The sequence below is a fragment of the Panthera onca genome, chromosome D4 (genome assembly GCF_046562875.1).
Source record: "Panthera onca isolate mPanOnc1 chromosome D4, mPanOnc1 haplotype 2, whole genome shotgun sequence".
In the NCBI taxonomy this organism is placed as follows: domain Eukaryota; kingdom Metazoa; phylum Chordata; class Mammalia; order Carnivora; family Felidae; genus Panthera; species Panthera onca.
In genome coordinates this window covers 60,442,829-61,019,544 of record NC_138351.1, presented here as the reverse complement: position 1 = coordinate 61,019,544, position 576,716 = coordinate 60,442,829, and the positions used below count along the sequence as shown (strand labels likewise).

At 44.5% G+C, this 576,716-nt stretch overlaps 10 protein-coding genes, 2 long non-coding RNA genes and 1 other non-coding gene across 32 annotated transcripts in view; 5 read left to right on the top strand and 8 right to left on the bottom strand.

Annotated features, from left to right (window-relative positions):
* FOXE1 (forkhead box E1) overlaps nucleotides 1–535 on the bottom strand; it is a 1,232-nt gene extending 697 nt beyond the window's left edge. Inside the window, exon 1 of the mRNA XM_060610396.3 lies at nucleotides 1–535. This exon is cut by the window's left edge and continues 697 nt beyond it. Coding sequence (XP_060466379.1) covers nucleotides 1–535 — 535 coding nt within the window.
* Nucleotides 536–140,364: 139,829 nt separating this feature from the next.
* Nucleotides 140,365–164,315, top strand: XPA (XPA, DNA damage recognition and repair factor). Of its 7 annotated transcripts, none has more exons than XR_013551730.2 (7): nucleotides 140,367–140,672; nucleotides 142,631–142,741; nucleotides 147,283–147,388; nucleotides 150,296–150,461; nucleotides 153,241–153,358; nucleotides 155,856–156,085; nucleotides 161,687–161,796. XR_013551730.2 is itself a non-coding variant. In XM_060609247.3 (6 exons), exons 1-6 carry the CDS (start codon nucleotides 140,501–140,503, stop codon nucleotides 156,923–156,925), a joined length of 843 nt encoding a protein of 280 aa, XP_060465230.1. In that variant the 5' UTR covers nucleotides 140,365–140,500; the 3' UTR covers nucleotides 156,926–158,747. The 7 variants fall into 7 exon arrangements, 3 of the variants coding, with proteins under 3 accessions (XP_060465230.1, XP_060465234.1, XP_078292788.1); XR_013551731.2 differs by lacking the exon at nucleotides 161,687–161,796 and adding an exon at nucleotides 156,756–156,873; XR_013551732.2 differs by lacking the exon at nucleotides 161,687–161,796 and adding an exon at nucleotides 153,476–153,564 and having other exon boundaries at nucleotides 140,369–140,672; nucleotides 155,856–155,949.
* A 194-nt stretch (nucleotides 164,316–164,509) lies between these two features.
* Nucleotides 164,510–202,937, bottom strand: NCBP1 (nuclear cap binding protein subunit 1). Of its 2 annotated transcripts, XM_060609239.3 has the most exons (23): nucleotides 202,757–202,937; nucleotides 196,056–196,144; nucleotides 195,416–195,516; nucleotides 193,426–193,582; nucleotides 190,945–191,052; nucleotides 190,492–190,613; nucleotides 188,086–188,155; nucleotides 187,411–187,626; nucleotides 184,685–184,782; nucleotides 183,916–183,979; nucleotides 182,059–182,169; nucleotides 181,237–181,301; nucleotides 179,560–179,622; nucleotides 179,251–179,325; nucleotides 176,963–177,066; nucleotides 174,849–174,971; nucleotides 173,574–173,676; nucleotides 172,685–172,778; nucleotides 172,305–172,408; nucleotides 169,646–169,760; nucleotides 166,596–166,724; nucleotides 165,926–166,039; nucleotides 164,510–165,041 (listed from the first exon to the last, which is right to left on the bottom strand). In XM_060609239.3, exons 1-23 carry the CDS (start codon nucleotides 202,788–202,790, stop codon nucleotides 164,928–164,930), a joined length of 2,373 nt encoding a protein of 790 aa, XP_060465222.3. In that variant the 5' UTR covers nucleotides 202,791–202,937; the 3' UTR covers nucleotides 164,510–164,927. The 2 variants fall into 2 exon arrangements, with proteins under 2 accessions (XP_060465222.3, XP_060465223.3); XM_060609240.3 differs by lacking the exons at nucleotides 195,416–195,516; nucleotides 196,056–196,144; nucleotides 202,757–202,937 and having other exon boundaries at nucleotides 187,411–187,534; nucleotides 193,426–193,441.
* LOC145713029 (uncharacterized) lies at nucleotides 170,814–172,639 on the top strand. Its single transcript, XR_014135966.1, has 2 exons — nucleotides 170,814–171,286; nucleotides 171,539–172,639. It is a non-coding gene; the product is annotated as an uncharacterized LOC145713029 (long non-coding RNA).
* A 371-nt stretch (nucleotides 202,938–203,308) lies between the features above and the next one.
* Nucleotides 203,309–226,237, top strand: TSTD2 (thiosulfate sulfurtransferase like domain containing 2). Of its 5 annotated transcripts, none has more exons than XM_060609244.3 (11): nucleotides 203,309–203,421; nucleotides 203,807–203,855; nucleotides 205,650–205,862; nucleotides 209,454–209,767; nucleotides 211,926–212,046; nucleotides 217,022–217,147; nucleotides 217,988–218,093; nucleotides 221,372–221,490; nucleotides 222,003–222,161; nucleotides 222,629–222,767; nucleotides 224,650–226,237. In XM_060609244.3, exons 3-11 carry the CDS (start codon nucleotides 205,698–205,700, stop codon nucleotides 224,886–224,888), a joined length of 1,488 nt encoding a protein of 495 aa, XP_060465227.1. In that variant the 5' UTR covers nucleotides 203,309–203,421; nucleotides 203,807–203,855; nucleotides 205,650–205,697; the 3' UTR covers nucleotides 224,889–226,237. The 5 variants fall into 5 exon arrangements, with proteins under 5 accessions (XP_060465227.1, XP_060465225.1, XP_060465224.1 ...); XM_060609242.3 differs by having other exon boundaries at nucleotides 203,807–203,859; XM_060609241.3 differs by lacking the exon at nucleotides 203,807–203,855.
* Nucleotides 226,238–226,735: 498 nt separating this feature from the next.
* On the bottom strand, nucleotides 226,736–312,495 carry TMOD1 (tropomodulin 1). The gene is made up of 10 exons (XM_060609252.3): nucleotides 312,335–312,495; nucleotides 291,467–291,632; nucleotides 271,118–271,274; nucleotides 263,858–263,977; nucleotides 255,299–255,388; nucleotides 254,244–254,374; nucleotides 252,453–252,560; nucleotides 246,767–246,910; nucleotides 234,265–234,409; nucleotides 226,736–227,720 (listed from the first exon to the last, which is right to left on the bottom strand). Exons 2-10 carry the CDS (start codon nucleotides 291,584–291,586, stop codon nucleotides 227,656–227,658), a joined length of 1,080 nt encoding a protein of 359 aa, XP_060465235.1. The 5' UTR covers nucleotides 291,587–291,632; nucleotides 312,335–312,495; the 3' UTR covers nucleotides 226,736–227,655.
* Nucleotides 288,894–289,004, bottom strand: LOC132663937 (U6 spliceosomal RNA). Its single transcript, XR_009603328.1, has one exon. It is a non-coding gene; the product is annotated as a U6 spliceosomal RNA (small nuclear RNA).
* Nucleotides 312,496–316,355: 3,860 nt separating the features above from the next.
* On the bottom strand, nucleotides 316,356–393,948 carry TDRD7 (tudor domain containing 7). Of its 5 annotated transcripts, XM_060609257.3 has the most exons (18): nucleotides 393,792–393,948; nucleotides 390,752–390,822; nucleotides 377,804–378,016; nucleotides 374,885–375,026; nucleotides 373,708–373,921; nucleotides 362,866–362,939; nucleotides 360,410–360,627; nucleotides 347,449–348,035; nucleotides 342,854–343,040; nucleotides 338,405–338,516; nucleotides 336,543–336,745; nucleotides 334,858–334,992; nucleotides 332,971–333,057; nucleotides 327,134–327,268; nucleotides 326,511–326,621; nucleotides 324,195–324,697; nucleotides 319,669–319,829; nucleotides 316,356–316,823 (listed from the first exon to the last, which is right to left on the bottom strand). In XM_060609257.3, exons 3-18 carry the CDS (start codon nucleotides 378,008–378,010, stop codon nucleotides 316,603–316,605), a joined length of 3,297 nt encoding a protein of 1,098 aa, XP_060465240.1. In that variant the 5' UTR covers nucleotides 378,011–378,016; nucleotides 390,752–390,822; nucleotides 393,792–393,948; the 3' UTR covers nucleotides 316,356–316,602. The 5 variants fall into 5 exon arrangements, with proteins under 5 accessions (XP_060465240.1, XP_060465239.1, XP_078292789.1 ...); XM_060609256.3 differs by lacking the exon at nucleotides 390,752–390,822; XM_078436663.2 differs by lacking the exons at nucleotides 334,858–334,992; nucleotides 390,752–390,822.
* On the top strand, nucleotides 356,414–357,506 carry LOC132663182 (uncharacterized). The gene is made up of 2 exons (XR_009602969.3): nucleotides 356,414–356,569; nucleotides 357,213–357,506. It is a non-coding gene; the product is annotated as an uncharacterized LOC132663182 (long non-coding RNA).
* Nucleotides 393,949–415,806: 21,858 nt separating the features above from the next.
* CCDC180 (coiled-coil domain containing 180) lies at nucleotides 415,807–475,945 on the bottom strand. The gene is made up of 37 exons (XM_060609263.3): nucleotides 475,821–475,945; nucleotides 474,368–474,558; nucleotides 471,383–471,471; nucleotides 470,261–470,364; nucleotides 469,047–469,175; nucleotides 468,839–468,949; nucleotides 468,620–468,715; nucleotides 466,114–466,277; nucleotides 464,647–464,766; nucleotides 461,261–461,340; nucleotides 458,643–458,731; nucleotides 456,946–457,068; nucleotides 455,635–455,808; nucleotides 454,663–454,778; nucleotides 453,349–453,475; nucleotides 452,027–452,066; nucleotides 451,403–451,899; nucleotides 449,924–450,153; nucleotides 446,185–446,360; nucleotides 444,632–444,812; nucleotides 443,538–443,684; nucleotides 442,742–442,886; nucleotides 442,210–442,326; nucleotides 438,363–438,461; nucleotides 436,225–436,344; nucleotides 434,443–434,615; nucleotides 434,218–434,273; nucleotides 434,021–434,099; nucleotides 432,343–432,420; nucleotides 427,083–427,149; nucleotides 426,170–426,311; nucleotides 423,078–423,238; nucleotides 422,398–422,535; nucleotides 421,553–421,664; nucleotides 418,040–418,145; nucleotides 417,128–417,263; nucleotides 415,807–415,979 (listed from the first exon to the last, which is right to left on the bottom strand). The coding sequence occupies exons 1-37, from the start codon at nucleotides 475,887–475,889 to the stop codon at nucleotides 415,848–415,850; spliced, it is 4,914 nt and encodes a 1,637-aa protein (XP_060465246.2). The 5' UTR covers nucleotides 475,890–475,945; the 3' UTR covers nucleotides 415,807–415,847.
* Nucleotides 475,946–488,188: 12,243 nt separating this feature from the next.
* On the bottom strand, nucleotides 488,189–540,974 carry LOC132663185 (stimulated by retinoic acid gene 6 protein-like). Of its 2 annotated transcripts, XM_060609265.3 has the most exons (19): nucleotides 540,636–540,974; nucleotides 534,909–535,045; nucleotides 524,709–524,784; nucleotides 522,925–523,025; nucleotides 520,095–520,225; nucleotides 515,295–515,415; nucleotides 513,688–513,733; nucleotides 509,918–510,046; nucleotides 509,509–509,579; nucleotides 507,981–508,092; nucleotides 502,986–503,139; nucleotides 498,243–498,318; nucleotides 494,856–494,937; nucleotides 494,473–494,521; nucleotides 493,902–494,019; nucleotides 492,826–492,945; nucleotides 491,394–491,557; nucleotides 490,289–490,435; nucleotides 488,189–489,577 (listed from the first exon to the last, which is right to left on the bottom strand). In XM_060609265.3, the coding sequence occupies exons 3-19, from the start codon at nucleotides 524,742–524,744 to the stop codon at nucleotides 489,429–489,431; spliced, it is 1,806 nt and encodes a 601-aa protein (XP_060465248.3). In that variant the 5' UTR covers nucleotides 524,745–524,784; nucleotides 534,909–535,045; nucleotides 540,636–540,974; the 3' UTR covers nucleotides 488,189–489,428. The 2 variants fall into 2 exon arrangements, with proteins under 2 accessions (XP_060465248.3, XP_060465247.3); XM_060609264.3 differs by lacking the exon at nucleotides 534,909–535,045.
* A 9,732-nt stretch (nucleotides 540,975–550,706) lies between these two features.
* IGFBPL1 (insulin like growth factor binding protein like 1) lies at nucleotides 550,707–568,278 on the top strand. Of its 2 annotated transcripts, none has more exons than XM_060609268.3 (5): nucleotides 550,707–551,357; nucleotides 560,762–560,871; nucleotides 561,569–561,685; nucleotides 563,509–563,611; nucleotides 565,525–568,278. In XM_060609268.3, exons 1-5 carry the CDS (start codon nucleotides 550,910–550,912, stop codon nucleotides 565,530–565,532), a joined length of 786 nt encoding a protein of 261 aa, XP_060465251.1. In that variant the 5' UTR covers nucleotides 550,707–550,909; the 3' UTR covers nucleotides 565,533–568,278. The 2 variants fall into 2 exon arrangements, with proteins under 2 accessions (XP_060465251.1, XP_060465250.1); XM_060609267.3 differs by having other exon boundaries at nucleotides 550,710–551,357; nucleotides 563,509–563,667; nucleotides 565,525–568,277.
* Nucleotides 568,279–574,744: 6,466 nt separating this feature from the next.
* The window catches only part of ALDH1B1 (aldehyde dehydrogenase 1 family member B1), a 4,953-nt gene continuing 2,981 nt past the window's right edge, over nucleotides 574,745–576,716 (bottom strand). For all 3 annotated transcript variants that reach the window (XM_060609269.3, XM_060609270.3, XM_060609272.3), the window contains exon 2: nucleotides 574,745–576,716. This exon is cut by the window's right edge and continues 631 nt beyond it. In XM_060609269.3, coding sequence (XP_060465252.1) covers nucleotides 575,778–576,716 — 939 coding nt within the window. In that variant the 3' untranslated portion in view covers nucleotides 574,745–575,777.

Genomic DNA, 576,716 nt, shown 5'->3' with positions numbered 1-576,716 from the left:
TGGCGGCAGCGGCGGCGGCAGCTGCAGCGGCGGCGGCGGCGGCCGCGTCGTGCATGTAGGCTGGGTAAGTGGAGAGGTCCGAGCGCTTGAAGCGCTTGCGGCGGCGCAGGAAGCTGCCGCTCTCGAACATGTCCTCGGCGTTGGGGTCGAGCGCCCAGTAGTTGCCCTTGCCTGGACGGCCAGCCTCGCGCGGGATCTTGAGGAAGCAGTCGTTGAGCGTCAGGTTGTGGCGGATGCTGTTCTGCCACTTTTTGGGGTTGTCGCGGTAGAAGGGGAAACGCTCCGTAATGAACTTGTAGATGCCGCCTAGCGTGAGGCGGCGCTCAGGCGCGTGCGCAATGGCCATGGCAATGAGCGCAATGTAGCTGTAGGGTGGCTTTCCGCGCTGCAGGGGGCGCTTCCGCCGACGCCCACCGGTGCCGCGACCCGTGGCCTCCGTTGGGACCCCGGTCGCCGCCTCACTGCGCTCCTCCTTCACGGCCGCCAGCACCTCCGTCTGAGGCGGCGGCGGCGGCGGCCGGCTCTCAGCCGTCATGGCGCAGCCGTCCCGCGTCCTGGGCGTCCCCGCCGCCCGCTACTGTCGAGGGGCGGGGGCGGGTCTCGGAGGCTGCGGGGCCGGGCTGCTGGCCAAAGGAGTGGGCCCTGGACCCCTCTGCGGAGAGCTCTGGGAGTCCTCGCGGGCTGGCACTCGGAGCACAGCTTCTCCAGGGGTGCGCTGGAGTCTTGGCGCTCTCGGTTTCCGGGCTGGCTCGGGGCAGACGGAGGCTCAGGAGTGTCCCGCCCACCGACGGCTCTGCTCGTGTTCTGGAGCTCGAGGCCAGGAGCCGGCAGCGGTGTCGGGAGCGGGACTAGGCCCCAGTCGCGGTCTGAAGGGCCCTTTGCGCGCCGGTGCCAAGCGGTCAAGGGGCCCGGAAACGGTCCAGGGCTGGGGCGCCTGCAGCTGGTCTGTGCCTCCCGCTGACCTGGGGCTAACCGTCGTCGAGTCCTGCGCCCAGAGGAAGCTGCGGGCCGGAAGGCCTGAAGCGAGGGCAGTTAGTGCAGACTTGGGGCACTCCGGTGGGGGCTGCCTAGACCGCGCCTGTGCGGCCCAGCCGGTGGAGGGTAAAGAGGCGAGCTGCAGGCGCAGCGCGGCGACTGTTCCTCTCCGCAGCTTTGGCCTCCGGCCGCCGAGACCGCAGGCGAGGCGCTCCCTTGCACACACCCGGACGGCTCCTCCCTCCACCGGCTTCTCTCCTTAAAGGCGCCAGGAAGCTTGGGGCGGCGCCCCGTCCCCGCCCGCCCCCCGACCGCCCGCCCCCTGGGCCCGCGCGCACCTCTGCAGGTGGGAGCAGCGGTGGAGGCGCGGCGGGAGCCCCACAACGTCAGAGCTGGGAGGGCTCTCGGAGACCGCCCGGGGCCGGCCTCCCTACGCGCCGACGGGGAGACTGAGGCCGGGAGAGGCCGGGAACCGTCTCGGGAGACCTCGGCGCCGGAACTCAGAGCTTCTGGACTTTACCAGCCTCTGCAGAGGGCTGGGGCCCGCGGTGAAAGGACAGGCTCGCTTCATTTTTTATTGTCCAGAGAGGGTGAGAATTGGCGGAGGGGGCGCTTGGTTCTTGTGGGGCAGCGGATGGGGAAGGGAGACCTTCCAGGTGGCTGGCTCTTAAGATATTTCAAGGATGATTTTCAAACCCCAGTCAGGGGCTGCCTTGCCCATTGCCCGTCCAGCCCCTCATCTTTCAGATGGGGATTCCTAGGCCCCATAGAGGAGGTGACTTGCCCTGGCCTCACCGCGACTTTGCCGGCTAGCGGAGTCTCACACTTGCATCTCTGTTAGGACTGCTCTTTGCCCCCTCTGGGCCTGAGGCAGCCACTTTCTCTTTTTGAGCCCCAGGTTCCTCGACTGCACGGAGGGTTTGCACCTCAAGAGACCTTCCGTTATCGACTTTTAGGGAAAGGCCACCCCACCCCCACCATCTGTCTTTGGGTGACTCAGGACCCCTCTATATGACGGAAAGTGGCACACAGCTTAAAGAGGATGAAGGCTAGGCTTCTGTCCTCTCGTAGTAACCTCCTCCTCCAGTTCACCCAGGCCAGGGAGGGTTCCGCGTGGCTCCCAGGACCCCCGGGGGCCTTCCCGCAGAGGGGCGCGAGGGCTGCGAGAGGCAGGGGCCCAGGTGAGGGCGCTCCAGGTGGGCACGTCTCCCGGGGGAAAGGACGGGCAGGGGGGACCCGTTTGCTTCGCGGGTGTCCGGTTTCTGAGTTCGTTTCCGGCCACCCCCCAGGGCGGGATCTCCCGCCTCAAGCGAGAGAGACTCCCGGCTGCGGCCGCCCCATTAGCCTGGGTTCTCTTTGTGGTCTTGCACAGGGACACCTCGGGCCCGTCCTTTGTCCCAAGCGGGGCCTCAATTTTCTCCTCTGTGAATTGGGGGCGGGAGGGCATATGCAGACCTCGAAGGAGGCTCCTTCTGCCCTTAGAAATCCGGACCTTGGCGCGGACTCCAGAGATTCCAGCCGGGGTGCAGCTTTCCGCGGGGCTGTGGGTGTAGGGCGAGTCTCCAGAGCGCGGGCGACACGTCCTCCAGGGGTTTTAGTCGCGCCCTTCGTGGCGGTGAGCTCTCTGTGGGTTGATCCCCGCTGAGCATCGGGCAAGTACCTTCGGAAGAAAGAGGCAGAGAGCCCCGATCCTCGCTTGGCGGATCCGGGTTTGTAAACAGAAGCGCGGTTTGCATGTGGACCTTCCTCAGCGGATGGGCGCTCGAACGACTGGAGAGTGCTTTTTCACTCGTTCAGCAAAACTCTCAGTTTCCTTCTAACAAAGTAACGAAAATGCGAAAATCCAGATTTCGATGTTACATTTTTTTTGTTGTTGTAAAATAGGGAAAAAAAGTTTAAAACAATTTTATTTTAACCAGATCACATCATAACAATATTTCAGTACTGAATTTTGTGGTGCTATTTTTAATGTTCTATTTTTAATTTTGACCACTATCCTAACGTGTTTCCATAAATCAAATAATGTGATTCTGTAATTCTAAGAGTCCATGACCAGAAGCCTAAGCTCTTTAACTGTGATTATATTCCTATGACTTTAAGCTTCTGGTCAAATGTAAAAGTGTAGCCCTCATAATGAGATGCTGGGACTAAGATTTTGTGCCTGAAAATATGATGCTACTACTGGGAGCAGCGACTTCCTTAGTTTTTAGATATTTTCATAGCTCTGAAGTATATATTACTTAATTTGAATTCCTGCCTAAGAGTGTCTGATTAGAAGATTTGGGTCCTATAAATCCACACCTCTATTCTTTCTTAATTCCAAAATGTTAGTAGTACTGGATCCAAAGAATTACCAAACGTCAGTACTGGATCCACTATTCTGTAACTCAAAAACTCTAATTCTGATAATTCTTATAATATTTGTGACCGTATGCTTTAATGATTGGTCCTATGACTTTATGAGTCTTTACTTTTAAGCCCAAATGGCTATAGTTAGAAGCCTCGTGTCTCAGGATATCTTGATCCTCAAAGTTTTGTGTCTGTGAGCCCATTCTTCTAGAATCCTGATTCCTCTTTCTCGGATTTTGCTGCTACAGAGCCACACCTGTGCATCAGACCAAGTGTTAGCATCCTGAGATTAGAATTCCTAAGGTCAAGATTTTCATGATCAAAGGAGCCTTAAGATTCTATTCCATAGACATTTTATTTTAATAATACATTTCAAAATTTTGTGCTTTGAAGATTCCAAAAACCCATGATGCAAAATTTGAATTAAATGAGTTTACAGTTTGGATGAAAACTATACAAATTGATCCCCCTTGATGCCTGGGCATTTTTTCCCCTTTTCTCTGGTCAAGTCCTCCCTCTTCTCTGGTGCAGTGTTCCTTAACATTTGTGGGGGCAGCAGACATCACTGACAACCATTTGGAAGCTTGGAGATCATTCTCCTAGTTTAGCAGGGGTGGGTTGGTGCCGATGTGGGCGGCTGCTGGGTGATTTCCATCTCCTTTGCACCTGCTTCCAGCCCTGCGTGTATTCCTCTTTTGGGAAAACCCCAAAGGCCATTTTACATTCAGTTTTTAGGGGGACGGCGGGGTGGGGGGGGATGCTGGTGGTCTGTAGGAGACCTTGCAGCTCTTCTCCCAACAATTACTTTCCCCAGTTTTAAAGTGTCCTTGGAGGGTTTGTAAATAAAAAGGAGGGGATCCACAGAGTTATGGAAAATTCCTCCATATCTCTTGACCCACATGATGCAGATGCAAAGGTAACTAGCTCTTCTCCCTAAGGAAATCTTGGAAATACAAGCCGGAAGGAAACTAGGCCCAGATTGCCAAAGGGATTGCTTAAAGTCTTGCAGAGGTGGTAGTGAGCTGCGAGGGAAACTTGCATCTTGGGCTCCTTATCTCCTGGGCCCACAGCCTCTGTGTCTTTCCCTGAGCTCTCAGAGCCTCAGTTGTGCTTACTGGCCTGGACTGGGTCACTCTCCTAAGCAAATGACAATGGAAACTTCAGGTCCTGATGCTTGCAAATCAGATCCAAGAATCTTGGGACCTTAGGAATACAGTGACCTCTGTTTGGTTTACTCTGGGGCAATCAGTCAGGGTCAGCAGGCTGTATGGCTTCAGAGAACATCAGAACAAGACACTGCCACAAAGGGGGCCCGTGTCACACTCATTACTGGCCCAGAGGACTTGAGCCATCTGCTACTCTTTCAGACCTCAGTTTCCCCATCTGTGAAGTGGGACATCTCCTGCCTGTTGCCCTTCTTCCGGAGAAAAGAGAGGATGGAGTAGGACGTGTCACTGACCCGTGATTGTTTTCTCCGCCTTTTAAATTGTTTTCAGGGCAAAACTTCGATCTGGGGGGAAAAAAACTGCTGGGGGAAAGTCAAGTCGTTCTCACTTATGGACGGAGATAAGACGCACTCCTTGAAGAAGCAGCGGTTGATTAAAGTTCAACGTTTTCGGCAGTTTAGCCCAGGGTGTTTAGACTTCCAGGCCACTTGGGTGTGGTTTCTTTCCACGCATAGCGCGGCTCAGGGACCCCTGGAGCTGGGTCGGGGCAACCGGACTCTGAGCCATTGGCTCACTTAAACTCCGTGAACGCAGAATTATAGCCACTGCCGGAGACAGATTGGAGGAACTGGGGCCCAGAGAGGGGTGCCCTCTGCTTCCCGCCACCCTGCCTAGCTAACCCTGCCAGCAGCCTTCCGACTCACCCCCAGGAAGCGCCTCGCGTCGTTCTTTGCTCCCAATCCCTGCTCCACAACCTTTTCCCAACCCTGCCCGTCAGTCCCCGTGGCGGGGAGCTCAGGAGCCAACTCGGACATCCAGGAGCTCAGCCGTAGCGGCGAATAGGGCAAGCTGGCTCCGAGAGCGCGCGGACTTGGCCCACCGCGCACGGCGAGTCTGGGGCAAAGTCCAGCCTGAGCTCTTCCTCCACCTTGCCCGAGCCCCACTCTCTCCGGCGCTCAGCGCGCGTTCCCCGCCAGGACCGAGGAACTCCAGGCGCGATCCTCGTAGGCTCAGAAGGAGCTGGCCGCCGGGCGGGAGAGAGCTCGGCGTTGGCGGTGGACTCTCCTGGGAAAGCGGAGGACCCGGTCTGAGATGGCAATGAGAGCAACAGCCTGGGTCTTCTCAGCCTGGCCGGCGGGCGCACGTCCTTAGATTCTGGCACCGTGGGCGCAGGAGCAGCGCTCTGGGATCGTCGGGCGTCCGGGTTTCTTAGGTTTTACCGTGCTCTATGTACGGCTTTGGGACTCGGAAAAGCCCGCAATTGGGACGGAAAATTATGGATGTTTATGTTGGGAGATAGAGTTCCTGGTTTGCAAGACAATCTCAAAAGGGCTGTTGATTACTCCCCTTTCTCCCTCAAAGGGGAAATGCACTAGACAGCATTCTAATTCAACCACCTGAGGCACACAGGAAGAGACTGTGACCTGTTCCCCCTCTTCAAGCCAAGTTTGTCCTAGAACCCAGGCCTCCGATTGGGATCCTTGATGTCCCCTGCCTCCTGGCACTTGAGCTCATCAGGATGGTTTGCTGATAGCTGGGTCCAGGTGCCCCGGGTGGGGAGTGGGGTGGGGCTGGGGTGGGTGCCTCAGGCAGGCCCCTCTGAGAACCCAATACCGCTGGCTGGCTGGCTGGTTGCTCAGGGCCATCGTCTGGGGAACTGGAAGAGTGTATCCCGGAGGCATGTGCAGGTGGTCCAACTCTCCTCTGGCCTCTTTCCTTAGGGCATTTTTGGGCTTCTGTGTATCTCCAGGCCTGGGAGTGTGTGTGTCTCTCTCCGGTCTCACCATCTGTCTTTCTGCCTCTGTGTATGAGTAAGACCGCACCCATCTTCCCCTTCCAGCCCACTGGTGGGAAGTAAGGGGGGCTGCACACTCCAGCCAGGGCCAGGCTGCCCGAGCCAATCTCTTCCCTCCCAGGGGATGGTGCGGACAGCGGCAAGGAGGGATGGAGGGACTTCCAGCCAGGAGGATGCTACAGCTGGTGGGCGTCCTGATCCTTGGCCTTTCTGCCCAAAGGCCTCTCAGAGTCCCTCACTACCCCCCCACCTCTGCTGAGGTGAAGGGACACAGAGTAATCTGGTGCCAGCCTTCCAGACAAGTCTAAGGCCCCAAACTTTCCTCAGTAGGATACTCCCACTGTCTGTCTCTGCAGAAACCAAGCCACTTGGCTGCTTAAAGATCCTCAGTGGCTCCCCTTGATCCAAGGCCAGATCATATGCCCCTTCCCTGGCCTGGCTACACAATGCAGCCCCTTCCCACCTGTCCTCTTTTACTTGGTCTCCACTGCCCCCAACTTCGGAGTACTTCCAGCAAGTGTTCTCCAGTTCCCTTGGGTAAGTTCACGCCCTCAGACTGGAAAAGCTGCCCCCATCCCCACCTCAGCTTAAACGTCTCCTCTTCTGGGAAGTCCTCCTTTTTATGCCTGAGTAAGTCGAACACTCCCTTTTTGAACTTGCCCCAGCATGTTTGGATTTGGGCACTTGTCACATGTTTGGTGGTGTAATGATTTGGTTAATGTGACTGTTCTTCTCTGGGAGCTCTTTTGTGGCAGGAACTGGGATCTCATGGAGCTGGGCACCCGGGTCACAAACACAGGGCCTGGCACAAGGTACAATGTGGCCCTGCTATGAGAGCCAGTTACTTAGAGTCACCCACTCCTGGGTCATTTCCTGTTTCTACCTCTTCCTAGCTCTGTGACCTTTGGCTACTTAGCCACTCTCAGCCTCAACTTTTCGATCTATAAAATGGGGATGATACTAATGTCATAAAAGAGTTGTGAAGGTTACTGATATCGCAGTACTCTTCTATGTGCACACACTGTTTTAAAACTCTTTACATACTTTAAATACATGAATGTATCAGGACACCTGCAGATCTCAGGCTTGTCACTAACTGGGCCTTGGGGGTACATCCAGGAGAGCGGGCAGAGCACTGGATCTGAAAGGCATGATTGGATATGCCATCTAGCCTGGTGTATGTCTACAGAAAGAGGGGTGTCATAGGTGATAAGCAGGAAATGAGGGAAGGGCCTTGGGTTTGCATGCAGTCTGGGTTTCTGCCCAGGCAGATCTGGCCCAACCTTTTGGCAGGAGGGTGGGGGAAGGCTTCAGCATTGGGCTGGGTATATTCATAGGCATATTCTTTAGTTCTGAAACTGTCCTTGTGCTCCACCCATAGGGTAGGACTCCAGGGGCTGCGGGGCCAGTTAGGGGATCTGGGCTTGCCCTCCTGATTGTGTTTGGACATGCTCCAAAAGTAGGGAGGAGGTGAGAGACTGCTGCTGGGGTCCCTTTAGGGGCTCTTACCTTCTGTGGGTGGTGTATGTGGCTTTCTATATTTCCTGAGCTCTGGCCTAGGGCTTTTTCAACGTTCTAACTTTCTCATAGACGCCTACTATTTCCTATTTGTGGTTTGCGGAGCTGCCTCTGATTGTGAGCGCAGTTTTCTGGCCCCGGGATGATTGGGATTGGCTTTACCCAATGAATAAGATGGTGCAGACTCAGATAAGCAGCTCCATCTCGTTTAGGTTCACTTTGCTGACCATCTCCTGGTATTCCTCCTTCCTTGGGAACTGGGTTTCTGTCGTTTATGGTATTGAAAAAAAAAAAAAAAACAAAACAGACTAGCAGCAACGGAAGATTTTCACCAAGAAGAAAAGAGTGTGTCCTTCAACACCACACCCTAGTTCTGTTCAGCATTTTGTCCACAATTTAGAAAACATAGAAGGCAAGCTGATCGAGCTTGTGGCTGACCACGCTGAGGTGCTGATGCTGGTAGCTGATAGATGCAAGACTCAGAATAATCACCAGGTTGGGACACTGAGCCAAAACCAACAAAGGAAATATTTTAAAAACTGTTATGAAAACATTGTAACATTACAGGAGACAAAACAGGAAGAAAAAAGTCACTCACATGCCAATTACCTATCATTCACCTACTAGGTTTTCCTATGTTCTGTTTTTTTTTCTCCTTTGTATTCTTACACATGTATGTATGTTTGCATAGGTGTTATCACTGTATATGTACAATTCTGTAGTCTTTGTACACAACGCATTTGCATTATTTTGTAAACGTAACTACATGTTGCCCCTTATGTTCCATTTTTCATCTATAATTGTGAATAAAATGGTCTAGTGTTGATTTAACCCTGTCATACTGGCTGGGCAATTACGTAATTCCCAATACCTTTGATATAGGTGGTCCTACTATGAAGGTGTTTGTATAAAGAACTTCTTATTTCTTTTGAAATATCCTTTAAGATAAATTCCTAAGAGTAAGATTTGTGTACCAGCTCTAACTATAGTGCTACCAAATTGCCTCCAGGTCTTGCAACTTACCATAATCAAGATAATCAAGGGGCGCCTGGGTGGCTCAATCAGTTAAGTGTCCGACTTTGGTTCAGGTCATGATCTTGTGCCCTGTGAGTTCTAGACCTGTGTTGGGTTCTGTGCTGACAGCTCAGAGCCTGGAGCCTGCTTCGGATTCTGTGTGTGTGTCTCTCTCTGCCCCTCCCCAACTTGTGCTCTGTCTGTGTGTGTGTCTCTCTCTCTCAAAAATAAACATTAACAAATTTTTTATTTATTTTTTTTTTTTAAATTTTTTTTTTTTCAACGTTTTTTATTTATTTTTGGGACAGAGAGAGACAGAGCATGAACGGGGGAGGGGCAGAGAGAGAGGGAGACACAGAATCGGAAACAGGCTCCAGGCTCCGAGCCATCAGCCCAGAGCCTGACGCGGGGCTCGAACTCACAGACCGCGAGATCGTGACCTGGCTGAAGTCGGACGCTTAACCGACTGCGCCACCCAGGCGCCCCAACAAATTTTTTAAATAAAAAAATAATCAAGATAATTAACATATCCATCACCCCTAAAATTTCCTTGTACCACTTGTGATTGATTTATCTGCCCCACCCTGCCACCATCCAAAGGCAATCACTGATCTGTCACTATAGACTATTTTACATTTTATAGAATTTATATAAATGGAATAACACTGTATTCTTTTTGTCTGGCTGCTTTCACTCACCATATTTATTTTGATTCTCATCCATGTTGTGATATCAATACTCAATTCCCTTATTTTTTTTTTTATTTTTTGCTAAATAGTATTCTATTATAGGGATACATCACAATTTGTTTATCTTTTCACTTGTTGGTGGACATTTGAATTGTTTCCATTTTTGGCTTTTACAAACAAAGCTGCTATGAATAGTTGTGTAGAAGTCTTTGTGTGGCCACATGTTTTTATTTCTCTTGGGTAAATACCTAAGAGAAGAATGGCTAGGTCAGAGATGGGAGATGTATGTTTAGGTTTTTAAGAAATTGCCAAACTTTTGTCACAAAGTGGCTGTATTTCGTTCATTTCTACTAGCAGTATATGAGAGAATTCTATTTGCTCTATCTCCTTACCAACATTTGATATATTCAGTCTTTTAAAATTTTACCCTTTTTAGTGAGTATGTGCTGGTATCTCAGTGTAGCTTTAATTTGCGTTTCCCTCATGACTAATAATATATTTATTATTTATTGCTGTGTAACAAATTACCCCCAAATCATCGGCTTAAACAGCAAACATTATCTCACAGTTTCTCTGGGCCGGGAATCTGGGTGTGGCTTAGCTGGGTGTGCCTAGCAGAACTGACCCATCTGAGTTTGAAATTGCTTTGGAGTGATGCTGGTTGCAGGAAGAATGGAGAGGGGAACTGAATGGACAAAGGGCTGGAAACGAGGACAGAAGAAAACTGAATTAACAGACTGGAAAGAATTATCCTTCAGAACAAGGTAGTGGTTCTGAGCCAAATGTCAGGCTGTAGCTCTCCTACAGGTTGGAGGAGTTTGTTCCTGATGATTCTGGGAAACAGAACATTTGTTGAGCAGGGTACCTGTATCAGGATCTATATGTTAGTTCATTTAATCAGTCCTCGGAACAGTCCCATTTTACAGATTTAGAAATCAAGATCTGAGAGGTCAAGTAAAATTTGGCCAAGTCTGTATACCTGAGGTGGATTTAAGCTCTGTCTGTTTCTTGCCAGACACTGAGGTCTTTTATCACAGTACCCTAGTATATTCGTGTATTATTACACTTCTGCCTCTGCCTCTCTGTATCCTTTGCCTCCAGGGCCAGTAAGATTTCTCTGAGCAACTTCTAGTGGTCAGTAAGGAAGTCCAACTCCTCCATCACTCAAGTCTCTAGTTGTGGTAGCCTGGGTTCTCTTTGGAGCTTGAGCTGTGTTGCAAAACCTCCCACCTTCCCCCATGTCTGACAGGCTTCAGTGGCTTCTGTAAGGTTGGCCTCACTCAGTAAGAGGACTGTAGATCTTAGCTCTGGCTACCTCCATGAATGATTTTTGCCCCATAATGAAAGTCACTGTGGCCTGGCGCAATATGTCCTCTGCCCTGTCAGCACCCCCTGTTATACGGTTATAACACCCATAGACACAATACATCTTGGATGTGAAACCACTTCAAGTTTTAGCTCCAAGTGTGAGTGGGTTTGAGAAGGTCCAATTTCCTCTCCAGCCTTAGTTTCTTCAGCTGTCAAATCAAGGAGGAAGATCTGGTTGGCAAGATTAGTACCCCATGGAAGAAAAGACTACAAAGTCTGCTCCAGTCTCCAAGAGCACTAGACATTGTCTATTGATTACATCATTCACAGGTCTTCATTAAAGCTGTGTCACAAATAAAATACAAATTCATTTACAGATGATACTGAAGTTTTGGTCATTTTTTGGACATGAGACATTTCTCAATGTTTATAAAAAAAGTGTATCTACCTTACATGTATGTGTGCATGTTTTGAGAACTGTGGAATTTATACTTGCTAAGAAGATCATTTGTCCAAATGAGAAGCACTAAGAGATTCTCTATCATCTCTCTAGCCCGATGGAGTAATATTAAACATATTTAACAACTAGGATATTATTCAATGAGTGTAAAGTTACAGTGATACAAGATGAGTAAGTTATAGAGATGTGCTGTGGGACATAGGGCCTACAGTTAACAATACAGTGTTGTGCACTTAAACATTTGTTAAGAGGGTGCATTACATGTTAAATGTTCTTACCGCCCACACAGGTACAATGATTCTTTTGGAGGAGATAGACGTGTATTTTATTTGGGGTGATAGTATTCACTAGTGTACCCATATATCCAAACTCATCAAAATGTGTGCACTAACTGTGTGCTATTTTTTGTGTACCTATTATACCTCAATAAAGCTGTTAAAAAAAAAAAAACAACAACAAGACAGGGGTATTGACCAATCAGAATGTATGCACTGTAACACCTGGCAATCAGAATGAAGGACTGCACTACAGCATCCCTGCCCAGTGTTTCAAGCTTTAACCCTTTAGTTGTAGAATCTTTGTGTTTCCGGAGAATCCCAAGGGAGGTCCTGAGACAACCAAGCGAGCTGGGAGCATGGGTAGGGGTGGGGGTGGGAGTTTGGGCAGTCACTGTTTATCTATGGCGCATCTCAGTATTTCGGTGTCTCAGTGTTCAGCGATTGCATGTGGGTCATCCTTCCAACTGCTGCACCAAGATGGCATATGATGCCTGGCCTTGGACTCTTGGGCTCTTACATCCCTGTACAGCTGACTTTCCATGGCCAGAGCCCACCTGATAGCAGTGCACTGCACCAGCCTACCCCAAATTTGACTTGAAAATGCTGGGCAGGGGCGCCTGGGTGGCTCAGTCGGTTCAGCGTCCGACTTCGGCTCAGGTCATGATCTCGCGGTCCGTGAGTTTGAGCCCCGCGTCAGCTCAGAGCCTGGAGCCTGTTTCGGATTCTGTGTCTCCCTCTCTCTCTGACCCTCCCCTGTTCACGCTCTGTCTCTCTCTGTCTCAAAAATAAATAAACGTTAAAAAAAATTAAAAAAAAAAAAAAGAAAATGCTGGGCAGTTTTCCACCCAGGTGGTAAACTTGTGACCCTCCAAATCTGGTTTCGGTGGACTGAGTTAATCTCCTCTTCACTACCTGTGTACAAGTGAGTTGTGTAAAAGAAAGGAGGCAGGATTTGGGGTCAGGAGTTGGGTCTGGGTTCACATCTCAATTCTGCTGCTTTTCTCCATATACCTTCTGGAGATGAAGTCCTCCAGGATTTCATTCCTGTGACCTCAGCTTTGTAGTCAGTTAATGAGATGGTGACATCTGTCCTGTCCCTCTCATAGGGTTGTGTTGAGGTTTAAATGACAGGAAGGAGGGGAAGTGCTTTGCGGACTGTAAAGCACTGCACATAGGGCACCTGGGTGGCTCAGTCGGTTAAGCTTCCAACTTGGGCTCAGGTCATGATCTCACGGCTTGTGAGTTCGAGTCCCTCGTCAGGCTCTGTGCTGACAGCTCGGAGCCTGGAGCCTGCTTCGGATTCTGTCTCCCTCTCTCTCTCCCCCTCCCCCATTCATGCTCTGTCTCTCTCTGTCTCTGAAAAATAAATAAACATTAACAAAAATTAAAGCTCTGTGCACACATGAACAAGTCTCTGTTCCATAGACTAGATCTGACTGTTGAGAATGTTGTTTGTCTGCTTCTGATTGAATTGGGGATTACGGATCTGAATGTTCCCTGACTATTCTCAAATGTGACCATAATACAGCTCCAGCTTTTTATGAGGAGAGGGAGGGTGGGCTGCAGAAAGTGAATCTTTCTTTTCCCTTAACTCTGCAATATCAGAGCTGACATTGGCTGCTAGAGAGTACCTAATTCATCTCCTTCATTTAATTTTTTTTAATGTTTATTCATTATTATTGAGAGAGAGAGAGAGAGAGAGAGACCAGGGGAGGGGCAGAGAGAGAGGGAGACACAGAATCTGAAGCAGGCTCCAGGCTCTAAGCTGTCAGCACAGAGCCCGATGCGGGGCTTGAACTCAAGGACCGTGAGATCATGACCTGAGCCAAAGTCAGATGCTTAACCGAATGAGTCACCCAGGCACCCCTCATCCCCTTCATTTTCTAAATGGGGTTGCTGAGGTCCAGAGAGGGCCAGTGAGTGGTCCAAGTCCACACAGTGAGTGAGTGGTGGAGCCAGAACCAGGTCTGATGCCCTTCATCACAACATGTGATGTGTCTTGTGGCAAACCACTCATTCACATTTTCATTCATTCAACAGCATTATTGCATACCTACTCAGTGCTGGGTCGTGTGCTGTTTTGGGGGTAGACAAGCCAGGTGCAATTCTGCTCTCTAGTTGCTCAGGACACAGGGCAGAGAATGCTCTTTCCGAGTCCTAAGAGGGGACCAGATAAAGTGTTATCCTTATAGGTCAGGCAACCTCTTCTGGGGATGGGGGTAGTTTTTGAGAACAGTCAGAAAGTGTGGTGATGAAGCTCGGCGATGCCACCCTAACACCAGTGAACAACCAACCATCCTCACCTGCCTGTCTTGTTCAGTTTTCCCCAGCCGTTCACGTTGCAGATGCAGGTGTTGAGGCCCCAGGAAGGAACGGGATATGACCAGGGGCACAGAACTGGAAAGTGCCAGTGCCACTTTGAAAACAGAGTGTGATGCCAAGGCCTTGTGGATCTTGTGTAATGGTTCAATTTAGGTAGGAAGAGCACGGGTTTGGGTGCTGAAGATACCTGGGTTCCAATCCCAGCTCTGCCATCTCCCAGCTGTGTGAGTTTGGGCAAGTTACTATTTTGAGGACTGTTTTCTCATGTGCAAAATAGAGATCACGGGGTACTTACCTTACAGGGCTCCTGTGAAGGTGAAATCAGTGCCTGGGAGCAGAGCTCCTAGCTAGTGTCCGGCATGCGGTGAGTACCTGATTTGTGTTTTTCTTTGCTGTCCTACCAGCTCTTGATGTGGGTGGCTTGTCAATAGCTGAGGGCCCAAGCACTCCTGGCCATCTGCGCCTGAGTCCTGTGCTTTCATGGAGAAAGGTCTGGAAGATGTTCCTCAGTTGAATAATAAGGGTGGTGGCAAAGGTGAGGTTCGCTGAAGGCTCAGGCTTGAAAGCTGGGCCCTCTCCCCCAAAGTGCTCTTTTGGGCTCTCTGTCTCTCCCTGTCTCTGCCTGTCTGTCTCTCTCTCATGGGTAGGGCCTGCTCAAAGCTCCCTTAGGCCCAGTTTGGATGCCCGGAGTTGCTGCCATGCCTGACTGCACGGGCTGTCAGTTTTGCCTTGTTCCTGCTGCATTCCGGCTTCGTATGTCAGCACCTCATGAAAATCTTCCAGGTCCTGGCTTTGAATAGCCCCTTGGCTGCCTGGGAGTGAAGAGGCTGCCTCTGTTTTGCCTGTCAAATCATCTGCTTTGTCTGTCTACGGGCAGGTAAGCCGGGTCCCCTTACATAATACCGACCGGGCCATCACTGTCAGGGCTGATTTTGTCCTGCTCAGGCTGAACAAACAGCCATTCAGACCCACCAGCAGAGGCCATGCGTGGCAGGAGCTATTCTTCTGATGCAGTTTGATGACAGGCTCTGAGCAGATGCGGAGTGCCCCAGTGGGGAGGGAGCTGAGCTCCGACTTGCCTCTCCCAGCCACTGCAAATCCTCCTTTCCTAGCTGAGTCAAACCTTCCAAAGGACTCCCACGTTCCCTCTTTGCTCGCTGGGCATGCAATACAGGGAGTGGGCAAAATGAAACGAGAGGGGGACCCTGATATACAAAGAAAACATACGGAGAGCCTGATAACCTGCCAGATTTCTTCCTTTGCCTTAACTGCCAGGGGCTCTGGAACAAATTTAGTACTGGAGGCAATAATTACCTCATCCCAATCGCCTGATAACATCTTATTTATTTATTTATTTATTTATTTACTATTTGAGAGAGAGAGAGAGAGAGCACGCGCGCGTGCCTTGAGTGGGGGAGGGGTGGGGAGAGAGAGAGAGAGAGAGAGAGAGAGAGAATCTCAAGGAGGTTCTACCCTGTCATCACAGAGCTCCATCTCAAGAACCATGAGATCACGACCTGAGCTGAAATCAAGAGTCGGACACTTACCCAACTGAGCCACCCAGGTGACCCCCCCCTCTATAACATTTTTAATCAATCTTTCTTTAATGTATTTTTTATTATGGTAAAATATACATAACATTAAAGTTACCATTAGTGACATTTGATACATTCACATGCTGTGCAACCATTGCCCTTCTCTAGCTACAGAACTTTTTTTTATCACCCCAGAAGGAAACTGTTTACTCATTAAGCAGTCATTTTCCATTCATTAACTTTTGAGACAGCACAAGTATCCTTGTGAAGGGTAGGGTAGGGTAGGGTGTATAGTCTGTAAACGAAAAGAATAAGAAGAGACAAAGCATAAATTTCATTGCATCAGCTGGACACATTCACTTTTTATTTTATTTTTCCACATTCACTTTTGTTTCATTCTCTTCTTTGTTCAGTTAGGGACTGAATTATGGCTTATTTCTGATTTGGCTGTGTCATTCCAAATTCCCTTCTTTCTTCTCCCTGCCTTTCCCCTCCTCCTTCTTCCCTTCCTTCAGAACTTCAGATCTACTATCTAACCTACCTATCTTCTCTCTCTCTCTCTCAAAAAACTATTATCTATCTATCTATCAATCAATCAATCAATCATCTGTCTATAATCTCATCCATCTAACTTCCTACTCTCCATCCATCTATCTGTACCTCTCTTTGTAAACCTAGATCATTGGCTCTCAGCCCTCCACATTGGAATCACCTGGTAGGGTTTTAAAATCTACTGATGCTTGGGTCCCATCTCAAGCCAGTTGAAATGGAAACTCTTGTTGTAGGACCTAGGCATCGGCATATTTTTTAAGAGTTCTCCCAGGTGATTCTGATGCATAGTAAAGGTTAAGAACTATTCATCTAAATTAGCCTCCCTGATACTTATCCTTCTGCAGAAACTTCTTATTTCAGTTTTGGTCCTCTTTTGGGTTTTTTTGCTTGTTTACTTTTGGTGTTTTGTTTTGTTTTGTTTTTTTACATAAATGTTTACCACAATAATGCTGTATAATCTTTTAACAGTATGTATAAACAACTTACTATGACTGAAATTGTTTTTAGGAGCAATATTTTAAAGCTGCCTATGGGTGCCTGGGTGGCTGGGTCAGTTGAACATCTAACTCTTGATGTCAGCTCAGGGCTTGATCTCAGGGTTTTAAGTTCAAGCCCCATGCTGGGCATGAAGTGTACTTAAAAAAATAAAAAACATAAAAAAGGTTGCCTAGTATGCTATTAACATATGTTACATTTATTTATTCAGCCTCCTGTTGGGATTTTGATTAGTATTGTATCAAATCTATAAATGAATTAGGGAAACTTTGTATACATTTCATATATATACCTAATTTAATTTAAAATTCTGAAATTTCGAACATATACAAAAACAAATACGATGTCCCCCTGGGTACCCGTTGCCCAGCTCCAACAACTATCAGTTGTATTCAGTTCTGTCCCATGCATATCCCCATCTTATTCTACTATCCTAGTATTTTGAAACAAACCCCAGACATCATTATAAGTTCATCTGCAAGTATTTCAGTATATATCTCTAAAAGACAACAAAACCCCAATACCATTGTTATACCCCTCCCCCCCAATTAACAATAATCCCTGAATATCATCAAAGGAAACTTGATGGCTTGTGATGGTTCCGATATCCAAATGTCTCATAAACGTATTTGTTTTATTTCTACGTTTTCTTTGGGATTAAACCTTTTTTTTTTATTGTGGTAAGAAACCTTAGAGTTGTTCTGATTGGTATTAAGTCTCATTTAATATATAAATCCCCACTCCATCCTTCATTTTTTCCTTGGAATTTATTTGTTGAAGGAACTAGATTATTGGTCTTGCAGAGTTTCCCACATTATAGACTATATTTTTATGATGTAGTTTACCTTGTTTCTCTGTTTTCTGTATTTCCCATACCTTGGTGACTTGGGCTATGTGATATTTAGCCTTCCAATTCATGAACATGTAATATTTATCATTTTAATTTAGCTTTTCCTTAATGTCTATTAATAGCCTTTCCTATATTTCTCCATGAAAGTCTTACGTGTCTTTTAAAAAGTTATTATTATTATTATTATTATTAAAGTTTATTTATTTTGTGTGAGAGAGAAATAGAGAGAGTGAGTGAGGGAGGGGCAGAAAGAAAGGGAGACAGAATCCTGAGCAGGTTCTGTGCTATCAGTGCAGAGCCTGATGCAGGACTTGATCCCATGAACCATGAGATCCTGACCTGAGCCGAAACCAAGAGTCGGACACTTAACCGACTAAGCCACCTAGGCACCCCAATCTTGCATGGCTTTTTAAAAATAAATTTATTTATTTGTTTATTTATTTACTAAATATTTATTTATTTTTAAGAAAGACAGAGAGAGAAAGAGCACAATTTGGGGAGGGACAGAGAGACAGAGGGAGACACAGAATCCAAAGCAGGCTCCAGGCTCTGGGCTGTCAGGGTAGAGCTGATACAGGGCTCAAACCCATGAACTGTGAGATCATGACCTAAGTCAAAGTTGGACACCCAACCCACTGAGCCACCAAGGCACTCCTATTTATTTATTTGTTGTTGTTTTTGCTTTAATTTTATTTATTTTGAGAGAGAGAGAGAGAGAGCGTGAGCGAGCAAGGGGAAGGCAAGAGAAAGGAAAGAGAATCCCAAGCAGGCTCCGTGCTGTTTATGGAGCCCAAGATGGGGCTCAGTCTCATGAACAATGAGATCATGACCTGAGCAGAAATCAAGAATCCGACACTTAACCGACTGAGCCACCCAGGTGCCCCAAAGTCTTGCATGTCTTATTAAAATTATTTCTAATATTAGTTTTGGTGGGGGTTTTTTGATAAAATTGGAAATGTTAGCTGTTTTTTTCTTTTCTTCCCAGATTCATGGAGATATAATTGATATACAGCATTGTGTAAGTCTAAGGTGTGCAGTATGATGATTTGATACAAATATGTAGTATGTATTGCCAAATGTTTACCACATTAGTGGTTTTAGTTAGTGAATTAGTTAACATATCCTTCACCATACATAATTACCATTTTTTGCTGTGGTGGTGAGAACATTAAGATCTACTCTCTTAGCAACTTTCAAGAATATAATACAGTATTGTTTTTTTTAATGTTTGTTTGTTTGTTTGTTTAGAGAGAGCTGGCGAACAGGAGAGGGGCAGAGAAGAGGGAGAGAGGGAATCCCAAGCAGGCTCCATGCTGTCAGCTTGGGGGCCAGCGTGGGGCTCAATCTCATTAACTGTGAGATCTTGACCCGGGCTGAAGTCAAAAGTTAGAGGTTTAACCGACTGAGTCACCTAGGCACCCCACTTTTTTTTTTTTTGAAAGTAGGCTCCATGCCCAACACAGAGCCCTATGCGGGGCTTGAACTCACAACCCTGAGGTCAAGACCTGAACTGAGGTCAAGAGTTGGACACTTAACTGACTGAGCCACCCAGGTGCCCCAGGGCATAAATATTTTAAATCTGTGAAATAGATTTTCCAAATTTCAGGTAAGTCTTAGACAAAAACTGGATAGCAAACAGTTCATAGCTGAACTCTCTGAGACCAGCTGAACTCTCTGAGACCAGCTGAACTCTCTGAGACCAGCTGAACTCTCTGAGATCAGTTTTTCTGCTTGCCCATATCCTTAAAATCTTTTTTTTTTAATTTTTAATTTATTTTGAGAGAGAGAGAATGCACAGGAGGGGCACAGACAGAGAATCCCAATGCGGGGCTCAAACTCACAAACCATGAGATCATGACCTGATCTGAAATCAAGGATGCTTAACCAACGGACTGAGCCCACATGGGCGCCTCGCCCATATCCTTATAATCTTAAAGGATATGAGCAATGTAGCCTTTTTGGAGTGAGGAGTAAATGCTGGCTGTGTTTGATTTTTTTTAAAGCACTTTTTTTTTAAGTTTGTTTATTTTTGAGACAGAGAGAGAGACAGAGCATGAACGGGGGAGGGGCAGAGAGAGACGGAGACACAGAATTGGAAGCAGGCTCCAGGCTCTGAGCCATCAGCAAAGAGCCCGACACGGGGCTCGAACTCACGGACCGCGAGATCATGACCTGAGCTGAAGTCGGACGCTTAACCGACTGAGCCACCCAGGCGCCCCTGGCTGTGTTTGATTTTTATCAGGTCAGCCTCAACATACTAATCTTCTTCAAATGCGTCTATCCTTATTTTCCTTATTTTGCCTTCAATTTTTTTAAAATGTTTATTTATTTTTGAGAGAGAGACAGAGTGCGAGCAGGGGAGGGGCAGAGAGAGAGGGAGACACAGAATCCGAAGCAGGCTCCAGGCTCCAGGCTGCCGGCACAGAGCCCGATGCAGGGCTCAAACCCATAACTGTGAGATCATGACCTGAGCTGAAGTCAGATGCTTAACCAACTGAGTCACCCAAGTGCCCCTTTATTTTGCCTTTTTAAACCATTAGACTCACACCATACCATCCTGTCATAGACACTGACCTTAGCCACAGCTCTCCTCATGCTCATACTATTTTATTTATGCAATTTATCCAAGGTCCTTCCAATGATCCTCAATTTGATAAGTACTGTTTTTCCCAGAATCAGATATGAACAGATCTGTTTGATGGAAAGCATGTTGAGCCCAGACTCAGGGTTCAGGGTTCATCATTTTGGATTCATCTCCTGTCCTCTCTTAGCCTCCGTTAAAGATGATGAAAATGAGGCTTAGCGAGAGGCAGTGATTTGCCAACATCAAACAAGAGGTTAATGCAGAGTTGGGTTTCGAATCTAGTCCCTTTAAGATGGTGGGACTTAAAACAAAACAAAACCCTTGTGAGTGGCCATGATGAATCTCCCCACTTCATCCCACCATTTCTAGCTCAAGCAGATATTTAATCTGCTACAAAGTTCCAGCACCTTCCTTCAAGATCAGGGCTCTTCCCATGTCTCTGGGCTCCTCCTCCACTACTCCTCCTTACTTGCTCTTTTCCTCATATATCTCTCTGGCTCCTCTCTTACCTGGTCCTAACCAATCCTCCCCCACCACCCAGCTTTCACTGGGTGACTCCTCATGAGGCACCTCTTCAGGAAAACTGCCCCCTTCCCGTAACTGGTGATTGATCCATCTGTTCTCTGGACTAGATTAGAAGCTCCTTGATGCCAGGAGTGGGTCTGGGTGGCCAGTATATCACCAGCACTGACAGCACTTACACAAGAACTCAAAGCAGTGCTCAGCCCAAAGCGGTGCTGAGTAAATGTCTGCTAAATGGACAGATGAGTGAATGAATGAAAATGAATGGAAGACATTTCCTGATTGCCTTGAATGAGGATTTGTTTGAAGATCAGCAAATTATTATTTTTTATTTTTTATTTTTAAAATAAAAAACGCAGGGCATGGAGCCCTCAGCAGTCAAATTATTCTAAGCCCATCCTCACAGAGAGCTAGGGAAATGACACAAAAATGACAGGCAAAATGGCTTCTAAAAATACCAGAGCCTCGGGGTCTTATTTTTCACACCTGGCTTGGCCAGTTTTGTTTATTCAGAATTCTCATATTTCCATGTAAATCACATTCCCTGATATCAATCTGGTTTTGACTCTCTGTCTTCCTGTCTTTTGGTTAAAAAAAAAATTGCTATGGTTAGTGAGCTTCTGGATTTAATGTCCAGCTATTGTTAAAAGGTACTCGAACCTCCTATGTCAGGGAGTGTACTGAGTGCCTGACATCTGATATCTAATAAAATCCTCACTGGTCAGTGGTATCTCCCTCATTTTGCAGGTAAGGAAACAGGTCCAGAGAGGTTCACTCATACACAGCCACCTGGGGGGATTTAAATCGTATCCTTTGGTGCTGCAGTTCTTGTCTCCCCAATTTACAGAGAGGCTCCATATCAGTCATCTCAATGGCTCCTTGAAGCTACTCAATGAGGGAAGAGAGCACAGGTCCCTAATCCCACCTTACATGTGTAGAAATTGAGGGAGTTAAGGGCAAATTGAGGACTTCAACTCAGTCCCGCAGGCCCCTCATTTGGCCCTTGCCAGGGATGTGACTGTGGATGACTTACATCCCCTCTCCAAGTCTCAGAGTCCGCATCTGCAAAATGGGAATAGGGCTTTTTTCCTCCCTTGACACCAGAGATGTATGCTTTCTTTTCCAACACCACTTCTCCAACTTTCTGACACCAACTATGATTCATTCAACTCTATTTTTTTTTTAATTTTTTAAAATTTATTTTGAGAGAGAGAGGGAGTACGAGCAGGGGAGGGGCAGAGAGAGGGAGAGAGAGGGAGAGAGAAAATCCCAAGCAGGCTCCACAAGTGCAGAGTCTGACATGGGGCTCCAGCTCACAAACTAGAAGATCATGACCTGAGCCGAAACCAAGAGTCCGGTGCTTAACTGACTGAGCCACTCAGGTGCCCTAATTCATTCAGTTCTGACACTGACTACTCAGAGCTGGTGTCAGACTCCACAGGTTAAGGACACAGTCCCATAGTACTGCCCTCACTTCAGATGCCATTCCAAGCATTGGGTCCTAGGGTTACCTATACTTCTGCCAGACTTGGCTACAAAGTCAGGGATTCCCAGGTTCAACAATTAGCTAGAACAGCTCTCTCATTCCAGAGAATGCTATACTTACTACTACAGTTTATTATAAAGGATATAAGTCAACAGCCAGATGAGGAGGTACATAGGGTGAGATCCAAGAGTCCAGAGTGGAGAGACTTCTGTCTCCGTGGATGTGCAGTGCACCTTCCCAGCACTTGGATCTATTTGCCAACTCAGAAGCTCTCTGAACCATTTCTCAGGTTTTTGGGTGTTTTTTTTTAATGGAGGTTTCATGACATATAATTGATTAAATCATTGGCTATTGGTGATTGAACTCAATCTCCAGCCTGACTTCCTGCCACACCCCTCCCAGGGCAGAGGTGAAAGGTAGAGCTGAAAGCTTCATCCTCCTAATCATGCCTCGGTCTTTCTGTGACCAATCCTGCCTCAAGCTATTTGGGGCCCACAGGAGTGACCTCATTAGCATACACTCAGGTAAGGTTGAAAGGAGCTTATTATGAATAATGATAGAAACTCCTATCACTCCTTTCGCTCAGGAAATTTCAAAGGTTTTAGGAGCTCTGTGTCAGAAACCTGAGATGAAGACCAAATACATATATTTATTACTATGCCTCAGGGGATAATCATGGGACCTACCTGTAGGGTTGCTGGGGACATTTAATGAGACAATGGAGGTAAAGCAGCTAGCAGACATGCTTTGTCTACAGGAAGCCCAAACCTTTCAGGCAAAGGGAGTGAAGACAGAGCACTGAGGTTGGAGTGGATGGCAATAAGGTGGATCCTGGGAGGGGTTGGAGAACAGCAGCCAAGGGTGGATGGCTGGATTTTCCACCGACTACTGGGAAACTGTACCTACACCACGGTAGCTGAGAGAGGTCAGAGCTGAGGGAATGACCAAGCCCAAGCTGCTTAGATGACTTCAGTGAGGGAGAAGTCCTTGACCAGCCCTTCTTCGCTAACCTTTCTTTAGCCCTTTCCCTTCATGCATCCCTCACCAGCCTATCAAAGGTTCTTGTTGCTTCCTATTGCCTTTCAAGTCCCATCTACACACATGCGTGTGAGCGTGTGTGTGGACACATGCGGACACACATGCACACACACACATTACAGAAACACATGCACGCTCCTGGGACTCATGCACTCTTTCCCCAAAACCAGCCCATCACTTCTCCCAACAGTTAGTAGCATCAGCCTCCTGAGCAGCTCTCAGAGTCATTCATTCATTCATTCATTCACTCATTCATTCATTCACCAAGCATTTCTTGAGCTTTGGGTGTCCTGCATTGGCCTCACTGAACTAAACAAATCATGCCTCCCTAACCAGTAAGGGAGCTTCCCTGTCAATCTCAGCGATGCTTTTTAAGCTGCATACCCTGTCTCCAGATACAGTTCCACCTTGCTGCTGTAGGGCCCAAGGGCAGGCTTCCCCAAGATGGGCCACTTTGGCACATTGGTTATTATTTTATTTTATTTTATTTTATTAAATGTTTTTATTTATTTGAGAGAGAGAGGGTGCAAGTGGGGGGGGGGGGCAGAGAGAGAGGAAGACAGAAGATCTGAAGCAGATTCTGTGCCGATAGCAGAGAGTCTGATGTGGGGCTCAAACTCAGGAACCGTGAGATCATGACCTGAGCTGAAGTCAGATGCTTAACCAACCGAGACACCCAGGCACCCCCACTTTGGTTATTTTAAATAAAAAAGTTACTTAAGAGACTCTATGCAAGAAGGACACTCAGACCCTTCTCTTTCCCCTTGAAAGCAGAAAATAAATCTCCCCTGGGGAAAGGAACGCTCCATATACCAGGAGGTAAAGAGACATCCTAGTCACTGGAGATGGGAAATTTGGAGCCCAGAAGGCTGTATAAACAACCCTTGTTACTTTTTACTAATTTACTTACCACAGCCCAAATTCTGTTTAGAATTCCTTACTAATTGAAACTCCCAAAGTTAAGTTTTCTTTGTCCTGTCAATTCTTCTCTTCATCTAAAAAGTATAAAAACCACTGGTTTTAGACATTTCTTTGTGTTTCAATTTCATTATTGAGCTTCCACGCTTGCACGCAGTAAAATTTTGTTTCTTTTCTTTTGTTAATCTGTCTCATATAAATTTAATTCCTAGTCCAGCTGGAAGACCTTGAGGGTAGGGAAGAATTTTTCCTTCCCTTTACTGCACTTAGGGAATTCTTCATTTGCATCCCATTCCTTATCCTTAAAAATATTTTAAAATTACTATTCAAATAATGTTGGATAAGCATAATGTTATTAATATTATACCCATGACCTATTGCCTGAACTTGCAGCTTTCATATCGGCAAGAATACTACTATGCTTATAGAGCTGATTTTACTGGAAGGTGGTATAACAAAGTGGTTAAGAGCTTGGACTTTGGGGTTGGCATAGACCGCCTGGGTTTGAGTCATGCTTGTATATCTTAACAACCGTGAGACCTTGAGCATGGTACTTACCCTCTACAAACCTCCATTTTTTTATCTATAAAAGTGGGGTATTATAACACCCAACTCAGAGAGTTCAAATAATTAGGTGGGATAATGTTTATAATGTGCTTAGCATTCAATGCATGTTGATAATTATATCTGTAGTCAGATTGTATACCTTGCCATGACCTACTTTTCTCTTCTCATTTCAGAAGAATTTTCTATCTTGTTACACATTGTTCATATTTATTGTTTTGAATGGCTACTGAATGTTTCCTCAAGCTTCACTAAAATGAAGTCACTTCCTAACTGTTAGATATTTAGGTTATTTCTGGGTTTTCTCTAGTATAAATAATGCTGTGATTAATATTTTGCAACTTAAAGTATTTTTTACTAGCAAAACAAATCGAATCCAACAAATTTTTATATCTCAACTCTGTGTAAAATCTGTGATAAATGTGGGGTGCTCCGATCAGATGGGGGGCCACCAAATGTAGGGCGTCCTAATTGGGTGGGGCCCGGTGGTGTGGGCAGTGAAGGAATTCACCCAAGACAGAACAGGGGAGATAGAAGTTTGCTGAATACACTGCAAGGGAGCAGTGGGCAGGACAGCAGAGGAGAGACTGTCTGCGATGAGACACAGTTATAGGGCAGGGTGAGGGAGTTGTGTGGACGTATGGGATTTTCCCTTTTTCTGTAATCTTAGGAACTGTGCCTGGTTGAAACTGGTCAGTTAGGGCCTATGGTTATTTTGAGGTGGGTCGGTTAATGAGCATGCTTGCATTCAGCTCAGTGGTCACTGTGGGCCCTTTTGTCTTGCTCTACAATAAATACTCTGGCTACAAAGATGGCTGAGACTGGCTGCCTTCCTTCAGGGATATCATGGTCTGTAGTCAACAGAAGCCTTGGACATACATGTCCATTATGTGAGGCAGAGAGTACCCAGTGCTAGAGAAGAATAGATTGCAAATGGCTGAGGTGAAAGGGAGTGATTAGTGAGGAAGAAGTTATTCGTGAACCTGGAAGCTCCATGAAAGTTCCACTCATCCATTCAGACCTGCATCCAACATGCTAAGCACCTCGAGTATGGGGCTGCATCCTGCCCTCAAGAGCTCACACTCTGTTGGGGGTGTGAAACCAGGACTCTAAGCCTAGGTGGGGGGGCCACAGAGAGGTTGACAGCTATTCTCAGAAGCAGGAGAACTTGTGTCAGCTGCCCACTGGGGGGTAGAGGAAGGTTTCTGAGGCAGGGCTTTGGCCTACACTCTGAAGGATGAGAGAGTTGGAGTCTTGGGGGAATTTACAGACAGGAGGAGGAGCCCTCTGGGAGGGGGAATGCAAGAAATAATGACATGTTGTTTCATGCTAGTTGCAATTGTTCTGAGTTCAGGTCCTGGAGGAGGAATTTCTTTAGAAGTACATTTTGCTTCCAAGGAACCTAAAAACATCTAAAGATGAATGTTTGCTGATTTCTGTGTCACTTTCACTCACCAAACCATGACAAAACTGGACAGTAAATGACTGCAGCACTCCCTGGGAGCCAGAAATACATTTTTAAAAAATTAATTCATGTTGGTAAAAAATAAAAACACATCACATTGGATCTTATTTATCATTGGAACCATTTAAAAAATCTCTACACCCATTGTGGGGCTCATACAACCCCGAGATCAAGAGTTACATAGTCTACCGAGTGAGTCAGCCAGGCGCCCCGCACTGTAACCATTTGTAAGCCTACAGTTCAGTAGTATTAAGTATACTCACATTGTTGTGCAATCCGTCTCCAGAGCTCTTTTATCTTGTAACACTGAAACTCCGGATCCGCTAAATAATAGCTCATCATTTCTCCCTCCTCCCAGCCCCTAGCAAATACCATTATATTTTTTGTTCCTAAGAATTTGACTTCTTAAGGTATCCCATATAAGTGGAATCATATGGTATTTGTCTTTTTGTGACCGGCTTATTTCTCTTAACATAATATCCTCAAGGTTCATCCATGTTGTAACATGTGTCAGAATCCTGCCCCCCCCACCCCCCACTCTTGCCTTCTCCTTAGACAACCATTAATCTACTTCTGTCTCATAGAGTTGCCTATCTTGGATATTTCATCATAAATGGAATCATACAATAAGTGACCTTTTGTGAATGGCTACTTTCACTTAGCATAATGTAATGTGTCCAAGGTTTATTTATGTTGTAACATGAGTCAGTGTTTCATTCCTTTTATTGCTGAATGACATCCTATTGTGTGTGTAAAGTACCACATTTTTTTGACCCATTCATCAGTTGATGGGCATTTGGGTTGTTTCCACTTTTTGGCCAATACGAATAATGCTGCCATGAACATCCATGTATAAGCTTCTGTGTGTACGTATGTCTGCATTTCTCTTGGTTATATACCTAGGAGTGGAATAGCTAGATCATGTGGTAACCATGTTACCATTTGAGAAAATGCCTGACTGTTTGCCAAGGTGGCTGCCCCATTGTATATTCCCACCAGCAGTGAATAAGGGTTCCAATTTGTCTACATTCTTTCCAACTGTGATACAGTGTATAGTGGTTTGAAAGGGCCTCCCCAACTCCAAAGATATGTCCATGTCTTAATCTCTTAATCCTTGGAACCTGTGAATGTGCCCTTATTTGGAAAAAGAGTCTGCAGATGTAAGTAAGGATCTCATGATGACATCATCCTGGATTATCCAGGAGGGCCCTAAATCCAACGATGCATGTCCTTTTAAAAAACACATGGAGGAGAGACACAAAGAGGAGAAGTCCATGTGGAGATGGAGCGAAGATTGCAGTGAGCAGCCACAAGCCAAAGAATGCTGACAGCCACCAAAAGAGACATGGGATGGATTCAGATTCCCCTAAAGCCTCTGGAGGGAAGGTGATGCTACCAAACCTTAGTTTGGGACTTCTAGCTTCCCGAACTGTGAGATAATAAAATTCTGTTGTTTTAGCTCATTCAGTTTGTGGTCTTTTGTTATAGCGGCCACAGGAAATTGATACTTGATATTATGTGTCTTTCTTAAAAACATTTTTTTAAATGTTTATTTATTTTTGAGAGAGACAGAGCACAAATTGGGGAGGGGCAGAGAGAGAGGGAGACACAGAATCGGAAGCAGGCTCTAGACTCTGAGCTGTCAGCACAGAGCCCAACACGGGGCTTGAACTCACAAGCTATGAGATCATGACCTGAGCCAAAGTCAGATGTTTAACTGACTGAGCCACCCAGGTGCTCTGATATTATGTGGTTTTTTGATTATAACCATATTGTAGCCATCCTCATAGGTGTGAGGCAATACACTCCAATCTTTCAGTCCCTCTCTGAGTATGGGGCTAGACAAAGACACAGGACTCCAGAAGTGGTCTAAGAGATGTGGAATACAAAATGGTGTCATATATATGTCCTCAGTGCCCATGGCCCCAGAATCTTTGTCCCATATTTTCCCAACTTTTGCCTCCACCCATGAGAAAGTGTTAGCTCTGGATCTTGGCTCCAAATCTCCAGCCAGCAAGCTGAGGTGCCAACATGACATCACGGGTTTGATCCCATGAAGCCAAGATTGCTAGATGTTGTCCTGAAACACCTCTGCAAATTGATCAATCAGTCCTGGCCATCAAAAGTTCTGGTAAGAGAGTGCAGCCTGTGGACCTGACCCGGCCTTAGAGAGAGGAGCCACATGGGGTTGGGGGTTTGAGTTAGGTCCATTATACTTGCCCTGGCGGCCATCTTACATGTGCAGTGTTTACTACCTTCCCAACATCATTCTAATCCTGGCCCTCTTCTCCATCCCTCCCACCAGTCACCAGACCACTGTAACCATCTTCTTACTGGTCTCCTGCTTCTAGTCTCTGACCGCTCCAGCCCCCTCCCACACAGCTGAAGGAGGGCCTTTCTTAAGGCACAGCAGCCCTGATTATGACTCTTCCTTTCCCAGAACCTGCAATGACTTCTCATTGCCTACATAACAGTTTCAACTGTAAGCCTAGTATTCAAATCCTCCTTGATCTGGATCCTTCATCTCTCTCCAAAATCATTTCCTTCTTCAGCCCACGCCATTCTTTACTTTGACCAAACAGAATGACTCACTCTTCCCCAGATGTACCACTTGCCTTTGCTCTGTTTCTTCTGCTTGGAATACCCTTTTCACAGCATCTTGTGCACTGAAATCTTCCTACTCTTCCAGACTTGGCTCAGATGTCATCTCTCCATAAAGCCTTCTCTTTTCTCCCAATTGTGTGGCAATCCTTGATTTCCTCACCAGGACCAGGGCTGCTGCCGTACACATCTCTGGGGATCAGGGTCGGGGGCAGTCGTTCCATAGTCTAGGAAATTGATTTCCCTCAGAGTTGTGTAGTTAAAACAGCCTGTGCAGCCCTACATGGTCATTGTGGGCAGGGCCACTTTATCCCCTGGAGTTCAGGGGTATGGTCTTTTGAATTTTCCGAGGGCTTTCCAAAGATATATGGGACCTCAAATATAAAAAGAGCATATCTGAAAAGAATCATAAGTTCTAAAGAAAAATTACCAAAATGTCCTACTTTGCAGTAGAAATGCTTACATTAAAATCAGTTTTTATAGTAAAAATTCAATTTTAACTAGGGAGATGTAGCTCCCAAAGAAAAGAGTGATTAAGGCTGATGGTGATGATGATGATGATTGATGATAGGTGACATTTATTAAGTGCTTTCATGTATTATTCACTATTCTAAGTGTTTTACAGAGTTTTAATTAATTTAACCCTTATGGCAACCCTATGGTGTGTTATTATCCCCAAATCAGAGATGAGGAGACGGAGGTATAGCCTATGAATGTCTAAATGGCCCTGCTTGTCTGCCTCATCCTCTGAATCTTAGACAGCAGGGACTATTAATGACTCAATGCTATGTGCAGCTTAGGACTTGGCATATAATGGGTCTCTAGGGGCTGTAAAATGAAGGAATGAATAAATAATTGAATTGAGGGTCCTTTACAGCATCTTAGATGCACCATGTATGTCTTTATGGAATGGAGTCCACTCCTATCTTACAGATTTTTTTTGTTGTTGTTTTTACCTTCGTTCCCAGGCTCTGTTAATGTAACCACTTCAAGTGGTAAGAAATGAGTTTCGGTGATTGCTTTGCTAATGGATTATTGTAAGGATTCATAAGAAAGAGAAATAGAAAACTTCTGAATGGTCACAAAATCAAGATTCAGGGAAACCTAGAGCAGCATTTTGGGTACAACAAGTTTAGGAGTTGTCCTGTAGAAGCAGGTACCTGAAACATTAACCGAGATATTTTATACAAATAGTAAACAAAAGACAACTGGGGTGGGTGTATTATTATCAGACAAAAAAAAATTAAATTTTTAAAAAATTTTGACAAAGTTGTATATTTTAAGTCATACAATGTGATGTTTATACTGCAAATTAATTAATTAATTAATTACCCTTTGTGTGTGTGTGTGTGTGGGAGAGAGAGAGAGAGAGGGAGAGAGACAGAATACTTGGGATTTATTCTCTTACAAATTTCAGGTATGATATATAATGTGTTATTATTAACTATAGTCACCATGCTGTACATTAGGTCTACAGAACTTTTTATCTTATCTTGTAACTGAAAGTGTGTACCCTTTGATCAATATCTCTCCTTTCCTTCCACTCCCTAGCCTCTGGTAACCACCTTTCTAGTCTCTATTACCCTAAGTTCTACTTTTGTTTCGTTTGTTTTTTGGATTCCACATATAAGTGAAATAATGTGATATTGTCTTTCAGTGTCTGGATTATTTCACTTAGCATAGTGCCCTTCAGATTTATCTATGTTGTTGCAAATGGCAGGATTTCCTTTTTTTTTTTTTTTTAAGGTTGAGTAATATTCCATTGTGTTTATATGCCACATTTTCTTTATCCATTCATCTGTCAGTGGACATCTAGGTTGTTTCCATATCCTGGCTATTGTGAATAATGCTTCAATGAATAGGAGATTGCAGATATCTCTTCAAGATAGTGATTTTATTTTGTTTGGATACATACCCTGAAGTGAAATTCCTGGATCATATGGTTGTTCTGTTCTTAATTTTTTGAGGGAACAACCATACTGTTTTTCATAATGGCTGTACCAGTTTACATTCCCACCAACAGTTCACAAGTGTTCCCTTTTCTCTATAGCCTTACCAACACTTGTTATCTTCTGAATTTTTGATAATGGCCATCCTAACACGTTTGAGGTGATATCTCATTGTGGTTTTGATTTGCATTTCCCTGATGATTAGTGATGTTGAGCATTTTTTCATATGCCTGTTGGCCATTTATAGATCTTCTTTGGAAAAATGTCTATTCAGGTAATTCGGCCATTTAAAAAAATCAGCTTTTTTTTTTTTTTCTGTTGAGTTGTAAGAGTTCCTTGTATATTTTAGATAGTAACTCTTATAAGATAATTGGTTTGCAAATATTTTCTCCCATTCTGTATGTTGCTTTTTCAATTTGTCGACTGTTTGCTGTGCAGAAACTTAGTAGTTTAATGTAGTTCTACTTGTTTATTTTCATTTTTGTCGCTTGTGCTTTTGGAAACAAGTAGATTTTAAGTGAAAAAGATTACAAGAGACAGAGAAGGACAGTGTATCTTGATAAATTCAACCTATCAAAGGGTATTAAATTATATAGCAATTATAGACATATACACACCTGAAAATAGAGTCCCAAAATCATGAAGCAAAAATTCACAGACTTGAAAGGAGACATTGTCAGTTCTACAGTAATAGTTGGAGACAGGTTGGATTTGGAGTGTCATTCTTCTCCAACTAGTTCAGGCAATTCAGGGTTGAAGAAGAAGAGTTAATTGCAGAGCAATGAGTCACCATGGCCTCCAGAGCCAAGGTAAGGGGGGAATAAGGGCAAATTCAAAATAAGTGGATGGGATGCTGCAGCACACCTCTGTAGTTGAGGGCATGACAATTCATCTGGTGTACAATTACGGGTTTAAAAACAAATTGCTATATTCCCATTATTGGCAGTGGGCATAGGGATCAGCACATCATCCACAGCACCTTTGAGGCTGACTGGAATTTCTTTGGCTGGTAGCTGCCCTCATTTTGGAAGGGTCTCTGGTCTTCATGTGAAATTCCTCAGCCTCTTACTGAGCACCTACAATGTGCCAGGCACGAGTAGGGTGCCAGGCATATGAAATGACTAAGGTGAGGAATAAAGTATTGACACATGCTACAACAGGGATGAACCTCCCCAAAATTATGCTAAATGAAAGAAGCCAGACACAAAACACCGCATATTATATGATTTCATTTATAGGAAATGTCCAGAAAAAGCACATTTATGGAAAGGGAAGGCAGATTAGTAATTGCCTGGGGCTGGACAGGAATGGGAAGTGATGGGTGTGAGGGGTCCTAGTGGGATGATGGAAATGTTCCAGAACTGGACTATGGTGATGAAGGAACAGCTCTGTAAATTTTTGTTATAAATCATTGAACTATACACTTAAAATAGGTGAATTTTATGGTACATAAATTATACTTCAATACGGCTTTTAAAAACAATCATGGAATCCTTGCCTCTTCTTTGGGAATGTGGACCTTCTTCAGGAAGAGAGACTTGCAGGACACACATTTGATCTTGAGTTGGAGCCAGCATATATCAGGCACAGGGCTAGGCACTTGAGGGGAGGTAAGGAGAAGGGGAGGGAGATGTGAAGTTGACCCATTTTCACTTTGGGAAACATACTGCACACGCTACATGTTTTATACTTCCCCAACAAGCAAAGTGTTCATGCCTAGCCTAGGAGGGGACTACAGGGCCCTGCCAATGTCTGCTCTAATTGGTATGTGTTTTGCTAGTCAGCCATGGGTGGGAATATAAGCCCACTAACCCAGTCTTCTTAGAACACTGAGGCCTAGAGGGGGAAAGGGGTATGATCCTGGTTCAGACAACAACTGAGTGGATTTGAACCCAGATCTCCAGGACCCCACATTCCTGCTTCTTCTCAGCAATTCTCTCTGGGCTTCTGCATAGCAGGCTCTTGAGGACCTGGGTTTGACTCAGAGGCATGGTCTTTTTCTTCTTAGATGGTAGAAATCTGGACATAAGGCCCAGCTCTGGCACTGGGGGGAAAATGTTCCTTCTCTTGGGGACCTGGCATCTGTTTGCAAAATGGGGGCCATTGGACGAGGAGCCATGAACATTGATCTCTTGTGAAATAAAGGCCTTACTCTAAGGAACTTGATAGTTCCAACCTGCCCAGGAGCCTGGGACATCCCCTCTGCTGGGCCAGCCCCTGGAGGTGAGTCATAGGGAAGGAGGAGATAATTCCATTATGGAAGGGGGCCACCCACTGGGGCTTTTATTATCCAACATAATAATAGTAAAGTAATTGCCTCCATTACCCAGTGCCTCATATGAACCTGGCACTGTGGTAGGTGCTTCCCATGTTTTATCCTACTTAATCCTCACAGTAAAATGGCAAAAGGTAGGTGGTATTATTTGTATTTTACAAAAGAGGAAACTGAGGCTCAGAGAGGTGAGGTAAGCTAGCATACGTTCCCTTCCCACATCTGCCTGTTAAAATCTTACACATGACTTGAGACTCATCTCTGGCACCATGACTCTCCTTGAGCCGTCTTAATACCTGCATGCCACTGTATCTGTCTGTCTCCCTACAGCACTTTGGTTGTGGACTGTGGATCTTCGAGTCTAGGTCAGTTGCCCCACTAAGCTAGGAGCTCCTGGAGGGCAGGAAGCAGGCCCTGCTGGGCCCTATCTCCCTAGAGCCTAGCCAGCCCTTCTGGGAATGTGGTTTGGATCAGCACCCAATTTACAAATTGGGTCAAGACCCACAAGTAACAATAAGAAGGAAAAATACAAGGTCAGCAATGGTGAAAGTAAGTCATAATACTCACACCGACCCAATCCCTATAAAGAAGGGATAATGATCCCCCTTTAAAAACAATAAGGAAACTATCTCTGAAACTTGAGTAATTTGATTGAGGCAACTACCAGCATGTGGAGGAACTGGATTCTACCCCTGGTCCATATGATTCAAAAGCCATTTTCTTTTCACTGTTCCAGGGAAGTTGCCCAGATTTTAGTCTTTTGATTCCTTCTTTACAATTTTTGCCACATCCACAAACCACCTGTGAGATTGTTTAATCAATATTTTCTATTTAAATCAACTTACTTTTTTTTAAACATAAATTTATTCTAAAAAGAAACTTCAGATGGAAACCCAGTATCATTTGCCATAATTAATTAATTAGCTATTATAATAACTAAGTTCATCCCAGTGTCTTTTAAAAAAAATTCCTCTTTGATTTCTTGGTTGACCCATTCATTGTTTAGTAGCATGTTATTTAGCCTCCATGTAATTATGTTCCTTCCAGATTGTTTCTTACCAGACTTGTAGTTTCATACCATTGTGGTCAGAAAAAGATGCATGGTATGACTTCGATCTTTTTAAATTTGTTGAGGCTTGTCTTGTGGCCTAATATGTGGTCTATTCTGGAGAATGCTCCATGCGCACTTGAAAAGAATGTATATTCTGCTGTTTTTTGATGTAATGTTCTTAATATATCTGTTATGTCCATCTGGTCCAGTGTGTCATTCAACGCCACTGTTTCCTTGTTGATGTTCTGTCTGGATGATCTGTCCATGGATATAAGTGGGATGTTAAAGTCCCCTACTATTATTGTATTATGGTCAATCTTCCTTTTTGTCTGTTAGTAGTTGCTTTACGTATTTAGGTGCTCTGATGTTGGGTGCATACATATTTATAATTATTACATCCTTTTGTTGGACTGTTCCCTTCATCATGATGTAGTATCTATCTTTGTCTCTTGTTACCCCAGCTTCCTTTTTGCTTCCATTTGTATGGTAAATGTTTTACCATCCCTTCTCTTTCAGTCTGCATGTATCTTTATGTCTAAAGTGAGTCTCCTGTAGGCAACATATAGATGGATCATCCCAGTGCCTTTCTGGGTGGTTTGCACATATACTCTGGGAAATCCATGTCACACATACCCCACGGGTTTCATACTGTTCCCATGATCCCTTTTAAATCTCATCTCTTTTCTCTTATTTACTGTCCATTTTGACACATGATGCCCAGAGTCTTAGAGAGTGAGATTGGAAGGGGCACTAGAGAGGTTTGTGATGTCACTGAGGCTGAGAGAACTTGTGACCTGCCCATGGGAACATGTGAATTAGTGGTCAGATGGCCCAGGTCCCACAGAGGCTTTTCATTGCGTACATTTCATTTGCCAGAACTGGTGCCACCTTTCTGCAAGGGACAGAAAGTTCAGACTCTTATGGAAGGAAAGAATCAAATAATAGTGAGCATTAGTAATATCTCCTACACATTATTCCTTATACCATTCCTCTGGGAGGGGTACTAAATATTATTTCTCATCTATAAATAAAGAACTGAAGCCCAGAAGGTAAGTTGACCAAAGCTACACAAGCCAGGACTTGAACCCAGGCAATGGGACTCTAGAGTTCGTGTGCAAAACCCAGTTAGAATGCTTAACATCTAGGCAGCAATCTATCCATATTAGTTTCCTATGGTTGCCCAAACAAATCACCATAGACTTGGTGGCTTAAAACAACATTGTCTTAAGTTCCAGAGGCCAGAAGGGGGAAATAGTTTCACTGGACTAATTTCAAGGTGTAGGTAGGGCTGTTTCCTTCAGGAGGGCTCTAGGGAGAATCCATTTCCTTTTCTTGCTTTCCTGGAATCATTCTAGTCTCTTGCTTTCATTCTCACTTCTCTGTAGTCAAGTCTCCCTCTGCCTCTCTTTTACAAGGATACTTGTGATTACATTTAGGGCCCACCCAGATAATCCAGGATAATATCCCCATCTCAAGTTACTTAATTTCATCACACCTGCAAAGACCCTTTGACACATAAAATAATATTCACAGGTCCCAGGGATCAGCATGTGGACCTCTTTGGGGGCCATTATTCAACCTACCACCCTATCCACGTGAGCTCTTATTACCTGGATTCTGGTTGTCTTTAGTCCATCCCTTTCTTGGGCCCCCCAAGCACTTTCTACGTTGCAAGATAGCAATTTGTCATGGTTTATTTCTTCTTTTGGAATTCAAGCTCCCTGAGGGCAGGGATTGAAGCTGATTCACCTTTTTCTCTGCAGAGTCAGACACATATAAATGATATAATTGTGGAAGTGGTTGAATTGAATGAGCTGAACATTTCCCTTGAGGGCATCAGAAACAGCTATGGTGAAGGAGGAGCCAGTGAATGGTGGTGTCCCAATATACCATCTTTTTGAGGAGAAAGTGGTGGTAACCAGCTGTCCCCCAGGGCTCACTGCTGCTTCATCCTGTGCCACTGCCTCACGCCTGTACATTGAGGAGGTGAGAGCGAGGGAAATGTTGGCCGTCTTCTCACCAATGCCTTTGACTCATTGACTCATTCAGTAAATGTTTATTGCCTTTATCTATACATTAGTAACATCTTCAGCTGAGGCAGCCATGGCCTTAGGAGTCTCCTTTTGATGCTTTGTGGAAAGGTTTTGGGTCTTACCTGTTATGTGCTATGTGCAAATTCCCAATCAATGAAGTGTGATGGAAGGAGGCTCAGGACACCCTGGCTCAAGTCCTAACTTTGCTGCTGCCTTGGACAAGTCACACCACTCCTGGAGTGTCCACACAAATCTGTTATTGCATTTGTCACATTGTTAAAATATAATTATATGTGGTTTCTGCATTCTCCTTCTATACTATGAGTTTCCTGAGGAGACGACAGTGTCTATGTTATCTTTGTTTTCCCCTTCACTATCTTTTTAAAAGATGTTTTAATGTTTATTTATTTTTAAGAGAGAGAGAGAGAGAGGCACAGAGTGCAGGTGGGGAGGAGCAGTGAAAGAGGGAGACACAGACTCCAAAGCAGGCTCCAAGATCTGAGCTGTCAGCACATAGCCCAACGTCGGGCTCAAACTCACGAACCGTGAGATCGTGACCTGAGCTGAAGTCAGACACTTAACCGACTGAGCCACTCAGGTGCTCCTACCCTCACTATCTTAACACCTGGTACATCATAAGCTCTTAGAAGTAGTAATAACAGTATAGTAATGATGAGGGCAAAAGCTGTTTATGGAGAGCTTACCATGTGCCAAGCACTGTTTTGTGTACTTTCACATTGTAACTAATTTAAGCATTGTAACAATTCTGTGAATTAAATAGTATTATTACCCACACTCTGCAGATGAGGAATCTGAGGCACAGAGAGGTTAAGTAACTTGCCCAAAGTCACACAATTAGTGAGTGGCAGGGCCAGGGTTTAAGTTCAGGTCCTGTACCCATAGTTCATGGTATAAACTACTCTGTGCAACATGGTTTGCTCGAAGAATGAAATAAAATGTGGAAATGTGAAATGAGGATCTCCAAGGTCTCTTTAGCTCTGATATCCTGTCAGTCTCAAAAATGCCTCTCAGCAGATTATACAAAGGACATCTGCTCTGGGATGGCAGTGTGGACCAGGGAAACACTGGTACAGGCAGGGTCTACTGTGAGTGGGAATTTGAATCCCAGCTGTGGCGCTTATGGATATGACCCTGACAAAGTTATTTAACCTTCTTGAGTCTCACTTTCCTCATAGGGCAATAGGACAGTTATACCTGCATTGTAGAGCTACTGGGAGAATAAAATAAAAATATAAAAATAAAACGGAATATCTTATGGAAATGTGCTTGGCATACAGGCATATAGAAAACAGTGGAGTTTGGAATGTAATTGTTACTGAGTTGGATATTCTTGAGAACAGAACTTGGTAGATCATTTAGGTGGGTCAACTTCTCAAGGATTAGTGTAAGAGAGCCCCATGGTAAAAAGTTAAATGAATCCAAGGGTGGTTTGTTTTCTGGATGTATGGAGTTTGGATGGAAATCTAGCAGCTTGCTTCTGTGTGTGTGGAGGGGGGGAATAGTCTTGGCATCAGTTGCTGGGGATGGGGGGTGGTAACTTATAGTAGAATGAAGAGGAACAAGGGAGTGAGGAAATATGTTCAAATTCTGGCTCTGCCATTACCTTCCTGTGCGATCTGGTAGGGTTGGCAAGTCACCGACATCTTTGGGTTTCTGGTCCCCCACTTCCAAGATGAGGGTGCAGAATTTGAAAATCTCCAAGGTCTCTCTGAATACTACCAGCCTGGAAATTCCTGAGCCAAATTCTTCAATGAGTGAAAATTCTTCTAGTATCCATCTCTATCAAAAGAGCAACAGTTTTTCCTTCCTGCTGGCATTGCTATGGATTTGAATCAGGCACAAGTGAGAAGCATTTTGTTCTGGTGTTTAGGCCCCTCCCTTCTCAAGCTGGCAAAGAGCTCTGAGAGGCCTATCTATCCCAGCCAGGTCGGCTCAGGCCTCTGGACAAGAATACCCAATCAGTCAACAAACATTTTATTTTTTCAAAAATCATATAATTAGCAAATAAAGGATTATGGGAGAAAACATAGATAAGCAAAATGAACAAAATTAAAATCTCTCATAATCCCATCATCTAGAGATGATCACTCTTACTATTTTGGCATGCATTCTTCCAGATGCGTTTTTCTATGTGGATTTAAATGAAAAAATTAGATCCCTGAAGTATATACCTAGCATTTTGAACCTGCTTTCCCCAGCTAACATTATACTGTAAGCAATTTTCCATATGTTACATACTCTACATCTTTAATGGCTTCAAAGTATTCCATTGTATGGGTGTGATATTTAACCAATCCCTTGTTGGACCTTTTGGTTATTTCTATTTTCACTCTGATGAATGTCAGTGTCCTTAAATATTTGTGTACATGTTTCAGGCTTTCTTAAGTTTCTCAGAAGAGGAATTGCTGGGTTGACAGATTTGTACATATTAAAAGATTTTAATACACATTTTTTTGCTTTCTAGAAAGTTTGTATAAAACGATACAAGTTTATATATTACTACTTTAAGAGAAAATAGGAGGGTTGTCTATGTTAGTCAAGGTTTGGGAAGATCATGGAAAGCTATGCAAAGGGAGCAGCTAGGTGGAGATCTGTAGGATAAACAGGAGTGAGCCAAACAAAGAGAGACAGCATGTGAGAAGGCCCAAAGTCATAGCACTCTCAGGACAGGAATAAATTTCATCTGGTTAGAGTTTGGAAGGCAGGCAAGTAACAGGAAACTAATGGGAGAACTAAGGAAAAAAACCGATGCAGAGTGATGGAAGATTTGTATTTTAGGATGGTTACTGTGTCTTCAGTGTAGAGTACATTGGAGGGGACAAGAATGTAGACAGGGTGACAAGTTAGGAGGCTGTTGCAGTCTCCCAGGTGAGCAATATGGCAGTGGCCAAGACTGAGATAATGACAGCAGGAGTGGTAAAGACAGGCTAAAGGGACATTAGAGCGGTAAAAGGATAGGACTTAGTGATTGGATAGGACGAGGATGGGAGAAAGAGAAGCCTTAAAGACGGCTCTCAGGCTCTTTTTTGACCCAGGGGAAGACAGAGAACCTAGACATTGCCCTATGGCTTTGTGATAGGAAGATGATTCTGTTCAGTTTTGGAACATGCTAAACGGTTCCTGTAAACATGTGAATCTCTAGAAGAGAGATCTGGGCTGAAGTGGCTGCTGGGACCTGAAGTCTTGGGGAAGATGCAGTGAAGTCACCCCTCACCAAGGAATGTCTAAGACAGAACCTCAAGGCACATCAACTTGTAAGGGGTGTGTAAGGGAGGACAGAGACACTAGGAAGAAATAGCCAGAGGTAGGAAGAAAACCTTGAGTGCCTGTTGTCATGGAAACCAAGGGAAAGGAATTTTTCAAAGACAACGGTTGGCAGAATCTGATACAGATCTGTGCCTCACATTTTCTCAAAGATTACCTCATTTAAACCTCCCAACAGATTACTGGGGTGGGAACCTTCATCATACAATTTTGGAAGAGGAAAATGAAGACCAGAGAGGGAAGACAAATTTCCTAAGGTCCAGCAAGTCAGTGACAGATAAAATTTGAACCCAGGTCTTGATTGGCAGGCTGTGGGCCAGGAGGGAGAGCCTAGCACGTAGAATTTTAGCGTGAGCTCCTGGAGCGGGTGACAGGAGAAATAATTAATGGCCACCATTCAGTGTGTGCCTAATGTGTGCTGGCACTGCTCTAGGCCTCACTTGCATTATTTCTAATCCTCACAACCACCAGGAGAGGTAGTAATTTTACTTCTAGTGCACAGAGGAGCCTGGGGCCCAGAAGCAAGTGACTTGTCCGACTTCATGCCTCTTGGCAGGTGCAGGGCCAGGTTGGGAACCCAGGTCCTCCCCTTCTCCAACGACGAGCATGCGATCACGCTCGCCTTTCTTCCCCGAGTAGGGAGGCGGCCGCTCCAGCGGGAAATCCTGGAGGGCCCCCCCCCGCCCCACAACCGCTCCGAGACCACCGTTCGCTCGTCGCCCCCGCGCGCATGCCTAGCCGCTGAGGCGTGAGAGCCGCTGCCCGGGGCCCTCCCTCCTGCGCGCCTTGCACAACCGGGCCAGATAAGTGCTGCGTCTCTGGGCAATTATCGCCTTCCTGCCGCCACCGGGGCTGGCCGGGCAGAAAGCCAAAGGCCAAGGGACTCGCAGCCACCCAAGGAGAGCGGGACCCGCCGGTGCGGCTAGGTACCACGCCACGCGGTTGCACAACGCCGGGACGCGGGAGGCGGCGCGGCGCGATGACGTCACGCTCAGCCCGGCGCCCAAGCCCCCCTCCCTGCGCCCAGGGCTGACTGGAGGAAAGCCGGCGGGGTGTGCTGCTAGCTAGTCCACTGTGAGGCGTTCCCTTTCATCCCTCCCTCCTTTCTTCCTTCACCTCTCTATCCTTCTTCCTTCCTTTTCCCTCTTGCCTCCCTCTCTACATCCTTCTCTCCCTTCCTCCATCGCTTCCTCGCTCCTCCCCCGTCTCCCTCCTTCCTCCCCCTTATCATTTCTTCACTTAAAAAAATAATTTTCTACGGTCTGTTTTTAATTATGGTAAAAACAATATAAAATTTACCATCTTAAGTGTATGGTGATGTTAAGCACGTTCACACTGTTTTGCAACTATCTCCAGAATTTTTTTTTTCACCTTGCAAAATATCCATCGAATAACAACTCCTTATTTCCTCCTCCCCCCAGCCCCTGGTAACCACGTTCTGCTTTCCTTTTCTTCATTTCTTCCTTTTGCCTTTTTGTGCCTTTTCCTTTATCTCTCCTTTTTCTTCCCCTCCCTCTTTTCATCTTCCTCTGGTTCTCCCTCTTCTTGAAAACCTGATGGCCCTGCTGCACCCTTGCCAGCCCTCTACCGTCTGTGCCAGGGGTTGGGCCAAAAGACCTGTCAGCGAGGCTGTTACAGGGCTGGTGAGTCATCCTTCCTCCCCCGTGTGTCAGGGCCAGTGGGCGGCCCCTGGAAGCTTCACCTGGCTCTTCCCCGGTAGGCAAACATGTCCAGCAAGGAACTTTTGCCAGGACGAGTTAATTAGAGAGAGGCCCTGCCTCCAGTGGAGTCTAGGGTCAGGCTGGGAGCCCCTCTCTCCTCTGGGCCTTCCTCAACCCTGGGGCTCCCCTTCTAGACAGTGCAAGACAGCCATGATGATGGTGATGGTGGTGATAACTTGGACTGACACAAAACTTTACAGTTTACAAAGCATTTCCATAGACATGATCTCATTCTTGTTCTCACCACAATCTTGGGAGGTAAACCTTATTATTCCCGTTTTACAGGTGAGGAAACTGAGCCTCAGAAAGGTGAAGGGATTTGCCTATGGCCATGGAGCTGGTAAGCTGTAGAGTTGGCAAGGTGGGACCCAGATGTATATCACAAAAGTAGAAAAAAAGTGGTTAGGTTAAAGTTTAAGACCTCTTTAGGAAAAACTCTTGTTCCCATAGCACCTTGTTTAGACCTCTTGAGTGCAGACCCCCCCCCCCCCCATGGCTTTCTTCAACATCTGCGCATAGGGGACAGCTACTGAATGAGTGAGTAGGTATTTGATGGCATGCATAGCAAGTGTAAAAGAGGTGATTTCTAGGCAGTTAGGAGACTTTTAAAAGTCAAATTGAGTTGCCACTTAGATGCCCCTGGGTTACCCTGAATTTTGGCTCTCTGTTAGGTGTAAAAGAGAATATAGGAGATGTGAGTGTGGATGGAATTGGCAGTTCTCCCACCTTTTCTGGGTAAAATCTCTGGCTCACGGAGTACATTGTTTCAATTCTTTTGTCATATCTTGGTGTGGAAATAATTTTTAGTGCCATGGGAAATTGTGATACATTATTAATGTTTACCAACATCCATTTCTCCTCTACTTCTGGGCACATGGAGGCATTCACTCCCCTGGCCCCTTGAAATAAAGCTGTACCCTGTGGGCTGGACTTGACCGTTTAGTTCATTCTTCGCCAGCTGCATGGAGGCCACATTTCAGAATGTTGGAGCTTTTTGGCCTGGGTCTCAGAGAGATTACCATGAATGTAACCTCCTATCAACTATTATGGATGTGTAGAGTGAGTAAGAAATAACCCCTGTTGGTATTAAGCCACTCAGATTTAGCTGTTTGTTACTGTGGCTTAATCTAGCTTGTTCTGACCAATACATTTATCATTAGAGCAATCAGTATAATACACTGAGTGCAGTGCCTAGTAAATGTTTTAAACATTACTTTCACCTTTTGGAACAAGATTTAAATATTTTAAAGCAAAAACATTAAAATTGCATAATCTAGTAGAAAATATAAGCTTGATTTATATTTTCTTCCCTAAACCTATATTATCACATATACTTTTAAAATGTTAGGAGTTTCAGTGAGATATAATTGAAATGCAATAAATTCCACATATTTAAAGTGTGTGATTTGATAAGTTTTGGCATGTGTATATACCTGTGAAAAAATGTCTACAGTTATGATGGTGAATATATACTTTACCCACAAAACTTTCCTTGTGTCTTTTTGAAACTCCTTTCCCTGTTGCTTACCACCAACCCCACCTTATCACCTGATCACCAGGAAACCACTGACCTGCTTTTGTCGTAATAGCTTATTTGAATTTCCTAAAATTTTATATAAATGGAATCATACAGCATATACTCATTTCTGCCTGGCTTCTCATCATTCAATTCTTTTGAGATTCTCCCAGGTTGTTGCATTTGCCAATAACTTACTTTTTTGTATTGCTGAGTAGTATTCTGTTGTATGGATGTACCATGATTTATCCATTCCTCTGTTGATGGACTGTGGTTGTTTCCAATAGTTTTTGGCTATTACAGTAAAATTGCTATAAACATTTGTGCATGAGTCTGTGTGTGGACATGTGTGTTCATTTTCTTGGGACACCTGGTAAATGAATGGCTGAATCATGTAGTAGTTGGTATATGTGGGACTTTTTAAGAAACCACCAAACTGTTTTCCAAAGTGATAGTAACATACATTCCCACCAGTAATCTACGGTGGAGGCTTCTATTTCTTCCATATCTTTGCTGATAATTAGTATGACTAGTCCTTTAGTTTTTTAAATTTTAATCATTTTAATAAGTGTGTAGTGTATGTCATTGTGGTTTTAAAAATTGCGATAAAATACACAAGCATAACATTTACCATTTAACTATTTTAAAGTGTGCAATTCAGTGGCATTTAGTACATTCACGGTATTGTGAATCATTACCACTGTAGTTGCAGGATATTTTTGTAATCCAAAAGGAAGCCCATACTCGTTAAAAATTTTTTTTTTAATGTTTATTTATTTTTGAGAGAGAGAGAGGGAGAGAATGATAGTGTGAGCAAGGGAGGGGCAGAGAGAGAGAGGGAGACACAGTGTCAGAAGCAGGGAAGCCCCATACTCTTTAAGAAGACACTCCCCATTCTCCCCTTCCCCAGCCTCTGGCAGTCACTAATGTGCATTCTGTCTCTATAGATTTGGCTATTCTGGGTATTTCGTAATGGAATATGGAATAAATGGAATCATACAACATGTAGCTCTTTATGACTGGTTTCTTTTACTTAGTATGTTTTTGGAGTTCATCATGTTGTAGCATGTGTCACTACTTCATTCCTTTTTGTGTCCAAATAATATTCCATTGTATAGATATACCAGTTTTGTTTATCCATTCATCAGATGGTGGACATTTGTTTTTGTTTTTGCCTTTTTGGGGATTGTGAATAGTGCTACTATGAGCATTTGTGTGAGTGTGTGTGTGTGTGTGTGTGTATTTTAATGTTTAGCTTTATTTTTGAGACAGAGAGAGACAGAGCATGAGTGGGGGAGGGGCAGAGAAAGAGGGAGACACAGAATCAGAAGCAGGCTCCAGGCTCTGAGCTGTCAGCACAGAGCCTGATGCAGGGCTGGAACTCATCAACTGCGAGATCATGACCTGAGCTGAAGTCGGATGTTCAACCGACTGAGCCACCCAGGCGCCCCTTTTGTGTATATTTAAAATATATATATTGTAAGAACATGAGATCTACCTTCTTAACCAAGTTTTTAAGTGTACAGTATACATCATTTTTGACTATATATATCTTGTACAGATTGTTGTTTGAACACCTACCTTCAGTTATATTGGATATATACCTACGAGTGGAGTTACTGGATCATATTGGTGACTTTATGTTTAATTTTTTTGAGGGACCACCAAACTGTTTTCCACAGTGGCTGCATCATTTTATATTCCCACCAGCAAGGCAGGAGGGTTTCAGTTTCTCCAGATCCTTGTCAACACTTAATTGTTTTCCATTGTTTGGATAGTAGCCGTCCTAATGGGTTGAGGTGGAATCTCATTGTGTTGCCTTTGTTTTTAAAAGATAATTTCACTATGTGTAGAATTCTAGGTTGACAGTTTTTCTTCTTTTGTGTATGAAAGACTTTGCTCTACTGTCTTCTACCTTTCACTGCATTTAACAATAAATCCTTTGTCATCTCTTTTTCCCACTGTGCATAATGTGTCTCAGACTGCTTTCAAGATTTTTTTCTTTATCGTTTGTTTTGAGCAATTTGAATACAATGTGCTTTGGTGTAGTTTTTATATTTCTTCTGTTTGGGGTTTATTGGGCTTCTTGGATCTGTGTGCATTTATAGTTTTCAACATAATTGGAAAATTTTTGATCATAATTTTAAAAACATTTATTGAGATATAATTTACATACCATATAATTACCCCATGTAAACTGTACAATTAAGTGTACATAATTATATATATGGATGATGGACATCCATCACCAAAATCAATTTTAGAACATTTCATTATCCCAAAGGGAAACCCTCCTCTTTTTCCTGCTGTCTTCCAGTGTGTCCCCTTTGTCTACTCGTGGTCTCTATAGATTTCCCTATTTTAGATATTTCATATAGATATTTCAGCCATTATTCCTTTAATATTTTTTCTGTTCCCTCCTCCCTCTCTCTTTTAGGTACTCCCATTAAAAAAAAATTATTTTGAAAGCCGTATTTCAGTATAATTGGCTTCCTTTGTAATCCTTTATGTTTTATTTTATGCATTTCAGTACATTCTTCTAAGATGCCCATAGGCCTCACTAGACTGCTAGAGGGGTCCTCGGCACAAACCTGTCAAATAGAGTATCCCCATTTTGGATAGAGTTATGGATGAGTGTTTTTCAAACTGATCTTTCAAAGACAGCTATTCCTCAGAATATTGATAGTTGCTGCAGTGGAGATATTCTTTGCTCACATAAGCTTGGGAAACACTGACTGAAACAACATTTGACATCCTTTTCTGTCATTTCTCAGAGCCTTTTATTTGCTAAAATGCTTTGTGTATCTCTGAGAGAAAATATGATGGGCAACACTTTCCAAGCAACATAGCCCATAGTATACACTTTTTTTTTTCAATTTGTTATTTTAAAAAAGCTTTAATAGCATCTAGTTCAATGAAGTCTACAAATGAAATGCTCCAAAATACAAATCTCCTCAAAAAGGGCCAAAAATCTTTTACATTATATATGTGTTTCTCAAACGAAGGGTAATCATCTAATGGACCCATTTAAAAGGACAAAAATATTATAGACTCCCCTAGTATTGACTTAAATGTATTTTAATTTAATGTAATTTAAATATATATATACATATATAAAAGTAGATATAACCCTCTTATATATAGTAAAATCAAAACAAATTTACAAAGTAAATACAATGCTACAAACCCATCAAAATCCAAACTAATGCATTCAGTGTGATGGATTTCTTTTCTTGCTGACATTCGCAGGCTATTTGCAACATTACTATGAGGCTGACCTGTTAAGGGGAAGATTCTTTTGAATTTGTCATGTCTTTACTACTGTGTGCATGGGATGACTCAGTTCTCCCACAGTCTTTTTCCATTCAAACTTCTGAAAGCTTGCTTCTTACAGGCCTGTGGTATTGTTTCATCTTTAATTAACACCTTAAGATTAGGTCTGTCTCTCTTTTCTCATTAACTGTTACAATAAAAGCACTATTGGTTTGTCCCTATTCCATCATAAAAATACAAACATGGGCAATGTGATGGTTAATTTTATGTGTCATTTTGGTTAGGCCAAAATGATATTTGGTCAAACATTATTTTGATGTTTTTATGAGGGTGTTTTGGTATAAGATTAAAATATAGATCTTTAGACTAAATACTATTTCGGATTCTCTGTCTCCCTCTCTCTCCACCCCTCCCCTGCTCGCACACATGTGCATTTTTTCTCTCTCAAAAATAAATAAGTAAACATTAAATCATTAGATTGAATAAAGCAGATTTTCCTCCCTTAACGTGGATGGGCCTCATCCAATCAGTTGAAGGCTTGCACAGACTAAAAAGGCCAGCACTTTCCTGAGTAAGAGAGAATTCTTACCTGATTGCTTTTGAACTGGGACATTGGCTTTTTTTTTTTTTTTTTTTTTTTTAATCCCAAACCTGTCAGCCTTCAGACCAGAACTATACCATCAAATCTCCTGGTTCTCAGGCCTTTGGACTTGGACTGGAACTACACCATTGGCTTTCCTGGGTCACCACCTTGCTAACTCATCCTGTGCATCTCTGGAGAACCCTGATTAATACAGACACTGACGTCATGTGGCAATAATTAGGGGTAAAGTATAATTTTTTAGTATTTAAGTATGTCCTATGCAATATCTGGACTGTAATTATACTAAAAAAGTATTTGTTGTTTATCTGAAATTCAAATTTAACTGTGAGTCCTGTGTTTTCTCTGGCAATCCTACCTCTAGATGATACAGGGTATGATTTTATTTTTTTTAAGATTATTATTAATATAGAAAAATTAAAATTCTTCCTGAAAACTTGAAGATGGATCTGCAGACTCCAACTGAGAAACCACCATGGTGTTTACATGAATGACACTAATGGGGAGTGATTTGGGAGGCTGCCCCCACACCACTGCACCACCCAGGAGCAGAGCAGTGGGTTCTGTGTGCCTTGTACTCCAGATTGCCATAACACTGTGTCACCAGAGAGAAAAATGGTTCTAAGGATCCAGTATCAGATATATCCCCTCCTCAGAAGCCTTCACAGTGAACTCCAGGGCTGGCCACCTAGGAGAACAATCCCTTAAGGGGCTCACTCTGTGATTTCTGCCCCACTCACCAGCACAGAAGAGAATTGTTGTCCACCAGCCATGAGCCTTCTGTCTCAAGGCCATCTTTCTCTAGGAAATCCTCAGATTCTTCACACTTCTGTTTGCTTTAGTCATCTCCAGAAACCCAAGCTCTGCAAGTCAGTGGGACCTTAATCTCCGTGCTACTCTAATCTGACTTCATTTCCCACCTCTTCTGACACTCCCAGACTCTTCCTCTGTGGGTTTGTGAACTCATGGCTGTCAACAACACTCTCCCCAATATCCTCAACCTCTTCTCTAAGTGAAAGCTGGATGTCTGCTTGTGACACCGTTTCTTCCACAACCCTTTCAGGTGGAGGAGTCTCTCCTCTTAAACATTGGGTACATGAGGGCCTGAAGGTGGGGCAGGTGGGATAGGTGGGCAGGTGGGGTGAGCTAGGTAGGGCCTCCTTGCTTTCTGTTGTCAATTCCGAATCTGTTTCTTCCTCCTCTTCCTTCAAAACTCCATTCCTCTGAAGTACACCTTAATGCACTGTTTACCCTCGTTCATTAGTATCTTTAGCAATCACATACTGTCTTCCTGTTTGTTCTTTTTCCTGACATCATTCCTGGTGACTTCAGCATCCATGTGGATGAGCTATCCAACATGCTGACCTGTCAGCCCCATGTCTTTATTTCATCTCCTTTGTGATCTCCTCCTTTGATCTGAACCCCCCACCCCCACCCCCACCCCAGCCACCCAGTCCTTTGTCATATCCATGACCATATCATCACCAAAAATCTAGGCATCCTACTCTCTGACCCCCACTTATTCTGATTTCAGCTTCCTGGGGGTAATATTTCCACTTCATCAAGACTTTCAAAACATTGGCCCTCCCACTTTTTCACTCTGTCATTTCCCTCATGTTCTCACTTCTTCTCTTAGCCAGCTTATTTTTGTGGTTCATCATCATAACTGCCCTCTTCAGGCACTCTTAATTCCTTTTTTTTTTCTCTTCTTCCTTCATATTTGCTCTCAGTAAGCCTGCATGTCTGCTTACTACATACCTGAACTCAAGCAAATAGACACCATAGGAGAAAACACATACCCAGACCTGTTGGTCTCACTTTAAACTCCTGGCCACAGATCTCAAGGAAGCACTCAGTCCTGTTCAGCAATCCTCCCACCCTTCTCTGGGTGTTTACTTCCCACTCCCCAACACAATTATTTTACATCCTTACCTCCTTTCTTCCCCACTCATTAGGAGGGCCTCTCAGGAGGGGCTGTCCATTCCATGCCCCTCCCCCTCATCTGATGACCTTACCTTCCAGATCACTGATAAATGTAACAGTTAGATAAGAACACCCTTATCTTCCCACCATACCTCCCAATTCATCCAAATTTGTTTCCCTATTTCCTGCCTGATTACATATTGCTATGTATGAAGTGTCCCTGTTTTTATCAAAAGATACACTTTTCAGGGCACCTGGGTGGTTCAGTCGGCTAAGCGTCCAACTTCATTCAGGTCATGATCTCGTGGTTCCTGAGTTTGGGCACCACATCAGGCTCACTGCTGTCAGTGCAGAGCCTACTTCGGATCCTCTGTCTCCCTCTCTCTGCCCCTCCCCCACCTATGCTCTTTCGAAAATAAATAAACATTAAAAATAAAAGATCTACTTGTGAGCTTAATCCTCTGACCTCTTTTTTCAATTCTCCCATCTCTGCTGCATCCCTGGTTGTTTTCTGTCCACCCAGATCTTGTATATATATAAATATATATATATATATATATATATATATTTATATATATATACACACACACACACATAACATATATATACACATATATATATACATATATATACACATATATGTATATATATGTGTGTGTGTATATATATATATATATATATATATATATATATATATATATATTTAAAGTTATTTATGTATTTTGAGAGAGAGAGAGTGAATGGGGAAGGGACAGAGAGAGAAGGAGAAAGAGAGTCCCAAGCAGGCACTGTCATTGTGAAGCCTGATGGAGGGCTCAAACTCACAAACCGTGAGATTATGACCTGAACCAAAACCAAGAGTTGGATGCTTAACTGACTGAGCCACGCAGGCGCCTCTCACCCAGATCTTTTCTAACAAAATGTATACTTATTCCGTTATCACTGCTTACAGTGTCTTCCTGCAGCTGATGTCTTATTTCTCTGCTGCCTTTCACGGCAGCCCTTTCCATGCATTTGTCACCTGTTTCTACTTCCTCACCTCCTGTTCTCTGGTTGGCCCTCTGCAATTGGGGTTCTCTTCCTCCCCACCCCTCCCCCGCCTGGTCCACTGGGACTCTGATGAGGTCATCTGACCTCCAATGGTCACTTTTCTGTTCTTACATGATCTTTCTGCAGTATTTGATACTCCCTTCTTGAATTACTTTCTTCACTTGGCTTCTAGAGTATCACATGCTTTTGGCTACCCCTTTGCGCTGGCAGCCTTATTGCTGCTTGCCTTCCAAATGTCAGAGTGCTCCAAGTCTTGACTGTAGATCTCCTTCTCTGCATCCTCTTCTGCTAGTGATCTTCTCTGGTCCAAAGCTTTGGGTACACTCTATGCAACAGAGCCCTCCAACACTCTTATCTCTAGCTCTGCCTGTATCTTAGACCTTGACTCATAAATATCCAAAAATATATTGAGTACCTTCACTTGGATGTCTGATAAATATCTTCGATTTAACTTGTTCCAAATCAAACTTTTGGTTCTTGCCACCTTTAAACCTGTTCTTCCTTCCACCCTCCCTATTCCAATAAATAATACCCATTCACATAGGTTATCAGGCCTAAAACCTTGGATATATCTTTGATTTATTGATCTTTCTCACCCCTTATAACCAAGTCCTATTGAATGTCTCTCTAGAACTAATCAAGAATTTGAAACTTTTCTTAATCATCACTATTTCTGTCTTTGTTCAAGCCAACATTAACTTTAATGCATTATTGTAGTGGTCTCTTAACTGGTCTCCCTGTCTCTCTCCTGTTCCCCTACTCTGTATTTTCCACTCAGCAGCCAGAGTGGTTATTTAAAAGTATAAATCAGATCATGCCAACTCTTCTGCTGAGAGCCCTTAAATGGGTTTTCAAATCACCAAGAATAGGGTCTAAACTCTTTATCCTGGCCTACAAAGCTCTGTGTGATCTAGCCTGTATTTATCTCTCCAGTGTCTTTTTGAACCAGTGTCTTCCTCATCAGTATGCTGGCCTTTTTTTCCTTCCCTTGAACACATAAATTTTTCCTGCCTTAAGGTTTTTGTACTAGGTGTTCCCTCTGCCTGGAACTGTCTCCAGATCATATTTCACGGCTTTCCCTGATACAGTCCATCGAAAGGAGTCATTCTGATAATCTGAATCACATCATCTTGTTTCATTATCTGTGCAGCACTTATCTCTACCTACCATTTTCTTATTTGTTAGGCCTGCTGGGATGAAAGCCCTATAAGAGCAGGGATCTTGTTTGTCTTATTTACAGCTGTGTTCCTAGTGCCCAGGCCAGTATCTGGTACATAGTAAACATTCAATAAATCTAAATGAACAAAAGAATGAGTGAATAAACATGCTAACATAAAACAATTGTGTGCCCCATAACCAGTAGTAAGACTTTCAAGTCTTTAATTAAGGTCTAGTGGAGGTTTGTAGTCTAATGAAGCCTTTTTACATGTGAAGCTCTCCCATACTGGTGTTACCTCCCTACCTTATGCCTGCACTTGTGGCAGATGTGATCAATCAATCAACATGCTTTTTCCTGATGAGCCTGGTCAAGGTGCCATAATCCTTTACAGAGAGGAAGAAGTCCATTTGTTATTTCAACGGGGCTGTGGTCTAAACCGCTTTACAGTAATGTCCTCACTTGGCTTTGAGAGGTTGGACACAGTTGGCCAAGGTAAGGTGATGGTATGAATTTAGATCTATTTTTTCTTTTCCGTGATCTTACGTGGTGACATTAATTCTTTGGCAGAACCCCTGAGCTGGTGCTTGGGCTATGGCAGGAGGAAACCTTCAATGCTGGGTGGTGTTGGTTAATTGTAGTGGCTTATAGTGAGTCATGGTGTGGGTGTGCAGTCTGTTGGGGGAATCTAGAAGAGATATTTAAACATTTCTTTTGGGATTTCAAGTGAGTAGAGCCATGTGTAGCCCTTGAATGTCATGAATCCTGATCTGAAGGGGAAGCCTTTGGAGGTGGCAATTTTAGAACCAGGCAAGGAATTAGATATTGAAAAGGAAACCTGATACCCTTGTGTACATAGGCAGTCCAAGGAGGTCCACTCCCCTGCTGGAGCAGATTCAGGGATGAAGTTGGTGAGTATGGATTTGGTTATGTTGAGACTGAGGTGTCTGTTGGGTATATGCTGGTCTTAAATCCCAGGGGAAGATTTGGACTGGGGTTAGAGATTTGGAGGTCTTCAGCATCCACCTGGTAGCGGAAGCTGTGGTGAAGGATGAGATCACTTGGTAGGTGTGGCTGTGATGGAGTCATGATGACGACTTGGAGCTCTGATCTTTATGAAACTCTGACCTGTGTCTATCTATATGACCAAAACTAACTCACTGATTAATGTTTCCAGTCAGAACCAACAATCATTGATGTGATCCAAAATGGGTGGATTAACGAATGAACGAATGAACAAATCACTACCATACAGCAACGTGTTCAGGGTCTTCAGTCTCAGCCAGGCTCTTAGTGCCACTTAGCAATCCTTTTATTCATCCTTCCATTTCTCTGAACAACTATTCACACCCCATAGTTTCCCATACCCCTCTCTGTATGTCATATTTCATGGAGCAATTGAGACCATCAAGTGCGACCTTCCCTGTCTTCCCACTTTCTTATCCTCCAATCCAACATCACCCCCTTTATCTCATTCTCAGAATGTCCCTCATTCTCTTCAAGGCCAATCTGTCCCCCTATACTCTGGACCTCATTCATCCCCTCCAGCTTTCTCTAGGATCTTGTTCTAACAATTATCTTCTTCTTGCCTTTCAACTGGTTTACTAATCTTATCCAAATTTCTTTAAAGAATAGTTAGTACTCACCATTCCTACTTCTTTACTGCCTGTTCACTCCAGAGCTCACCATACTCTGCCTCCTGCCCCCACCTAGGTTTCCCTAAGGACACCAGGAACCTCTAATAGCCAAACCTATTGGAAGTGTTTAAATCCTTATCTGACTTAACTTTTTTTTCCCCCTGCATTTTACAGCTGAGGAGCCTTTCCTTTGGTACTACATGCAACACTGAATTTTCCTGATTCTACTCTTACTTATCTCCTTTGTGAGCTCCTTCTCTCCTGACCTTTTAAAAAATATTAATGTTCTTGGGCCATCTAGGTGGCTCATTCAGTGTCTGACTTCAGCTCAGGTCGTGATCTCATGGTCTGTGAGTTTGAGCCCCACATCAGGCTCTGTGCTGACAGCTCAGAGCCTGAAACTTGCTTTGGATTCTGTGTCTTCTTCTCTCTGTGCCCCTGCCTGGCTCGCTCTCTCTCTCTCAAAAATAAATACACATTAAAAAAATTTTTAAAAATATTAATGTTCTTCAGGATCCATCCTTGTTTTACATCCCTTGTCATTCTGTAGACCATTCTTTGGGCTGTCTCATCCACTCCTGTGGTTTTAGTGTATTTGCTTATGTGCTGAGGCAGCATGGGGGTACCATGACAAGGACATCCAGTGGCTTCAAGTTGAATTAGGAGAGCAGTTCTGAACTCCATGATTAAGAGGTGAGGGATCTGGATTCAGAGCAACTCTTGTTAATATTCCATTCCCATTGCTTTCTGGATTAGACCCGATTGTATCTTTCTGTCATCTTGTGTTTGCTTGTCTATTAAAGATGTCCACCTAGGGGCCCCTGGGTGGCTCAGTCGGTTGAGTGTCTGACTTTGGCTCAGGTCGTGATCTCATGGTTTGTGGGTTCAAGCCCTGAGTTGGGCTTTGTGTTGACAGTATGGAGCATGCTTCAGATTCTCTGTCTCCCTCTCTCTCTGTCCTCCCCAGCTTGCATTCTCTTTCTCTCAAAAATAAATAAACATTAGGGGAGCCTGGGTGGCTCAGTCGGTTAAGCGTCTGACTTCAGCTCAGGTCATAATCTCACGATTTGTGGGTTTGAGCCCCACATCAGGCTCTGTGCTGACAGCTCAGAGCCTGGAGCCTACTTCAGTTTCTGTGTCTCCTCTCCCTCTGCCCCTCCTCTGTTCATGCTCTGTCTCTCTCTGTCTCTCAAAAATAAATAAATGTTAAAAAAAATTAGTAAAAAAACATAATAAATGTTAAAAAAAAGACGTCCACCTACTAATGACCTATAATCCCTTACAATCTCGGAGTGCCTTTCTTTTTATTCCCTAGTAGATATTTTGGAGTTTTATAATTTTTTAAAAGATTTATTTAAGTAATCACTCCACTCCACATGGGGCTCGAGCTCACAACCCCGAGATCAAGAGTTACCTACTCTTCCAACTGAGCTAGCCAAGCACCCCTAGGACTTTTATAATTTAAGAGTATTTATCTGCTGTATTCATGATGCGCATGGAGAGGGTACCAAGACCCTGAGCTAATTGTTGCACACCCATAAGAGCTCACAAAGTGAGGGTATAAGATTGCCTGGACTAATGTCTTTAAATTAGGGCTGAAGGATGCACTACTTTAGATCTTTTCAGCCTGACCATCTCTTATTTAAGCTGCTGCTAGTTACCACTTTTGTGTGGATGCCAGCTTCCTGTGGGCTCACCCTGATAGTGCCTTATGTAGGCCCATGTTGCATAACTTTCTCCTCCATCCTGGGACTTCCCTGGTGACTCTGCTGTAGAACCCATATTATGCCCATTGATGCACAACCCAGAAATATGGGGGAAATTAGCATCCGTGGGGGAAACTTCAACCACTGGGAAAGGGAGCTGGTGGATCTATTCTTCCCCTTCTTCCCCCAAAACAGTCCTGTGACCAGGGTAGACAAACTAATTCTGATTTGCCTGGGACTTTCCTGGTTTTAGCACTGTAAGTCTCATGTCCTGGGAAATCCTAGGCAATTCAGTCCTATGAAAGCCAGGACAATTGGTCACTCTACCTGAGACGCAGATGGCCTGGGGGCATTTCCATGAGCTGGAAAATGAGGCTCCTTTAGCAGCGGCCATCTCCATAATGCATCCTTGTATTGGCCTTCTCCTTTCTGTTTCACTCCCCTTATCCCTCACTGCTACTCCCTAATAAAAGAGTAGCTCATAAGCCCCCTGAATCATGCTCTGCTTTCTGGGGAACCCAGGAAAACTCAGAGGGGTAGCCTGACTTACTCTGATGTCAGCCATAGGTGTTATGATTGTGGGAAGAGGATTGTAAATTATTGCAAGGAGGAAGGCGTTTTTCTGAAATTCATATAACTTTCAGTGGTGCATGTGCAAGGCCTCATCTTCCAGCCATGTGAGCTGCATCTCTGCTGGCCTTTTTCTCCCACCATACTCCAGCTGCATTTTATCACCCAGTAGCACTGCGCCATTATGTAGTTCCCTATACATGCCACACTGCTCCAGACTCTGGGCTCTGCTCATACCTGGAATCCCCTCCCCACCTTCTTGTGAGCAACTCCTACCCATCCTTCGTGACTCAGCACAGACACTACCTCCCAAAGCCTGTTGGCCAAGGCTGGGGAGAGGTCCCTCATCTCCACCTAGTGCATATCTTTATTATCTCTTTCCCATATTGTTCTCTGTTTTCTCTTTTCACTCACTAGAACATGAATCCCTTGAAGGCAGGGATTTTATTGTGTTCAACTCCATATCCGAGCACTTGTCACACTCCATGGTCAGTATGGATTTGTTGAATGAGTATGAATACATTTTCCCAGCAACTCTGTGAGGTCAGTTGTGGAGGTCAGTTGTAAAAAAATAAAATTGAGGCTTGGAGAAGGGAAGGAGTGATGTGGGAGGTTAGAGGCCAGGTCAGGGGCTCTCTCCACCACACCAGTTGTCTCCCTAGACAAAATAGTCCTGGCTTTTCCAAGCACTGTAAGCAGAGAGCAGTCAGGGACTCCCAGGGAGCCTTCTAGCACAATCCTTAATAAGCTTATCTCCTACTTGGAAGGGAAGCTCCGGGTTCCCTTATTACCCTGACAGCTCCTCTGTAAGACTGCTGCAACTCTCTATCTTTTCTGGGTTTCAGCTCTCCCTTTGTTTTGATCTTGGAAATGCCGTTACTTTCCTGCAACATTTCCTATATATTTAAAATGACTAAAACAAATATTACTCAGCATTTCTGGGTGTTTTGTTGCAGGGAGCTTCTGGGGTATTTCGTCTGCTATTTTGCTGGGAGCCATTCACATCACCTTCACCACCCTCACTCCATCTTGATATGTTTCTCTACAAGTGAAGGGCAATTGTGTCAAAAACCTAAAAGGTTGTCTCTCTTGACACCACAGTTCTGTTGAAGTTATGGAAAGGATTGACCTTGGGGCTGTACAACATCCCATGAGGGTGTGGGCAGGTCTGGGGAGGAGAGCTTCACACCCAGCTGTGGTCCTCTTTTCAAGGCGAGCCCCAGACCTTTGACTGTATGCTGCCTACACAATGAAGTCCAGTCTTCTAGGCCTGATCTTATGGCCTTTTGCCACCTGGCCCTGTTGTTCTCCCCCTTCAATCAACCATATGATCCACCTGCTGTTACTTGGACATAGTCCATCTTTCCTGTCTCCAGACTTGACCTCATGTTGTCTCCTTATTCCATGGTAGCCTTTTGCCAGTGCTTTCCATCTCATATCTCTCCTGTCCTTCAAGAGTCAAGGCCAGGGTCACCTCCCAGGAAGGTTGGGGACTCTTCCTGTCTCCCAGTTCCCTATAGCCCATCTCTGTTCCTTCTTGTGACCTTGTCAGCATGTCTAGGGTCTGTGTCTATACAGTCCTGGTTGGGAAGCCACCTTTGGGTTATTCCTTTCTTGTCAGTGCTCAGCACAACATCTTGCTCATGGAAGGTACTCATTGCATTTGTATAGGATGATGAGAACAGGTTGTGGGGGCCTACCTGCCACAGGGAAGCGTGAGGAGCCTACTGAAGCAGCATGCTCCTGATCACTGGGAAATGACCATCTCGTGGCGACCTTCAACTTGATGAAAGGTGACCATTGAAGTTGCTCTCCATTTTCTCGTCAACACTGGGGTTGAAGACTCAAAGGCAAAGGAGGGGACACAGCTTTTCTATGAATGGAGGAGAGTGTAAGGCTCTTAACCTTCCAGGTCCTAAAAGGAGACAAGATGCCACATCCCGAAAGATCCCTCAGCCATCATCACTCCATGGCCCAGACCTTGTAACTCCCCCCAATAGCACCTCTTTCAGCACCTTTGAGCAAATTATTGGGAAGTCAGCTGATGGTGAAGGAAATTTAAGAGTAATTTTGAGTATGCTGAGTTTTTACCTTATATGCTTAGTTTAGCCCCCAGCTCCCATGCCAAGTTTGTCTCCACCTCAGCACCAGCACCTGGTGTAGGGCTTGGAGAGAAATACTATTGTATAAATGAATGATTCCTCCAACATTAGAATAAGGAGAAGGAGGACACTTAACAATTGTTAGACCAATCTACATTTTATGGAGAAATAAACTATAGTAATAACCATTTTTTTGAAAGCTGTCTCAGCTCTAGAATCCATGCTGAGCACTTTACAGACATTAGCTAAAAGATATGTGAGCTGGAAGTTACCATCTCTACTTCTTTTTTTTTTAAGATTAAAAATATATGAATAAAGAGATAGCATTATTTCCTTCATCTGGTAGTTGTCTTGTGGATTATAATCCACTCAAGGATGATCACTTAGTCTGATCTGATGAAGCCTGTCTCCTTTGACTACTGACGTAAACTGATGGCACATACTGAGACCATATTTCTGGATCATATGGTAGCAGTTTGAGCAGATACAGCAAGAGTGAGAGCTCTGGGTGTAGTTTTGTAGACAACTCCAATAGAGCTGCTGGTGACGCATCTTGTTTTTAGGGGTGCAGGAGGTGAAAGGTTGCCCAGCTGATGACTTGTGGAAACAGCTGTGTCCAGAGCCCCCTGGCTGACCCTGTGCTATATTGCTTCTCACTGCACCTGGAGGAAATAGAGATACACGGAAAGGCAGAAAACTTGACCAGGTCCCCAGCCTCTCAGGACAGCCGCTTTATCCAGAGGCTCCTTCTATTCCTGGGCCTTCCAAGACACCTGGCTGCAAGGACACCATGAAGAGGAAAAAAGAATTTCAAGTGCATTCTAAAAACCACCTTCATTCTCTTGCTGTGTAGGGAAGGAGCATGTACTCAAAGACCCAGCCAGGAAGAAAGATTTGATCTCCTGAGCAGGATCCACTTCCCATGGCGACGCCTTCTTGAGTAGAAGCTCTGGTATGAAGTAAGACTTGTTTAAAGCAGTTAAAAGCAGCAATCCCCATTGTGTCAAGTGGTGACAGTATAATCCTCCTTAATAATTTTGTTCCCTCTCCAAACTCCCCTCCATTATGCACCCTTAAAATGTGACTTCAGACTCCTCTTTAGGTCTCTAGTCCTATAAGTGCAGGGGGATTTGGCGAGAGGGGAAGAGGTAAAGACTGTCTCTCTTGCACTCAGATCACTCAGTGATGCATCACTGGAAATACCTCCCTCCATTGTTTTGGCTAAAGCTATTTTTTTTAAGTTTTTTTAAATGCAAATTTAAATTTTATACAAAAAGTGGGGATAATTAGTGTGTGGTGTTTTTTTTTTTTTATAATTAGTGTGTTAAACCTCCACATCCCCACCTCCTAGCTTTAATAATATCTACATATATGGCTGGTCTTGCTTCATTTATACAAAATCCACTCCTATCCCCTTACCACTGGATTATTTTAAAGGAAATCCCAGAAGCATCTGGGATACATGTATCTTTTATCTCTAAAGATAAAGATGCTATAAAAAATTATCTACAAAATCCTATCACACCTAAAAAATAAAAATGATTTCTTTAAAAAAAATTTTTTTTATTACATTTATTCATTTTTGAGAGACAAAGAGAGACAGAGTACAAGTGGGTGAGAGGCAGAGACAGGGAGACACAGAATCCAAAGTAGGCTCTAGGCTCTGAGCTGTTAGCACAGAGCCCGATGCGGGACTCTAACCCACAAACCGTGAGATCATGACCTGAGCTGAAGTCGGACGCTTAACTGACTGAACCACTCAGGCTCCCCTAAAAATAATTTCTTAATATCATCAAATATACAATGTTCCAAATATATACATGTTCGAATATATATATCTGTATCTAGAGATAGTCTACACATTGAATTTAGTGGATATATCTTCTAAGTGTCTTTTAATCAGCAGATTCATTCCCCTTCTTCCTCAACAAAAAAGTTATATTTTGAAGAAGCTTGGTTGTTTGGCTTGTAGAATTTACCATGTTTTGTATTTTGCTGATTATACCCCCTGGAGATCATTTAACATGTTCCTCTGGTCCATGGAATGAAATCCAGAAGTGCTGTCAGGCTTGGGTTTGATTTGGGGGCAAGGAAGTTTCAGAGTTGGTGCTGTGTACTTCTTGTTGCCTCATACCAGGAGACCCATAATGGCTTGTTTTCTCTTGTTGTGGTTTATTAAGAAGATATCAATTAGTGGGTTGAAGCGTTTTCAGCCTGATACGTTCATTATAGCGTTCCCCACTTGCTGTTTGCCTAATGATTTGAGCAGTCATTGATGATCAGTGCCTCATGCTATTATTTCATCAGTAATGTCAAACATTCTGTTTATTTTAATATAATAATAAGATTCTAATTCTGGTATTCACTCACATTTATTAGCTGCATTTCTTCTATGAGGAAGAAGTCAATCTCATCAACTCTTTGGTTCCTCTGAAGTACAGTTCATAAAGGAAAGGCAGGATAAATGCTTGATGCTTTACCATCATCTACCTGGAATTATGTTTCTGGAATTATGAGTTTATTCTCAAGCATCCTCCAAAGCTTATGTGCTGGTTTTATACTGCCGCATATTAACTACTCCCAAACTTAGTGGCTTAAAATAACAACCATTTTATTCTGTCCCATGATTTTTTCAGGAATTTGGGCTAAGATTAGCTGATCAATTCTTTTTTTCTTTTTTTTCTGTTTCATTTTTGTGCTCCATGTGGCACTGACTGAGGTCACTTGGGGGTCATCAGGTTGTGGATGGGCTGGTTGGGAGGATCCGAGACAGCTTTGCTAATATGTGTGATGCTTAGAGGGAACAGCTTGAAGGCTGAGCTTTTCTGTGAGTGTCAACCAGAGTGCCTATATGTGGCTTTTCCAGGATGGCAGTCACAGGGTTCCAGGACTCTCAGAGAGTGTTCCCAAAGACCCAGGTGGAAGCTGGAAAGCTTTTTCTGATGTAGCTGCAGAAGGCATGCATCATCATTTCTGCCATATTCTATAGTTGCAAATGAGTCCCAGGACCAGTCTGGATTCAAGGAGAGGGTGCTACCTAAGTACATGAATACTGAGAGGTACAGTTTATTGGGACCCTCTTACAGTTGCATGGAGCGCAGAATCAAAGGCTCCCCTAGGCTCTTTGAATACACTTGTCTCTCTCTTTCCGGGGGTGGGGAGGAGGTCTGGCCATCTTTTTAGTTTTGGCTGCAAGCTGGCTGCAGGAGCACAGCCTTCCTGCATGTGTCCACAGTCTCCTTCAGGGCCAGCAGAATGTGGACAGCCCCATTGTGATCAGAGTACACAGTAAGTTACCAAACTCCTGTAATGTTGGAGTGCCCGTTGCCACCTCCTGCCAGCCCACTGCCACTTGGTATCTTGGGGGCTTTGGCTTAAGCTGAACACCTTCACTGGAAACATCTTGGAGAACTTGGCTTTGACTTACATGAAGACTTGAGCAAGTATCTAAAAGCTTGGCCTTCTCCTGATATGAGAAGCCATCCAACAGTACTCACAGGTTTCATGGGCAGGACTAGGGTGCCATGCCCATGCATCCAAAACGATTGCTTTTAATGGCTATAAAATATTTCATCCAGTGGGTGCAACATGCTTTACCAAACCACTTCTCCACTCTTTTAAATGTTTGTACTTTCTTATTATTTATGAGTAATACTATGCTTTTGTGCACAGAGCCTTTTGTGTTAAATTCTTCTCTTAAGATAGATTTCCAAGAGTAGTATTTTGTTTTGGCTCTTGGTGTATTTTATCAGTTTGCTTTCCAAAGAAGCAAACAATTCATATGCAAATAGCACTGTATGTGTATATTGGCTTTTCTGTAACCTCAACAGCGTTGAGAGTTACCATTTTAAAATGTTGTTTTCTAATTTAATAGGTGTAAAACCGAACTTAAGGTTGCTTTGAATTTCTTTTTTCCCTGTTTACTCTGTCCTAAGTTGTCAGTTCTTCCCTCTTAAACCAGTATTATAAAGGGTTAGTTTGTTGAATTTGTATCAATTTGGTACTGGTTGCTTAGGTGAAACTTAGGTCATTCAAAGCAATGGCTCTAGTACAATTTGTATTAAAGCTGTTCTTCTAACCATTAAAAAGATCAAAACATTTAAGTTCTAAATCTCAGAGATAAGCAGCAGCAATATTTTCCTTCTTGGATTCTGCACCTACAGGAAATTCATAAACAGGAGGAGTACCTAGTTATATCTGAAATAACAGAGAAAACACAACACAAACAAAACAAAAAACCAAAACGTTTGGAAATAACCCCTTATGTGTGTAAGACAACTTAGAGGTTGTAAGTAGCTTTCACATTTATTATCTCATTTGAGTTTTATATTCATCCTGGTGGTAAACTGGAGGAATTATTATGACCTTTTAACAGATGAGAACATTGAGGCTCAGAGAAGGTAAGTGCACAGTGACCCAGCTTGTTAACTATGGCAGATCTGAGTAGCATTCAGGCTTTCTGACTCCAAACAAATTTGTTCCACATTTATTTAAAAAGTCATTAGTGGTGACTCATCACATCTCAGGCAATAGGCTAGGAGATGGGGATGCAGTTATAAATAAGAACCTGTCCTCCTGGAGCTTATAGTCTAATAGGAGAGAACAATCACCATATAAACTAGGAAGCACAGGAGACCTAAACTACTCAGAGAGCAGACACTCAGCCCAGCCTGGGGTTGGGGGGGCAGGAATTAAGGTAGGCTTGTTAGAGGAAGTCAAGATTAATGAGCTACCTATGCTATGAGGGATGGGGCAGGATTGATTTCGTCCAAGGGAAGTCATTGATCCAGAAGTGAGGGTATGTATGGAGGTAGACATGACAAGCCTTTGTTGGATGTGGGAGGCAAGGGTGAGGGATTCACTGAGGATGAAGCCCAGGTTTCTGCCTGAGTAACTGGAAGGATGGGAGAAGAGGAGTGAGAGGAGTAGAGGAGGAAGAGCAAGTCAGAGGCATGTGGGTGTGCATGCGTGTGATGTGTGGTGATTGTCAAGCTCTGAAAATCCTCAGGTAAACAAGAACCTTTCTTTTCCCTAGAGAAAGCCGTAGTCCAATGTGACCCTAACAAATAATTCTGATATAAAGTGAGACGTTCTATGTGGTGGACATGTGTATGAAGTTCTAAGGGCAGAGAGGAGGGCAGGACAAAATCTGTGTGGTAGGAAGAGAACCATCGAGGGGGTTTTGCAGAGGAAGCAATACAAATGTGGAGAGTGCAAGAGGGTTTCCAGTAACAGGTGTGAAGGAGCTGGGAGTTCTGTTTGGCAAGGTGAAGAGTATGAATGTGAGTTCTCTTGGAGCTGGAGAGGCTACAGGGCCGAGAGATATGGACTTCATCTTGATGATGGTCTAGAGTTCAAGAAATCCGAATTCAATCACTAGAATGTAGCTACATCCACTAGGATGTAAGTTACCCAGGAGCAGTCAGTGAATAGTGTCTGACACATAGCAGACACTCAGGGAATATCTCTTGAATGAATGAGCAGTTGTTGATAAAGAAATCTTTGCCTTATTTTCCATATTGTTGGGGAAATTTCCCAACATTATCTATTTTTTTTATTATATACATTTCATAGTAAGGCTTAACATAAAAAATTTTTATTTATTTTTTGAGAAAGAGAGAGAGCATGAGCGGGCAGGAGCAGAGAGAGAGGGAAAGAGAGAAAGAGAGAGAGAGAGAGGGAGACTCCCAAGCAGGCTCCGCACTGTCAGCACAGAGACTGATGCAGGACTTGAACTCACGTACCACATGATCATGACCTGAGCTAAGACCAAGAGTCGGACACTTAACCAACTGAGCCACCCAGGCACCCCCAAATATTTTAAAGACTGTTTAGATTTTATTTATTTTGACAGAGAGAGAGTGCACTCATGTGAGTGCAAGCAGGAAAGGGGCAGAGAGAGAGAGGGAGAGAGAGAGAATCCTAAGCACTCCACACTGTCAGTGTGGAGCCTGACATGGAGCTCAAACCCATGAACCATGAGATCATGACCTAAGTCAAAACCAAGAGCTGGCCACTCAACCAATTGAGCCACCTAGGCACCCCATAAAAATTTTATACCAAGTTAAGAGCAGATTTTGTTCATATGTGATTATGAACAAATAATTCATAAATAATTTTTTAAATAAAAAAAATCACAAATCACAATTTTTTTTATTTTTTTTAATTTAATTTTATTTTTTTTTAATGTTTATTTCTGAGACAGAGACAGAGCATGAGTGGGGGAGGGGCAGAGAGAGGGAGGGAGACACAGAATTGGAAGCAGGCTCCAGGCTCTGAGCTGTCAGCACAGAGCCGGACGCAGGGCTTGAACTCACAAACCGTGAGATCATGACCTGAGCCGAAGTCGGTCGCTCAACCGACTGAGCCACCCAGGCGCCCCTCATTTTTTTTTTTTTTTTTTATGTTTATTTATTTCAGAGACAGAGACAGAGCATGAGTGGGGGAGGGGCAGAGAGAGAGGGAGACACAGAATCTGAAGCAGGCTACAGGCTCTGAGCAGTCAGCACAGAGCCCGACACGGGACTCGAACTCACAAACCGTGAGATCATGACCTGAGCTAAAGTCGATCACTCAACCGACTGAGCTACCCAGGCACCCCAGAAATAATTTTTTTAAAATAAAAAGCAATGTATAAGTGGTTTTTGTGGGTCTGTAAAATTTCCCCATAAGGGTTGCATATTATGTAAGAATTGAGAAGGGCATTGGACCATTTTGAAAATATGAATAGATGCTAAAGCATTTTACTTGATGCTTTTTTCATTATCATTAAAAAGTTGGGAAAGATTAGATAACTAAAATAACTTGAAAATTTTTATACATTTCTAGACTATGTTCTATCCTGGAACCAGCGAACTTGGTGGGTTTAGCAAGTATTTTCAAATGTCATCCTTGTTGGGGTGATGAATAATACTTAACAACTAACAAAAAGTTATCGGATGTTAGAGATGGGGGATCCCTTTGGCTTCTGGTCCATCTTTTCATTGTATAGGTGAGAAACTGGGGCCCAGAGAGGGAAAGGGACTTGTCAAGAAAACACAGTAAATCAGAGGGAGAGTCAAGAATGGCATTAAGATATTTGACTCTTAGTCCCTCACCCTCTTTATTATTCCATGGTGTAGTGGCTACTGTTTTTGTCTATCTAGAACCCCTTCATCAAGTTCAGGAAACTGACTTCATCTCTCTGGCTATAGGGATAGGCATGTACTAGGCCAATCATTTTATATGCTTCACTTTTTCTGGCGTTAGTCATTGGTTCAAGGGATGAGCATATGACCCAAACTTTACCAATCAGAATCGTTCCCTGGAATTTGTGGAAAGAAAAGGACCTTTTTCTCTCTAGATGTGAAGCTGTGAAGATATGAACTTAGAGCTGGGTGGCTAATCCTGTGTCACATGGAAAGAATGAGAACAGAAGGAAAACAGAGAGAAAAGAGAGGCAGTCCAGATGGGAGTTGAATTACTTATTCTAGTTGCCAAGGTGTGTCCATCCATCAAACACCAATGATAATATCTTAACAATAACCATACTGATTTTTTTTTTCTTCTTTTGCTTAAACAAGTTGGGCTTGAGTTCCTGTTCCTTTCAGCCAAAGAATCTAGCCCAGGATTTCCTAACAGCAGTAGTATTGACATTTTGGAACAGATCACTCTGTGTTGGGAGGGGCTGCTCTGTGTACTGTAAGATGTTTAGTAGCAGCCCTGGCCTTTTACCCCACTAGATGCCAGTAGCACCTCACCCCAACTGTGACAACCAAAAATGTATCCAGACATTGCCAGGTGTCCCCTGGGGGATGGAACAAAATTGCCCCTGGCTGAGAACCACTGGTCTAGTCTTACTTAAACAAACAAACAAACTAGATAGGGAAAACAAATTCAGTGAGACGTGGGACTTTATTCAAGGTGGCAAAGACAGGGCTACCAAATCAAGCAGAAAGGATCCAGGAAGTGATACTACAAAGATGTTGGAACATGCAGTTGTTGGCTCTCATAGCTGTTGGAATCATAACAAACTCCACAAAATGATTTTGGATTTTACCCATGACACAGGCGGTAACTCTTTACTTACGAATTCTCACGCATCTCATGAGATGGTGAGACAAAGCAATGCCAGTTTTATTTCTGTTGTTTCAGACCTTTCTGGTTAATGACTTGGAGGTTTGGGTTCAGTGAACTTTGGGTGTTTCCAGAAACCTCACCACATACCCTTCTGAAGGAGATAACCAGGAAGCCAAACCTTGTTACAGTTAAAACAAGATTCATTGCACAATGATGTCTGTGTAAGATCAGTGAAATACCATGACGAATAGCTTCATTTTTGTTAGAACCGTTTTTAAGGTATTGCTCTTCAGAGGAGGCATTGTGAGGAAAAGGGGACTAGCCCAGGAATCAAGAGGTCTAGATGTGAGCTTTACCACTAATGCTGTGTGACATTGTGCATGTGTCTGCCTCTTTCTGGGCCTCAGTTTCCTTCTCTGTATAATGAGGGATTGGATCAGACAAACACTGAGGAACTTTCCAGAACTGACCTTCAAAGATTCTTGTAGGCAGACCCTGTGTCATATTTATCTTGGCACCTCTATCCCAAACCCAAGACCTGGTGCAGCACCAGAAACAAAATAGGCACTAAGAAAATGCTTATTAAATACATACATACCTGAATTACTTAGGAGATAAATGACAAAAACATCTCTACTTCCACAGATGCATAGAATTGGAAAGGATCTTAGAGTTGAAAGGGATCCCTAAGCTTATTTAGTCAAACTTCCCAACCAAAGCTGGAACCCTTTACCTTATTTCTGGCAGATGGACATATGCTTTCTGCTTAATACTTTTGATGACAGGGAACTCACTATCCGTAGGGGAAACTAATTCCACTTTTGGATAGATCTAGATATTAGAAAGTCCTTTTTTATCTGGAACCTAAATGAGCCTCCTTGTAGCTGTCATTTGCTTCTGGTTTTATTTTTTCAGTTAATTTTCATTTTGATCCAAGAATATATGCATATAACTTGAAGAGTCAAGTAATACTAAAAGTCTTATTTATAATGAAAAATAACTGTCTTCTTCTTCCTTTCCCATTCCCTGGGGCTGTTCCCTCCAGACAACTGATTTTCACTCCTTTAGGTGTTCTGCTAGTTATATCTGAATTTCTAATTGATATGCTTATACTGTTATTTCTTTATTTATAAACCTTAGACATTACCTTATTGATTCCTTAGTTTTATTGAAGAGGATTTAGTCCTCTTAACTAACCTCTGCCAATTTTCCCTCCCTCCATCCTCTCACTGTACTACCACAATGTTTGGTTCAGTCAGCATTCAGTGTTTTTGTTAGTATGACTACGTAATACTGTTTAGTGCTAAGTCAAGTAAAATACTGTGTTTTTCTTCTTGTATTTTTTGTTTTTCCTGGAGTTAATTGCTTTGATTAGTTTTCTAGGTACTTTTCTCTGATTATTCTCAAATGTTTTAACTAAACTGTAAAACACTTGTCAACACATCAGTTTTTAAAATGTTTATTTATTTTTGAGAGGGAGACAGACAGAGCCTGAACTGGGGAGGGGCAGAGAGAGAGACACAGAATCCAAAGCAGGCTCCAGGCTCTGAGCCATCAGTACAGAGCCCGGGGCTCGAACTCACGAACTATGAGATCATGACCTGAATCGAAGTCAGGCGCTTAACCAACTGAGCCACCCAGGCACCCAACACATCATTTTTAAAAAGTTTTTATTTTTATCAAGGTTATACATATATACAGTTTAAAGAGTCAAATAATTCATAAGATTTGACAGTGATAAGCCCTTGAATTTGTGCCACAGTATGTATACATTTCAGAAAGCACCTTCACCTCTTCCTGAACAATAGCTGTGGTGATAGGTTGTTATGTTTTGGTAACAGATTAATAAATGGAAGCCCAGAGAGGGGAAATGACCTGCCTAAGGTTACACAGCAAGCACCCAGAAGAGCAGAGCCTCTACAGTCCCTCATCTTCCCTGTGTCTGGAAACATTGAGTCCAAACTGGTCAGTGGCAGAATGTGCTTAATCTAAAGATAAGAGGCATGGGATGTGACTCCCGGGATGTGACTCATTTTTAATACGCTGGAAGAAGTCATTTCTGTGCAAAGCAGGACTCAGCAACTGGCAGGACTGAGTGGGGCTGGCAGCCGTCCGAAGCCTCAGTGTGAAAGTTGAGAACGTCTCCACACCCTATAATCCCACAAATAGGGTCTCTATTTTTCAAGATTCCTAAACAGTGTTACACAAACCCTCCAGGGGCTTAAACTTGACACACAGACAGGTAAGCAGGGGCAGGTATGTAATCTCCTCACACGTCCTGCTGCCACCTCCCTAGCTGGTAGAGAACAGTATTGCCTTAATCCCCGTGAGGCAGATCTCTTCTTGCTCCTGTTGGAAACCAAAAGGGAAGGATGAGAAATGGCCCCAGGCCTAAAGTCAAATCACTCTCATTTTGCAGAAATGAGCTCTACAATGTAGAAAGGAAGCTGCTTTCAGAAACAACCAGAATAGTCCCTGCACAGTTAGGACTGTGGGGAGGGCCCCCTTTGACACATGGCTGAGAGGGTTGCTTGAGACTGGCTCATAAGTCCTCCCCCACCCCCTCCCCGGAGGTTGGGAGGATGCCTGTGTCTCCAGTTTTTACCAGAAACAAGGCAGGGAAGATTTGTCTTTCTACCCTTTAGGGCTGTACTGCCAGGGAAGAGGGATGTGATGCCCCCTGTGCAGTCCCCAAATACTCCTGACCCTCTTCTTCAGCCCCAGTCTCCCAGCTCTTCAAGGCTTAAGGTCTCCTAATTTGCAATTATACACAAACCTTCAGAGCAGCACCAGGAGTGACTCAGCAGCCACTCTGGGAATGGACAGACTGTCTGCTGTGGGGACTCACACCCAGAACACCCAGGAGTGGGTGTGTGGAGCTCAGGGCCGGGGCAGGCAGCCTGGCCTAGAAAGGGAAATAGGGAAGTGACGGAGGCTCCCAGCCCACTTCCCTGACTCTGGAGTCCATAGATTGATGTGGGTTGGGAAAAGCTGGTGTTAGAGACCACAGAGCCTTGGAGTTAGAAGAAATCTTTGCGGCATGCCAGTTGAGAGAGAGAAGAATGACAGGCTTTGGTTGGGTGCCTGGGTGGCTCAGTTGGTTAAACATCTGACCTTTGGTTTCAGCTCAGGTCATGATCTCATACTTTGTGAGTTCGAGCCCCACATCAAGTTCTGCACTGACAGCGTGGAACCTGCTTGAGATTCTCTCTCCTCTCTCTCTCTCTCTCTCTCTCTCTCTCTCTCTCTCCTGTTCTCTCTCCTCTCTCTCAAAATAAATTAATTAATAAGCAGAATGAGAGGCTTGGGAGATGGAGGGCCTTGCCCTGGGCCATCTAGCAGATTGGTGCCAGAGTTACTAACAGCAATAACAGTAGTCGGGTGCCCACTGTGTGCCAGCCATGGAGCAGATGTTCTGCATCCATTACTCATTTAATCACCCAACAACTCTCTGAGGTGGGCACTATTATTCTCCTGTCTTCAAGGCTCAGAGTGGTGAAGTAATTTGCCAAAGCCATGGGGCTAGAAAGGGGCAGGAGCAGGACTTGAACCTGGGCTTGTGCCCACGGATTCCGGTGAGAAGTCACGTAGGACAATACTTTGGATAGAAATTGGAGTATTGCATTTCCCTCTGTTTCAGTGTTCATATGTCACTCAACACTAATTTATGGAAGAATCTGGGAGGCTAAGGTGGAGCAGGAGGCCTTAGGTCCCAGCTGCCTGCCTGACTTGCTGTGCATCTCGGAACATGTATCTTCCATTCCCTCTCTGATGTTTCTTTATCTTGGGTGAAAGTACATTCTGTGCTACAAACAGGGATGGTCATGTGTTACAGACATATTCCTTTCCGACCCTCAGTGGCAAAGGGGAGAAAGGCCACCAGAGGAGATTCTGGGTGGTGGCGTAGGCCTGGCCTCCCAAGAGGCTGAGTTGTTTCTAGCCCACCAGCCAGGCCAACACAAAACCTCAGCTTTTGTTTGACTTGGCTTCTTGCACCTTGTTTAGTCTGCAGAGCAGAGAGCTTATCCTGCTGCCTTTGTCACAGGCCATTAGTACACACATAATCCCCAGGGGCTTACTGCTGGCTGCTTTCTCTAGGAATTCAAGGAGGGCCACAGAGGGAGCCCAGCTCTTAGGAGCCATCTCCTTCTGCACCCCCCTCCCTGCCCCCAGCTCCCATCAGAACAGCCTCAGATGAGAACCCATGGCATTGTGTGTTCCGAGTCTGCTATTCTGGCTGTGTGAACTTGGGCCAGTCTCTGCCCCTCTCTGGGCCCCCACCTGCCCATCTGTGCATGCAGAGAGCTGGCTCAGATGGCCTGAAGGGACTTCAGCTCCTCGAGGATCAGAAATACATTCCTGTGTCATTTCCCCCCTCCCCTACCACCCGAGGCCTGCCTTGTCCCCCTACTGTTCCCTCCCCCAATTCTGAAGCAATTTGTAGCATTTTCCAGGCTTTCACTGATCCCATCCCTGCCCTGAGCCTGGGGCCAGTCCCTCTCTCATTCAACCTCCTGCTTGTAAATTGGGGATAATGATAGTACCCAATAACTCACCCTGCTGCTACGGGGATTAACAAATTGGTGGTTATTAAGGGGTGGAGGAACACAGTGCACTGTTCCCATCTAGAACACTTTTCCTCTTCTGAGTTCTACCTATTGTCTGCACGATCCCAGGCAGTAGTTGGAAAACCCTGAGACTCTTAACTTTTAGCACCCTACCGTATAGATGGAGAAACTGAGGCCAAGGAAGAGAAGGAGTAGTCTAGGACCATGCGTTCGTTTTGCAGCAGAGAGGGGACCAGAACTCTGTCTCATGCTCCTCCACCACACATAGTGGTCTTGTCTGTGGCAGTTGGCCCTGGGCTGGAATGGAAGATGCATTCAGAGGCTCCCACACTTGGGCTTGGTTCACAGGGGCTCCACAGCTTGGTGTCAGGGAACAAAATTTGGCTTCAGCCAGACCTGGGTGCCAGTCCTGGCATCTTGGCTTACTAAGTGATCCTGGGTATGTCACCCTTGTTCAGTGCTGAACTATCGGTTTCTTCCTCTGCAAATGTGGGTGATGACACCTCCCTCAAAGGTTGCTGTGAGGATTAGCCCAGAGCAGGCATACAGGAAACAGTAGGTATTATGTTATTATGTTGTTTTTATTGACTGCCATGATGGCCAAGACTCAACAGCAGAGCTGCCAGCCATTCTTCAGGAGTAGATAACTCACTGAGTGTCCCCGTGGGCTAACCCTGGCTGGGGGCTCCCATGTACAGCACCCCAAGCCAGCAAAGGAGGTATTATTACCCCATTTGATAGAGTTGCTGGTGGAGACTCAGAGAAGAAATGGACTTGCCCAAAGCCATGTTTGCTTTAGAAGTGAGATGACCTAATTTTTAGTTTCTTTTCTTTCCTTGCCGTCTCTCATTTACCCCCACCCTTTAATTCCTGCCCATTTCCCTCTTCCTTTTCTGTAAAGAAGGATGGGTAATGCCTGGCTCACCACAGTAGCAGTCTGTGCCCCTCTTTGCCCTCCCCCCCCATCTCCATTAGCACATCTAAATTGATCTATGAGGTGGGAGCTGGCGAGCTCAGTCGGTCATGCATGTGACTCTTGGTCTTGAGGTCCTGAGTTCAAGCCCCTCCTTGGGCATAGAGCTTACTTAATTAAAAAAATAACAAGGCTCATCTCAGAAGTCAGATACTTGCTGGGAGCCATGAGGGGGTGCCAGAAGCTACTGGGTCTGACCAGGTTCAGCGTGGGAAGGCAAGACTATCAAATATACCTGCCTCAGCACTGCATAAGGCCTCTCTGTAATAATATTGATGATAATATTGGTATTAGCTCCCATTGCTGAGAACTCATGAAGGGCCATGCGCAGTGCTAAGCATTCACTGTTTCTTCATTGCAACCCCCTGGGGTTGGAAGCTCCATTTTACACATGAAGAAATGGAGGTTCAAAGAGACAAAGTGACTTGCTTAAGGTCACACAGCAGGTAAGTGACTGTGATCTAAACCCATGCCTTTTGCCCCTCAGGCCTGTGCACATTACCAGATTCTATATTCCTCTGAACTCCTTCGCCCTCCCTGGGGCCTGGGACTGACCCAGGCTCAAACCTGAATCGTCCCTGGTCACACCCATCTTCCTGATTCTTGCAGTTGTCCTCTCACCTAGGGAGACAGGCATGTATATAAGCAGTCTGTTCATCTGTGAGATGGGAATAATAATAATGATTGCCCTGCAGGGTTTTGAAGGTAAAGTGTAAGCAGAGCATTTATCAAAATGCCTGGCGATTATGGTGAACACATAATCAGTAGTTATTATTATTGACATGACCTTGGCCTCTTGTGGGAGGGGTCTATGGAATAAGGGGGCTTATATGTTAATGCAAAAGGGGGGACAGAGGAGGATAGAGGATCCTGTCTCTGATGACCTGTTGAAGCTGCAGCCAGGACAAAAGCACACTAAGGAGAATGGGTCATTGTCCCTAAGGTGTGCCCTGGGGTAGAGAGAGCAGGTATAGACTGTGGAGGCCCCTGAGGGCAAGCCAGGGGTGGGGGGGGGCTGCTGGAGAGAGGCTGGTGTTTAAATGCCTGAAGAAGGAAAGGGCTTCCTTGAGTGGTGCTGAGTACCCCCAAACTGGAGGTATAAGAGCAGAGGCTGAGAGCTAACTGGTGCTGGTGTTGCAGAGAGCATTTGAATGGCTGTATCCCATGATTTCTAAGGTCTCAGGACAGGGAAGTTACAAGAAGGTTGATTCTGGCTCAGAATCAGCAAGAGTTTTCTGGCAGGGCTGTCTACAGGTGGATTGTGCTGCTTCAGGGAAAGGCAGTGAGGTTTGAATTATAGGGAGCACTGAAGCAGAAGCTGGATAAACACTTGACAGAAATGTTGTTGAAGGAATTAGTGCATTAGATAGGTTGGATGGTTGGATTAGGTGGCTCCTCAGTGAGAGGTGACAGGGCATTGGAGAAAAAGAAGGGACTCTAACCTGAGGTCCCATCTAGGCTCCAACATTTGCTGGCTGGGTGACCTTGGGCAAGAGCGTTTCCCTCTCTGAGCTTTGGTTCCCTCACCTATAAAATGAGAATTATAATCTCTATCCTGTTTACCTCCCCGGATTTAGTGAAGGGTCAGAGACACAGACCATAAAAATGCTTTATGAACTCTGAAGGCACTGAGAAGTATTCTTCTGACCCTGTGTGTGTGTGTTGGGGGGGGGGGGAAGGGGGGATAGGGAGGGAGGTGGAGAGGAAGGAGAGAGGAGGAAGGAGGATGTATCTGGCTTTGTGTTGGGTGCCTGACTGGAAATGAAAGGAATTTGTAGTAGACAGTTTGCCCTTCTTAGAGCTGCAGCAATAATGAGTCTCTAAAACAGCACTGTGCACTAGAATTTTATGCAATGATGGAAATGTCCTATATTTTTGCACTCTCTAATCAGTAGCCACTATCTGCAAGTGGCTATTGAACCCTTGAAAAGCAACTGGTATAACTAAGGAACTAAATTAAAAATTTTTATATTTAGATAGCCACATGTGGCTAAGGCTACCATATTGGACGGCTTAGCTCTAGACAAAGCAACAGGAGCCTCCCTCCTGTCCACCATCTCTACCCTTGCTTCCTAAGCAGGTGCTGTGGCCCCACAGTGGCTGGGCACTGCAGAGCTCACCAAGATGGACAAGACATGGTCCCTGCCCTTGGAGTGCTCACAGCTCTGGGAGATGGGTAGATTGTTATTTGGATAGGAATTACAACCCAAGGTGAGGCATACAGCTCTACAGCTGTCTGGGAATAAAAGGAAGGAGTCACCACTCGCTCAGCTGGGGCTCCAGAGGCTGCATGTGATGAAGTGGGGCATTCTAGGCAGGAAAAAGCCTTTCTGGTGAGGGAGCAGCATAGGCAAAGACTTGAGGGCAAGAAAGAGCACAGAGTGTTTGGAGAGTGAAGGTTAATCCAAGAATGCAGGAGGACCAGTGGCAGGAATCAAATCTCAGGTTCCCTGTTCTAGTCACCCAAGGAATGCCCACTGAACTGATGGGGAGAGGCCACCAGGGGCAGGCCTGACAAAGGACCTGGCTTTCCAGCATGCCAGGCACCATTCAGGACAAGAAAAGGAGATGGCTGTGGGGGTCTTCTCCCTTTCTCTCTTACTCATGGAGTCTTGTCTCCCTGCCTTACCTTCATGGAAGGGCTCAGAGCCCTTATGTCCTCCTTTGGTTGATCCCTGAGAGTCCTCCTTCTGTGAGCATACCGTCTTATCCTCAGCCTTCCCTCCAAAACGTGCTCATGACTCAGGCTTCAGCATTACTGGGCTGGGCTGTCTCCTCATTTCACAGATCCTGGGCTGACAGCCTTACTAACTTCCTGATTGGTAGTCCTGCCTCCAGCCCCACTTCACTCCAGTCCAACCCCCACATCAGCTGGGAGAGCCTTCCTCAGAGTGACTAGAAGAGCAGACAGTGACTGAAAGAATTGCCTAAAAGTTGGTTCTAGACAAGGTGTGTACATGTCTTTACTGACCACCACCCTCTTGCAGAGACTACTGGGAGAAGATACCCTGCTTAAGGATTTGGTGTGGCCCAAGTTTAAAGAAAGCTTTGGCCATAATAGCCATAAGATGTAGTGTAACGCACATGGTAGGCTGCCTGTTCATCACCCTCTCACCTCTCCTACACACACAACCACAGGCATCTGTCTCTGGGGCACTCTGACCCACACCCAGCTTCAGAAATTAGCGTGATTGGTCTAAGGGAAATTCCATTTTGCTTGCCATTGTTTCGCTCCTAATCTATTGGTTGAGTAAAGGCATGAGATCCAAGTTGGCCGATGGAACACGGAAGATACCTGCTCGAGACTTTAGGGGAAAGTTTCCTTGCCTTATCCCTGAGAAAGAGATGTATTAAAAGCTGGAGTAAAAGCCTCTACTTCCTCAGGTTTATGTCATGTGGATATTTCATATGAATGTGATATCTGAAACCACTGTGGTCATTTCCTTTCTAGGCAGTGGGGAGCTTGAAAGAACCTTGAAGATATCATTAAACCCCTGAGTCAACCCACCCTAGAGGGCATCCCACCTCTAGACTTTTGTGTTTTGTGAGAGAATACATTTCTGTTATTTGCAGCTGAAATCTTCTTAACCGGTAGAGTGATGAGGTGTGTTGGTCAGGACTCTTGTCCTTTCAAGTGATAGAAACTCAATACCAACTGGCCTGAGCAAAAAAGGGGATGTGTTACTGTTTGCATAATAATATAAGATGGATCTTCACATGGGCAGAGGAGTCTGTGCAGATTTTGTGGATTTAGGAAATGTTTCTCTTCTAGTAGTCTAGAGTCTGTATTGGCTTTGAGACTTATTGTTTAGCTTTGGAATTGCGTGTGTGTGTGTGTGCGCGCGCATGCATGTGCATGAATGCACTCGTGTGTTTCCAAACATTACAGTTTGGAAAACTATGGGAAGAAGGAGTAGGCTTATCTCATACTGAAGGAGACACATTGATGAGTATTGTCCTTTTGAGTGCCCAAGCCCCCCCGCCTCCCCGCTTGCCCCCCATATTGACTTTGAGAGAGATACTGATGGAGAGTTACTATGTGCTATTGATCACCTTGACTTTGAGTTAGTCCCATCCCTATGATAGGGGTTGAGCTTTTCCTGACTGGAAGAGTGGAGACTCCTCTGGTGAAGGACTGACAGAGGCGTTCCTGTCTCAGAGAAGGGAAAGGGAAATGGTCTTGAAAACAAGAAACATGAGGAGACCCCCTGTGCAGGGGTTTTTTGTTTTGGACTCTTAGAAGAGTTCTATTTGGAGTCCAGTTTCATGACTGCAATTCCCCTGTTCTCTCTGGCCTTCAGAAAAGGCTGGTAGGCATATAGAACCTTGTAGATGAATTGTGGGGTGTTTAGGATGGGCTGGGGATAGGAGGGTGACCTTTTCAAACAGTTCCCACATGGTGGAGCCCTGCTTTTGTAGCTGTATCATATGGCATATGACCAGCGCAAAGCAATTGGCAGGCCAACAAGGAGCTGAGAGTGGTGGGCAATTGAGACCCTTTAAATTCCATTCCCCAGTCTCCAGTAGGTCTCTAAATATTTCCCTTTCAGACCCCAGTATCAGGATTAGGGTGGACTTGAGGGTGGGCCCAAGATCTAAGAAGACACACCTCCCCACCCAGCAGCACCCTGCTCCCTTGAGTCCTTTCAGAGCCACCCCCTGGGGATAGGGTCCCCTATTCCCCTCAGAGTCTGAGCTGGGGCCCCAGGTGCCTGAAGACTGGAGTGTTTGTCCTCTACAAGGAGCAATGATGACTGTTACCTCCTCCCTTGTTCTGGGAGGCTTAGGGACTTAGTGTAGCTGTTGAAGAATAAAGCTATTTAAGTGGTGAGCATTACATTTTGATCCACCAGCCTGTCTGTTTCCAAAACTCCCTTGTAGACACTATCAAGCAAAGCCTTGCAGGTGTTACTTATTTATTTTTTCTCCCAAAAGACTGCTAAAGTTGCTTGGTTAGATATGATACAAGAAGCCATTTTTGTGTGTGTATTGTTAGGTTCTACTCTAACCCTCTTCACCGAGGCCACCGTCTTAGAAGCTTTCTGGATGCAAGGGGAAGGGACTTCTCCTTGATCCCCCTGCCTTAGCCTGACATTTAGAGATCTTTCATGAATTGGTCCTAACTGTCCTTCTCAGACTTAGCTCCGGCTACTCTCCAGCACATACTCTGTTTTTTTGAAAACAGCAAAGTTGTCTCTCTTTTTAAATCCAGAGACCCAAATATCCCCTTTCCCATTCTATTCTCTTCACCTGAAATACCCTTGTTTCCTTCATCATTTCTGTCTTCCCTTTACATGTCCAAAGTCTACCTAGCTTTTAAAGCCCAGGGCAAATGCCACCTGTCCCACAAAGCTCTGATGAAGTCGTCAGAGAGACCTATGTTCAAATCTCAACTTCACCACCATTAAACATCTGACCTCAGACAAGTAGCATTATCTCCCTGAACTTTATTATCATTGTCTGAAAAGTGGAGATAATAACTCCTACCTCACAATGTTGCTGAGAGGACCAGACACAATGTAGGTGAAGTGCCTGGCACACAGTAGGTGCTTACTGACAGGGGCTTCTCTCTCTGCCTTGCTGGGAGAGTGGTTTGTTCAAGGGCATTCTTGGTTCATAATATGTACGGGCTCCTTCCATATCTGCCTTGAAGCATCATGGCCAAATATGCCTCAGAGTATATTGGGATACTTGGCCCTGCTCTTTTCTGTGTGGAAGCCATAGGGCTCACACACTGGCCATCCTGCTCTTGAATGCTGGCTATAGATTGACTCAGCTTTCCTTCACCACTGCCTTTCTCTGGGATTTTGGTAGAAATGAGTGGCCTGGCCCATAGGCTGTGTAAATTCTTAGGAGGGAATGATCTCATCCAGCTTGGGAACGCTTCCTGGAGCCCTCCATGATAGAGATATAAGCGTTGTAAGCAAAGGCAAAGGAAGCTTGAGGCCTGTTTGGGAAAAGGCAGTGAGTTAAATATGGCTGGAATATTGGATGTGTGATGGAAAATGGTAAGAAATGTGGCTAGGAGTTAGGGTAGTGCCAGATCATAGGGGGATTTGAGGTGTGACTTTACCCTGGACAAAGGGAGCCACTGAAGGTATTTGTACAGTGTAATAGCAGTGTCCAGGATGCCTTTTAGAAGAACACTCTGGGGGCAGCATGGAGGATAGGTTGGAGGAAGTGAGACTCGTTGCAAGAGATGCATGTAACAGAAGCCAGGGAAGAAGAAGGGCTTAGAGAAAGCAGACTTTGGAAGGCAGGATGGAATGAGGGTATCCCCCTAAGGGCATGGACTCCTCTATGCCTGCCTCCCTTTTGGGTTTCCCAGTTTCCCAGACTCCGATAGGAGCTGAGCCTCTCATCTGGGAACCACGGGTGGGACTCTCTCTGTTCCTCTTTATTCTGGCCTCACCTTGGCCCTAGTGACAGCCTTCGTTGTTCCTTTGCTGGTATTGTTAACCTTTTCTATACTGAACACAGCTTTTCTACTCCAATATTATCTGATGTAGTACTAGCCTCCTAACAGTTCTCTCTGCTTCCCTTCTCACTCCTGAAATCTCATATCCACCCAGCAGTCAGCAGTATCCTGTGAAATATAAGTCAAATAATGTCGCTTCTGAGGGCACTTCTTGGGATGAGCACTGGGTGTTGTATGTAAGTAATGAATCATGGGAATCTCCTCCCAAAACCAAGAGCACACTGTATACTCTGTATGTTAGCTAACTTGATAATAAATTATATTAAAAAAATAAATGAAAACAGACTTAAAAAAATAACATCACTTCTGTGCCCAGAATTCCGTAGTGGCTCGTCACTCACCCAGAGTAAAAGCCAAGTCCTTATAATGGCCCTTTCTGCCCTGACTCCCTCCCTGCCATCTTCCTGAAATCATTCACCCCTACTTGCCCACCCCCAGCCTCCTCACAGAGCCTCCAACATGCTTGACATTCTCCTGCCCCAGGGACTTTGCACATGTTATTCCTTCTGCCTGAAATATTCTTCTCTGTGGATGCTCGTGACTCTTCCTTCCCCTCCTTCAGTATTTGCCCAGATGTCACTTCTGTGGTAAAGCCTTCTCTGATCATCCTATTTAAAGTTATAACCATTCCCCTTCTTGCTTGTACCTCTGATCCTCTTCCCTGCTTTGTTCTTTCCATACACAGATCACCTTCTAACAACTGTCTTATTTGTCAGGTTTTTTACCTCTACTAGAAAGAAAGTGATCTCAAAGAGGACAGGGGATTTTGTCTGTTTAGTTTTCTGCTGTATCCTCCAGTACCCAGAACAGTGCCCTCATAGTAGGGCACTCAACAAATATTTGTTGAATGAATGAATGAATGAATGGGAGAGTGAATGAGCTCTGCCACAGTCCAAGAGCCACCTGAGAGCTGTCCCTGGTGCTGCCCTGGCCCAGCCTCTCTCTGTCCTTTCTGCAGCTCTGCACTGACCTCAGCTTGTCTCTACATTCACAGCTCTGCTGGCCTCTGACCCCACTCCTCAGCTGCTGAGTCAGCCAGTCAGAGGGCAGATGAGGAAGCCACAAGGCATAAAATAGGGGGTATGAGGGCCTATGAATTCAACTCTCAAGCGCCCTCAGGGTCAGGTCCAAGCTCCTTGGCATGTGTTACAAGGCTCCTGCCTGCATCCTCACCCTACCCCTGTACTGCTTTCTCCTCCAGCCTTGCTCCCAGAATCTATCTGTTCTTTAAACAGTACATTCTGTTCTGTTTCTTGTTCACCAGTAGCCCCAGATTTCATGCTGTCCCCTCCCTCTGATTCCTTGTCTGGCCAACTCTCAGTCAGCCTTCAGATTTTATCTCAAAGGTTACTTTCTCTGGAAGGCCTTGCTTGATTCCCGGACAAGCTTCACACTCCATGGGGCTTTGACCTCCCCTTTGGCGACAGTTGTTATGCTTGTAATTATTCTTCATTGCTTTGCTCCCCACTAGACTGTGAGGCTGTGAGGGAAGTCTCCAGGTCTGTTTTGCTCCCCTCTGTACCTTTGGAGCATGGCACATAGAAAGGGTTCCATAAATCACTGCTGAATGAAAGACTGAAGAGGAAGAAGGAGGCAGTCCAGAAAGAACATAGGCTTGGACCCAAATAACATGGGTCCCAATCCCAGCTCTGTCACTTGAAATCTGTGTGACTATGGGTAAGTCACTACCCCTCTCTGAGCCTCTATTCTCCTCTCTAAAATATAGATAACACAGCAGCACCACAGTTGTTGGAGTAATTACATGTGATGCTGAGCAGATACTTGGTACTTGGTGCTGACTACATGGGATCTACATTAGTGATGAAATTGAAACACTCATAACATCTCTCCCTGTTCAGCTTATGTGGAAAGATCTTCCAGGCCAACTGTCTTTTTTCATTTTTATTTTTCTTTAAAAAATTTAAAAAATATATTTACGAGTTTATTTCTTACATTCAAATAGACATTATGCCTAGATTACAAGTTGTTTTTTAAAAATATTTTATTTATGTGTTTAAGAAAACACATATTTGTAACATTTCTTCCATGGATATAGTCATATTTTCTGAAACTTGGTAGGCACATTTTAATTATTTTATTACTTTATTATTTTTTTATATTAAAAAATTTTCTTATGTTTATTTTTGAGAGAGAGGGAGAGACAAAGTGTGAGTGGGGGGAGGGGAAGAGAGAGAGGGAGACACAGAATCCAAAGCAGGCTCCAGGCTCCAAGCTGTCAGCACAGAGCCTGATGCAGGGCTCAAACTCAAACTGCGAGATCATGACCCGAGCCAAAGTCGGACACTTAACCGACTGAGCCACCCAGGTGCCCCATTATTATTTTATTTTTTAAATAAATAAATAAATTAATTAATTAATTTTTAAATTTGCATCCAAGTTAGTTAGCATATAGTGCAATAATGATTTCAGGAGTAGATTCCAGTGATTTATCCCCTATGTATAACACCTAGTACTCATCCCAGTGCTAAAGAGACTGTCATTATTTCGTTGTATATTCTTTCCTGCTTTGTCAAACATTAGTTGGCCATACGTTTGTGGGCCCGTTTCTGGGTTGGCTATTCTGTTCCATTGGTATAGGTGTCTGTTTTTGTGCCAGTACCATACTGTCTTGATTATTACAGCTTTGTAATACATCTTGAAGTCAAGGATTGTGATGCCTCCAGCTTTGTTTTTCTTTTTCAGGATTGCTTTGGCTATTCGGGGTCTTTTCTGGTCCCATACAAATTTTAGGATTGTTTGTTTTAGCTCTGTGAAGAATGCTGGTGTTATTTTGATAGGGTTAGCATTGAATATGTAGATTGCTTTGGGTAGTATTGACATTTTAACAATATTTGTTCTTCCAATCCATGAGCATGGAGTATTTTTCCATTTTTTTGTCTTCAGTTTCTTTCATAAGCTTTCTATAGTTGTCAGTGTATAGATTTTTCACCTCTTTGGTTAGGTTTATTCCTAGGTATTTTACTGGGCAATCTGGAAGAAATGGACACATTCCTAGAAACATATAAACTACCCCAACTGAAACAAGAAGAAATAGAAAATTTCAACAGACCCATAACCAGTAAAGAAATTGAGTTAATAATCAAAAATCTCCCAAAAAATGAGTCCAGGGCTGGATGGCTTTTCCAGGGGAATTCTACCAAACATTTAAAGAAGAGTTAACACCTATTCTTTTGAAGCTGTTCTAAAATATAGAAATGGAAGGAAAACTTCCAAGTTAGTTCTATGAAGCCAGGATTACCTGGATTCTAAAACCAGACAAAGACCCAACTAAAAAGGAGAACTACAGACCAATTTCCCTGAAGAACATGGATGCAAAAATCCTCAAGATACTAGCCAACTGGATCCAAGAATACATTAAAAGAATTGTTCGCCACGACCAAGTGGGATTTATACCTGGGATGCAGGGCTGGTTCAATATACACAAAACAATCAATGTAATACATCACATCAATAAAAAAAAAGGACAAGAACCACATGAGCCTTTCAATAGATGCAGAGAAAGCATTTGACACAATACAGCATCCTTTCTTGATAAAAACCCTCAAGAAAGTAAGAATAGAAGGATCATACCTCAAGATCATAAAAGCCATATATGAAAGACCCACTGATAATATCATCCTCAATGGGGAAAAACTGAGAGCTTTCCCCCTAAGGTCAGGAACACGGCAGGGATGTCCCTCTTGCCACTGTTATTCAACATGGTATTGGAAGTCCTAGCCTCAACAATCAGACAACACAAAAATAAAAGGCATCCAAATCAGCAAGGAGGACATCAAACTTTTACTCTTCACAGACATGATACTTTATATGGAAAACCCAAAAGATTCCACCAAAAAATTGCTAGAACTGATCCATGAATTCAGCAAAGTCACAGGATATAAAATCAATGCACAGAAATCATTTCTACTTCTATACACCAATAATGAAGCAACAGAAAGAGAAATCAAGGAATGTATCCCATTTACAATTGTACCAAAAACCATATTTAAAAAAAATTTTTTAAGGCTGATTTATTTATTTTGAGATAAAGAGAGAGAGAACACACATGGAGGGGGGGTGGAGAGAGAGAGAGGGAGAGACAGAATCCCAAGCAGGCCCCACACTGTCAGCACAGAGCCTGATGTGGGGCTCAGACTCATGAACCATGAGATCATGACCTGAACCAAAATCATTAATCAGACACTTAACTGACTGAGCCACCAGGCACCCCTCTTTTTTCATTTTTAGAGTAGCTTGTGGATGAGGGACACTGAGATTGGAGAGGTTAAGCCACTTGCTCAGGGTCACCCAGCATCACAGGACTGGGCTAAGATCAGGCCAGGCAGCATGACTCAGGCCTTTCTTCTAGGGCCCTACCAGTCTCTGCTTTGTATTTTGGTTACTTGGATACAAATCTTACAGATTGTCAAGGGTGAACATTGTGCCCAATTTACCATGGAATCCCTAGTTCACAGTGCAGTCTGACAGCAGGTAGTTGGCGACTGTTGAGTAAGTATACACTTTTTCCATGACTCTCTGCTCACCCAGCTCCCTCTGGCTGCTCAGGTCAGGGCAGGACCCCTGGACTACCTCCCACTGGTAGGGCTCCCAAAGGTAGGCTCCAGAGAGGCAGTGTGCCCTCAGAGGAAGTAGCCATGGGCATCACTGGAGCATGTCCCTGGCTCCACTGAGAGACAAGTCAAGTATCCTCTGGAGCCCTGGCCCACCTCTCTTTCTCAGTACCTACTTGGGTATCCACTCACCCGTGACATCTAGGTCAGGAGCAGTGCTAGAGAGGGTGTTGTGTGCAGCCAGTTGCCCTGGAGTCCCCATGCTTGGCTTCACTGAGGGGCCCTGGGACTTGGATGCCATCTCTGAGCTCTCAGGCAGGTAGGTCAGCCTCCAGGGAGACATCTCAGCTTTGGGTCCTTTGGGAAGGTAGAACCCTGGGTCTGGAGACTCTTGTCTTGGTCGCTCTCTGGGGGAATTTGATTTACCAGGAGTCTGAGGACCTAAAGTATTTGTCTCATTTTGTTATCCCTTAGTACTCCCTGCCTTATGTCTATTTCCATTTGGATCTAAGGCACATAGAAAAATGAGAAGAACCCAAAGGAAAGAATTGGAGAACCTGGGTTTTGTCTCAACTTGGTTCCTACTGTGGTGCATCCTGGGTAAAGTGCTTCACCTCACTGGAACTTAGCTTCTGTGGTTGAGACATGCATCACTGGGAGGCAAGCTCAAAGATACCCCTTCCTTCCCAACCACAGATGAGCAGACAGCCCATGAGCATATAAAGACCACTGAATTTTGAATCAGGAGACTTCTGTGACCTTTGACAGGTTGCCTAACCTCACAGAGACTTAGTTTTCCCATCTATAAAATAGGGATAAATGTATACTTTCCAGCCCACCTCCTAGGTGGCTGGGGGCTCTGGAGATGTCATAAATGTCAAAGTGCCTACTAAGAGTATGAGGGAGTTGACAGTGATCCCATCTTTAAGTATCTACACTTAAAATAGTTAAATCAACTAATTTTCCTTAAGCACCTACCACGTTAGCAATGCATTGAATGCTGGGACACACAGATATATATTTCCAAGGATTTAGAACTTGGAAAGGATTTAGAAAGCCTTTTGCTTTCTAAAAATCCCAAATATAATAATCCATAGATATCATTGCTATAATCACCCAGAACAAGTTTCTAGAGAGTGGAGAAAAGTCAGGGAACATGTGGGGACAATGTGAAACAAGGCAGAGGGGCAAAGTCAGCCCTCACTGAGGGCCCACTGGGGGCTGGGTACTATGTATGTGTGATGTCCTTCAGTCTTCAAGATGACTTCCAGAAGGCAGGTGGGCAGTAGCACAGTCCACAGGGGAGGAGCCTGAAGTGGTGGGAAGCAGGTTGTGGGTCCAGACCCTGCAGATTACCCAGTTCTGTTGCTCCAGTGGGTTGATTGACTTTTTCATCCCTGCTTTCCTTTATTCCATAAGTATTTGTTGTGCTGACATCTGAACAGAAGGATTTGATTTTTTTGTATGAGCCTCACTTTTTGCCTCCTCCTCACTGGGCTCCTCAACCTGACTGGGTCTTTCCTGTTCCGCAAGGACACACATCAGAGGTCAGCCTGGGTGCAGGCTCCGTGAGCCTGGTCAGCATCAGAAAGTAAAGGTGCAGGAGCTGTTTGCTGGAGCCTGGCAAGGAAAAGGGGAGGTCGAGGGTAGGCTTTTTGACCCCACCCTTAGTAACATCACTTTACATTTCTCATGATCCTTGCTAACGTGATTGAGGGATTTGTAACACTGAATGAAGCTTCAGTTTAGAAGTGAGAAGATTCTTGTGGTAAGGAAAATGCTGGTCAGTGTGGTGGCGGAGTCCTTGTCCACGAAGGGGTAGGGTGTGTAGTGCAGGAGACGTGAATTCAGTCCCAGTTTGACAAGTTACTCTGTGACCTTGGACAAGTCACTTTGTCTTGTCTCATCTGTAGAGGCACTGGTGTGCAGTGATTGGGTAATTTCACATATAAAGACTTGGATTATATAGAAATAGAAAATAGGTATAGAAATAGGTATAGAAAAGGGCTCCATAAATGTTAGCTGTTATCTATACGCAGGATGAGAGTTTCATGTGGCTGCCATCACGTGAGGCAAGGTTGGGTATCAGAGTTCTCTATGAAGGGCACAGCACCTTGCAAGAGATAATTACAACTTATACTGTCCACGCTTCCACTCAACTTAGGGCTCAAAAGAGTAAAATAGTCTCTGGCAATTTATTAGCAGATTTATGTTTTGTGTTATGTTATGAATCCCCCATTCACATACTATCCATGCTGTAAGGGCCTATTCAGATTATGTAGCCCTAGGGTCATAAATTCAGATGATAACAATACTAATGAGAATTCATTGAGCACTTATACATGTCAGGCAGTGTGCTGGGCATCACATGTACATTTTCTCATTTAATTGTTGCATCATCCCTATGAAGTGGGCATTAACATGATTTCCATGTTCAGGTGAGGAAGCCGAGGCACAGAGAAAATAAGCAACGTGTATCCATCTCAACAAGAAACAGAATCAGGTAGGATGCTTCAAATAGAGAGAATTCAATGAAAGAGTAACACGGTTAAGGGGATAAACGAGAGGTTGGGAAACCCAGAGGCTAGCCACAGTGGCAAGGGACAAAGAGAGGGTTGCCCAGAGAGGGCCCCAGAGAGGGCAGTGCCCAGTGCCCAGAGAAGGTTGGGACTGTGGGGGAGGGTTGCCCAGCAGGAGCCATAGTCTTGAAGAGCTGCAGCTACTGCCCCACAGTAGCTGCCCAAAAGAGGAGCACAATGGGAGTATAGAGTGGTTGCTCTCTCCTCTCACTCTCTGAGCTCATGCCAATGCCTCATGCAGCCAAACCCACCTGGGAGCCAGCCAGCAAGGGAGCCTGGGGAATGCTGTCTGCAGAGTCAGTGTCTCAGAACACAGAGCAGGACAGAAAAGGGCTGAGACAAGATTGAGGTATAGGAGTGGTGCAAATGGAAAACAGCACATTTGCCTGAAGTCATTCTGCTAATAAGATGCAAAACTTGGTCTAAATGCTTAACAGGACCTGGTGGGTCACATAAGGAGGACAGGAGGGGATTGTAGTGAGTGGGTCACCATGGCCCATCCAAAGAGGACTGCTACTGTTCAACTCCAGCTACTTGTTGCCATCTGCGAAGATAGACCCAGCATTACCAAAGCTTCTCTTTTTTAGAGAGAGAGAGAGAGAGAGAGCGCACAAGCGTGGGAGAGGGGCAAAGGGGCAGAGGGAGAGCAAGAATCCCAAGCTGGCTCCACACTCATTGTGGAGCCTGGTGCAGGGCTCAGTCCCACAACCCTGGGATCATGACCTGAGCTAAATTCAAGAGTCAGATGCTCAACTGAGACACGCAGGCACCCCCCAAAGCTTTGTTTTTTTTTTTTTTTTTTTTTTTTTTTTAATTTTTTTTTTTTTAATGTTTATTTTTTTTTTTTTAATTTTTTTTTTCAACGTTTTTTATTTATTTTTTTGGGACAGAGAGAGGCAGAGCATGAACGGGGGAGGGGCAGAGAGAGAGGGAGACACAGAATCGGAAGCAGGCTCCAGGCTCCGAGCCATCAGCCCAGAGCCTGACGCGGGGCTCGAACTCACGGACCGCGAGATCGTGACCTGGCTGAAGTCGGACGCTCAACCGACTGCGCCACCCAGGCGCCCCTATTTATTTTTGAGACAGAGAGAGACAGAGCATGAATGGGGGAGGGGCAGAGAGAGAGGGAGACACAGAATCGGAAGCAGGCTCCAGGCTCTGAGCCATCAGCCCAGAGCCCGACGCGGGGCTCGAACTCACGAACCGTGAGATCGTGACCTGAGCTGAAGTCGGACGCTCAACCGACTGAGCCACCCGGGCGCCCCACCAAAGCTTTGTTTTTAAGAGAAGCTGAAAATATGGACATCAATATGATGCCTTTCATTCTTAACTATTGGCAAATTATTCTAGCTTAAATTCATTGTAGTAAATGTGTAAGGAAACGGTGGTACATCCTTGCAGTGGAATATTACTCAACAGTAAAAAGATACGCACTAGCATGCCATGAAAAGACATGGGGGACCCTTTAGTGCATATCACTGAGTGAAAGAAGCCAGTCTGAAAATGCTACATATTGTATGATTCCAAACATAGGGTATGATAGAAAAGACAAAACTTTATAGACGATGAAAAGATCAGTGGTTTCCAGGGGCTTGGGGGAATGGGAGAGTACAAATAGATGAAATACAGGGAACTCTGAGGGCAGTAAAACTATTCCTATGTGGCTGTAATGGTGAATACATGACATTATACATCTGTCACAACCCATAGAACTGTACAACACAAAGATTGAACCCTAATGTAGGTTCAATGGGCTTAAATTCACAATAATGTAATATGTTGGTTCATCAGTTGCAACAAATGTACCATATTAATATGCAAGATGTTAATAATAGAAGAAACTGTTAAACTGGAGGTAGGGAGAGGAGGCACATGGGAACTCTGCTTCCCACTAAATTTTCTGTAAATCTAAAACTGCTTTATTTATTTTTTAAATGTTTATTTATTTTTTGGAGGTGGGGGGGGCGGACAGAGGATCTGAAGCAGGCTCTGCCCTGACAACCGAAAGCCCCATGTGGGGTTCAAACTCATGAACCATGAGATCATGACCTAAGCCAAAGTTGAATGCTTAACCGACTCAGCCACCCAGGTGCCCCTAAAACTGCTTTAAAAATAAGGGCCATTGGGACGCCTGGGTGGCACAGTCAATTAAGTGTCTGACTCTTGATTTCAGCTCAGGTCATGATCCCACAGTTTGTGAGTTCGAGCCCTACATCAGGTTCTGCGCTGACAATGTGGAGCCTGCTTGGGATTCTCTCTCTCTCTCTCTCTCTCTCTCTCTCTCTCTCTCTCTCGCTGCCCCTCCCCCTCTCTCTCTCAAAATAAGTATTTAAAAAATTTTTAATTAAGTTATTAAAAAATGTTTTTATTAAGTTTATTTATTTATTTATTTATTTATTTATTTTGAGAGAGAGAATGAGCACAAGCAGAGGAGGGGCAGAGAGAAAATCCCAAGCAGGCTTCACACCATCAGCACAGCGCCTGATGTGGGGCTTGAACCCATGGACTGTGGGTCATGACCTGATCCAAGATCAAGAGTTGGACGCTTAACCAACTGCGCCACCCAGGCGCCCCAATAAACATTTTTTTCAAAGTAAGGGCTATTAATTAAAAAAAAAAATACTGAAAGTGCCCCATGGACCAAATACAACACATGTCTGCTGCATCTAGCTATCAGTTTGTGACTTCTGGCCTAATCCAACATGCTCATTTTACAGGTAGGAAAACTGAAGACCAGAGAAAGGAATGGGCCCTGCCCATCTACAAACAGAGCAAGAGCAAGGCCTACCATCTCAGGCTGCTGGGGATCTTCCCAACGAAGGGAGAGCCCCATCCCCCCACCAGAGGTCTGCTTCTTGTGGAAGAAGAGAGAGCTGAGGGCAAAGGCCAGTGTGGAGCTTTGGCTCTGGCCAGACTAGCTGGGCTGAAATGCCCCAGCAGGTCGTGAGAGCCTCCAGGAGCCCAGATGCTCTTAGTGTCCATGTTTGTTTAACTGGAGACTAGGCTCCCTCCCAGCTTGGCCTGGATCAGACTCACTGAATTGGATGCGGAAAAGAGTGGACACTTGTGACCCTTGTATGTGCCTTAGAGCAGGACAAGACTCAGAAGACAACAGCTGCCATCTGCAGCTCAGGGACCATGATGTTATGATAACATCAGACAGTTGAGCGCTAGGCCATTTTTCAGCCCCTTATATACTCTGTCTCCTTTAATTCTTTTCTTATCAGGGCTACAAAGCAGGTAGGACAGAGGTTATTATTCTGGTTTTATAGATGAGTAAATTGAGATGAAAGAGAGGTTAAGTGAGTGCCTGACATTGACACAACCAATGGTGGCACAAATTAATGAAGGTATAACAAATTAATAAATCATACATAATGGGAGCCAGGTTTCTCGCCTCAGAGAAAGAAGTCACACATGAGCATGGGGAAGACTAGATTGAGCCCTGTGGGAATAGATTAGAGTTGGAGGTATCAGTATGAATTCATGTCCGTTTTGTTATTTTTTTTAAGTTTATTTATTTGTTTTGAGAGAGAGAGAGCACACAAGCAGGGGAGGGGAATAAAGAGAGAGGAGGAGAGAGAATCCCACACTGACAGCGTGGAGCCCTATGCGGAACTCAGTCTCATGAAACGTGAGATCATGACCTGAACCAAAGTTAAGAGTTGGACACTTAACCAACTTGGCACCCAGGTGCCCTAATTTAAATATATATACAAGATAGATACAGGAGCAAATATAGATATGTGTGTACACAGGGGTTATCATATATCTATATTTCCTTGCTCAGTCTGCTGAGGGGGCCTCAAAGCAGTGACACCCCAGTAGCCATGAGCACATTCGGACTCCAGACCTTGGTTCCTAGATGCCATTCTTCAACAAAATGAGCCAGGTTCCCCTGGTGAAACTGCCAGTTACAGGACTAGGTAAGGAAAATACAAGATGGTCCTAAAGGCTAAAGTAGTGCTAGAAACTAAGGAAGTAGTAAGATGGCACATGTCAAAAGGACATGAGTCTACCCAAAAGATCTTCCAGTGGCTAAAGTAAATACATGTAATATTGGATTATAACTTCAAGAACAACCACAAAAATATCCATGAGTCCATACTGATATTAATAAATAAGGAAGAAGAGCCAAATATTCCTTACAGAAGAATTCCAAATAATAAATATTGAAGGAATGAGGGAAATAGAAAAACACCATGAGAATACCACAGTAATAATCGCAAGATCCACTGATTATGATAAAATTGGAAGGTGAAGCCCTAAGGAGAAACAGGATATTTTTATAGCCTGAAGGGGCCTCTCCCCAAATGTGGTAGTTTTTGCATATGTCCACAAACTCTTTGATATTCCTTCCTCAGGAGGTGGAGTTTAATTCCTCACCACTTGAACTTCAAGTGAAGTGTAGGCTGAAGTCAGTCACTATCTTCTCTGAGCAGACTGACCTGATGCAATGAGGAGGGACCTTTGTCTGTGTGACATTCTTCCGAAAAATGCATTAGCTCTGTCATGTAAGGAGAAAACATCAGACAAACCCAAGTTGAGGATATTGTACAAAATAGCTGAGCAGTGCTCTCCAAAAATGTCAAGATAATGAAAAAATAAATAAAGGAAAGACTGAGAAACTGATTGGAGGTGAGGAAGAAGGCATGGTGACCAAATGTAATGTGTGACCCTGCATTGGATTTTGGAACTAAAAAAAAGGACATAAGTAGAAAAATTTGTGAAATCTCAATGAAGTCTGTAGTTTAGTTAAGAGTTTTGTGCCACTGTTAATTTCTTAGTTTTGGTAATTGTACAGTAGCTATGTAAGATGTTAGTATCAGGGGAAGTTGGACAAAAGATAAATGGGAACTCTCTGTTTTATCTTTTTTCATTCTTTTTTTTTTTTTAACGTTTATTTATTTTTGAGACAGAGAGAGACAGAACATGAACAGGGGAGGGTCAGAGAGAGAGGGAGACACAGAATTGGAAATAGGCTCCAGGCTCTGAGCTGTCAGCACAGAGCCTGACACGGGGCTCGAACTCACAGACCGCGAGATCATGACCTGAGCCGAAGTCGGATGCTTAACCGACTGAGCCACCCAGGCGCCCCTCTCTGTTTTATCTTTTGCAACTTTTCTGTAAATTGAAAAGTTTCCCAAAATAAAAAAGTTATAAAACAAAATAAATTATATTTGTTGCACAAGGAAGTTGATAGTCACCACCAAGGAAATTTCAAAGCCAATGAGAACTTGCCCCTGCTGTATAGTTCTAACATACACACTGTCAAAATTAAGCCTTCAGTGCTCAGATCCAGTTTACTTGATATTATTGCATGTTGATCCTTCTAACAACCAGGAAGGTGAAGTCAGTTGTTTGGTGCAATGCCCATTGTACAGATGAGGGAACTGAGACACAGGTAATAGTACCCACCTTCTCATTGAACACATGGGAACTCTAGCCCACAGGAAGGGAAGGGTTTGCCCCTGGTCACATGGGTTAGGGGGCCAACCCAGGACTAGAGCTTCTGGCTCTCTACCCATAAAACTGTCTTGGCTGCTATTTCAGGGCAGCTGCAGACAAAGCTTAAATTTGGACTATTTGGGAAGGCAAAGGAAAGCAAAGGAGAGTAATTCTCATCTTGCCTCCACCCCCTTCTCACCTTTGAGTTAAGCAATAAAGCTGAAAAGATCCTTCAACAAACAAATCCCTTCTCATTATAGAATCCACAGGTACATCAACTCTTAGGAAACCTGAAAGGCAAGCTCCTTAGGAAGGAGGGCTGTTCGTACACGCCTGTCCAGGTGCCCTCTTTCCTGTTCACTCTCAAGAAGGCAGAATGTCTCTTCAGGAGCAGCAGCTCACTGGACACTCAGGTTCCCAGACCCCCGTGGCGCAGTCAGCTGGGGCTGGCGGGAGCAGCAGGCTTCCAGGAAGTCATGTTGGTCAAGGCACAGTCTACACTTACCTATTCCAGAGTTGGATTCATCCTCGGTGTTGGGAAATGCTCTGAAGTGTTTGTCGTTGATGGGAAATGACATTTGTGGAGTCAGGCCCATGTGGGCCATCAGATGAAGATTGTCCCCAGGCCGGAGGATGAGCCCTTTTTTCCTTCAAACAAAAAGTGAAGCTCCATTGTCCCTTTCAAATTATGAGAAACCTGGATTAGTAGGAAATAGTTTTGCTTCTCAAATTGGGGCCAGAAACTTTGGGCAAGGTTTTGGCCACACCAAGAGGTGGAATTGCCTTAGAGAAGGAAAATGCTTAAGTTGTAAAAAGGCTGAGAAGAGACCCCACTCAGGCATCTTATTTGAGAGATGGAGAATGCTTTCTCCATTTGCATAACCAAAATATTAAAGCTTTTTGTTCAAGAAGCCTGTATCTCAGGGGAAAGGAATGCAATCATTCCAGTAATTAACAGTCCCCCCCACAAGTGTGGTTTGCATCACGCGGGATCTTCTCATTTTGATCCTCATGGTTCCCAGAAAATGCAGTGTTTCTTCTCCAGGGCCCCATGGAGGAGAGATGGTATTCGCAAGAAGACTTTGCATACCTATGATGTCAGAGTCCAGAGTTTCAACTCTTAGCTTATTGGCTTTTAAGATAAAAAAAAAAGTACAGTTTAGTTCAGGGAAAGATTCTGAGTGTTGCTGTCACATTAATCTGGGCTTGAATCCTGGTTCTACTTGGTAACTGTGTGATTGATCTTCAAAACATTGGCTAACTTCTCTGTATCTTTGGTTATTCCTCTTTAAATTGGGGTAATAACTCCTCCTTAAGGGCATTGGTGGGAATCCCCCCCACCTCTGAGAGTCCCATCACATAGTAGCCACTCAGAAAACATTCTCCTTGAATATCTCTTATCTTCACTTGTTTTCCAGGAATGTGTGTTGATCAATGATTCCTTTTTGTTTCCCTCAGAAAAACAAGAACTTATATCTGCCTGTTCTTTTTTTTATAATTGCCATATGGAGCTATGGAATTTAATTTTAATGATAGCTTTCAAAACATTCAGCAGATTAACCAGAACTTTCTACTCTGAGCAAGTTAATCATAGTATAGCTCTCTCTACCTCTTCTTTGTAGGATTTACTACCATTATAAGTGGCTAACTAATTGTGAAATGAATTGTTCTATGATGATTTGTCTTACTGGAATGTAGGCTTTATGAAGGTAGGGTTAGTAGGGACAGTGTCGTGTTTATTGTCATATCCTTCATCGCAGGTGCTGGTGTGTGTGTGTGTATGTTCAATAAGTATTTGCATGAACAAATGAATTAATGAATGACTAAACTTTGAAACAAAACCAGTCAAAAGAAGGAAGATATGTCTATGTTGAAAGGAAAATATTTCACATATTATGGAAGATGACACAGTGTATTGGCTTTTACTTAAGTTTTGACTGAATTACTTATGACAGTGTAGTCATAAACCATGGAAGATGACAACACGCATATCACTAGAATTGATGGCTTCAGTTCCCAAGTCTGTTACTTCTTAGCTATGTGGCTTTAGACAACTAAATCTTTTTATATCTCTGGGCCTCTATTTTTCCAACTGTAACATGAAATACCTTATTTTTCTCAGAGTTTTGCTATGAGCATTACAGGTAATGTAAATGATTCTTTAACATGGTGCCTGGCACATAGGACATGTTTGGCAAAGACAGCACCTTTGAGAGGTAGTGCAATATAGTGGTTAAGAATATAGCTTTTGGTGTTACCTGGGTTCAAATCCTGATTCTATTGTTTATTAGCTGTGTGACTGCACAAGTTACCTAGCCTCTTTGTGACACTTTTTTTCTCATCTACAAAATGGAGGTGAGAATAATGACACTTACCTTTTATGTTCACTGAGATGTAAATAAGTTAATATAGGTAAAATGCTTAGAGCAGTGTTTGGGGTGTGTGTGTGTGTACACACATATGTTACGCACAAGTGTTGCCATTATTCTTTGCTAGCAAATGTTTATCCTTTGAGGATACAGTCATTTTCAGAAGCAGCCAAAAGTTAATCTCAGCCTTGTAGATGATCAAGCTGAGAAATAGAGTTTTTGATAAAAATAAACTGTTTTATTTATTTGTTCTCTTAGTCAATATTTCTTTAGCCCTAAATGTCAGTTGGCAGGAAATCAGGTGTGAATTGGACACTGTCTTTGCTCTTGAGGGGCCTGTGGGCAGGCTGAGGAGACAGATGCATGTAACAGCAGTTACAGGAAAGGCCAGACAGAGTCTTGGAGCAGGAGGCAGGAGACTTCAATTCTATTTCCAGCTGTGCTTTGAACTTGCTGTGTGGCCTTGGACAAGTCCAGTTCCCTCTCTGGGCCTTTGTGCCTTTGTATTGGAGGTGTTAAATTTGATATGATCTCTGGAACCATCTTACTTTGTGGTCCTCGGATCTTAGGGGCATTTTTTTCAGTAATATGGTGCTGCTTCCAGCATTTTCCGTCTTTTGAAGCCTGTGCGGCCTCTACAGGATGGTGTGTGAATTCCACTTGCTGAGAGGTTTCCACACTGCCAGCCCCACCAGCCAGCCTTGAGTCAAGACCTTTCTTGGCCCTAAGGAGGGAGTCAGAAACCTGCTCCCTCTCCTCACTTGCTGTGCAAAGAGCACTTGCCATCGTCTGACGCTCAGAACCCCATGTGTACAGTATAGAGGCTCTGCTCAGAGGTCTCCAGGGTTTCTTCAACAGCTCCAGCCCAAGCTCTCAGGTTGTTAGGACAGTACCAGGTGATATTTTCTAGCGCAGCATTCACAAACTATTCAGGGAAACATTACATTCTGTGAGATGTGACTAGGATTCAGTAAAACAAAAGGTGAAGATGAGAAGGGGGGTGTGCCAGCCTCAAATATTTACTTTAAATAAAAATCCTCAGGATGTGTAACATGTGAATTACACCTTGTATTTCCTCAAGGGCCAGAATAGTAGACAGACAAAGGTAGGTTCACAAAGTGGCTGACAGCACCAGCTAGGGTTTGAATCCTGGTTCTGCTACTTTCTAGCTGTGTGGCCATGGGGAAATTCACTAGCCTCTCTGACTGGGTTTCTCATTTGTAGTTCAGAGAAAAGCTGGAGCCTGCCTGTTAGCATTCATTATTGTAGGGATGAAATGCAGCATTGCATGTAAAATGCTCTGCACTGTGCCTGAAATATAAGCACTCAACACATGGAAAGTCACTATTATATTGTCCATGTGGCTCTTTTGTGGAGAAGTAGTTAGAAGCGTTTCTTAAGGATGCTGGTATTCCATGAGCCCTGTGTGGGAAACGCTGGTTGCTTTGTGTTGAGCACTAGGCTGCCTTGTCACCCTGACATTGGAAGACTCCTGTGAACATCTGCCCCACCTCTTCATCCAGTTGTGCTGATCACAGGGTCTCAGGACATGATGAGGACAGAGTTTGGGCACTGAGCATAGGGTCCTGAAACTTCAGATGAGCCCAAAGAAGGGTGAGTAGGCAGATGTGGTGGCAGCAGGGGCATCTGAGAGGTAACTGTAAAGGATGAAGCTGGAGAGGCGGGCTTGGGGAAGGTCGTGGGAGGCCCTGAGGCCAGGATAAAAATTGAGGCTTTGCCCTGTGGTGATGGGGTTGTGCTGGAGGCGTTTGGGCACAGGTGCTTACTCCACAGTGCCCAGAGGCACTGCCTCCTGCTCTGTGTGGTCTCACCTCCTCTGTCCTGGGCATTCAGGCCATGTCTGGGAAGGCAGCAGCCTGAGCAGCTGGACTGGGAGGCAGGAGACAGAGGTAGGAGTGGTGGCCCCCTCTCAGCACTGGGTTCCCAGGACACTGCACCTTGCCTCTCCCAAGTCTCAACCTCCACTTCTGTGAAATGGGAGGAATCACCATTCCTGAGCAGCCTAGCTCACAGAGCTGTGGTGAGGGTTCAGTGACATAATGTATTTCAACAAGCACCTTACATTGAGATCCTACTATGTGCTAGGCTCTGTGTTCAGGCCTCGGAGAAGACCAAGATGAACAACATTGGTCTCTGCTCTTGAGGGGCTCACAATGCGCTGGCTAGGATACAGAGAGATAGGTGGTATAGTCAAGTTAAACCCATGAAAGGGCCCTTCATCCAATGTAGGGGGTGGGAAGGCCAGAAGAGGAGGGAGGCATTCAGGAAGGTTCCCAGAGGGGGTGATGCCTCAGCTGAGTTCAGGCACCATTGGTAGTTAGTGGATGAAGAAAGAAGCAGTAAGGTTCCAGGTAGATGAAGCAGTATGAGCAAAGGTGTGGAGAAATGAAATGCCATGGTCTATATGGGGAAGCAAACAGCAAGTGTTATTACTAGGACATTAAATTTGAGCTATGGAAAGAGACTTATGGCACACTGCTGGCAGGAACAATGCTTGCATTTAAACAAAGAACATAGTCTAAAGCTAAAGAAGCAAAGCTCTAACTGGAGAATTTGGGGAATTAGCTAGCATAAAGCTTTGTGTGTCCCCCTTGAAATTGTACCATGGTCCCCTGGATCTCTGATAGGTTACATCAGTGGTGTTGGGCAGAGTGAGGGCCTTGAATGCCAGGCCAGGGGTTTGCTCTGTAGCCTGAAGTCTAATGGGAGAATTAGCCATGAAAGCCAGGGGATTTAGAATGGAATCCTTGGCATTCTTTGCATGTGCAGGGCTGGCTAGGCAAGGAGGTTCCCAGGAGAAAAACAGAGAGACCTTTGCCCTCCACCTGCACTTAGGCAAAAAGTAGAATTAGGGTAAGGTTGGCTGAGTGATCTGGCTATTGTGCCTGCCCTTTGGGCTTCAGCATCCAATCTCCCATAGTGCAGGGGGCTTAAGGCATGCCACTCAGGAGGCTAAGTGGTAAGCCTTAGCCACTGCCTGGGCTTTGGGGAGCTATTGCATGCAAAAAAGCCTGAGCCATGGAATTAGTCCTGTTGTTACCCAGAGAAAGGAACTTGGCTGTCCCTCCCCAGCTGGGAACACATTTTGTCCAGCCTGCTGCCGTTGGGGGGCGTGTCTCTCAGTCTACTCCACAGGCCCCCCCTGAGCCTCTAAGCATGACAGTTGAAATCTCCCATGTTGGGGGCTGTGGGGTAGAGAGAAGCAAGGGCTGACCGACACAGGTCAAGCTCTGGCCCTATCCTACTGTGTGACTGTGGGCAAGTCTATTCACCTCTTTGAATGAAGAGGGAGGAAAGTCCTCCAAAGGCTGATATGAACATTAAATAGGATAATGTGTGTGGAAGGGCTTTGCAATGGAAGAGGTATCATTATCGTTATTAAAAGAGGCAGAAGGGGAGAGCAGAGAAGCAGGACAATGAATGGAAATGTGAAGGCTGCCTTATTATTGGATAATCTTTTAAGTTATTGCAACATTTTATGGCATTGTAAGGGTATTTTGGCTATGTTTTTAAAATTAACTTTATCTCTTAAAGACAATTACTGACATATTTATGGATAAAGCTATTTAATATCTGAAATATGCCTCAAAATAAGGAAAGGGTGATGTGGGTGGGGATAGGGGTGAAACAAGATTGGCCAAGGGTTGTGCTAAAGCTAGGTGATAGGTGCATGGGGGTTCATTATGCTATTCTGTCTACTTTTCTATATTTATATTTTCCCAGAGAAAAAAAGTTAAAGATCATGGCATTTAGAGTCAGAATGACCTATCTTCAGTTAAAAGCTGTGTGACCCACAGTTAAAAGTCAACCACAGTGACCCTTCAGTTAAAGGCTGTGGGACAGTCACTTCACCTCTCTGAATCTCTTTACTCATCTGTTAACAAGTTAACAGGTTATCTTCACTTAACAGCTGTGTGGCCCAGGGACAGTCACTTCACCTCTCTGAATCTCTCTACTCATCTGTTAACAAGTATGCTAATAATAGTACCTGCTTCCATAGGGTTCTCACAAAGACCACATGTGATAATGCACATAAAATGCTTACCCCCATGCCTAGCACACAATGGGTGTGTGGTAAATCCATGATTCCTTTCCCTTCCTCTTTATAGATCTTCATCAAACATTATCTGTCATCTGTCTCCCCTTAGCTGTATGCAGCCAGGCTCTCTGGACCAGGGTCTGTCCCCTCAGGTGGAGGAGGATGATCATGCCCCAAGGCTTTCTCCAGTGGTTGCTGAGCAGTCAGCATGCTGGGCTCTGTTGTGGGAGGCAAAGGGAGCTAATGTGGTATCTCCACCCACCCTGAGAGAAAGGGAAATAAATGGGTGAGGGTAATGCACTTGGATTGGGCATTTTTTCTATACTGGCCACAGAGCTTTGCAACCACCCTATGAGGTCAGGGCTTTCACTCAGCAATAAAAAACTTGTAAGAGTTGCACAGCTGGTGAGTGAAGAGGAAAGAGGAAGGACAGAAGAAACAGCAGACAGGCATAGAGGAGAGTGGAAAGAAAGTGACTCCAGAGGAGTGTCAAGGAGACGAGAATGGAACAAAAGAAGAGGATGAATGGGGAGACAGGCACCAGAAGGTATGGAATGGGGAGAAAGTGAGGGAAGGGAGCAGAAGTGGCCAGTCCCTTTTCTTCTCCTTCTGGTCCTTCAGGTGATGAAATGACTCCAACACCATCAGCCTCTGGTCATGAAGGATGGGAGATGGGAAGACCAAACCTGTCTCCCCCGGGGGTCCCATTTTCCCCAGAAATCTGCTGCTGGTCAGCACTGCAGGGCGGACAGCACCCTGGCCACACCCCCGCTGGGCTGGCATCACCCTCACTCCTAGATCTCTCTCATGCTTGGTCTGAGCCCCACAATTAGCCCTCTCTCCAACTCCACTCCTTTAAGAGACTCTTCTCAGTGGGCTTGGGACCTGATCTAAAGGACCAGGCATGGTATGGGGGTGAGGTGTGGATTTTTGCCAACTACCCTGGATAGGTACTGGGGGCTTCCCAAGAAGTGTGAGTAAGACCCTTCCCACAAAGGCTCAGTGTGCTTGGAGAGTTAAGACAGATGGGTATGAAATCCTTGTAGAGCAATAGGAGGCATCTGGACTGAGCAGAACCTGGAAACCAGCTCTTGCAGCCTCATTGAAACCTAGCCCTTTCTCTCATCAGCTGGGGGCAATCTAATCTCTTCACTCTCTTGGCCTTGGTGTCTATATCTGTGAAATGCGGATTACACTGCCGTGCCTGGCTTTCAGGAGCTGTTGGAGCACATGTAGGATAATGGCTGTAAAAGCACTTTGTGAACTTTGGAACCCTGCATCCATATAGCTGTCATTCCTGGGCGCTAGGCTGTGTGATGTTGAACTTTGTTTCTCTGTCAGGCTAAGTTCTTATGCAGGGATTACATAAGAACTTCCACATGAGGACAGTCCCTCAATCTTCTCAAAGTCACTCGATATTTTTTTATCTCTTGATTTGTTCAGTGTGTGAAGAAACACTTGCTCACTTGTTCTTAGAATAAAATATGAGGGAAAGATGTTTGTTTCTTGAAGAACAGATGTGGTTCCTTTTTATCAGAAAATGAAAATTATATAATCCATCTTGATTCTCTTTTAGCTTCAGCTACCAGGAAGCTCAGAGTACAACTTAAGTTCAATAATAATATAGGTGGTTCTTATACAATGTTCTTTCTCTCCTTTTAACCTGACTTTATTTTTTCTACTGCTTTCAGGGTGAGTAGATGCCAAGCTGATCCAAAGACAAGAACCATGCTAACAAACCTGAAACACTCCATTCAGCCATCAAGAGCAACACTAAACAGGGAGATAGGACACACTTTATATCTGTATTAGTTTCCTCTGGCTGCTGTCACAAAGAACCACCAACTTGGTGGCTTAAAACTATAGCAGTTTATTCCCTTATAAATAGTTCTGGAGGCCAGAAACCCCAAATCAAGGTGTCTGCTTGGCTGTAGTTCCTCTGGACGCATAGGACAGGATGTGTGCCTGGACTCTTCCAATTTCTGGTTGCTGCCAGCATTCCTTGGCTTGTGGCTGCATCACTCCAATCTCTGACTTTGTCATCACATCACCTTTTCCTCTCCGTTTTCTCCTGCTCTGTCTGTGTAAAACTCCCTCTGGCTCTCTTTCATGAGGGTGCATGTGACCGCATGTAAGGCTTACATGGATAATCCAGGTTAAGCACCTCCTCTGAGGATCCTAATCACATCTTTTGTCAAATAAGGTAATGTTCACAGGTTCCAGAAATTAGGACATGGACATATCTTTGGGTCTGCCATTCAGCCCACCACTCCATCTGAGAAACCTAAATGCATAGAATTATCCATGATCTCTTGTTCATGGTGTTATTTAGTGGTCGGGAGCAAAATCTCTGAGAGTCTGACCCCTGGGCTCCTATCCTAGCTCAGTCATTTACAGTGGGACATTGGGAAAATTCCTTAATGTCTCAGCTCCTGAGTTTCTTGCCTGAAAAATTGGAAATAATATCTCCCTTGTGGTGTTATAATAAGAATTAAACAAAACACTCTGTGAAAAATACATAGTGTAGCACCTGGCACATAGTAAGCACTCAATAAATGTTAGCTATTATTAGAGATGGTGGTTTTAGGATATGTCTACAAATTCTTTAATATTCCTCCCTTCAGTGAGTGGAGCTTAGTTCTCCTCCTCTTGGGCACTGACTGGATGTAGCGCCTCATTTCTAATGAATACAGTAAAGCAGAAGTGACCATGTGTGACTTCAAGGACCAGGTCATAAAAGATGCTACAGCTTGCTACTTGCTCTCTCTCTAATCACTCGCTTTGGGGTTGCAGGTCTCTAGCCAACAACTAGCAGTGAGTAAATTAGGAAGAGGATCCTCCAGCCCCAGTCAAGCCTTCAGAGGCCTGAAGCTCTGGCCAATACCTTGATTGCAATCTCATGACAGACTCTGAGCCAGACCACCTGGCTAAGCTGCTCTTAGATCTCAGACCCACAGAAGCTGGGCGCTAACCAATGTTAGCCACCAAGCCTGAACATCATTTCTCACACAACAACAGATAACTAATAATTATTATTTATTTTTAAACATTATCTATTGCCTGCCAAGCAAGGGGGATTACAGGGATGATGAAATACCTGCCCTCAAGGAGCATTTGGTCTGGTGAAATGTAAAACGGTGTTTGCATAAAGTGTGAGACAGTGCCAATGTACTGTATAACATAGACGAGGTAGAAAAACTCTTTATTAAGACAGCATTCTGTAAAGGGGGCTGCTGCTCTGGTTGGGCCCCTCTGGAGCACTAGAATATAGGCTGACATTCAGGCAGAATCCAATCCATATAACAGTGCCTGGCGGGACTTGATGAAGGAAAAGCTCTTTAAAATGACACACTGCAGCTAAATAGACACCTATCCTATGATTCAGCCATCCCACTCCTGGGTATATACCTCAGACAAATGTAGTCCACCAGAAGAAAAGTACAAGAGTATATATTCATAGCAGCATTGTCTGTAATATCCCTAATCTAGAAATGGCTCAGTGTCCAAAAACAAATTGTAATATACTCACAGACTAGAATACTTCTCAGCAATAAAAAAGAACAACTACTGATATATGCAGCCACACGAATGAACCTCAAAGACATGCTGAACAAAAGAAGTCAGACACAAAGGGATAGATATGTATATACCAAGATCAAGATATAGGGCATTACTAGTAGACTATATTCACGGAAGCTCAGTTAAAAAATTAAGATAAATGGGACCACTAAAAAAAGAATGAAGCCTATTATTAAATAAGAATCACATATATTTTTAACATATTTATATCTAAGTATATATACAATGCACTATAAACTGATGGGCTGTGCCAGACATCCAGCTTCTTGTTGGAGGGCCCCACTGGCTTAGCTATGTGACTAAAGCAGCAGTCTCTAGCCAGGGTATACTGGAGTACTGCAAAAATGTAAACTCACTTTCAGCTATCATGAGTCCTGATGTGGTTGGAAAACTGAGCTGGAGGGATTCTGGGATGGGGGGTAGCTGGGGTACAACTCACTGTGAGTGAGAAATAAGCACAAGTAGCAAGGGGTCATCCTGACATAGGATTACACACAGGAGCTCTGCTTTGTGGGTACGTAAGGCAATACAGCCTGAGCAGCCATCAGTTCCCTTACATGGTGTCACCACGTTGAGGGGCAAGCAAGTAAATCCTGAAAACCTGGGAGTACGGTATAATCCCTTCAGGCATGCCTCTAGAAACCCTAGTATTTGACAGTGTGTCCCAATCTCCAAAGATCAAGAATGACCCAACTAAGGAAGGGCCCCCATTCAGGTCTGTTCTGGGCCTGTCTTGTCACACGTCCACACATCTGCCTCTGGACTCCTCTGCCACTTGCAGGAGGGTGATACTTCTTGTCTCAGGGCGTTTATCGATGTTTTAAGAACATCTTTAGGCGTGTCTTAGGACACTACTCAAAGTTCATGACAAGTGCAGACCTTTGTTAATTTATTCCTAGAGAAGTCTGTGTCTTCTGTTCTGTCTTCAAGATCCCAGCCCCTTGCTTTCTGTATCCATCTGGGTGTTGCCTTCTTTGTCTACTGTCAAAGTCAGGCTTTGTCATATGACTTGCTTTGGCCAGTGGACCTTTGCAAATGTGATGCAAGCAGAGATTTCAGGAGCACTTGCACAATGGGGCTTGCCCTCTCTCTTACTGCTGGAAACCTGAGTCCACCATGTAAACAAGTCCAAGCTAGCCTCCTGGAGGATAAGATCATGTCAAGAGAGAGTCTAGCCATCCCAGCTGTCCCACACATCCCAGCTGAGGCCCCACATGTGAGGGAGGCCAGCCCAGCCCAGAAGAACCATCTACCCAAGCTACAGACCTGTGAGAAATGATCAGTGGTTTTTTGTTTTGTTTTAAGCTACTGTGTTTTGGGGTGGTGTGTTACGCAGAACAACCTGACAGATACAGAGAGGATGATGCCATTTACTAAGATCCGGCTGAAGAAGAAGTGGTGGTCTGGGAGGGGGACATCCCTGGAAGGAGAGGCAGAATCAGCGAAGGCACAGAGGCATGAAACAGTATGGCACATGTAGACGCCTCATACTTTGGTCTCACTGGAGCACAGGGATAGAGTTTGGAAATGATGAAGGATACAGCTAAAGAGTAGGAAGGGGCTAGATCAGAAAGAGCCTTCTATACCCGGTTAAGGGATTTCTGGTGTCCTGAGGTCTATAGGAAAACCATGGAAAGCTTTTAAGCAGTAAAGAGGCATAACTAGATTTGCATCCTTAAAACTATTTATAGCTATTATTAATGGAGTGTTTACTGTGTTCCAGGCGCTTTTGACATGCATGGTGAAAAGAAGGCACAGGCTGCAGGGTGGAGAGTGGGTTGGAGGTGGTTAGGAGGCAACAGGCAGACCAGCCAGCAGCTCCCGCAGGGATTTGGGGAGAGTGGGTGAAAGCCTGAACCAAGGCAGTGGCCACCGGGATGGATGAGAAAGGACGGGGCAGATGGGCAAGGTGTTCAGGAGGCAGGACTACCTAACACCTGCACCAGAGGAATGAGGAAGGAGGGGGGGTCTGCGATGACTGTTGAGGGTCTGGCTTAGGTGGCTGTGGAGAGTTTTGGAATGAGTGGCATTGAGGATTCTTGGTATCATATAAGCCCAGTTCCAAAGAGCTGAAGGAGGCTTGATGACGGTCTCCCAACCCATTCTTTCCACTTCACTTACCACTGATGATGCCCAAAGCTGACTGTAGGTAGTCTAGGGCCAAGCCATTTTTTCTATGATTGGGGGATTATTTTTATTGTGATAGGAACTACTAGCACGTAAGACCCACGATTTCACAGATATCATTGCTTAGCAAAGGGCCAAGGAAGTCGTTTCAATTTAAAAACGTCAGTTGATAAAAAGAAAAACATCGTCAGTAATGGTACAGGTGTACACAGATATGGCTGAATTTAGGAATGAATGAAGTTCAGGGCACTCTGCACCACCTGGAGCACATATCTTTTCCATAGGATCCCAGGTAGTGAATGCCCATCTCTTCAAGTGGCCAGGTGGGACTGACCTGCTGACCTGCGGCAGAGCCGGGCTGTCCAGTCAGATCTGGCCTCGGCCCTTGGGAACTGATGAGAACATCTGTGTCTTTGAGTCGCCTTCAAAGCCAAGTACAGCTTGTCCAGGTTAAGGATTAGATGGTGGCTGTAAAGAGGTAGAGAAAATGAACATGCCAGTTCCTTAGAGGCCTTCAGGAGCCTCTGGCTCAGGGAGATGAACTTGTCCTCACCTGCCTGCCGCCTGCAACCTACCTGCCTTTTGTGCCGATGTCTGCATTGTCCTGAGAAAAGACTCCTGAACTCAGGCTAAAACTGTGTGCGGATGCGGGGACCTTGTCTTGGGAGACGCTGTGAGGGATTGCACCCATCATGCCCCTGGGAGCCCCAAGCCACCCACTGTGCAGGTAAAGGGCAACACCAGGCACCTGTGAGGGTGCAGCCTCTGGCTTAGCAGATGGTCAGACTAGCTTTGCAGCCCAGCAGCCTGCCCTAGCTACCAGGTGGTGGATTCCCGCCTGGACACAGCCTTTCCCCGTGGGCTGGGCTCCCTTTGTGCAAGTCCGCAACACAATGTGCATAATCCTGCAGACCTGCCCAGCACAGGCGGGGCGGGCAGGAGCGCGCTTGGCTTCCTGTCTTGCTGAATGGCTTGAATGGGCGCTGTGCCTGCTCTTAATCCCCCAGCGGCTGACTGTCCCAGCAGGGGGGCAGAAGAGGAGGGAGGGGTGGAGAGCAGCTCTCATGTCTCCAGGCTGGAGGCTAGCAGGGCCCTGCTCCGACCAGTTCCGCCTATGTTTCTGGGGCAAGACATCGGGGCCAGCAATGACCCTGCTTGGAGTCCCCTCTGGGGACCCTCCGGCCTTCTCCCAGCACTGTCTTTGGCCAGAATTGGGTCTGCTAGGGTTAAAAATAGGGAACTAATGGTGGAGGAGAGGAGCTTTGAGATACCAGCACATCAGAACTGGAAGCACCCTTAGGAATTCCATTGCCTGCCTCTCATTTTACAGATGGGGAAACCAGGCCCATATGGGTCAGGGATGTGTCTAAGGTCATACAACAAGTGGTAGACATAAAATGAGAACCAAAGGCTCCTCATTTCAGTCAGGTGGCCTTTCTAGTAGTCCAGCAACTGTTTCCCGAACTGTTGCCTGGAGCAGCCCCAACTGCTGGGGGACATTTAGGGCTCCTGACAAATTAATTGCATGGTGAGATACACCAGGAAATGCTATATATGCACAAAGCACATTAGGAAGCAAAGGCCATGAGAAGTCTTGCAGTACATAAACTTAGAACTCTTTCCAAACTTACTTGTTTACATGGCATCTTTTCTCACACTCTGAAGCATACAATCTGAAAATTCTGCACTAGACCCTGGTGTGAACTCTCCAGAAGTGATTCCAGAGATGGTGAGGACATTTCTGTTCAACCTCCCTGGAGTTTATCCCACACAGGCGCCTAAAGATAGACAGCATCTCTTTTTAGATTCACAGTCAACCAGTGTTTATTGAGTATCTCTTACTAACAGGGGCCTTCTGCCTCAGTTATCTCTGACAGCCCTGTTGGATGACTAATAGAACCTCAACTATACAATCATGGAAACTGAGACACAGGGTACTGAGCAAGTTGTTTAAAGTCATTCAGTCAACAGTCAGCAAAATTGGGTTTCAAGTCAAGGTCTGCCTCGCCTTAAATCCCATGTTCTTGGTCTTCTCCATGTTCCCCTCTCCTCTTTTCATAATTTTTTATAAAAAGCCAAAAACATCAAACTAGAAACAAAAGAAAAAAGCCTTGGTTTTTGCCCCACTCTAATCCTGATGCATTGTGTGACCCTGGGCAAGACCCCTATTCCCAACACACGGTGTGACTTTGGACATGATCTTATCTCCCCAGGCCTCATCTCCTACCCTTTACAATGGGAGTGTGAGACAAGGCACTCAGTCCCTGTGGGTCTCTCCTGCTCAGTATTCCATGACTCCATGATTCTGTTCCTCAGACCAAGGCACAGATCATCCTACAGGGTCCAGAAATGGGGTGACATGAGGCTGGGCTCATAGGTAGCACAGGGACATTCCAGTACCTGCCTGAGGAGGCAGAGCAGGTGCCGCTTCACTGCTGGCATCTTTTCAGAGCCATGGGAAACTATCACCCAGGGCTCAGGGATGGAGTCAGCTTTGCATGGTGCTGGTTCTCAGTAGCATGACCTGTGACACCCTCATAGGCAATGACCTCTTTAGTGGGTGGTGGAGAAACTTGTAGGACTGGTGAGGGTGAGTGGCAGGAAAGGGGCAGGCAGGTAGTAAGAAGGCATTGTGGCATTCTAGGCCTGACTTGGATTTGTTTTTTATAGGCTGCATTTGTCACTATTTAGTCAACAGGTCCACTCTCTTTTTAAAAGAAGGTGGTTGTCTTAGTTTGGGTTAAGCTATGAGCAGACTCTAAGACAAAGATTCAAGTGCAAGTAGTTTATTTGGGAGAGCATCCCAGGAAATGCTGCCAGGGGGCATGGAAATAAAGCGAGGCAGGAGAGGACACAGTGAATGGCATGTTATCATGCAAGTGACCCCTGTTGGGCAACTGGGTCTTGATCATGCTGGGGAACCAGTGTGGTACGTATGTTCAGCCTTGGTGTTAAGCCAGCTGGGGGGTGAGACAAGTGGAGTATGTATCCCCAACTTGGGTGTCAGGGCATCAGCCACTGATTAAGGATTGCTCCAGGGAGGGGGCTGTGAATTCCCAGCATGTCTGGCCTGTTCCGGGAATGACCAACAGGGAGAGCTCCCAGGCAGAGTGGCAGGTGCTGAGGGCATGTGGATGAGGCCCCAAGTATCTGCCACAGAGGGTTGTGAGCCAGAAGCTAAATCACCTACCCCTGAGGAGGGGTCTGAGCTCCACTGCAAACTGCTGGGGGCTGGGGTGGAAATGGGGAGGAAGGTTGAGTAAGTCATTTGACCTCTTGGGGCTTCAGTTTTCTCATCCAACAGATAGAATGGGATCCCTGCTGTGTCTATCACACACAAAATCAAATCCCAAATTATAAAAAGATGAGTATACACTCCTCCCTCTCCAGTCTGTCCTCCCCACCTGCCTGCCCCAATACCACATACCAATTGTCATTCACTTCAGCTAGGATTGTCAGCATTTTGGTCCTCCCAGCACCTATATAGCTAGCTCTCCCGCTCATCCTGGCCATGGACCCATCCCCCTTAGAATGGACAAGGACTTTAGATCTAGAAATTAAGATTTTTAGGTTCAAGAGGGAGCAGAGTTATATGGGCCTTCGGAAACAAGAGGTCCGGATTAAAATGTCAGTTCATTCATTCATTCACTTAATATTTATTGAGGACCTACTGTACCCACAGGTTGAGGGTGCTTCTTGAAGAAGACACCATTCCCCAAGGAGCTCTGTGTCCTTGGGTAAGCAGGTTTCTTGCTCTCTCTTGGCTTCAGTCTCCCCAGCTATGAAATGGGCCAGGTGGTTCCTGAGGTCCCTTCCAGCACTGGCATTTTTTGCTTTACATACAGCATCCCCCAATCTCCTTGAGATCTGCGTCCTGGCATCCAAGAGGCGTACAGGGGGACCAGGCCCCAGCTGAATCTGGAGACAGTAGGCAGGAGCAGGGAAAGATCCACGATCTCCAATGAGACTGTCACTGTGCCTGGGCTTTGCCTGCTGTGAGCGCTGCCGTAAGCTCTGCAAACAGCGTCTGAAGATGGTGGATTTGGGCAGCATTAAGCTGTATTAAGTGGAGCTGTTTCTACAAAGACAACGTTTTAGGATAAACCTGGCACCAAAGGCACATTGAGGATGTAGCACTTGTAAGCAGTGGCTTCCTGCCATCCGCAGCACCTAGCACAGAGAACTGTTCCCCCTACTCCACCCACACGCAGGACTCTCTGAGGAGAAAACTGCACAGCATCCCTCTCCTTTCTTACTTCTGGGAACACATCCCTAGCGCCCAAGGCACCTGACCCAGGCTGAGCCAATCAGAGGACACCATCCTCCTGGCTGCTGTGATTGGTCCAAGGGTGACCACGTGACCCAAGTCCTTTCTTGGGATGCTTCTCCTCCTTCTCCTTCTCCTTCTCCTTCTCCTTCTCCTTCTCCTTCTCCTTCTCCTTCTCCTTCTCCTTCTCCTTCTTCTCCTGCTCCTTCTTCTCCTGCTCCTTCTTCTCCTGCTCCTTCTTCTCCTCCTCCTTCTCCTTCTACTTTTTTTGCCCATGAGAAAGAATCCTCTTCTGATGGGTGATGGAGAAGTGAACTTAGAGCTGTTGAAACCATGTCCTCATCATAGAGAAGCCTGCGGAAGGAAGGAATTAAACCAACAGTTAGAGATGAAAAGCTGAGAAGAGTGTTTTGGTGTTTGAGTTCCTGGTCCCAGACCACCCTAAGGCCAGCCCCATCCTTTCCCTTCTTGGTTACTGAAAACAATAAAATGACTTCTTAAGCTTTTTTTATTAAGAAATACAACTTCTTTACCTGAGTTTTATTTCTAACACCCCAAAACCAGAGAATCCTAGATGAGAACAATACCTTCCATGTATAGAGCTTACTGTGTGCCAGGAGCTTTTCACTGTATCACCTTACATGATCCTGCACACAGCCACATGGGCCACAATTATTGCACCCATTTTACGGATGAGGAAGCTGTGAGGCAGAGGGTTGATTTACCTAAGGCCCCTCAGCTATCAACAAGTGACCAAGCAGGGACTCAAACCCAGTTCTGGCTAACATCGAAAACCACATGCTTACCTCTTTGGCCAGAGTGCTCCTGCCCAGTGTGTATCCTGAAGCCCCTCTAGTTCCCATCCTCTGAGTGGCTGCCTTCAGGACAGACACAGCTTTTATTACTTAACTTGACCTTTTGTGTCTTGGTTTCTTGGGCTGCATTTGCATTGCAAATAAAATTACTGCCATAGTAGTTTTTGAATAATGAGGGCTTATGATGGCTCTTAGCAGCTTAGCAGGTTAGAGTCAGTCTCCGCTTTGACCTCTTCTCATACCTTCACTGAACTGAGCAAATCCTTTACTGACATCCTTTGGAATGTGAGCCATTTCTGATCTTATCAAATCCTAGCCTTAAGAACTGCAACCAATATTGTTACCTCCAAAGGCTCAGAGAGGTGAAATAATTTACCTAGGTCACCCAGCTTGTCAGGCAGAGCAGAATTTGGAGCCCAATTCTTTGTTTAATTTATTCCTTTTCTGATAGATTTCTGGATCCTTATAGCCCTCAGGGTTTCAAGCCCTCTGCCACCAAACCCCCGTATCCAGTCCCAGATGACAGTGATGTTGGAACTAACACTGGTAGAGAGTGGTAGAGAGAGCCTTACCTTTCTGCTTTTACCCAGAAAGAGCTTGAGTTTCCCTCATTAGAACCTCCCATGGGAGCTGTAGACAAGGCTGTGGGCAGGGACTTGGGCTAGAGTAGCTGCCTTACCCTCCAATGACTGAGAGGTCCCCCAAAACCAGTGTAGACTAGAGGGGGCACAGGTGAACTCAGGGCTGGCTTAGCAGTGGCAGTGAATCACTGAGCAACCTTGGACATGATCATCACCACCTACTCTGCTTCTAAGAAAAAAATAATGCAACCCCTCTTATTGAGCAGTTTCGTATGTGCACTCATAATCACCCCAGTGAAGTAGATCCTACAGTATAGTCACCTCACCTGGCAGATGGGGAGCCTGAGGCACAAAGCAATGAAATCACACTTCCAAGGAAACATGACACACCAGCAAGTGGCAGAACTGGGATTTGGGCCCAGGCAGTCTGGTTCCAGGGTCCATTCGTTTATATCATCTTTCTTTTTATTTATATTTCTTTTCTTAAAACAACAAATGTATTATTGCAGAGTTCTGGAGGCTAGAAGTCCAAAATCATTATCATCTTTCTTTTGAATCATCAACCAGGGTATTTTCTGCCATTGAATCATTCCCGATTTGGTGGGGAGGAAGACAGGGCACGCCAGACAGCATGATTCTGAGGTTGAAATCACCAATTTTGTATTAAAACTAAAGTAAACTTATCTAATCTCATTTAAAGGTAGCCCATATGGCTTATTTTATTATTTTTTTAAAAAGTTTATTTATTTATTGCCAGAGAGAGGCAGAGGGAGAGAGGGAGAGAGAGAATCCCAAGCAAGCTCCATGATGGGGCTCGATCCCACGAACCTCAAGATCATGACCTGAGCCGAAATCAAGAGTTGGATACTTAACTGACTGAGCCACCCAAGTGCCCCTTATTATTTTTTAAAAAAGGAAAAAATCCCTGTACTTTGCCATTTGTGTGGGCAGATTGGATGAGCATTATCTCAGCAGGGTCCTCCCAGTTCTTTACAGTTTGCGCAACCAACTTCTGTGTCTCTGAACTCAGGATCCTCTGGTGAGGCATCGAGCGTTGTCTCCCATTTTACTGATGAGGAACCTGGGGCCAGAGGGGGGAAACACTTGCTAAGTGTGTGCATGAGCTTGCGTGGTTGTGCGCGCACACACACACACACACACTTGTGTGTGAAAGTTTCAGTGTGCAGGTGCAAAAGGGCCATGAATGCTCCTGCAAGCCTGGATCCCAGCTGTGAGAGGAGCTTGTCAGTTTCAGTGCTTGGAGGGGAGTGTTCCAGCCCACTGCCTGTGTATGGAGTCACTCAGACTTAGCTAAGTACACAGCAGCCAGGAGCCGGCATTGCAGCAGCTGAAATCAGAGGGCAGCACAAAAATGTAGGTGTAGCTCCCTCCCTCCTACCCCCCTTCTCCTCTTCTCCTGCCTCCCACAGGGTGGAACTGCTTGGAACAGGCCCGGCCCCACCAACGAGTCTGCACATGCAGCATCCAAGAACAACTGCAGGGCAAGACATGTGCCCTGATACACATGCATGCATGTACATGCAGATGTGGACACACATGGCTTTCTAGGAGGTATGCTCAGGAAAGGTGTGGGGCTCTGGGTTCTGGTCTGGCTAAGCCTTTGCCTCTTTGGTGACTTCTGACCCTTTCCTCCTCTAAGTTTTGGCTTTCCATCTATAAAATGGGCATGATGTTGTCTACCTCCCAGAGCTGTTACAAGTATCCAGAAAAAGATGTTGGGATCTGAGAACTCTAGGTCTGAAGGTGCCCTGGGAGGCAATTAGCCCAATTGGTAATTCATAGACAGAGATACTAAGGCCCAGAGAGGGAGAGGGAATTGCCCAGATCACAGAGCAAGTCAGGCATAGATTGGCTAGAACACAGGCCTCTTGACTCCTGGGACCCACATGCCAAGTGCAAGGCTTGGCCATGAAAAGAGCAAAGTGCTGTCTGAGGTGAGTTCTTGCTCTTGTGTCTAAACATCCATGTAAGTGTGATTTGAGACCAAAATACTTTGTAAATACTACTTATTAACACAACTTCACATGTACTCTGCTGGAGGGATGCCTTTTTTTTTGGGTGAAATCTTAGCTCAGAGAGTCAAACAAAAGACATTATGAATCTCAGTTTGCTTAACATCTTTGGTTTGCTTTATGCCTACAAGTTCATACCAAGCACTTACGTATCTGCTGGGCTCTTTAGTGACACTCTATCAATCCAGCTTTCCCCAAACAATAAATGCCAAAATAGGTAGAAAGGCAGGGGAGCCAGGTCTCAGGGCCACTGGGAGTGTTTGCCCAAGTTCTTGACCCGCCACTTGCCCATCTGTTAGCAGCTAGGCTTCCATTCATCTGGTGTGTTTTCCCTGCCCATGCCTGCGTCGGCACCTGGGGCCCACCCCAACTCTACTTCCTCACCTTGATGCTCACTTTGCCCTCTGTACCACAGCTCTCCGTTCACACGCCTGCCTATCTGTCAGGTTGGCTACTGCTGGAGGCAGGAGCTGAAATCCCAGTGCTCCTCAGGACCCAGCCTTCTGTTACTGCTCAGGAAATGTGTGTCCTCTGGAGGGGCTCCCAGGTGAGTCCAGTCATGCAGCTGCAAGAGGAAGGAAGAACCTAAAGACAGTAGGTAAGGCATTGGGAGGGTGAGTGTTCCTTCCTTCCACTGCTTCTGCCACCGAGCCCGTGGACTATTCCAGACTAAGTGGCAGCACTTCCTGGGTGACTGAGATTCTCTTCATAGTAATTACATCCATTCATTCCGCACATACCATGTGTGAAACACTTCATATATTTGTTAGCTCTCATCCTAACATCAGCTCTAAACCCATTTTCAAGATTGGGACCTGAGGTTCAGAAACCTCCATTCATTTGCTTCAAAGAGAGGAGTTAGGATTTGACCTCAGGTCTGTCTGATTTTAAAGGCCACGCTCACTCTGATAACACAGGCCTCTTCCGGAACACTGATACTCTCAGGAAACTCACAGCTAAGGGATTTCCTTATTGTAGACACAGGGAGGATAGGACCCTCTGTCCCTGTGGACTTTCCTTCATCTCCTTGACCTCAGTTTTCCCATGGGTGCAGTGAGGAACAGGGCCAGATCCACTTAAACTTATTGACAATTCTGATAAACCATCCACATTCTTTATTTGGGCTTTTAGGAGTGAAGACAAGGAGGAAGTGGGCTGGGAGAGAACCCAGTTATAACTGGGGTTCTCAGTAGGGGACAGGGAGGGACTCAGGCTGCCTGGGATGGTGATAATTCACCTCACCAATCCACAGTCGTGGAAACATGGAATCCAGGAAGGTTTGACACCTCGATGAGCAGTAGAATCACCTGGGGATACTTGCTAACATGCAGACTCCTGGGTCCTATTCCTGGAGAAACCAAGGTTTGAGGCAGAGACAGGATTGGGGATTTTTAACAAACACTCCTGATGATTCTGAGACCAAAGTTTAGGAGCCACTGCCTGAGAGATCTGGGTTCTAGGATTCTTCTAAGTTTGAACAGTAGGGGCCAGCAAATCTAATATGGGGGCAATACTACTGTGAGTTATAGCTCCTGATTCATTTGACATAGTCACACATAATAAGATATTTTTATATCCTGCCTTGATCCAAATAATATTTAAAATGATATAGGAAAAATACACTCAGAATCCCAAAGTTGAAAGTTAATTAGTACTGGGCGCCTGGGTGACTCAGTTGTTAAGTATCTGACTTTGGCTCAGGTCATGATCTCATGGTTGGTGAGTTTGAGCCCCACATCAAGTGAGCTCAAGCCCCGTATCGGGTGAGCATGAGCCCCACTTCGAGTAAAAACATGAGCCCCGGTGAACCTCGCTTCTCTCTCCCTCTCTCTCTCTCTCTCTCTCTCTCTCTCTCTCTCTCTGCCCCTCTCTCACTTGCATCCTCTCTCTCTCTCTAAAAAAAAAAAAAAAAAAAGAAAAAGAAAAAAAAGAAAAGAAAGTTAGTTAGTACTTTCATATATATACCTATTAAAAATGCATGTCTATATTAAAAGATATTTATGAGAATGTTCAGAGCAGCATAGCTATACATTGCTAACAACCGAAGTGTCTTGCAACAGTAGAATAGATAAATAAATTGCAATGTATTTGAACAATGGACAGCTATGTTTCAGTGGAAATGAAATAAACCATTGCTACACTGAAAAACATGAATGAATCATACAGACATAATGTAGAGAGAAGGAAGCTAGACACAGAAGAATACTTATTGCATGATTTCATTTATAATAATTAAAAAAAAGTATGAATGGAAAAATGAATCATGATGATACCTCTGAGGGGTGTTGATGGGGAGAGGGCAAGAAGAAGTCTCCTGTGGTCTCGTAATGTTCTATATGTTGATCCACAGGCAGAGTCATAGGCATATATATATTTGTAAAAATTCATTAAGCTATACACATAATCTGTATGCACTTTCCCGAGTATATATCATACTTCAATTTTTTTAAATGTTAAGAAAAAGATAGTAAGTAGTGGAAATCTCAGTGAACTACAAAATGTTGCTGCCACGCAAACCATATCCACTGGCCAGAATGCAAAGCAGTTAGAATTCAGTTATTGAAAGATAGCTCCATCTCGTAAATCCATACATCTGGAAACAAAAGCACACTTGTAAATATCAGCTCTCTTAGATGTCGCCAAAGCGGTGCTTGGAGGGAAATTTATAGCTTTAGCTATATTCGCTCTTAAAAGAGAAAATTTTAAAAATAAGCACTGGGATCAGTAAACTTTCAATTCAAGAGGCTAGAGTAAGAATAAAATAAACCCAGAGGGAATAGAAGGATGAAGCTAATGAGGTTGAAATTAGAAATGATTGGAATAGAAACAACCACATCAAACAAAACCCAGTACAGATGATCAACAAAACAGAAAGCCAGTTCTTTGAAAAACTGATGATATAAACTAACCTTAGGAATAATTAAGGGAAATAATAAGATACAAACACTATCAAGAACACATCTAAGGGTAGGAGTTGCAGGAGAAATCTGACTACAGACACAGATGTAAAACTGTATAGAACGGGGGTGTCTGGGTGGCTCAGTCAGTAAAGCATCTGACTTTTTTTTTTTAAAGCTTATTTATTTTGAGAGAGACCGAGCTCGGGAGGGGCAGAGAGAGAGGGAGTGGCAGAGAGAGGGGTACTGGCTGTGAGAGGGGGAGGGGCAGAGAGGGGGGACAGAGGATCTGAAGCAGGCTCTGTGCTGACAGCAGAGAGCCTGATACAGGACTTGAACTCACAAACCATGAGATCATGACCTGAGCTGAAGTCGGACGCTTAATCAACTGAGCCACCCAGGCGCCCCACATCAGACTCTTGATCTCAGCTCAGGTCTTGATCTCAGGGCCGTGAATTCAAGTTCCACATTGGGCTCCACATTGGGTGTGAAACCTACTTTAAAAGAAGTTAGGTAGTGTGGAAGCCATGGTAAAAGTAAAGCAGGTACAGGAATGCACAGTGAAGGGCAGACAGCTGCTTGGACTTTCCTGTCTCACTTGGATTCAAATAGCAGAATCAGGTAGAAAAACAACGCAGTCAGGCACTGCAGCGTGCCCCTGAAGGGCAGAAATGCTGGTCCAGGATTGGGTGTGCAGGGCCCCCTGGAAATAGCCTTCCCAGATCTCCCACCCCTGCCCAAGTTCCCCTTCTTGAACTTGTCTCCTCTTTGATCTCAAGTGGGTTGGCACTGTATGAGGAGATATCTGGCTTTTTCTCTTCTCACCTCTGAGATGCTTTGAATGTCCAGGGTCCTCTCTCTCCAGTGGCCCTAAGGTATTTCTTTATGGGATGGTTGGGCTCAGCACAACCTCCAGGCAGGCTCACTCAATGGGAGGTCGGAAGCCACCCCACCCAGGGCCTCCATTTTCTTCCAGAAAGCTGTTTGATCAGGGACCAGGACCAGAGGAATCCAGGGTAGGGAGGATGCTGATCCCTGGGAGATAGCACCCACCTCGCCCCCTACAGTGTCGCTCTGCTATAGAACCTATTTGCAATCCCTTCTTCACCTATTCCTGCCTGTCTCTTCCTGCCTGAGTCCTTACCTGTGGTGTGTTAGTAAATGTTTAACAAAAGCTCTCCTTAGAAAGGATGCATCCATATATATCTGTATATGTTTACTATACCTTTTCCTGATGTAAAGAATATGTAGCATATGACTTACAAATAATATGCTGTAGTCTGTTGTAAATTCCATATACCTTAGCTGCAGTGCTGCTATTCCTTGTAAAATCCACTGTCAGTTTTTCTAATTCTGTCGCCAACAATAGCATTGCAAAACCCAACTATGAACAAATGCTTGGTTACTTCAGGACGCAGCCGAGAAGTCACTCGTGTTATGGAGTGAAGTTCTTTCATGAAGGTTGGCTGGTATTTTCATTTACACTGTGAGTAAGACAAAATGAAATAATGAAGACATACAGTGGAGCTTCACTCATTCATCAGTGACAAAGAGAACTTGTTTGCTAAGCAGTCATTTTCACTCAAATACTGGAAGAATTTCCTCATATTTTGATGCTATTCATAACATAAAAAAGAAAACTATAAGCATGGTAGGCTTTTAAATTTACTCTGAATTATTCACATTTTCTCCATCCCTTTTTAAAAGTCCAGGGTGGGGGCGCCTGGGTGGCTCAGTCGGTTGAGCAGCCGACTTCGGCTCAGGTCATGATCTTGCACTCCGTGAGTTCGAGCCCCGCGTCGGGCTCTGTGCTGACAGCTCAGAGCCTGGAGCCTGTTTCAGATTCTGTGTCTCCCTCTCTCTCTGACCCTCCCCCGTTCATGCTCTGTCTCTCTCTGTCTCAAAAATAAACAAACGTTAAAAAAAAAAAAAAAAAGTCCAGGGTGTAAGCTCTAGCCCATCAATGAAACATTAAGCCAAGTTCTGATCTGTAGCATTTGCCCCTCTCCGGGATGCAGATGCTCCCAGAGCTACCTGGGTTCAAGCTGGTGCCACTGAACATGGAGTTGGGAAGGGATGTGCACGGTTAGGTAGGTTCCCATTGCACAGGCACAGTAGGTATAAACAGCCTCAAAGCCATAGATAATAGTAAGATAAAGTAAAATAACTTACAAGTTTACAGACTTCCTCTTTGATGCCTTCCCTGTCCACTTCAGGGAGAGGACATCTTTCCTGCTCATGTGCTCTATAAGGGCAGACACCAGATCTGCCCTGCCTCCGTTCCTTAGGGCCTGTCACTGAACAGGCTTCCTTGCTCAGTGAACACGTGCCAAAGCCACTTGCTGAACCAGCCCTCCCCACCCCCAGCCCCAGATGTCTTCTGTGACATGACCCTCCCAGTGCATGGTCACCAGCTTCTCCAAATTGTGCCCTTTCAGGTACTTCCCCACGTGGAAACTGTAGGTACAGGTTCTCAACAACAGAGGCAGCCAGTTGGCCTCAGTTTCCCTGCCTATAAAGTGCTAAGGAAGGAGGGGGATGGAAAGAATTAAAACACAGTGATATTCCTTGCAGTCCCTTTTTCTTAGAGAAATATGGTTTGGGGCAGTTGTATGTAGTCTGTACATGCAATTTAGCATCTTGTGGTTTCTCATTAACATCATAAGCGATTTTCCATATTCCTGTATAGTTTTCCAATTTTCTACTTTTGGTGGACGCCAAATGTATTTTTATTTTATTAAAATTCACTTTCTCTTTGCTTGATTTTGAGATATTTATATAGTTTTTGGTTTTCTGGAACCAGTTTTACCTTACCATCACCAGTGAGTGTTTTTCATTTCAGAAAATAACATGCTAATTTCAACACCGTAGATTTTTATTATTGTTTAATGTGCTTATGTTTTAATGCCTAGTGCTATTGTACACTTTTTTCTGTCAACTTTTCTACTAGCTGTCTCTGCACTATTAAATAGAGAGCACAGATCACAATGCAACTTGATTCTTAGTGTCTTGAGTCATTACCAACACCAGGGCCTTCTGGAATGTGTAGGCTTTTGACCCCAGACTATGATTTTGAATGAATACAGCTGTCATTTATACTCTTCTGGACATTTCTCCTGTCTGGCTGTTAAATACTGCTTTTTTGCTAGGGTCAGTGGGCCAACTTCTTGAGTCTTTGTTTGCTTCTACTCTGAGAAACCAGACACAATAACAAAGCTGGTTAGAACTGCTTGGAAGAAAATACGCTGGGTGTTAGAGCCTGGTTGCTTTATTGTGAGGAAGATGCGTGGGTTCATGTCATCTGGTACCTCCAGCCGGAGGCCTTACGACTTTCTGTTCTAATGCTTGGCTGGTGTCTGGGTGTCCGAGGATGCTGGATCAATGATACTGAGAAAGAGGAGTGACTGCATTGGGTTTTATAAAAATCAAGCTGTTAGAACAAATGTGGGTAAGATACCTTTATGTGTGCATTAAGCTTGACACTTTATGAAGCCCTTAGATATATTGTGGATCCTCACAGTACCATTATGGACTAGGTATGGCTTTACCAGTTTATGAACAAGGATGCTCAGATCTGACAAGATTATACATCTTACCCAATATCTCTCAGCCAGTGTGTGGCAGGGCTGGCCACGGAACTGGGGCTCTGGACCATTGCTTCCTAGCTAGATGCGAGGTCTGCGTGACTTGAGCTCCTGTGTGTCTGGCTCCTTCACATGTTCGCTCATGTTCAGAATGCAGGATGTGGGGTAATTGCCTTTAAGTACAATAAAGGAGAAACAAACGAGTGAGCTCACAAGATCTTTTGTTTGGGATGGTACCTGTTTATCTAACTGACTCTTCCCAAGTCACTAATAATGTTTTTGTAGCCAGGAGACAGGCCACCCTGTATCTGAAACATAGGCGTCTCTCTTTGGGGTTCATAAGGTCATGGTTCAACCATCCTGGTGCCTTGTATTGGACAAATTCAAGAAGAGAGGGGTGACTATGGGGAATGGGCCACTAATGGCCATCCTGAGGACACTCACAGGGGTCTGAGCGTTCTAAAGGCAGGGGCAGGGGTGCGGTCTATAAAATTCTGTGACACATGAAAGATTTCCTCTGGGTGGGCCTCCATAGAAAAGACCCAGTGTAGTGAGCAACACGGAAAGAAGAGGGTGCACAGGCTTTGGCAGACCACATGGACTTCACCCAGGCGGACCAGGGCTGGAATTTTGGCTGCCGTCTGTATGACTCAGGGCAAGCCACTCGACCTCTCTGGGCCCAGTCTTCATGTATCTAACTGGTACCTCCCAAAGCCTGTCCTATGTGTAACACTGGTTCTCACTTTATTTCCTTTGTTTTGAGTGTCCAGCGCTGATGGACACTTTGGGGCTGATGTTGTCAGTGCTCTACCTATACGCACTCGGATCCCCTTACCATTTTGGAGGCCACCTTGGCCATATTTGCATTTCTTTGTCAGAGGGGCAGACTGCTGGAATCTGCTTTGCCTGCACACAGGAAAGCTGGAAATGCCTGGGAGATTGTCCACTCCCATCCCCTTTTTTGGCGACTGATGGGTACAAAGGCATAAAAGCTCCAGCTCCCTTGCCCCTGACCAGGACACCTCTGGGGGTACAACTTTCACTGGAGTTCATTTGTGGGGTGAGCCAAAGTTATCCTCGGTGTGACTTGTGCGATAGGGTACCTTGCTGGGCCTCCTTTCCTTTCTGATCCTACTTCTCCACTTCCTTACCTGTTTCACTAGGAACACTCTCTAATAAATCCCTTGCACACAAATCCTCCTCCCCAGGTCACTTCTGGGGAACCTGATTTAAGATGCAGCCATGGAGATGTTGCTGCCTTGGCTGTAAGATAGACCCAGGCGGGCTTCCAGAGGCTCCTTCTCAGACACCCATTTAAAAGGAAACTGGTAAACATTTAAGCTTTCAGTAAAGCACTAAGCAAACATTTTTTAAAAGCTCTCTTGGGGGTGCCTGGGTGGCTCAGCTGGTTAAGCATCTGACTTCAGCTCAGGTCATGATCTCACAGCTGGTGAGTTCGAGCCCCACATTGGGCTCTGTGCTGACAGCTCGGAGCCTGGAGCCTGCTTCGGATTCTGTGTCTCCCTGTCTCTCGGTGCCTCCCCCAGCTCACACTCTTGCCCCTTTTCCAGATTACACTCTGTCTCAAAAATAAATAAACATTAAAAAAAAAAAAAGCTCTTGAAGAAAACCACCTTTGTAGTGTTTTAAAGGAATTTTCATATACGTGGTTTTGTTAGAGTCTTGTTACACGGCTGATATGGGAAGAGCTTGATGATCTCCGTTTTCAGATAAGGAAATAGAGGCTCAGATTGACAAAGTGATTTGCCTAGTTACCCAGGTGCACGTGGCAGAGCCAAGTTTTAGGAAGCCGCGTTTTCTAAGGCTTGGTTTCCTACTGAGGCACAGAGTTTGTTTTGACAGTATGACAACGATGAAGTGCTTTCTGCGTGTTTCCATTACTATTTGTTAACATCTGAATTTATCCTTTTAGAATGTTCTCAGAGCTGGCCCACTCCATTATTCTTAGAAAGAAATATCCTTTTATGTGATTTTTTCATTATAAAAATAATACATTCTCATCACATAAAATGTGTGATATACAGAAAAAGAAGAGCAATGTGAAAACAATTCTCATAATCTTCACAGAGTTTCTTCTAGTTTTCTAGCATTTTCTTCTAGTCCTTTCTTTTTTTCTGTGCCTAGTTATTTCTCTGTGGGTTAAACACTGAGGATAATTATTCCGAGTAAACACCTGTAGTTGCCAGTGCACAATCATCTTTATTAATCTGTAAAGTACCACTTTCTCTCTTTTTTCTAATCCCTATGCTTTTTTAAAAAAATTGTTTTTTAATGTTTATTTACTTTTGAGAGAGAGAGAGAGAGAGAGAGAGAGAGAGAGAGCATGAGCGGGGAAAGGGCAGAGAGAGAGGGAGACACAGAATCTGAATCAGGCTTCAGGCTCAGAGCTGTCAGCCGAGAGCCACACACGGGGCTCGAACTCACGAACTGTGAGATCATGACCTGAACCCAAGTCAGACGCTTAGTGGACTGAGCCACCCAGGTGCCCCGACCCATGCTTTTCTTTTACAAGATGAGCTTGGTACATCCTGTTGTGCTGGAAAGTCAGGCAGTGCTCAATAAAAATGATGTGGGCATGTCAAAGAGGCATGGGAATCAGCTTGAAGAGGCTCCCATCAGCTGAATCCGGGATAATTCGAGCATCAAGATAATTAAGAAAATAATTGAGAAAATAAACCACTAGAAATAAGAATCTATAAATCTCTACTGATAATGAATACATTGGTAATAAATGGATGAATACCTAGGGAAGAGGAAAGGGCTGTTGCTTACAGTAAAATGCCAACCAGTCAATGCGAAGGGAGTTTGAGGGTTGGAAGATCATTTTGCAGGCATCGTGGTAAAGCTTGGCTTGAATCAGAATTGTCATTCTGAAAAGAGCTCTTCAAGGTGAAACGACAGGCTGCTAATTAGCAATACGAGGACATATGAGAACAGAAACCACGCTGGTAAAGGTGAGTGTGTGGTTCCCAGGAGGCCTCTCTGGAGTCATCATTAGACCCTCTGATCTGTTCTAAGTGAAAGCTGATTGATTCCTTTCAGCTCTGCTGTGTACTTGTTTGATTTGCTTCCCTGTCTCCAGGTAGGAGAAAAGGGAAGGCGAGGCCAGAGCGCTGGTTGTGTGCGGCTGTTGTAGAGAGAGGCGGGCGGATCTCCTTTCTGCCATTCCTGCTCATTCAGATGCCACTCTTCCCCCCTCACCATGTCAGACATGTCGCCCTGTTGTTTTGTCTTTAATGGTAGGTAAAAAGAAAGAAGACACCTCGTCTTGTGTCGGGGCAAACATTTATTAGAAGCCTCCTAGGCTGTTTTCTAGTCCCATACAATTTGGAGAGAATGAAGTCCACGTCAGGGAGGCAAATATTTGAGAGTTACGTGTGGGCTTAGGGAATGTTTACCCAATCCAGGTAAGAATCATTTGTCACTAAAAGCCTCCCCATGGCTTGTCCCCATTGCCATGTCACCCTGCAGAAGGTCAAGTGGCCTTATGCATGAGGCTCGTTCTCTGCATTCCTCATCAAAGGGCACAGAGGGGTGGGTGAAATCACTGCTGTCACAAGCCAGTGGTCAGGAGGGGATTAGGACCAGAGGCCCATGGTTGCAGGGGTAATTCAAATACCCCATACCCTTTCTTCAAAGGCCAAAAACCAGAGGACTGCGACTTGCATCCTTTTGGGGCAGAACTTTAGAAAAAGAAACAGGTAGACTGAGGACTAGGCATCGTTAAGACAAGTGGCCTCAAATGACACTTACATAGTATATTATGGTTTATCACCTATGTCTCCTCAGCCTGCTCAAGAGAAAAGGGGTCTCTCCTAAAGACCAAGTTCCAGGCCCAACTCAGCTACTGATTTGTTGGGTAATCCTGGGTAAGTGACTTGCCTTTTGTGGGTCTCAATTTTCTCATCTGTAAAACTAGGAATGGAATAGGTAATGTCCAAGTTGGTACCTGATTCCTCTCTTAGAACCCACATCACAACTCTGAGAAAGGTATGAAAAAGAGCATTATCCCCATTTTACAGATAGAAAAAACTAAGGCTCACCAAGTGGAAGGTCCTGGCCAAAGTTGCAGTGTAGACAAGTGGCTCTGAATTCCCTAACTCCTTTCTGTTACCTTAATGACCCTACATAGGTAGGTGCATAGTTGCCTTGGACTTTTTGTACTTGGGACAAAGGGCATTGCAGGTGAGGGAACAGTATGGGCAAAGGCCCAGAATCCTGTCTTTGTAGCCCAGGCACATATGCTTCCTCTTAATGCTCACTACTTTCTCTTTAGGCGTTTAAAAAATTGGCTTATTGATGTTTTGTAACCTTGGTTTTCCTTCAACACTGAAAGAAGATACCACGGGAGACAGTCAGAAATAACCCCAGAATGACAAGAATGCAGCCATCTCTCTTAAGCATGTCAGCAAAGGACACGCCGGCTGATTCCAAGTGGAGAAAGGCTGAGCTGAGAAGCACCCCCCAACAGGCCATGTGAGCAGCAGTGACAGGAGTTCACAAGACGGGGACTCCCTAGGCAGCCTCACACCGGTCTCTGCTGGGAGCTTTACCCTTGTCATCCCATTGAATCCTCACAGCAGTTACAGAGGTGGGAAATGTCATCATCCCCATTTTATGGAGGAGAAAACCAAGGCCTTCTGAGGCTGGGGCACTTGCCCAGACAGTCTCCACAGATATGTCGGAACTGGAAAAGAATTTGAACCACATCTGTCTGTCTGTAAGAATAAGGTCTGTTTTTTATAACCTCATGACCACACACTACCTTCCAAATTATTTGGTGATAATCGCAAAATTCTGTAGTCGTACACACACACACACACACACACACACACACACACACACACGAGATTCAATGGTTATTTAAAGCCAATTATAGTGGATGCCTCTGTGGAGGAAAACTAGTGGCTTGTGGGCATGCAAAGGAGGGAGAATTCCTTTTCACTATAAATCCTTTACCCTTAAAAAATTTTGAAACATATGCATGTATTATCAATTCAAAATGAATTCAAATTTAACAAAAGGTTATCTAGTATATTGGTTTCCTGTGACTGCTGTAACAAACGACCACAGCCCCGGGCTTAAAACAATAGAAATTTATTTCCTCAACAGTTCTAGAGGTCTGAAGTCTGAAATCAAGGTGTTTCAGGGCCACACTCCTATCCAAGGCTCTTGGGGAGAATCTATCCCTTGCCTGTTCCAGCTTCTGGTGGCTTCGGGCACTCCTTTACTTGTGGGACATCACTCCAATCCCTGTGGTCACATTGCTTCTTTCTTTTCTCTGTATGTCTGTCTTCTAAGGTTATGCGTGATTGCATGTAGGGCTTCCCAGTGACCCAGGATAAGTTCCTTTTCTTGAGATCCTTAACTTATTCAATCTTGTGCCACGTAAAGTCATATTCGGTCTTTTGCTATATAAGGTACGATTCACAGGTAGCAGGGATTGGGATGTGGACATACCTTTTGGGGACCACTATTCACCCCATTCCAGCTAGGAATTAGCAAGTGAATCTCCACCCCTTCCCATCAGATGCCTCCCATTGTGTCCCTCTGGGTAGGATACTGATGTCAGAACATGGCAGTTGTAGATCTGAAGCTCATCCAGAGTGTTTCTGTGGCCTTCTTGGAGAGTTGTGTGCACAAGCTTGGAAGCCAGCCTGGGTGGGCTCTAATCTCAGCTCCTCCATTTGTCACCTGGGGAGACCTTTAGGAAAACCAATAAGCCCATTTTGCCAGATTAATGTTCCTAAAGTACAATTCTAGGGGTGCCTGAGTGGCTCGGTCAGTTAAGCATCTGACTTTTGGTTTTGGTTCAGGTCATGATCTTGTGGTTCGTGAGTTTGAGCTCCAACTTAGCTCTGCACTGACAGCATGGAGCCTCCTTGGGGGTTCTCTCTCTCTCTCTCTCTCTCTCTCACTCTTTCTCTGCCCCTTCCCCTTTTGCTCTCTCTCTCAAAATAAATAAACTTTAAAATTAAAAAAATAATAAAGCACAGTTCTAATGACATTACATCTCTTCCTTTAGGCCCTCAATAGCTCCCCAGTACCCACCAAATAAACTACACACCCCTTGCCCTGGTGTTCAAGGCCTGGTCAGGCCCTATGTCTGGGCATTTGTATCTCAGGATACTATGGACTCACCTTGCTTTTTCCAGCTCTCTCGCCTCCTCTCATGCTCCTCCCCTGCCTAGAATTCCTTTTCTCCTCGTGTTCCCTCATCCTTCAAGGCCTACTCAAATGTCTCTCCTCCACAATGGCATTGTCTTCATCTGGGCAGGACCTCTGCTCCTATGACTCCCTCTGCCCACCGCATCTCTTGCACCATAGATGTACCGGACTTGCCTTTGTTTGTATTGCAAGATTCTCCACTGGCCTCATCGCCCATGATGAACGGTGGCTCCTTGCAGGCAGGAAATGTGCACCTTAGGCGCTGTCGGAACTGGGAACCTGCCATAGGAAAAGTGTAAAAAACAACAGAAACTGTACAAGAAGCCCCCTCGGTGGTTGTGTGTTCAAACCCTTTGGTTTATGGACAAGGAAACTGAGACCCAGTCACATGTCTTCAGCCTGGTTTTTCAAGAAAACTTGAGCAATTAGAATAAAAGATTGAAAGGCTCCCTTTGGGGCCCTAATAGCCTCTGGCTTGCGAAAGTATATTTCTTGTAATGATGTCAAGTGGCATGCCTTTCGTGGTGAAGTTTACCTGTTTAAAAGAAACAAATGTGGACAGCTTCGTTCCTTGCTCAGTATTCTCTGGCATCACCAGCACATTTCAACCCTAGTCTCACACATGCCTGCTTAGAATGCTCTTTTAACTTCATTCTGTTTTCTTTCTAACCTTCCCTTATTCTGAGTGAAGCCTGAACTGCCCTCCAGATACAAAGTTCCGGAGCTGTTTTTGAGAGCCCAACTTTCCCCAGGAAAAACACAGGAGGCCAACGAAAGCTGCTCCTCGCAGCAAATCCTCCTAGTTGTGTGAAAGCTCAGCAGGTAAACCAGTGTTCATCATCTGTCTTTGTTGTCTGGCAGTGTAACAAGGGGGAAGCAGAAAGGCGGACCGGAACACCTGTGGCCATTATGAAAGCCAAAGCCACCTCCCGGCCCTGCGCGCTTTTTTATTCTCAATGTACAGCATCTGTCAGCGTCTGTCAGATAAAAACCCAGCAATGGAGGACCCAGAACCCAGGCTCAGATGACTTGACTGAGGAATTAGGAGGATTTTGCAATAAGCCCATTAATTCTGTCGGATTGAATTATCTTCTAATTCCACACAGCTAAGGACAGCTGTACTTTTGTCTCACATTTTACAGGGGGTTTTATGCCTGCTTGGAAGCAGGGGTGTCGGCCTGCACAGAAAGGCAGAAGGTCCAAAGATTTGGACACCAGAGAGATGGGGTTCTGGAACTATCACTTAGCAGCCAAAGGGGAGCCTGGCCAAATCACTTAAGCCTCCAAGTCTCGACTACCTTAGATTATGTATTTTACCATAAATTCAGACTATAAGGCAATGTGCAATTGTTCATTTTATCACCACGTTGGGAGAAAAGGAAAAGCAAAACTTGATGCTTGAAGGAAGGCCATTGATCTCAATTTTCTGTTACATAAAGGGAGAACTCACCAGTCCCTCCTTGACCTTGGCCCTTTGACTTACCTCTGACCTAGGGAAGGCATGGTCTTAGCACCTCGAGTGGGAGGAGCTTGCAGGGGGACCCAAGTGGACTTAACTATGGAGAGGGGACACTGCAGGGGCCAAGATGCTACATCACTGCACCCAGGGTCATCATCTAAGACAGCCCTCCATTTCTCTGCATTCTGTGTGGACTACTTAATTACTCTTCTGGGTCCCAAATAATTGAAACCACCAACATCTCTTAGAAGGCAGAGAGTCTTACCTTAAATTGTTCCCTTTGTTTATAAATTCATTGAGTATTAAAAAGAAAACAATGCCTGGGTGGCCTCGTCGGTTGAGTGTCCAACTCTTGATTTTGGCTCAGGTCACGATCTCACAGTTGTGATGAGTGTGGAGCCTGCTTAAGATTCTCCCTCTCTCTCCTTCTGCCCCTCTCCCCCGCTCTCGTGTTTTCTCTCTATAAGATAAAAAAGGGGGGGGGGGCACCTGGGTGGCTAGTCGGTTAAGCATCCTACTCTTGGTTTATGCTCAGGTCATGATCTCATGGTTTGTGAGGTAGAGCCCCACTTGGGCTTTGCGCTGACGGTGTGGAGCCTGCTTGGGTTTCTCTCTCTCCCCCTCTCTCTTTCTGCCCCTCCCCTGCTCACACCCTCTCTCTCAAAATAAATAAATAAACTTAAAATAATAACAATAAAAATAAAAGCAAAAGACACACAAATGCTAATATCTTGCTATAATGTTAAATTAATAAAGAGACAACAGAGTGGGATCTCCATGATGTAAAAATTATATATGCATAGAAGAAAAGACTTGATGAAAATGTTAGTAGTAGTTGTATTTGAGAGAATAGACAATGGACTTTTGTCAGCATTTGTATATTTTCTTAAAAACTTAAAAGTGTTCATCAGTTACTCTTATTATAAAAAAATATTCTATTCAGAAATATTTTAGTGCCCCAGAAGGAAATTTCATTTTTATATTTTCATGAAAATGACATACATAACTTCAGTAAAAATTAATGATGGGGGCACCTGGGTGGCTCAGTCAGTTGACGGTCAGACTCTTGATATTGGCACAGGTCATGATCTCGTGGTCATGAGATCAAGCCCTGCATTGAGCTCTGCTCTGACAGCATAGAGCCTGCATGGGATTCTCTGTTCCACTTCATTCTCTCTCCTTCTCCCCTGCTCATGCATTCTCTCTCTCTCTCAAAATAAATAAACTTAAAAAAAATTAATGATGGTCGAGTGTAATACTGAAGAATTTTAAATTTTTTTTTTCAACGTTTTTTTATTTATTTTTGGGACAGAGAGAGACAGAGCATGAACGGGGGAGGGGCAGAGAGAGAGGGAGACACAGAATCGGAAACAGGCTCCAGGCTCCGAGCCATCAGCCCAGAGCCTGACGCGGGGCTCGAACTCACGGACCGCGAGATCGTGACCTGGCTGAAGTCGGACGCTTAACCGACTGCGCCACCCAGGCGCCCCTGAAGAATTTTAAAGTAGGATGTTTATGAATACTAATAGAGATACTAAGTCTGAGTCCATCAGTAAGTGCAAATATAGATGAAAATATATTGCAATAAATTTCTTACACAATATAAACGACTGTGTGACCAAAAACTATTCAATTTTTGAAAGTAGTACACTCAATAACAAGGAATGTTAGATACATTTAAGAGCACAGCACAAAAGTGAAAGAATTTGGGCAGCCTCTTTGTTTTGTTTTGTTTTGTTTTTTACAACAACCTCTTTTTTTTACTTTGTTGTAGTAGAATTTAACCTGCATTTATATAGGCTCCAAAACATTGTCAGCCTCCTTCAAAGTTGTCAATTGGAATTAGTGGTAGATGCATCAATGTTTTAAAATATCGCAATTGTTACTAGCACATGCATGTAATAGAAATGTATGTTCTGTAGCAACACTATGCAAAGTTAAGCTGCGTGGAACCGCTGATCACAAGAGGTCTTGGATGTTACCCGAGTAAAGGGTCCAGGGGCTAGAGATGCTGCACATACCGTAGGTTAATGTGTCCAACAGGCCTCATCCTTGCACCACTTCTTGGAGCCTTAATTATACTGATTTTCACTGTGACTCTCCAAGAGCAGTGTGCAGTAAGTGCCATTTGCTCAAGGCATTTGACCAGAACTTTTTTTTTTAATCCCTCACAAAGGACACTTCACACTGGGAGGTGCCATGTCATAGGATGCAAGGACTTTATCTTTCTCAGTTAATCTTGAGCCCAGGAAGCAGTGTGTCTATCTCTATTGCCACAAGAGGGGTGTTTTATGAACCTGAAGCACATGCGCAGATCACAATAAACACCCAAGGAGCCATGGCGCGAGGCACTGAACCTAGTTCCCACAGGCAGGTAGAATCTCGTTGGGAGTCATTCCCTTGCGGAAGCTGGGCTCTGATGAGACGGCACAAGACCAGAAGGGACTTGTGAGCTTCATCCCAGGTTCTGTGCTTTGACCTTCTTTATAAAGTGGCTTAGGAATGACGTGCGACTCTGCAACTCTCCCCCTTCCACCCCCGACACACAGCTGCACACCCTTGGCTGGCATGCAAAACGAGCTTAGAAAGGGGAAGAAAAACCCAAACCACAAAACTCTGCATTCCTTTTGAGGGCTGTATGTGTACACACCCCAGACCTTTGACCCTCTTTCCTTGCTGAACAGGGGTTTTTGAAGCTTGGAGTCAAGAGTTCTGGATGGTTACGATGCAGCTCTACCTTGTCCTAGTCTTATGGTTTCCGCATTTACCCTCTTGGAGGCTCTGTTTCTTCGTTTGTCAAATGGAGCCAAGGAGCCCTGGGTCCTGTCTAACCTTCCAAGATTGCGGTAGGGATAAAACTGAATAAAAGTGCTATGAGAAGTTGAAAATGTGAGGCGTGGTTATACCATTATAAATGGAAACAGTCCACTTTCTGTTTCTGAGGTGGTGGGGAGAATGAGAAAAATGGGAAAGGCTGGAAAACCCAATGAATGCTCCCCAAAGACGCCTAGGCTCCTCCCAACCTCCCCCAGCCCCGTTCCCACTTACCTGGTCAGTCTGTCTGCTCACCAAAAACAGGGCTTCCATGCACTCTAAATTTAGACAACAAAAGTGGGACAAGACAAGACCCATGAGGTAAAGCGTGTCGAGAACACCATCCACAGCCTCTTTATTCCCATTCTGATAAAACGTTTACACCACTGAGAAATAATGCATTCAAATGAGCAACTTTCTTTAAAAATAATATGTAAAAAAAAAAAAAAAAGGCTAGAAGTATCTGAAACAACCATAAAAACTTCTGAAGAAACAAAAGATTCCAGTAACAATTCAGCACACCTCTGAAAACTGACAAGTGAAGCCAGGATCTGGGAAAATTTGCCATTAATTATAAGGCAGAGGGGTTAAAAAGTCTACCAAAGAGGCAGAAAGGGTAGGAAGACCTGGGACTGCATAATGTAGACCCCAGTGTTGTTTATTTTTTTAATTACAAACAAACAAACAAACAAATACTAAAAGAAAAAATAGACATATAGACTATTTCTATAATCTGGAAGTGGTGAAAGCCTTTCTAAGAATGACTCAGAGACAGACCATAAAGAAAACCATTGCTTTATTTTGCTATGGATAATTTAAAAATTTTATGCATTAGAAAACCATAAACAGGGGCTCCTGGGTGGCTCAGTTAGTTGAGTGTCTGACTTCAGCTTAAACAGGGGCTCCTGGGTGGCTCAGTTAGTTGAGTGTCTGACTTCAGCTCAGGGCATGATTCTTGCGGGTTTGGTTCGTGAGTTCGAGCCCCGCATGGCACTTGCTGCTGTCAGCAGAGAGCCCGCTTCGGATCTTCTGTCCCCCTCTCTCTGCCCCTCCTCCATTTGTACTCTCTATCAAAAATAGACATTAAAAAAAGAAGAAGAAAACCATAAACACCTTATACATTGCTGGTGGGATTTTAAAAATATGCAGCCACTTTAAGGGCATCTGGGTGGCTCAGTCAGTTAAGCATCTGACTCTTGGTTTCAGCTCAGGTCACGATCTCAGGGTTCATGAGTTTGAGCCCTGTGTCAGGCTCTGGGCTGGCAGTGCACTTGGGATTCTCTCTCTCTCTCTCTCTCTCTCATTCTCTCTCTGCCCCTCTCCTATTCATGCTTTCTCTCTGCTCCTCCCCTGTTTGTGCTAAATAAATAAGTAAATAATTAAGTAAGTAAATAAATAAATAAATGCAGTCACTTTGGAAAACAGTCTGGCAGTTCCTCAAAAATGTCATAGTTACCACTGCTAGGTATATACCTGAGAGAAATGAAAATATACATCTACACAAAAACTCGTATCTGAATGTTCATAGCAGCATTATTCATAATAGCCCCAAAGTAGAAACAACCCAAATGTGTATCAAGTGATAAATGCATAAACAAAATCTGGTGTATGCATTCAATGGAATATTATTCATCCATAAAAAGCAATGAAGTTTTGACACATGCTACAGCAGAGATTAATTCTGAAAACATGCCAAGTGAAAGAAGCCAGTCACAAAGGATCACGTATTGTATGTGTAGTTTGTGTATGTTCACGTATTTATATGAAATGTCCAGAATAGGTAACTCCTTTTGTTCTATCCAGAATAGAAAGGGGAATGGATTAGAGGTACCAGGAGGTACAGGGTCTGGCGGGATGCTTCCGGGACAATGACTACCAATGGGTTCAAGGTTTCTTTCTGGGTGCTGAAAATCTTCTGAAATTAGATGATGGTGATGGTTTCTTAACTGTGAATGGACTAAAAACCATTAAATTGTTTACTGTAAAAGGGTGAATTTTATGGCATCTGAATTATTTTTTCATTAAAGCGATTACTTAAAATATATAAACAGCTATTATAAAAACATAAAATGGTAAAGCTAATGACAAAAAAAATTGTAATATTTCACTAGGTGGTTCATATCTGTAATACCCAAGTTCTTACATAAAAATTTGAAAATAAATAAGCCATTTTAAAAATTGGCAAAGGCTGGGGTGCCTGGCTGGCTCAGTTGGTAGAGCCTGTGACTCTTGATCTCAGGGTTGTGAGTTCGAGCCCAGCCCCATGTTGGGTGGAGAGATTACTTACCAAAAAAAAACAAAAAACAAAAAACAAAAAACAAAAAAAACCCAAAACAAAACAAAAAAACCAACCTTTAAAAATTGGCAAAGGCCAAGATATCCATTTCATAGGCTAAGCAGCACCAAAAGTCAATAAATGTTTTTATGTTTATGCTTATTTTGAAATTTTGAGGTTCCCGTGATTATGAGGCCTGCTGCTAGAGGTCATCAGGTAGAGTGTTAACAAGGACGAACATATTTTACTACGCCAGGTTCTGAGAAGAGGTCCTCAAGTTTAGCAGAGAACCAGTGTGTGTATGGCACAAAAAGGGTTAAGAATCCCTGAATTACAGGAAACAGGTAAAATGAAGCATGGCACATCCATATGGTGAAATGCTATGTAGCCATTATAATTGGTGTTGTAGGTTAGGATGTAGAGCAACTGAAACTCTCATACACTGCAAGGCAAGAGTGTAAATTGGGAGAGCCATTTTGGAGACCATTTGGCATTTTCTACTAATGCTGAACATTTGCATACCCCATGACCTAACATTTGCGCGTCTAAGCTTATATGCAACAGAAATATATACAGATGTTCACCAAAAGACATCTAAAGAATTTATAGCAGCTATAATAGGCAAAACCTGGAAACAAGCCATGTGTCTATCAACAATAGAATGGATAAATAAATTGTGATACATTTGTACAAAGGAATGACATGTGACAGTGTGAATGAACTGTTGCTATATGTAACAACATGAATGAATCTCCTCTCTGTACTGTTGAGTGAAAGAATATAGACACAAGAAGAAATATCATGTAATTCTATCGTATAAAGTTCAAAAACCAGGCAAAACTCATTAGGCATTAGAAGGCAGGAGAGTGGTTTCTTTTGAGGTTGAGGAGACAGTACCTAGGAAAGGGTCCAAAAGATTTTGGGGGGTGCTGGTAATGATCTGTTATTTTATATTGGTACTGCATGTAAAAGTAGACCCCATTTGTGAAAACACTTTAGGCTTTCCATTTATACTTTTTGCAAATTTCTGGTTTTTGTTATACTTGAATCAAATGTCTGCTTCAAAATGGCAGAAAAAATTGAATGACATGGGAAGATATTCATATTATCATATTTAAAATACAGGTTAATATAGGTGCAAACTGGGTATATAGTATGCTACTGTCTTTCTTAAGTATCATCACACATAGGTGTTTGTAAATGTATAACATCTTTAGGAGAATATACAAGTATGTGATGGGAGTAATTGCTTCTGGAGAGGGAGACTGGGAGAGAGATTTATTTTTTACTTTATGTTCTTTTGTACCTTTTGGTACAAAAGTTTTTAACTATGTGCCTGTATTGTCAATTCAATGCAGCAAGCAGATTACAAACTATCATCTCATTTCTGAGGAAATAAAGTACCATCTGTACTATCAATGTCAAGTTGATAACCATGTTTACCTCTGGGTAATGGGATTATGGATGACTTTTCTTTCTTTTAAAAAAAAATTATCTGTATTTTCTCAGTCTTCTAGTGTGAACATGTATTTCTTTTGAGAATGGGAAAAGTCATAGCAATTTCTTGCAATTCAGTTTTTTTTTTTTTAAATGTTTTTATTTGTGAAGGGGAGAGAGAGAGAGAGAGAGAGAGAGAGAGAGAGAGAGAGAGAGAGCCAGAGAGCAAGAGTGGGTTAGGGGCAGAGAGAGAGGGAGACCCAGAATCCGAAACAGGCTCCAGGCTCCGAGCTGTCAGCACAGAGCCTGATGCGGGGCTCAAACTCACAGACCACGAGATAATGACCTGAGCCAAAGTTGGACGCTTAACCGACTGAGCCACCCAGGCGCCCCTCTTGCAATTCAGTTTTAATCAGTGTTATTCAGGTATCCTTTTTGTATAGTACAGTGCACTGATTTTAAGTGTACAGTTCAGTGCATTTTCCAAAGGCATGTGCACCCATGTCTTTACCACTTAAGCCTAGAACGGTTTCCACCCTTCGAAAGGCCCTTCATGTTTCTTTGTAGTCTGCCTTTACCTCTCCCAAGGAAGTAGCCTTGATCTGATTTCTATCACATAGATCGTTTTGTCTGCTCTAGAAGTTCCTAGAAATGGGATTATACTGTAGATGCTCTCATGTCTGGCTTCTTTCACTCCACACAATGCGTTTGGGATTGATTTATGTTTTGTATGTATCAGTACTTCGTTACAATTTTTTTTTTAACAAAGAGTAACATCTTCAGGGCTTGCTACTTTCTTATCTGTAGAGACACCCTACACGGGGAAAGCAGCCCTCCAGAGCCTCTCCAAGCATGTCTGCTGCAGTCCAGAGTGATCTGAGAGCCTACATATCCTGGGAAGAGAGACAACAGCCCCCACACCCCCCCCCCCCCCCCCACCAGTCCTGTTCCGCACCCCTTCCCCCTGGCGAAGCCAGTCTCAGGTGAGAGCCACCCAGCTCCTTGCCATTGTTCTGCGAGTGACAGCCTCCGGGGCAAATGGAAAGCCGTCAACCTGAGGGCTATCAACTGCAGACAAGAATTCCTTTCTTTGTCAGGCTGGGTGGTCTCCCTGGCTTCGGCATCAGCCTGCACAAAAGATAAGCACGGTGTGCGCCCGCAGAAAAACATCGCCACCACCCGACAGCTCTAACCGCACTCCTTTGTAAGGCCAGGATTAGCCCTGCGTGGCTTCCCTTGACTGTGTGTAAATCATCAAATCCCAGCCCCCGCGAGGGCATCCAGGGGTCGTTTGGTCCATTCCCCACCATCTCGACCCCCCCCCCCCCCCCACCTGCTGTTTCACGAAATGTATGTGCCTCAGAATCTTGGTCATAGACAGCTAGAAAGGCCCTTAGAGATCACCTGGTCCGACCTTCTCCCGCTTCAGAAGGGGGTCCACACACAGGTCGCACAGCACAAGGAGCAGGGCAAGGACAAGTAAACGAGTCCCTAGAGGTTTCCTCTGTGGGGTGCTCTTCCCCCGACTCTAAGCTGCTTTTGTTATACCCCAAATAGTTCAGTGTAAAATGCAGGTTCTAATTTTCCAATAAAAGAGGAGAACATGTGCACAAATCTACATACTTGTAGGTCCCCCGCAGCCTTTGTACGAAGGGTTTCCTGCGCTTGTGGCCCGGACACCAGGCCGGTTTCGGCTATGGAGTAGTTTGGTGCCCCCTAGTGGTTATCAGTAGCAGCAACAGTAGCTACCCCTACCCAGGCGCCTTAAACATGCAACATTACTTCTAATTTACAATCTAAAGAACAGGACTGTAGAGTAGGCAGTTTTATCCCTGTTTAATAGATGAGGAAACGGAGGCTCATGGAGATGAAATAAGCTGCCCAAAGTAGCTGAGCCTAGATTCAAACCCAGCGCTGTGGAACTCCAACTTCCTTCCACTCCATGTCAATACCACCCATCACCATCCTGACTGTGTAGCACTTTTCTTTTAAGAAATGATTTATAAATACCTGAAAATATGCCATGAAGTGGGGGTTAACACCCCTGTTTAACACATGGGGAGGCCCAGGCTGGGACATCAGTGACTTTCCCAGGGCCACAGATCCAGTAAACGCCATGCACCTGCTTGCCAGTGCCCAGGTTGCTGCCTAGAAGGAATACTGCACACAAGGTCCAGGAGGAAGCTTCTTCCCTCAGGCAGCCTTCATCCAGGAGAGGAAGAGGGAGGCTGAAATGTTCCTACGCAGGCCCCATGTGGGAAGGAGACTCCAAAGGACTCTGAAATAAAATACATTTTCCACTCATGGGGAACTCATACCATGATCCACTGGATTCAGCAGATGGTGTGCAGCTGAGTCCATGGTGTGTGTGTGTGTGTGTGTGTGTGTGTGTGTGTGTGTGTAAATGAGTGAATGCACAAATGCACGAATGGATGAATGAATGGAGTGGCCTAGGGACCAGAGGCCTAGAGGCCATGCAGGGCAGGAGTGGTTGGGCCGTTGTACTATAAAAAGATTGATTTCTGTTGAATTTGAAGTGTTCATTGCTAGCAGTCAGAGCAGTTCACAGGGAAAGATGGCTGCTTTCATGAGTGTGAGTGCCAATCCCAGGGATACAGGCAGAGTTAGGAAGACCACAGGAGACATGTTGTGGAGGGATTTTAAGCTCGTGTGATGTTTTCTGAACATCGGCATCAGCATTTAGAAGTTGGAGGATTTGGGGGCGCCTGGGTGGCCCAGTTGGTTAAGCATCTGACTTGGCTCAGGTCATGATCTCATGGTTCATAAGTTCAAGCCCCGCATCAGGCTCTGTGTTCTCAGTACAGAGCCCGCTTGAGATTCTCTGTCTCCTTCTCTCTCTGCCCTTCTGCTGCTCTCTCTCTCTCAAAAATAAATAAACAAAACAAAAAAAGAAATTGGAAGATTTCACATAACCCCCCCCCCCCCCCCCCAGATTCTTAATGCCTTTTTAACAAAGTGGAAGGCTTGGTCTCACTGGACCTGCTGCAGTCCTGTCGGCTGTCCCCTTAGCTCCCCACGGTCACCCCAGCAACGAGGATGACCCGTGATGCCATTTACCATTGCATGTGTGTGGTTGTTCTTCTTATCGTAAAAACAAAAACAAACATATTTTTCTTATCGGCTTCTCACCGAAAAAGGAAAAATAAGAGACCAAGTCATTTGTTTCAGGAAAAGTTGGGCACAGTATATTTATATGTGGACGTGAGGAAATTTTTATACATTTAAAAGGCAAGTGCCTGGAGTGCCTCACTGGCTCAGTAGGTAGAGAGTGCAACTCTGGATCTCAGGGTTGTGAGTTTGAGCCCCATGTTGGGTGCAGAGATTACTTAAAAACTAAATAGATAAATAATTAAAAACTAAAATAAAAGACAAGTGCTCAACTTGCTTTATTTGTTTCCATTACCAGCTTGGACCCCACAACAGCTTGAATTTGTTACACTATAGAGTCTTTGGTAACATCTTGTCCCTGAAGTCTGACTTGGGTCAGACTCTCACCCTGTTGCCACTTCTGTGTTGAGCGTCTGAGGGATGCAGGGCCACTGGAGCAGGCCGTGAAGGTAGTCCTGAGTTTGGTGGTCTGAGGTAAGAAGAAATCCTGCCCAGCGAGGCCACTGCGACTTGCCAGTTAAGCGAGAGCTTAAAGGCCCAGCAGACCACATCTATGCCCTCTGCCCAGGGAGGCCCTGTGATGTGGCACCTTGATCACGAATTTTTGCAAATGGTCCCCTTCCAGCACTTTCTTCCTATGACAGGGTTTCCTAGTCCTCCCCATCCTGGCCACATGATGGCTCACTGATTCTGTGGGTGTTGTCCAGAAGTGGACACAAGCTCCAGATGTGCTCTAAGCAGCTGAAAAGAGGAGGAGAGACATCTCCCTTAATTCACATGCTCTGCTTTTGTTCTTGTCACTTCCGTTCACATTATCTCTTTTTATCAGTCATGTTGTGTGTTGGCTCACACAGAGTTTGGGGGACACCAAGACCTTCAGATTGTTTTTCATGAATGCTTCTTAAGAGACATCTACCTAGACTGAAAATCACAGACATTGAAGGTTGAACAAGGTCCTGGAGGTCATCTGATGCCACCTCCCACATAGCAGAAGGAGATTGCCTCCTCAAGCATCCTGACAGAATGTTTGAACTGAAATGGGCAGGTTCACACTTACCACACTTGATTTTATATTTGACTCATAGATTCGTTCTCCCAAAAACAGATCTTGATTTTATAAAAAATCAAACTATTCAATGAGTACATTCACTAATCTCAGTTTATAGGCGAGACAACTGAGGCACAGAGATGTCAAGGAACTTGTTCAAGGTCATAAGCTAATCAGGGGCAGAGCTAGGCTCAACTAGGCACAAATGGTTGTTGAGCAGAGGAGTGGTATGGTCAAAGCTGTACTTTAGGGGGGTGAAACTGTAAGGCCAAGTGGGGGATGGATCAGAAGGGGTCAGCCAAGAGGTTGGGAGACTAGTTGGGTGCTGTTAAGGTACGAGATGATAGGAACTAAACTGGGCTAGTAGCAGTGGGACCAGAGCAGGGATGGGGGCCAGAGAATAGCTCATTTCCAAACATTATAAAAACCGTGAAAACAAGTGGTGATAAATAGTTCATCTGTTTAACAGAACCATAGGTATTAGAAGAAGCCTTTGCCAATAAGTGGTTTGTGGTTTGAAGCTGCAACCACGCTTGTTATAAAGGTAATTGAAAGGAAAACCCCAATTGTGTGTGGGGGGGGAGGGTAATAAGAAAATAGGAAACCGCAAGCCTATAACCCCATTATGTGGATTGGAGTTCATCCACATAATAGATGAACTCTGAACCACATTCATCCTCCTCTGGCCCTACACAAGACAGGACCAAGCCTCAGGTAGAGACAGTCCAGTCTGTTTCAAGCCACTTGGTTAGCCACATAGGGTATCACAAGGACCTGGTTTCAGCTCTGTACTAACTCAGGCAGAGCAAATACGAGTGGAGGAGGTAAGAGGAAGACTTGTTCTAATCTAGAGACTTACACTTGAGTGGTGGAAAATATTATGCCAGGGCTGGTCTGTGCCTAGCTGAACCTAGCTCTGTTACTTATTAGCTTATGAACCTTGAACAAGTTACTTAACACCTCTGTGCCTTAGTTGTCTTATCTATAAACTGACATTAGTGAATATACTCATTGAGTAGTTATGAAAATTAGGGAACTGATAAGTTTAAAATGCTTAAAGAAACACCTACTATACAGTAAACACCGTACAAGTATTTACTATTGTTATTATTGTTGTTGCAATAAATAATGGCCAAAGCCGGACAACAATGGTTTGGGCTGTTTTGAGGAGCCCAACTCAGCAGAGCTGAGGTGGTTGTAGGGTTCAGCTTTGCACCTTGAGTTTCAGTGCTGGTGAGACATCCAACTAGGCTTATTTAACATTATTCATTCTGTTTATTAATTCCACAAATAGGTACTGAGCATCTGCTCTGTGCTTGACACCGTGGTAGGTCCTGGATGTACTGGGATGAATCAGACAGTCCCAGCTCTCCAGGACCTGATAATCTAGTAAGGATGGGAGGTAGGAATCACCTCTCATGTGGCAAGTAAGTGTTACAACACCAGCCAGTACATAGAAGTTTCATAGACAGCCAGGGGTGGAAGTCAGGGCAGGCTTCCTGCAAGAGGCAGTAAAAAGTAAGAAGCAATTTAGGGAATGGAGAGTAGAGAAGATCTGTCCTTTGCTGGTCTGTGATTAACAAAAGATTCGGGCTTCCGGTGCCGATAGTCATTTTTCCTAGGCCCTGTACTAAGCTGAATCCCTTGGACCTTACCATTCCTTACTGCTTCTGGAAAGAAAATTCTTGTGAGTCTCTAAGATGTTTTCTAAATCTCTTTGCACACACATATTATTGACCTAGGTTCCAGTATGATGGTTTTGCCTCAATCCCTTTATCTTTTGGTTGAGGGAAGTTGAAATCGAAGTTTCTCCAGCAGGAGGGTCAATCTTAACCAAAAGAGACTGCATGTACTGGGAGACTGAATCAATACAGCTTAAGCCAACAGGATGGGGCTAATTTGTGTTGCTGTATCCTGGTCCCAGACAGTTCCCCGCCTTGGCGTGCTCCTTTGCCACAGATGTTCTTCTATAGCGAACTTATGCCAACGATGTTCAAAGTGACCACGTTAAGGGGTGAAGCCCCGGGGAATCAGGGGAAAAATGAAAAAGAAAGCCACACACATGTACTATTTACTCGATAATAAAGACAAATACGTTGACATCCTGTCATCTCAGGCATGAATAACTCCAGTAATGCTCTTAGAGAGGAGGCCCTGTCAGGAAACACTGCCAAGTTTCTTATTCCCCTTCCTGGCTTCTGTTCTTGCCTGTCTGCTCTCTTTCAGGCTCTGGTTAGGGCTTTCAATTCTTTCTGTGCTTTGTTAATTACCCCTCTTTCAGCCAGGATCACGGTTGGTCTGGGAGAAGAGAGGTACAAAGCAGGAAGATAGATGTACTCACACGTTTTTCCAGAGACTGTGTGTGGGAAGAGGCAAGAACACATCCACTGGTCTATTCTACTTACCTGTTTCCCTTTTGTGCTCCCCACCAAGATGACTCATGCTGCTGTGCTCTGGGCAAGCCCTACAGCCCCTGTGACCGTGTGTGATATACAGATCGGGGCACGCACTCTTTCTTTCTCTAAAGGAGGAGTCTCATTTTAGCCTGGTTGAGGCATCAGCTAACAATTCAGACCCAATTACATGAAACTTGCTAACAAAGGTCAGGACGCCAAAGAAGAGGGAGTTGCTGGTAAAAGGAAATCCAATAGGTTGTCAAGAGTTACAAAATACCTGTACAGCATCTGAACTATGGTCCACATCCTTCAAGTTTGGAATGCTTTGCTGGGGAGGAGGTTTTAGGGGCTAGTTATTCTCAAAAGGTTACCTTGGGAGAGAACAGTTACCTTGTTCTCCAGAAATACTGCCTAGCCCGAGAGGCTCTTGGAGCTGTGTAAAGTCCAGAGGGTCATCTAGGTTGTTGGCATTCGAAGTTTGCCACCTATTAGAGTTATAGGGCCCTGACCCATGACGTCAGAATTTCTGGGGGTGGAGCCTAAGCATCACTGTTAATTAAACTCCCCAGGTGCTTCCAGTGTGCACCCAGATTTGAGGACTTCTGAGCTGGACCCTCACTCTTCAAAGTGTGGTTTGTGGAGCTACAGCCCCTACACATTCTCAGGTCCCACGTAGACCTACTGAATCAGAATCTGCATCTTAACAAGATCACCAAGTGACTTATATGTACATAAAAATTTGAGAAGCAGTTATTTTCCCTGAAGCATTGGACAATCTGGCAACTGTGGGCCCAAATTCTGTCTTGGCAACTACCCGCAGGAGCTGGAGTCGTAGCTGCCCCCTTTAAGAGGGGACTTGACCCTCCAGTCCATTAGTAACTTGGAGTACATTCACAACATTGTGCAACTGTCACCACTAGCTAGTTCCTGGAACATTTCATTCTCCCAAAAGGAAACCTCATACTTATTAAGCTGTCACTCTCCTGTCCCCTCTCCGCTCAGCCCCTGGCAGCCACTAATCTGCTTTCTGTCACTATGAGTTTGCTCATTCTGAATGTTTCATATAAAAGGAATGCATAATGTTTTCAAGGTACATCCATGTTGTAGCATGTATCACTACTCTCTTCTCTGGCTGAATAATACTCCTTTGTATTGGCACATCACATTTTGTTTATGCTTTCATCATTTGGTGGATATTTGAGTACGTTTAACCTTTTGATTACTCTGAATAGTCCTGCTACGAACACTAGGTGCAAGTTTTTGTTTGAACACCCATGTTTCAATTCTTTTGGGCACATGGAATTGCTGGGGTATAGAGTTTTGTTAGAACAATCTGGCACACGGAGGTTTCACACTAGTATTCAGTGTTTAAAATTTGAGCAGCACAAGCTAGTGGTTCTAATCGATTATATATATGGTTAAGCTGGAGAACATTACATAAAGCAGGATAAGTGGAATTGCTGACTCATATGGTAATTCTTAAAAAAAATTTTTTTTAAGTTTATTTATTTTGAGAGACAGTGAGAGAGAGAACATGAACACAAGTGAAGGAGGGGGCAGAGAGAGAAGGAAAGAGAAAATCCCAAGTAGGCTCCCTGCTGTCAGCGCAGAACCCAACGTGGGGCTCGATCTCATGAACTATGAGATCATGACCTGAGCTGAAATCAAGAGCTTGGATGTTTAACTGACTGAGCCACCCAGGAGCCCCTCATATGGTAATTCTATGTTTAACTTTTTGACTAGTCAATCTATTCTCCATAACAGCATTTTACATTCCCACCAATAATGTATAAGTGCTCCAATTTCTCCACATTCTTGTCAATACTTGTTACTTTCTGTCTTTTTTCTTAATTCTAGTCATCCCAGAGGTGGTGAAGTGGTATCTCATTGTGCTCTTTTTTTTTTAATGTTTATTTATTTTTGAGAGAGAGAGAGAGAGAGAGAGAGAGAGAGAGAGTGAGTGGGGGAGGGGCAGAGAGCGAGGGAGACAGAATCTGAAGCAGGCTGCAGGCTCTGAGCTGTCAGCACTGAGCCCAATGAGGGGCTCAAACCCAGGAACCGTGAGATCATGACCTGAGCCGAAGTCAGACGCTTAACTGAGCCACTCAGGCGCCCCTCACTGTGCTTTTGATTTGCATTTCCCTAATGATTAGTGATGAGTATCTTTTCATGTGCTTGTTGGCCATTTGTATATTGTCTTTAGGAAAATGTCTCTTTAAGTCCTTTGCTTATTTAAAAACTGGGTTCTTTGCCTTTTTGTTATAGAGTTATAAAAGTTCTTTATATATTCTGGATACTAGACCTTTTCAGATATATGGTTTGCAAATATTTTCTACTGTTCTGTGAGTTATCTTTTCATTTTCTTGATGGTGTTCTTTGATGTACAAAAGTTTTACATTTTGATGAAGGCCAATTTATCTAATTTTTTTGTTTTTGTTTATGCTTTTGATGTTATATGGAATTTAAGATTTTGTCACCTGGACAAGGTCAATGTATAGGGAGAGAAAGGGATCTGAGGGGAAAGGGAACAGGGATTCCTTGAGGTGTTGATCTCCAGTTCAACCAGAAGATCTGAGCATTTATCTGGTTTTTATCATGTTCTCCAGCTTATATATATGTGTGTGTGTGTGTGTGTGTGTGTGTGTGTGTGTGTGTGTGTGTATTCAATAAATATCTATATTGAATATATATATGTTCAATAGATTAGAAAATATATATTGAATATATATATGTTCAATAGATTAGAACCACTCGGTTGTGCTGCTCAAATTTTAACTATTGAATTTTAACCATTGAATTCTAGTGTGAAACCTCAGTATGCCAGGTTGTTTTGAAAACTAGTCCTAAATGGTATATGCAGTAATTAGAACATAATGTTTTCTGGTTTCAATTAAATTTCATTTGTAATAAAAAAGCATACATTTTTGGAAATGCATGCAATGTTTCTTGCAAAATGCTCCATTAACCACTCACTTTTGGAAAGTCAGGATTTGGGCCAAATCCAAACCCATTGTTTACCTGGTGGAACCTCACCCTCACTGAAGTAATATTCCATGGAAAAGATAGCCAAGTTTATGCATACCAGCTTTGGTACCGGGTGCTGCATTTGCCTGACGTCAAACAGCAGGTGAGAGTTTGAACCCAGGGGTTTCTCATATCAAATCTAAGACTCTGTCCCCTAGGCCATGCTTTCAAAGTACAGTCAGATGAATCATCTATTGGTCTTTCTTGACTGGCACTACTATTACTACTAGCTGCCCTTATTTTGGGAAGCTTTCCATATGCCAGGCATTGTGCCGAAAATCCTTACATCTGATCTTTCCAACAACCCAGCGAGTGTTCCATAATTATCCTCGTTTGACTACTGAAGAAACTGAACTGAGGTTAAATAACTTGTTCACCAAGGTCACACAGTGGTAAATGTCAGAGCTAGAACTTAACCCTAGATTTGACTCCAAAGCCCCTATTCAGAACCCCCAAGCGAAACTATTATTTTAAAGATGACCGGGTACTGATGGGAATGCAAGCTGGTGCAGCCATTCTGGAAAACAGTATGGCGGTTCCTCAAAAAACTAAAAATAGAACTACCCTACACCCAGCAATTGTACTACTAGGCATTTATCCAAGGGATACAGGTGTGCTGTTTCGAAGAGACACATGCACCCCCATGTTTATAGCAGCACTATCAACAATAGCCAAAGTATGGAAAGAGCCCAAATGTCCATCGATGGATGAATGGATAAAGAAGATGTGGTATATCTATACAATGGAGTATTACTCGACAATCAAAAAGAATGAAATCTTGCCATTTGCAACTATGTGGATGGAACTGGAGGGTATTATGCTAAGTGAAATTAGTCAGAGAAAGACAAAAATCGTATGACTTCACTCATATGAGGACTTTAAGAGACAAACCAGATGAACATAAGGGAAGGGAACAAAAATAATATAAAAACAGGGAGGGGGACAAAACAGAAGAGACTCACAAATATGGAGAACAAACTGAGGGTTACAGGAAGGGTTGTGGAAGGGGGGATGGGCTAAATGGGTAAGGGGCAGTAAGGAATCTACTCCTGAAATCATTGTTGCACTATATGCTAACTAATTTGGATGTAAATTTAAAAAAATAAAAAATAAAACAAGTTAAAATAAAAAAAATTAAAAAAAAAAAAAAAAAGACTACCGGGTACTGAAAATTGACCTCGGCCTGAGTCCTCCCAGGTGACCAGCAAGCGGTTTCCCTAGCGCAGGCGCAGACCCCGCCCACCGCCCCTGCCTTTCGTCCCCTCCTCCTCAAAGTGCGCAGGCGCTCTCGGAGGTTGTGTGGTGAAGTCAACGCCGAGGCGGTGCGGGCGTCGCGGCGGGGCGGTGGGCAGGCTTCGGCGCGCTGATGCGCTTGCGCGGGGCTAGATTCTCTGCCCTTTGGGGAGCGTGGAGATGGCGGCGGTTGGGGGACCTTCGCCGGAGCCGGCGGCTTCAGAACAGCCGGCGGAGCTCCCTGCATCGGTGCGGGCGAGCATAGAGCGGAAGCGGCAGCGGGCGCTGATGCTGCGCCAGGCCCGGCTGGCGGCCCGGCCCTACCCGGCGACGGCGGCTGCGGCTACCGGAGGTTTGGGCCCTGGCGGCGCTGCCCCTTCCCTCTGGCGGGCCGGGTACCAAGTCCTGGGCGTGGCGTCGGCTGACCCCTTGTCTGTGCTCCTGTCCTCCCGCAGTCCCAGGAGTCCGCTCGGCGGGCCGTGTCAAAGCGGGCTGTGCGAGACCGCCGGCGGGTCCGCGCTGGACCCCGGGCTTTCCTCACTGCACCTGGGCGGCCCAGCTGCCGTCTTTAGCTTGGGGATGCGGCCGCTCTCGCCGTCGGGAGGTACCAGCCAGTGTCGGTGGGCGCCTCAGCTTTCCCTTTCTGCTCTCTTCCTGCTGTGCCTCTAGCAGTCCCAGCGGTAGTCCTCGTATAAAGCTTTTAGACTTGTAACCCATTGCAGGAATAATTCTGCACCGTTCCCGAATTCATCAACTCAACAAAGGGCGATTGAGTGCATATTCTGGACCCGGCACCGTGCTTGCTACGTGCTGGGGCACCAAGAGAGGTGGTGAGCTCCTGCCTTCGTGGGGCTCTCAAGAGTAGCGCTTGTTGTGCTTCACACCTTTCAAGTTAGATAATTTGATTCTGTTAACTTGGAAAATAATTAGGGCAGGGTTTGATACTGGTATTTTACTGAGGTGGTAACTGAGGACCAGGAAAGGAAAGGGATCTGCTGGGGTTCATAGGATCAAGTCCAACAGGTTAATCGGGACTAGAATTGAGGTTATATGATACCAGGTTCAGGGCCTTTCCTTGCCACCGACTGCCTCTTCTGTGCAGCCATCTCTCAATTTTAAGAAGAAAGGCTGTTATTATGTCTAAATGTTATCTTCCCCCCTTTGTTAGGGCAGCCCATAACTGCGTGTCTGTCATCTATGTATGTACGTTGCTGTGGTGTAATTTTCCACTGGAGCCAAGTAATAATCTTCCCTAGGGATTGAAAATATAGTTTGGTTGACATGCACTTCTTTAGGACCACCTCTGTAACATGAAATACACATGTTCCTAAAGCCACGTCCCATACTGTATGAGTAGTTGAGCACATGTAGAGCCCTTTTCACCAGCCAGAAGTAAGGAAGAACGCCAAGAGTCTGGGGCTGGCAGCATGTCTTTATATTTATACTGACCCTGAATCTGTAAATTCCAGCCACTTTTAATGGTTCTGGTCTCATCCTTTCTGTTTTCTAGTACTTTTTTTTTTTATTAGTTTCTCAACTTGAGACGTTCTGGAGTCGGGACAAAAAGTTGTTCATTTGCGTTAATATTTGTGATTTTGTAAAGGTTTGTAGATCTGTACTAAATGGCTGTGGAACCCGGGTGTGTAATAGAACAATAAGCTGGCATAAAACTTTTGGTCATGGAAAGCAAGGTAGAATGAATATTCTGTAAGGTTTCCCAGGCACTGACCCAAGAACTGAACTGTGCTGTAACGTGGTATACAACCTGTTGTGCTTCAAGAGTTAGGTTTGGTGCTGAGATTTTTTATCTTTGCAGTACTTTTATTTCAGTGTGCCGTACAATTTTCATTTTCCGACTGAGCTGTGACATAGGCCATGAAAAAGACTACTCCAGCTGGAGTAGTCAGGACCATCACTTGAGCAAGTGCTCAGTCATGCCAAGACAAAGCCCAGTTTCTCCGCTGCCCCACCTTGCTGTTTCCCCAGACCTTTAGCACCACATTCTAAGCAAGTTCTTCTCCGTCTTTTTCATGGCATATGTCATAGATCAGTCTTTATCCACAGATGATGTGATTATGTATGTAGAATATACAGACTGTTTTACTCCTTTCCAACCTTTATGCCTATTTTATTTTCTTATCATCTTCTGCTAGCTGGGCCCTTCAGTATAACGTTGAGTAGAAGTGTTAATAGTGGACATCCTTGTCTTGTTTGATATCTATTAAATTTAAAGAAAGTTCCTGTTTATGCACAAGGGAACTTAAGGGCTTACCTAGTTAAATCATTGACCACTTTACTTACTTTTTATAGGCGTGGCTAATGTAAAAGCAGCCCCAAAGATCACCGACACAGGAGGAGGCTTCATTCTAGAAGAGGAAGAAGAGGAACAGTGTACAATTGGAAAAGTTGTCCATCAACCAGGTAAAGTGTATTTCCAGAAAGTTGGTATCTAGATTGGTCATTTTGAGTTACATGCATAATTCTTTGCAAACTGATGTTAAATAATACCTTCTTATAATCAGTGAGCAGGTTAGCTTTATAACAGTGACAAAGTTTGGCAGTTTTGCTGGTAGATTAAAAATTAAACAGATTTAGCAATGGTTAATTTCACTTGGGGTTTGTATACTTAGGTTTGTTTTATGATAGGCCAGGATAGCCAATATATTCACTGGTCGAATACTCAGTTACCTAGATAGGCTGAAATAAGGGGCTAGAACCCAAGAGATACAATTTAGGACGTTATTTCTTTTGTTTGTTTGAAGGAAAAAAAATGGGATATGTATCTGTATATATTTATCTTGGTGAGGCTTAAAAAACCCATTCTAGGGGCATCTGGGTGGCTCAGTTGGTTAAGTGTCCAACTTTGGCTCAGGTCATGATTTTATGATTCGTGAGTTTGAGCCTTGCATCAGGCTCTCTGCTGTCAGGGCAGAACCTGCTTTGGATCCTCCGTCTCCCTCTCTCTGCCCCTCCCCCACTGGTTCTCTCTTTCTCTCTACCAAAATAAATAAATAGACTTAAAAAAAATGCATTCTAGTTTTAGCTGTGGCAACAGAAATGTTATGTATTCACCAAGATGGGTAATAGTCTTGTCCTATTCTATGTGTGCCTAAACTCGTTTCAGAAGCTGAGACTTGAAGGATTAAAATATTTGTTCAGTTTGGGTGCCATATTTAAGAGGGATGTTGACACATGTATAGTGTCCAAAACGGGGGGGTCAAAACAGAAGTCTTCAAATTGACACGTGAGGAACAGTTGTCAAACTGGTTAGGTTTAACTGAGGAACACTTCTAACTGCCTGCAAATGCAAGAAGTGCCCTGTTGTGGAAGAGAGTTCACACTGTGATTTGCTTTGGAGGGCAGAACTTGGAACAGTGGGTGACGATTACAGTATGGTGAGAGAGTATAATGAAGGAGTGCCTTATATATACTTAGCACTTTGCACTTACAGAATGTTGGCACATAGAGCATGTGAGCCTTATGGTGACTCTGTGAAATGGAAAAACTTTCTAACTATGTAAATTGCTGCCTCTAAATAGCAAAGCGTTGGAGGGGTTCAGAGATTAAAAGACCACCTGACCAGGATGTTTTAGAAAAGCCCTGTATGAGGAGGGAAGGCATTGAATGAAAGATCTTGAAAGTCTCTATGCTTTTATGGATATGAAGACTCATTGTAACTTTTTTCTGTAGATTTTGGAATCAACTGTGGGCTGTAAAGCCTATGCTTTTATTTAACAGATCACACAACAAATATTTATTGATAACCTATTGTAGTGCCTTCCTGCTTAACTAAGGTATGCATGTGGCATTGCTTGGTATGCTGCTGCTTGTAATAAGAACTTTGGTAAGGAATCGTGGAAGTTAGGGAAAGTGTGTGTTGGTTTGCAAACTGGTCTGGTGCACAGACGGCAAGAGAGACCAAAGAAAGAGACCACTCCAGATTGGTAAGTGGCAGTGTTAATTAACAAGGGAACTTATAAGGCTTGTCTTGGGTGGCTGCAAGACAAGCAGATCTCTGCACCTACCTGCCAAATCTTAACAGTTTATATAGAGGCCTTAACTGGGTTCAGTCACATATTCAGGTCAGGTGGCCTCAATGACACTTACTCTCCCAAGGCTTTGTCCTTGGAACAGCTCCCACTGTGGGATTGATGGGCAGAATGTGCATTCCAAGAACAGGGTAGGGAGTGAGGAGTCTCTAATTGCCCAGGTCTGGCTCATGGGTCAGCTGGCCATCATGTCTTCTCCATTACTTCCTTCAATAGTGTCTCCTTTGGGAGGCCAATTAGAAAAGGCCCTCATTCTCTGGGCTTAGTTTGGGCCAAGGTTCATGGCTTAAAAAGTGGTCATGGGCTGCATTTTGGCCCCTGTTTGCCCCCCTTGGCCAGATGCCTTTGCACAAGGGGGCTGGCACAACTTGATGTGGCTGACCTGTGTGGGTAGAAGAAAACAGGGAGAATGATTAATATTTTCTATCACGTTTTCTTTGTTAATTTTAAAGACCTTCAGCATAGCTGAAAAAATCAAAATTATCTGAGTCATTTGCCTATAAAGCAAAGCCTGTCAAATGCTTTTATAATCTAGAACAGAGGTTCGTCAGAATAACCAAGAAGATGATAGGGGAAAGTGGAGGGTGAAGAGGATCTAAAGGTACAGACTTTTAGTTACAGAATAAGTCATGAAGATGTAATGTACAGCATGGCAACTAGTTAATAGCACTGTACTGCACATTTAAAAGTTGCTAGGAGACTAGATCTTAAAAGTTCTCGTAAAATTTTTTGTAACTATAGCAACAGATGTTAACTAGACTTACTGTGATAATTTCACAATATATTTATAAATATTGAATCATGTTGGACATGTGAAACTCATACAATATAGCACTTATACCTCAAAAAGATATGTGTGTGTTGGGGGGGGGGTGGGTGTATACACACATATGCATGTGTTAGCTCTGTCCACAGAAAGGGCCTTGCAGTGAAGATAGCCCAGTAGCAATGAGCATACCTGGTGTCCAGATCTTAGATTCTGTTACTGTTCCCCCACTAAAAGGAACCAGGGCCCTTCAGAGAAATAGCTGATTCTAGGGTTGGGGCAGGATGGCTACCAGGTGAGTTTGGGGCATTTTGTAATGCCAGTAATATATAAGTATTCAAAAAGTAATAGAGGTATGTTACAGGGACATAAGAGCCAGCTTGAAGGGGCTCCTGCTGGCCACATCTGAGATAAATTGAGCACCAAAGTAATTAAGGACACTAATAAATTCAATACCATTGGAAAATACAGGAATCCATGAGTCTATGTCAATAATAAATACATGAATAAATGAATGGCCAGGAGGGAAGGATCTTGCATACAGTTGACTGCCAGTTTCCACATGGCAGATTTAAAGGGATTGATGGAATTGAAAAATCATTATGTAATTTAAAACTTTTCATTATAAAGAGTTTTTAAAATTAGGAAAATATCTGCACCTTTTATGGCTTTTGATTAGTAATGCTATGCAGTAGCCTCCTAATTGGTATTTCTGACTGCAGTTTATCTCCATTCTTAACATATTCTGTAATCAGTTTTTTGAAGATATCATTTTGACTATATTTTAGCTTTTCCTTTTGTCTATAGCTATGTCCCTCTAATGTTTTACAAGGAAGAGTGATATTTTTGTTGGAGTTTGGAGATTAGTGGAATTGAGGGATGGTAGAATATTAACTGACCTTGTGGTGTTGGGAGTAGGTAAGGGAAGGCAGTGGTAGGAATATATTGAACAAATTGTGAACAAATGACAACAAATGATAACTCTTCCTATTGGGAGTTGTGGCGGTTCTTAGAGCTGGGGCTTGGCAGTAGCAGTCATCCTGAAGAGAACCAATTGTATAGGATAAAGATCCCTAGCTAGGTGTTTGAAGTCCTTAAAAAAACTGAGCTTTACCTAGTGTAGTTTCTGTGCTGGGAATTGAGGGTGGATAGCCAAATATAATCTTTACCCTCAAGTTTACAGTCTTGTGATTGAGATCAATGTATTTGCCCTGTTCATGGTGGTGTTGGGGGCCAGGTGGAATGGAAGGAGAGAAAAAGTTTCCCATTTGGAAGTGAATCCTGTGTTGTCTCTTCTAGTGTTAACTTGCTCTTTGCTGCTTTCCCCATGTTATGTGTTAGTGCCCATCTTCCTGTCTAAGCAGCTCCCTCCCCTCCCTTCGACTCTGGGACTAACCTTTCTCTCAGAAGTATGGTGGTAGGCCAGATATGGTCCCCACAGATGTTCACCGTCTAATCACCCTGGAACCCATGATATATAACCTTCTGCATCAAAAAGGAATTTGCAGATGTTATTAAGGTTAAAGTCCTTGAGATGTGGGAGATTATTCTCTATTATCCAGGTGGGCCCGGTATATTCACAGAGATACTTAAAAGTAAAAGACAGGAGAGAGTCACAGGGAGATGTGATTATGGAAGAAGCCAGAGTGGTGGGAGAAACTGCTACTTCCAGCTTTGAAGATGGAGGAAGGAAGTCATGGGTCAAGGAAGGCAGGCAGCTTCTAGAAGCTGGAAATGGCAGGTAATAGATTGTCCCCTAAAACTTCCGGAAAGGAATGCAGCCCTGCATACATACACCTTGGCTTTAGCCCACTGAGACCTGTGTCAGACCCACAAACTTCAGATCTGTAACATCATAAACTTGTGTTGTTTCAGTCAGTAAATTTGTGGTAATTTGTTACAAGCAGCAATATGAAACTAATACAAGTACCTCACAAATAGGTTTTGTGTTCAAAAATACTTGATGAATTGATAGTTTTTTCCTTAAAATTTTAAGGTAAGTATAAGATTACCTAATCATGTTTTGTCTTTTAGGTAAATGTATTTGCATCAGTTATAAAGTACATACTGATAAATTTAAGATAGGGGAAAATCTATTGTTCTGTTATAAAAAAGGACACTTAAAGAATTAACTTTCCTTTCTTTAGGACCTGTTATGGAATTTGATTATGCGATATGTGAAGAATGTGGTAAAGAATTTATGGATTCTTACCTTATGAACCACTTTGATTTGGCAACTTGTGACAACTGCAGGTACTTACTTCAGACAGTGTTCTCAGTTGATAAAATTTAATGTTTGCATGCAGCTTTAGGGCAAATCAATAATTAGAGCCATTTGGATTTAATATTTTCTTAGTAATTATGATTTTTGTTTTGGGTGTTTCCTAAAATTTTTGTGACTTCCATATTGCTAAAGAAATACGGAAGCCCGTGCTTGTGAAAGGTACGATGTGTCGCATAAACAGGAAGGATGGCCCTGATTCAGCCATAGATGTGTCCTCTCCTTTCTGTGGGCCTGGTGGGTCTTTACCATCTGTCAGTAGCAGGTTCCTAACCTCTCTCTTCCCCCAGCTGCTAAGGGTCCCCTGTGCTTACCCCAGTGTGTGTAGACATACTGGTCAGAGGACTGGGGCCTTCAGTGAGAGGAAGGGAGTGAAGCGTCTCCAGCCACTCCCCTGGCACTCTCAGAGCACCCCCTTCCATGCACACTTTACTCTCCTGAATGGGCAGGGGGAGAAGAGATGAGGAAAACTCACATTCTTCTGTCATCCTTTTTCTTCTTTTCCTAGCTGCTGTCCTCTTCTTCTGTCACCCCAGGATAATCCTTCTCATTCCACATGGCTTTGTCCTTGCTGTTTACCCCGGCCACATCCTGTGTTGGTGTCTTTCATGCCTTAAGACCCTACCTTGGAGTCTTACTTAGCCCTCTTATCTGTTCCCTGGTCCCACTTCTTGGACCTGCTGCCCTAGACCTTTTGCTCACCTGCCTGGAGGACTTGCCCTTTCTGAGTCCCTGCTGCAGCCATCGGGAGACATCCCCATTGACTTGTTGCTGTGTAGGATCTTGAGAAGATAGAATCCTGAGAAGATAGAGATGTTTCTGGTCTTGTGATTGGATCTGTGACTGGAAATGTTTGGAATTACAAATTCCAACATTCCAAAAACGTTGGAATTACAGACAATATAAAGTCTCTTCCCATTGACACACAGTGGTTAAGGTCCACAGTATTGTCACTCTTTAAAGTACGGATAGCTTTCCGGGGCGCCTGGGTGGCTCAGTCGGTTAAGCGTCCGACTTCAGCTCAGGTCACCATCTCACGGTCCGTGAGTTCAAGCCCCGCGTCGGGCTCTGGGCTGATGATGGCCCAGAGCCTGGAGCCTGCTTCCGATTCTGTGTCTCCCTCTCTCTCTGACCCTCCCCTGTTCATGCTCTGCCTCTCTCTGTCTCAAAAATAAATAAACGTTAAAAAAAATATTAAAAAAAAAAATAAAGTACGGATAGCTTTTGGGAACAAAATTACCACGTATAATCTTATTTCCATGAGAAATTGATGTATCACTTTAAAGAAAGTTGTGGAAAGTAGTCTGGAAAAAAGATATTTTTAAACTTCAAAGTAATTAGGAACACAGCCTTCCATTCTGTTTCCTTTCAAAATTTTTGAAGATTTTAATTTTAGTACAGTGTTGTTTACCTGTCACCTCCTTTAGCTTAAACTTCCAAATTATTTAGCTTTCATAAAGTTATTTCTAACGTTGAGTCTCCCCTACCTGATCTATACCTCATTTCAGTGAAGGCCAGTTTTATTTACCGTATCTCTGCTTATCCAGTGTTTATTCCAAATCCATTTGCCTCTGTTGTTCATTCCATATCCTCACTCAGTTTATCCCCTTACCCCCTCACCCACTTCTACCTCAGCTGAGGCCACCATCAGCCCTTGCCTGGAGCACCGCACTGGTGGTCTTCTAACTGGCCTGTGTCCCCCACTTTGCACCATTGGCCTCTTCTATGTAGATGTTTTAGTTAGAACTTGTCAACGGTTCTTAATCCATCTGGAATAGAATGGTCTCACCGCTGCTTACAGGGCCCCTGCCTGTCTTTAACTTGATCTCCCATCGTTCCTCACCTTCGTCCCTCCCTTTAAGCCTTCTGGTCACACCGGCTCATTGCAAAGCACATTCCTGCCCTAGAGCTTCTGTTCTCTCTGGTTAGGATGTTCTTTCTCCAGCTCTTCAAATAGGATGTTCTCTTTTTATTTTTTTTAATGTTTATTTATTTTTTGGGAGAGAGACACACACACAGAATCTGAAGCAGGCTCCAAGCTTTGAGCTGTCAGCACAGAGCCCGACACGGGGCTTGAACTCAGGAGCCATGAGATTATGACCTGAGCCGAAGTCGGACACTTTAACTGAGCCACCCAGGCACCCCTTGATGTTCTCTGACTTTTTAAGGGCCCTCTTCAAATGCCCTCTCATCAGTGGCCTTCTTTGATTACCCAGTCTACTAGAAAATTTCTTTTCCCTTGCCATGCTTTATGTTCCTTTATAGCACTTTTATCTGTCATGATGTTTGCTAACCAGAATGGGAGCTTCATGAAAACAAGGCTTTGTTTTCTTCTTTGCTGTATTCCTAGTACCTGTACCTAGTACCTTCCATGTATCTGGCATGTATGTGGAGAAAAAATAAATGAGAAGAACTATGTAATTGACTATGTCTCCGTTTTTACCTTGGCTTTGAAAAAGCTCAAAGCCAACTGGAAACTGAACTGTGTTGGGACAGTTGGACCTTGCATATTTATATTCCTTTTGGCTCACTCATCCTGACTTTGTGCTTTGATTTATATTTTCTCACTCATTGGGTCTTATTTCTCCTTTATATTTACTGTACTCATATTAAGAGATTTAAAATCCATTGTGGAAAAGAGGGACTTTAAGTAGAAAAGAAATTCTTAGAGTGTTAAATGACCTGGATCTTTGGCTAATATAATCTAGCTTTTCCAAATAAGTATTTTTCTGTTAGAATTTTTACGCTGCTAACTTGACTGTGAGAGTCCAAGGAAAAACTTTTATGTTTAGGCACGCATGCCCCTAGGTTGTTGGACTATTTGAAAACTTAGTTTATTTAAAATAGCTAACTTAGTACTGGACTTCATTTGTTTTCAGAGATGCTGATGATAAACACAAGCTCATAACTAAAACAGAAGCCAAACAAGAATACCTTCTGAAAGACTGTGATTTAGAAAAAAGAGAACCAGCTCTTAAATTCATTGTGAAGAAGAATCCTCATCATTCACAATGGGGTGATATGAAACTCTACTTAAAATTGCAGGTCTCTGATAAGTTATACTCATGTTAAACCCTCGATCAGGTGAAGTTTTAACAATAAACTAGTGATAATTAGTTTAGTTTTTGCTTACAGTTAAAAAGATCCTTTTCCTTTTGTTGTTTTTCTTACAAGTTGCGGTCATATGTGATGACATTTAATAACATTTTACTTTTTGGAGTGGTACTTTGGGCAAATATATTACTATGGAGTAATGTTACTAGTGCAATTAGGGAACTAAAAAACTTGGGAGTTAAGGGTTAGGTTCCATTTCCCTACCCACCCACCCTCCAATGAAATTCTTAAAAAGTTTCAGGAATTTCACAAATGCCTAAGATCTAACTCCACTTGGGAAATAATCATCTGGATCCCTGTCATGTGTCCAAGTAACTCTACTGTGTCTCACAGTGGATCTTCTCAATTCCTCATGTGGTGGTGATGGTGGTATAGGTGTGCAGAGATAGTTACCCACACCCATAAGGAGTCACTAGCAACCTCCTGTATCTATTCCATAATGGTACAAAGGTTATATTTTTGTGCCAGTATATAAAAAAATACTGGGAGGCATTGCTTTAGAGCAGTTTGATTGGAAAATACTAGAAAATCCTAGTATCTCCAAATAAAATTAAGAAGCTGCTTTGTAGGGGTGCCTGGCTGACTCAGTCAGTAGTACATGCAACTCTTGATCTCAGGGCGTGAGTTGCTTCATGTTGGTGTGGAGCCTACTTAAAGATTAAAATATATATATATATATACATATATATATATATATATATGTATATATATATATATATAGTAAAACCAACCATTTATTGAATTTTATTAAACCTAAGACACTGTTGATTAGAAGATTCACTATTATTTTATGTACCATTAACAATTAAAAAATGCCAACCCAATGCTTTCTCATTACTTGAGGCTTTTATTTTACACTTACTGAAATAGTGCCATCAGACTTAGTATAGTTTATTTTATTTTATTTTTTTGCTATACGTCATGCTTGTGCATACATAAATAGGAGAATGCAAGTACGGATAAGATATTCCTAAACTTCTTTGCATTCAGAGTCCAGTTCTTCTGAATTGCCTTTTGACTCAGTTGTTAAAGTACCAGAAAGCAGATTGCTGCTGCAGCATCTTCAGGGGTATTAAATTGTGGAAAATGTGATGTTTTAGAATTTAGGAAATGCCAGTATGTCCCTTTATTATGTTAAGAGGAAATTTGAGCTTGGCTACCTTGATTGATATTTTGGTCCCCTTAACATTATTGTGAGAGAGAGCCTAAGCATAATTCTTAGTATGTATGTGAGTCTCCTAAATGTAAATAAATATTATAAAGAGTAAAGATATTATAATGCAAAGTTTTTAAACAAGAATAAAGTCTTTTAGGTCATTCAGGTGCCAAAGTTTAAAAAGAAGATGATACTCTAAAGATCAGAAATTAGTCAAGTGGATGGAAACCGTAATGAACTGAAGAGGAGGAAAGGAGTAGTTATGGGTTCTCTGTGGTAGGAGGGTTTTTGGAGGTGACCTCATATTGAGATGGCTGTGGCTAAGTTTTTTGGTGAGTGTGACAAAACTTATCAGATGCACCAACTACTTGTACTTCTGTGAATTTATGTGAAAACAATGTATCCGAGAAATAATTATAGTCAGAGGACTGCTTTTCTATTTATAGTCTAATTAAGCATACATTTATTGAGGGTTTTATAGGCTTAAATAGAAGTATTATTGAGTTTCTAAGCACTAATTTTTAAAAAATTATTTATTTTTAAATTTACATCCAAGTTAGCATATGGTGCAACAATGATTGCAGGAGTAGATTCCTTAATGACCCTTACCCGTTTAGCCCTTCCCCCCTTCCACAACCCCTCCAACAACCTTCTGTTTGTTCTCTATATTTAAGAGTCTCTTATGTTTTGTCTCCCTCCCTGTTTTTATATTATTTTTGCTTCTTTTCCCTTATGTTCATCTGTTTTGTCTCTTAAAGTCCTCATATGAATGAAGTCATATAATATTTGTCTTTCTCTGATTGACTAATTTCGCTTAGCATAATACCCTCCAGTTCCATCCACGTAGTTGCAAATGGCAAGATTTCATTCTTTTTGATTGCCGAGTAATACTCCATTGTGTGTGTGTGTGTGTGTGTGTGTGTGTGTGTGTGTGTGTGTATACCACATCTTCTTTATCCATTCATCCATCGATAGATATTTGGGCTCTTTCCCTACTTTAGCTATTATTGATAGCGCTGCTATAAACATTGGGGTGCATGTGCCCCTTTGAAACATCATACCTATATCCCTTGGGTAAATACCTAGTAGTACAATTGCTGGGTTGTAGGGTAGTTCTATTTTTAATTTTTTGAGGAACCTCCATACTGTTTTCCAGGGTGACTGCACCAGTTTGCATTCCCACCAGCAATCTAAGTGCTATTTTTTTAAAGTTTATTTATTTTGAGAGAGTGCACTCGAGGAGGGGAGGGGCAGAGAGAGAGGGAGAGAGAATCCCAAATAGGCTCCACACTGTCAGTGCAGAGCCCAACATGGGGCTCAATGTCATGAACAGTGACATGACCTAAGCTGAAATCAAGAATGGGACACTTAACCGACTGAGCCACTCAGGCACCCATCTAAGCACTATTTAATCTCTTAAAAAAATTTCAAATACTTACAAAATTGCCTTTGAGTGAGATCATGTTTTGGTGCTCACGGATTTAATCATTAAAACTTTATAATACTTAACAACTCTGAATGACAGCTTATTTAAATATGGATTCTGTGTTGTAGATTGTGAAGCGGTCTCTTGAAGTTTGGGGCAGTCAGGAAGCATTAGAAGAAGCAAAGGAAGTTCGACAAGAAAACCGAGAAAAAATGAGACAGAAAAAGTTTGATAAGAAAGTAAAAGGTAAGTGGCTACATTTATCTCAGGAAGGACCGTGTTTTACTGACTTGCAAAAAGACTTTAGCTAAGTTCTTCTTGTTTAAAGATCTGTCACCAGTAGATTGGTATGTTTTTTCATAGATTAAAGAAAAAAAGACTTAAAGTTTGCCCCCAGTAGGTGTTTGAGGCTCTCGGTGCAAACCTCACAGTACTGCAGTTCTAAAAAGCATGTAAGTCCTCCTCTTAAAGTGAATTATGTTTTTATGTAGGAATAGTGGGAGGATCAGGGATATCTCCCTGGTCAAGGATATGGTATCAGTTCAGTCTTAATTAAATATGACTAACAGGGTTATAAACATCAAGGATATCCACCAGCAAACTTCTCTAATTGCTTAAAATGAAAAAATTCTGCCTCAGTGTTAGTCATCTAATTTAGTAGCTAGAAAGAGCCTTCTCGCGTCAGTGGGTCTAATCCTTTTTTGTTTATATGTGAGTAAAAGACCTAGAAAGGTAGAGTGACTTGTTAACTAGATCATTATTAGCGAGGTGGACTGGAACCAGGCTTTCCTAACTGAAAGTCTGCATTGGTACATTCATTCCTCTGTCCAGACATCTGCCTATCCATTCCTTTGTCCATCTATCTCCGTATTTGTTTGTCCATCCATCCAGTTACGCATATGTGTGTAAGTGTGTCGTATCCATCTGTCCATCAGTGCATCCAGTAGTTAGTGTCAACTATGTTCCAGGTACTGTGCTGACATAAATGCTGGAGTCAGAGTTGGTCAGAAGAGAAAGGCCAGTAAACTTAATATCATATGGGAGCATGATAAGTACTGTGATAGTGGTGAGCACAGGGTGCTCCCGGAGCACTAGGAGCATTGTTTGCTGTATCGCAGAATCCCTAGAAAGAGTCTTACACAGTAGGCATAAATGTTCCTTATGCAGTAATTGTCGAGTCCCAGTGTGGTGTCAGGTATATATAGATAGCACGTATCCTATGTATTTACAGGGCTCTGCATATACTGAATTGATCCATTTAAAATGAGGGTCTTAGCCATAATAAATACTTTTGTATGTATTTAGGATTTAGAAGAGGTTTTGGAAGATAGTTCAGATGTCTTAAAAAAGAACAAAAAATTTTTGAATATAAGCCTGCCTTGTTTCTTCGTGAGGATATGTTTTCCTCTCTTTTCATCATAAGATTAATTCATGTGCAGTGCAGAGAAGTTAGGAAACTGCAAAGAACTTGTATTCTAATTCCCAGAGACCATCAGTAGTGATGTTTTAATGTCTGGTTTTTTAGTTCTTTTCAATGCATAGATGCTTTAAAATTATTTCTTATAAAAATGGAATTTTATGAAGCTAATTAAAACAACCTCTTAACATCCCTATTTATATTTTTATATATAGTTACTTAAAATACCAGCTCCTGAATCAGAGGGTAAGCACACTTTTATGACTTTGTTAGAAGTTTCCTGTTGCAAACTGTGCCATATAAAAGCATTTCATTGAAGAATCTTCCCCAAATTAGCCACTGCTGTACCAAGCCATTGAAAATACCTGCAAGAATCAACTGAGAGGCTTTGGAAAGACTTTTAAATTTGGTCCTTTTCATCTTTTATTAGGTTATGCTCTACCTCACGCTTTACTCTAGCCCTTCCTTCTTCCTGCGTCAAGGAGAGCCCTGAAGGGTACAGTAACAGAGGGCTTCTTACTGGGTTTGAAAGAGGACGGCAGAGTTACAGACTAGTTACACATCAGCCTGGGGTTTTTACTACAGCTACCCTGAATCAGTCACCTCAACTCTTCCTTCTCTACTGCCTCTTTAAGCAACTTTCCTGGTGGTGTTTTGGTACAGACAGTAATATATGGATAAAGGAGTTAGAAACTTAGACCTGCAGAGTGATCAAATACTTTAAAAAGGAGGGCTGTCTGTAGTTTTTATTGAGATACTATTTCTGTAGTTTGGTCAAGATGTCTTCTTCTAAAGGTGGCTAAATTTCTCTAATTTGACCAACAATAAAAGATGATGGCATCTGTTTTATGCTTTTTGCTATAAAAATTAAGATAATCCTGTAGATCAACTATTAGTTTGAATAGAACAGTTCTTTTGAGATTTATACAATTTTCATAGGTATTAAGTATAATTGGCTGTTTCTCTCACTGTATCAAATTGCTGCCATTAATCACCAGATAAAACTGGATTTTCCTCTTCCTTGAAGAGTTCGAATTTTCCCTGAATTTTTTCTTGGACCTCTTAAGACTGGTTTCTTTAATTCAGTTCATTTCCTGTCTGGATGAAGCATGCCTTTTTGAGGAAATTTTTTCTGAGTGGTTACAGAAGTGGTAGAGTTTCCAAGTCCCTATAAATCTTAGAATGTTTTTCTGTTTCCTTTGCATTTGAAAACCTGAGTTCTCTCTCAACTATATAAGCATTACTCCATGTCTTCTGGTGTTTAATGTGCAGAGGTCAGCGTGATACCCTCTTTAGTTATGGCTTCTTCTTGTTGGTTTACTTTAGAGGTTGGTGAATATGTTCCAGTCCTCCTGACTAGGCCACAAAGGGCTGAGAGTGGAGTAGACACTGTAGAGATTAGAAACAAGGACCTTACCATGCAGTTTGCTCAGAACAGAGAGGAATAAAAGCAAGTCTAAAAGTCTTTTAGTTGAAAAGAAATTGGAACCTGGTTCCTCTTGGTCTTCTGGTTTTGATCCACAAAGAAGCTGACACAAAGCTTACTTAATGTAAAGGTAAGAGATTACATTTACCTGCTTTTAGAATATGATCTACTTTAGCAGTTTGAGAAAGAATTGATCTTACTACAGAAGAAATTTAAGTATAAATAGCATAAAGTATTTACAAATACAGACAAAGTGAGAGACAAGAATTGTCAGCAAATTCACATTGTTATAGATCTCTCCAATCCAAGAAGGCATAAGTAGAAATGATGGCGTCACCGCTGCTCAGTTTAACTGGATTTCAGAAAATGCCCTGCGTGCTGGCTTTGCTATCAGATGAGAACTTTCAGTTGGTGCAGATACACGGAACGTTTTGGGCTTGCATGCCTCTCCACAAATAAAGTGGAGAGGAGTGTAGCTTTAAAGAAAAGCCTTAAGTTTTCTCTTACCTAGTACTGGCAGAGGTTGGCCTTCTAAAAAATGGAAAGTGATTCTTCATTGTTTGTTACTATGCACTTTCCCCCCAAAAGAGGTGGGTAAGAAAAGCCCATTTGGGGGCTCTTTCTAAGTGAATGGAGATTTTACATCCCGGACCTGTGGTTATATGTATGACCATTTTCAGACTTCTGTCAGCAGTTTGAAGGACACAACTCCGTGTTACTCTGCTTCAGTTTATGGAGGACAAGATCAGATCAAAGCTTCATGTTATTTTGACATTTCCTTGCGATTTTTTTCCCTGTAGTTAACAAGGAGCACCCTGTGTCAGAAGTTCTGTGTCAGAACTTCCTGCCATCCCATCAAGTGTTCAGAAACTTTGGTCTCCTTCAGCTAGTTCTGTTGTGCGTTTACCTCAAAAGCAGCATTGGGCCTCTTCGAATACATGCTGCCTCTTGTACAAAATTAAGATATTAAGCCAAATAAAATTAGTTTTAGAGTGGTATAAACTAAATTTTTCAATGAAACAAGGATTTAAGGGAAAACTTCTTTGGGTAAAAAGTATAAGCAATCTCTGAAGATATCCATAGCAAGACACTTGTAAATGTCCAAGAGAGGTAGCCCATAGCTTTCTGTGCTGTGAGCTTCTAGGCCGGTGGGACTAGGAGGTTGCAACACGGAAACCCGCTGTGTTGTTCTGCAGCTCAGCTGGGCTTTCTGGGCTGTGTGGCACATTTCCTCCTCCCCACCCGCAAGGTTTCCTTAGATCTCCCCAGGGCTAGTGAATCTTTCCCATTCTTGGAGGCTCTGACCTTTCTGCCTCCCTCTTCTCACTCAGCAGTAGGTGGTGACCTCTGCTTTCCAAAGTTTTAAGTTGCTTAAATGAAGTAACATAAACTTATTAATCTTTAATTAAAAACATTTTAATTTCACCAGATGTTGACATTTTGCCACATAGGTTTACACACACAAACACACACACACTGCTGAACCATTTAAGAGTTTTCTTGCAGACATTGTGGTTTTTAATATTTCAGCATGTCATCTCCTGTAAACAATGACGTTCTATGTAACTGAAAACAGTGTCACAGTAAGTTTAATATTCATAAAATGCTATTGTCTAGTATGTAATCTTTCCCCAGTTGTTCTAATGTCTTTCACAGTGTTTTAGTTGTTGGAACAAAGGGGGCCGGTCAAGGGTGATGCCTGTGTGTACTCTTTTAGGTCCTCACCTGTTTTATCTTTCATGACATTGACATTTTTAAAGAGTCCGCCACCTGTTTTGCAGAATGTCCTTCTATTTAGATTTATTAGGAATAATTAGGAAGGAATGCTTCCTAGGTGATGTGTCCGAGTGTGTCACATCCGGAAGACACGCTAGACCAGTTCTCTAAGAGAGTGATACTCCGTTTGATTGCGAGGTTAAGGCGGCATCTGCTAGATTTCCCCACTGTCAAGGTACGCTTCCCCTTTGTAATTCGTAGGAAATCTTTGGGTTGGACTCTCCCATACTGCGGGAACACCCCATTCCTTAAGTCTCACTCAGGTTTTGGTACAACGGGGATGATTCTTGCCTGCGTTTGTTGTTACTAGGGTGGATATAAATGGTGATTTTCTGTTATTCTTTCTGTAATTCTTATTTGGCTTCCTTTGGGAAGAAGACCTTTTTTAGTATCAGTTGGCTTCATGGATTCTTACTTTCAAATCAGTGTTACAGTCCATAACTGATGCATTTTGAAGCTCAAATGGTCTCAAATTTGGCCTCTTCCAGCTAGCTCCTGACTTTTTAAGTTTCATTTTGGAATGGAGTTCAGACTTCCATAAAATTGCAAAGATAAGTATAGTTAAGGACACCCACGTATCCTTTACCCAGATTGATAATATTGTTGGGGCGCCTGGGTGGCTCAGTCGATTAAGCGTCTGACTTTAGCTCAGGTCATGATCTCACGGTTCATGAGTTCGAGTCCTGCATCGAGCTCTGTGTTGACAACTCAGAGCCTGGAGCCTGCTTCAGATTCTGTGTCTCCCTCTCTCTCTGCCCCTCCCCTGTTCACACTTTTGTCTCTCTCAAAAATAAACATTAACAGATCTATTGTTAATGTGCCATTTGTACTCTGCACACAACACACACTCTTTTTGGAACCATTTAAGAGTGGGTTGTATATCTTTACCCTTTACCCTAGTACTGCAGCATGTGTTTCCTAAAAATAGCAGTGTTCTCTTACAAAACCAAAGTACAGTAGTGATATTTTGATCTAATCTGTCATCCATATTCTAGCTTTGTTTGTTTACCCAGTAATGTCCTGTGTAGTTTTTCATTATAGTAGAGGATCCAGTCTAGAATCAGGCATTGACTTGAGGTACCAAGTCTTTCTAAATTTCTTTATTATGGAATATTTCCACAGCCTCTCAGACATTTTTGAAGAAGTCTGTTCCCTTCCCCACCTTGCCTTTTTAGAAATGTTTTTCATTTGGGGCTTTTCTGATGTTTCCCAATGGTTAGATTCAGGTTATGCGTTTCAGGCTGGAGATAGTACATAGGTAGCAGCACATCTAGGGACAGATGTCCATCTGCCCTTGATAAGCAAAAAAAAAAAAAAAAAGTTAAGAGCAAACAGATCCCCTTCTTCTCCTTAATACCTCCTTGGAGATTTAGCAGCCATTCATGGATGGTTCTTGCCTGAAGCAGTCTTCAGTATACTCTTTGCAAAAATTTTCTAATTTCACTGCTCTCTTCACAGTTAACCAGTCAGAAGTCCACATTCCACAGCATCCCTTCTGCCATTTATTATTATATGGATTCATGAACTCCTGTCCTTAATTTGTCTCAGGTTTGGGCCAGTAGGAGTCTCTTCAAGCTAGCTCCTGTGTCCTTTTGCCATGTCTAATCATTTGTTGAAGGTTTCTTTCTAGCACAAAACACGTGAATATATTTTTATGTCTGCCCATATATATTATAAATTAACACACTGAGTTCACACTGCTATAGCCAGTTCTAATCCAGAATGCTAGGGTTCATTCTAGTTTTCTTCTTTGTAACTCCCTTCTCTGACAGTGAGAACCTGATTCCCATTATCCTTAATGTGGTTATCTGACTGACACCCATTTGTGTGCTGCCTCCACTGTAGGGAGATCCTCCTTCCCTTTCTTGGGCTCCCTCTGCCCTACCACAGATGCCTGCCTGCCTTGCTTCACTGAATGGTTGTTCAGGAAGTGAAAGAAGGCAAAAAAATGATAAACGTATCAGTATTTTAGTACTTATTTTCTAGTCCACTTTTCCAGGAATGTCTAGTAAATACTAAAGATTTACCTTCGTTTCTTGTCATTGTTCTTGATCGACTAGCTGAAGGATGGGAAGAAAAAGCCGTAAAGTCAGTAAAAACCTGTGTTCAGTTATGACCAATTATGGTCAGTAAACTAGATTTTGTTGTAAGTATTCTTTTAGCATTAAGCAAATATTTTTCTTATTTATCTTCTGGAGTTCATGTAATGCTCAAAGCAGGTAGAGGTTAGCTTAGTAGTGACTGAGACTGGGTCAGATTTAGAGTGTGTTTTCTCAGTGGAGTAGTAGAGGAAAAGTGGCTAGGTAGGATACCTTTTATCAGAACAAAGTTGAAAAGTAGTTATTAGAATTCAAACAGGAGACCTCTTCCTGTCATTATCTGAAGCCAGGAGGCATCTGTGCTGGTCAGCACATGATTTCACTTTGTATTTAGAAAATGTCCTAAGGTAAAATAATAAAAGGATAGGGCATTCCAGATACATCTAGAAAAATTTGCATTCTTCAGAGAGAGAGAATATAGGAAGAAAGATTGTTTGGATGAACACAATTTTCCCCATAGTTTGGAAAGTGTCTAGAGGTGTATACACGGAAGCTTGACAATAATGGTGTGAGATAAAGTGCTTCTCATACTGGAGGTGTGAAAGGCAGCACAGCTTTAGTGGTTAATAACACAAAGACACCTTTGCCATTGACTAGTGGTTTGGCCTTAGGCACAACATATGTAACTTCTTTGGGCCTCAGTTTTCTCGGCTGTTGAAACTGGGATGATAGTTTACTTATCTCAGAGGGTTGTGAGGATTCACTGTGTTTATAGATTCAGTGCTTAGAACAGTGCCTGATAATATAGTCCTATGTTTGCTTATCCTTCTGACGCAGTGAAGGGCAAATTACAAAGATGCAAGTATTTAGATACTGCTTATCATAAATCTGAAAGGGATTAAAGAAAATGTGTGATTACTTGGTGTCCAGTGATTTTTTATGGTTGAGATTGTGTAACCTACTCTTTCTTAGGTAGTGCCCCTGTCAACAACAGTGCTGGGCTTGATGGATCACTGGTCAGAACAGAATAATGTAAACCGTGTTGCTTATTATTCATTAATTTGGAAACTGAGAAGTTACTAGCTTAATTTTCAGTTAATAGTAAGCATTTGGTGTCTTCAGGTAATGCAGTGTGAACTTTTAAAATGTAATTTGGCTTAGTTGCTTTCAAAGCATCCAGCAGTTTTTTTTAAATGATGTTTTCACACGATGCAGTGGGAAACGTTCTAAACACTGGAATAAAGGACTTGGATTCATATGCTATCTTTGTTCTCTTTCCCTACCTGCAAAAAAATAAAGTGAAATAAAATAAAAACTATGGTTCTTTCCAGCTCTTAATGGTCTCTGATTCTTACATTTAGGTAATACAAGAATGCAATTGGCAGTCCCTCTTCTAAAATATTGCTCTCATTTTATAGGATAAAGAACTGAATGACCTTCAGGTCAGGTGCAAAAGTAGTTTTTCTGAGATGAGACACCAGCATAGCAACAGAGTTCTTGGCTTTCTAGTTATCAGACATAACTTGACCTGCCTCTTACAGAAGTAGCTCCTAACATATGGAACTTTGAAGTTCTCCTTGTCCTGAGTCGTCCCAGCTGACACCCCTTACCTGCTGTGGCATCATTTTCCTTAGCTGCTTGAATAAACCCCATTCTTTTATGATCTTGTTTCTATTCATCTTCTGAAGTTTTGTGTTTTGCTGTCCCTCTAACCCATTTACCCCATTTCTCTATCAACCACTTCACATGGCTCCCAACAGTGAGGAGTAATTTCACAGGCCAAGCTTGCCATGGTTCTAGAATCAATTTTGTTATAAAAGTAATGTAAACCGTTATTTGGTTTATACATACACCCCTGGTGGATTTGGGGATTCAGCTGAACAGCATCATTGAAAAACTGGCTTTTATTTTCTTAGAATTACGGCGAGCGGTGAGAAGCAGCGTGTGGAAAAGGGAAACAGTTGCTCATCAGCATGAGTATGGACCAGAAGAAAGCCTAGAGGAGGATACGTACCGGAAGACTTGTACCATGTGTGGCCATGAGCTGACCTATGAGAAAATGTGACTCGTAAAGTGTAACGTTGCCACAGATGAACGAGACACTCCTATAAATCATGCTTCAGGAAGAAATTTGTATGTTGTGGCGTAAAAGCAAGTTTCAGTAAGGGTCCAGCAGGTCTGGTTGTAGGCAGAATACTGGGTCTGGGATTGCTTTTTTCTACAACAGGGATGGGAGCCAAGGGGCGGAGTAGGTTCAGAAGTTAGGTTAAAGCCAAAATTGAGAAATAAGAAACCAAGCCAAACCCTATATTGGAACAGGAGGAAGAGCTTTTAATAACAGCAGAAGCTGGCTGAACAGGATCCTTCTCCCAGAAATAACGGACGGTGGTAGATCCTGAACCCAAGGCTGGCCGGGTCTTCTAGACCCTGTCTCTGCATAAGGGAACTGGGGACCTGTTGTTGGATAAGCCCTGATTCCCAGCAGGAAGTGAGTTGTGGCAGTCTGATCATGTTTCCTGTATCCTTGGGGTTTACCACCATAGGCCTTAACGTCCATGTCTAGGTAGCCCTTTTCAAATCCAGATTCAAATGGAAAAACAGCCATATTGTTTTACTGATCAAAGAAGGTGCTGTTAGTAAGTTTATCATAACTTGCTAACATTTTACTGAGCATTTACCATGGGCCGGGCAGGGATGATGCCAAGTGGCTTACGGGTATTCTCCTATAATCCTGGGATGGAAGAGAACTTCTCTGTTTAATTAGCACTTCTAAAGGAAGTGATCACCTACAACCCACCATCACCCCAGACATATGGATCAAGTTTACCCATTTAGTTCTGCCTCTGTCTTATCAAAAGGCTTACAAGGTAGTTATACTAATAAGAGGATTTGATCCAAATGTGCCTGATTACAGGGTTTGTGCTTGTTTCTTACAAAAATATTCAGGTTAAGATAAACCGCATGTTTTCAAATTGTTCTTTGACCTGGCTTTTTTAGTCCTGTTGCTACAATCAGAGAAATAGGATGGTCATATGTTTTCATTTTCCTTTCTAGATCAGATCTTGCAGATTATACTTGAAGAAAGGCAAGTCTGAACAAGTCCAACCCAAATAGGCTTAAGACTGTAATTACTAATTGTTCTCTATACAAGTATCCAATATAGAAATGTTTTATATAAATACTAAAAAGTTTAATGTATTAGTCAAGTTTTTTTTTTTTTTAATGTGCCAATTATTCATTCAGTAAAAACTGGACAGTGGGCAGCAAGACCTTCCTGGGACCATGAGAAAGCTTCCAGCTTGAGGACAAGAGTACTGAGGGATCCAGGCAGCTGACAACAGCATTACTGCATGGGAGATATAGAGCCCTTGAGCCACATGGACCTAGGTTCCAATTCCATTTTTTAGCTGTGGGCCTTGGGTAAGTTACTCTGTGGGCCTGTTTCTATCTGTTGGATGGGCATGATCCTCTCAGGACTGTTTGAGGATTACATATGGCAGATCTGTAGCACGTGGCATCTAACAGCCACTTGTTAATGAGCACATTAATATATATATATATAGTATATAGTTCCCAATTTGTCTGGTTTCTTATATCTTTGAAATTCAGTCTGCAGTTTTCCCTAAACTTAGCTGCCAGACTGTGAGCGGGGTCACATCAGTGCATTCTGGACATGAAGAGAGGATCCAAGAAATTCCTCTAGAATTCGGATCAAGCAAGTATAATTAGTCAAACTCTGCAATACATTGTGAAAGATTTATAAGTCAGTTTAGGGTCAAAGTTCCCAAAGCCTTAAAGGGTCATCCTTTTGGCTTCTTGAGGACAAGAGCCATGTCTAACTGAATACTGTTTGTGGGAAAGAGGAACAGTATAACCCAAAGAATATTTAGCCGAGAGCCTGGGTTTTAGACTCCTTTCGGTAGTAACCTGCCATGCACCCTTAATTCTGGGAACAATTCTTGTTTTACATGGTATGGTTATTTAAAAATCCTAGGAGTTCCCATCTCTTGACTATATTCTGTAGTCACCAAATGAAGGATATTCCAAAGAGACCACGTAACAATATGAAAAATACTAATACAGCATAAATTTATGACATAAATAAGTGAAAGATACCTATGTTGTACAAACAGAGAAATACTACTTATCAGTTGTGGGGTTGTTGATAAATTTTTCCTCAGGTTTAATGAAGGCTTATTAAAATGCTAGAAATTTGCAATGTCAGATAATTCCCTATTTTGCATATTTTACATGTGTACTCATTTATTATCTTAGTTAAGCTTTAATACCATGTAAGAAACTGGCTCAAGAATTAGTAACTCCTTGGACTTAAATTCTATAGAAACAAAGTCCATACCTACAGTACAGTTTTAGCCAATCCAAACTAGCTACTTCTATTTCCACTTTAGCATGTACTTCATAATTGGACCTTGGACAAATCTGTCTCAGAGAACAGAGGAAATGACCGGACAGCTCTAAGGTAATGGTTCCCAAACTTGTCCACACACTGGCAATCACCCGGGATCACCTGGGGAGCCTTAAGAACTACGTGGTTTAATTTAGAAAATAACTTTAAAGACTCTCAGGTGACTTATATTCAAACAGATTTGGGTAGTGCTAAATAAATAACACTTAATATGTGTAACATTTTAAAACACTAAGATCTGAAGAGAGAATTGTGAATGAGGAAATCACCAATCTTAAAGTAGATTGAGATGATAAATCATGAAATACCAAAGTTTAAAAAACATTTTTAGTTTTATTTCAGCCATGTTAGGTTATCCATGAGCTGTGAAAAGCTATGCTACTTGATAGTAAACCCACCAGTTCTATATACTACTTTGTAAGCTGGACCTCTAGTGTTCACATACCTCAAATCGCTTCTCTTTTGTGCCTTAAGGAGAAAAAAATACCAGAACAGTTGTACCTGTCACAGATATAATACATCCTATGGTCATCGTCACATTGTCAGTAGGGAGTATTTGCCTTGTAGGGCCAATTAAAGGTAATCAATTCTCTATTCTTCACTGTCCTCCTCCCCCCCCCTTTAGTAAGTGAAAGGGTGCTACAAGAAAGCAAGCATTCAAACCATCAAAAATAAGACAAATTATTTTGAGATATTAAAAAAAAAATCTTGACAGGGGAGTAAAACGACCCTTAGGCCTGTAGGGCACAGAACTGCTGGAACACAGCCAGGATATGAGGGTCTAATTCAGCGGTGAAGAGCAGGTTCTCCAGGGTCACCATGTACTGCTGGATTATTTGGTGATGCTGTGGACGTAAAAAAGGGGGTGTTTAGATCAGGAGAAAGACCGCATAACCAATCTCGCAGGATGTTTCCCTCAGCAGCCTGCCCACGTTGTGGAATGATGGGAAGCGTTTGGGGAAAAAAGTGGTTATGCTTGATAGGAAGAATGGGCTCCTGAAAAGCCCCAACATTAAGAACATGTAGAGGGAAATGGAGAAAAAGGGATGTTTGATAACTTAGAAACTGGCGAGAACGGAGTCCTTTACGTAAATGTAATTCATGCTTCAAGGCTTGGCAAGAGTGCCTGGTGCTACAGACTACGTTCAGCTGGGTCTCTCCTAATTAGGACCAAAGACAGGACTTTGTAAACGGAGCCCAGACAGGGACTGACCCGGCAAGATTAACAACCCAGGAAGGAGGATTAGAATGAAGATTGCTGAAACAAATATTTTGCAATAAAAGTTTTTTTGCTCTTATTGGTTAGAACATTTAAGATTGTAAAAGAATAGAGAATTAGCCAATGACCTGTTAATTTTTTTTAACTATTCCACAAAATAAACCCAAACCTCAGTATAGGTCTTAAATAGCTCATCTGTCTCACTGAAAATCAGTGGCTTGAGGCTATGTGGGAAGAAAGTGTCATGAAATAATCTCTTCTATGTGTGCCTGTCTGACTTACATACACGGAGATCCCTACCGGACTAAAGAATGGCAGTTAGGAGTCTGAACTGCATATAGAACCAATTTCACTCTGAATATTCTGATGAGCAACAGGAGCAAACAGACATTAAAAGGGCCTTACAGACTAATACGAAACTTCCCAACAAATCTGACCATTTTTTAACATGGAAAGCCCTTGTGGCTGAGAATAGTGATGTTCGTTATCTAATCAGGGTTTCCCACAAACCTGTAAGAAGATCTGCTGGAGCCTCTCTATACAGTTCTTATACCATGGTGTTAATACGCTGGTCCCATCGGTTTCACATCGTACTAAGTGCTCGGTCAAGATCATGATAAAACGCTGGAGAGGGGGTATAAAGTTAAAGCAGTGTTAGAGGGAGAATTCTTATACCTCAAACAATCACATTTTTGACCAAAAGACCTCAAAAGGCATTGCTTGTTCCACTCGGTTTTTGTGGTATTGCTAACTTCTGTTAAGTCAATAAATTCTAGAAATAGGCAGATAAGTGATAATGTTAGTATATCCTTTTTTCAGTATGTGAACACTTTTAAATCTAGATTATTTATGCTAGTAACTTTTCTCCACACCCATTTCTAAGGACATAAATAATGTTCATCAGGAAGGAAAATAATCTAAATGATGAACAACTGGGAATAAATAGGAGTGAGGTACTCCACAAAAGGATCCTCAAAAAATGTTTTTAAAGCCTGGAGCAATGGTCATGTAAGAATGCTGTAAACGAAACAGACTGTGGAGGTACACATGGTTATTTCCTTTACAAATTTTTGTGATTTAAATTTTTATAAATAAACGTGTACTATGATTAAAGATAACATTTTTCAAACCTAAAAAATAATACTGCATTTTTACCTATCAGTGTCCCAAGCCAAGATACCTGAAATATAACGAGGAAGAGATTCTTCTGTTCACTCTGAGCAGATTCCACTTTTTCCTGCAGTCTTTCTATTTGCTCCTCTAGAGCCCCATCTTTCCTGTCACTGCTTCTGTCGTCATCGTCACTTCGCTACAGGATGCACAGGAACAAAAGGAAAACGCCTCTTAGAATTCTAGTATGTTAGATCCCATTAAGTAAGAGAAAGGATGTTACTGTGTCTGGTCCAGTGCCACTTGAAGACTTGTATTCTCTAATGAAAGTACTCCACCACCCAGATGCACATGCATACACCCAAAAGTCCTGTGGGCACTTACCTAGGCCAGGGAAACTTGGTGGCACCTGTCTTGATAACAGCAGTAAGAGTATTTGCTATAAAGCAGAAGTGAGTTATACCTTTTACAAGACAGACCATTCAGGGAGGAAGTGTTGGTTACATTTTTCCTCCATTCAAAAAGAAAACAGCTTTGAGCTCCGTGGAAAATGTACAGTAGATTCTTGTTATTTACCATAGTTATGTGGATACATTTGTTGTGAATCCTGAATTAGTACTGAACCACTGCTCAGGGAAATACAGGGTTAGGTTCTTAGGGAGTCTTTGGTTTATTTTTGTCAACTGATCAACATGTAACCTTATGTGTGTTTCTGTCTAAAGATAGCTTATTTAATATATGTGTTTTACAAATAATTATATACAGTAGTTCTTTATATTCAAACACTGCCTGAGAAAGATTTAACGTCTTCTTGACCCTGGGTAACATGACTAAATTTCTTTGGCTTTCAGCCCCGCAAGAATGCTGTCTACTACGTTTTTTAAATCTATCCTTGTCTTATGAATCCACAAATTGAGCTGCTTTTCCACAGCACTTACAGAGGTTACTTCGGTCCTTGATGGAGCAGCCTCACGTACATACTGGTGAATTTCCTGTTCCTTTATCTGGATTATGATATTGTTGATTTATGAACACTGAATTCACGGCCAAGAGCATGGTCGTTCACGCCCAAAAGAAGCTCAACTGACTTATGTGTTTTTACCGTCAGACATGTCACAGCCTTCTTGCACTTAGGAACACTAGACAGCATTTCAGCCTTATGCTTTAGGGCCACTTTAAACCGTAAAAGTTACCAACAAAAGCCCAAACGTGGCAGTAAATACATTACGAAAAGGATGCTTTTTTACAGTATAAGAAATGAAACAAGAAGGCAGAGTATTGCCTTGTTTGACTTTATCTGGGAACAAGCCCAGTGGGCAACTCAAATTTTTCTGCCTATGCATATGCTCTGCCTATGTCTAAATGATGGGAAAGCACCAGGAGTATTGACTTTGAGCTTACAAATAAATCTTAAGTGAGCTTGCAAAAATAGAACCTGCAAATAATGAGGATAGATAATATATTCTTAGAACTCTGCTACTGCTCATTTAAGTAGCAAAGTAGATGACCAGGGAAAGACCCGACAGTACTTTCCAGTCACTAATACAAGGCTCTATGACACTTCAGCAGTGACAACGGAGAGGCAGCTTTCCTCTAACGGCCCTACAGAAAAGCTGGGCAGGCCTGCACGCAGCTCAAGAACCTGCTCACCCTGGCAATAATTCAAAAACAGCTCTGACTACATGTAATAATTCAAAGCAGACTGTTCAAGATTCTGCTGGCAATGATGGGCTCAACATACCTCTGTTAAGCTTTAACAACTCCCTCCCAGCTCAGCCAGAATCGAGCATTCACTGAGGTGTCCCTCTGCACTGCCCCCCCCCCCACCCCAACTTCGTGGTTAGACAACTTTCCCAGTGTCACGTAGCTAGGAAGTGGTTAAGCCAGAAAGTGACTCCAGGTATATTACACACCAATGTCCTCGTGGTCCTTTTAGCAAGAAGGTAGGCATCACCAGATCTAGAAAGCCCATTTCCTTCTAGATACCCCCCTGTCGGTAAGGCCTCATCTATGACAGCCTCTTCCACCCTTAAAGCGAAATTACCAGAACCCCGTTTTTATAGACTTCTGCTTTTCTCTGTAACAGCATCTATTAAGGGGTCTGCCTTATGTTCTAGGCAACTGGGCACAAGTTAGTTTTCTCCTAATACCACACTAAGGCTAGGTTCTAGAGTACTGTTTATTGCCTGGTAGACCTTTCTATGATGAGGGAGATGTTAAATCTCTGCTGCCCATCACAGTAGCCACTAGCCACACTGAGCACTTGAAATGGCGCTGGTGTGACTAAAGAACTGAATTTTAAACGTATTTAGTTTTAATTAACAGTTACATGTGGCTAGCAGTTACTTTATTGGACACCACACATTTAGGGATCAGTATGGCATAAGGGAAAGTCCTTGGAGTTTGACAGGCTCTGTCACTTACTAACCATGTCACCTTGAACAAGTTCTCTGAGCCTCAATTTAGACATGTATGAAATGGGGATGACACCATTTACCTTGCAGTATTTTAAGTTTGTGAGTATATATACCAAACAGACACATATATATGCAGATCTACATGGAGACTAGCATTTGAACCTGCTACAGGTTCATAGATGTCATTAAATTTATTCCCACCCACTCTGGTAAATACACAACAACATTGGAGAATACGGTCACAAAGAATACTAGTACTACTATGCAAAATCATGGAATGCAGCCACTTATTAATATGAGAAGTACCCTGTGAACCTGGGAAGGAATGCCCCATCCCTCCCCACAGGACTGGGGAAGTGAGACACAGACCGGCTTCTCCCTCTCCCCTCTTGCACCAGAAAGTCTTAGGGAAACACAAGCGCCCTCTTTCCTTCTCTGCCTTCCTTTCGGGAAGGGCAATCATGAAGCAGATCCAGATGGCTAACTACAGAAAAGCAAGGTTTGTGCTTCCTTCCAGGCTCACCAACAGGAGAAGAGCGGAGAGCAACACCTCCCCCAGATCCTTCCTCTCCCTTCACTTCCACATAAGTTCTGCATAATTTGGCCTCAGAAAAAATAAGTTCCCATCAAGGTAATGAACTGAAGATTTTCAAGAGATTCTGGTATACTTTCTTGGACCACTATGAATTGACATAAGACTTACCCGTTTGTGTTGCCTTGCGAGTTTTTCTTTTGCTTCTTCCAGCTCTTTCTGGATTTTCAGAACATGTTTGTTCATCTTACGAATTGTGGAGTGCAAGATTTCCCAAACAAACAATCTTAAAAGTAACAGAGTTTGGTTACTGTATGTTAAAGCATGCTTCTAGAAAGACCTCTCAGCTTTTATAACCTACTCATTTTGAAGGTGATTCCACTCTTTAGGCAGAATTAGTCCTATTTCTCCAGTAACACATACTTTTTTTTTTAAGAGATTGAGTGAGCCTGTGAGTGGGGGAGGGGGAGAGAGGGAGAATCCCAAGCAGGCTCCATGCCCAGCTCACAGCCTGGCAGAGCCTGACACAGGGCTCAATCTCACAACCATGAGATCACAACCTGAACCAACATCAGGAGTCGGACGCTCAACCAGCTAAGACACACAGGTACCCCAATTTTTTTGTATTATAAATTGTGCAAACACCTATCTCTACCCATTAGACTCAGGTGAGCTTCCTGAGGCAGTAGTGGGTCCTATCACTTTTATTTCCATCCTCTACTAGACTCGCTAGAAGGTATGTGTACATACACTGAAATGAAATGGCACACCAGGAAAAAATGTATACATTAGGAACAAAAATCTATTTTCTCTCTTCTAAATTTAAACATCAGGTACTGGAATTTTCTCAAAACAGAAGCCCAATCTAAGGCTCATTTCACATGCCTTATACTACTTAACTAGCAGACATTCGGCCAATTCTTTGGAATATTTAAGAAACTTACTAGTTCATACTAGCTATCAACTGCTGGGCCTTTTTAAGAATGAAATAAATATAGGTCAGCTACTTTCTCAGTAAATTACTCAACTAGGATCACCTTGTAAGCGCTTTGAAATGTTTATTGCATAAAAGGTTTATTTTTTGAAGTAGCTTCTTTTTTTTTTTTTTTTTTTTTAATTTTTTTTTTCAACGTTTTTTATTTATTTTTGGGACAGAGAGAGAGACAGCATGAACGGGGGAGGGGCAGAGAGAGAGGGAGACACAGAATCGGAAACAGGCTCCAGGCTCCGGGCCATCAGCCCAGAGCCTGACGCGGGGCTCGAACTCACGGACCGCGAGATCGTGACCTGGCTGAAGTCGGACGCTTAACCGACTGCGCCACCCAGGCGCCCCTGAAGTAGCTTCTTAACTACATCGGTCTATAAATTAGTTCTTCCTAATGCCAAGATATAGCCTCTATAAATCTTGCCTTGGATGATGACAGTTTCAGTGGAAGATAATAAAACAGCTGATTCATAAAACTCCAAAGTCTTATGTTAGCAGACAAGGTACAAGAGCAAAGTACTTCAACTCTGGAAGGGGTGGTCCGGAAGGCTTTGCAGAGTTACAAATACTTGAGCTTGGAGTCCAAGAACAGAGGGTGCTTTTGAGCCCTTTATCGGTTCAAGAATGCCTGTGTCTGAATTCTGACTCTGCACTTAGCTGAGTGACTGTGGACAAGATACTTAAGCACTCTGCAACATTTTCCTATTTTGTACTTAAGAATGATAATGTAACCCCCTCTGTAGTGGGGGGTGAGGATTAAATGAGTTGCAGTGTAAATCGCTCAGGATAATGGTTAACAAATATTTGGGTGGTCAATTTTCTGAAGAGTTTACAGATCTGAGGATGTCTTTTTTTTTTTTTTTTTTAATTTTTTTTTTTTCAACGTTTTTTATTTATTTTTGGGACAGAGAGAGACAGAGCATGAACGGGGGAGGGGCAGAGAGAGAGGGAGACACAGAATCGGAAACAGGCTCCAGGCTCCGAGCCATCAGCCCAGAGCCTGACGCGGGGCTCGAACTCACGGACCGCGAGATCGTGACCTGGCTGAAGTCGGACGCTTAACCGACTGCGCCACCCAGGCGCCCCGATCTGAGGATGTCTCTTGCCTTAATTTGCGAGTGCCAGTCTGGCTGATATGGTAACTTTAGATCATACCCTTCCACTCTACGGATTCAGTTCATTTTAGACCTGTGTCCTCTGCAATAACAGATACGATGAACAGGGTAAGTGCTGTGATGGATTTTTAGATCCTTGTAAGATTCCTTTGTTTCCTGTTGTGTCAACTCCTGCTATTCCTGATCAGTTAGGAAGCCTGTGGACTCAACTTCACGAGTAAGAACAAAACTTAATGAGAAGTCTCTTTCCTGTATAGGAAATGGGTCTAGAATAAATCTTGTGGATTAAATCTAGGTTTTTTTCTGACTGAAGTGAGATACCGCCCTTCCCCACAGGCACTCAGGTGCCCACCAGACTCTCCTCAACCCCTCACTGCCATGTGCTTCATCTACTGTGACTGGTTTCTTCCAGTTGCTGGTGTGCGTTCCAGGTCCCCAGCTGAGCTGGAACTCTTCCCCACATCCCACCGTCCGGCTCAGATCCTGGCACATGGCCTGATCTTCTCTCCCGATAGTCTGTATCCTTTATCAGCGTCCTTCAGAGACACTGCAAACTGCCTGGCTGTGTGGATTTACATTGTCCAGGAATCTCTGCCATGTCCCAGTTCTATCTAATCTGGTAGCATCAGTATATTAACAATGTTTCAATCAGAACTTGGAGCTCATGTATGAGACTGAATATAAACTGATTCTTACAGAGTACAAACTGTATAAAATAATCCACATTTACCTAGTAAAGTCTCGAGAGAGTTCTGAAGAGAAGATCCAATTTGCCACTGCGGCACAGTCAACAATTTGTGTACGGATCATCTTATCTACTAGCACAGCAATCATCTACAATGAGAAAAGAATCATCAGGGTAAATCACACTTGTATGTAAGCCACAACAATCCCGCTGCTACAAAAGTAAAATAGGAGGTCTGTGAAATTCATTTTCAGTGGTTGTGGAACTGATCCATTTGACCATCAGGAGGTCTTAATTAAGATTCATTCTGCACTCTGTTTGGCTCTGGTACTTACTGTAAGAAAACTAGAACACCAATAAAGATTGAGCAAAAAGACAAACTGAGTGGCAACACTTAAAACTTTGTCTGATTAAATAGTTTTTACCTGTGGATGGTTCCTCCAGACCTCAAACATAACTCGTAGGACATGTAGCTTTCCTTCATCACTCTCAGCTAGGGTTTTGAAGACTTCATGAAACCTTTTCGCGGTGGGGAAAAAATACCACAGATAAACTTACTCATTAAGCATTTTAAGTTTTTCAAAGCCTTTCAATGTTACTGAATTTACAGTGCAACACATAAATGCAAAACAACCCAATGTTAATCATTAAGGATACAAAAGGTATGATTAGGAATTCGTGGTTTGTATGAAATTTGTCACACAACCTTGAGAGATTTACAAATATGCCATTCACTGTCAGCTGAGGACTACAATTTTCGGGGCATCTAAGAATAGGTGAGGGCTAAGGAATGGTGTCCACAAACAGGTGAAGTACCCTGACTGCACTTCCTGTGGGGGTCCTGCAAATCATAGATACTTGGAAGCCAAGGTGGGAGAGGAGCCCAGTTTGCTCTGCTGGAGGAGTATCTACATATGCTCTTACTTCTTTTGGATTGTCTGATGAATTAGAAAGCTCTGTCTTTGGATGCTAACCTTTGGGTGGCTCCCCAAAATGTAGTCGGCCCTCATTTCTACTTCCCTTCCTTTAGGAAGATGCTTAGATACGGTGGGAGCTTCTTGACTGTATATATGACTGTCCTATGGACCCAGGTTTTTCACTAGGTTCTCCGAGGGGCCATATGAAAAAATGTACACATAGACTGACAGGAGCCAAATAGGGTTGTAGCCACTACAAATCAGAGCTCTATTAAATTATATGCCAATGCTATTAAGATCTTCATGTCCAACAACTTTAGCTACACATTTCTATACCCCTGGTATTCACCGAAGTTCCAAACCCTTAAAACAGAGCGTGTCTTCTTGTTGCACTTACTTTGCAAGAGCACTGAAGGAGTGGCTGAATGATTTGGCTGCCAAGTGTAGCAGAGTCTGTACAAAGACCTCTATTTTCAGTGGGTTAAAGCTGAATCCTTCATCTGAAAAATATTCCACAGTAAGACAGCTAGAAGAATGCTGAGCATAGCAATTCTTTGTTCCCTCACCTGGAATGCTAAATGGGCGGCATACTCACATCCAAACATTAAGCCAGACATTCGTGTCATGTCTCTGAGGACAAATAGACAATAAAAGACCACTGCTGATTTTAAATACTCAAAATATAAAACTAAGCATGATCTTAATTCTTACTTTCTGGGGATTATTTCCCTAATTCTTCTATATGATCCATTTCTTTTACACATAACACGTGGACTTCCTTGTTCATATCGCTCTGTGTGCTGGCAAGATAACATATTAATAAAAAGATTCAGCAAACCCTTAACTAGTAAGTCTAAGTCTTAAGATATCTGACAGCGTCTAAATTTAGGACCATCATTTTGACATATGCCATCTAAACGCAATTTCTATCATAATACAAATTTCTCAGAAAAATCCAAACAAAATCCTAGTAATAAATAACCCAAGGACCATTCATGTTTTTATTTTGATTACTATGCACATATCCTTATGTACAGATCTAACAAATTTTCCTCCAAAACGTTACCCAGTTGTCTGTCCCAGTAGACTTTTCATGTTTTCCTGATTTGTCTCTTTTGGTGCCAATATCACATTGTTTCAGTTACCGTATGTTTCAGATATCTTTTAATATGTTCTAAGTCCCTCTCATCTTTTTTTTTTACCTTGTTCATTTACTGATTCAGGTGAACTTATAAATTACTTGCCTATTTTCCCACTGTTGCTCAGAAAAAACCCTAGGGGTTTTGGTTGAAGTTACATAGTACATACTCAGTGGGTGTTACACATCATTATTACAATAGCTTAAATAGGTGAAAAATCCAATTACAATTCACCAAATCTTCCACTCAGGAACCTCTCTAAAGTTAAAACAGGGAATGTTTAAAAATGAATGATAACAGCATATTTAACTTTGTGGTTAGTTTTTATACTGAATGTAAGCTATGTCACAGGCAGATGAGGATCTCTTTTGTAGAAGGAAGAAAGTTGCCGGCACACTGAACTGACACACTGAACAGGCTACTGCTTAGAAGCATCCGTTGAGACTTAGGAGAAACTCAAACTGCCAGTAATGCTTTATATTTATGCTTTAACCTGGCCTATAGATAGTTCCATTGAAGAAGTGGTCCCTTACCGTCATCATCATCCTGGTTAGGATTTGGTACATCTTTCAGAATGCTGAAGATTTCATCATTGGTTGCTTTACTTTTAAAGGCAACAGCTAAACAGAGGGCAACTGAATGTCCAGGAAGAGAATCTAAGCACAGAATGGGGAAAAGGGTAGGATCAAGTTTTAAGACTGTTCTTATAAATAAATAGCTGAGAAATTTACATAACTGTCTTTTGTCCTCAAATCCCTAGGCTTTTGTAAGCTGAAAAGCCGAGATTCAATGTATTTATTTCATTTTGGTCAATGTCCCTTCCTCCTCATTTTCTCTGAGACAGTAACGACTAAGTTTGTGTTTGAACAGGTGAAGGTTGCCAACTTGTGATAGGTTTTTTTTTGCTTTTCTCTTCTGCTGAGGCCATACACTTGAGTCTACAGAAGCCAGATGCTCATATGTTGTGACTCTATGTGTTTACTGTTGGTTATTATCTGTCGAGTCCTTATTTGCGCTAATATATACTGTATGGCATCACTACAGCAACTGGAAATCTTTTAACGTAAGGTGGACAAAGAGGTAATAAATCAAAAGACAATCCTGACATAGGAGTTACTAAGCACTTGGAATGAATGAAGTCAATCACAACAGGTCACAGGTGCTGTTTGCTTTTCCCTAAAAGTGGGAGACAAAAAAAAAAAAAAAAAAAAAAAAAGAATCTCGTGTCACTGAAGGGTCTACATTGTAGCATGGGAACCAAGATAGTCACACAGGAAGTAGCCAGAGCAACACAAAACTGGCTTGCTAAAGGGCAGTATTTATAGGAGAGGAGCCTTGCCGGACCCTAGAGAGAGTATAGGAATTAAAGACAGAAAGGGCTTTCCAGATAGAAAGGCAAAACCAAAAACCATGAGCACAGGAAAGATAAAAAAGAAGTGGCCTGGTTGGAGCAGGGGTCCATCTGAGAAGTGACAGATAAAAAGCAGGAACAACTGTTAGGAGCGCCTTAACTGTTAGGTTCAGTTGTTTCTATAGGAAAAAAGCAAAGTCCATATTCAACAAAAGTCTGAGCTCTTGAGATCAAAGACTGTGCCTTCTGCTTCTCTGAGCCAGACTGAGGCAGAGCTCAAAACTCAGCACCCAGAGGAGTGCCACACCGCCTCACACTTTGCTCTTTCAGGGAAGCACAGTGGTAAGAGCAAGGCTGCTCGGTAAGCCTGGATGTGAGTCTGGGCTCTGCCCCTCGGATGCGACCTCACTCTGGCCTCACCTCTCTGAAGAGATTTCCTCGCCGTAAAACTGGTCTACTAAACACACTTGATTCTCAGAGATGTCTCGAGGACAAAGGGACATAATAACATAGGAAATGTACTTAGCATTGGGACCAACGGAGTTTACTTCAAGGAAAACAGGTGTAGCGTGAGGTGTAGTGGAGAACCAGGGCACGCACAGAAGGCGAGGGAGGGGAGGGAGTTCCAAGACGCAAAGAACTGCTTCCCAACGTGAGGTGGCAGGTGCGTGGAGGAGCCGCGTGCAGCGCCGTCTGGAAAGACTCCCGTGGAGCAACTACACACCTAACTCTCTGCAGGGACCACCAAGGTACGACGCCTTACCTTTGTTACGTGTTAAGCACAACACAGCACAGCAAATTCTAGGCCCTCTGATTCACAGCATAATCTCAGACACGAGGTGACCAAAGAGTAAGAAAACCGTATTTAAGAATTTCCTTCTACAGGCCTCTTGCTGGTCGGAATGTATCCCGTGTGCACCTATGTTCCCACACCTGAACTGGTACCACAGGACAACCAAGTCAAATAATCTCCACCGCCAGGACATTTATTAAGTTTGGGCTTTAAATTCAACTTGCTGTACTTAGCAGCATATTTAAAATAAGGTCATGGATATAACATTATAAGCAATATTAAGAAAAAAGTTCACAAGTAATAACTAAGTAGGTCATGAATCTTCCAAAGGATGACAGGGCAAACAAAATACTGACTACTGTAGATCACCTTTCAAACAGACAAAAAAAAAAAAAAAAAAACCAAGAAAAGAAAAAGTTTACTTTCTCCACCTTAAATAATGGATTTCAGAAATACTGGCATTAGTACTTTTCAAAGACAACGGGATTTACTTTATTACTTACTGCTACTTTCATCTCCATACTTGTAAATGCAGGTTGGGTTTGCAGGGCACAGAGCTGAGAAGGTAGGAGGAACAATATCTAATATACGCTGGTGGTAAGACAACCTACAATGCAAATGAGAGCCTCAGAAAATGCTGTTCGTTAGTTCCATTATTTATGGTAACATCCAACTTACCAGGAAAGTCCCATCTCCAACACCCTGGACTCAGCTTACAACCAAGAAGCCAAAGGGGAAAACAAGTCCTTAAAGCTTTTGTCACGACAGCATAACAAACCTCCGGTTTTCTTCAAAATTTACTGGTTTGCAATGAGGGGTGGGCCAGTGGGTCCACAAGCCTGGTGGCCAAGGATATGGAGTGGTACTGGGGTAAAGTGGGGCAGAGGACCTAGTCTCCATGATGAGGAGAGTGGTTACACTGTAGCAAATAAATATATATCAAGGCTAATGGGAGCCAAGTTTCCTATTGCCTGAAAGGGTGTTTAGAATCATGGCAGGGGCGCCTGTGTGGCTCAGTCGGTTAAGTGACTGACTCTTGATTTCGGCTCAGGTCATGATCTCACGGTTCATGGATTAGAGCCCCACAACAGGCTCGGTGCTGACAGGGCAGACCGTGCTTGGGATTCTCTCTCTCTGCCCCACTCCCACTCTCCTTAAAATAAATACACTTGAAAAAAAAATCCTGGCAAAAGGGAAGGCTAGAGAAAAGTGAGGAGCTGAGTTGGAATTGGAGAGATACACACACCTAAGTGGATATAAAAAGGTATGTATGTATGTGTGTGCGCATAAATGCATGTACTACCTTTGTCCATCCAGAATCAATGACATCCCAATAGTAACTAGCACATCAAGAGTCCAAATCTTGGTTCCTAAATACCATACTCCATTATTAAAAACTTGGGCTCTGTGAATAAATAGATGATTCCAGGGGAGGGGCAAGGAAACACATGAGCTTGGAACATCTTATGAAAAAAATAAGGAAATGCTTAATGAATGGAGGGAGATATTATGAGAGGAAAAAAAAGGACACCGGGGCCACAAGGGGCTCCCCCAATAAACAAATCAGGGACAATTTGGGCATCAAAATAATGACAGTAATAGACTGGAACTCACTGAATGAAATAGAAATCTATTAGTCTCTACTAATATATAAACACAGGAATAAATAAATGGGCAAAAAAGGACAAGCTCTTTCTTACAGGAGAATGCCAACTAACAAATGTGGGCAAAAACCTGGAAAAAGAATCATTACTGGGCAATCATCATAGTGGTGGCGGACAAAAGTAACAGTTGTCAGGAGAGGTTTGATGAAGAAGAGGATATGAGTATAATCTCAGATTATCACCCACAGATTATTAATTAGTTACAAAGAGAAAAACGGTGAATTTCAGGTGGAGAAGCCTGGGAGACACTGACATGACCAGGTGGTCAAGGTTAACATGTCAGCGGAGAGATTCATGTGCCTCCTGATGGGACGCGTGACGAAAAGCACCGACAGCACAGGTCCTGAGTGTGGGCAGGAGACACAGGAGGTGGGGGGGGGGGGGGGGGACAGTGCAGGGAACTCAAGAAAGAAAGGCCTAACTTCTTTACAACTGACAAGGGCATGGAAAACAAGAACGAACAACTGGTCAAGGGGAGAATGTGAAGAGAATGACAACTAAACGCTACCTGTGTGGTCCTGGATAGGACTGTGGACCAGAAAGAGAACAGACATATCAGGATGGCTGGCAAAATCTCAGCAGCGTCTTGGGGCTGGATGTCAGATTCCTGCACTAGAGCCAGCTTCCTGACTTGGAGGGTTGTGTGCCAGCCACCTGGGAGCGCATCTTTGTTTTGGGGGAAGATACAACGGACTGTTAAAGAACGATGCGACATCACATCTGCCGCTTGTTTTCAGAGAGTCCAGTGTAGTGGGTGGGTGTATACAGCAGGGAAAAGGAAGTGAACATTAGAACAAATGTGGTAAAGTGTTAACAACCAGGGAGTCTAGGGTACAGAGTTCTTTGCACTATTTTGGCAACTTTCCTGAAATGTGAAATTATTTCAAAGTACATGTGACAAAAAAAACAAAAAACAAAAGATTTATTGGCCTAATTCACGTGGAATCCAGATGACAAGTCTCCTTAAATTTTTTTAGCCTAAATCTTGACTAAAACTGAAAGGGAAGAGAGGAAGTACTTGGATTTAAAAAATGATATTCTGGACATACATCACACATGCACAGAAGAGAAAAAACCCCCAAAGAACTTAGGAGAACTAAGCTAAGCAGAAAACACAAAGAACTTACCTCATACATTTTTCTAGAACTTCTCTTACAAACTTTGGTTTGGGACTTTCAGGATCTTGAGTAAGACAATCTGACCTAAAGAGAAAAAAGCTAGTTTTATAACCTCTTACACATAATCTGCACTTATACCTAATGTGTACTTAGCTACAAGTTTCCTTGTACATAAGTTATTTATATATATGTAAATACCAAAAATGAACTAGATATTTCAGACTTTGAAGAAAACTGCTTTTGTGTTACAGCTTTAGATACTAAGTTTTATTATGGAAGACTGCAGAGAAAGGAAAGATAAAACATGCCACCACTTACCAATCTTCCCAGCTCCAACGGAACTGGAAGTTACTCAGATGATGGGAAAACCAATTAATAAACCTATAGAGAGGAGTGGGCAGCAGTGGGGAGACAGAAAGGATGAATGGTTGCAATCTGTAACAGAAACTTATGTAATGATTCAGACTAAAACCCTGTTTTATCGAGTTAGAAGCACATACTCAACCAAAGCTGTAAATTCTCCTGCCACTTACCTTTTTCTCTGTAAATCCTACCATTCGTCTTCTCCAAAAAATAAGTCCCGTATCTCAGTCTTTCTAAAAGTACTATCCTTTTTTAGTAACAGATACAATCTGAATGCCTGTTTTGTGTACACACACACACGGCTGAGTTCTCTCAAGTAATGCATTATCTTCCCCATTTCATTAACAATGAAACAGAGCACCCCCCCAAAAAAAAGATCAAAGGAATTGCAGATAAAACATTTTATAAATGGCAGAGCCAAAGTATAGTCTCTCATCACCACACTATGCCCTTTTCACCACAAAATATACCATCTCTTTCCCCCTAAAAATACAAGTGATCTAACCAAACAAATCACTTTAGTATAATGCTGTGAAATTTGTTAAGTGCTCAACATATATTTGCTGAATAAATGACAAAACACAATTCCTAGCTTTATTAGACTGGGAGAAAAATCAGAAGACACTTTCTTAAAGCATGTCCTTCATGGATCTGTAATCCATGAAATTACAGATGAAATCTGTAACTTCAATCACTGAAATTACTCAAGATAATAGGTCTGACACAGAATAGTCCTTACTAATAACTTTCAGAAATGGAATCTGAACAATGACATGAGAGATCATGGAGGGGCTCTTGGATGGCACAGCTGGTTAAGCATTTGACTTCAGCTCAGGTCATGATCGCATGGTCCTTGAGTCTGAGCCCTGCATCAGGTGAGCTCAAGCCCTGCTTTGGGCTCCACACTCTCTCTCCCTCTCTCTCTGCCCCTTGCTCACTTGCGCTCTCAAAAAGTATTTTAAAAAAATCACTCCTTTGAAAAAGAAAAATAAAAAAGAAAGATTGTGGAAATTGGAGAAACGTTCAGTACCTGTCCCCATCTCATTTGGGGGACCAAAAGAGGTAAGAAAGAGTACCAGCTGATAAAGGTAGCACACAAGCCTCTCCAAAAAGGAGACAGTGGGCACGTAATTACCACACCTCTAAAAATCCAATATGATCTTTTGTATAAACTGAGTCTTCAAGCTGTAGTTATCTAGAAGCTAATTATTTTAAAAGCAGACAGTATTAACAAACAAAAATACATATATAACATATATTGATACATGATACACCGTTATTAGATTCTGCTCCTGCATAGGAATTAGTTAGCATAAAGCCAATTTTAAAAGTTACATACCCAGTTACAGAAGAAAAAGTAGAGCTATACCAAAGCACCAAACAAATGAACAATGAATGAAATTAAAGAAAACCTCAGCATGGTCATTATTTCATATTGAAAGTTGGACTAGAAAATGTAATGTTACAACTATGAGTTTTATTATTATACAAAGGATTATCTTGAGGAGGCGAGAAAGAAAAATCAACTTAGAAACTCTTAAGAAGGCAAACGTTTTGCTGATCAAATTCTTGTATAAAGTACAGGGAGCAGAGCTGCTAACAATCAGTATAGAACTAAGGCAATTACTATACCTGTCTACACACGTAGTATTCATCGTGTCCAAACGCATGTATAACATTTCAGTAGCCTGTGCAAGCTGGGAATTCGAGGATAAGGAAAACTATTCCTCATCCTCCTTCAAAATAAGTTGTGATAAAAAAATAACATTTCTTAGAAGTCTGTATAATGACTGATAATATTGAGTATCTTTTTAATGTAATTGATTTTTTAAAAACTGCTCTAGAGTTATCGATGACGTACAATAAATCTGACCTATATACACCCAGGAAATAAAGACAGAGAATACTGACATCACCTCCAAAATTTCCCCACACTCCCCTATAGCCTCTTCTTCCCCTCTTCCCCCATGTTGCAAGCAAATATGGGTCAGCTATCACTGGATTACTTTTCTAGTAATTTTGTGTAAATGGAATCATATAGTATAAATTTTTGTTTGGTATCTCTTATTCAGCATAAATATTTTCTAATTTATTCAAATTGTTGCCTGCACCAAAAATTTGTTCCTTTTTATTACTGAGTTGTATTCCATTGTATAGATATGACATATTTGTATATACATTCATGTGCTGATATTTGAATTGTCTCATTTTAGGTTATTGCAAATAAAGTTTCAATGAATATTAACGCCCAAGTCTTTGTAGAGAAACGTGCTTCCATTTCCCTTAGGTAAATACCTAAGAGTGGAATGGCTGGATTGAGTGATACATGTATGCTTAATTTTTGAAGAAATGCCAAATTTTTCATGAAGTGATTTAAACCCACAGTAAGAAATATTTAATAATCTTTTAAAGCCAGGCCAAAGAGAGTAAGTTTACAAACCACAGAAAGGATACAACTTGGGGTAGCGAACCAGGCTGAAGCTTGCACAGCTCGATGAGCAGTGTGGTATACATCACATCAATGTGAGGGGGTGCCGGGAGCTGAAACAGCTCTGCAAAGATCACCTATAAAAGAATCATGAGTCAGAACTGAATTCCACAGGTATCTACGCACTTCTATCAGAAAGACCTCAACATTCTAAATGTAAACTCTAACTCCATGGCCTTTCTAATGAAAGAAGAATTACTTTTTAATATTTAAAATAATGTTCTTTAAAACATGAAGAACTGTAATTGAATACTGTAATAAAAATTGTATCTCAATTAAATAAGAATATCCATGCAATTAACTCCAACTCTGGAAGTATTGGAGTTGATTTGTGCAGCACTCACAGATCCACCAGGGTCTCATTCTTGTAAGTAGTAAAAACCCTTATTAGACTCTGAGGATAGGAACAGAAGACAGTCAAGTCATTCCAGGCTGCTACATTGTAAAATTGGTGCTCAGGGGCGCCTGGGTGGCTCAGCTGGTTAAGCGTCTGACTTCGGCTCAGGTCATGATCTTGCAGTTTTTAAGTTCGAGCCCCGCGTCGGGCTCTGTGCTGACAGCTCGGAGCTCGGAGCCTGCTTCAGATTCTGTGTCTCCCTCTCTCTCTGCCCCTCCCCCACTCACACTGTTTTTCTCTCTCTCTCAAAAATAAACATTAAAATGAATAAAATAAGATAAAATAAAATAAAATCGGTGCCCAGAAATCTCTCTGGTAGCCCAAGATTTCTTTGCCATGACTGTTGCTCAGAAACTTGTTTCTGCCCTCCCTGTATAATTTGTGGACCACCTACCTAGAATTCTACAACCTGGTCTGTGTTCTTTCTTCTCACCCCCATCTCCCATACTTCTATACTTCATTCTGATTATTTTTCACACATTTTTCAGATTTGAAATTTCAATTGACAGGTCAATGAGTCAAGTTCATAGCCTAACTTATTTATGTTTTGCATTTCAATTGACACATCAACGAGTCAAGTTCATAGCCTAAACATACTCTCAAGTTTTATAAAGATAGGACAGACGCAGTATTTTCAAGAAAGCACATAAGTACAGTATGAATAAAAAGTGTATCTTAAATAATACATCACATGAGTATTTTACATAAAGGAATAATGCAACGGACAGTCTGACTCATGTGTCAAGTGAAAACACTCTTTTTCAGAACATGAGTCTCTACGAGGTGTTCAACTTTACTACTATCGCCCTTCTGTATGACTTAATATGGGGTCAAAAGCATTATTTATTCTTCCTACTTCCAAAAACAATTGGCTCTTTTGTTTTCTAGGAATACACAAAATAATATACTTGTTAGAGGTCTGCTAGTAATAAGAAGCCAGATAGACATCAGTTAAGGATAGGTCATCTGCGAAAGTAATACAATATTTTAAATTATTCAAGCCAATTATACATCTGGTAAGTGGACAATGTACTGACAGGACTAACAACAGGAGGTAACAACATTATCTATGATAACTCTATCTACCTCCTGTACTGTACTACCTCCTGTACTGTATCTACCTCCTGTACTGACAGGAGGTAACAACATTATCTATGATAACTATCCATGAATAAAGACATACTATATAAATAATTTATGGGCAACTCAAAATTCCATTTGGCTACTGGTCTCAACCTCCTCTTTTCTCTTTACTAACATGGCTAACAGAACACCAAAACCAAAAGCATTTTCCTCACTCCTGTGTTAATTTTCAGGGTCTGATAAGTTGCAAGAAAAAAAAAAAAAAAAGCCAAGACTCAATTACACTCTAAAATCAGCAGAAAGATTCAGAAACTTAGACACATGCTCCACGTGGAATGCATACCTCAACTATGTGGTAGTTCAAGGGGATCTTGTTCTTCCCTGGATAGCTCACCAGCTGTGCAGCACTATAAACAATGTAACTGAAGTTTAGTAAGTACACAAAGATACATAAAAAATCAAATAAGCAGTTGCAAAAGCAGTGTTCGGATACAAGGGAAAGAAATCTTTTCTGAAATGCTCCAGATTTCAGGTACTTCACTTAAATATAGCACAAATTGTTTAACTCCTTCAAAGAAAAAAGAAGTATAACCAATAATACTAAGAAATCATATTAGGATCTACTACAAAATTTCTGAGCAGATCGCTCCCAAAACACTATCTTCCTTTCCATCTTACAATCTAAACCAAAACTTTCCAAGGCTTAAGGAAATACTAAAACAAAAAGCCTGATATCTTTCCAAAGCCTGATATCTAAGTGCTAGAAAACTATTAATATTCATTTATTCCCATGACATTCACACCAAAACCAGTTGGTCATTCATGTTAATTTGTCCATAGCCTTTGGCAAACACCCACACAAAAAAGCCAACATCATGTGCACATCACTATAAAGCACTATAGAATCTTAAAGCATCTGGACAACGACTATTTGAGTGTGAAGGGCCTTGAGAAAGCAAAGAAGTCTTCTCAGAGATTGGTTTTATTTTTTAAAAGGACAGAGCATCAGAAAGAGGAAGATTTTCTTACACTCTTTATATACATTTTGCTCTTACCAAATCAAACTTGCTACTTTTTCTCCACTCTAAAAGTTACCATGAAAACAATCTTACCAAGTCTTCCTTTCCTTCCAGTGGGACTTAATGATGCAGTGAAGATTCTCTTCTATTACAAATCTTTCAACTGAATGGCTCCCTGGCATTACAGGACCCTGAGAAGAAAAGCAAATGTATATATACTGCAAGCTAGAAAAAGATACTTACTTTCATTTATCCAACAAATATTCCAGAGGTTATTATGTTCCACACACTATACTGGGTGCTGAGGATTTTAAAAGTTCAGAAGTGTGAAAACTATTTCAGCAAATCTCACTGTCATGTTCACTACAAGACAATGAGTGTCAGCTGCAGCGTTTCTTCTAGCACCCGACACCAGGCTACCATCACCCATCTCAAGCCAAAGAATCTGTATTATTAGCTCCATACAGTTTGTATTATTAGCTCCAAACATTTTTAAAAAAATGTTTCAATGTTTATTTTTGAGAGAGAGAGAGAGAGAGAGAGAAGTGGGAGAGGGGCAGAGAGAGAGGGAGACACAGAATCCAAAGCAGGCTCCAGGCTCAGAACTGTCAGCACAGAGCCCGATGTGGGGCTTGAACCCATGACCCAAACTGAAGTCAGACACTTAACCAACTGAGCCACCCAGGTGCCTCTATAGTTTGACTTTTTAAACCATGAGTGGATTAACTTCCATAATAAATATGGAGAGGAAATATTCTATTTCAAACTGTATAGACATAAAAGGTATACATGCATAGAAAAACAAACATACTACATTGTTCAAAAAAATGGTTAGAAAACTACCTGCATGATATTTGTTTAAAGTATATGCATAGCAAACAGGTTCAAAGAATTTATTTACTATTTACTATTGTAGACTCTTAATGACCTTTACTTTAATCTCTATTAATTTTTAATTTTTTAAAATAAACATTTTTTTTCAAAGGCCAGCACAAAACAAAATCCTCATCTTGAGGAGAAAAAATATTTTATAGGTATATGCTCTTCTGGCAAAGGAAAATGGGCATATAAGGGAGGCAATACCAATTAAGTATAAACGTTAAGGAAGTGTACTTATAAATTAAGTATAAATACAGAGGCACAATCAATTAAAAAAAAACAAATTTGGGGGCACCTGGGTGGCTCAGTCAGTTGAGCTCTTGACTCTTGATTTTGGCTCAGGTCATGATCCCAGGGTCATGGGATTGAGCCCTGCATCAGGCTCCATCCCCACTGAACATGGAGGCTGCTGAAGATTCTCTCTTCTCTCCTCTCCTCTCCTCTTCTCTTCTCTCTCTCTCTCTCTCTCCCCCCCCCTCCCCCACTGCCCCTCTGCCCCCACTGGCACACACACTCTCTCTTAAACAAAAATTACAAAAACAAAAAAAGGAAAAAAGAAAAACAAATTTTGAGGTCCTGTTGTAGTTCTCCTTGCATGAACAAATGCCTAATCACAAACATTCCAGCCATCTTAAAGGTAAATTAGATTTCAATCACATAATGTTGACTAAAAGCATTTCGCTATATATGAAATATACCAAAGTGGGTAGCAAGCTGATAATTTTGTATATGAAACTGATTATCTGACGATTTTCTACTCGGAGATAGATTACACGTATACTAAATTTTCACTGGTCAGAAGCAATTTATCAGACAGAAAAGAGAGGACAGGAGAAAGAAAGCTGAAGTTTGACCTCAGGTGGTAATACTGGTTTTTATGCCTGTGGCTCTCAAATGGGGGCAATTTTGCCTTCAGGGGTCACCTGGCAATCTCTGGAGATTGTTGTGGTTGTCACACCTGACATTTGCCCTCTAGATGCTGCTGGTGGAGGTCAGGGGTGCTGCTAATCATCCTCCAGATCACAGGACAGCCCCGCACCAGAAAAAATTCTCCAGTCCCAAATGTCAATTGTGCCAAGGCTGAGAAATCCTGCTCTCTGTTAACTAGAATGTACTAAGCAACGGTATGGTACTTTAGCCAAAACCAACCCAGTGATCACCGTGCTTGCTGTTTAGCTATTAAAGCAGTCACCCAAATATATAAAATAAAGGATAGTTAAAATGTAAATTTTGATACCAAAGGTCCATATCAAAATTATACATTTCTTAACTGTTAAAGTGTAATGGCTGCTAATTTGACTTCATAATAAAGAATATGTATATTTAAAAACTATAGTCAGCTTATACTAAACTTTAGGGTTTTCAAATTAAAAATATTTTATAATATTTTTGAAAAAACAATTACATAATATGAATAGTAAGACAAGCTGTGAGGGTTAGAGTGAGATGGATAATCTCAAAAACTGGGGATTTTTCTTGAAAAACAGCCTTATTAAGAATAATAGCTAATATTACTGAGCACTCATGTGTCACAATCTGTCCTATGCATTTTACTTGTTAGTAATTTACTCCTCATTAAAACTTTATTAGAGCATACCATTATTATTCCATTAGGAAACTAAGAGAGGAAACTGACTCACCCACGACCACACAGCTGGGATCTGACTACAACAGGACTAAAACTCAAACGAGTCTGGCGGGTGAACCCACACTCATATGCGCACTGCACTCTCACACTATTTACAAGTGCTAAGGAGAAGTGCTTGCACACGCAGAGAAACCATTCACTAAGTTAAGCCATTAACTTCACTCCTGTTGGTCCTCTCAGATAACGAACCACTTGAGATTAACATGTATCACAGGCATGATTCAAACAGGATTAAACCACAAGTACAATGCAACACGGGCCCTTTGACAGGAACTCTCGGGTGGTAACGCACCTCGGGGTCATCCGTGTAATCAAACATTCTGAAGATGACCCTTGGCATCGGGTACACCGAATCTTCCGTGTGAGGCGGTGGTGTGAAAGGAGGCAGGTTGTGCTGCAGGGCTTCACACAGGATGCTGTCAAAGGCAAGATAAGGTCTTAGGATGTGCCGCTCCTGCCAACGATCCTTTTTCAATTTCTGAATCTGGGCCCACAGGCAATCTAAATACTAAAGACAGATTAATTTTTAATAATTAATATATATATTTGGAGGTCATAGGAAAAAACATTTTGACTAGAATAAACCAAAAGTCAGTACCTTCTAAAATACAGGATACAAAAGTAAGCTAGCTTGCAGTTAAATATAGTACAAAGAACAGTGCTTTTTGTCTTTAATTACTTTATAAAGCCTACCTACCTGAGGTTGTTACCACTTACACTTTCAATAAAAACATCATTTAAATAAAAAAGATCTCAACTCTATGATATCTGGAATCCCACAGAAGAGGAAATGCTTCGATTATATTCTAACACTTTTTAAAAATCCACTATATGCCTAGGGCTATGAGGAGCTGGACCTGGATACGAAGTGTGGAAAAGTAGCTAAGGTATGTAAGTGGAATGATCCGGAATATGTCACTCCAGAGCTGACCGTGCTTGCGTCATGAGAGAGCGCAAATCAATTTACCTCTTCTTGCGGATGCGGTTTCTCAGCAGTCCATACTTGTAACATGGGCACATGAGTCTTCTGGCGTCTTCTAAAGACAAAAATGAAAAATGTACACTTAGGTTTTTAGCAACACGAAAAGATTTCACCTGTTCTGTAATTAATAAAATGCAAATTAAAGCAGTAAAATAACACTTTTACCTATCAGATTAGCAGATATGAAAAATTCTGATAATGTAATTAAATTGTCAAAATGTGGGCAGATTGAACTTTCAGACCTTGCTGGCAGAGGGACTAACTGATACAATCTTTTTAGAGGAGATACAAAAGAGTATAATCTCTTTGGAAGGCAATTTGACTAAATCTACCAAAATTAAAATTGTTAAGGCACTGTAACCCAGCAAAGCCAGTTCTAAGAATTCACCCCCTCCCACAAATATATTCATACATGTACACACAGACATATATAAGGATATTCACTGAAACATTTATAATAGCAAAAGACTGGAAATAACCTAAATGTCTACCAATAAGGGACCAAAAAACTTATGGTACATTAAAAGAGTGGAATATTATACAGCTGTTAAAAAGAAGGACATAGAGCTATACACTTTTATGCAACAAATCCAAGTTATATTAGGTGGAATAAAGAAAAAGCAAGTTGAAAACAGTGTGTGTAGACTGGACTACTATTTGTATAAAAAAGGGGAAGGACATGCACTCAAACGCTAGGATATTCATATTCTTTCATTTTTATTCTTTTGCAAACACCTATATTTTATTTATTTATTTTAAAAATTTTATTGTTTTGAAAAGTAATCTCTATACCCAATGTGGGGCTTGAACTTACAACCTCAAGATCAAGAGTTGCAGGCTCTACTGACTGAGCCAGCCAAGTGTCCCAGCAAACATCTACATTAAAAAGAAAGCCACTACAACTTTCAAAAATATAAAAACATTTAAAAAATTTATCACTTAAAAGTAGGTTAATATAGGGGTGCCTGGGTGGCTCAGTCGGTTGAGTGACCGACTTCGGCTCAGGTCATGATCTCACAGTTTGTGAGTTCGAGCCCCGCATCGGGCTCTGTGCTGACAGGTCAGAGCCTGGAGCCTGCTTCTGATTCTGTGTCTCCCTCTCTCTCTGTCCCTCCCCTGCTCATGCTCTGTCTCTGTCTCAGAAAAAAAAAAAAAATAAATAAAATAAATAAATTAATTAATTTAAAAAAAAAGTAGGTTAATATAACGACAAAGCATATTTTTATCTTTACGTTTATTTTAGTTTTTTTGTAACTGTCAATTACCTATTAATAGATAGAAAATGAAACTTAAAATTATTCTGGGGCGCCTGGGTAGCTCAGTCAGTTGGGTGTCCGGCTCGGCTCAGGTCATGACCTCATGGTGAGTTCGAGAACCATGTCACACTCTGTGCTGACAGCTCAGAGCCCGGAGCTTGCTTCGGATTCTGTGTCTCCCTCTCTCTGCCCCACTCCTGCTCACGTCTCTTCCTCTCTCTCAAAAGTAAATGAATGTGACAAAAAATTAAAAAACCAAAAGCCAAAAGCCAAAATTATTCTGAAAAAACTTAAGGGGACACAAAACCGTTATCACACTGCTGGGTAATTAAGCCTAAATTTATGAACAACACCTATTGTTAGTATTATACCTAATAAGACAAACAAAGTTTTTACATCCACTTGGAAGATGTGGGTAATAGGAGGATATGAGGCCTTTTTTTTTTTTTTTTAAGTTTGAGAGAGGGAGTAGGGGAGGGGCAAGGGGAGGGGCAAGGGGGGGGCGGAGAGGGAGAGAGAGAAAGAGAATGAATCCCAAGTTGGCTCCATGCTGTCAGAGTGCAGCCCAATGAAGGGCTTGAACTCATGAACTGTGAGTTGGATGCCTAACTGACTGAACCACCCAGGGGCCCAAGAATGAGACTTTTAACTGAAATGTATCCTATTTCTCAAGAAATGTGGGCTGGGTGAAAGTTAAGAGCCACTGTTTTAAGGATTTGGTATAGGATTAACTTACATGAAATAAATACATTGTATGTGCTAATAAGCCTCTCAGATATTGTGATTCAGCAGGTCTGAACGTTAGGTTGGAGCACATTTAAGTATCACGGGTGATTCTAACGCACACTAAGTTTTGAGAACCACTAATGTTAAGATATTTTATGCCTTTGCCAACATACACAAAAGCAGCTTAAAAGGAGCTATGTTACCAAACCCCTTGCACCAGCAAAGTAAGCCAACGTATTTGTTTATTCTGAGGTCTCAGTAAATTACAACAGTAAGGGAATGAGATTACTTAGAGAAAGCCATAGGGAACTCTACAGGTTATCTTTTGAGAAATGGAACTGACATGGTTATTACTAACAGATAAAATATAACACATCACATCAGTAAGAACTATAAGAGGTGCTCTTACTTAAGATAGCTTTCAGTGTTGGCAAAGATGCGGTCCATCTCTGCGTCTTTCTTTTCATACAACTCCTTTCCAACCCAGGGCAAAGAGGACAGAAATGCATACACATACCAATCCCGCCGCACCTGAAGAATTTTTAAAAAGGCAAACTTAAAATATGTGCTGGTTAATAGTCATTCTTATTGTACTCATTTTGAATGAAATCCTATAGAGGCTATTTAATAGGGCTTAGGTAAGACACCTGGCTCAATCAGAGCATTTCTGTGTTAGTTTTATTAGACACAGTCATTTAAATTAACATACAGATGTCATGAGAACCAATCACTATGGCAGTTGACTTAACTTCTAGATATTAAGAATGTGTGATAACTTACCGGTATCTTTTAGTTTTTATTACTAAAGGGTTACCAGTAAAAAATTCCTAGTACTATACAGACAAGATTCAGGTTTTCTTACCTGAGGTACATCTTCTTCCTGAGTTACACTTACAAAATTTTCAAACATAGCAACCATGGATGGGGCAGCAATGACGTGACAATTCACAAGATCAGATAAAAAACGGACCTGTTAGGGAAAACAATTTCTATTAAATCTAAATGTAATATAATCACAAAATAAGCAATCTTGTGATGATTGAAACCACATGTCTGAAAAGCTAAACCTCAAGGTCAAATATAGCCTGCTGTCCTTTTTTCGTGTGCACAGCCTGGAACTAAGAATAGTTTTTCATTATTTAAATGCTTGAAAAAAAATCTAAAAGAATATTTTATGATTCATGCAACTTCTATGAAATTAAATTTCAGTGTCCACAAATAAACTTGAATGGAACACAGTACTCTCATATATGAGGTCTATGGCTGCTTTTGTGGCAAAAACATTATGGACAGGAATGTGCATTTATAGGTTTCCACTCCATGCTACACTAAGAACCTAGACTGGAATATAGCTACCTCAACTTATAATCTTTTCTGTTCTCTGTGAAAAAATTTTCACTGGACTATAGAAATGAAAATTTCTAAACAGATATTTGTTGGGTGTCCTTTGTGTGCCACTGCTAAGCGCTCTTAAAGTCCCTGTCGTCTGGGAGCTCACAGTCTAGTGGGACGAGCATAATGTCAATCCGAAGGCACAACTCCTATACTAAAAGGTAAATAAAAAGTGCTCTAGGAACAGTGATGGGGGCGGGGGGGGAGGGGAAAGCATCATAGAAGGGGTAACATTTAGGCTTGGCCGTAATGGATGATTGAAGTATACCTCAAGTGGAGAGCAACAAGAGTATTCTAGGCAGAAGGGTTCAAAAAGATGTATTCAGTGATCTGCAAGTAATTGTGATATAGCTGGAGGGTGTATGGGAGGCAAGGATAGAGAAACAGATTGGGGCAACCAGAAAAGGTCAGGCTATGGAGTCTGGACTTAATCTCACAGCCTGATTGGTGTCTACCTTTTTTGGTAGTGTACACTCAGTTAAAGAACTTGATCACATGCTTCCAACATAACTATATGTAATATAAATATTACATGACATATATAATATATACTGGCCCACTGTCAATCTATGTATTACATATTATTAAAGCTTATTAATTCCATTTCCATTTAAGATAAATATTTACTTTTCCTAACCCAATGAACCATATTGTGCACAGGTGTTTAAGACCTTCCACTGTGGAGAATGGGAAGGAACTGAGGTTTGTAATCCATAACCAGCATAAGCAGGGAGAGTTACAGAAAGACCACTCTGGTGACCCTGAAGATACAGTGAAAAAGGTAGAGAATCTAACTTCAAAAGGATCGGTTAAGAGGCTGTTTTAAGACATGAAGAGGAAGAGGGTGCCTGGCTGGCTCAGTTGGTAAGGCATGAGACTTTGGATCTTAGAATCATGAGCTCAAGCCCTGCACTGGGCATAGAGCTGACTTAAAAAAAAAAAAAAAGAAAAAAAATGGTATGAGAAGGAAGGCATGAACTATGCCAGATGCCCTACAGATAAAGGAAAAGGGACAGATGAGACAAAAATTTAGGAGGCAGAAATGATGGGACTTGGGGGCTGCTTACAGGATGAGGGGGCAAAGGGAAGACCAAGATTAATGCTGATCCCTAGATGCATTATGCAGTAGACAGCAGACACTGTGCGTGGGCTGAAGACAGAATGATGCATTAATTTAGGCACTTCCAGGCAAGATACCTCAGGGCTATCCAGGTAGTATTTGGAACATGAAGCCAGAGCTCAAAAGAAAGGCTGAAGCAGGACATACAGATCACCAACTTGTCAGGAAGAGGGTGGTGTCACCAAAATAAACATGGTTTACAAAGCTATAAAAGAGAATGAGAATGCTTCAAGAGGTGTATTTAAAGAAAAGTGAAGGGGTGCCTGGGTGGCTCAGTCGGTTAAGCATCCAACTTCGGCTCAGGTCATGATCTTACGGTCCGTGAGTTCGAGCCCCGCATCGGGCTCTGTGCTGACAGCTCAGAGCCTGGAGCCTGTTTCAGATTCTGTGTCTCCCTCTCTCTCTGACCCTCCCCTGTTCATACTCTGTCTCTGTCTCAAAAATAAATAAACGTTAAAAAAAAAAAAAAAAGTGAAATGAGGACAGAATCCCGAGAAACACAAAATGTAAAGCATAAAGGAAGATGACCCAATAGAAGGAGACAGAGGTATAGACAGTAGGTGGCAGCAGGAGGTGGTGCAGAAACCCAGACAAGAAAGGAGCGTAAAGCAGCACGAGCTTACAGGAATGTCAACCAGGATTCAGAGTGAAAAGAAGTCACCCGATTTGGTAATGAGCTCTATGGTACCTTTAGTGAGAATGGTTTCACAAGAGCAGCTACTGTGGTGAGCAGGAACTGTATTTCAGGAGAAAGGATAAATTCCTTGCTTGTAGCTCACCTCCTCCCTCCATCCCAACACTAAGTCGTAATATACTAAAAAAGTAACTTACCAGATATACAGCTTCATTGTAATTGTTTGCTTTCAATGATTCTTTAAGTTGACGAATCATAGCTTCTACAAACTCTCCACCGAAGTTGTAATTCCTGGCATTCAGCAGTCCAACTAATGTTGTATAAATTGTCAGCTTCTCAGGTAACAGACGTGCACTGATTTGAGAACCCAGTACAACAAGAAAACCCCAAAACGACAGCATTATGTTACGGTGCTCAATTCCACATCATGCAAATTTTTTATCATTTTATTAACTTTGAGCTGTGTTTTTAAAACTACTTCAGAAAAGGCATAAATATTGAGAGGAGTTGCAGACATGATGCCTGCAATTTTTCATTTCAACTCTGGTTTGTTAATCCAAGATGTAAGAAAGTAAAACATTTTAATTATAAACTTACCAAACTAATATAAATGTAACTAATGCTAGACCAGTTTATCTTCCAATGTATTTAGTGGACTCTAAAAGCAATCCTACAGAAAATGTTTCCATGGTAAAACATCTGGTGAATGCTGGGTGAAGCAAGTTTCTTTAACGCAGAATCATTAAGGGGGAGATGAAACACTCACTATTTCTAAACTTAGCTAACCAAATGTCACAGGACCAAAATTCTACTTCCAGAAACACTATTCTAGTTGCTTAGAAAATATTCAGAACTAACACCACTTTCAGCTATGTTCCTGTCAGTTAAACTGCTGAATGTCAACATGGTACTTGGACACAGTAAAATTTCTTTACAACCCAGATTGCTTACTCCAAGTGTGCTAATTTTCATTACAGTTATTTGAAAAGCAAGGAAGAGGATTACAGTAAAAAACCTTTGGAGAAAGCAAATGTTGCTTCCTAATTTAGGTAGCCTTTAAAATTATCTCAAAAAAGAAAAGCAAACAGGAAGGAGCTCATGATCAAATTCTCATACACAGTTTGTGTTTTCCCAACGCGCCTAGCAGAGTGTAAGGGACAATTTAGATTAAAAAAAAAACAAAAAACAAAAAACAAAAAACACTTGCACTGATAGTAACCTTCCTTACCACCCCCAAAACCATGGTTTCCATCACAGTTTAAACATAAATCTACTCCATTCTAAAAAATGCTTCCAAAACAGAAGGCACTTTAATTTGTCTTAGTCATTTCTTAGTCTAAGGACAGGTCTTCCTGAATATAAACTGGATTTTTTTTAAAAACTATAACCCAAATTATTTGTACTTTGTGAGGTTAAAATGAAATCCACTGGTAACTTTGATTTGCGTGTACATTTTTAAATTTCAAAAATGAGCTGTAGCATTATTTAATTAGAATATTTGAAATAGTAACTTACAAGTCACCTTCATATGTGAAATTTTAAAATACCTCATGATTTATAACTTCATGTACAGTACAAAGACCCCTTTTATCCAAAAGTCATAACTACTTCTTTGCAGAGCATATAATTCATAGTGATCAAGGTCCATCTGAGAGATGAGAAAGTCTGGATTAATTCCATCACTGGGAGAGACTGTTTCATGATTCTATATAACACTTTTCCCATTTTAATTTACTCACAGATTAAATAATATTTGTTCTAGCAAACCTAAGTCGAAGAAAGAGTATGTCCATTAATAGCTTCAAAACTTCTCCAGTCTTCTGAAAAGGACTATCACTCAAGTGACCAGTTCCCAAATTTGTTTAGTACTACCACTTTAATATATAAATCAAACTCTATATGTTGTATATATTTAAGTGTACATGCTTAAAAGAAAATCTCTGAATGTGAAAACAGTCAACTCAAATGATAATAAGGTTCCAAGAAACAAAATGTTAAGGAAAATGCTCAATTTTGTCCTTTTTATCGCTAAGGTTCACCAAAGGTCATTCCATTTGTATAAGTTTCCCATTAGAAGGAAAGCTAATGAAATACATGGAATATAAACACATCTTCTGAACACTCCCAAAGCATTTAAGAGTAGATAATACATTATCACCTGGACTCACAAATCTTTTGCATACATACACTGTACAAAGAAGCCTTAAGATCTTGCTCTTGTAGTTAGGAAGATCAGCTTCTAAAACACCTGCCAAGCCTTCTAGGTTGCTCTCCAGAGAGCAGGCACTCTGTAGAGGACAGCATATTAAATATCTGTTAAATACTCGGCAATTAGTTAAAATTTTCTGAGTGATCATAATAAAAGTTAAAGTCTTATCTGTAAAAGGCACTATGACAGGTTTACTATAAATCAATTGGGGTAGTTACTGTTCTTAGAAATCCATAAAAAGAGAATGAATGAAAATTTAAAAGCAAGCAGTCTAAGGTAGCAGAATTAGAAATGTGAGGACATTATCGGTTCTCTTTTATCTCTGTAACTGATTCACTTAACATATGCCTCTCAGCAAATTACCTCAAGTAACCAGGACTTGTTTGGTTCTTCATTTATAAATTGAAAGGATTTTTCCTTAATGTCTCTTCCAAGATTCATATTCTATGAAAATTACATTGAACTATCAATTATCTGTACCCCAAGGGTTTTAATATATTTACTTTGGGATATAGATTGCCTAAAACTAAGATCACCAAGTTTCAGCTGCAGAAATCAGTCGAACAAAGTCAACTACAACCATAAGCCCCTCACAGTCTGTGCCTATGTTGCACATACCTTTTCTCCTACTTTGCATATTAAAGATTCCAAATGATCTTCAGTTTCATTTGCATCAGAGGTCTTTCTCCTTTTGTGAGGCTGTCCCCCTGTTTCAACAATGTAAAAAAATTAACATGACATGATGAGTCCGGTATCACAAATTTAATTTAACTTTTTTAATGCTCTAATCTCTCTCCTGCCAGAAACCCTACTTTTTACACACAGGACAAGATCTTAACTGACCCACCACTTTTCAGACTGGGCTAGAACCACCAAAGACCTCCATACCCAGGGACACTATAATAACTGCAAGAGGCATTAGTTATGTTCACTTTTGTGTGAACAGTGCCCCATGGAGCTGTGCAATGCAGCAGCCCTGTGCACTTCTGTGATAGGCAGGAGCAGTGCCTACAACATCCTAACCACCGTTAGTTAGAATACTCTCTGGACCACTCAGGTACTGCTACTCCCTTCTTTAAACTGAACTGTTCACTGATTTTCAGTTGCTTGGTCCTAAAGCCTCTTAGTGCCAGTAGTACTCATTATTCTAATAATGAAAACCAGGTTAAAAAAGGAAAATGTCAAAACATAGGAAAGGGAGCATAAGACATTAGGATTCCTCACTAGTTTTACAAGTGTTTGAGCTTTCAACTCTGTAATTAATAATAGCTTTGGTTCTGTAGAACATGTAGCATTAGGGTATAGTCCCAAATAATGGGAATTACAATCAGCAGACACATACTCAAAGAAAAGTCCTGAGCACTGTATCAAATAACTGGTGGGGGAAAGTATATGTTTTATGATTTCCTACTTTTAACTACTGTTCTATTATGTTCAAAAACTGGTTATCATTCACGGAATCTTTAAAAAAAAAAAAAAAAAGATCTACCACATTGAAATTGTTACCAATCATCTAGGTGTCCTTTTGGTTGCTGAAGAATTCAGGCTGAACAAACTACAAATCAATCTTAGGCATTGGACTATTTTTCAGACTGTTACTGTTAAACATCTCTTACCATTTTGCTTAAAACCTTAATACGCATACCTTGTATCCTTTTGTGGAATAATCTACGGCTTAAAAGTTTGAAGTGAATAGTGTTAAATACAGAACATGTTGTTGTTGGTAAACACAACGTTGGCCAGTCTCCCAACGTAATTCAATTTTGACTTCCACCAATTAGATTGTCAGGGCAGCATGTGGACAAGGAAGCAATGGTCTGTAACAGTGCTGGGGATCTGCATTAATAATGGAAATCTGGATATAGGGTTACCAGGAGTAAGTTAAATATAACTTCAATCTTCTCCAGACTTGTAGAGCCAAAACTGAGCCATTTTTACAGAACTCATAATCACTTACTTGCCATTGTAACATCTGGCTTGAAATATATAGTGATTGTCATAAAACACAGTACCTGACTACTCTAAGCTTGGTGTTAAAAGTCTCTCCAATGACTGAAATGATCTTCAGGCGCCACCTGAACTCAAGGTGCACAAAACCAATCTATTACTATCCAGATAGGACCTGATGGAAATATTATAAAAGGCCACAGGGTAAAGCACTATGTGCTTTGACCCCCCGACTTCTTAGTTATCATTATGATCTGGCTTAAATAACAAATAAACATAGTTTTGAGAGGATAATGCCATAAAAAAAAAGTAACACGCATGCAATGTGACAGCTGAGATATCCAGAGATATCTGCTCATGTAAAGTGGACATGTGTGATACAGTGGAATCAGTGACCTCGATTCTCAAGTATGCATAGGATCTATAAAGCTTCTACCACCAACTTTCACAAAAAGGTCTTCTGTTTCCAGGATTTATTCACTGAAAAAACTGCATTTTCAATGCAATGTTTATATAAGCTGTCAGCCAGGATGCTAAAATAGCCTTCTTCTAGAGCAGTGGTTCTTAATTGGGTGAGATTTTGTCCCCGCTAGGGGCCACGTGGAAATCTCTGGAGACATTTTTAGTTGTCACAACTGGGGGAGTGCTACTGGCATCCAGTGGGTAGAAGCCAGGGATTCTGCTAAACATATTACATTGCACAGGACAACTCCCAACAACAAAGAATAATCCAGCCTGAAACGTCAATAGTGCTGATGTTGAGCAACTCTGTTCTAGAAAGCAGAATATACTAATGGCCGTTCTTCAGAACCAGATTTCTGGTAAGGTTGGGAAAATGCAGATGCTAAAAAACTAGCCAAATAAGAGCAGTTTTTTTGGTTTTTATGATTGTTTTTTAAAACTTTTAACTACCGTTCGCTTCCTTCTAGCCCATCTACTCTGCCAACCCTTTATCTCACATCCCACCTTCCACATCCTCCCTAAATTAACTATCCAGCTAGCTCGTTCCCAAATTAATTTGGAATCATACCCCCGTCTTTAAAGCAACATTCCCAGACCCTCTGGTAATGTAGAAAAGGAGAAAATAATGCTGTAGGGAGAGAAGGCAGGATTTCTGAAGACAAACTAGAAAATACAAGTACATAGTCCTCCCTGAACTGCAACTCCTATTTTCTCTCTTCCCATTTTGACTATATCAAAGGACAAGTTTTGTTTAGAGAATGGGAAGAGGCAGAACATATTAAGAAGATATGCCCCACTCTCACCTGAGATATGTGAGGATATGAAGGTGGGGGGTGGTAAAACTATAGACACATCTGAACTCACGGACAGTACCAGGATATTGAACTCAGAGGATAACCTGGGTACACAGAATAAAGCACCCTCATTAAGGATAAAATTTGAGGAATTAACTGAATGTTCTCATATACCCCTAAGAAAACATATCCATGGTAGCTCCCAAAGCAAGAATAGAGTTTATATTAAGTGTAACTATGTAGAAGTTTTACAATATAGATTCAAGTTACATATTGCCACTTCACTCTGACAGTCTTGGCTAGTATAGAAGAAAGAGCAGATCTTTATTAAAACCCATTTGAGGGGCGCCTGGGTGGTGGTTCAGTCAGTAAAGCATCCGACTTCAGCTCAGGTTATGATCTCAGGGATCCTGAGTTTGAGCCCTGCATTGGGCTCTGTGCTGACAGCTCAGAGCCTACAGCCCATTTCAGATTCTGCGTCTCCCTTTCTCTCTGCCCCTCCCAGGCTCACGCTCTGTCTCTCTCCTTCAGAAAAAATAAACACACATTAAAAAAAAATAAAATTAAAAAAAAACAAAACCCATTTGACAGGATCTTCATACACCGGTAATTTTTTTCCCTGTAAGGTGATCCTAACTTTATAAGGATACACTGTACTACATCTTGTATCTTTACTTACTATAAAAAACACAAGCAGGAAAACAAAGACCTACCTGTAAAAGAGAAAGTAAAGTAGCAAAACCAACAAGGTAAAAGGGAAAAAAGTAGAGTACCTTGATCTTGCAGCTTTAAAGCAGAGGTGATCACCAGCCTGTATACAAACTACACTCTTCCTTGGAGTAACAAATCCCTTCACTTTTAATTATATTTTTTTTCTGTAGTGAAGTTAAAAAAGCAGTCACGGTCTAAAAGACAAGGACCTAATTCTAAGTGGCTGAAAAGGGAGTTAATATGGGTTTTTGGCAAAGATTATGGATAATATAAATACTTTCTTAGAATAACAAAACAAACAATGTACTCAACAGCTATTGTATGCATATCCTGTAATAACTGCAAAGCTCCAGAGACATTCTTGGAGATTCTAAGAAATGAGTTAGATTTAGCAGTGGACCAGTATCCACACACACTAATTTCCCATTTAGGACTTCCCTTTCCTTCTTTATAAACTGAACTCCAGGTGAACTTCACTGGTATAGTCTCCTAACTTGTTTCCCTGGATCCTGGACACTCCAGCCTCAACAAAGAGATACAATTTTAAAACTGCCCTTTATGAGCTGATCCTCTGCTACCTCTTATCTTAGCTCCTACAACTCCCCCTCAGCCCCTCCTCACTCCTCCAACTCTGCTCCAGCACCACTGGCCTCCTTGCTTTCTGTGAACATGACAGGAATGGTCCAGCCTTAAGTCCTCTGCACTCATGGTTCCCCATACAGCCATCTGGTTTGCTCCCTTACTTCCTGCAAGTCTTCAGATCAGATGCCATTCTCAGTGAGGCCTTACCTGATCAACCTACATAAACAGCAACTCCACCTCAACAACAGTCTCTACCCCCTTTTCCTGCTTTTACTTTTCTCTGTAGCACTTCACACCATTTGACACATTCTATTTTATTTGACTGTGTTCTGTCTGGAAAATGAGGCTTCATCTTCATGTTGTCCACTACTGCATGCCAGTAGTTAGGACAGTGCTTGGCACTGGTAATTTTTGTTGAATAAACGATCGTATCTCGTCAAGCACATGGAAAGTCATAGCAGCCAGTGACTGATAAGAGCTGACAACAATCCAGAAATGCTGATATATCTACTTAATCAGGACTATTATAATTCAGCCTATTTTAAAATAGTCTCAAACATTTAGGCATCTACTATTTCAGATCTTTAAAAAAATCAGTAGAAGCTTAACTAAAAAATTCAGATCACTGTTTAGGGTAAACCCTAGTTGATCATTACCCAAGTTGTGGCAATTCATAAAAGTTTCAGATTCGGTATAGTATCCAAGAGGAACTATGAACTGCCCCTACTACTAAATTATTCACCAGAATAAAGTTTAATTAACTCATGTTACTTCTTTCTATTATTTATTCTAAGGTTCCTGCTTCAAGACCCGAACGGACCATGATTTACTGGCCATCTGGTATTAAAAGAAACTAACTCCCAAGAAAAGTTTGCTACCATCACAATAACAAAAGCAAAAGTTGTTTTTGTACATATTCACATTCAATTCTCCAGGTTGCCCTCTGGAAACATTTTCTCTCCCTTTAAGGTGCCCTAGAAGCGAGAAGAGTGGAGAAAAGAAAGTATGAGAAAAGCGAAGAAAGAGGGAAGAACTTTAAAAGACTTGAAAGTTCCCTGAATCCCAAGCGATCATTTCAAGCATTAGTTTTTGATTAATCGAATTCCAAGCATAGGGAAGCTGTATTTTCTGTGCCCAGTATGTATGTTATGCAATAAGCCTCATGTATTAAACAACGACAAAAAAATCTAGGCACGCAGCGGAGTAATACCTGTGTCCTGATGACAGCCCCGGACTTGCTTTCACTGGCGTCAAGCCACTGCAGGCTGTGTCTCCGTGTTTATTATACTAAAGCTCTGGACCCTTAGGTGTCAGATAAGGCCGCATTAGAATATCCTCTCAAGCTATTCTCTAGCAGAAATCTGATGTTTCGTTGTTAAAACTCAAAACATGAGGCGCGTCTGGATGGCTCAAATAATCGTCTGACTTCGCTCAGGTCATGATCTCAAGGCTCCTGAGTTTGAGCCCCAAGTCAGGCTCTGTACTGTTGGCTCGGAGCCTGGAGCCTGCTTCTGATTCTGTGTCTCATTCTCTCTCTGCCCCTCCCCCGCTCGTGCTCTGTCTCTCTTTCAAAAAAAAAAAACAAAAAAAACACAAAAAAAACACATTAAAAAACTTTTTTTCAAATGAAACTAAACACATGTGATTCTGCTCATATTCCTAAAAGTCCCAAGATTCAAGGTGAGGAAAATGTTAGTGAAAAAAATTAATTAAAAAATTTTCTTCCATATTTTTTCTTACATCGTTGACACCTGCGAAAGGTTATCACCTCTTAAGCATTAACCGATGATAAATAAGTAAATATCATCATGAGATAGGTCACATGTATTACTTCATTTAACCCTCACAAACTGAGAAGAGGTATGTAATATACTTCTATATTACAGACTAAGGTTTACAGAAGCGATAAAACCTGGGCAAGATCATGAAGTAATGATAGGGTCTAGCTTTGAACTTAAATCCTCTGATTTGGCCTCTTAACCAATACACCACACACTTTTTAAATAGCGCTACACTGTAATATAATAGAATTACTTAGTTTCTTTCCTGGTGGATGTGTGTTCTCCGCTGATTTCTGTAAGGTAAGCACCTTTTTCCTGTTTTTAACTAGCAAAATTATCCTTGGTTTTTATGGTGGCAATATCATGATCCCTAGGAGCGCAACGATCCAAATGGAATAGAGAACCCCTGATCTACACCTCTAAGAGCTCTCCAGTGTGTTTTCCAGTACTCCTCTTTGACGAGGGAAATGCGCTGCGCTTGCAGTCAGTTCAAAATCTAATGTAACAACGTGCATCTGTTTATTAGTGACCTCGTGAGTATGGATAAGACACAGATTTCTTTTCCTGCAGTTTGAAAGAAGGCAGACCAACGCATGACCGGTACAGCAGAGCTCAGACTGCAATTCGTCAGATCTTCCACTCACCGCTTTGTTCTTTCCCTTCTGAGGGCCCTTTACAGGTGCAGTTTGAGGGTCAAAACGAGCCACTGAGACTAGTGGTCCCTGTCACTGTGCGTAAGAGACGGCCGCACAGACCCAGGTATACTTCCCTACTGGACGGTTCTAAGGACCAAATCCTGAAGAGTCCTTAGAGACTAGAGAGATCCACCAGGCCGACGACTAAAGGATTTGGGGTGGGGGGAAGCGAGGGCTTTCCAGAAGTCGCCTGGCCACACTCCCGGTGTGCCACCCTCCTTCACTCCGTGGCTCCCCGAACGCTCCCGGGGTGGGGTGGGGGAGGGCTTCCCATCCCTTCCCTCGAGCCCCCGGGACCTCGGCTCCCGCCTGGGCGCGGCCTCGGCGGCAGGGCCGATGGCACTCACCGTCGTTCTCGTCGCTGTGCCGCCGCCGGGACATGCCGCACGCCGGAGCGCTGCCTAACCGAGAAGCCGGGAGGGAAGAGCGGCAGGAACTGTCCGACCGCCGGCCGGTGCGAGGACAGCAAGGAGGCGCGCGCAGTGTCCGGCGCGCAGGCGCACTCGCTCGAGACAGGTCCCGGAAGCGCAGGCAGGAGAGGTGCGGAGTGGGCCTGACGTGCTCAGGTGCGAGAGAGCCGGTGTCTGGGAGCTCACTAGGCCGAGGGCGTCCGGTCTACACGCAACCGCCCCCTCGGGCTTCCTCCGCCTCTCGGCGGCTTCCTTCTCCCGCCTTTCGCTTTAAGTCCTTCCGGGGCCACGCGGAAAGCACCGCCTCTTTAGCCAGCCTGAAGCCGCCGGCCGCAAGCCAAGCCTAGCGGCGGCCGGTCCACAAAACACCCTGGAATCCCCGCCTTAACTTCAGACCCTCCCTGGGGCCTCGCAGAGTCTTCCCGGCGGCCCTTTCGCTAACAGCCTCGAAGACTTCCGGGGCGAGGGCAGGTCTCCAGTGTGCCTTCCTTCGTAAACTCCAGGAGGGGGCTGGTGGAGGTTCTTGGGACGGTGCTCAGTGACGATTCCTAGGCGGAGCAGATTCGATGAAGAAAGACGTAAGAAAGAACCAGGACTGGCGGGTGAGTGCTCTTTTTACCCCCACTTCCGGGCCTTTGCCTCGTCGGGGAAAGCTGGGCGGAGCGATCTCCCAGGCCCGGCGCGCGGGGTGGGGCCGGGCTGGGGGCGGGGGGCGGCGCCGCGCTTGCGGTCCGTGGGACTGGAAGACCCGCTAGAGCCGGAACCTACGGCCGCCGGGTTACCCTTGGGCGGTCATTTTACCCCTCGCCCTTCTCGGTTGTTGTTTAGGAAGGAACGGGTGATTGCTCTAGTAATTTTTTCATTGGTTATTGGGTACCCATATACGTGTATGTGAGCGTCCCCTGCCCTGACGTCTCCGATGAGCACCGCACCTACTCATCTGATTGCCTCGTTTGACTCTTCTGTCCTAACCCATTCCTCTGTCAGTCTTAACCATTTCAGTGAATGGCACCATCCATCTACTTAATTCAAAAATGTGGGTAAGAGTCATTCTTGGGTCCTTCTTTTCCTTCATTTCCTGCGTAACAATCTATCTGTAAACCTTGCCACCTCTACTTTGAAGACAAATCCTGAATCAGTCCACGTTACTCCTTTGTTTACAATTCTCCAGTTACTTTGCATTGCAAACTCTATACTCTGACCCAAAGGGTTGTGCTCTCTCATCACTATACTCCATCCATTCTTTCTTCCTGTTTCTCTAATAAGGTAAGCTTGTTTCCACTTTAGGAATTTATACTACTTCCTTTGCCTGAAGACTCTGCTCCTAAATCTGCATGGATGATCCTTGTGATTTATGTCTTAGCTCAAACGTCAAGTCCTGAGTGAAGCCTTCCCTGGCTACCCAATCACTGTTTTATTTCGTTCAACAAATAAATTGTGTTTGTTGACATTTAGCATCTCCTATATGCCAGGCAGTGTTCTACATGCCAATGATGCAGAGGTGAACAAAGGAAAACCCTTGTTTTCTTGGTGCTGGGGATCCATTTCGTAATGAACAAACATAGTGCAATCAGAGGAGTGATCAAAGGGATTGTAGTAGATGAGATGAGAGGCGGTGAGAGGGGCTTTGGATGGATTTTGGACTTTATTAGAGTATGTTGAGAAGCCTTTGGACTGCTGTTTAGTTACCTTACTGGGGAGGTGGGCAGTTAAGATACTGCAATAATTCGGTCAAGAAATCACGGTGGCTTGGGGCGCCTGGGTGGCTCAGTAGATTAAGCGTTGGACTTCAGCTCAAGTCATGATCTCACAGTTCGTGAGTTCAAGCCCTGTGTGGGGCTCTATGCTGACAGCTCAGAGCCTGGAGCCTGCTTCAGATTCTGTGTCTCCCTCACTGCTTGTGCTCTCTCTCTCTCTCTCAAAAAGTAAACTTTAAAAAAATTTAAAAAGAAAGGAAGAAATTATGGTGGCTTGACTGGTAGTTGGTAGTATGTCCATTTTGACAAGATTTGGCCACAGGAGTGATTTTTATATTTTATATTTTTTCTGTTTATTAAAATGGGCTTTCTTGGTTGTTATTTCTTCTAAGGAATGGAATTTGGACAGCTCTAAAATTAAAGGATATAAAAGGACAAAATGTTTGGAATTGAAGTCTAGTACACAGTTTGGTTGATTTTGGTTGTAGCTGGTGCTTTTCGGGTATAATGTACCTTAAATGTTTGCGGGGCTTGCCCCCTAATTTAGGTTTCTGCTCAAATGCTACTGCCTCAGAAAGACTTTACCTAGTCTTTGTTTTAAAGAGCCCCTCCATCACTCCTAACTCCTTACCCTGGTTTTTGTTTTCGTGACCGTTTTCCTATCTGTTTTTTTAAGGGGGGTAGTGGGGAGAGGCAGAAGAAGAGGGAGAGAGAGACTCTCAGGCTCCATGCTCAGCACAGAGCCGGACGTGAGGCTCCATCTCATAACCCTGAGATCATGACTTGAGCCAGAATCAAGAGTCAGATGCTTAACTGACTGAGCCACCTAGAGGCCCCTCCTATCTGACTTTTTAAATTTAATCGTTTGTTTACTTTCTGTCTCTCCCTACTGGAATGTAAACTCCAAGAAAGCAGAGACTTTTTCCATTTCTTTCACTGCTCTATTCGTATTGTCTAGAACAGTGCCTGGCATAGAGTAGGTGCTAAATAAATATTTATTGAATAAGTGAGTGAATGGATGGATGGCTTGGGTTGCTGGGCCCATGCTCATTTGCCTGATTGATTGAGTAGCTTCAAGTTTACTTCAAGTAGTAACCAACGACCGAAATTGTCATTTTTCCCTTGCTTCCTAGGAGATAGTTAACTGAAAGGAATCTGTCCCACTACTGCAACCAAACCAGATGCCTTCTTTTACTTCACCCGACCAAGGAGAGGACCTGGAGGCCTGTGTTTTAAGATTTTCAGACTTAGATTTAAAAGACACAAGGGTTATCAATCCCAGTAGCAGTCTTAAAGCCGAGTTGGATGTCAGTACGAAAAAGAAATACTCATTTGCCAAGAAAAAGGTAAGACTGCCGCATTGCCGTGTATGCTTCAGGATCACATATGTATAGTTAGTTCAGATGCATCTATTAGTAGCTCATCAAGGCTGTCCTCCAGGGAACAGAGGGCTAGTGAGACACAAGGCTGCTGCCATGCTCAAGGCAAGGTATAGTTAGGGTCATTAATTAGTGATCTTAAGTTAGTGCCAGGAGAAGAAGAATCATAGGTAAGGTGTGGTTGTGGAACACTTATGGTTGAGTACTTGAGGGCAGATTCTAGAAAGATGGGCTGAATTCCTTTTTCCACCTAGAGTTAGGGGAAGGATCCCAGGATCCCAGGAGACCTTGTCATACGGAGAACAGACAGGCAGATGGCAGCTGCTATCTAAGACTCCTGATCTGATCTAGCTGGCTGAGTTCTTTTGGTTAGGAGAAGGGACACAACAGCCCAGGATGGATGCAGGCTTACTAAGGACAGTTGGGATTGGATTATAATGGGAGGTGATATTGATATGCTGCTCTTCTATGCCATTTATCCTTTTTTCAGAGATCGTTGACTCAAACCTCCTGCTGAAGGTCAGAGGAAGGAAAACGACCAGAGGACATGCAACTGAGACTTAGTTTTCTTACCTCCAGTCTGCTGTCCTTCTTCCTTCCACAGTTAGCTTTCGTTGGCTTCATGTCAATGAAGGATAGATGTCCCTACTTATAACTTCTCATCCGTCACCCCTCTGTTCTCATCTCACACGGATGTCCTTGAAAATGAAACCCAAAGGGTACAGAAAGGTTTTTTCAAATATTATCTTACAAAAATTTCAGACTTAGAGGAAAGAATTGTACAGAGGACCCTCATATCCCCTTTGCACACAAGCTCCATTCATGTTTCATCAGTTGTCCCAAATGGCTTTATAGATCCATTCCAGGGTGTTGCATTGAGCTGTCACATCTTATATATTCTTCATTCTGGAACACTTTCTCATTTTTCCCCTGAAATTGTGACCATGACATTTTTAAAGATTACATGAGTTATTTTGTAGAATATCTCTTTATTTGATCTTCACTCATGTTTCCTTATGATTAGATTCAGGTTAGTGCTTTTATTAACAAAACCATCCCACAAGAAATGCTGTGTTTATCTGGTGACAGTCTATCAGGTGGTTCACAATGGCAATTTGTCCCATTACTGGTGGTGTTAACTTTGGTTACTTGATTAAGGGAGTGACTGTCAGATTTCTCTGTTATAAAATTATTCTTTTTTCCCTTTTAAGAAGTCAGTATTTGAGGGGGGAGGGGGAATACTTTGAGACTGTGTACCTATCCTATTCCTTATCCAACTGTCATCTACTAATTTTAGATTCATTGGTGTTTCTTTGCTTAATCAATTGTTACTGTGATGGGTGCTAAAGGGTGATTTTCTAATTGCTTCATTCCTTCTAGATTTACTACTTGGCATTTTGCTGTAAGGAAGAGCCTTCTTTTCTCCCAATTTGTTTGTATCCATGTGGACTGTAGGTTTACATTTTATTTGTTGGGTGATAGTCCACTGTGTCATGATTTATTGCGATGCTCAGATCATCTCAGATTTGGCTGGGGGCCCTTTTAAGCTAGTATCTATGTCCTTTTGACTTGCTCCCATCATTCTTTGAGCATTTCTTTACTTTCTGACTCAACAAGATGTTCCAGACTCATCTTGTATTTTCCCTGCCCCATTCCTGGAACCAGACATTTCTTCAAGGAGCTCTGGTTGCTTCTAATGAAAAATCACAACCTGGAGGCTCAGCAAACTCATTGCTACTAAATGTTACTTCTCCCAGGACCTCTGGTGTGTGAAGCTAGGAAAATATGCAGATGAATGCATAAATGTCTACATGTACCATACCTATACTTCTATATTTACTGCCATCCCAATATTACACCATGAGCTCATACCAGCACTTCACACTTTCATTCAAGCATCACAAGAGTTTTTCTTAACTCTCCCTTTCCCATATTTATAACTTCCCTATTTGAGGAGGTTTGGTGAGAAACTTGGCTCTGATTAGTCCCAATGTATTTCCTTAGTTGCATATTCTTCTGTATGGAATCAGTATACCCACCCTGCCAAGCTGGGCCTCCCAGGGCCTGCCTTCCTGTAGGCTTCACCCACCTCTGAGCTGCCATCCTGGCTCTGGCCTGACTCTCCCTCTTGAACAGATCCCACAGGGGCTCTAACTGCAGATGGGTCCTCAATGCCTTGTTCACAAGGCCTTAAAAGACCAGATAGGATTTGAAAATCAAAGTTTAATACAAAGAAGCACATATGTTGACATACGTGCTATCTCTTTTGTTTTTGTTTTTTTTGTTTGCCTATCTGGAAGGATTCACTGCAAAAGAGGCTAAAAATGCCCTGCAGTGTAATTTAAGGCTACCCTTCCTGGTACTTTGGTCTGAGACAGTCCAGATACAGTTGTGTACAGCTAGAGGATGGCCCCACAGTGGCGCTTTGTGTCTGTTATCGATGTTCAGAGTGCTTGTTTTTGGATGCTTTACAGTAGTCTCCAAATGCATTGCACACACACACACACACACACACACACACACACACACACGTAAGTATCTCCCTTCCCATTAGACTAGGAGGGAACAGTTGTTGAGAGGCTGATAATCATAGATCCCATTTAGCCTCTATTTGTACATCAAAAATACCACAGAACTAAAGAACAAATGACAAGCTAGGAAACAGATTTGTGATAACTATGATCAATAAAAGGTCACTAAAACTGCTTACAAAACAGAAAATCCATGCCACAGTAGAAAAATAGGCAATAGATGTAAATACGTGGGGGTGCCTGGGTGGCTTAGTCGGTTAAGCATCCAACTTCGGCTCAGGTCATGATCTCACCGTCCATGGATTTGAGCCTTGTGTCGGGCTCTGTTTTATTTTAGATATTTATTTAAATTAGATGTTTAAAGAGGTGTAAAAATGTATGCATGGAATGCTTACTCAGCATTGCTTATTTGCATCACCCACTTGCCCTAATTGCAAAGTTTGGAAACAAATGTCCATTAGTTAGGAATTGGTTAAGAGAATTATGGCATACCCATAGCTTTCTGTTTAATAGTCTTAATAAATATAAATAATTTTTTATAAAAACAACAAAATTATTTTCCAAAAAATCAAAACATTTTGGAACATTTCTTTCCAATCTTTTTCAGTGTAATTTTTAAATGTTGAGGTTACATTGTATAAGCAAATTTTTTCCATTGTTTTTCACTTAACATTATATCATAAATATTTTCTCATATAACTTAAAACTACCTGCTCGATATTCTATAGTAAATACATTCCATAATTGCCTTGACCGTTTTCTTTTTAGATATGACTGATAATGTTGTTTGTAATGTTGTACTAATATTCATCTGAAATTCAGGTTCTTCCTTTAAGAACAGTCCCTAGCAAATTTTAGATAGAGACATAAATTTAAAGTAAAACTAACTCTCTTAAGAAGTTCTTCTAAAAAAACCTGGGACATACACCTAGAAACCCATGTGGACGGATGACGTCAGGGATTCACTGAGACTTCTGCCAGCCTTACACCTAAGGTTAATCGTGGAATATTTGCAATGTAATTGCAGGCATTTGCCCTTTTTGTCAAAACCAAAGAAGTTCCTGCACATCCTTTTGAATGTAAAGAAAAATGGTGGAAATGCTGTCAACAGCTGTTCAAAGACCGGATCGGCATCCATAGACATGTGGCAACACAACATGCTGATGAGATCTGCCGCCAGACTGCTTCCGTGTTAAAGCAGCTAGCTGTGACACTGAACACCTCAAAGAGCCTTAAGCCTGCAGATGATAGGAACCCTCTAAAAGGGTACTTGACCTGTAACAGGGAAGTGTCCGCTTGGCTCCCTGATGTAAGCTGCTTTAGCCCTGATGAGCTGATAAGGTAAGAATTCCATTCTGTACTTTTGGTTTAATTTTACCAGTTTTTCCAGCCACAATGAGATACCACTGCCTATCTACTAAAATGGCAAGATCCTTAAGGCACAGGATTTCTCTATGGGTCTAAGCCAGGCTGATAGCCACATACTCTGTATTATGGGAGCAGTGATATATACCCATGTAGCTGGCAGCGTTCACTAGGTTTCATGAAAGGATACATCTTACCTTTTCTGAGGAGAGGTGATGAACAGAAAATTGTGTTAGTATTTTCAGAGATAAGTTGGAAGGCTCAGAAATGTTAATGATTCCTCTACCTTGAGTATCAGAGCTTACAAAGCATATTTTGTTACCAAATATGGTTTTCTCAGTTGATCGTGTTTTAGAAAGGATGTTAACTTAAAAAAAAATTTTTTTTTAATGTTTATTTATTTTTGAGAGAGAGAAAGAGGCAGAGTGCGAGTGGGGTGGGGCAGAGAGAGAGGGAGACACAGAATGCGAAGCAGGCTCCAGGTTTGAGCTGTTAGCACAGAGCCCGACACGGGGCTTGAACTCACAGACTGTGAGATCATGACCTGAACCGAAGTCAGATGCTCAACCAACTGAGCTCCCCAGGCGCGCCCCAGAAAGAATGTTAACTTTTAGAACTGGGGCACAGGATTAGAAGTTTAGATCCTACCTTTGCAAAACTCACAAAATTATATTACAGAATTCCGGAGGACAAATTTCTGATTTTAAGCAATTCCTGAACTATTTGGTGAATAGAAAATGTCCAAATTTAATATACTTTTGTCATTACTATTCAGTGCCAAATACCTCTTGTTTATCAAGAAAAGGAGAAAGAGAATTGAACTTGGGCTCAGAGTTGAGCTAGTCACTAAAATTCTTTGTATGTCGTCACCTCTAAAATAGTAATATCGGTGCCTGCCCTGTTTACCTCACAGTGTTGCTATATGAATTATACAAAATGATGGTAATAGCTGAACTATAAAGTGGCATACAAGCATACAAATATGGCCTCTTTGCTTCTGTATGGCCCTGTGCCTCAAGGAATTTGCTCTCTAGGGGGAGAAACAAAAAAAAAGGATACATGAAACATTTAGCAGAGGATATGAGACAGGCTACTTAACTATCAGTTAAATTATGTGGTGCAGATAATTTGTTACAGTAGTTTAGAGGAAGGAAAACAGGCTCTAAAATAGACAAGGTTTCAGAAGAGAGTAGGCCCTGCAGTATGATGAGGGTATTGATGAGGGTGTCACATTCCAGAGCTGGATGGGACCTCAATTGTCATCTACCATAGCATTCTCTGGAATCTGTTCTATGCAACACCAGCTCTGAAGGATGATAACAGGTGTTGAAAAGAGGTGCTAAAGACAGATAGGTTTGGGAAGCACTAGGTTAAAATGTTTTTTATTGCAGGACCTTTCAGAGCCTTCAGTAGGTAAGGGGCTTTCCTGAGATTCTCAGAGAGATGTTGTCTGCAAGGTTTCTCCAAAATGGGATTTCATAGAACAGCTTCAGAGCACACTTTGGGAAATGCAGTTTATTTCACTTCTCCAGTTTTAGAGATGAGGAAATCAGTCTCAGAGATGATAGGAGACCCACCCAGCTCCCATGCCTAGTTAGTAGGAGACAGCACAATGCAGTAGAAAGAGTATGGATTCTAGTGTCAGAAGACTGTTCAAGTCTTGACTGTCACTCTGTCACTTTCTCACCTGGAAGGAATCGGCCTTGGTTTACTCACCTGTAAAGTGGGGATAATAATAGTCCTTCTCATGGTTAAGAAGATTACATGAAAAAATGGAAGTGAAACCTTTTTGTACGATGAGAGATTCAAAAACAGATATGACCCTGTCTTAGAGGATAAGCCAGACATTTCTGTAAAATGGGTTATTGATTCCTGTCTCATGAGTATGATGACTAAATGAGGAAATCAAAGTAAACTTACTTTTTGTAAAGTAAGTTGGGTGCAGATAACGTTTTCTTCAGAGCAAATACTGACCGGAGTTGCTGCTTCTCTCAGGCCAACAACAGTAGGAGAAAGTTCGGCACAAGTTGGTCCATCGCGGCCTGCCCTCTGATACTGCCTGGGTCTACTTTGTGAATTGTGGCTGCCTTATGCCAGTGACTCAAATCTTCTCCCTGTGGTTTTCTTCTTCTAGGGGCCAGGGCAGTGATGAAGGAGAGGTTCTACTTTATTACTGCTACTGTGACCTGGGGGATCCCCCCTGGGTCTGTGCCTGGCAGACGGCTCTGTGCCAGCACCTGCGCCTCACAGGCAAGGTAACACCGCACCCTTCACGGGACTCTTCTTATCTCCAGTTTGCACTACAGAGGTTATGCTCATGACAAAAAGGATTCCCTGTTAGGTTCTGCGAAATCCTGCTAGGCTTTTAAGTAGACCGCTAAACAGTTATTAACATGGCATTTTATGACTGTTTAATGGTATAGACTAAGAATCAGCAGACTTTTCCTTACAAAGCAAAATAGTAAGTATTTTAGGCTTTGCCCAAAACCTACTCACTCTTGCTTCTATTAAACCCTAAAACTGTGTGTGGAATTGTGACGAAATTATAACAGGATACAGTTGGATTAATTATGCAATATTTCTTTTCAGTTGTCTAGCCATTGTATATTGTTTAAGAACTAAAGTTTAAATCTTTATGATCTTTCCTGCTAGATAGGCCATTCCTTGCCAGAAAATTCCTATAGTCTGTACTCAAGAAGTGCCTAAAATTGAATTTGTTGATCTTTAAGTCTATATGTGTTTTCTAAACAAACAAACCAATGAACAAACAACACCTACTCAAGCGTGCTACTGTAACATGAAAACAACCTTAAACAATAGGTACAAGATGTGAAATGGCTGTGTTCCGATAAAACCGTATGCAGAAGCAGATACAATTTGCTGACCCCTGGCATTAGGAAATGTTCTTGATATGTTAGCTGGAAAAAAATTTCATAGAACTATACATATAGGTATGATTCCAAGTTGCTTCTTGATTTTTCTAGAACATGCCAGGGTCTTTTACCATTTTGTGGTATTGACATTTGCTGCTCCCTTCCCTCTAGGATGCTTTCCTGCTAGATCGTCACTTGGCTCATTCCCCACTGCAGATCTCTGCACACATCTTAACCTCCTCAGAACTCTGATCCAAAGTAGTCCTCTCTCTAAACCTTGTCACTTTCTGTCACCTTCTGCTCAGAGAATTTCAAAGAATTTGTTATGTCTGAAAGTATAAGCCTTGTTTAATTTGTTACAATCTGTCTCCCTAATAAAAGCTTCATGAGAATAGGAACTTTGTCTTAATTGATGTATTCTTAGTGCTAGAACAGGGCTTGGTGCATAGCATTACAGTAAATATTTGGGGAGCGTTGAATAAAGAAATGAATATATGTTTGTAATAGAACCACAAATGTTTGTATATAAAGATGGAAGGTAATAGATACCCAGATGTTAATCATGATTATGTCTGCGTGATAAGATTGTGGATGGTTTTTGTTATTTTTTGAAACGTTCTTTATGATTACATGTATACACACATATATAGCTGTAGACTTATATATGCATATACATATACGTGCATACACATACACACGTATATAGATAAAACTAGAGACAGAGACAGACAGATAATATATTATTTTACATATTTTTTGAAGATGTATTTATTTTTGAGAGGGAAAGTGCAAGCAGGGAAGGAGCAGAGAGAGAGGGGGACAGAAGATCTGAAGCAGGCTCTATGCCAACAGGAATGAGCCCAATGTGGGGCTTGAACTCACGAATCGTGAGGTCATGACCTGAGCTGAGTCAGAGGCTCAACTGACTGAGCCACCCAGGTTCCCCAACAGATAATGTGTTTTTAAAACTCAAAAGGAACTAAAACTCCCTCTGAGATCCCCTCAGGTTATGACATTGTACAATCGTAAGCCTAATCTTTCCCACACATGTTTTAAGTCCCCAGGCAGTTAGTTGTTTGATCATTGATATTTTCCACACTGATGTTTTCTAACAGATGGTGCCAAAAGCTTCCTTTACCTCATTCAGTTCATTGTCACATCCTGCCATTTCTACCTCTAAAATATCCCTTGTGTCCATTCATTTCTGTCCTCCCTTCGACCACCTTAGACCATGCCCCACCCTCTCTTATCCATTTCAGGAGCTTTTTTTAATTTTAATTTTAAAAAAAATGTTTATTTAATTTATTTTGAGCGGGGGGGGGGGGGTGCGGGGAGAGAGAGAAAGAGAAATAAAGCATCAGCAAGGGAGGGGCAGAGAGACAGGGAGAGAGAGAATCTCAAGCAGGCTCTGCATTGTCAACACAGAGCCCGCCTTGGGGCTTCATCTCACAAACCATGAGATTATGACCTGAGCCTAAATCAAGAGTCTGACCCTTAACCGGCTGAGCCACCCAAGCACCCCGAGGTAGCCTTTAATCTACTCTTGTTCTTCTGTCCTTGCCTGCCATTTAATCCATTCTCCACACTGCAGCCTGCATCGTCTTAAAAAGTAAATAAAACACAACTGTGCTCTCCTCAAAATCTCTCAGTGGCCGTCTAGTGCTTTTCGAGTAAAACCCAAATCCTTGATATACCCTTAGGTTCCTGCATGATTTAGCCCCTTCCTAACTTTTCTGCCTATCTGATGTCATTCTTCACTCCTTATACTCCAGTGACATGGTCTTTCAGGTTTTTCTGGAGCCCACAAAGGTTTTTTGCGTCTTTGGGCCTTTTTCCAGGCAAACTGTCTTCAAGGGACTCTCCCACACCCAGTTTCTCTTGCAAAATTTTTACTCAATCTTCAGTTCTCAGTTTCAATGATAGTTCCTCAAAGAGACTTTTCTCGACCTTCAATCTAAATTCATTTTTCCCAGTACACCCTCACATAGCATCTTGTAGTTATTTTTCATAGCATTTGTCAGTTTGTAATTTTTATCTTAATATCTGTGATTGCCCTTAGTCTGTAAACTCAAAGAGGGCAAGAACTCTTTTTTAACTGCTAGATCCCTAATTCCTAGCACAGTTCCTGGCGTGTAGTAAAATCTTTAGTAAATATTTGTGGAATGAATACATTTATTATCACCTCTGTTTGAGAACACCTTGGAAGATGGATGTTCTCACAGTGAACCTGAATGTACAACATATGAAGTCAATCTCTTTCCTTGTTTGGGGGGCAGATTTTTACTCTTGGCCCAGCCTGAAGTGAACTAGCAGTAAGGGTCCCTATCCACAAGGTGGCAGCACCTGCCTGGCTCTGAGTCTAAAATCTTTAGGCTTCAATGATACGTGCCCAGTTTACTGAGGTAGTTTTCTGCTTTTGGGAGATTTGGTAGAGTATTACCATTTAGGTAGGGAAAGAAGACAAGTTGAAAATTCGAGAAAGAAGCTTCTGATTCCTATTGCTATAAACTCCTTACTGCCTCAAGAAATTTGAAGGGACACAATGGAGGCTTTGGAAGGGAAAAATTACATGATTTGGAATATCTGGTTTGAATCTCAAATCTACCACCTGCTGACTCTGTGTCTTTGGGCAAGTTACTTGATTTCTCTGAGCCGCTGTCTCCTTTTCTGTCAGATGGGGATTATGGTATGTACCTTTCAGGCTTATAAAGCTCCTATATCATAGTAGGTGCCCAATAAATACTAACTGTTGCTCTCCATTCCTGAGATATAAGGCTCTCCTCACCAAGGAGCTACTTCGCAGGTTTTTCTGGAGCCTTAGGGATTGAAAGTCTAGTGCGTGAGTTTGGATTGCTCAACAGATTGCTCTGCCCCAGCTTTACAGGGATTAGGTGTCCTTGTCTTTTATTTGGGTTTTGAGATTAAAAGAGCATAGGAAAGAATCTACTAGTCTACCCTAAAGACAGTTACGTAGAAGTATGTACTTTATCTGCCATGGTCAGAAATAGTTTTAGAGTAAATTTTGTGACACTTCCACTGGTTCAGCTCTATTTTCTATGTAGACCCTTGAAAAAGTATAAGTTGATTGTGGGGATAGTGGTCTACACAGCAGAGATGGCATATTCTTTCTGCTTTCCTCTCCCATGCCCAGAGCAGGTTTTAGCGGATTGTAATTCTCTTTGTCAAGGATCCAGAATGCTCATCATGGAACTCTGGCTAGCCACTACTAGTGAGTTGGCATTGGCTTATGAAATGAATCCCATTTATATACATGCCCTAAAGAACTGGATCGAGGGAGGTGACAGTATTTCCTCTGGGGCCTGAAAAAGGGCAGCCTTGTAAATTTTTCAAATTCTCATGCATTGGTAGGTATCATTGTTCTCTAAATGGTAGTAACAGTCTAGGACCTCGAATTAAATGACCTCTCTCTCCGTAGAGTACCATGATACTAGAGTGGTCTACGTTCTCTCTAGCACTTTTCTCCAGAGAGCTCAGCTCCTTCTAAAGATGATGCATCCTTAAACTCATCCGAAGGGTTCTGTAGTTCCAAGACAATTAACTTGGCACCATCCACAGAGCATTGCCTCTTAAGGCAGGGGCCTGAATCCAGGTTCGAATGTCCCCTAACCAGCGAAGCATTTTAAAGAGAATACAGCGTTTGAGAAGCCAAAAAGCTTCAGATATGGATACACATCCATTTGTTCAACAAATGTGAATTGAGTACCTACTTGGCAGGCACTGTTCTAAGCACCGGCCATGCAGCAGTGGACAAAACAGACACGCACCCCTTGTGGACCTTGTGTTCCAGTGGGTGGGTTTGCAGCGGTGTGCAGGGGTGTACTCACATGCCCTCCTAGCTCTCAGCCGTGCTCTGTGTTTTTGGACTTGGGAAATATCTCCTCAGCAGTTCTCTTCCATTGTTGCTTCTCTCTTACCTCCTTTTTATGAAGATGAAGAAATTGAGGTCCAGAGAAGTAAGTTAATTTTCTCAGGGCCACAAAGCAAGTAAGTGGCAAAGATGAGTCTTGATCTCAGATCTTCTGACCTGGATTTAGGTTAAGCTCAAAATTTATTTCTTTGGGCATTGGACAACTGGAGCTTTGTAGCAAATGGGGCTTTCCAGAAGTTTCACTCATTGCATTCTCTTCTTCAGCGCACATCTATTGAGTACCTCATCTAAACTGTGGGCAGTGCCATTTTAGAAAACTACAAGTATCTTTGTGTGGTAACACTTTTGTTGTGTCTCTGCTTTTCCCCTTAAACTCACTGACACACACAAGCCTGTTCTGCCCCGGGAAGATTTAAACTAAGCTAAGAACAGGCTGCATTCCCTTTCTCTCACCGTCTTGTGTCCCAGGTTCGAATTGCTACAGAAGGAATCAATGGGACAGTTGGTGGAAGCAAACTGGCCACCAGACTCTATGTGGAAGCCATGCTTTCCTGCCCATTGTTTAAGGATTATATGTGTAAGGATGATTTTAAGGTAAGAGAAATTGAAAATAAAATGGATTTTGAGCCATTTGCTTCTGCCTCAGTGCCTCTTCCCTCTCTAGGCTCTGAAGCGGAGATCAGTGTGGAGAAGTAAGCAGCCTTTTTCCCCATTAGGTTGCGAGGCAGTGCAGTCAAAGGAGCATGCTCATTCCACTTCTTTGTGTAGTCGCCATGTGATCTGGGGCAAGTGAATGCCCTTAATCTCCTTTCTTATCGAATAAGGACATTACAGTTTGCACAGTCTAACTCTAAAACTTAGATGTGTTTGCTCGCTTGAGGGACCACCTGGCTGTTTCAGGGCATCACTACTTTTTAGTCAACCTGGAATTACAAGATCAGTACTTCATACCACATGGGGGACAAAGCTGTTGCTCTCATGGCTGAGCTCCTTTGTTTGAGCGACCTGAGCTCCTTTGAGTGACCTTATGCTTTGTCACAGTAGGTGATAAAGGTGGTGGGGACTACTTTACTAGTGTTAGTGCTGGTGATGGTAGGAGAGAGGTGTCGCTCCTCCAGAGCAAAAGCTAGGATGTAATCTTACATGCTGAAATTATTTTGGTTTTATAGTTAAATGCTTATAGCCATAGAAACACCTTTGCAATTTAACATTTCAGTTCATGGAAGGTATGCAATAAATATTTATTAGAGGTGAATTATCTGAAACATTTTAGGCCCTAAACTCCCTTCCCATTAAAACATTAATTCTTACTTTGAAGTTTCTTAAGACTTCAGCTATTATTACAAAACAGATATAATTCTTGTATTTGGCACTTGGCTTATATCTGGAGATGGGAGAGTAAGACTGTATTCTGTTTTGTTTCTTATTGGCTAGACCAGCAAAGGAGGGGCTTGCTGTTTTCCAGAATTGCGTGTTGGTGTATTTGAAGAAATTGTGCCCATGGGGATCAGTCCCAATAAGATCTCCTACAAGAAGCCTGGTATGCTTGCTTTTAGAAGAAAAATTTTGTTCTTCTTCACAGGGACAAAACTTAATATAGAAACACATGTGGAAATTAGACACTCTGATCAGCAATCCACTCTTTAAAATGGCTTTGGGGGTATGGAATGTAAGAAACAAAACGAAGAAAAAAGAGACAAAAAACAGAGTCTTAGATAGCAAATTGGTGCTTGCCAGAGGGAAGGTGGGCAGGAGATGGATGAAATAAAGGGGATTAAGAGTACACTTATCTTGATGAGCACTGAGAAATGTATCGAATTGTTGAACCACTATATTGTACACCTGAAGCTAATATGACACTGTATATTAATTATGCTTAAAAAAAAAAAAACAAACAGCTGTAGGGTAGCTAGCGTGTGGGTCATCCAGTGCTTAAATTGGTCTTCTCTTTGGTACTATGGTAATTGAAGACTCAGCCATTAGAATGCCCCGTCTTATTCTTCTTGATGACGGTTTGGCAAGAACTTATTTTTTCTTTCCAAAGATAGCAATCTGGGAAGAGTGTAATTATTATTTGTAAATAGTTCATCAACTGAATAACAGGCTTTCTGCTTCAGGAAGCAAGTGGCTTTCAAATCCAAAGCAGTTGGTTTGCAGGTGCTCTAGAATGTTCTCTTCCCCTTCCTCCCTATTGTTACCATAGATGGTTGAAAGACATTTATTTGGTGGGTTTTTGTTTTTGTTTTGCTTTTTACTATGAAAATGATTGAACATTAAAAAAAGTAGAGAAAATAGTATAGTGAACTCCCATGTACCTGTCATACAGCTTCAGCAATTACTGACTCATTGCCACCTTTCTTCTATACCCTGCCCCCTTGCCCCATCCTGGATTATTTTGAAGGGAATCCCAATGTCATTTCATTTATAAATATTTCAGTAGAGACCTCTAAAAGATAAAATTTTTTTTAAATAAATAACTGTAAAACCATTATTACATCTAAATAAAACCTTTTTTATAGTAATTCCTTAATATTATCAAATATCTGGCTAGTTCTTAAAATTGGCTAGACCAGCAAAGAAAAGGGGCTTGCTGTTTTCCAGAATTGCATGTTGGTGTATTTGAAGAAATTGTACCTGTGGTGATCGCATAATTTTTCAAGTTCATTTCTGTTAAGATTCAAGTAAGGTCCACTCATTGTGGTGGATCCCTATGTCCCTTTAAGTCTCTTTTAGCTTGCACATTTGCCTCCATCTTTGTTTTTTTTCCCCATGCAGTTTGTTTTTTTGAAGGAACCGGGTCATTTTGTCTGTAGTTTCCCACCATCTGGCTAAAGCTGACTGTATCTCCTCTGTCTTCTATTTTCCTATAGATTGATAGAACAGTGCTGTCTAATAGAACTAATGTGAAGCACATAGGTAATTTTATGGTGTTTTTTTTAGTCACCACATTTTAAAAGTAAAAGGAAACAAGTGAAATTCATTTTAATAAATAGGCTTTAATGCAGTGTAGCCAAAATACTTCAATGTGTAATGAATGTAAAAAATTACTAATGAGATAGATCTTTTACCTTTTTTTGCTTACTAAGTACTTGAAATCCTAGATCTATGTCACTCTTATTATAGCACATCTCAGGCTACCTTTCAAAGCCCCGATATCCCCATGTGGCTAGTGGGGATCTAGCCACATGCCTCTGTTACATGCCTCAGATCTAGAGACTTGGTCAGATTCAGATTTGATTTCCTTTTTTCTTTCTTTCCTTTTTTTTCCCCAAGACTGCCTGATAGGTAGCATTGTCCTGTTTCATCAGGAAGCACAAAGGTCTGGTTGTCTGCATTCGCTTTCTAATATGGAGGTATTTAAAAGAATGCTAAGGGTTAAGTCAGAGGGAAATAGGAGTAGGATACAGCATGAGGGAAAGAGACTCATGCATGAAGAGAGAAGGGCCCAAAAGGGCCATGTGTGCACCATGTCCCTACCTTAGTGGGATGAGTAAGGAGCTCTTTCTTGGTGCTACAGGACATTGTTGGGAGGTTAGGGGAGAGTGGGCTCCGGCTCCAGGCAGTGCTGTGCTTTCATTTGGGCCATGCTGTTTGAAGGCATCTCTTTTAAACATGTCCATCGGAGTCCCTGGCCAGTCAGGCCTTCGCACGGCCAGTAGAGCAGCAGCAGGGAGGAAGTCGAAGTCGTAGAAGTCGTAGATTTCCGTGCTTCTCATCACAGTTGTGAAGCTCCCTTTCACCCCCGTTTTGGTGACCTGTAATCACTTGATAATAAAAAATCAATTCTGGCTTCATTACATTCTCATAGCCTTAGGTTCGGCAGGTAGGAATCCAGATTCCTTGGCCATGCCTGGGGGCCTCTAGCCCCACCTGAGTACTTAGCAGTTTCGGGTGGTTGTTGGGGTTCACCCTTAAATAGACTGAGGCTCCCTTGGTGCCATCAGGATCCACCAGGTGTGGTGACTGCCATCCCCAGAGTCCCTGTCTGTAAGGTGTGGTTAGTCCGTGCTGCCAAATTCCCCCAAAGTCCTCACAATCAGGGGATGTCTGGACCCCCTAAGATACAGGAATATTTCTGTTCTGGAGAGTCAAGAAGGCAGAGGGCCCCACCAGACTGAGGTTCTCTCTTTTTAGTCTCTTTGGATTTTACTTATTTTCTTCATCTCCTTTCTCTCCTGCATGCTTTAGCTCTTCCCTCCTTTTCTGTCTCCTGCCCTGCTTTCTTATGTGTCACTGCTGCTGTCAGCCCTTCCCACCCTCTCTTTTCCTCATGCACACAGACTTACACACATTCTTCTTACCCTTTTGTATTTTTGAAGAATAGCCCACTTTATTCCACAAATGTATACTCGTAGCTGCCTGTCAAGATTCTTAGCCTTGAACTTGGGCTCACCTTTGTTATAGTCAGAAGCCTATAGTCAAGCACATACATGCCCAGGCTCCTCCACATACAGTGAAAATAGAACATTGGCCGTATAATGGACCAGCAAACCCACTTAGCAATTTAGATCCCCACTGTCTGGTTTTTATCACTGGGTTAGACCAAGAGAATGGAAAATTCTTTGACTAATCATTTCTAAACCTCCAGGTCTCCATACCACTTATCTTTGGAGGAAGGAAAAGGAGGATATCTGGAGTTGCTAAACTATTTCACTATGGTCATCAAGTAGTGTTATTTTGAGATATAATTGCAATTATGAATAAAGGTTTGGGTGGAAGGAAACGGAATAACATGTGAGTTATCAGGGTGGGCCAATTGTGTTGGGTTTTGAGTTTTGTTTTTGTCTTGTTTTAAGTAGATTCTTGGTTTGGTTTTAGGAGTCCATTTATCTCCAGGTGAATTTCATAAAGAAGTAGAAAAGTTTTTGTCTCAGACAAATGAAGAACAAAGTGATACTATCCTCCTGGACTGCAGAAACTTCTATGAAAGCAAAATAGTAAGTAGAACCAGAATTGAGTTCAGTGAAATGGTAGGCCTTCCCCTACCCACATCATGGCATGTTTCCCGAGGTGCTGCTGTTTATGCCTGCCTGTGCCCAAGTCACATAGATCTCCCCTGACTGCTAGCAGCTTCAGAGAAAACCCTAGCCTTTGAACTCAGGATCTGGTGAGAAAGTCTAAGAAAGTAGGAATTAAAAGACATCTTGGCACATAATGTACTTTTTGGCTCCCATGTGCCTCCCCTTGATATAGGTCAAGGATCCTATAGTTTGCTTTGGGCAGCCTTTCCAGTTTTCTGCGGACTCTGGTAAGGTGACCAATAGCCCACCAGGCTTATTTCTGAGTTCCAGATCTTGAAGTTGAAAGGTCAGAGTGTAGGTGAGAAACAGTAGCTAGTAAGTGGTGCCTTCCAAAGGGGGGCTCTGAGTGGGGCTGACACAGAAAGAACCTTTGTTCTTACCAGGTATGTTTTTCTGATAATTTTCCTTCTGCTTCTCCTATGTTGTAGGGGCGATTCCAGGGCTGTTTAGCCCCAGACATCAGGAAATTCAGTTACTTCCCTAGCTACATTGACAAAAATCTAGAACTTTTCAGAGAGAAGAAGGTGCTGATGTATTGCACTGGGGGTATCCGTTGTGAGCGGGGTTCAGCCTACCTCAAAGCCAAGGTGAGTTAACACCCTTGGAGTCACTGCAGGTGTGGAGATGAAGGTTCTACCAACAGCATGTAGTGAGCCTTCCACTCCCCACCTTCATTCCCTCTGTCACCCTCAGCCAGCCAGGGATTTATTTTTCCCTTGTATGGTTCCAGAATAGAGTTTGTAAGTACAAGATCTGAAGTTCTTAAATCTCAAGATGTGGAAAGCACTTAACAGTCTTAGACATTCATCAGGTACAAAAGGGAAAGATCAGTGAACATCTCCCTTTTCCTAATCCTTATGCTTGATCCTGAGAAGAGCAAATTCACATTACATGTCCCGACAGGTGTCCTTCTATATTTAGGGGACAGCAAAAATAGCCGGGCTTCCCAGGATCTAGTGGAAGGCCCTGACTGCTGTCATCACCTGCCAGTCTCCTGTGGAGCTTCTTACTCGTCTCTGTCTCCTCAAATTTCTTCTTGTTTTTCCTCACATAGGGAGTATGCAAGGAAGTGTTCCAGCTCAAGGGTGGCATCCACAAGTACCTGGAGGAGTTTCCTGATGGTTTCTACAAAGGGAAGTTGTTTGTTTTTGATGAGCGTTATGCCTTATCCTACAACAGTGATATAGTGTCAGGTAGGTTGGCACAGGCTGGAACCTAAATTGATGGTCAGGCATACTCTGTATGAAGCATTCTGGAAGGCAGGCCAGTACTGGTTACGTGAAGAAGAAAATACGGAGAAGAAGTAATGTAGTATGACCATTTCCCATTAGAGTTGGAGATGCAGTAGTGGAGCAGACAGAACCCTGGACCAGGAATCAGGAGGCCTGTAGTGCCATCTTGACTTCCTGTTTACTGGTTAGGCAAGTCCTTTACATTAGGGGTGGTGCCACTTGCTTTGCCTGCATGCTGGAGGTTGAACTAAATAGGCTGAATCAAGGGTCTTCACCAGGAGATGAGATATAAAATTCAGGGGTTCTGTGAATTTGGATGGGAAAATAATTATATCTTTATTTTTGCAACCCCACACTACACGTAGCACTTTCCTTGACTGTAATGTAAGCAACAAATCAGTAATATTAGATACACCAGTGACTCTGTCATCAACAGAAACCACAGTATTTTCATATATTATAGTGGCTGCAGACATCCCCAAATAGCATTTATGTTCGTCATTGTCTCAAAATGGAAGTATTAGGCCCCCACTGTCTTATTTCATGTGTTAATATCTTACTATACAGATTTTTGAAGATGTTTTGGTATTTTATATTTCTATATAATTCGTTTCCTTGTAATACTATGTATTTTATTTAAAGAACCTCCATTTTAGATGGTCTATAGACACATGTGGTAGGTGAGGTACTTTTGAGTGGTGGGTGGGGCATTCCGAGGTAGGAGCTGAACCCACAGCCAAGGCAGGGGTGGCCACAGGAAGGTATGAGCTCAGGAAGCCTGTGGTTTGACTGTAGTTTTGAGTCCTCACCGATGTGTGGTACCCAATGAGGACAGTCAGTAAAAGGAGGATGGAAATAATCCTTAAGAAAAATGGCTGGTGCCCCCGGATGCCATTATCTTGAACCGGAAAGGTCATGGGCAGACAACCCTAGTGACTGTCGTAATTTGCTAGAACTCCTGTGATCGGGGACTGAATTACCACTCAGATAATGAATAAGATTTGAGTGTGGTTGTCCTCTCCCCTTTCTTCTTGATCTTTTTATTAATTTTAACAGTCTTTTATATTTGTGTGTCTTATTGAAAGCTACTTGAGATCTGTTTTGGAGCTAGATGGAGTATAAATTATAAGTAAGTAGAAATAGTGGATTTGAGGAATGTTACTGAGGAAACGTTGGCAGGATATGATGGGTACTTGCATGTGAGTGTGAAGGCAAGAGAGAAGGCCCGAAGGTGGCTTAGATAAACTAGTTAAGGACACTTGAAGAATGGTGATGTTGTTCATGGTAACAGGAAGTCAGCAGGGAAAAACAGGCTGAGAAAATAGATAATGGGGGTTTTAGGAATCAGGTGGTCAGGTGTCCACTGGCAACAGCAGCAGAACCTCAGGCCTGGGAAGCAGGGCCGTGGATAAAGAGGTGGGAAGAAGCTGAATATAGATGTGGGATCATCTGTACTCATGTGTGTTGTTTCCCACCATAAAGGGAATGACCTAAAAAGGGAAAAAGACCATTGAACCAAGGGGTAGTTGGCCAGCTTTGGAATAAAGAGAGAAACAATATTACCTGTTTTCTAAGTGGGAAAAAGAAGAAAGTGAGTCACCGAATGTTGGAATCAGGAAGACAATTCCCAGGTGAACCTACCCCTTCCCCCCCCAAAAAAAAAGTGGGGGTGAAGAAGCATTTTTTGGTAGAAGACGGGAAACTTCTAAAACCTTCCCAGGCCCAACAGGATATATTAGCTGATGTGCTAAGAGTTATATTTAGGAATTGGAGAAGCGCCTGTCTACGTGTATACACGTGTATATGTGTGTGTTTATAACTAGGGCTTTTCTCTCTTCCCCAGAATGTTCATATTGTGGAGCCCCATGGGACCAATATAAACTCTGCTCGACTCCCCAGTGCCGCCAGCTCATCTTGACCTGCCCCGCTTGCCAACGACAAGGATTCACAGCCTGTTGTGTCACGTGTCAGGACAAAGGGAGCAGGCTGGCTTCAAGTCCCACCCAGAGCAGCTTTAAAGAGGAATGTGAGTGTACAGCCCGACGGCCACGCATACCCAGTGAGCTGCCACAGCAGGTGTGACTGACTCCCCACCAGCTCAGAGCCAAGGCCTGGCGCTGGTGAGGATGGGCCGTGCTTACGCGAGTGGCACCATCAGCATTTCCCTAGGCCTTCACAGAGCTGGGTTCACAGTGACCATACGCTGGAGAACATCAAAGCTGCGGCAACAGAGAAACAGGGAACGCCAGCATCATAAACTGGGTACCATGTTGGCCACCTAAACCTCAGTGTGGGGAGGAAAGAGGGAGTTGGGTTCTGCCCACTTACCTGAAACATTTGACTCAGAAGATGACAGAGGGGCGCCTGGGTGGCTCAGTTGAGTGTCCGACTTCGGCTTAGGCCATGATCTTGCAGTTTTTGGGTTTGAGCCGTGTTGGGCTCTGTGCTGACAGCTCAGAGCCTGGAGCCTACTTTGGATTCTGTGTCTCCCTCTCTCTGCCCCTCCCCAGCTCATGCTCTGTCTCTCAAAAATAAATACATATTTAAAAAAAAAAAAAGAAGATGCCAGAGCACAGAAAAAAGAGCTGTTGTGGGATCCCAAAGCTGCTGGGGGAGAGAGCCTTGAGCCTGGTGATCAGGTCATGCCCTCTCTGTGCCATGCAGCAGGCTGGTAGTAGTCATTGGGCTTGTCAGCAGACTTGTCCACCCTGGTGGCAGAAGCGTGAAAGCTATAGCCCTGGAGGTGGACTCCTTGGAAGCAGGCCACTCAGGTCACCTACCATCCACCACCTCTGACCTCATCGCCTCTCTGGCAGCCTGAGAGGCTAAGTCAGGATCTGCAGACTATGGCATTTGACTTGCTTCCTGCTTTTTTGTAAATAAAGTTTTATTGCAATAGCCACACCCATTCATTTACACATGATCTATGGCAGAATTAAGTTACAACAGAGACCTTGTGGTGTGCAAGACTGACAATATTTGCCATCTGGCCCTTTATAGAAAAAAAAATTGCCATTCCCTAGTCTAAACTAATAGCTCATCTGATGGAGCAGATGGTCTTAAAGATGTGGCCCACCTTCATTTTTTTATTGATTTGGTTTTTGTGAGAGTGCTCCCCCCTAATATAGTCTCTGCTTCCCCCAATACCCACACGCTTAGCTTTAAGTATTCTTTTTGGAAGATTCAAATTAGCTCGAGGACGCTGACATTTGGGCAGTTTTTAGATGAACACCTTGGGACAGAAGACACATTTTGAGGGAGGTCGTTCTGCGTTGCCATGGTAGTTTCCCAGCCTTCTGGCCAACATGTCAGGCACGTGTCCCTGTCACCCTAGTCGCAAGAAATACATACGCAACCGTCCATAGACCAACAGATTTAATCTTATATCGCAGTTTCCAGTGACGCAGAATACAGCTGCAGTTGTGTTTCAAGGAGAAGCCTAGTGGGAAGGGCCATCCCTGCAGCATGGTGCCACTCCTGGGCCCACCTGCAGCCTCAGTAGACACTCTCCCTTAGCGTGAGGCCCTGGCTCCACCTCTGGTTACCCTGTACCGTCCACATCATCACAGTTCAGTGTGCAAGACTTTGCCTTTTTCGTCAATAGCCTCCGCTCGGTGCTCTGCAGCTTAGTCTGTGCTCGTCAGCTATTTGGGCTGTCCTTTGTCATAAGATTTGCTGAATCACTCATGAAAATAACTCCCGAGCAACAGAAATGCTAGTTTAACTGGCACTGTGGTATTTTAAAAGGCACAAGGGCATTGTGGCTTAACCTTTTTGCTGGGTCCCAAGAGATGCACATGATGTGAAAAAGGGATCTGGCAGAAACACCAATATTACATTTACAGAATAATCGTCTTGGGATGGTTTGGCCAGGGTTTCCTAATTCTTTAATATCTGGATTTAATATCTGGATTTTCTTCACCATCAGATCAGTGGTGATGTGACACATGGTTGAAGTCTTTAACTATGGCCGTAATGGACTAGAAATTTCCCTATTGTTTTACCTCCCAGAAGCCATTGGCCCACTGTGCAATACAGAAAGATGTTTTCAAGTATTTGGCCATAGGTTTTCACATCGTTGAGGTTGACACTGAGTAAGGAAAACATTATTTCTGATTCCAATATTAAATGGGAAATAAATCCCAGATGTTCCTAAAGAACACTCAGGGAAATGTTTGCTGCCTGGGATTGGTGAAGAAAGGATGGCTTTTGCAACTTGCAGTTTCACTGGCTTTTCAATCATTTCCTCATATCCAGCAAAAGGAACCTCACGTTCTTTGAATCATGGCAGAGCTCTGTGGCCTTCAATCGCTCTTTCATGGGGGGCAACATTGTGCTTCCTGACCCACTGATCAGTTGGGCAACTTTAATCTTGAGGTTCTTAAAATTTAAAGGAGGATTAATAACGATGATCTGTTCACTAAATGCCTAAGATCAAATTCATAATAAAGTATTTTATAATGCTTTTCAACTATGCGGAAGAGCGTGCTGTTTGTGCGTTACACATTCTAAACACACCTGAAACACCACGCAGTGAGGCCCCTGAAATTGGGCTCCCAGGCTTAAGTCCCATGCTAGAACGTCTTCAGTAAGATCTGTTGGTTTGGGGTCTTCTTAGTTTTTAAATAATAACCAGACTGAACTTCTGTGACTAAAGGAAAACTTCACATTAACCATAGTTTATAAAATTTTCAACTACAACCACTAGTTAACCTAAAAACCTTAGTGCATAAAGAACTGAACCACGAAAGGGTTTTGTGCCGGCACTTTGCCTTCTGGTTTCCACTGCAGAGCACAGATTATCAGTAGAACGTGTGCAGTTCAAAGGCATGGTCGTCCCCTTCACACATTAGACACCACTTCGGACCTTGGGGATGATGGGCCCAGTCAAGTCTGCGAGCCTCCTCTTCCTCACTGGAAAGGAATGGAGAGGAGATATAAGCCAGTTGACTGTGTGCGTCGTGAACCATTTCTGTGGCTCTGAGAAAGCCCTGTGAAGCTTCTTGCTAACTTTTTGGTTAGCAAAGTGTGAAGTCTTTCTAAAGGACAGTTACGTGTGAGTTGTGTAAGGGCTCTCCCACTGGTCAGCGTTCACCGATGAGGGTCTGTGTTAGCGCTGACTCATTCATAAATTACTTCTAAGCCGCTGACCACACAGGCATAAAACCCACTTTCTCCACCGCCACGGTTTTTGCTTTGTACACAAGAGGCCCTGCAGTTGAAGCTCTTTCCTCCAGCTCAGATAAGAGCTAAAGTTCAGTTGATCTTAATGAGAGTAGGGTCTTAACCTGCTGGAATCAATTCCCACAGCTCTTTCTCAGAGCTCCTGGCCTGCCTCCTGCCTTGTAAAAAAGTTTCCACCCTGAAGATTACCTTGCAGCGTCTGTGTCCCCTCAGTGTTAACCTTGACATTTTCCCAGGAGCAAGACAATTGAAGCTCAAATACTGTTCACATACAAAGTAGTCAAATGCCATAAAGAGGAAAGCACTAGCCGGGAGGTTGCAGGCTCCAGTCATAACTTATAGGATGACTGGGGAGGGGGAAGGAGGCCCTTTGTTGTAACAAGGGGGAGTGTTTTGAAATGAATTACAGTGTAGGCAGATGAACATCAAGCAGCAGCAAGCTAGATCAGCCACAAGAGAAAGGTCAAAGAGGTCTGTAGAACTGGTGGGTGGCAGTCAAGGGGGCTGCTGGTGTGGCAGAGACAGGTAGCTATTGCAGAAGAGGAAAAAAGGCTGTCTATACTTAGATGTCTTCCAGTTCCCGAGCTGAGCCGGTAGACCTGCGGCCACCAGATCGACGCATACGAGCTGCAACAAGAACCGAATCAGCTTGTGCGTGACACGGAGCATATAAAGCAGAGCCGCCCAGGAAGGCGTGGTTACCCAGGTTGTGGCTGGGAGCAGGGGCACACAGGTCACCCAGTCCAGGGCTTGGAGTTCACCCTGTGCCTGAGCTCCTCCTACCCACCCCTCCACCCCTGTGAGAAGAGTAATGAATGGATGTCGGTGGGCAGTCTCCCACAGAGAAGACACTGCATCCGGCTCAGGTCCTAGAGACTACCAGAATGTCTGACAGCTTGGAAATGTCAGGGAACAAAACCCAAAGAGTGGAAACATTTTGTCCAAAGTGACCAGAGGGTTTACATGAACTAGACTTTTAAGTATCACGTTAGCAAGCATGCTAACACTCAGTACCTCACTGGAGCTCCACCACCAATTCTGGAATGTGGGCGTTGTTACCGTTCCCACTTACAGATAAGGAAAGTATGGCAGAAAGGCTATGTTTCTTGCTCGAAGTAATAAAGCTGGTAACAGACAGAAACAAGGTGTGTGGCTCATCTGGAGGCTCAGTCCAGCACCTCCCTCAGTACAACCTCGGTCTGTCTACATAGATTTTACACATCTGATCCTCACCAGGACATGAGCTCCTTTTCCCTGGAGAAGAAGAAAAGGTCTCAGGGTCCCTAAGAGCGAGTGGCAGAATCAGGACAGGAACTTGAGTCTCCAGTCCATGGCTCGGGGTACAGATAGGGATCCCAGATTTCTTTTTCCCCCACGTGCCCTCGCTGTGTATGCTGGGCTAGGTCTGTGCAGTTTCCCTAGCTGGCACTCACTCTTACAAGGACTGGATGGGGAGAAGGGCAAAGCGGCCACTTACTCAAGTATTATTTTTCTCCATTTTGAGGATGAAGGAAATTGAGGCCAAGAGAGGGAAGTAACTTGGCCCAAGTCACGGTGAGTATGTGACGGAACTGGAAGTAGGAGCCAAGTCTCCCCGTATCTTCCCTCAATTCAGTCTGCTTTTTACTTCCATTAAAGCAAAACCCTTATCATTGCAACTGCCAGACTCATTTACTGTCCAAGCCAGAAGGAATCTCAAGTCTTCTGGGCCAGCCTCTGTCTGCTGCTCGAACTCCTTGCACCACTTCCTGCCAAACTTGAACATCTCCATCATGTCTTTGAGAAGAATTTTAGATTCATTTATATATTCAATAGCATGTACTGGGTGCTATTATATGCCAAGCACAAGGATCAGAAATAAAGATCTAGCTTAACAGGGCACCAAGCTATACCAACAGTAAGTTTGATGAAATATTACAAGTACTCAGGTAGCTCTCTATCAGCTATGAGGCAGAATGAATGGTGGGGTCAGAAGGATGGCAGGGAATGGGTCCACTGAACCTTGAAGGGTAAAAGGATAGACCGTGGGAAGGGAAAGGTTAGGAGGAATGGCCCTCTACAGGGATACTTTGGCCTGGGTCACTGGGAGGCTCACTCAAGCTACCTGGCCTGGTTGGTGCTAATACAGAGCAAGAGGATGGCCTGTCAGGGGTGTCGAGAGAGAAGTCCAGCAGGGCCTCTCACCAAGAGGGGAGGTGGGGGGCACAGGCTCCGAGATCAGGCTGCAGCCCAAACCCTTCTTGCATCCAATGACTGCAGGTATTCTTATCTCTTGCCTCACTGTAGACTGGGGATGATAGTAGGATCTAATTCACCTGGTTGTTGGGAGCCTCACATACGTAAGATAGGAAGTGTTCACAGCAGTGCCTGGCACACAGGAAGCGCTGTGTAAGCATCAGCTATGATCGTTAAGGGTCATGTGGGCCGTGCCCAGGACTCGCTCCTGACAGCAGTGGGAGCCCAGCAAGTGTACTAAGCAGAGCGACAGAACAAACCTTGGGATGGGCACCCCGTGAGAGATCCTCGCCCTAGAGAAGCTGGAGAGCCCACAGAAGTCGCAGGATGTGAGGCGAATGCGCTGAGGGCTTGACATGAGGCAGGCAAGGGAGGTGGCCAGGAGGTGACTGACCGGCTGGGGAGAGGGCAGCATACAGGGAGAGGCCCAGATTTCTGGCTTGAATGGCTGTGAGGAAAGTTAACACCTTTTCCTGAGATGGTTTTGGGGGAAGATGATGGAATTGATCTGGGGTACTTGTTAGGAAAGTCTTCCTTGAGAATACAGAAGAGAGACTTTCCCATGAAGGAGTGTTTGCTGCCTTTAAACATGTTAATCCTCCTCCCCTCCCCACCTCCACACGTACAGCGGTCTTCACTTGGAGTTGGCAATTCAGATTTCATTAAGTGGAGAGAGCTTCGGGGGCAGATTTACAGGACCTGAGAGCCATGCTTAGCCTCTGAGCTATAAATAGTGTAGAGGGAGGAGTCATCTGAGGTATCGCTGTGGGAAAACATAGATGGGGATCCGCGGCTCCTCCCTGACACCGCCGTATGCCTGGTGCCCTACTCTCTCTCCACAGGACACTCTGTTAGCAGCTCGGTGCACAGGATGGGAAGGACCCAAGACACGCCAGTCAGAATGGGTCCCGGAAAGCTGCAGAGGCACTGGCTGACCTCTGGCCTCGGGGATCAATATCCCCCAAGGAAGAGCCCACCCACCCTACAGGCAGGCAAAACCCACTGGAGACTACCAAGTAGGGGGCCAGGAGCCAGCAGAGGCAGGCTTGAGTCAGAAAACTGGAGAGGCTGGGCCCGGTCCGCTCTCCTTGACAGTAAACACTGCTGACCACCACAGTGGCTGGGCAGGGCCTGCAGGAGGCTCTCGGGGATAAAGAAACATTCAGCTGGAAAGCATGGAAGCTTGCTTCATCGGAGCACTGACAGCGGGATGAGAACATGCTGCAAAGAAAGGACTTCTCTTTTGCAGGAGGAGACTGGTATGCTATCAGAAGCAGATGCGTTTCTGTTATAAAAATTAGCAGATGGGCACAAACTGGCCTTCAAAGCTAGAAATACTACTTCACCAAACAACACTCGATGTTGCATGTAATCACTTAAATGACTCTGCTCTAATTCCTTTGGCGGGAAACCCCGAAGGAAGAGCTGCACAGTTCCTTGGGGTGACCCGGAGGCCCATTATTTTTATCACCTGTCAGTCCTGTCCAGGAAACTGCCACAGTCTCACTTCCCACCGGCTTTCATCACCAAACTCCTGGTCCTACCTCTGCCCATTCTGTTCCTTCTGCTTGGAATGCCCTTCCTTCCCTTCTCTGTGAGTTCCTGCTTTTCCTTCTAGGTCTAACTCCCTCTAACAGTCCCTCCAAACCTTTTGGATCTTTGTCTCTCCTATCTAAAATACTAGGTCCCCCCACCAAGAATGCCTCCTGACCTCCCCCACCATCTAGCACTTCCTTGCAAGGCTGGCTAAAGGCCCACTTCCAATGGGGATGTTTTGCTTAACTGGACTCTGTCTTCACAAGTCACTTCCTCACGTTGTCTGGGTACAGGGTGTAGGCATTCTTGAATTTTTAGGCACTCCCTTGAGTCTTTTCTCTCCCGTAAGGTTGTTTTAAAGGCTCTGGAGTCAAGGAACTAGCCTTTCTGCTCCCTTTATGTCCCCTGGCACAGTCCTGGGACACAAAAGTTGCTCGAAAAGTGCCTGCTGTAATCTCTGGTGTGATTTGGCTGAGCCACTGCCTAGAAGGACAGTCCCTCCCAGGCTTCTGTTTTCCTGTAAGGGAACTGGGGGGTGAAGGCCTTCCAGCTCCAGCACCCTAGGGTCCGGCCAGAACCTCAGAAGCTGCTGGAGATAGGAGTCAGGCCTGGGATTTGGAGTCACAGACTCTCAGGACTGGGCGTGTCCCCAAGGGCCAGGTTATCCAACCCACAGCTGATCCTGGTGCCCCTCCCCCACCGCAGCACCCCTGACCTCCAGTCATCTGGAACTTCCGTCCCTAGAAAAGGCCTCCAGACCATTTTGCCACTAGAAGACAAAAGCTGGGTTAGCCCTGGGATAGGCAGCCCTGGGCACAAAAGCAGCTTAATCTAAACTGGGAGGGGAAAATGTCAGGCTACGGCATGTTGGAACAGAACTCAAGGCCTTTAGTGCTGGTTTTGAAGCCAGATCACAGCTGGCCACAAGCATCTAGATTGCTGGCCTTCCTCAACAGTTCAGGGTAGCTATCACCTCTGTTATAATGACTGATAATTATTTGTTTGTGTTTATTTTAAATAAGGGCACTTCAGATAAACCAGGATACTAGGTGCATTTTTGTCTCTTTGTTGTATGGACTTTTCTAGACCCGCAACTCTAGAAAAAAGTGGCATCTATGTGGCGAGCAATGAATGAATAACTTCTTATAGGTACTGTGGTAGCACTCTATCAACTGAGGCATAAGAACGATGTGGTCAGAAGGATGGCAGGGAACATGTCCCTCTAGAGCAGGAACCTGTAACTTCAACACCCAGCGCCCTACAGGACTTTGACCAACGTTTGTTGAATTGAGTAACTCAATCTAAAGTGTACGTGGTTCTCTGTGCATCGGGTCTGTGCACACACACCTACACACCCCCCTCTATTTTTCCGGGTGTTAACCTAGCCTCAGATTTGAGATGTGCTTTAGTATTAGGCTATTTGCATTTTGCTGAGTGCTCGAAGCAAAAACCAAAACCCCCATGTGTAGAACAGGCTTGAATCTGATCAAAAACTCACCGAAGACCTTTTCCTTTAGAACATATAGTTATTTCATAATCCAATCCCAGAAAGAAGCTCTCATCCTTTTTCTTTCTTTCTGAACTTGTTACACTTCCTTCTCTTTGGTAACAAGAATAATGTAACTTGGTTTGTCTTCTTGCCTTGGTTCTAGAAAACTCACAGCTAAATGTAATGATCAATTATGTTAACATATTAGGCCTCCTCCTTTTCTTGCTGTTTTTCCCTCTTATTTTCCTACAGCCTTAGCAGACATAGTCCATTTTGGACACAGTATCAAGTCCTTTTAGCAGCCAGCAGGAATACCCATCATAAATAACTATGCACAGAGGTTGAGAACAACAGACGCCTGTAAGTCAGTCAATGACTGATCTCACTTTTCATTAACTGACTTGTATACCTATTGGGCAGATGCTCATAAAAATGTGACATTTTCTTTTGTTTCCTTTTTGGAAAAAAAATAATAACTATGCCTTTAACTAAGAAGAAATGAATGTAACCTGTTTAACTTACATTTTCAACTTTTACCTTAAAGTGCTATGAGGTTTCCCAGGCATGGGGTTTGGGTAGTGGTGCTAGTTGGTGGCTTTGGGGGCAGGGACTAGAGCCAGACCCGATGGTCCTGAGAGGACTCTGAGCTCAGAGGAGGGTATTCAAAGAGGAAAAGACTCACGGTGAGCCTGTGGCCCGCCACATGTCCTCTCACTCAGCCAAACAAGGCGCCCAGGGTGCGCTCGGGCTCCAGCCCTGCGCTGTGCTGAGCCCCCCGGGGAGGGGAGGAGTGCTCAGTGCAGATGAAGCACCCACAGTCTAGGGGAGGCAGCAGGCCGGGCGCCAATACAGAAAACTAGGAAATGTAACCAAGGTGGTGAGGCTCAAGAAGAGGGCTCCCTTGGAGAAGGTATCAGTGGAACATTCCCTGCCATATCCGCACACCACCCCCACAACCTCCAGGACAGGTGGGAAAGCCACGGGCAGGTTTTTGGGTAGCGCATTTCCACTTACCAAGGTCGTTGTTGTTCATCATTGCGTTGGACGCCCGCAGCCGGGGCCCCTGCTGGGTAAAGTGGTAGCCGAATTTGAGAAGCGTTGCGTTTTTTTCCAACATGTTTACTATCTCCATTTCCACTTTGTTGCCCAGAGGTTGGCTCTTTGGTCAAGAAAAGAACAGGAGTCACTACTCATCCCTTTTGTGCAGGAATCTTTTCTACTAGCAGAAACCCTGCGTGGTGGGCGGGGATTTTAACCACTCCCCGACTCCACCCCCAAGAACGGGGAATTGGAAGTTTGGAGAAGGTGAAGGGTCACACACCAGGAGCGAATGAGCTGGGATTCAAACCCAGGCCTGCTGGATGCCAAGAACAGATCTTTTCGTTGCCCCACAGCATCCTTTCTACAAAACTCGAGCAGGAAGGATCTTCAACGAGTCTCAAGGAGATTAAAAATTCCACTGCCCTGGCTATACCCCATATTAATTAAATCCAACTCTCCAGGAATGAGACTCAGGTGTTTGTGGCTTTTAAAACTCCCAGGTGATGTCAATATACAGCCAGGTTTGGTAACCAGTTACTTAGACGAATCCTTTCAATTTCCAAATGAAGGAAATGGAGAGACCCAGAGAGGGGAAAGGATTTGCCTAAGGTCACACAGTAAGTTGGGAATGCCCAGAGTTCATTTTTCTGAAGCCTCCTTCTGATCATGTTAGTTCCCTACCCCAAGATCTCTAGTGACAAAGATTGAAAGAAAACAAAAGAAAAGGAAAAACCTTACAATATACAATCTTGAGAAGGATATAATGAGGATGTTCAGTCTTGCTTATAATAGTGGGGGAAAAGGGAAGCAACTTAGACATTCATGGAGAGTTGTTCCAATAATATCAAATGATAATTGAGTTTTACAAGAGAACATGACAGATATCAGATGATAATGCAAATCTTTGGTCACAGGCCTGGGAAGATGACCATGAAACAATATGGAGAAAAAAAAGCCCAGTTGCAAAACAGGTCATATTTAAGTAAAGTTACATGGATTTTCCATACACATATATATGCCTAGAAAGAGCCAGCCAGTGTGCTGGTGGTGGTGGGATTTGGGAGAGATTTTATTTTCTTCTTTGTATCTTATTGTTTGAGTTTTCTGTTACTATGTATAATAACACATACAAAATAAACATAATCTTGGGGCACCTGAATGGCTCAGTCCGTTGAGCATCTGACTTCAGCTCAGGTCACGATCTCACAATTTGTGGGTTCGAGCCCTTGCACTGACAGTGAGGAGCCTGCTTCAAAGTCTCTGTGTCCCTCTCTCTCTGAGCCTTCCCTGCTCGTGCACACTCTCTCTGTGTCTCAAAAATAAACATTAAAAAACATTCAAAATAAACACAATCTTTTAAAAAGTTTTTATTTATTTCTGAGAGAAAGAGAGGGGGTGGGGAGAGAGAGAGAGAGAGAGAGAGAGAGAGAGCGAGCGCCCAAGCAAGCTCGTGTCCAAGTGGGGGAGGGGCGGAGAGAGCAAATCCCAAGCAGGCTCTGCACTGTCAGTGTAGAGCTCGATCCCACGATCTCACTGAGGTCACATCATGACCTGAGTCAACATCAAGAGTCAGAGGCTTAACCGACTGAACCACCCAAGCACCCCTCAAAATAAACATAATCTTAAAGAGATCCAAAAAGACATGGAGAGCAAACTAAACATTACATCAAGGTTTAAAGACCTTCCCCCTCAGGGCAGGAACAAGACAAGAATGTTCACTTTCACTAATACTGTCCTGGGGGTCCTAGCCGGGACAATGAGGTTCCCTTCACCCATCTCACCCCCCACCTCACCCCTCACCTCTGGCAACACCAATTTGTTCTCTATCTATGACCTTGGTTGTCTTCTGGTTTTGTTTTTGCTTAGATTCCACATATAAGTGAGATCCTAGGTATCTGTCCTTCTCAGTTTGACTTGCTTCACTCAGCATGATGCCCTCAAGCTTCATCCATGCCTTGCACATGGCAAGATTTCCTTCTTTTTTAGGGCCGAGTAATATTCCATTGCATATATATACACCACATCTTCCATTCACCCCCTGGTGGGCACTTAAGTTGTTTCCATATCTTGGCTACTGTAAATAATGCTGCAGTGGACATGAGGGTGCATATATCTTTCTGAATTAGTGTTTCTGTTTTATTCAGATAAACACCCAGGAGTGGGATTGCTGGATCTTATGGCAGATAGATTGGTTTAATTAACATTTTGAGGAACCTCCATACTGTTTTCCACAGTGGCTGCACTGAGTCACATTCCCACCAGTAGAGCACAAGGGTTTCCTTTTCTCCATATCCTTACCAACACTTGTTATTTCTTGTCCTTTTTATTTTAGGTATTCTAACAGGTGTGAGGTGATAGCTTATTGTGGTTTTGATTTGCATTTCCCTGATGATCAGTGGTGTCGAGCATCTTTTCATGTACCTGTTGGCCATCTGTATGTTTTCTTTGGAAAAATGTCTATTCAGATCTTCTATTTTTTGATCGAATTTTGAAATCTGAATAATTAAATAAAATTTAAAATTCAGTTCCTTAGTTGCACTGGCAATTAGGTCAGTGCAGATACAGAACATTTCCATCATCACAGAAGATTCTTTTCAATGGTGCTCCCCTAGACTGTGAACCCTTGGATAGCACACAATACCCAGCATCTCCAGGTCAAGGTCAAGGAATTGAACTGAATGGAGGAAATAGGAACACGGTTGATGCACAACAACACAGGAGGGTTGAGAGGACACATTAGCCCACCATCCAAAGGGACAAGCATGTACCACAGTTGAGACTCTTGCTGGAGGACTCCTCCCAGGTACTCTGACTTCACGAGAGCCTGTCTGAGTTCACACGGGGCCGGCAACGCCAAGCTGGGCAGGTAGAGTGACACTGGCGAAGTTCCATCACCCATCTGTCACGGCTCCTGAAAGGGCTGAGAAGAGCTCAGGCCTGTCCTCAGAGGACTCAGCACAGCCCTGGGCTCTGGTCCGCTTGGCCTGGCCGGTAGTACAGGGACCATATAAGGGCCCGAGAAGGAACTGGAAGGTCCTCCGCCCACCCCACTTGGCAGGAAGCCTGGCCTCTCCTTGAGGTCACTTTCCGGGAAAGCTCTATTAGGACTTAGGATGGGCTGGTCTCAGGAAGCACTGATCTCCCCTGAGTGGAGGGGCTTCCAGCATCTTCAAGGGCTGCTTCCGCAGAGCTGACACTCCATGCCGCTCGGTCCAAAGCACCAAGCACCCGGTGCAAACTGCCCCCTTTCAACCTCCCTCACCACTGGGGAGGCAGGGCAGGCAGGGACTGGCCCTTCTGTCTTAGAGATGAGTCAACTGAACCCATGTGTTCATGGGAGCTGGACTGTGCTCCCTCTGTTTAATGCCAGAGCCAGGGCTTGACCTTGACCTGACACTGGAAGGACTTCAGAGGATCCTCTAGGCCCACATTCTCAAACTAGGGTCCAATATCCCTGGGATACATGCAGAGGTTTCTGGGTATATTCAAGAAAATACAGGATTCTACTAGATAATCATGGCCAGCCTTCCCAGAGTGTCAATCTTTGACCAAAACTATTATTTTTACATTAAAGAGTAAAATAGAAAATGTGCACACATCTTAAGAAGCGTCACACTTGCTTTATCTCAGGCTGTCCCTCTTCAGCGACTCTGAGACTAGAAGGTCTCAATCATTTCAGATGAGAGAAGAGCCCTTGGGGACACTGCCAGGACTAAAACTCTGATCTCTTACTTATTTTTCAAATATTTGTTACTGAGTGATCATTGTGTGTGAGGCAATGCCATAAGCACTTTTGATAAGCTAACTCATTTTCTCCTCCCCATACATCTATGGAGCATGTACGATTAATTTCTTCCTGTAGGTGAGGTACATGAAGAACAGAGTATTAATAAATTTCCCCCAAATCACAGAGCCAGTTGGTTACAGAACCTGGATTTGAACACAGGAGTTTCACTCCAGGGTTTGCTGGTTCCCACCTCACTTGGGTGTAGGGCTGATAACGGGGGCTACAGGCAGATGGGGTTTGGCTCAGAGTGCGGGATTGTGATCTAACCAGTAACAGTGTCTGCACATGGAAGGAACTGTCTGGTAAGGCCATAGACTGCCCGTCCCTGGAGGTGTATGGACAGAGGGCAGGGTGGTGCCTTGGGAGAGTCTCCTAGACGTCATTAGGAGTGGGGAAGGCCTAGGTTCTGTGACCTTTAAGGCCCCTGGGACCTGCATTCTGTGTATCCATGAATGGCTTGCTTGGAGGGCATTAAAAAATTAGGCCACCTGGACAGTGGGTGAGGGGCAGTTAGGAGCCCCTGGACAGCAGAACCCAAGGGCAGGTCATGCCAGGACTGGCCACAGCAGACTCTGGCAGCACAGCCAGGGAGATAAGGGTGGGGAAGAACTCTTGCCACCCCCACCTTCAGATGTGCTTAAGAATTAAACCAATCACTTGGGAATAAATATAATCTCATTATTAAACATTCAGATGATACTAAGACAGATTGAATAAAGTCAGAGAGTTTCCCTCACCTCCCTTATCCGAATCCTACCCCCTTTCTACAGAGTGAGCACCATGGCCAATGGGGTGTGTTGCCTTGGATTGTGTCTATGAAGTATATAATAAAAGTACACGGAGTTTTAAATGTTTTTCTTAAATGGAGTCGTATCATCTGCATTGTTCTGCAACGTGCGTTGTTCATGTAACATTTTCTGGAGATATTTCCAAGTCAGTACATTCAGAGCTTCTTCATCCCTTTGAACGGCTTCAGGGGATGCCCGGATACAGCTGGATATTTAGTTCGCTTCTGTTTTCCTCGTTACACGCCAGGCGGCAGTGGCTTTGCAGGGGCGGGAGCCAGTCTTTCGGCTGGACGTGGGGCTGTGGAATGGCTAATGGCTGGGTTCAAAGACAGGCGTATTTGGGGTTAAAACTGTGACTGCTCTGCCAAGAGGGTACAAATGCTGACGGGCCCTTCGGCAGTGACAACGGCTTCCGTTTCCTCACACCTTTCCTGTGGCTGAGTATTATCAGTCTGATGAGAAGATGACCAGATTCGCTGGCTTAAGAACCACCAACCAATGCCTGAGGTGGAATTCAGCTGTGGCCTAGAGTGGCTGGCTCTGAGACCCCCATTGTGGCCAGAGGCACCACGGGCATCAAGAAGCTCACTCTGTACATCTGATGGGGCCAATCATAGCCTTTTCTTTGTGATACAGAAGATGTGGGCAACTGGGAATACTTGAGAAAACAATAGAAAGGAGCCCTGGGAATTATCTAGTCCGAGTTGAGTCACAAATGCCGGCTGATATTAAAATTCCTTCAAAATCGCAGCTGCCTAGTTCGGTTCTCCCTACACGCTCCTGGGGATGGGAGCACATCACCTGTGAGGCACCCTGCTCCATCCCTGGGTACCTCTGCTGGTTAGAAAGGTCTTTCTGGCCAAACTGCAGCAAAGGAAAAGAGCCCAGCGGATTCTCACTTTGGTGATTTTAAAGTATATCTGCCAATTCTTTGATCCTTCTCCCTTCCAAAGGCGGAACCTAATTCCCCACCCCTTGAGGGTGGTTGTGCTTAGTAACTCACTTCTCACAGATAGACCATGGCAGAAGTGACTGTGTAACTTCCAAGGTTGGCTCATAAAAGGCATTTGTGGCTTTCTTCTTTCTCCGCGTTGGATCGTTCGCTCTGGGAGAAGTTGGCTGCCATCTAGTGAGGACACTCAAGCAGACACTCAAGCCTGGTGAAGAGGTCCACAAGGCAAGGAACTAATCCTGCCAACAGCCATGGAGGAAGCCATCTTGGAAGCAATTGCTCCAGCCCTGGTCAGGCCTTCAGACTGCACTCTACTGCAATCTTGTCAGAGATCTTGGGCTAGAACCATGCGACCAAACTGCTCCTGGATTCCTGGCTCTCAGAAACTGTGAGCTCATACATGTTCATTGTTATTTTAAGCTGCTAAGTTTTGAAGGGTAATCTGTTACACAGCTATAGATAACTGATACACTCACAGGCAATGCTGAGCAATAAAAGCCAGGCACAAAACAGCACATACATGGGATTCCATTTACGTGACATTTAAGAGCAGGCAAAACTTATCTATGGTGATAGAAATCATGACATGATTGCATTTGGAGAGTATTAATTGAGGGGGGAGCATATGAGGTGCTGGAAATGTTCTGTGCCTTGATCTTGGTGCTGATTACCCAGGTCTGTGTATTATACAATATATTATTATATAATAATATAACAATTATACAGGTATATAAATCCATATAAATATAAATATAAATATAAATATAAATATAAATATAAATATAAATATAAATATAAATATAAATATAAATATATATCCATTGAGCTGTCCACTTAGGGTATATTTGTTACTATATGTAAGTTACATTTTCATAAAAAGTAAACATAAGTAGAAAAGAAAATAAGGGAGGAGAGGAAGGAGATAAAAAGTTGTTTCCTGCAGGAGCACCTGGGTGGCTCAGTCGGTTAAGCGTCCGACTTCAGCTCAGGTCATGATCTCACGGTTTGTGGGTTTGAGCCCCGCATCGGGCTCTGTGCTGACAGCTCATAAGCCTGGAGCCTGCTTCGGATTCTGTGTCTCCCTCTCTTCTGTGTCTCCCTCTTTCTCTGCCCCTCCCCTGCTTATGCTCGCTCTCTCTCTTACTCTCTCTCTCTCTCTCAAAAATCAACAAAATTTTTTTAAAAAGTTGTGTCCTGCACAGGATACAGCTAGAATCTCTCAGAGGTCAATGCCCCCCAGCCTACTCTTCCACCACCAACTGATCTAATTAACAATAGAAATATCACCTCTCCTTTATTGAGAGAAGACACATTCCAGGTCCATTTTAGAGGTGAGGAAACTGAGGCATTGGTACATTAAGTGACTCCTCCCCACCATTACACAGCAAGAATGTGACAGAGCTGAGGCTTAGCTTGGATTTGATCCTTGTTTGACTTCAAGTGTCAGAGACTTGAAGACAGATAACCCCTGGGTCAGTCTGTCTCCTGTCTGGAAAGCTCTTGGCTTTTCAGAACAGAGTGTAGCCTCCACTGGGGGCTGGACATGGTGCAATATGGTTATGGTCACAAATCTTTATTCTGACTCATGCTGATCTGCGTAGGAAAGTGATTTTCTCAACATCATATTGTTTTTCCCTCATTTCCACTGACTCTATCTCATTTCTCCCTGAGGAGCAAGGTCAGTAAAAGGCCATAATTGGCATTTCGAGGAAGTGATGGTGACACATGCCTGTTCTCCCACAGAGGCTGGATATTTCCAGGCTGAATTACTTTAGTACACACAGACACAAAAATCGTGCACAAGCCAGGAGCTGCTGCCTAGAAGCTGAATGTATAAGGAACAAAAGAGAGAACATGACTGGTCAAGAGGTCTTGCTCACGTGGTTTCAAGAGTGTGTTTTCCTTTTTTTTTTTTGCAGACAAAAGTCATATTCATCCTATCCTCATTTTTTTTTTTTTAATTTTAATGTGTATTTATTTTTTGAGAGAGAGAGAGAGAGATAGAGCACAAGCAGGGAAGGGGCAAGAGAGAGAGGGAGACACAGAATCCGAAGCAGGCTCCAGGCCCTGAGCTGTCAGCACAGAGCCCGACGTGGGGCTCGAACCCACAGACCGTGAGACCATGACCTGAGCCAAAGTCTGGCGCTTAACCGACTGAGCCACCCAGGGGCCCCCTATTCATCCTCATTTAAAAGAAAAATTTAGCCAGCTGCCATGACTGTGTAATCTAAAGGGGGTGTCACCATATGTGAAAACCTTCAGGATCTTAGTCCATTGTGGCTTTTGTTTTCTTCTTCCTTCCTTCCTTCCTTTCCTTTTTTTTTTTTAATTTATTTTTGAGAGAGAGACAGAGCATGAGCAGGGGAGGGACACAGAGAGACAGAAACACAGAATCTGAAGCAGGCTCCAGGCTCCGAGCTGTCAGCACAGGGCCCGACGCGGGGCTCGAACTCGTGAACAGTGAGACCATGACCTGAGCATGACACTTAACCGACTGAGCCACCCAGGTGCCCCTTGTTTTCTTTCTAAATTTATTTGCGCTAGGAAGCTAATCCAATCTGGGTAAACAAGAAAATGCAATCTATTCCTTTAGCCTCATTTCAAAATATGAAGTGTATCCTCACTGTCAAATATTGGAATGAAATGTGAGAAATCCAGCCAATACTCCCCAGACATTGCACATACCTTTATTTGGTGAGGGGTCATGTTTCAAGGGGAGACCTTGTCTGTTCTGAGGGGCAGGGAGAACCCTGTGCCCTGGGGTCCTAGGGAAGGGCCTACTGGGAGCGGCTTTGATGGGAGTAAGGAGGGCAAAACAAGAGGGACAGAGAATCACCATTTGGATTTGGCCAACTTGGGATGGAGACGGCTGGCAGGCACCCCATATGTGGCCCCTGCTCCTGGGGGCTGAGGGTCTCTCCCGTCCACCCGTAAATGCAGCCCGTCTGGAAGGTGGGATACCTCAGTTCTGGCCCAGGTCTGACACTAACTTGATCCGTGACCTCAGCACGTCCCATCCCTTCTTTGATCCTCAATTTCTCCACCTGCAAAAGGAGGGCTGGGCTAGATGTTTCCTCAATGCCCTCATCTCTGGGTCAGGACCTCTCTGCCCCCTCCCACCCTCACTGCCGGCTCAGGGCCACTTCAGATGGCAGCACAACATTGCTCGGAGATAAAGAGAGATGGCTAGGTAAACAAACAGCCCCAGGATCCCAGTTCCCAGATTTGGGTCCTGAGCCAGCCAGCAAGGCTCTTGTCACCAGGGTAGAACTCCACAAGTCCCTTTCTCCTTTCTTTGGCCGTATAAGGAAGAAGGAGGACAGAGGCTCACTAACACAGGTTACAGGCACAAGAACTGAAGGGAAAGCTGTGGCCTCTGAGGACCGCGGTGACTAACCAAGAATGAGGAATAAATCAAATGCCACTCATCACCTCCTCTTTGGCACATGCCTCAGGGCCCAGAGCTGGGGCACCGTGGAGAGTTGCACTGTGAGAGGCACGGGTGGCCTTCCCTAGACTGCAGGCCTGCGGGAAGACCACCCTACGGACTCCCCTCATCTGGGCAGTCATAGCACCCCTGCCCCCCCGCCCCCCTGGTCTCCCAGGTGCTGATGCCTGCCCTCAATTCTCTCCTACCCAGGTAGGAACCATCTTCCTGGAACATGGCACGGACTGGTGCAGATCACAGCCCACAGCCCACTTTCACTCAACCTCCCCAGTCAGAGCACTTTGGATGTCCAGCTCCCTCTCTGGCTTCCTCCGGGGCACCATTAATCTTGTTTGGATGGGCTCCATGGCTTTTCCCCTCTCATTCTTTTTGTTCATGAGGTTCACTGCACCTGAGATGTCACGGCCTCTGCCTCACACTCTGAGATGCTATCCCCCCTATGAGTTTGTCTCAAACTCCATCTCCCCCGGCAAGCCCTCCGTGATGCCCGCTCCTGACTGAGACTGCTTCCCCAAAGGCCTGCCGTCTGTGGCTGGCTGAAGCACCCGGTTTGATGATCATTTCTGTACTTGTCTGCCTTCCTGTCTAGCGTGGACTCACCGGAGGGCACAGCCGGTGCCTCATTCACACACAGAGCCCACGGTGCAGCCCTGGGGTTCAGCCAGCAGTCATCAAACGCTGAGATGAACCAGAAAAGAGGCTCCCACGATGGCGGGGGGAGGTGGTGACCAGCGCTCTAGCCTCACACCAAGGGAAAGGGACTGCTGAGGAAAGCCAAGTAAGGCCCACACAAACCAAGGAGGAGTCGAGGGCCCAGGGAGGCACACTTCTCGGACTGTGGAGTCACATCAACCTGGGCTTAATCTTGCCTCTGTCACTTCCCGTGTGCCTGTGGGCAGGTTACAGAACCTGCCTGGGCCTTTCGTTTCCTCACCTACAAGACAGGGGTGGGTCATAATACCCACTCACAAAAAGTCTTTGGGAGCATTAAATGAGATAATGGATGCATGGTACCTACTCAGTAAATCAACTCTTAGAATTGTGTGTGAATTCTCTAGGTCACCTTCAGAGTAATTATGAAAGTCAACAACTTTATAGATGATATCTGCCATCTCCTTAGAAGTAGAGATTCTTATTATCCCCATTTTACATGTGAGGAAACTGAGGCTCAGGGAAGTGAATGTTCTCACCCTGGAGTGTTCAGGGAAGGGGAGGGTGATAGTCCTGGCTCTGTCTCTGTGCTCAGCAGCGGTGGACAACAGTGAGAGGGAAGGTAGGCAGCTCACTCTCTGTCAGCTGTCAGCACAATGACCTGAGGCCAGTGCTCTGGGTCACTTTTGGCCAACATTCTGCCCTAGGAGTCAGGTTTCAGCTGACACTGGGTAGACCCTGACTCCCTGCCCAGCCAGGCCTGGAGTCACATGAGCAGCCAATCCCAAGCCTTGGCCCAGGGCTGCTGCTAAGCCTGCTGCATGCCTTCGTTCCAGTTGATCTGCCCCTCCTGCCTGCAATAAAGCAGGATCAGCAATGGCAGGAAGAGTGGGAGTGGGGAGGGGCTGGGAACGGGCGACGCAGCAGCAGGCCCCTGGCACGCGAGAGATGCAGGAGTCCGACGCAGCAAATTCACATGACAGGGCTGCCGAAGGCTTGTGTGGCTTCTTTATAGGAATTTTATAAAAGGGCCTTCTCTGGGCGAACAAGTCCCATACCAAGGCTTCGAGAGCAGGGTATAGGTTAGATATTTCCCCCTGCCCCCTGTGCAGTGAACAACATACACAACCACCCAGGGCAGGCCTGCTTACCAAGTGTCACCGAGGGGCCAAGTTCTGAGCTGGGTACTGGAATAAAGAGATGGCTCAGATACAGCACCAGCTTCTGGGAAGCTCATGGGAAGCCGAGGTGCTGGGAGAACACAGGGAGGGGACACCTAACTCTCTCTGAGGAGAGGGTTAGAGGCCCTATGGCAGGCTAATGGGAGAAAGTAGTGATATGCAGGCTCTCAAAAAAAAAAAAAAAAGTTGGATTTGTGGTGTTTGCCAATTTCCATAGTATAAATGCTTCCACCAGAGGTGACTTCAGGGTACCAGCGTGCCGTCACTGAAGTGGAATTGAGGACAGAAGCCTACAACCAGCTCTGGCATGCTGGCTCTAGAACACCACTGGGAAGAGAGGCTTCCACCGCATCCAGAAGGAAGAGGAGGGATTCTCCAGGCAGAGAAGGGGTAGGGGCAAGGGAGGATGTTCCAGAAGGAGAGACGACGACAGCAAAGACATGGAGGTGCACAAGTAAGTAGTGAGCAAAGGTGAATCAAGGGGTTATGGTTGGGAAGGGCCGTCAAGGCCTTCTGGAACCTCGTAACGCTTTAGTTCTTGACTCACAGAGTGGTCACATGCCTGCCATGATTCATTAAGCTGCACATTGAAGTTCTGTGCGCTTTACCACGTGTGTGTGATATTTCACAATAAGGATGAAAAGCACAGATAGTCTCATTCAGGAATAACTGCTGTTTACAGTTCTATTTCCTTCCCATCTTTGTCCTGTGCACGTATTTATACGACCATTCAGCAAACATTTTCAGGTAGGAAGACAAAATTTCCCTATTCATAGACCACAAAGAAGAAAGCATTTCAACAATGAAAGCCACATGGTGTCATGGAAAGAGTGTGGGCTTTGGAGCCAGAGAGACCTGAATTCGAATCCTGCTTCCCAAAGGGCTAAGTGGGTGGTACTGAGAAAGTCGCTTGTCTTAGCCTGTCCGAGCTGCTTCTCTTCTGCAGGCTGAGTCAGGCAACACCCACGTCCTTCAGGGTTGTTGGGAAGGTCAGAGATGATGTGCGTTAGAGGCACCGCACAGAGCCCAGCCCACAACAGACCCTCAACACATGCAATATACAAGATATTGTAATTGGCATCATCTTAGAAAGTCAGAATTGAAAGGATTGCCAGATAATAAATGACTGACCCACAGAAGTTTCAGAGAAATGGTAACCCTATAAGGATAAAGTCAAATTAGCGTTTGCCCAGAGAATAAACTCAGTGGTAGGGAGACTCAAGAGCCCATTGAGTGGGGCAGGGGGGGTGTTTGAAGAAAATAGGGATATTTAGCCTGATGAGGAAGACGCCAATGGTTTATCAGATCTGTGCCCCAGATGTGTCCCATGTGCAGCAGAGAACAGAATTAAGTGCAATATACAGGACTTATAGGAAGCTGATTTCTATTGGATATGAGGTGGGATATTCTCACCAAGAGCTGAAGGGGTGATGTTGGGAAGGAGTGAGCTCCCATAACTAGGGGGTATACAAGTAGAAGCCAACAGAGCACTTGATGGGCATGATGAAGAAGGAAGATGAGCACGGTGGAGGGTGTGGACCATGACCTTTGAGGTGCCGTAATGCTGGGCTCTGGATCTGCTCTGTCCAGCAGCATCTACCATCCAGCAAGTGAGGAACAATAAGCATCCTGTAGTGAAGGACACAAAGAGACGCTTGTCTGTCTTACCTGGTTATCGATTTTCAGTTCCACTAGAGAAGTGTTGTATGGGAGAGCTTCCACCAGGCGCAGGATCCCGGCTCCGGAAATGAAGTTGGATTCCACGTTCAGCGTCTTCAACACCTTGTTCACCTTGAGCATCTCAGCAAGGGCCTTGAAGCGCAGAAGAAAAGCGAGGGTACCTGTGAGTCACCCTGAGCAAGGCTGGAGCCCCTCTTGGATAGAACCTAAAATACTGAGAGGTCCTTGCTGGGAGCGAGAGTTCCTTGCACACTCATGCTGTTCGAGCCAGCGACCAGGCAAGATGATCTGTACAGCCTCCTTCACGAAGTACAACTCTGTGGCCCTCCTCCCCTCCAATGCGCCATGGCTCCCGAACCCTAACTGGAGAATTCCACACTCTCTATTATCTACATCCAGCCTCTATTACCTGATTCTTCTCCCTTGCTCGGCTTCAAGGCTCACTGATCCCTTACAGAGGGGCTGCTCTCAGCTCCCCATGCATGCCTGGTGCTCTCCCACGATTTGCTTTTGCCACCTGGAATGCCCCTTCCTTTCTGCTTCACTCGTCCAAACCCTGCCCGTCCTTCAAGGCCATTCTCAATTCCTCTTTCTCCAGGAGACTTTATACTGATGGCCGCAGTTAGCTGTGGCCTGCCCTCTTGAACTTTGTAGCATTTACTCATAACCTCCCTCATGAAACTTGTATTCTTCTGTTCAGAGTTGTTTTTAGTTCTTGACTCACAGAGGGGTCACATGCCTGCCATGATTCATTAAACTGCTTGTTGAAGTTCTGTGCACTTTTCCATGTACGTGTGATATTTTACAATAAGGATGAAAAGTACAGATAGTCTCATTCAGGAATAACCACTGTTTACAATTCTGTTATATTTCCTTCCCACCTTTGTCTTGTGCACATATTTATATGACCATTCAGCAAACATTTTCAGGTAGGAAGACAAAAGTTTCCTATTCATAGACCATAAAGAAGAAAGCATTTTGACAATGAAAGCCACATGGTGTCATGGAAAGAGTGTGGGCTTTGGAGTCAGAGAGACCTGAATTCGAATCCTGCTTCCCAAAGGGCTAAGTGGGTGGCCCTGAGAAAGTCACTTGTCTTAGCCTGTCCGAGCTGCCATTAGACTATATACTCTTGGGGGGATGAAAATGTACTTTATTTATCCCATGGTGCCCACATTCTCAGCGCACAGTAGCTTCTTAGTCACTGTTCACTGAGTGACTGACTGGTGGAGTCCCAACCTCCCTATATACCCTCTACTTGTTGCTTATATTTCCCTGTTGGGATTCCATGGAGTCATTGTCCTCTTCATCTGAGCAGCAGAGAGCAGAGATGGAAGCCTGGGAAACCACCCCACTGGGCAAGTGACCAGAGCAAATGGGAGGGGAGGAGCTCAGGTGGCCCCCAGCACGTTTCAGAGGAATTCAGCCAGAGGGTGTAGATGACAATCAGAGCCTCTGAAGGAAATGAGGTAATTAGCAGTTGGTGGAAACGATGTGTCATGGAGGAAAGGAGACACCAGCAGCTGATAGCCCAGGGTGTATGACCAGTGGGCCCCGGTTGTCTGAAATGACTCTCTGAGCCAGGAATGCCCTTCCCACCATCCATGCTTGCTGAAACCCTATACAAGCTCAGCTCCCAGAAAGCCTTCCTTGTTCATATTGTCCTTCCCTCCTCCCCCCACTTCCATGTGCCTCCCGGATGGCCTGTCAGCTTTCCTTATGACCCCGAGGAGGTTGGACCCTCCCAAGGAGAGGGTCTCAGGCTGTGTTCTCTCCACAGCATCCCTCCCACTCTCCAGAAAAGGCCTGTCCAGGCCTAATAATCAAAACATTTAACAACTGGTAGGCAAGTGCACCAGGCCAGTCCAAGTGGACATGCGAGTGGCTAAGCAGGTCCTGGAGGCCCTGTCATGCCAGGTGTCAACTCTTCTGTATCACGGCAGAGGAATGAAGGTGCAGGGAAAAGAGCTGGGGCAGGGAGTGGGGGCACTTACAGAGCTTTTCACTCATGTGTGGAATTTAAGAAACAAAGAAAAAAAGAGACAAACAAAAAATAGACTCTTAAATATAGAGAACCTCTAGAGAGGAGGTGGGTGGGGGAGATGCGTGAAATAGATGAAGAATTAAGAGTACACTTATCCCTTCTTTTTTTCTTTTTAAAGTTTGTTTATTTATTTTGAGTGAGAGAGAGAGAGGGAGAGAGAGAATCCCAAGCAGGCTCTGTGCTGTCAGTGCAGAGCCGGTTGTGGGACTTGATCTCACAAACTGTGAGATCATGACCTGAGCCAAAATCAAGATTTGGAGGTTTAACTGACTGAGCCACCAGGCACCCCAAGAGTACACTTATCTTAATGAGCACTGAGAAATGTACAGAATTGTTGAATCATTATATCAAACACCTGAAATGATTATAACATTAATTATATTTCAATTAAAAATTAATTGATTTAAAAAAATAATTGATTGCTACTAAATAGACTTCAAAGCAAGGAAAGTTATTAGGGTTAAAGAAGGGCATTACAGAACGATAAAGGGGTCAATTCTCCAAGAAGACATAACAATCCTTACTGTATATGTGCTAACAACAGAGTGTCAAGCTACAGGAGGCAAAAGCTGATAGAACTGCAAGGAGAAAACAGATGAATTGCTGGTAGAGTTGGAGATTTCAATAGCCTTCTGTCAGAAATGGAAAGATCCAGAAGGCCAAAAATCAGTCAGGGCATAATCGAACTCAACAACACCATCAATCGACTGGATAGAAGTGACATCTATAGACTACTTCATCCCACAAGAGCAGAATGCACTTTCTTCTCAAGTTTGCATGGAACATTCACCAAGACAGACACATTCTGGGCCATGAAACATACCTTAACAAATTTAAAGGAACAGAAATCATACAATGTCTACTCTCAGAGCTCAAGAGAATTGAACTAGAAATCAGCAACAGAAAGATAACTTTGAAAGTCCCCAAATACGTGGCAATTAAACAACACATTTTTAAATAACACATGGGGCAAAATTTAAGAAACACTAAAAAGTTTTTGAGCTAAATTAAAGTGAAAACATAACTTATAAAGTTTGTGGAATGTAGTGAAAGCATGCGCATGTTAAAAAAAATCTAAATTCAATAATCTAAATTTTCATTTTAGAAAATTAAAAAAAATAAGGGCAAATTAAATACTAAGTAAGCAGAAAAAAACAAGTAAGAATTAGAGCAGAAATCAATGATACTGAAAACAGAAAATTAATAGAGAAAAATCAATGAAGTAAAATGCTAATTCTGAAAAAAGATCAATTAAACTGATAAACCTCGAGCCAGACTAAGAAAAAAAGAGAGAGAGAGAAAGAACACAAATTACTAATATCAGAAATCAAAGAGGCCCATTCCTACAGATCTTGTGGAAATTGAAAGGATAATAAAGGGATATGAACACTTCTTATGTTCACAAATTTGATAACCTGGATAAAATGGACCAATTCCCTGAAAGAAACAATTTGCCAAAGCTCACATAAGAAGAAATAGACAATTTGAATAGGCCATTACCTATTAAAGAAATAGAATCAATAATGAATAAGTAACCTTCCAAAACAGAAAGCACCAGGCCCACATGGGTTCATTGGTGAATTTAAGGAAGAAATGATACCAATTTTCCACAGTCTCTTTCAGAGAATGGAAGCGGAGGGAATACTTCTAACTCATACTCTGGGGCCAACATTATCCTAATACCAAACCCAGACAAAGACGGTACAAGAAAACGATATCTCTCATGAACATAAATGTAAAAATCCTCAAAAATATAGCAAATTGAATCCAACAATGTATAAAAAGATTATACACCATGGCAAGTGGGATTTGTCTCAGGTATGCAACAGGCTGGTTCAACATTTGAAAATCAATTAATGTAGCTCATCACATCAACCAGCTAATAAAGAAAAATCACATGGTCATACCAACAGATGCAGATAAAGCATTTGACAAAACCCAGTACCCATTCATAATAAAAATTCTAAGTAAATTAGAAATAGATAGGAACTTCCTCAACTTGGTAAAAAATATCTATACAAAATCTACAGTTAATATCATGCTTAATGGTGAGAAACTGGTAATGTTATTACTAAGATTAGGTACAAGGCAAGGATGAACCCTCTCACCACTCCTTTTCAAATCAGAATAGACATTCTAGCTAATGTAGTAAGGCAGGAAAAGGAAATAAATGTATATATATTGGGAAGAAAGAAATAAAATGGTCTTTGTTTGCAACAGATATGATTGTCTATGTAGAAAATCCGAAAGAACTGACAAAAAACCCCTCCTGGAACTAATAAGTGATTACAGCAAGGCTGCAGTATGCAAGGTTGCTATTCAAAAATCAACCACTTTCCTATATTCCAGGAAGGAACAAGTGGAATAGGAAATTAAAAACACAATTCCATTGATATTAGTACTCTCAAAAGCAAAACACTTAGGTATAAAGCTAACAAAATATGTAGGAGATCTATATGAGGAAAACTCTGAAACTCTGATGTATGAAGTCAAAGAACTAAATAAATAGATATTCCATGTTCATGAATAAGAAGGCTCAATATTGTCAAGAAATCAGTTTTTTCTCACTTGATCTACAAATTCAATGCAACCTTAATCAAAATTCTCACAAGTTATTTTGTGGATATTAACAAACTGATTGCTACTAAATGATTAATTACCACCCAGGGTAAGCTAATTCTTGCACTTTTAACCTGCTATGAGTGTTGTAATAATCACACTGCCCTGTCATCCTTTCATTGTCTGCATGGCCAAATGGACCATTATGTTCATGGAAGTGGGAGTATGACTGTCTCAGTCACAGTTGTATTTTCAGAACCTAATTCAGTGCTGGACACAGACAGACTCTCAATAAATAGGTTTGAATATTTAAACAAAAAGGAATCGATGGCTACTTTATAATAAGTACAACTTAATTTGATCATTAGGTAAAAAACAAATAGAATTGATCATCAGGACCCACAGATTAAGAAAATGATTTTGGGGGTGCCTGGGTGGTTCAGAAGGTTGAGCGTCTGACTTCGGCTCAGGTCATGATCTCGCGGTTCGTGGGTTCGAGCCCCGCGTCAGGGTCTGTGCTGACAGCTGGGAGCCTGAAGCCTGCTTCGGATTCGGTGTCTCCCTCTCTCTGCCCGTCCCCACTCGCACTCTGTCTCTCTCTCTCTCTCAAAAATGAATAAACATTTAAAATGATTTTAGATATAGAGAAACTGAAGCCCAGAGAAGGGCAGGCCCCTGTCCAAATGTGATGTGCTGAGTGGAGACAGACCTGCTGTAGAGTCAACATTACTGGCATTTAAATCTCAGCTCCACCTCTCACTTGCTGCTAACTTTGGACAAAGCAAAATGCCTGGACTCCCTGCACCGCAGGTTCTTCATCTGCAAAGTGGGGACACCTGCACCCCCGGGATCAGGGGTGGTTGTAGATATCAACTAGGATGATGTACAGATGTTGTCGGGTTAACGGCCGTTGTGTCCACATCCTCTCCTGTCTCTTAGCCCAGTGCCTTTCCTCACACTACGCTGGGTCCTTCCTCAGTGGGGTTGGGCCAGCCCTGAGGCCACGAGCATCAACCCTTCTGTTTCTGTGGCCCCCCCACTCTCAATGCAGCAGGACAGAAAGGTACATACATACGCCACAGGGTCATTGCTCCGTGTTCCCACAATGCTGAACTTCTTCACATAGGAGTTCTCTTTCAGGGCTTCTGCATAAGCCTTGAGAGTGGGTATAGGGATATTCTGCAGAGAGAAAGGCAGACAGTAACGAGCAGCCCCCACCGGGGTCAGGTCGGGCAGACAGATGGGGCAGTAACCCTCTCACACATGCAGCCTGATTGTTAGCAAGTCTCTGACCAAACAGCTGAATGGCCAAAGGGTTCTGGCTTTGCCCCAAATGGGTGAGATCTGGGGAGAACTTTCTGGTCATCAGATTGAGAAAATCCTCCCTGAAGTTTTCACAACCATCTGTGCAGGCAGAGACCAGAGAAGGGAAAATCAAGGCAGAGGATGCAGAGGAGCGTTGTGCCAAGAGTTCAGGTCTAGGGTGTGGGAGTGGACAGGGCCTCAGCCTCTGTCAGGGTGACTGGCAATGTTTCTGACTCACTCTGTGACTCTGAGGGAAGTCTCTTCCCCACTCTGGGCCTGTTTCTGGAAAACAAAGGTGGCGGGGTGGTGGCAGGGGTTGGGCATTGCCCTAGATGATCTGTAAGAGACATCTGTCCCGGAGGGTCTCAGTCCTAACGCACACCAGAGGCTCCCAAGGAACTTTAATAAGATGCTGTTGCTTGGGTCTGAAGCAGACCAATAAGATCAGAATCTCAGTGGGGGTGGGAGTTGGTACATATTTTTTAATCTCCTCAGGTGAAAACCACTCAGCTAGTCCAACTTTCTCACATGCAGAGGGGAAAATGAGGGTGGGGAGGGACGAGCCTGAGCCGCCAGGGTGAAGGCACAGAGCCACGGCCACTACACTGCTCCAAGCCAGTGTTCCCTGCCAGGGTATACGGTTCTGAATTGTACCAGTGTCTCCCACTGGGCACATGGCAGACAATGGCGGCCCCGGAGAGAAAACCTGGCTGTGCTTTCACGGATCTCTCATTTCAGAGTGTCACGTTAGCTCCCCGTGGGAGCAGAGCCTAGGGAGGCCAGGTGGAGGAGAACACTGTGGGTGCAGGTTTCCAATCAGATTGTGCCTTTGGAGCTGGCAGCCACTTAAAAGAAAGTGGAGAAGAAAGGAAAGAGGAGCCGGGGAGTGGGGGGGCCCACTCCTTGCCTTACCCCACACCGTCCCAGAACTAATTCCGCTGGCCGCCGGGCTGAGCAGGTGGGCAGGCAGCTGGGCCTGCTTCTGAAATGCCTCCTGCAGCCTGTCCAGGATAGGAGTGCTTGTCCATCTGACCCTCCTCTGCCCTTGGTGGTCACACAGGAAACATCGGACACATATGGGCCGACATCTCCCTGCCTGGGCTACAGAATGAGGCTGACTGTGTGTATGATATAGCAGTGATGGTTCAGGGGTAGGCCCCTCCCAGGGCTGTGTTACCCCACGAGCCTGCTGGGCACGGGCCTTTTCCAGCCTTGAGATCTCCTGCAGTCGGCTGTGTCTGAATTAATATTTTAGCTCGGAGAAGCTCTCAGTGTTTTGTATGACATGGCAGGTTTCCAGAATCGAAGCTGTGTTGACCCGTGGTGAACACCTGGGCCTGATGTCGGTCCTCAGAAGAAACCAGGACTATATGACGCGTTTGTTTACACTGCCCGGGCCTTTTAAGGGTTTTGTCCTTTTCTTGATCCAGAAGCACCCAGAACCCAAACAGGACCCTGTTGTCCTCACACAGCCAAGCACGGGCCACATGCATTGCAGTGACACGGACATAGCTCCTCCCACCCACCCCAGGAGAAGTGAAATAAAAAGGACTCTACCCGGATGTTGTTGAGGTTGACCTCCTCAAGCTTGGGGTCGTTGTTCTTTATCCGCTCCAGAGTCTCCTCTACATCTGTTGAATTTGGCTCTTCATCGGGCACAGGCTTGTATTGTGTAGGTTTGATCACACCTAGAGTGACGGACACAAGAGACAGGTGGCTCACAGAAGCACGGGGACCCTTTCCGTCCACACGAGGGCACTTCAGAAGGAAGCAGCGGCCAAGTTCAGAGACAAGAGAAGGCTGTGCATTCCCAGGGGCTGCCAGGAGGGGCGGTGCACTGGGGAGAAGCCATGCAGGGGCCGGTTGGTCTTGGCCCTACTTGGGCTCTGCCTCTGCCATCCTGCAAGAACTGGGTGAATTACTCAAATCCTCAGAGCCTCCGTGTCCTCCACCGTGAGTGTGGACAGTCACTACCTCACTGAGTGTGAAAGAAATACGTGAGCTTTCCAGAGGGAGGGTCGTTATTCTCTTGACACCCTCATTTGTTTTGGGAGCCCAAATGCCAGCTTGGAACGGTGCAGTGGGGCAAGTAAGACAATGCAATATTGGCACAGGAAAGGCCAAGGGGACTCAGGGGACAAAAGAGGCACCCGGAGACAGACTGGTGTGGGTATGTAGACATTCACCATCATGACAGAGTCCCAAGCTGGTGATGAAGGAATGAACTTGGCAAAGAACAGTGTGGGTACAGCCGGACAGCCGTTAAAAAGTGACAGTTTGAGCGCATCTTCACGCCACACACGTACACGAAGCGCAGGGGGCGTAAGAAGTTGGAAACGAGAAGCAAACCTCTAAAACTCCCAGGAGAAAATACAGGAGGATGTTTTTTATAATACTGGGATGGAGGAGTCCTACATAAACGAGACATAAATCCCAGCAAGGGAAAAGGTGGACAGACTGGGCTTACATCAAAACTTAAAACTTCTGCAATGAGCCAGAGAGCAGGAGGGGACCGCGGAAGCAAGAAGCATGGGGGCACCTTCGTGTCCAAGGTGTCCTCGCTGGGAGCAGGGCAGGGGTGCCAAAGCCGGCGGTCAGGGCCGTGTACTCACTGTTGAGTCCCTCCTTGTTCACGATGGAGCTGCTGCCGAGGGCCTGGTAGTACTGCTGGTTGCTCATGAGCGTGTGCATGCCCAGGATGGCTGCGGGGACAGGGGGAGGCCCGTGACTCGCCTCTCTCGGACAGAAGGGCCTCCTGAGCACAGACACTCCACACCCCAGCAAGATGTGCTCACGGAAGTGGCAAGGAACACGCGCATGACTTTACGTTTTATTGGATTTTTGTTCTCATCTCTGTTTACGTGACTCTCACATCTCTACACTCAGCTGAGACTCCTCTAACCCAGGCCTCAGGTTCCTCGGTGTCCCCTGATGGCCCACTGGCACAGCCAGTCCAACCTGGCCGAGACAGAACTCATCTTTCCCGGAAGCAGACCCTTCCTTTGGATCACCTTCCATCTTGTCATCCCGCCTGTCCCCTCAGGGTAGAACCTCAGTGACATGGCACGCCCCACCCCCCACCCCCCCAGTCCCTTCCCTCTTAAGAACTGTCTCTCATCTGTCCCACCTCTCACTCCATCACCTCTCTTCTGATTGAGGCCCCACCATTTTGTGGCTGTATTATCACAACTGTGTAATCACTGCTGTCCTGGCCCCAGTCTCTTCCTACCCTCCCCCCACCAGCATTCAGCACAGAGCAGCCAGAAAGATCTTTCTGGAAATGCAGATCTGAAAACATCACTCCTGTGCTCAGTCGGGCTTTCATCCATTTGTTTGTTCAACATTTATCAAGTAGCTGCTTCCCGGGCCAGCTGTGGGTGGGGTGGTGGTAGAGGGAGTAGGGGAGTGGGGGAGATGGGGGAAGAGCGGGGCGGGGGGACACAGCAGGGAACACAGAGTCTGTCAGGGGAGAGAGATGCTGGGCAGGTACCCACACGATTGAAAACATAAGCACAGACTATACGTGTTGTAAAGGAAAAGTTCAGGGTGTTCTGGGGAGAAAAGAGCAGAGGGATTTGGAATAGGAGGGATGTGTAGTGTTGGCCAAGTTAAGAGAAGGGAGGCAGAACATTCTGGGCAGGCAGAGGGGATGGTGGGAAAGCCCTCAAGCTCACGGACTGGAAGGCTAGGAAGGGAAGGGGAAGCAGAAGATGGACAGAGCTGAGTCGGACACGTGTTGAACCACAGCACACCCCCACTCATTAAGCACTTGCTCTGGGTCAGAGAATACATCGTACCCCAGTGACTCTCACTTTCGTTGCACATTGGAATCACTGGGGAATCTTTGGAAACTCCTGATGCCCCGGCTTACCCCAGACCAATTAAACCACAGTCCCTAGGGGTGAGGCCAGGCATCTGCCTTTTTCAAGGCTCCCTAGGTGGTTTCAGTGGGCAGCCCAAGCTTGAAAACTGCCTGAAACCATCCCCCTGAATCCTCACAACAACCCTATGGAGGAGATTTAATTCAAACAGGCAAAGGTCGGATCCTGTGGCATCTTCTAGGGTGAGGTAAGGAGTTTGGAGGTCTTTCCCTAGGTGTGGCCTGGAAGCCACTTGGGGGGAGGTCTTGGCAGGCACTGAGACAGCCCGACTTGGGTTCTGGAGTGTTACTCTGGCTGTGTGTGGAGGATGGACTACAGAGGGAGGGAAGGACACGGGGACCATGAGGCTTTGCAGCCACCGGGTGGGAGGATGGTGGCCTGTGACACCAGAGCCTGGCTTCACTGGCTCTCCCTGGGCTGGCAACTTCAATGGCCTTGTCCCTCGCCCACACTCTTTCTGCTTTGGTGACACAAATGGTCACAGCTCAGAAGATTCTCCTGCTTCTGCCAATGCCGTCCCCTCTACTGGCAATTCTCTCTCCATGTGCCATGTGCACAGCTGAAATGCCCCCAGTAGAGTTGCTAGATTTAGCAAATAAAAATACAGGACACCCAGTTGAATTGGAATTTCAGATAAGCAATAAATAATATTTTAGTACAAGTATGTCCCATTCAGTATTTGGAATCTACTTCTATTTAAAACTGATTTCATTGTGTATCTGAAATTCAAATCCAGCACAGCATCCTGTATTTGACCTCACAACTCTACCTTCTCCTCCTTTAAGACTTGGAATAACACTTCTTCCCTCAGGAAGGCTTCCTGGATTCCTCGCTTGCCCTCTCTAGTTCTCCCGCAGCACCCAGTGTCCTTATCACAGTGTAGTCTACACAGCTTTAGAGATAGCCGGGTGTGTGCACGCTTCCTCTACTGGACTTTGGGTTTCTAGAAGTCAGGGAAGAATATTATCTCCCTTCTGCTCCTCCAGAATACAGTATTTGATAAATATTTGATTTTTTTTTTAAATTCCCCCAGCTACTTCATTAGACATACCTTCTTTCTAGTGAGAGAGACAGCATGAGAGCCCTTGGTGAAGGGTCAGGAGACCCAAGTTCCGGTCCTGACTATGCCCCTGATTCTGTGTGACTTTGGGCAAAGGTCCCAAGCCCTCTCTGGGCTTCAGCCTCCTCTGTACAATGAGGGGTGAGGTAGGACCACTGGTTCTCTATCCTGGCTGCACTTACAAATCGCCTGGGAGCTTCAAGACGATATTGGTGCTCCTCCTGGTCCAGCTGATCTGAATCTCTGTAGATATATTTTTAGTCTCCTTGCATAATTTGATGCTCAGTGGGGGCTGAGAACCACAGGATGAGAGGATCTCAAAGCCCTTCTGTTTCTCACATTCTAAGAGTCTTCTCTGCTAAAATTAGATTCTCCTGCTCGTCACTGAGGAGAACGAGTAGGAAGAGAGGCATCTGCATTTTTTAGAGCTTTCTGGGCTTTAATTTAGGCTGCTTCTACGAGGGCAGTGGGGGCCAAGGCCTGAGTCAGCGGCAGGGGGTCGGATCACCTGAAGCCACCTTCTGGAGCTGCTTTTCCAACTCCCATGGGATGTGGGGGAAGCTCATGATGGTTCTGGGCTGCTGCTGGGACCCCGGTTTGGGAAAACAGTTTGGAAAGTTTGCTAAGAATCACAGGACAGATGTAACCTCACATGGCTGGCTGGTCTTGCTGAGAGGTATAGAGTGGTGGGAAACGGAAAATGCACTTTGCACTCCATGCCAGCTTCCTGTAATGGTCCAGAAAGGGGGCAGGAAGGTTACAAGGAAGTGCCAGGGGACAGAGGCAAGAGACCCGGGCTCCAGGCTGGGCCTTTGGCACTCATTTGCTGGGTAATCTTGTCCAGGACACTTCTACTTTTTGGGCCTCAGTTTTCTCACCTGTAAAGGGGACTATGTTTGAATGCTAATCTCTTACCTTCACATAGGACTTAACAGCCACACAACATCTCATCTTTCTCTCCTGTTTGATTTTTACAGCAAGCACCCAGGGTGGGTGGCCCCACGCTTTTCCAGCAGGCTCAAGAGGGAAACAGTTTGTCAAAGCCTATTTGGTAAGGACCCTCCCGGCTTCTGACTGAGTAGTCCCACCCACTCCTCCACCAACTAGGTCATCAGCAGTTCCAAAGTTCTAAAATTTCCCCTCCATGTCAGAATTCTAAGGACAGATAACATGTATTCTAGGAGGTGATATATATGTCAATAGCAGTCCTCAGAAGAAATAAAACCATTTTGCAGTTCAGAGGAAATTAGGTTTCCAAGAAGGAAGGAAGGGAAGGAGGGAAGGAAGGAAGGAAGAAGGGAGGGAGGAAAGAAGGAGGGAGGGAGGGAGGGAGGAAGGGATGGGGGAGGGACAGAGGAAGGAGCAGGGAGGGGTGAAGCAAAATCTCCATTGCTGAGCAGAAGGCTTGGTGGCTCTGATCCCTTCGGCCTGCCCTAGGCACCAAATGGTGATTATCCCCCTGCTTGATTTTGCACACTCATGTCACAAGAAGTGAATGATGGAGGAAAATAGCACATCAACATTGCCTGCTGCTTCATTCTTTGTAGATATTGGCAAGGCTGAATTTAGCACTGGGGAACTTGATTTTTTTTTTTTTTTTTAAAGACCAGATCTTCCTCAAAACTCAAAAAGGACTATTTTTGAACTCTGAAAAAGAACATCGAGTTCTCTTTCCTCTTCTGCCTTGGCAGGGCTCACTCAGTTGTAATTCCATTTAGGATGAGAGAGATCGCAGCACACATCCTGGGCCTCTCCAGCTGCCAACCGCTTGTCTGGCTCTGGGCTGACAGCAGGAAGGTGTTTTCCTGCATCTTAGAAACAGATGGAAGAAGCCTGACCCAGGACTTGGGTGTGGTTAAACTGCTCCTGGATAAGCCACACCCTGACCCTCACAGAATGTGAGGAAACCTGGTGCCTAAGGACATGAGAGTACCCCAGAAGGCGGGGTGGAGGGGGGTGGGGGGTGGGGGGCCGGCGAAGACTATCTCTGAGCTGGGGGTGCCAACTGCCCGTGGAGGGGGGGTGGCTTGGGACTGGCCCTTCTGAAGGGTGGGTCTCTTACCCCAATTCCTTTTTGGGTCCTGCCCCACCTGAAGGATCCCTAAAGGTGAGCCAGGATCACATCCCTGACTGGGGAGGGGAGGCACTGATAATGCCAAGTGCTTGCAGCTGACTCCCAGTGGCCTCTGAGCTACAACCCAACGCCACACGCCAAGAACTTAGCACTGCCAGCTGCTCAGCACCCTGTGGTAACACCTCTCTTGTTGAAATTTATGTTTCTGGTCTGTGCTCATCACATCCTGGGTCCCCCAAGGGCAGAGCCTCTTTCTGATTCATCCTAGCAAACGGCAGCTTGATCATGCACGTCGACTCAGTGTGTGAATGAACGAATGCATGAATGGTTCACAGGCAAGAAAACAAACGGACACGTGCGAGCTCACAGGCTCTGCCTTACTCGCGCCACACCTGGGTCAGCGTGGCACGTGTGTTGGGTGTCCTGTGACATCATCCAGACGCTGCCGAACATCCAGCCTGCTGCATGTGCACCAGGCAAGCCATTCAGACGGGCCTGCTGCTTCCCCAGCTCAGAGAGGTGGTAGCTTCTCTCTCTCCTGCTGTGTCCCAGCCTGGGACACATCTCCCCCACTGCCCCTAGTTCACCCCTGCTCTCCCTGCTCCTGGCTCTGCTTCAGCCTCTCCCCTCCTCTCCCCTGGCCCCACCACCTAACCAAGCCTCCTCCTTGCACTCTGTCCTTTTTCTGTACGACACTCACTCTCACCTGTCACTTCTTTGGGGCCTAAGTATTTGTTTAACATCAGCTCCGCGAGGGCAAGAACCAGCTGTTTGCTTACGCTTCTCACCAGGGTTCGTCCAGGGCCTGGCACACCGTGGGAAAACCCTGGATAAATGACTGCTGGGTATGTGAATGAGTGAGTAGAAACTAAGTTAATGGAAAGCTCTGCCTGGGGGTGGAATCTCCAAGACTAGAGATGCCCCGCAGACCCCATGCCCTCATCTCCTTACTTGTCTTTCTCTGCTGAGTCATCTGCACCCATGGCTCCAGCAACCCCATCTTTGAGAAAGGAGCTGAACCCCCAGCATCAGTCCAAAGTGGGTTTGCCGCACTGGACACTCAACAAGGTCCTGCCTCCACCTTCCGTGGCGTTTTTGACTAGACCCCTGGCAAAGCGGTCTCCCCGAAGCCCCTCAGCTTTCTGGTGCCTCAGGCCTGAATGCCTGTTGTCCTCTGGACATCTTGATTTCTTGGCCTCTGATCCAGCACTTGAAACAGCAGTACCACAGACACAGCTCCCGGCTCCACCTTAGCCCTTGGACCTACCTGGAGCCTCCCTCCTATATCCCCTGTCCTCTGAACACCACCACCTCTCTGCCTAAACCCCTGCTTTCATCTGGCTTCTCCCAATACTTCCCTCAGCCCCATTGACCCTGAGGGGTCCATGCCTTCAAGTGTCATATAGAGGCTTTTCTAATGTGCCCGCCCCCACAAGCCGGCTTCATGGGACTTGGCCGTGTAGCCCCTCTTGCCCCTCCTCTGTGTCCACCTCCCCTACAGAGGAGGGTTTCATCCAGGTCGCGCTGGATGGTGCTGCTAACAGGATGAAGCTGCCTGATTTCAAGCCCCACGGGCAAGGCATTTCATGTCACTGTGTCTCCTTTCTCCATCCACCAAACAGGGACAACAGTAAAACTTACTTCTTAGGATTGTTGTGGTCAATAAACGCAGCGAGGTATTAGACGCAATCCCCACAGCACCTGGGGTATAGGGATGGGGTGGGGGGGTCAACAAATATTCAGTCCTTCCTTCCCCAGAGACACTGCCGCCTTTCATAGGGCTGATGTACAGGGACAGGCGCCCAAGGTTAGCCAGTTGACACTGGTGTTGACTTACAGCTCCCCATCTCCTCTCCGGACAACGGAAGGGTATGGTATCATGAGCAGATAATAATAATTAGCCACGCCAACAAAAATAAAAGAGAAATCGTTTCAAGAAATCAACACAGAAACTTAGAGCAATATTGCAGTTCTATTTTGGCACAGGAACTGGCGGTTCTGACAGCGGAGTCATTTGATAATCCCTCTGAGCTGCCTAATGAGGCCAGTGACATCACGGAGGGTGATCGGAGGGGAAAGACTGGGATAAAAACAGCTCCAGGGTGAGTCAGTGGGGGAGATGCCGGACCTCCCTGCTGCACAGGTTAACTGGAAGTCAGGGGGACCCCCGATCGGGGAAATAGATGGAATAGATGGAAAAACTTGGAAATAGATGAGCATAATGAGGAATCGAATCCGATTTTGGGGGCTTTTGACAAAACAAATCTTGAACTGGAAAGCAAACCAGTTAAGTTCCCCAAGTTAAGTGTTCCGTTTCCATCTGGGTGAAATACTCACTGCCTCAGTACTCGATTGCGTACTTTCTCTCTCAGCCCTGACGCCCTTCAAGCCACTGTCCTGTGTCCTTTCCTCAATGTTCTGCCTCCTGAGGAAATGGTTGTTTGGACTCAGAATCTACACGTTGACTCTCCCCATCATTCATTCCTCGGGTCACTGCAACCTGGCTTTGGCCACCAGACCCACCGGGGTCACCCCTCATGCATACAGAGACTTCTCACTGCCCATCCCCTCATGGTTCCGCTACAGATGAGAGGCACGCCCTTGCTGTTCCCCAGCACAAATGCCACCAGACTCACGCACAACACCCACGAGGAGCCGGAGGGTGTGAGGAGGCAGAAGACAGCTGCAGCCTGCCGAGTCCCCTAGCACTGCGGCCTCACTTGACCTCTGGCCTCACACAGCCCTGGGTCTCCCAGCCAGCCCGAACCCTCATTCTGTCTCCCTAGTTCTCGCCAACCCCCATTGTGACTAGCTTTGCCCCATTTCCACGCATCTGTCAAAGGCTTCTAAGGTAGCCAGGGCTACTTGCCTCCAGAGCCCCAGGCCCCCACTCAGTCATGCTTTCTGCCTGGAGCTGGGCAATGCTAATGAGGTCCACATCCGCATGCTAATGACACCACAAAGATTGCAACAGGACCTCCTCGTGGCATTACGGCATTACGGAAGGCTTTCAAGTCTACCTGTCCCCACCTAGGTGACCTCAAACTCCAAAGGTCCCAAATAGAGCATAGTATGAGCTGGGGTCACCTGCAAGCCAAGGTGAGAGGGCTCAGGAGAAACCAAATCTGCCAACACCTTGGACTGCTAACCTTCAGAACTGTGAGAAAATAAATTGTTGTTTAAGCCACCCAACCTGTGGTATTTTGCATCACAGCCCGAGCAGACTAATACACCCACCTTTATTAATGGCACCAGCATCCACTTTAGTCCCTGAAGCCAGAAATCTGGAACCTTCCTTGACTCCTCCCCCAACCTCACTGTCACAGCCAGATTGTCACAGTTGACTCTCTATCTTTCTTTCCCATTTCCACTTGCCTCGAGTCTCTTCTCACCCCATCTACCCTCCTGTCATTATCTGGGAGGCAGTTAGCAGCTCCCAAGTCTCCCCTGTTACTCCCCAGGCCAGGGAGCACAACTGCGGTGGGCCCGCAGGGTGTTTGCCGAGTCCGATCCCCTGTGGGGCTAGGACTCAGGGCACACAGGGCAGGGACTAGACTGTAATAAGGAGACAAGCGTGGTGAAGGGCTCTGAATATCAAATCACCTTCTGGAGCTTTAGGGGTTGTTTGTGAAGATCATATGGAAACACACGTGGAGATGGACGGTGCTGTACAAATATGTGATGCGGGGGCGGGCTTTCCAAAGTCTGGTTCTCTGAGCCATGCAAAGTTGTAAAGTTAAATGACTTTGCTCCAGGCCTTTGTGAGCCTCCCAAACTTGAGAGGTCTGCACCCTCTGTCTGTCCCCCTCTGTTTTCTCTTCCTGGGCCGTGGGGGGGGGGGGGGGGGAGGTGGGGGTTGGGCAGGATTTGATGCAGGGGCTGGTAAAGGACCTATGCTTGGCCTTCCCTGGGATGCTTCCATATCTCTCTGGGATGGGTTCTCATGGATCTGCGGAGTGATGGGTTTGGGTGGTTTTATTTCTATTTTCCTCATTTTGGTTTTGATAATGGGTTCCTGTCTTAATACTCGTGGTCTCCTCTAGTCCTTTGTAGAAACAGAGAGTGTGTTCATGTGAAATAAACTGTCCAAGGCTCTCTGCAGATGCAGGTCAAACCCTTCTAGAAGACATGGGGAAGGTTCCAGAAAGGCTGTTACCTGCAATGTCACAGAGTTCTGCATCTGAGGCATTTGCCAACGCTTCCTCCAGCTCTGGCTCCAGCGTCACACTTTCCAGCACGGGATCCATTGGCTTCTGCTTGGGGACCCAGACCTTTCCTGCAAACACACGGGTGTCCGTTACAGGGCATGCGGCTGCGCTGGGGCATCCTCTGGTGATGGTGCCGGGTGGACTGTCCCACAACCCTGTGGACCCCTCTGTGCTGAGACTCGCTTGAGGTTTCCCCTTTGGGAACCCAGTGCCAAACTTCCCCAGAGAACAGGAATCAAAGATCTCCAACCAGAGCACCTCTCACATTTGAAATGAATAACTTTAAAACTTGGTCAGACCAGACTGCTTGCTATTGAAAACATTGGTCATTAGGGAAAACAACCTGTAAGTCGGAAAGAGATACAAAAGAAAACTTTTATAGACTGTCAGGGTCTAGGGTATCCTACCCAAGGGGTCTGATGTGAGAACAATTTAGAAGCATATCTAAACAAAATGCATTCAGATTATTAAAAGAATAGGGAGCAAAAAGGTATCCTTGCCTCATGCGACATTATATTTTTTAAGGTGTCAGATGCATGACTGGACGAGGAAGCAAAAAGGCACACACCAGGATGTGTGTCACTTTACTGACCACTAACAGGGATTGCTGAAGAAAGCTGGGGCGTCCATATGATGGAGTTCTTGCAGTTAGTATAAAGGATGGTGGAGATGTTCACTCACTAAGAAGGATATGCCTAAGACATAATGTGTGAAACAGCAAGTCTGTGACAGAGCATGAGCAATTTAATTCCATGTAAGAAAATTGCGTTTTATCTATTCATCCATCCATTCATTCATGCATGCACTAGATATTTATTGGATGCTTCCTGAGTGCCAGGAACCTTTCTAGGGGTCAGGGGCGGGGCAGCACTGAACAATTTATAATTTAGTGAAAGGAGACAGGTGAGAAATAAACATGCAAAGATATCACACGGTATTAGGCATTGTGGAAGAAAATAAAGCAGAGTAAAAGACTACGCAACTCCAGGCTGGGGTGCAGGTGAGGAGGACGCTGCTCTTTTGCGTAGGTGGTCAGGCCTCACTGAGATGATGGCCTAGGAGCTGGGACCTGACAGACGGAGGAAAGGAGCCCTGAAAATCAGTTGCAAGACAAGGGTGCCTGCCTTTACTGCTACCGTTCAACATTGCACTGAAGGTTCTAGTCAGAGCAAACGGACAAGAAAAAACATGGCATCCAGACTGGAAAGGAAGAAGTAACGTTCTCTCTGTTTGTAGATGACATGATCTAATATGTAGAAAACCCTAAAGATTAAACAAAACACTGTTGAGGACTAATAAACACTGTTAGGGCTACCTTACAGGGTACAAGATCAATGCACACAAATGAGCGGTGTTTCTGCTCAGCGGTGATGAGCAATCTGAAAGGGCATTTAGCAAAACAATTTCACCTACAATAGCATCCAGATGAATAAAATGCTTAGAAATAAATTTGACCAAGGATCTAAAGGATTTGTGCATGGAATGCCAGAAAACATTGCTGAAAGAAAGGAAAGAAAACCTAAATAAATAGAAAAATATCCCGAGTTCGTGGATTGGGAGACAATATTAAGATGGCAATATTGCCCAAAGCAATCTCCAGATTCAATGAAACCCTTATCAAAATTCCAAAGGCCTTTTTTTATTTTTACAAAAATAGAAAAGCCAATCCTCAAATTCATATGGAATCGCAAAAGGTCCCAAACATACAAAACAATCTTGAAGGAAACACAGCTGGAGGGCTCAGACTCTCTTATCTCAAAACTTACTATGAATTTAAACCATGTGGCACTGACAAGGATAGACATGCAAACAATGGGATAGGATTGAGAGTCCAAAAATGAACCCATATACCCATGGCAAATTGACTTCTGACACGGATGACAAGCCCGTTCAATGGGGGAAAGAGCAGTTTCTTCCAGAAGTGGTGATGGGGCCAGACATCAGCATGCAAAGGATGAAGCTGTACCCCTATCTCACACCATATACAAAAATGAACTGAAAATGGATCAATGACTCAAACATAATACTTAAAACTATAAAACTCTTAGAGGAAAACATAGGCATAAATCCTCATGACCTTAGACCTTGGTAACATATTCTTAGATGTGACAACAAAAGAAAAAAATAGATCAACTGGACTTGATCCAAATTTACCACTTTTGTCCATCAAAGGACATTATCAGGGAAGTGAAAAAAATCCTATATTTGATAGCATCTAGTATCTAGAAGATATTTAAAAAATTTACAATTAACACCAAAAACAACCCAATTTAACCCAGAGGACTTAAAGACATTTCTACAAAGAGGACGTGCATATGGCCAAAAAGTACCTGTAAAGATACTTAACATAAATGGTCCTTAGGGAAATGCAGATCGAGTAACGATGAGATACCACTTCACACCCATAAGAACAGCTACAATAAAACCAGAATCAAAAACCAAAATGGAAAATGACAAGTGTTGGCAAGGATCTGTATGTTGCTGGTGGCCATGTAAAACGGTGCAAACATAGAATTACCATGTGATCCAGGAATCCACTCCTAGACATCAACCCAAAAGAACTGAAAACAGGTACTCAAACAATTTTCTGTACAGGAATGTTCATAGTAACACTAATCACAACAGCCCCAAAGTGGAAACAACCGAAATGTTCATCAGTGGATGAATGGATAAACAAATTGTGTAATATTATTCGGTCAGAAAAGGGAATGAGTGAGTCTCAAAAACAATATGCTGTGTGAAAGAAGCCAGACACACAAAATCACATATTAATATGATTTGATTCATAGGAAATATCCAGGATAGGTAAATCCATAGAAATAGACAGGTGGTTGCCAGGGGCTGGGGGGAGCAGAGAATGGGGAGTAACTGCTTATTGGGCACAGGGTTTTATTTTGGAGTGATGAAAATGTGTTGGGTCTACATAGAGATGGTTGCACAGCATTGTGGGTGTAATAAATGCCACTGGATTGTTCACTTTAAAATGGTTGATTTAGTGGGGGGCGCCTGAGTGGCTCAACTGGTTAAGCGTCCGACTTCGGCTCAGGTCATGCTTTCACAGTTCGTGAATTCGAGCCCCATGTTGGGCTTTGCACTGACAGTGCAGAGCCTGCTTGGGATTCTCTCTCTCTCTCTCTCTCTCTCTCTCTCTCTCCCTCCCTCCCTCCCTCCCTCCCTCCCTCCCCTACTCTCTCTATGTCTCCAAATAAATAAATAAACTTGAAATAAAACCTCAACAGCTTTAAAAAAAAAAAAGGTTAATTTTGGGGGCACCTGGGTAACTCGGTCAGTTCAGTATCTGACTCTTGATTCCAGCTCAGGTCATGATCTCGTGGTTCATGGGATCAAGCCTGTGTCAACACAGAACCTGCTTGGGATTTTTTCTCTTTTCTCTCTCTACCCCTCCCCTGTTTGTTCGTTCTCTCTCTCACTCTCTCAAAATAAATAAATAAATAAACTTAAAAATATATACAATGCTTAATTTTATGTTATATGAATTTTACCTCAATTTTTTAAAAAACCCTGCTCAGTTTGGCTATTGATGGAGAGTCTCCAGTAGGGGGACAAGCAAGAATGGGAGCCAGGGGCTGGTGAGGAGGCTCCTGCAATAGTCAGGGCCAGAGATGATGGGGACCTGGACCAGGGTTGTAATGGTAGCAGTGGGGAGGGGTGGGCAGCACAGAGAGAAAAGTCCAGAAGAATATTCACTAAAATGGGATCAGTGCCTATTCGCTCAGTAGAGAGAATCACTTTGAGTTACTTTATTGTTTAAATTGTTTATAGCAAAAATCAATTACATATTTGAGCAGAACATATAACAAGGTCATCTGGGGGGGAAATGCATCATAACCTCCACCAGAGGTGGATCTGGAAAAGGGCAAAATATGCAAAGAAAACAAAATGGTTAAAAAGAAAATCTACTGTAAAAATGACAGATGGAATGAGTAGGATGGTCATCCAATAAATGTGTAAGACCTGTGGTTTCTCACACCCTGGCAGCAGGTGCCTCCAGAAAGGGCAGTGGCTCTAAGACACAAGAGGGACTTGGACTTCTTCCCTTCCTTCATCTTACTAGTTGGAATGCAGATGTGATGACTGGAACTTCAGCAGCCAGATGGACCATGAGCACAAGGACATATTGCAGGGAAGGCAGAATGAAAAACTGGAAAAGGGTCTTGATTGCTAATGCCAGGGAAGATGCCTTGCTAGCCCAGAATGCCTAAACCTGCAGCTAAGCGAAAGAAAAACCTTTATCTAAGTCTGTCTCATTTTATTTTACTTTTTTCCTCGGCAGTCAAATCTAATTCTGCACGGACAACTCAATATAATTCTGCATTAAAGATATCGTGTATGAAGCTCTATTCTGATCCTCACCACTTGAGTAAGAGTGAATGAGAGTCCAGGTTCCTCAGGACTTTGCACCGTTTTATGGCTCTTACCACATTCTGTTGGGTCTTGTGGAGACTGGGGTGCTGTTTCCCCTCAACCTTGACTGGTTTTAGGCCCGGCGTTGGGTAAATAAATGCTCAGTGAGGGCTGGACACCATGGCCCTAAGTCTTCCTGTTACAGCCAGAAAGTCTCCTTCCCCACACTCTCTACTGAGACCTGTACTTACTCAGCCTACAAAGACTCCAACAATCATCATGTAAATACTTTATGATGATGATGCTGGTTGTGGTGGTGATGATGATAAATCTCTTAGGCATGTCATTCTATGGAAATAGAATAGATTCTAGGTACCTTCCTTGGGCCAGTGTACTTTTTCCTGAAGGCAATCAGGCTCTGGGAGTCTGGAGAGCTGTTCCTGGCTCCATACCATTCCAGCATTCCATGGAGGGGCAGCAGGATTGGTTTGCCCAGATTCCCTTTCCCACCCTCCACCCCCACCTCCAATCTCCAGCTCCTTCCCTCAGAGGGAGGTGGGCACGGGGACAATGACTCACCAGCAGTCCACCCAGCTGTGCTGCAGACTCTCACAGCCTCAGTTTCCTTTCTTTTTAAGTTTATTTATTTATTTGTTGAGATAAAGAGAGAGGGAGAAAGAGAGAGAGAGAATGCATGCATGTGAGAACAAGTAAGGGAGGGGCAGAGACCGAGGGGGAGAGAGAGAAGCCCAAGCAAGCTCTGCGCTCTGTGGAGCCCCACATGGGGACCGAACTCATGAACCATGAGATCATGACCTGAGCTGAAATCAAGAGTCAGACGCTTAACTGACTGAGCCACCCAGGTGCCCAGGTTCTCCATTTTTCAGATGTACAGGTGGGAAAATGGGAGTTTTAAGTCCCCCGCAAATCCTGATATTCTATTATCTTTATTTGCTGCACAGAAATCACTCCTCACAGCACAAGCACCTTGCTTAAAAACCTCTCATGCCCTCACTCTCAGGGGGGTATACTTGGCCCTTAGGGTCAAGACCTCCTTCCTCTGCCACCCCTCCAGGGTGCCTCAGACCACACAATCCTCTCCACGTCCGTAATCCAGATGCCCCTTGGGCTTCCCTGACCTTCCAAGTTTTCCATAAAATCTGGACCGAGCTCCAAGTCCACGTTTGTGATGCCAAAGTCCTCCCCATGATGCTACTTCTGTTGGCTTTTTCATTTGATTATTTATCACACAACAGGGATACAGAGATAAAAGCCACAGACGTGGACCCTTGGCTCATCATGTTTACAACCTTGGGGGTGGGGGGAATGGAAGAGACTGAAAATGAACCATTACACAATTAATTAATTAGAATTAATGCTTTTATTCAACAGATGCTTATTAGGTGCCTACCACATGCTAGCGTTTATTAGGTGTAGACGTAATGATGAACAAAACAGATGCGGCCCTCATACTTGTGCGGCTTATATTCAAAGGAAGTAGCCCACAAGATTCATTGTAATTTATTTGATTTTAACTCACTCATTCAGCAACTCTCTGCTGAGCCCTACTGGATACCAGGCCCTGTCCTGGGTGCTGGGGGTACTGGGTGAGCAAAACCAGTCTGAGCCTGAGTGCCTGCCCTCATGGGGCTTATAGCCAGTGGGAGAGACAAGTGACACACGACAGGAAAATTATAAAATGGAAATTGCTATGAAGGACACACCCACAGGCTCCTGAGATAGAGAGCAACCAAGGGAGGAGCTGAAGGGACTACATGTCCTAAACAGGATGGACAGGAAAGGCTTCCCTGAAAGAGGAGACAGTATAGTTGAGACCAAAAGGGTAATAATAGCTGGTACTTACACAGCATTTGCTATGGGCCAGGGGCTAAGTGCTTTATATATATCTTAACTCATAACAACTTTGTCAGCTTGGTAATACTATTTTCCACATTCCCATTTCACAGAGGAGGAAACGGAGGCATGGCAGATTCAAAAATGTACTCAAGCTCACACAGCTAGTAAGTGGTAGTGTCAGAATTGCAACCAGACTACATGTAGCTCCGGGCTATTTCTAAGCATTAAGCCTCTTATAAGGGAGGAAGAGCCAGCTATGAAGACAGCATGGAGCCAGACAGCAGGAGCAGCGGTCCAGGCAAAAGGAGTACATGCAAAGGTCCTGAGGTGGAAAAGATCTTGGAATGCATGAGGAATAGAAGGAGGCCTGTGGGGCAGCAGTGGGGCAAGCGAGGGCAGACACAATATGAGGACAGCAGAATGGTTTGGAGAGCAAAGGGAAGTCCTAAAAGGGTTGGACAGTCAGGGAGTGCCTCTCTGTTCCCCAGTCTTCTAAATGACTTGCCTTAGGATGGGGCAGAGAGTCTTAAAGGGACAGATAAAGGAGGGGATGCAGGTGCCAGAGAAAGGAACACAGCAGAAAGAGCACGGATAGTTAGGGTACAGCTAGGTTATCTCATTCCCAATTTGCATAGGACGAGCCTTGTGTAGGCCTTATGCCCGGATATCATGATTAATAGTTTCCTCTTTCATTTTCAAAGGTGCCTAGGTTTGTATGAGAAATGATCAGACACCCTGATTAAAGGGGGTTTAGGGGAAAGCTTTGCTGGGCTGGTAGAGATCACTCTTTCCTCAGTTTACCCAAAACTTCACTACATCCACACCATGCATTGCTGCTTTTGGTGTTGGTTTTGTGAATTTGGTCCAGGCAGGCATGTGGGCAAGAAGGCCCAGTCACATGTGGCTCAGCAGAGGGCCTGGCACGTAATTGGCACTCAATGATGCATGGGGAGCGATATATTCATAAGAACAACATTATTCAGTACCTCGCTTTTCCCCTGTGTAGGGGACCAGATCTTCTCGGTCTTTAAACTCCTTTGCTTGCTTTTCCAAGTGATCCAAGAGCTCCTCCCTTTTAAAGGGGCCCGTGGGCGCCTTGGTGGTCTGATCCTTCTGCCTCAGGCCTGCAGGCAGCAGTGCATTCTACAGTGGAGGTTGTGGGGCCGGGGGACATACACAGAGAGAGAGAACGAAAGAGAAAGAGAGTGGTCAGCTGCTGAAGACTTGCATTTCTCCCAAAATTCGTCATTGAACAGTGGGATCTTAGAGCCCAGCAAATCGATCCAGGTTGCTCATTTACACGTGAGGAATCTGACACCCAGGAGGGGCAGGGACTTGCTCAAGGTCACCCTGCAGACGAGGGGCATAGCTAGGCTGGGACTCAGGTCTCTTAATGGTCCAGAGTCTCTAAACCTGCAATGTTTCCAAAGGCAAGGGGGTGAGGAGGCAGCTGACATGGGGCTGAGCAGAGAGGGGCTCTCCAAGAGCATCTGTGAGTCTGAGTCTGATTAAGTTGGCATTTGGATGCAGGAGGATCGTTCCAGCTATTGTGTATACAGTGGCTGGGGAAAGAAGCCCGAGGAGCTTGAGTTAGGGCCCTGGATGCAGTATGAGGTGAGAAGCGACAGGCTCAATAACCAAGCAGCAGGGGGTGGGGGGGGGGTGGGGGGGGGAAGGCTCAGCAGGGGTGGGTGAGGCGTGCTTTGGGGCTGTATCCCTGGACGGCCCTCCCCGGCTGCTTTCCACCCTCCTGACAGGCTGTGTTCCTGCCTCTCTGTTAAATATTTTGAATGTCGCCCTTGGAGATGGGTCTCTCAGGAAAGATAGCATCAACCAATCAACGTGTTCCTTCTTCAAACATGGTTAGGCTTCTAGGTGTGGGCTAGAATTAGGGTAGATTTGAGTCACACAGGCTTCGCTCACCTCAGCCCCCAGGACCTTGGAGATTCAAAGAAGTTCAGGGTTGCAAGGATGCTTAGAGGTTGTCGAGGGCACACACCTTCCCTTCAAGGGGAAACTGAGGCCCGGAGCAAGGAAAGATTTGCCCAAGGAGTTTCAGGGGCAGATCTAGAACAAAAACCAGGGCCCTTCTCTAGATACGGGGGGAGGAGGGCAGTCTTCATTTCCAAATCATTGCTCTCTCCCTACCCCCTTTCATTTGGGAACGTGGTGGAGGATACTTGCAAGGCAGAGGTGAGGGGAGCCTCACCTCACTTCTTGCCGCACCCCCACACTGGCTAATCTGGAGAGCCATCCCACCTCCAATCTCTGTACCATCAAAATGCATAGCTTCAGCCACCTCCACACACGCCAGATCCTTTTGCAAGCCCCCCTCTGAGAGGGGATGATACCAGGTTTACAAAGACGGCTGTGTGCCTGGCACACCGAGAGCTAAAGCTTGGGAGGGCAATACTGCCGCTTAACTGCAGTGTGGTTTTTCACAAGATGTTTTCCCACTGTTGACAGCGTGCTCCAGTCAGACACTGGCTACAAATGGACTCGGGCTGTGAGTCAGCAACAACATCTGGGAGTCGGAGCATGTGATGAGAGGATGGCCAGTAGGTAGGAAATCAAGCCGTGACTGATTTGGGGGTGAACATCAGGAACACAAGAGATGCCACGGACACCCCAGTCTCCCTCAAGCGGTAGTCCTCGGGTACCGTCCACCATGACATGTGGGACGGATGAGGCCCACAGGGGAGGCAGGCTTCTGAGGACACATCCTGGGTGAGCTGTGTGTCCACTCCCTCTCCCCCGCGTTGGGCCACTCATGGCGACTCAAGTGAGAGAGAGAACAGCCCAACTGTCCTGCAAACCTCCATCTGTGATTATCCACGGTGAGCAAGGCAAAGTCTCTGTGACGCGCCTGCACCTCACAGGTGACCCCCATCAGGCTTACGCCCAGGCCTGAGGCAGTGCTGGCTCCAGTTCTTTAGTCCTGGGCAGGTCACCTGATCTCACCGGGCCTCCATTTCTAGGGCTGTAAGATGTGAGTAATGAGAGCTGCTCTCTTGGAACTGTTGAGGAAGTTAAATGAGATAATGCATGAGGAGTGCTTAGCTCACTGCCAAGCACTCCCAAAGTACTACTTATAATCAGGTGAAATACATTTTCCCAGGAGACTGGTTACCCAAATACGTATATTGAAATGGAGATGTATTATCCAAACATACCTCAAAATTCAGAAAATGAAGATGTACAAATATAAAATGAAGTAAGCACTGAAAGCAAGTGTTTTCCCAATGATCCCCAACCAAGATGACCTGATAGATTTCTGTCACTGTAAAGGGTTTTGACGGCAGTAAGGTGCTGGGGCACATGCTGTCCCCTAAGGGCTCAGTGCTAGGAGAAACCCACCAGGCTGTAATTGAGGGGGAAAGAGTTTGCCAACTCACATCGTTTTGGAATATATCTGATAGAGGCCACTGACTTACTTAAAGTAGGGTCTCTTAACCTTGGCGTAATTCACATTTCGGGCTGGGTGATTCCTTGTCGTGGGAGCTGTCCTATGCACTGCCAACTGTTCACCAGCATCTGTGTCCTCTACCTCATGGATGCCAGTAGCACCTCACTTCCACGATGTGACAGCCACAAGTATCTCCAAACATTGCCAGATGTCCCCTGGGTAGCAAAATCACCCCTAATTGAGAACCACTGTTTTCCTTTTTTTTTTTTTTTAAGTTTATTTATTTATTTTTGAGGGAAAGAAAGAGAGCACAAGCCGAGGAGGGACAGAGAAAGAGCGAGAGAGAGAATTCCAAGCAGGCTCCACACTGTTAGCACAGAGCCCGATGTGGGGCTCAATCCCACCAACTGTGAAACCATGACCTGTGCTGAAATAAGAGTTGGACACTTAACCGACTGAGCCACCCAGGTGCCCTGAGAACCACTGTTAAACTGAAGCCCATATCATTGCAATAGGGAAATAAAGGTATTTTCAATGTCCTTTAAAAATACTAATTATATAGCATGTTAAAGTATGGCTTCATTTATTTACATCTTTACTGAAAGCAGTTGGTTTTTTAAGAAATAAAAACATCAGGGGTGACAGGGTGGTTCAGTTGGTTAAGCATCCAACTCTTGATTTCAGCTTAGGACATGATCTCACTGTTCAGGAGATAGAGCCTCTTATTGGGCTCTGTGCTGACAGCATGGAGCCTGCCTGGGATTCTCTCTCTTCCTCTCTCTCTGCCCCTACCCTGCTTGTGCATGTATGTATACACACACACACACACTCTCTCTCTCTCTCTCTCTCTCTCTCTCTCAAAATAAAATAAATAAAATAAAATAAAAGAAACAAAAACATCAAAGGCCTTTGCTCACAATTCTTAGCTTACTGGATTTTAAAAGTAAATATTGAGAATATCATCCTCTTTAGGAGTTAAAGTTTTTTCCCCCCCATTAAATGGTACATTTAATAAAACATAACATGGTATTCAATTAAAACCAAACACAAGTGAAATAAGTCATACAGAGAAAGACAGATACCATATATTTTCACTCTTATGTGGATCCTGAGAAACTTAACAGAAGACCATGGGGGAGGGGAAGAGGAAAAAAAAAGAGAGGGAAGGAGGCAAACCATGAGAGACTCTTAAAAACTGAGAATAAACTGAGGGTTGATAGGGGGTAGGAGGGAGGGGAAAGTGTGTGATGGGCATTGAGGAGGACACCTGTTGGGATGAGAGCTGGGTATTGTATGGAAACCAATTTGACAATAAATTTCATATTAAAAAAAAAATAAAGCTAAATGGAAAAAAAAAAGCAAAAAACCAAACATAGTTGCATATTTTAAAACTCCTGGTTATTTCTCATTTTAACTTGTTTTCAAAAATTGGCATGTGACCTCACATGATATACTAAACTTAAGTCCAAATGGATCAAAGATCTAAACGTAAGAGCTAAGACCATAAATTTTTTAGAAGAAAACAGGCATAAATCTCTGTGACTCTGGATTAGGCAATGGTTTCTTGGATATGTTACTAAAACAATAAACAACAAAAGAAAAAAGTCGATAAATTGGCTTCATCAAAATAAAAAATGTTCATGTTTCAAAGGAGACTATCAAGGATATGAAAAGACAACCCACTGGGAGAAAAGTTTTACAAGTCATCTATCTGATGAGGGTCTAGTATCCAGAATACGTAAAGATCTCTTACAACTCAAAATATAAGACAAATAAACCAATTTTAAAATGGGCAAATGATCTGAATAGACATTTCTCTAAGAGAGACACAAAAATGGCCAATACACATAAAAAAGATGCTCAACCCTATTAGCCATCAGGGAAATGCAAATGAAGCCCAGAACGAGACACTACTTCAGACCCGCCAGAATGATTATAATAAAAAAGACAGGGGCACCTGGGTGGCTCAGTCGGTTAAGCTAAGTTTCTGACTTTGGCTCAGGTCATGATCTCGCGGTTCACGAGTTTGAGTCCCACGTCAGCCTCTGTGCTGACAGGTCAGAGCCTGGAGCCTGCTTCGGATTCTGTGTCTCCCCCTCTCTGCCCCTCCCCTATTCATGCTCTCTCTCTGTCTCTTGATAATAAATGTTAAAAAAATAAAATAAAAGACAGATAATCACAAGTGTTGGTGAGGATGTGGTGAGAGTGACACCCTCATGCACTGCTAGTGGGAATGCAAAATGGTGTGGCCACTTTGGAAAACAGTCTGGCAGTTTCTCAAAAGCTTACACATAGTTATCATATAGTGCAACAATCCCACTCTAGGTAAATACCCAAGAGAAATGAAAGCAGATGTCCATACAAAAACTTATAAATGAACTTCATATATTATTCAGAATAGCCAAGAAGTTGAAACAACTCAAATGCCCATCAAGTGATGAATAGATAAGCAGAATGCAGTACATCCACACGACAATACTATTTGGTGATAAAACAAAACAAAACAAAACAAAACAAAAAGTAGTACTGACATATGCCACCACATAGACGAAACCTTGAAAACATGATGCTAAGTGGAAGAAGCCAGTCACAATGGACCACAGTACCTGAATCCATTTATATGAAGTGTCCAGAATAGTCAAATCTATAGACACAGGAAGTAGATTAGTGGTTGCCTCAAGCTGGGGAGGCTGGAGAGAAATAAATAGGGAGTGAGAGCTAATGGGCATGGGTTTGTTAGGTGATGAAATTGTTCTAAAATTGATTGTGCTGATGTTTGTATAACTCTGTGAATACACTAAAAAACACCGATTTGTACATTTCAAATGGGAGAATTTTATAGCATGTGAATTATATCTCAAATAAAGCTGTTATTTATAAATGGCATACGTTATCTAGGGAAAAATTAGAAAAGTGGCTAATGCAGTAGCTAACTAAATGGTCAGGGACCACCAAGGGCAGAAGGCTCTTCGTGTGCCAGTGGTCAGCAGTGATGCTGAGACTGGCCAGGCTGGAGCTGGCAAAATTTAAAATGGAGTCCTGTTTGATGATGTGATAAGCCTCACCAGGTAAATTAGTCATTGAGAAGTTAAATGGGTAAGAAAATACTGCCTTGGATGTCTCAGGACTCTTAAAACCTAAAACTGAGTCTCAGACCCAAGCTATCCAACAGGGAAGGTAAATACTACAACCATTTTCTTGGTGGCTCTGACTAGGAGAGTTATTTTATGAACAGGTATATGTAGAGATGTATCTTTCATTCTTGTACTGCTTGTTCATTCAATAAATATCTGTGGGTATTATGTATCCAGGTTGCTAACAGGCAGGGACAGGACCCCGCAAAGAGATATCTAGTTTGGAGCAACTGGGGAGGGGGCAGGTAGATGGGGGAGGTGAATTGAGAGGAAAGTCTCAACTCCTGCATGTATGGAAAACTCTGCATTGCTTTGGTTTTCAAGTTAATCAAGATCCTAAAAGGAGGTCTATTTCACTGAATAGCAGAGAACGTCTATCACTCGCCTCCACATTGCCTGTTAAGGTTGTATACTTCCACACTGCCCGCGGTAACTGGAACCTCTAACTTTGAAAGAATTTGTCTTGTTCTCCTCACCTTAAAGTGTGTACAGGGTTAATCTGCTGGGCAGGTCCTTCTTTGTAGTAACTTCAAAGGGAAGCATCAGTGTGGCTTCTCCAGGGCAGTGATCAATTAATTCTGAATTAGGGGAATAGGTATTTACATGCACACACCACACATGTATCTCCACTCCAAAGACAGGTTGGTTAGGGATGAGATTTTCTTTGGGAGACAACCTTGTTAGGTAGGACTCAAATCATGTCTTCATGTCCTTACAGTTGGAAATGTACTCCTATGAGGAGGGCGGCTCTCTGATCTTAGGCTAAAATTACATCTGGTAGTTGCTTGTGGGGTGATGGGGTCTGTGGCACACTATAGTGCCTCTACACTACTCAACTCCAGAGAATTATTGCCATGTAAGAATATGGGTGACACCATTATATCTGCTCATCTTTATGTGGAAGCTCTTGGTTTTTAAATATTGGCACAAAATCCAAATATTTTAAAAACAATGTTCAGGTCAAATAAAACACATCTGCAGTCCAGACCAAGTCCGTGGGCTACTGCATTTTGCCATGTCTGACCTAAGGTTCCCATCAGACTAGAATTCAGTGTAGAGAAGGTCAAGATATTCATTCATTTATTTGATAAATATTTACCTGAGTGTCTTGCCCATGTCAGGCTTTGGGCTAGAGGAAGAAAGAAGTGTGTGTGTGTGTGTGTGTGTGTGTGTGTGTGTGTGTGTGTATGTGAGTTTTAAATTTAGTGGTTTAAAATTTTTTAAAAACACATGAAAAGTTTAATATGTTTTTGGAAAAATCACAAGGGAAAAAAATTAGGCAATCTCTTTCGGTGTTTCCCTACTCTTGGGTTTTTAAATGGTGACTTCCTTCTAAATGTTGTAAAATTAAAACTCGGATGTGCAGCTTGACAGGTTAACATCTTAATTTAACTTTCACACCCACACTCTGGGGTCCAGTTGTCCACAGGACAATGGAAACTTTGCTGTATCCTTAAATGTGCTGTTAGGAGCTCTAACACCCTGCCAACAGGTGCCCGTAAGGCCACATATCAAATATCTGCACAATTATCATTGCTATAGATAGTTAGAGCTATGTCAGAAGCCATTCCAGCCAGGACCACTGTGGGCTTGTTGAGATGTGCACACATGTACAACGTGTAGGCAACACAGGCACACACCACACACACACACACCACACACACACACACACACACACACACAATGTATTGAAAGGATCGTGGATTTCTGGCAGCTCAGTGCTGCAAAGCTCTAAGAGAGACTCTGGGCCAATTCTTTCATTTCCACTGAGGACACTGAGGCACAGAAAAAGCCAGGAAGCCTGAGTTCATATACGGATGACACTGTATTAGCATACCCAAGAATCAGTATGACTATTTCCAGACTGGTGACTAATCATACATAAATTGTCCCCTAATCTGATTCTTCACGGCAACAAAAAAACAAGCAGTTTTATCACTTTTCTTAAATAAATCAGCTTGTATCTAAAGACAAGGGAATGTTAAAGGTGCCCCCACCTTTAACTCCAGCTCCAGGAGACCTGGATTCCTGTTCTGTGATTGAACCACAACACGACTCCTCAGAAGAGGACAGGTCATGTGGTACAATCTCTACTGCATACTGGGAGCAGCCGGCTGAGGGTCAGGGAGGGGAAGGGCCTAGCTTGAGGTCATATGCTGGACTGACAGCCTAAGACTCTTGACTTCCAAGCCACAGAAAATGTTCCATCCCACCTGACAGCCTTCCTCTAGGAACAGATCCCGGAAACCAGATGTGGTGCCATATGAGAACCAGTTTTCCTCTCCAAGTGTTAGAAAGCCAGAGCTCACCTCCTTATCAAACTAGTCTTGTTTTGCAGATGGAGAAACTGAGGCCCAGAAGCATGGAGTTACAGTCCTGGGGGAAGAGTGAAACCCGGGAGGCTGAACTTTGCAAAATGCCTACTGACTTCTCTCCTCCACCCCATTTTAAATGACCTAACCCTGTCCTAGATGGCCCCCCTCCCTCCCCTTCCATCACATCTGCAAGACCAACATTTTATAGGCCAGTCACCCAATTACAAGGTATCTGGCCACAGAATATCTTTTTAACTGGACTTGAAGACTTTTATTTTCCAGTTATCTCCCAGGTATGTTTCCCCTTGTATAAAATGAGGCCCTCTAGCTCCTCAGGGCCTGGATGATATAGAGCACTCTGCCTCTGCATTCCTGACCAGTGACTTCTAGATCCCACTAGAAATCATTCAGTGGGGCTTCAACAGAGCTCTCTTGTCTGGTGGGGGGGCGGGGAGGAGGACTTAACCTGAGAGTGTAGAAGGGTGCCACAACACTCATATCCCAGGCACAGAGGGGACAAGCAGGGTCCAAACCTTTAAGTGCCCCCTCCTCTTCGAACATATTCCCACCCCAACACACTCTGGGCATCTTCCCCTCTTCTCTTGCTCTCCAGAAAGATCCAGGCCTTTGGCTCCGCTGCCTTGACCTTGCTACGGGACCGGTGAAACCCAATAGTTGCTACTTCCCCCGGTTAACTTTTTAGGGCATTAGTGCTGACATTCAAAGGCACGTTTGTGGCCAAGTCCATTTGTGGTGGGGCTTATTGGTCCTAACAGCACATTTATCTCGCTCTGGTGTTCATGGCACAAGGTGGGCCAAACCTTCCCTTCCCCCATGTTCTGATCCTCCTTTTCTGCCTCACATTCAAGAAAAATCTTCCACGTTTCCTGCTGTGCTGGGCCCTGGGCATCCTGAGACAATGAATGCGTGATTCTGCTCCACCGGGGCTCACAGCTAGAGGGGAGACACATGTCCATGTGTGAGCAATTGTACTCAGCTTCTTGGAGGAGGTGGTTCCTGAGCTCAGTGAGTCCCAGTGGACCAGGCAGGAAAAAGCCAGGTGAGGAGGACAGAGGAGAGGGTCTTACAGGGGACAGAAAGCACATTACAGACGAGGGTGTGGCGGGACGAGGGGGCGTGGCCTGCTAGGGGAAGGAGTCTGGGTGAGTCTGAAGCTGTAGCATTCTGAAGTGTCTGCATCCTGTGCAGACCATCCTCCATCAACTGTCATGCCTCCAAGTGGGACCATCAGAGCTGCCTCCTGGCTGGCTTCCCTGCCTCACGCCTCTCCCTCTCCTTTCCCCTCCCGCCAGCCAGACAGACCCCCCCAACATCAACGTCTGTGTCATTCCTCAGTACTCTCACAACTGCTCAGTGTCTCCACTAACCTCCAGAATCACCAACAAATTCATCAGCCAGGTACAGAGAACTTCTCATGATTTGACCCCAACACACTCCTGTCCTCAAGTGTTCCCTGTTCCAGCCTCTCTGGGCTGCTCCACATTCCACGGCCGCGCCCTGCTCTCACATCACCATGCCTGTGCTCAGGCTGTGCCCTCTGCCTGGCATTCCCCTCCACCTACGCCTCTGAATTTGTCTTTAAAGCCCTTCCCTCGGGCACCCTGCTCGGCCTTTGCAGTGCTCCCCACATCGATCCGGTAATTCTCTGCCCAAACTCTCCTAGGCTTCCTGCCAGTGCTTATGCAATGCTCATCGTATTCTGTCTTGGAGCACATCTATGCTGGATCTCTCCCTGGGGAGACAGAGTGCCCCTCAGGGGCCAGCTGCGATGTATATTTGTCTTCTCTGCATCCCCAACACCAAGCACTGTGCGCTAAGAAAATGTACTCTGAATAGTCCAGAGTCATACAACACTCTGCTCCAGCTCGGGAACGATGGTATCGCCCATACACCCTTCGGGTCAACATCACACCTGCTGCCCCAAGCAGGGTTGGGGGTAGGGGGATACATGAGAGGTGCCAGGGTGGGGGTGTCCAGGATGGGGTTCACCCACTGACGGGGATTTTGGGAAATGCCAAACTGCCCTTTTTGTGATGTTTTCTTTAAGGGCCTGGATTTGGTTAATTTCCTGCCAACTTTTTTTTTTTTTAATGTTTATTTATTTTTGAGAGAGACAGAGACAGAATGTGAGTGGGTTGGGACAGAGAGAGAGGGAGACACAGAATCTGAAACAGGCTCCAGGCTCTGAGCTGTCACACAGAGCCCGACGCGGGGCTCAAACTCACAAGCTGCGAGATCATGACCTGAGCTGAAGTCGGATGCTCAACCGACTGAGCCACCCAGGCGCCCCAATTTCCTGCCAACTTTTCTCACTCTGCCTCAGAGCCTTAGGCAGAGCAGGACATTAGGCCATCAAACTGGCAAACTCACAGTGACAGACTCCAAACAGTACCCGATATCATGTCTCCCCTTCTTTGGTAATAAAAGCACTCTACTCTTAGAGCTGAGCAGAAAGCCACTCAGATTAAAGACTACTTTTCCCAGGCCCCCTTGCAGGTAGGTTGATCCACAGAACTCAGCCCTGGTCCATGAGAAGGGTCTAACGGTGATTTCCAGTAACCTTCCTTAAAAGGCACTTACATAATGGCTTTTCTCCTTTCCTTTTTCTCCCCCTTCCCTCTATTCCGATGCCTTGTGTGCAGCTATCACGGCCGCCACCCCGGACCGTGAGGATGAAGACTACACCCCAGGGATGGCCAGAGACGAGCTGGATGGAATCTGGGACGCTGGGAAGTTTGGGGAGCTGAGCTCCATACCAGCCCTAAACTGCCCACTTCTGGACTTGTACTTGAGGGGTGAATAAACCACTGCTCAAGCAGTGTTACTTTGAGTCTCTTATACTCGTAGCCAAACTGCATCCTACCTGACAACCTAGGTTCTCATCCCAGGGCTGTGAGGCCACAAGAAGTGAGCTGGTGCTCTCTGGCTTTGGATCCTCCTTCTCTAAAATGAAGTTCAAAAGGCCTATTAGCGTCATACTGCAGAATAAAGGTGTGAACTCCATACAGATAGAGCTTATTGCCAGGGAGTTTTATCATCATAGGGCATAATTGTTCATTTCCATTCAACCAAACAGATACCGCATTATGGGGACACTCAGGATATCTGCATTTGATTGTGCAAGTTGTGCACTGCACAACTCCAAGGACATTACCTGCTTTCTGGTTTATGTGAACAACGTCTCCTGCAATGCACAACTTACACATCTGTACCTGGCTGCCCTACATCTGGTGGTACAATGTGGCTTCAAATTTAGGAAACCTAGATTCTAGTGGGCAAATCATATATTCAGTTTTGACAAACATTTGTCAAGCAGGTACTATGTGCCAGGTACTGGGTTAGGTGCTTTTCATATATCTAACCATATTTTTATATATTTGTACGTGTGTGTGTGTGTGTGTGTGTGTGTGTGTGTGTGTGTAAACAGAAACAAAAGCCTGTCATATGAAACAGAGCCTGAGTTGCAAACTAGGAAGCCTATAGTCCAAACAAATGCCAAAACTTGGGCTGGTTTGGTCTGTGCATTTAAATGTGGTATCAACATTTTAAAAAGACGGAACTTGCACGTAAAAATTCAGATTTCCACCATTTCTTGAAAAATTAAATGATCTGGCCATATTGGGCTTTCCCTTCCACATTGGCAACAACTGGTGGAGCTGAATGGCAAGTGCCCTTTAGTCAAACACAAAATGTCCTGTTTGCTTCTGTCCCCACTACCCCCTACTGTCACTGACACAGGTCAAGAATCAGTTACCATTCATCACTGACTGTGTTGTTACTTACCTTCCTGGAAGGTTAAGTGGCAAGTGAAAACTTTCTTCTGTCCACATCTCTTTCAAGAGTGGAAAAGTGGGGGCGCCTAGGTGGCTCAGTCAGTTAAGTGTGCGACTCTTGATTTCGGCTTAGATCATGGTCGTGCAGCTCTTGAAATTGAGTCCCACATTGGGTTCTGTGCTGATAGCACAGAGCCGGCTTGGGATTCTCTCTCCCTCTCTCTCTCTCTGCCCCTAGCCTGCTTGCTCTTTCTCTCTCAAAAATAAATAAACATTAAAAATAAGAGTGGAAAAGTAAAAGATGAACCAGGATGAAAAAGGTAAAGATGAACCATGTGCCTCAAGAAATTGGTGTATCTCCCTCCCTTCATGTATATTACCTATCTGATGTTGTGGGTGCTTGATTTGCTGCCTCTCAAGCAGGCAGTGTTCACAGAGTGGGAGAGATGGGGAAGAGACTAGAAGGCAGGGTTTAAACTTTATCTACTGTGATTTTTTTCTTTTTAAGGGTGATTTGAATAAAATAAGGTAAAATTTTTACTTTTGTTAAATGCAGATGATGGGAGCATAGGTATTGTCTGTACCTTCCTATGGGTTTTGAATGTTTCCCATTAAAAATGTCAAAAGAAAACTGCTCAGTGTCCTCAGTGTGGGGCAGGGGCAGTGCTGGGGGCTTGGTGGGAGGGAAGGGGGGGTTGGGAGAAAAGGGAGGGTTTTGAACTGAGGAGTGAAGGGCTTCAGGACCACCAGGTCTCCTAGCAAAGAAGCAGGAGAAGAGGGACCAAGGAGAGAGGAGGGCTCTTCGCAGAGGCTAGAGAGGGGTGTGGGGAGCTAGTCATGGGGCCAGAAGACAGAGCTTAGGGTGGGGACACACTGACACCTGGCCTCACTCACCCTCCCCCTGCCAGGCCCATCCTTGGTTCTGTGCATGGCCGGCAGTGTTTCTAAGGATGTGTGCCTATTTTTAGAGCAGAGATTTATTTCTTTCCATTTCAACTGTTTACTTCTGTCCTGGGCTTGCAATTCTGCTGGTTTGTGTTACAAGGGAGAACCATAGCCCTGTGGACCAAACTTGGCTGCTTCCTGCATGGCCAAGAGTGTCCTCTGGCTTACTGGGTGCCATTTGGGGCATGAGTAGGGAAGATTTTATGATTTTGTGGAGTCTGATGGAAAGTAGAGTGATGTGACAGGAAGTCCCAAGTTCTCATCCTAGGTCTGTGGCTGACTTGCTGTGTGACCTTGAATAAGACCTTTGTCCTCTTTGGGCTTCGGGGGGGTTTCGTTGTTGTTTTTTCATCATTAAACTGTCAATATTACCACTTACCTCATAGGGTTGGTATGAGGAGTCAATGAAATGCATAAAGCACCAAGTGAATGAATGACATGTGTCCGGGAGGGACGCCATAAATGTGGGTTTCTTTCCCTGCATCATGTACCTTTATGCAAGGGGCGGGGGAGGGAGGGTTAGAGGGTTTCTAAGGGTCCTTCCAGCTCTGAGATTCCGCAGTTCGAAGTTTTCTCTTTCATCATTTCTTCCTGCAGTTCACGGCCCCTTGTTCTCAGAGCTCTTGATGCATATTGTGGACTAAGAGAAAGAGGTCTGCCTGAACTTGGCCTGTAGCCTACCAGTTGTGTGATTCTGGGCATCTATTTCTCTTCGTAGGATGGTTTCTTTTTTTTTTTTTTTTAATTTTTTTTTAACGTTTATTTATTTTTTGAGACAGAGAGAGACAGAGCATGAACGGGGGAGGAGCAGAGAGAGAGGGAGACACAGAATCTGAAGCAGGCTCCAGGCTCTGAGCTGTCAGCACAGAGCCCGACGCGGGGCTCGAACTCACGGACCGCGAGATCATGACCTGAGCTGAAGTTGGCCGTTTAACTGACTGAGCCACCCAGACGCCCCATGTAGGATGGTTTCAACCCCAACCTTGAAGGACCAATCTCACAGGATCCTTGTAGCAATTTTATGAGATGATGCCCATAAAACACTTAGCACAGTGCCTGGCATGTAAAGAAGATCTCGCCTCAACAGAGAAAATAGCTATCATTACCATTATCATTACTATTATTATTTCGGGCCCTGCAGGGGGACTGTAGTTTTCCACTGTTGTTTCTGTGGCTATAACGTGCCATGGAGTCCCGATGGCTGACTTCAAAACCAACTCATAGAACTCGATTTCTTTATAAGGTTGGGATTAGCTCTACCAACTTCCCTCTTGCTAATATTTTAATCCTTTTACTGAGACACTTAAGAAAAAGTCTTCCTTTTCCCCAAAGCTTCATTATCAAGCAATATTTACAAATAAACTCTTTACCTTGATGGTATTTTTCTTTCTTTTTTTAAAGATTAGTATTGATGGAGAAACTAACACAACTTCAAAGGAAATCGTATTGGAAAAAACAACCTGCTGGTAACTCCCCCCTCTACCCCCTGGGCGGCCCCATCCCACATGTGCTCCTAGGAGGCTGTGGTTAACAGCACAGGCTAATGGCTCAGGACTGTGGGCTGGAATCCCAGCATTATCTGTGTTGCATCCTGGGCAGATTATTTCATCTCCCTGGGCCTCAGTTTCCCCATCTTTAAAATGATGCCCATGACGGATCCTCTCAGAGGAATGAAGGAGATCAGCTATGCAAAGCTCTGCCCATGGCACAACCAGGAAATGTTAGCCATCTATTGATCCCATAAGAGCTTGCACACTGGTCCTGGCACAAGTCACAGCGTGACCTGTCATTCTTGAATGTTTCTGTGTGTTGCCCATTTTCCCCACTGCCTGGTGCAAAGGCGATCTGAACCAAGGAGTTGGCTCGGCCTCAGAGCAGCATCCACTTAACTCCAGAGAGAGAGAGAAAGGGCAGATCCTCTTGGGGAATCAGTCAACAGTGGATACTTTTAGCACAAGGAGCATTCCTCTCCCGCGGGAGTCCGAGTGCAGCAATCTCATGATAAGCTCGAGTTTTTCCAGGCCGCAGAGTGAGAGATAGAAAGTTTCAGGGACTTTTTTTTTTTCTTCTTTTTTTCATGCGCACAAGCTTGGAACCCTCTGCTGCAAACAAAGCTGCCTTCCAACTCCGAGTACTCTACCCTGTCACGTGACACCGGGGCTTAACAATTGCATCACTGAAAACCTAACCCTCTGAAGCGTCAGCTGAATTCAGGTAACAAGATTGCCAGCAATAGCTCATAAAATCATAGCTGGTTAGAGCCGGAAGGGATGTCTGAAGGCACCTAGGCTGACTGCATCCCTTTCACAGATAGGGAAACTGAGCCCTGGAGAGGGAAAGCGCCTGCCTAGGTTGGGAGCAGAGCCAGGACTGAACCTGGACCGCACTGCAGGTTGCATCCAGGAAGAAAGGAGGATGGTCTGCCATACAGCACTCTCCCCAGTTACAAAACCAGAGCACATCTGTGGCTCAAACTATCTTCCTGAGACACCCATGAAGCTTCACAGGGGCTCTCAGAACCACGTCATGGCTCATCCACTGCCTAGATGTGGGACCTTAGGCGATTTACTTCACCTCTCAGTTTTCTCATCTGGAAAATGCCTGCATCACAGGATTATGATGATGGTTGGATGAATTAATATTTTCAAAGTGCCCAGAATGCTGCCTGTGCACAGAAATTGCCAGACAAGCATGTGTTAAACAGAAATGAAAACGCAAGCCATAGAGCATGCAACAGACAGGGCAGTGGACCCGGGGCCTGGTCTGGTTCTGTTGGACATGTGACCTAGAGCAACCTCCTTCCCCTCTCTCGGTCAGCTCCTGCTCTGAAAGCTGGGGACATGGACTCTCCTGGTCCCTGTGCCCCTCCCAGGTGCCTGGCTCCGAGGCCTCTCCTGGTCTGCATACCTTTGGCCTCTCCCATGCTGACCTCAGAACTCGGGCCAAGGGTGGGTGAAACCGAGCTGGAATGTTTGCACTCTCAGAAAGTAGGGAGGCCCCCTAGATCTCTTCAAAAGTCACACACTGACTTGCAAATCAGGTAACAGAGACATCTCCATGAAGGGGCCAATTGTGTGGCTGGGACAAAAAAACCCACTGGCCTCTGTTACCTCCTATCCTCTTTCTGACTTCTCTTTCCTTGTCCTTGAACTTAGAGAGAAAGGGGTCTTTGAAAATGTCCATTTTGAAACCACAATGGTATGAGAATCACAGGTCTCTGATTGCTCAACCCTCCTCCAAATCCAAATGCACATTTACTTTCCTCCTGCCAGAGTGGAAATTGTGTGAGCACCTGAAGCCTGCCTGGAATCTGAGTCTCCACGCCCTGGTCCCATGACCTAGGTAAGTTAGCTTTCTGGGTCCCGGGCTCTCCATCCTTCCAGGGGGCACCTACCTTCTTGTTGATCTTCTGGGCGGAGGGCTGGGGGAAGCTGGCTGTGTGAGAAGCACAGGGGCTCTGGGAATTTGCTGCTGAGGCCAAAGACTTTCAATTTGGGTGGGGTGACTGGCAGAACTCTTTGCCAGGTTAGAGATGAAACAGAGCTCCCAGCTGGGGCTCAAGCAGACCTTAGGGGCCACGCCCCCAGTTCTGAAAGGGCTTTTCTACCCACCCCCTCCCCTGCTCGGGTCTGATGCTTGGCTCTGACCCTTGGCATCACCTACCTGACTTGCAGACACAGCCTCATCTAACCCCATCTCCACCCGGGGGCTCAGAGCAACTCCAACAGCCAGAGAAGGCCGGAGGCAGCAGGCCTTGCAGGGCCTGTGGGAGCCTGCACTTCTCTGCCCCAGGAACAGAAACATTCTACAACACAGTGGGAAGTTGCAGAGAAGGGCAGAGCCCTTCCTTATCTTCAGAAAGGAGCTCTCCCACCACCTGCTGGGCCTTCCACCTTTCCCCCATCTCACTGGCACCTGCTCTGGTCATTGGTTCTCAGAGCTCCTGGAACCAGCAAGCTCACCAAGTCACTGCCCCTCAAAGATTCCTCAGGCCTACGGAGAAAAGTCTAAACTCTTTGGCTGGCCCTGCAATCCCCCTCCCTCCACCATTATCCAGCCTAAACCTCCTTCCAAGTTCATCTAACCCCCTACACAAACTGCACTGAGATTCTAGTTACCATCCCCAATTACCTTCTGCACACGAGACTTTGCTCATGGCTTCCAATTGGCCTAAAATTCTTTGTTCTTATTCTTGACTCAGAAAAACCCCAGGGCCCAATGCATCAATCATCTGCTCTGTGGAGCCTTCAGCCAGTAAGAACCAGTCCTTTCCCTGAGCTCCCTGTCTGGGTCCATTTAGGACATGTGTATCATGCCTGCACTCCCAGCCTGAGTGGGCTGAGCACTGAAGGGCAGAGTCCCTGCCAGGCTCCCGTGGTGGTGGCCAGCACAGGGCCTGGCAACTGACAGGTAACTAAGCCATGTTTACTGAGTTGACGAAAGTAGCTACACCCTCCTTTTGTTCTCACTTTTTAAAGCTGTTCATTCATATAATCCTATGTGACAGTGGTCTCGGATCAAATTACAACAGAATAATCTCACAGCAATAGAGCTGGAAGCTTGCTTATTCCTTGCCTAGAGCACTCGTTTCTCCCAAAGCCCAGGCTTCTGGGGAGCGGGGGTGCAGGGGAGGGAAGAGGAGACCTAAGCCTCTCGCACCAACACTTCCTCCCAGTCCCCTAGAGCAGTCTCATCAGAGGAACCGTCCGTGGCTGCACAAGGGGAAGTCATGAATAGCAAGAGAGCTCTGTCATTCTATGGGGCCTGGGACCCAGGGACCCCAGAGTAGGAATCTGGGTTTTCTAGAAATACGACATTTAATTGAATCTGGAGATAAGACGAGGTTATAAGCTCAGGGCAGCTTAGCCCTGAAGGGAACAACCAACTCCATCATTTCATGGCTGGGGGACACTGAGGCCTAGGGAAGGACAGCAACTAGCCCAAGGTCACATGGAGAGAAAGAGCCAGGGCCAGGGCTGGAACTGTGACATCTAACCTCTTGTGTTTCTCCTGCTAACCTACACTCACCCTACACTAGCTGTGATTACTTGAGGGCTAGTGAAATGGTATAGTAGTGTTCTTTTCTTTATGGATCACTGTTAAACCACAGTTGGACAATGACAGGTTTAAAAAAAAAAAGGTGTGAAACATTCCACTATTTTTTTTTTTTTAATACAGAATGTTTTACAAATGTGTGTGTCATCCTTACTCAGGGGCCACGCTAATCTTCTCTGGGTTATTCCAGTGTTAGTATATATATGTGCTGCTAAAGCAAGCACTGAAATGTTCCATTTTTTCTTGATGTTTATTTACTGAGAGAGAGAGAGAGAGAGAGAGAGAGAACACAAGCAAGGCACAGACACAGAGAGAGGGAGAGAGAATCCCAAGCAGAGTCTGGGCTGTCAGTACAGAGTCCGATGTGGGGCTCAATCTCACAAACCATGAGATCAAGACGTGAGCCGAGACCAAGAGTCAGAGGTTTAACCGACTGAGCCACCCAGGCACCCCTGAAATTTTTAGTTAAAAATATATATAAATATATGAAATGGAAAATTCAGTTAATTCAATACTATTCATCATCTACTTTCTCTGGGCTGAGCATTGACCTGGGTACTTGGGTGTAAATAGAGGACAAAGGCCCCTGTCTAGTAGGCCACCTGGGAATCCCTTTCTCTGCCCTGCTCGTGGCTTCGAGGTGGCTGGCCAAACCACAAGCTTGATCAGGGAGCCTCCTGCCGCTTGCTACTGTCATCCTGACTACAGAGGCAAATTCTGAGCATTAAACACAATCCTTACATGTGCCAAGCATGAAATGCAATGATAAAAACATATTCCACAAGTGAAAGGGGCTCTTCTAGTACTTGATTTCTCTGTTAACTCATTCCATGACACATGTTTCCTACTACCCTAACACAACCAGCTGGATAGAATGGTGGAATTGGCTTTTGCAGACTTCATTACAGGGCCATCCAGGTAGCAGTACCTTGTAGAGCTGGGGCAAGGTTCTCCAGAAGACTGTATCTGGTCTGAAACAGCGTCCAATTATATGGTGCCGTTTCTCCCCTAGCCAGGATTCACGGGTCCAGGAATCAAGGGTAGAAATGGCAGTGGCACCCCTTACTATTACCGCTGGTGACCCACTGGCAAAATTTTTTCTTCCTGTTCCTGTGACCCTGTGCTCTTCTGGCCTAGAGGCCTTAGTTCCAAAGGGAGGAATGCTTCCACCAGGAGACACAATAATGACGCCGTTGGACTGGAAGTTAAGTCTGCCCCCCTGCCACTCTGGGCTCCTCATGCCACTGAATCAATAAGTGGAGAAGGAGTTTCTGTACTGGCTGGGGTGACTGATGTTGATTAGCAGGGGGGAACTGGACTACTGCTCCACAGCGGAGGTAAGGAAGCGTTTGCCTGCAATACAGAGATTACTTAGGGCCTTCTTACTGTTACCACGTCCTGTGATTGAAGTCAATGGAAAACTACAACAACCCAATCCAAGCAAGGCCGCTAATGGTCCAGACCCTTCAGGAATGAAGGTTTGAGTCATCCAACCAGGCAGAGAATCATGCCCAACTAGGTGCTTGCTAAAGGCAGAGGGAATACAGAAGGGGGAGTGGAAGAAGGTAGTTATAAATACCAGCTACAACCATGTGACCAGTTAGAGAAACAAGAACTAAAATTGTCACGAGTGTTTCCTCCTTATTTTGCTTTGAACGTGCATGTGTTAAGCAAATACCTTTGGTTTTTTTCCCTCTCTTATTCTCTTACAGTGTAACATAAGAGGTATTGATTTTATACTGTCGTATTTTAAGTATTGTTATTTTTATACCATAGTACTTAACTTTTGGGATGTCAAGGATGGAATCACTCAAAGACTTTAGCTCCTCTTCTAGGAGGTTGTACATGGAATAATTAGTTGTATCATGTTAGGCAGAATTATGACCTTGTTACTATCTTTATAAGGAGAGAAGTACTATTTAAGGAGAGGTGTATGGAGTTGCAAAGAGTAGACTGTGATAGTTAATTTTATGTGTCAACTTGACAGGGCAACGGGGTGCCCACATATTTGGTTAAACATTTTCCTGGGTATGCATGTAAGGATGTTTCTATATGACAGTAACATTTGAATTAGTAAACTTGAGTAAAACAGATTGCCTTCCCTAATTTGGGTGGGCCCCATGCAATCAGTTGAAGTTCTAAATGGAACAAAAAAACCCCTGACCCTCCCAAGAACAGGAGGGAATTTCCTGTGTTGAGCTGGGTAATTGATTTTTCTCCTGCCTGCAGACTCAAACTCAAACGTGGGCTCTTCCTGATGGGTCTTGAGCCTGCCGGCCTTCAGACTGAAACTATACCATCAGCTCTGTTGGTTCTCCAGGCCTTTGGACCCAGGCTGGAACCACATTGCCAGCCCTCCTGGACTTCCAGCTTGGTGCCTGCAGATCTTGGGACTTGTCAGCCTCCGTAATTGTGTGAGCCGATTCCTCATAATAAATCTCTTCCTATATGAATATACATCCTATTGATGCTGTCGCTCTAGAAAACCCTAAGCAACACACACACACACACACACACACACACACACACACACACACCTGCAAGGGCAGTGTTATTCCAGTGTCATTGTCATCAAAGGAAACAGGAAGTGGTAGCTATAAGAAGTCTGCACCTGTCCCTCCCCACCAGGTGGTAAAGTTTGCTGCCCCTGTACCTGTGATGACTGTCCCCTTTAGTGCCTACTCACATCAGGGTCCAGCTCATCCAGCTCATTTTCCAGGGTCCTGAGTTCTTCCTCTGTTAGGGCTCTGAGGATTTCATCTTCATCCAGGTCACGGTATTTCTCTAGTTCTCTTCTGTATGACATTGTAAGAGAATGTGTGCTTGTCTTCTGAGTTTCTGAGATCTATGACCTGCCAGAAAGAGAAAAATCTTAGGAAGATCATTCTTGGATTTTCTCTCACAGACCAAATCAATGCTTGTCATTTATACGGTGGCTGGGCATGTTCTATGAATCATCAGGATGATAACTAGTAGAGTGGAATGCTGCACTAAGTTGGATTAATTCTCCAATAAAACTGTGCAAGGTAAAAACCCTGATGGCATGTGAATGAATATATTGTAACTGGTTGCATTGGCCCAGCCATTAATTCCGAATAAATAGGTGATTGGAAATGGCTTATGAGTGCCTGAAAACTCAACTCTTCTTCAAGCAGTTCAAATACTTTCTGTACAACCCTCCACCCTTCACCTCACGCCCTGATGGAAAACATGAATTCTGGAAGCTCTGCCAAAGCTGATTGTGTAAGGGAAGGGGTATCAACTCAACACCTGCTGCATGCGGGTCCTTCACCTGTAACATCTCAATTGATCATCACAAAAAGCAGCCAGCAATAACAGTTAACTTTTACTGCCATATCCAAGCCCTACATTAAGCACTTTGCAAGGATTTTTTTTTCTTTTAAAAAATTTTTTATTTTAGAGAGAGAGCGAGTGGGGGAGAAGGGCAGTGGAGGGGAGAGAGAGGTGGAGAGAGGAGGGGAGAGAGAGAGAATCTGAAGCATTGAGCCTGACATGGGGCTCGATCCCCAGACCCTGAGATCATGATCTGAGCTGAAATCAGGAGTCAGAGGCTCAACCAACTGAGCCACCCAGGTGCCCCAAGAATTTTCTAATTTAACCTCTGAGGTAGATATCTGCTGTTCTTCCCATTTTACAGATGAGGACATACAGCTCAGAGAGGTTGAGTGACTCGCACAAATCACACTACCAGGAAGTGCCAGAACCACCATTTGTATCCTGATATGCCTCAAGCCCTCTGTCCTCCCTCTTGGCTAAAACTGATAAACAGGACAAGCCTAGCTCCCATATCACCTCCTCTGTGAAGCCTCAGTGTCCCCTCACTGAGCAAAGCTCATCATGGCCCTAGCGCTGGGTCTGTACCTCTCCACTCAGCTCACATCCATCTTCCGTGGCTTCCCCAGGGGCAGGGTCTCAGTTTGCTGCATCCCCCCCTCTCCCCAAGGCCCAAGTCAGGGCCACACAAACAACAGAATGTTTTGTTTTGTTTTATTGAAATGAACCCGATTCCAGTTCTACCTGCCTTTATTTACCCCATCAGACAGCCCTAAGGAGACCCTAGGCTCTTCTCCTCTTGGAAAATGTCAGCTTGCTGCAGAAGGTGCTAGCATCTCTATGTTCAAGCCTGTTCTTACCTGTCCTACATAAGCTGAGCTGTTAACCCTCTCTTCTGAAGCTGATGGGCTAAAAAGTGAGGCAGGAGCTCGGGGCTTCCTTAGACTCTGCAGAATGGAATATACTACTGTGTCCAGGATTGGTGTTATGGGTTGAATCGTGTGCTCCCCAGTTCATATGTTGAAGTTCTAGCCCCCAGTACGTCCATACGCCAGCACCACACTGCAAGGAAGAATGTGATGTGACTAGGAAATAGAGTCCTTGCAGATATCATTAGTTAAGTTCACATGAGGTCATACTAGAGAAACGTGAGCTCCCGATGCATCATGACTGGTGTCCTTATGAAAAGTGGAAATTTGGATGGACACACACGTAGGAAGAACACCATGTGAGAGTGAAGATAGAGATCAGGGTGATGCTTCCAATGAACCAAGGAACGCCAAAGGCTGCCAGAGAACCACCAGAAGAGGAGGGAGAGGTCTGCAATGGACCCTCACAGCCTTGGAAGGAACCAACCATGCTGACACCTGGATCTTGGATTTTTAGCCTCCAGAAATTTGAGACAACAAATTTGTGTTGTTTAGGCCACTCAGTTTGTGGGATTTTGTTACAGTAGCCCCAGCAAACAAATACAACCAATATCTCCTTTGTCACAGCAGTTTTTGTTTTTAGACTCCTGCGCAAACACACACACACACACACACACACGCACGCACGCACACACACGCACGCACACACACGCACACACAGCATGGCTCATCCATGAAATGACTGATGGGATTTTCCAGGGTAGAGAGAAATGAAAGCCAGGAAAAGACAACCAATGAACCAATCAAAAGCTGGAATAGTTGTTAACTAAGAACAATTCGTGTACTTAAATGAAAATCAAAGTTCGCTAAGCTGACAGATAAAGCCTCCATTTCAGAAAGGAGAGATATGTGTTATTAATGTAAGTTTGTACACATGTGAGCATATTTGTAGGAGAAATATGACAGCTGGCCTGATAAGAAAGGACTTGATTTCCAAATACAGAAAACCCCAATGCCATCTTTTCCTCTAAGAATGGATTGGATTAGCCTGATGTCTTCCTTTGCCCAGACCCCAATGCAATGTTCAGACCATAAATGGGTCCCCCTTGATTCATTTCTATTTACTTCCAAAGAAAGCACAAGCAGCTGACAATGCTCTGGTATAGATGGAAAAAAAAAAAAAAAAACCTTCGTGAATGTTCTCAGAGAATAACCTAATTTGGCTTTTCTTGAGTGGAGCCAGGAGAGGATCTATGGCTGAAAGGGACCCTAGTGAAGGGTTCAGAGGCTTCCAGAACTAACTCACAGAGACACCTTTGAACTAGCTGCAAAACACGTTTTTTTTGGCTCTCAAACAGATTTTGTGTCATACAAAGTTCCACAGGATTTGAGACCACAGGATTTCTCAGAAATTTTGGTATGCTTCCACACATTGGGTGTCTCCAGGAGAAACAGGTTATAAGCAGAATTTTCCTGGTCTTTGACCATGAAACCATGTGTCTGAGGAACTGCTCCTGGGATTGGGATCCCATGAAACAAAGTTTGGGTAACAGCCTTAGCCTCACCTCTGGGCCACTCAGACTCACACAAGAAGGGACTTGGGGACAGGATGAGCTGGGACAAGTTTGGGACCCTGGGAACTTCCCAGTTTGCCAGCTGACCCATTTCCTAGATGATATGCACTATAATCCTTAGAAAAAAGTCATGGACGGAGCCTGGAGAAGGGATGAGTCAGGACAAGGGAGAGTAGGAAAAGGAGCCATGAAGGAGCAAGAAGAGAGAAGTAGGTGGCGACCATGGGGCCCGCTGAAGAGGGACGGGTTGGGTGGCAGGCCACCTCCAGAGATGCCACCCTGCGGGGTGCAATCATCAACTTTCCTGAAGGAGCCTCCCTCTTAGTGCACACAGGGAAGGGAAGTTAATGTTCCACTTGCACACTCCAAAGTGCTGTTGAATTCAACATCCTTTTTCAGAGGACTTAAAGGCCCTTTCTAATGTCAAGTGTCCTGTGAATATTACGGGGTGATGAGGCATTACATGAAATAAGCTGAGAGGAACAGAGGACTCCTAAGGTAAACTATGAAGCTGTCAGCTTCAAGCCACACTCACCCACTTGGCTCCCAGAAATGGCTTCTCCAAAGCAAGATTCTCCTCCTAATGTCAGTGATGTGGGGAGCTGGAGGTGGGGAAGGGCAGGGTAAGAGGGAGGGGAAAACCACGTTCACAGAGCCCACTGTAAGCTCCGCTTTAAAATACGGCTGGAAGAGATGGTATTTCTAGCTGTTAATAAAAGGCCTCCATTTCCTAATAAAAGAGATATTACTGATGGACAAAGGGCTGAGATTCATAAGACTCTGGTTGCAGTGCTAGTTGTGGTGCTAACTCCCCAGGTGACCCTTGCTGAGTTCCTTCCTCCCTTCCTCTGGGTCTCTGTTTGCTCATCTGCAAAATGAGCATAAGCGGACTGCGGACTGGGAAATTCTGCTGGTAACCTATCCCTCTTGGAGACATCCAAACATTGGATCAGATGGGCGGTCTTTAAACTGTGTTCAGGGAGAGCTCAGGCCCCTCCAGGGCCCCTGCCGGGGGTTAAGTAGGAAAGGCTAAGTGAGGGGGCTCACCCTGGTTTTGCCTGATTTATTTGGGGCTCCATATCAGACTTCCCTTAAAGAAGGGATTCAGCTACTAAAATAAAAAGTTGACCATCACTCTGTACAGTGAGAGGGTAACCGTACTCATTCACTCCACAGGGTGTGAGGATTAAGCGGACACAAGCAGAGAAGGTGCAAAGTCTGGGACTGCTGTGTGGTCAATGCAGGCTCAGCATACTAGTCATTATTATGAGGCTGCTGCTGTCCCTGCCGCTCCTGCCGGGGTCACCTTCCCATCCCCCTCCTGCTCCCCCATGCACTGTCATCAGACTGTAACTCCCCTAAGATAATGACATATGTCTTATTTGCCTTAATGTCCCGATTGCCTAGCCCTGTGCCCGGTAAGTGTGCTAGTAGAGAATGAGCCCATCTGGGTTTGGGTCTAGTGCCCTTGGGCCTTTGGGCAAGTCCCTTCTCTTCTTGGATCCTTTGTTTTCCCATCTTTAAAACGGAAAGATGGGACCAGGTCTCAGAGGACTGGGAACCCAAGAGGGGAGGGGCCGGCAGGAAGGGGGGTGATGAAGCCCTCAGAATGGCCCACCTGAAGCACCTCTGTTACCTGCTTTATAAATTGAATCCTCAGTAAGAGTCAGTGAGAAAAATAAAAGGGCAGCTCAATAAACTTAAAACACATTGAAAAACTTAATTCTTCCAAATCTAGTGTATATATTACTCTGGCAGCACATCTAGCCACCCTGCTTCTCAACGGCAGAAGCCTTAAACCACTGCTCCACATGAAAAAAATAGACTTTACAGGCTGTGCCAGGAAATACAACTAAGCAGGTTGGATAGTAGAAAAATAGTGGGTCAAGGGCTGAGGCCATCCATCAGGAAGCGTCAGAAATGAAAGCTCTGAGGCGGGGAAGTTCCTGGAGTACCAAATGCACTTTTAAATCTTTCATGGGAAGTGGGTCCAGTCACTTCTGCTAATGGCTTTTCCAGCATCCGTCCCCGTGGGAAAACTCTGGAAAGAGGCGCTGGAGCAGGATCTTGATTTATGGACTGCACTTCCCTGAGGTCAGGAGGGCGGGGCCTCAAGTTCAGAGGAATATTTTCCAGTTATACCGTCTTCTTGTTCCAGCCACAGTGAACATCTCCATGATAGGTGAAGAAAGGGTGATTTACAAAGTTGAGTCTTCACACCCCATCTTTTCATGTCCTTCTCTTTTGGAAGACACTTTGATCAAAGAGATTTTAAGCCACTATTCCTCATCACTGAAGCCTGCACCTCTCTCTCCCCTTGGCCTCAGGGACACAAGCACCTGAGAGGTCCCCTGTTCCTCTTGAGAGAGCTGATTCCACTGCTCTCCTTCATGAGGCACTCTGCTACATGAGGGCAGCCATGCTTTATATCATGTGACACCTCCCCGCAGCTGATTGGACAAAGTGGGTGCCTGTCTCAAGGGCAACAAACTGATTGGCTAGTCAATGACCCATGAGGTGGGTTGGAACAAAAAAGAAGAAGATGAGTTGGGTGAATGAGCTTTTATTTCCTGCCATTTGTATTAATTCCTGGGATTGTCTTAACAAAGTACCACAAACTGACTGGCTTAAATAACAGAAATGTTTATCTCCCTGTTCTGAAGGCTAAAAATTCAAAATCTAGGTGTTGGCAGAGATGGCTCCTTCTGAAGGCTCTGTGGGAGTATCCATTCCATGTCTCTCCCCTAGCTCTGGGAGCCTCAGGCATTCCTAGCCTTGAGGATGGTCTCCCTGTTCTGTACATGTCTGTGTCCACATGTTCCCTTGATATAAGAACACCAATCATATTGGATTCGGACCTGCCCTCATGTCCTTATGTCAACTTGATCATCAGCAAAGACCCTATTTCCAAATAATGTCCTATTCACAGGTGTGAGTTTTGGGAGGATACAATCCAAGCCACAACAGCACTCAACTGGGACATAAGGAGAAAGTGAGGCAGGTGGCAGGGGAAGCTGCGGGTGAGGAGAGGACACCACCATGAGCACATGGAAGCTGAGGCCATGAGGGAAGAGACATTTGGGGGAGTAAGAGTCCTCAGAGGAGGGTGAATTCACAGGACTGAGAGAGAGGTGGAGAACGCCGTGTCCCTGAAAGTGCCCGGCTCCCTCAGGCCTGGATTGCTGTAGCTCATGCTGGATTCTCATGAGACCCACCCCCCCCCCACCCCGATCCTCCCACAATCCTTTGGAGGACCACTCTCTCTCCCACACACTCCCCTCACTGCACTCAGGCGTCTTGAATGAACCCTTCTTCTTGTAGTTCCACAAGAGCAAGAGCTCAGACTCTACTCTCAGTTTCCCTCCTTCCTTTCTGCCCCTGCTTCTCAGTCTCCCTGATGAGGCTTTCTCCTTAGCCCACCCATCCCGGGGGTTCTGCCTTCTTCTCACGTCTCACGCTTCCCCTGGGGCTTCTCATCTTCTCCTGTGTGGGGTCGGTTACCAGCGATAAGCTGATGACTCTCAGCCAGTCTCTGCAGCCCAGGCTCCTGCCAGGCACTTCTGGAGTCCCCCTGCCTCACCACCACCACCTTCTTCTCCCCTGGGGGACCGCACCTGCACCTGTGCAGCCTGTCAGCAGGGGGCCAGCCTGCACACTCCCTTCCTACTCCCCTCACTCTGGGAAGTCCCCATGCCTGCCGGCCTCTCCCTTTTCCTCTCTTATTTTTTACACATTACATTTTTTTTTGAAATTGTGATAAAATGCACATAACCTAAAACGTGTTAACCGTAAATAGGTTACCATTTTAACCTATTTTAAGTAAACAGTTAAGCACAGCCACACTGTGCACCATCACCACCGTCCAGCTCCAGAACACGCGCATCTTCCCAAACCGAAACTGTCCCCATTAAGCACAAACTCCTCATTCTGCCCTCTGGTCCACCCCAGGCCCTGGCAGCCGCCACCCTATTTCTGTCCTGAGGAATGTGACTAGGTACTTCACCCAATTGGAGTCATACTCTAGTTGTCCTTTGTGACTAGAAGCCTACCTCTCTCACATCCTGTCTGTCCCCTCTCTCCCTTCCTACAGGGCTTGCCTTTTTAAAATCTATGCTATCACCACGGCCCCCCAAGCCTGTCTCCCTGCCTCAGTTCCCCTACTTTCCTGTCCACACCCAACTCAGCCTCTAAATGATCTTTATGAAAAGCAGATGTGATGCTGCTCCCGAGCTGAAAGCCACCTTCAGTAGCCCCCATTATGATGACAGATAGCAAACTCTGGCCTGGAGTTCGAGGCCATGGGAGAGCTGGTGGCCTATGGGCCTCCTCCGCTTTTGATCCAGCCCAGGCCTTCCCTTTCTGGCTCTGCCAGACCACTCACCCCAGGCACCCCTGACATTTCAGGCCTCCGGGATGTCCTCTCAGCCTTGAGTAGCCTCTCCCAGCCTCTACGCTCTTGGAAGCCCTGCTAAGTCCTGGAGGCACAGCCTCTCCAGAGAGCAAAGCATCCTCCCCTCATTACTAGAGTAGCTGGCCTCTCCCTGCATTGAGGAAGCAGTGCTGCCCTGCCTAGTGGGGAACTCTGTACTCCCACACCCCTCAACTCCCCCCCCCCCCGCCTGCTGGCCGGGACCGGGGGGGGGGGGTGGGGGGAGGAAGGGGGAGCACCCTCTGACCAGCTCTGCATCTCAGCATGCAGCTGTGACCTAGCTCAGGGTGAGGGTGCCATCAGTGCAGGTCAGTCAGGGATACAGGCCTGGGGACAAGCGAATTCCATCCCAGGCCAGTGACCCACAAGGGGAGAAAGCCAACCAACCCTCAATCAGTGCGGGGTGGGGACTGCCAGGTAGGGTGTGGTGGGGTCAACCAGCAGGTAATGGAAGCTGTGGGGGGTTTAATTTCTTCAATGGTTAGGTTTAAAAGAGGGTCGTAGAATGGGATGCAATAATCATGCCAATAACCACGCAATATGCAGAGACATTTGCAGCTCATAAAACCTCAGCCACTTCATGCCTGCAGTTCTGTGTCCCCTGCAGGGCAAGAAGTGAGTGCTTTGGGGCATGCTGTCACCTGTGATGAGATCCAGTCAGAGAGCAGCCTGAGGCCCACATCCCCTGCCATCTTGCTTCCCCAGGGAGCGCCTGCATGACGCTTAACCCCTCACCCTGCCCTGCCTCGAGATCCTCCCAGGCAGGACTGGCTCCCGAATTTGCTGGGTCTGGGTCTGGTGTAAAATAAGACTATAGGGTCCTCTGTTCAAAATCAGGGAAAAAGTGTCATTAAAGGTACCAAGATACAAAGCTTTGCTTTTTTCTCATAGCTTCGCTTTTGATCTGTCATAGTGTTTTCTTACTTATTATTTAATGTCTTGATCACACAGGTGCCCGTGTGCTGTGACACAAAAAGCGGGCACACCAAGTCCGCTAGCTGCCAATTCCCTCCCCTGCCCGAAGCAGAACACACACACCCTGCCCTGATGAGGGGCCAGACAGTTGAGCCAGGCATGTCCCTTTCCCACAGTTGGGCCACTGCCCCAACACACAGAAATGGGCTATCTGAGGGCATCCGACCTCTGTGTTAGGACACTAGGTGCCTGGACCCGGGGTGGACAAGAGCCTTGTCCTGCAGAATTGCCAGCTGAAGGCACTAGAGATCCCCAGTGGTAGCTGGGCAGGGGGAGTAGGGGGAGACTGGCGGGATCTGGGAGCACCAGGAGGTGAGGCAGCTGGAGTCTAAGAACCTGTCCCCAGGAAGCAGAGAGGCAGCAGGAGGTGGGACCTTGTTGGGGCCAAGGCTCCAAGCCCTGGTGTATGCTCTGTTGGCCATGGGACTTCACGTAAAAATCCAAATCCAAAGATAAATTTAAGAATTTCAAGAGAGTAACTGCATAGCCTACAACCTGTTCCCAGCCCGCTTCCCAGGACACACACCCTGAAGGCCCCAGGGCCAGACTCGGCCTTGTCTTCCCTGGGCCGGGCCTTTCCTTCCTCCTTAGTAGCTTCCAACCCATGAGGATCTCCAGTCCCTGAGGTCCACAGGAAGCTGGGGCCACTGTACAATGGCAGAAGGAGCATCTGGATGGGAGTCAGGGGATCTGGTTACAAGTCCTATTGGTTGAGGACTTGCAGTGTGACCTTGGGCAAGCTGCTATACCTCTCTGGAGCTGAGTTTCTACAACCCAATTCACTTATTTACTGAGAACCTAGTATGGGCAGGACATGGTGCCCCTTTGTGGCACAGACAGAAATTGTTATTTCCTGGCCCTCAAGAAAATTATCATTAAGTTGGGATGATAACAGTCACACAGAAATTCCTGGGGTGGTGTCACACACATGGTCTCTTCCTCCACCACCAGGGGCTACAAGCTAGGCCATGAGCCCCGCTTTACAGATGAGGCCTCCTCTCTGGTCAGTCTGGTGAAAGGCAAAGCTTGGACTATGGGTCATGCAGACTAAAACCCCTGCCTTGCTCTGAGATTCACGGATTTGTTTTTATAGTGAAGGCACAACATTCACCTCACAAGGGGTGTTATACAGAGGAAATGAGATAAAGGATGATGCAGTTCAGATTCCTGGTTTCCTTCCCCTCTTCCCAGTCCCACAATGCCTGGGGCCCAGCAAGCCAACCCCATAAGCACTAGGTCGGTGGACATAGCTGAGCAGCCACGAGAAAGACTTAGTGGTTCTCAAATGACTGTTGACCCAGGGTAAGTCAACAGTGTGGGGCCTCCCAAATCATGGTGGGATCTCAGTTGAATTAATCAAAGGACAGTGACCAAAGCAAGGCAATGGTGGTTTTGCTTGGCCTCCTGTGGGAACTCAGCTCTGGGCCCCCACTCTTTCACTAGGGGGGGGTACTTTTTTCTTTTTTTCTTAAGGCATTGGTTTTATATACAGTCAAGTGTATAAGTCTTGAGAGTATAGCTCCCTGAATTTTCCATGTCTACACCTGTGTAAACACCACTCAGATGAAGACACAGGACATTTCCAGCGCACGAGAATGCTCTTATACTTCCTCCCATCCATCTCCCTCAAAGGTAACTACTACTGTGACTTTTACAACCACAGATTAGCTTTAACTGCTTTTGAACATCATGTAAATGAAAACACACAGTGAGTCTGTTCTTGTGTCTGTCTTCTTCTTCTTTTTTTTTTTTTTTTTTTTTGGTCTATTTATTTTTTGAGAGACAGAGAGCAGGGGAGGGGCAGAGAGAGAGGGACAGAGAGAATCCCTAGCAGGCTCCACACTGTCAGCACAGAGCCCAATGCAGGGCTCGATCTCACAAACCGTGAGATCAAGACCTGAGCCGAAACCAAGAGCCTGACGCTTAACCGACTGAGCCACCCCGGGCGCCAGTGTCTGGCTTCTTTCACTCAACATTTCATCTGTGAGATTCATCTGTGTTGTGTTTTAGCAGCAGTTCATTCTTTTTCACTGATGGAGATAGTATTCCATTAAATAAACTATATAATTTATTTATCTACTCTACTGCTAATGAACATTTAAATTATTTCTAGTATTTGGTAACTATAAATAGGGCTACACATGTCTTCGGTAGAAACAATCTCTTATTTCTCTTGGGTACATCCCTGGAGTAGAATTGCCAGCTCACGGAGTAAGAGTACATTTAGTTTCAGTAGACATTGTCAAACAGTTTCTCCCAAAGTGATTGCACAATTTTACATTTCCACAAGTGATGTATGAGAGTTCCAGTTGCTCTGCAAACTTGCATCTCTTGCTATGGTCAGTACTTTTCATTTTAGCCACGGTGGTGGGTGGTAGTCGTACCTCATTGTGCACTTCCCTGATCGCTAATGATGCTGAGTACATTTCATGCGTTTATTGGCCATGTGAGTGACCTCTTTTGTGAACTGGACCTTCTCTCACGAGTGGCGCTAAGTCCAGAGAAGGGGAGCAGGGGGGACCATGTGAAGAACAGTTGAAGGACCCTGGAAGACATGGTCATACTCTTCAAACCTGCAGGGCACTGACAGGGAAGGAGCAACAGATGTGGTCTGTGGGTCCCCAGCATGCAGAAAACATAGATTACCGAGATGACCAGGACATGGATTTACAGTCTGCGTAAGGAACTTTCTAACAGTAAAAAAATGCACAAAGATACTCTGGGCTGATTCTGGAGCTGGTGGGGAGGGTTACAACAGGCACGTGAGCAGGGATGACACAGTCCCAGATGAGACCTTCCAGGGACGGCTGAGATCCCGATTGATGGTGGTGGTTGGGGGAGTTGAAAGATGAGATTTAAGGCTTGATTCTATTATGAAAGATGCTCGGGGCCATTGGGTGGGGAGGATGGGGACTCAGAGACCAGCTATCTTTAAAAGACTTGTTTTTTTGGCCCGTTTGCTTTTATTTTCCCCAGCTGATCTCATCCTCTTAGTCATACAGGAAAGCACCTGCTGAAAAAGCAGGGAAACTAAACACAGTGTTTGACTTTGCCTCTTTCTGCAGTTGCTACGAGCCCCGTCCCAGGACACAGTGGGCTTCAAAGGTCTACATGTGAGTCAAAATTGGCCAATGGTTTGAATTAGAAAGGCCACGTGCATGTGTGTGCATGCACCAGGGTGTATTTCATTTTGCGTCTCTTGAGGTCATCAGTGTCTGAGTCACTGCACAAATCACTGTAAGCAACAGGGTTCCAGGAAAGGGCTCTGACACCATCTCCCGACCATAGTCGGCCTACAGACCATGTCATAGTCCGCTCGGTGGCTCCTTCTCCCCACCTCGCTGCAACGCCCCTGGTTTGAGCCACCGTGAGTTCTCACCAGGCCCAGCCTCTTCCAGGTCATCTTTCTCCCGGTTGGAAAGGGTCAGGCAAGACAAATACCTTCAGACAAATGGGAGAGGCCATCGGGAACATCGTCTTACTGCACCCTCTGCTCCCAAGACTGGAAGCTACTTGAGGGCAAGCGTCTCTCTCCCCCACCGTCCAACAGGAAGCCTGCACCTCTCAGGTGCTGACGGCAGGTCTGTTAAGTAAATGAGCGAATGCCTAGCATTATTACTGGCTTTGACAAAGCAAAAGCACTGGTAGAATAAAAATTAGAAGCCTGTGGACTTCACTCCTCTCCTCATTCTCCATTTTACAAACACAGCTTGTCACCTTGCCTTACAGCAGGTGTTAACGTAAGCTTATGAAGCTCGTCTTTGTATTTACTGAAAAACCAATATGAAAATTAGCATGAACAACGCCAAAAGGCAAATGGGGGAATTATTTGCTGCACATTGAACAAAGGGATAATTTATTTAGCAGAGTCTTACCAAAACACTAAACCAAACCAGAAACAAACACAAAACCAGTCCAGTGAAAATGTAGAATGAGGAAAGGAACAGGCAATTCACATAAAAATACGAATGGCTAAAAAGCTCACTCATAATCATGTAAAGGTAAATTGAGAAGCGAGCCATCAGTTCTCATCTATCACACCGACAAAGATGCAAAGGCCTGAGAATTCCCAGTGTTCACAAGACATGGGGGAGACGGGCACTGTCGCATACAACAGAAGCACACATTGGTTTACCCTCCTTCAAGGCAAGTTAAGCCCTATCTACCCAACTGCACACGCCCTTTGACTCAGCAAGTCCACTTCTAGGAACTCATCCCACTCGTTGACTCCCTGAAATGTACAAAGATACATGTACAAACCATCTGATTATTATCTGTATTAGCAAAACACTGGGAACCACATGAAAGTTCATCCATGGGGCATTGGCTACACAAGTTCTAATGCAGACAAACAGCGGAATGCTGTTAACCCACCCTCGGGGCTATTACTGCCCGCTACGTCACTGTACCTTATAATAGCAAGTGCTATTCTGTACATACTGCATAACGGGCGCGGTGATAAGCTCTTTATATAGATCATGTCGTGCAATCTTAATAACTGTGAAGCAGGTACTTTTTAATCCCCGTTTTACAGATGAAGAAACGAAACTGCAGTAATCTGGCTGTATTAATTTCCCAGGGCTGCCATACAAATGACCACAAACTGGATGGCTTAAAACAGCATAAATTTACTCTGTTGCAACTCAGGATGTCAAAAATTGGGAATCAAGTGTCAGCAGGGCTGGTTCCTTTTGGAGGCTCGGAAGGAGAATCTGTTGTCCCATGCCTCTCTCCTAGCTTCTGGTGATGCCAATATCCCTTGGCATTCCTAGGCATGTACCTACATCACTGACTCTGCCGTCACAGACCCTCCTTCCCTGTGTATGTCCACTCCTCATCTTATGAAGACACCAGTCATTGGATTTAGCGCCCACCCTAACCCAGTAAGGCCTCATCTTAACTAAATACATCTGCAAGGACCCTATTTCCATATAAGGTCACATTCTGAGGTTCCAGGTGGATGTGATTTTGGGGGGACACTATGTAACTTAATACAGTGACCAAGGGCACAGAGCTAGTAAGTAGTAGAGCCCGGATTTGAGTCCAGACAAGATTCAATTGGACTATATTCATCATCACTACTCCATGCTGCTTTCCCATAATAGCTCACACTTGTGTAATGCTAACAATATCCCAGGTACTGTCTTAAATGTTTACATATAATAACTAATTTAGTCCTCACAACAACTCCCTTTACAAAAAGAAAAACTGAGGTACAGAGCATTTAAAATTACCTGAATTTACATAGCCAGTAACAGGCAGAACTTTGATTTGAACCTAGGGAGGTGGTCTCCAGAGTCTATGTGTTGTTGTTGTTTTTTTTAAGTTTATGTATGTACTTTGAGAAACAGAGAGAGAGAGAGAGAGAGGCAGAGAGAGGAAGGGAAAGCATCCTAAGTAGGCTCTGCATTGTCAACACAGAGCCTGATGAGGAGCTTGAACTCATGAACTGTGAGATCATGACCTGAGCTGAAATCAAGAGTTGATGCTTAACAGACTCAGCTACCCAGGTGCCCCCAGACTCCATGTTCGTAAGCACTATGCTAAACTGCCTTCCACTGAGTATTCCAATGTAACATACACTCTGAGAAGACATACAGTCTCAGAAGACCCCATTCTCTCTCCTGAAGGGCTGGTGTTCTTTTCATCAGACACCAACCGTCCCCCAGTTCATCTCATCTCCCTTCCCCCTTGGCTATCGTGATTCATCCTAGAGCTGACTTGGGTGTTCACAAACAGTTGCCATCTCAGCCAAGATGCTGGCTGAATTTCCTCTCCTTATTCTGTGTTGGGCATTCTTAACCTGGGCTTCCAAGTGGCCTTCAAGGGAACCCAGTGGCTCGCTGAGGTGACAGGCAAACTACGGGGCACGAATGCATTCGTTCTGCTGGAACAAGGCCCTCGGGTCCCATCAGATTCTCAGCGTTTCACGATCCTGATTTTCAAGCCTGCCCTGTCTTTTTAAAACTTCTGTTCTTACCAGTTATGTTGCCTGTGCAGGTTTATTTTAAGCCACCTCAACCCTTTTAATGGTGTAAATGGAATGCAGTAGAAAACCATAAACAAATGCATACGATGTTGTCATCAAATCTGACTTTTTAAATCTTCCTGGGTTTGCAAGGAAGGAGTCCCTCTTCAGGGCTCCCCTCACCCTTATCTTCTGAGTAGTTTTTTTTTTTTTTAATTTTTAATGTTTATTTATTTTTGAGAAAGAGAGACAGAGTGTGAATGAGGGAGGGGCAGAGAGAGAGGGAGACACAGAATCCGAAGCAAGCTCCAGGCTCTGAGCTCTCAGCACAGAGCCTGACTTGGGGCTCGAACTCACAAACTGAGACATCATGACCTGCACCAAAGTTGGACACTTAACCAACTGAGCCACCCAGGCACCCTTCTTCTGAGTGGTTTTCAGGGCGGCATCTGGGTCCTCATTGCAGCACCTGGAGCACTCACCCTGTGCTCACAGATACCACACCTGTAAGCAGTGCGCCCTGAAAAGGCAAGGGGACACAGGAGTCTGAGAAGAGGTTCCAGGCTGGCCGAGAGCTGGGCAGTAGGGACTCAAAAGCCCTGCCTGGGCCTAAATTTCTCTAGAATGCAAAGGAGAAGGAGGGAAGGTAGCAGAAGATGGAAATAACCCACCGCTGCTCAGCCTGACCCTTCCAGCAGCAGGCCAAGGCTGGGGGCCTATCTCACCAGCAACACTGCGGCCACATGCCCCAACACCAGAGTCCCTGCCACCTGCCTGTCCTGTTCCCCCCTCCCACCACGTGCTCCACCATGTCCTGTGCCCCTACCAACTGTCCCATCAGGCTCCATCTGTGTGTCCTCTGCGGGCTCCAGTAAAAAACAAACAAGAACAAAAACCCAGAAAGAGCCCTGTATTTTGAGTCAGGGCCTAAATGAATTCATTTGTAGATCTTAATAAAAACAATGCCTTAATGCAATGGCCAAGGTAACTAGCCCTCACCTTGGTGCTCAAAGTGTGGTGGTCTGTGTGTACAGGACAAGCTTCACACTATTAGGTGTTCATTAGAGCTTATTAGGAATTAAGCCTATTGCTTAATAAAATGATTAGAGCTTATTAGAAACAAGGAGCTAATAAGAAATTCCGTATTTCAGAACCCCTCCCAGGCCTACTGAGCCAGAGTCTGCATTTTAATAAGATCCCAAATGATTCAAATGCTAGAGAGGCCTTAGGATAGAGTGCAAGGACTTTCACTTCTCAAGCTTCCCAAACCCTGGAAAGCACTTGGGTTTTTCTGGAATACGCACCCCAATCGCATGACCTGGAACAATTGCTATTTGGGTTCACTGTCCTATCAACAAAAGGGGGTTAATAATACCTGCCCTTCCTCCCTTACAGGATTCCTGAGTTTCAAACAAGATCATGGATTCATTCTATTTATTGCGATGGGGCTGACAGGGGCTGCGGAGTGAGAGGGGGAGCAGAACAGGTGTGGTTTCTGCCGCCACGGAGCTGATGGTTCTGTGGCAAAACATGTTGTAGATGCTGGTTGATGGTTTGTGACTGTCATGGCCATCACTGGGCTTTCATTGGCATACCTGTTTCCTCATTCATCCATTCAATGGTCAGTCATTTGTCATCACACGAAATACCTACACTATGCCAAGTTCTGAGCTCTGAGCTCTGGAACACTGGTAAAGGAGAAACAAAGGAGCCATAAACCATCTTCAAGAAGCTGTCAGTCCAGTCAGAGATGAGAATGTGAGCAGGTGATTACATTTAGGACACACTACGGCTGGTGCTCTGAGGTCCATTTAGGGGCTGAGGGAACACAGATAAGGCAATGAAGAGCTTTGCTTTAAAGGATGATTACAAGTTTGCCAACTTAGGAAGGGAGAGAACAGCATTCCAGGCAGAATGAACAGCAGGGCCAAAGACAGGCAGTCACGAAGGCACGATGCTTGCACCATGACCAGAAGGTAAGGAGAATTTGCAAGAGTGCCAAGAGATGGTTTTGGAGAAGTAGCTTGGGGCTAGACCTTTGATGGTCCTGGGTTCATTGCTAAGGAATCTGGTAGGAAATGAGGAGTCCCTGAAGGGAGAGGGATAACACAGTCAGAGCTACATTTCCTAAAGATCTACTAACAGCAGTATAGAAGAAAAGGCTTGATGTGGAAAGACTTTTACAAGGCTCTGACAATAGCTCAGGGGAGAGATGGCAAATACTCGATTGGGGTCATGATTGGAGTACTTGTTAACCCCATTCATGGAGACAGAAATGAATGGAAGGAATATTTAGGAAGACAGGATTGACAGGACTTGACAAAACAAATGGGGTGGTAAAGAGAAAGGAGATCTCTGGCTCGGTGTCTGGGTGGATGGTGTTACTGTTAACCAAGATTGGGGACACCGGAGGAGGACAGGGTGATGAGCCCGCATCAGGCCTGTTGGGTGTGACGTGCCTTTGGGATGCCCTATTGGCTTTGTCCGATTGGCAGGAGTGACAGATGCCTGGAACTGAGGAGAGCAGTCCCAGCGTGACACATGAATGTGGGAATTGTGAGTCTGTAGGGGGTAGCTGGACCATGGGAATAAATGGGATTATAGGAGGGTGTGGGGTGGAAAGAGAGTAGGGTTGAGAGTGGCACCGCCATTTAAGGGATGGGAAAATATGAGTTCATTAAGGAGGCTGAGTGATGCCAAGAGGCATTTGCTGCTTCCCTCAGTTCCGGGGGCATGGAGGGCGAACACCCCTGTCGCTGCAACTCATCACCCACCAGAATCACCTCCAGGAATGGCCCTGGAGTCACCGCCCTAGAAGCCCCAGGGTGAGTGGTGGCTCAGGCTGGGGACCCTGAGTAGATGGCTTGAGATGGGAACACATGGGTGCATGGGCTGGGCTGGCCTCACCCCTTTTCCTCCCCACGCACGGTAACTTCAGCCTTTCACAGATCAGTTTTCCTCTGAGAGAAAAACGAAAGGATGCAAGAAAAGAGACACAGAAGAAATGCTTGAGTTTGTTTAGTTTTTCAGATCAGGCAAGGACTCAGCACCTCCTAACATTGAAGAAAACCTCCCAGACGTGTCCTAGGTTGACTCCGATGAGCTCATTCTCTCGCTATCATTAAGAGCAAAGAGTCTGGTCCTTCCACAATTAACCAAAGGAGGATTTTATAAAACAAAACAAGAGAGAGGAAATGGCCCCAGAATTATGCTCTCTGATTCATGTTTCCCCACAGAAACAGGACTGTGGCTTTAAACTGATAATGGCTCTGAGTAGCCAAATAATTGATCTATTTGGTGTTCTGGCTTTATGTAAAAAGTGAACTGGCCTCTTTAGAAATGTTGGCAGTCTGGCTGGTCTATTAGTAAGACTAAAAAATCAAAACATTGACTGGAAAAGGCCATTATGACTCCTGGACTCAGCAGGAGTCATCGATAGATGATGTCATTTCAGAAATAAGCAAGCCAAGGTCACAAGGCTCCTGGGCAGAGTCAAACTACCCTTCGTGGCCCATCAACACCCTCCTTCGCAGATGAAGTCTGCCAAGGGGACACAGGGGTCTGAGCCAGGACTGGCTTCATTTTATTAACTTCACTTCTTTGCTCAGCCTGATTCTAGAGGAATGCGATTCTAGAGCTCTTGACACTCAGCAGGTGATTAAGGCAGGACCTGGTCCTCCCAAAAGCACACCCCTCAGATTCTCTTTTCACCCTCTTCCCTTCTTTTGGGTCCTTCTCCACCTCTTCTTACCAACCTCATTCCAGAAGCACCCGCCTGCTGCCCATGCCTGTCTCCAGCTCCCACTACCTTCCCTCTCCCCTCCTTTCTCAGCCAAGTTCTCAGGAATGGCAGGCCCGGTCCCCACGTTTTGAGCTCCCTCTTGTCGGGCGGGCGAGCGGAGCTCAAAGAGTAAGCTCCCTCTTCCATTTACTAACCTAGAAATATCATTGCAGGTACCAAGCACTGGTGAGGTCTTTCCCAGCATCCTCTCCACTTAATCCCCACAGCAACCCATATGAAATAGGTGCTATTATCATCCCCATTGGGCAGAGGAGGAAACTGAGGCTCAGACAGACAGGCTGGGTCACTGGCCCCGGTAAAGCAGTGGCAGATTCCCATTTTTGAACTGTCTGCAATGCCCTGGCCAAAGTCACCTGGGACCACCTGCCAATCCTGGTAGCCCCTTCCCAGTCCCCAGCCCCCTCTGTCTCTCTGCAGCAACTGACATCTCTCCTGGGAAACCACTTTCTCCTGCACCTTCCCTCCTCTTCATGGGGTGGGTTCTCCTCAGTTTCATCCCGGGCACTCCACTTTTCTCATGCTAGCAAGGCTTCCAAGGGAACCTCTGAGGTCTCTTGACTCTACTGGGGACCATCTCGCCCACCCGCTCATAGCCCAAGGTCACTCTAAATGGGTCGCAGAGCTGGGGTTGGAGCCAGGGGTCCTAACCTCCAGGTCAGTCCACCTCCTGTTACTCAGAGCTGACACCACCTACTCCCCATTTTTGCATTTTTGCTGAGCGGCAGGAGCAGGAGGCAGCTGTACCCTGGATGAGGGAGAAGGTGTGAGGCTCTGATAAGGTGGGGTGGAGGCTATTTTTAGAGGACACTGCCTTTCCACGTAGGCTGGGAGCAACTCAGGGGCCAAGACGGTCGAAAATGTGTTTGCAAGTTTGGCTCATTAAAGGGAGTAAATACACCAAACAACAACATTGCTCACTTTCACTCTGCTTGTTTTATGGCTCAAGTTGATGAGATTCTATTTGTCTTCATTTCCCCTTACTTCTTTATCAGTGAGGCTCTGAGGTGAGTTTAGAGAAAATATATCATAGAAAGTAGAAATAAAAATGAAATTTCAGAACGAGGGCGCTATCATCTGAGCAAGGGAAAGTCCTGGACAGCAGTAGATCAAAGAACAGGGGGGAATTGGCGGGGTGCTCAGAGATCCCCAAGACCGGCCTGAGCAGCAAGAAGGGGCAGGAAAGAGAGGAGAAAGGTTAGTGGAGACTGCAGGCCTCCTGGTGTGTCCAGCAGCATGTGACCTTGAGCAGGGGGTTCTGTGGCCCTTGTTAAAATAAATGCCATCACGGGAGAAAGATAAAGATTTGGGGGATGCTTCCTCTGAGGGCCCAGAACCTGAGTTAGGGTCTGGTTCTGTGATCTGGATAGAGAAAAGCTTGGGCTAAGTCATCTCTAAGAGTCTGAGAGGGTTAAGGCGGAGACCAAGGGCAGGGTCCGTAAGGTATATCAGGAAGCGCCTGGGGGTCTGGGAGGGTGTGATGCTTGGCATGGTTCCAAGTTCATCTCATAGGCACTGTATAGGTGGGGAAACTGAGACCAGGGAGCAGCTGGACTGGAGCCTCTGGTCCTGCCCAGTTCTTTGGGTCTAAAGCTGTTTGAGTCACGTGATGCTTTGCGAGGGTGATGGCTGCTCCCCAGCAGAGGTGCCCGTAAGTACCGTGGGACGCTCTTCCTGGAGGTATAGGGCCCAGGCTATTCCAAGGACCCTAATAGGTCCCAGTATAGGCCTGAGTCAGAGGGACTGCCACAGTGTCCGGTTTCTTTCCACAATGCCTCCGGATGTGCAAGGCTCTGGCCCCAGCGTCCCAGGCCGGAGCCGATGAACGGGTGTGGGGGAGCGCCTGCCGTCAAGAGCGCGCCCTGCTGCTCTCACCGCCAAGACTCCTAGCTTCATCTCCCGAACCAAACCCCGCCCCTACAAATGGGGAAACTGAGGCCCAGGGAAGGGCAGGGGCTCGCCAAGGCCACCGTGTGACTTGGCGACAGCGAGGGGGCTTCTGCCTCCAGGAGCTTGCCCGCTCTACCTTGGCCCGAAATGCGTGTATGTATCCTGGTGCTTTAAACCGCGTCCTCTCGCGCTGTTTGGGAAACTTTTCCTGCCTCAAACAGGCGCAGCCCGAACCCCGGTTCCCCGTCCACCAACCACATACGTCCCACTCCCACCCCCAAACTTTCGGCAGCCGGAGGAGGGCCACGCCTCGGTGCCGGGCTCAGGCGGGCACCTGTCCCCAGCAGAGTATCCGCGGGCGCAGAGCCCCGCCGCGCGGGAGTCGAGCGGCTAGTGGGTGGCGGGGGCGGCCGCTCCTTCAGGACCCCGGCCCCCGCGCCTCTCTGCGAGCGCGCAAGGGTCCTTCTGTCGTTTACAGACACGGCGCCGAGGGCCTGAGAGGAGGGCGCTCTGGCTGGGGCCGGGGGAGCCTAGCGGCGCGGACGTGAGCGCGGGGCTCCGGACCCCGAGACCCCCGGCTCCCCAGCCCCGGAGGCAACCCGAGGCGGCGGCTATTTATAGAGGGAGCCACGCTCAGTCCCTCTTGGCGGCGGCGGCGACAGCTGAATATTTTGCCCAGATATGGCTGGGGCCCCGGCGCGGGGGCAGGGAGCCCCGCGGGCGCGAGGGGTACCCCGGGCCGGGTGGGGGGCTTACCGGGCCGTGGAGCCGCCGGGGCGGGCGCGGGCGCGGGCGACGACGGGGCGAGCGCAGGCGGCAGGCGGACGGGCGCGGGCGGCGGGCGGCGGACGGCGGGCGGGCGAGCGGAGCGCGGGGCTGGACGAGCTCCCGGGCGGCCGCGGGCGGGCGGGCGCTGTGGGCTCCGGGGGTGGGAGTCAGGGGCGGGCCCGGCTCAGCGCTGTCACCGCGCCCCGCCCCGCCCCGCCCGCCGCCCTCTCCCTCCGCTCGGGGGCGCCGGGCCTCCGCGCGCCGTCCCCGGCCAGGGAGCGACGCCCGCTGGGGGCAGCGCGGGGCAAAGGGGCCGGGCCGCCGGGAAGCTGGGATCCTTCGTTGGACAGGGGGTTGTGGATAATCGTGAGTCTGAGTCTCTATTTCCCCAGCTGTACCATAAGCAGCAGTGGAGTTATCTGGAAATAAGTGGGTGGGTTTTCATTCCTGTGGCGTCTGAGATGTAAGAACCGGCAGGTCTTTGGATGGAGCAAAGCCTGCCAGCCAGCTGTTGCACCTTTACCTCTTTTGACTACAGCAACCACCTGTCCCATCTCACCGGCAGCCCAGCCAGGTCTGGCAGGAGCCACAGCTTTAACAACGATCATTTTGTGAACAAATAGTTCTAAAAGAGTCGAATGCATTCTCTCTGTACTTGGAATGGAGTGTCCAAAATACCGATTTAAATACAAAAAAAAAAAAAAAAAGTCCCACTTTCTTAAAAGGCTAGTACGTTTTTCAGAACAAACCACTTAAACCCAAATAGAAACTTTGTTTTAATTTTTAAAATGGTTCATAAAAAAGAATTTGTGTGGACAGAAGGTACCGTGTGCAATTGTTATGGGAAAGTTTCTGGTGGGGTAGACCCTAATATAACTCTTTTTACTCCTGGTGTATAGATTACTGATGAGAAACATTCGTTTTTGTTTTTGTGAATCTTGTTTTCCATGAAAATATATTTCTACATTACAAAACTCTCACAGCTGTAAGAGAATGCTCTTTTCAAGGAATATGTGCCATGCATTTTTAAATGAAGCAATGATTTAATATTTCAGATTATTTTTATTTTAAACCCTTTTGTTGCGGAATCAAACATTTAAGAAAAGTACATACATCCTAAGTGTGCAGGTTCAAAAATTTTTATCACATTGAACACTTGTTGCAAGAAACAACATTGCCAGCAGCAGCCCAGAAGCCAACCCTCTGGGTCCTGGGTTCCAGCTTCCTCCTAAAATGATCGCTTAAGGAAGTTTAAGATTACTCTTAGGGTAATCACTTCCTTGCCTGCTTTCCTCCACACTTTGTCTTCATTTGCTCAATTCCACCCTGTGACATTAACCTGCGTGGTTTCATGTGGCTGTAGTTTGTTTACTTTTATTACCTTAGAGGTTTCCATTGCATGAATACAGCACAGTTTTTTTTTTTTTAATCCATTTTACTATTAATGGACATCTGTCTCTAGGTTTTAGCTATTGCCAATAGTGCTGCTGTGAACATTCTTTACTGGCATCCTCCAGCACAAGTGCAAACATCTTCAATAATTGAAATTAACAAAAGTTGAAACATTTTCCCAGTTTTGGTAGGAGTATTAGGATCTCACTGAAATATGATTTCCATGGGTTGAGGGCCTTTTCATGTTGATTGGCCAGTTGGATTTCCTCTTTGTAAAATGTTCAAATTTATTGCCATTTTGTTTCTGGATAGTCTTCTGTTTATTGAATATATTCCAAATACAAATATTCCTCCGTTGTGTGCTTTGCCTTTACACCATCATAATAATGCCTTTTAACAAACCGGTGTTCTTCATTTTAACATAGTCTAGTATATCAATATTTGCCTTTATTGTTAGCACTTTGTCCTGTTTAGGACATCTTTCCTACTCCTGGATTATCAGGGTACTTTCCTGTGTTATCTTCCCTCATTAGGCTCTCACGTTTAGGCTTTGAATCCACCTGGAATTGACTTTGAATATGGTATGAGGCAGGGGCCAAGCTTCATTGTTTGTCAAATTGCCCTAGCACCAGATTAATTTTTCACTTACATCAACAACACAATTGCTCTATTTTAAAAAATGATGGAAGCTTTTCTAAAGTCATTGAAACAGAACCCACCTCTTCTTAATCTGTAGGCAATTTGAGGATTTTTGTTGTTTTTGTTGGTAAAAGAAACCATTATAAAATACATTCATACTACTTTGTTTCACTTAAATGTTTGTGTCAGGATATTCTGATTTTATCATAAATGTTTAAATCAGTGGTGTAAGCATTCCTCAATTTTGAATCACTTTTTTATTAAATATGAATTTTAAAAAGCTAGAAAGATAATTTCAACATGTTTTACATGAAAAACTTCAAATATCTGGTCTTTACCTTCTTTCTGCTTTCACTTTTCCTATATTTTCTCAAATAAAAATAAGCAAATGAGTTTAAGAATGTTTATCTCCAGCCTGGCCTTCTCCCCTGTGAAGACTCCACATTTCTAATAGGTTATGCATATCCTCACACAGTGATCTAGTCCCTTAACTCAGTATGTTTAAATTTTTTTTAATGTTTGTTATTTATTTATGAGAGAGAGAGAGAGAGAGACAGAGAGAGAGGGAGAGAGACACACGGAGCATGAGCAGGGGAGGGGCAGAGAAAAGGAGACACAGGATCTGAAGCAGGCTCCAGGCTCTGAGCTGTCAGCACAGAGCCTGATGCGGGGATCGAACTCACGAACCGCGAGACCATGACCTGAACTGAAGTTGGGCGCTCAACCGACTGAGTCACCCAGTGGCCTCTAAACTCAGTATGTTTAAAACAAAAAATTTCAGTTTCCCAAATGGAATAAGCGTCATCATCCTAGCCTCTCAGACCTTAAGACTTGGCTTCACTTTTTGACACTTTCTTTTTCCTGTCTTTTGGATCTAAAATGTCAATTCTAATAATTCTAGTTAAAAACTTCAAAAGGCCTTTAATTTTTTTCTTGATTCTCATTGCTCCCCTCTTAGTCCAGGGCCTTCCCCCATCATCTTTGGACCACTGATAAGGCCTCCACCTATCCCTCTGTCAAGCCGTCCTGCCCATCAATTAGCAAGGACATAATGGGTGCCTGATGTGTTAAAGAGATCATTCTGTCTGTTGTGGAGTACGCAGACAGTGGTATGTTCTGAAGTCCATTGTACGGGCTCACAGGAGCTGCTGGGGTGTCTTTTCCCAGCTCCACATTCAGTGATGTCACATTGTTAGCTGGAACTCAACAACGGTGGAAGTATTTACAACACGGGAATCATCAGATACTGTGAATCAAGGCTCATTCCCGGCCCACACCCATCAGAACCAATTGTCAAACATTTACCAGTATGTCATCAAAGAGATGAGTAAGACCCCTTCCTCCTTCAGGGAGCTCACAATCTAGCTGGGGAGACAATCTAGTGTCAAAAAGTGTCTACAAAGCTCAGTGAGGTCTTGATACAAAGAGAGGCGTACTCCAAATGCAACAGGGTAGGAGGGGTACCAGGGAAGGCTTCATGGTCAGCCCGGGATGTCACGGAGGATACTGGCAAACAAAAATGGTGGGGGGTGAAGGATGGGCAGGCTCAGGGAACAGAATAAGCGTGGTTAGGAGGGGAGCAAGGCTTGCTGAAGAATATCAATAGTCCTGGGTGTACAGGGAGCCAGACAGGTGCAGTGTGGCTGGTTGAGGAGCCATGGACAATGAGGCTGGGTAGGGAGACTGTGGAAGGTGTAGACACTCTGGGTAGTGATATGCCACTCAAGACTTGGGGTGAGGAATACGCTTTGAGGTTCATCTGGGTTGCTTCTCTACAGCACCACTAGCAATGCTAATGTGCTAAAGACTCAAGATCATCCTCACACAATTGGCTTTGGGATAGACCACTGCGCCAGGGTTAAGTCATAAATTCTCACAATCTAACTATAAAGGAACCCAGCACCATAAAGAAGACATGAATAGAAAGGGAAATCCTTCATCTTACGATCATAAAGCCTAGAAATTATAAGGTAGTCAGTTTTTATATTGATAAACATTTTATTCTAATATTATAGTAATAATTCAAGTGCAATTTTCTTTGAAAAGTCAACTCTGTTAAAACAAAACTTGTTAAATATCTTTCATCAAACAGAAGCATATTCTTTTCAATCCCCACAGCAGTCAGAGCCCTGTAGCAGAGATAAGATTTCTTTTTTTTAAGCCTACTACATTTTGTTATTGCTAAAAAAAATCTGAATTAGTTGTCAAGGTCTCAGAAGCAGTGATTAATTAACTTTTGAAAGCTCTACCAGATACTCTGACATAAAATCATGAATCCAGATATCTGTGTCTGGCAATGATGTGTCCACTAAATAGACCACTACTTTCCGGTCCCAAGGGTTGGCGTTTTCTATAACTGTCTGAACCAGTGCCACCAGAGGTTTCTTCTCCACATGATTTCGAAATACCATCGAAGCCTCCTCAGACCACTGGTTGCACTTGACCCCTACGAGAAAGACAAGGAGTACAAGGATCAGTGAGTGTCGGATGCACCTTTCTTTGATCCATAATAATGGAAAACGGTTAGTTCCAAAGTAGCTGAAACGTACCAGGTTAGACTTGCCTAATTAAAAAAACAAACCAAAGAGTTACCCACCAATCTTAAAACAGTCCAGCTTATCATAGTTCTCCTATTGTGAATGGGGTTATTTCTGTAAACCTTCACCTACAGACACAAGTTTCATGGAGATTTACTGCTGTGTTATAAAATGAAGTTATAGGGGCACCTGGCTGGCTTAGTCAGAAGAGTGTGTGACTTCAGGGTCATGAGTTTGAGCCCCCCCTTGAGGTGTAGACATTACTTAAATAAATTTTTTTTAATCTAAAAAAAAGTGAAGTTATAATAACTACTGCCCATTTCCCTATATAAAGTATAGGCAGATTTAAATGGATAATGGGGATACCCGAGGGGACTAAAATATCAACAGTATCTGTAACATTGTGTGTCAACTGCACTCAAATAAAATAAAATATCAATGATATCAGTGATACATCTCTTATTTACAGATTTTTTTCCCTGATGAACCAGATGTAGTGAAGGATGAGGAGAAGGAGAAAGAGAATTAATATACTTAGACTATACTGATTTTTAAAAATTATATATAATACCATGGCAAAAGCACTGGATTGAAAGTCTAGAGACCTAATTACCATTCCCAGCTCTTCCTCTGTCAAGTGGTATGGGATTTGGGCAAATCAACTGGTCTCTCAGGTCTCAGTCTATCAGAAAATAAACTGGTTGGACCAGATGAATTGTAAATCCCATGTATTCCTAAAGTCCCTATGACTTTTGAGGGCTCAAGTTAGAGAATTCGAAATTAGGTTTTAAAATGAAATTGAGAGAGTATGTGTTTTTCAGAAAATACTAGTAAACTAACATGAATTAAGTGCACATATACTAGATTCGAGAAACTATACACAGTGCCCCATAGTGATGGAGATCTGGGAGTTTCACACATCATTTAACAGACCTGCTATCCATATAGTGAGGTGGGCTAAGTTCTCTGAGAACAAGAGAAGCCTAGAGTAGTCCCCAACCTGCTGTTTCCCGACCTTTAACAGTGATAGTTAACAGTACCTAACCCTCCTAGTGTGTGGGAGAAGTCAGTGAAATGGAGTGGCTGGTGGAGACCTTTGCCCATAGTAAGCCCCAGTGACTGTCAGCCAAGGTGCTGGCGATGGGGATGATGGTGCCATGCACTTGTTCCTCACAGAGACTCCCTCTCTGGACAGTTTGACTGTCATGCTTATGTTAGCAAGCATGTTAGCAAGATCTGAACATCCAAAAGTGAAAATTAAAAAAAAATGCAATCATTAAATCTGAAGAAACTATTTAGAGGTCTGAGTTCAAAGCAGATCAGTGGTAGACATGCTCGTCTGCAAAATGCTGTTTTTGGTTCATATCTAACTATCATGGGAGTTTCCTGTGAAATCTAGCAGGAGACACAAAGAAAGAAACTGAAAAATACTTCAAAATAACGGTATATATAGATATAGATATCTCCAACAAAAGCTGGTCAAAAATTAAAAGAAAAATATATATACACACTTCCTTTCGTTTCTGAGATCACTTCTGCTACTGTGCTGAATGGGTGGCACCATGTGGTCACGACCCCCCATATCCCAGCAGAGCAGGACACAGACAGTCCTAGATGGCTGGAGTTCTGCATCCCCCAGCCTTTTTCGCCCCCATGCCCTCTGCTAATGCTGCTGGACCTTTGCGCAAAGCTTCGCCTCAGTACGTATGCTACGTACTGGGGGGATGCACAGAGGAGCCACCAGCATTTGCACTGCTGTCACAAAACTCTAACTGGACAGTATTTTAAAGAAGTGTCCCTGTATACCTGCTAATTTACATTCTCAGATTTTAATAATAATAGTCAATAGGGTGTATGAATGTAGTAAAATCACATACTTGCATGCTGTTAATTACAATGCAACTGGAAACTCACCTGGCCATAAAAATGGTCATATTCTATGACCTAGGATGTTTTATAATTGTGGAAACCCATTATGCATTTGTATTATAATATATACAATAAGTTGTCAAATATTAGCTGAGCAATGTGCTCCTCCTTTTGGTCGTTTATGTTGTTTCATTGTTTTTGTTTGTTTTGGCTAGTATACACAGCTGCAGGTTTTTTCCTAATACTACAATAAAAGTATAAATAACATAAATGCTTAACAAAAGGGAAATAATAATTAAATCAAATCTTTTGCAGCTATTAAAAATCATTACAGGGGTGCCTGGGTAGCTCGGTTGAACATCCAACTTTGGTTCAGGTCATGGTCTTGAGGTTCGTGAGTCTGAGCCCTGCATTGGACTCTATGCTGACAGCTCAGAGCCTGGAGCCTGCTTTGGATTCTGTGTCTCCCTCTCTTCCTGCCTCTCCCCCACTCATGCTCTGTCCCTCTCTCTCAAAAATAAATAAACATTTAAAAAAATCATCATGAAGACCATCAAACAAACACTCAAAAAGTAATTAGGAAAAAAAATGCTAAAAATGAAGAAAGCAGCATGCAAGACCATACCTGTCCTGACTACAGCTTTAGAAATATACCCATATGTGAGACCACAGACAGAGAGAAATACGGAAAAATAGAAACAGCAGATATAGTGGAAAGGCATGGCTGTGACAGATCATTACAAATTATTTCTATTATGGTCAGGAAGTTGTTTGGAAAAAAAAAGTTAACTTAATAGGCCAGTGACTCTGTACTCCCTAAGTGCCCATGACAAAAGGACAATATAAACCATGTTGTGACTTGAGTTCAAGTTCCACAGAAATTACCTGCAAGTTGAGCTGTGACTGCTTGGAATGGCAGCTTTCTGAACATGTCCACTAACGGCTGTACTTTTCTTATGTTGACTAGCTCGTGCTTGCCGTAGTCCAGCTCATACACAGACACCAATCCATTGGTCAGGATTCCTTTTAAAAGCACCCTGTGCCACCTAGATGTGCATTGGATTAAAAAGGAAGAAAAAAAACACACAAAGTTGACATATGCTTTAAGGGTAACAATTTATGATTAAAAAATTAATGTGAAAGATGTTTATCAAAATATAAAACTGTACTGTCATTGAGGTTTTAAAGAGATTGCTTCTTCTTACGCCAAAGGTTACTATTCTCTGCTTTGCCACCAGCTTACTTGGTGGTATTTCTTCGCTCAACACCCATTCACAGGCCTCATGGAGCTGCTACAGGAGACCGACACATAAACTAGCAACCACCACTAAGCAGAATCAAACAGATGGAGGCTGATCAGGACAAGGCAAGGAGATCCCTCCACTCTGACAGGGAGACAAAGGTCATGTCTGGGACAGGGTATGTATGTAGAAGATGGAAAGAGGGAGTAACTGGAACCAGGCCAGGCTGAAGACATGCATGAGAAGAAAAAGCACAGAAGATTCTACAGGGCATGACAGCTGGGAGCAGAGCAAACACCACAGTAGAGCTAGAAGGCAGAATGTGTGAAGGAATGGAAAAGAAAACCAGATGGGGAAGAGAGTGTGGGAAGAGATTACAAAACATTTTGAATGCAAAGGTGGCAATTTTAGCTATGCCGAGTGAGGACATTAAAAAACAAAATAAAACAAAACACAAAGTCCAACCCACTGCCTAGAATAAAGAGCCTGGAAAAGATAGGAGAGTAGGGGGGAAGAAGAACATGGTTTCCGATCTGGAGTTCAAGGTGCCAGTCAGAAATTCACATGAATATACTTTTCTCCTCTGGGCCTACATTCATCATCATTACAATTAGAAAAGCTTAGACTTCAAAGTTAAGATATGAAGGACCATATTAAAGTCCTACAGTCTTCGGGTGCCTGGGTGGCTCAGTCAGTTAAGTGTCCAACTCTTGATTTCAATTCAGGTCATGATCTCATGGGTTCATGGGATCCAGCCCTAAGTTGGGCTCTGGCTCTGAGCTGACAGCACAGAGCTTGCTTTGGATTCTCTCTCTCTAAATAAATGAGTAAATAAACTTTAAAAAAAAAAGTTCTTTAGTGTTAACTATGTGACTGAAGAGTATCATCACACTAAGGAAAGGAAGTTGTTTGTAACATCTAAAAGGTAAGTGTCTATGGAGAGCGCCTCTGCCCCTGCAAGGTATGAGTCAGGCTCTGCCATGGATGGTGGACTCAGCCATCCTCTGAAACAGATTTATTAGCTATAAGCCGCAAGCCCAGTGCAACAGCAAGCCTTTCACTGCAATACACTGCTGGGCTGGAAGCTGGCTAGGCTGGATGCATTCTCCAGCACACCGGTGGAGAATGGGTACAGGAAACCCACACCGCTGCTATGGGGTAAACTATAGTAAGGAAGCTATGAAGAGGCCAACTTTGGACACTAGTGATTGGGGGTTTGGGGAGGAAACTCCAGAAACCTGTTTCTGAAGGCAGAAACAAGCCCAAAGTGCAGCAAGCGATAATCCATGAGTCACAACAGGGAGGCGCAAAAAGATATCACAGTAAGTATGTGAGTTTTGGGAACCAACAGACTTAGGCTGGCATCCCCCCACCCCACCCCCAGGACATGTTCCAGCTATGTCACCTTGGGCTCCTATTAAACTTCTCTGAGCCTCAATTATCTCATGTGTAGTATTTAATTTTAACTCACTTGCAGAAATAATATATATAAAGTGCCTAGTACATTACTTGGCACACAATAGGTGCTTGGCAAATGGTAGCCGCCATTGTTATTATATAATAATTATGATAATTATTAAAATGAAGATAAGCTGTGTAAATATAAGCATGTCAGAGAAATTTTCATATGTGGAAATGCCAGTTTGGTGCAGGTTGTTAAATCTGTGTAGGTGCAAAAGGAGATAAAAATCATTTGGTTTCCACCTATAGCACTGTCTTTAACTTGTACAGGGCAAATGCTGGTGGTCTGTGTATAAATGCTGATGGTTTTAGTGTATAAATACAAGGTACAGAGCAGCGAGGGAAGAGCTACCAGAAGACTTACATGTCACATGTCATGCCCTTCGGTAGCTTTTAATTTTCAACACTAATAGCTTAACTAAAGGTTTCTGTTTGGACCAGTTAACCGATTTCAGTGCAGGGCTGCTTGTGAATCATCTGGAGAGTTTGTGAAAAACACAGATTCTGAAGTTCCACTCCCAGAGACTCTGATTCAGGATGTCTGGGGTGAGGAAGGAGAATCTGCATTTTTAGTAAGTTTCCAGGTTATTCTTAGCCCACGTGGATTTGGAAACGGCTGCACTCAACAGTGTATCTGAAAATTCCTAAGTCTTAATTCACCAGAGTTGGGACCAGGGTTTTTAGTAAATAGTCCTGTGATACAGGCAAGATGGAAACTCTAAACACTCTACACTGATTCAGTTCATGAAGTTTAAGAAAATATTGGACAATCTGTTCTTATATATATGAGACATCCTTGATTATCTAGAAAAAAATTAGCTGGTGAAAGTCCCAGCCCCAGAGCAGGACTGTTGGACCCATGTTGGGGGAGGGCCGAGTCTGAAACACCACACTGAAGGTCTCCGGTTTGGGTTCTCCTGCCCCACAAAATTCTTGCCCTCAAGTAGGATCTCCCCACAGTTAATCACCATCAATCTGCCCTTCAGATTAATAGTTAACACTGGTTTTGTTTTAACTGTGATTAAATTATTCTGTGAAGAGTTCTCATGTAGGCAAATGATGTTCCTGTGTGGAATTAAACCCATGCATGCTTACAGTTGTAAATAACATGACATAGTAAAAATGGTTTTTTGAAAGTGAAAAGCTTGTGACATACAAGCTGAATCCTTTTTAAAATGAGAGCTATGATACTTTTCACTCTTAAGAATTAAAAATTGTTTTTTTTCTCTTACGGGAATAATAAAGTTTTCACAAATGTCTATGCTTGATATCTTGAGAACGAACCAAAGCATTTTATTAAAAAAATAATAAAATAAGCAGTTTGACCTTTTAAACTGAGTTCCGGTGTGTGTGTGTGTGTGTGTGTGTGTGTGTGTGTGTGTGTGTGTTGTTGTGGGAGAACAGTTCTTTGTGTTTGTCATCATCAAATAAGCTTGGTCAGTTCCCCTAAGAAAGCTGGCAAAGGAGACGGGACGGGGCTAAGTTGTCCCTTTTTCCAGGGCTTTTGTGACCTTGTACTGTGTGGGGTGGAGTACTTGGGATTCACTGGGTTGGAACCAGAACATATTGGAGGGCTTGAAGGAGGATGTGATCCAAATGGGAAATGTGAAAAAACAGACCAAAGTGCTGCACCAGTGAGTCCCAGCTGGAGAAGTGCATTGCTGCACCATACAGAAGGTGGCACGGCCCTCCAGGAGCAAGTGACAACCTACCTCAAGAACCTTCTAATCCTTAAACAAGTAATTTTTCTTCTGGGAATCTCTCTCAGAAATAATCAGAGATGTGAACAGAGATTTATGTTCGATATTATCTAGAATAGTGAAAAATCTGGGAGAAAAAACTACATAACAAGAGAGAATGATAAGTAAATTATGATTTCTCTATATGATGGACTATTATTCAGCCTTAAAAATGTTTATGAAGAAGTTTTATCACATGGAAAAATGTTCACAGGATTATGTGAGGTGAAAAAAGTAGGTGTGGAATTGTATTTAATAATAATACTACACCAACTGTATGAGTATATGTAGAAACGAATGAGAAGAAATACATGAATAGTTTAACAAGGGTTCTGTCCGGTTGGACGATTTTCTTATATATTTTTGTATTTTTCTAAATCTTCTACAATAAGTATTTGTTTTTAAAATTGAAAAGTTGGGGCGCCTGGGTGGCTCAGTCGGTTGAGCATCCGACTTCAGCTCAGGTCACGATCTCGCGGTCCGTGAGTTCGAGCCCCGTGTCAGGCTCTGGGCTGATGGCTCAGAGCCTGGAGCCTGCTTCCGATTCTGTGTCTCCCTCTCTCTCTGTCCCTCCCCCATTCATGCTCTGTCTCTCTCTGTCTCAAAAATAAATAAACGTTAAAAAAAAATTAAAAATAAATAAATAAATAAATAAATAAATAAAATTTAAAAGTTATTCAACCAAAAAGCCATTATTTCCTAAAGAAACAACAACGTTTTGTCTAATAGAAAAACAAAAACATTTAAACCTTCGTTTTAGATATTTAACAGAAATTTAATATATGGTGACTAGATATTTAGATAAATGACATCATGTCAAATATTAAAAGACTGCACAATTCATTAGTCTCGCTTCACATTCAAAATTTCCCTAAGTGCAGTTCAAAGTCCCCCTGCAGAGATTAAGGACTCTTAGTATCACTCCACACATTTTTCGTAGTCGGACCACACGCTCTGTCCAAGGACCTACTTGTTTTCCACTTTGGCAGCATACACTTGGTCTTTTTCCACAGCTACGTGGCGCTCCTCAGACACACTGTAATACAGAATCATCTCCTCCATCAGAACTTCCAGCTTATGTATCTCTTGCCATGGCTGGATGACGAAGTAGCCCGGGTGACAGGCCACAGGCACGTACACATCCATGTGCTCCCCCGGCTTCGACAAGTGGACGGGAGGGGGGAGTTCCTCTGTGGAGAAAGAGCCGGTGTGGTCCACCACGGACTTCTTGATGACGTCTGTCAGGCTCTTTCTCAGATTCTCTCCAGCGGTGCCTGGAATGGGGGTGCCACCGCCTTTGCTGTGGGGAGAGCTAGCTCCACTGGATATGGCACTCAAAAACACATCCTTCTGATGCTTCCACAGGTCTGCATTTGTAATCTGGCGATTAATACTGTGGTGAGGATCAGGGAAGTTCTTAGGGGTGAATAAATAAATGTGTGAGATCCCTCTGGTTTCGTCCACTTTTGTAACCTATGGAAAACACACAAGGCATTTCAAGGAATCCCAGTTCACCATAATATTAAACCTTAAATATTAAAACACAGTATTTTACAAGGAACCCAACTTGCTAAAATTCATTTTATTGAAGGTAAGATAAATGATCTATCACAGCCACAGCAGTGAATAGGCTCTTAAGTCCAAGACGCCAGCAGCTGGCTTATGGAAACGAAAACTTTATTAACCTCTAAAAACCGAGGATAACTTAAAACTCACTAGAGGTCATTATCACTGAGATGGAGTCCGCATACCATTGGTAAAAACTCTTTTTATTGATGACATTTAAGAACACTCAAAGTAAAAGGAACAGTATGATGCACCCTCAAGGGCTCATCTCCCAGCTTCAACAATAAAAAATAATCACAAAAATGGCAAAAGTGTTCCATACGCATTCTACCTATGCTGGTGCACCCACACACTGGGAAGTGAAGGAGAAAGCTTTGACAATTCACCATACCCTTGGGGACCTTGGCCTAAATGCCTTGTTTGGTCATAGTATCTACCCTCACCCTTTACCCCTTCCCCAGTTACATGGGAGGAACCTGGGGAGAAAAAGGAAAAAAGCTCCACTGAACAGGTCAAAACCACAGCTTTGCCCCTTCTGTCCAGGAGACCTTTGGCTACCTTTCTACCTCTTTCTGCCAGAGGGATGAGTGTTATATGGGAATGCCAGACACTGACGCCTGGGACTGGACAGCTGTGTGTCCCAAAGGACTGGCTGCCTGGTAATTCTTACCAGCTCCTCCGGTTTACCCTGGGAAGGACAAAAATGAGACACTTCCAGCCACACTGATCTCTTATCATAAAGGGCCGCAAAAGAAAGGCAGGAACAGAGGTCTCAGACAGGGAGACAAGGCAATCCATCTACAGTGATTTGCTTAAAAATATTTTTCCTAGCAAGATGGATCTATTTAAATTAATTAACATTTCAAAGTGCTAATGAATGAATGACTGCTAATTTATTTTGCTATTTATGATACAGAAGTACCATTTCAAAGATCAACCATTAAAAAATATTTTTATTGAGTACCCAATACTCTGGCTTTAAGAGCTTAAAACATAGTTGATAAAACAATATTCATTTATCATACGGCAATTGAAGAATATAAAATGGTAATTAAGTGTGTAATTGTATAAACATAGGAAAATCCCTGTGAACCAGAATAATTTGAAGATTTTCATGAAGATATTTCTCAAGGACATTTCACTGTTTAATGCTTATAGAAAATAGCATTGTTCATTAGTTAAACAAAAATATCTTATGTTTTTATACTTGGAAATAAAAATAATGTTTTTGATACAAAGATGCAAAAGTACAAAAAAATAGGAGCTAGTGAAATAAAACAGTTTAAACTTTTAACAGGCAGAAAACAAGATTATGATCAAATTATTTGCTTGTAATCTATTATACTTTTGAAAAAAAAAGAAACAGAAGATTTATTTGAATGACCTTTACAAACATTTATCAAGAGATATATGGTCCCTCTGTTGGGAATTTAATTCCTTATCATGGAGCAAAATAGGAGCAGAGAGCTATCTCTGCTACCTTATTAATACTGGAAAAATTATATAAAGGGCTTAAAAATAATACTGGAGATACAGGATAAATTCTTAAATAAAAATCAAACCATGAAATATCTTATCATACATGTAACCAACCTCTTAACTACCAAAATGTGTCACATATGAAAGCATCAATTTATGGTAAGACAAAATTCTTTCACAAAAAAACAAATGAGCCCTTCTGGCTGACAGCTCCCTTTCCAAATGTATCAAGATAACTAACCTTAATGCTACAGTCCGAGCAATTCAAAACAGAATCTCTTAACCAAAGCACAGCATCTGGTGTCCACATGCCAATAGACTGTGGAAGATCTGCTAAGCAGCACTTTATAGCCTGGAAAGAAAACATGATGGAAAAGCAAACACACCATCTTAAAATAGGTACTTATAAGTAATGTCAATGTTATTTTCCTGTAAGTCGGACACGTTGCCAAGATAGAAAGCAAGCAACAGCAATAGCTAACAATGACAATCGGAGCTCTGGAGCTGGAGCGTGCGCTATGTTGCTGGCTCTATTTATATCGCCTCTATTGTCTTTACTCCTATTTGAGCAGGGCTTATACCAGGCAGTTCACATACTTATCCTACGATACCTCTGCAAGATGGGCCAGTGTTGTGACCTCATTGTACAGACAGTGAAATGGAATCAGAGAGACTTACGTGCATCAAGTCACAAAGTTGTGAAAAACAGTGAACAACCACATTTGGACCATTTCCAATTGTGTTACAAACTTGGATTTCTTTTGCTCATTATCAAGATCAAAACTGAGAGGGCATCTCACAACATGATTACAAATACATCCAAATCTCTTCCAGAAAATCTCTCAGGCTTGTAATATATAGTACCTGAGGTGGTATCACAATTATTTCTTGTAGAAACCGAGGGGGAATTTCCCTGAGTTCGGACACTTTTACGGATGTCACAGTACCAGAATCCAGGAATTGAACATCAAGAGCTCGACTGCTATGAACGTTTGTGATCTGCAATGAGACAAGTGTTGGCTAATTTATTAGCACATTCAAAAGGCCAAAACACTTCTGTGCGATTCTATTCTGTATAACTCTAAAATGCATATGAAAATCAACAAAGACTATCAGTGTTAATGAAGTTTTCTTAAAAATGTACCTATTTACAATAGGTACTCTTTTAGAGCAGAACTGATGTCAACATCTAGTTGTTAAATCATTTAATCAATAGTAATCACCAAACTAATAATAATCAATAAAATCAAATAGGTAACGTTTACTATGCTTTCAACTCTAGGACACTACTGATTTATAAAACAATTTGAAACATCATTATATACTGTTGATCAAAGATGCCTTCTGTTCTCCAAAATATTAAAATGTGAGGGAAAAAACCCATTGTGTCTCAGCAATGAAGAAATAAAGAATACAAAGAATTCAGACACAGAAAATTTCTTGTAGTAGGTAAATACTATGTCTTTTTAAATCATAACCTATTGTGGCATTTTATAGTTTTGTCAGAAAGCCCAATGATAATTTTTATCATTTGTCCTAACTAAAACATTGAAACTCAAAAAGTCAGAAAGGTAAAATAAGCCAAATTAATAATTCAAAAATGGGAAAATTACATACAGGGTCAAAGTAATAATTACCTGTGATCAAATGGCAACATCACAATATTAAGATTCTGGGTGCACCTTTAAATGCCGTAAGTTCCCTTAATAAGCCATTGTGATATCTGCCGTCACTGAATATAGTTAACCTTAGCCAAAGATAGCCCCGTCACGATGGTTACCTGGGCAGGGACTTCGTGCCTACAACTGCTCTCACTGCCACCTTGTGAAGGGCGGTGCTTTCAGTATGGTGACTGTTAAGAACTGAACTTCTCTTGGCATGGAAGTCAGATATACCAAAAGTAAAGCCTTTTTCTGTGGCCCCAGTAAATGCTTTATTAATATAACAGCATAATTCTTTAATCTCTTAAGATTATGATAGACACAAACAGTATTACAACAATATCCTAAAATGTATTTTATTCAAAATATGTTGGCATGGTTGGTATATACTGAATGCTTATTATGGCCAGGCATAACTGGGTAGAGACATATACTCCCCCATCTCAAAGAGCTCCTAGTCTCACAAGAGATGATGACACAAATAAATAATTAGGATATAAGGTAGTAGGGCAATAATAGAGTTATGCATGAGGTACTATGAGAACATAGAGAATGGGTACCTGACCCAGCCAGGAAGCAGATGTTAGGGCAAGCTTTCAGGAGGAGGGAATACCTAAAATTGATACTTTCCTTTAAAATGTACTTTTTTCTTCTTATGCTAGTAAAATGCCTTTATCATAGAAAATTTAGATACTTCAAAGAATGATATAAAAATCACTTATAATCTATAATCAATTGTAATTATCCTTGTAGTCTTTAATCCATACACTTATAAAGAATTAGATTTACAAAAACTAGAACATTATTTGTATATACTATTTCCTAATTGGCTACTTTTCACTAAGTGTCTCAAAAATATTTCATGTCATTAGTCTTCTATAACATTTTAATATTACATAATTGTATCATGCAGATACGTTATGACTTATCTAATAACCCCTTTGGCTTTATAATTTAAATTGTATAAATTTTTGCTCTTTTAAGAAATAATCATACTTACTGGGCATTTGTATTTCCTTTTTCATAAATTAAAATTTCACAAATGTCACAATTTCAGCTGGGCCTTACATGATGAATGGGAATAAACCAGGTTGGTAGGAGTCTAGTTAGGGGCTAATCCAAACATTTCAAACAGAGGGGGAAAAGGATGAGCAAGACATTTATATTTCTTATGTGTGGAAACTACAAGCATTTTGGTTATGCTGGGATGTAAAGAGAGAGGCAGGGCAAGGCAGGAGATGATGCTGAGAGAAAGGTAAAGGCAAGGTAAGGTCTTGGAGAGCCAGACATTATGTCTTAAAGAACCGGATTTACCCTGCAGATGAGAAGAAGCCAATGTCAAGTCTTGAGGAGAAGCATGAGATGGTTGGCTTTGTAAGAGGCCATGTATTTTTGGTGGTAAGACTGGGTGAGGGCTTTGAAATCAGACAGATTTGGTTTTAATCTCACCTCTCACTTTCTAGCTGAATGACTTTCCTCATCAATAAGAATGGGATCATAGGGTTTTGTGAAGATTAAGTCAGATCAGTCATGTTTATAAAAAAAAAAAACAAAAAACATTTTAGGACACCTGGGTGGCTCAGTTGGTTAAACGTCTGACTCTTGATTTTGGCTCCGGTCATGTTCTCACCATTCAAGGGATCAAGCCCCACATCACATTGGGGTCTGTGCTGACAGCACACAAAACCTGCCTAGAACTCTCTCTCTCTCTCCTCTTTCTCTGCCCTTCCCCATGCTCATGCGTGTGCTTTCCCTCTCTCTCCCTCTCTCTCTCTCTCAAAATAAATAAACTTAAAAAAATAAATAAAAAACATAAATAAATAAATAAATAAAAATAAATAAAAAAAAAAACATTTCGTGTCTGGGAAATAGTAAGCCTCATTAAACATTGGAAGTATTATTGCTTGCTATTATTTACATTTTGGGTCACTCGCTCTAGTGGCATGGAGCTTGACTGGAGGAAGACAAGAGTAAAGACAGAGGAACCATAGTATTGCAGTGATCTAGGCAAGAAATGACAAAGATGCAAAATGTCACCGGGGCTGAGGAAGATTCAGGAATCCAAGATAACTCTTAAGAAGCAGCCTCAGTGGCTGCATGAAGAAAGATACCACCAAAATACAGATATAGGAGGAAGATAAGGATGGGAAAAGATAATTTTGGTTTCAGACATGCAAAGCTTGAGGACTATGCAAGATGGACAATTAGGCTGGCTTTTGCATAAATCTGAAGCTCATCGAGGGCTGGAAAACAAACTGGGGAGTCACGAGGACAGAGTTGGTAACTGAATCGATGAGACAGCATTGCCTAGAAGGATGCAGAGGCCTAGAAGAACAGTGAGCTGGGACAGGACTTGGGGGGCACTGACAGTGACACTGTGGAGTGTGGTGGGTGGGGGAGGTTGGGGTAAAAAACAGGAGAAGCAATCATTAGAACATCATGAGGAAAATTAGGAGGATTTGATACCATGGTAGCCTCTCTACAGCGAGAGGGGTACTTCGGGTTTCGACACTGTTAGTGTTAGATGCAGCCAAGAGGCCTGGTAAGACCTGGAAGACTCTAGCTGGATTGTGCAGCTGAGGTCCTGGTGCTCTGTTGGAGTACAGGCAGCAAACAGCCGTGGCTGAGAACTGGCTGGAAGGTGCCATAGAAAGCGAAGGCAGACCACTTGGGATGTGTTTGAAGGAAACAGGAAGAGTGATGACCACTGAGTAGAGTTGGCTGGATGTATGGAGTAAGTTCAGAAGGTATAGGCACTAAATTAAGCTTAGATGAGTTACAATGTCGGGAACAAACACATCATTTAAACACAGGATCTGCTTCTCATTAATCATTCTTTCTTCCTTAACTTTCTACGTATCACTAAGAGAATGAATACTTTTGCTACCTCCAAGGCAGACAACTCAGTTTGATAGTAAAACAAAAATAATACTAGACATTTATCTCAAGTATTTGAGCATATGATGAAAAGGTATTTTGCCAAAAACGCATAACCTGATTCTACACATGAAGAAACTCAAGCAGTGACATAGTCTGCAAAATGCTGCTACTATTCAAAAGGTGAATAACAAAGAAAGCCAGAGCAATTGCCAGATTGGAGGAAACTAAGAAGGCATGACAATTAATTACAACTTGGGATCCTGGACCAGAAAGAAGATATTTGCAGGACAATCTGGGATGTCAACAGAGTCTGCAGATTAGTTAATAATATTGTATGAGTGTTGATTTGCTGGTTCTGATAATGGCTATGCCAAGACGTTAACAACTGGAGACAGTGGGTAAAAGGCATATGGGAACTCTTGGGACTATTTTTACAACTTTCTAAAAGTCTGAAATTATTTCAAATATGTGTGCATTTATACGTAATACACTAAACAGCACAGAACTTTAAAATTTTTAATTTTTAAAAATCTTTATTTATTTTTGAGAGAGAGACAGCGTGTGAGCAGGGGAGGAGCAGAGAGAGAGGGAGACACAGAATCTGAAGCAGGCTCCAGGCTCTGATCTGTCAGCACAGAGCCCGATGTGGGGCTCGAGCCCACAAACTGTGAGAGAGATCATGACCTGAGCTGAAGTCGGACACTCAACTGACTGAGCCACCCAGGTGCTCCTAAAATTTTTTTAAATGTTTATTTATATTATTTTTGAGAGAAAGATAGACAAAACGTGAGTGGGGGAGGGACAGAGAGGGAGACACAGAATCTGAAGCAGGCTCCAGGCTCTGAGCTGTCAGCACAGAGCCCAACGCAGGGCTCGAACCCACAAACCGTGAGATCATGAGCTGAGCTGAAGTCTGAAGCTTAACCAACTGAGCCACCCAGGTGTCCAATAAACAGCACAGAACTTTAAAATTCAAATGCCATGTTCTTTTGAATGAGTTATGTTTTTGAAGTTTATAACTAAACATACAACTCTTAGTCACATAACCCCCGCCCCACTGCTTAAAGTAGAGGTTCTTGCATCTAGATTAAGAACCTCTGAAACAAAGACAAAAGAGGAAAAAAAAAATCAAACCCAAGTTTGACACTTTAGCAATTGGGAAAACTAGATATCAAAAATAGAAGAAAGAAAGAAAAAAGGAAAGAAACAGCAACAACGAAAATCCAAAACCCACCTTTGAAAAACATATGAAAATATATGATAAAATATAACAAACCTCTTTTCAAATTTGTAACTGTGCTTGCAAGAAAATAAGATAATTATTAGAGACTGGAATTAGAGGAGCATGTAAACACTGAAGCCAAAGCTGTCCTCGGCAGGAAGGAAGATCTGAGACACCCCCCCAAACCCCTGCCAAGAAGTCAGAACTCTCAAAGGGCTACACCCTCAGCAGAATGGTGACTCTAGAGAACAATGAAGCAATATCTAGTGAAACTGAAGACAGGCATTCTCTCTACCCAGAAACTCCATTCCTTCCTACGTACCCTGGGAGATGTGCACAGGAAGGTTCATAAAAGGAGGTTCCATTTATAACAAAAAATTAGAAAAAATCTAAATACCGACGATCAGGGTGCTGGAGTGATAACGTTGGCACATTCGTACACCGTTAAATCAAACAGCAGTGAAAACAAATGAACGAGAGCTGCACACATCAACATGGATGAATCTCCCGCAGAATGAATAAAAAAACATATTTCAGAAGCATCAATACATTTTACCATTTACATATATTTTTTAAGCATTTGTGTTAGATTTTATTAAGTTTTACTATAAATATTCTATATACATTTTCATTTCTGTATTCCCACTACCTCTATATTAAAATATATAGATAGCAAAAGCTCGTACGTATAAATGCAAATACAGTGAAAGTATAAAAAGGCATAGGAATTAGAAACATTACACTCAGTGGGCAGTTCCCCTCCTCCAGAGTGGGAGTAGAAGAAATGGAGGCAGGCATAGAGCCTCAACCATGTTGGTCATGTTTTATTTCTCCCGTGGTGATGAATATGTGGGTACTTCTTCCATTTTTTAAAAAACTTGTTTGTATGTCTGAAATATTTCACAATAAGCTTTAAAAAAGAAGTGACTGATTTTTACCTCTACTCGTAACCATTTTCCTTTGCAGTGGAAGAGGCAGACTTTCCCACAGAAGGGTAATGAAACGAAGTACTCGGAGGTCATGTGCTACAAAACAGAAATGCGTGACACTTTTATTACTCTTAGCAAGGAGCGTATTGCTACACCACCAGAAAAACATCACTGTGGCTCAGGCTCACTGGGGCACCCGTACTTCGCCAGGCTTCCCATGAGGAGTCTGCTGTAGTGCGTGTACGAGGGTGATGGGATTTCTACCTTATTTCTCAGACATTACTGATGGCATCTTCTACTCTCCCTCCTCACACATGGCCCATAAATCAGACCTGTTAAAATGTCTACAAACATAAGTGTGCAGGTCAGTATGATGCATCCAGGCACGAGTGCCATCAGTTAAACATGAAGAGGGAGGATGAATCTGCCAAAAAGGAGGAGAAGAGCCTGGATGAAAGTGAGGTTGGGCTAGCTGTCCAGAAGGCCTCTTCCTGCCAACTTTTAACATTTAGATTCAAAGACGAGATTTTTACTTCCAAAACAAATGTTATCAACACAAATATGGGTGTCAGTGCCAGTGAAATGGCAATAAATCACGACCATAGGCCTCTTCATCCTCCCCTTTGCTGTAGCTTGAAGCTGAGGACCTGTCACGGTCTCCTCCATTCAGGGTGAATGTTTGTACTCTCCCCAAAGGCAGTGTCTCCATTTGGGTTACCAGCGCACTGGGGACGATCGAGAGGACTTTTCACCACCATGAATAATAAGCACATGCATGCAAATGAGTCACTGGAGTCAGCTTATCTAGATGTCTTAGATTTCTCCAAGATAGATTAGCAAACCAAACTTAAGCAATGACCCTGAGATACAGCTAAGCCATCTGTAATACAGAAAGAGACAAAGCTACAGATCTGATGCCTCAGTTCTAGGCTGTAGTCTGAATACAAGTCTAACCCGATTCAGCACAAATATTTTAGAATACCTATTCTATGTAGGATACTTGATTAGATACTGTAGTACCTAAATGAATTAGGTCCTTACCAGTACCTGCCAAGGCTCTGTCTCTGCCCTCAAGAAGCCTACACTGTGTAAGGCAAACGAATACCCAAACAGCAAAACTACAATGTTGCAAATGAAGCCACGAGGCACTTTGGTGTGCTTGGGAGGTTGGAGGGAAGGGTTCACTTCTAAGGGCAAGAGGGTCAGGACCCACATGGCATTAGGATTTAATCACTCAAAACCAAGCATATTCTGGATTACAATTGTAACGCCCTAAGAGAGGTAAGAACATCACCTTAGAACTTTAAAACAAAACCTCCTCAAAAAAAAAAAAAAAAAAAAAAAAACCAAAACCTCCTCAGATCCTGGTTTAGAAAATAATACTAGAATCAAAGGGTAAGGAGCTTATTAATAAATTTAAACACAGAACCACATTTACCAAGGCATTAGGTTCTCATGGACCATAAAGAGCTTGGGGAGTGATGCTTTAGAAGTTTTCTTCTCCTCCTAGATTCCATGGTTTTGTCTTTGCCCGAGGCAGGGGAGTCAGCTGGCTCTAGCACACAAAGTCACAGCGGCCGCACCGTAGCATCATCAACTGTGCCTTGTAAATAACAAACCTGCCAGTCGCTGGGCCCTTACTCTGTGCCAGGCGCTGTGCTAAGCAGTTTGGCCGCTACTCCTCACAACAATCCTATGGATATATACACTGTTATTATCCTCATTTTGTAATGCAGAAACCAGTAGTTTTTTGTTTTTTAAGTTCTGCAGTCCAAGACTCTTACCTACCATTCTACAGCTTCTACCTCAAATTGTTCAAAAACTACACTTATACCATTTGGTGACCATTCTTGTTTGGAACTGAGAATTTTCGAGGTGGATGTCACTCTGCCGTACCTTACAATGGAAGTAGTCCTCTATCTTATGCAGAAGGTCGTTGAGCTTGTTCAGACCTTTACAAGGCACCTGGCAGTAGAGTGTGCCATCAGAGCAAATATTAGTCACTCTGACATTTGTGTACATAGCATCAATCTGGAACAAAGGACACACCAAGGAAGCTTGAGACTAGAGCACAGCTCTTACCTACTTTAGGGGTATCTACCTAAATAATCGCATTAAAAGTCTTTGCATTTTAACATCTTTTAAGCAAGCAGGAGAATAGATAGGATGATAGAATGAAATTTGAAACTTAAATGTGAAAACCTCATTTGGAGACCTCTCTTTCCAAAAGGAATATCTGATATCATTGTTTCAGGGACAAAGTACACATTTTGCAAACATTAATTACCACATTTCATTGCCTGAAAGGCTAAGTGTCTTTCATTTTGGTTTATTTTCTACCTATTAATTTAGAAAAATAATTATTACATAAAAAATACTTTTTGCAACATTAACATACATGAAAATAAAAAACTCTCACAAAATCAGTCCCATTATCAGTCTACTTTCCTACCTGTGTTTATCGGCTGCATGAATGCTAGTAATTTTTAAAAATTATAATCATAGCAAAGGCTTAATTTTGGCCAACTTTTAGTCAAATCATAATATAAAGAGAATTCACTGTTGTTCTACTTATTAAACAAATGTTTTCCCAATGTTGCCATGGGAAACCATTTAAAATGGGTGATGGGCAGGGGTGCCTGGGTGGCTCAGTCAGTTAAGCATTCGACTTCGGCTCAGGTCATGATCTCACAGTTCATGGGTTCAAGCCCCTCATGGGGCTCTGTGCTGACAGTTCAGAGCCTGGAGCCTGCTTTGGATTCTGTGTCTCCCTCTCTCTCTGCCCCTCCCCAACTCACGCTCTGTCTCTCAAAAATGGATAAAGTTAAAATAAATAAATAAATAAAATAAAATGGGTGATGGGCATTGAGGGGGCACTCGTTGGGATGAGTACTGGGTGTTGTATGTAAGCGATGAATCACGGAAATCTACTCCCAAAACCAAGAGCACACTGTATATATACACTATATGTTAGCTAACTTGACAATAAATTATATATATATAATATATAATATATTATATATAATATATATTTACAAATACTTAAATATATATATTTAATAATAAATAAACATAAATAAAATAAAAATAAATATAAAAATATATATTTTTAAAAATAAATATATAATAAAAAAATAAAATGACCATTTTTAACATCTCATCTTATGCTTTAGAGTAGCTGTTCTATAATTTATTTAAAGATTTCCTTCTTTGTGGAAAATTTATGTTTTTTACCTTTTAAAACTGTAAAAGCTAACAATTTAATAAACATCTTTACTTATCTAACTTTCTGTTCTTTTGTATTATCCGCTTCTATTATCTTTGCAAAATAATTTCTTATAAAATACAATTTTACTCTAGAAACTGGGAAATAAAACAAAAACCCAATTCCTAATAATTCCTATTTATGTTTTGGCCTTCTTTTCCCCTCTTCCAGTGACCCCCCTCCCCCTCCTTTTCTCCCTTGACACACAGGCAACCTGTCCCTATCAGTTGTTAGCCTACAATTTATACCATTCTTTTCCGCTACCTTTCTTCCCTACAGTGTGTGTGACAGACAACTAGAGTGGTCACAGTGCTACCTGAAGGTGAACCTCTAGAGACTTGTCGCAGATGGCCTTTAAGCAGGTGGCATTAATATTGACGTCATCTTCTCCCGAGGTGTCGTACAGAACAACAAGCGGAATATCTGCTTTGTCAAGTATTTCCACAGCAAAGATCTTTCCACAAGTTAAAGATTCAACCACCTTCACTAAATCAGGATCATCACTTAAAACCTCCAACCCTGAAAAATATTGACTATTTTAATTTCTACTTAATTAGCAGAATCATTTTAAGATAAATAGACTGCATGGGACTGTTTGGGCTGCTTACTGTAACAGTGAATCTACTACCAAATCCTTATAAATTTTCTAGGGAAGCTTTGTTTTACAGTCTTGTTCACATTACCCATTCTTAGGTTTTAAAATATATATATTGTAGTGAGAATACCTTTTTGAATGATTACACAAAGGCAGGCAATCTTACAACAAAAAGAAAAGTTGATGGTCTATCAGAATTTCTACCTTAGCAGAAACGGACTTCACTTTATATACCAACACATATTTAAAACAAAAAGACTAATACACACAAGAAGCTATCAGTCAGTCATATCTGCCAGTTATGTATTTGTAATGTTTTTCCTAAAAATTTACCCTTGACCTTTAAAATTTTCTAATTGAATATACAATTGTTTCATATAAAATGAACATGCATTTATTGGAAATTTATACAATTATTTTCTTTCTTTATTTCTTCTTAAGTACACCGTGATGGTTCTGAGTATACCAGAGAACGTTGTGATTTATCAAAGAAAGATTAAATTGTATTTAACATAATATAGGTATCAGGTGAATTTCACTGTGGTCTACTTAACTCTTTAAATTCTTTGAAAATTGTAATTCTATGTAACATATACATGACAACTCTAAGTTATTCTTTTAAACTAATTAAAACTAGCTCATCATTTCCCCAATGGTGTCATGAGGTCCATTTCTGTATTTTCCCCTTGAAATCCATAAGCACGAGTTCAGAGTCCCTGTGAGCTACCTCTCTCTTCTTGTTCTCTCTTCCGGACACATAACGTCACAGCTTTCACCAAATCTCTCATCTCAGCATCCTGAATCTTGTCCTACACTCCTGATACGTTCTTTTCAAAACTAACTCCCACAGGCTTGTAAGAGGCTTCTAAACTACTTGGGATTTACCTCACAGACAGAGCCATACCCGCCCCACTGGCATAAAAACCCTTTCTGGATGAGAAGGAGGTATTTCTCACAGGGCTAATTTTCACTGAAGAATTGTGATCACTTTCTGAATTTAGCTCAGGCTCTCCTGGCATGATGCTAACACACTCCCGTGTCTTTCCTCATATTAACACGGCCACTATGTCCTCCATGCTTGTAGGTTACTCCTACAGCATCCCTCTCACACACAAGAGGAGGAAAGAAAAGAACAATGGTATGTGGACTGTGCCAGAGAAGGATGAACTTGGGCTTGGGTGCATGAAGGTGCATCAGGTGGTAACAAGCAGTAGCCAGAGGCCACCTCAGTGGGGAAGAAGCGGAGAGTCACTTCCCGACAGGTCAAATAACAGGATCCAAACTGATCAAATCCCATGATACAGGGCCTCTGGCTGGCATTGCTAGGGCAGTTTGAACAACAACAACAAAACCTTTAAGATGGCCAATAGACATTCGCATAATAAAGTATAATAAAAACATTATAACATATTGATAATGGTCACATCTTGTAAAGACATTAAACATGAATTTATTTATACCTTTCAAGAAATAACTCATTATAAGACCTTGAGATACTTAGGTCATTTTGGGATTTAACTGCCCAAAGGTACAATGGTAATAATGTATCAAAATGGAGAGAGCTTTAAAAAAGTTCCTCTTACCTGCTAGCTTACACTTTGTAGCTTGGAATGAGAGTGAACAGAACTTTGGGTTCAATTTGTATGCTTTGCTCTTTTCAATATTTTCACTAAAACCATAGTCAACATAGCATACCTAATGATAAGAAAAACATCATTTAGGCTCAAATAAAATTCTTCATCCTCACTTCTTAAAAAACATCCGACACATTTGATTGGTTCCATTTATTCCCTAAAAACATGTTCAGTGGCTCTAGACTTCCTGGAAAATGGCAGGGGTGGTGCCCCTGACTTAGTCCAGAAAGGAAAGGCTAGGGCTGGGACCAGGGAAGCCAGGGCCCCAGACTCCAGGCCTCACTCCTCTTCGCCAACAGGAAGAACGAGGTAAGACTGAACTCAGTCAGATGCCTTGTAGCTGCCAGCTCCTCAGCAGCACAACTGTCCAGATCCACAGCCCTGACTGCCCCTGCCCCTTCCTGTCTTGATTTCCGTACTTCCACTAATGATGCACATCCTTAGGGAGCAGGATTGGTTTCTAGAGAGGGTGTCACCTACAGAGGAGTATTCATCAGATTTGAAATCCCCAAAATAGCACTTGTGACTACTTACTCCCAGCTATGTGCTTTGAGAGATCCAGATGCTTTCTGTCGATGACAACAATGGCATTATGGCTAGATAACAGGGAATTCTACACTGTAAAAATAGGTACTTCCCAGTGGAGCAAAGCTGGGTTAGGCCTTTGGCCAGCTCAACAAAAGGCCCCAAATCTGCTGGACAGAGCTCTGTGTTTGCAGAAACCTGCATGCCTCTTCCTCACCATTAGCACAGATCACTGAGAGCTTGGATGTTATCTCTGGAATATTAACAACATCTTCTATTGGAAAGAAATGTATTTTAAAAAAAGCTTTTTTTTAGAAAAATAAAATCTAGGAGTGCCTGGGTGGCTCAGTCAGTTAAGTGTCCGACCTCAGGTCATGATCTCAGTGTTTGTGGGTTCGAGCCCCATGTCAGGCTCTGTGCTGACAGCTTGGAGCCTAGAGCCTGCTTCGGATTCTGTGTCTCCCTCTATATCTGCCCCTTCCCAACTCATGTGAGTTTTCTCTCTCTCTCTCTCTCTCTCTCTCTCTCTCTCTCTCTCTCTCTCTCAAAAATAAAAGCATTTTAAAAATTTAAAACCATAAAATAAAACTAGAAATAATGAGCTGTGGTTTAGAATGATAACTATAGAACAATAACTAATAATCTGAGGGAAAGCATTAAAAACCTGTATGCTTCTCTAATTAAAACAGATGACAGCTATTCAAACAAAACAAAAACCAGAGCGAAGGCACCACTAAGAAATACCGTGTAGCAGAGAGCCAGGTGCTTTCACTTTCTGTAGAAAAATTAAGCCCAAAGGCCAGCTTCTTAGTACCTAGATTCTGGTACTAAACAGACAAAACAGAAATTCTCCCCAGCAGGGAATCAAATGAAAAAAAGAAGAGATGCAGAGACTGCAAATACCTTTCCAGACCACCTGATAAGTGGGTCTGTGGGGCCTGTATGTCATGATGGAGATAATCATCTCCCAGAGTCCCTATCTGGATTCAGGGCTCCTGTAGGCCGAGATCTGTGGCGCAGCCATTTAGGCGTCCGGGCCCTTTACTCCAGTCCCAAAGCAGCACCTGTTCTTCTTTCCCATAAGCCTCAGGAGTCAGGCAACACTTGTTTCCTTTAATAGCTATCACTACCTACAACTTGGACTCTGCTCTTCCCAGACCTAGAATGCAGAGAACACGGTCTACCAATAGGACATAATATCAGTAGGACATAATCATCATTCCAGGGAAATTCAGTCTGTATTCCTAGCATCAAAAGACTAAAGAATAACTGCTCCAAAATCTTCAAAGGATTTCCGTAACGTTTGGAGCTTGTTCTCTTTCCTTTCTTTCTTTCTGAATCAAACACTGTGCATTTGTATGGCAGCAGCGGTGTACAAAACACTTGCTCGTGGGTTGTGAGTTTGACTCACACCGTACTCTGCCCTGCGCTGCTGAGTGGAGTTTCTCTCCCTAATGCCCTGGGATCAGCACAAGCAGCCCAGGCCTGGAGCGGAGCCGCAGTCAGTTCCTGGTTCTCTGGCACCATCAAGTGGCCGTAGATCTCACCGCGCCACCTGAGTGATAATCAGACATCCTTGGGATGCCGGTCTGGGTTGGGCCCGATCCAGCACCCACTTGAGGGCATGACTTCATACTCCTGTTTCCCACACTCACCAAAGATTGGCAAGTGGAAAGCAAGGAGGGAATTGTATTCGTTTCCAGGCACAGCACAGCTCAAGAGAAACAGACTTGCTAAGTAGCGGGGGTTTCTCCAGAGAAAAGGAGAACTGCATGTCTGTCTGCCTCACGGGGTTGAGGGGAACAAGCTCAGAACAGAATTGTTCCATGGAATGCAGTCTAAGAGCTTATGAGACCGTATAACATACTGAGATGCCCCCTTCACCCCCAACACCAGCCACGGCTCTTAGCAATCCGATGCCACAGCTGGTGATCTCTCCCCGATGGGATACTTTCTTCTTCTGGCTTTCATGACACTGCCCTTTTGGTTTTTACTTCTTCTTTAGCCAATCTTAAGATTCCGTGAAAGGTTTTCTTTCCCAGAGGAGGTTCCAGTTGAAGACAGCGTCACAAGATCAGAGTGTTTTTATGCAGGGAAGGGCATCTGAGATACAGATAAGGGGATGGAGGGACTTGACCAGGGCACATGACTATTCCCAGGCAGAGGCAGGACTAAGACCCAAGCCGCTAATCACACTGTGCTTCCCACTGGCCCAGTTCTCTGCTTGGTCCTTAACGTGTTCCAGATTTTTTTTCCCCAAACTTTATCCACATATAATTTACATTGAATGAAAAATGCCCATTTAAAGTATACAGTTTGATGAGCTGTGATAAATGTGATAAATGTATATATCCATACAATGACCACGATAATCAAGATACAGACCACATCCACCACTTCAAAAATTCCCCCTTACCCCCTTCCAATTAAGCCCCCTCCACCTCCTGTCACAGGCAACCATTGATCTGATTTCTATCACTATAGATGAATTTTTAGCTGTTCTTAGCCATCACTTATCTGGAATCAGACAGGATAGCTCTTTTGTATCTGACTGCTCTTACAGTTCATGAGTTTTAAACATGTGACTCTTTTCAGTAGTTCATGCCTTTTTTTTTTTTGTTGACTAGTATTCCATTCTATGAATATACTACAATTTGCTTATACATTTACCTATTGGTAAGCATTTGGGTTGTTTCCCATTTGGGACTAGTAATAATAAAGCTGCTCCAAACTTGTGTCCAAGCCTTTTGGTGGACCTTATTTTCACTTCTCTTGTGTAAAGACTTAGGGGTCAGATGGTAAGTGTAATAACTTTCTAAGGAACTGCCAAACCATTCCAATTTTCAGATTTTTATAGTCAGGCCAAATTGCTTAAAAACTGTATCTTTGTAGATTTAGTTAAAGAATTTCCTAAATTTCTCTGTGAGTGGCTAAGGGTGGCTCAGTGGTTAGGGTGAGCTTGCTTCCATAGAGGGCCAGGGCCTCTTGTACTGAACCATCTGGGTAAGAAAGAGCAAGTACCCTTTCTGACCCTCCTGACCCTGTGCCTGGGGCCAGGGGTTTCAGGGCAGAGTATCTGATGGACCTAAGCCCAGGTTCAGTGAGCAGTATCTGCACTCAGTGACACACAAAGGTTATTTGCCAGGGACTGACAACACCATAATTAAATAGGTTTCAAATTATGGAACAGAGGCTGCAGAAATAGAAGTATATTTCCCTGCTTGCAAAACCCAGACAAAACCATGCCTTGAGAGTAAGAGACTTCTCATTCTCCATCTCTGCACTGAAGGAAAGAAGAGGCCATGGGGCAGAGGTTGACAGCCAAGAACATGGCCAAGTCTGGAAGTCTTAGAGCCTGCTGATGCAAGAGACAGGCCAAAGAGTCCTCTGACTTCTCCAAGAGGACGGAGAGTGCAACACTCAGACAGCTCTCGGGGCACAACCTGAGTCCTGTTTGGGGTCCTCGGCTGGCTGCATAAGAGGGGAGAGGGGGGATGTCACGTCCTCTAGTCTGTATTGCTTCCCTTACTCCAAAGTGCTGATCTTGATAGGAATCCCACAGAGCTTTGATCAGTAATTATTATGTCTCTCCTGAGAATGGAAATAAAGACCCTTTCCTGATTATATCATGGGTTATGAATACTGCCATGGAGAAGACTTTTTTTTTCTTTTTTTTTTAAACTCAAACTCTGAGATCATATGACTACCACGGACTTAAAAGCTGATAGGGATAATCTTTTACAGATATTATCTTGTCAACTTCTGGAAAAAACTAAATGGAGTTAGGAAGGACACAATATTAGAAGGAACACCTACGTTTGAAAAATAATGTGTGCCTCTTCATAAAGCTATGACAAAGTAAACAGTGCTTGCCTTTATTTTGTTTTCATCCATCGAGATGATCTGTGCCCGTAACCAAGCATCCTCCTCAGCATTTACAGCCAGTAACTGCCCGACATGCACAGTCTGGACTGGTGTGATCTTGGGGTTCTTACTGTAATACTCCTTCATCTCATCTTCCATTAATTCCTGAGCAGCAGAATAGTCTTTGCCCACATACCTGAATTAGTTAAAGGAAGAGACCACAAATGAAGCAACCCAGAAGGAGGAAAATGACAGGAATTCACTAGGAATTCACTAATGACACTCTCATTTTTTTTCTACTGCCATCTTTCCAGTCTCAGACATGGATTATGTCAATGGGTAGGAGAACACGTATTTAGTAAACATTTCTGTCTTGATAAAGGAAAGTATAATATTATGGGGCTCATGTAAAACAACACCAGGGCCGAACACACCAGATCAAATGCTTGACAACAATCCAGACAGCTGGAGGATGTAACAGTAAGTGGTCAGGGAAACTTCAGTGAGGGTGAGGCTGAGAAAAGATTCAAGGGAAGGGAAGAGAGGAAAATATGGTAGAAAATGGAGACACCAGTGCAGGCCAGATTAGCAAGAGTCTATTTAAGATTTTTTTTACTAAGGCTGCTGGAAATCTTTGTGGATTACTGAGAAGAGAATCCAGTTGGTGGTTTTGCCTTAAGGCTGGGTTTGAACAAGACTCAAGCCCTGAAAACCAACGAAATTTTAAGAGAGAAAAACAAAGCCTTAAATGCACTAAACACAACCATGTGACAACCCATCTCCCCAGCTTACTGGACAAGTTTAAACAAATTACAACAAAACATTGAGCTCTGATACCCTTAAAGAGATGATATCTTCTAGCTAAATCTCTCTTAAATTGTATGCTTTCTGAGAAGGCTTTTTCAGGATATGGCCTATCTCCTTCTACAATTTTCTGCTGTTAAAACTGCAGTCACCTCATCCCAGTTGATTATTAAAACACACTATTTCCAGAAAGAGCCTAAATGTCCATCAACTGATGAATGGATAAAGAAATTGTGGTTTATATACACAATGGGGTACTACATGGCAATGAGAAAGAACGAAATATGGCCCTTTGTAGCAACGTGGATGGAACTGGAGAGTGTCATGCTAAGTGAAATAAGCCATACAGAGAAAGACAGATACCATATGGTTTCACTCTTACGTGGATCCTGAGAAACTTAACAGAAACCCATGGAGGAGGGGAAGGAAAAAAAAAAAAAGAGGTTAGAGTGGGAGAGAGCCAAAGCATAAGAGACTCTTAAAAACTGAGAACAAACTGAGGGTTGATGGGGGGTGGGAGGGAGGGGAGGGTGGGTGATGGGTATTGAGGAGGGCACCTTTTGGGATGAGCACTGGGTGTTGTATGGAAACCAATTTGACAATAAATTTCATATATTGAAACAAAACAAAACAGGGGCGCTTGGGTGGCTCAGTGGGTTAAGCCTCCGACTTCAGCTCAGGTCATGATCTCGCGGTCTGTGAGTTCGAGCCCCGCGTAGGGCTCTGTGCTGACTGCTCAGAGCCTGGAGCCTGTTTCAGATTCTGTGTCTCCCTCTCTCTCTGACCCTCCCCCGTTCATGCTCTGTCTCTCTCTGTCTCAAAAATAAATAAACGTTAAAAAAAATTTTGAAAAAAAAAGAAACAAAACAAAACAAAACAATACACTATTTCCCTTTGTGCCACAAATAAGCTCTTGTGTTCTTGCCTTTTAGTACTTAGGGACAATTCCATCAAAGGTCTCGTTCTAGGATGTGAAACCCAGCAAATCAAGTTCAGCTCCTATAACAGGAGCTGTCTCAACCACAGGATGAAGCTTTTTAGCTGGAAGCTATGCCGTAACGGCACCAGAATCACTGACTAGGGAGATGGGGGGTATGCCAACAAGCACATTGCCCTTTGCACTGTTCCGCTTTTACCCAGGGCCCAAGTGCTCCTATACAGCTTTAAGAGACTACTCCTTTGAAAATGTTTTCATGCATTCTTGGTAACTATTGGCAGGACAGAAGACACCCTATTCAATCTATTTGTTACTAGAGTTAAAAAAGCTTTAAAAGGTCCTACACAAAATGAAAAGAATGCCTCTTTTGAGCAATGGCTATTTTAAAACCAAATATTGCATGCATCTTATTTACTCCAGAAACAGCTGAAGAAGCTTTGTCACACTCTGCTGGTTAAGTTTACTGAGCTTTACAAATGGTAAGGTGCTGCCTGGGGTGCAGCTGCCTCTCAGCTCTGACGTCCCCCAGGAGGTCTGTAGCTCTGCCGAGTGCCCATTTCCCAGACCTGGAGTCTCACAGGTCCTCCTTTTAACGTTTTTTTTTTAATTTTTTATTTTTGAGACAGAGAGAGACAGAGCATGAATGGGGAAGGGGCAGAGAGAGAGGGAGACACAGAATCGGAAGCAGGCTCCAGGCTCTGAGCCATCAGCCCAGAGCCCGACGCGGGGCTCGAACTCACGGAGTGCGAGATCGTGACCTGAGCTGAAATCGGATGCTCAACCGACTGAGCCACCCAGGCGCCCCACACAGGTCCTCCTTTTAGTGCTGCCACGGCCCTGGGAGCCTAACCGGCCCGGAGACCTGGGCAGCAGCCTGTGACTTGGTTGTGTGCTCAGCACAGGCATCCGCTAGGGAGGAGGAAGGTGGAGAGAAGCAGCATGAAATCCACTCTCAATGACAACTGGCAGAGAAGAATGGCTACTTGGCTTGGGTGAAGGTGATATTATGGTTGGTGTGATGGTGGGTAGTGGGAAGAATGAAGTCCTGCACTGTCTCCCAATTACCTGAACAAGTGGGCAAAGAATGATATGTAGGCTAATTCAGGTATTCCGTAAGTACAGTTTCACAAAGTTAATTTTTGACACTGAAGACAAGGCATTCCCACACTTGGTATGAGGTCTGTGCCACAACCCCTCCTCAGACCCTTCATGAGTCACAGGCCTAGTTTCCAGAGCCTACTGTCTACCTGGGTGAAGACATGAATATAGAATAGGGCTCAGCCTGGTTGGAATCTACTGAGTCTCTGGGTTGGTGGGTGGGGGATGCCAATGACCTTGGGTCGATCTAACAGCACACATTACCCATCATGCTTGCTGGCTGCCAGCAACTGTGCTGAACAGGTAGAATGCTAACTCCAGGATTCAAATTTATATTGGAAAAGGGGATCTAAACAATCTGAAGACCTGGACCTAATCATCCTGACATAGATTAGAACCCTTCTACTGAAGTCCTGGACCTGATCCAGATTCCTGCCAACCCTTGGTTAGAACATCAGAAATCATATGATCTGTCGATGTCGAGCCCAGTGCTGGGTGCTTGGTCTCTGACAACAGATCCGACAGCTAATAGTAACAGACACCAAAGGATCCTGCCAGGGAGGCAGACTTAGACTTCTTCTAAACGGTAGGAGTTAGCAACGTGCTCCTCAACATCCTTCCTTTACTTCAATTTATTAGTGAACCACAGTGGAATCCCCAACCCTCAACAATCCATTTACATCTTCAGGCAATACAGCATCTTAGAATAAAAGCTTTATTCATTTACTACCTCTGTACAGAATAAGACCTCTCTAAAGGTTCTGTACAATCTAGTTTGAGCATACCAAGACACTTGATTCCACTTCATTATCCAGTCAGACTTTTACCTAAGATTCTCTGGAGGAGTAACAGCCCACATTTCAACATTTTGGTTGAAGAAGACTGGACACTGCTCTGATTCAGCCTTTTCCTTTTCTGTCCACAGCCATACTCTAGGCTGGTGCCTCCAGAGATCCAGCTACACTGGTTCCATTCTTTATCCCAAGTTAGAAACTACAAATTATAGTCTTTTAATATCTTCTGTGTATTCTATATTTTCTCCAAAAGTCCATGTCAGGTGCCTGGGGCTGAACCATCTTTTGTAATTCCAGCTATCATCAGCCACTTTGGCAATGGTTCTTCTGCCCAGGCAACGATGATATCAAAAGGACCAAGTAACCAGAGAGTACCTTTGGCTCCAAGGGCTAATCTTATGTATTGTACTAGGTAGGCAGTGCTTGGCTATTTTGACTTGTGTAAAATGCTACACAGTCCCAGATTAAATAGTATTACCTACCTAGTGGGTGACTTACTTATTCTATGGATTAGACATTCATTGCTTTTGATATACACAGTTATCATTATGCTTTTGACATAGATTCTTCTTGCATTCAGACCATATTATCATTCCAATTTTAATACTGTTATCTTTTCTGAGAACAGTTGCACATTTAACAAATCTACCAAATATTCAGAATATATGCAGAGATTAATTTTTTAAAGTGCTTTGATTTCAACATGCTCACTGTCTACTGGGAGAGACGAATGTACATATATAACCATTAATGTAGAAGAAATGAGAATTAATCTCCTAAAAGATACAAACACAGTTCTGGCAGTTGAGAGAAATGTACAAGATGTAAAAACAAGAATTACGGTTATACTTCATTATAACTCTACAGAACTAAAAATATACTATTCTTCCTCAACTTCCAGCATCCACGGGAAGAATAGCCAAGTGACAACAGTACAGCAGTATCCTAAAGAATTAGAAAATAAAACTCGCCTGATAACCACTTCATTTGTGTTGCTCAGTTCAACCACCAATACAGATGGGGATGCCTCAGTCGGAATGATTAACGGAGGAACTGTTGTATTCTCCACAAAGGTATCAGCACTTTTGGCAATGTTTTCTTCTATCTGCAAATATTCTTGTTCGACCATAGACTTGATATCATAATCGCCATGTGATTGCCCTGCATCCTTTGGGATTTTGTCAGTGGGCAATGGAAGTTTAGCATAGAGAATGGCCTTCTGGGGATTTCCAGAAATGTAGTCTATGGTGCATACATCAGAAAGCAAGGCAAGATTTTTTAAGGCATCCTCAGGGAATTTCATTTTGTACATGTCCTCAAATGCTTTGGGGAGTGCGCTGGCCCAAAGACCACTTGAATATTTCACCAGAAGCTCCGCGACTTTCTCTTTAAAGTCTCCTGGCATAACTGCTGGACACCCTTTTAATGGTGGTATTTGTTTTGGAGCAGGTAGTGGGGATGGAGGCACTTTTTCACCATCCAGTTCACTTCTCAAAAGCTGCTTTCTCTTAGCTGGATAAAGAAGTAAATCTTGACCACCACTGCAAGGTTTTTCCACCTGAAATTTTTAAATAAAGCAAGTGACAGATATTTCAATGGCTGTAAACAACCTGAAAACACATCAATGCATTTTAAATGAGAATGACACTGTTTTCAAGTTAATCGAGAGAAACAAAAGTGTACATTTTACTCTCCTCAACCACTAAGACTTAATCCCTTGCCTTCATCCACAAATGACATCATGAGCCACGTTTTAGAAATAAACAGGGAAATAAAATAGCACGAATTTCCCTTATGAGGCATCTGGCCTCCAACAACCCTATGAAATCATGAGAGTTTCTGCCCCATAAGCCAGGTATCTCATTTAGTTCTGTCAAATCCAAAGCAACAGCTTACAAACTGACTAAATACAAGGTGGGATGAAGCCATGAAAAGGTATCAGAACTGTCAGGAATAAACCACTGGGAAGAAAGTTAGGACATCTTTAGACAAACCTAAAGAGCTAGCTTTTTTCTTCTTCTTGTAGTATCCTGAGAAAACCCTTAGCTTTACGTTATTTAGAAAAAGACTCTCCAGAGACAAGGTACAGTTTTTACAACCACTAAAGTAGAAAGTTAGCTAAAAGTTGCCCCTCCAAAGAACAAGAGATAAAAATGCCTGGCATTTGTACATCATCCAATCTCTAATTTTATCTGTGTAACATTTCTGAGAGTTATGGCTCGATGGCATCTCTTTGTATAAGAGAAGAAAGAGAAGAGAAACTGATGCATGGTGCCACTTTGTCCAAGTTGTAAGCCTTTCTATTACTAGACCAGGGTACAAGCTGATCTTACCACCTGTTTTTGCCTTGCCTATGAGCTAATATGATTTGTGTATTTTTAAATGGTTGAAAAAAATCAAAAGAATTATTTTGTGATGTGAAAATTAGATGAAATTCAGTGTACATAAGGTTTTATTGGAACACAGCCATGCCCATTTGCTTATGCATCATGGAGGCCTGCTTCTGCAGTTCAGTAGCAGAGTTGAGTGGTTGTGCCAGACTATGGGTAACAATGACACAGCTGTTGGCCCACAAAACCTAAAATATTTACTACCTCGCCCTTTATAAAAAAAGGTTTCTTGGGGCACCTGGGTGGCGCAGTCGGTTAAGCGTCCGACTTCAGCCAGGTCACGATCTCGCGGTCCGTGGGTTCGAGCCCCGCGTCAGGCTCTGGGCTGATGGCTCGGAGCCTGGAGCCCGTTTCCGATTCTGTGTCTCCCTCTCTCTCTGCCCCTCCCCCGTTCATGCTCTGTCTCTCTCTGTCCCAAAAATAAATAAAAAACGTTGAAAAAAAATTAAAAAAAAAAAAAAAAAAGGTTTCTCAACCTTTGATTAGACTGAAGTTAGCATTGACAGCCCTCTAAGATGTTCCTATTTTGTCAGATCCTATTCAGTTATTCCTTAGCTGCAATTTGAGTCCTTGGAAAAACATTCCAGACCACTGAGGTAATAATACAAGCTTATAAGAAGTCCTCCCTCTCCCAAGAAGAATAGAATATTAAAGTACACTGAGTAGCTTGTTAGTAAAGAACATTGACCTCTCTAACTCATTTTCTACATAATGCTTAGGAAGAACATAAATATGTACACACAAAGAAGGTATTGTGTTGTTACCCAAGAAGAGCATTAAAAAGTCGAGAGGTGTAGTCAATTGAATATTAAGATAGATACCTTTTAGTCCTGACTATATATTCTAGGTGATACATGAGAAGGATGAATATTAGCACAAGTATAAAACATTAGGTTTTCCTCCTCACATTCTTCTGCCAATGTGTGTTGAAGTTTTGAGGACTGGGGGGGAAAGTCCATGCCCAAAACCCCAAGCATCAATAAAAGCAGAGGCAACTTAGTCTGCATTTAGCACCTGCTGGCATTCCCTATCATCGTTGGTGGACTCCTGCTGCTGACACCTTTTGACACTCTGGTTGGTGCATTATAGGACAGTTACAATTTATGTCCCTAATTTTAAGACTTAGGGATATAAATATTTGGACCATTTCTCATTTTGCTCTCAATGGTCTTGAGATTCATGTTTTTATTTTTTTAATTTTTTTATTTAGTTAAAAAAAATTTTTGGTAACGTTTATTTATTTTTGAGAGACAGAGAGAAACAGCATGAGCGGGGGAGGGTCAGAGAGAGAAGGAGACACAGAATCCAAAGCAGGCTCCAGGCTCTGAGTTGTCAACACAGAGCCCAATGTGGGGCTCGAACCCATGAACTGTGAGATCATGACCTGAGCTAAAGTCAGCACTCAACGGGGTGCCTGGGTGGCTCGGTTGGTTAAGCGTCCGACTTCGGCTCAGGTCATGATCTCACGGTCCGTGAGTTCGAGCCCCGTGTCGGGCTCTGGGCTGACCGCTCAGAGCCTGGAGTCTGTTTCGGATTCTGTGTCTCCTTCTCTCTCTGACCCTCCCCCGCTCATGCTCTGTCTCCCTCTGTCTCAAAAATAAATAAATGTTAAAAAAAAAAATTTAAAGTCAGCACTCAACCAACTGAGCCACCCAGGTGCCCTGAGATTCATGTTTGTAAATCTGAAATCTTAAAATGGCAATCCTCACCGTGCTTTAAGACACTTAATAAGATACAAGAATACAGTATCCAGAGAAGGGTTTGAGAAACATACTTTTGGAGCAAATGGAGATATAAAATAGAGTTCTATGTGAATTATCCACTTGTCATATAGAATCCCAATTAATGTAATCTTAGATTTAGACATGACAGTCCTCCATATCGAAAGCCAGCTGAGGCTTCGGGGCCCATCTTCGTTCTTTGCCTACAGACCTCTTTTCAACTTTTTGCAATACCTTCTCCAAGGTGGATGGTAGAAACTAATTTCAGTGGAATATCTTATTTATCTATAATAACTCTCACAAGTCCCATGCCCCAACTGTCCACATGGCTTCTTCTAACTCAAGAGAGGATAGGAAGGGTTCTTCAGCTTTATGACCCTTTTCTTTCCAGTGAGTGAACTGGAACATGAGATACTTCAGTGTTTGTTCAACAGTCCCCTAGGGGTGTCAGGGTGGCTCAGTTGGTTGAGCATCCGATTTTGACTCAGGTCATGATCTCACGGTTCCTGAGCTCGAATCCATAATCAGCCTCCATGCTGACAGTGCAGAGCCTGCTTGGGATTCTCTCTCTCTCTCCCTCTCTTTCTGCCCCTCTCCCTCTGTCTCTCAAAATAAATAAATAAACCTTAAACAAAACAAAACAAAACAGCCTCCTCCACTTCCAGTCCCGAAGCTTCCATTCCCACCTGTGCTTTAGATGTGATCAGGACCAATTACCTAACAATGCCCTTTATCAAATCTCTAGACATGATCTCTGAACATGGCCAGCACACTGAGTTCTTCTCACCAGGAATTACTACCTTAACAGAAGTTTATGAACATTACAGCCACTTAAGGGGCACAAAATTCCCTTTCTTTTCTGACCTTTGTATCATAATAATGCTAAAAGATCATCTGGAATTAGTAAGCTTCCAGGGCTGTGTCTACAACATTTAAGTCAAGCTTCTCCAGTCAGCCTATAAAGTAGATTTTTAACCAACAAGCCTAAGTTTATCCAAATTTCTAACAGCCAAATAACTACCTGAACTAGAAGACAGATTTCTTTCCTAAGCAGTTTCATCTTACTGTTATTGTTTAAAGAAGATAACCACCCCCTATCTCCAAATGACTAGTTCCTTGAATTGTAGGCATTTTCCAATGTGCTTCTTCCTCAATCTCAAGAGGATTGGTTATGAGCCTAAACTCTACTTTGTTCTCCAGTAATTTGGCCTCTTTAAATTCAATTCAGCCTTTACTAAGATTAAACATAGGCCTAATTTCCGGAACTGAACCTGACACTAACCAACGCTGAATGAGATGCCCTTCAATACATTAGGCAAATATTCATGGATAAGCTTGGTGATATGGATAATATGTCTGGTCCACATGCTTTCCAAGCAATCTTTGGAGACTGGCTAAAGGGTTACTGAATTCAAAGGGAAAAATCATGAAATTCGTGTCATTTCAAGTTAAAAAACCTAACTCTCACAGATGTAATTTTTGAACTTATATGTAATTTTTTTCAACTTCAACTTTGTTTTAAAATTTTCATATGAATGAAAATTTGCTTTTCCCAGGCATTCTACAGTGATTGCTACCTATCCTCCACAAAACGTGTCTTTGTCTCTCTTTAATTTTCTGGTAACTAGGCTTAGGAAAGATACCTACTACTGTATCCCAAACTTATGGCAATCTCCCCAAAGACAAGGAATTGCTATAACGTGGGTTACAGTGTGGTGTCCGTTATTCACTGTGCTCTGGTGCATCTGACCAGACTGACATGTGATCTCCTGTCACAGCCCCCAAGTAGAAAGCTTTCTTTAGCCTTCACAAATGACCAAGGTAAGTCAACAGCTACTTGAAATATGGCTTTTATTATATTCTTAGTTTGATATATCAGCAGCTCATCATTTCAGTTATCTCTTACAAGGGTGCTCTACACCTTTAGTTTACCTGATCCAGATACGCATCTGAGGAGGGAGTCATAAGCCTTCTGTAGAAGAAGATTCAAGATCATAATCCTACTCTTTTCCTCCATGTTTTGTTTTGTGGCTCTACATTTTTTGGTGGGGGGGAGGGGACTTTGGATATCCACTTAAAAAGCTACCATTTCAATGACTGGGAGGTGGCATGACCTAGAACTTCATATCTTTACTCACCCCCACTGCACCTCCAGACCCCACAGGAAAGACAGGTAGGTAACACAAAAGATTAACTCCCTACACCACAGAGTTCAAGCCATCTCCTTTGGTACTCATCAGAAGATTCTGGTACCTGATATGCCTTAGACTTTATCCCCACAAGTTCATTATATTTAGTTTGATTTCTGCCTCATTTGGAATTGCAGTGAGATACTTCTCTCACACACCTCTGGGATTTTGTAAATTGAGGACAGACATAGTAGGTTTGGTATAGGTAAGGCCCAAGACTTTCAAACATCAATCTCTTCAGGAGCCCCATTTGTTCACACACATAAAAGTCTTTACCCTATGAGTCTAGAAACTTTCTTCTTCTTAATTCTAAGAGGTCTTTACTTCTTCCTATCTGATTTTACCTGTGCTGTAAACTTAAATTCCTGAAGCCAAAATCCTTCGAGTCTATGGAAGTCTCATCTGCTAACTAAACAGCATAAGCTGCTGAGGTAACCTTACTGTGTTTCATAGAATTAGAATTTTCTTTATGATTCTATGACAGAATTGGTATTGTCCAATTAAATAAAAGTTTTCCAAAACAGTTGTATAGGCCTTATCCAGCCACAGTTGTTATTTCCACCAGCACAATAAAATCATATTTACCTGGAGATCTGATTCCCAGTTCTCCAAGCATTGGCAAGGTTTTGAACTTCAAAAAGAAACCAGTTTAAAAACTCAACTTCAGCAGTGAATAAAGACCCCTGAGTACCTTGCAACAGTGAAAACATTGAAGAGTTACTGACCAAGAAGCTAGTGCCCTATGAATAGCCAGTTCACAGAAAGAAAGATTGAGTGGTTAATGACCTCCATAAGAGCTCAGTCTTTTTTTGCTAAAGCTGAGAAGTACTGGAAAAGTCAGACAACGAGAAAGAGATGAGAAAATGGTCCCCAATGGCATCATTGGGCCACAATGAAGACAACCTAGGTTGGGAGGTGAAGCCTGTAAGGGCAGTGGGTGGGGCATAAATTACACACAGAGAAGTCCAGAGATGAGCTAACCCCCACATCTCAAGGTTCCACACCACCTACATCTGCCACCCTCTCTGTAGTGCTTTACCGATGCTAGTGATGCCAAACCCGAGATATTCAGAAACAGTTACAAGTTTTTAGTTGCTTCTGTTCAAGAAAGTACAAGTGTTTGTAGAATATTCCACAGATATTTAATCAAAGGTAAAAGTAAAAAGTTTCTTGTAGAGGGTAACCCCTGACTGTTTCCAAACCATCTTCTCAGAGAAACTAAACTCTTTCCACCACCTTGGATGAGTAGTTTTACAGACTGTATACATTTCAAGGCTCATACTCTCTCTCACCTCTCACTCCTTTTCCTACTACGGACTTCTAACTGATGCTGACTGCAACTATATTAGAATAGACTTCAAGTCTTTTTCATTCAGCATGGCTCAAGGTCAGGCTCTTGCTCAGTTTCTCTCAGGAAGACAAGGGCATCTTCTCCTGGCTAAATGTGTGCACAGCTTTTTGGGATGATCTTGGCCGGCAGTGGCGGCTTTCACTGTGCCTTCTAGGCTAAGTAGGTATTCTAGGTATGTTCTCATTACCTTTGGGGGTGGAGGTTGTGCCCCCAAGATAACAGAAACTCACCTCATCTCGGAGTTTCGATCCCTTCCACTTCAGTCATCTATTGCTCTTTATCTTCTCTCAATTTAAACTTTTGTTCTTCCTTCTTTAATTTTTCCTCTATCTTCACTGAGATAAGTTCCTTTGTAGAGCTTGCTGGGCATGTCTCTGGTTTACCAGTGGGTTATATATAACCTGCTTTAGTTTAAGCCGGGCTGCCCCTCAAAAAATAATAGCCTTGAATCCCCTGGGTGGCTCAGTTGTTTGAGCATCTGACTCTTGATTTTAGCTTAGGTCATGATCCCAGGGTAGTGGGATGGAGTCCCGCATTAGACTCCGTGCTGAGCACGGAGCCTGCTTAAGATTCTCTCTCTCCCTCTTTCCCTGCCGGTCTTCCTTCTCTCTCTCTCTCTCTCTCTCTCTCTCTCTCTAAAACAAAACAAAACAAAAACAGCCTTTTCCTAAATACCTGCTATGTGTCTGATATCATAGTGGCAGCTGCTTTTTATAGTTTCTCTCACTTTACTCCAACAACCCTATGCGATGGGTACAAATAGTCACACTTTATTTTTTTAAAATTTTTTTTAAGGTTTATTCATTTTTCAGAAACAGGGTGTGAGTGGGGGAGGGGCAGAGAGAGAGGGAGACACAGAATCCAAAGCAGGCTCTGGGCTCTGAGCTGTCAACACAGAGCAGACGTGGGGCTTAAACCCATGAACCATGAAGTCATGACCTGAGCCAAAGTCAGACATCCAACTGAGCCACACAGGTGCTATGAAACAGTCACATTTTAGAGAAGAGTCGGGACCTGAGAGGATGATTTGTGTGCTGAAAGTAATGCAGCCAAGAAATGGCAAGGCAAACATGGAATTCCAAAGCCCAAACTCTTTTTCTTTTAATGTTTATTTATTTTGAGAGAGAGAGAGAGTGATGAAGGGGGAGAGAGAGGGAGAGAGAGAGAGATTCCCACGCAGGCTCTATGCTGTCAGTGCAGAGCCCAACGTGGGGCTTGATCCCACAAACTCTGAGATCGTGACCCAAGCCAAAACCAAGTGTCAGATGCTTAATGGAATGAGCCACCCAGGTGCCCCAGCCCACACTCCTTCTATCATACTCTAGGGTCCGATGGGCAGTTGCTCTATTCAAGTCCAGCACAGCAACATCATACACACCAATGTCTCTGTTCTGATTTTGCCACAGAGCTATTCTTTCTCCTATTCAGATGCTCACTGAAATTAAATTTAAAAACTGTTCCAGTGTGTTCACTACATATTTTTTTACTGGTGAAAAGTGAGAAAAGAAATTGGATTCCAATGAGATATTATGGCTATACTTTCAAGGCCTCAGTTTACCTTCTCACTGTGGCTTTTGCTGGCATTGCTATATAGATTGTATCGATACCATTAAGTCTGAGCATGCATCACTGCTGTTCGATTTACACGCACTTCCTTAGAAATGCAAGTTGTTCATTCTTAGCCCAGAAATATCCAGGCTTTAAAAAAAGGGCAGTTCACTTTGCATGGGCTGACAGGTGCTTTACTATCTTATGTAATTAATTACCACAGAAACATTCCTGAACATCCAAAACTATAAAAACGTATCTTTGTAAGTGGAGAGACAGCCGTCACCACCGTGACGCATTTTTTAAAGTCTGAGGTATTACAGTACTAAACAACTTGAAGCGTAGTGCTTTCCAGTGGGTATGAAGATGACATTTAACAAAAATGCAGATTAACAGTAAAAACTTTTTATCAAAGCATGAATAATTAGTACAATTGGGCATTTTTTTTAATCACTCACATTTCATGTTCTAGGATGTCATGCTCTCATTCACGAAATGCCACATTTGTAACGACGCCTGCTGTGCCTCCAGGACAACTCAGAGTGTTGCCCAATGCTCATCCTCTAGGTCACTGAGGCGGGGTACAAATTCTCAGCTGAGTGCCTGTGGTCCTGTCTGGCTCAAAGAATGAGCCCCCCAGCTCTCTCTGCAGCTTTAGGTAAGACATTAAATACAGACAGATGTTCTGGCTCATGTGGGAATGGAGAGGTTTCTCTCTCTACCCATACTGCAGAAAGTAGAGAATGTTGACAAAATTTCTGAGGCTCAACAGTCATTGTTATAAGATCTGGAATTTTACCAGAAATCCAAGTCTGCTGAGGCTCTGGATCCTGGGTGACCTCATGGTGGGGGGAATCCGCTAAGTTCCCACCAAATGATGACTCTTTCACGAGGTGACCTAGCCTCTGCTTGCCTCTTGAGTTTCTTCTTGAGCCACTCTCTCCTTACTTTCTTTCAGTTGAAAAAGCCCTGTTTTTCTTTCCATCTCAGGGCTTCGGTATGAGCTGCTTCCTTTGCCTAACTTACTTCAGTTCACCTGTTAGGTTTTAGTGTAGCAGCCACCTCCTCTGGGAAGTTCTTGACTCATCATGCTAAGTTGGGCCCTCCTGTTTACACATTTCCTCAGCACCCTGCCCTTCTCCTTCAATACAATCACAGGTTTATCATTATTTGTTCCATGTTTATTTTCTCTGTTAGACAGGAAGTTCCATAAGGGCAAGGATCATGTTTGTCTTGTTTACTATTATTCCAACACCCAGGTCAGTGTCTGGTTCACAGCAGCATTTCATAAATACTAGCCAAACACAGCAGTTAAGAAGAACATTATTAATAAGACCAACAACACCCAAGAGGTGTTGTCCTCCTCCAAGGACTGAATGGAAATGCTTGGACTCCAGTACCCTTGGTCTAAGGCCTGCCATCTTGGGCTCTTTGCCTTTCCAGGACAGCTCCTGCAGTTTCCATTTCCCTCACAAGTTGCCTAGAACACTATGCAACTGGTTCATCATGGTGAGTATGACTTTATATTCTCTTTAGCTTTCAAAACTCAATCCACACTTTGTTGTTGGAATGATTCCCAAGATGAAGAACAAAAGAGTCAAAGCATCCTTCTGCCTGCATCAAAATGTAATCCAACATCCCTGTGAAATGGAATACTGCATACAGCTGATCAAAACCTCCATGAAAGTAAAATTTCAGAGCTGCTATTTGGCCCCAGAAGCTCATGTTGCCCATTCTGATATTCAAATGGAAATACCTGCAAGTGGTTACCTCTGAGTCTTGCAAGTATATATGGTATCCACTGTACATATGTATAAATGGGTGATTTTACTTTCATAGTTTTACTTTTTGTATAAATGTTTATTTATGAGAGAGAGAGAGCATATGCGTGCAACTGAGGGAGGGACAGAGAGAGAAGGAGACAGATGATCTGAAGCAGGCTCTGTGCTGAGAGGGCTTGAACCCATGAACCATGAGATCATGACCTGAGTCGAAGTCAGATGCTTAACCGACTGAGCCACCCAAGTGCCCCTCATATCTTTATTTTTAATTTTTTATATAGAATGTTTTATATGATCGGGGGAGAAAGTCCTTTTTTTAAAGCTTTTTTAATGTTTATTTATTTTTGAGAGATGGAGAGAGACAGAGCACGAGTGGGGGGAGGGGCAGAGAGAGAGGGAGACACAGAATCTGAAGCAGAATCCAGGCTTTGAACTGTCAGCACAGAGCCTGAAGTGGGGCTCGAACTTACAAACTGCAAGATCATGACCTGAGCCGAAGTCAGACACTTAACCGACTGAGCCACCCAGGTGCCCTGAGAAAGTCCTTTAAAAAACAATATGGAAATACACTGCACTTGGGTTTCTTCTTCGGTTACATGATAAGCCATATAGAGAGATACATACCGAATACAAGACCGAATCTTCCTTACCCTAACTTTTCTGTGCTGCATTTGAGGATGTCTGTCCTTGCCTGTAATAGTATCAGCTCTGGTCATGCTCTCAGTGCTTCTGCTTTTCACCAAAGTGGAAAGCAAGAAGTCAGAAGAAAAGAAAAACAAGCATGGTAGTATAACTATTTAAAACGGTCTATAAATAACCATGGTGTAACTGTTTAAAACTGTTTACCAGTAGGCTATTAAAGAATATTTAGATGTTATAAAAAGAGTTTTGAAAAATATTAATAGACATCAATAAGACTGGCAGTTTTTGGTATCTTAGATGTAATGCTTTTACACTAAGCAATTTTCATCCCTAATAATTTATAGTGATTGCACCTAAGAAGTCCTACTCAAAGTTGAGAGACACAGCATATAGATAAGGAAGGTATATCCTATTTCTGCTTCAGGTTCTACCCTTACCTCCTGAACAGAAAATAATCACGCAAGAAAGATGAATTTGAGCAACGAAAAAAATAAAAAAGTCAGTTGTTTCAGCTCCTGAAATTTAGTAGGAAACCCTTCATTTTAAGTAAGGTTTTAACATCAAAGAGATACTCTCTCACCTATAATCCTAGCAAGAGAGATTTTGGGGCTTTGCAGACACGTAGATAACACAGATGAAGATTTCCCCCAAAAGCTATAAATTAAGCTACACAAACAAAAGTAATTATCATGGAGTATAAAATAAAGTAACCAGAAACAACAATACATTAAGAAGATTCTGTGGAGTTAATTTTTAAAACTTTACTCCAAAGACAACTTTTTTTTTTTTAAATCAAAGCTTTATAGTGAGTTATAGGTGTATCCTGACAAAAAAAAGGCTCTAAGTTCACTGAGATGTGCTATAAGTTCATGTCTGTCTATGGATTTAAAAAATAAAAGAACCCTATCCACCCCTGAGAAGGGTCTCCATGCCCTGAACCTCTAAACTGAGTAGCGCGGTGAAATATCAAAAATGCCCTCAAGATGAGGGAAATCTGAGTGGGCACATCAATGCTGCTGAACCTGCAACCAGTGAGAAAACTCTCCTTAGAAAGGAGTAAAAATGGAATGAACTGAACAGCAACTAATAGGAATTCCCATTATAAGGATAAACCCTACATTCCACATAAACCAGGGTAACATTCTTACAGTCTGTAAACATTCTTGACTTCGTAAGGAAGAAAACAGCCTATTGCCAGAGTTTGCTATTTCTTCTTGTTTTCCCACTTCCTACTGAATATTCTGACACGTGACACGCCTCTAAGGTGTTCTTAGCATCTAAGTCAGTGACTGGTACCAGCAGGTGCACAGTAAATCGTGTATGAATAAATAGGTTGGATGCATGAAAGAATGACTTTTGCCTGGAAAGTTACTGGAACTCGAATGCATGTCAGTGACCTGGAGGAAAAAGTGGTTACAAAAATACATGTCTTCAGGCCAGGGGCTTAGAACAAGAGAGTGGCCTGTGCATTACCCAACAAGGTCAGGGGCCAAAATACATATTCAACTAAATAAATGAAAGCCTTCTATAAAACAAAATTGTATGTATATTTAATTCCAGAAGCACCAAGTAGCGGCTAATGCTACCATTTAGAATAGTTACATGATTGAATACATTCTATGTAAATGAAAACATTAAGAAACCTGAAAGTTAGTTACTTTGGTTTAGGAATTTAGTTGTCTCTATCGCTGGCTGAACTAAGATTTCTAATAAACTATTCTGATCCATCACTGTATTATAACAGATACTCAAGTAGAAACAGGTATAGAAATTGATGTCAGTTAACTTGTCAATTTTTTCCTCCAAAGAATTTTGCAAAAATTTTAAATCATAACCCTACGTTCATTTTTAAATTAAAATAAGATACTGTATAAATAAGTAGTCAAAATAACTAAAATCAGTTCAGCTGAATGTCTCTAAAAAATGCTCAGGAACCAGCATGTAAAATTTTGAAGCAAATGCAGTTTTATTACCAGTAAGTTCAAGTTATTAAAATGGCAAAGTTATCAGTATCCATTGGTAACAGTTTGATACAAAATGGTATACATATTACCACATATAAAATGCACTTAAAAATAATTTAAAACAAAATATGTAAAAACAGCAATCACAACACACACAGTCCTCGACCTTGACCTATCTCCGTAAGTAAGAACCAATATATGTTAATCTTAGAGATAAATATTAATGAAGCAATATTATGTCAAGTGCGTCATGCTCCCTGTATAAAAGGTGATGTGATTAATAACTCAAAATCTGAAAGAAGGGCAGGGAGCAGGCATCAGAAGGGAGGAGTAAGGAGAAACGTACCGTGCAAATATGAGGCCAGTGTTCAAATTGTTGTAAAATTCCTTGATTAAGTTCTTCTTTATATAACTCTTTGTAAAAATGTGGAAGCTTAGATATCCAAATGCCATTGTTATGCTTGTTTAGTATTTCCTTTATGCGGTTTTGAACCTCATCCATTTTATAAGTGTAAGAGGCAGGAGGCGTGACATTTGGTTTTTCAACAGTCTGATTTAAATTATCTTTAAATTAAAAAAATGATAGAATTAACCAAAAGGCTTAACATTTTAGATTATCCCCATTACCTAGTATCTGTGTTATTAGGCTTTGTTACACTTCAGGCTTATGGGGGTCAAGGGACTTAGAAGTGGACAGGATAAGGCCGAGAAGGACACTGACAAGGGTGCTTCCTAATTTAAACATCAGGATGATCTTGTTTCATAGAGAATAATAAAATTTAGTATTTAACCAATCATTCTCTAACTGCAACTAAGAAAGGTTAAACTTTAGACAATACTGGTTTATATGCAATGCTTTATTTAAACCTGTATTCCACAAAGCATTAGGATAGTGCTTTAATAGTAAGATCAAAGAACATTTTATAGAAAATTTTGAAAATGTGTTTTGAAAATTTTTAAAATATGTTTTTCTGCTTTATTAATGAGAAAAACAATTTAGCAATACACAGAAGTTCTATTTTAAACTGGCAGGTAGAGAGATACACAGACTGGTCTGGGGCCTCTAGCCTCTGAGGATGCCAGGAAGCCAAAGGGTGAGCAGCTCCTTGAGGAGGGCTGGATGCTAACTCTGCTCTCACCCAGCACAGGGCACTAGACTGAGTTTGGCTCGGCAAACAAAAGGGCACACAATGTCCATATAAGGACATCACTAATTTATTTAGGTTCTTCCCAAATAACGATATAAAAGGATCAGGAATAAGGAAAAGATGAGCTTCTGAGAACTGGTCAGACCCCCCTTAAAGAGACAGTGTCAGTAACTAATGCACAGTTGGAGTCTGCAAATGCATCTGTTTTGGGGGGTCACTGGGAGTCCCCTAAGCTTGTGTGGTTTCTGTTAAATCAACGAAGGAGTCTGTTTTATAACAGGTAGGAGAGGCTGTGTGTAAGCATGTACATATCAGCTGTCCCGTGAACTGCAATCCTCCTGAAACAAGTCCTCAGTGTTCTGCAGAAAAAAAGCTTACTCTAATTTAAAAGGATTTACAACCTCTAAGGGAGTAGCCATGTTTCAGAAAATACATGTGTAGGGGCACCTGGGTGGCTCAGGTTAAGCGGCCGACTTCGGCTCAGGTCATGATCTCTCGGTCTGTGAGTTCGAGCCCTGCGTCGGGCTCTGTGCTAACAGCTCAGAGCCCAGAGCCTGTTTCAGATTCTGTGTCTCCCTCTCTCTGACCCTCCCCTGTTCATGCTCTGTCTCTCCCTGTCTCAAAAATAAATAAAACGTTAAAAGAAATTTAAAAAAAGAAAATACATGTGTAAAAGTTATTGACAGAAACAAAAATCATATGATTCAAGTAATTTCCATAAGAAATACTGGAGATGTGTTCATATGGAAAAAATGATCTTGACTCAGTCAGAATCACACTTGAAACAGATCATTTAAAATCACACTTAAATTTCATGCAATGTAAATACTGATCCTGAAACACTGTTCCCTCAGATGCATCTATGAGCAGGGAATTTATACTTTGGTTGGAGGAGACCAGATGCCGAGTGTGTGCATTTTACCTTTTTTAATGTTTTATTTTTTTTTTCATTTTTGATAGAGCGTGAATGGAGGAGGGGCAGTAAGAGAGAGGGAGACAGAGGATCTGAAACGGGCTCTGCACTGACAGCAGTGAGCCCGATGCAGGGCTTGAACCCACGAACCAAACCATGAGATCATGACCTGAGCCCAAGTCAGATGTTCAACTGACTGAGTCACCCAGGCACCTCGACAAGTGTGTGCAATTGTAATCTTCAGATTCTTTGACTTTATTACGTTTCTTACTGTTTTCTTAACAGCTCTTTTGGATCTTCTAACCCAAGGAATCATTTGTATCATACTAAGATGCTTAGTGGTCACTGTGTATAGTTTAGGGTCCCAGCTTTTAAAAATGGTGGAGTATCTGAAACTATTTTCTGAGTTGAAACCTCATATTTATGTGCTTTAAATCTTATCCTCTGAAGAGTAAGAGGGTGACAAGGCACATAAGTATCTCTCGGTGACACATGGAGCGAAACAGAACTCGTCTAATATGCGGAAGGCCTTATGTCAGAATAATGATATCCCTGGAGGTGCTATTTTCTCTTTAGATCACTTCAATTCATAATTTAAAGAAATGAGGAAAGAGGGGAAGAAAGATAATAAATAGGATAGGGTGAGAGCAAATGCGCACAGCCACCACCAGATATTTTTCTTGGGGTTCTAAGGCTCTAGAAGCCGAAATGTTTCATGAAGATAATGTTTAGAAAACATACCATTTATTTCCTTAGCACAGGCTCTTGAGAGATGCATCTGAAAAGGTGGTGGGAGGGACGCCTTTGGGCTAAACCTAAGGTGTTAAAAAAAAAAGTAAGTTAAAAATCAAACATCAAAGTCTATGCCAGGTTTTAAGCATTGTGCTTTTCATTTAAAGTTTCTGTGGCACTGAATAGCAAAAGAATTCATTAGAATATTTCAAAATGAGCAAAAATGAAATGATACTGGTATCAACTTTCATGTTTCATATTAGAGAAAATGTGTTAAAAGCTAAATTTAAACTAGGACTTTAAGAGAACATGGAAGTTAGATTTCCAATTAATCACCTTTAAGGGACCGGCATTACAAAATAAATAAAACCATGCAAAGAATAAGTAGTTGATCATAAAGAATATTTTGGAATATAACCAAAAAATGAAGGACTTATACCACCAGATACTGAAGTGAGTTATAAAGTTACAACATTTATAATATTTAAACAGATAAGTAAAATGATACAGAGCTTAGAAACACTCAATTGACGCTGTATCTTAGCACGTGAGAAAGGTGGCATTCCGAACCACAGAGGGACTGCTCAAGTAGCAAGTTAGAAAAGAAAAAGCATTGTCTCCCCATACTTCATACACTCACCAAAATAATTTTTATATGAATTACATTGCATATATATATAGGAAGATTTTTCCAAATATGAGGACAATGAAACCAGACAGACACACACACACACACACACTCATATATGTTCATGTCAGTCTCCCTCACTAGGCTCCAAGTGTCTTAATAACCTGTTCCCAGAGCCTAGGGCAGTGCTTGATACTTGCAAAGGGCAGTGAATGTTGTAGGAATGAATAGGATGATTGAATCAACCTATGAGTACACCTTGCCCAGCAGTGGATATGGGACTAGAACAGGTGACAATGACACAATATACATATTTTCCAACTTTTAGATAGTATGGAATACTCTAAAAATTAGATGAATTCTTTGGAATAAAGAACATCTCCTCATAATACTTTAATTCTACAAGAAATTATTAAATGGTAGGCTACCAATACAACTTATTTAATATATGATGCTATGCAACTATAAGAACATCATGTTTACATATTAATACATCTAGGTATTAATGGAAGATGCCAAAAACATATCCAACTTCTATTTTTAGAGAACTGGCAGGGAGACAGCCCTCTTTTCCCTTGTGCCAGAGCCCTAAAGTTGTAAACTGGAACCCTCCTCTGCTTGGAGTCAGCTGTGAGGGCTCTATTAGCAGGCAGAGGCTTATGAGCAAAGAGGGAGCATAGAGAGATTATGGCAGGGACTGATATGGCTCAGGCATAGGTAGGTCTGATGGATGGGACAGAAAACAGCTGACATAGCAAAAGAAAGATTTCAAGGGAAACTGCAGGGACACGTGAAAAACAAACATAATAAGATGAAAGTGGTCCAACCAGTCTTATAAAAGTAAGTATAAAAATTTTATTATTTTGTATTTTAAAAGACAAATTATTAAGTATTTTAAAAGACAAATACTTAGACTGGTCCAAAAACCACCCTATCAAATCTAAACATATGCCATTTATTAGAGACACATTCTTACCCTACAAACACTTATTTCAGGACCTACTATGAGCTGGGCATGGGCAGACAGGAATTGTATACAATTAAATAAGAGAAACACACCCCTATCTCATGGACTATACATACAGTTGAGAAAACCGACTGTAGTAAGCTGCTGTGACATGGCCCCCAGTCATTCTTGCCTCCTGGTGGCCAAGCCACAGCCTTATATAACCTCATTCCCTTGAGTAACTTGCTTCTAACCAACAGAATATTTCAAGGTTGAGGGGATTACAAATGATAAGATTACAAATCTCCCCCCCCTCCCCCCCCCCCCCCCCCCCCCCCCCCCGCCCCAGCATAATCTCTCCCTTGCTGGCTTTGATGAAGCCAATGGCCATATTGGGAAGGCCTGTGTGGTAAGAAATTGAAGGTGGTCTTTGGCCAACAGCCAGGAAGTCAAGCACTGAGGAAAAAAATGAAAGTGATTTGGCCAACAAGCATGTGTGTCAGCCCAGAGGCAGATTCTTGCTCCGTTCACCCCATCCATGGCCAACACCCACAGCAGCCTCATAAGAGACTGAAGCAGAGGACCTAGCTAAGCAGTACCAGATACATGACCCACAGGAATTAGGAAATAATAATTAGGTGTTGTGAGCTGCTAGATTTGTATAACCTCTTACACAAAAATAGGTAATAATGCACTGACAAAATCTATAAGAACAAAACCTACTAAGTGCTATGATAGTGGCAATAAGTGTAATAAAAGCACATGTTAGAAGCAAGAAACCAAATCAGCAGTAGAAAGAGGAGGAAGTAGAGAGTAAAGGTTATTAACACCTTATAAAGTTATAATAATCTGAATAGTTTGGCACAGCAAAAGAATTAGACAGGTAATTAATGATTCCAAATGAAAAGGCCAGAAACCAAGTCATATATTTATAACAATTTACAATTGGTAAAGACAGCATTTTAAACCAGCATGGAAAGAAAAAAATTATGTAATAACTGGTACCAGGACATCTGGCTAACAAGACTGCTAACTCTCATGATACACAACCACATAAATTCTGGATTAAAGATTTAATGAAACCATAAAAATTCTAAAAGAAAACAGAAGACCTATTATATAGTATTGGGGTAAAAATGATTTTCTAAGCATAATACCTAAAGACAGAAGCCACAAAGGAACAGATTGGTAGATTTAGTTAGATTAAAAAATATAAAATTTTAAAGTTTTTGTATAGTGGAAATACAAAAATTAAATAAACTGAGGAAATATTGCCAACATATTACAAAGGGTCAACATCCTTAATTTATAAATTATTTTTACAAATGAGAAAGAAAAAAGAAAAAACCAACAGAAAGTTTGTACAAAGGGCAGAGACACGTAATTCATAAAAGATCTATAAATGGTCAAGTAAACATATGACAAAATTATAACCCCCTTAAGAATGAAAGTCAAAGAAATAGAAATTAAAATATAGGTGTATTTTTTCACCTTTTGGCATCAACTGAAAAAGTGGTGCCCAGTACTGGCAGGGGTACAAGTAAATAATCACTTCCATATGCTTCTAGAATATAATTGGTATAATCTGTGTAGAGCACAAATTAGTAATAGCTTTATAATGTATACCCTCTTACCCTTTTCCTACCAATTTATTGTAAGGAACTAGTCGTGAATATATGCAAGGACTGTTCTACAAATATGTTTCATTGTAGAATTGCTTACAATAGTGGAAATAATTTATATTCAGCAATAGGAGGCTGGACAATGGATCTCCCTGACATTAAAAATGATAGTGTACTAGTATACTTAATCGTGTGGGTTAACAATATATTATTACTTTTTAAAAAAAAAAAACTTTTTTAATGTTTATTTATTTTTGAGAGAGGGAGAGAGAGTGTGAGTCGGGGAGGGACAGGAGGAGACACAGAATCATAAGCAGGCTCTAGGCTCCGAGCTGTCAGCACAGAGCCCGATGCGGGGCTCGAACTCACAGACTGTGAGATCATGACCTGAGACAAAGTCGGACGCTTAACCGACGGAGCCACACAGGCACCCCAATATATTACCTTTTAAAACAGGTTATAAAATGGTAAGATATAGCAAGAGCCCATTTGTATTTTTAAAAATTTATATATCCACAACTTTTAAATGTTTACATTTATGTTTAAACGTTTTATATATCCACAGCTTTTAAATGTTTACATTTATGTTTGGATTAGAGGCAATTTTTTTAAGTTTATTTATTTATTTTGAGAGAGAGAGAGGACATGAGCAAGGGAGGGGCACAGAGAGAGGGAGAGAGAGAATTCCAAGCTCAATCCCACAAACTGTGAGATCATGACCCGAACCGAGATCAAGAGTCCAATGCTTAACCAACTGAGCCACCCAGGTGCTCTGGATTAGAGGCAATTTTAAAAATTCCTTTTACTTCTTTACACTTTGCAAATTTTCTATGCCATACACATAGTATTTTTACAATCAGAGCCAAGCAATAAATGTATTTTAGAAAATACTTCCTACAAATATTTAGCACATACTAAACATACAACAGTTTTAAACATATGGAAAGAAGCAGAAACCAACAACAAATTCACATTTATTTAGCTTAATACTAGAAAGATGCCTTTTCAATCATAGTGCCTGTTGGTTAGTGCCAAACAGCCATTTGCTCCTATCCAAAGTCCATGATCTTACTCATTACAATATACACACAGTAATTTCTTCTCTCTTTCTAGGCCTAATGGGAATCTTGAACTTCAGTACCATATTTATCTGTGTTTTATGGATAAATACATTAAATACCTCATTTAGTAATCTTATCACTTTAATAAAAATACCATGGTTATATATTATTTTAAATATACACATTTCCTTCCCTCATATAAACCAGAGAAATCACAAATCAATCATATATCCTTACTCCTGACCCCTCTTTGTATTTTACTGGATACATGATAAACTTAGATTGATGCCTACAATATCAGAAAATATCAGCTATGTTATTTTTCTAGAACCCTTTCAGTTTGTTAACTGGCAGGCATGAATTCTTAACCAAAGATCCTGAGAAGGGGCTTCTGAGGTCCATGAATCTCTTGAATATACAAAGATGTATGTATATGTGTACACATATATTTTTCTGGGAAAATCATTTATACCTTTTATCAGCTTCCCAAAAGATTTGGTGACCCTCCAAATTTTAAGTTAATAATAGTTTTTACTACTTACTACTACTGCTCATGTATTGTATAAGTAGATAAAACAGGTTTTGCTCTTGTTCTATTTTTGGTAAGAGTAATTTTTTTGATTTTATAATTAAAAGGGATGCACATAATAGCTGCCACCAGGTGGTATTTAGATTCCTCTTAAAAGGATTCTTTCAATTTGTATTATGCTCTTAAAAAAAAGTTTTGATTAAGATGTTTTATGACATCTTTAACAGTTTATAGTTAAAGTAGTCTGTAACATAACCTATGTAAGGCAAGACAGCTGAAGACAGCTAGGTGTATAGTTTTAGAAATTATTGTACAAGATATTCTACCATATGAAATTTGAAATTTTTACAGTGAAAGGCAAAAGATAAAAGGATATATTAATTCTCAAAACTAAAACCATATAAATAAGGCTTTTGCTATCCCTTTTTTAACTTTTTACACTTTTTAAACATTTTTTAAAGTTTTTATTTATTTATTTTTGAGAGACAGAGAGAGCGAGCAGGGGAGGGGCAGAAAGAGAGGGACAGAGAGGGAATCCCAAGCAAGCTACACACTGCCAACGCAGAGCCCGATGCGGGGCTCAAATTCATGAACTGTGAGATCATGACCTGAGCCAAAACCAAGAGCTGGATGCTTACCCGACTGAGCCACCCGGGGGGCCCCTACACTTGATTCTTAAACAACATGAGTTTTAACTACACAGGTCCATCAGATGCATATTTTTTTGACAAACACAGTACAGTACTGTAAATGTATTTTCTCTTATGATTTCCTTAAAAATATTTTCTTTTTGCTCATTTTATTGTAAAAATACAATGTATAATACATATAATACACAAAATATGTGTTAACCTACTGTTTATATTATCAGTAAAGCTTTTGGTCAACAGTCGGCTATTAGCAGCCAAACCGGGGGGGGGGGGGGGGGGCGGCTCAAAAGTTGTATGTGTATTTCTGACTGTGTGTGGGGTTAGCACACCTAACTCCATGTTGATGGTGTTCAGGGTCAACTGTATTCTGAAATACTTTTAAGTTCATGGGGAGTTGCAAAAAAATATACATAGAGGTCACATGCACCCTTCACCCAGTTTCCCCCAATGGTAACATCTTTGCATAGTACATCGGCAAAACCAGGCAACTGACATTGGTATAATCCAGAACTTAATCAAACTTCACCAGTTTTACATGTAAGCGCATGTGCATGTGTGTGTGTCTGTGTGCATGTGGTTCTGTGAAATTTTACCACATATATAGATCCTTGTAACCACCACTATAATCAATAACTTATTGGTTATAATCATCAGACTATAATCATTATAATCACAACTGTCCCATCACAAGGCCCCTTCTTGCTATACCTTTATAGCCACACCCTTCCGACTTCCTAAAACCCTAACATTTGGCAAACACTTATCTGTTCTCCATCTCTACAATTTTGTCATTTCAAGAATGTTATATAAATAGAATCACACAGCATGTAACATTTTTGATACTGGCTTCTTTCACAGAGCAGAATTCCCTTGAAATCCACCAAAGTTGCTGTGTTATTAATAGTTTGTTCCTTTTTATTGCTAAGTATTCTGTGGTCTGAATGTACTACAGTCTGTTGAACCATTCACCTACTAAAGGACACTGGGGTTGTTTTCAGTTTGGGACTATTATGAATAAAGTTTCTATGAACATTTGTGTACAGGTTTTTATATAAATATAAGTTTTCATTTCTCTGGGATAAATGCCCAGGAGTGCAACTGCCGGGTCATGTGATAGCTGCATGTTTAGTTGCTTTTGTTTTTTAATGAAATTTCCCAAACTGTTTTCTAGAGTAGCTATTAATTTTACATTTTCAACAGCAATGTACGATTGATCCAGTTTCTCTGCATCCTTGCCAGCATTCAGTATTATCACTATTTTTTACTTTAGTCATTCTGATAGGTGTGTCATGATGATATTTCATTTTAATATGCGTTTTAATATGCGTTCCCATGATGGCTAATGAAGTTGAACATCTTTTCATGCATTTTTACATTTAAAGTAATTAAACTTACATTGAAAGTAATTAGTCAAACCCAACACCCCAAAAATCAAATAATCCAGTTAAGAATTGGCAGAAGACATGAATAGACATTTTTCCAAAGAAGACATCCAGATGGCTAACAGACACATGAAAAGATGCTCAACATCACTCATCATCAGGGAAATGCACATCAAAATCACAATGAGATACTGTCTCATACCCATCAGAATGGCGAAAATTAACAACACAGGAAACAACAGATGTCGATGAGAATGCTGTTAGTGGGAATGCAAACTGGCAGTTACTCTGGAAAATAGTATGGAGGTTCCTCAAAAAGTTAAAAATAGAACTACCCTACAACCCGCAATCTCACTACTAGGTATTTATCCAAAGGACACAAAAATACAGATTCGAAGTGGTACATGCACCCTGATGTTTACAGCAGCATTATCAACAATAGCCAAACTATGGAAAGAGCCCAAATGTCCATCAACTGAGGAATAGGTAAAGAAAAAGTGGTATAGGGGCGCCTGGGTGGCTCAGTTGGTTAAGCGTCTGACTTTGGCTCAGGTCATAATCTCACAGTTCGTGGGTTCAAGCTCTGCATCAGGCTCTGTGCTGACAGCTCAGAGCCTGGAACCTGCTTCAGATTCTGTGTCTCCCTCTCTCTCTGCCCCTCCCCTGTTTGATCACTCTGTATATCACTTTGTATAGCTTTCCTACTAGTTGGTTTAAGCATTCCAATATATATATACAACATCACATTCCAATGGTATCAACGTTTTACTACTTTAAGTGTACAAACCTTACTTCCTTTTAGGTCTCCTCTCCTCCCCCCAGTTTTGCATATTTAATGAAGTTCTTTCTCTATATATGTTGAGCACTTATCAGATAGTGTTATAATTTTTGTTTCAACCTAGTATGATTTAAGAAACTCATAAGAAGGATAATCTTACATTTACACCTGTTTTTACCAGTTCTGCTCTTTCCTTTCTGAAATTCCAAGCCCATCTTATATTATTTACTTTCTCTTGAGAGAACTTCCTTTAGCCACTCTTTAAGAGTAGGTCAACTAGTGACAAATTCTCTTAGTTTTCTTTCATCTGAGAATGTCTTTATTTCCCTTTCATTCCTGTTGTATATTTTTCCTGGATATAGAATTTATGGCTGACAGTTTTTTCTTTCAGCACAAGAAAAATGTGCTGTTTCCTTCCTTCAGGGTTCCTCCATGGTCATAGATGAGAAATCCACTGTCATTAAAACTGGTAATCCCCTATAAGTGATGTGTCATTTCCTGCTGTTTTTAAGATTTTTTGTCTTTAGTTTTCGGAAGTTTAATATGATGTGTCTTCATGTGGGTTTCTTGGATCTATCTTTTTTAGGATTCTCTGAACTCTTGAATCTGTAGGTTTATATTCTTAGCCAAATTTGAGAAGTTTTTAGCCATTTTGTGTTCAAATACTCTTTCAGCCCCACTCTTTCTCTTCTCCCAAGACACTGATAATACAAACGTTAGATCTTTTCTTATTTCCCCCCACAGATTCCTAAGGCTCTGCTAGGTGTTTTATTTCCAAAGGCCCCTCAGGCTTTGGTAGGTGTTCTTTTGTTTGTTTTGTTTTTGAAGGAAGTCTATTTACTCTGTTGGTCAGATTGTGTAATTTCTATTGCTCTATCTTTGAGTCATGGATTCTTCCCTCTGTCGTATTCATTCTGTTGTTGAGCTTACCCAGTGAGTTTTTTAGTTTGGTGTTCCATTTTTTTAATACTACAGTTTCCATTTCATTCTTTTTTATATGTTCTACTTCTTTGGTGAATTTTATTTTTTTTCCATTTTGCCCCCCAAATTCTTTTCATTTGCTCATTGAAGCATTTTAGGAGAGCTGCTGTAAAATTCTTGCCAGATAATTCCAACATCTGACTGATCTTGCTCTTGGCATTTGTCAACTGTCTTTTCTCATTCAAGTTGTCATTATCCTGGTTCTTAGTATAACAAGTGACTTTTTATTGTATCCTGGACATTTGGACATACGTTAGGAAACTATTAATCCAATTTAAAAGTCCTATTTTAGCAGGCAATCACCTGCTTAGGTTTAGCACACAGCTCCTGGCCCACATTTGTAGCTGTAGTTCCAATGATAACTGATTTTTCAGAGCCTTTATGGGCTAACTTAAATTTACTTGTTGCTGTTGGGGCTCCTTCTTGATTAGGTGCTGCCCACAGGAACAGAATGCACTCCCCTGGACCTAATGCTGCCAGGTGAAAGAGGGTGAGAACACACTAGGCTGTAGGTCAGAAAGCACGATCTTGCGCCTGCTCTTTGGGCATCTTGGTGCTTGCACAGCCCCCTCTCAATCACTTCTGGTCCTACCTGGAGGAATGGAAGGCACTTACCTGGGTTGCCCATTGCCAGTAAGAGATGGGTAGGAGACACCAGACCATGGGGTAGAGAATGTTCTCCTGGGCCCACAATCCAGTATGTCTTGGTTTTGTTGTCATTTTATAGATTCAATTCAAAATGGGAACTTGAAATGGAGGCATGGAAGCAGAGGACACAGTCGTACCTCAGTCACATGCTGGCCCTAACTAGTGCTTTGGGTCAAGATCCAAGTTCTAACTATGTATTTTCTAGACCTTATCAAAATTATAACAACTAACCATAAATAGCACTAAATATATACCATTATAAAAAATTTTAAGTTAAAAAAAATACTTCTAAATATTCTAGTATAGTAGGGGGAGTGCTGGGGTGGGGGAGGTGTAGCTTTTACACAAAATGGAATATTTGAACACCGATTTAAGGGGATATAACATGGGGCGCCTGGTTGGCTCAGTCAGTTAAGTGTCTGACTTTTGATTTCGGCTCAGGTCATGATCTCACGGTTTTGTGAATCCAAGCCCCACGTCGGGTTCTGTGCTGACAGTGCAGAGCCTGCTTGGGATTCTCTCTACCCCCACCCCCACCCCTTCCCCTGCTCATGTTTTCTCTCTCTCTCTCTCTCAAAATAAATAAACTTAAAAAAAATAATACAACAAAATTTGTTTTATAAAGGCACAAAAAGAATGAAAGAATGGGATACTCATTCATCTATATCAGGAGTTGGTAAATGTTTCCTGTAAAAGTGTCCACTAGTGTATCTTTTAGGTTTGGCAGGCCATAATGTCTCTGCACAACTACTTAACTGCAGTTGCGCAAAGGAAATCACAGACAATGATATAAACAAAGGGATGTGGCTTTGTTTCAATAAAACTTTATTTACACAAAACAGGCAATGGGCCAGATTTAGCCCGTGGGTCATAGTTTGCTGACCTGAATTACCTTACAAAAAGTATAAGATTTAAAGCCGAAAAGGAACTTTGAGGTCACCTAGTTTAACATTTTCATTCAACAAACCACAACAACAAACCACAGCCCTAAAAGATGAAATCATTTCACTTGTTCACCTGGCTAATAAATGGCAGCACTCAAACTAGAACTTGAAGGTTGTGTTAATATTGCCAGTCGGATATGCTGATGCATGGATGTGTGATTATAGATATAATCATATAATATAATATATGTATAATAATATATATGTATGTATATATGTATACATGTATATATATGTATAATATATATATAATATAATATTATAATCTATATAATTATAGATATGATTATTGGAGCACAGTGGAATGTGCAAATCAAGAATGTTACTTAGAAGTTATAAAACTAATTATAAGAAAGGTTTTCAGAAAAAGTTGTAAGTTATCCTGAAATAGCATCTTAGAATAGCCTTCAAGAGCCTTTTCTTTTCCTGTGAGAGCTTTCAAAATGAATTTTACAAGGAGAGATTACCAACAATGCAGAGAAAATATAAAATGAAGATACTCAGACAATGACATTCAGGTAGCCAGGACGAGTGGATTTACTAGTAATGATGCATTTCTCTGCTACATGTGAACTTACATTAGGTAAAACAGAAAGTATTTCCTTCTTTTCCGGAACGCTTTTAACATTTATTATCATAGATTCACCAAACTTCTCCTTTTAGCCAGACAAAGCCCAAATACCTGGTGCTGGTAGACATGGTCACATGTCTCTGCACTGGAACGTCTTTGAATACTTCACTTCCAGCAGTTGTGTGTAACGTGTAAGGCGGCGTTTCAGCATCAGACTTAACTCCAAGAGAGTTTCCTCTGTCTCTTAGCAGTGTTGGATTAGGTTTTTTGCTGATAGAAAAATCTGAAGAAAATCCTGGTTGTCTGAGGGTTGCTTTTGGTTTTCCTGTGAAGTTAGGCATACATAATGGAATCAATTAGCTTCCCAAAAGCTTCATGTCACTATGCCACTCCCCCGTCCAGATGTTTTCTGGGAGTCTCTATTCTCAGAATAGTTTGTAAGAACACGAGGAAGTTGCCACTATAGGGTTTGTCAGTAGGGGAAGTAGACATTGGTATTCAGCAGATGAGATTTCTTCAAAACGTGGCTTCATCTGCTAAATTAGCCAGTTACCTTCCCTCTCTACTCACCAACCAACACTTCAGTGGCAGCCACCCCATGTTGCTACAAACGTAGCACACTCAGCCATATCTCAGGCCTCCCATTTCTTCTCCATCAATTGAAATTCTTCCCCTCATTCAAGATCTGGGTTCAATCCCCCTTTGCCATGAAGCCCTAAATGGCCATTCTCCCATGACTGTTCCCTTGTCTAAAATGCTCATGGTGGCATTTGGGGGTCTACTCCTTCATATTATCATTGAACTATATCTTGAGAATTTAGTTTTAGAACTGATTAAAAGCTCTCTGAGATAATTGTTCAGTAAACACTGGCTAAGTTGCCTATAACACCTTTGTGTACAATTCATGTTTTTCCAAAAATAGAGGATCTTGATATAAAAGACATGACTTGCTAAATAAGACATTAAATCATAGGTTCTTGGTTCATCCAACATTCTGGATGAGGCTTCCCCCCCCTCAAAAACCTAAAAGAATAAAACAACACTTTGCCATAATAAGCTTAATTAAAACTGAATTATCTCACATTGTGTAATAACTTAGTGAGTCATGCTCATCATCTTCACTTAATTTTAAATGGAAATACAGTACTAGCTTTAAGATTTCCCTCTTGACATATGAATGCTAACAAATATAGGTGTTTATCATGAATACAAGCAATATTTCCATAATTCCATATGACAATGTATTCATAGATAGGTTTAAAAATTTTAGCATGTGAAAAGACCTTACCTTCTAGAAAAAATGGCATAGTTTTCTTCACTCTCATCTGACAATTAACTTGCCGCCCAGTTTTCCTTTTAGAACTCCTCTGACGAGCCACAAGCTGAGCAATTCTTGCAGTTTCTGTGCAGGCCATGGCATAGCAGGTAATCTATTCATGAGAGGCAAGGTGAGAGGAGAAACATTTCTCAGATTCACTGCTGCCTAGAGGCTGATTTTTAAAAGTGGATCTTAGTGAGTTTACATGTTCCAACTCAAGCTGTATACAAATATTCACATCCCTCTCTCTTTTTGATACTGTTAGAGCAAAATTACATTCTATAAGAGACATCAAGAATAGTCTAGCACATTGAATGATCTCTCCTCAAATTGAAAATTTCATTTATTCCTTAAACAAGTATTCACTAAACATCTATAATGTGCTAGGTACTATGGGATTAACCAATGAACCAAAAGAAACCTGTGATCTGCACATATTATCTCATATAATCTGTGAGATATATTTTATTTCGATTTTATACATGGGAGAACAGAGGCTCAGGGAAGTTAAGCAACCTTCCCGAGTGACACAGCTAGGTTATCTCTCTGAATCCAAAGTAGGTACTCATAATCGCTATTTTTCTTACCTCTCAAAGACAACCCAATCCTAATCTTGCCACTGAAACAGATTAGCTGGATGACTTGGAACAAAGCAGCTTAGCTCCCACATTGTAGTACACTCTCTCAGCTATAAAACAGGAGTGGGCTTAGATCTAGGGTTTTCAAACTGTTCATTGGTGCCACCAGATTCCATGAAGGTAACTCTGGAGCCTCACAGTGGCAGTGCAGTGAGGGCAAGGCAGGGCAAGCAGAGGCCCTGGACCCTGCAGCACCTGCTTAAAACACAGCAGCTCAGCTTTTCATCTTTTAAAAAATTGGTGTGATATATGGGAGATTTTTTTCCAGTGTGTAGAATACCGGGACTAGATGGTCTCTCTCTAAAGCCACCTCTAGTGTTAAAGGCTCTGGTTCTAAGTAGAAATCAAGAACAGGAAAGCAATGAGGCTTTACAAAAGCCAAGACATACTCCTATTCTTTGGCCCGGTATTTCTATTCCTGAAAATATATTACAAGAATATAACTGAAAAAAAAACTTTACATACCCAAATATGTGCAAGAGGGGTTATTTTAATTTTCAAAACCTGGAAACAGTCAAAATGTCCATAATAGGAGAACAGGGTTGAGTAAATTACAGCACAGTAACCATATGAGGCATTATTAATTCATGAGACATTTGATCATTCATATAGTAAAACACATATTTATTAAGAACTATCTGGAGTTAAAAAACAATCATCCATCCTCAAGAAACTTACGAAGAAAAAGAGAGACACAAAGAGACTAAATAGAAAGCATTATGTTAAATGCTATATTGGATGTATTACAAAGTGTCAAGTAGACAGAAAGGGGGGCTTAAATCTGTCTAGAAGAATCAGGGATATTGAAGCAAGTTTTATTATTAATATAGTATTTAATTAATTTAGACATGATCCTTATAAAAATTATTACACACAGGTGAACCTTCCCTTTGATCACTCTCCTGATCCTGCTCCCCTTTTCCCTCCTCCACCCACTGCCTTCCCCATGCCCCCAAACAGAACAACTATTACAAGTTTGGGTAAGAAATACCCCAGATCTGTTATATCTATTTACCTATGTAGAAATGAACCCAGAAGAATATGCTGTTTGGTAAGGTGGGTGCTTTTTGTCTTTTGGACAATGGTTTGTCCATATCTTTTATACTATATATTGGGGAGATACCAGGGGGTGAAAGTGCTGGGTCACAGGGTATGTGCAATAAAACATTTCATTGCTACCACCAAATTGCCATGCTCTATATAAAATATTCTTCCAGAGAAACTAAAAGATTTAAATAGTCTTATCATATTGGTGTGAAGGGTAGAACAGCCTAGAGAAAGAAGGGATTAAGGAGGACAAGGAGAATGGTAGGGAAGGCCCTGTAGTAAGCAAAGTGTTGGGGCGCTCAGTGGCTCAGTCAGTTAAGCATCTGATTCTTGATATCAGCTCAGGTCATGCTCTCACAGTTCATGAGTTCGAGCCCCACATCAGGCTCTGCACTGACAGTGTGGAGTCTGCTTGGGATTCCCTCTCTCCCTCTTTCTCTTCCCCTCCCCTGCTCATACTCTCTCTCTCATAATAAATAAATAGATAATAAACTTAAAAAATATTTTTAAAAAATCAAAGTGCTGAATGATCCACTAGAGACTCAACTAGGGTCCAGATAGTAGGAACAAATAGGAATGAGGTCAAACAATGAGAATTTAAGAGTATCTATTAGCTCTGATAATCAGGAGGTCATTAGTGACCTGAGCAAAAACAGTTGTAGCAGGTGTATAATGCATGGGTGCTGACACCTGGCATTTAGGTCTCCAGTACACTTATTTTGCTTGAATGCTAATGACTGGGTAAACTTTAAATTTTTTCATCTATAGTGACTAGAGTCTAAGTTTTACATCAAAAAGAATCTGAGGGATAAAACAAAAGACATCAGAATTTAGGCTGTGTCTTGGATGCTTTCTATCACTAACAATCTCAAACCACTTAGCTAGTACTTTTCACTTTGACTTCTGTCCTAGTTAGGAGATTAGAAGTGCCAGGCAGGCAATTAAGAATTGGTCTGACTCTTGGGGCGCCTGAGTGGCTCAGTCGGTTGAGCGTCCTACTTTGATCTCGCAGTTGACGAGTTCGAGCCCCACGTCGGGCTCTGTGCTGACAGCTCAGAACCTGGAGCCTACTTCAGATTCTATGTCTCCCTTTCCCTCTGCCCCACCCCCACTCATGGTCTGTCTCTGTCTCAAAAATAAACATTAGAAAAAAAAAAAAAAAAAGAATTGGTTTGACTCTTGACATGCACAATTACCTTCTTACCTCTCCAGATCTACTAGTCTCTATCCTCACAACTGCTGGCACACTTCTCAGATAGGCTTCTAATGTTGGGTAACCTAACTGCTTAAAGGGAATCCAGTCTCCAGTCAAGGATCTGTACTCTCCTTGGAGGCGGGGTAATACTATTCCGTTCTTATGAGACTGCAGAACAGCTCGTAGCATTTTTGAAACCAGATCTGCTTCCAGCATCTTCACCTGTAAGAACACAATAGAAGGTTTCTATAATATGATTTATTAGTCTATGAACTCATTCGAAGTTGTTAGGTTATCCCATCAATTGTTACTGAATACTTTCAATGCTGTTACAATATAGGGAGATTACTATGGTGGAGAAAAGCACAGAATACTATGAGAACACAGGGCAAGTCCAAGATGCACAAAGACTAATCTGGGGAGGGAAGATATCAGGGAAACATTCCCAGAGGGGAGGTCTGAATGGAATCCTGAAGGACAGGAAGGAATCAGCCAGGCAAGGAGGAAAAGGGTGTGTGGTGGGGTGAGGATGGGGAGAGGTATCAGCCTCAAGTAAAGGGAATAGAAAGTTCAAAGGGCACAGAGGTCAGAGGGAAATAGATGGTTGATTCTGAGGAGTTCCAGGCAGTTAAGTGGCTGGACATGATTGAATGAAGACTCTAAGATTCTAAGTTGAGGACTGAAAGACGAGGATAAAAGAGGTGGGAAGAGGTGGGAAGAGGCAGACTCAGAAGAGACCCCTATATTATGTTTACATGTGTGCATTTTTGCCAAACATAATGTGGGGCCTTAGAAGAATTTTAAATAGGGGAATAAAGTGATCAGCTTTGCATTTTAGAAAGATAACTATTCAGTAGTGGAGAAGACAAATGGGAAGGAGAAAGACTAATGAGTTTGTAAGAACACTTGAAAATATGGAGGACTTAAAAACAGGAAGTTGGGAATAAACAAAAAATCAATTTGAGAAGTAATTAGGAGGTAGAATCAACAGAAATTGATTAACTGGTTTGGATTATGAGGGAGTTTCCAAGTTTCTGGCTCAGAAACACAGCAGACAGTAATGACCCACATTGAGATGGGGTAGAGGCAAGTTTGCAAGAGAAGAAAAGAGTGAATTCATCTGGGACATATGGAGGCTGGGATGCATACAGGGCAGCCACACAGATATATTCATGAGGAACTCAGGTTAGAAGTCTGAACTGGGGATTTGTTGACCTTTAGCAAATATATGGTATTTGGTGCCCAGGGAGTCAAAAATAAAGTTAAGGATGGACCTCTGTGGAAGGCTGTCATTAAGGGATAGGCAAGACAAAGAAGAACCTATGAAAAAGTGACCAGAGATAGAAGTACAAAAGGCAGAACTGGTGTCATAAAAACAAAAAGAGGAAAGAACCAAGAAGAATAGCATATTCAAAAGCGTCATACCCAGCAGTCAAGTGAGAGAAAAATGAATTTTGGTACCTTGGAAACCTGTGGGGGCCCTGGCTAAGGATCTTCAATAGTCAGTAATTGGCCTTTTTAAGGATTAACCACTCATATTTTCTCTGGACTGATAGTAAATAGAATGGTGATACATTCAGAGAATGGCATTCAAGAAACCAGGAAAAGCAGACTTAGAAAGGTAAGCCATGGACAACTAGTTAATTCCTCCTTCAACAGTGCTATCCAACAGAATTTTGTGCTGATGGAAATGTTTTACACCTGCACTGTTCAATACACGTGGTGACTGAGCACTTGAAATGTGGCCAGCATGACTGAGGGCCTGAATTTTAAACTTAATTGGAATTAAATGTGGCTAGTGGACACTAAATTGGACAGCACAGAATTCTAGACAGCCTCATTCTTTCTCTGGTTTAGAAAACAAAAAGGAGAAGGGCACCTGGGTGGCTCAGTCAGTTAAGTGTCTGACTCTTGATTATGGCTCAGGTCACGATCTCATGGTCTGTCGGATCGAGCCCCACATTGGTCTCTGTGCCGACAGTGAGGAGCCTGCTTGGGACTCTCTTTCTCCCTCTTTCTCTGCCCCTCCCCTGTGCATATGCTCACTCGCTCTCACTCTCTCTCTCTCTCTCTCTCAAAATAAATAGATAAATTAAAAAAAAAAAAAGGAGGCATAGCATACAACTCTAGCAATTTCCTCATCTGTCCATTTTAAAAAGGAGGGAAGATATCAGCTCATTTGTGAGTGCTCTTAATAATAAATATGATACTCAAATGACAGTGAGGTTAAATGGCAAATATCCTAAGTACTCATTATGTACTTCCCTGCATTAAACATCAACTCTTTTAGAACTGTCACCACCAGCACCAAGATTGAATTAATACTATGTATATATACACAATGTGTAGTATATCATTATTTGAAAGGGGAATGTGATAAAGACATGTATCATAAACCTTATGGCAACCACCACAAATGCTTTAAAGAGATATAATTAATAATCCATTAGTAAATATAAAACAGGATAAAAAATTCAATCAAAAAGCAATTAGATGTACAACTGAAACTAACACTGCATGTTAACTACACTGGAATTAAAAAAAAAAAAGCAATTAGGAGTAAAAAAAAAATTGGGCAAAAAAAGGGTGGGGGGGGGACAGAAAAGAGATAACATCTAGCAAAATGGTAGATTTAAAGTCAACCACAGCAATAATTACATTAAATGTAAATGATGAAAATATCTCAATAAAAATTTAGGATCAGTAGAGTGGATATAAAAGACTTACCTATATACTATGTACAAGAAATTTATTTTAAATACAAACACATAGATTCAAAGTAAAAAGAAAAAGATATGACATCCAAATACATGATTAATTAATACTAGAACAAGGAATATCACCTGGGATTAAGAGGGATATTACATAATTAAGGAGTTAATTCATCGGGGAGATATAACAATCCTAAATGTGACTGCACCAAATATCAGTGCTTCAAAACACATGAAGCAGAAACCAATAGAGCTGAAAGAATAAATATATTCATGATTATTTGGAAAATTCAAAACTCCTTTCTCACTAATTGGTAGAACCAGTAAGCAAAAAAAAATCAGTAAGGATATAGAAGAGGTTAATAACAATATCAACCACACTGACCTAAGTGATATCCATAAAATATTCTACCCCAACAGTAGTGGAATATACATTCTTTTCAAGAGCACGTGGGACATTCACCAAAACAGAATATATTCTTGGACTTAATACAATCCTTGACCAATTTAGAATATTAGAATAATTGAAATTATACAAAGAGTATCCTGTGACTAGAAAAAATTAAATTAGGCATCAGTAACAGAAAGATACGTGGACAATCCCCATGTATTTGCAAATTTAATGACATACCTCTAAAACAAAGGTCAGAAAGGAAGCCTCCTTCAGAACAAAAACATCAGAAAATATTTTTAAATAAATGAAAATACATTGTACAAAAGTTTACTGGGTGCAGTTAAAACAATATCTAGAGGGAAATTTGCAGCATTATATGCTTATGTTGGAAAAGAAGAAAGGTCCCAATTCAGTGATCTAACCTACTACCTTGAGAAAAGAGAGCACATTATACCAAAAGTAGAAGGAAGGAAGGAATAAAAAATGAGACCAAAATCAATATTGAAATGATGAAAGATTAGTAATGAAATAGAAAAGGTAAAGAAAAAAATCATGAAACCAAAACTAGTGTTTTGAAAACATCAATAAAATTGACAAACTTCCAGGTAGATTAATCAAGGAAAAAAAAAAGAGAACACAGGAATTATTAATAATGGGATTAAAGAAGGGGCCATCAATATAGATCCTATAGATATTAAAAGGAGAATATTATGAATTTATGCCAATAAATTTGGTCAATTGGAAGAAATGGAGTAAATTCACTGAAAGACACAAATTCCAAAGCTCACTCAAGAAAAAACAGATAACCTTAATATCTTTGTATCTACTAGAGAAGTTGAATTTGTAGTTAAAAACCTTCACACAAGGAAAACTCAAACCCATATGGCGTTATTGCCAATTCTACCAAAAACTTTAAGAAAAAATAATAACACTTCTACACAAACTCTTCCAAAAAACATAGGAAGGGAATACTTCTAAATCTATTTTTCAAGGCCAGCACTATGCTGACATCAAAACGAGACAAAGACATTACAAGAAAAGCACAGACCAATATCCCTCATTAACATAAATGCAAAAATTTCCAGCAAAATATTAACAAATCAAATACAACAATATGTAAGAAGGATAACACACCATGATCAACGATAGTTTACTCTAGGAATGCAAGACTGATTCAACATTCAAAGATCAACCAATGTAATGGACTACAATCAAGAGACTACAGGAGAAAATCCCCATGGTATCAATAGGTAAAGAAAAGACATTTGACAAAGTTCAAAATCATTTATGATAAAAACTCTCAGAAAATAAGAATAGAAGGAGACCTCCTTAACCTGATAAAGAATATCTGTGCAAAACCCACAGCTAACATCATATGTAATGGAAAAAATGAATGCTTTCTCCCTAAGATTGGAACAGGGCAAGAATGTTCACTCTCTTCATCCCTATTCATTTATCACACTGGAGATCCTAGCCAGTGCAAAAACACTGATTTTAAGACTATAAAAGTATATTAATCAAAGTAATGTGGGTATTGTCAAAAAAGCAGTCACATTAAAAGAACACAAAACGTAATCCGGAAAAAGACCCACACGCACATAGTCAACTGATTTTCGACAAAGTTAACAAAAGAATTCAATGAACAAAGTTCAACAAATAGTGCTGGACCACCACTCATCCATATGCAAAACATGAACCTCATACCATATTCAAAAATTAACTCAAAACAGATCATTTAGGTCCTACTTGAAAAAGCTAATACTGTAAAATGTCTAGAAAAAAACAAAGGAGTAAATCTTTGTGACCATGAGTTGGGCAAAGATTTTTTAGAACCACAGCAGAAAAAACTGACAGATTGGATCTCATCAAAATTTTAAATTTCTTCTCCTTTAAAGGCTGTTGAGAAAATGAAAAGACAAGCCACAGACTGAAAGAAGATATTTTCACAACACAGCTGGTAAAGGGCTGATAACCAGTATATATAAGCAACACTCAAAACTCAATAAGAAAACAAAGAGGGGCACCTGGGTGACATAGTCAGTTAAACATCTGACGTTAAAATTTTTTTTTAACGTTTATTTATTTTTGAGACAGAGAGAGACAGAGCATGAACGGGGGAGGGTCAGAGAGAGGGAGACACAGAATCTGAAACGGGCTCCAGGCTCCGAGCTGTCAGCACAGAGCCTGACGCGGGGCTTGAACTCACGGACCGTGAGATCATGACCTGAGCCGAAGTTGGCCACTTAACCGACTGAGCCACCCAGGCGCCCCTAAACATCTGACTCTTAATATGAGCTTATGTTGTGATCTCCTGGCCATGGGCTCGAGCCCCACACTGGGCTCAGCACTGAGCATGGGGCCTGCTTGGGATTCTCTCTCTCCCTCTGCTCCTCTGCCACTTATGCACATGCGTGCGCGCGTGTTCTCTCTCTCTCTCTCTCTCTCTCTCTCTCTCATTAGGATTATTGTAGTCAAAAACCTTCACACAAGGAAAACTCAAACCCATATGGCGTTATTGCCAATTCTACCAAAAACTTTAAGAAAAAATAATAACACTTCTACACAAACTCTTCCAAAAAACATAGGGAAGGGAATACTTCTAAATCTATTTTTCGAGGCCAGCACTATGCTGACATCAAAACGAGACAAAGACATTGAAAGTCTCATTAGGATTATCTCATTTAGTCATTAATAAATGACTAACTTAAAAAAAATAAGAAAACAAAGAGCCCGATTAAAAATGTGCAAAAGATTTGAATACATACTAAAGTAGAGATGTAGATGGCCGAAAAACACATGAAAATATGCTCAATGGCATTATTCATCAGGGAAATGCAAAATTAAATCCACAATGAGGCATCACGACACATCTGTAAGAATAGCTTAAATTTTTAAAAAACCACTAATATGAAGTGCTAATGAGAATACAGAGCAACTGGAATTCTCATACATGCCCGGTGGCCTTGCAAAACAGTACTTTGAAAAACACCTTGGCAGTTTCTTACGAGGTCAAAAGCATACGCTTAATATTCAACCCAAAAAACTTACACATAGGTAATTACCCAAGAGAAATCATGACTATGTCCACACAAAAACCTGTACTTTAAATGTTTATGGTAGCTTTATTCATAAGTACTTCCAAATTGGAAACAATCCAAATGTCTATCAACAGGTGAATGGATAAACAATGTGGCACATTCATGCAGTGAAGTAGTACTCAGCAATGAAAAGGAACAAACTATTGATACCTAAAACTGTATGGATGACTCTTTCCATCATGCCAAGTGGAAGAAGCCAGACACAAAAGGCTATATACTGTATGATTCTATTTATGTAACATTCTGGAAAAGGCAAAACTATAGGCACAGAAATTAAATCAGTGGTTGCCAAGGACTGGGAGTACAGGAAGGGGATTGACTATAAGAGGGCACAAGGCAATTTTGGGGTGATGGGAATATTCTATGTCTTGATTGACAAACTATATTAGTCAAAATTTAGAGTACTGTAAACAAAAAAGGGTGACAGTTACTACATGTAAAGTATATCTCAATAATTCTGAGAAAAAAAAAGCTCTTTCAAGTTGTGCCACTTTGCAGTCAACTCTCACCCTCTCATACACACTGTCCTGTCTCCTGGCAACCACTGATCTGCTTTCTGTCACTATAGATCACTTTTGCCTCGTATTCTTGGGCTTCACCCGTGTTACCCCATTTCTCAGCAAATACTACTTATGCTATGATAAGTACTAATTTCACTGTGCGGATGTGCCACAATCCATTTATCCATTCAAATGCTGACAGACACTTGGGTTGCTTCCAGTTTGGGGATATAAATAAGGCTGCTTTCAACAGAAGTCTTTGGGTAGACATACATATTTTTTCTCTCTTATACAAATTCTGAGATTTGGATTTTCTAAAAATTTAATATACATACTAATTCTGGGAAGAAAGTAATCTCATCCTGTAGATGAGAAAACCAAAGCCTAGGGGAAATAACCAAGATACTGTAACATATATGGAAGCCACTCACAGGGATGCTACAGATTCTAAGTCAGTGAGACAGACAGGCACTCTAAAGAGTAAGTAGCAAAATATGACAGCTATAGGGTCTGAGCACCTCCATCGCCCCTGATGTCCAAACACACTTTGAGTATGCTGGGGAGCAGGTAAGAGAGGATGGCTTTGGGACCTCTATCTCAAGGCTGCCAGAAGTTGAATCTAAAGTATGAATTCAGGCTCTTAAATAGTAAACTCCTGATTACAAGAGAAATACTTTGATTTGTAATGGTTCCTGACTCAACAAAGATCAATGAACTTTAACTACACGGTTATTTCCTCATGTCGGAAAAACCAACTGGCCAAGTTTTCATTTGCAAGAGGAAAACCTGAAGGATCACCTACTCATGTCTCAGAGCCAAGCCTCCCCAACATTTTTACCTCCACCTTGCCCACCTTCTTTCCTTCAAAACTCTGTCCCTCCCACCTCTTCATTTAGAGCTCTTCTGAGTAAAGCTAGACTTTGCATCTATGTATACCAGCATTTCCAGGCGGGCCTTGACGATGAATTATACACATATAATGTGTAGATAAAATGCCAGGTGGTCGGCACACAAGTAGGAACACACCTGCTTGGGTGTTAGCAGTGTACCTGGATCGGCTTAGACTAGACTGTTTAGTACACCAGGCTCCTCCCCAGTCAGAACCACTATAAATTCCCCTGCCCAGGGTTTCAGTAGGAAGGACTTGCCCTTTACCTTGAGGAGTTTCTACTGCCTCCTCCTTTCCCTTCTTCCTGGAAAGAGCATCTATTCCATTACTACCTCCCCAGTGTGGTCTACTTTTCCCCAGCTACATTAGGGAGTGAGCAGCAATCACACTAATTTATGGGGTAAAAAAATTTCTGACATTCTACTCACTAATGGACATCCTATGACTAAAACATAAGAGAAGCCCAATAGGATGGTTTGAAAGGCCAAGTCTAATCCCATCTTAGAAGCTAATCAGAGACTGGTTCTACAGGCTGCCCTATATGAAAGCCTTCCACTCCTTCCACCCTTGGGAGAACCACTTCAGACTACTTCCCCTCAGATGTCCCCTCTACCTTCCTAAGATCTACTCTGAAAGAGCTGCCTGCAAAGACCTCCCAGACATTAACAGTTTGGGGGCGCTGATAATTAGTAGTTGATATACTGATTTTGATTTGATTTGTGGGGAGAGGCAAGGGATTGTGGAAGGCTGTGCCCATGCCTCCCCTTGCTGGCGTCTCCACGTTCACTATCACCACACAGAAAGCGTTTATTTTCCTGGGACAAATCCTTTCTCCCAGGCCCCCGTCTCCTTAGCTGTAAAACAAAAGAGTTCAGTATTAGTGGCTCTCAACTCTTATCACCATCACCACATGGTGTCACACAGGCTGACATCCATAATTCCCCCACTCCTCACCAACTCCATGGTGACCCTCCTTAGCCCATACCAACAACATCTCTTGCCTGGATTGGGGCAATTGCCTCCTAGCTGGTCTCTGCTTCCACTTAACCTCCTAGAATCAATTCTTCACATAGGGACCACCAGGGCCCTATACAATCTGCACTCACCCCGCTTCTCTGACCTCAGTTCCTCCTTCGCTTATGTTTCACTCCCTCCACTCCACCCAGCCTGTCCTCCTTGCTGTCCCTCAAACATGCCTGGGACAGCCTCACATCAGGACTTTGGCACTTGCCATTCCCTCTGTCTGGGAAGTCCTGTCCCAGGGGGCTACACAGCTCACTGCCTCAGCTCCTTCAGGTATTTGCTCAAAGGTCACCTTCTCAGCAAGGTCTTCCCTGGACACCCTAGTCCAAATCAGAACTGTTATGCCAGCTGCCCAATATTCCCTACACCCCTTCCCTACTGTATTTCACTCCTTAGCACTTATCACCACCCAAGATTCTTTAATCTTACCACCTGCTTCCCCAGCATGACTATAAACTCCATGAAAGCCAGGATGTGTAAGGTTTTGTTCACTACTGAATCTCTAGTGCCTCGCCCACAAGAACTCAATAAATACTGAGTGAACGAATGCCACGTGCTCCATCCACCTAATACTCCTTTTCTCTTCTACTTACTAAAATATAGCATAATGCATGTGAGGCTATTAAAGGACTCATCTTTAATTTACTTTATTAAAAAATGACTTGCAAATTTTCAGGACTGTTATGAACTGGCTGAGAGAGCCAACTGCATCACCAGGCTGTGGTTGAGAACCGTCAGGTAGATTACCCCGGGGCCTTTCCACTCTGAGCCAGCACTCTCAGGGAGCAAGCCCAGGTCAGGGACACAGTGTTATGGTAAGAAGTCCACACATCCCTATGAGCAGGAGGCACTGCTTGAATACTGGCAAGTGTCTCATGCTTACGTGTATTCCTGTTTCCCAAACAGTGTGCGTATACTGTTGGGATTCACAAACACAAATCGATACTGAATTCACAGCAGCACTTAGTAGTTACATGCTTTATCAGCCAATGGTAGAAGCCTAACTACTAGTAGGCAAAGTTCCACAAAGTTTTTTAAAACATTAAAAAAAAAAAAAAAAAAAAAGACCTTATACTTGGCAGGACTGGGAAGCAAGGCTTGACCACATGGCTGCAATCCAAATTAAGTATCTTTATCCTTCCCTTCCACTCCCCACCCCGCCTTTTTTTTCCTTTACGTATGCTATTTTCATGGAACACTATGATTCTCTATTTGCAAAAAAAAACTTTTTTGAGGGAGAAGTAGTCCCTGGACTGAGACTGAACATCTCAAAGCTGGTGAGAGGCATTTAAGCACAGTAAAGCCTGGGAGGGAAAATGTGACTATTCATCTTGTTCAGATGTAGGTCATATTCTCATGCTTGTCAATTTCTTCCAGTTGGATTTGCAACTCCTACATTAGCAATGCTACTTTAGGCAATGAACAAAAAGAAAGTTACAACTAAAGCTTTAAAGGGATGCCTGGGTGGCTCAGTCACTTGAGCTTCTGACTCCTGATTTTGGCTCAGGTCATGATCCCAAGGTCATGGGATGGAGCCCAGAGATGAGCCCCCTGTCCGGCTCCAGGCTGAGCGTGGAGCCTCCTTGAGAGTCTTTGTCTCTCCCTCTTCCCCTCTCCCCTGCTTGCATGCTCTCTCTAAAAAAATCTTTAAAGAAATCATTATTTTCTAATCTGTATTGCCTTAGCAAGACCATGTGAGTGGGGGAGAGGCAGAGAGAGAGACAGAGGATTCCAAGCAGGCTCCATGCTGCCAGCACAAGCCCAGTGTGGACCTCGAACTCACAAAACCATGAGATCACGACCTGAGCTGAAAGCGAGAATTGGATGCTTAACTGACTGAACCACCCAGGTGCCCCTAAAATGCTCTAAAATTTAATTCCATGATTATCATGGAATTTTTCAAGATTTTCTATAGATGGCAAATTACACTTAAGAATTTTTTGTAAAAAGCACACAAGAATACTTTCCTCTATAAAAATTAAGTTTATTATCTTGGATGTCATCCATTAGAAGCACAAAAGGAAGTTGATGGGAATTTCAACTGTGCCTCAATGACAGGATTTTTTAGGTATCCTCCCCCCAAAAGATTAAGTTTGCAAGTTTCCTAAAGTGGCTCCCTAAATTTTTAAAGCTGCCATTTTGATCTTCCAACTCTCTTTCCCCTTTTATTTCTACTCTCTGAAAGCGTTGTGAGAAATATAATTTCTAGTTTAAAAAAACTCAAATTACTTTTATTTTGAGAATGTTATGCAAGCCCTGGTGACTAAGTTAGGCTAGGTTGGGAGAAATAAGGTTGGTTATCTCTGTTTTAGACCACAGCTTCTCAAGTTAAAATTCTTAAGGGTTTCCTTAGACAATACAGGGTCTGCTTGAGCTGAATAAGAATCATAAACACCAGAGTAAAGTGGAGTTATGTCTGGGGAATTATTTAATCAGAGTATGTTTAATTTCAAAAACTGACCAAGATCAGCTAGCAAAGACCTCAGGGGGAAGAAAATGGCCACAATGTGGGGTGTCTGGGTGGCTCAGTTGGTTAAGCGTCCGACTTCGGCTCAGGCCATGATCTCGCGGTTTGTGGGCCCGAGCCCTGTGTCAGGCTCTGTGCTGAGAGCTGAGAGCCTGGAGCCTGCTTCGGATTCTGTGTCTCCCTCTCTCTCTCTGCCCCTCCCCCACTCATGCTCTGTCTCTCTCTGTCTCAAAAATAAACATTAAAAAAAAAATTTTTTTTAAAGAAAATGGCCACAATGTGTCACAACAAATTGCACTTTCCTCGCTTCTCTTCCAAATGACAAGCATCAAAAGTGGTCACCTGTACTTACCATGGTACTTGGCATTCAAAAGTTACCTGCATTTCCTGGAAGCATGGTGCGGATGGAAGACTACCTATGAATATATGCATTAAATGGCCAAAAGTAAAATGAGCATTGGCATATTGGAGAAATTTTTAGAACCACATTAAATTTGAAACATCGGAATTTTCCAAAGATTTTCTTATTTGCCTCATTAACATACTTATGAACTGGAAAGCTTGCAAAGAAAGCCACTGGATCTCCTCCAAGATTCCTCACTTAACTAGTAGGCAAAAAGTTACTTACTACTTTGGCAAAGGCTCACAGAGCAGAGATTCCCTGCTAGACTACAATCCCACAATGTCCCCACATCCCGCCTGGCTTAGGAAAGCAGCATAGGATGGAGGTCCGACTTCACAGTGGGGAGCCGAGAGAAGCATGGAATGCTGGTGAGCACCTTCAGACCATCTCCTCTAAACCCTTCCATTTAAAAATGAGGAAACTGAGGCCCAGGGTAATTATTCCAGGTTTCATATACCTTTATGGCCAGAACCACAACAAGAACCCAGGGCTTCTGGTTCCCACAACTAGGGCTTCCTTTTAGACAGCTACTCCAAATGTAGAGTTGGCTTCTGAAAGTAAATTGGACTTATGGAATACTGACTTCGTGATCAGCCCTTAACTGATCATCTGGCATGAAACAGGGATCTGCCACGTTCTGATTTAAGGGTGTGCACCCAAATCTGAAAGCATCTCTCACTGCTGCAAATATTCAGTGGTGGCGATTGACATCTCATTTTATCCTTTCATTCTGTCCTTTTTCTTTTCCCTACACAATAAATCACAGTATCCCAAAGTGTTAACAATGTATAAGAAATGGGGCAAGGAACAGGGGAAAGTAATGACCAACTTTAACAAAGAGATATTTAGAGGCACCTGGTCATGATCTCTCAGTTTATGGGATTGAGCCCCACATAGGGCTCTGTGCTGACAGCATGGAGCCTGCTTGGGATTCTCCCTCTCTCTGCCTCTCACCTAATCTCTCTCGCTCTCTCTCAAAATAAATAAACGTTTAAAAAAAATTATCTTCCTTTAAAAAGAAAAAAAGAGAGAGATTTAAGTAATTGAAATAGCCTGAAATAATTCTCACACTCAAAACTGTATTTTGGAAACTCACAGCTTTTCTCTTTAATACACCTGGTAATCATCCTGAGAAAGTCTTACTCAGAAGAAGGTGGCTTCTGTGTCCTCTAGATACAGCCTTTACCACCAACCCTCTGTGACTCAATCATTTGCATGTTATCGCTTTCCCATTGCCTGACTTTCCTCACTCCCTACACCCAAAGACCTTTAGCCCAGCTGCTCTGGCTCTCACCTGTGCTTTCTCATCTTTAAGTTTCTCTTTTCTTAACTATTTTCAACTGTACTGTTTGGCTCATCTTCCTCAATGCATTTTTCATGTCATAAATTTGAGCTGCAAAGTGGCACTAAACCCCAAAATATATCTGAAGAATTATTAGGGTAAACTGAAATCACCATGTAATCTCTCTTACCTTCTTGGGCAGCCACTCAATTTTTAGTATCTCCTCAGGGCATATACTTCTGGTAACTGGCTGTCCTTTTACTTTAAGACAATATTAAAAAAAAAAAGTTCATTTGTTTGTTTTTGAGAGAGAGAGAGAGAGAGAGAGAGAGAGTGACAGACAGAAAGGGAGAATCCCAAGCAGGCTCCATGCTGTCAGTGCAGAGTCCAACGCAGGGCTCAATGTTATGAACCGTGAGATCATGACCTGAGCCGAAATCAAGAGTCAGATGCTCAACCGACTCAACCACCCAGGTGCCCCTCGAAGACACTATTTTAACATGCCAAGGCCTAAAAGTTCAGAACGTCCGTGCTGAAAAAATTTTAGACATCATCTAGTTTATCCCAAACCCCTCATCTTATAATAAATTGAGGCTAAGAGAGGGAAGGTTTTGGTCTAAGACCCTTCCCAGATGATTTCTCATCTTGCAACATGTTAACATGTTCTCTTTTCTTTCCAATTACAGTATAGTCTACTTGTTACCACCTGAATTAGTTACTCCTTTACCAACTCTTTCAAAAGGAAAGATAGTAATTAATGCCTTCAGGTGGTGATCTACCCCCACAGGGTATCTTTAGGGAACAGGGTTTTTACTATTATTATTATTATTATTATTATTATTATTATTATTTCAAGCTCTAAAGTGTACATGCATTACTAACTACATATTATGAATAATAAGTAAGGGCCTTCCATAAATCTACATATTAGTGAAAAAAACTCTGGAGATAATAAAGTGACCTAGTTAGGATTTGGGGTCTTAAGCCCAGTCTGCTACTAATTAGCTATGATCCTTTGAGTGAGTCACTTCAGGTCTCTTTTTTTCATATGGATGGGTGATAAGGAAGATGGACAAGATCTGTGATTCTCAACTTTCAAGTTCTGAGATAAGATCCAAAGATCTAAAGGAAATCACAGGTTTGCTTCCTCCTGACACAGCTGCACAGCTAAAATATTGAGTATGTTTGCAAGTCACTAGGTATTTCATGCCGACCAGAAGCTCTCATTGGCATGTATACACATCTCAGCTAAATTACTTTTGGTTTAAGAAAAAATGTAAAAACACACACACACATTTGGCCCACTGAAGAAATAATAAAAAGAATGAAGCTTTCAAAAGCACAAATATGGGAGTAGAGGGCAGAGAAAAAAGTTTTGCACAAAGAAAAAGCGATTCACATAAATATGAAATTAGATTTCACTCAAGTACCAAGGAATTTCTGTCCTTCCTGTATTCATCCGCTGATCCTGAAAATGCCCAGATGCAAAGCACTCTGTCAAATCTCAGTTCTTGAAAAGAGCGCTTGATCAAACACAGAATAGGCACTTAAGAGTTGGATTATAAAGTATTTTCCTTTACATTCATACCAAGTCTCCAACAAGATTCTATTGCACAGAGAATTTAAAGAGAAGTCCTTCAAGGAGTTTAAATGTCTTGGTACAAAACACAGTTCATTCAGCCGTGTTCAACCAATACACTTAAAAGGGCATTAGCAGGGATTATGTTCCATCTCCAATCTACAGGGACTGAAATCTGAAGGCACTGCCAACTGCTGCCTCACCGTCTCACTGTGCTTAACTAGCAAAGAGGAAATCTGTGTGCCACCAAAGGGCCCTGGGCCGAGGCACAGGAGATGTGAATTCTAATCCAGCTGGCCCCAGGAGCAATTCCCTGCACAGAGCACAGTGCTTTGCCTGTAACTGATGCTCCGAAATGCCAACTAAGTGGAAATGCAAAAATCCCCACCAAGTGCCCATGAATATTATACAGAGAATTTAAAGATGCCTCCAAGAAACTGAAATCCAGTTAGGTAAAATATAGGAACTTTGGTGTAAGGAAAAGAACTAACGTGTCTCGACCATTATAATAAATCAAAGGATTTACAGTAGTTACCTCACAAAAGCTTTGTGGAGTAAGTTAAACATTTCCATTTGATAATACAGAAAACCAGGCTCAAAGAAAGTAGTTTATTCACCATCCACAATTAGTAAGAGGAGAAGCCCAGATTTCCAACCCAGGTTTGCGAAGCCCACAGTTTGCAGTATGCAACGCCTACACATCAAGGCAGCCCAGGATGAGTTAGAAATTCGGGTCTAAGTTTCACTCTTGTCTCTAAGTTGTTTTATACCACTAGACAGAACACTTGTTCTGCAATTTTCCCACCGCACCATGGGACGTAGGGGGGCGGGGCGGTGACCTAGATCAGTAGTTTGTTTTGTTTTGTAAGGCGGTCATCAGAATCCTTTGGGGCCAGGACTTTTTTCTAATATAGGCATACGCCTTTCTTGCTCTTTGAAACTATGTGGGACTGGTACGCTTCAGTTGTAACTGGAAATGCATTACACCCCGCAAACGGAACGGAGCAGAAAAGTTGTGCGGGCCCCAATCCCCCTCCCGTTAACTTGAGGCTGAGCACCTGACCCTGCAGGATTCGTGTTTCCTTTTAGCTTAGAGCTGTGTGCCGGCCCCGGGGCTCCCGGTCTGAGAGCAATGTATAGTATGCGCGTCCTGCATTACCTGAGCGGCCTGCAGGGGCTGGTCTGTAGAGAGAGGCCCGTGCCTTTGAGGGGCTTAACGCTCACCGTGTAACATACCGAGCTCAAACAGCCGGCGGCTCTGATATGCCCTGCTCCGGAGGGGCGGCAGTGGAACCACTTCCCGGTCAGCGTCTCCCGCCCTTCGTCCACACCCCTACTGCTGCATTTCCCCCGCTGCACTGACTTGCCCGGCGGCAGGAGGGTCTGTCAGGCTCCCGGGCGGACGCCCAGCCCGTCACCAAGCGGCCGGGGGAGGGGTCCGATCAGAGATTTAAAACAACGCTCTGGAATTCCGACTCCCCGCCCCCCCTGCGGGGCATCTCCTGCGGCTGCCGGGAAGAGGCCCCGGGCCCGTTCCAGTCCCGTCCGGGCCACTGTCCCTCCAGTGACCCAGGTGCGCCGCGCCCGCCCGAAACCCCGTCTGACGCCGCCCGGCACCTGTCGCGCCTGCAGCGGCAAACCCTGCGCTCACCTCGTCCCGGGGGCCCACGGCCCGTCCCCGCGCCTCTGGGCCCAGCTCCCGCCGCCGTCTCCGCCAGGCCCACAGCCGCGGCCGCCGCCCACTTTCGGTTTCCCCGCACGGCCAGAGCCGCAGCCACGGCTCGGGATTCACCTCAAGCCCCCGCCCCGCCCCGCCCCGCTCTGCCCCGCCCCGCTCCGCCCCGCCCCGAAGGCAGCCCGGCCTCGGCTCTGCGCACGCGCGGGCTCTCCGGCCGCGTCGGCCCACGCCGGCGTCCGCGCGTGGGGAGGGAAACCGACGCCGCCTAGCGGTTTCTGCGCGTGCCCACGCACCGGCCGACGGCGGAAGAAGACTGCGGGGAAGGTTCAGGCGCGCCTCCCCGTGGACAACGCAAGTACCCGCGGCCTGGCCTGGCCGGGACCCGGCACTTCACACCCAGCAGGACCTCACCAGCAGTTAACACGCTCTTGTATGCTTGCTTCACGCCCAAGTCAGACGTTTCAGTCAACTCTTGCTCATTCTTTTGGTTAACAGGAACAGTTACTTTTAACCCTCCCAGACGTCCACCTGGTCCGCTCATTTCCTTTAGGTTTTTCCGAAGCGTCACCTTTTCGAAGAAGGTGCTACTTTAAAAAATGTCAATCTGCTTCCCGGAGTTTCTCACTTCTCAGCTTTCTCTCTCTTGAGCGCACTGTATGTATTTTACTTATCATGTCCTCGAATTAAGCTCTGTGAGCACAGGAATCTTTGTCATGCTCCCTAACCTATTCCTGGAGCCTAGGATTGTGCCTGGCACATAAGGGTTAAATAAATATTTGTCGAATTCATTCCTTCATTCATTATAAAATTATTGAACATCTAATATTCATTCACTTATTTCTTGTGCACATTAATTCTACCAACACATATTGGGCGTGTCGGTTTGTATTCCTTAAACCAACATTGAACACTTCTCTGCACTTATTCTATAAGCATTCACTGAGGTCTGCTGTTTTTTCGAGGAGTATATATTTTTACAGCTCTATTGAGGCATACTGTAAACGGCACATTTAGAATGTACAATTTGATGTTTTCACATATGTATACAGCTGTGAAACCATCACTGCCATAAACATAACAGCACACCATCACCTCCAAAAAGTTTTCCCTGGGTCACTTTTATAATCCTCATCTCTTGTGCCTCTCTGTCCCTTGCCCCTTCAACTGCTGATCTCCTCTCTGTCACTATGGATTAGTTTGCTTTTTCTAGAGTTTTATATAAATGGAATCATACAGTATGTGCTGTCTTTTTTGGTAGGGGTCAGGAGGAAGGTCCATTTTTTTTCACTCAATGTAAACACGTTGAGATTCATCCATGTTGTTTTGTGTAACAGTAGTTCGTATCTTTTTATTGCTGAGTAGTATCCCATTGTATGGGGGTACTAAACCTACCATATGACCCAGCAATTCCATTTACCCAAAGTTTGCCCAAGAGAAATGAGAGCATATGTCTACACAAAGACCTAGACAAGAATATTCATAGCAGCCTTGTTTACAATAGCCAAAAATAGAAAAAAAACAATACCCACTGGTAGTTGAATGGACAATCAATTAGTACATATTGAACACCTGCTGTTACATAACAAACTTTCATGGAATGCCTACTCTGCTAAGGCACAAGCCTATGCTTGAGGAGCATTTTAAAAATTATTTCTTATTTATTTATTTCCTTACTTATTTAATAAACTGCACATCCAACATGGAGCTCAAACTTATGACCCTGAGATCAAGAGTCACGTGCTCTACCAACTGAACCAGCCAGGCAAGCACCCTTGAGGGTCTTTTGATTCAGTGAAAAGAGATAGCAAGCAATGAAAAGGTTGGCTGGAAGTAGATCACAGAAGGCCCTATAGCCCATGCACAGAAGTTTGGGCTTTTCCCCAAAGGCAATGGGGAACTGTTCAAAATCTCCTTTGAATGCTGTTCTCTTTTATACTCCCACATCTAGTCCCTAACTAAATCTGCCCAAATGTCTCTCCCCGGCACTTCTCTTCATCCCTGCTACTGTATTTCAGTCTATTTAGGATCTCTCTCCCTTGCAATCTGCTCCAAACACTGCAGTGGGTTTAATAGACCTAAAATATAGCCAGACCCAGTTTGGACTCTGCAGTGCTCATGACATCTTCTGACTCCACATTTATGATAGGAAAGATGTAAAAAGCAGCTCCCAGTGGAAAGAGTGCCACTGGAGAAGAAAATTAGGAAAAACTCCAGAGTCCAACATGCAAAGTAAATCATAAAAGCAATGTATGTTGACCTCAAGTCTGAGATTGTTCATCCTTTCAAAGGGATTCTATGGACTGTACTGTATAGAAAGACAAATGACGTTCTGCAGCTAGTTTTTTAAAAAACTGATTTTGGGGGGCACCTGGGTGGCTCAGTCGGTTAAGCATCTGACTTAGGCTCAGGTCATGATCTCACGGTTCATGGATTCCAGCCCCCTGTCAGGCTCTGTGCTGACAGCTCAGAGCCTGGAGCCTGCTTCAGATTCTGTGTCTCCCTCTCTCTCTGCCCTTCCCCCATTCATGCTCTGTCTCTGTCTCTCTCTTTCTCTGTCTAAAAAATAAACATTAAAAAAAATTTTTAAATCAGATTTTTGATGAATAGTTTACATATAATAATAATACATATTTTAAATGTATGGTTTGGTAAATTTTGACAAATGTATTCAATCGTGTGTCCACCACCACAATCAAGATCTAGAACTAATTCATCATTTCAGAAATTTCCCCTGTGCCTCTTTAGAGTTAATTTCTTCCCCCTACCACCAGCCCTTGGCAGGCATTGATCTATTTTCTGTTACTAGAGCTTTGCCTTCTCTAGAATGTCATATAAATGGAATCATACAGTATGGAGTCTTTGTGACTGCCTTCCTTCACTTAGCAGAATGCTTTTGAGAGTCACCCACGTTGCCACATCTATCAGTAGTCTGTTTCCTTTTATTGCAGAGTAGATACCATCACCGGTATGGATATGTCACAATTTGTTTATTCACATTTGATACATGTTTGTGTTATTTCCAGTTTGGGGCTATTGTGAATAAAACAGCTGTAAACAATCACATACAGGTCTTTGTGTGGTCATATAGTTGTCTTGCATAAAGACTTAGGAGTAGAGTTGTTGGTTGCAGAATATGTGTATGACTAACTATAAGACACTATCAAATTGTTTTCTAAAATGGCTGCATCATTTTGTTCTCCCTCCTCCCACCTGCCAGCAGTGTATGACAGGTCCAGTTGCTCTAAATCTTCTCCAGTCCTTGCAATTGTCAGTCATTTTAAGTTTAGTCATTTTAGCAGATGTATACAGATATCACATTGAGGTTTTTTAATTTGCATTTCCCCATGACTAATGATATTGAGCATATTTTCATGTGTTCACTGGCCCTTCATATATGTTCTTGGGTAAAGTGTCCATTCTGCAGGTAGATTTTTGGCTAAGACATACCAGGAGGTTCTCAGAAGTCCATGGAAAGCTGACATAGCAAGGACAGGTTAGGAAGTTTGTTAACTTTCTTTGGAAATGGCCCCAAACCCAGGGAATTCAAGAATTAACTCCCATGCCCTGGATATATAATTGCATTTCAGGGAAATCGGAGATGATATCAAAGGATGACAAAAACTGGTTATTCTTCTGACACAATGGCTCTTGCCTCTTGTGGGATAGGAGGTCAGAATATGGGAGAGTAACACATGGATACGAAATTTGGCATATGATGTCAGAGAAGATTTTGGGGGCACCTTAAGTCCCACTAGGAACCTGTATTAAAAACTGCCTTAGATGAGGGCATATATCCTGAGGCGAAAGAACGGAGTTTTCAGAATGAACAAGACTGAGGTGGAAGGTATTCTCTCTCAGCAAAAGCCCAAGCTCATCTTTGGATGACTGGAGTCAGGGCCAGGAGCATCTGTGTCTCTCTTTCAGGAGAGGCAGGAACACTTCCCATCCTCAAGGGCTGTTGAGAGGTTGTGATCTGCTCGGATGGCTTTTGAGTGTAGGCAAGACAGATAGTAGGGGGACCAAGACCAGCTGGCCAGTGGGCAACAGCCTGGCAAGTAATCTGTGCCCATCCAAATACTTCCGAGAGGTTGTCATGGGAAAGGAGTGCTAATCAAGGCCCAGGCATAAGAAAGGAAGATGGCTTTATTGCCACCTTATCCTGGGCTGAGAAAGGTGGGAATATGTCCAGTGCGAAATGTCCACCTAAAGCCCTTCATGCATTTTTGTCTACACCTGGGGAGCCTGTTTGGAGAGAGCCACACTGGACACAAACACCAAAACACCCGTACAAGGCAGACAAGACCAAAGCCACTGGTTGAGGTGCATCTCTGTCTTTCCCTCCTTCCCTTCTCTCAGTCCAGCAAGCACCACTTAGGAAGAAGGGGAGACAGCAACCACATTCCAAGAGCACGCCTGTAGCTCATTTTGTTTTTATCTCACCTGATGGGGTTTCTGGCATTTGCAATGCGGTCTAAGAAAGAGATACTCCCAACCCTCCCTCACAGGGTCTCTCTGACGTTTCTGCTGTGGTGGGCAGTTCTTCCACTCTTCAAACTTTGGAGTGGCAATTTTAGACACCCCAGTTGTCCCCATTTCACTTCCCATCTGACCTCATCTGCCTCTTCTCTAGATTGTCTCCTATGAGGAAACCCAATCCCAAACTCTCATTTCTGTCTCTTTGCCTACCACCAGATGAGCTGCAGGGACTTGGCTGTGGCATTATTTGGGGTCTTCATTAATTCCTCTCCTGGGAAATCTTCCTTGAAGCCCCACCCAAAAGTGACCTGCTCCCTTAGTGGAGCTCCTGTAGCACCTTGTCTGTCCCTCAAAAATGTTTACAGTAGGGGAGGATGTAGGAGATGGTCCCAGGTCTCATCTTCCTTGTGAACAACTTGAAAAGACTTATATTGTATTCATCTTTTTTCCTCTGAGTTATTTAATTGCAAATAATTTTAGCAATGATAATTCTAAGTCCTTCTTAAAGCTGAACAACACGTTCAAAGTTACATACGTGGACTAAGTCCAGCTTCACCTCACCTTTTTGCTTACATAAGGCCAGGAAAAATAGATGCATAACAAATGGAATCTTTGGACAAATCTACTTTTAATCGTTAACATCATGATCACACCCTCTCCTGTCAGCTATTGCCTCACCAACAAATGCAGAGGAATTTCTAGACAATTGCGTTTGTTTTAACTGAGTAAGGAGAAACAAAACAAAACAAAACAAAACACTGAAGGGAGAGATTGCTGGGGCGCTGCTGAAATCCAGGCCCTGGTAAAGCTGAGGATGTGCTGATCAAGCAAAACTCCCTAATCTTCCCACAAAGGCCTCCAAGGTGAGTCAGCTGAAAGGGGTTAATCCCCAGAAGGGACTGATCCCTAAAGCTGTAGAGGCCACCCAGCCACTGAACACTGGAAAACAGGGGATAACGAAAGCTTAAAGCCACATTGTGTAGAGCAAGGTCATAGGACCAACGGGGGAGGGTCTTGGCTCTCTAAGAGATGGCCTCTGCCCCTCTAGAGCTGTGGCTCATTTGCACAGCCCAGCCCTGGGCAAGGCCCAGAGAGAAGGACAACTCCCAGGATGCAGATATTAAGTTGGCAGCAGGTTAAGGACCCAGATGTGGGGTAGGGCATGGAGGTGGGGTAACTAATACTTTAAGCAAGGCAAGCAACTATAGCATTACTGATTCTGTAACAATCAATAAACAGACTGGTACAAAAATTATACTGCAGTAGATGCTAGGGGTGAGGAAGGAAGGAGGCAAAGAGAAGGAACCACGTAAGTCTACGGCTTAGTATAGCTTAGCTGATCCTGAAATCAAAAATGCAGACAGTATTCAAGAAAATGTGGTTTCAGAGCCCCCTGACTGGTATAGTTGTTAGAGCATGTGACTCTTGATCTTAGTGTCATGAGTTTGAGCCCCATATTGGGGGTAGAGATTACATAGAAAAATAATATCTTTTTTAAAAATGTGTGTTCAGATTCAAAGTGTAATACTCTGGGAGGATCATTGCCACTTAGTTGTTTGACCTTGAATAAACCAAAATCTTTTGTTAGATTCCCTTTAAGTGGCAAAATTAACCCAGTAAGTAGCAAAAGAGACTTCACTAGAGGCTTTTTGGACAATTCCCATTCTTTAGTGGGTCTCCATGAGAGCAACATCACCGCCCCCCCCCAGGGCACGTTGGACATTTGTGAGGTTAATTTAGGTTTTCACAGTGATGGGGGGCACCTCCTCAGATTTAGTGGGCTTGGCTGGTTGCTTTTTGTCCTGCTGCCAGCAGAACAGCTCCCCGATATCCAAGGAGTTCCCTTTGTCCCAACCAACATGTGACTGTCTTGCCAGTCATTCATGTAGCTGAAAAGCCTCTGATGTATAAACACAAATAACTTTTTCGTAGTTTTATATATAACACGTTTTCCAAGTTATTTGATCTGTGAATTTCAGTTCAGGAAAGTAAAGGGAGGGGCTATAAAATATTCATTATAAAAGAGGGTGCTGGGGGCACCTGGGTGGCTCAGTCAGTTAAGCATCAAACTCTTGATTTTGGCTCAGGTCATGATCTCATGGTTTCATGAGTTTGAGCCCCACATTGGGCTCTGTGCTGAAAGCATGGAGCCTGCTTGGGAGTCTCCCTCTCTCCCTCTCTCTCTGCCCCTGCCCCGCTTGTGCTCTGTCTCTCTCAAAACAAATAAATAAACCTAAAAGAAAAAAGAGGGTGCTAGGTCAGATAGGGGTTGAGTGCTGCTTCTAGAAATCCCCCAACAGCCATTCTTACCCAAAGAGAAGCTGAACAAGACATTCTTGTTTACTCCAACAGACAGGGATGAATGCATGTCTTTATTAGAATTCTGCATCACCCCACTCCCAAATTACCTGATTTTCCCTAGCACTTACAACATGCTGAGGAGATTAAACACTGTTTTGAGAGTTCTTCCTGGAGTTCACTTAGCCCATAAGTAGAAGAGATGGTCTTCTTTCCAATTCTCTCTTCATCCTCTTGCACTTAGCCTTTTCCATTTAAAACTGGAGCCCCTGCTCTCAGTAGCAACTTCCTTCAAACAGGGTGTTTTATATTTGCAATTAGAAAATTATAGCACCTTGGGGCACCTGGGTGGTTCAGTCTGTTGGGTGTCCGACTTCAGCTCAGGTCATGATCTCGCGGTTCATGAGTTCGAGTCCTGCGTTGGGCTCTGTGTTGACAGCTCAGAGCCTGGATCCTGCTTCCGATTCTGTGTCTCCCTCTCTCTCTGCCCCTCCCCTGCTCACACACTCTGTCTCTCAAAAATAAATAAACATTAAAAAAAGAAAAAAAATTATAGTACCTGGAGGCTAGCTGTTGCCTAAGAAAGGAGCTAACAAGGTATTGGCCAGAGCAAGCCACCAGAGGAGATTTCCTCCAGATAAGTGGTTCTTAATATGAAAGTAACACAGTCTGCAAGCACTAACACAGCATTTCCCTCTCTTCGTGCAGTACATGTTCCAAAAAAATGGATTTGAAGGTTGATATGTATATATATCATATATATATTCATATATGATATATACACAACCACATATATATATCATATATATATTCATATATGATATATATATGTGGTCCCTAATCAGAACGACTGCAGTGTTCTAGCGCTGGGAAATGCATAGAAAGTATAAAGACAAAGTAAACATCCCTCCCCCCCCCCATGAAAATCTCTAAGGCAAGCCATAGACCTGCATAATAGAGGTTAACAAATGGCTTGCACCAAATCCAGGTACCAATTTACTGGCTGACAATTGTTCAGAAAGAGACTTGATCTTTACTTTGCCATTCTATATCCATGGAATTTTTCTTTTCACGTCTCCAAATGTTTCCAGTCAATTCTTCCAATTTTCTTCTCTACACCCTTTCCATCCTGGGAAGGCACTGTGTTCACCTCCAAGCCTGGTGGACCCTGGGTGGTAAGGTGGAGAACAGGCTGGAGGAGTGTGACCTGATACTTCTCCAGATGCTTGCTGACAACAAAAGGCCAGACAGACAGACAGCCCTTACAGACTATTTGCAAAATATTGTTCCTCTGCACGGACCACCTCTGTATCAGTGGGGAACTTCCCCTTGTGTATGAGCCCTGCCCTTATTGGGAAGGCAGCTATGAATGTCAAAATGCCATTTTGATCTAAAAACTCTCTCTCTAGAGTGTCTACCTGTGAACTTTAGTGTTACCTGTTGGCTAAAGAGAAAGAATGGAAACTTCCCTAAAGCGGGGTTGTTTGATATTTGGAGAATGCTGTCACAACCTTCTTAAAATCTTCTCTTGGTCAATTGCCACACTTACCTCCTCTAAGCAAGCTTTAATTAATTGAATTTCTTGAAAGTGGCACTCAGAAAAAAGTTCTAATTTCCAGCTGGCTATTTCTTTGCAAATAAACAAGACCCATTTAGAAGGTATTTGTAACTCAGATAATGGCCAGTTGTTCTAAATAGCAGAATTGGTAACTTGTCAGAATCTTTCCTTGGGTGTTTTGGAGCCTATACTGCTAAAGTTGAAAAAAGCATTGCTCTGGGTGATTCCAAGTCTCAATCCTGATCTTGTAATGTGTCTGGGAAGATCAAGTGGCCTCTATTTGAAACTACAAGATTTGTGGGTGGGTGTTATGACATGTTGCATAAACCCCATTGCTGGAAAGCTGATTTTATAACTTGTGTGCAATGTTTACAACATCACCAGCAACCTGTTTAGGGCTGTGGTGCTAACAAGATAGAAGTGAAATGGAAATCTAGGTCAATGTTGTGTAAACCGGTGTTCTTGGACTTATTCTTAAAGGTCTGAGGTTCTCAATAAGAATGTAAAGTATTTACATTTTCATTTAGATGATTATTTAAATAAATACAGCCACATTTTGCATCTTCTGATGACTACTTTATAACAAAGCAGTGCCATGCTAACAGTTATATATAAGATCTTTATGAGGAAAACTACAACTCTTGCAAAAGGAACCAAAAAACCATTAAGTGGAGAGATATTCTATGTTCATGGATAGGAAGACCCAATATTGTCAAGATGTCAGTTCTTCCCAACTTGATCTATAGATACAGTGTGATCCCAATCAAAATCCCAGCATGTCATTTTATGGACATTGGCAAACTGATTCTACAGTTTATATGGAAAAGTTAAAAAAAAAAAAAAAACAACAGAATAACTAACACAGTATTGAAAGAGAAGAAAAAATTGGAGGACTGGCATTATCAGACTTCAAGACTTTTTATAAATAAAGCTACAGTAATTGATATAGTGTGTTATGGATGAAAATAGATCAATGGAACAGAATAAAGAACCCAGAAATATACCCACAAAAATATAGTCAACTGGTCTTTAACAAAGGATCAAAGGTAATTCAATGGAGAAACAATAGACTTTTCAACCAATGGTTTTGAAACAACTGGACATCCACATGCAAAAAAAAAAAAAAAAAAAAAAATTAACCTTGATACAGAACTTTCACAAAAATTAACCAAAAATGTTGTGATGTAGAATGTAAAACTATAAAACTCCTAGAAGATAACACAGGAGAAAATCTAGGTGAACTTGAGTTTATCAGTAACTTTATTTTATTTTTTTTAAGCTTTTACTTATTTTTGAGAGAGAGAGAGACACAGAGAGAGAGAAAGCACATTTGCACACATGCACATAAGTGGGGGAGGGACAGAGAGAGAGGGGTAGAGAATCTTAAGCAGACTCCATGCTCAGTGTGGAGCCCAATGTGGGGCGCAATCCCACAAACCATGAGATCATGACCTGAGCTGAAATCAAGAGTCAGATGCTTAACTGACTGAGCCATCCAGGTACCCCTGTCAGTAACTTTTTAGATAAAACACCAAAGGATTGATCCATAAAAGAAAAAATTGATAAGCTGAACATTGAAATTAAAAGCTTCTACTCTGCAAAAGACATTGTTGAGAGAATGAGAAGATAAGCCACAGACTGGGAGAAAGTATTTGTAAAACATATTACATGATAAAGGACTAATACCAGAAATACACAAAGAACTTTTCAAACTCAACAGGAAGAAAACAAAAATTAATTATTGAGGGATGCCTGGGTGGCTCTGTCAGTTAAGCATCCAACTTCAGCTCAGGTCACAATCTCATACTTTGTGAATTCGAGCCCTATGTTGGGCTCTGTGCTGACAGCTTGAAGCCTGGAGCCTGCTTCTGATTCTGTGTCTCCCTCTCTGTCTGCCCCTTCTCTGTTTGTGCTCTCTCTCTCAAAAATAAATAAATAAACTTAAAAATTAATTACTGAATTTAAAAATGGACAAAAGATCTGAACAGACACCTCAGCAAAGAAAATATGAAGATGGCAAATAAGCATGCCCAAAATACACAAAGAATCCTAACACTCAACAATATCTCAACAAATAAAATTTCAAAAACAAAATAAACTCACTACCTCCAGAAAAAGTATCTCAAACAAACCATTTTAAAAATGGGCAATAAAAAAAAGGGGCAACAGATCTGAACAAATATGTCATCAAAGAAGACAAGAAGATGGTAATAAACATATGAGAAGATGTTCAATATCATATGTCATTAGGAAACTGTAAATTAAAGCCACAATGAGATACCACCAAACACCTATTAGAAAGGCTGAATGCAAAAAATCCCTGGGGGCACCTGGGTGGCTCAGTTGGTTAAGTGTCTGACGTTGGCTCAGGTCATGATCTCATGGTTAGTGGGCATGAGCCCCACATCAGGCTCTGTGCTGACAGCTCAGTCTGGAGCCTGCTTCCAATTCTGTGTGTCTCTCTCTGCCCCACCCCCGCTCCTGCTTCCTCTCTTTCTCTCAAAAAATAAACATTAAAAAAAAAAAAAAAGAAAATTAAAAAAAAAAAAAAAAAGTCCTGATCATGTCAAATGCTGACAATAGTGTTGAACAACATTCCTGGTTGGAATGCAAAATAGTACAACCACTTTGGAAGACAATTTGTCAGTTTCTTAAAAAGCTAAACATAGTCCTACCATATGATCCAGTAATCGTGCTCCTAGGTATTTACCGAACAAGTGTTGGAAACATGTCTACACAAAAACCGGCACACAAATATTTAACAGCAATTGTGAATAATAACCCCAAACTGGAAGCAACCAAGAGGTTCTTTAATAGGTGAATGGATAAACAAGCTATGGTACATCCAGATGATGGGTATGATTCATCAATATAAAGAAATGAGCTATCCAGCCACAAAAAGACATGGAGGAACTTTATTATTTTTTTATTTTTTTTCAGTATATGAAATTTATTGTCAAATTGGTTTCCATACAACACCCAGTGCTCATCCCAAAAGGTGCCCTCCTCAATACCCATCACCCACCCTCCCCTTCCTCCCACCCCCCATCAACCCTCAGTTTGTTCTCAGTTTTTAAGAGTCTCTTATGCTTTGGCTCTCTCCCACTCTAACCTCTTTTTTTTTTCCTTCCCCTCCCCCATGAGTTTCTGTTAAGTTTCTCAGGATCCACATAAGAGTGAAAACATATGGTATCTGTCTTTCTCTGTATGGCTTATTTCACTTAGCATCACACTCTCCAGTTCCATCCACGTTGCTACAAAGGGCCATATTTCGTTCTTTCTCATTGCCCTGTAGTACTCCATTGTGTATATAAACCACAATTTCTTTATCCATTCATCAGCTGATGGACATTTAGGCTCTTTCCACAATTTGGCTATTATTGAGAGTGCTGCTATAAACATTGGGGTACAAGTGCCCCTATGCATCAGTACTCCTGTATCCCTTGGGTAAATTCCTAGCAGTGCTATTGCTGGGTCATAGGGTACATGGAGGAACTTTAAATACATATTGCTAAATGAAAGAAGCCAGTCTGAAAGGCTACATACTGTATGATTCCAACCATTTGACATTCTGGAAAGGGCAAAACTATAGACAGGGTAAAAAGATCAATAGTTGTCAGTGATTGGGAGAGGAAGAGAGGAAAGAATGGGTGGAACATGGGGCCTGAGGGTTGGTTGTACAACTGTTCTGCATGATACTATAATGGTGGATACATGGCACTAAAGCATCTGTCAAAATTCATAAACCATGTAACACAAAGACTGAAACCTAATGTAAACTATGGACTTTAGTTGGTCCGTAAATTTTAACAAATGAATCACACTATTATAGGATGTTACAAATAGAGTAAACTGTGGGGGCAGGGGATGGGATATATGGGAAATTGGTGTTCCTTGCTCAGCTTTTCTTTTTTTTTTTTTTTTATTTTTAAATGTTTATTTCTGTTTTTTTTTTTATTTTTTATTTTTTAATATATGAAATTTACTGTCAAATTGGTTTCCATACAACACCCAGTGCTCATCCCAAAAGGTGCCCTCCTCAATACCCATCACCCACCCTGCCCTCCCTCCCACCCCCCATCAACCCTCAGTTTGTTCTCAGTTTTTAACAGTCTCTTATGCTTTGGCTCTCTCCCATTCTAACCTCTTTTTTTTTTTTTTTTTCCTTCCCCTCCCCCATGGGTTTCTGTTATGTTTCTCAGGATCCACATAAGAGTGAAACCATATGGTATCTGTCTTTCTCTGTATGGCTTATTTCACTTAGCATCACACTCTCCAGTTCCATCCATGTTGCTACAAAAGGCCATATTTCATTTTTTCTCATTGCCACGTAGTATTCCATTGTGTATATAAACCACAATTTCTTTATCCATTCATCAGTTGATGGACATTTAGGCTCTTTCCATAATTTGGCTATTGTTGAGAGTGCCGCTATAAACATTGGGGTACAGGTGCCCCTATGCATCAGTACTCCTGTATCCCTTGGATAAATTCCTAGCAGTGCTATTGCTGGGTCATAGGGCAGGTCTATTTTTAATTTTCTGAGGAACCTCCACACTGCTTTCCAGAGCGGCTGCACCAATTTGCATTCCCACCAACAGTGCAAGAGGGTTCCTGTTTCTCCACATCCTCTCCAGCATCTATAGTCTCCTGATTTCTTCATTTTGGCCACTCTGACTGGCGTGAGGTGGTATCTGAGTGTGGTTTTGATTTGTATTTCCCTGATAAGGAGCGACGTTGAACATCTTTTCATGTGCCTGTTGGCCATCCGGATGTCTTCTTTAGAGAAGTGTCTATTCATGTTTTCTGCCCATTTCTTCACTGGGTTATTTGTTTTTCGGGTGTGGAGTTTGATGAGCTCTTTATAGATTTTGGATACTAGCCCTTTGTCCGATGTATCATTTGCAAATATCTTTTCCCATTCCGTTGGTTGCCTTTTAGTTTTGTTGGTTGTTTCCTTTGCTGTGCAGAAGCTTTTTATCTTCATAAGGTCCCAGTAATTCACTTTTGCTTTTAATTCCCTTGCCTTTGGGGATGTGCCGAGTAAGAGGTTGCTACGGCTGAGGTCAGAGAGGTCTTTTCCTGCTTTCTCCTCTAAGGTTTTGATGGTTTCCTGTCTCACATTCAGGTCCTTTATCCATTTTGAGTTTATTTTTGTGAATGGTGTGAGAAAGTGGTCTAGTTTCAACCTTCTGCATGTTGCTGTCCAGTTCTCCCAGCACCATTTGTTAAAGAGACTGTCTTTTTTCCATTGGATGTTCTTTCCTGCTTTGTCAAAGATGAGTTGGCCATACGTTTGTGGGTCTAGTTCTGGGGTTTCTATTCTATTCCATTGGTCTATGTGTCTGTTTTTATGCCAATACCATGCTGTCTTGATGATGACAGCTTTGTAGTAGAGGCTAAAGTCTGGGATTGTGATGCCTCCTGCTTTGGTCTTCTTCTTCAAAATTACTTTGGCTATTCGGGGCCTTTTGTGGTTCCATATGAATTTTAGGATTGCTTGTTCTAGTTTCGAGAAGAATGCTGGTGCAATTTTGATTGGGATTGCATTGAATGTGTAGATAGCTTTGGGTAGTATTGACATTTTGACAATATTTATTCTTCCAATCCATGAGCAGGGAATGTCTTTCCATTTCTTTATATCTTCTTCAATTACCTGCATAAGCTTTCTATAGTTTTCAGCATACAGATCTTTTACATCTTTGGTTAGATTTATTCCTAGGTATTTTATGCTTCTTGGTGCAATTGTGAATGGGATGTTTCTTTATTTGTCTTTCTGTTGCTTCATTGTTAGTGTATAAGAATGCAACTGATTTCTGCACATTGATTTTGTATCCTGCAACTTTGCTGAATTCATGTATCAGTTCTAGCAGACTTTTGGTGGAGTCTATCGGATTTTCCATGTATAATATCATGTCATCTGCAAAAAGCGAAAGCTTGACTTCATCTTTGCCAATTTTGATGCCTTTGATTTCCTTTTGTTGTCTGATTGCTGATGCTAGAACTTCCAGCACTATATTAAACAACAGCGGTGACAGTGGGCATCCCTGTCGTGTTCCTGATCTCAGGGAAAAAGCTCTCAGTTTTTCCCCGTTGAGGATGATGTTAGCTGTGGGCTTTTCATAAATGGCCTTTATGATCTTTAAGTATGTTCCTTCTATCCCGACTTTCTCAAGGGTTTTTATTAAGAAAGGGTGCTGGATTTTGTCAAAGGCCTTTTCTGCATCGATTGACAGGATCATATGGTTCTTCTCTTTTTTTTTGTTAATGTGATGTATCACGTTGATCGATTTGCGAATGTTGAACCAGCCCTGCATCCCAGGAATGAATCCCACTTGATCATGGTGAATAATTCTTTTTATATGCTGTTGAATTCGATTTGCTAGTATCTTATTAAGAATTTTTGCATCCATATTCATCAGGGATATTGGCCTGTAGTTCTCTTTTTTTACTGGGTCTCTGTCTGGTTTAGGAATCAAAGTAATACTGGCTTCATAGAATGAGTCTGGAAGTTTTCCTTCCCTTTCTATTTCTTGGAATAGCTTGAGAAGGATAGGTATTATCTCTGCTTTAAATGTCTGGTAGAACTCCCCTGGGAAGCCGTCTGGTCCTGGACTCTTATTTGTTGGGAGATTTTTGATAACCGATTCAATTTCTTCGCTGGTTATGGGTCTGTTCAAGCTTTCTATTTCCTCCTGATTGAGTTTTGGAAGAGTGTGGGTGTTTAGAAATTTGTCCATTTCTTCCAGGTTGTCCAATTTGCTGGCATATAATTTTTCATAGTATTCCCTGATAATTGTTTGTATCTCTGAGGGATTGGTTGTAATCATTCCATTTTCATTCATGATTTTATCTATTTGGGTCATCTCCCTTTTCTTTTTGAGAAGCCTGGCTAGAGGTTTGTCAATTTTGTTTATTTTTTCAAAAAACCAACTCTTGGTTTCGTTGATCTGCTCTACAGTTTTTTTAGATTCTATATTGTTTATTTCTGCTCTGATCTTTATTATTTCTCTTCTTCTGCTGGGTTTAGGCTGCCTTTGCTGTTCTGCTTCTATTTCCTTTAGGTGTGCTGTTAGATTTTGTATTTGGGATTTTTCTTGTTTCTTGAGATAGGCCTGGATTGCAATGTATTTTCCTCTCAGGACTGCCTTCGCTGCATCCCAAAGCGTTTGGATTGTTGTATTTTCATTTTCGTTTGTTTCCATATATATTTTAATTTCTTCTCTAATTGCCTGGTTGACCCACTCATTCGTTAGTAGGGTGTTCTTTAACCTCCATGCTTTTGGAGGTTTTCCAGACTTTTTCCTGTGGTTGATTTCAAGCTTCATAGCATTGTGGTCTGAAAGTATGCATGGTATAATTTCAATTCTTGTAAACTTATGAAGGGCTGTTTTGTGACCCAGTATATGATCTATCTTGGAGAATGTTCCATGTGCACTCGAGAAGAAAGTCTATTCTGTTGCTTTGGGATGCAGAGTTCTAAATATATCTGTCAAGTCCATCTGATCCAATGTATCATTCAGGGCCCTTGTTTCTTTATTGACTGTGTGTCTAGATGATCTATCCATTTCTGTAAGTGGGGTGTTAAAGTCCCCTGCAATGACCACATTCTTATCAATAAGGTTGCTTATGTTTATGAGTAATTGTTTTATATATCTGGGGGCTCGGGTATTTGGCGCATAGACATTTATAATAGTTAGCTCTTCCTGGTGGATAGACCCTGTGATTATTATATAATGCCCTTCTTCATCTCTTGTTACAGCCTTTAATTTAAAGTCTAGTTTGTCTGATATAAGTATGGCTACTCCAGCTTTCTTTTGGCTTCCAGGAGCATGATAAATAGTTCTCCATCCCCTCACTCTCAATCTAAAGGTGTCCTCAGATCTAAAATGAGTCTCTTGTAGACAGCAAATAGATGGGTCTTGTTTTTTTATCCATTCTGATACCCTATGTCTTTTAGTTGGCGCATTTAATCCATTTACATTCAGTGTTATTATAGAAAGATATGGGTTTAGAGTCATTGTGATGTCTGTATGTTTTATGCTTGTAGTGATGTCTCTGGTACTTTGTCTCACAGGATCCCCCTTAGGATCTCTTGTAGGGCTGGTTTCGTGGTGACAAATTCCTTCAGTTTTTGTTTGTTTGGGAAGACCTTTATCTCTCCTTCTATTCTAAATGACAGACTTGCTGGATAAAGGATTCTCGGCTGCATATTTTTTCTGTTTAGCACACTGTAGATATCGTGCCAAGCCTTTCTGGCCTGCCAAGTTTCAAAGGAGAGATCAGTCACGAGTCTTATAGGTCTCCCTTTATATGTGAGGGCACGTTTATCCCTTGCTGCTTTCAGAATTTTCTCTTTATCCTTGTATTTTGCCAGTTTCACTATGATATGTCGTGCAGAAGATCGATTCAAGTTACGTCTGAAGGGAGTTCTCTGTGCCTCTTGGATTTCAATGCCTTTTTCCTTCCCCAGTTCAGGGAAGTTCTCAGCTATAATTTGTTCAAGTACCCCTTCAGCACCTTTCCCTCTCTCTTCCTCCTCTGGGATACCAATTATGCGTATATTATTTTTTTTTAGTGTATCACTTAGTTCTCTAATTTTCCCCTCATACTCCTGGATTTTTTTATCTCTCTTTCTTTCAGCTTCCTCTTTCTCCATAATTTTATCTTCTAGTTCACCTATTCTCTCCTCTGCCTCTTCAAGCCGAGCCATCGTGGTTTCCATTTTGTTTTGCATTTCGTTTAAAGCGTTTTTCAGCTCCTCGTGACTGTTCCTTAGTCCCTCGATCTTTGTGGCAAGAGATTCTCTGCTGTCCTGTATACTGTTTTCAAGCCCAGCGATTAATTTTATGACTATTATTCTAAATTCACTTTCTGTTATATTATTTAAATCCTTTTTGATCAGTTCATTAGCTGTTGTTATTTCCTGGAGATTCTTCTGAGGGGAATTCTTCCGTTTGGTCATTTTGGAGAGTCCCTGGCATGGTGAGGACCTGCAGGGCACTTCCCCTGTGCTGTGGTGTATAACTGGAGTTAGTGGGCGGGGCCGCAGTCCGACCCGATGTCTGCCCCCAGCCCACTGCTGGGGCCACAGTCAGACTGGTGTGTGCCTTCTCTTCCCCTCTCCTAGGGGCGGGATTCACTGTGGGGTGGCGTGTCCCGTCTGGGCTACTTGCACACTGCCAGGCTTGTGTTGCTGGGGATCTGGCGTATTAGCTGGGGTGGGTAGGCAAGGTGCACGGGGGCTGGAGGGGCAGGCTTAGCTCGCTTCTCCTTAGGTGATCCACTTCAGGAGGAGCCCTGTGGCAGCGGGAGGGAGTCAGATCCGCTGCCGGAGGTTTGGCTCCGCAGAAGCACAGAGTTGGGTGTTTGCGCGGAGCGAGCAAGTTCCCTGGCAGGAACTGGTTCCCTTTGGGATTTTGGCTGGGGGATGGGCGGGGGAGATGGCGCTGGCGCCTTTGTTCCCCGCCAAGCTGAGCTCTGCCGTCCGGGGGCTCAGCAGCTCTCCCTCCCTTTGTCCTCCAGCCTTCCCGCTTTCCGAGCAGAGCTGTTAACTTATGACCTCCCAGACGCTAAGTCGCGCTTGCTGTCGGAACACAGTCTGTCCGGCCCCTCCGCTTTTGCCAGCCAGACTCAGGGGCTCTGCTTGGCCGGCGAGCCGCCAGTCCGTGGAGCGCGCACCGCCTCGCCGCCCTTCCTACCCTCTTCCGTGGGCCTCTGGTCTGCGCTTGACTCCGGAGACTCCCTTCTGCTAATCCTCTGGCGGTTTTCTGGGTTCTTTAGGCAGGTGTAGGTGGAATCTAAGTGATCGGCAGGACGCGCTGTGAGCCCCGCGTCCTCCTACGCCGCCATCTTCCGGAACCACTCTCCTGCTCAGCTTTTCTATAAACCTAAAACTGCTCTAAAATATGAAGTCTGCTAAGTATTAAAAAGTTTAAATGAGATAATATTTGAGAAATATACATAGCACAGAAAGTCAACTGTAGTTTATCTACTTTTATTATTAATTCATTGCAATTATTTATGTCAGGATCAATTACTTTTTATGTAAGTTGATTTGGGGTTCATATCATAATTTACTGATTATAGATTCTGCTATTGTAAATTTTAGGGATTATTATTTTTAAAAAAATTTTTAATGTTTATTTATTTTTGAGAGAGAGAGACAGAGAGACAGAGTGTGAGCAGGGGAGGGGCAGAGAAAGAGGAAAACACAAAATCCAAAGCAGGCTCCAGGTTCCACACTGTCAACACAGAGCTCTACGTGGGGCTCAAACACAGGAACCTTGAGATCATGACCTGAGCCAAAGTCAGACGCTTAACTGACTGAGCCACCCAGTCATCTCTAGGGATTATTATTTTTAATAATAATTAAAATTATGCATATCAAAATGTTTTCCAAATGTATTTTTTCTTCCATTAATCTTTAGTCCATGATAAACTTTGCCACGAGAAGTTTTAACTACTATTAGTTTTATTTTGTGCGTATTATTTTTCCTAGTATTCACCACGAGGGTCAAACATGGTGGGGTCAACAGATTCTATTCTTTGATTTACAGACATATGATTTTGACTCAGCTTTTTAGGAACATGTTGCTTGCCTACAAGACTTCACAACCCCACCTCTCTCCACCCCATTTATGAAATAGAAGAGGGTTTTCTGAGGTCTTCTTATAAGGGACAAGCAGATAAAAATCAACACAATCCCACTCACACACTGGTTTAGGACAGACTTTTTGTTCTCTCTGTGAATGAGTGAACACCAAGGAAAGAGAGGCTGTGGATGCCCCACGCACCTGGAAATAACCCCCTCTCCTCTTCATCTTGAAGTTCTGTGTAGGAAAGAGCACTGGTAGTTTCCACATTTTCATTCCCACTTTGCTTAAAAACCAGTTTTGACTTGGGAAGCAATTCAACAAATGAAAAGACTAAAGTTCTTAACCTCTCTGACAGCTAAGAGTGACCGAAGTTTAGGTCAATGACATGTGAACAGAGTATGATGGGGGACTTTGGGGAGGCTGGTCAGATGGGACAGATACAGCTGGGAGGGCCTCTTTTCCCTCCTTCTCTTCTCCTGCCTGCAGTCTCAAGTGTAGACCTGGACCATGGGCAGCCTTGATGATAGAAACCACATGCTAAGATGCTGGGGAAGGACAGATGACCCGTGGTCTTCCATGATGAGCAGTCAATAAGGACGGCCTGCCTCTAGAGTTTTTTTGGGTTTGGGGGATTTGCTTTTGTCTTTGGTTTGTTTTATTAGCAAATGTCCTCCCCCATAGGGGTTGTAGGAAAGTTTTGTGAATACAGAAAAGGGCAGGTTAAGAGGACGGCCTCTCTCCTGGAACATAAGTGATTTTCTCTGGTTATTGTCAGTAAGTCACAAATAAGTCAGTGCTATCGTCCAGTTGCCTGGGGTGGGGGTCACTGGAGTTGTCCCACAACAGAAAAAAGAGCTCTTTTATGTGAAAGAGATAGAAATCTCTTTGTTTGTGCCACATTATTTTTCTACTGGATTTTCTACTATACATAGGCAAATGTAGGAGCTTTGCCATTGAATCACTATGTGACCTTGTACAAGATAGGCCCTTTCTCTGGGACACAGCCCTTTGTGCATAGTGGCATAGACAGGTATGCAGGCAGCTTGCATGATTCTGAGACTTGGTGTTTCTGCCTGGCTGACATTCATGCCCTCTTCTGTTGGGAACAGGACATTAGTGTTTCTTTAGGGAACTGCCCCTTCCCCACCCTTCATCCTAGTGGCTAAGTGAGACTGACAGCCCTTGCTGGGTCCAGTGGTGAACATATGACCCAGGCCTCGGCAGCTGTGGGGTGCACAGAGCTGGCTGAAGGAGACCCACCTCATGTGTGGAGCTACTAGTACAATGTACACGCGTACACGTCAACTTGCGGGCTCGTGTATGCACTCTTCTTGGGTCTTCCCCAGGACCCCTTGTGTGTGCCTGGCCATGGACACAAAGCCTGGCTACCATACACTGTGTTCCTTTCTGTACCCATATCACTCCATCTCAACACCCCAACCTGTTTCGATGGAGCTGGACCTCACTGAGCATCCACTTATGTGGTTCTGTATCAGGCTTTTGTTGCACAATTGGGAAACTGAGGCCAAGAGTGAGTCAAGGACCAGTCTGGGGCCCAGGAGGTGGGCAGAGTCCGGAGGATAAGGAAGGGCTTTGGCCTTGTAGGCCAGGGCTCAACACATCCTGAAAGAGTTTACTTGGTGATGAGAAACTCTAGGATCCCAGGGGGCCCCTGCCCACCTCCTCTCCATTGTGGAGGTCATTTTCCTCTCCACATCCTCACGTGTGCTCAGGCACATTCACTCACACTGACTTCTTGGGTGGGGAACATGGAGGCATGGTCAAGAAAGAGCAGACATGGGAGAACTTACAAGAGGGAGAATGGAAAGAGGTTGGAGGCAGCTCTATCATGGGGCAGTGGCATCCATTTCCCTAACTACCTGCTCGATAGGGAAGTCCCTAAGGTTCCAAGGGTAGCTTTGAGAGAAGGACTGGGGTCTTGCAGTCCACCTCTGTGAGCACCTGGAACTACAATGAGCCCACAGTCCCTAGTGTGGACAGTGGCTACAGGAAAACAGGTCAGGAGGTAGGTCAGTGACAGGCCAGGGGACAGGCAATGCAGGGTGGGGGACAGGTGAGGAGGACAGATGTGTCTGGTGTGTGTGGAGGAGGGTTAGAAGGGGTCTGGAGCAAGGCCAAGGCTTCTTCCAGGCTCCCCTTCCCCATGACCTCATTCATGCTTCTTGGGATCATCTCCAAAACAATGGCTTGCCCCCAAGTCTTTGTCCACTTTTGGGGAACCAAAAAGTATGCTGAGGCGCTATACTGGCTGTATACCTTTGAGGAGGTTGTCTTGACCTTCTGAACTTGGGTTTCCACATCTGTAAATGGGAGCAAAAGCCTACCTCATCAAGTCATTAAAACAGGTAAAGCATAGGAAAATCCAAACTGATGCAAAGTCAAAATGCAAACCAGGTAAAAGGAACAGGAGTTGATGAAATCAAGGAAGGAATATAAGCAGTCCATCGAAGTGCCACGAAAAGTATTAACAAATGAGACGTGGCATGGTTAGGCCATTTAATCAAGGAAGAGAAAATCAACAAGGAAGATGCAAGATGGAGGCTTCCAGAGGGAAGGATCTGAGTCTCACAAGATTTAAGGGGCCCCTAGGAAAATTAAGGAGTCCTGGAAGATTTTCCTCAAAATACTATAATTTGGTCAGGCAAGTTGCCAGGCAGATACCCAATCAAGACTGGATGAATTCTTTGTGGGTTGCATGGTTGCAATTATCTTACACTTTGTTAAATGTAAATATACCCATGCCCAGATAGTTTTATTATTTTCTTTTCCAAGATGAAGTGCCAAGCATGCCTATTGGAATTATGTCCTCTGAATTACTGGTCTCTATTTTAAGTGGCCCACTCCTGTGACCCACCAACCCTGATAACCACATGGAACCCCTTTCACCTCTGTCCTCCTTACCCATCCACGTGGGCAGGGACCACACCATGTCCTGGTCACTGATGAAGCTACAGTGCTGTGTATAGAGCAGGGATGGATGAACGGATGGATGGATGGATGGATGGATGGATGGACGGACAGATGGATAGAGAAGGAGTCCATAAAAAATGAACCTTTATGTGGGGTGGGTTGAGGGTGTCACAAGTATAGGCCCTGGATGGTATCCACGGAGCGCTTCCAGCTGTCCTTCCAGCGCTGAGCCTCCTTCACCTGCAATGTGTTGTCGTCCTGGATCTTCTTCAACTCCTCTTCAAATAATGCTAAATATTTCTGGGAGCAAACCAGCAGGAGGAGGCCAGATGAGGAGGGACTTTTGGATTCTGGGACCTACAGGAATGCAATACCCCACTGGCGGGTGGTTTTTAACCTACTCCAGACACTGACAAGGGTTCCACAGATCACTTCTCATGTAATCTGTCCAGCAACCCACTCGGCAGGTCCAGTCGTTTTATAGATGGGGAAACTGAGGCTCAGAATCTTGCCTGGGGTCACCCAACTAGAAAGAGGCTGAGCAGGGACAAGGACCCATCCCCCTGACTCTGGACTCTGCACCATTCCTAACTGCCATCCCGCACTGTGGCTTCCTTGGAGCTCAGGGGACTTGGTTTCCATGTAAGGCTGATCCCTCCACACCTTGAACCCTTACTGAACTCGACAGAGGTGTCCCCTCTGCCCAAGCTTGGCATAGTGGCCAGGGAAGGGTGTGGGCTCTCCCCCAGTGGGGTCAGCCTATCTTGTACCCTGGGCAGGACAAGATTTCTCTCTCGGCACCAGGACCAACACTGCCACAGGCAGCATCTGGGTGCAGCCTCCTCTTTAGACAGGCCCCAGGGGTGACTAATAGGCACTGGGCTCAAATCCTGCCTTTGTTACTTCATAGCAGCACGAGGGGGACACATTTCTTTAAGCTTTAATGTCCTCATCAGTACTAGGTGGACAATTCTTTTCCTCATGGGGCCATTATGAGGAGTCAGTGAGATGCCTCATGTTGAGAGAAGCGTGGCAGGTGCTCAGTAACTGCCAGCTGCTCTACCCACTGCCTCCCACTGCTCCCATGGCCTCTGTGCCTCTTACTACTCTGTCCCCTCACTCTGACTCAACTGTTCTTCCAGAGGTCTTCCTTCACCCCTCAGTCTGGGTGGTGTCCCTCAGCTGGGCTCCCCCTGGCACTGGGGCTCATGCCATCAGACCCACACTATCACTGGGATTGGACATGAACCACGAACATGGGTCTGCGAACATTAACTGTCTTGAGTGTTGACACTGTGCTCTGGGGCCCCCTGGCATGGGTCACCTTCCCCATGGGCCAAACATGAGGGCACCTTGGGATGGGAAGCTCCCTTCTTCCCAAGGCAGCCAAACTGAGCTGCCCTGTGCTCCCTAGGACATGCCCATCTGCACCCTGTCTCTCGACTCACCAGGTAGACGGCATCTCGGGCTTCCACGGCCGCCAGGTGGCCCAGGGTCGTTTTGGTGGTGATGATGGATGATGTTTTCCGGAGGAGAATCTTGTTTTGGATGGTGACGTCAGTGGGTTTGATTCCTGGCCACTTCCTACAAATAAACATGCATGTAAAAGTCTGACATGCTTGTCATCGTCCTTCATAGCGCACCCTCCAATCCCGGTGGAAACGTTTGGCATATCTTTGCCTTTTTTTATTTTTTAAAAGATCATGTTGTGAATGTCTTCCTTAAAAGAAAAACCTCACTGAGCATTTAACATTAAGTTTCTTCAAGGTCTTTTTCCTACTTTCACACTGAATCCGTGTGTGTAGCCGGTCTTGGCTTCTGCACAGGAGAGAGGAATGCTGCACTTCTAGTTGTCTCCCTTTTGCAGGCCTCAGTTTCCTCAGCAGTGGGCCAGCCAGGTGGCAGTCACCGATTCCTGGCCCATTTTTCCCACTGTGTTGGGCAAATCCCCGCCTTACTTCCTCTTCCAGAGTCACATTCTTGGGGCACAGAGAACAAGGACTTTGACAGCTCTTATCACACATTCAGCGCTCCACAGTGCGACCAGTGACTCAAGAATGTGCCCCATACTGGGATGGGCCTCCCTTTCTTTGGGGGCCCCTTTGTGGGTCCTTATCAAAGGAACTAATAGCTGCTGAGCTCTTAATTGTGTGCCAGGGGCACTCTAAGTACAATCTCATGAAACTTTCTCTTTGTAATACCACAGAAGGTGGGCTTCCATGCCCATTTCACAGGCAAGGAAACTGAGGCTTAGAACATAATGCCTTTCCAAGGCTTCCAGTTGCCTCTGACTATGCCGCTGCCTCGTGCTCCAGCAAACTCAGCCATTGGTGGTATTCTTCAATGCTCTTGGCTCTTACCTGCTCCCCCGCTCAATCAGGGGCTTCTCACTTTCTTCCTTCAGGGAAAGCCTAGCGAGTTTCCTCCGTATGAGGATTGATGTTTTCTGTTTGGTAGGCTCCATCCCTGGCAGGCAAAAGACAGGTTATGACCATAGCTTCACACACGGGCTGAGATCAAGGGGATTTCCCCTGACCCTACGTTTAGAGGGATGAGGGCTTGCTCCCTTCCTCCCGACTTGGAGTGTCCAGTGGGAGGCAGAGCCCAGTCCCACAGAGAAGCTGAAAGCACCAGATCTGAAGGCCCAGTGGGGGTGGGGGGGCTGGTGATGGGAGGTGTGATTTAGGCGGTCTTCCCAGCTCCAAAGCCCAGAGCCCGACGCTCTGACCTTCACACAGCTTCCACAAGCCTCCAAATAAGCTTTATAGACCCCTCTTTGGCTTATACCAGCTCAAATGGGTTCTGAACTATCCCTGGGGCAAACACATTCAATGTTGTCCCTCTGGCTCACTGACCTGTCCTTTCAAGTGCCTTCCTGACGGGGCTGCAGCAGCCGAGTGACAGCCAGCAGGCAGGAGCTGCCCCGATCTGCCAGGGAGGGCAGGGCCAGGCTGCTTGGCCCAGAAGCCGGAGTTACAGCAGGAGAGGCCTCGCTGGGGCTGGTACGGGGCTCTTCCAGCTCCACGGTTCCTTCCAAGTTACCAAGAGTGGATTCCCTGCTGCCTGCTCTGCCCAGCCTCCTTCAGGCCTCATCTCTAGTGCCTCTGCAGGCCCTGCTTTCCCAAACAGGGCCTGCACTGGACACAGAGACTTCCAATATGGGAAAATGACCACTACCTCAAAATGCATATACATTGTGACCCAAAAAGTCCACTTCCAGGAACCTATTGCCCTGGAATAGAGATATAAGGATGAAGATGTTCCCTTCAGCACAATTATAGGAGTGAAAAATTGGAAATGGCCCCACGTTCAACAGCAGGGGACTAATGAATAAAGTACAATGCACAGCAAGTGAAAATGCTCAAGAAGATGATTGACTGGCTTGGCCAATGTCCACCCGAGGGCGAATTAGGTCATGGAAGAGCACACACCCTGTAACACACACACACACACACACACACACACACACACACACACACTCAGGTCTGTGCCCAAAAGGAAAGGACTGGAAAGATGGGACAGCAAACATTAAGGGCACTTAGTTCTGAGTAGAAGGACTGTGTTCTTCCCTTTCTTTGTAATTAAGATTGAGTTTTTAATTAAAAATAATTTTTTAATGTTTTTATTTATTTTAAGAGAGAGAGAGAGTGATCAAGCAAGGGAGGGGCCGAGAGAGAGGGAGACACAGAATCCGAAGCAGTCTCCAGGCTCAGAGCTGCCAGCACAGAGCGTGATGCAGGGCTTCAACCCACGAATTGTGAGACCATGACTTGAGCCAAAGTCAGACGCTTAACCAACTGAGCCACCTAGGCACCCTAAGTTTTTAATTTTTACCATAACAATGTATTGTCTTTGTAATAAAAACTTTTGAGAGTGCATGTGTGAGCAAGTCGGGGAGGGGTAGAGGGAAAGGGAGAGACAGTTAAGCTGGCTCCATGCTCAGAATGGAGCCTGATATGGGACTTGATTGATCAAACCATGAGATTACGACCTGAGCCAAAATCGAGAGTCAGACACTCAATCAGCTGAGCCATCCAGGGATCCCAAAAGCTCTTAAAAATAAAAGTAATCTATTTTAATTACTCAGTAGGTAAGTAAATGGATAACATTTACTATATGATTTAAACCTTGGGGTGCCTGGAAGGCTCAATCGGTTAAGCGTCAGACTTCAGCTCAGGTCATGATCTCGCAGTTCAAAAGTTCGAGTCTGGGGGCGCCTGGGTGGCTCAGTTGGTTAAGCAGCCGGCTTCGGCTCAGGTCATGATCTCGTGGTCCATGAGTTCAAGCCCCGCGTCGGGCTCTGTGCTGACCGCTCAGAGCCTGGAGCCTGTTTCAGATTCTGTGTCTCCCTCTCTCTGACCCTCCCCTGTTCATGCTCTGTTTCTCTCTGTCTCAAAAAAATAAATAAACGTTAAAAAAAAAAAAAAAAAAAAACCAAAAGTTCGAGTCTGGCATCGGGCTCTGTGCTGACAGCTCAGAGTCTCAGCCTGCTTCAGATTCTGTGTTGCTCTCCTTCTCTGACCCCTCCCCTGCTCATGCTCTGTCTCTGTCTCTCTTTCTCTTTCAAAAATAAACAAAATAAAAAAATATTAGTCTTTATATAGTTATAAAAGCAAAACACACGTTAGAAAAAGTTTAAACATCACCTAACGGGGGAAAAGAAAAAAATTTAGGAGTCTGTCACCATTCCACCCACCAGAGGTGATCATTGTCAACAGTGTGGGACCTGTCCCTCAGGCTCTGTCTTTCTCATTCTGTGTCTGTCCCTCACACAGATTCACATACATATATGTGAATATATGTTTATATCACATATGCACTTTTTAAAAAAAATGGTATCATAGATAAGTACTAATTGTGAACTTGCTTTTTCCCATAACAGTATTCCTTCCTGACTCTGCACACTGGCACGCGTAGACACGCTGACCCCCTTTAACGGCTGCCCAGTATGCACTATGTACATCGGGACCATAATTTACTGATCCAATCACCTACACGTGGATGTTAGTGTTGTTTCCAGTTCTTTGTGACATCAAATGATGCTGTGATGAATATGCTTGGAAAGATATCTTTGGAAAAATTGTGTAAGTATTTCTGTCAGATATATTCCTAGTGTTAGAACTGCCAAGTGAAAGGTATACACCGTCTGAATTTCGACAGGTGCTGACAGAGGGCTCTCCAAGACAGGGATATTGATGTACACCTCTCCAGGGGTCTCTGTGGTACCTGGGCTTTCTGACATTCTCACCAGGGGTGGGTGTCACTCAATTTGCAAACCTTGCCAGGCTGTTGGTGAAAAGTGATATCTTAATAGTGTTTACATTCTCATTATTCATCCTCAGTGAGGTCAACATCTTTTACACTCACTGGACATATGAACTGCTTCTCTTTTGCATTGCATGTGTTTGTCCTTAGCCTCTTTTTAGAAATGTAACCTCTACCATGGGGGAGGTTACGTCTTTTTCTGGCCTATAGCCTGTTAGGAACATTTGTCCAGTTGTGGTTTTTCTTTCAAGTTTTTGACATTTTTCTTCGTTTTTATTTTGGCCATGGAGGAGTGCCAGCCATCGCCTTCACAGCTTCTGGCTCTCATCTCCTACTTAGGGAAGCTGTCCCTACTCCAAGATTATGAAAATATTTACTATTAGGGTTATTTTTTTACATATAATTTTTGACCCATTTGGGATTTACTTTTTTAATTAAAAAAAACAACAACACCTTACTGCTAACGAAAACCAAAAACCATCAGTCCTCTCGGTAGAGAATCTGGTTTCATTCCAGTGAGCTGGGGAAAAGCAGATGCCCTGGGCCCGTCTGCCTCCACCTCACCCCCACCCCTGGGGCTCAGGCACAAGGTCCACGGCAACACTTACTTGCAACCCGGACATCGTCGATGGTGACCACTTCATCCAACTGCAGCAGGAACTTCTCGGTGAAGGTGGCCAGGCTGGCTATGAAAAACCGGCCGTACTTCCTGGTGAATTCCTGCAGGGAACATGGGGAGTCTGCTGCTGCAGGGAGAGGGGTCTGCCCCCAAGGCCAGCTGAGGGAGGACTTGGGAAGCTGGCAGGTGAGACGAGACCAAAGCCATGAGTCAACTATGTCCGAGTTAAGTGGCATCTGGTCCTCAGCCAAGAGGCCTCTCCCAAGAGCTGACTGGGCTCAAAGATAGGAAATGGTTTAGAACTGGTCAAGCTGGGCGCCTGCGTGGCTCAGTCAGTTAAACGTCTGACTTTGGCTCTGGTCATGATCTCACAGTTTGTGAGTTCAAGCCCCGCATCGGGCTCTGGGCTGACAGCACAGAGGCTAGAGCCTGCTTTGGATTCTGTGTCTCCCTCTTTCTCTGCTCCTCCCCCACTTGCTTACTCTCTCTCTCTCTCTCTCTCTCTCAAAAATAAATAAACATTAAAAAAAAAGAGGTGGCCAAGGAACACCCAGAGGTTATTCACTAAACACAAAATACATAGATGTGGGTCTTGAAAAAAGTTCTCATTAGTAATTTTGTAATTAATTCATTTAGAAATCAAAAGATGCAAGTTAAGCCAGCCAGTAATGACCAGCCAGCTCTAGGAAACCTGCTGGCTTTCATGCCCCCTTTGGCCAGGGTACCATCTAGGGGCCATGCTCAGTGCTGTTGCTGGACTGTCATTTGGGGGAGACTCTCTGGGGGCAGTACAGCCCTCAGCACCCAGGCCTGGCAGCCAATGGCACCACTGACCTCAAGCTTCTCCCTGGTTGCCATAATCACAGTGTCTAAATCGTTCTGCCTTTTCTCTTCCACTTGACACAGAGACTCCATTTCTTGGATATGTGCGGGATGTCCGAGATTTTGATGGAGCTTCTGGGCATTTTCATCCTTTAATCAAACAATCCAGAAATCAGTGGGGATTTTGACCTGGTCTCTAGGTCAGGGCCAGAATGTCACGGGCCCATGCCCTCTGCTAAATGGCCATAGTCAGACTTATGTGCTCTGACCCGGGTGTGGGAAAGGCCATGGATGGACAGAGGAAGGCAGAGAAGGCAAGATGGGGGCATGACTAGAGCTGACTCTGAGGGCTGGGGAGTGGGAGAGCTGAGCAGCAGCCCCAGTATAACCAGAGCCTTAAGTCCAATAAAATCAATGGCATCCATGTCTCTGTTCCAAGAACCAGGTAGACCTTTGCTGCTCATGTCAATGACCACACTCCCACAGAATCAGCAGACCCACTCATTAAATCCAAAAAAAGGAGTTTATTGAACACCTTCTATGAAGAAGAAGGCATTTCTCCAATGCCCTGTGTCCCTTAGTCCCCATGCAACGATGCCAGCCTGGCCAGTTCTGCCTATTCCTTGCCCCCATTTCTGAGCTCCCAGGGGCCCTTGGTCCCAGAGAAGGAGGACTAGTCCTGGGGCTCCCACCTTCCTTATCTCCAGCTTCTCCTGATAATCCCAGAACTGTCCCCGGATCTCTTTGGCAGATGCACAGAATCTTTTCCAGTGGTGTTCTTTGAAGTTCTCCATCACCAGCCAGCAGACCTGGGGCAGCAGCTCCTCAAATCTCCTCATCTGGGCCCGTAATTCTACAGGAGTTGGGAGGTGGGGGACCAGGCAAGGGAACAGAGCAGAGCCAAGCTGCTGAAGTGATCTCTCCCACAAAGCCCCAAAGCAATTTCCCAAAGAGAAGGACTTGGTCTACAATGTGGTCATAGCTATCTCATTAGGAGGGATCCTATGGTCAGAGCAGTACAGAAAATACTGGATTAAGCAAATTCAAAGGACTTCTCTTCAATACTCTACAGGACTTCCCAGCTTATGAAAAGTGCATGGAGCCTTGAGGAGTCTGTTTTATCCATTATCTCCTCAAAGATTGCCTCGACCCTGGTCCCCTTCTGTCCCTGGGGACCCCTAAGTAGCTCTACGTTACACCTACCTTCTCATCCATATCCCTTTACCTCTCCCAGACTATCATCTCTTTGTTTCTCTGCATTGTGTTTTGGAAATTTACTCTGATAGTAGAAGCCATTCACAATTTCAAAATTTCAGCTATTTATTTTTCCAATATAGAAGTTCTATGTGGTTCTCTTTCCTATCTATTTGGTCATTTTCATAGTCTCTCACTCCTTCCTCATGTTTCCAGTATCCTTTTTAATTTAACTGTAATAAATACATTATTTTATATTCTGTGTCTAATAGGTTCAGTATCTGAAGTCTTTACTGATCTCCTTCTGCTGCCTCATGCTTTAGGGGCCTTTTCCCTGTGTGTGTGTGTGTGTGTGTGTGTGTGTGTGTTGTTTGTTTATTGTGAGCTCTTATTCTGGGAATTTGACTTGTGAGAATCCTTAGAGGCATGAATTGAAGGTGGGTTTCTTTTCTAGAAAGGATTTATGGTGTCTACCAGATAAGCATCTGGGCACCACTAATTCAAGACCATTTTAAGCTAAATTGTCGGTTGGAGGTCTTTTGGATGATCTACAAAAACAAAGTTAACTTCAGGCACCAAGGCCATTTTATAGCTACAGATTCTTATTAGAGTTTCCCTTCTGCTTTACCCAGTACCAAGGTTTTTTAATAAGACAGTTTCCTTCTAGTTGCTGCTGCTGGTGGTGCTGAAGGACAGGGGAGGGGGACTTGGTTTCTGTCTCATTTACCCCACTTTGCAGCTAGAGCCCTGAGGGGGTGGTCCCAGTTTTCTGTGGCTTGTGTCCTTCTGGACTTTGCACCATGGGTGGTCTGGGGCTTTGTCTTCTGCTCCCAAAGCCCTGGAGGCCATGAAAACAAAGGCTCAAGCTCACCTGGGAGTCAGGAATATCCTTACGGCAATGTGTTACTGTTCAATTTCTTTCTTGGAGTTCCTATTTTCACCCAATGTGGGACCCTTGTGTATTTCTTACTTTATGGGTAGCTCATCAATTAAAAGAGCTCATCCCAAAAATGGTATATCCAATACTTGTAAATGTTTTCAGTGGGAAAGGTGGTCAGGATACTGGACTCCCAAATTTCAGGAAATGGAAGTCTCCATTTAATGGGAACTGTGACTCTTCCAGAGAGGGACATAATCTTCGGCATTTCCCAAACCCATACATTTGACCACAGAACCTTTCTTTTGAGGAAGGTCACATAGGATAGGATCCCAGACTTCACATGGGGACATTCTGAGCTAGAGAAACAAAATGCTCCAGTAGTTTCAATGCCAGTCATTCTACAGCCACAGTAGTGAGAGCCACCACTGGTTATTTCCTCTGTATATGGCAAGTCTGTGTAGTGGGCTTAATCCTCAAAACACTTGCACAGTGAGTGTTGTCTTTATCTCCAGTTTACAGACAAGGAAACTGAGGCTCACAGAGGTGAGGTGACTTGGTCAAGGTCATAAGGCAGAGAGAAGGCAGTGCTGGGCCTTGAAACTAGGTCTAGCTCTCCTCCAATCATTTCCCCCTTCTACCCAACACAGCAGGAATAATTAGGACTTACAACTGCATAAAACACGCGTGGCTACGGACAAAGATGCAGAGGAACGTGGAGAAATGGGCAAAGGTGGGCGCTGGGCGTGTTTTCACAGCCTCTTTAATGTCATTACAATAAATGTAAATGGCAAGATGTATTCTACCTGCCTGTTTTCACGTCCCTATTCTCCAGGAGGCTGTGTCTATCGGGGTCATCAGAGCCCAGCATGGGCCAGGCATACAGTTGATACTTAACAAATACCCGTGGAAAGTTTTCTTCAAACGTTCAAATACAGAGTTACCACATGACCCAGCAATTCCACTCCTAGCTATACATCCAAGAGAAAGGAAAACGTACGTCCACACAAAACGTGTATGTGAATGTTTATAACAGCAATATTCACAGTAGCCAAAGGTGGAAACAGACAAATGTCTACTGATGCAGGGTAAACAAAACGTGGCATATGCACACAATGGAATTAGAGTGAGTCATGAAAAGGAATGAAATACTGACACATGCTACAACACGGATGAACCTTGAAAATGTTATGCAGAATGAAAGAAACCAGTCACAAAGGAGCACACAGTGATTCCGTGCATATGCAAGCTCAGAATAGGAAATCTACAGAGGCAGAAAGTAGTTGAGTGGCTGCTTAGGGCTGGGGCAGTGATGGAGGGACAGGGAAGTAGTGATTGTTGCCCAACTCTGAGAATATACTAAAATCCACTGAATTGGAGATTTTACACGGGCAGATTGTGTGGTATGTGACTATCTCAATAAAGCTGTCAAAATTACCTGTGCAATGAACAAAACATTTTTGGTGATACATATCACCAGATTTCTCAAGAAAAGTGATTTTTTTTTTCAGCGTTGTTGTGCCTCCCAGTTAAATCTGATCAATGTTTTTACCTAATTCCAAGATGGCAGCTTTTCACAGGGAGGCTCCTGTGCCTCCCTCAGTGACCTCCGGGTCAGGAGGGCACCCTCCAGGCTGTGAGGCCCAGGCTCTGCTCAATTGGTGGCATGTGCCACACCCTCGACCTGCCTGCCCACCTGCCGCCCAGACCCACCTATGAGGCAGGAGTTATGGTACTCGTCTGTCTGGACGTGGTATTCCAGGATCCTCTTGCAGATATTCTCTGCACACTGGTCAAAGTTTTCGTACATGCAGTCAGGCCTGGTGACTGAGTGCTTCTCTTTGCGGTAAAACTCCTGCAAAAGAGGTTGATGCTGTCTGGGCAAGGATGCTCACCATGGGGCTCTGGCCCATGCTCCTGCATCCTCCACCCCACTCTCCACACCTCCTAGCCCATTCTCCTGATGTCACTCTTCCTACCCAACTGCCCTTTTTACCACTGCCAATATCCCAGTACTCAAGGCATAAGTGACTGAATGGCAAAACTCTTTTTTTGTCCTTCAAGACCCAAATGGAATCTCATTCCAATGACCAGGTTGAGAGCGTTCTATGAAGTGCCAAACTAGGTACTAGGCCAAAGGCCACAAATATGGATGACTCACAGACCCCATTCTGAAGGATTTGCAGCCTAGTGGGAGGCCGACAGGAACGCACACAGACAGCCCTGTATGGGGTGTGCTGGAACTGTGCACTCGGTAGCTCCAGCAGCCCCATCCATCTCCCTGTGGTGCCGCCATGTCTGTTGCCCTACGCGGGGTGCTGGCCTCCCAGGGACAGAGACTGGGCTTGTTCCTCTTAGCCCACCCAGTATCTGACATGTAGTAAGTGTCCGAGAAATGTTTGGTGGCTCAGTAAATGGATAAATGAATGAATGAGGTTTAATTTTTAGGATGAAGAAAACACCACATGAAGTGACAGAAGCTAGGTAGCTGTGATTGTGGGTCCCTTTCTCTCAATTTCACCCACAAAGCCATTATCAGCAAAATCTAAGAGGCAGAGGTGGCTGGGGACATATGGCCAGCAGCCAGTCCAGGGGCACGCAGAGGCCTCTGGGCAGCAGCCCTCACCTCCACAACATTCAGCAGATGCTCATTGCTCTCCCAGAGGAGGGTCAGGATGATCCCTTTAAAATCCCTGAAAGACACAAAAGACAGATCCCTGAGGGGTCTTGTCTAATCACACCAAATGGTGTGGACAAAACCAAATGGACAGAACATTCTGAGTGCTCAGCAGCCCAGCCAGGATTGGACAGTTCATGTGATTCCCAGGTGTGTTCTCACCTAATATTTCTATTTGTCTAGTTTAATGGCTCTTGTATGTGATAAGCTGGGTTTGGCCCCTTCTAAGAGTCTATTCTCTTTTGGCCTCATCACTCATTGTAGCTACTTGCTCCTGCCCTGGGACCTTTGCACACACTGATTCCTCCCCAGAGAACATGGTTAACTTTCTTCTTGGTCACATTTGCTCCTGCTCTTCCTCAGATCCTAACCTGGTGGCAATTCCTGACCATCCTGGTCCAATGCTCTCAGAGTGGTCCTCAGCCCTACAACACTCCCCACAGAGGGATTTGGGATTGATTTTTGTGACTGGCTTCTCTTCTAGAAGATGGTAAAGTCCATCTAGACAGACCGCATGTGTCTGTTTTGCTCACCATGGGACCCCCAGTCCTGCTACAGGGTCTGAACTTATTTGTACCTCAGTATTGGTTGAAAGAAGAAAGAACAATTTCTTATTAATCAAATAAGCAGGACTTCCTGTAGGACCAAACATCCGCCTTCCGGTACCTCTGCCATTTAGGCTGACTCTGCACACACTGGGGCTTTATTAAACAAAGTTGCACAATACCAGTGGATATTCCTGGCCAGTTAAGTCAATTATCTCAATAGTAAAAGTGAAATAAGGGAAGGGATAGATGTATTAGAACTTAATTTAACTTAGAACCTTAAGATGTAGGACACTTAATTTTTCACAATTTTTGTTAAGTGATGCAGCCAATTTCTAAAACATATGTATATAGGCCACTCACTGTTTCATTTTAAAATTCACTCATCATAACTAAAGAAAATTAGAAATATACTGAAAAGCAAAGGAGAAAATGAATGCCAACATTTTATTGTATTTCCTTCTGGCTGCTTTTAAAGTCAGTTTGGAATTAGGTTCATGTGTATTTTACATTCTGTTCACTTGTTAAGTGTTCCCCCACATTAAGATATCTTTTTAAATGGCTGTGTAACACCATCTAGTATGTAAGCACCATGGTTTGCAATCCTCTATTTTTGGACTGTTAGGTTTTCTGATTTTTTTAAATCTTTCTTTTTTTTAAATTTATTTATTTAAATTCAAGTTAGTTAACATACAGTGTAGTATTGGTTTCAGGAGTAGAACCCAGTGATTCATCACTTACATGTAACACCCAGTGCTCACCCCAAGTGCCCTCCTTAATGCCCATCCCCCATTTAGCCCATCCCCTACCATCTGTATTGAAGAGTCTCTTACGGTTTGCTTCCCTGTTTTTATCTTATTTTTCCTTCCCTTCCCCTATGTCCACCTGTTTTTTAAATTCCACATATAAGTGAAATCATATATTTTGACTGACTTATTTAGCTTAACATAATACATTCTAGTTCCATCCAGGTCATTGCAAATGGCAAATTTTCATTCTTTTTGATTGCCGAGTAATATTCCTGTGGTGTGTGTGTGTGTGTGTGTGTGTGTGTGTGTGTGTGTACCACCTCTTTATGCATTCATCAGTCGATGCACATTTGGGCTTCTTCCATAATCTGGCTACTGTTGATAGTGCTGCTATAAATATTGGGGCGCATGTGCCCCTTGAAATCAGCATTTTTTAAAGTTTATTTATTTTGAAAGAGAGAAAGCACAAGTGGGGTAGGGGTGGAGATGAGAGAGAGTTCCAAGCAGGCTGTCAGTGTAGAGCCTGACGTAGGGCTCAAACTCACAAACCATGAGATCATGACCTGAGCCAAGTTCAAGAGACAGATGCCCAACCAGCTGAGCCACCCACGCACACCCCAAAATCAGCATTTTGTATCCTTTGGATAAATACCTAACAGTGCAATTTCTGGTAAGATACTTCTGTTTGTTTGGGGTTTTTTTGGAGGAACCTCCATACTGTTCTCCAGAGTAGCTGCACCAGTTTGCATTCCCACCAACAGTGTAAAAGAGTTCCCCTTTCTCTGCACCCCTTCCAGTATCTGTTGTTTCATGAGTTGTTAATTTTAGCCATTCTGACAGGTGTGAGGTGGTATCTCATTGTGATTTTGATTTGTATTTCTCCAATGATGAGTGATGTTGAACATCTTTTCATGTGACTGTTAGCCATCTGGATGTCTTCTTTGGAGGTGTCTATTCATGTCTTCTGCCCTTTTCTTCACTGGATTATTTGTTTTATTGGGTGTTGAGTTTGATAAGTTCTTTATAGATTTTTGATACTAACCCTTTATCTGATATGTCATTTGCAAAAATCTTCTCCTATTCTGTCGGTTGCCATTTAGTTTTGTTGATTGTTTCTTTCGCTGTGCAGAAGATTTTTATCTTATTTTTTAATGTTTACTTTTGAGAATGAGAGACAGACAGAGTATGAGCAGGGGAGGGGCAGAGAGAGAGGGAGACACAGAATCTGAGGCAGGCTCCGGGCTCTGAGCAGTCAGCACAGAACCCGACACGGAGCTCGAACTCATGAACCATGAGATCATGACCTGAGCCAAAGTCAGTAGGTTAACCACCTGAGACACCCAGGTGCCCCCAGAAGCTCTTTATCTTGATGATGTCCCAATAGTTAATTTTTGCTTTTATTTCCCTTGTCTACTATTTGACTAGGCCTCATCCTTGGACACCGCCTTTGGCTTGCTATGTCCTATGTTAGTAAGAATACTACTAAGTCAGGGGCACCTGGGTGGCTCAGTTGGTTAAACATTGGACTATTGATTTCGGCTCAGGTCATGATCTCACTGTTCATGAGATCGAGCCCCGTGTTGGGCTGTGCACTGACAGCATGGAGCCTGCCTGAGATTCTCAATCTCTCTCTCTCTCAAAATAAATAAATAAAGATTTTTAAAAATAAATAAATAATTAAAAATACTGTTAAGTCAGTTCAGATACTACCCACCCACCCCCACCCAATATCTGAGCACCTCTGATTTCCAATAGCCATGGCCTGCCTGCAGCAAGAATCCTGCTAAGTAGGCAAGAATCCACTACCGTTGAATTTTCAATCTAGTGACCTCCTCACTCTGCATTTTGGCTATAAATCTTCTCTTGTCCTTATTGTATTCTGAGTTGAGCCCCATCCCTCTTCCCTGTTGCAACAGTCTTGGCACCTATTGCAATGGTCCCACATAAAGTATTCCTTACTGTTTTAACAAGTATCAGAATAATTTTTTTCCTTAACACCTCCCACTGGCAGTGCCTGGGAGGGACCATCTGCACCCTCCCTTGATAAACTGGGAACTTCCTCTAAAATCTATTTACATACTGGTTAATGTTGGGCAAAATATGGAATGGATTTGTTCCCTTTTCATTTGTTTGCATTCTAGTGAGAATTAGTGTTTTGTCCACATGTTTGTTCCTAATTTTATTTCTTCCTCGCTTGTGGTCTCTTCCAATTCTCCCCTTACCCTATTGTGTGCTGGAAATTTCTTTAGCAATTTTCTGGGGGAAGGGGATGGGGAGAGGAGCCAATTTTTCCTTTGTTGTCTTTATTTACCACTATTGTGTTTTGACTGGTTGTTATCTAACTTTTAATTGCATTTTATCTCAAAGGAGTTTAAAAATTTATTTGCCAAAATTTTCCATCTTTTTCCTTGTGATTTCATCTAGTGCTTCTTGGAGTGATGATCCTGCATTACTCAAGGGCGGCCTGTAGACAACTTGCTGGCTTGTCTTCACAATTCCAAGAAGAGGACTCTCTTCTACCCACGTGCACAGGGAAGGTGAAGGCTTGGGGAGAAGTCACTTAGCCAGAGTCCCAAGGTAGGGGTAAAAACATCATCAGTCTGATTCCATTTTCTGAGCAAGTCACCACTGTGTTATGCTAGGTAAGTCTCTCCCTTTCAGAGATTTCATAAGTGCTTGATTTTTTTTTCTGTTTAGCCTGTGATCTTTTTTTCACCACTAAAATACTGTGGTGCATCTATACTGTGGCTAACTATTTAGCAATACAAAGGGATGAACTACTGATACATGCGACCACTTAGGTGGATCTCAAGGGCAACATATTGAGTACAAAAAGCCACTCTGCAAATGTCATACACTGTATGAGACTGTTTATATGAACTTCTTGAAATGGCAAAATAATAGGGATGGAAAATGATCAGTGGTTGCTCAGGGTTAGGGATGGAGAGGGAGAGGGCATGGGTACGGCTATAAAGGGGTGACAGGAGTGACATACAGTTGGTGGTGATGGAACAGTTCTGTTTCTTGATTGTGGTGATAGTTACATGAATATACACATGTGATAAAATGACAGAACTATAAAAAGTTGAAAGTCAAGATTTTGATGACGAGGAATGCCTTTTTTGAATGGGACAAGGGAGCATCTAGCTGCTGACTTGGACCCAACTTCTAGGTCCTGAAGTCACTCTTCTTTTCTTTATTTTTTAATGTTTATTTATTTCTTAGAGAGAGAGCTGGGAGAATGACAGAGAGAGAGGGAGACAGAGGATCCGAAGCAGGCTCTCCGATGTCAGTTCAAAACTTGACATGGGGCTTGAACCCACGAGCCATGAGATCATGACCTGAGTCAAAGTCAGACACTTAACCAACTAAGCCGCCCAGGTGCCCTGAAAACCACCCTTCTTTGCAAACTTCACAAACCCCAGAGATAAGACCAGTGGGGCAAAAAGGCTGATGGTGAGTTCCCTGATTAAGGGGGAGAGGGTATCTCTGAGTCTCTTTGATTGCTTTCAATTTTCTGAAGTTGCTTATTTGCTTGAAATGCAGCCATTAAGTGGAACAGAGTTTGTTTTAATAAATGAAATTAAAATAAAGGGAAAGAGGAAAGAGGGAGGTGAGGCATTAAAAAATTGAAGAAAAAAACCCACAAACAAATCCCAGACTTGAAAGAGGTGTGCTTCCCACTACCCCAAAAAGCTTAACTTAGAAAATGTGAAATTTTGGTGAAAATGTCTCTCAACAAATTTAGGTGAAATGGGATGAGACAAACTGACCTTGACCCTCATCTTTCCCCTTGCAAATCTCTCCTGTTCTGCCCCCCCACTTCTTATTTTCCCCTCAGCTGTGTCAGATTTAGCCACCCCCTTCACAGAGACAACAAGTTAAAATGGACTTAAAGGAAAAGGTGCCACTTACTCAGCTGGTGGCGGTGGCTTCTCCCCGAGCACCTGGTACTTTCTGTCCATTCGGTTGGGCTTGGAGTACCGTGTGATGCTGTGGGACAAAGGTGGATCAGTGTTCTGGAGGCTGGGGTAGACAGGCAGTTCTGTGGGAGCCCCACCTAACTTGCTGGAGGCCCTGCATCTGCCTGTGGGACACCGTGACCCCCATGTATGGGCCTGAATCCTTCAAGATACTTCCCTACTCCTCAAAGCTTTGGAGATGCTTATCGTGGGGGTCAAGTCCTTATTGCTAAAACTGACCCAAGGCCCCTGGGAAGGGGCAAGGGGCCAGAAATTCATATCCTTGCTTTCCTGTGGGGAGGACCCAAAGAAAAACAGGTTGAGGTGCTTTTCAAACAAAAATACAATGTGCCCAGTTAAACTTGAATTCCGTATAAGAAGCAAATAATTTTTAGTGTAAGCATGTCCCATGCAACATCAGACAGCCCCAGCAACATGGACTTCATTTTGTAACCACTGAGAGACTGAATATACAGATGGGCAATAGCTGGACTGTACAAAAATACAGAACTCTGACCCAGACCCTGCAGCAACGTGCCCAGGAAACCAATTCCTTGTCTATAATAAACAACTCGGGAAGCCAGCCTGATAGAAGTCAGATCTGGAGGAAGCCATATTGTCATCTCTAGTGGCAATCCAGAATGCCAAACAATAACTCCTGTAACAATCATCTCCAAATGGCCGGGACTTGATGACTAACTGACAGCTTCCCTGAATTTTGTCCCTGCTTGCAACTTAGAACCAATCAGGGAAAGTCAAGTACACAGCCCTAAATAATCACATAGAATGCCCTGCTGCTAGTTGGCCTGCCTCCAGCTTCCCCACATCAACAGCCTCCAATAAAGGCACACTTAAAGCCTTCCTTTTCTCCACTATACAGTTTTTCACTCTTGTCTGCCTTTGAGTCTCTGCTAAAACATAAGTAATGATGGCTGACTCCCTTGCTGTACCAAGCTCCAAGTAAATAGCCTTTGCTTTTCTCATTTGGTTTGTCTTAGGTTTATTTCCACGTTGCAGATGGCATTCATGTTCATGGACCTTTTGGAGGTATGCAAAGCAGGAACTGCCTCACTGCTACTTCCTCAAAACCAGGAATCAAACCATATAAATGAGGGCTCACAGAGGACCCAAAAGTCAGTTCAGCCACTGGCTCTGTTACTTGCCTTCTATTGAATCAGTGTCACTGTGGGCCCACATTCACTGAGTAATGAGTCTAATGACCCCTACAGGGGCATAATGGGCAGAGTGCCTGGCCAGGATGCAGAGGCTCAGGATTTCTCCTGGAGAGAAAGCCATCTCCAATGTCCCTCTTTTTGACTGGGAAGAATGGGCATGGGAGGAGGGCTGGGATCTACCAGTTGTGACCATGGAAAACCACTGAATGCCCAGATGGGCTCTCAAGGTGGGAGGCTGTGTGAGCTGCATCACTCAGCAGGAATGAGCACAGAGCTGACTAACACCAGCTTCAGAGCAAACTTCTCACTGGGTCCATTGGGGTCTCAGAGCTGTGAGTACAGGTGGTACTTTCCGAGGACAGTCTGATAAATGGACAGGGTGGTCTCTGGCCTATGTCTAGGGGGACAGGGAAGGCATCTGGGAAGGGGAGATCCTCAGCAGCCCAGCAGACCTACCTCGTTGTTGAAGTGGCACTGGCACTGGACAGGGCCTTTCTCACGACATGTTCTCCCCGGTTCCGGTGTCGCTTCAAGCCTTTGGGTGATGAGCACCCAGGACAAGAACAGAGGACCCAAGGTGAGGATGGACCAGGTGGCAACACTGGCTTTCCCACCGCCAGTGCCCCAAGACCCACAGGCCTGTTTGTCTCTACCTGTCTGGAACCGATCTTTGTCGCACTGCTGGGTTGAGCATTTTGAGTTGGGAAGTCTGAAACCAAAGGAAAGGATATGAGCTTTTCCCCAGTGACCATGAGGACAGCTCAGGGCAGGCATTGGGTACCATCCCAGTTAGCACATAATACCATGTGAATGTGTCCTATTATGAGGCCCATTTTAGAAGAGGAAACTGAGGCCATGTACACCCCATGGCCACTCACTGCAGGATCTTCTTGACCACTTCCACAGCTGGGTCTTCAATCATGGACTTCCCCATGCGGCTCGGCTGGGCAAAGGACTCAGGGGTGACCAAGTCTACCTTGGCTTCCTCTTCAAGGACTTCTGAAGACACCAGGATGTCACTCTCCACCTCCATATCGATCATGATGTCATCCTGCAGGCCCAAGAGAAGAGCCTGAGTGTGTGGGCCCAGTCTACATACTAGGGATGAAGGCAGCTGGGTTCATGTTCCAATACCATCTTGCCCAGGGGCTGCAGTGGGAGGCTAGCTGCCTGATTCTCTGAGTCTGTATTTTCCTTCTAAAAAATGGTAATGGTCATATCTCCTTTAGAGAGTCATTCATTCATTCATTTATACGTGCATGTGGCTTTCAAAAATATTTCCCAAGTACCTGCTTTCTGCAAGGCTCTGGCTGGGTCCTGGGACACAGGGTGGAGAGGTAACATGTGATCTTTGTTTTTATAGGGCTTACAGTCTAGTCAGAGAGACAAACATTTAACATGCACTTCTACAAATAAACGTCTAGTCAAAATTGTGACCAATGCTATGAAGGAAAAGTTCCAAAGTCTTCCATGAGGCTGAGGGTCGTGGATTTACAAGGCCAGCCCATAGATGTGTCCAGGCAGTGTTCTTAAAATGGGTGAATGAATGAATGAATGAATGTGTGGACAAGTGAGTGGCCAACAGGCCCTACAAGTCGGACCTTAGAGAAAGGGTAGGAGTAGTGGCCTGCAATGAGGGCTTAGTTAGGCTATTCCCTATTTTATTTGAGTCTTGTCTCAGCAGTGGACTATAAGAGGGAAGGACCCTAGCTGGACTCCAGAGTTCTTTCTTGAAGGGCGCAGGTGGTATGATGCTGGTGGTATGATGGAGGGTTAGTATTGGTGGCATGGTGGGAAGCGCCTCCCCATAGAAGGAAGGACTGGTTCAAAACATGGCAGTGAGAGCAGAACTTGAGGGATGTCCACTTATTCCCATATTGTTCTATGTCACACACTCCTGGAAGTTGGTTGAGTGTCTCTGGTGTTCAAAACCTGATGTGAGGGGCTGAGTGCAGGGTGGGGGTGACAGAAGCTCTGCCCTCTTGGGGTACACAGTCTGGAGAGACAGCCCCTAAAAATGGAGACATCACTGTGGTCTGTGAGAGAAGGCCCAGTGGGAAGTGATGTCTTTTGGGTGGGAGTGGGGGTGAGAAATGAAGAGACCATGGAGGGCAGACCAAAGAGGCTGCTGTGAAGGCTCAGTTGAAGGATGTGGATTTCACCCTGAGTGATCAGGAGAGTGGCACAGTCAGACTGACCTTCTCCAACATTATGTCTGGCTGTAGTTCAGGGAGTGGATCATGAGGGAACATGAGAGGAAAAGGGCAGCCATGTGGGCAGAAAGAGGTTGGTGGAGGTGGGGTGGGGAGAAGCCAGTGGTTGCTTATGCGCGTGGGTGGGAAGGAAAAGGCTGAAAGGCGAGGGTAGCCTGAGAGCTGGCAGCTGGTAGGTCTTGGTGAAGGTGAGGAGATGGTGCCAGGAGTGAGGAATCTCCTAAGATGGCAGGGAAGTGGACTATTTGGGATTTGAATCCCAGATCTGACTGCACAGCCTATGGTCCTTCCAAGGCAACCTGGTAGGCCTGGTGTTCAGCAGGACCCTGGGAGCTGTCTCTTCCCTTAGGCTCTACTGAGCTCTGCAGGTCTCCTGAGAGCCCAGCCGTGACAGCTCACCCACCCTTCCCCACTTCCCATTCCCTTCCTCTACTGTCTGTTCCTTACAGTAAAGACAACTTGAGTCGTGTATACGATGTCCAGCCTGCAATTCAGGTACTGAATCCTCTGGCCCAGTTTTTCTTTCCAAGTCCGGACCAAGCCAAGGAGGTCATCCGTGGCCACCACCTAGGAGAAGAGAGCTGCAGGAAGCAAGCTGCAGGAGGGCCGCCTGCCTCCATCTGAACCACAGGCCTCTGGATTCGATGGAGGCCCCTCACTTGCAGGGAGGGCCCTAGGAGAGTGGGCGGTGCTGGCTGGCTCTCTCGGGCAACTGCAGTGGGGCAGCAAATCTTTCACTGACGGGGCATCAGGAGTTCTAGTCCTGGTTTTATGGGTTCATTCTGGGCAAATGATTTGAGTTAGCTCAACTTGGTCTCCCCATCTGTGTGGTGGGACACAGAATGTTCCTTGGAATCTCTTCTAGCTTTGACGCTCTTAGAAGGAAATGTTTGGCCCCAAATGGCCACGTTGTGTGTGAGTGAAATGACCACAGCCTTTCTGGAAAGTGATCTAACCATTTCCACAACAAGGTCAGATACACACCCCCTCAAGCAGCAACCCCACACACCCTGCCCCCAGGTGTGCAGGAAAGAACGTGTAAGGACGTTCACCTTTACGTGTACCCACACATCACTTGTCAGTCCTCACACTTGGTCCCCTGCATTGTTCACTGACCTATGTATATGACCCAGGCCAGGAGGTGCCTTGGCCTCTTCTGCTTCCTTCATTTCTAGTGCATTCTGAGTCCTAACCATTCCCCCTCTACTCAACTCTGGAACTGGAAGGTGTCCCTGGTGGTACCTTGTCCAGGCCACAATTCTCTGTGCTTCAGTTATGACACGCTGCCTCACTCCTCCCTCCCTCCCTGCCTTTCTGCACACAGCAACCTGAAGCCCCTCCATGTATGTGGCACTGAGCATGTGACCCTGGCCACACCTGTCCATGGTCCCCACTGCCTTCACCATGCAACTGATGCATCGTTCCCATCTCCTGATCACTGTTTTGCAGAAGTGTCCAACCAGTCTCCTCCATCAACACAGGATTGCCTGCCCACCCAAGTTCAAGTTCCCCTGACCTGGCCAGAAGGCTGTGAAAACCTTCCCCTGTCCAACACTCTGATACCACAAGAAGAGGGCAGTGAGGGGGTTGGAGAGGTGAGGAAATGCAGGAGAGCAAATGTTTCTGCTCTGGAGAGGCAGAGCTGTCCCTAAAGGGACTGATAAAGAAGTCATGGCAGATTAAGCTGGTTTCCCCCTGTTCCCCAGGGGTCATGCAGAAATAACTGCATGAAAACACAGAGGTCACAGGGGCTCTGCAAAAAAATGAGAATAATATGAGGGATGTGTATTCACTTAGTGTTTTGTGGATGTTTGAACTTTTCTCAAGAAGCATGTGTTACTATGCAAGAAAAAGCATAGAGACTAAATGTCCTCTCAGTGCTAACAAACATGAAACCTCAACTCAGTCACTGAAACGGAAGAGAAAAGACAAAGCTTGGTGAGGAAGGAACATCCCATTCAAGAAACCTCCAGTTGAGACATCTGGTTCTCGAGTGCCTGGTCGAGCTGTTGGGAAAAGATTGCCTGGGGAGGCCGGGACAGATGTGGAACAGGGGACAGAGATGTGTGCTGGTGGCAGAAAAACAAGCATGTAAACAACGTAAACATCCAGAGACCTGATGTGCTGAACCACACTGCTCTAATTTGGACATTTTAACCAGTAGTAATCGTAGAAAACAGTAGTAACCAGTTCATGTGCAATGATCAAAATGAGCAAATGAAAAATCAAACAAAAAGGGGTTGTTCAGAAGGCAGAGTCCTGCCTGCTTCTGTTTTTCCTCTAGGGCTGAGTTCCAATTACAGGGAGGGAAGCCTGGTGACATCAGCAGGGGAGTGAGGTCAGACTGAAGCCCCACGTTCACTGGACTCTACATGCTTGCCAGGGAGGGGCTGGGGGCGAGAGAAGGTGGCTGTTTTCTCTTCTCTTCCTTAATTCCAATGGGTCCAACAGGGGTTAAGTAGGAAGGCTCAGAGGCCCCTCTGGAGCTGGAGAAATCTTGATGACAGATGTAAATTTACTTTCAGTTTGATTCTTGTATAATGGCATCTTTACTATTCATAGCTTAGCAAATACTGAATACTTACTTTTTTATCTCCCTTTGAGTTTCGACACATTTCTATTTTCCTTTGAAGCTGTTCCAGAGACGAATTCAATCCATCTGTTTGCAGATTGGATTTTGCAACCTAGAAAAACCAGAACTTCCAAGGTTTGTTTCTAGAATACTTATTTTTTTATTTATTATTTTTTAAATATGAAATTTATTGTCAAATTGGTTTCCATACAACACCCAGTGCTCATCCCCACAGGTGCCCTCCTCAATACCCATCACCCACCTTCCCCTCCCTCCCACCCCCCATCAACTCTCAGTTTGTTCTCAGTTTTTAAGAGTCTCTTATGTTTTGGCTCCCTCCCTCTCTAACCTCTTTTTTTTTTTTCTTCCCCTACCCCATGGTCTTCTGTTAAGTTTCTCAGGATCCACATAAGAGTGAAAACATATGGTATCTTTCTTTGTATGGTTTATTTCACTTAGCATCACACTCTCCAGTTCCATCCACGTTGCTACAAAAGGCCGTATTTCATTCTTTCTCATTGCCACGTAGTATTCCATTGTGTATATAAATCACAATTTCTTTATCCATTCATCAGTTGATGGACATTTAGGCTCTTTCCATAATTTGGCTATTGTAGGAAGTGCTTCTATAAACATTGGGGTACAAGTGCCCCTAGGCATCAGCACTCCTGTATCCCTTGGGTAAATTCCTAGCAGTGCTATTGCTGGGTCATAGGGTAGATCTATTTTTAATTTTTTGAGGAACCTCCACACTGTTTTCCAGAGCAGCTGCACCAGTTTGCATTCCCAACAACAGTGCGAGAGGGTTCCTGTTCTAGAATACTTGTTTTGATCAGCAACATATTCAGCAAAACATTATCTAAGAGATGAATTAAATATTGGAAAAATGAAATTGGTGGGGGGAGATGCACAATGTTATCAGAAACTAGATCAATGCAAATGTAAAAGTTTTTGTTTTAGGGGTGTCTGGGTGGCTCAGTCGGTTAAGCGTCCGACTTCAGCTCAGGTCATGATCTCACAGCTTGTGAGTTCAAGCCCCGCGTCAGGCTCTGTGCTGACAGCTCAGAGCCTGGAGCCTGCTTCAGATTCTGTGCCTCCCTCTCTCTCTGCCCCAACCCACTGGCATTTTGTCTCTGTCTCTCTCAAAATTAAATAAACATTAAAAAAAAATTTTAAGTTTTTGTTTTGTTTTGTTTTTTTACTGTCAAACAGATAAGGTTTAAAAATAAAATCGACAACCCACAGTAGTGGTTGAGGGTATGAGGAAGAACACACTCATGACCAGCTGGTGATGAGTTGTCTGTAAAAGCCACCTGGAAACATGTGAAGCCTTAAAACATTCATGCTCTACCCCAGTAATTCTAGCTCTGGGAGATACCTTACAGACATAATCAGAGTTCCCTGTGCAAGGGTATTTATCATATCACTGGGATAATAAGTGAAATCCAACAACTATTTCTCCAAAAAGGATTGGCTAAGTAAAAATGGCAACACATTCAGGAGAGGGAAGCCAGAACAATAGTGTTTTCAAATAATCTTTAAAGATTATATAGCTTACAAAATTGTATAAAATAGAAAGAGGCTGGATTTTGTGTGTGTGTATGTATATGTGTGTGTGTATATCTTTTATATATTATATAATATAATGTATATATAAAATCTTTATATGCATAGAAAAAAGCCTAAAAATAATTCAAAGTCTTTCCTGGCTTTATTGAGATATAATTGACATGTAACATTATGTAAGTTTAAGGTATACAACGTATACCTTATTATAAAGGTATAATTTGCATAATTTGACATGTGTATATATTGCAAAATAATAGGAGATTGGATTAGTAATCAAAACCCTCCTGACAAAGAAAAGCTCAGGACCTGATGGTTTCATGGGTGAATTCTACCAAACATTTAAAGAAAACTTCACACCAATTCTTCTCAAGCTCTTCCAAAAAATAGAATAGGAGGGAATGTTCCCAAACTCATATTACAAAGCCATCACTACCCTGCCGCCAAAGTCAGGTAAGAACACTACAAAGAGGGTGCCTGGGTGGCTCAGTTGGTTAAGCATCTGACTCGGGCTCAGATCATGATCTCATAGCTCATGAGCTCAAGCCCCACATAGGATGAGCTCGTGCCCTGCTTCAGGTAGCACAAGCCCTACTTCCAGTGAGCATAAGCCCCGCTTTGGGTGAACACGAGTTCCATTTTTGGGTGAGCCCTGTTTCTCTCTCTCCCACCCTCCCTCTCTCTGTTTCTCTCTTTCTCTCCCTTCCCCTCCCCCCTCTCTCTGCCCCTCCAGGGATTTTCTCTCTCTCTCTCCCTCTCCATTGCTCACTTGCGCCCTCTCTCTCTCTTAAAAAAAAAAAAAAAAATAGAACACTACAAGGAAACTACAGACCAATATCCCTTAAGAATATAGATGCAAGGGGCGCCTGGGTGGCGCAGTCGGTTAAGCGTCCGACTTCAGCCAGGTCACGATCTCACGGTCCGTGAGTTCGAGCCCCGCGTCAGGCTCTGGGCTGATGGCTCAGAGCCTGGAGCCTGTTTCCGATTCTGTGTCTCCCTCTCTCTCTGTCCCTCCCCCGTTCATGCTCTGTCTCTCTCTGTCCCAAAAATAAATAAACGTTGAAAAAAAGAATATAGATGCAAAAATCCTCAACAAAATATTAGCACATGAAATTCAACAGCACATTAAAAGCATTGTATACCACGATCAAGTGGCATTTACCTCTGCGATGCAAGGAGGATGGTTCTACAAATGCAAATCAATCAATGTGACACCACATTAATAGAATAAAAATAAAAATCATTTGATCAGTACAATAGACACAGAAAAAGTAATTGACCAATTGGTCTATTCAGATTTCCTATTTGTTCATGATTCAATCTTGGTAGATATATTTCTACAAACTTATCCATTTCTTCCAGGTTATCTAATGTGTTGGCATATATAATTGGTAATAGTCTCATGATTCTGGTATTTCTGTGGTATTAGTTGCAATGTCTTTCATTTCTGACTTTATTTGAGTCTTATCTCTTTTTTTTCTTAGTCTGGCTAAAGGTTTGTCCATTTTGTTTATCTTTGAAAAACCAGCTCTAGCTTCATTGATCCTTTCTATAGTTTTTCTGGTCTCTATTCCATTGATTTCTGATCTGATCTTTGTTATTTCCTTCATTCTGCTAACTTTGTTTTTTAATTCCTAGTTCCTTGAGGTTTACAGTTAGGTTGTTTATTTGAGATCATTGACCTGGGTTCACATTTTGAAATTTAAAAACAATTTTTTTAATGTTTATTTTTGAGAGGGAGAGACACAGAGCACAAGCAGGGGAGGGGCAGAGAGAGAGGGAGACACAGTATCTGAAATGGGCTCCAGGCTCTGAGCACAGAGCCTCACATGGGGCTTGAACCCACAAACCCCAAGATCATGACCTGGGCCAAAGTCAGATGCTTAACCAACTGAGCCACCCAGGCACCCCTGAGCTAGGTTCACATTTTGGCTCTACCATTTAAGAGCTCTGTGTTCTTATCTAAGTCACTTAATTATTCTCGGCCTCAGTTTCTTTATCTCTAAAGTAGGAATAAAACAGTACTTGCCTCCTACAGTTCTTGTGAGGACTAACATTGCTAATCAAAATAAGTCAGTTATCAGGATGCATGGTGCGTAATAACTCAATGAATCCTAGAGGCTACTGTGATTTAATCTCTGTCTTCCTGGCTGGAATTTAAGTTTCATGGGGGAGAGCCCACAGTGGTATCCCCAGCACTTGGGACAGTGCCTGGCATGCAGGTGTGTGTGTGTGTGTGTGTGTGTGTGAGAGAGAGATAAACATCTACCAGGTAAAAAGTGAATCTGTCCTACCTCGCTCTTGATGTTCACTTGTAGATTTGTCAGCAACCGCTGGATTTTCTCTATGAAAATAAGGTCCACAGACAGGTTATGAAATTTGCTTTCAAACTTATTGATGACATCATTGGCCTGTAGAGAAATATAAAAAGTAAAGGAGGGGGCCGCCTGGGTGGCTCAGTCAGTTAAGCATCAAACTTCGGCTCAGGTCATGATCTCACAGTTTGTGAGTTCGAGCCTGCGTCTGTGCTGGCAGCTCAGAGCCTGGAGCCTGCTTTGGACTCTGTGTCTCCCTCACTCTCTGCCCCTCCCCCACTCACACTCTGTCTCTGTCTCTCTCAAAAATAAATAAACATTAAAACAAAATTAGAAACTGATCCTTTTTTAAAAAAAAGTAAAGGAGGGAGGTTTACTTGGAACGTATGAACTTTGGAAGCAGAGGGGGACAGGCTCAATTTTTTGGAAAGGGGGCTTGGCAGGGCTCATCAGGCAAAGTACAAGGGCGCCCCGGATGCCTGGCTGGAGGTCAGGGGCAGGGCTCCCCAACCTGGTCCAGGTATTCATTCTCCATCTTCTCCATGTTGATCATGATTAAACTTTCAACAAACTCTATTCGAGAAGCTTCCTTCTCCAGTCGATGACACAGTGAGTCAATTTCTTCAGCAGAAAAGTTGCCTCCATCAGAAAACAATCTGAAAATAGTTTGGGAGAAAGAAAAGCCACTGATCAGACATGAAACTTCCCACCCATTCCAAATCCTGTGGTCGACAAGGCTTTAGATTAAAAGTTTAAGATCATAGAAAAATGAATGCAGGTCGTTCAAAGATAGAAGCAGTGAAATAACCCAAAAGTCCTTCAAGGGATGAACAGAGAAACAATATGTGGTATGTACACAAAATGGAACAGTATTCGGAAGGAATGAAATTCTGACACGTCACATGGGTGAGTGTTGAAGACACTATGTTAACTGAAATAGGCCAGACACACAAAAGGACAAATATTGTGTGATTTCACTTATACGAGGTACGTAGAGAAGTGAAATTCATGGAGACAGAAAATGGAATTGTGGCTGTTGGGGGCCAGGGGGAGGAGAATAGGAGTTAGTGTTTAATGCGTTCAGAGTTTGAGTGTATAAAGACGAAAAATTTTGGAGATGGATCGTGGTGATGGTTGCACAACAATGTGATTGTACTTAATGCCACTGAACTGTACACCTGAAAATGGTTAAAATGGACAGTTGTACGTCCTATATATTTTGTCACAACAAAAAATGGAGGGGAAACAAGACCACTTCTCGATAGAGAAAGCCCAGTGTCCACAGAGGCCCCGGCGCTGGCTCCCACCTGCAGTGCTTGATGAACTCGATGTTGGCGTAGTGAAGCTTGCCCAGGTTCTCCTCCAAGTACTGGCGGAAGCTGCGCAGGGACACCTGCACGACGTCGATGTAGCTGAGCAGCTCCTGGTGCAGTGTGCTGCTGAGAGTAACCAGCCTGGGAGACACAGGAGGGCAGGATGATGACGTGGGCATGGCAGGGCAGCCTGGGGGCGCTGCTTGAGCTCCACTGCGGTGCCCATCTGTGGGGCTACCAGAACCACTGCCATGTTCTTCTGGGTAGAAAAAGAGGCTTTGAAGGAAGCTCAGAATGCCAGTGTGTGCAGGGCACAGTGCGGAGCTCTCAGTGTGCTGGGTCAGAGGACATCCCTCTCCTCTCTCTGGCTCTTGCCATCAAATTACTAAAGGAATTCCTAGGTCCAACTGATCTGGCTCCTCCCTGCAGCACAAACTTTCTCTCTCACTCCTGCGCCTGGTGTTCTCCTGAGGGAACACCCTGCAAGTTCCCTCTTCACCTTTAAGTCCACCCTAACCAGCGATCTCTTGTGTATCTGACCGCTGTCCAGACACCTGTGAGGGCTCCTCACCTGTTACCTGAGGTCTCCCTAAGCACGCAAGGGTCTCCATCTAAAATCCCTGAATGGCTTCCTTGGAGCCCTTTGCTCTGCCGTGAGCATATCCCCACCTCGAGCTGGGCCAGTGCTCCTTGCTGAAGGGAAAAATTCTGTCTCCTCTTCACCTTCCTCCATCTCAGACCAGGAGGCCTCCTGCAGGAAGTTCGTCCCGATTTCCCTTGATGGAAGTGGTCTCTCCCAGCACAGACATTTCAGGGCAGGTTAGTAGCATCCCTGCATCCTGAACATGTGTGCCCTTTTCTCCCTAGCTGCTCACCCAGCCCCCAACCCCCTGCCCCCGGACAGACAGTTCATACAGTTAGACTCACTTGTGTGACGAGGAGAGCTGAAGAGCTGAAAAGAGAAGGTTGCTGTGGGGCCTGGCAAATGGACTCTTTTATCCACCAGGGAGGAACCACTCCTTTGAAAGCAGCCACCTGGCTGAGATTCTAGGGCTATGGGGCCAGAGCGGAGACTCCCAGGGCCATACCTCTGGCTCTTTGTGGCATTCAAGAAGATATGCTCCATGTCGTAAATCTTGCGGCGGAAGTTTTTGCTCTTTATGTTTTGCTCTTCTTGGAACCGGTAGAACATCAGCCTCTCCTTCCTCAGTGTCTCGATCACCCCAGCACAGTGGCTGTCCAGCTGCTCTTGATGAAGCAAGAGCTCAGCTGGAAAAGAATGAAGGAGAGCTGAGGCCCTCTGGGATCCCAAGTCACCTCAGGACGTTCCCCTCCCAGACAGTGACAGCTGTCCGTGCCAGGGGTTAGCTTGGGAATGGGTGCAGATCTCAGAGAGGCCAATCTGACACTGCCCCTGGGTGTCTAACTAGAGAAGAGGCTGTCCAGGCTGTGTGAAGGGAGGTCTCTGCTGGTGGAGACACCTGGGAACAGGTGGGATGGGTGGACATGTTGGGAAGGGCAGGGATTGTGGTGAGAGGCTCTGGAGAAAACAACCAGCACAACACTGGGCAGTCAGAGTTTATTGCTTTAAATCAGTGACTACTCTTTCCAGGAGCTTGAATTCCAACAGACTTCTACGGTGGAGTAAACAGAACCAAGATTTGGCTTCAAAGGCTCCATCATAGGCCTTTAAAACTGACAGATAGCCCCAGGTCAGTCCACCCTACCTCCCTACTACCCACAGTGGTGAAAATTCTGTCCTCCCAGCCATGCCAAGAATGAGTGCAGTGACTCTGGGGCATTGTTTCTCTGACCTTGATCTCCCAATCACACATTGGGTCAGGGAGCCAGGGAAGAGCAAGAAATAGAGCATCTCAATTTATATTTAGTTTTAATGCACATATTTTCTAAATGAAGACAATGAGGTTCCAAAGCCAAGCAGGTCTCCCAAGGCCACAGGCATTGGGACTCCAGGCCAGGCAGGAAGAGTTTGTCACTCTCCAGGCAGGAAGAGTTTGGGTCGGACCATGTGTGGTCTCTCTGGGAGCTGGAAGGGTCTATGAAGAAGCTTGAATTGTGACATAAGTGAAAACCAAACAGGGTCATTGAGGATCCAACTAAAAGTATGCCACCCCCTAATGGGGACCTCTGCCTAAGAGAGAAATGGCACCTCTTTTTAAGTTATAAACTATAAGCTGAAATTAATGCCTACCACTTGCTCAAGATTCCTCACTGTACCATTCCAGGGAGAGTTGATTACCACCAACAATATCCCCTTCTGCAAGCAAGGGAGGGATCAGAGAGGTCAGGTAACCTGTTCAGAGTCACATAGCTAGAGAGGTTGAGCCTGATAGCTCTGATTCCTGAGCTACAGGAAGCATCTGCTATGCAGGTATATATCTGACAGGTGTGTGAGCAGATCTGAGATTCACACTGCTAAAGCATGACAATACTCTTCATTTTAGCATCTAAAAGTCCTGTTTTTAAAAGAAAATTTTTTAAAAATCTCAAATGTGGGTACCTTCTCTGCCAGCCTTGGAGATGGAACCCTCACACAGGGGCACCTAATGAACGCAGAACTGTGGTGGCACAGACACCAGCTGTCTGGGGCAGGGTGGCCTTTCCCAGGCTGGGTCTGTACCTGCTCTGACATTGTGGATGTCCTTTTCAATGTACTCAGCTCTTGGCTTGTGTAGGTGCAGATGCAGCTCTAGTTCTGAGTCCAGCTCATCAATCTTGGTGGCCACAGTGACCTGGGTTTTGAGGACACGTTGGTCAAACCACTTCTCTAGGTGCTCAAAAAAACCAGCTCGAAGTCTGAGGGAGAAACCAGTGAGGGTCAGCCAGTAGCAGTGGCCACAGAGAGAGCTTCCATATTGTTATATAAAGCATTTCCCTCTTTCACTTCTTATTTTATTTCCTAACTACATGATATTCTTTTGTCTGGATGGACCATCATTCATTTAACCAGATCCCCTTCTGGCAGACACTTTATGGTTTCCAACCATTTGTTCTTCAAAAAAGGCTGCAGTGAATAACCTTGTATATAAGTCAAGCGTAGAAGCATTCTTGTAGGATAAATTCCCTGAACTGGAATTGTTGACTCAAAGGCTAAAATACATATGTGGTTCTTGAAGATATGGCTTGACTGCTTTCCTGGCAAGGCAGTCTGTTCCTATTTCTCCGCCGCCTTGCAGTGTATTGCCGAACTTTTGAATTTGACAATTTTGTCATGTTATGACCAAAACTGGGCATATTGTCATATGTTTAAGACTATATAATTCCTTTTTCTGCATACTATGCATTAATATATTTTGCCCATTTCTCTGTTGTGAAGATGCTCTTTTTCTTTTCAATCTCTTTATATGGGAGCTCCTTATATATTAGGAACGTGAGGTCATTTGACTGCAATGTGAGTTGCAAATACTTTCCCCAATTTATCACTTTTTCCTTTTCAAAATGTATGTATTGTTAAGAAGGCTATGTGTTGTTAAGGTGTTGGTTGTCCCCAGATTTATCTATAGATTCAATGCAATAACAATAAAAATCTCAGGAGACATCTTCTTATAGACACCAGTGAGCTGATCTCAAGTTTATGTAGAAATGCAAATGGCCAAAGATAGTTGAGGAGAAGACCAAAATTGGAGAACATACTCTACCAGATATTAAGACTTGATATAAAACTGTAGTAATCAGGCAGGGTGAGGCAGTAATGCAAGAATAGATACACAGAAAAACAGAAAGGAGGTGTGGCAGAGCCATGGGGAGAGGGGAGTCTTCTGGGGTCAAGTGATTATCCATATGGTAGGAAATGAATCTGACTCCTATCTCACAAATTAATCCCAGGTGGATTTTACATATAAATGTGGAAATGTAAAACAATAACATTTGTAGTAAATACCATAGGAGGATATTTTCATGACCTTGGGGCAAGCAAAAATTTCTTAGATAAGAAAGAAAGTACACTAACCCTAATGAAAAAGGTTGATGAAAAGGACCTTATTACAAATAAGAATTTCTTTCTATCAAAAGATACCTTAAGAAAGTAAAAAAAGGCAAGCAAAGAGAGGGATAAACATTTGCCAGGTATTTACCTAACAAACGCCTCATATCTAGGATAGGTAACTTTCTCACATAAATTGATAAGAGAAAAGATTGACAACCCACCAGGAAAAAAAAAATGGGCAGAAGATTTGACTAGACATTTCAAGAAAGACAACCAAATGTTCAACACTACTACACATACACCAGAATGGCTAAAACAAAAACTGCTGACAATAATCAAGTGTCGATGAGGATGTGGAGCAACTGGAACCCTCACACACTGTTGTAAACTGTTAAAACAAAATCGCTTTTGAAAACTCTTTGGTGGTATCTTTTGGTTGTATCTCCTCAAGAGGGACACACATATTACCCTATCTCTCAACAATTCCACTCTCAGTTATATATCTAACAGAAATGTAGCCGTATGTTCACCAAAAGACTTATACAAGAATGTTCAGAGTGGCATTGTTCCATTCCCCAGTGAAAAACAAGCCAAATGTGCATCAGTAGTAGAATGGATAAATAAAATGGGTTATGTATTTTTATAATGGAATACTATACAGGAATAAAAATGAGCTAACCCCACATTCAAAACTACATATGATGTCACTCATATGTGGAATTTAAGAAACAGAACAGATGAACACATGGGAAGGGAAGGAAAAATAAGATTAAAAACAGAAAGGGAGGCAAACCATAAGAGACTCTTAAATGCAGAGAACAAACTGAGGGTTACTGGAGAGGAGGTGGTTGGGGGGTGGGCTAAATGGGTGATGGACATTAAGGAGGACACTTTTTGGGATGAGCACCGGGTGTTATATATAAATAATGATTCACTGGGTTCTACTCCTGAAACCAATACTACACTGTATGTTAACTAACTTGAATTTAAATAAATAAATTTTAAAAAATACATATGAATTTTACAAACATAAGGAAAGAATCCTGACATAAAAGAATGCATTTTGTATGATTCCATTTAAATAAAGTTCTAAAATAAGCAAAACTAATTCATAAGTTAGAATATTTGCTGTCCTTGGGGAAGAGAGGGCAATGACTTGAGATGGGTACATAAGGGGGCTCCTGGAGAGTTGGTAATGTTCTATTTCTTGGGGGTACTGGTTACCAGGTGTGTTCCCTTTGGATAATTCATTGAGCTGTACATTCACGATTTCCATACTTGTCAGTATTGTATCCTTCAACATGCAAATACAATCAGTTTGATCCAATTTTTTTTTTTCTGGTTAGTAGCAAGGCCAGATGGCATAGTGTTTCTTTCAAAACTCTGGAATCACATGGTCTAGATTCATATCCTGGATCTAACCACTTCCTATCCCAGAGATCTTATCCAAGCTACTAACTAAGCTTCAGTTTCTTCATCTGTAAAATAGGCTAATTATGGTACCCCTGTCATAGTTATTGAGAGTATTAAGTCCTCTCAATGCATATTAGCTCTGGTGGTGATCCTTGCTTTTCTTCTTTAAGGGGAGAACAGAAAATGGACTGGGGCAGAGGAATGAGAAAGGATGAGTTTCAAGTCAAGAGATGTTTTCAAGGTGAGATGATGCCGAGGTGAAAGAGAATACTCCAAAAGCCTGACTTAACTCCTTCTACTCCATGCCCATGTATACACATAGGAGATAGACTAATCAGGTGATCTCTGTCTGGTAAGTCCTGCGATGATATCATAGAGTCAGGAGTGCAGTGGAAATGCTATCCTAAAGCCAATTGTAAATTTCCACATTTGGTCCAAATTCACTCCCAGAAACTTGGGAGTTAGGGGAGGTAAATTCTCAGTGGTAGAATTATGGGTCATTTTTATATTTTTCCTTGTACTTTTTCAATTTTCTAGTTGTCTGCAATTAATGTGTCATATAATCAGAGCCAAATACCATACTGATATACCTAGCATCTATAGTTATATAATTACCCCCCCAAAAAAAAAGAAAGAAAGAAAGGAAGGAAGGAAGGAAGGAAGGAAGGAAGGAAGGAAGGAAGGAAGAAAGGGAGGGAGGGAGGGAAACCCTAAGGTTACACATATGCCAGGTTAGAATCCCAGAAATATCTTGCAGAGAAAGCACTATTTCTTATGTACAAGGCCCAAGCCAGCAAGGCATCATTGGACAGGTGAAGGGGGTCACTCTCACAGAAGATATCTGTAACTACAAATAATTACTGGAAATTTGTTATTTTTGTTTGTTTGTTTCTCATCTCTACCTTCAGTTACCTACACATTTTCTTTTTCCAGCTGAAACTAGTCCAATCTTTTGTTATAATACCTCACCTTGTTAATAAAACACAGGACAAGAGAATGAGAATAAAGGGTTTCTACTCACTGCTTCTTAATTCCTAAAACTAGTCTGGATGGAATTATCACTTGGTCTAGGAGGTTGGCACTGGAAGTGTCATTGATGAGAATGGTAGAAAGGTTGGAATTGGGCCTTTTGAAACTCTCTTCTTCTTGTTCCAGGGGTAGAAAGACAAAATAAGTGTGTCCGCTGGAGGTTGTGAAGGACTCCATGTCTTCACAGGAGATCTCCCCCAGATGCTCTTCCTGGGCTTCGGCCTATGCAGAAAACAAGACTTTAGACTTGACATCATCACACATACCTGGGGACCCAACCCAGGATATATCCTTGATATCCAACCCAGACTATATCCTTGATATCAGGGTTATGGATCTGTGGGTGAAATCCCGCCTATAATTATTTTTTGCCCATATAGTGCTTTCAAAATGGGAAATTCTACAAATAGTCTAGATTTCTGATTTCTCTTAAAAATCAGAAAATCTGGCAATTCTGAGTCTCTCCATTCCCACGTGGCATTATTGTCTGGAGCTGAGTAATGACTGCCTAGTTTCCATAGACTGAATATTGGATGCTCTCCAAAATTCATATCCCCAATGTGTTGGTATTTGGAGGTGAGTTTTTTGGAGGTGATTAGGTCAGGAGGGCAGAGGCCTCATGAATGGGATTAGTGCCCTTATAAAAGAGACCCTGGAATGCTCCCTTGCTCCTTCCACAGAAACACAGTGAGAAGATGGCTGGCTCTCTATGAACCAGGAAGTGGGCCCTCACTGCACACCAAATCTGCCAGAACCCTGATCTTGACTTCCTAGCCTCTAGAATTGTGAGAAATAAATTTTTGTTGTTTATAAGCTGCCCAGTCTATGGTATTCTGTTATAGAAGCTCCAAGGGACTAAGACAATAATAGTTCTCATCACTTGTCACTACTTTACACTTGGGTCTCCAGACCTCTTCCTATTACATGCCTGTGGGCATTTGAATTTGGGATCCCTGTTGCAAAACAAGTATGCCAATTCTCCACAGCAATATAGGAAAAGGGTCTTTTTCAATTTTGCAATTATGGCATTCAAGTTACATTCAAGATTTATTAATATGAGGGTCACTTCCCTGCACTCCAAGGAGAGCTCTATCTGCTGACTTGGATGTGGATCTTTTGTGCTACACAACAAGAGAATGGGAAAAGAGGAGGAATGGAGAGACTAGGTTGGTCTGTACTGTAAAGAGGAGCTGGGAAAGAGATGACCAAAAATGGACAAGGGAAGTCATACAGTTCACGGGTGAGTTCAGAGTAAGTTGCAGGCTAAGATGTTAGGAAAAGAAGGTAAATTTTTAAAAGCATTGTTATCAGATAAGAATTGGATCCCTGTTGGTGGAAGTAAAAGATGTGCACACATGTGTAAATCCCCACAGAGACTGCACCACTGGGGACTCCAGCTTGTACTAAGGATATGGACAGAGAGCCTAGCACACTTTCTCCATACACAGGAATGAATCCATTGTTGGCCTACCTCATCCATAGATAAACTCTCATGTTCTTCCTTTTCCTCCTCCTCCTCCTCCTCCTGCTTTTCTTCCACTTCATGTTCCTCCTCTTCCTCCTCCTCCTCTTCCTCTTCCTTCTTCTTTTTCTTCCTCCTCTTCTCCTTCTCCTTCTTTTTCTCCTCTTCCTCCTCTGTCTCCTCTTCTTGAACCATCACATTTTCCTGGTTCTGGGATGGTTTTAAGGAGCTGTCTCTTTTAACTTGCATTTCTTCTAACCCCTGAATAGACTCCTCACTGGACTCATCCATCTCGTCGCTCAGTGCAGATTGTTCCTGCTGGCTCGCTGCCATCTCTTCATTTAAGGAAGACTCGATGTCTTGATCTTCTCCTTCCATCTCTTCCGCTAGCCTGGATGAACTTGTTCCTGCGCTTTCACTGTCCTCACTTCTGCTCATTTCCACTTTAGCTCTCTGTTTACTCCTCCGTTTTCTCATACTCTCCTGGAAGAGCTTTTCCTGTGCTTCTGTTGATGACCAACCCCAAAGCACAAGGAAAAAAATGTTACCAAGGTCACCTGGATTGGGCCAGCTGGCCAACAAATGTACAGAGTGAAGTCAGAGAGGATCAGACTTGAATTATAATAGTGTTACCTGGTTCCCTGAGTTTGAAAATGACTTCCCCATCCAAGGTCTACAAAGAAAAAACACAGGACACTGAGTGAGCAGCACTGCCTTTCCCAGAACGCCACTTCTAAGGGCATCTCTTTTAAGTAAAAGGACCCATCCCTCCCCTTCATCTGATACAGGCCTTGATTACTTATTTCACTGGGATAATCAGAGTATTCCCAAACCAGGGAATCAGTTTTCTTTAATCCCAAGCAGGCTAGCAAATCTTTTTATCACACAATAGGTGTTAATAAATAAACTCTCATTCTGACATTTTGGTAGTGATCTGGGGCAAAGAGCAAGAAAGTATAAATTGAGAGATGCAAACAGGTGGAAAGGAATCTGCTGCTCCCAGTGCTGGATGTGAACATACAGAATGAACATAATTTACATGACCTGGGAACCCCTTCATTAACCCTATAAATTCTGAATGAAGTCACGAATGTACTGTGTTGTGGATAATGTCGATAACATGACACAGTGTGGGCTGTAGAGTTTGCAGTCTGGATTTGAATCCCAGCTCCTTTCAAGCGGAGTTACCCTGGCCAAGTTCCTTAAGCCCCACGGGACTCAGTGTCCTCCCTTGTGACACGGAGATCCTAATGGCACCTAAACTTTAACCCAGGCAACCAGACTGATCTCAAAGTGCAGATGGTAAGCCCACCCTTGTATAACTTGAGCTCCACCTTAACCCAGGTACCATATGAAGCATTTACTAACAAGTGGAACAGAGCTCCATCCAGAGAGGAAGGATTCTCTGAGGATCTGGGGACCCTGCATATATGAGAAAGCCTCATCTAGTTTCAGTGTTAACCACAAGTATTTTCAGGTCTGGCCAGACAAGACTCCGGCTGGGTGTGTGGGAAAAAGACAAACTCTAGGAGTGTTGGACCAGGACATTCCAGGTATTCATACATTTACCCAGGGAGCATTCATTGTGTCTGAATCATGTGCAAGACACTGTGCTAAAGTCAACTGAAGCTGAATCAAAATTAGTGACGTGTACCTGCCCTTCAGGAAATACCCACTCTGGATGCTCTGTAACTGCTGTATTTGACTGCAATAGATATACAAACACATCCAGACAGAGAATGCCTGAATTCAGAGCCCTTCAACCTCTTTTAATCTAAGCAAGAGATGGTCTCTTTTAGAAATGCCTCTAGCTTCTTCCTCCTTGATTTCCTGATAGATTCTCACTGGGCAGGAGTTAAGGAAGGTGTTCAAAGTTAAGGCAGATCAGAGCTAGAAGATATCCTCTCCCCTTTGCTCTTTGGTGAGGGGCTGGGCTTTTGCAGCCCTGTCCATACCTGTTCAAAAATCTCACGAACATAGAAATGTTGGCTAAGGGTGGAGCTGTACGAGTTGAGTTCTCTCAGTGTGAGCACTGGGTACTCCATCACTTCCTTTGTCAGGGTCTTGTGGAAACACTCATACCTGGGAGGGAGGGAGGCAAGAACTAAGTACTGCAATCATTTGACAGCGCAATTTCATATCTGTGAATGGTCCTTACAGAATTAGATGTACAAAGGCATGAAGACTTAAGGTAATTCACAGAGAACTGTTTTTAATATTGAGAAATCGGAACCAATCTTAAAAAGCTAATCAATTGGGAGATGGTTAAACCATTATGAAGCATCCATATTAAAGAATTCTACATGGATATTAGAAAATAGAAAGATATCTGCAGTTATAGATCTATTTGCATTGGATGATCTAGACTTTATTTTAAAACACTCTGTATGTGTATATATCCACATAAAAAAATGTACATGTCCACAAAAAGAAGATGTGGGCAGAAATGAGGGGAAATTTTCTACATGTTTGTATTGGTTAACTTTTTTTTTCTTTTACAAAGAACACATATGTTTTAAATTTTCAAAAGGTAGTAGGAGGGCCCATCCCCTGACTTTTAAAAAAACATTTTTTTAACATTTATTTTGAGACAGAGAGACAGAGCATGAACGGGGGAGGGTCAGAGAGAGAGGGAGACACAGAATCTGAAACAGGCTCCAGGCTCTGAGCTGTCAGCACAGAGCCTGACGCGGGGCTCAAACTCACAGACTGGGAGATCATGACCTGAGTTGAAGTCGGACGCTTAACCAACTGAGCCACCCAGTCGTCCCCCATCCCCTGACTTTTAAACTACATGGCCCTGGGGTGCCTGGGTGGCTCAGTTGGTTAAGCGTCTGACTTTGGCTCAGGTCATGATCTCACAGTTTGTGAATTCCAGACTAGCATCAGGCTCTGTGCTGACAGCTCAGAGCCTGGAGCCTGCTTCGGATTCTATGTCTCCCTCTCTCTCTGTCCCTTCCCTGCTCACACTCTGTCTTTGTCTCTCTCTCAAAAATAAATAAACCTTAAAAATTTTTGAAAAAAAAATTAAACCACATGGCCTTGAAATAGCCCTCCATAAACATTTCGGATCAAAGTTCTCCCTGGAAGCTTCTGTGTTGGCTGAAAGCAGACCTGCTAAGGACCAGTAGGAGATTCTCCAAAGCTAGAGGCAACATTTTCATCTTGAGCTTGCTAAGAAAACCCTGGACTCCAAAGCAGGCAGCCTCTGACCTTGATTATAAATTTCAGGCCATCCCCTTCTGTCTTTTGGGGTCTGGCCTGCCTACCTGTGTTTCATATTCTTCAAAAAATCTTTGGCCTTTTCCAGGTGAAGCTTCAGTGTTTCCTCAAGGCTTTGCTGCCTCAGTTGGTCCAAGAGCTTATCAAGGTGGGCTTCCTGGGCCTGGAAGTCATCCCCAAAATAGGAAGAAGTAGATGCGAGTTACCAAAGCTCAGAGAGGGCACGTGAGTGGCATACAGAGACCCTACCACTGCAGATGCAGGCACCCCAGGGCAAATGCAGGACTTTTTCCTATAAAAAGGGGCACCAAATGTGCCACCACATTTACCTTCAATATTCCAGGCTCTTCTCTCTGCCTATAATATTCTTCTCTGTCTACATCCCTGGAAATCCAGCTCAGATGGGACTCCTCAGGGACCACCTGTCCCTTACATCCACCGGGCCCCGGCAGGCCCCCACTACACCTTCCCATGGTGCCTGCTCCTTGCTCTCCTTGTCACCAATTGTATTTGAAATCAGATGCTGGGTGTGCCCCTCCATTCCCTAGACCTTGTGAAGGCAGGTGGGGTGGGGGCCCAGATCATCTCCTGGGGGCACAGGGTGACTGCCGTAAGTAAATGCCCCACACCCCTGGTCTGTCTGTCTCTTATGCACACTCTCTTACAAACACATTTGGATCCAAGGACCCATCACTAGCCCAGACCTGACTCAGGTATAGATTTCTTCTATGACCATCCAGGCCCATGACCAAGGTGAGCCTTGGTTTCTCCATCTGTGCAGGTTTTTTAGCTTGAGGCTTTTACATTTGAGTCTAAGATAAGTTTGGGGTTAATTTTTATTTACGATGTGAAGTATACATGGTGGGATTTTTTTTTTTTTCATTTTCTTTTTCTGGCTTTGCCTCTGAATGCTGGCTAAGGTTACAGGCCACCAAACAGAGTCATCTGGGCATTGACAACCTGGGTGTGGCCCTTTCCTCATTCCCTGCAGGGGCTCCCCTGGGTGCCAGGAGCCACACCTGTTCCTCCAGGATGTGCTTCTGCCGCTGCTGTTCCATCCTCTTCTCCAGCTCCAGCTCCTGCTCGGACAGCGTGCTCTGATGTGCCTCCCACAGCCTCACGGCCTCTTGGAAGTAGTTGAGGAGATCCGAGCTCTGACATTCTGTCTGCTTGGCCAGGTCCTCGAAGGATTTCTGCAGGGGCAGAACCCAGAGAAGGGGCCCAGGGTGGGGAGAAGGCCCTCCCTCATGGGGCTCCCTCACCAGCCAGTGGAGGTCCCACATCGCCAAGGGCTGGCTGTCACTGCCTGGGCACCATCCTTCAGGGTCATCTTCCTGGATCCCACATTGGCTCACGGCCCTCCCTCCTCTGGGACAGCTTCTGGTCTGCCCAAAGCCAAGCCTTCAGTTTGGCTGACCCCGAAGTCCCATCTCTAGACCTGTCCCATGCCCACCGAAGTCCCCCATGGGAACAAGGAGAAATTTCAGACCTAGAAGAAAGAAGAAGCCATCCTAGACACCAGCTTGGGCCCTTGGGTGGGCCACACCCATCTCAGCCTGGGAATCTTTACTTCTTTGGAGTTTCTTGACTCTCAGCATCTGAGCCAACCACCACACTTTGCTGTTAAATCCTCACCTCTCCCCATTTTATAAATGTATTTTATGCATTCATTGGGGCCAGGGGTCAGCAAACTTAGCCTGTGAACTGAATTTGGCCTTTGGTCTATTTTTGTTTGGCCCTGAGAGCTATGCATAGATTTTACATTTTTTTAGCTGCAAAAAAAAAAAAAAAAAAAATCAAAAGAAGATATTTACTAATGTGAAAATTATATGAAATGCAAATTTCAATGTCCACAAATAAATAAAACTTTACTGAAACACAGCCACACCCATTCGTTTCCGCACGGCCCCTGGCTGCTTTTGGGTGACAGCAGCAGAGCGAGAATTTGTTACAGAGACCTGACTGGCTCACAGAGAACTGAAATATTTACTATGTGGCCCTTGCAGAAAACGCTTGCTCACCCAGCTCCAGACTCTAAGCCTCTTGGGGGGGGGGGGGCTTATTACTGCTCCTGGCCCTTCAGTGCCCAGACTCAGCAGGGGCTCCAAGGAGCACTCGCTACCTGAGTCCTGTGCAGCACGTATGTCAGAGGGCAGCTGGGGTGTCGAGGATGAGCCTGGAGCACCAAAGGGGCTGGCTGTGAAAAGGGGGATGGACTCACTAGTGACAGGAAAGTTGAAGGTCCCTGGACTCCTGGTCTTCTCACAGCCTGACACTCCGGGTAACACCCCCTCCCTGCTCCCCAGCCGTGCAGGTCCCCAGCTACGCACATCCAAGAGCTCCAGCTCCTCTTCCACCTTGCTCTGGAGCACTCCCACCATCTGGAAGAAGTATGGGCTCACCAGGCTCTCTGCCTCCTCCTCAGTGAAGGCTTTCCAGTCCAGCAGCTGCTTCTGGAGGGGAGCAAGGCCGAGCCTGGCTTAGGACCAGTGGGGGCTTGATCTCGGTGCCTGGCCCTGCTCCCCGAGGGCTGCCTCTCACCCACCCTCAGGGGAGACCCTCACAGCGGGGGAGATGGTCCATCTTTATGGTCCGCCCACCGAGGCCAGGTGCTGTGTGCTGTCCCTGTTGTCTCACAGAGTCCCCTGAAGGTGTTCCAATTAGCCCCGTTTCACAGATGAGGAAACCGAGGCTCAGAGAAGTGAAGGAACTTGCTGGAGGCCACACCTCTGGCAAGGGGTGGGGCCGGGATCTGAACTCAGAACCGACCTACCATAGACTCTACAGGTATAATCAGGCCTCAGTGTTGCTGCACGTCAGACCCGGCTCCTATTTCCTAAAACTGAATTATGTCAACTGGCAAGCAGGCTCTTCATATTAATAAAGCCTTGTTTTTTGCACAAAATCTACTATAAACCAATCTCCCCCAAAATGAAAACTTGTCCATAGTTGTATACTTCCGATGCTGCTGAATAGGAGTAACCAAGTGCCCTTCCTCTGTCAAGTCTAATACGCTCCTGGGGTGTGTGCTGACTTCAGCTTATCCCCTGCTGTGCCCGACAAAGGAAGGGAGGATGGGCACAAGGGTCAGCACCCAGGACTAAGGGCCACTGGGCTCCTGGGAGGTCCCAGGCAGCAGGGGGATGGGAGGAGGCTGTCAGGGTCATGGTCCTGGGAAGGTTCTCCTAGGGCAATGGTTTCCCTCCCTTCTCTCCCTCCAGGCTTTACTTCTGAGGTTTGGCGCCCTGATAAAGCTGACTGAGAGGCATGTGGCTGCCCCGAAGGCCACAGAGCAAATGGGCAGCCCTTGGGCCCTTTGCAAACTTGGTCTTCTCATCGCCAGATAGGGCCGGGGACACCCACCCTGCAGGAGCTTGTAGGATTCAACGCGAGTGTCAGCCCACAGGGATGCAGCACCGGCCCCACACGGCACTGTAAAGCACTCTGCCCCCTGTGAATTCTGCTCACTTCCGAGTCTTGGTGGCAGAACAAAAGCTCTACAGACTCATGAGGGGTGAAGTAGCAGGAACTTGTTGGAGCCAGGATGCAGGGAGGGGGCATATCGACAAAACATCTCCCTGCACCCCAGAAAACCAGGCATTGTAATCGAAGCGGTTTGTGAGTGAACTCACCATCTCACTCGGTAACAGAGGCAGGCGGGGTGGACCGAAGGGCTGGGTGTGACAGCAGTGGTGGCACTACTTATAAAAAGTGAAGCCCTGGAAATAACCTCCCCCCCATACGACCTCCACTGAATAAATAATGTCAAGTGCTGTAAGTGGTACAGATGGTCAAGGTTGAAGTCTGACATGATCAGAGAGTGTACAACTTCATCCGTGGGGTCAGGGAAGTCTTCCTGCAGGAGGTCATGCAGGGCTATACCTTGAGCGATGGGTGGGAATAACTGGGGGTGGGGGGTCTGGGAAGGGGGATGCCCAGAGGCCATTGAGGGCCTGGGGCACGCGAGGAGGAAAAGCAGGGGATCCAGGCTGGAGAGGGGCAGGGGCGGGCCAGGAAGGGCACCCACCTTGCACTCCTGCACGCGGGCCAGGCACTCCTGCCAGGTCTTCTCGTACTGCAGGCGGATCTGCATCACACAGCCCATGTGGTAGGCATCTCCATGGGCAGAAACAAAACATGTCAGCTGCTCTTCCAGAGGGAAGAGGGGAGATTAGAGTTTCCCCTTTGCAAGGGAGGCAGTGTCTCCCTTTAGCGAAGATAACTGAGGTGAGATCATTGGCCCAGAGGCCGGAATCTCCTTCCTTACAAAGTCCCAGACAGCCCAAGATAAGGACCTCAAATGAGTTGTCTTTATCTGCTTTGAATCCATTCTAACCCTCATTCTTGACTCCATTTCAAGGCTAATAAAACCTTTTTCAGATGGCTGTACCAAATCATAAAACAAGGGTGTAAACTAATCAGAGTTTACAGATCGTGTCTGTGGTTAATTCCTTAAGTGAACGGACTAGCAGAACACTCAGATGCTGACTGATTGATTTTCTCTCCTACGCTTCTACTGCTTCCCACTTTACAATCAACTCAGCACAACTCTTGGTATAGAAGATAAGCAGCTGATGTTTAACGTTCCTGGCAGTTCTAGAAACTGAAAGACAGCACAAAGATGCTGCGGTGGCTAGTCTTTGACAAGGGCTGAGGAAGAGGATGGGGCAGAGGGAAGCTGGGGATAGATTTAGGACCCCAGGGAGGGCAGACATGCGGTGGAACTGTGAGGAGAGGCTCTGAAGCTGGTTCCTCCATCCCCAGGGCAGCTTCCTAGGCCAGCACATCCTCACCCTGATCTGTGCTTCCACACTTCTGTACCGCGCTGACCTCTTCCCGCTCTGACCTCATCGTCTCCAGCTCAGAACTCTGCCCTGGGTTCCCACTCCCTCAGGACGAAGCCCAGCCTCCCCCACAAGGTCACGTGGCCAGCACAGTCTGGCCCCTTGGCATGTTCCCGCCTCACCTGCCATGTTCTCCTTTCCCCCAAAGCCCCAGCTCTGTCTTGCCCCTGAGCCTTCTCATGTGTGCTATTCTTCCTTCCTGGAAAGCTCTCCCCAGCCCTGGGCTTGGCTGACTCTAACTTGCCTTGCAGTTCTTGACCGGATGATCACTTCCTTGGCAAGATCTCATATGACCCTTAACCAAGCTGTGACCCCAGAAATACGCTGGTCACCTGTCTGCTCTGCTGTAACAGCCTGCGTGGTCTGATTCTGCTCTGGACTGGAAACACCCAAGGGGTGATCCACCCTGTTGGTTATCAGGGCCCAGCACCATGTCCATCTGTAGGAGGTGCCTGATAAATGGCAGCCATTGCTATCATCTAGGGTCTTGGGACATTTACCCTCGGCATTGTAAGTATATCTTTGCAATTCTTTTTTTTTTTTTTATGTTTTTATTTATTTTTGAGACAGAGAGAGACAGAGCGTGAGCAGGGGAGGGGCAGAGAGAAAGGGAGACACAGAATCCAAAGCAGGCTCCAGGCTCTGAGCTGTCAGCACAGAGCCTGATGTGGGGCTAAAACCCACAGACTGTGAGATCATGACCTGAGCCAAAGTCGGACGCTCAACCGACTGAGCCACCCAGGCGCCCCTACCTTTGCAATTCTAAACCTGAGAGCCCTGGGAGCAATGGTGGGTACTATTAACCAAAGTACCCAGGTCAAGTGCAGGTGTGACACTTCATCAGCTGTGTGACTGTGGGCGTGATCCTTCACCTCTCTGAGTCCTTCTCTATCACAGGGGGACAACGACACCACTGACCTTACCAGTTGCTGTCAGCCCCAAAGGAGACGGAAATATCATATATCTTCTAAATCAAGGCTTGACAAACTTTTTCTATAAAGAGGTAGATAGTAGATATTGCCGGCTTTGCCAGCCATAACGTTTGTGTTGCAACTACTTGTTTCTGTTATTGTAGAGCAGAAGTGGCCAGACACAATATATAAGCAAAGGAGATCAGCTGTGCTCCAGTGAAACTTATTTGTAGACAAGCAGGGACCCATGGCTAGGAGTTTGAGGGCCTTTGATACAGAACATTTTTAAATATTACCATTTATTATTGAACACTCTCCATGTAAGCCAGGCATTGAACTACAACTGGACTGTAGGCTGTAATTCTCATATCAACTCCACAAGGTAGGTACCTTTATTATTCCTCTTGAGATCCCTATATTATACAGGAGCAGTTTAAGCCAAGAGACACCATGACTCCCCCAGGGTCACAGAGCTGGGACAACACAGAGCTGGGGGTAAAACCCACATCTCTCTGACTGCAAGAACACATGTTTGGCATCTCACATGCTTAGGATCTGACCCCCAAGCTGTCCTCACAGGAGGTCATTGGAGCCATTGCTCTGACTCCTTGCTGGGGTCAAGGTTCAGGGGTCAGAGTGTGTGGCTGGTGTGGCTGCCAGCTGTGCAGTGACCAGGAAGCTGTGGGAGGGAGGAAGAGGACTCCACCAAGCAAGGTTTCAGAGATCCTACATGAACTCCCAGAGTTCACTCTTCCACCCACATTCCCTCCTTCCTCCAGGGGGACTTGCCCTCACCCCTGAATTCATGATAGACTCTCACAGAAATGATTGGCTACTACTTGAACAGAGTTCTGAAGAGACCCGAGTGGAATCCCACAAACTTCACTCACCGAGGTGCTTATTTAGGGAGTTGAGAGAAGAATGCCATTCAGTCAGCTGAGCTTTGCTGTAATTGGGGGGCAGAAGGTCACTGGGGAAGGAAGATATGACAAGTAAGCCATGCTTAGGTAAAATGTTCACTTACCAGAATTGGTAGCATCTTCAAGGAATGTAGCCCCAGAGTAGTATCTATATAAATACTGAAGAAACAAATGATGTGCTGGGGATTCCTGATGCCAAAAAATATCACTCATAAAAGGTCTTTTTTAATATCAACAAGTCTGTTATTTAGAAAATCAAATTGAATTTTCCTAATGGGAAAAAAACCAAACAATTCACATCACTTGACAAAGAAAGGAAGTCTACGTCTAGGAATAGAATCCGAGATAACGATATGAAATGCATACAAACTTTATGCATTAAGAGAGTTGCTTAACAGTACTGTTTATAAGCACTCAAAAAAATCATAAATAAATTTCATATCCAACAATAGGGATCTAAGTAAAGTACAGTGAATTCTCTTCTGAAGTCATTAAAAATAGTGTTGCAGGGGGGCTCCTGGGTGGCTCAGTCAGTTGAGCGGCCAACTTCAGCTCAGGTCATGATCTCAGGGTTTATGAGTCTGAGCCCCACATCAGGCTCTGTGCTGTCAACCTGTCTGCCAGAGCAGAGGCTGCTTGGGATCCTCTGTCCCCCTCTCTCTGCCCCTCCCCCACTTGTGCTCTCCCCAGAATAAATAAATATATTTTTAAAAATACTGTGGTAGGGACACCTGGGAGGCTCACTCAGTTAAGCTTCCAACTCTTGATTTCTGCTCAGGTCATGATCTCAGGAAGGGTGAGATCTAGCCCTGCACTGGGGCTCTGCACTGATGGTGCAGAGCCTGTTTGAGATTCTCTCTCTCTTCCTCTCTGCCCTACCCCCCAAAACCCCCTGCCTGCCCCTCCCCTCTGGCTTGCTTGCCTTCGCTCTCTCAAAGAAAAAGAAATAGTGTGGCAGATTGAAAGATGGACAATATCATTAGCTCCTCCCATCAGTCTATTTCTCCACCCCTGGGGCTGGGCTTGGCCCCGTGATTTGCTTTGGCCAATGAGACATTAGCAAACAAGTGGAGGCAGAGTTGGAAAGGCTTGGGTATTTGCCTTGCCCTCTCCTGTTACAGGCAGACTCTGCCACCACCACCAGGCCTCCCAGCTGGGATTAGCCTCCTGGAGACTGAGAGAGCAAGTGGAAAGAACCTCAGCTGCCCCAGCCTAGGCTCCAGATGCAGGAGTGAGGCCACTCTAGACCATCCAGGCCCAGCCAAGCCAGCGCAGACCAGGAGGAACACCCTGTGGGAAACAGCCCGCAGAACAGCGAGAAACAAGAAATTCTGGTTGTTTTAAGCCACTAAATTTTGGGTGGTGTTTAACGGTGTGGAAAGATGATCAAGGCTTTGCAACTTTAAGTTGTACGTTCCAGCCTGTGTTTGTAGTATACACCTCCAGACACAAATTGTGTCGTGTCTTCACCCCTTTCTATACTCCCTGTGAAGGAGCTGCTGGGTCGCGTATCTGCACACCCTTGCCTCTGATTTCATAGAGTAGCCTCCAACTTCCTCAGGTCAGGTTGAGTCACACCCCAGCTCCATGCTCTGCCTGCAGATGCTGCCATTTTATAGTGTTTCCCAGTGGTGTCCAGAAGCACCAGGGAATACATTTTTCTCTGTGTCTTTGGCCCTGTCTCTCCCTTCCATTCAGGCAGGTAGCCAGCCAGCGCCATGTTCACAGTCTGTCAGAGATATGGTGGTGCAGAAAAGACAGCAGCCTAGAAATCTTTCTGGACTTTGTTCTCAAAGACTAAGTTCTGGGGAGAGCCTAGAGCACTGATGATGGAAGCCTGAGCTGGAGTGGGCCGAGAGCCCTGCAGGGGGAGATGGGCTGGCAGCTGAGAGCTGAGGACCAGGGTTCTCTCCTCACCCAACAGAAGGGGGCTGGAGGCAGGGGTGGACAGAGAGGATGGCAGGTGCCTGGCAGTGGCAGCCTGGGTCCTGCTTCCTGGTGGAAGACTGTGGGGGCAGCTGCCAAGACCCAGGTCCCCGGAGGGAAACACTGCCTGGGTATGAGGACATTCGGGCTCAGGGTAGCCTCCTCAAGATTCTCACATCCAGCTGTCTGGAAAGGGCAGCAGTTGCCCTCAGGCATGTGGGTGGATCAAATATAGAGGAACAGACTCTATCACCAGGCTTGCATTGGATGGGGTTTCACAGTTCCCCTCCATGGACAGGACCCCAAGAAAAACTGAGTTTTGCCCAGTTCAGGGACTCAGAGTCAGAAATAAATATAGAGTGGGGCACCTGGTGGCTCAGTAGGTTAAGCGTCCGACTTGGTTTAGGCTCAGGTCATGATCTCACGGTTCGTGAGTTCGAGCCCTGCATCGGTCTTTGCAATGATGGTGCTCAGCCTGCTTGGGATTCTTTCTCTCTCCCTCTGCCCCTCCCCTGCTCGTCCTCTCTGTCTCTCTCTCTCTCTCTAATAAACAAATAAACTTAAAAAAATTTAAATTAGTATAGAGTTACAGGAAACAAGAAAAGCTATTTACTTTATGTTGATATTTTTATTCACCTTGTTAATTTTACACCTGCACGAAAATGTGTCTGCCCTGGAGGAGACTGTGTGAGGTTCTAATTGTCACTGATACTTAGGAGAACTTAGGTTCTGTGGTGGGGAGACAAGAGGGTAACCCAGGGTTACCAGGGTTAGGGGTAGGAGGGCCCAAGTTTCATAGGAAAAGGAGGAGCATTTCCCAGCATGTGAAGTGTCTCCACTTGCAGAACCACGCAGGCTCCATCCCTTTACTGAGGGTGGATGCTATAGGACCCCCACATAGTGGGCTTCCAAGGTCTAGAACATTCACTGTGCCCCTCACCAAACAGCTTATTAAGGATCAGAACTGAGTGGGCCTCTACACATCCACAGCCTCTAACAGGTTCCCTGTCTGATGGCAACAGCCTCCTCACTAACCTCCAGGTTTCAGCCTCAGACCCTCCGACTCACGCCCGAAACCGCAGGGCTGTTGGAGACACTCTGCTCCCCACCAGATCTTAGAAAAAAATCCAACCCCTTAACCTGGCCCCTCCTCCCCCACTAACACCCCACCCCCTTTGCCATTGCCTCCTTCCACGTTTCTTGGCACAGTCACACTAAACTTCTTTCCCAGCAAATGTGTCATGTTCTTTGTCACCACTGGGGCTGGAATGCCCCAGAACAAAGGCCCAGCCAGCCAGCGCAGGACCAGAGAACAAGGAGATGGCCAGGCCTGGAGGATGCCCCAAGAGAAGGGTCAAGGCTGAGGACTGTGACTGCCTCCCCCATGAACCCCCAAAGGCACCCATCCCCAGGGACCCCTCTCAGTGTACCAGATGGTGCAGAGATGCTCCAGCCGCTTTTGCTGCAGGGCTTTCTGGTTCTTCAGCATGCTCTCTATCTCCTTCTTCACGTCTGGAGGAGCCCGGATCCTCTCACTGGCCATGAACTCACTGGGTGTCCAGACACGTTGGCACCATGGAGAGGAGGAGCAGGGTGGGGGGGTGGGAAAGAGGGGATGAGGCCCATGGTAAGAACATTCACAATCTAAGCACCCTTACACCACTTCAGCCCCTCCCTCCCCATTGTAGGCCTCTGGGGCAATGATGAGAGGGGGGGATCGAAGAGCCAGGGGGCCACCAGCGAGACTCTGGAGTTGAGAGCATGTGACCACTGGGCACAGATCCGGGTGTGGGTCCCGACTGTGGCCTGCCAGCTCTGTGACCTTGGGCAAGTCAGTCCCTTCCTCTGAATCTGTTTCCTCTTCTGTAACGGAGCTAATGAGAATACCTTCCACAGCAGGACCCAGTGAGATATTGCAAGCAAAGCCCCTAGCACCATGCCTGACTCATGGGAACTGCCCAGTAAATGCCAGCTCCTGCTATCACTGTGGATGATTACTGACATTTGTAACTTCCAGGCCCAGACCCAGACCAGTCACTTTCCATAGAGCACCTTGCTGATCATCACTGAAACCCTGTCACTGGCGCATCATCACGCCTGTCTGCATAAGGAGAGAAAGGCTCCGAAATGTTCAAGTGCTTGATCAAGGTCACAGGGAAAGTACAGGTGGAGCCAGGTCTCAGTATGCTTTTCTTTCACCCGGGGTGTCAGACTCTGGTGTTCTCCATCTGGAAATCCAGGTGTACAGATGGCCTCCCATCCCCAGACCCACAGCACAGACAGACAGATATTCTTTGGCATCCTCAAATATCTTGACCTGACAAGCAAAAGAAAGCCTTGTTTGTTGGCCAAAAGCTGCAGGATCCTTGTGTCGGTATTAACAGAAGTGCCACCTGGCAGAGGAAGCAGGGAGATGAGCCCTCTCTTCACCCCTGCTCCCATGGGGACCAAAACCTGAGGGACCACCATTTGTCTTGGCCCAGTAACACAGGGTTCTGAGTAACAGTCGAATGGAAATTGGGCAGATAATCAGACTGGTGTTTTCAAACAATTTGTACTGTGATAATTCAGAAAATGCTCATGCAATAACATTTATGAAGAAAATAAGACAGAAAGTGACATATACAGTATGGGTCTAAAGAAGCCTGGGAAGAAATATACCAAAATATCAGCTGTGCTTCTCACTGTGGTGAGAAATTAGTAATGATTTTTAATTTCTTTTTTATACTTTTATCTACTTTAACTTTTAAAAAGGAAAAGAGCACATATTTTTACCCCCAGAAGAACAGGAGTGTTTTGGAGCGAGGACAGAAAGGAGGGTGAGGACCACCGGCTTGCTGGGCCGGCCTTCCAGGTGGGCTGGGGGGAGGCTGTGGGAAGTGTGGGCGGACACGGACCTGAAACTCTGCACCAGGGCCTGCTTCTTGAGAGCCTTCCAGGTGTCCACCAGGCCCTGCCAGCGGCGATGGGCCTTGAGCTCCTGCTGCAGCGTGGCCTCCATCAGGTTGACAAACAGCTGGGCGATGGCCCTCCGGTTGCCCAGGAGGGCCTGGTTTATGACCTGTGGTACAGGTGGGCAGGCTCTACATGAGGTGGGGGCTCTCCAAGGTCAGAACAAGGTTCAGTTGGAGATGGACAGGGGGAGGCTGCAGAGGGGCCAGGTGAGGTGCCGGCAGAGGGCCTGGGGCCCAGCGGGGCTGAGTAGGGCAGTGGCAGCATCTGAGGGGCACTGAGGGGTCACTGGGCACTCACGGAAGTTGCCTGGGGCTGAACAGCCGTGGACTGTGACAGGGGTCTTTCCTGAAGACTCACCTATGAACCTTGACTTAAGCATGTGCCTTCAACCCAGCCCCAAGACCGTATCAGATTGTTAAAGAAGCTGATTTTAGCTCACTGGAGATACGTACTCCAGTGGGTTCTTAGTGTTTAGCTGTTTTCTTTCCTTTTCTTTAAATGAATTTGTTCCAAAAGCAGAGTGCTCATGCCATCAGGGACCAGTCAGTCACCTATGGTTGTGATGAGAACGAAGACCCAATTACCAAATGAGACCAGGGCTAGAACATTCTTCTGTAGTCCTCCCAGTGATCCTCACCGGGCATCCTTGGCATGGCAGTGGGGACAATTCTTCATGGTGTGGTACTGTTCTGCTTTTAGTAGCCTGCCCCCCTCAATGAGAGCAGTCTCTCCCATGCCCCCAGGGAGTGGAACAGCCAAATGTCTCCAGAATTCCCCAAAGCTCTCGGGGCACCGCCCTGGAGCAAGGGTGGGAACCTGCCAAGCTCAGCGGGTAGACATTCCAGTAACAATTTTCACTGGAACCTGAGGTTTATTGCTGGCTCTACTTCCTAGCTGGTGGTGGGGGGAGAGGGGGACTGGCAGGTATTTCCTAAACCTCCAATTCTTCAGCCATAAGGCGAAGATAATGTTATTGGCAGCACAGGGATTCTGTGAAATTAAATGAGATAAATGCACATAGAGTAAGTAGCAAGTGCCTGTTGTTGTAATGAGTAAAATACGCATATGGACGTCAGACATTGAAACATCCCCGGGATACTGCTCTGACCCCACCTAAGGGATCAAATGGATAAAAGTTAGAACTCTTGTTTCTTTCAAATGACAGTGGCTACTGCTGAGACCTCTTTTGTCACCCCCTCCCCCCAACAGGTACTGGTTTAAGTATCGTTACCCCTGTTTTATGGGCAGGGAGTTCCAAGTGCAGGAGCGGAGTTAGTTTGGGAGCTTGTGTGTCTGGGCAGTGGAGAGGGAGGTCTGTGCTCACTCCCTGTCTGTGCTTCATCCAGGACTCCAAGATGTGGACCCGAACAGGAGCCCATCTGTGATTCTGAGTGCTGGGTTCCTTTCACCCCGTGTATTGCCGGGAGGCCTCCGCAAACCCGGCTTTCTGCACAGGCCCTAGAAGCCCATGCAAGCAAAATGTGCTTCTGAGTAGCCAAAGGAAGCAACAACATGGATGGGCCTAGAGGGTATAACGCGAAGTGAAATAAGTCAAAGAAAGACAAATATCGTATGATTTCACTCATCTGTTGAATTTAAGAGACAAACAAAGAAAAAAAAGAGACAAACAAAAAACCAGACTCTTAACTGCAGACAACTGATGGTTGCCAGAGGGGAGGGGGGTGGGGGGATGGGTGAAACAGGTGAAAGGGATTAAGGGTACACTTGTCATGATGAGCACCGAGTAATGCACAGAATTGTTGAATCGCTGTACTGTGCACCTGAAACTAATATAACACTGCATGTTAATTATATTTGAAGAAAATACATACACACACAAACATCCGTACATAGTGTCTTTTCACATGGCAGAGGAGTCAGGCTTAACTCTGACTTTGGAAATATTATGAACAACCTTGAATTTCTTGTTTTCTACACCCAAAGAAAGCAGCTGGGCGAGGGTGGGGTATGGACAGGGAAGCAGTGGGGACAGAGACCGGAGACAGGCCTGGTTCAGCACTAGACGCTGATGGCCAACAAGAAGGCAGACAAGCACCACTAGGAAAACAAACGGAGCAGGCTGGGGTCACCTGTGAGGGCACAAACCACTATGAGACCAGGACAGCTCCACCATCCAGCACCTATTGCATTGCACATGGTGGCTGAGACACGGCCCAGTAGGTGCTCGTAAAACCATCAGTGATGAAACCAGTGCTGCTGTGTTAGGTAATCGGGATTAAGACAGCAGGGATGTAGGACACGCACTTTAGAGAGACTTCTACTGAAAATACTTAATAAAAACTCTGGTTCTGAACCCAAGCGACTAACCCGAGTCAGTTGGAAATGTGACACATGAGAAGCCCATCGGTCCTGAGACACCAGGTTCTGGGGCATCCTCAGGTCCCGCCCCTTCTGTGGGTTGATCCCCTGCACATGAAAACCACTCACCATGGCTTCCTTATTTATCAGCGTGTACACGTCGGGCTGCATGAGATAGGAAGTTTTCTCTATGATTTCCACATATTTCTTCAACACGCTTCTGAGCTAGAAACAACAAGGTGTCATTGTTAATGACTTTCTTTTCCTGGAGACCTGCAAGCAAAGAGACGATGCCTCACAAACCCCACAGGTGAAAACCACCAAGAGCCCATTCGCAGGCCAACTCACTTTATCTGCCCGAGAGAACTCGGTCGAGGTCAGTGTCTCATCCAGCTCCTTAATCCCCTGCTTCTGGAACTGGAACTTCTCAGCCACCTGATCCCACAGCTCCATCAGGGTCTATACCAAGAAGCTGGGGTCAGGCCGGGAGGACAGATGGCAGGGAGGGAAGGAGTGGGACCCCGGTGGGGCAAGCCCAGCCACAGGGAAGCCCTACTTGGATGGTGTAGTCTTCGAGGTTGATGTCACTTTCCACATTTTTGAAGAGCTGGTCGATTTCCTCATCAGACGCCGCCAGCTTTTTTAAAAGAAGTGCTCCTGGCTCTAAGATGAGAGTTTCCATTTCCTACAACAGGCCAGTAGGGCAATGCCTGTGGTCTCAACACCACCAGGGCAGGGGGAGCCCGTCCCTTCCCCCAATTCTCTGCCCTGTGGTGGGAAAGTGCTAGCTGTGGTCCTGCCTCAAAACTAATAATCATTACCTAGACCTAAGGAGCTAGGATTTACTATTCACAGCCAGAGCACAAGGGCAGGCACCATTTATCTGGGCATGTGCCATGTGCTGGACACTCTGCTCTAGGCTAAAGCCCTTGTCCTCAGACTCACTTGGTCCTCACCACAGCCTGTGAAGTAGGTACTGGCATCAGGCGTGGCCCATGGTTGGGGCTCAACAAACATCCATTAAAGAAGTGGCCAGTGAAAGGATTCCAAGTTTACTTCAGATAAGGAAATTGAGGCTCAGTTATGTTGTATGACCAAAGCCACAGAGTCATGGACAAAAGTAGGGCTCATATACAGTTGGGACAGATGAGTAAAGCAATGACTGGCTGGGGGAGCTTCTTGGTGCTTTGGGTACAGAGCCAGCTGCATGAATCCAAGGGAATGACAGAAGTCAGAGAAGACATGGGGAGAGAATGGTGACTGCAGTCCAGGGCTCAGAGAAGAAGGGCAAAGAAGGGCCTCATTTAGGGAATATTCTGGGGACCAGGGTGGTTAGAGACGGAATGTCTCTGGAGAGGAACAGAGAGCCAAGTGAGGGTGGTACCAAAAGGCCAGATAGCATGAGGGGTGGGAAGCCAGAGGGCCAGGCCCTTTGGGCCCTCATTAGTAGGACTGCGTAGGGAGATCATGGGCTGGGCTTTGGCATCAGCCCTGGAGTCCAGTTCCCAGCTGGCCCCTTATGTGCCAAATCAGGCAAGACTTTGTGAGCCTAAACTGTAAAGTGGGAGTAACAGTGGTACCCGACTTAGAGAGCTGTGCTCATAACGAGCACTCATCATGAGCCACTCAAGCTGGCTACTCTGATTTCATCTACACCACTGGTGAGCCACTCAGGGCCTCTGAGCTGGGCGGGAAGGGAGGGTGGGTGCAGTGACAAGCCTGCCTTGAGAATGGCCCCAGAACAGAAGGGGAGAGAGGGAGCAGTCTTACCATCCCAATCTGAGCAATCTCCTCCTTAAAACTCCCCAGAGCACTCTCGTAGCCCTGCCTCTTGGAGTCTCTGTCCAGGGTGGTTGTGCGGATCCTCTCTGGAACTGGGGGAGAACAACAGAGGTGAGGAGGCTGCCCTCAGAGCTCCAAAGCAAGGGGAGGGCTCTCAGGAAAAGGCAGCAAGGCAGAAAGTGCCTTGGTTCAGGAGATGGACCCCCAAACCAGGTCACAGTGTCAGAGGCTTAAGGAAAAAGAGAAAAAACAAAGGTGATCTGTAAGTGCTATAAGGAATGAAGTCTCACATACACAGTTAAATGCCAGAAAAAGTTTCCAAATGGTAGGTACAGAATGGGACCGTTTATGTTTTTTTTTTTAAGTTAATAGAAGCAAATACATATACAAAGAAGAATAACCAACACTTATATAGCACTTATTATGCACCAGGCATCGTTCTAACTCAATTACCACTCCTGAAGAGGCCAAGAGGCAGGTTCTATTTTTTCAGCCCCATTTTACAAGTGAGGACACTCAGGCATGGGGGTTAAAGAACAAACACAGCAGTGGCTGAGCAGGGGTTTGGACATGAGCCATCTGCTCTAGAGTCTGCATTCCCGTCTTGTGCTCTGCGGTCCCCTGAATCTGGACACCATGTGATTTCATGGTGGGGAACATTCTTGGGAAGAGAAGCAGTGCTATCATGAAGGGAGAGTTTTTCCTTTCTGTTTATCTCCTTCCTTTGCTTTTCCACAGTGAGCCTGACTGGCTCAGTGGTAGATAGCACATGTGACTCCCAATCTCAGGGTTGTAAGTTCAAACCCCATGTTGGGTGCAGAGATTACTTATGGTGAGTATGTATCATTTTTTTTTTTTTGATCGTAAAGGAAAAGAACCTTCCTCTATAGTATGAAGGAAGACAATGCAGATTGAAATGCTCTTGTGAAATTGCAATAAAGCAAGGAATATCCTTTACCAGCTGACTTTCATCGGTAAATTCTGACTGCGCAGAGCCCCCTGCTCTCTCCCCAGCTCTCTGCACTGAGGAGAAGGTCCAGAGGAGTAGGCTCAAGGGAGGAGCCAAGGGGAGAAAGCCAGCCCTGCCCTCATAGCTGAACAGAGACTCACCTATGGTGTCCATGAGGCCCCGGACCTCTCTGGCTTCAATGATGCTCTCACTTTCTTCAGCTTTTTTCTTCTTGATTATTTCCTTTTCCCTGAGGCACAAGTAGAGGAAACAATAACTCCCAGCCCCCTCCCCTACCCCAGGGCAGCTCTGGCACAGAAGGGAGTCTTCAGAGAGACCTCACACATTGGTGATAAGGTCCACCCCATTCCAGAGAGCCCCGAGTGTATGCCAGACTCCCAACAGACGCTGCCTGGGTATCTGCCGCCAGTAGGCACCATGGTCCCTAGACAAGAAATCAGGGTCTGCTTCTGTTCTGGCTGCAAACCAAGCGTGGGTAGTAGGCAAGAACCATTTCCACATGGGGAAACTGAGAACAGTAGGGCATGATCAGCCTGGGAAAGGCAGGCCAGTGCTGAGTATTCAGGATTTGCTCCTTCAGCAACTCATCATCCTATGAAGCAGTCACAATAACCCCCTTGACAGGGATGAGGGGAGGGCGCTTAGAGAAGTGATTATACAAAGCACAGCTGAGACTCCCTGACCCACATGTGTCATGCCAAGGTCCATGGTCCTTGGGGTTTAGGTGTGGGAGGAGAAAGCTGAGACCCCAGAACAAGCTATCTCAGCAGGGAGGACCAGGGTGAGTGAGAATGACCTTAGCTTTGGAATAAAAATCTCTGAACGCACTGTCCATAGGACAAGCACCACAGAAATGCAACAGGTCTCAATGACACCTGCCATTCCTCCAGGCCTCCACATGTGCAGCGCTTTCTAGTCATTTCTCATCCAATCCTCACTGCACACCTACCAGCAAGGAAGACTGCAGGGCCTAGACTGACCCTCCAGAGGTGGGTCTTTCAGTCTTGTCAATCAGGTGCCCGTGGACTAAGGTGGCTCTTTGGGTACCTGGGTGCTCTGACTACTGAGCTAATGGCTCTGGCTCCTCGGGCACTTGACCCGAGGACTTGGGTCTACACTAGTGCTGATCTATCCCTACCTTGGGCTCCTCTTCTGCTCACCCAGAGGCCCTGCCCTGGGTGAATGAACACACAGATTCACTGGCTTTGGCTGGCTGAACTTTCAAGAAGGGAACAAGGGACTTCAGAGAGACGCCAATGCTGAGTTAGTGACCCCAGTCATTTTGAGGGTGGCAGAGCCTGGCAGGTTACAAACACATCTTTCTCCCTGTCACAGGCCACAGGAAGTTGTCTAGATCTACGTCCAGGGCAGAGCTGACTTTGTCTCGGGAAGCTAGCACAGCACAATGCCAGCACCCTCTATGGAAAGTGCCTTTCTGGGGCGCCTGGGTGGCTCAGTCGGTTAAGCGTCCGACTTCGGCTCAGGTCATGATCTCACGGTCCATGAGTTCGAGCCCCGCGTCGGGCTCTGTGCTGACGGCTCAGAGCCTGGAGCCTGTTTCGGATTCTGTGTCTCCCTCTCTCTGACCCTCCCCCATTCATGCTCTGTCTCTCTCTGTCTCAAAAATAAATAAACGTTAAAAAAAAAAAAAAAGAAAGTGCCTTTCCTAAAACGCTGTCCTGTGGATGCTAAGAGCTCCTGATGGATGCTATATCTGGTTATTGGGATAATGGGTGACCTTAGGCTAAACTCTGGGGAAGGGGGGACCCTTAGGAGTGATAGGTAACTCACAAGTCAGCTGAGAGGGGACTTAAACCCTTGTAGGAGCCAAAGTCACAGCCAGGGGCAGCATCAACAGGCCCCAGATGTCTGTGCTTCAATCCCCACACTGGGCATCAGGCACATGGGCTAGAGAACACCGACCTCCAGTCTGGGCTTGGTGGCCAGTGGGTTTGCCCATCAGTAGGTAGTTAAGGGTGCTGAGGGTCAGAAGCCTCAGGGGAGATTTCTCTGGGAAGAGTCAAAGGTCAGGTCATCTCTGCCCCAAAGCAGGTGAAAGAGAAAACAAAGACAGGTAGAGAAAGACCGACTTCCCCTGCCAAATCCCAGAGGGGACTGCGGCTTGCTCAGAGCTTGAAGAGCAAAGGGAAGATCAGCTCCAGGCGCCCCAAGCTCCCCGGTGAGGAAGATATTGCCCTTCTTTTCCTTTTCTTTCCTTTCTCCCTGCTTGAGGAGTCTGAGCTCAGGGAGTTGAAATGGCATACTCAGGAATCTCAAATTTCACTCCTGATCTCTCTGCTCCTAGACCATATGCACCCATCTCAGGGAATGGCGCCTGCTCTGTCCACCCAAGCACTCGTGGTACAGACCTCGGGCTCTTGGGACCCCTCTCCTCCCTCCAATCCACCACCTAGTCTGAGGGGTTCTGCCTCTAAAATACACCTGAAATACCCTACTCTCCCTCTTGTAGCCCCACCAGGCTTAGAGGGACAGCAGCAGCCTCCTCCCTGGCCTCCTGGTCTCTTCTTGCCACTCCCTACATTCTGCAAACAACAGCCAAAAGGCCTTAAAAAGGCAAATCAGCTGCTCACTTCAGTAGTCCAAAATCCCAACTGTGGTCTGCAAGCCTATCCCAGTCTCATCTACCGCCCCTCCCCTCCAGGCCCACTAACTTCTTCAGCCTTCCAGAGTGGACCAAACCCTCCCTGCCTCCGTGCCTTGCCCCATGCATCTATTCCCTCATCCTCTGGTCTCCGCTGAGGCCCCTCCTCAGGGGCTTTCCTGACCCCTGTGCTACCACTGTCCTCTGGGTCAGAGCCTTCCCACCTTTAGGGGGACTTGCCTATTTATTTATTATCAAGGCCTCAAGTTCCAGGAGAGTGGGATCCCCAGACCCAGTACCTGGTCCTAGGCACTCAATCAATAATTACTGAGAGGGGAGGAAGAGGAAGAGAGGGAGAAGCAAACAGTGGAGCAAAGTAGGTGCTATTACCTCTCTCTCTCAGAGGAGATACTGGGACTTCATTCCTAAATGGCACTCATCTTGTGTGAGGGCTTTCTGAGTTTCTAAAGACTCTGGCACACCCCCCCGGGTGGGGAGATACAGTGTGGACCACAGGACCCACCTGTAGAGAACAGGATTTTCTGTGACCCAGTCATTGGGTAGGCTGTGCACCCACTTCCGCTGCCGAGGACACATCATCTCCCCTTCAGGAATATCCATCTTCTTCATCAAGGGCTTCCTGCCATTCTTTGGGGTCATGGAACTCTCCACAGCGCGCTTCCTGGTGGCTGCCAGAGAGCGGACCAGCTGCACCTGAATGCACAAAAGATCCGGTGGGGGGTCGGAACTGCAGACTCCTCAGCACCCAGGGCTCACTCTGCAGTCTTAGAAGGACACGTGAGAACTTGCCAGCAGGAAGGCACTTTGCAGGGAGGCCTTCAACCCTCCGGTACATTCCATGCAAGTACCCCCCAGAAGACATTCAGCCATCTAGAAGGGTATCTCTTAAGAAATTTAGTGAGGACCAAGATGCTTATCCTAGCATCTTTTATAATCACAAGGAATTAGAAAAATGGGGCTGTCCAATAGCAGGGGACTGGTCGAGTAAACTTCTTATGTCCCTCCAGTGTAATGCTAGGCATTTATTAAGAATGAGACTTACAAAGGACTATTTATGACATAGGGAAATGTTTATGATATGATATACCATAAAACATCTTAATTAAAAGCACAACTTAAAAAAATTATAACCCAAACTATACAGTGTGATCTCAAAATTTTAAACTCATAGAAAAATGACCAGGAGAAAGTGTGCCAAATGTTAAGAATGGTGTGCTGCCTCCAGGCGGCAGGATCATGTGAGTAATTTGTTTCTTTGGCCTCCATATACTTTTATAATTTCCAAGCCTCCTACATAGAGCATTATTTAGGGCTCAGAGTAGGAATGAAAATTCCTTTTAAATAAGCAGTACAGAACATCAAAGGAAAGGTTCGAGTTTGTGTGTTTCTTTTAAGATACTGTTCTTGTCTGTGCAGTTTTTTATAGACAAGTTTTTTATAGGCAAGGCAATTCCAGCAACCTATTTGGCTGTCAAGAGAGTGTTACTTTAATACACTATGGGAAGTCCTGGATTAACAACTGGGCAGCCTCTAAACATCTTGAAGTTGCATTAATGCCCCTTGACATGCAAAAGGTCTGTGCAATACCGTTAACAGGGAAGAAGCAGGTTTCAAAACACTGTTATAGAATCAAACCCAGGTTTTAAAAAGAAAAATTAGAAACGCTTTGGTGCATAGGAAAAGGTCCCAAGACACCCACTGGTTAATTTTGGCGATTTCTGAATAATTTAACTTTTAATTTAACTAAAACTTTAATGTACATTTTTTAATTTTCAAGAACAGACATTCTAATATTGTATTCCTACACTTTAAGAACCAATAAGAATTATTTTTTAAATCAAAACAATTTCAAAGCCCTTATTTCATTGGGTTCCCGGACAAAGAAGCCTTCAGAGGGAGGGAGGTTTGGGGTGCAGAGGGAAGAGGGCACAGAGGGACACAAGGGACACACCTACCTCAGCCTCGAAGATCTGCTGGTAGACCTTCCCGCTGGGAACCTGGGTCACCTTCCCCACTGAGGACATCTTGGCCGCTGGCTGAACGGGGCGCCCTGTTAGGAATTCATTGTCTGGGAATCATGTCAGAGGTTTGGAAACCGAAGCCCCAACCTCCAGGACAAGTCCTCCGCCTAGGACCTGCGCCCCTCCCCCCCCCCCCCCCCCCCCGCCCCCGCGGGCAACCAGGCTGGGGCAGGACCCACCCCACTGCTCTGAGAAAAAGCAAGCCCCGCCCCCCTCCCTCAAGCCTCAGGGGTTTCATTTTAAGCAAAAGTAAGGAGTGGCAAAGAAGCAAAAAGGAGACAAACCTCCGGCAAGAACCGAACTCCCGGAGAAGGCTGGCTTTTCCAGCCACGCAGTGTGCAAATCCAGAGGACTTTGGTGGGGAAGAATAATAAATCGTTATTGTTTTGTGCTTCACTCTCCCAAGCTCTCCTGGGAAAAGTGCTCAAGGTGTCATCTTGGATTTCAACCTGGCCTTGACCCCCCAAACTGGAGCTGAACAAAGTTGAAGGATCCCTGACTCCCTCCTTCCCCCACTCCCCGCCAAGAGTGGACAAAGAGAGGCGGAAGTAGAGGGAAGGAGCAGCCTGACTCTGGCCGTGCTAATTAGGCACCTAATGTATGCTGAGAAGACCCAGCAGGCTCCTCTCACGCCACCAGCCCGCCAGCCTACCGAGGAGCGCGGTGCAGTCCCCGGCCATCCCCTCTAAACCCGGCCAATGGAGGGAGGCCCTGCGCCCGGGGCTGGCGCCCCACCTGCAGAAGGCACCACTAGCCAGGGCCAGTCCAGCCTCAACTGCAGCTGGACACACTCGGTCTCCAAGGCAACGCAGAGGGGCGGGAGCCCCGCTGGCCCCGCCCTCACTTCCTTTCCGAGGAGGGAGGGGATGATGGCCTGCAGCCGCCCGAGCGCCCCACTGGGAGTGGGGAAACTGTTAGCAAATATTCCCTCCAAGCCCGTTTCTCCTCACAGCAAGGGGGCGCCCGGCGCTGTCAGGAGCGTCCAGAGCAGTACACTGACTGTTCTGAAAACTGTAGGAGACCTGAGATGTAACTCCGAGCCACGGCAGTCAAGAAAATCCACCCTGTCTTCTTTACTTGATTAAAACCAACCTCTGCTGGCAAGCAGCACAGTGCTTGGCTGTAAGATGCAGAAAGCCTCTCTAAATAAGGCCCCCTCTTTCTCAGATTACGAGATTGAAGGGCTCAGAATTCAGGCATCAGGCTTGTATGGCATTACAATGAAAAGATTAATTTCTAGGACTCTTGAGTTCCATTCATCCTCCCACCACTGCCACATAACCCTGCTAAAATATGGCTCTGACCTACTCTCTCTCCTGCTCAAAAGTCCCTCATCAACTCTGCAGCCCCTGCAAAATCCAACTCATTCTTAGATGACCACAGAGCACCCCCCCCCCCCCAATCTGGTTCCCACCCTGACTCTCCCTGCTTTAGCAAACTCTCCACTCCTCCTGCATATGCCCCTGCCCCCCTGCCCTTCCTCATCCTGCTCTTCTGCTGGGATCCTTCTCTTTCCGCAATCCCAGACCCAGCCAGCCTTCCACTATCAGTAACAATTATCCCAACCACTCATTTGCCTCAGCCCCTATAACCTCTCCTCTCTCTGGATGTTGATTGCAGTCAAATACAGGAGTTCAGGACCTCTAGAGTAGGCGTTTCCTGAAGGGCAGGTACACCTTATTAATTTTGACTTAGCAGCAGTTGCTCTTAGCACAGTGTCTTGCACATGATTCAGACACAATGAATGCTCCCTGGGTAAACGCATGAATACCTAGAATGTCCTCATCTGACACTCCTAGAGTTTGTCTCTTTCCCACACACCCAGCCATAGTCCTATGTGGCCAGACCTGAAAATACTTGTGGTTGACAGTGAACCTGGCTTGAGGGTTTCCTATGTTTTGTGAGGTACTCAACTCCCCCAGAAAAATCCCTCTCCTCGGCAGGGATCTCTGTTCCAATTGCTAGTAAATGCTCCCTATGACAACTTCCTAGAACAAGTGATCATTCCATCCAGACTAGCTTCAGAAATTAACAGTGAATAGAGAACACTTTTATTCCCCTTCTTTGGTCATGGATTTTATTACCAAAGTGAAATGTTGTAAAAAAGATTGGACTAATTTTAACTGGAAAAAGAGAAAGTGTAGGTAACCAAGGGAAGGGGTAAAAAAAAAAAAAGAAAAAGAAATGTGCAGGAATTATTTGCAGTCATTCATACCTCTGTTTATGCCATGCTAGCTTGAACCTTATACACCAGAAACAGTGTTTTCCCCATCCAGATGTTTTCTGGGTTCTAGTGTCTAGCACATCTATAATCAGGGTTCTTTTTTTTCTAGATATTTGGATACATATATGTAGGTATGGATATATCATGTGTCGTGTTTTGTTCTGAGTAAGCAACACACTTATTGTATAAAGTAGGAAAAAAATCCATGGAGAACATAAAAATAACCCATGGTCTTACCACTGAGAATTTGCCTCCTTTAGCTCCTGAGTCTGGGCCTTTGTGTTTGAGTTTGGATCAAACATGGGAATTTGTGTTTGGCTTTGGATGGCATTTGCATTGCCCTCCCAACTCTGCAATGTGATAACCAGCTAGAGATCATCTGGTTAGTCCCTCTCACGTTAGAGGTGGGCTGGAGGTGAGAGACAGGGAATGGTCTTTAGTGGAGTCCTTAGTGGAGCCAAGCCTTTAGACTCTTTTTCTGCACCTCACCATCATATCTTCCCCCTCAGTCTTCATCTAGAAAATGTCTCTTGACTAGAGTCTCATCCTTTTCCTTCCTCTTCCACTGGTCATTGTCTATCTTCTCCACAGTCCATAGAACGGAGACCAGTAAGGACCGACAAGAGCTAATATTCATTGAGAGGATTTAATCCCCTCATAACTATGCTCAGGGTAGCATAATAAGCCTATTTTCCACATGAAGGAACTGAAGCTCAGAGTTAGTAACTTGGCCAAGATCTCCAAGATAGGAAGGGGTTAGATCCAGGATATGAATTGAGTTCATGTAATTCTAAAATCTTGAACCAAACGCTATGCCATCTGGCCTTGCTACCAAATGGGAAAAAAATTCTGGATCAAACTGATTGGATCTGTGTGTTGAAGCATAGCATACATACCAAAGAGTATGGAAATCATAAGTGTATACAGCTTAATAAATTACCCAAAGGGAACACACTTGGTAACCAGTACCCCCAAGAAATAGAACATTACCAACTCTCCAGGAGCCTCCCTCATGTACTTACCCCAAGTCACTGCCCTCTTTTCCCCAAGGATAACACATATTTTAACTTTGAATTAGTTTTGCTTGTTTTTGAACTTTATCTAAATGGAATCATACAGAATATACTCCTTTATGTCAGACTTCTTTCATTATGTTTGTAAAGTTCCAAACATTTTTTAATGTGGCTGTGAGTTCATTTTGATTTCTGTATAGCATCCCATTATTTTAAAATGCCCCATTTTATTTATCCTTTCTATTATAGATGCAGTTGTTGGGTTGTTTCCAGTTAGAAAATTACCAAATAATGCTGCTCTGACCATTCTTTTGCATGGTGAACATATGTAGGTATTTCTACTGGGTATTTACCTAAGAGTAGAAATTTGGGGTCATATAGAGTATGCATAAGTCCATCTTTTTTTATTAAGTTGATTTATTTTGAGAGAGAAAGAGAGAGAAAGCACAAGTGGGGGAGAGGCAGAGAGAGACAAGACAGTGAGAATCCCAAGCAGGTTCTGCACCAGCCCAATGCAGAGCCCAATGCAGGGCTTGAGCCCACGAACTGTGAGATCATGACCTGAGCCGAAGGCAGGCACTTAACCAACTGAGCCACCCAGGCGTCCTTGTGTAAGTCCATCTTTAGCAGATACTACAAAAGAGTTTTTGAAAGTGGTTGTATGCGTTTACACCATGGCAACGTATGAGAGTTCCAGTTGTTCACGTCCTCATCAACATTTGGCGTTGTTAGCCTACCTGGGGGGCTCAGTCAGTCAAGTGTCCGACTTCAGCTCAGGTCATGTTCTCATGGTTCGTGGGTTTGAGCCCCACATGGGGCTCTGTGCTGACAGCTCGGAGCCTGGAGCCTGCTTTGGATTCTGTGTCTCCCTCTTTCTCTACCCCTCCCCCCCACCCTCAGAAATAAATACACATTAAAGAAAACATTGGCATTGTTAACATTTTTTATTGTAGCCATTTTGGTGTATGTGTAGTGGTGTTTCATTGTGGTTTTAATTTGCATTTTCCTGATGAGTAATGAGGTTGCGTAATCTTTTATATACTTTTTGGCCATTCGGTTATCTTTCTGTGAAATATCTGGTCAAATCTTTTGCCCATTTTTTTCTGTGGATTGTCTCTCTTATTAATTGATGTGAGTTAGTTACATATCTTATCTGATGCTTTTTTCCATATAAACATATGACAAGTGTTTATTCCCATTCTGTTCTTGCCTTCTTACTCTCTTTTGACAAAGAGAAGTTCTTAATATTAATAAGGTCCAATTTATTAATTTTTGCCTTTATACTTAGTGTAATTTATGTCCTAAGAAACCTGTGCTTGCCCCAAGGTCATGAAAATATTCCCCTATATTATCTACTACAAATGTTGCTGTTTTAAACTTACACATTTAGCGGTGCCTGGTTGGCTCAGTCAGTTAAGCGTCAGACTTTGGCTCAGGTCATGATCTTGTGGTTCATGAGTTCGGGCCCCACATCTGGCTCTCTGCTGACAGCTCAGAGCCTGGAGCCTGTTTTGGATTCTGTGTCTCCCTCGCTCCCTGCCCCTCCCCCACTTGTGCTGTGTCTCTCTCAAAAATAAATAAAACATTTAAATTAAAAAAAAAATAAACTTACACATTTAGATTTAAAACCCACCTGGAGGGGCGCCTGGGTGGCGCAGTCGGTTAAGCGGCCGACTTCAGCCAGGTCACGATCTCGCGGTCCGTGAGTTCGAGCCCCGCATCAGGCTCTGGGCTGATGGCTCGGAGCCTGGAGCCTGTTTCCGATTCTGTGTCTCCCTCTCTCTCTGCCCCTCCCCCGTTCATGCTCTGTCTCTCTCTGTCCCAAAAATAAATAAAAAATGTTGAAAAAAAAAAAAAAACCCACCTGGAATTGATTTTGTTTATGATGGACGGTAGGAATCAAGATTCATTGTGTTCCCATATAGGTAACCGGTGACCCTGGGCCATTTACTGAGAAGACTATCTTCCGCCCATTGTTCTGCGTGCCTCTTTTGTTATATACAAAGTGTTCATATGTATGGGTCTCAGTTGGACTCTGTCTATTGCTCCTTCTGTCTGTCCTCGCACTATTATAGCTCACTGCCCTGATTACTGTTGCTTTATCCTAAGGCTTACCATCTGGTAGCGTAAGCCCTCCAAGTTTGTTCTTCTTTACGATTGTCTTGACTATTCTTGGCCATTTTTATTTCTATGGAAATTTTGAAATCATGTAGTTAATGTCCACCAGATATCTGCTGACATACTTTATTGTGATTGTATGAATCTATAGATCAGTTTGGGGAGTAGCGACATCTTAACAATACATAGAAAAACAAGCAAACAAACACACCAGGCCAAAAACACCACCAAACCAACCAAAAAAAAAAAAAAAAAAAAAAAAAAAAAAAAAAAAAAATCCCAACAAAAGAAGAGAGAAATGATAAACTGGGAATAACTATCTGCAATTCGTATTACAAAGGGGCTCACACCCCTAATACCTAAAGAGTTCCTAGAAATTGATAAGAGAAATAACAGACACACAGTGGAAAATGTGGCAAAAGACATGAAGCCACAGTTTATAGAAAAAGAAACATAAATAGCCTTCACTATATGAAAATGTGCTCAGGCTCAGTCATAATGTGACAAAATTGTGAAAAATTTGACAAATACATTCTAAAGCTGAAGGGGAAAAATAGAAAAGGGATTCTTGCCTCTCCAGGCTCTTCAGGCCCACCAGGTCCGACACCCTGTGGACCGACCTGACTGTACTGGGAGCACCCACAGGCTCCAGAGGACTCACGGTGTTCAGAGGTGGCAGGCAGGTGTACAAAGAACTCACCTGAGCAGAGCCGTGGGTCCAGTGAGCATGGTGTGCAGGGAGGTGGGAATGCCAGATCCTCAGGAGCTTCTGCTCACTGTATGCCATTTGCCCGCTGAAGAAGACGTGGGGAAAAGTTTCCAGGTGGGTAGTCCTCTCTCCATAGGAGCAGGGTGGGTGAGGAATCTCCCAGAGGACTGGCATTGCCCCCTCTTTCAGCTAGGACCTTTTGGGAGGCAGCAAACCTCAGGGACAGGGATTGAGCTGGGGGTGGGGCCTCTGAGCCTCCCTAGAAACTTAGGCCACCAGTTCTGCTTTGGGTCTCTTCAATGTCAGAGATTGGGTTGAGCCAAATTGGAGATTTTTGAGTGCTTACTTTGTAGCAACAAATTGTATGTCCAGTTGGAACCCAAACTGGTCAAAATAATGCTGCTTAGAAGAACTGAGAATGGAGACCCCAGGTGACCACCATGAAGGCTCCCCTCCCCAGGCCCATGGAGCCCTTTGAGCTCAGAGGAGCCCAGTGGAAATGCTCATGCAGACAGTTTTGATCTTCTGGGTTCTCAAATAAAAAGTATTTATGCTCACACCCTTCCCATCAATCCCTCAAATTTTCCTTCCTTCTTTTCCTTCTCCTCCCCTCAGGAAGAGCTCCTGAAATTTTCAAAAACTTTGTAGCAAGACAACTCATGGAGCAGGGATGCTACTTATCAAGGTAGAGTGGAGGCTGGAAGTCTGGAAAGAAGGAAGGGGTGAGTGGAGGGAGGGCTACTGGACAGGGTGTGGTTTTATTTCTCACTTAAAATCTTTGAAAAATTCCAGTCTTGTTTACATTAACAGAAAGAAGGATCTGTTTGGTCCACGAGCAGGTGAGGAACACTTTGCAGGGCAGATGGCCCTGGTCATAGGATACAGTGGTGGCAGCTGGGCTGTTCCACGAGGGGGTGCTGAGCTGGCAGAATTAGCAGGTGTCTGGCTTCCATGGGGTCCATCCTGCTGGCACTTAGCTTCCTCCAGGCTGTTGGGGATCAGTGGGGGTTTCTTTCTTCCCTAAATAAGGCTGTCCTGTCCTCAGGAAGCCAGGGCCCTACTGCTCCTCCAGTACTCACTCCATCTCCAAGAGGAGGGCACCCTGCCTGTACCAGGGTGGGCGCTGCAGGGGAATCCCATGGGCCAGGTGGACAAACAGACACCTAGCCTTGGGTGCAAACGGCTGGGCCAGGGAGAGATATGTGTGCCTTCTGTGACTTCCTACTTTGCCCCTCAGGCATCAGTATTAATCAGTCACAGTCAGGAGACTCATCTGGGTGTCTAGTTGGCCATGACATATGTCCCAAATACCTTATAAGAGTTTGGGGGAACTAATGGATTCTTAGAGGATCCTTCCTGAATGGAAGTCAGAAGCTTCAAAAAGAGGAAACAAGGTGCTACCACCCCGTGCCCCGATTGCTCTCTACTCTGTCAGTCAGAGATGGCACCTCAGCAGTCCCCTTCTGAGTGGATGAAGAACACTGCTGTGGAGAGGAATGTCCTGAGGGGTACCTTGGGGAGGTGAAGCCTTTGGCCTGGCCTTGGGCCCAGCCTGGGTGGTAGAGACTCCAGTGGGCTGGAGCAGGCAGGGGCTACTCAGCCAAGTCCCCAAGACCCCTGTCCCTCTTCATCCATGGCTTGGCTGGGCTGGGGGCCTGGACACACACTGAGAGCCCAGAGGACAGGACTTGGTCAGCGGTGGGGCTGAGTTGGGGTAAAGGCAGCTCTAGGGCAGGACCTCTGGCTGGAAATGGCAGCTGCCTCTCTTTGGCCTCTGAGAAAATCACTGCCCCTCTTCGGGTCTCTGTCTCCTCATCTGGAAAATGGAGGGTGATGATCCCGTGGTGCAGGCCTCACAGGGTGGTGATAAGGTTAAAGGGAGGAAAGGAATGTGTTGGAGGTATGAGAGGAAAATAATGATGATAGTAACACGATATTGAGTCCTCTGGAGACCCTGTGAGGTAGGTGGAGTTCACGCATTCTTCAGATGAGGAAACAGACTCAAGGAGGCCAGGCCACAGGCCCAAGGCCACGTATCGGGCGAGTACTGGAGCTAGGATTGTTCTAGAATCAGAACACACTAGAGGACAGAGTAGCACTGGTAGCCACTGACTTAAGTCAGTTGTCCAGGGTGTGAGGTTAGGGGATCTTGGAAGAAATGGGGTGAGGAGACAATGGCCTCACTGACCTTGTCCTTGACCCTGGCAGGAGGCATCTCCAAGTTTGCCACCCTGGAGATGATCCCCCAGAGAGTCAAGAAGAGACAGCAGCAGAAGGCAAGTATGCCTGTGGAGAAGGGGCTCTAAGGTCAGAGGAGAGGGGGCTCTTCCCTCCCAAACAGAGCTCTCCACACCCAGAGGAGGGGCCTTCCCCCTCCAGCTTTGCCTCCTGTGGTCAATGCCAAAAATCCTCCATTAGAAGTGACCAGGACCCAGGACCACACACCCTGTGATTGCGAAAAGCAGGCCCTGAGAGGTGATTAGTAGGAGTCTGGTGTTCTTGGAGGGCGGGGGGAGGAGAACTGAGGAACCCTGGGGTGGAAGCTTGAAGGTGAGGAGTTTTCCGAGTAGGGTTCCAGGGGACCCTGAGAGCCAGTGCTCATCCCCACTCCCACCCTGATGGCACAGGGTGTGTTCCCCTTCCTTGGCACGTTTCTCGCTGACCTGGGGATGCTGACACTGCATGCAGGATTATCTGGAGGTGAGAGAACCCGGGGCGGGGCAGCACGGCCAGGAGGCCAGGATCCGGGTGGGGGTGGGGCGTGGGTGGGTGTTGGGAGGAGAGAGCCCCCTGCTGAGTCCAGAGGTCACAGCGCCTGGCAAACCTCTCTGGCACTGGAGCATCCTGCTCCTCTTAGGGATGACCAGGCCGAAGAAGTTGCCTGTCCCGGTCACCCAGGCTGGGGGAGCAGCAGAGCTTCCCCACTGCAAAGCTGCGGGAGGTTTCGTGGGAGTGGGACCTCTCCTTCAGGAGGTGCCCACAGAGGGGAGGGAGATGTAGGGTTCCTCCAAGTCACTTCCTGCCTGAGGCCTTAGTCTCCCTGTCTGTCGTCAGAGTGGGTTGGGCTAGAGGGTCCCTGAGCTTCAGCTCTCTCGCGCCCGTTCTCCTAGTCCAGAGCCTGGCCTATGTCCCACGCCTGTTTTCTGTGCATGCCCTGCCCTCTGGAGGACCTCGGCGGTAGTGCAGCGTGAGATGGGGCGGGGAAGGGAGGCTAGTCGTGGGCTTGAGGGTCCCCCTTTTTTAAATTAAATTTATTTTTTTATTTATATTTATATTTATATTATTTATTTTTATTTGTCTTTATTATTTATTATTTTGTTTATTTTTAAAATTAAATTTAAATTAAATTTATTGTCAAATTGGTTTCCATACAACGCCCAGTGCTCATCCCATTGAGGGCTCTTTCTGATGGCTCCTGGCTGTCTGCCTCTCAGAGGAATCTGATCAACTTCCATAAAAACAATGAGGTGAGCAGCTGTGGGAAGGGGGGAGGGAGGGGCATCAGAGCTCCTCCCCCCACAGGAGGGAGAGTTTGATAACAGACCAGTGGGAGACCCATCAAATTGGTGGGTGGGGTAAGTCCAACTTTGTGAGGAGGGGCTACTTATGCCCATCTCAGAGGATAGATAGGACCTGGATGGAATTGGAGGGTTTCCCTGTGTACAAAGACCCGGGAACCAGCCTCCTGCCTCTCTCCTTGACCACACATTGTCCAGGAAGCACCGCCCTGCCCTGGCTCTGTCTGCATCTATCCTTCCCTCTGGCTCCAGGAATGCAAAGTAATGCAGCTGCTCCCTGTGGCTGCAAATCATTACAGCCTTGAGCCTGAGGGGCAGTTTGAGGTGAGACCAGGCAGGAGTGAGCAAGAGCAGGTACAGACTCTCCCTGGTCTCTCTCTTGTGGCTGGCTCGAGAGAGCCTTTGGCCGTGACTCCCTTGCTGACCACAGGCCCTGTTGCCTGGGGACTAATGGGGCGCCTGGACTACACCTGCCGGGTGGGCACTGGAAGGGACATCTGACCGTGGCTCCTGGTAGGCTCATGGGTGAGCCTGTCCTGTAGCTACAACTTGTCCTGCTGGGGGAGCTCCTGTCCTATTTGGCCAGCAGAAAATTCAAGGCCAAAAAGAACTGGTCATCAATAAGCTCAAGGATGAGTGAGCACCCAGGCTTGGCAGTAGTTGAATCCTGGGGGCTTAAGGTCAAACTTCAGACTAAGCGTGGTCTTGGGGAGTGAAATTCCAGCTCCACTATCGACCAGCCCTGTGCCTGGGACAATTCACCTTAGGTTTCCGAGACTTAGTTTCCTCATCTGTGAAATGGGTGATGCTGATTGATCACTCGCGTGGCAGGGACAAATAGGGTACTGTTGACTAAGCATTTAGCGCAGTGCCCAGAGCACAGTGCAGTGAGGGCAGGGTGGGGAGGGTGGGCCATGACCATGGGGGACGTCCCTCTCTTCCAGCCAGCCACCAAGCCCCCAACAGAGCCCAGTACCAGCAGCAGATCACACCCCAGAGGCCAGCTCAAGTGAGACCTCTTCCTCAACACCTGGGACCCTCAGAGTGCATTAGGTCAGCTATCCCATCTGAGGTGCAGAACATTGTGAGCCCTTTCTGGGGCTCCCCGGAGGACCAGAATAAGAGGAGGTGACCCTGCTTCATCTCCCTCTTTGTTCTTCCCCAAGGCCTATTTCCCTGTTATGGAGGGGTGTATCTATTTGTAGCAAATAGTAAATGCTGGATTTGAATATTATCTTAAAATTCTCTTTTTTTTACAGCCTGAGAATTAAGGTTTGGGTCTTTCATTTCCCATGCTAATATAAATGAGATACTGACTTTCACATTCCTCCATGAACTAAGTAATCCTGCAGGGTCACCATCTTATTGTATGCGGGAGAAGGGAGATGGGCCAGGCCCCTTCCCTCACTACTGAAGGAGGCCCCAAATCCCACTTCTGCAGAGGACATGTCATTTCAGTATCCCTAACCTGGGCCAGGAGCAGAGACAGCCCCTCAGAACTCTTGGGAGTCCAGCGGTTGAAGGTACCTCCATAGGCATTAGCTACAACCACGGAAGCTGGGTGTCTAGAAATAACACTTACCAGGCCCCTTTCTGCCCCAGGACAGTGGCTGCCTTCCTACAGCTTTAAAGGAAGAGGAAACATTCTCTGCTTTTCCTGTTGACGTTTCTTTTGGCCACATATTAGGAACTGTCGTTTTCTAGTTCCATCTCTGGAATTAGTACATCAGTACTATGTAGAGGAATAATGTAAAGAAATCAAACGTGTGTGGAAAGGACAAGACCAGAGAAAGAGAATTTGCCAGTGGATGAGGTCCCAGGACTTTCTATCCTCCGTCTCCCTCTAGGGGCTCCGTGTTTCCTCTTTACCTACAGGAGTATCCTCCTGGGATCCTTGTCCGTGACCTCCACACTCTCCCTGCTTGCTTCGTGTCCAGGGGCAAGATTTGTGAGGCACCTTTCAAGGCTACAGCTGGGCCTCATTCCATCAACATTTATGCTACCTATAAAGTAGGATTTCCAGCGTTCCTGTACCTCTTTATACAATTCTTTTAAAGACAGACATTCCCTAGAGGCCCCAGCCTGTCAGGTACATTGTGGCCATTCCTCCCTGGTGGGGACCTGATGGGTCATGGATGACTTCTGACTTTCCAGGCGTAGGGTCCATATATGTGGCCACGGGATGATCCCCACACTCTCCCTTGCTAGCCAAGATGCCTTCTGAGGCCAAGTCTACTAGTAGGTCTAGAAGTAAATAGGGCCGATGAGTGTAGATCCTGGGGAAAATCAGCACTAATTTGCAAGGCAACTACCTCAGGGGAGACCATCACAGGCTCCTTTCTTCATGCAGCTGAGAGCATAGTGAGGTGAACAGACATTAATCACATCATCACGAAGTGAAACAATGAAAATGACAATAACTGATATTTATTCAGTTTAGGATGTATCAGGCACTAACTTAGGAGTGTTTGCATGTATTAACTCATTTTATCCTCAAAATAATTTTGGGTGTTGCAGGTATTTTTTTTTGTTTTGTTTTGTTTTGTTTTGAGAGAGAGAGAGAGAGCAGGGGAGAGGGGCAAAGGGAGAGGGAGAGAGAATCCCAAGCAGGCTCCATGCTCAGTGCAGAGTCTGATGCAGGGCTCCATCCCACGACCCTGGGACCATGACCTGAGCCAACACTCAGGTTGGACACACAACCAACTGACCCACCCAGGTGCCCAGGTATTGCCCTTTTTATTCGTAAGGAAAAAGCAGCACAGAAAGGCAAAGGAGTTTAGCTGGTGTTACACAGCTGGAAGTGGTCATGTGGGGATCCCGACACGCCAGTCACAGTTTTCTAAGTTTCTGAAAGCGGAGTGACAAAGTCTAGTCGCAAAGGTTAAATTAAAAGAGATGAGTCTGGCAGACACGTCTAGCAATAGGACTAGGTTTACAGTAGATGCTTAATGTGATTACCGAACTTCAATGGCTCTGGGACTCATGAGGTGGATGGGGACTTCCCTCACCCTGTTGGTATGTCCTCCTGGCACTTGCACAAGCTGCATGACTTTGGTCACTTTGTACAAGCCCTGAACCATCAGAGATCTTACACGAGGGTACGAAGACTCAGGGTGAGGACTGGGCCCTCTGCACACAGAGAAATGTCCAGGCCTGGCGTCTTCCAGCCTGGCGTCTGAGCCTCCCTAGGTGGTCTAACCCACCCCTGATTCCCTGCACTGCAAACACCAGAGGCCTCCCCTCCTCCAACATGCCTGGGGCTCTCCTGCTCCCACTCCTTTGCTCTGTTGTCCTCCAAGGAGAATGCCTGCACACCCCCATCTCTGCCTCCGCAGATAGGCAGCTTTCCTGGGGGATCCCCTCCTCGTCAGATGTGTATATCTTCTTTGTGCCCAAGACCCAGGTCAGTTCTGATCTGTTCCTCATTCCAGTGGCCATGGCAGGAAGAGCCCAATGTGTGCCTGCTCACACTACCAGATTAGAGGCTGGGGTCTCTCCCACCACCAGGAGGCCTGGAAAGTGGGGGAGCAATGAGGATCCTATTGGATTAAGGCCATATTGTCTCCCAGAGAACAACTGTGTCCAATAGTCAAACTCTCCTGGTATAGATAGCCATTTTACCACATTCTTCACTGACACAAAGTTCTGCCCTGTGGTCAAACTGTTTGTCCATATGGAACTCCCCAAGGCTGCCTCCTAACCATCGATAGTGGAAATCATTGAGAAAAGATTGTTCAACAGAAATTCTCTTTAGTTCTTGATCTTTTTACCAGAGGAGTGAATTATTAGGGCTGAGACTTCATGGTTCAGCCCAGGTGCCATCCACGAGTGTCTGGTGCTGTATGCAGTGGACAGGGACTGTGCATCCTGTCACAATGCAGGGGACAGCTGCTGGGTAGCCTGGGTCCTCTCTGGAGCAGTCATCCTGGAATGGCCTTATAGCAAGGTCGGAGGTCACTGTCAGCTCTCTGAGCCCATCAAAAGAATCTGGGTAAACTCCCGGGAGCTATGACCTGGTCTTGATTTTCTGAGCATGACTAGTTTGGGATTGTTGACCAGGGTCTGCAGCAGAAGCCACCGTGTCCTGGACCTGGCTGAGACTCGGGGACCTGGGAGAGAATCAGAGCAGACAGACCTGGAGGACAGGGCTTGTCTCTGTCCTTCTCAGAGGCTATTGGAGAAGCTGACTGGTAGGTGTGAGGTGTGGGAGAAGGAGCTGCACCAGGACCCCTGGGGACATGAGGGTGACAGAAGGGACATGAGTTTGTCCCAGAGCCGGATATATGTTGGATATAGCTGGATATAGTTGGGAACAGTGATGAACTTAATCCAGACTGGTGCCCACAAAACATGACTAATTGGTGGGCTTCCCAGAAGAAGGCAGAGCAGAGTAGTAGGGGTGGAGGGGTGGAGTAGACGGTTATAGAGCCTTGAGGAGGCAGGTGTTGGGGGCCAGAAGCACTTGTGGTAAGCAAAACTGAGCCCCATCTTGGAGAGCACCTGTTCTGAACCCTGGGATATGGGTGGGGTCTCAAACAAATGGAATAGTGAACTCAGACAGTGGAACTAGAGCTCATTTCTGGGAACAAGGGAGGAGCCCACTTAGAAGGACAAGGACACCAGACCTCAGGGGTCCCATGGCCAGGCTGGCTGAAGACTAAGTCTCCTGCTTTCTCAGGTCAAAGGTCTCCCAGGGCAGGGAGTATGGAGGAAGGGGGACAGGGAAAGGGGAAGCTGGAACATCTCAGGGATCCCAGAGAAGCCTTAGGGTACTCGTTCCCTATTGTCCAACCCCAGCATGGGTTCAGACAGAGCCTTACCTGCTGACTGATTTAGGCACCAGTATTTGATGGCCTGCTGCAGCCTCCGCTCCCTGTGCCCTGTGATCAGGATGTTACAAAAGCTGACGAGCACAGGGTTGGTATGATAATGATCCACATAGAGCATGCCAATCCAGGCGCTGAACCCTGAAACCCAGAAGGCAAGTCAGGCCATGCAGTATGCCCTGTGTCCCAGGATGCCCGAGCTTGTGCTCTTGATGATGTGGCTGCAATGCCACTTTGTTCCTATATGCTGCCCATGTTCTCACTGAGAACCTAGAAAACTAGGTCGGAAGAGCAGGAAGCGTTCTTAAGATAGCATTCTAATCCAACCATGTTATGGAGAATGTGAAGCTCAAAGCAGAAGGAGAGCTGTGGCTGATACGGAGAGGCTGTCAGTCCTACAATGAATGGACGAGTGAATGACTGGACACAGGTCAGAAATAAGACAAAAGCTACTTTCACTCTACAGAAATGGCTTGATTTCAGACTATTTCAACTGAACAGACCGTTTTCTTAACTAAGTTAGGTTTCCAACTAATGACACACCAGTCATTCCGAGATGTGTTCTTTCTCAAAATTTTCAGAGCTGTGCATTCATATTTACATTCTGACTGTTCAGATGGAATTTCTAGTACCTCTTACTGCTCTCCATGATATCTTGAAGGTCTGTCAGCAATTTACTTGCCTGAATTCTCTTCTGACCATTAGGCTGAAATGTGTTTTTCTTTTTCTTTTTTTTTAAGTTTATTTATTTATTTTGAGAGAGAGAGAGAGAGAGAGCAAGCTAGGGAGAGGGGTAGAAAGAGAATCCCAAGCAGGCCCTGCACTGTCAGCGTGGAGCCCGATGCAGGGCTCGATCTTATGAACCATGAGATCATGACCGGAGCCAAAATCAAGAGTTGGACGCTTAACCAACTGAGCCACCCCGGAACCCCCTGAATGTTTTTTGCTACTCAGCTTTATAGCCTCCATAAGAAGCTGAGCTCTGAGGCAAAGAGTGTGAAGTCCAGGCCTCTGGTACCCAGCCTGCAGGCACCACAAAGATACAAGACTAGTCCCCTCCACCTGACTCAATGCGTGGCCTCAGGGACCGGCTACTTACCCATGTCTGCACCCTCATAGCCATTCTGCATGATGGTCCTGTCGATGCGGGCAATCAGCCACGTGCCCAGGATGCAGCTGATGAGCAGCCTGGAGAGGCAGGCGCCCAGGCCCAGGAGCACATTGTAGAAGAACAGAAAGTAGTTGAAGTTGTGGAAGGCTTTCCTGCAAACGGAAGCAGGCAGACGGGCAGCACCCTTTCAGTATGAGGAAGTGGCTAGCAGGCTGGTTCAGCGCCCCATGCCTGTGATCAAATCCTGCTGCTCCCATCTCCCAGCCCTGTGACCTTGTGCTGTAACTGGGAGCTGACTGTCCCCACCACACAGCACTGCTGTGGGGACTGGCTCAGACACCACATAGAAGGCGCTGAGCCCAGTGCAGGACAAGTGGAGACTGTGATGTTTCATGGGATCCTTGGGTTTTGAGGTTTCCTGTATGGGAAGGAATCTCATGTGGCTACAGCTGGCTTTGTGGTTACAGCAGAGTTTGTGGCTTTCCCACTGTCTGTTGTAACAGTGACCTGCCCCCAGCTGTAAATGTTCCAAGTCCTCCAAAGGAAACTTTTCAAGTGACCACTTGACCATGTAGTTTCCTGTTGCCTATGGGATAAAGCCCAAACTCTGCATGCTGGATTTCTGGGCCATCTCTGAGAAGGGCCTTTCTGGGATCATCACTTTGTGTCTCCTCCCTGCCCCTCACCACCTATGGTGACCACTGCATGGTCACCATATTGGATTCTCACGGTTCTCTCAACACATCTTGCCCTTTTATGGCTTCCTACCTTCATCCGTGCAGTGAGGGCTGCTGGCCATGCCCTCTCCTCAGCTCTCCCCATAGGAATCCCACCACCCTACTGACCTCAGCTCAAACTCCCCACCTTCAGCTGAATGAACCACCCCGTCTCTCTTTCTCCATTCCCTGTGCTGCTCTTATGAGCCTTTCACACCATCTGGAGTGTACTGGGGCCACATGACTGTGTCTGCTGGCTCCTGTGGACCGTGAGCTTCTGCAGGCAGGTCACGTAGGAATATCTCTTTATCTCCAGTGGCCCTGTTGTTTCCTCCCCGAGTGAATGGCTTCAAATGAATGAGTTCCAAAGGATCACCATGGGCCAGGTACTGTTGTTCTAAGTTCATATTTTAACACATCTCATTCTCAGAATACCTCTGTGAGGAGTGTGCAATTATTTGTAAAATGAGGAAACTGAGGTTCGTAGGTGTTCAGTAAGGTCACATAAGGTCACACAGTTCATAAGGGGTGGAGCCAGGATTTGGACCCAGGCGGTTTGGTTCCAGAGCCCACTCCTGAGCCACGGCCCCTCACCCTCTCAGAGAGGGCACTGTCCCCCCAGGAACCTGCCATGGGTGAAGAGGAAGGAAGGAGAGACTGCTGAAGCCAAGGCCCCCGAGCCCCATTTCCTTCTTTGCCCTCACCTGTTGTTGAGAGCCAAGGGCTTCTGCTTGTCAGCCGTGCTCATCTTTGGCTGCAGGAAGAAGCTGGTGGCGATCCATACCTGCAGGGTCATGAGACCCAGGACGATGGATATGGTGAGGCTGAAACACAGGGCGAGACTGTTGCGGCACCTGCTCTGTGCTTGATGCACACCCACTGTCCGTTGAGAAAACGGAGGCTCACAAAGGGGAGGTGACTTTCTCAAAGTCACACAGTCAGGTCGTTTGGCTCCATACTAGAACTCCAGGATTTAATTATATCCCTTTGTCCATGAGTGGCAGCTGGGATGCGTGTTTAACAGCATGGGAATCAAAGAAAAGCATGAAGTTTTTAAAGCGCTCATGAAGGTCCTGAAAGTGGACGGGCAGGCTCTGCCCAGCCTCCCACATAGCTTTGGGGGAGTGCGGAACCAAGGAGCTCAGAGCAGGGAGGTCCCCGGAGAGTGCCACATCCTGTGTTTGCATCGCCTGAGCAGCAGTGTGGGTGGCAGTTAAATGGGGCCTCGGCTTCAGATCGCTAGCTCCCAACCCTGCCTCTTCCCCTCCTTGGACAAATCGCTTAGCCTTCTGTGCCTCTGTTTCCTTGTCTGACAAATGGATGTTAATATGAGGCCCGGCCTTTAAAGGGTTCTTAAGAGAAAAGATGCACAGTGAATTATCAGTTACGTCAGCCTTCACTCTTATCTTCCATATGGGATAAACTGAGGCTCAGAGAAGTAATTTACCCAAGGTCACACAGCTGATCTAAAACCTGAACTCAGATTCCCTCTATAGTGTCCGAACTCCCTTGTCACCTCCCTGCACTTTAACCTTCCCAGCTATACAATGGATATGTGTGTGTCCCCCCCAGACACAACTGTGAGCACCCCACTGAACAGTGAGAATGGAAATGTCTTATGAACTGTAAGGCTCCCATTGTGATGAGTTGCTATTTTGGCCCATCCTTGGGTCTGAGCTGAGAGTGTCGGTCCAGGAATGGGTGAGAGCCCAACAGCAGTTTCGAGGCTACACCAGTGCCTAGGCCCTGGGCAATGACAGAGAGCCCACCCTGCACTTACGTCCCGATGCCCAGTCCTTGGAGCATCTCCAGGCCCTGGTTGTGGACGACAGGCAACACCAGGCTGTACATGATCATCAGGCCACACAGGCTCTGTACCACATGGATGATGAGGTAGCCTGTGGGCCAAGGGAACCCATAGTCACTCAAGGCCCTTCGCGACCCAGTCATGACTTCCTGCAGAGCCCCTCTATCTTCCTCCCACCAAAGGTCCTGGCATTTTTGCTTATGCAGCTTCTTCTGCCTGGCACGACCTCCCTTTTCCTCCCGCTCACCTGCGGCTCGCCCTGCAGTTCAAATGCCAACTCCATTAGAAAGCATTTGTGTCCTGCCTGGGAGAGTCACTTGCTCCTCTAAGTCACCACCACCTGTATCATTTCTGCCCCATGGGCTTCGGGCAGGTAGTAATGATAGCTTTGTGAGTGTGGGATTCTCCCTCCTTCCTGAAGGAAGGTAGGTGATTCCCTTTACCCATACCTACCCCCCACCTCCTTCTTCCTCACGTCTCTTCTCTCTCCCCACAGCCAGGACCCCATAGGTGCCCAGGGAATGGGTCACATGATGACACTTACCCCACAGAATATAGGCTATTTGCCAGCCAGAGTACCTTGCAATGGCCACCTGAGATTTAAAAAGGAAAAGGGGTCTCATAGGGGTGAAAACACTGATTACCTCCAATATACGGGGCCAGAATCTCTGCCTCATTTGAGGTTCACCCACCAACATACCAGGGCAGATGCCATGACTGTCATTGTTTTACAGATGAAGAAACCAAGGGCCAGATGGGGATAGTGACTATCCTGGGTCACCCAGCAGAAGAGTATACTAGAATTGAGGACTCTGGATGCCCAGTGCAGGGCTGTCCCTCCCCCCGGATGCTGCCCCTGCCTAAGAGGCAGGAGAGCAGGACTTGGCCACTTAGTCTCAGAGCAGAGACAGGCCTCTGTAGACTTACCACACTCTTCGATGAGGAAGGATGATGGAACTTCAAAGGGAGAAAGTGTTTATTTCCTGCCCACAGCCTCTTCATGTGCTTTCTAGAGAAAAAGTGGGGAATCAGTGATGCTCATAACCACAGCTCCTTATGTACTTAGAGCTCAACAGATGCCAACAGAAAAGCCTGCAGAGGGAGATAGAAGCCAGCTCAGCTTCCTTGTATTGACCGCGGCTCGTGGGACAGTTCTCACTAGCCTTAAAAATATTTTTAAAATACGTTTTGGGCACCTGGGTGGCTCAGTTGGTTGAGAGTCCGACTCTTGAGTTTGGCTCAGGTCATGATCCCACGGTTCTGGGATCGAGCCCTATGTCAGGCTCTGCACTGAACGTGGAGCCTGTTCAAGATTCTTTCCCTCCCTCTGCTCCTCCCCAGTTTGTGTGCGTGTGTGCGCTCTCTCTCTTAAATTATACAAAAATAAAATAAAATAAAATAAAATAAAATAAAATAAAATAAAATACATCTTAAACTGAGATATAATTGACATATAACACTCCATTAGTTTCAGATGTACAACATAATCATCCCATATTTGTGCATGTTGAAAAATGGTCACCACAGGAGTCTAGTTAACATCCATCACCTCACATAGTTACAAGTTTTTTTCTTGTGATTAGAACTTTTAAGATCTACTCTTAGCGACTATCAAATATGCAATATGGTGCCATTAACTATAGTCATCATGCTGTAGAGTACCTCCCCGTGACATTTATTTTATAACCGGAAGCTTGTACCTTTTGATTCCCTTCATCCACACCCATCCCCTATCCCCACCTCTGAAAACCTCAAATCTGTTCTTTGTATCTATAGCTTGGGTTTTTGTTTTGTTTTGTTTCAGATTCCATATATAAGTGAGATCATACAGTATTTGTCTTTCTCTGACTTCACTAAGCATAATGCCTTCAAGTTCCAACCATGTTGCTGCAAATGGCAAGATTGCACTCATTTTTCTGGCTGAATAGTATACCAGTGTGTGTGTGTGTGTGTGTGTGTGTGTGTGTGTGTGTGTGTGTGTGTGATACGTCTTCTTTGTCCATTCATCCATCAAAGGACACTTAGGTTGTTTCTATATCTTGAATATTGAAAATAATGTTGCAATAAACGTGGGTGCAAATATCTTTTCTAAATACTGTTTTTGTTTTCTTCAGATAAATACCCAGAAATGGAGTTGCTAGATCATATGTAGTTCTATTTTTACTTTTTTGAAGAACTTCATACTATTTTCCACAGTGGCTGCACCAACTTCCATTCCTACCAATAGTGCACGAGAGTTCCTTTTTTTCCACATCCTCGGCAACACTTGTCATTTCTTGTCTTTTAGGTACTATCCATTCCAACAGGTGTGAAGTGATACCTCACCATGGTCTTGACATGATTTCCCTGACGATTTAAAAATCTTAATATTATATAGTTCCCCATCTCAATGGTGACTGAATGTGATAGTTGAGTCTCTGTGTGGCTTTTATTTTCTTCAATTTGCTCTATTACTTTTTCTGTGACGTGTATGTATTAGTCATGTAATAATATTTCAAAATAGGTAAAAATGGAAAACTGTTTTTAATGATAGACCCACCTTATAGCAACATCAAGGAAACAGAGAAGCCCAGCCCCCCAGCAAACCTCTGCATGCTTTCCCCACGTGCTGGCTTCGGCGTGGCCCTCGGCACGAAGATTAGGTTGGCAGTGGTTATGTTCACAACCCCCATTTACATCTGTGTCCCACTTTTCCTCTAACATTCTATATCCAGCGTTTTCCAGGAGGTTTTGCAACATTATAATCACTAAATTGGCAAGACTTAGTATGAAATAAAGAATGTAAATATCTCATTAATAGTTTGTATATTTATTACACAATGAAATGATGGTTGGGGGCTATGTTGGGTTAAATAAAATATGTTATTAAATTATTTCCATCTCCTTTTTTACTTTTTACTCATGTCTATTAGAAAATTCAAAATTGCATCTGTAGTTTTTATTATGTTTCGGCTCGGCAACACTGGAGTAGAGTATGCCATCAGGAATACAAACACACAGATATATTTGCATGGTGCATAGGAAATTTCTGGGGGGATACAGAAAATGAATAACGTTTAGCTCTGGGGCAACAAACTTGAGTCTGAATGACTTCAGACTTCCTTTACACTAAATATTTTTTATAACATTTTTTAAAAGAGGCTGTATATAGGTTGTAATAATTCTAAGAAAAATAAAAATACTGGCACAGTGCTAGTGCTGTCCACTTGAAGGACTTTCTTATCCACTATTTCCTTTGCCCCATGGTCCTGTAAAGCAGACAGGGCAGGGATCATCATTCCTCTGTGACAGGTGTGGGAAGAAGGGGCCAGCCTGGACACCAGAGAAGCCTCCCCACCACAGAAGCCATTTCTTCCCTGGGCCCTCTACCATGTCAGTGCAGCCAGCTCTAAAAGGTGTCTGTGACTGGCTGTGGTCCAATGTCTCACTAATCATCTCCTAGGCACTCGCAGGTCAATGAAGGGAGGAGCAGACATATCCTTGCATCAGGCAGGGAAGGGGAGAGCAGCAGTGTCCAGCCCACCCATGGGGTCTGGGGAGAAGAAAGCAGAGAGAGGGAGCAAGCTAGGGCTGTGATGGAGAGCTGGGGCCTCTTTGTGCCAGGATGCGATCTGCCAGAGACCCACCTTTTGTGCAGCCAGATGGGGAGGATGTAAAGGCAGGATGCTTTGGAGCGGTAGGAGCTGGCCCTGGGCCTCCTGTGACTGCATATGAGTTACAGCCTGAGGTGGAGGGGAGAAGGAACTGAGAGACAGAGAGGAGGGATGGCAGATACTGCTGTCTGCAGTGGAGTGCTCACTACATACTGAAGGCCATCCCCTCCTCCTGCTCTGCTCTTCTAGAGACTGATGCACCTAGTGCCCTTGACCCGATCTCCTTTGATGTATCCTTGAGCCAGATGCACCTGCTGGGAACCCAGTGTGTTTAGTCCTGGAGAGCAGGGCAGGCCTGACACCCAACAGAGATGCTGAGTGTAGCAGAAGTGACAAGACCTCTCAGGACATGGCCAGCTGCTAACGGCTTGGGTGAGTTATTTTGTTGAGTCTCGGCCTTCTCAGCTGTAAAAACAGAGCTGAAACTACCTCTCACGGTTGTAGCAAAAATCAAAAGATTCTAAGCACAATATCAAGCTTATGGTAGAAGCTCAAATCAATAGTGTTTTCGTTTTGGGTTTTGTTTTATTACCGATCAGTGAGGCTGTTCCTGGACCATGTACACCTTCCTGGTTCCAATTTGGGTACTGCTGTCACTGCTCCAGAATTTTTAGAAAAGTACTGGCTGAAGACACACAAATGACTCCCAGAGCCCTCTTACCTGTAACAGGCCAGTATGTGGAACAGATAGCTCACACACGTGAGGGAGGCGGGCAAGATGGTCACCAGCCAGACTCCTGAAGTAGAAGAAGAGACATGAGAGGCCTGAGAAGATGAACCAGAAACAGTATTTTCAAAATGCGGAAGCTCACACAGAAAGGGTTGTGTAAATAAAGTTTGTTTATATTTCTGGTTCATTTCAGACACACACACCCTTGATATCCTTTACTTCCCGCACAAGCCTCTCCTTGGGTATTAATATTTTCCATCTACAGTGAGTACGGGGAAGAGAAAATTAGGGAGTATACACATCATAGTTCCCTTCCATTCTTGTAAAACCATTGATAGTTGATTTCGATTGGCCACCTCTAGTAAAGAGCAACCATGTACAAGGATAACTGGAATCAAGAGGTCTTGAATGTCCTTTCATCCCATCCATCCTGTGGAGAATCTCCACGGACATTACTCACAGTTTTTAATAGGTTGTATCTAATGTGCTTTCATTGTGATCCTGTGTGCTTATGAGAAAGGGATGGAGAAACAGGAAAGAGAGATGATTTGAAGGTATGAAAGCTTCTGGACAAGCTGTTTCTTAGTCAGTCCAATCGAAGCATTTTAAAAAATCGAACACCCCTTTTATCCTTAACCTGATAAAAAGCATCTGCAAAAAAAAAAAAAACCAAAAAAAAACAGAGCTAACATCATACTTAACAGCGAAAGACTGACTGCTTTCCCCCTAAGTTCAGGAATAAGAAAATCAACGTCCACTTTTGCCAATTCTATCTACATTATACTAGAGGGTCTAGCCGAGGCAATTCGGCAAGAAAATGCAGCCAGACTGCAAAGGAAGAAATAAAACTATCTCTATTCACCAGTGACTTTTTCTTATATTTAAGGATCCTAAGCAGTAAACAAACAACCAAAAATATTCAAGCCCATTAATAAATGAGTTCAGTAAGGCTTCAGGACGCAAGACAAATATATAAAAATCAATTGTATTTCTGTACCCTAACAATGCACAATGTGAAAATGAAGAAAACAACTGCATTTGCACTAGTAGCAGAGGATAAAATACTTAAGAATAAGTTTAGCAGAAGTATATAACTCATACACTGAAAACTACAAAAGACTGTTGAAAGAAATTAAAGAAGACTTAGATTAATGGAAAGACACACCACTTTCATGTACTGGATCTTTGGTAACATGGCAATGCTCCCTAAATTGATCTAAAGATTCAACCCAACCCCTGTTAAAATTCCAATGAAATTTTTGCAAAAATTGATAAGCTAATCCTATAATTCGTATAAAAATGAAGGGACCCAGAATAGGCAATACCATCTTGAAAAAGAAGAAGGAAATTTCGAGACTCACACTTCTTGATTTCAAACTCACTACAAAGCTACAGTAATGAAGTGTGGTATTGCCATACAGATAGACAAACAGATCAATGTAATAAACTGATAATCCAGAAGTAAACCTTCATTGTCAATGCATTTTCAAGAAGGATGAACAGGCAATTCAGTGGGGGAAAAGAATATGCTTTTCAACAAATGGCACAGGGGCAACTGATATTCACATGCAAAACAATGAAGCTAGAATCTTACCTCACAGCATAGACAAAAATTAACTCAAAATAGATCACAGGCTTAAACATAAAAGCTAAAATTATACAAGTCTCAGAAGAAAATATGAGAATAAATCTTTGTAGACTTCAAGTTAGGTAATGTTGTCTTAGATACATACAAGTGATAAAAGAAAAATGAATATGTTGGACTCCATCAAAGTTAAAAACATTTGTGTTTCAAAAGACACCATCAAGAAAGTGAAAAAGCAACTCGCAGAATGGGAAAAAATATTTTCAAATTGTATCTCTCTTATGGGATTTATGTATAATATAAAGAACCCTTACAGATCAATAATCAATAAATAATTCAACTTAAAAGTAGGCAATGGGGGTGCCTGGGTGGCTCAGTCGACTGAGTGTTCAACTTCGGCTCAGGTCATGATCTCATGGTTTGTGAGTTCGAGCCCCACGTCAGGTTCTGTGCTGACAGCTCAGAGCCTGCAGCCTACTTCCAATTCTGTGCTTTCTCTCTCTCTGCCCTTCCCATGCTCATGCTTTATCTCTCTCTGTCTTTCTCGGTTTCTGTCTCTCTCAAAAATAAATAAACATTAAAAAAATTAAAAGTAGGCAACAAATCTCCATGGACATTACTCACAGAAGATGTACAAATGGCCAATAAATACATGAAAGGATTCTCAATATCATCAGCTATCAGGGAAATGAAAACCCAAACCACAAAAAGATGCCATTTCAGACTTATTAGATGGCTGTAACAAAAAAGACATATAGCTTAGCGCCTGGATGGCTCAATCGGTTAAGCACCCAACTCTTGATTTTGACTCAGGTCATGATTTCACTGTTTGTGAGATTGAGCCCTGCATAGGACTCTGTGCTGACAGTGAGGAGCCTGCTTGGGATTCTCTCTCTCTCTCTCTCTCTCTCTCTCTCTCTCTTGCTCTCTGCCCCGCCCCTGCTTGTGCTCTCTCTCTCTCTCAAAATAAATAAAAACTTAAAAAGAAAGACACATACCAACAAGCGTTGGTGAAGATATGGAGGGAATTGGACCCCTGATGGTGGTGGGAATACACAGTGATGCAGCTACTTTTGAAAACAGTCTGGCAATTCCTTGATAGGTTAAACATAGTTACCATATAACCCAGAATTCCACTCTTAGGTACACACCCAGGATATATGAAAATATATGAAAAACTTGGAGATGAATGTTCATAGCAATATTACTCATGATAGCCAGAAAGTTGAAACCACCCAAATTTCCATCAACTAATGAATGAATAAGCACAATGTGGTATATTCATACAACAGAATAAAATTCAGCAATAAATAATAGGGGCACCTAGGTGGCTCAGTCAGTTGAGCATCCGACTCTTGATTTCGGCTCAGGTTATGATCTTGCCATTCTTGAGTTAGAGCCCGTATATGTAATGCATATACATACAATGGAATACTACTCAGCAATAAAAAAGAATGAAATCTTGCCATTTGCAACAATGTGCATGGAACTAAAGGGTATTATGCTAAGCAAAATAAGAGAAAAACAGATATGATTTCACTCATATGTGGTATTTAAGAAACACAACAGATGAACATAGGGGAAGGGAAGGAAAAATAAGATAAAAACAGAGAGGAAGGCAAACCATAAGAGACTCTTAAATAGAACAAACTGAGGATTGCTGGAGAGTTGGTAGGTGGGGGGATGGATTAAATAGGTAATGGGCATTAAGAAGGGTCCTTTTTGGGATGAGCATTGAGTGTCATATGTAAGAGATGAATCACCGGGTTCTACTGCTGAAGCAAAGACTAGACTGTATGTTAACTAACTTGAATTTTAAAAAAAAGGTAACTTCCCATGTCACATGTATGAAAGAGAATTTTCTTCAAATAATCCACACTAGATCTATTTCTACTAGTTTACGAGTCTTAAGTAAACATATCATTGGCAACACCTATTTCATGGCTTAAGGAGCATTTTGTATTTTATGGCCACTAAAAGTCAGTGCCACAAAGGCTTCTGGAAACCTTAGCACCCCTATCCAAGCCCCATTAAATTTTTTTTTTAACATTTATTCATTTTTTTTGAAAGTGAGAGAGGCAGAGCATAAGTGGGGGAGGGGCAGAGAGCGTGGGAGACACAGAATCTGAAGCAGGCTCCAGGATCCGAGCTGTCAGCACAGGGCCCGACACGGGGCTCGAACTCACAGACTATGAGATCATGAGCTGAGCCGAAGTTGGACGCTCAACCAACTGAGCCACCCAGGCGCCCCTCCAAGCCCCATTTTAAAGATGAGAAAACCAAGGTGCAAGAGAGAGGACCCAACTTGTCTGATGACACAGAGTTTACCTGACATCTTATCCAGGGCCTTTCTCAGCAGTCAAGAAGGAAGAACTCTCTTCCCTCTGTGGGCAATGGGCGCAGAATTAGAATGTTTTCAAAGAAAGCTGCTTTTTTAAGGTAAAGTGGCTGCTATGGGCAGATTCACATGTTGAAGCCCTAACCCTCAGTATGATGGTGTTTAGAGATGTGGCTTTTGGGATTAGTGCCCTTATAAGAGACAGGAGAGGGCCTGCTTCCTCTCCCTGCTCTCCAGCATCTGAGGATGCAAAGAGACGGCCATCTGGAAATCAGGAAGCAAGCCTTTATGAGACACCAGATCTTCTGCCACCTTGAACTTCCCAGACCCCTGAACGGGGGAACAAGTGTGTGTTGTTTCTGCTACCCAGTCTACAGTAATTTGGTATAGCAGCCTGAACTAAGCAGAAATTAAATCTGAACAACATAAATACACTTTTCATATAATCCTAAAGAAAAGCCAAGGCTTGCTGTTTTCTTTTTTCCAAAGTGAAAAATATATGATGATTTTAGTTGTTCCCACTGGCACCAGAACAAAATAGGCTATTTAAAATGAGAAAATTCTCAGGGATGTTCAATTCAGCCCCAAAGAGTTTTTAACAAAGTGGCCTGGGTCCTGACCCCACTGGCCTTCTAGTCATCCAAGGAGGCATAGATCCGTTGTAACCCACTTTTCCTCCCAAACCAGTCACCTCATGCAGGTAGTAGCAATACTACAGCAATCATTATTCCAGGTGTGCACCTGCCACCGGTTGTAAGTCTTTTTCTCTGTTTCCCACACTTTCCCAACAAAGGGAGCGGGATGGTTTTACCTTTGCTGACGTTCATCAGCTCTTTCACCTGCAGGATGACAGGGGTCAGGGTCCCCGTCTGGTTCATGGAGGCGATGTAGTTCTCCAGCTCCCCTTCAAACACATCCAGCTCGTCTCTCACATACATGAACATGCAGAACTCAATGACAATGAACTGGTGCAAAGAGCAAACATTTCAAAGTCTCACCTGAGTCCAGCCTACTATGTAAATAACATATGGACCTCTCTTTGGTTTTGAGGTCAAACTCTTTGAAGTTCAAAACGCATATGAAATAGATTCTGACCACTGGCTATACCAAGATGAGTGGGATTGTGACTTCTCTGAAGACATCTTTGGAGCCACCCCAAACTCTTTTCTGCACCCCATAGCATATAAGACTAAGTCCTACAATGGCTCAAGTCAGTCCTCAAACATTAATTACCTCAAAGTGAAATGAATGTCTAACTTTGAATAAGAAGTGACCTTGGGGACAATTCCAGCCATATCTCTCCCCACTCTTCTTCTTGCATCTTGGTGGTAACCACGTTGGAGAAAGTACTGTTTGCTGTATACACACCACACTTTCTCACTCCCATAATCCTGTCATCATGCCTTTATACCATCTACCACCATGCCAAAGCTTCTACAGTTCCTACTGCCATTTTACTTCATCAACCAAATTTTGTTTGTCTTTGCGCAGCTCAAATGCCACCATCTTCAGGCAGCTTCTCAATCTCGAATAATGCACTAAACTTTCAGAGCACTTTCACCTCATCTTTGTCTCTCTTTACATGGCACATACTTCATACCACATCATATCCCCTTCTCTTAGACCATGGGTCTCTCCCAGGCCAAGACTCTGCTGAATCAGCTCTCTTCTCTCTTCCAGGTCTTAGCATGGTGCTTGCCATACAGTAGATAACCACTAAAGACTAAAGGAACACAATGATTCCAAGTCAATTACTCACATTGCAGAGAACTCCACTTGTCAGTTAAAATCCATTCTCCCCTTCTTTGGGCACAAAGCTGGACTACATTTCCCAGCCTCCCTTGAGGGATGTGGCCATGTGACAAGGTTCTTGCCCATGGAATATGAGTGGAAGGAATGTGTGCTATTCTACAAGGGCACTTTGAAAACCTCCCACATGCATTTCTCCATGCACCTTCCCCTTCTGTTGACTGGATGCAGAGGGTGAAGGTTCTCGGGATAATGAAGCACATGATGGAAGAATCTCAGTTACAGAATAACACATGGACGACTGTTGTCCCCCAAACCTGAACACCTACTCAACATTGTTACATAGGCAAACGTATTTATAGTGTTAAGTTACTAAAATTTAGGGGTTTATGTGGTACTCCAGCATTACCTAACTCATACATTCATTTAAAACTTAATCACAGGAGGGGCGCCTGGGTGGCTCAGTCAGTTAAGTGTCTGACTTCGGCTCAGGTCATCATCTCAAGGTTTGTGGGTTCAAGCTCCACATCAGGCCCTGTGCTCACAGCTCAGAACCTGGAGCCTGCTTCGGATTCTGTGTCTCCTTCTCTCTCTGCCCCTCCCCTGTTCATGCTCTGTCTCTCTCTCTCAAAAATAAACAAACATTAAAAACTTTTTTTAACTTAATCACAGGATTAATTTATATAGGTATCATCCAGAAGACAATATGGTCTTCCACTTCTATCTCTCCATTTTGACTCTCCTTTTGACTCAGACGTTTTACCTCAGGTAACTTTGACCACGTGAAATGTTTGGCTCTGTGCTTAATAAAATATGAAAGTCAGAATGATGGCAACATTAAAAAATTTTTTGTTGAGAAAGCAAACTTAAATAACGCACCTATACAAAAAAACATGATGATCACCCAAAGTCCATAGTTTACGTTAGGGTTCGCTTTTGGTGTTGCACATTCTGTGGGTTTGGACAAATGTCTAGTGACATGTATCTACCATATAGTATCATACAAAGTATTTTCACTGTTCTAAAATCCTCTGTGTTCTGCCTATTCATCCCTCCCTCTCCCCAATCCTTGGCAACCACTGATCTTTTATTGTCTACATAATTTCACCTTTCAAAATGTCACGCAGTTGGAATCATATAACATGTGATCTTTTCAAATAGGAATCTTTCACTTATTAATATGTATCTAAGTTTCTTCCAGGTCTTTTCATGGCTTGGTAGTTCATTTCATTTTAGTGCTGAATTGTAGCCCATTGTCTGGATGTACTAAAGATTATTTATCCATTCACCTACTGAAGGGCTCTTGGTCACTTCTATATTTTGGCAATTATGTATAAAGCTGCTATAAACATCCATGCGCACGTTTTTGTATGCACATAAGTTTTCAGTGCATGTGGGTAAATACCAAGCAGGGTGACTGCTGGATCATATGGTAAGAGTACCATTTGTATTCCCACCAGCAATGAATGAGAGTTCCTGCCAGTTCACACCCTTGTTGGCATTTGGTATTGTCAGCATTCTGAATTTTGGCCATTCTAATATTTTAACGTACAGTAGTTGTTTTGATCATTATTTTAATGTGCATTTTCCTGATGACATATACTACAGAGCATGTTTTCATTTGCTTATTTGCCATTTGTATGTCTTCTCTGTGAGATGCCTATTAAGGTCTTTGGTTCATTTTTAAATCGGATTATTTGTTTTCTCATTGTTGAATTTTAAGAGTTCTTTGTATACTTTGAATAACAGTCTGTTTCAGATGTATCTTTTGGAAATATTTTCTCCTAGTATGTGGCTTGTCTTTTCACTCTCTTGACAGAGTCTTTTGCAGATTAAAACGTTTTAATTTTAATGAAGTCCAGGTTATCAATCTTTCCTTCATGGTTCGTGTCTTTGGTGTCATATCTAAAAAAATCTTCACCACTGAACTATAGAAAACCAACTAGTGGTTATCAGAGGGGAAGTGGGTAGAGGGATGGGTGAAACAGATGAAGGAGATTAAGAGTACACTTTTCATGGTGAGCACTGAGTAATGTATAGAATTGTTCCATCACTATACTGTATACTTGAAATAATATAACACTATGTTGCCCACACTGAAATTAAAATAAATATATATACATACCTACACGCAAACATACATTCATGCATAAATTCACTACCACTCTCAAATAATTGGTAATGCCAAATAATAACAATAACTAATTTAATTAAAAAAATAAAAAGTCATCACCAAACCCAAGTTAATCTAAATTTTCTCTGATTTCACTTTCTAGGAATTTCATAGTTTTGCATTTGACATTTAGGTCTGTGATTCATTTTAAGTTAATATTTAGGAAGGTCTGTGTCTAGACTCATTTTTTTTTTGCATGTGGATGTCCAGTTGTTCCAGCACCATTTGTTAAAAAGAAAATATTTGCTCCATTGTATTGCCTTTACCCCTCTGTCAAAGATAAGCTGACTCTATTTATGTTGGTCTATTTCTTAGCTCTCTATCCTGTCCATTGATTCACTTGTCTATATTGGCAACATCACACCATCATGATTAGGGTAGCTTTGTAGTAAGTTGAAATCGAGTAGTGTCAGTCCTCCAACTTTCTTCTTTTCCTTTAATATATTGTTGGCTATTATGAGTCTTTTGCTCTCCCTATAAACTCTAGAACCAGTTTGTCAGTATCCACAAAATAACCCCCTAGTTTTGATTGAGATTGCACTGAATTCCAATATAGATCAATCCCAATATATGTAGATCAAGTTGGGAAGTACTGATATCTTGACAATACTGAATCTTTCCATCCACACATATGGAATATCTCTCCACGTATTTAGTTCTTCTTTGATTTCTTTTAACACAGGTTTGTAGTTTTCCTCATATAGATCTTTGTGCATATTTTATTAGATTTACATTTAAGTATTCCTTTTGGGGGGTTGCTATTGTAAATGATAGTTTCTTTAATTTCAAATTCCTCTTGTTCAATGCTGATACATAGAAAAGCAATTGACTTTTGTAGGTTAACCTTGTACCTTGCAACCTTGCTATAACTGCTTATTAGTTCCAGGAGTTGGGTTATTTTCAAGATTTTATTTTTAAGTAATCTCTGCACCCAACATGGGGCTCGAACTTAAAACTTTGAGATTAAGAGTCACACGCGCTATCAACTGAACCAGCCAGATGCCCCTTCAGGAGTTTTCTGCTGATTCTTTTGGATTTTCTACATACGCAATCATGTCATCTGTGAACAAAGACATTTTTACTTCTTCTTTCCCTATCAGTATACCTTTTATTTGCTTTTCTTGTCTTATTACCTAGCTAGGATTTCCTAAGTAAATGCTGAGTGATGAGGGGAAACAGTCTTGCCTTTTTTCCTGAGTTTAGTAGGAAAGTTTCTAATTTCTCACCATAAAGTATGATGATAGCTGTAGATTTTTTTGTTCATATTTTTTATCAGATTGAGAAAGTTCCCCTGTATGCCTAGGTTACTGAAAAAAATTATCATGAACTGGTGTTGAATTTTGTTAAATGTTTTTCCTGCATCTCTTGATAGGATCATGGGATTTTTCTTCTTTCGGTTGTTGATGTGACTGATTACGTTAATTGCTTTTTTAATATTGTACCAGGTTTGCATACCTGAGATAAATCCAACTCAGTTGTGGTGTATAATTCTTTTTATACATGCTGGATTTGATTTGCTCCATTCCATTGTAATTCTTTAGATCCACCTGTCTCCAATTTCAGGGACAATGGTTTGTGCCATGACTTCTCTTATGGATCTAAGAACTGTTGAGTTTCAGTTCAGATTTTTACTTGTTAGGATGGACTGGCATCTTGCAAGCTCTTTACATGGAACTGACAACCGGAAGTCTCCATAAATAATTCAATTATATTTATTAGTCATTCACCATGTGGGTAAAAGTGTCCTTGGAGTAAAAATGGTGGTCAAAAAAATGTACTTCTTTTATTTACAGACTCAATTTTGACCCAGCTTTTAAAGAATAAGCCCTGCCCTAACCCCATCCCAATTATAAAATAGGAAAGGGTTTGCTTGGCTCTACTTACAAGGTACAGGCATATGAAAGCCAACACAGTGGTTCCAATCATTCTGCTTGGGAACTGAAAGCAGGGGTCCCACTCATACACCCTGGTTTGGAACCAGGACTTTTTAGTCTCCCTGTGAATGAATAAATAACAGAAAAGAGAGGCTGTGGTTGGTAAACAAATGCCCGATTCTTCTGAAAATAACCTCTGCTTCATCTTAGAATTTAGTGAAGAAAAAGAACATCCTGGTAGATTCCAGTTTTCATTCTCCCCTTATTCTTAAGAACAGAGACTCAGTTTTATTCAGTACAGCAATTCACCAAACTAAAGGGCTATGGTTCCTGATCTCTCTTACAGCTAGAGTGACTAAGATTAAGCACAGGCCAATCAGATGTCACCAGATGTGGCAGTTTGGGGGAGGGTGCTGAGGTATAATTCACACAGCTGGGAGGGACCCCATTGCCCTCTTTCTTTTCTCCTGCCTGCTGTCTGAAACACAGACATGGTGGCTGATCCAAGCTGGAGCCCACCCCAGCATCCGTCTTGGACCACGGACAGCCTTCATAATGACAGTTACTAAGAGCTGGAGCAGAAAGACAGATGACCAGTAAGTTCCCGTGGTGGGCAGTTCAGGGTCAGTATGAACTACCTGCCTCCAGAATTCTTTTATATGAGAAAGAAATAAATCTCCCTCTTGTGTGTCCCACTGTTATTTTGCATTTTCTGCTACATGTAACTCAACGTACTTCTAACCAAAGTACTAGCTTTGCCACTGTATGACCCTGGATTAGACACATCCCACTTGTGGGGCTTATCCCCTTGTACACAGTGGCAGTGGCAGGGATAGGGTTGATCACTGCTTTTGCTTGGCCATGAGCTATGTCCCCTGGTATTGGTAACAGCCCCTGCACTGTTTCTCTGGGAACCTGCTCCCTCCCCTCAGTCCTACCGCTTAAGTGAGGCTGAACAACTTCCTAGTTCCAAAGATGAACATATGACAGGCTTAACGATCCATTTACTCTAATCACCTAGCCACAGTAATTGGTTCTGGGAATGCATGTGGTCTGATGCGACTCCCTGAAACCCACTCATAGGACTTTGGTTTGAATTACTAGAAAGGAAAGTTTCTCTTTCCTGTGATCTTAAACCAGGAGGGTACAAGCTTAGAGATTCTGAGGGCCACCATGGGGAGGAAGCCCACCTAACTACAACGCTAACACAGATCAAAGCAGAGCTAAGAGAAAATGAGGAAACCAGCCCTGGTTCTGATATCAGTGAAGCCACTGGATCCGTCTGCATCGGAACCGTCCACTTCTAGAGTTTTTAATTATGAAAGGCCACACGTTTGCTTTTTCTCTTTAATCTAGTTTGAGCTGAGTTTCTGTCATCAGCAAACAAGAGTCCTGACTAATGTGCCCATCCAGTCATCTCAGGGTCTCCCGCACTGTCAGGGCTCATCAACACTGGCACAAATACCTGGGTGGGGGGAGGGGAGGGAGGAAGGAGGGAGGGGGCTGGGGAGGGGGGAATGAAGCACAGGGGGGCTTACTGCAGGGGGGCCTTCCTCAGGAGCCGCTTGACATGCTCCGCCTGGTGAACTTCCAGGAAAGGCTTTTCTTCCTGTAAGAAAACAGAGAGGTGTATGCTGGGGCTCACAGATCCTTGTTAGGGTTTCGGTCCCTTTGACGGGTTATCGTCACAGAGGGCAGGAATCTGGGTAAAGCTGCTCTTTTAGATTGAGCACAGTGGTTAAGAGAGAGCCTCGACAACCAAACTCTCTGGCTCCAGGTCTGGTTCCGCTCCAGACTGGCGACATGACCTCAGGGGACACAACTCACCTTTCTCGGTCCACGTCTCTTCATGCAGAATGGGAGAAGTAAAAATAGCGCCTGCCTCACACGGCTGCTGTGAAGACTAGACCTGCCAGTGCACATACGGTGCTCATACTCAGTACTCACCATCTGCAGCTCCCAGCCCAGGTGGACTCTCAGCGACTTGACAAACATGTGAAGGAAGCGGCCCAGCAGGAAGGCCAGGCACAGCAGTGATGGCCAGTAGAACATGACGGTCTCGTACTTCCCCAAAAACTGCAACAGAAGCAGAGCATGGAGCCCGGGCTCTAGGCAGGGCAGGGCCAGGCTGCCCGGGAAGCTGTGGACAGGAATCTGCCTGCCGGGCCCACTCTCACCAAGCCCACCTTCCCAGGGCTTGGCGGTCAATGATCGATGTTCTGCTCCCCCAGCCCCACACCCCCGCCTGAGCAGTGGGCCTAGAGTCCAGCAGCCCTGGATGTGAATCCCAGTGCCCCCATTTTTAAAAAATTTATTTATTGTTTAATTTACATCCAAGTTAGCATATGGTGCAAGAATGATTTCAGGAGTAGATTCCTTAATGCCCCTTACCCATTTAGACGATCACCCTGCCCACAACCCCTCTAGCAACCCATTTTGTTTTATAAGAAGGGCTTTCACAGCTTTTTCTGATTAGTTATTAAATGATGCTTTTGGAAAATATATACGACACAGAGAAGGAGAGAAAGAGGGGTGAGGAGGGGAGACAGAGCAGAGGGTTGGAGATGAGAGAGAGGGAGAGACATGTGGACAGAAGGAGAAACAGAGAGGAAGGAAGGAAGGAAGGAAGGAAGGAAGGAAGGAAGGAAAGAAGGGAGGAAGGGAGGGAGGGAGGAAAGAAGGGAGGAAGGAAGGAAGGGAGGGAGGAAAGACGGGAGGAAGGAAGGGAGGGAGGAAGGGAGGGAAGAAGGAAGGAAGGAAGGAAGGAAGGAAGGGAGGAAAGAGGGGAGGAAGGAAAGGAGGGAGGAAGGGAGGGAGGAAAGAAGGGAGGAAGGAAGGAAGGAAGGGAGGAAGGAAGGAAGGAAGGGAGGGAGGAAAGAAGGGAGGAAGGAAGAAAGGAAGGGAGGGAGGGAGGGAGGGAGGAAAGAAGGGAGGAAGCAAGGAAGGAAGGAAGGGAGGGAGGAAGGGAGGGAGGGAGGGAGGGAGGGAGGGAGGGAGGAAAGAAGGGAGGAAGGAAGGGAAGGAGGAAAGAAGAGAGAAAGGAAGGGAGGGAGGGAGGGAGGGAGGGAAGGAGGAAAGAAGGGAGGAAGCAAGGAAGGAAGGAAGGGAGGGAGGAAGGGAGGGAGGGAGGGAGGGAGGGAGGGAGGGAGGAAAGAAGGGAGGAAGGAAGGGAAGGAGGAAAGAAGAGAGAAAGGAAGGGAGGGAGGGAGGAAGGGAGGGAGGAAAGAAGGGAGGAAGGAAGGAAGGAAGGAAGGAAGGGAGGAAAGAAGGGAGGAAGGAAAGAAGGAAGGGAGAGAGGGAGGGAGGAAAGAAGGGAGGAAGGAAGGAAGGGAGGGAGGGAGGGAGGAAGGGAGGGAGGAAAGAAGGGAGGAAGGAAGGGAGGGAGGGAGGGAGGAAGGAAGGGAGGAAGGGAGGGAGGGAGGAAAGAAGGGAGGGAGGAAGGAAGGAAGGAAGGAAGGAAGGGAGGGAGGGAGGAAGGAAGGAAGGGAGGGAGGGAGGGAGGAAAGAAGGGAGGAAGGAAGGGAGGGAGGAAGGGAGGGAGGAAGGGAGGAAAGAAGGGGGAAGGGGGTCCCATAACTGCCATCATGTTGGCAGCAACACAAGTTCCTGGGAATACAGGTCTCTCAAAATGGTGCTCATAGTTTTTCTACGATTTTAGTTCCATTTTAATGAAAAAAAAAAAAAGTGGGTTTTTTCACTGTTTTAAGACAAACAATATTGTAACTTATTTTTCACAATTTACTAGTTGGTTTCATGTTTTTTATGTTTCCAGAGTACTCGCCCCCATGGGGAGTAGGGTTTTGATGTTGTGATGTTTGAGTGTGGGACACAGACATGCTGAGATGTGGGGGCTCATATCTCCCCTTCATCTTCCTCTCCAATATATGTTCACCACTTAAACATCAGATATCGCCACTGCCAATATTCCAGTGTCTTTCCTCTGTATCTACCCTTAATCTCTATCTGTTATAAATTGATATTATACCAAATACATAGGTCTGTCTAGATCATAATCATCTCCCCATGTGGTTATGAATTATTCGCAAACATCACTTTTAATGCTGTATAACAGTACACTATTTAGATGAATCAACTTTAGAGTCTCTCCTAATATTAGGACATTTTAGCCTGTTCAACATCTCATTTTTATATCTAATGTTTCCATGAACATTCTTCATTTGAGAACATGAAGTGAAATCTTTATTATTACCTTAGTCTGGGTTCCAGTTCCATGATTTTTAACTAGTAAGTCCCGTTAGCCCCTGAGTCTCACTTTCTTACCAGTGAACTGTGGAGGTACTAACACCTTTCAAAGTGCCTTGAAGCACCTTGAACTATGCAGTAGTTAATTTGGGGGACTGAGCCTAGAACACCCAGCACACTGTGGTTCTTAACATTAGTGATTCTCAGCACAGAAGTGAGGCCCTGCCCTCTCTTTCAATTAACCATGAATGTTCTGAAGTTCAAAAGAACCCCAGGAAGACTGGAAGCTCTCCAAGACACCAAAGAAAATGCCTATGATCTGGAATTTCAGGCACTGTGAGCAGAGTGAAGGAGGGCATCTTTTTGGGTAGAGGTATGCCAGAATGTTCTTAATCCCAGCCCAGAGATGCAGAGAGAAGTCCCAGCCCCCAAGTTCATTTTCCAGTCCAGCTGCCCCACTCTCCATCACGCCCTGTAATCCTCCAAGGTTACTCAAGTCTGGGAGAGGTTTTGGCAAGGCTCCTGGCCCAGGTGACCTCCTGATGCTCCCCCTACCTGCCCAGTAACCCTTATAGATGCAGTGTGACTCAGTCTTTCATCTTTTTCCTTTTTATGGTGTACAAGGTTAAACGGATGAAATAGTTTCCCCCAATTCTGAGGACAATGCATGATAAAGCTGGAATGTTCATCCAGTCTGAGACTTCCATTTCATAGACAGAGAAACTTAAGCTACATGAAGGAGTGGAAAGAAATGAGCTTTGGAGGGTGTCTGGGTGCCTCAGTTGGTCAAGCGTCCAACTTCAGTTAGGTCACGATCTCATGGTTTGTGAGTTCGAGCCCCGTGTCAGGCTCTGTGCTGACAGCTGGCAGCCTGGAACCTGCTTCAGATTCTGTGTCTCCCTCTCTCTATGCCCCTCATTAAACATTAAAGAAAACATTAAAGAAAATTAGGGTTGCCTGCATGGCTCAGTCAGCTAGACATGTGACTCTTGATTTCAGCTCAGGTCATGATCTCGCAGTTCGTGAGTTCAAGCCCGACATAGCACTCTGCACTGACAGTGTGGAGCCTGCTTGGGATTCTCTCTCTGCCCCTCCCTCCCTCTCTCTCTCTCTCAAAATAAATGAACAAACTTAAAAAAATTAAAAAAAAAAAAAAGAAATGAACTTTGTAGTCAACCAGACCTGGTGTCAACTCTCAAATCTGTTATTTCTTAAGAGTTACTTAATAAACTTGGGCCTCAGTTTCCTCACCTGTAGAATAGGTCTGCTGAGAGGTTCCCTACCTCGAGGGGCTGCTGTGAACATCAACTGAGAGAACATCTGTCTGTGAATGAGCATCCTGATGAACATAAGATGCTATACAAATGGAAGCATCATGAATGGCTCCAGCTCTCCTTTCGGTCATATGAAGGAGCTGAGGCCCAGAGAGTGGCAGAGGCTTGTCCAATGTCACGCAGCAAACTGGTCGTGGTGATAGGACTGAATGTTCTAAACATAGTTCAGCAGGGACTCACCTGCCCATGGGGACACTGTATGATGTAAAGGATGGTGACAGCAAACCTGTAGGACAAAAACAAGGCTTGGAGCACTGTAGTCCCTCCCAGCCCCTGGGAAGAAGCCCAGATCCCATCAGCCTGCAGCTACTTCCTCTTTCCTTACTCCTTGGGAGGACTGGTTGCCAGGCCTCTGTGTACACCCCACCCAGACTGAGCACCCTATTTGTGCCAAAGTGCATGCACCAAATACACTTAACATGTCCTTGTATAGGACATAATGCTGGAATCCATGCAGCAGAGCACAAAGACCCTGAGTGATCTCCTCCTCCCTGCCCTCACCGGACCCCAGAGAGGGAAAGGAATTTGTCATGAGTCACACCCAGAGCAAGGACCAAGGCTCAGGTCTCCTGACTGGTGTTGACGCTCCTTCTGGTGGGACTGGCCTTGTCTGGAAACACTGCCCTGAGGAATGAGCCTCAAGGCTTTAGTCCCGTGAAACACACACTCCTGGCCATAGTCAAGCTTGATTCATCTCCCAAGATGCACAAGCTGCTGAGTGATTCCGACCACCCATTCCTCCCCAGGTCAAAGGTTTGTCAGAGGCCAGAAGATGGTATTACCCCAGGTCTAACCCCGGATACCCTCTCTTTTAATTTTATAAAGCAAGCTGTTTACAAACTTAGGAATGGTAGCCATGGTGTGTCAGGTGCTGGTGAGCCCCCCTCCAGTGGCCCACACACTGGGCCTGAGGACCCCTGCCTCACACAAAGTGCTGCAGCAGGAGAGCCAGCTCAGTAAGGGGGACAGGGGCTAGAAAGCAGAGTGCTCGTGGGAGGGCTCAGTCAGCAAGGATTCCTGGGACCGGCTCCATGCTGGATCTGGGGTCAGTGCTGAGAGCACAGAAATCAACAGGAGGGTCAAGAAGTTCTCCATCTGTGGGGTTGGTGATCCATGAAGGATGAGCATGGATCTATCAATGGACCAAGTCAGGGAAGATAACCCACAGGGGAGAATAACAACATATAGACAAAGAGGCCAGAATGCATGATCCACAAGAGTCCATCTTGTTCTCCAGTGTACTCCCTGGCCCATAGCAGGGATATAACAGCATGTTTGCTGAGTGAATAAGCAGGTGGATGAAGGAACGCAGGAGTCTGGTGTGACTGGAGGTGTGTGCTAGAGACTGTTAGGGATGGACAGACAGGGGAGGCCAGACTGCAGTGGCCCCAAATGCCAAGTTAAGGCACATGGATTTTCTCCTGGGCTCCCAGGGGAGACATGACAGCACAGAGAAGAAGCGTCCAAATGGGTCTCCTACATTCCCCAGTGGGACCATTGGCAGTTGACAGAAAAGAAGTTTTCTACATCCCCGACTTCTGGAATATTCTAACCGCGAGCGGCCTGTGAAGCAGAAAGAATGCCTGACCTCCTGCAGCCTTACATGCAGTCCCAGGGAGAGGCCACTGTGGGATCTGGGACCAGTCACTCCACCTGCCCATCCTGGGCCTCAGTTCTAGGCAAAGTTGCCCTCCAAGGGGAGCTCTCGGGTCACCTCCAGCCCTTTGTCCAGAGTGCAGCCACGGCAAAGGAGTCACAGGAGGGCAGACACGCAGCGTCCGTCTTACCAGATCAGAGAGTAGCTGAAGCCAAGGATGGAGCTGACCAGCCGGAACTCCGACGAGAGGCAGGCAAAGAAGGGGAAGTGAGACAGGCCGACTTCCATGCCTCCAATCAGAAGCACAAAGGCTGGGGGAGACAGGGCCAGAGATCCTGTGAGCTCTCTTCTCACAGGCTCAGGGGTGTTGCAACAAAGATACAGGGCTTTACGCCCACTTCCTGTCACAGGTCTCAGGTCCCAAGGAGGTGAGTGGACAAGCCCCAGCTCGGTAAAGAGGAATGGACGAATGTTTTTCATTCTTGCAACAGACCCTTCCTGGGACCTGTTCCACGCCAGGCCCTGGCTAACTATTGAGATGAAGAAGATTTGGTCCCTGCCCTTGGCTAGCTCACACTGTGATGTGCAGAGACAGACCCCATAAGTGGACAAACAGCCATCACTGAGACTAAGGCCACCATAGCAACATGAAGAGTGGTGATGTGTGTGTGTGTGTGTGTGTGTGTGTATGTGTACAAAACTTATAACTATCACATACTCTCTAAACAAGGCAGTGATAAGATTCATTCTGCCACTGACTAGCTCTCAGAGGATCTAATAAGATCCAGGAAAACCTACTCATGCAAGAGGATCTTTACAAAGTTCCTGCTTTGAGCTGGGTCTGGAGCCAGGCACTAAGGCTGCAGTTGGAATGAAGAAGTCTCTTGCTTTCTGAGGTGTTTACAGTCCAGTAGAGAAGACAGGGAGGAAGGTGAGTGATGTGTTAACAGAGGCATATTCAATCTCTGTGGGGACAAGGAGAGGAAGCCACTGACTTCACCTGGGGTCTGGGTCGGGGAAGGGAAGTGGTGACATACAACAAGGCCAGGAAGTGTAAGCAGGAGTTTGTAAGATGGAGAGAAGAAGGGAAGGGAGGGCATTCCTCACACAGAGGATGGGAAATGGCTGGTTGGGGCTGGTGAGTATTTATGTGACCGTGAGGGGTGGGAGGCTGGCAGGGAAGGACGACATAGAAGGAATACTTTCTGTGAGGATGGAAGCCATGACAGTATCATTTTGTAATCTGCCAGAAGCGCCTCTGCCCTAGAAGCAGACAGAGCAACTAGAATGGCACAACCCACACCTGCAGACAGCATCTACAACAAAGTCAGGTCTCGAGACCATTTGTATCAACACCTGAAGTGGGAGGAAGCGGAGGAAGGCCCAAGAACAGAAGAACCCCAAACTGCCAGGAGATACAAGAGACCAAAGCTGCAATACCCGGATCGAGCCCCCCGTGGAGGCAGACAAGAAGACTCCAAGATGACAAGGACAGGAACACTAGGAGCTGGGAAACAGGGGGTCCAGACAAGAAGCAGAGGCAAGAGGCAGACTCGGAAAGTATGAGGATGTTAGGAGGATACATCTATATAATCACTTCGTGGAAACAAAAGAGAGGAATCTAGAGCCACGAACCAAGAAATGATATTCTGACCCAGCCAGATGCTCAATAGCATTAGTCTTTAGGGAAATGCAAATCAAGATAGTAATTAGATACTACTTCACCTGTACTAAGATGGCTATAACTGTTTTCAAAATAGAAAATAGTGTGTGAGGATGTGCAGAAATTAGAACCCTCACACACTGCAGATCAGGGTCCAGAACAGAGTCCAGAAACAGACCCGTACTTATGGAGCCAATCGACGCTGACAAGGGTCCAAAGGCAATTTTGTGGGCAAAGGACAAGTTTCTGAAATAAGCAGTGCTGGAAAAAATGGAAAACCAAAGGCAAAAACAAAACAAAAAAACAAAACAAAACAAAACAAAACTTCAATCTATACCTCACACTATATGCAAAAAATTAACTCAAAATGTATTACAGACCTAAAAGCAAAATATCGTAAGACTATAAAACTTCTAGAAAAAACATAGGAGAAAATCTAAGTGATCTTGTATTAGGCAAAGATTTCTTCTATGACACCATAAGCATGAGCCATAAAATAAAATGAATAAATTAGATTTCATCAAAATTTTAAGGCAACTTTTCAAAAGAAATTTTTGGTAGAATGAAAAAACAAGCTACACACTAGGAGCAAATGCAATTCTCACGTCCGATAAAGGACTCGTGTACAGATTAAAGAACTATCAAAACTCAGAAGAAAATAAAAAACCTAATTTTTATAAATAAGGAAAGTGATTTGGACATGTCACCAAAGAGCTATAGGGATAGTAAAAAGCACATCAAAATATGATCAGCATTACCAGTCATGAAAATGCAAATTAAAACCACGATAAATCACTACATACCTCTTAAAATGGCTAAGATTAAAAAGACTTTGTCTACTCATTTGGTATTTAGATTCTACATATGGGTGAAATGATATGGTGTTTGTTTTCCTCTGACCTATTTCACTTAGAATAAATACCCTCTAGATCCATCCATGTTGTTGCAAATGGCAAGATTTCATTCTTTTTATGGCTGAGTAATATTCCATTGTGTGTGTGTGTGTGTGTGTGTGTGTGTGTGTGTGTGTATAACATCTTCTTTATCCATTCCTCTATCAATGGACACTTAGGTTGCTTATATTTTTGGCTACTGTAAATAATATTGCAATAAACATAGAGTGCTTACAGTTTTTCAAATTAGTGTTTAGATTTTTTGTTTTATTTTAGAGAGAGAAAGTGTGAGCAGGGAAGAGGTTCTGAGGGGGGTGAGAGAGAATCTCAAGCAGGCTCCATGCTCCGTGCAGAGCCTGATGGCAGGGCTTGATATCACAACTCTGGGATCACAACCTGAGCCAAAATCAAGAGTCAGATGCTCAACTCACCAATCCAGGTGCCCCAATATTTTCATTTTCTTTGGGTAAATACCTAGTAATGGGATTACTGGGTCATATGGTAGTTCTATTTTTAATTTTTTAGGAACCTCTATACCGTTTTCCACAGTAGCTATACCAGTTTGCATTCCTATCAACAGTGAATGAGAGTCCTTTTTTCTCTACATCCTCACCAACATGTATTATTTCTTCAACAAACAGCATCAAACCTATATTTACAGAGAACAAACTGATGGCTGCCAGAGGGGGGTGGGGTGGAGGGATGGACAAAATGGGTAAAAGGGACTTCCAGGCTGTCAGTATGGGAATGAATAAGTCATAGGAACAAAAAGGCACAGCATAGGGAATATAGTCAGTGATATTATAATAGTGTTGTACAGTGACAAATTACACCTCCACATTTGCGGTGAGCAGAGCATAACAGAGAGATGTTGAATCACTGTCTTGAACACCTCAAGCTAATTTAACATTGCATGTTAACTCTACTCAAATTAAAAAAAATGTTAGAGAGACTGACAACAACAAAAATGTAAGTAAAAAATAAAAAGACTGACCACGTGTTGCTAAGGAGAGAGAAAAACGGGAAGTCTCACATAAGTGATGGTGGTAATCTAAAATGGAACCATTACTTTGGAAAACAGTTTGACAATTTCTTTAAAAAGTATGATCTAGGGGGCGCCTGGGTGGCTTAGTCGGTTAAGCGTCCAACTTCCACTCAGGTCATGATCTCACAGTTCTGAGTTTGAGCCCCGCATTGGGCTCTGTGCTGACAGCTCAGAGCCTGGAGCCTGCTTTGGGTTCTGTGTCTCCCTCTCTCTCTGCCCTTCCCCCGCTCGTGGTCTGTCTCTGTCTCTCTCTCAAAATATAAATAAACATTAAAAAAAAATTTTTTAAGTATGATCTACTACATGATGTGTACGATCCAGCCATGCCACTCATAGGCACTTACCCAGGAAAAATGGAAGCACAGCTACCCACAAAGATTTGTACACAAATGTTCATAGCAGCTTTATTTGCAGTAGCCAAAATCTGCAAATAAATCAAATGTCCATCAAGAGATGAATGCGTACACAAATTCTGATTTCTCCATATAGTGGAGTGCCACGCAGAAGCAAAAAGGAATGAATTTCTGGCACACGTTAAATATGTATGAATCTCAAAATAACTACGCTGTGTGAAAGAAGGTCACAACCGTACACACACACACACACACACACACACACACACACACACACAAGTACATTCTGTATGATCCCATTTATATAAAATTCTGGAAAAAGATCAGTGATGAGGGTAGTGAGGGTAGTGGGAAGGAGAGATTACAAAAGGGGACAAGGAGACTTAAGGGGCTCCTTATCTTGATTGTGGTAATGATTTCATGGATATAAACATTTGTCAAAATTTATCAAATTGTATACATTAAAGAGGTATGTGGTGGTATATCATTTCAGTTTTAATTTGCATTTCCCTAAAGACTAATGAGGCATTGGTAGGTATTTGATCATATAGCTCTGGAGGCCCTGAGAGAGAGCCGGGCTGGACAGAGAGGTTTGGAGTCATTGTATTAGGATGGCTGAATCTGTAAATTAGAGTTGATCCTTCAGGGAGAACATGAGTCATGGGGAATGACGAGACCTCAGGCCAAGGGACAAAGAAGTAAGCATTGTTCTGCAAGGAGGAATCCTAGGGCTTGTTGATATCAAGAAGGCAGCAATGACTAAGACTTAGGAGAGATTTTTGGGGTAGGTGATGGTGAACCTACTTTCTGAGCCTTTGTTCTAAGTCTAAAGGAGCTCTGAATCTCACTGGGGGAAAGCCCCATAAATAAGCTTTGAGACCTGGTGGGCTAGGCATTTTCCTGGGGCAAGTAACAGGTGGGGAACACTGACTGCTCACAAAGTTTATTTCCTGATCCCAGGGAACCCCGGCCAGGCAGTCTCTGAGAGCAAGACTTGCCATGACAAAATTCCCAGCAGGTATGAGGCAGCCCTTACCTTGTGCCCACTGAGGGATATGTAAGGGCTGGTACCCTTCTGAGAACAAGAACATGACTTTATTGGCTGTGGCCCCAAAGGCGATTCCATAAGACCATCGGTTACTAAAGGTGCCCACAAAGTCCAGAGGTCTGTGAACAAGAGAAATAGCTTGTGAGGCCAGAGAGTGGCTCATTCCCACCAATAGCCTCCAAAATAGCAACCCCACCCTGAGGCGGGATTATCGGGTAGCAAATTGTTCACTTCAGCTGACATTGTCTGAGGCCCTCGGTGCCAATTCTAGGGGTAGGCATGGATTCAGGGTACTGAGGTGAGGAAGACAAAAAATCTTTGCCCTTGAGGAGCCTTAGGGGAAAGGGTGTGGGGAGGGGGACACAAGCAAGGACACCGATAGCCATGACAACAAAAAAAATGGGATGGGTTTCATTTATGAGAGACACAAGCAGTATGTCTCGAGAGATCAAAATGAGGAGTATGTCCTAGACAGGCTTGGGGAGCCTGCCCCATACCCGGCCCCTGTGAGAGTTCCAATATCCCTGGGAAGGTCTGGGACTCATTGGCTGTGCTGGTTCCACCCAAGCGTCCCTTCCTGGCCACAGCTGATTGGACCAGGGGTGACCACCTGACTTTGGATGGGCCAATCAGACGCCCGGTCTCGTATAAGGGTTTCACACCCTGAGGACATGAGCCAGTCAGCTGTTAAAATTCTGTTCTGGAAAATCATGGCAAGTTGGAATCAGAGTCAGCGCTAGAGGCAAGTGGAGATTTTAGGGAAGCAGAAATCCTAAGTCATATTATAAAGTCAGACAGCAGAGAGGACAATAGTAAAGTGGTGCTGAGGGGCTCCTGTGACACAAGGAGGCACAAATAAAATCAGTCTCCCAGAGATGCCCATCTCAAAGTTCCAGTTACCATGAGGCCGGCCTTGCCAGTTTCTGTGAAATCTCTGTAACTTTACAAAAATCCTTTCTTTTCCTTTTACGTAAACAAACTTTACAGGATAGCTGTTTCTTCTTCTGACCAAAATACTTTGTCTACATCAAAGTAAGCAATCACATTTGGAAAGAAGAGAATACTTTCCCATTGAAATGCCATCTGATGTGGCTTTGATGAAAACTCAGGATGGCACTGGGGAACTACACGTGGAGGTAGGGATCTGGAGGCAGGATCTGGATCTCACCTCATACCCCCTTAGTCTTGCTCATCTTCACTTTCGAGGCTCAGCTCAAGGAGCACCTCTTCCAGGAAGTCCCCGCCCCTGCCATTACTCTGACCACTTCCAGCAGGCCCACCTAGCTCCTGCCTTGCTGTGTCCCCCAAGCACTAAGTGGGCATGTCCGTGTTTTAGCATGCCCCTCTGCATTGTTGCTTGTCTAGGAAACTACCAGCTTCAAGGGGTGGGGACCTAGCACAGAGCCTTGAAAAGAGTAGGTGCTCACTGCATGTTCGTGGACACCCATTTTGTTGAAGTGACCTGCATTCAATCAGTCCTCCCTGTAGAGCCTCAGAAATAAGTGAGACTGTTTACATATCTTTAAACAGATGGCAAGCCCCGCTCTGCTCATGTCACAGAGACACCATGGGCGGCAAATGAAGGGCTGCTTGACAAACGGTGGTATGCCACACACATGTGAGGGGTTTTTAATGAGTGAGGGGGGTGGGCTGGAACTACTCAGAAAAGCAGGGGTTTTGATGGGAAGGTGGCCAGGGAGCAAGCGAGTGGTGCCATTGTCAACTGAATTCAAAGCAGTTTGACATGACCCATACAGAACTCCCACTTCTTAAGAAGCCCTGCACCAGGCCCTGCAAGTCAAATGCCCAGGGCAGAGTCTGCCTCTGTGTCCCAACCAGTGTGGCTCAGACCTGGCAGTTTGGGAGAGGCTGACCCCTCCAACAGGTGATATCCAGGATAAGTCTGCTACTCAGAACTGGTACAGGCGGTCCCTGGACATTGCAGGTGGATTTGTCACCCTGAAGCCCTAGGTCACCGCTAGCCTTGGTCCTGACACCGTGGTTTCCTCTCCCTTCTCCAGAGCCCAAGGCTGAGACTTGAACAGGTTTACACACATGAGCCTGCTTAGGCTATTGTGCAGGGGAAATGAGAGTAAATAGGAACCAGACCTCAGTTAAAGCTCTTGTCACCTATTAGCTGTGTGGACTTGGGCACGTCACTCAACCTCTCTGGGCCTGAGTTTGTTCATCCATTACATGAGGATAACAACCTCCAGCATGCTACGCTGGCAAGAGTGTTCATCCAAGTAATGCAGGCAAAGCAAATGGTCCAGTGCCTGGGTCACAGTCACCATGTGATAACTGCTATATGCGTTATGATCGTGATTATCATCAATCATTGAAAGTGAGGGGGCATAGATACGAGCAATTAGAGCTTAAGAAAAAATGTGAGAAGGGGTGCAGAGACTCAGAATGGCAGAGCCAGAAACCGGCCCTGAAGGCACCTGGTCCAGCGGGACCTCCTGGTGCCATGCCAGCACGAACGTTTGCTGCTGCCTGTGGCCAACCGAGAACTCTCTTCCTCCTGCTTCCTGAGGCAGCCATAGTGCTTACTTTGGGAAGGCCTTTTCCATAGTGAGCTGAACCTCCTTGAGACGTTTTAATCATATCTGGGCAGCCATGGGTGCTGAGGCTGCAATGGCTTGGATGTCAATTCTGAACCCCCAGAGCTTGGTTGGGGTGAGGCAGGGAGGGGAAGGAGCGGTGGAGATGAGGCAAGGCTGGGGAGGTAATGGGGTGTTATCCTGGCCTTATAATGGGTGTTGGCCCAAAATACAGGGTGCCCCAAGCTGTAGAGATCAGCCTTAGCTCAACTCACATGATGATTCCAAAGCGGTTCCCCAGGAGGTGAGAAGTATCATCTCTCTGCTTACGGTGCTCTCGTCTTTGGAGAAAGGACAAGACCAAAATGATGAAAAGCTACAGGAAGAGAAGATGAGAACGTCAATGGGCCCTCCCTGAAGGAGGATGTGTGGGTGAGCAGAGGGCTCAGAGTGTCTGTGGCTCCTCAGAGCCCAGAGTCAGGGAGCTAGCTGCACACGCCCTTGAGCTTCCAGAATGCTTTGTACTGAGCTTTCCTCTGTGTTGCCCTGAACAGGTTCAAATTTAGTCTCTCTCACATATTGACTAGAAGAGAGACCCAGCTTCTCCAAGCCTCAGTTTCCTCACCTGTGAAAAGGAGATAACTGTCACACTGCGAATCCTTCTTTCCTTTTTGCTTTTTGAGAATTCAATCATATTCTCAGGCACTTGATGCCCTTTTTCTCTTCCTTTTACTAGAAACTTCCTGAGAACTGTCTACACTTGCTGCCTCTATTTCCTCACCTCTCATTGCTCTTCAACCCCCTAACCTGGCTTCTCCTTCCCATCCATGGAAAGAGCTATGGCCAAAGTCGAAAACTACCATGAATCCATTGGAAACTTCAAGCCCAAATCTGGCTTGATCTCTCAGCCGCATTCCAGTGTTGACCACTTCCTCCTCTGAGAAACACCCTGTTCCCTAGGCTTCCATCAACAGTGCTTTTCTGGGTTTTCTCCATTACCTCTCAGTCTCCTCTGCTGGATTATTCTTTATTCCACCACTAAAGTCGGGATTTCCTCATCATTCAGTCCAAGGATCACTCCTCTTATTAGCAGATCCTCTCACCCATGTCCATGCTTTCAATGGCCACCAATGCCCACAAGACTCAGCTTGACTCTTCAGCCCAGACCTTGTCCATGAGCTCCCCAACTATTCATTTAACTACAGAGTTGGCACTTCTTAAATTCAGTATGTCTTAAATGGAACTCACGATTTGCCTCCCTGCCCTGTCTTCATCCACCCCAAACCCAGATCTCTTCTGGTTCTCCTTAACTAGTGAATGACAGACACCGTCTTCCTTCTGGCCATGCAAGTTAGAAACCCACATTGTCCTCAACCCCTCCTCTCCCTAACTACTCTATCCAATGCATTAGCTAGTCCTACTGTCTTACTCCCAAACATCTTGAGCTGACCACCACCCATCCAGGATGAGCTGAAATCTGAACCATCTCCTCTCTGGCCCACCTCCACCTTGATCCCCACAATGCACCAAGAGTGATCATTTCAAAACAGAATACTGATCACATAAGCTCCACGCTGGAAAAGTCCAGTTACTTCCCACTGCACTTAGAATGCAGACACCACTCCTTCACACAGAGCCCCAGAGGGCTCCACCTGGCCCAGGCCCACTCACCTCCCAGAAAACTCTACCTCACCTCTCCACTCCAGCCACGCCAGCCCTCTCGGCTCCTCACACTCTCCATTCCCCTCCTCCACAGGGCCTTTGCACATGCTCTCCTCTCTGCTTAAAAGGCTCTTGACTACATCTTCCAACAGACCTCAGCTGTTATTGCTTCCTTAGAAGAGCCTTTTTTGAATCCCTAAAAAACCAGTGTCCTTGACTCTTCAGCCGTTAAAAGCCTTCCTCTGCCTGTTTTTTGGTGCATAATATAAGAAAGCAAGTCAAGGAAATTCAATTGATGTCTCTCTGCTGACCTATTCAGGCCCTTTGGGGAGTCTGTGTATGGGAGGGACCCAATTCCCCTCCTCTCTGCTCCTTGCTCTCCTCTGCCTTTACTTACTGATGGGATGAGGGAGTAATGGAGGAAGAGCTCCATGTCCACTGAGCTTACACAGGTGCCATTTAGCTGCCTGGTTCTGAAAAATAGCCAAAAAAACACATTCACATCATCAGTCACTGCTGCAGGCATTGACCCATCAGCACTGAGCATCACTGTCAGGAGTTCAGCTTATTCACCACTAAGATCATCTTATCTTGTTTTTTGAAAGAGAGAGAGAGACAGAGAGAGAGAGGTGGAGGGAGAAGGGGGAGGGCCAGACAGAGAGGAGAGAGAGAATCCTGACATAGGGCTCAATCTCACAACCCTGGGATCACAACCTGAGCTGAAATCAAGAGTCAGATGCTTGACTCACCCAGGCACCCCAATCATCTGATCTTTGTATTTGTTATTTTATTTTTAATTTTTATTTATTGTTGAGAGAGAGAGAGAGGAGACAACAAGTGGGGGAGGGGCAGAGAGAGAGGGAGACATAGAATCTGAAGCAGGCTTCAAAGTTGGACACTCAACTGACTGAGCCACCCAGGTGCCAGAAACAAAAAGACTTCTATTTTATTCAGAAGTACTTTGATCAATCACATGATCATGTACTATGCAACCAGTATCAATTTGAGAAGAACATTGACTCAGTGCCTAGTAAACTCTGTTCTTGCTGCTCGGACTCCAATACACCCTGTCTACGTGCTCACCGGGACCTGCAGACCTGTGCTGACTCTGTCTCCCACCCCTGCAGCACGTCGGCCATCTCCCAGGCCCCATTCCCCTGCCAGCTCCTGCCTTTCCCTCAGAAGTCTCAGGGAAGACCACTCCTCTGGGGAACCCATGAGCAGGGCACACCCCCACGCCGGAGTTCTTTTAAAGCCCCAGTAGTCCCCAGTTATGTCTAACCATAGGTCTGAAAGACCCTAGAAGCGGTGGAGAAGGTGCAGGAACTCAGGCCATCAGAAATGTGATAAAGCTGTAAAGCTCACACTTCTGCTTTTAGGAAGGTACACTGAGAACATGCATCAGTCTCCCCATCCTATATGAAACCCTCAAAATGATAAAGATGTTATTTTTTATTTTTTTAAGTTTATTTATTTTGAAAGAGAGAGAGAAAACACATGAGTGGGGAGAGACAGAGAGAGAGGGAGAGAGAGAATCCCAAGCAGGCTCCATACTGCCAGCACAGAGCCTGATGCGGGGCTCGAACCCATGAACCGTGAGATCATGATCTCAGCTGAAATCGATAGTCAGAAGCCCAAATGACTGGGCCACCCAGGTGCCCCAAGATGTTATTTTTTTTAAAAAAGAAAGAAAACAGAGATTTTGAAAGCAAGAAGGGTATCTATTGGGGGCACAGAAACTATGGGAAGACCCCGAATGATGGAGAGCAACTGGGACTAAAACAAAGAGAAAAAGAGTGAGTCAATGAGGCCACAGACTGTGGGGCCACACAACAAAAGGTTCTACACTCACAGTGTAACAGGACAGGGTTGTCAGCAGCCCACGGAATGATGAACTGGGGTCTCACAGAGACCCAACTGTCTTCCCACCCCTGCTGACCAGTCAGAGGCAATGGGTGTTGTCCCCAAGAGTAGTGTATATGGGTCAGAGGTGGGGGGGCAGTGCTCTGGATCACAGATGGTCCTGCAAGGGACCAGAAGCTTCAGCTTCCAGACAGCCCCTGAGGCACCCCACCTAGCGGTACCACCTCCATCCCACTGCCCTGACAGCAGCCTTAGGACTAGCCACCCTCCACAAAGCGGGTACCCCAGTGGCCAGCTCAGTCACAAAGATGAGCACACAATCAAGAGCCATCAAACATTTGAGGAAAGATAACACCACAAAAGGGAGTCAAAAATTCAAGAAAGAGGAACTTATTCCTGAGGAGATGAAGTTAATATGGAACCTCTCTGAGGTCATTGCTACAGGAAATCCTGTAGAAGCATAAATCTAGGAGCGCCTGGGTGGCTCAGTTGGTTAAGATGGGACCCTTGATTTCGGCTCAGGTCATGATTCCAATATCATGGGATTGAGCCCTGTATTGGGCTCTGCATTGAGTGTGGAGCCTGCTTGAGATTCTCTTTCTCTCTCTCTCTCTCTCTCTCTCTCTCTCTCTCTCTCCCTTTGCCCCTCTCTCCCACTTGTGCTCTCTCTCTCTCTCAAAATTAATTAAAATTAAAAAAAATTTTTAAAAAGAAGCATAAATCTAGGAGGAAATAGAGGGGTGCAAAAAGCAATAGCAGGCAAAAAAAAAAAATCCCTGAGCACAGGATTCTAAGTAAATATACATTTAAATAAATATATATCTTTACATAGTTAACATTCTTAGACACACAAGGACTCAAAAGACCTTCTCTGGAAAAAAACAATGGAGGAAATTCTCAAGAAATAAGAAAGAGGACTCTACAACCGAAGCTGGAGGCATCGCAATCCCAGACTTCAAGATGTATTACAAAGCTGTAATCATCAAAACAGTATGGTACTGGCACAAAAAGAGACGCTCAGATCAATGGAACAGAATAGAGATCCCAGAATGGACCCACAAACGTATGGCCAACTAATCTTTAACAAAGCAGGAAAGAATATCCAATGGAACAAAGACAGTCTCTTCAGCAAATGGTGCTGGAAAAAACTGGACAGCGACATGCATAAGAATGAATCTGAACCACTTTCTTACACCATACACAAAAATAAACTCAAAATGGATGAAAGACCTCATTGTAAGACAGGAAGCCATCAAAATCCTCAAAGAGAAAGCAGGCAAAAAACCTCTTTGACCTCGGCCAAAGCAACTTCTTACTCAACACATCTCTGGAGGCAAGGGAAAAAAAGCAAAAATGAACTACTGGGACCTCATCAAAATAAAAAGCTTCTGCACAGCAAAGAAAACAATCAGCAAAACTAAAAGGCAACTGACAGAATGGGAGAAGATATTTGCAAATGACATATAAGATAAAGGGCTAGTATCCAAAATCTATAAAGAACTTACCAAACTCAACACCCCAAAAAAAAATAATCCAGTGAAGAAATGGGCAAAAGACATGAGTAGACACTTTTGCAAAGAAGACATCCAGATGGCCAACCGACACATGAAAAAATGCTCAACATCACTCATCATCAGGGAAATACAGATCAAAACCACAATGAGATACCACCTCACACCTGTCAGAATGGCTAACATTAACAACTCAGGCAACAACAGATGTTGGTGAGGATGTGGAGAAAGAGGATCTCTTTTGCATTGCTGGTGGGAATGCAAACTGGTACAGCCACTCTGGAAAACAGTATGGCAGTTCCTCAAAAAACTAAAAATAGAACTACCCTATGACCCAGCAATTGCACTATAAGGTATTTATCCAAGAGATACAGGTGTGCTGTTTCGAAGGGACACATGCACCCCAATGTTTATAGCAGCACTATCAACAATAGCCAAATTATGGAAAGAGCCCAAATGTCCATCGACAGAAGAATGAATAAAAAAGATGTGGTACATATATACAATGGGGTATTACTCAGCAATCAAAAAGAATGAAATCTTACCGTTTGCAACTATGTGGATGGAACTGGAGGGTATTATGCTAAATAAAATTAGTCAGTCAGAAAAAGACAAATGTCATATGACCTCACTCATATGAGGAATTTAAGATACAAAACAGATGAACATAAGGGAAGGGAAGCAAATATAATATAAAAACGGGGGGGGGGACAAAACATAAGAGACTCTTAAATATAGAGAACAAACAGAGGGTTGCTAGAGGGGCTGTGGGAGAGGGGGATGGACTAAATGGGTAAGGGGCTTAAGGAATCTACTCCTGAAATCATTGTTGCACCATATGCTAACTAACTTGGATGTAAGTTTAAAAAATTAATAAATTAATTAATCTTTAAAAAAGAAAGAAAGAAAGAGGAGTCTAGGAAGAAGAAGGATTTAAAGGCAACAGCCAACACAGAAATGAGTAAAATATCTTGTTAAATATCTAGGTAAGTAGTTATTGTGAAACAAAATGTGTGAAATGCCAATTTGGAGGTAAAATCCCATGGGGGAAGGTGCGAGCTGAGGCCAGGTGTGGATGCAGAGAGAACAGCAGGATCACATTCTCCTGTTTAGCAGGATGATGGAGAAACCTGTTTTCTCTTTCTGGGCTTTATAAGAAAAATGCAGTTCTAGGTAAGTATATTAAAAGTACACAGGGAATTGCCGGAAGAATACAAATACAGTGTAAAACGTACATTAAAGAGTATCTATGAAAAAAAGAAAATTCAATCCCTCCAACAAACTACAGGAAGAGAAAAAAATAAAATTGAGACTAGAAGAGAAACACCACAAGAACAAAAATGTCCAAAGAATAGTAAGCCACTAACAAAGAAGAGATACAAATGCATGATAAGTTCTTAAAATTGCAACTAGTAATAACAGTAGAAATTAAGATAAAGTGTTGTCTTATCTATTAAATTGAGAATTATTGAAAATACTACCTAGCATTACTGAAGATTAAAACAAGTTAGTATCCATTTCCTATAGTAAGAGTATAAACTGGTAAAAACATTCTGAGGATTAATTTTGCAACATATACATGAAGAACTTTTCAAAATATGGCAATTCCACATTAAGGAATCCTACTTCTGAAAAATATAAGCTAGGGAAATACTCAGAGAGGTGCCTAAAGATATGTACTAGAATGCCCAGATTCTTGCTCTCTTTCTCTCTCTCTATCCCTCACTCTGTCAATCTCTCTCTTGTGTGTGTATAATGTTTGAAATGTAATATACGTTCATTGTAAAACATTCAAAATGTCTACCAATGTATAAAGTAGTAAATAAAAGTCCCTTCTCCTTCCATAACTATGCGTATTTATAACCTGTATAATTTTAAGCAAAAATGGGATCTGACTAAACTTGATTTCTTCATTTAATCAAGGAAAGAAAATGCATTTACTAAAGAAAGGAAATTTCTGTGTGGGTATAACAGGTCCATCAGACTCCTCTGGATGGGTGATTGCCTGTGCAGACTCACCGCCTGGTCTGCGTCCTGCTGGCAGGGGTGGAGAGTGGGCAGCAGCTGGGAACAGGTGAGCTCCAGGAGGGTGGACAGTGCTGCCCTCTAAGGGGCCCCAGCTGCATAGTCTGGAACCCCTGGGCTGCACTTCCTCTCCAGCAGCCACTGCAGTGAGCATATGAAACATACTGCAGTCAACCCAAGTTCAAAAGCCACTGAGGCCCCTTCCCTGGTCTTTACTACTCATGCTGCTTCCTGGTGGGTCCAGGGCTGGTGGGGCAGGAATGCTGAAGGGTGGACAACACCTACAGGGCAGCCCCGAGACAAAACCCCCAAACGCAGAAGATCTGCTTTCCACGGATGATGCCTTGGAAATGTGTTTATGATATACCATAAAGTGAAAGAAAATTCTTTCTTGATCCCAAGTTGGGAAGAGTGGTCATCTCTGGGTAGTGGCATTTGAGGTCATTCGACTGACTTTATGATTTTTTCTGAATTGCAGTACACAGAGATATGCGGCTTGACAGCTGTGTCCGTCTATTGGAGAGCTTAGAACAGCGCCTGGCACAAAGTAGAGGCAATAAACACATGCTGAATGAATGAACAGGTCGCTCTGTAATCAGGGAAAGACTAAAGGTAGTTCCTAAGCCATAAAACACCATTCTGAGGTAAAGAAGGGTGTGAAATCAGCATAAAGTGAAAACGTGTATGGTTTGGGGTGGTACAAATTACACATCTTTCATTAGTTAAAACATTCCTTTTTGAAAAATGTTTATTTTTGAGAGAGAGAGAGAGAGAGAGAGAGAGCGCGCACGAGCTAGTGGGGGAGGAGCAGAGAGAGAAGAAGACAGAGAATCCGAAGCAGGCTCTGTCTGCGCTGATAGCAGAGAGCCTGACGTGAGGCTCCAACTCACGAGCTGCAAGATTATGACCTGAGCCAAAGTCAGACACTTAACCAACTGAGACACCCAGGTGCCCTTCATTAATTAAAAAATTACTTAATAACATGCTATGATGGCCAATCTGAGGTGTGCTATACAGCTGGTGCATCTAGATGACGGGTCGTCTGAATTCCCAGCTCCTGTCTCCAACACCCCCCTACTGATCCCCTGCCTGTGGCGGGGGGGGGGGGGTCTCTGCCCCACAATCCTTTTGCTTCCTTTGGCCCCAACATTATCCTTCCATAGTAGTAAGTTAAACATATGATAACAGCTTTCTTTGATGGATGTTACTTTAATGTGTGTCACTATGGCCTAGAAATTCTGCCATTTTAGATTATCTAATCCTTGCACGAATCTCGTGAGGCAGGTTGTGTTATCTCCTTTGTAAAACAAGGAACTAAAGCCAGGAGAGGTTTCACACCCCACAGACTCATCTCTGATTCCTAAGGTCAGCCCAGCGCCTGGCACGGAGAGGCTCAGGAATGTCTGCTGAGAGGCAGGCAAACCCTAAGAGACTCTTAAATACAGGGAACAAACTGAGGGTTGATGGAGGGAGGTGGGTGGGGGATGGGCTAACTGGGTGATGGGCATTAAGGAAGACACTTATTGGGATGAGCACTGGGTGTTATATGTAAGTGTTGAATCACTAAATTCTACTTCTGAAGCCAATACTACACTATAAGTTAACTAACTTGAACTTAAATTAAAAAAAAAAAAAAAAAAAACACATTCAGGGGCACCTGGGTGGCTCAGTCAGTTGAGTGCCTGACTTCAGCTCAGGTCATGATCTCACTATTCGTGAGTTCGAGCCCCACATTGGGCTCTGTGCTGACAGCTCAGAGCCTGGAGCCTGCCTCAGATTCTGTGTCTCCCTCTCTCTCGGCCCCTCCCCTGCTCATGCTCTGTCTCTCTCTGTCTCTCAATAATAAAGAAACATTAAAAAAATTAAAAAAAAAACATTCCAAGGGAACTTCCCTGAGGAAACTGAAGCCCAGAGAGGGCCAGTGAGCAGAAAAAGTCAGGACGCCCAGGACTATTTCAGGTGAAACTCAGTGAGTTCAGGCACCTTGTGGGCAGGCAGCTGCAGGACCTTGGTGCTCAGCACAGAGAAGGATTAGGGAAGGAGGAAGAGGTGTGTGTGCATGTATGTTGTATGTGTTTATGTGTGTGTGGGTGCCTGCCTGTCCTTGTGACACCTCCAGCAATGCAGTAGTCTGTGTGTTGGGCTGTCCGCTTCTGGGCCACCCTGACCCACCTCTGGGAATCCCATCAATCCCCTGGTGCACAGCCTCCTTGCCATCCTGCCTGAGAGTTCCGGGCAGATGTAATAGTGTGCTCAGGCTGGCTTGAATCACCTTATCAGGAATTTCGCAGGCCCATTGTGAAACACCAGCATTGTTAAAAACTGAATTATATAAACTTATAATTAAATAAGTTATGCTAAAAAGAAAGGTAGCAAAGATTCAAAACCCATCACTTTTTTTTTTTATTTTGGTGATGTCTTTATTTTTTTTTCAATATATGAAATTTACTGTCAAATTGGTTTCCATACAACACCCAGTGCTCATCCCAAAAGGTGCCCTCCTCAATACCCATCACCCACCCTGCCCTCCCTCCCACCCTGCCCTCCCTCCCACCCCCCATCAACCCTCAGTTTGTTCTCAGTTTTTTTTTTGTTTTTTTTTTAATATATGAAATTTACTGTCAAATTGGTTTCCATACAACACCCAGTGCTCATCCCAGAAGGTGCCCTCCTCAATACCCATCACCCACCCTCCCCTCCCTCCCACCCCCCATCAACCCTCACTTTGTTCTCAATTTTTAAGAGTCTCTTATGCTTTGGCTCTCTCCCACTCTAACCTCTTTTTTTTTTTCCATCCCCTCCCCCATGGGTTTCTGTTAAGTTTCTCAGGATCCACATAAGAATGAAAACATATGGTATCTGTCTTTCTCTGTATGGCTTATTTCACTTAGCATCACACTCTCCAGTTCCATCCATGTTGCTACAAAAGACCATATTTCATTCTTTCTCATTGCCACGTAGTATTCCATTGTGCATATAAACCACAATTTCTTTATCCATTCATCAGTTGATAAACATTTAGGCTCTTTCCATAATTTGGCTATTGTTGAGAGTGCTGCTATAAACATTGGGGTACAAGTGCCCCTATGCACCAGTACTCCTGCATCCCTTGAAAACCCATCACTTTCTAATTATTATACTATTATCTATGCTCCTGAAGTTATTTACATCTCTTGCATGTGTGTGATGGAAACTATGTTATGGCGTGCTACTGAGTTATCTCTTTCCACACCCATATTCAGCGACTTCATGTAGGCACCTTGAAACTGGCCACAGCGGGAATATTTACACCATGCAAATAGGCCAGACACTACAAATCAGGGCTTGCTTTATTGTTTTGTAGATTGTCTATAAAGTGACAGAGAAGGGGCACCTGGGTGGCTCAGTCGGTTAAGCGTCTGACTCTTGGTTTCCACACAGGTCGTGATCTCACAGTTCGTGAATTTGAGCCCCGCATCAGGCTCCGCGCTGACGGTGCAGAGCTTGCTTGGGATTCTCTCTCTCCCTCTCTGTCTCTGCCCCCCACCCTGCGTGCACTCTCCCTCTCTCTCTCAAAAATAAATAAACATTTTAAAAAAGTGACAGAGAAAATGTTAATAATGCAGATTACATTTAAACCTATGTTTGTAGCTATTACACTGTGAATAACAGGAAAAAAAAATTGAAGAAGTATTCTCCCAGAATTCAAAAACTCATATCCTATCTAGGAAATAGTTTCTGTCGATTGATGAATGAGGGAAGTTTTGACCTAACTCTTGCCTTCATTGTTTCACATTTGTCTTACTCATTAGTGTAAATAAAAATATCTAATAACATTCATGTTGAAACTATGCTCATTCATCAACTACAGGTTGGCTGTAGATAAAAGAGTTCAGTAAAAATCAATAAAAGCATTCTGCAAGAATTAATTGATTCTATGGAACCTGTAATAAAGAGCATTGTATATTTCATTACCTGTGAGTTGTGTGATACATCCATTACATCAGTATAATTTATATTAAATATATGTACGTATTTTTCTCAGACAGCCAGTTGTTACACATTCCCTGGCACACCGCTGGGCAGATGTGGCCCTGGCTCTGGGCACAGACAAAAATAAGGAGGCTGTTCAAGTTTGTAAACTGGTCTGAATATAAACTAAGCTTTGGGAGAAAGGTAAGTTTAGAGGAAAAAACACAGGACAGAGCCAGTGCTCCAACCAACCCTCTTCTCCCATGCTCTGCAAAATGAGGAGTTTGGCCCCGTTCAGTGTTTTTAAGTTTTCTGACTACAAGTCATAGCTGTAGTCAAGTACACGCTATAGCCATGACCCAGTTCATGTGTGTGCGTGTACACACAGCCGTGCACAAACATGCAGAACAAATTTTCGTAACACAATACCCTTCATATCCTCTACTATTTTTAATCTGATTCAATTCTATTCATTTTGTTCTGGTCCATTCCATTTTGTAAAGTGCTGGTCATAACCGTTAAATTAATTTTACAGCCCACTAATGGTTGTCCATCAGCCGTTTGAAACCCTGACCATGAGGTGATTGCCAGGGCCGGGGCGCACCATCCCCGAAGGCCTCTGACTCACTGCACCTTCTGCAAGTATTTGTCCTTGTACGGAGGGGTTCCCAAACACCAGGCCTTGCTCTGACGTGTAACAGCAGGTGAGGTCATCTGGAAACTCTTTAGCCCTTATCACCTGCCCTTCGGGGTGTTGCACCAGCCTCCTGCCCTGGCTCGTCTCCCTGGTGCCAGAGTCCGTCCCTCCAGCCTCTTTGGGAAGGACCCCCCCCCCCCCCCCCACTCCTTAGCCTCATCGCTCTCTGGCACTCATCACTTCCTGCTGCAGGGGCCTTCTTCAGGCCTCCTCAGCTTTCACTTTTAGCCTGGGCTGTTCCAAAGCAAGGAGCATTTCACTCAGCTTTAAACTCCAACCATCTTCCACTCCAGCCCTACCTCCAGCTTCTGACTTGGGACAGGTACATACATAACAAATCCAAGTAGGTGCCGAATGAATGAATGAATGAATGAAAAGAAGGAAGGAAGGAAGGAAGGAAGGAAGGAAGGAAGGAAGGAAGGGGGAGGAGGGGACGGAGACTGAGAAGCCAGCAGTGCTGGGTGCGGTGGACACGCGTATGGCACAGCTGCCTCCTGTCCACCCCTGAGATAGAACATTCATCCACTCAGTCAGGATCACAGACACCCACCTGGTCACCTAGAAGCTCTGGAATCCAGCCCCTTCAGATGCTTGAATGCCTTTTAGGACGTTCCCCAGCCCCACACCCACACTCAGGCAGCACTTCCAGGGGTAGGAATCCTCTCCAACCCTTCCATCTCACGGGGCCTAGAGGAAAAGCACAGGGAGCCAGGCAGACCTGAGAGCGAGCCCAGCCCCCTCCCCCCCCCCCCCCCCAGCAGCCGTGTGATGGTGGGTGAGCCATGCCTTCTCTGGGCCTTACTCTCCTCCTCCTGAAAGTGGATCTAATGCCTCCTTTCCAGGCTGCCTGATGATCAGACACAGTGAGAGTCAAGTGCTCGCCTCATGCTCAATGAGAACTGATCTTCTTTTCCATCCCCTTCCCGCTTCTGCACAGCTCTGACCAAAGATAAGGGATTTGCCTTATGTTGGGCTGAAAAGGAACTCTCCCAGGCTCCATTTCTACCTCCTGAGACCCCAGACCCTGTCTGCTCCTCTGTCCCTGGAGTCTGCTGCCAGCCCTTCCCAATCCAGTGCATGGCACGGGCAGCCAGCCTGGCTCCCCGTGAGGCACCGGGGTGTCGGGGACTCTGCTGCCCTTGGCCCCTGACCCTGCAGTGAGCTGAATCGAAGTCCTTCACCTGGTTAACCAGTAGCCATGGCAGCTGCCCACGCCTGACTCCATGACCCGTCTCCCATTTCCATGCTGCTGGCAGGGTGACCCAAAGCACAGCACCTTTGCCCAGAATAGCCCCGCCGCCCTCCAGACCCACCCGCTTCTGAGACCCTCATGTAAGAGGACTGGCCGGGAACAACTGCCTCCAGGCCACCTGGCTCGGCTGCTGAGCGCCTTGGCTCCTTAGGCTCAGAGGACCTGCGGGTCTCAGTCTGGCTACTTGTGAATGGAGAAGGCTGAACTGCTTGGGACACAGCCCACTGTCATAGCAGCCAGGCCACTGCTTAGAAGTGTCTTTTCCTGGGTCTGTGTCCCCACTGGATGGGGAGCTCCCTGGGGACGGAGACCCTTCTCATGCATCTCCGCATGCCCAGCTCCTGGCCCAGCATGTGGCACCAGTAAGTGCTCACTAACGTTCCCTAAGTGGGTAGAGGGACAGATAACATTTCTCAAGGGCCCGCTGTGCCCCAAGCTATGCTTTAGCGGCTACACATTTATTAACTAACTTCATCCTCCTGACAGTCCTGTGACAGAGGTACTATTATCAGCCCATTTCACAGATAAGAAAACTGAGGCACTGAATGATCAGGAAGCTCATCCAAGCCTACCCAGTTAATAAGTGGAGGAGCCAGCAGGACTTGAACCCTAGCAATGTGGACCCTCACATAGGTACTTTCTGACTCACATTCTAGGACCTTTCAATGTAATTTTCCACTCCTGTGGCCAGGGTCATGTGGGTTCTGTCAGATGAAGACGAGAGGTTCATGGGGGCTTGTGAAGAGTTGACTTTGTGTGCGGCTCATTTGTGCACAGCTTCTAGAATTCCATGGGGGAAAGCAAACTTCCTTTCAAAACTGAAATCCATGATGAGATGCTGGGCTGTCTGGAAGAGGGGGTGCCCCTGAAACAATGCTGGCCATGGAATTTGGCAATGGGAATACGTCCATGGGTTTAATATACTAGTCCCTCTTCTTTTGTATAAATATACATACTTCCAATTTTAAAACTTTAAATTGTTTAAATAAAATAAAATTAAGCCCATGACTATCATAAAACCCACACAGGCAGCCACCTTGCTGACAGATCTCTCGTTTTCTTCCCAGCCCCACAACCCCACTTCAGGCCTGCCTCTGACAGCCTTTCCAGAAAGTCCTATGTGTCTTCTGTGTGATTCCCTCTTACTCCTTGATGCTTTGCCTCTGTCACTTTCTCTGGCTCTCTGGGAATCAGGAGAAATACATACACATCCTGTTTTTATTCCATTTTTTTTCCCCAGAGCTATCTCTTCTGTGTGTCCAAATCCATTTCCTTCTCTTCGGCCTTGACTGTGCCCGTTCATTTTGACCTTGTTGTACCACTAGAAATGGTCAGCCCTAGGTCAGTAACCTCCTTTTGAGGGCATGTATGGGGTGTTTTCATGCTCAAGTGAGACCTCAGATCTGTCTGGAGGGAAGAGCCTGGGATTTGGAATCAAAGAACTTGCAACCTGGGGTGAATCATTTGTCCTTCTGAAGCCTCAGTTGCTTGTCTGTGGAATGGGTGGAATTCCATCACTTCCCTGTATTATTTAAATAATGGGTATGGGGGTGCCTGGGTGGCTCAGTCAGTTAAGCGTCCGACTCTTGATTTCGGCTCAGGTCATGATCTCATGGTTCATGGGATAGAGCCCTGCCAAAGGGCTCTCACTGACAGTGCAGAGCCTGCTTGGGATTTTCTCTCCCTCTGTCTCTTTCTGTCCCTCTCCCACTCATGTGCACACACAAGCACTCCCTCTCTCTCTCTCAAGATAAATAAACTTTAAAGAAAAATTTTTTAAAAGAATGGGTATGAAAGGTGCCTTGTTAACTGAGGCCTGCATCCCCCTTCCCTGCAGCTGCTTCTCCCAGATGCTGTTCCGCAAGCTAGAGGTAGATTTCAAGCAGCAGCCTGGCCCGCAGGGGAGCCTGGGGGCACTCTCCTAGGGTAGCACCAGCATTATTGAGAGACACAGAAGCCATTGTACAAAAAAGCTGGACACCCTGGCTGGGTGCCCCGGGTCCACCAGTGTCTCAGAGAGACAGAATCAGCTTGGCCAGGTTGGGAACAGAGCTCTCTACTGGGGCATGAGCCATGGGATGGTCCCCTGTGCCAAGCTACGGGCACCATGGGAAAGATTGGGGCTTTACGGTCCACACAGTGTTCTCATCCCCGAGGTCTTGCTGGATCCTTAGAGAGCGAGGTTCAGAAACAGGCTGTCACTTGTCCACAGGGGGACTCAAACACAGATACTAACCTGAAGCTGTGAGGATCAGAGATGAGGTATTAATCGGTCTTTTGTGTCTTTATTCCATTTTCTCCCATGACCCCCTGTTTGTCCCTCTGTGTCCAGGTCTCTGCTTCCTCTCCTCTGCTTTCACCTCGCCCATTCATTTTGAGCTGACTGCAAAGCTAGGGATGGTCAGCCTGGCTGGGCACCCTGCCTCAGACGGTGAGTATGGGGGGGTGTTGCACCCACGTCTGAGAAGTTCAGAGAGAGTTGCCACAAAAAAATGTATGACTGAGGAGATAAAAGCCCCTTTTTGTACTCCCTACTCTATTAAACGTCCAATAAAGCAACGTTCATTTTCATTTCTTCTCCCTTAATAAAATAACAGTAATATTAGGTACCGTTTATTGAAGGTTCATCCCGTGCTAGGCATGGGGCTACGGTTTTATAGTTATTATCTCACTTAATCCTTTCACAGCCTGTGCAGCAAGGACTATTATTCCCACTTCATGGATGGGAAAACTGAGGCTTTGGAGAGGTGAAGTAAATACCCATAGTCACTCAGCTTGCAAGTGGCAGAGCTGGAATTTGAAAACTTCGTATATTTTGTAAACAGGAAACAGACTCACACATTAAAATTACATGAAGACATTGATAAAGGTTCTGTGTCTGGGGTCCTCAGAGAAGACAGTGACCCCCTACTCTTCACTGGGCAGACAAATCTGGACGATGTGCTCAGGCCTGAGCCCTGCCCTGTAAGAAGAGCCGGACAAGCCAGCCTGGGATCTGGGGAGATGACCATGATAAAAAGGCGGTCCTGGGAGGAGTGCACGGAGGCCGTGGAGGGCATGGGGCTGATTTTGAAAGAATGTCCGGGGCCCAGAGGGTACAATGACCCCATGGGGTGGGCCACATTCTCGGGGTCCAGCTCAGACTTTTATTCTGAGTCCAGACCATATAGCCAATTGCCTGCCTCCTGGTCATCTCATTTGGGATGTCCTGTGGCACTCCAGTCTAACATGTCCCAACTGAACAGTCCTGCCAATCTGTTCCTCCTTGGGGAACCTCATGTCAGGAATGGCACCACTGTCCACACATTAGGCCAAGCCAGAGACGTAGAGGCACGCTCTCCAACACACCCCCAGATCAAGCCCTGTCAGGTAGACCCTCCAGTCCCTGCTGAATCCAGACATGTCTCTGTCCCCAAAGCCACCACCACAGTCTAGGCTCCCCTCACCCTCACCTGGACTTCAGGGTCAAATCCCTGCCACGTCCCGTACCTCCTGCACTGCCCCCTCATCCCTCCTCCACCCCGTGACCAGAGGGACCTTCCTGAAGTCCACATCCAGCCACACACCCCTGCTCCCTCTTAGCCCTTCCCTCCCAGCCCAAGGAGCCCAGCTGGAATGAGGGGAGAAAGAGACCAGTGCCCTCAGGCTTCCTAATTGTGTCCCCCAGCACCTAGCTGACTCTCCTTTCCATCCACCTGTCCTTCAGGACACCCTCTGGTCTATTTCCTGTCCCATGTCCTTCTCCACCCACTGCCCTCAGGCTTCGTCCCTCCTTCCCTGTGCCCAGGACTCCAGGTACAGGTATGTCCCACTTTTCAAAAGTTTACATTATGCCACTTTGCTTTTATAAACGACCTACACTACTACTTGTTTTCACTAACCGAAAGAAATCCAAAGAGGATTTTCCCCTTTATGAGAAAAGGCCAAAAGCAAAAATAGTGTTCGGCGTTTGTTTTGCAGCGAGCCATTATAGAAGCAGCAGGCACCCCAGTAGGGAGATGGGTCCCACCAAGCTCCTTCCCCAGGGAGCACACTCAGCATCTCCATCAAGCCGCCAAAGCTTTGAACTGTCTGTGAGCATTGGTACTTCATCTCCATCTATTTTTGTGCACCTGTTGGCAAGATGTATCCGAAGGCAACAGAAAAGCCTAAGAGAGGTTATTTTTGGGGTCTGGGAATGCTCAAAAATGTTTCCACGTAATGGCTTGATAGCATTCTGGCTCATGAAAGGTTTCATAGGAAGGAAGCTCTACCCGCAGACAGTGGGGAAACCCTCATCTGCTTTCCCAAGGGACTCCCATTAGACAGTCTAGACTCCGTCTGTCTTTCCATGATGCCTCTTCTGTCTCTCACCCTCCATGGCATCCCTAGACGATCTAACCAGACACACGACGACACCAGAAAGTGACAGTTCTATTTTCTGTCATATTTTGGGCTAGTCTTTTCAGGTCTTTTAAGATTTAAGTAAGATTAAAAAAATTTTTTTTAATTAAATATTTAAGTTTCAATGTTTGGCTGGAGACAAGTTTCAGTGTGAGAATTCTTAATTCCTGGCATCTGTACAGGACTTCACAGACCTCAAATCCTTTTACATTCTTTCTTCACATGATCTTCACAAAGCTGGGGTTATTACACTTGATTTATAGGTGAGGAAACTGAGGTTTTCAGATTTCCCAGAAACTACAGAGCCAGGATTCCAACTCAGGTCCTTCAACACCATATCTGGGCTCTTCCCATTCTACTCTGGCTCCAAACTGAAGATAAACAGAAACCTGTTCATTGACCCAGGAACCCATCCATGGTTTCTTCCCAAATATATAAACCTAACTAAACCTATAAACCAACTATAACCACATATATATAACCTACATACATAAACCTAACTAAGCCTATAAACCAACTAAACCTATGCCTTTCTCCCAGCTTCCATGAATCGCCGACATCAAAGAAGACAGTTGCCATGAACATGTGGTTGTCCTGTGTGACTTGTGTGTCCTGTGTGTCCCGTGTGACCTGATAACTCACCTGGAGTTTGCAGAAATCATCTTGGTGGGAAAGCACTGCCTGTGGTCCCAGTGAGCGATCTCCTTCTCTGGATTGTTCTTTGAGCTTCTCTGGCCTCGTGGTTATTGACTGCTTCTGATATTCTGGTGTTCTGCCCAGTTCTCTTCACAGCACCCAAAAACCTCAGAGAAAAGGCAAACATCCAGTCAAATATTTACCAGAGAAATGGAAACAGGCAGGAGGCCTTCTTCCTTGTTTCAGAACATAACTGGTTATTTTTCTGCCCTTCCTCCTCTTCTCCTGCAAAGCAGGAACATCCCTCCTATTTCCTCTCTCCTGGACACTTGCTATCTCTTTTAGCCCCCTCGTGTGGGCAGTGGGCCCCCTGAGCTATCAGAACTTTGCCCAGCAGTGAAGGCCTCTTTGGCTGGCTATAAAAATTATGACAGGTAATAAAGTAGGACTCTGCCTCAAGGCAATAAAGTGGGAAACTAGGACCACGGGCTTCAAGATTCTCCTTGGAAACAAGGTCACCCATTGCTGGGAGAAGAGGCTGGAGACAAGTTCAAAACTGAACCCCACCCATGCAACAGAACCAGCTAGCTGTCCACCAGGATTCCTGTTCCCTTTTCATAAAGTGAGGCTGCTGCTTGGAAGCATCTGTCCAGACAGGGCCACACTCCCCAGGCCCCGGCATCTAGGAACAGACATGGGACTAAGGCTCACCAATGGAATGTGAGCAGAGATGATAGGAGTTACTTCTGGGCCAAAGCAAGTGTGTCTTTACTACCTTCTTCTCCATCTGCTGGTTTTGGACTCAAACACCCTAAAGAAATGGGATGGAAGGAGCCTGGGTTCCTGAGTCACTATGTAGAGGAATCTGTCCTCTGCACCAACTGTCCTCTCACACACTGGTCCGTGAGCAAGAAATGAAGTTCTACTGCAATAAGCCAGCAAGCATGGGCTTATTCATTATAGCAAATGTTGCCCTAGCTGATGCGGCACAGAACACGGAGGGCTTGTAAGCATCATGGGGTCCAAGTCCTTTATGTGAAGGGCAAGCAAACTAAGGCTTAGGAGGGGAAGTGTACTCACGGGATTGGCCAAGCCTCAGAAAGCCTGCCATGCCCACAGAGCTGTGCCAAGGGCATGAGCAGATGCCCTGGTGCCACAGGACTCTGCCCCAGGGCACTGCCCACCAGACCAGGTGCCGGGCCCAAGAGCAGCCTGTCATAAACTATGTCAACCTATTATCTGTGATGGACACTCTGCCCAGCAGACCATCTGTCTTGGGAGGCTGACCTTGAGACACAGAGCAAGAGTTAAGCACTTGTCAGCGGGGCCAAGAACCAAATAACACACACAGAGATGCAGGAATATAAGGCGTGGCTGCATCCTGATCGGGGCAGAGCATGCCTCTTGCTGCTGAGGATGAATTAAGATTTCCCAGTTACCACAATGGCCATGGATTCTCAATGGCCACACTGTTCCCAAATGGTCTTCCAGGCCAAACGGGAACTAGACCCCAGATGTCCCCGTCTGTCAGTTCACCACATCCATCAGCTCCTAGGCCAGGTAATGGCCCCACCACGTTCTCATCCCCCATAAGTTTTCTGTGGCTCCTCCCCAGGTCTCGCTCCATTCATTCTGCCTCCCAGTGGTTCTCACCCATCCCTTCACCTCTGTGTGGGAGGGCTGGCTTCCTCCTTTCCCTTCCGCCTGCTCGGAGGAGGTGGTGTTCGGAATGGTGCAACCACAATGAAGAAGGAGCCTGGGGCCCTGCATCAACACTAGGAGACAAGGACCTTCCTCACCCTTGCCAAGCGCCCTCCCATGGCCTGCACTCCTGCCCCTGGCATTCCAAACCTTCCAAGGAGTTGCTTCAACCTACTTTTCCAGCCTGATCTCCACTAGTTTCCTGCACACATTACACTTTTTGTGAGCTGCCAATCTGTCACCAAACACAGCCTTTCACACTTCTCTGGATCTTTCAGAAGGAACAGAGTCTACTCAAGTTGCCTTTAGCCAGCTGGGTTTCCTAATACTCCCCCACAGGGGTTTGGGACCCAACCCGGGAATGAGCTAGAAACTGAAGCCACTCTTGGGAATGGTCCCTCCACGCCCGTGGCTGAGGGGTCTTTCTCGTCTCTCTCTCTCTCTCTCTCTCTCTCTCTCTCTCTTCCTTTTGGCATTTTTGCTTCAATCTCTTTTATGGTTCAGCACATTTGCTTTTTTATGGTTTCTGCCCTCTTGTGGCTTCAACTCACCACTGCTGACTACCCCCCTCCTTTGCAGGGTCCCCCAGTTCTAACCGATAACAGAAAAGCTCTGCCCCAGTTTCTCTTTATCCCCAAGTAGGTCACAGGCCAGTCTATGTTCTTCTGTCTTTGGTTCAGTCTTACAGCCCTTTCTTACTTTGCTAAGGGCTGCCATAAAAAATACCACCACACAGTGGGGCTTACCCAACAGAAATTTATTCTTTCACAGTTCTGGAAGCTAGGTGTCCAAGATCAAGGTATCAGCAAGTTTGGTTTCTATTGAGGCCTCTCAGTTTGGCTTGCAGAGTGCTGCCTTCTCACTGTCCTCACGTGGCCTCTCCCCTGTACCTGTGTGTCCCTGGTGTCTTAATCTCCTCTTCTTAGGAGGACACAAATCAGATTGGATTTGGCCCATCCTAATGGCCTCATTTTAATTTTAACTACTTCTTTAGAAGTTCCAATCTTCAAACACACCCTAAAATACTGGGGTTAGGGCTTCAACATGTGAATTGGAGGGGGGGACATAATTCAGTCCATAACACCCCTGGTCTGATCACCTATGGTAGAGTGGGAGAGGATCATGCAGGGAGCAAACAGGCACCACAACTGACAAGTTCAGGCCATATGTGTTTGATCTCTTCACTCCTACGTGGACCACCTTCTCCCCCTCCTGCTTATCACCAGCGTTTTTGTTCAGTAAGTCCTAGTTCAAGCATAATATCTGTCACCAAGTGTCTCCTGGTCACTATGGTGTAATCTTCCTTTTCTTGATGTGGTCTACATCTCTTTTATGGCACATATGGAGGCCTTCTTTATTTGCTATGTAACACATATTTATGGAGAAGCACTCAGCTGCAGGGATTTTGAGTGTGAACTTTGGGGCCAGCTCTGTTGTGTCCTAGCTGGATAATTCTGACCAAGTTACTGTTAACCTCTCTGATTTTCAGTTTAATCTGAGATAAGGTATTCATGCTGCATGGTCATATGAAGTTGAAATGGGTTAATTCACATAAAGCGTTTAGGAGGGTGTGTGACACATATTAAGCACTCAATGAACCTCAGCCACCTGGGGACACCTACTCTCTGCTGGGTACTGACTGGGACACAGAATATACAGTCACATCACAGGTCACTGTGTCTGAGTCTCAGCTCCCCTCATAGATCATAGTGGCTTTAAAGCCATGACTAGATCTGGTTCAATGCATCTGGGATACAGGGGAGGCCTTGTAAATGCTTATTCTCAAAATTGAAAAAAATGAAAGGAAAATGAAAAAGTCAGAGACATATGAGGATCGGGTCCAACATAACTCTGTTATTGGATGTCCAGAAACAAAGAAACACTGGAAATGTGTTTCCTCGAAAACAAGGCCCTCTCCTTCCCTGGAAGAAGCAGTTCTTGGTGCATTCATGCCACATGGTTCAGAGAAAAGAATTGCAAAGTGAGCTCCTTCCAGACACAAGGAGATGCTATCTCTTCTGGGAGAGCCCATCTTCCAGGTGCTTCCTGGCTCCAGTGTCTGGGCTTCAAATGACTATTTTAAATTCTTGGATTATAATAGTGGTTTCCCTCAACTCTACAATCCTCTCTTTACACTATTAAGGAAGGGTCATTACTGAATTGCCACCAACTGCCCTGGGGAGGCTGGGAAGGCAGCCACTTTAAAGTGGGAGAAAGGCTAAAACAGTTGTTTTAAAATGCTCAAGTTCAGCAAAATTTCATCCATAGTAATAGGGACCTGTTTCTAAGGAATTACGATGCTCCAGACATGACCCCTTTGAACCTGGACACAACCCTGTATGATAGATTTAACTTACCCTCCCTCACGTTTTTTCATTTTAGTGTTGAATCTAAATAAAGAACTTGACGTCTATTTGTAGAACATTTCAACATCTGATTTCCCTCTACCGTTCTAACTTATGCAACCTTTCTGAATATTGCTTCTTCTATCCAATGCACATCAACACATATCTATCCCTTTTGAAGTTTGACGGCATTTTGATACTTCTGCTGAGTTCATCCAGGTTATCGATAAAAACCCTGAACAGAATAGAGCCCTATAGCACTCCATTAGAGACCTCTTCCCGGGAGCTACATAATGGTGCTGCGGTTGGCAGAGAGCGAGGAAAGAACCCAGGTTAGGCAGACTTACTATCTTGCAACCATGTATTTAGCAGGGTTCAGAGTTCTGGTGACATGACAGAAGGGAATCCAGCAGCACCTCACAAAGGCCATGCTTATTTCCTGAGCATTGGGAGCTTATCACAGAACAGCCTCTATTTATTCCAAAGACATATGGCCAGCTTAATTATTAAATTTAGAAACAGAGGAACCCAGATATCCAGATGATCTAGTGCAATTTCTTCATTAAGTAACAATGATGACTTTTGGGAGCAGGTATGACCCCCGACTAGGGACAATTTTTCTCACTTTGAAAAAGAATAAAATGAAATTTATAGTCTGATCCTGTCTCTTCTCTGTCACAAATAAGCCTGGCTCCCCCTGCTGGTAGAATAAAGACAAACTCCTTAACTGGGCATTCAGTGACCTTTGTGACTTTGGCCTGTATCTTCCTGGACTAGACTCAACTCTCGATAAGTCCACAGGATATCTGGACTGACCTCACAGGTACCATCCGACAACCCTGCCCTCACCCATTCATTCATGTCACAATATTTACGAAGTACCTGTGTGCCAAGAAGTATGCCAGTCTCTGAGGATAGGTGCTCTAGGGACATACCTTGGGCCCTCTTCCCATGTTGGCCAAGATCTTGGCTCAAGAACAGTGTCCTCCCTGAGGAAGGTTTTGGTGCTTTGCAACTGATCACAGATGGAATGCAGACAATGAAATTATTGCGCAAGAAGGCAGACTGGGTCAAGGTGCTGGGCTGGGGCTGCACAGGGACAGCCCAGAGCAGCAGACCGACCCTGCAAAGGCTATTTCCATAGCACCAGGAGAGGGACCCATTTAAACTGAAGGCAGACCACGTACTGGAAAAAGAGCTCTGGGCCAGGACACCCAGAGACCTGGGTCCTCGCCCCAGCTCTGCTCTTGTTCTGCAGGGTTCTGTAACTTTGAGTAAGTTTCTTCCCATCCTGTGCTTCAGTAACACCCCTCTGTAAAGTGAGGATGTCAGAGGTGGTCTCTAAAGACCCTTTCTCCCTACTTGACCCAGCTCAGATATCACCTCTGTGAAGCCTTCCCTGATCTCCCTCAAGAACCCCATTGTTTCAGGGAGGGAGACTCGTACCTCTGAGCACACAGTGATTATCTGTATCCATTTCTGTTCTCTCCTCCTAACCGAGAGTGCTTTATCTCAGCACGTTGGTTCATTTGAATTATTAGGAAGTATAGAGGGGGAACTAATGAATGAGGAATGTTATTGCTAGGTCTGTAATCCCTGCATTGTCCACCAGGCGGCAATGTGCACAGGTGGCCACAACACAAACCTTGCGTTTGGTAGAAGCTCTGGAAAAAGATGCTGAAGAGAACAGAGAACCAGGAAGGACTCTCCTCAAAGACTTATCCTCTGATTGTTCAGTGCGTATTTCCTATCCCTTTTCACCCCACACCTTTAAAGTGTCAGTCTGTCAGACAACCACACAGGCCTGAGCTACTGGCCTGGATTCCATGTTTCCAAGCTTCTCAGCTGGCTGAGCCAGGACCGTGATCTGGCCCTCACTGACCTTCCTGGCCTCTGCACTCTCCACAGCACCGCAGCTGGGCTGAGACTTCTCCTCATTCCTGGCTGTGCCATGTTCTCTCTGGTCTTCATGCTTTCAGCCACACAGCTTTCCCTCTCTCTAGACAACGTTTACTGGCTCCTCAAGGATCAGTTTAGGGAACATGTTTTCCAGAAGGTGGACTCTTTTCCCCAAGCACTTTTCTGACCTAGCGTTTATTTATTGCCTCCAATCTGCCTTCCTGAGGCCACCTTCTTGAGCACACAGCACCTGGCTTACTCATCTACCCCGCCCCCCACCCTGGTACCCCGCACAGGCCTGGCAAGCAGTAGCAGGCCCTCTGAGAGATTGTTGAATGAAAATGAATCAGTGAATCTACAAATTAGGGATGTGATGCAGCAGGATGAACAGAGAACCATCTCCCCTGCAACAGGGAGACATCTGAGAAGAGAATAAGAAAAAAACAACTACAGTTGACCCTTGAACAGCGTGGAGGGGTTAGGGGCACTGACCATCTGCAGAGTTGAAAACCTGCATAGTTTGGGAGTTTGACTCCCTGAAACTTAACTACTAATAGCCTACTGTTGATCAGAAACCTTACCAATAACATGGTCAACTAACACATATTCTATATGCCATGAATTGACATATAAAATTATATGTCATTGAATACTGTATTCTTACAACAAAGTAAGCTAGAGAAAAGAAAATGTTATTAAGAAAACCACAAGGAAAACACATTTACAGCACTATACTATAAAAAATCTGCATACAAATGGATCTGCACGGTTCAAATCCATGTTGCTCAAGGGTCAACTGTGCATTTCTATATTGACACTGGCTCCAGAAGAGACCAAATGCTCCTTAGCACAATAATGACATACTATTACTTTGAAAGGAGCAGAGCTAAGGGCATGTTAAAAGGAGACAAATGCTTTCCTCAAGTGAGACTAGACTGTGCTGTCTTCTAAGAAAATGAATCCTCCCCGTGGCAAGGTGACTCCTCTTTCAATTATTTATGAGGAAGCTGATGGCAGCCGCTAACTCTCCAGGTGAAAAGGTAAAGTTCAAGGGACTTTCACCCGGCCCTGCCTCTTATAATAGCCCTGACTCCATGTGTCACAGAACTCATGTGGAGATTCTGCCAGTTGCCAATGCGTCTCTTCTATGCAGGACCTGGGAAGTAACCACAGGGGGATTCACTGTGATTTGAATGTGGGCCCTGAGTGAGGCAATGCCCCTTCCTTTCACTATGGGCTACAGGGAGCCACTCTAGTAAATGGACAGATATCCTTCTAGTTAGGCCTTAGGGAGGATGTATAGAATTTGAATAGCATCCTTCTGCAAGGGGACCTGACCTCTTCTACATTAGGTCTGAAACCTGGATAAGACACCCTGGTGATTCAAATCAGCTTTTGGACACCAGTTTTCCTATTTTGTGCAGCAAGTAACATTTTAGGAGGATGTTCACTCTTTCTTTCCTAGGGACACTGTGACAACCAGACACTGCCAAAGACCCCTGTGAGTCAAAACCAGGATGTCACCTCATCCTACTGGCCATCATGATAGCTGCGCCCTGCTATGTCTTTGGCAGTTAAGTGCTGCCACTTGGCTTCTGCCCTCTGCAATCCCACCATCCCTAGAGGACATCTCAAGGGTGGCATCTCTCAGTCATATATGCCAACAGAGGAGAGCACACACCGAGCTTTTCAAGGATTCCAGAACTCCCCTTGTTAATGAATTTCCCAATGTCATAGGGGAGATGTCTTCTGGAGCCCCTTGGGGAATGTAGTGGGTGGTTGTGCAGGGTGTCCGTAATTCATTTATTTCAAGATCTTCCCTAAGCCTTTTTTATTTCTTCCTTTACAACACACCAGGGAAGTACTGGTATCTCAACTTAACTAAATACAGATCATCATTAAGCCTCAGTTTCATTTAAGTAGCTAAGTAAACTATACAGTCACCCCCAGCTACACCAACCAAAACACTGAACCCAGAACACCTGCATCAACTCAATCAAGAGTTATATTCTGTCCTCTTTGGTCTTTCACCCTTAGAATCTATTCCTGCACATACTCCCCAAGTTGCTGCAATGTAATTTAGCTAAATCCTGACATTTTTGTGGTATAAAAGCTCTCTTTTCAGATTAGACTTTGTATTTGCCCTGCTCAAGCATGTGGAACTCCGATGCCAGTTGAGAGTCTAGTGGCCACAAGAGGCAGGTGGGGTAAGTCTTTTTTTTTTTTTTTTTTTTTTTTTTTTTTTTAGTGTTCATTTTTGAGACAGAGAGAGAGAGAGAAAGAGAGCGCATGAGTGGGGAAGGGACAGAGAGAGAAGACACAGAACTAGAAGCAGGTTCCAGGCTTCGCACTGTCAGCACAGAGCCCAATGCAGGGCTAGAACTCACAAACTGTGAGATCCTGACCTGAGCTAAAGTTGACGCTTAACCAACTGAGCCACCCGAGCACCCCAGGTGGGGTAGGCCTTGAAGAGAAAGGGTATGCCTTGCAAGGTAACAGCCCTGGGTAACTTCATCACAGGGTCCTTAACCAAGAGAAAGTGAATCTTCTCAGACACAATTGGCAAACTGCTTCCACTGGCAGAAAAAAAAAAGGGGGGGGGGATGCTTAGAATAACTCAAAGGCTCAAGATTCTCAACTTCATCTGCTTCATTTGAATCCACCCAGCCATCCCTATTCAAGGCCAGTACCTGCAAACAGTTGTTGTATCAATTTTTCTAGGTGTTATAGTTATGTACAGCAGGAGGGCAAATCCTCTATCATAGCTTGGCTGATCAGCATGTAAATTTCCATCTTTAAAGAGCTCCACATCTGGCTATGCTCCCTCTTACACAGTATCAAATTGAAATCTGTCCCTCTATAACCCCCTCTCCCATGCATGAAAACCCACCCCTCTCTCTGCTCTGGAATGGCCCACCAGGGGCTTGGAGGCAGGGATTTTGTTTTCTCTCAGCCTGGAAGAGGGCCTTCTATGAATGGCTTGACTGTTACACTTGAGATTCAAGTCTATGGCCCATTTATGGAGAAATCTCTGCTGACCCTAACTCCTCTCCTTAGCTCCTCAGACTGGGACATTCACACCCACTTCAGCAGCTTCTGAGGATGCATGCATCCCCGCTAAGTGCAGTATGAGCTAGCCTCCCCTGTGTGCCAGCTGTGAGCAGAGAAGGTAGAAATTCACACCACAGGAACTCACTACCTGCCAGACAACAGAGGGGCCTCAACCCCCTTCCCTGCCAGGAGAACTCATCTCTTCTTTTTCCCCATAATCTCATGGGGCCCACAGATGTTGCCCACAGTGTTAGTTGGCACTCTGGGACCCAGAGTTCACTGGGCTATGGGCTTGCAGACAGTTTTATAGGAAAATGGACAACAATCCAAAAGGCCCCTCCATCTCTAAGAGTTCAGAAAAAGGAAAAACTGCACAGGGCAAATGAGGATTAAGGTGTAAAGGCAGGAAGAGCCATCCATACAGCTTGGTCAGCAAGTCCCTCCCTCCATCCAATGTCTTCACTTGGCCACACATCAAACTCCAGCAATCAGGACTCCCTAGGGTGTCCTGTTTGGGTCCCCTGCCAGAACTGGGCCAGGGATAGAATACACAGAGCCTGGCTTCAAGCAGAGACCACATGAATAAATATCTGACTACAAAAACCTGGGTTACCATATCTTTCCAACATGCACTGCCCACGAACCACAGATATGCTGACGCTTGTGAGCCAGGACATTCATCACAGCATCATTTGTAGTAACAAAAGGATTGAAAACTGGCTAAATAACTGCAGGTTTTGTGCAGTTAAACGCTGTGCAAAGTTTGAAAGTCCGAGGTCAACCCAAAATAGATGACCATATCTCATCACAACCAAAGTCGTTTTTAACTGTGAAGTATACCGTGACTTTAGTAGCATGCGGGGGGGGGGGGGGGGGGGGGGGACAATTAAACAATGCTCCATTGTTTGTACAAGCCTGATCCTCTTAGGAGGATTAAGGGACATGATAGTTGATAGTTGGAGCTAGCTTTGGATCTGGAGACCGTACATCCAATCCGGGCGCTACCACAGCGTGCTCGGGCAAGTTCCCGCCTGGAGTGGTCTGTTTCCCCCAAGAACCCACCAGGTCTGGGAGAGTAGGTCTCAGGACATCACTCCAGCTCGGAATTGGGGCGGCCGGGAGCCCACCCCTCCGCTCCGGTCCCAGGCTGGGCAGCCGGCTGAGGCGCCCCGCGGTGGAGCCCCGGCCAATCAGCGGCCGCGGGGCGGGCCGGGTGGCGGCGCGGCGCGCACGAAGCCCAGCGCAGCGCGAAGAAGAGGCGCCAGTGCCGTCCCGAGGCAGACCATGCCGCGCTCCACCTTGCTCTTCCCGCTGCTGCTTCTGCTGCTGCCGCCGCTGGCCTCGGGCCTCGGACTCCGCGCCGCCGGCGGCCGGCGCCCCGAGTGCGGTCCGTGCCGACCCGAGCACTGTCCGGCGCCCGCGCGCTGCCCCGCGCCCGCGATTGCGGCGCGCGACGAGTGCGGCTGCTGCGCGCGCTGCCTGGGCGCGGAGGGCGCGAGCTGCGGGGGGCGGGCCGGCGCGCGCTGTGCCCCGGGCCTGGTGTGCGCCAGCCGCGCCGCGGGGGCGGCGCCCGAGGGCACCGGGGTCTGCGTGTGCGCGCAGCGCGGCGCCGTCTGCGGCTCCGACGGCCGCTCCTACCCCAGCGTATGCGCACTGCGCCTGCGCGCCCGGTACATGCCCCGCGCGCACCTGGGCCACCTGCACAAGGCGCGCGATGGCCCCTGCGAATTTGGTGAGTATGGCTTTTGCCCCGCGGTGCTGGGGTATGAAGAGAAAGAGGGACCCCTCCCCCCAACCCTCAGGAGTGTGGGGCTAAGGATCCCTCAAAGCACAGTGATTGACAGCCTAAGGTTTCCCTTCGGAAGCAGTTTTTATTACCTGGCCAGGTACTCAAGAAGACTGGGACAGGAATCCACATCCTGCACCCTTGCTTACCAAGCTCATGGAGATACAAGTCCCCGAGCTGGTCAGAATTTTGGTGAGCCTGTTGTCCCTTTTGGTATAGTACCAAAAAGGCCTGCAGTTATGGGCAGGCCTGACATGTTTACCTCCACCAGCCTGGGAGTTGGGGGAGGAGGTGTCTTACTGGGTGCAAGTCCCCCTGGGTCCGGCACCGAGCCAGGCCAGGGTGGGGTTTTTGAAGGGAGAGGCAGAGAAAGTGAAAATCCTGGATGAGGAGGAGCTGAAGACAGGGGACTCAGGAATCACTGGGCCAGAACACCAGGGTTGGGGCTCTGCTGGGAGGACCTAAGGGCTCTCCCACCCAGGACAGGTAAGACCTTTGGAGACCTAAGCTCTGAAAAGATGGTGCCATCAGGGAGAGAGCTGGGTTTTGTGGGTGTAAGGCTTATCTGATTCGGAGGGTGAAGAAATAGAAATTTATTCCATTGCTGAGTACCTAGAAACTTAAAGTTCATTAACTTCACAGTAAAGTCATCTAAAGTTGCCCACCTCTATATGTAATTTTTAAAACCCAAACAAAAATAAATGAAAAACATCAGTACAGGTATGCCCAGTGAAGCACCCTCCTGCCCCATTAGGTTTTGGAGAACTGCCCCTGTCTACACTGCCTGGAGGGGGCAGTGAAGAGTGGAGGTGAGTGAGCTTGTGGCCAGGATGTTCCAAGGAGCCTGGCTTGGAGCTCTGGCCTGGGCCTGGAGACCCAAGTATAGACCTAAATGCCCAAGTTGCGGTGATGACTTTAGCTCCAACAGGGAAACCTTGGCAGTGGGGGATGACCTTTTCCAGACCTTGGGAAATTTCTAGTATTATTTCCCCCCAAGCATTCCTGGTAGATGCACTCAAGTGCAGGAGACCCAGGGGGTTGTTCGGGATGAGACAGGAGGGCTCCTGTCCTGGAAAACAAAAACAATGTGCTGCCCTTTGAGGGGTCTGAGGCAGCCCTGGAGCACAATAAAGTCACGGGTAGCTGTTCCTGGCTGGGGCACCCAGTGGAGGAAAGAGCTGTCTGGTGCTTCTGTGATGCTGCTGGTTCCCTGAGTGACCTTGGGCTGTTACCTACCCCTCTCTGGGCCGAGTCAGCCCTGTGGAACCACTATTGAGGCCCCCTTCCACTTTGAACCTTTGTTTCTGCTGTGTGGCATTAAACAGTCCTGTCTCCTCCCTTCTAGTTCCTATTCCTCCTTTTTACAATCTGCTTTCCTTAACAGTTAATTCACAGGCAGTTCTCTTTGTCTCCAGATAAGTAACTCCACATGCAGGAGACACAAGAAATGCTGACCAGGTCCCCAGAATCCAACCGGTGCTGATAGTCTCAGATAATTTCTCCTTGGAGTGATAGTCTGTTCCTAAGAGAGAGCCACCTTGAAGACACATAAACCAATTCTGCTATTATGCAAAGGAGACTGAGACCCAGGGGGTCAGGGGACACATCCAGAGTGACCAGTAAAGCTTGACCAGCATCCAGGACCCCGACACCTTGTGCAGTTGCTCTTTCAGGACAGGAGTTGATAGTGTTAAGTCAGGCAGGTGGTGGTTGCCATGGTTACCAGAGTGCGGCCAGATGGCAGATGGAAACCCCATACCCCTAATTCATTGAAAATTACCAAATGACAAGTAAATGTGACAGCCCCTCCAGTCTGATCTAGGGGGCTCTGAGGCCCACCCCAGGCACAAGCCCCAGGAGTAAAGATGTTCAAGGGGCCAAAAGGAAGGGAATTCAGAAGCTGCTTTTAATGATCCCATTAGTGACAGGCATCAGGCCTCCCCGGAATTTAGCTCTCCTTCCCCACCAGCAGTTGTATCATTTGCCACAGACCTGGGCACCGTTCCCTATCTCTTTTTGTCCTGAAGTGTTTGTGACACTGAAGTGTTTGTGACCCCTGTCCATGTGAAGCATGAAGGTGTAGACAGGGGGATCTTTCCTGGCCAGTGAAGGTGGCACCTCATGCTGTGCTGCCCTAAAGCCATCCTTTATTCAGAGGACATAGCAGGGGCACTTTTTAACAATGCCCCTAGGGACCCTGGTGGAAGGGAAACAGGCTGAGTCACAGCAGCAGCTGTTCTCCTTCAATACTGTTAATAAAATCACCCTCCTTGGCCCTCACCTATCCTTCAATAAACGAGCACCTGACTTTCACTGAATGAGACCAACGTAAATATTTATTAGGTTCCTCACAGTGTGGGAAGTGTTCTTACACATAACTCTGAGGGGCATTTGGAAACCATGTACAGGCTTAAACTCTGACCTTTCCTCCCATGCTCTGAAACTCCCCCAAAAGCCTAAGAGCGAGAGCAATCCTTTAACACATTTAATGAAGATTCCTCCTGTTCCCACATATGAATAGTTCTTTACTGTTGGAAATTGTTCTTTCATTCCATCTTCTTACTCAATTCTCACAACTACCCTGGCCAGATCTCACTCCTATTTAATAGAAAGGAAAACTGAGGCTCACAGAAGGGAGCTCCCTGGCTAGCTCCTAGCTGATGTAGGGCTCCAGCCTGGGGTTCCTGGCTTTTTTTCTTCTTTAATGTTTATTTACTTAAGCGGGGGGGGGGGGGGCAGAGAGAGAGGGAGACACAGACTCGGAAGCAGGTTCCAGGCTCTGAGCTGTCAACACAGAACCCTACACGGGGCTCGAACTCACAAACTGTGAGATCATGACCTGAGCTAAAGTCGGACGCTCAACAGACCGAGCCACCCAGGCACCCCTCCTGGCTCTTTTCAGACGGAGCCATGCACTCTAACCTGCTGGCCACCTGATTAGAAAGCGGCTACAAAGCAGCTACACTTGAATCTTGAGGGTTTCTCAGTCTGGAGCCACCGTCCTGTTTTCCCCCCAAGGCTTGCTGCTGGTTCCTCTATTGAGCACTGGGTGATGGCTCCAGAGAGGAACAGGGATAGCTTTATAGAAGCGAAAATACCTGAGAGGAACCCTGAAGGACTGGCAGAAAATTCTTGGGCAGAGAAAAGGGGATAGGAAGGCTCAGCATGAACTAGGCATGAAGGTAAGAGCAGGTAGGAGGAGGTAGGGGGCCCATGATGGGTGTGAACAGTGACCTGCTGACAGGTACCCAGGGGGATAATTGGGGAAGGGGGTGAGACCCAGAGAGGTTGGGAGGGGGGGCATTGCCAGCCTTGAGTGCCGGACTGAGGGATGAAGCTTTGTTCTGTACGAAGTTACTGTTTTCGCTTCTCTGTTGTAAGGTGGTGTGGCGTTGTTTTTGTTGTTAAAAGGCTGTGTTGTTCCATGTGTGCTCCCTGACCATTTGCTAACATTGGGAGGGGGTGGGGATCCTGCAGACAGCAGGTTGATAGCATGTTTTGAATGCTAAATTAGATAGGAACAGGGCCCCGTGCCAATACCCAACAGGGCACCGAGCCCCTGAGCTTCAGTGAGCTCTTGAGATCCTGAATCTTAGAAAATTCACCTCAGCTGAAATTCCAGTCCACTTAGAAATCTCAGTCTGTGCGAGGTGCGTGTTACCAGGTAACCAGGAGAGGCTGCGAATGCCACTTTGTGAGAGGGACAAAGAAGGGGGGCCTTGTGCTCAAAAGCCTTTCATGCCGAGGGAGGGGGTCTGAGGCACAGGCTGCAGGGAGCCGGATTAAGCTGTTTCTCCTTCCACATCCTAACATGACTATTAGCATAAATTATCAGGGCTGTTCAGTGCGTTGATGATTAAACTCTTTGGCTGTGCACTTCTTTGTACAAGCAGATGGGGTCCTGGGGGATGACTCTTGATATTCCTTCTTTCCTTGGCACTGTTAACTTTAAATAAACCTGGGAGGCATTTGAGAAGATTGTCCATTCTAGCCATCCAGGACATATTTAGTTGACCAGGTGGGGGGACAGATCAGCACACACTATAATAATAATATCGATCCTTTTCATTTGTACGGATCCACATGGTTAATAATTCAGTCACATCCATTCTGTCCCTTCACCCCAGAGGATGTGGGGTAGCAGTCATTGTCTTTGTTTGCAGACAAGGAGGAAATGGTTAGCAACTTGCCCAAGCTCCATTGGTTGGCACCTGGACCCCCAGGCATTTGAGTTTCCCTTGGTGCTATTTTGCTCACCCCCAGTGGGTGTACAGGTGGGTGACTATTCTGTTACCTGATGGACGGATCTGTGTGTGCCATCCCAGCATTTCTAGGGCTGTTGCTGGCACAGACAGAAAGAAACAAGTATTGAGCAAGAAAGATCTAGAGAAATGAAGCTGGCACATTCAGACTGGACCCACGAGGCACCATCCTCCCTCTTGAAATCCACATTACTCTTGTCAAATTCAGGTAGAAAGCCCTGGCTCTTCCAGGAGTGTGGCAACTCTGGCAACAGTGAGGTGAGAGGCTGTGCTCCAGGTTTGCCAGGATGAGGGCTATGGGCATGGCCTCTGGATCAAGGTAGATAGAGCCCACCCATAGGCCTGCTCCCCCAGAGGCCAGTAGGGGCTTTGGAGCAGGCAAGGCACTTCGAGGAGATTACCCTTGGGGTAGCACAGTCTGCCAAATCCTTGGGTCTCTCTGTGGAAGCCTTTTAGTTTGCAAGGGGTCTTGTAACTGTTCCTCCCAATAGCTGAGGGGGAGGGGTTGGGGTGGGGAACAGACTCCTGTGCCCATTTTAAAGAAGACACTGAGACCAAGTCACAGCATTGGGGTGTAGCAGAGATAGGATTTGAACCTGGGTTCATCCTGCCTGTGGTCATGATGTTGAGCACCCCAGCACGGCAGTCGAATGAGCCCTTGGGGACAGTAGGATTGGGAATGTCCTGCTAGTGTAAAGGATGTACCAGCCATTTAATAGTATCTCTACATCAATCCCAGGGGTGATGTTTGGAGGGTTTTATTCCCGTGCAGAAGAGAGTAAACAGAGCAGCCCAGAGACTGTATCCTTAGAAAGACTTGCTGGTGAGATTGACCCTTGGCTAGTGTCTGGGAACTTGGATTTCAGGAGGGTTCCTGCCATTTTCGGAACTGCTGAGGGTGGCTTACTGTGCCTAAACTATACCAACACTGTGGTTCATGGTGCACACCTGCTTTCCTTCTGGGACCCTTGAATTTTGGTACATAGTAAGCAGAGGGTGCCCAGGTGACCTCCCACCAATAAAAATCCTAGGCAAGGGGTGAGCCTCCCTCGGAGATGGCATTTCACACATGTTCTCACCATTCATTGCTGGGGGATTAAGCGTGTCCTGTGTGATCCACTGGGAGAGGTTCTTGAAAACTTGTGCCTGGTTTCCTGTGTCTTCACCCCGTGAACCTCTTTTCCCTTTGCTGTTTTGCTTTGTCTCCTTTCACTGTAATAAATCATAGCTGTGTATAAAACTGTGCTCGGTCCTGGGGGCACCTCGGTGGCTCAGTCGGTTAAGCATCCTACTTGAGCTCAGGTCATGATCTCATGGTTGGTGGGTTTGAACCCTGCATCAGGCTCTCTCCTGTCAGTGTGGAGCCTGCTTTGGATCCTCTGTCCCGTCTCTGCCCATCCTCCACTTGCATGTGCGTGCACTTTCTCTCTCTCTCAAAAATAAATAAACATTAAAAAAACAACAACAACAAAAAACACCTGTGCTGAGTTTTGTGTGTCCTCCCAGCAAACACTGAACCTGGGGATTGTCTTGAGGATCCTCAACACAATCCCTAAGGAACCCTTTCTTATTCTGGAATGGAAACAGGCAACAAATGTTTCACTTTAAAAATGAGTGTGGTGGGGCGGCTGGGTGGCTCAGTCAGGTAAGCATGCGACTTCAGCTCAGGTCATGATTTCATGGTTTGTGGGTTCCAGCCCTGCACCAGTTTCTGTGCTAATAACTCAATAACTCAGAGCTTTTAGCCTGCTTCCGATTCTGTGTGTGTGTCTCTCTCTCTGCCCCTCCTTACTCATGCTTTCTCTCTCCAAAATAAAATAAACATTACAAAATTTAAAAAGTAAAAATCAGCGTGGAGTTGATGAAATCAGGTGAGTTTGAGTCTCCACTCCTCTAGGCACTTCATCTTTCTGCGGTTTAGTTTTCTGATCTGTAAAATGGGGATAAAAGCATGTGCTTAGCAGGGTAGGTATAAGGATGAAAGGAGTAGTGTATGTGGAAGTGTCATCCAAGTAGAAGGCAAGACAGTGTGGGACAGAGCTCAGAGCCCAAGCCCTGGGCTCAAAGCCTTGCCTATCATTTAAGCCTGGGTAACTCTGGCTAGCTCTACAGCTGGTGAAATTGCTGGAAAGATCGAACAGGTTAATCCTCTGTAAACAGAATAGAGTGCCTAGCACACTGCAAGCTATCAGAGTCAGATGGTGGCATTATTACCATTGTTACTATTATGACATCGATAGCTGATTAGAAAGAGCTATTATGGATAAAAATGTTTTAAATTTACAATCAGATATGTTAATATTAAAATGAGATTACTATGACAAAAGGCAGCATGAGGAAATTTTTTGAGATAACTGGACTCTTCTACATCTTGGTTATGGTGGTGGTTATGTGACCGTAGGCATTTGTCAAAACTTAGAGCTGCACTCTGCAAGGAATAACATGCTGTATGTAAATTTAAAAATAAATAAAAATTTGAATGTCACTTTATCAATGAAAGCTGGGACTCTTTTGTAAAAGAGGTGGTATTTTCTGCCACAAGATCAGTAGCAAAGACAGTATTTCCAAGACAGTCTTTCTTAATTGCAGTTACTCAAAAGAGGGAGAGGGAAATTCGAGGAGAGAGAACGTTGAAATGTGATTTACCAGTTTATTCATTTAGGACTGAAAGGGATTGATGAAACCTCATTTAAAATTGATGACTTTACATGAATGAAAGTAAAACATGTTGATTGAGTGTCCCTCTGGAATCCATTGAGGGCTCTGGAATAAGATGCGGTTGTGATTGTTCCCCCAGCGAGCCATTTGAGGACGGCTGGGCTCCGGGGAGGTGGTGTTGGCAGGAGGGGGTGGATAAATTAGACTCTCTTTGTCATGTTGCAGATGGGGCCCCTGCTGGAGAGGCGGGGGTGGGGGTGAGGGGGGTGGGGGTGTCCTTTGTAGCAGTTTGCAGGTGGCTGGGATGCATAGGGCAATGTTAGAAGCCTAAGACCTTGGTTCACTGGGGGGCCTTTGGTTATACTCAGTGTTGTGGCTAGAGGTGTGGTGCTTGGGGGCAATCATACAGGCACAACTGAAGGAGTGGGCTGATCAGGCTGAGAGGGAAGAAAGCAGCCTGGGCCTGGGGAGGAGGACAGTGTGGCAGTTCAGCTAGGAACTTCTCAGATGCCTGCATGGTCTCCACCCCAGCCAGCCTACCCACACCCTCCCTCCCCTTTCCGGGGTGGAGAAGGTAGCGTCTGTATTCATTGGAGGCCATTGGGGCACTCTCTGAGGGCTGTAGGACTCCAGGAGGCATCAACGTGTGGGAGTTATAGGGAGGTGGGTTTTAGCTCCAAGTGAAAACAAGCTTTCTTAGGAACAGAGCCCTCCAAAGATGGAGAGGCCTGGCTCCATAGGTAGTGAGCTCTCTATCACTGGAGGCATGTAAGTAGATGCTAGATGAGCATATCACAAGACGATCAGGCACAGGATCTTGGGGAGTTGGGCCCCTCTGGTCTGAGACTCTGGTTCTAAGACAACTTTCCAGAGACTTTTTTTTTTCTTTGGTACCAGCTTGACAAAGTCTGTCTGGAGAGGCCAGAGCAGTCTCATTTCTGTGCCCTTTCACTCCTGAACTTCCCTGCTCTTCCTGTGGCCTTCCGTCTCCTTCCTTTGCTCTCCTTTTTATTGCAGCCTCACCCAGGCAGGCGAGGGCCCTTTCCTTCATGCTTCAGCAGAGCCCTAGGAGCATAGACCCTGCAGTTTGATGGCCAGACAATGAATGTGTTTGCTCTTTATTTGCCATTTGCTTCTTCATCCAGTCATCTGCTTACCAAACCTGCTCCTGACCTCCACTTATGTGTCCTGTTAACTTAAACCATTACTCTAGCACTCATCACCTAGTAAGATGAGCTCAACAGCCCTGTGAGCAGGGGGTATTATCCCCATCTTAAAGATGAGCAGACCCAAGCGGAGAGCATTTTCCTCCCTATGCCTCCCCATTGCATCTTGCCCAAGAAACCGAGGGCCAGATGCAGGGATGGGCCCAGCTGCCGTCTAGTTCAAGTGAGGCGGGATGGAAGCACCTGGACGCCAGCAGGCTGTGCTCCAGCAGGTCAGAGAGGTACAGACACCTGGTCCTGCACTAGGACACATACCTTCTAGGCCCTGTGGAGTTGAGAGCTATATTCCATGCAGAGTGAGGGAGGCAGTGTGGGCAGGTCCATTGAGGGGCTGGGTGGAAGGCCAGAGCCGAGGTGGCTGCACTTGATTCTTTTAGCACCAGTGTGAGCAGAGGAGGCAGTGGGCCCAGGGAGGAGGACAGTGTGGCATGTCAGCTAGGAACTTCTCAGATGCCTGCATAGTCTCTATCCCAGCCAGCCTGCCCACACCCTCCCTCCCCTTTCGGTAGTGTTCTGGCAGCCTTGAGCTGCACTGCCTGGGTACAGTGATCCCGGCAGCTCCCTCTCTCCAGGTGTCCTCTGTCCCAGTGCCGGCTTCTGTGCCTGCAGCTCTGCCCACCAGGAGGGGGCTGTCGGGGCAGGGAGGCCTCCTGTGGAGTCTGAGAGTCTGAGATATGCAAACGAGCGTCTGGACCAGCCCCGCAGGGGGTCTCAGCTCGGTGTGTGCAGCTGTTCCGCAAGGCCTGTTCTTTGAACCGCCCTCCACGTGGAAGGAGAAAAGCCCATCTGTTAGAAGACTTGGCATTGGTGAGGTGACACCAGCCCCTCCCCACGCAAGCTCAGTGTCTCACGGAGTTGAGCTGTAAGCAGATGGCAGCCGGAGTCCTGGAAGGGGCCCTGGGTGGGAGTGTGATGAGACCAAGCCCTGCCACAGACGAGGCGGGCGATTTGGGAAGTCGCCTCTCCTCCCCAGATCCCTGTTTTCCTGTTGATAGAACAAAGGCAAGGATGAGGAAACATGTAGGCATGCCTCCAGGTCTGAGGGAAACACAAGTGCGTTCTTTATGTGTGTAGAGCTTTCTTCTGCTGCTGCCCCCTCACGTCGGACTATCCCAGCTGGCTCTCTGCAGGTAGGGAGTTCTAGTGGTGGGGTGCTGGGAACCTGGCAGGGTAAAGCTTGTGATCCCTTGTCTTCTTCCTCCAGCCCCCATGGTAGTCATTCCACCCCGGAGTGTCCACAACGTCACTGGTGCACAGGTGTACCTGTCCTGTGAGGTGAGGGCTGTGCCCACCCCTGTCATCACGTGGAGGAAGGTACTTATGTCCAAGAATTCGTGTGTGTGTGTGTGTGTGTGTGTGTGTGTGTGTGTGTGAGAGAGAGAGAGAGAGAGAGAGAGAATGAGAGAAAGAGAGGTGTTTCTCATGTGTATGTCTACTATTTAAAAAAGATATCTTACATGTTCACTCCTCTACCTCCAGGTTTATGCCTCAAAACTTTCACCCCAAAGCTGCCCCCAGAGAAGGAGAGTGCCATCCTTCCTTGTGCCATTTGCTTCTTTGGCCACTTAGTGGTTGGAAAGTTCATCTACTTATCTAGCCTAGTTCCATTGGAATGAAGTTAGAGCCTGCTTCACTGGATCTGGGTTTTAGAAAGACTATCCAAGTCTTATTCAAAAACTATATCTTCCTGCAGATCAATTTTTGAGAGACTGGTGTGGATCACAGCATTTCTTGTCCCCCTATCTCGACGGACAGCCCAGAGAAGGGCCATGAAATTCTGAGCTGCTTCTGTGAGATAGTGATGGCATCCGCATCGTTGCTGTCCAGCAGGGGGTGCTGTCTGCACATACATTTAGGTTTAAAAAGCCACTGACCTTTGAATAGGAGTAAGAGGTGCTAGGGTTTGGCCTTTGAGTCAGTAGGAAGATGTAGACAGCAAGGATGTCTGTGGTGCAGTTCTTAGCCAGAAATGCTCTTTCTAAATCACTCCTGGCTTTCCTGTCCTCTGTAGGTCACACAGTCTCCTGAGGGCACTCAGGTGCTAGAGGACCTTCCTGGGGACCACGTCAATATAGCTGTCCAGGTGCGAGGGGGCCCTTCTGACCACGAGGCCACAGCCTGGATTTTGGTGGGTATCTCATTTGTTTAGGATTACTTGGCTATTGTTCACTGGCCCTTATAAAGCACGCTTTATATTTCTATAGCACATTACACATTTCAAAGCTGTTCTTATCCCTTTCTTGTTGGACCCTACCATAACTGTGAGGAAAGTTTAACCCCGGAGAGCGTAAGTGGTCTTCACTAGTGGTCAGAATTGTGGCCTCAAAAAGATGTCCATGTCCTAATCCCTGGAATCCGTGGGTATGTTATATGCATGAGGGGATTAAGGTTGCAGGTGGAATAAAGTCAGCTAATCAGCTGACTTTGAAGATGGAGGAAGAGAGCCACAAGCCAAGGAACACAGGCAGCCTATCTAGAATGGGTTTTCCCCTAGGATTCCTAGGAAGAAGGCAGCTCTGCTAATACCTTCTTCTTAGCCCCCTTTCTCATTCAAGAACTAAATAAATACAGGCGCGCCTGGCTGGCTCTGTCGGGAGAGCGTGCAACTCTTGATCTCAGAGTTGTGAGTTTGAGCCCCACGTTGGACACAGAGGTTGCTTAAAAATAAAATCTTTTTTTATATAATTTTAATGTTTTTATCTTTTAAATAAAGTCTATTTATTTTGAGAGAGAGAGAGCAGGGGAGGGGCAGAGAGAGGAGAGAGAGAGAGAGAGAGAGAAACCCAAGCAGGCTCTGCACTGTCAGCACAGCCCAACACGGGGCTCAGACTCATGAACCATGAGATGAAGACCTGAGCCAGAGTCAGACACTTAACTGACTGAGCCACCCAAGCACCCCAAAAATAAAGTCTTTAATGAAAAATTTTAAAAACCTAAATATAATAAATTTGTGTTGTTTTAAGCCATTAAGTGTGTGGGAATTAGTTCCAGCAGCCACAGGAAACTAATACACTTGCCCAAGACCATGTGGCCAGTGGAGGGAAGACTGCACATTGGCGCCCCCTCCAGGGCTCCTCTAGGCCACTTGCAGTAGTTTAAGTTGCTAGAACAGTGTGGTCTGAAAGAGTGAGGGAGTGACGGAATGGGGGTCCGTGTTGGGCTAGTCAGTCTACCTCTTGAGCTTCAATGTCCACAACTGTAAGAGGAGGGCCCTGTGACCCAACAGTCTGTGACTTACCTGCCAGCCTCCTATAATGTCAGGATAACAATGCTCCCCCTTTCCCTCACCATCAGCATGAGTTTAAAATGAGATGGTGTACGTAACTCCCCCGCCAGTCTGCCGAGTGACTCACGATTGACAGAGACAGCAAGAGAGGAGAGAGCCAGTGTGGGTCTGCTCTGCAGGGGCGTGAGAACGGGCTGCTCTCTGAGGGTGTCTGTTTCCTTTCACTCCCATCTCTGAAAGGTTTGGTGACTTCTCCATCCAGCTCAGGGACTCAGAATGCAGCTGGGTCCATGGCTTTTTCAAATCAAGCACATCCCCCTCTTTATTACAAGAAAGGGTAGGGGGAGATGTTCTCTCTTGTGTTACTTTGTAAAGGCTGCCTCCATTGGGAGCACTTGTGCATCATTCCCCAGTCAGTAAATTTTCGTTCTTTTAATTTGCAGTATTTTCTTGTGATGTATACTTATCACCTTCAATAAGAGGACTAGGTAAGCTCACAGTAAAAGGCAGGAATGCAGAGGAAGCCTTAAAATGAGAGCTGCAATAGAGAGGGTACAGAGTATAAAATTTAACTCTTTCTTGGCAGCTAAGGCAAGAAGAGAAATAATGTGCTCTATCTTATTTTGAAAAAGAATAAGTGCTCAGACATATCATTAGGGACTAAATAAGGAAGTGATTTTGCTGTGCCATATATGACCATATAAACTTGCCTGTTTTATTTCTAGATCAACCCTCTGAGAAAGGAAGATGAGGGAGTGTACCTGTGCCATTCAGCAAATGCGGTTGGGGAGGCCGAGTCCCACGGCACGGTGACAGTTATGGATCTGAGTAAATACAAAGTCTCCCGCTTCCCAGCTCCAGACGACCGCATGTGATGGAGCAATGTACATGTTCTAAGTCATTTTCAGTATTTATACACCTGTGTCACAAAAGATTGAGATGCCTTATAAGATGTGTGATAAGAAAGAAGAAAAATACATAAATCGAGGAAAGCAGAGGAATACCCAACAGTGGGAACATATTACAGCTAGCAGGTAGAATCTCCAGGATGGTCAACACCCATACCGCTCTGTGCTTCCCACCTAGCAGGCAAAGTCGGGAACTGTGAACGTTGTGGGTGTCACTAGGTGGGAAAGACCAGTTGCTTGTGTTCTGTTTCTGAAGTGGAACAGAATATTTCCTTCAAGTCCTGGAGAGGGCACAGAGAGAGCAGACATTGTCATTGTGACAGCACCCGTGGGAAAACGTGCCCGCAGAGGAGGCTGTCTGTCTGTCCCTGGGTTCTTCCTGGGGAAGAACAGCAGGTCATGCTTAGCAGCGTGTCTCCAGGAGAATCTGCGTCTCCTCTGGCCCCGTGGCTTTGTCCTCATAGTCAGCCAGGTGAGAGCTGGGGTTGCTTTAGTCCCTAGGAAACAAGCCCCCTAATTAGCCAGCTTTTGATGCTAAACAGCCCCAGGGCCCGCTGGTGCACAGCCATCAACATTTATGTCTTGCTCACATTCCTTGTCATGGCTGCGGGTTGGTTGGCTGTGGCTCTGCTCTGAACGTCATATGGGGACCCAGCTGGAGGAGCAGCCCCAGCGTGGACTGGGTCCATTCTTTGTGGCAGAGGGGATGAACAAGAGATTGAGCCAGGTACACAGTCCCTTTTAAAGCTTCTGTTCAGATGTGGCAGATGTCACATCTGCTGAAGTGCAGCCATGCCCGGCATCAGTGGGGTAGGGGACGTCTGCTGCCATCACAGGAGGCCAGGGGCCGGGATGCAGGATTTTGCTGTGGCTGTAATCCATAGTCTTTCCTATTGAGCCACTACTGTCATGTAGCTTCTGTGTACAAGGCTTTATGTCAGGTCTGTATGGATGCACAGAAAACCAAAACAGAGAACATCATTAAGCGAGAATGGGGTACAGTGTTAAGGAAGTGAGGGGCGTGCATGAGTTTGAGGAGAGGGAAGCTGCTTAGAACTGGGGAAAAACGAAGATGTTGCTGAGAAAGTGGCATTGGGGATGAAGGATGGTGGATGAAGTAGTTCGAGCTCTTGGAAACAGGGAGGAAGACAGAAGGTAGGAAATGGTCAGATAGGAATTCAGGTAGGAGATGGCTCTTAAAGTTGCCCTCCTGATACTCTGGTTTTTCTGTATATGTATTGTTCTATGCTGTCATATACATATCACGTATCAGGACTCTTTCCCTGCACACGTGTACACATATACATGCATATACATATGTATGTGTGTGTGTATATATATATATTTCATGTTTCAAATGTGTACACAATTTTTAAGTATATACGTACTTAAAAAATACAGTGAACTCAGGCTATGAACGCAGTCTATTATAGATGAGTTTTCAAAAGAGAGCCACAAAGAACCATGGAATTTTAAGAACATGCCACCACCCAGTTCTTCAGTCCCCCCTACAACAAGCAGTACTGTCCAGCTCTTGTTTGCATACCTTTAGTGGTGTGGAGCTCACTACCATCAGACATCTATCTTTGGATTTCCCAGTATTTGTAAGTTCTTCCTTGTATTAAGCTGCATTCTGCCTCCCTGAAATGTCCACCCAGTGGTCCCACTTGTACTTCTTGGACACCCACAAGGCCCCTCTGCTCTCCACCAGCACCACTCCTTGCTAGGAAGATTTAAGATTAAGGATCATTTCCCCCATCTTCCATTTACCACATAGTTGATTGTGACAGAGTAGACTTCTTTTCTCTTATCCTTTTCTCTTTTTCCTTTTAGGGTCTTAGAAACCTGATGACAAGATGTTGGAAAAGTCAAGTCATGGATCATTTTTTTTTCGTGAAGAGTTGGAGAAACTGTTTGTAGATGACCCCTTTTGTATGTTTTTACAGATTAGATGCAAACTAGATTCGTATGCAGATGTAGTTTTTAGCAGGGCAAGCATTGGGAAACCAGACTGCATGTGGCTTTTTTATACTTTTGAAATGAACTGCTCCGTAAGAATTCTTTTTTAACTACTCTCTCCCAGGGAAGGTCACCTGGTGGTATATTTGTAATTCTAAAGGGCTGGAACAAGGCCTGTTTCAGCCTTGTGTCTTTACCTCATCTGTCTGTGACTGATTAGGAAAGCTCTGTGACTTAGTGTGTGTTGTAGAAGGAGGGAGAGAGTCCCGTCCCGCCTTCATCCTCTGCCTGCTCTCTGACACGCTGTGTGACCTGGATAGGCCCCTCCCAATTCTGGACCTTTGTCTCTAGCTGTTTGGACTAGCTGTTACCCAGGTCCCTTGGAGCCCTGCCATCCCAGAGTAAGATGGCCCTGTGGAAAAAATACAGGAAGTGTAGTCTTAGCATTCGTTTTCAAAACTGCTCAAAACAGCTGCCACCGCTTCATACCAGAGTGGGTGTGGAGCTGGCCACAGCTCTTCTGTTCCTGCCATTTTCCCACCTTAAAGAGATGGAGTTCTAGATGGGACACTTTACCAGACTCCGGAGCCCCTTGGCTGGGTGCTTGGGGACCAAGTTGTCCCTTTGTCAACAAGCCCAGCATCCTCTAACCAGGTAAGCAGTAGACACCTGGCTTCTGGACATCAAACTGGAGAAATGGGGTCAGATGCTTCTTCCTCTGAGCTGTGGGATTAGAGTATTAGTAGAATACATTTTACTTAGAGACGTTTTGACCTCACCCAGAAATTAGGCTTACTTTCTTTCTTTTCTTTCTTGTTTCTTTCCTTTTCTTCTTTTCTTTTCTTTTTTTAAAATATTTTTAATGTTTATTTACTTTTGAGAGAGAGAGAGAGAGAGAGCAAGCGCATGTGTGCAAGTTGGGGAGGGGCAGAGAGAGAGGGGGAGACACAGAATCCAAAGCTGTCAGCACACAGCCCGACACCAGGCTCGAATAAATTCACGAACCGTGAGATCATGACCTGAGCTGAAGTCAGAAGCTCAACCGACTGAGCCACCTAGGTGCCCCTCTTTTCTTTTCTTTCTTTCAGTGAGACGAGTATTTATTATCTGACTGAAAAAATAGATTCCCTTGGGTGATTAAAAATTTTTTTAAGTCAGAATTGGGATCTCACTTGTGTCTTGTCCTTAAAGTTCATGAAGTGCTTTTCTGTCTGTGGCCTCTTCACAACTCCAGCACGGCAGGCAGGGTGAACACGGATGTCCCAACCCCCTTTGCAGATGAAGAAACCAGGCTCCGAGAGGGAGACGCTTGCCCAAGGTCCAAGGGCCTCCGAGAAGGACCAGAACTTGGGGCACCCTTTCCATGCCATGGTGCTGCTTCTCGGGATAATCTCATGGCTATGGAAAGGAAGGGGCTTCAGGGACTCTCCTCCTGGTCCCTCTCAGCTTTTACAGCATACTCCCACGCCCCTCCCCCCTAGGTATCACATTCTGGTATCCTTTTTGGAATTGCATTTTCTCCCTTTGAGCCTGGCCGTTCCGTATCTGAAATATTGGGGTGGCATCACCCTGATGTACTACATGGCAGGAGCAGAGCCTGAAAATCCAGAAACATGAGGTCCATTTGGGGATTCATCCCTGGCTTGCTGCCTGACTCCGAGCAAGTCCCCTCACCTTCTGGACCTCCGTTTCCTCATTTGAGTAAGAAGGCAACGAAACTAGATGGGTAGTTTGCAAACTTTAAAACATTGGAACCCCTTTCTTTGAATAAAATCAGAGTTGAAACTGATTAACTGGAAGCTGTGCCTGTGTGTTGGAAGTTGGGGCTATGGAGGGTCTGCTCACATCCCTCCCTACTCAGCGCCCCTACCCCCCTCCCCGTACTGCAGGGTTTTTGTACCCAAGGTCTGCGGCTGAGTCTCCGTGTGACTTGCATAGTTGGGAAAAGACTTGGTAAGGCACTTACAGTGCCTTCACTTACAGTGAAACTGTCAGAAGTAGGGATGCTGTGGCCCCGGACAAGGTACTAGAACAACATCATGCATGTGCTGATAAGCACATCCAGCAAAATCCATTGACTCACCTTACATTTGCCCAAAACAGTTGGAGAGCTGGGTCTAGATGCAGAGAGCAGGGCAGATGGAGCGCTTGAGTGACAGAGCTGAACATCAAAACCACAGGGGGCTGGGTTAGCATCGTAATGATGTGCAAAATGATAATAATAATATTGCACTCTCTGAAATTTTCACCAAAACCAAAAAGGCAGATTAAGAGGATTGTTCCAACCTAACGACTTTTTTGCACTAGGAGAGCCCCCAGACCCCTCCCAGGGCTGAAAGAAAGGGTGCTGTTGCCGTTCAGAAACATGGTGCCCCCAGGAACTGGGTTTTCTGCCCTATTTTCATAGATGTGCTGATATCACATGACCCATGCACCTGAAAATAAATGTTTTTAAGGACAGTCTTTGTGGTCTGTTTGTCCTGGGAACACTGCTGTGGGTGGGCGCAGGTCCCACTGATAGGTCTCCACTACCTCTGACCATCTTGTCCTTTCCTCATCCACATCAGCTACTTTAGTCCTAATCCTCCTTCCTCTCACACCTGAGTTCTCGTCACAGCCCCACCTGGACAGCTTGGGCGCGATTTTTAACCAGTCCTAATCACCTACCAGCCTGATCCTTCTAACTCTCCTGGAACTCATGTCTCCTGCTGGATACGCATCCCAGTATTTCATTCATTCAGCTTAGCTGTGCCCTCTGTCATCTCCCGCATGCACACGGAGTGGCGTTTTCCAGAGGCCAGAAGGGTGCAGACACCGGCAGGATGAAGATGGGTAGGAACTGGGCCGTCAGGCGAGACTCCAGTGGGGAAGATGAGGTTGCTGTCCTGCCAGGCAGCACAACGTGTCTGCTTGGTGATCAAAGCAGGGGGAGATCAGAGAAGACTTCCCGGAAGAGGAGGCATCTATGCTGCGGACTGGAGTGGGTATGGGGGATTCTGGACCAGGGAAACAGCATGCGAAAGGAGCAGGGACGCAGAAGTGCAGGGTGGCTTGTGAAGGCGAATAGTGAGCTGTGACTGGTTGCCTGGAGCTGTGGTGGCAGGTGGGCTGAGCAGTCTTAGGCCACACCCCTAAATGCCACCTGGCATTTGGGAGGAGGAGGTTGGACCTGATGCTCCAAGCGGTGGGCAGCCTGACTCACAGTCTCCTGTTTATAACTGGGCTTAAGGGAGACCGTTCAAAAGCCAATGTTCAATCCCAAAACCTAACCACTTCCCACCATACACAAAAAAGTCCAATTTTTAGTCAAAATGGACTTTTTCTTCAGATTTTATGGTAAAAATTAATCCTATGTCTTTTAAAAAACATTGCCCTCCCCACTCCCCCAGGATGGATGACACAAGAAAAATTAATAAGAACAAGCAAATCAATCGACAGTGAACAGTCCCCTCTAATGAATTTCCTCATTCCCAGCCTTTGCCAGGGCCTCCTGAACGTTAAATCAGAGAATGATTATTATATGATATTTTAATTAATTAAAGGAAGCGAAAGTGGCCTGGCGTCTGTAGCTGAATAATGAATTCAGAACGTGGGAGCCTGTCACCCAGCACAGAGCAGATAGCAGTGATTGCCCATGCTTGGCTTGGTGGGACTGACTTTGTGTCCTGGAGTGTGGACTTTACAGTCAGGGCTCCCTCTGAGTCCAGGTGCAAGTACATCAGGGGCAGCCAGGAGGCAGAGCAATCTGTCTCCTTTCACTATGGCTGTCTTCCTCATGCCTAAATCTCCCTCAGGGCAGTGGCTGGTTGTTGAGGGAAGAGGAAAAATTATTGGGGGGGGGGGATGGTGTGCAGAAGCTTCTCTTCCCTCCACTCATAAACCCACCCACCACACACATTTGCAGACCACCAACCTTGATCGGTGCTGAGGGGCTGCTGCCACTCACAGCCCCCCCGAGTCGCTGGTGGCACCAAGCCACCAGCTGCTGTAGGTGCCATAGTTGTCCCTCAGGTAGAATGGGCATTAGCTTTGGAGTTGAAGACTCAGAAGCAAGGTCCACCACAGTCTGTAGGTCTGGGTCACTTCCTCCGCTTTCAGAGCCTGTAATTCCTGGTCGGTCCTGCTGCCCCGAGCCTGTGTGAGCGAGTGGACATGCTCGGTCCACTCTGGAGGGGATGCTGAGGGCTGGGTGCCAGGTGGCAGGGGCTCAGGGAGACAGGTCAGACATGCTGGGGGGGCTTGTGGAAGACACCATCCAGTGGGACAAAAAGTGAGACCCATTTCATTATATGCTGACAAAAAAGAGCCGGCACAGAACAAAACTAAATGAAGGGTGGGCCTTATGAGCTCAAAGGGGCCAGAGATGGCTGATTAAGATGGTCAGAGAAAGCATCCTGGAGGAGATGGGCCCTCAGTAGGGGTCTGAGAAAATGGGCTGGGTTTGGATAGGAAAGAAGAAAGGAGGAAGGAATAACATAAGCAAAGCTGGAAGGTGGGGCACAAATGGCCCATGAGAAGGTTAAACTCTACAAATATCTCTGTGAGGAACATCACACACACCCGCATGGAGGTGTCATGTGTGTTAGAGCTGGGATGAGCTATCTGCTGAAAACTGGGGACCTCTCCCCAGTGTCAAAATGTCCTTGTAACTACATTTCCCAGCCTCCTCCGGCACCTTAGTTGGGTCAGGTCATTTGGGCCAGTGGACTGAATGGAAGCGATGTGTTCCATGCCGAGTCCAGGGCTTTAAAGAAGTAGGTGGGACCTCTCCACACTTTTGTCCCCATCTACCAGCTGACACGGAGGTCTTTGAGTCCCCATGCGGGGGTTTTCACTTGGGTCTGTGGACCCCTAGGGATTCTGTAGATGGATTCATGGGTCTGTGAGCCCCGTGAAAGTGTGCAGAAGTTTAAAAACAATTTTTTTAATGTTTATTTATTTTTGAGAGAGAGGGAAGGACAGAGAGAGAGAGAGAGAGCGAGAGCGTGAGTACGGGAGAAGCAGAGAGAGAAGGAGACAGAGAATCCAAAGCAAGCTTGGCGTGTCAGCACAAAGCTTGACGTGGGGCTCAAACTCATGAATCGGGAGATTGTGACCTGAGTCGAAGTTAGGCGCTCAACTGACTGAGCCACCCAGGCGCCCCAAAAGTGTTCAGAATTTTATGTGGATGGGCATGGGCTCAGTTTTTTCTAGTAGCTTTCATTGGCTTTTCAGAAGAATACATAACATAAATGGTTAAGAACCATTGCTGACAGTGGAGCCACAAGATGGAAGGAATCTGTGCCTCTGAATCTCCATGTGGGAGATAAGTGCCAATTAACTAGACACCTGCATTAGATTATTACAAAAAATTAACCATCGTTATTCATTAACCACTCGTTAACCACTGGTTAATTGCTTAACCAAGATTAAGTAAGAAATAAATGGTTGTTGCGTTGACCCCCTCAAACTTGGGCGTTTATTGTGGTACTAAAGTTAGGCTGGGACACGTGGGAAGAGTATGTGGCTGGGGCCAGGAATCTGTACTTCAGGCCATGCTCTGGCACCACGGAGCTCCATGGCCTTGGACGGTCCACCCCTCTACCTAAGTGAGTGGGGAGTCCGGGGCCTCTCCAAGGCCCTCATAATGTGCCTCCTTGCTTTCCTCCCAAGGTCCTCCAATTCTAGGATTAATGTATAGATCCCAGGGGTTTGAGGGGATTAAGTGGTGCTCCCAATCTACAGTAGTCTGGCTTCGACCCCTACCCTTCTGCACAAACTGCTCTTACCAAGTCTCGAGGGAACCCTGAGGCTTCAGCCAGGGCACACTTCTCTGTCCTCTTACCTGACCTCTTGGAAGCACTTGACTCTGCCGAGGGCTCCCTCCCTTTGCAAACTCGCTCCTTCCTTGGCTTCTTGACTCCTGCCTCTCAGGTCTTTTCCTCATGGTTCTCAGCTGCTTCTCCTTAGTGCCCTTTATGGAATTCTCATTCTTCACTCACCGATGTTAGCATTATCAGGATCAAGGTATCCTTCTTCTCCCAGCAATCTGTTGTCAACATGGCAGCTCCCGTGATCCTTTTAAAACATGTCAGATCATGTCCCTGGTCTGTTCAAAAACCTCTGATGGCTCCTTCATCATGCAGAGTAAAGGCCCCAATTGGCACAGTGACCTTCAAGGCTCTAATTACCCTTACCCCAAGACCCTCTACTTCTCTATCTCCATCTCTAGCCTTTGCTTGCTCCACTCTGGCTCCTTGCTTCCAGCCTTTGTGTTCTCTGAGCCCCCAAGATGTGCTCCATCCAGCCTCAGGGCCTTTGCACCTGCCATTTCCATAACTCTTGTAGTCCTTTGTCATCTCTTCAGTGAAACCATCTCTGAGCCCCTTATTGAAAACTATAATTCCAACCCCACCGTACCCACGTTCCCTATTCTCCTTCCCAGCTAGACTTTTCTCTTATCCATCTGACAGACTGTTTCACTTATTTTACTTGTGGTCAGCCTCCCCCATCAGGGAGAAGGTCCAGGGCTGGTATTTAGCTCCCTACTGTGTCCCCAGCACCTGGAATAATAGTTCCTAGCACATGGTCAGCACTGAATACAATGTGTTGAATAAACGAGCAAACAAATGAACTCAGCACCTTGTCCCCAAATCTGCCCCTCCAGCTAGGTTCCCTTTCATAATGCTAGCACTACTGCCACTTGGTCCCCAGCCGGGAGAATGGGTCACCGTAACTTCACTCTCCTTTTGCAGCAATCTGTCACCACACCTGGAAGCCCACCTGTGGGCTGCCAGGATCTGCCACCCGTCCTCACACCTGGCTCAGGTCAGCATCACTTTGGCAGTGGCATCAGCTCAAGGCCGACCCCCCAACCCATCCTCCCACCGAAGCATAACCAGCTTTAGAAACTACAATATGATCCTATCACTTTCCTTGGGAAGCCCTCATGGCTTCCCACTGCTGGACAGCATGTGAACTTCCTTGTCGGGCCTACAGCCCTTCGTAATCCAGCCCCTGCCTCCTCTCAGGCCTTTCTTCCCAGGCTTGTCCTTTCCACACACCATTCCTCACACCCTCCATAATGTCTCACAAACCCCAGGCCCTTCTCCCAGAAACATGCTTCCTGTGTCTGCCTGGTTACCTCCTTTTCACCCAACGATCCCCTGCCCCTCCCTTGGGCCTCTCCCTTGGGCCGAGTGGGGTGCAGTAGAGTCAGGACACCTGAGTTTGAATCCTGGCTCCACTTAATAGCTGAACACCTCTGGGCCTCCACATTTATTTAGCAAGTGGAATGCTAATAATAAGTACCTTGTGGGTGGTTAGAAGCATTCCATGAGTCCATATATGTTACTATAGGTGCCTTATAAATATTGTGTCGGCCTAATGTTCTTTCTTTCTTTCCGTGACCTCATGGCCTCTGTGCTTCTACTTACCACAGAACTTTCATCTCATTTGGGAATAGTTTCCCTGCCACACTGTGAGCTCCTGCAGGGTCAGGACTGCCTCATTCAACTCTCTTTCCCCACAACCTGCCTAGAACTGGCACCTGAGCCTGTTTTTTCCCCCCCAATGAATGAATGATCCAAGCAAATTAACTAACAAGGTGACCACCAGAGGTCAGCCTCACACCCAGAATAGAGTCAACCCAAACTATACTTCTTTAAAAGGCCTGGGATCTGGGATCCGGGATCTGATCAAGGGTAGCCTTGGTGGATCCAGCAGAGAAGGAGGGTGTTTGATCTTGTTCAACAGCAGTGCTATGGGCTCTTGAGGTTTCAAGGTATGGTTAGACACTGGCCCCCTTTCTGGCTCCTAGTGTATGCCTGAGAAAATAAGTCCAAATGAGCTGCAGGCTAAACCTCTCAGTTCCCACTTCCTCATCTAAAAGGGGTCAGCCCACTGCCTACTTTACGAGATTGTGAGGCTTTGCTGGCGTGTGAAGACAACTGGCAGAGATCATGCTCCACAGAGGAGGTGCTTGGTGCAAATTTGTTGAATGAGTGGTGGCCCAGAATTGCAACATCTAGGACCAAGTGAAATCCTGCCCTTAACGCTGTCCAGGTCAGGCTCCTGCTCACACCTCCCACAACCAGAGCAATGACAGAGGACAGAGGGGCCTTGGTGGCTCGGCTGACTAGGAATCTGACCTGACTCCTCAGTCTCAGAATTTCAGGGATCGGAAGTGAGACCTATTAGATTGTCTTTTCGCAGTCCCACCCACACTGGGACACCTTCTGACAGTCCCTCTTGGTTTAGAAGTAGAGAACAAATGAGGAACCAGGCTGAAAACATTAGGATGCTACTTGTTAGTCATTAGAGACCCCCACCCACCCAGCCACCCGCTCCCTCCCACCTCCCCCCACCAATGGCCTCCACGAGAAATAGGTAAAAGGTGTGCATTGCAAGGGTAGTCAGGGTCACCCCAGCCTTAGACAAATGGTGCAGAAAGTAGGCCCTAGGAAGGGAAGAAGAGGGGTCTGTTTGGGCCTCAGGAAGCAGTTTCTGGCCCACTCCCGAAGACACGTGACAAAATCACCTCGATGCCTCGGTGAGATAACAGGACATTAGAGATGACAACCAACGCTGTGCATTTCCAAGACTGAGTGGACCGGGAAGTATGGGGACTCGTGAGGTCTAGAAAGATGGAAGACGAGGAGAGAGAGGATCAGCATTGTTTCTGTACCGTGGTCTGGCTGACTTGGAATTTCTCCCTTCAGATGAGGAATGAGGTCAGAAGACTAACAATAAATACATTGAACTCTGAGGTGTGAAAGTCTGGAAACCCCTAGTATGTCAGAATGGCCCTGATGCTGGGCTTTGCTGGAGGGGCAGTGTGTTTGGGTAGAGGCTGGGTGACAATGTGGAAGCCCTGAAATGGGAACCTAAATGAACTTGCTCTAGGCAGGAGGCAGGGCTTTTCTCTATGGGCCTTCAAGTTGCACTTTGTCACTCAGCCAAGAGAAAACAAAAATGCAACTAGAAATATTGGGGAGGGGACTTTTGTACCTGGCTGGGGGTTGACTGGATGCCCACCTGGGTCCCTTCCATCCCCACGACTCTAAAATTTTCAGTTGTAACAGAATATTGACCCAAAGTTCATTTGCAAATGGAATTATGAGTATTTTTTATTTAATTTTTAATTGAAATTAATTCACATATCATAAAATTCACCCTTTTATGTGAATCGCTGTGTAACTCAGCACTTTTTAGTATGTTCACAAAGCTGTACAACTCTACTATCCAACTTCAGAACCCTTCAAAACTTCCCAAAAAGAAATCCTATACCCACTGGCAGTTACTCCCCCTTCTCTCCTCCCCCAATACCCGGCAACCACGGATGTACTTTGGGTCTCTGGATTTGCCTATTCTGGACATCTCCTATAAATGGAATCATACAACATGTGGCCTTGTATGTCTGGCTTCTTCCAGTCAGCCTAATGTTTTCAAGGTCCATCCATGTAGAATGTGTCAGTACTTCATTCCTTTTATGGCTGAGTAGTGCAAGGAATATTCCATGGAAACATTTCACTTATCCACTCACTCACTAACTGATGGACACTTGGGTTGTTTACTTTAAAGGAATGGTTATATAAATGCATTCTTTGCCCACTCCTTCCCTCAAATGAAGGAAAATCAGTAACAAAATGTAGGGTAAGCAAGCGAAACAGCCTGATAACTGGTAATTTAAAAAGGGAAAGCATCCTTAATTTTTAGGTTAAGTCACTGAAAAATGGGGCCAAGATTTGGCATCCACCTAGTTCGAAACTCCTAACGCCTTCCCATCCTATGTCTAAGCCATCAGGTTAATCCACTGGGAAGTTCTTGGATCAGAAGGAAGAACTGAAAGCCACTGTCCAGGTGGTTTTCAATGTATTTTCTAGACTCCCAAGATTTCATGGAAGTAACTCAGGGCCACCAAGGGGGCTGGGACCAAAGGGCAGGTGGGTAGAACTTTGAGCCCAGTCCCCAACCCTGCTTTAACTAGAGCAGCTCTCATTTCAATTGCTTTATTTGGTAAGCTTCCCTCAAAGAGTTCATTTGGGACAAATACAGTGGGGGCTGGGGCTAAAAAATGATTTGGCAACCGCTGGTCTAGGTGATTATGGAATTCCTGGACTGGAGGAGGGTCTCTGTGGTGGCCATTCTTATGAGTTCTTCTGAGGAATCTTGATGGTAACTGTCTTCACCTCGGTGTAGGCCTTTAGCCCATCCTCCCCCAGCTCCCTCCCATTGCCAGATTCCTTAAACCCTCCAAATGGCGTGTGGCAGGTGACAATGTTGTAGGTGTTTACCCACACTGTGCCAGCCTGGAGTGCCTGTGTGAAGTACATGGCCTTGTCCAGGTCTCGAGTGAACACGGCGGCAGCCAAGCCATATCTGGTATTGTTGGCCCTCTCGATCACCTCCTCCATCTTCTTGAATTTAAACAGGGGCTGCACAGGCCCAAAGATCTCCTCTCTGGCGATCCTCATGTCATCCTGCACACCACCAAAGACCGTGGGCTTGATGAAGAAACCACGCTCCCCCAAACGCTCCCCACCGCAGAGAAGTTTTGCCCCCTCCTTCTGGCCAAGCCGGATATAGCTCAGGATTCGTTCGAATTGCTCCTTGTCCACCTGGGGCCCCTGCTGAGTGTCCAGCTCAAAGGGGTTCCCGACTCTTCTCTGCTTAGCCTTCTCCACGGTTCTCTCGAGAAACTCATCGTAGATGGATTCTTCGACGAAGGTCCGGGAGCCTGCACAGCAGCACTGGCCCATGTTGAAGAATAGGGCTTCGTGGCACTGCTCCACAGCATGGCCCAGGTCAGCGTCGGCCAACACGATGCTGGGGCTCTTCCCGCCCAGCTCCAGGGTGACTCTCTTCAGGTTGGAATCACCAGCCGCCTTCTGGATCAGGTGGCCCACCTCAGTGGAGCCAGTGAAGGCAACTTTGTCAATATCCATGTGCTGGGCGATGGCCGCTCCTGCCGTCGGGCCATAGCCAGTGATGATGTTCACCACCCCAGGGGGAAAGCCCGCCTCTTTAATGAGGGAGGCCAAGTACAGGGCAGAAAGGGGGGTCTGCTCTGCCACCTTCATGACCAC

Excerpts from the sequence above, each read along its gene's own strand:
- XPA (XM_060609247.3), top strand. The coding sequence starts at position 140,501 with ATGGCGGCGGTTGGGGGACCTTCGCCGGAGCCGGCGGCTTCAGAACAG. Across the intron at positions 140,673-142,630 it reads GGCGGCTGCGGCTACCGGAG|GCGTGGCTAATGTAAAAGCA; the intron begins GTTTGGGCCCTG and ends TACTTTTTATAG. Across the intron at positions 153,359-156,755 it reads GTTTGATAAGAAAGTAAAAG|TTAACAAGGAGCACCCTGTG; the intron begins GTAAGTGGCTAC and ends TTTTCCCTGTAG.
- NCBP1 (XM_060609239.3), bottom strand. The coding sequence starts at position 202,790 with ATGTCCCGGCGGCGGCACAGCGACGAGAACGACG. Across the intron at positions 172,779-173,573 it reads TCCTTCAGTGCTCTTGCAAA|GTTTCATGAAGTCTTCAAAA; the intron begins GTAAGTGCAACA and ends CACCGCGAAAAG. Across the intron at positions 166,725-169,645 it reads TCGCAAGGCAACACAAACGG|CGAAGTGACGATGACGACAG; the intron begins GTAAGTCTTATG and ends TGCATCCTGTAG.
- TSTD2 (XM_060609241.3), top strand. The coding sequence starts at position 205,698 with ATGCCTTCTTTTACTTCACCCGACCAAGGAGAGGACCTGGAGGCCTGT. Across the intron at positions 212,047-217,021 it reads ACCTGCGCCTCACAGGCAAG|GTTCGAATTGCTACAGAAGG; the intron begins GTAACACCGCAC and ends CTTGTGTCCCAG. Across the intron at positions 218,094-221,371 it reads GATCTCCTACAAGAAGCCTG|GAGTCCATTTATCTCCAGGT; the intron begins GTATGCTTGCTT and ends GTTTGGTTTTAG.
- TMOD1 (XM_060609252.3), bottom strand. The coding sequence starts at position 291,586 with ATGTCATACAGAAGAGAACTAGAGAAATACCGTGACCTGGATGAAGAT. Across the intron at positions 255,389-263,857 it reads AGAACTCTGTGACATTGCAG|CCATCCTGGGCATGCACACG; the intron begins GTAACAGCCTTT and ends CTGTCCCCGCAG. Across the intron at positions 227,721-234,264 it reads GATGAACAACAACGACCTTG|TGAGGAAGAGGAGGCTCGCA; the intron begins GTAAGTGGAAAT and ends ATTCCTTTCCAG.
- TDRD7 (XM_060609257.3), bottom strand. The coding sequence starts at position 378,010 with ATGCTGGAAGCAGATCTGGTTTCAAAAATGCTACGAGCTGTTCTGCAG. Across the intron at positions 334,993-336,542 it reads CTCTAGAGGTTCACCTTCAG|ATTGATGCTATGTACACAAA; the intron begins GTAGCACTGTGA and ends CCTTTGTTCCAG. Across the intron at positions 326,622-327,133 it reads TAATTGTGATACCACCTCAG|GCTATAAAGTGCTGCTTAGC; the intron begins GTACTATATATT and ends TTTTCTTTCCAG.
- CCDC180 (XM_060609263.3), bottom strand. The coding sequence starts at position 475,889 with ATGTCCTCAGTGGGGAAGGTGACCCAGGTTCCCAGCGGGAAGGTCTAC. Across the intron at positions 455,809-456,945 it reads AGGAGCTGGAGCTCTTGGAT|AAATCCTTCGAGGACCTGGC; the intron begins GTGCGTAGCTGG and ends CTGCCCCTGCAG. Across the intron at positions 426,312-427,082 it reads ATCTGCTGAATGTTGTGGAG|GAGTTTTACCGCAAAGAGAA; the intron begins GTGAGGGCTGCT and ends CCTCTTTTGCAG.
- LOC132663185 (XM_060609264.3), bottom strand. The coding sequence starts at position 540,655 with ATGATTTCTGCAAACTCCAG. Across the intron at positions 513,734-515,294 it reads TTCAGCTACTCTCTGATCTG|GTTTGCTGTCACCATCCTTT; the intron begins GTAAGACGGACG and ends TTTGTCCTACAG. Across the intron at positions 491,558-492,825 it reads CCCTTGGCTCTCAACAACAG|GAAAGCCTTCCACAACTTCA; the intron begins GTGAGGGCAAAG and ends TTCCGTTTGCAG.
- IGFBPL1 (XM_060609267.3), top strand. The coding sequence starts at position 550,910 with ATGCCGCGCTCCACCTTGCTCTTCCCGCTGCTGCTTCTGCTGCTGCCG. Across the intron at positions 560,872-561,568 it reads CTGTCATCACGTGGAGGAAG|GTCACACAGTCTCCTGAGGG; the intron begins GTACTTATGTCC and ends TGTCCTCTGTAG. Across the intron at positions 561,686-563,508 it reads AGGCCACAGCCTGGATTTTG|ATCAACCCTCTGAGAAAGGA; the intron begins GTGGGTATCTCA and ends TTTTATTTCTAG.